The sequence below is a fragment of the Cavia porcellus genome, unplaced genomic scaffold (assembly GCF_034190915.1).
Source record: "Cavia porcellus strain 051 isolate PalLab524CR breed Dunkin Hartley unplaced genomic scaffold, mCavPor4.1 scaffold_18, whole genome shotgun sequence".
In the NCBI taxonomy this organism is placed as follows: domain Eukaryota; kingdom Metazoa; phylum Chordata; class Mammalia; order Rodentia; family Caviidae; genus Cavia; species Cavia porcellus.
The window spans coordinates 55,573,477-56,147,098 of NW_026947501.1; the positions used below are offsets into that span (position 1 = coordinate 55,573,477).

A 573,622-nucleotide genomic window follows, 5' to 3' on the forward strand; every position below is an offset into this window, starting at 1 on the left:
TAAGTGGCTAAGTTGCCTAGGGTGGGCTCCAACTTTTGATCCTTCTGCCCCAATCTCCTGTAGTGCTAGGACAAGAGGCATGTGCCACCATGTCCAGCTCTTGAATATAGTTTGATTAAAACAGTGGAAGTATGCTTGGACCTTGCCCTCTATCTTTACCAGTTTTTCAATAAGTCATGAGTTGGTAAAACATGAACATCAGGAACAATCTGATTTACAAAAATGATCTAATGGAATATTGTTCTAGGCATATTCCTACATAATTTATAAGAGAAATTTTACATGAAGCATCAGCTGAACATTGATCAAAAGTCATAAATCCATGTCAATACACAGTCCGCAATGACCATGATACAGTATAAAAAAATACAGTACCAAATACTACTTTGTAAGTTACAAGCTGAAATATACACTGTTATGGTTTATAGCTTGATATTTCCCCAAAGCCTCATGAGTTCACAGATGGAGCTTTTGGGAGGTGACTGGGTCATGGATGGGAGAGAGGGGTGGAGGTGGCCTCTGGGGTGGGGGAGAGAGACAGAGACGGGGTTGGGCTTCCCACCTGGTATCTCTACAGTCACTGCAGGCATCCAGAAAGAATGGATGGGTACCATCTTACCCACCTCCCCTCCCACTCTAGCTCTACTTTTTGCACCATTAAAAATTCAAAGACTTTAACACGCTTAGTGTTTCAGTCTGCCAGGTTACATTTACAGGTGCTGAGATGATCTTGTGGCTGCTCACTCAGTCAAACTAGTTCTCGAGTACTTTTGACAAGTTCCTAATCTCTACCTCCTTGCTTTCTTTCATTTGTATATTTCTTTCTCCAAGACCTGGAAGCAGCTGCTTCTCCAAGGAGTTCTGATTTATTTGAATAAAATAGGCTATTAAAATACTATTTTGAGTATTAGAAGGGCCCTTATTCTTTTTACCCTAAATATTTGTATATGTCGACACATAGTAAGCCAGGTTTGTACGGTCATTTCTCAACACCAGCTGGCTGGCAGAATTGGTGGTGGCAATTGTTAAAAACAGTCCAAGCCAGGCATGCTGGTGCACCCCTGTAAATCCCAGGTCTGTGAGAGACAGAGGCAAGAAGATAGCAAGTTCAAGGCCAGTCTGGGAAACTTAAGAGACTTAATGAGACCCTGTCTCAAAATAAAAAACAAAAAGGTTGGGACTGTGGCTCAATGCAAAGCCCCTGAATTCAATTCCCAGCACTAAGCAAATGGGCAGGGGCACAAGTCCTGTCTCTGGAAATGTCACCTTCGTAGGTCTGGCACTGGCTCCCCTGCACTGCATTTTGCAACAGATCTGTGGGTGATTTTGGTGCCAAACTGTGTTGGAGACCCACTGATCTATACCACTGAGACAAACAATTCATCAGTGTTTCAGGGCTTATAGTGGTTGGAGTCTGAAACCTCCTCATATTTTCAAAGCCCACAAGCTCAACAAAGAGAGAGAGACAGAGAGAAAGAGAAAGAGAGAGAGAGAGAGAAGGAAAAGAACAGGACAAAATAACCCTTTGACATAGAATCACAGATTTTCTGTCTAATGGACACAACAATTGTACATATTTGAGATACGGTGTATATCTGGATATATAGGTATACAACATAAAATTATTATATCTGGCAAATCACATTTCCTTTTTATTAAACATTTACTACCTCTCTGTGTGGTGAAACTTCAAACTTTTCTTGTTTTTTATAAAATAGAGAATAAATTCTTGTTTGAATAACCAACAGTGGTTATTCAAACTAGAATATCGATTTTCTAGAAAAATCTCAAAAGGCTGGAGTACAGTTGATTCTTGGTATTCTTGTCATAAAACCACTAAATATGAATGAGCCAAAACAGAACCGCTGCCTCTAGGGGAGACACAAGCGAGGCTCCTGTGAACCTCTGTGTGCGCTGTCTCTGTCACCCATGGACACACAACCTTGTGTTATGTGTGTCTCTGTTTCTCTTAACACTGAACCAGCACTGCCAAATGAAGCTTGTCTATCTCATATGCTTTCTCCAGAAAGCACATCCCAGGGTTCCTGACCTTAGAAACACAGGAGAGTGAGCACCTCAGCAATGTGCTTGGGCAAATTTAAACAATAAACTCAATGAAAAGCACCCCCAAAACTGTCACTCTATAGATGAATAAAAGACACTTATTTCTACACTTATCTCTATCAAGAAGGTAGAGAATTACCATGTTCCACTTCCACTGGGAACACGTACCTCTGAGGGTTCTTTTCATTTTATTTTTTTCAGTCCTGTGCACGCCCATGAATCTGTGCAAAAGCACCCCAAGCATTGACTTATACACTGTGGAAAGCTGGTAAGAATCTGGAAAAAATGAGGAGCAATTGTATTTCACAAGTGCAGGTTGATTCTTATGCTAGTTAGACAAATTGACAAAGAAGATACTTCTGAAAAAGTCAAGGTTGTTTCAAAGGGCATCCAAAGAAAAAGATGTTTCGTGCAGCAGCAAGAGGTTTCTGCAAGTTGCTCTGCCTACCCCAAAGCTTTTCGCTGAAGTATCCACCATCTCCTGGAGCAGAGGAGCCTGTGAACACCCTGAGTTTGCTGCAGCCAGCCAGGGTTTGATGCTGCTTTACCTTTTGGACCCTTCACACACAGCACTCTGCTCAGTCCACGTTTCTCTGACTTATTCTTTCCCAACCACGTGTCTGTCAGTCTCTTGGAGATGTCTGAGGTGCTCAGAAAAAGTGTCAAATTAACAGGCACTCAGCTCCAGGTGGAACTCGGCAGGAAATCAGGAGGAAGATCAGGTCTTTGAGGGGGGAGGTGAGAGGACGTATCTTTTTTTTTTTCTTTTTTTTTTTTTTTTTTTTTTTTTTTTATTTAAGAGGAAAAAGAGAAAAACACAAAACAAACCAAAGCGGATCTTTCTGGGACGTAGCGGGAAAAAGTCCATGGCAATCTGGAAGACCTGAGAGAGGTTTAATTAAAAGATTACAACTGACACCAACATCAGTACCTGCCACACACCAAAGGGACAAGAAGCTGATTTGCCAGAGTGCAGGACAAGCTAGAGTCACAGCTGCCTTCAGAGTAAAATAAAATGCAAAGCCCTTTGTAGAAAATCAGGCACAATGACTGGGAAGGTTCTGAAACACAAAACTCTTTCCTTTCTTCTTCAGGGAATTTTGCTTCCCTTTCCCTTGTCCTCTCTCCCTAGCACGTTGTTTCTTCTTTGCTATTAAATATCACCAACGCTCCAGCACGCAGATACACTCAGGGACTGGAACAGACCTTCACAGGCATCTGCAGACCTTTGCTTTAGTCTCAGCAAACCTGTACCCCCCACTGCTAGGTTCTCCTCCCTCTGGCCACTACACAGGATGGGCACTTCCTGACCCAGCCAGAGACCAGCAAGTGGGATAAGGCAGCCTCATTCCCTTGGGCTACTACTCCAGTCAACATGGGAGAAAAGGCTCCCCTAGGTATTCTTACTGGGATGCCCCTGACATTTGATGGGGTATAGGAAAGGCTCACCCCAAGAGAGCTGTCCATGGAAACAGCCATGGTAATGGGAGAATGGAGAAAATGGCGACCACCATGTCCCAAGGTGTGGTACCCTCTGCAAACCCCCATGCACCTCTGCCTCACCAAGGACGCAAGATGGTAGCAGTTGGTGCATAGTGTGGAGAGGAGAAGGCTAGGTGGGCCCAGGGAACTTCATGGGGAGCAGGTGGCTGAAAGCCCTTTCTTAGGATATGGGATATCGCATGAGCCTTGGCTCCATGTCCCTGCACGTGACCTACTGTCCCACTGGACACCACCCTTGTAAAACACACATTAAAAGGAAATTAGTATCAAGATGGCAACTTCAGGGCACTAATCCCAAGCCCAAGGCCCTTCTGAATGTGGGGTTCTGTGTAATTGCACCGATCTTATACCCATTGAGGTCAGCCCTGAGAGGAGAGGGACATGGCCAGCTGGAGAGGACTCCATAGAACAGGGTCAGGGAACAAGGCCCCAACCCCACTATTCTTCCCCACTCCTGGTTGTCTCTTCATTCCCAGAACCCAAATGCAAGCCAGAAAGAAAGATCACCCATATAATAGACTCCTCACAGGTCAGCATCCTAGTGCAGATGGGAGGGTGCAAAGAAGACTAGAGAGTGTAATCCCAAAGCACCTTCATTTTTATGCCTCCACATCCACTCTTTTCTTTGAGTGAAAAGGAGCTATCTTATAACAGTGTGGTAAAATCAGCTCAGTTGCTGCTATGATGTAATGAGTCCCCTAAACTCATATATTGAAACTTAATACCTGATATGGTGCTATTAAGAGGAGGCCTTTGGGGAGGTAACTAGGTCATGTGGATGGAGCCTCCATGAACGGCATTAGTGCCCTTATAAAAGAGACCCCAGAGAGTTCCTTCTTCCCTTCCAGCATGTGAGGGCACAGCAAAAAACCAGAAAGCAGATCCCTAGCAGATACTGAATGCTGGTGCCTTCAACTTGGGCCTCTCAGCCTATATATGAACTTCTATCCATCAGCCACTCCATCTATTACCCCACGGTTTGTCATAGCAGCCTGAATGGACAAAATCGTCACACTCCCACCTGAAACAGAAAGGAAGGCACCAGCCACGTTCTATATATGAAGCGGTAGGGGCACAGGCCACAGTGACGAACTGTAAGTGTCACTGCTGCAACCCCTGTTTCTGTAGCTGGTCCCGAGTCCTAAGTGGGAATGACATTTTCTCCTGTTACCGCCTGATCCATAGTCCATGTGGCCTTGGTTAATCAGGGTTCTTCAGTTGGCAGGGTGACCCAACCTTTCTTTCCTATAGGAAACGGTATTTCTGTCTTCATTGGGTTGCGACAGTTTGCCATTATAGTTTTACAGTGGGACATGGAAACATATCAAGGGGTCCTCAGTGAATCCCCCCACTATAAAGCAGCAGCCTATGTTCTTCTGGCTATTGGGACCTATGACCAGAGGCGATATAGTGACCCCTCAGTGTGCATATTGGCCTAGCAGCATGAGGGACTCAGAATAACTGGAGTGGGAGGCATTTCCACTTGCATTTCCCTGGGACTAGGACCATGTTACTTTGTAGAAAAAGCTTCCTTCGAGTATCAGCTTTAGTTTGGACAAGTGTCCCCCTACAAGTCCATTGAAGCATGGTTTTGAAGGGGAGCTGCCACGGGCCATTAAGAAGCAGCATGTAGTGAGAGGTGCTTGAATCACTGAGGGAGTAGAACAGTGTTGTTGAGTAGAACAGTGATAAGGACCACTTTTCTCACCACCAAGACCTGGTAATGCGGGCACTGGCATCATACATTGACTACTTGCTGGCTTAATGTATATCCATATCCTGGAGGTTACCACTTAACTCTTACAGACTCCCAAATGGCACTGTAACTCCACTTACGTAGGCCAATCTATTGCTCTACCAAGCCAGCTACTTCTCTGGTAAAAACCACTGGGTTCCATGACCTTACACCCTAACTGCTAACCATCCATGCTCAGTGAAGGATGTGTTACATCCATACTGCACAGCCCTTTTGTCAGGTTGTGAATGGTGCTGTTAACATCTGTGTTATGACCAGAGCAATCAAATCCATTCCCAGAACATGCATTATTCCTCCAAAAACAAGTCATCGACCCCTTAAAGGGAAAAAGTGTTCACGGGAATCAACCAGGTAACCACAACTGCCTCTCTTAGTTACTTTCTCGTTGCTGGGATGAAATGCTCAATGCTCAGTAGTTAAAAGAGAAAAGGGCTATTTTAGCTCACAGTTTGTAGAAGTTTCAGTCCATAGTTGGCTGGCTCCAAAGCAAGGAGAACAGGCAGAAGGGCATGGAAGAAGAAAAACAGTTTGTGATGTGGCAGCCAGGAAACAGTATGTCTTCCTTTTTCTGTTTTTTTTTTTTTTCTTTTTCTTCCATCCCTGCTATAAGCCTATTGGTTGGTGTTACCCACACCCAGGATTAATTTTCTCCCTGTTAGAAACTTCATCAACCACACCCAGAACTATGCTAAGCCAACTAGTGAGCTAAGCCAAAATCTAGTCTCATTTACCCAGGATCCACACACCTTCCCAAAGCCCCCTCATGACCTCATGGTCCCTCAGGGGGGACACCTAGCACCAGGGACTGGGGGAAATAGGTATGTGACACATATGGAGACCAATTCCATATGTAAACTTCAGATGAATTTAGTAACATGCAAAAAAGGCCTAATTCTGCAAATGGAAACCTCTTTTGCCTTGGTAAGTAGTTCAAACAGCAAGTGCACAGTGCATTTAATACTTCATTTAAAAGACATTCTGTTATCAATTAACCCGTGACACCTGACTTTTGGCCTGTTAATCCAAATTTAATCCTCACCTCAGAGTGAGTTTACCATGACCAAATCCACTAAAATCCCTTACTGAAACAAGTCACCAAGGAGGAAAACACAAGCTTTCCAGTTCAGGACACACTGGCTTCTGACTTCCCAGGCAGCTCCATTCTGGCCAAAGTTGCCTCCTGCTAAAATAAGGGCCTAACTGTGGCCCCTAACAGCGCTACACATCTAAGGATTTCCCATCTTCAAACCTCCACCATACATGATCTGGGTTATTTTTAGCCAAAGATATTTTGTGGATGAGCACAGAGTTCCAAGTGCAGTTCGAATTTCACTGGCTGCCCAAGTATGTAACTCCAGGCTGCCAAGATCTAAAAGGCTCCTTAAAAATATCTTACCAAAATCCTGTCTTAAAAATGAGCAAACTGAGATGCAGAAAAATGTATTCTCTTCTGATTCTCCTGTTTGCCTTTCAGTTCCACCATCCACCTAGAAGCTTCCCTGACTATTCACTGTCATTAACCCCAAATATTTACTGCGCTAGGTGCCGGCCCCTGTGATAGACACTTGAGATTCTCCAGCACAAAATGAATATCCAAATCCCTGCCCTCAAGTAGCTTTCATTCTAGCAGAGGACCAGGCAATAAACAGTAAGTGTCACAATTCAGTCATCCTGGAGGAGAACAGAAAAGGTCTGTGGTGATCAGGAGCATCTGAGAGCAGGGCAGGTAGGTTGAGTTTGTGATTTTTAAATAGTCCAGTAGGCTTCATGGAGAAGGGACGATTGACAAAAACGTCCAGGAGATAAGGAGGCCAGTTTGCTTTTGAGACAGGGTGTTGCTATGTAGTTAAGGCTGGCCTCAAACTCACAGCAATCCTCAGCCTCCCAAGAGCTGGGATCACAGGCATGTGCTACCACACCCAGCATCTATCACTTTCTCTCTCTCTCTCTCTCTCTCTCTCTCTCTCTCTCTCTCTCTTACTTTCTTTCGACTTTGTCTCAGAGTCTGTATTCCTTTCCTACTGTTGTGTGTGACACTGAGATACATATTTGGTCTCTGTCTAGTCTCCTGGCATACAGCTCCCCAACTCCTTGGCCTTTCTGTAGTGGTAAGAGTCTTTCCTATGCTGATGTGATCATGATGCCTCCTACGGAACTTCAGGGTGGGGTTGGTCACTAGAAAGATCAAGGCATAATTAGGTTGGGACCCCTGACTCACCCTTCAACCTCCAGTGAAAGGGGAGGGAGGTACTGAAAGGTTAAGTTGCTCACTTTGGCCAGTGATTTCATCAATCATACCCACATAAAAATCCAAAAAGTCTGGGTTCCAATGGGCTTCTGAATAGCTGAACACAGGGAGATGCTGAAAGATGCTGCACCGACAGGATGAACGCTCTGCATCTCTTTCCACATACCTTGTCCTACTCAGCTCTTCCAGCTGTTGTCCACCTGCATCTTTTGTAACATTCTTTATAATGAATGGGTAAAGTGAAATGTTCCCCTGAGCGCTGTGAGCTGCTCTAGAAAATTAGTCAAACTTGAAGTGAGGGTTGTGGGAACTCTTGATTTACAGCCAGTCAAAAAGCATAGCTCACATCAAGTGGAGGCGGGGACAGTCTTGTCACTCTGAGCCCTCAATGTGAGGAATCTGACACTATCCTTCAAGGAGACAGTGCATAATTAAACTGAATTAGAAGACACTCTGCAATGTCAGCTGAATTGGCTGGTGAGTGCTTCCTTCCCACACCTGATGTCACAAGCATTGTGAGTATATTGAGAGTGTATTGTGGGTGTGTTGTTTGTGACCTGAGCTGATCAGTATTGAGAATTACAGTGGAGAAACCAGTGTTTCCCTCATATGCAGAGGAAGCTCTGCATAACACATCACCACAAACTAGCAGCTTAAAACTCACTTTTATGATTTCACACTTTCCACATGCCAGGAGCGGAGGCACAATGTAGCAGGACCCCTCTTAGATCTTACAAGACTGCAAGCAAAACACAAGCTGAGAGCCCGGAGTGGTGGCACACACCTGCAGTCCCAGCACTCTGGAGGCTGAAGCATTTGCCCACCCAGGGAAATTCAGTGACTTAAACAGAACTCGTTTCAGATGAGATTGGGCGCATTCAGGGTGGTATGGCCATAGACTGGAACTCGTTTCAACAAAACAACTTTAAAAAGGGCTGGAGATGTAGTTCATTGTGAAGGCCATGGGTTCAAACCCCAGGACTGCAAAAAAAGAAAAAAAAAAAAAAGCCAGCTGTATTCTCACCTGGGGTATCTGATGGAGAAGAATCTGCTCCAAGGTCGTTGGGGTCGAAGGCAGCTTTTATTCCCTCATGGTTGCAGGACAGAGGGCTTCAGCTTTCAGGCAGCTACTGGTCAGAGGTATCCTGCCATTTCTGGGGGTCACCTGCAATTCTGTGCTCTGTGAACATCTTCAACATGTTCACTTAATTCATCAAGCTGCCAGAAAGTTCTTCGACCTAGTAAAAATTTTGCATAGCATGAAGTAACCACAGGCCTAACATCACACCATCTCTGCTTTATTCAGTTAGAAGCAAGCTCAAGGGCCCGCCAGCACTTCAGAGACTCAGGAGGTGGGAATTATCCCAGGTTCCAGTGGATTTCATCATTAGAAACCTGTTCCTTTTTTCTATCCCAACAATTCTGATCTGTATCAGTTCATGCCCAGCATGACCCCTAGACCTGTACTAGATTTTAATTTTTTAAAAAATTTAATGAATCCTCACTTAATTTTAAAATCGATTCTAAAGTCAGTTGTAAAAAATACCCACGTGTTAAGAACAACTCGACTATAAATCTACTTTTCAATTGCACATCCTATGAAATGTAGTATCGACGGGCTGTTAATTGTAAATTATATCATATTCCAAAGACTCATTATAAAAACAATAATTTTAAAAACAGGGAATAAAACAAATTACATGTTGAAATGACAATGTCCTGTATATATTGAGAAAAGCAAAATATATTATTAAAAATAACTTCATCTATTTCTATTGGTTTATATTTTTTAAAACCCAATTAACCAGAAAATTTTAAATTACACGTGGGGCTGAGCACATATAGAGTTTAAGGCTCTGAACTCAGAATTGGGTTGGCAAGACAGCAGTGTTAGCTAATCATGCATGACAATGTGATTAACGTTAAACATTAGGGAGGGGTAGAAACATGGACCCATCTAGACAGCGGGGAAGTCTTGGAGAACACACCCATGCATGGGAGGAGGCGGGGCTCAGTCTTTCAGTCCGCTTTGCAGCACCCCGGCTTGTAAACGCGCTGCGTCCTTTGACCCCGGCGCCACGCCGTAGGCCGCGCTGCACGCCCGGCGGCCGCGATGGCGGATGTGTCGGAGAGGACGCTGCAGGTGTCGGTGCTGCTGGCCTTCGCCTCCGGAGTGCTCGTGGGCTGGCAAGCGAGCCGGTTACGGAGGCGCTACCTGGACTGGAGGAAACGAAGACTGCAGGACAAGCTGGCCACGACGCAGAAGAAGCTGGACCTGGCCTGAGAGTCGGCGCCGTGGGTCCCGGCCTCGCGATGCTGGTGCGCAAGCCCCGTTCCCGGGCGGGTCTGAGCCGGGCTCGCCTCACCTCGCCCTCTCCCAGCCGGAGCGCGGGTGAGCGGTGCGCACCGGGGCCAAAGGGGAGGCTGGGATCGGGCGCTGTCTAGAAAGTGGAAATGGTTTTCTCTAATAACACGTTCTTCGGTATTAACTGTTTAGTTCACTGCGGTTGTTTAGTAAGAATGCTTTACGGTGGGCAGTATAGTTGCATCCTGACAACACTTAATTTCAAAGTCGAAAATACTGAAAAACACCAAATTAAAAAAAAAAAGGAATGACTCGTGAATGTGTTTCTGCCCCGATCGTTCATTTAGATGACATCTTTGGTAGTGATATAGGGGGATAAAACTCCCGATTTACCGTATGTCCGGTATGAGTTCTTGTTCTCTAAAATCGAAGAATGAATTTTAGGAACAAGGGTGGTTAACAGCAGAATGTATTTACTGAGAGAAACAAAGCTTTTGTCTGAGAGACAGACAGACAGAAGGGGTCCCAAGAGAGTTGCCAAGACTGTCTTTAAGGGACTTTTATAGAGTAAAATCATGAGGTGAGATGGGTCCATGGTGGAGAAAAATGAGGAAAACTGGGAACTCGCAAGGTGGGCATAAGGTGGAGCAGAACTGTGGTCAACCAGTAAGATTAATTGCTCAGGTAAAATTGATTATATCAGGAACACATGGGGGAGCGAGTCACATAGTAAGCTGGCATGCTTAACAGCAGTGACTCTTATTGTAGAGGGTGGGATGCTGACTCCTGATTTCCTCAGGGTGACCGAGAACTATTTGGATTGTGGATCCTTAGGATATGGGTGTATTTGCTCTTTGCCTTTTGTCTTGAGATCTGACCCATCGCAGGAGGTGATTGTCTCCTTCAAGGCTGCAAGGTCTCTGAACTAATGCACAGGCACCTTTGAGGGCCCAGCCCTGTCTTACTGCCTATAATATTTCTAACTAACTCAGCTGCCTGTAACAGTAGAAGGGTAGCACATCTTGGCATTGAGATTTTGTAAACTTCCGCCAAAATTCTTGGGTAGTTGTTGGCCCGGTAAATTGGAAGGAACTTTGGCCTGAATATCGAGGAACCTTGTGTCCAGGAATAGTTTTTTTCATCAGAGTTGTGCCCATAAATTTTCAGGGGCTCAGTTTTCTTGTCTGTGATACCAGTTCTTATAATCCACGACTTAATTCAATTATTTGAAGTTAAAGTTTATGTGTTACTAATTTTCTTTTCTTCTGTTTCCCACAGCTTGTTGATGATGGATGTAAAACACTGAAAGAAAGAATTTCTTACTGTACTATATGAAGTCTATTTTTAAAATAAAAAATTTTGAACATCTTTGGACCTTTTCCAAAGGGAAAGGAGTGTTGCTTATCATTCCTGCATTGGACAGTAGGATTCTGAAAGCTGGTGTTTGTGGTTTTGAGCAGCTATCTGTCATCTTTCCTGTGGAATCTGTGCCAGTTCCTTGGTACAGGTACAAGGCAGAGCTAGTGATGGGACCTTGATGGTCCTGTTACTGAGCATGTTCAGGATGGCAAGGGGGTGGTGTGCACCATAACTGAAGTAAGGGAGATATAAGACCAAATGCAGAATGTAAATTTTTATTGGCTGAAATCCCCTTTAGATGTCATGAAATACACATGGGAAGGAAAAACCCTCTTGAATAGGTCAGTTATTCTCAAGATTGAGTGATCAAGACCCTGACTAATTTTGATTCACAAGAGATGTTTTCTGGCACACTGTCCTTGCTACAGCTGTCTTTGCAGAAAGCTGCCCTTTCACTTCGGCTTTACAGGGGCTGCTGTACCTTATTAGTTCCACCTTTGTCTTCATTCATGCTGTGAATGCAGAAGGTGCGGACCAAAACGTTGCTTCTTAGAGTTCCATCTCATTGGGCCATGGTTTTCTGAAGCTGGTCTGTGATACCAGTTCACCCTACTCACCCTCACTCACTGAGGCTCAGAGAATTGAGGCTGAAATGGTAGGTTTCTTGAGGTGTGTGTTGTCCCCAGAGTGTTGGAATATGCCCCGTAAAGCATCTGGGTTCTGACTGATCAGTTCTGCCGCTGGGCCTGCTCCCGTCATGCTCCTGGTGAACCTGATCTTCCCAATGCTGATTCTCATTTATGCGTGTCATCCTGACACACTCGCCCAGGACACAGTTGCCCTCTCCTGGACGCATACTGCTCACTCCCAAGGGTCTATCACAGAATCTCTAGCCAGTCCTTATTTTCTTCCTACTACATTATGCTATGCCCATGTCCTCCATCGATGGTAAGCAGTTCCCCTTGACGTGTGTCACCTGTTCAACCTTTAGCCCATTTAAATGTTGGGATTTTTCCCTTTGGAAATGCCATCTCACATGGAGACAGTACTTTGTTACCCAGATTGGAAAGGACATTTGGAGCCAGAGTCACAAGGTAGTTCCAGGGTATGCCATACCCTGGAAATGGCATACTGTTAACTCATTGAAGAAACGTGCCCTCACTCCCTTTGTCACAGCCATTTAGTCTCAGTCGGCCCACTTCTGCTTCCTTACCCTGCCCGCTTATGTGTCCCATTTGGGCTTCCCAGACCACCTGCTTCAATCCATTGCTTCTGCCATGCCCTGGACCTTGTCTTCAAAAGGCTTGGACTTCATTCTCACATTGAACTTGGCCTCTTTAAACAAGTACACTGCTTACGGAGAGCGGATATTCTCCACGTCTCTATGTCTGCCTACTTCGGAGGCCACTGATATTCCACCTCTCCCCATCCTCATCAGTCACTCGGCTCCCAGTCACAGTAGACTCATACTAGATGGTCACCCTTCATCACTGCTTTTGCTCTCAATTTTGGCCACCAAACTTACCATCGAGAGACACTTTTAACTGTTTCACGTGGCCCAGGATGGGGATTGGGGGGTCCCACTGTGACTTTTCAGGATGCTTTTCTGTATTCCATGAGCTCCCAGTTTTTACCTCTCACTCCTCACGTCACTCACCACCATGTCAGATAAAGGCTATTAGGTGAGAATTCCCATCTCTCAACGATGTATTTTCAACAGGGCTGCCCATTATGATCACGTAGGGAGACTTGGAAAACCAATCCCCTTGCCAGGCATGGTGGCACTCACCATAATATCAGCAGTCTAGGAAGCTGAGCCAGGAGGATCAAGTTATGGCACGACCTGGGCAATTTAGGGCCTGTCACACAAAAAAAATTTTTTTGAAAGGCTAGGGATACAGCACAGTGTAAGGTCCTTGGGTTTAATTTCCAGTACACCACATACGCGCGCGCACGCACACCACACACACACACACACACACACACACACACACACACACACACACGAACATGTAGTACAAGCCTGTAATCCTAATAGGGAGGACGATGCAGGATAAAAAGTCCAAGGCTAGCTAGGGTAACACAGTGAGACCCTGTTTCAAAAATAAAGGGTTGGGTGTGTAGCTCAGTCATAGAACATCACATAAGGCCTGGGTTCCACCCCAAGACCCCCCAAAACAATCCCTGCGTGCCACTCCCCAGAAATTTTGGGTGGCGTAGTTGGAGTATGGCCCAGGCATGAGGATTTTTAACCACTTAACTGTACCCCAAGCATCACCCCAGCAGTGTTTGTTTATGTATGGAAAATCCAGAGCATTGCTCAGGAGGGTGTTATTTCAACCAATCAATTCTTGTATTGAATAAATTTTGTGATTTTTATACTTCCTGTTATAAACACAAAATACGCAATTTTGGGTTATCCTGTATTTAAGTATATGGACTGGTAAGTGGTTAGGGCTCTTTGGATGATTGCTGCTCAGTTAAGGTTGAAAACCATGGTTTTGGTTAAGAAATTTTTGTACTTTTATTGAGGCACGGAGCCATCTAAACAAATCAGTATTTGGTAAGGCAGCTGCTTTCTCCACTTCTTTGAGTTACAATAGCATCTTGTCAGTGGATTAAAAAATAATAAGACAACTGTTTGCATACTCAAGTCTTACCAAGGCGTGAGGTGATAGGACACAGACTCCTGTCAGATGCACTAGTCTAACGTCCAGACATCATGCACAGCGCTGTGGTGGCAGCAGCACACTGTACCCACTTCCACCACGACCCTGCTCACTTGTGTGTGATATTTAGAGCATCTGGAGGAGTGTGACACTATCAGCAAGCGGACGGAGGAGGAATAGCATGAGTGCCTAGCTGGGAGGAGGTCAGCCAAAGCTGTGCAGGGCAAGCCTCAATGTATGATATGGTGCAAACCCAAGCATTGTGGAAACATCTGGTGGAACCCCACGATGGGGTCTTCATTGGCCCAGAACTGGCCCACAGCCATGCTGATGCAGCTGTCTGGTATAGGCTGATGGTTCAGTGCTTGATGCTGTGCTGGATTTTCAGGAATGGAAGGATCAACAACTTCTCTACAACGACAGATTCGTCCTGGAAGTGCTGTCATCCTCATGTAAGGCATGATGGATGAATCAATGTAAATTGTGCCTAGTTGGGTTCTGTCATTATAAAATAACCAGTAATAATGTTGAATGAAGCTGGACCTGATCTGCACCCAAATTATCTTGTCTCCTAATCTGGAGTGTCACCCAGTATCACTGAGACCCAAGTTGACTCTGGAGGGAACTAGGTGGTACTGCCCATCCCTAGATCCTCGCAGACGGGTAGCATGCTGTAAGGATAGTGTCTGCCCATTACAACTGCCTGCTTAGGTAGCAAATTTTATTTATTTATTTTTTGTCTTTTTCTTTTTTATCAGTACCAGCGATCGAACTCATGACTGCACACTTGCAAGGCAGGCGCTTATGTGGCTGAGCTAAATCCCCAGCCCCTAGGTAGCAAAATTTAAGCAAGCCAGGCCAGACAGGGTGGAACCCTAAAAGCCCCTTCTGGTAGTCAGGACCAGAAAAAGTCTGGCCACAGCACAAACTACAACACAGGCCAGCATACCAACCACGGTACTGTACAGTCTGGATAGCACCTGTCTGGCTCTCAGCATTCCCCATGGCTGCCGCTTCAGAGGACTGATGGGAGGCCTGAAACTCATTATATTTGAGGCTCTGTCTCATTCACTTTTCTTTATCAAGAGAGACACGGGGACCCCTTTCCAGGATGACATCTCTCTGGCCTTGGTTGTATTCTGTATCCTGCCCTAACCCCAACTCCCCTCATAGGAACTTGCCCCCAGTACATTGTCTAGCATCTGCAGTCTCTTCCTATTTAGGATCTAGTTAGGAACACACAGTTCTTGACTTAAAATTCCAGGCTGGGGATATAGCTTAGTGGCATGAGCAACCGATTGGCAAGCACAAGGTCCTGAATCTGAGTCTCAGTATAAAAAATAAAATAAAAAATTCTAATGAGAATGAACAAACTATAACCACAGACAAAAAAAACATCATATACATGATGCTGAAAGAACACAAGAAACCAGCATACACTGCATGATTCCATTATAAAGTTTAAGGAACCAAAACAAGTTTGTGCCATTATAACCTAGGATAAGACCAAGAGATGGAGGGAAGGGGAAGGAGGGAAAAAAGACTGAAAAAGACATGTTATGTGCATGTTCCGCTTCTCCATGTGATCATTATGTGCTGCAAACATCTACTAACAAAACAATAGGATAGTATTTACTTTTGGTGATCGGAGTTGAGGCTGCTACAAACTAGAAGACGACTTAGGATGCACGTAATGTTCTATTTTTAATCTAAAGGCTGTTATATGCAGTGTATTCAGCGCATGGAAGTACAGTGAGCTGCACCTTTATGGTCTGTGAGCTTTTCTCAAGGTATATACTTGAATAAATACATAAATAAATGCCAATTCAGGCTGGCCTGTATTATTACGTGCGGTACTAAACAACACTCATTTATATGAATGTGGTCCATCATTTCAGAGGTGAGCTCGGATCATCAACATTCATATTCAAGTGTAATTTTGCTGTACTGTTGTTTGGGAGGTGCATTTAGAGGCTTGCGCCCCACCTGGGGAAAAAGTACCACTTTCTGGAGACTCCGTGTAAACTGTGGCTCATAAATCACAACTCAAAATTTGCTCACAGACTTCCTGTAGGCCCAATCACCACCACCACCCTACAGACTTCAGGACGGACAACGCGTAAATCTGGAATGAAGCGAAACATCAGGAATACCCCAAACCGCAAGGAAGATATGCAACAGATCCACGCACACAATGAGGACCGTGAAGTTCTTAAGAAACTCAAATTGTATCGTAAGGTTAAGTTAGCAAGTGACGTAAGACCCAAACTACATAAAACATAGTACCTCAAAAGGAACGGCGCATCATGCCCATGTAAGGTGGGACGTGTAGTTTAGGATCCCGTGAAGCATTCCTCAAATCCTCCACAATGGGGAGGAAAAGTAACTCCCTAGGCAGCTAGACCGAGCTGAGACCGCAGGACGCGCGGGACTGGCGCGTCTCCCCGGGTCCTGGCTGGGAGGCGGGCCCGCGGCGATGGCGTCATCTTCCCGCGCCGACGCATTGGTTTCCCTGGCAACCGTCGAGCCCGCGGCGCTGCGGCGGGAGAGATGCTACCCCGGCGCCCGCGCGATCCCCTGCAGGCGGTGCGGCGCCGCAGTCAGGAGCTGAAGCTACAGGTATGTTGGGGCGCACGGCGAGGGGCTGGGCCTGAGAAAGGGCCGGCTGTGCTGCGGGCGAGAGGTGGGGCGCCTTCCTCTCCGTGACCCCAGGCCTCCCAAGAAACCACGTCCAACCTGCCCTTCTCCCGGGTTGGAAGTCTCCGCTCCCCCAGCCCCGACCCTCGCGCCAAGTCCGGATTCCAACCCAACCCCCAGCCACTGACGAAACGGCCCGAAAATCGTGACGCCCACTGATGTCCTCCTCCCTCCGAGCTCAGCCTCCGCCCCACCTCGACAGCTCCCCTCACCTCGCAGCCGAGCTCTGCAGCGGCTGCCGGCTGCCGCTTCCCGCCACCAGGCGATGCCTGTTACTCTCGGCAGAATTCAGGCCTGAGTAGGCTCAGGGTGTGAGAACACTGCGATCTGACAAACTGAACCAAGGACGGGAACGAGAGAGAAAACACAAGTAACTGTGAGCGCGAGAGAACGTTAATTTCCAAAGATAACCCAGTAATCGCAAAGGAAATGAGCTACCACAAACGTATAAAAATCACAGGACTCAGCCCTGGAGCCGAGGACTAAACAGATGCTTAACATTGGCGACCCGTGTGTAAGGGACAGCATTACTGGAAATCGGCTTGACAGAATGAAGAGCCATTCACGCTCTTCGGCTGGGTAGTTGATAGGATTATTTCCAGAAGATGAAAAATATTCCCAAAAGATGAGGAGTATAAATCAAAAGAGGCCTTTATTCTGGGAACACGGAGAGAGAGGACTGGCACGCTGGCTGCTGAAATCTGGTGATGTCTCACGCTGACACGTGGCATGGGGGGGAATATAAGTAGCCTAAGCTTAGGGCAGTGCCCTAAGGCCATTAGAGATGCACAGGTATTTCATTGGCACACGTTTGGTGCCAGGGGCAGATTCCAAAGGGTGGGGGGGTATAGGGTTACAGGTAAATCTCTAGGGGCGGGGTAGACAGGAGCTCCCTAATTCTGGCTGAGGCTTTTTCTGGCTGCAGTGTTCGGTCTGGGTCAACAACCCTTTCAGTAGTTACATTTCCAAAAATCTGCTGTGTGAGATGATTAAAAATTGGAACAAAGATCAGCGGTAAATGTTCATCACATTGCCGCTTGTAATAGAAAAAATACTGAGACTTAAATGATCAGTTATAGAGGAATGGATAAATTGATTGATTGATTTGTACTCAATCTAGAGCAGTTCAGAATATTAAAGCGAGGAGGCAAGTAGATATTAATAAGGGGGGTCACGGAAGGAGTCACTACAAGGAAGGCTGTGGCGGCTCTCTGCAAAGGGCAGGTTTTGCCTGATACAGCCTCTGATGGGGGTCGGGCTCTGGGGCTGATGTGAGCTGATTTATTTTTTGAAATTGTAGAGGATTGGGTAAATCTTTACATGCCTGAGATTTGGCAGACTTTTGGGAGGGAGAAGCCGTAAGGGCTTCTGGGAAGAAGGAAGTGTGCATTATCAGGGCACAGCTTTGAACCACTGCTGTGATGATTGTGCTGTCTCTCAGGTGGGCGGACCTAACATAAATAACTTAGGGGTAGGATAATATTGTCACTAAAATTTGTTGAGGCATATAGTATATAGGGAAAATATGATAAAATAGCAAGTTAGAGACATAGAAAGGATTATACAATATTCTGGTGACATGGACAGAGATAGAAGGTAGCATACTAAAATGGTACGGGTATGGTTAAACAACACTAGGTTATTTTCCTTGTGTATATTTTCAAAGCATTGAGTGCTTATTTTAAAAATAAGAAAAAAGTAATGGACTGTTCATTTATTTTCTGAAATTTACATTTCACTTTACTGTTTGTACTTTTTAAAAGTCTGATTCACCATATATTTTTCCACTAAAATAAAATTATTAAATTTTTTGACAGTTATAAGATGATCTCAGGTTCATTATTTTATGCTGTTTAAACTCTTATTTAAAAGTTTAAAAAAAATTTAAATGTTTTCACCCTTGCCTAGCATGTGTAAGACCATCTCCATATCATGGGAAAGGAAAAAAAATTTAAATATTTTCATCATAAAGAAGTAATAATTGCTTGAGGAGATAGGTATGTTTAACCTCATTTAAATGTTATACAAGGTATAAATGTATTGAAATATCATTGGTACCTCATAAAATATATAATTTTTGGGTTTTTTGTATCAGTTAAAAATAAATTGAACAAAGTACAAAAGATTTGGCAGATAAATTTTAGTGACTTTGAAAGATAAAATTTAGTGAATTATAGTGACTTTGGAATCATAGTGATGCAATAAAAACAAAATACTCTTGAGAAATAAAAGTAAAATTTGATGGGGCCCTGACTTCTGCTGAATTTTATTAGACTTAATAAGGTTGGGAGAAAATTTGAGTGATTCCCCTTGAATGCAGAATAATTGCTACAACTTTGATTATATGGAAACTTATTTCCTTATTCTGATATGTACAAAGCTGACTGTTGTATTTCCTTCTCTCTTCAATTGACTCTAAGATTGCAAACAAGGCTAGGGAGGTACTGGTGTGTAATCTCTAAAGCCCACAGACAGTCTCCTCACATGGTGTTCTACCTGTAAAGGATGTGAGCACAGCGGGGTGGTAGAGCCATCAGCTCCAGGAATGTCAGCTGGGTAGGAGCTCAAGGTAAAGAGGCTGTGACTCGCCAGGGCACCAAAGCTTACATATCAGAAACCAAAGCAACAGCCTCCTAAAACAGTTTATTTACTACTTTAATTGAATTATGCAAATTGATCCCTCTGCATATCCATATGTCTGCATTTTGCAGAGATGCTTTTCTCCCTACCTAGCCAGGCTGCTTAAGTTATCCACAGAATTATGGAATTCCCGCCATCCTCACTGTCACTCATCCTCAAGGCACCAGCTTCTTCACGAGATAATAAATTTGGGGAGACTTAGGATCAGGGCCTTTGTCTGCACATCCTCATGGGAGGTGATGAGTTCCCACTATCCTCACTGTCGCTCATCCTCGAGCCACCCCCCTTCTTCACAGGATAATAAATGCTGGGAGAGGCTGAGGATCAGGGCCTCTGTCTGCACCTCCTCATGAGGATTGGATTTAGGACCCCTTGGCTGCCCTTAACTTGGAATATATCATGGTGTCTTTACTGTCACAGTGGGTTGCATTGGAGTTGGTAAATTGGAATTAACTTGCCAGGATCCCAATAAAGCCTCAGGGATTATACATATAACTTTTTGGATTGTGAAGAAAACTGAAAAAGGGATATATGCTATCTTATTATAATATAGATATATATTCTATATTTGTTTGCTCTTTTTTTTTTTTTTTACTTTTTATCGGTACTAGGGATCGAACTCACGACCGCCTGCTTGCAAGGCAGGTGCTTATGCCGCTGAGCTAAATTCCCAGCCCCTTATATTCTATATTATAATTCTTGGATGACTGTATACAAAATTTGGGATTACAATAATATGGTTCTTACGTGATTTTAAATTTAGTGGAACATTAGAAGGACCAGGACAAGTTTCAGAAGGAAACTATAAAAATAATTACTAAAACAAAATAAAACCGACTATTGCAGGGATCAAATTGAATCATGAGCATTTTAATACTTCAAGTATCTGGAAAGAACATTTTGATAATATTAGCTAATTGTTTACTATCTCCACAACAGACGCCTGAAGCAAAAAAAAAAAAAAAAAAAGAAAGAAAGAAAGAAAAAAGACAAAAGAAAAGAAACAAAGAAAGAAATGTATTACCAACTCAGTGTCCATAGGCAAGGAATCCACTTCCTGTTTGGGGCATGCCTGTGATAACCTGCCCTATCAAAATCAATGTATGATTTTGTAACACTCAGGTGGATGCCACATAGGAAACACAGAGAAGAAGTTAATGAAATTTTCTCTCTTTTTTTATCTACTATCTTCTCATGCAATCTGTAGAAAAAAACCCAGAGATATGCTTTTTTTGTGGTGCTTTGACAAGAATATACGTAGTACATGTAGTGCTTGTAAAATACTAGATCAAGATAAACAAAGTGGTGGTACACTTGATTCAATGAATTCTACTCAGTAATAAAGAATAAACTAACAATAACATGGAAGTATCTTAGAAACAGCACAGTAGAGAAATTTAAACATAAATATATACTGTGTAAGTCCATTTTTTTCAAAGTTTAAGAGCAGCTAAAGTTAATTTATGGTGGAAAAAAATAAACAGGTTTGTCTCTGGAAAGATGGGATAGAGATTTGCTTGGAACGGGAACTTTCTGAGGTAATTGATAGAATTTTCTGCATGGTAGGGAACCATCTGATAGAATTTTCTGCGTGGCTAAAAAGATAAGTATGAAATAAAAGCTGCCTTTATTTAAAGAATGTGGAGAGAGACTCTATGACCTCCAGGGTCTGGCATTCTCTCCACCAGACCGTGGTATGGGGGCATACATGTAGCTTAGGTTTGGGGTGGTGCCTAAGGGGCATTATTGATGCACTGGTAGCCCATTGGGATTCATTTTTTTGCCACAGGTAAATTGCCTCGGGGCGGGAACGGTGACCTCAAGATAGAGCCCCTTGATTCCACCTCCAGTGTCCCATCTGGGGCAAAATCCTTTCAGTAATTTCCTGTATCTTGATAGGGATTTGGGTTCTATAAGTGTATATGTTTGTCAAACTGTGACAAAGGTACACTTTAGGTTTGTGTATCTGGTGTGTCCATTTATAGCAAATATTAAACTCTAGTTAATGACACCCCCAAGGTCATTCTTTTTTTTTAGGTACTGGGGATTGAAACAATCTCGCACTTGCCAAGCAGGCTCTTAACACCACTGAAGTAATTCCTGACCCTAAGTTTGTTATTTAGGGAGAGTTGTACTGATGACTAAAGTTTACTTTGAAATGCATATAAAACAAGACGGATTGATAGATGGATAGATCAAATAGGCATAATAAAATGTTTAAGGTAGAATCTAGTTATAAGTGAATAAGTATTTGCTGTAAAATTCTTTCAACTTTATTATTGTATGTTTCAAACTGCTTGTTATATATTGGAGGTAAAAAGAGATTTAGTTTATCTCCTAAAGTGATGTTTTAAACTGTCTCCATTTGCCTTAGGTTGATACTTTACTTTCTGAAAGCCAGTTGAAAGCAACTCTAGAGCCCAGTAAAAGGCAAGATGTTTACCAAAGGTAAAGTGTGCTAACTTCTATGAACTTCCTAGGAACTGTGCTTACATTTCAAGTAGTGTTTAAGACACTGAAATCATTTTAAGCTTTATTTCTTTTTCTTTCTTTCTTCTCTTTACTTCCATCCCTTTTCTTCCTTTTTATTTATACAATTTCCAAAAACACAAGTGGAACTAATATTGACCTAACAGTGAATGAAATTTTCCAAAATGTATTTTTAAATACACTTTGTAGATCATCAAAGCTAATGGCTAGAAAAGCATTTCCATGTGAAATTTTAAACATCAGTTCATGGAATAGCTAATTTCTTTGCTGCCTAGAGTTGGCAAATAATTTTATAAAATAGCTTTCCTGTTCTGACAACAGTAAACCAATGTGTTCTCTTTCTTTTTAAAAATTTAGATGTATTCAGTTAAAACAGGCAATTGATGAAAATAAAACCACTCTTCAAAAATTAAAGAAGGTAAGTATTATAGTTAATGACATTATAAAAAAATGTCTTATCAAATATTGTCCCTCACTGGGAAGGAAATGCAGTTGCTAAAGCCCTGGGTTTGCGTTAGGGAAGGAGTCTGACCACAGCTGTGCCCGAGAGGTCACTAAGTACCTGTGTGGGGCAGAAATGCCACAGCTCGGATACCGCAGACCATCCCAGCTCTGATGAGTCACCTGATTTTTAAAAACTATAAGGTACAGGGGCTGCTGATTAGAACTGTTTTTATATTTTAATCCCATCGCGAGGAGAGAGTACACTGTCTGGTCCTGAGGTAAGTGATGACAAAGCCCCGTGTCACGTGGCAGCGACCCTGACGTCACTGGCTCTGCAAAGGCAGGAGGCGAGTCCACCCTCGCCATCCCTTCAGGATCCTTCATGTTTGAGCCTCAGCTTCGGTTCGGTGTCCAGGGCTGCAGACCCACGGAGACTTAAGGCGGAGTCTGAAGTCCTCTTCCTACCTGCCTCTGAGTCCTGCTCCCCGGATCTGGATGCCATCTCTGCATTTCTCCAGGGACACCAGAGTTTCCAGCTTAGGAGTCAGGAGCCCTAGATTTGAGAACTTAACTATGCGTGGTCACAGAGGAGAAAACAGGCTCTGATAGAAGAAGAAATCAGGTCCTCCTGTCACTAAAGTGGCGGAATTTAGGAACGGCCCCTGTCGTGTTGGCTGTAGAGCCAGTCTGTGGTCACAGCTTGTCCCTCGCTGACAGAGCCACAGTTCCTCCTTAGCTCATTTCTGCAGGACAGACTCATTTCACAGGGCATTTGTTTTGCTTTGCAGCATTTGATGGAGTTTTTGGTTTTATTCTCTTAAAATAAATATGATTAGGAAAGCGAAATCAGTTTTCTCGGCCATGCTCTCTCTCAGGCCGATGAAGCAGCCCCTGTGGGGAACTATGATCAGAGGAAGGCGGAGGAGCAGAGCCTCCTGGAGAAGCTCACCCAGCAGCTACAGGAACTCGCCATGGCCATAAGTAAAGAAAATATGACCAGGTACGCCTCCTCTCCTTTTTTTAGATTTAAAAAAAAAATATGTTCAGTACTGAATCCAAGGCTTTTGCACTGAGTTGCATCCCCAGACTTTTAAAAAATTTTATTTTCTATTTTGAAACAGAATCTCACTAACTTGTCCAATCTTGGCTCAAACTTGTGATCCTCCTGCCTCAGCCTCCTAGAGTACCGTGCATAGCACCACCAGTTTTTATATTGGATTCAGGATAAAGACATATAACTGTAGAAACAAAAAACAATAACTAACTGTATAACCAGTCCACATTTATTTATTATGTATAATAGAATGTGTTTGGAGCCTATGAGAGTTATAAAGAGGCATAAACTATAGTCTCTAACTTCATGTTATTTATAATCTAGTTAATGAAACAGCAGATCTGAAAAGAACAATGCCTTTAATGTCACTATCAATGTGTATGAGGTAAAATAATCTGCATTGTTTACATAGTCCTTGGGTAGGTGTTCTTCAAAAATTCAAGCATAAACATCCATTATTTTTCTACTAGAGGGATTATTAATAACAAATCTTGTAATTTGCAATAAGACTTTTATGTGTAAACAAACCCAATTTCTAGGGAGCCAAAAAACAATCAATTCAGACTACTCAGACTCTGATTGTGGTTCCAGCTTTTTACACTGCACCCTGGAAAAAACACTAACATATGTAGACGCAAGAATTCCAGAATCCCAGGTGAGAGTGACAGGACGCTGATACTGGGCTTCTTCCCTCCACAAACAGCCCTGAACTCTGGGCAGAGTATCAGAGCAGCTGTCTGCAGGCATCGTGGTCAACCGAGCAGGGCTGATAACCTGATCTGGGGAGAGACAGGGCGGGGCCTGTGTTCACCCAGGCTCTCTCCCTGGGATGTCGATGGGCTCTGCTGCAGGAAGGTGGGCCGCACGAGGAAACGAGCAGCCTCACTGCACTGAGGAGCTGAGGCCCCTGAGACATCGGAGCAAGGTGCAGCAGGGAGAAGGGAGCTGATTCGCTTCCCCTAGTGAATTACTGCAAATACTTAACAAAGAATTAATACCACTGTTATAAAATCTCCCTGGAGACTAGAAGAAGAATGCAAAGCATTGTACGAGCTGCCAGATAACACTGATAGCAAATCCTGACAGAAAGCACTGTAAGAAAATCATGTGCAAAGGCATGCTCATTGTGGTACTAGCAGACCGAATCTAGAGGCAGATCACAAGGAGGACACATCCTGACCAGGTAGAATTTATTCCAGAACCAGTGGTTGGTTTAACACTAAGGAACTGATGATTAAAATCCACCACATCAACATTCATGGAAGTGAAAAACCATGCCAAATTCCTGTTACCCTTGGCAGCATTCTGGAGTAATTGTCCCATGTGAAATACATGCAGGGTATCTCTTAAAGGGGTGCCTTGAAAATCAGTGTGCTATAGCTTATGGAGTTTTGTTCTTGAGGTACAAAGATTATTTTTATTCAGTTTCTGTTTGTGTGTAGGGCAGTATCCTATGAGAGTCCTATACCTATTTTAAGCCAAGATATTCTAGAATAGTGATGATGAACCTTTTAGAGCTCTCAGTGATGGTAAACAGCCTGCGAGGCTTGCATGCCATAGGTTTGCTACCGCTGCTCTAGAAAATCATAGGCTGTCTTGCTAGTTAGATGTTCTTTTGCATTAGTTTAAGTATCATTAGCTCCATTTGTTTTAAGTTAAACAGCACAGGGACGCGTTCTGCCCACCTCTTCTGGGCTCTTTGCCTGAGCCTTGCCCTGCCATTTGTGAGCTACTTAATGTTCCCTGGTCTTGAACTTCCTTTTTCCTCTCCCTCTGCCTTCTTTTTACTCTTTATTGCCTAGCTAAATTCCAGCTCATCCTGAAGCCCTAATTCTAAGCCTTTTCTGATCCCAAGCGCAGCCTGGTTGGGTGTCTGTCCTGTTCGATTCCTTAGCATCCTGTGGTGCCTACCGTAGTACCTGTGGAGCTGAATTGAAACTATCTGTGTCCTACACCTTCTCGACATAAGCTCCTTTAGCACAGTCCACCTTGGCATCCCTCGTGTCTCACATGGAACCTGGCATGCAATGTCATTATCACCATAACCCACTTGGACCGAAAGCTCGCTAAGGGCAAGTTCTCGACACTTAGCAGGTTGTGACTCTTCTAATTCTTGTGACCAGGACAGGAATACAATCTATTATTATCTTGGCCTTATCAGTGAAAAAGGGAGAGCTTATCAGAAACCTAGTAAGGTCATCCAGGGAAGAGGAGATAGAACCGGAATGTAAACCAGCCATGCGCTAAGTTCTGTAAAGTCGCTCCAGGAACAGTGGCCCAGTGGATGATTCCAGGATTTGCGTAGCGTTCGTGGGTGCAAGCCCATGTTCTGCCCTCTTGCATGCCTTGTTCAGATAAATCTGAAGCCCCCAGCGCTTCAGAGCGCACCTGCTCAGCCGGATGGTGGAAATCGTTGGTTGTAATTTCCCCTTGTTTCTTTTATTTACCAGCTCTAAATATGGAGCAGTTTTTCTACACATGGAAATTCTACTCATATTTGCTCTGCTCTTGTATGTTATTTCAAATGGCCGAGTCATAGAAATGCTTTCTGTAGGACTGGTGCCCATACCGAAAGGGAGGAAGATGCTGATTCTACTGAAGATGAACAGGACGAGGACGAGAACGAGGAGGAGGATGGTGATGATGATGGTGATGATGGTGGTGATGGTGATGATGATGATAAAGGAGAAGAAGACAGTGAAGAAAGTGATGGGGAGGAAGAAGAGTCAGAAGAGGAGGAAGAGCAGCAGGGAGAGGAATCTCTCAAACAAGCAGCAAATGAAGAATACATTGCCCTTGGTGACTTTACTGCCCAGCAAGCTAGGGATCTTACATTTAAAGTGAGTAGAAGAAACCTGAAACTATCTAAAGGTAGCTTTGCACACTTAGTACACTAAGAAAACTCTGCCTGGGTGCCTGTATTGGAGGAGGGGGATTGATACAGGGTCTCACTTCATGGTTTAAGCTGGCCTTGAACTTACTGAATATCCCAGGCTGCCTTAGACTCATGACAGTCTTCCTGCCTCAGCTTCTCAAGTGCTGCTGTTACAGGAATGCACCCCAGAGCCAGTTTTGTACACCTGTGTTACATAGTCCTTATATATTTTTTTAACACTGTTCAAATAAATAATCATTTGTAAGTGGTAGTAATATGATATTCTGTCATTAAAGTTACCTCTTCTAAGGCATTTCAAAAAGAGCTTTCATGTCAGTAATTCTCATTGGGGACAGAATTTCTGATTGTTTTTGATCATCACAGGTAGAGACGGTGTGCTTAGCTAGAGGCAGCAGGGGACACTGGTCAGGTGGCACGTCTCCTTGTTGGTTCAGATAGGAAAGGGGCTTGCTTGGCCTGTGCACAAATAAATAGCAACTGGGATGGAAAATCCCATCGTGTTTATAAAAGAGATTGGAGCTGGACTTGGTGGTGTACATCTGTAATCCTAGCACTCAGAGGCTGAGGCAGGAGGATCACTGCAAGTTCAAGACTAGCCTACGGTACTAAGTGAGTTCAAGGACTGACTCATTGCAACTGCATTGCAATACCCTGTCTCAAAAAGACAAAAAAAAATTTAAAAAATAAATAAAAGAGATTGGGATCCAGGTGTGGTGGTGCCCTCCTGTAAACTCAGCACTCTAGAAGGTGAGGCCGGAGGAATGCAAGTTCAGGCCCAGCTGGGATACATGGCAAGATCCTGTCTCCAGAAAAACAAAGCTCAAAAGGGTGATGGGGGATTGAAACTGTTTTCTGTTAGCAAAATAAGTCAAGGAAATATCAATGAATGTACAGACTGTGGGCCTTGTTTTTATTTACCTGCAAGTTTCATAACTGATTACTAATAAAATATGCAAGGATATTGTACAACTAATACATTTTAATTCATAGAGTTTATTTTCAGATTCTCCGAGAAAATACTATCAACATTAGGCAATACTGTATATTCGTAGGGCTGAGGATTTAGCTCAGCAGCATAAGCGTCTGCCTCGCAAGTGCAAGGTCATGAGTTCAATCCTTGGTACCAAAAAAAAATAATGTATATTCTGTAAAAGTCTTTGCTTTTAAATGTCCTCTATAATAGAAATTCTTTGTTTTTCCAAGTTGGATTATATTTTTATTCATGGACAAGTATTATTCAAAACATGAATTAGGCAGACAAACATATTGAGAAAATACTATTTTTGCTTCAAAATAAGGTTTAAGTTTTAACACAGTTGATTTTCTTCAAGGATATGTATACTGCTTCTAAAAGATACTCTACAAAGAGATTCAGAAACTCAAAGATATTTTATACAGTGATCCAATTGCTGGAATAAGTAGGGGGCCCTGACAATGATTATGAAAACTGCTTCCCTTTGCACATAGGATTCAAATGAATGTTAAGCAACCAAGTGGAATGATTTATTTATAGTTATATTATCATCATGTAGGTTTAGGGTAGGGTGGTGATAAAAATTGGGATAAGCAATGGATGGGAAAAATACTGTACCTTTCTTCTGCCATGCATTTTAAAGCATTAGTAATGAAGTAAGTCTCATGTCTTTTGAGTTTTCCTTTAAAATTTGTATTGTATTTTGCTTTAAGAAAGGGGAAATTCTCCTTATAATTGAAAAAAAGCCTGACGGTTGGTGGATAGCAAAGAATGCTGAAGGAAATGAAGGGCTTATTCCCAGAACCTACCTAGAGGTGAGTCCTTGTTTATGCTTTTCTCCCCTTCAACTATTTTCATTTTTAATAAAACATTGTTATATTTTTTGATCAATTGATTGGTGAATGGGTTGAGATACAGAAATTGCTTTAATTTTAGAGATAGAGTGAGGAAAACCCGCGTGTGTAATGGGTCTGGGTTCCTGTGAAATGCTTTTATGCCTGTGAGCCCTGGCACAAATTTCACAGTGAAGCTTTGCAGGTTAATACTGTTCATAGCAAGGCATTTCATGTTAACTTTGCATTAACTGCCAGGTCCTCTAAAAGGCCTTCTAGCCTGTCTAACGCTGTTGATCATGACTTACCAATTTGAGCAACACTAGCTTCCCTATACAAATCTTTTCTAAGATTGTTGAGATGTGGTGGATTTCCACATGCTGTACATACTAGCAAGATCGGTCACATGAACACCACCTTTGTATTTCTCCACGGTTTCCTTCTTCCTTTTGATTTTGTTTCTTTCTTTACCTTTCATTCCTTCCTGAGCTGCTTTTGTAGCTTTTGGGGGGCCATTTTGATAGCAGCAATCGGAGCAATTATATAAAGCACTCAGCAAAATCATGCCTGCAGACACCCACATCTGGGCACAAACTGATGCCTACCTGTGCCCTCCTACACTATGCTGGCGTCGTGCGTCTTTGTTTACAGCTGCATAAGCAGCCGGCATTTGGGCCACAACTCAAGACTTTGGTCATAAGTTCAACCTAAAATCCAGTCGTAACCCAAGATGTTCATATGCGAGGTCATAATCAAGGGGCCACTGTGTATCATCATCTCCTTCCTTGTGTGAACATACAGTGCACACATGTTTGTAGCCTATTTTGTTTCCTGATAGAGTATGATCATTTTCTCTGCCAAGTAGGGTAGACATCTGTCTGAGTTGGTGTTGCCAAGAGAATTCAAATGCATACCGCATTTGGAATTTTAAATCTTCCAGTAATCACATTGAGGGGTCTTTTTTCTTGACACCACCTCTGATACCATATGTGAGACTTCTCTGACACCAAAGATATATTTCATTTCCTCATTGCTGGAGACCTGACACACCATTCTGCAAGACTGCACCAGGTTCGATGACAAGCATAGAAATTCCAGAAGCCATCAGTTTTTAGGACTGGTGGTCTGTAAATTCAGGGATCCCCTTCACCCTTCTTCAGGGGTATGAAATTCACTATGCTGATTCATGGAACTCAGGGAAACACTTTACAGTTTGTCTTCTGTCTCCAAGGATTTCTGATCTGTGCATTCAACCAACATCACGTCAAAAGTATTTGAAGAAACAAATTGCATCTATATTGAACATATACAAACTTTTTCTTGTCATTATTCCCTAAACCATACAGTACAACAATCATTTGCATAGCGTTTCCATTGTGTTAGGTATTATGAGTAATTAGAAATGATTCAAAGTACACAGAAAAATGGGTCCAGGTTATGGGCAAATACTGTACCATTTTATATAGGAGACTTGTGCATCCTTGGGTTTTGGTCTTCCTGAAAGGTCTTGGAACTGATCTCTTGAGGAAAGATTGTATTTGCATTTACCAGGTTATTTTACAGGACCTAACTCAGATATAGTTAAATAGGAAAGATACACAGGGCATGGTATTGGGGTGGGCTGGCCTGCACGCCATCTCTGGGTATGTCACCCTCCTGGTATCTTGATGTGTTCTCTAGCCCAGAGGATCGCAGGGTGTTTCCACTTGGTTTAGTTGATTTCGGTTAATTGTACTAGTTGAATCACTGACCATGGGTGATTACCAGGCACCAGTTCCTCTCTCTTCCCCAGAGGCTGGCGCATGGGGCTGAGCATTTCCATGTCTAATCCCATGGTTGGTTCCTCTGGCAACCAGCCAATCCCTGTAGCTGTCTGCAGGCCATCTAAAGTTGCCTCATTAGCATAACCACTGGGACCCCTATGGATAAGAAAACACAAGGTATCATTCAGGAAATTCCAAGGCTTCGTGTCTGCCAGGAACAGAGAGAGATCAGATGTCTATTTCTTATTACCTACATTTTTAAAAATGAAACAATGGAGTTGTCTTAAATAATGTATTTTATTCTATCCAGTGTATCGAATGTACAATTTCAACATGCAATCAGTATTTGAAAGTATGGAGCTATTTTACTTCTTACACGGAGTTCATAGGCCAGTGTGGGGTTTGCTTTTACAGTGCATCTCAAGCTGAACTAAAATGTAAAGCTCGGTAGCCACATGCAGTCAAGGGCTGCTGAATTGCACAGGTGGCGTCTGGATCATGTTTTGAGAGGCAGCAAGGATTCTGGTCTCATTTAGGTAGGCGTTTAGATTGTGTTCAACCTGTAATCACTATTGTATTACAAAGAAGCTACAATCAGCTGCCCCTGAGTGCAGAGGATTCTCCCCAGGAAGTGGCCACCCTTGAGGAGAAGCCCATTTCTTTCAAGAGAGGAAGGAATGTGAAGATAGACAATCCAGCACTGGTTAAAGCCCTGAATATTTTACTCTGTAGCTACACGTGAAGCAGCTCTTCCTGTTAAGCAGATCCGCTGCTGGATCTTGTAATGCGTCTATGCAGTGAAAGACAGAGAGGGAAGAAATCAAACGGCATAGTGTTAGTTTTCCGGAAGCCACACAAAAACTTCAAGTTATACTTCACTGAGCAGCATCTGGTTCCATGGCAACACCTAGCAGCCTGCAGAAGTCCGGGTTCTGCCAGCGAGGAAGGGGTGGGGACGACCAGGTCTCAGCCCACCACCCGCCCATTTTGATCAGTCTGCTCGTGTGTCTGTGCCAAGTTGCTTAATTATACCTCTTCCATAAATTCCGGATGTTTGTCACAGCCTCACAGGACTTACATCTTTATTGTCTTGATTTATTTTGCCAATTTCTTCTCCCACCTCCAGCCTCTGAGTGTTTCCCCATATAAATGCCAGTGTTAACTGTAATTAATCTTTTTTTAATTTTTGGCCTGCGTGATTGGCAAAAGCAGTCTCATTGTTTTTAAGTGCATTCATTATACTCTTAAGGAGGTTGAGCGACCTTTCGTGTTTTGTGACCATTTTTATTCCTTCTCTGTGAATTGCCTTTTCTGGTCTTTTGGACATTTTTTCAGGGGATTTTTAGAAATCTTTTTCTCATTGATTTATAAGAGCTTCTGTAATATTTTAATAATAGAAGTATTGGTCCTTAGAAATTGTCTTTGTTGACTCTCAGCTCTGTGTGTGTTTCATTGTCTGGATCTGTCAGTGTTTCACTTACAATTTTGCCTTTGTTATCATCACTGTTAAGGGTTTCCTCATCCCGAGATGACCTTCTTATAATACTTTTATATTTCTTTTATCTTGACCGTAACTTTTTTCCTTGGCATAAATCCTATCTGGGTTTATTTTGGTTAGAACTTGCTGCCTGCCTCAGGCTTTGCCATTTTATCACATAGTGAAGTCATCAACTATATGCTGAAAACTTCTTTCTTATCATATTTTTTCTATTGTATTCTAATTTCCCTTCTATGCTCGAGTCTTTCGGAAAGAGCTAGAATTTTTATTGATTGATTGCTACACCTGTTGAAGAGCACTTCCTATTTCACTGCTTCCCCAGCTCTGTAATAAAGAAAAAGAAGAGCAGGAACCAAGTGACCAGGACAGCGAGGAGGCTGTGGACGTGGAGGATGAAACTGCAGACGGAGCTGAAGCTAAGCCACGGTACGGATGGGCAGAGACCTCGAATGGCTTGGGAACTTTCTACTTTACTTTTATACAAGACTCCAGACTTTCTTTTATTCTTTTTTGATTAATTAATTTTTTTTTTTCGGATCTGGAGTTGAACCCAGAGCCTCCTACCTATACTGAGTTGCATCTCTTCAAAACTCTCTGGAAGAGGACACAACTTATTCTTGGGGGCTTTCCCTATGATTGTTTGCTTACAGCTCATCACTGCTTTAATCTTGTAGCTACTATGTAGCACCTTTAGCCCTAGCTCGGTTTCATCTAGGGACTGTTTGGCTTTGAGGCCTCACTGACAGTGAGGTGCTGCTCTGTGATGACTGTGGTTCCCCAGGTGAACCCAGAGCGAAACCTGTCACTTGCTCTTTTGTCTCCCCAGAACCGATTCCCACTGGAGTGCGGTTCGCAAAGCCATCTCAGAGGTTAGTAACTCCTGCCTTAGTGATGACAGCTGCTATTTCACGTCTTACAATCTGTTTAATAGATGAAGTGTGTTTGGTGTCTTGTTTCTGTATCATTACAAAGTAGCTCTGATTGAGTTCAGACTCAAATGGGATGGAAGCTTAGAAAGAGAGCAGAGGTCACAGACAGCACTCAAGGCATAGGAAGAATGTAAAGAAAAAACACATTCCTGGTCAGTAAACCCACGCCCCACGTAATATTTCTCATTAGCTCTTTTTGTACAAGAAAGATTAGATCCTCTGATTCATGGTATCATTTGATGGCTCAGAACTATTCTCACTGATCCTACTAGAATTTTCTATCATTTTGTTGAAGACTAAATTTCATTTACTGTTTGGAAAAATCTGACAAATTACCTGTAATCCTATCATTTAAAAAAATATAGAACAAAATGAAAAATTTCCCTCAGATCATCACTATTATCACTATGTTTAGTGGATATTCTTCCTGACATTTCATTCCATGTTTTACTTAAGCATGTGCTCATGTGTGTGTATGTGTGTGTGCGTGTGTATTCACATACGCAGAGCACCCTTAATTCCTCAGTGGGAATCAGTCTCAGTGTTCAGGCTAGTGAGTGGCCATGCATGGGGGGCAGAGCAGAGGGTCCGTTTTGATAAAGGATGCATAGAAGCACTGGTCTAGAACTCTGCCTTCCGAGCTCGGTGTGAGGCTCAGGCCCTTGGGAAGGGCGGGATTCGGGGCTGGTTGCTGCTTTCAGGAATTGGGGGCCCCATGGCAGTATTTTCCCCTTAAAGTCTATGTGTTTGCACTACAGAAGTGAAGCAGCGTGAAGGAAAGCAAGCAGATTCATTCTGTTCCCCTCTCTTCAGCAGATAAACACCGTGGACGTGCTCGCCACCATGGGGGCCATTCCTGCGGGCTTCCGGCCCTCCACGCTGGCCCAGCTGCTGGAGGAAGGTGACCGGGTGAAGCAGTTAGGCGTGTAATGTTGAGGACGGTGCTGACTCTCATTGCTCACTGACACTCATCTTTTGCTCATCTTCCCCACACAGCAGACAAAAACCCCTGATCGTAGTGTCTGTAGCCTGCACCTGTTTCCCCTCTCGGTCCTCCCAGCACACCTCACACCACCGCCCCCAGCGCTGCCTAAGCCTCCCTTTACTGCTCCTCTTTGCAGAGGGGCTTCTCCAGATTCCTTCTCCATTTGGGGTTTCTGATTCCTTATTCAGCCTTGGATTTCCCCGTAGCTGGCTCATTTCAGAGTGGAGTCCTGCAGGGCAGGGCGTCTCCTGTCTACCTGACTGCTAAGTTACCCACGGAAGGGCTGCACCGGGGTTGCCGACACCCCCTCAAGTGCCCCTCCCATCCCACCGGTCTCGGGGCAGACCCCACCTTACAAGGGGGAAGGGGCCTTCATAATGTCATCGTGTGGGTCCCTCTACTGCCTTGCACCTGGGCACCCATTCCTTCACTCTGCTGTAAGCAGTCAGGGCAGGGAACACATCTGCCTCATTCACTGTTCCCTCTCCAGCTCCTAGCATAGCGCTCGGCACAGAACAGGGACTCTAAAACTATTTGTTGGATGACTAAGTGATTTTATAAGAAGTATTCTTCATAACTAGGGCAACCCAGTTGGGACCCCTTCTGTCTCTCACTTGGACAGAAGCTTCTTTCTCTCAGTAAATGTATTCTGCTGAAAATAGAAGTATTCTTCATAATTAAACTGGAGCCAAAGGGTAAAAATGCTTTTGTGTTCCATGGAACCACAGGTTATTTTTTTTTTTCAAAAGTCTGCAAAATGCTTAGGGATTTCTGCATTTTACAAAAATATTTGAATGCATTATCTTCACTATGAGGCATGTTATTGGCCTAAAATTCTTTAAGATCTTTCTTTAAGCTGCCTTAAGATAATCTTTTACCTGTTTATTTCTTTAAATGTTATATTGTGTTAATAAGTATGGGTCAAACTTCTGTCTCAGAAAGCAAATTACAACTGGGTGGGGTAGTGCATGCATGTAATCCTAGCATTTGAAAGGCTGAGGCAGGAGGATCCTTGAAAATGTAAGACCAGCCTGGGCTACAAAGTGGATTCAAGGCCAGCCTGACCTGCATAGTAAGACCCTGTCAAAAAGACCATAAAGCAAGCAAGGGGTGGGGGGAGAGAGACAGAAAAGAAAAGAAGGAAGAAAAAAGAGTTCCTAGTAAGCAGTTTGCCATTTTGGAAGTTTCTGTTCCTACATTCGTAGCACAGTACAGTAATATGGATGTTGGGTTTTGAATTCTATTCCTCTTTTTGTGAGAAAATCAAGGAATGAATTATCTTTACAGGGAATCGATTTCGAGCAAGTTCCTTCTTACAGCCAGAGCTCACGGCATCACAACTGGCCTTCAGAGACCTAGTGTGGGACGCCAAGTCGGGCACTGTAAGTGTAGTTGCCATCAGTAAATACAGCTAACATGTGAATGGATGCACTACAGGAACCAAAGAATTGTTTCCACGTTGGAATTCTTTAAATGTGATGTTTCATAGGTAAGGTAAAACCTAGACCTGGTACCTTGACTATATCTTGTTTCCCTTCTCTAATTGCTCTGTTTCTCCCGTTGTTATAAAGGGAAAATGCCAGGTTTCGATCCTAATTGTTCTTTACCTGTTTCTTCATCTGTACAAGTGGGGGGCTGGCCATCCTTCCCATGTGGAGTTGCCCAGAGAATAATTTTATACAGAAAGGTTTAGCCATCTGGTAGGCGTGGGTGTCTGTCACCCCATCCCCCATGGACTGCAAGTCCGTGACCAGGGCCGCGGGTCGCAGGGCTGCGTCCCTTCCCTGCTCCCTTCTGCTTCCTGGCCGCCTTGATGCACTGCCTGAACCCAGGACTGAGGAACAGTGAGGCCAACTAAGCAGGACAGAAGCCAGGCGCTGAAACAGACCTTTGCCCCTTCTTAAAGCGATGGCCTCGGATATTTGTTACAGCACCGGAAAGCTGATGGACCCAGCAAGTGTCATCATCAGTGGTACCGTCGAAGTACTGTGTTAAGTACATGTGGAGGAGGAAGCAGCGGAGCTGCATCAGGCAGGGCTAAGAGCAAAGGGCTCTTGCTGTCTCTGTGTTTGAGGGAGAAAATGCCCGATATTTCCTTCTACTTTATATCAGCTTAGAGCGGATATAAACCCCGTCAGACACATCCCCGCCCTTCTGTTTATCTTCTCCCTCGTCTGCCCCCCTCCCCTGCAGTCTAAGGGGAGAGGAACTTAGTGGTCAGGTTTGCAGGAGTGAGGGTCGGGGTGCAGGACCTCAGCACCCCTTTCCCTCCCAATCTTAGTGTGACCTGGAAACTTCTTAGCATTGAGTTTCTTGTTTTCTAAGTCAACAAAGATGTTATATTTGGTCTATTTAATGTACATTAAATGTTACAAATCTATGCCCAGAAAACTAAATATTTAGCTCACATTTCTTAAAACAGTTGACAACTTTTAGATACTGTCTTGCAATTTCAATGACAAATTTATTTAAGTGAAACAGCTCGTGGTCACAAAGCAAAATGGACGGCTAACTATTTGAGGCAGTTCTTAAAAAATCCAAAGCCAGAATGCCAGTTTGTTTATTCTTCATCTGACCTCTTGTCTGTGAAATAATCTGAATAATCTCATCAAATAGTATATTTTCTCTGTCAACAGATGCAAGTAAGACGTCAAAGAACAAGGTAGATAGTTGCTTGGAATTTTAAAAAAGAAGGAGCACTTAGCTGGGTAATATTGACGCCAGGGTTCTTGGTCGCCGTGCCATGGTAATCCACACTCAGACCCTCATGTGTCCAAGATGGGAAACCGTGTCTCCGTGGTCAGCTCGGACACTTGCACTGCTACTACTGCCTGTTTTTCCTGTCTCGGCTTTTAACTCATTAGGAAAAATTCAGATAGTCCAAATCCAGCTTTGAAAATTTTACCCAGAATGACTAGTTTTGACTTGAAATGACCAGACTATTAAGACTTTTCTCACATTGGTATCTGTTTGTGTACAATTTTTCCTTATTGTCTTTTTAAATTCTGTGTATATTTTCTTAAGCCACTCTTACAAAAGCTGCTCTGGACAGTGGATCTGGACTTCACGTAACAAAAATACACTTTCCGACTAACTCCCCTCTCAGATCAGGCCGAGACCCAGCCGCGTCTCGCTGGTGCTCACGCTGTGGAGCTGTAAGATGATCCCGCACCCTGGAGCCAGCGTCCAAGTCCTCAGCAGACACGTGCGCCTCTGTGCCTTCGATGGCAGCAAGGTGAGGGCGCCAGGGTGGAGGGGAGCCCTTCGGGGTTGGTAAAGCCACACAGCAAACACACAGCACGTAGCAGGGGTGCGCTCTCCTCCTCTCTGCCTCTCTCATCACCTGTTGCTGCACACATGCGGTGCAGCCACAGCAGCCCTGCTGCTGGCCGTCTCGCCCGGGTCTTCCAGGTGCGAGGTATGTGACACTGGCACTTCAGTCCCGTCGAACCGTCTCAGCCTTAGATTGTTTCTCACCTTCAAAAGGCCTGGTGCATGTCTTCTAGTGTTTCCAACAGCGCAGACCTTACACAGTGCGGTCCTGTGTTTATGTCCAACACCCTCATCAACAGAGAGTGTTGTCATCTGCTGTTTCTTTGTGTCCTTTTTAACTCAACTTCTCCCTGATTCCTGGGAGACTACTTTTTACACAGTACCAAACAAGTCTGACCGGCTTTTCCTAAATTAATTTACCTTTCATGAGGTTCACCTTAAAGGGAGCTTCGATGGAAACATGGCTCTAATTGCATATACTACAAAGAAGAAAGATTTAAAATCAGTGCTCTAAGCTAACATTTAAGAAGCTGGACATAGAATAGTGAGTTAAAGCTGGAGAAAGGAGGAAATAATAAAGATAGGAGGAGTCATTGATGAAATAAAAAGCAAATAAAAGAACATTTTTTAAAAAGTTGATTCTTTGAAGAGATTAATAAAATTGAAAGATGCCCCGTAAGAGTGATCAAAAAACTTTTAAAAGAAAGGAAGCAAAGGGGCTGGGGATTTAGCTCAGTGGCAAAAGCGCCTGCCTTGCAAGTGTGTGGTCATGAGTTCAATCCTTGGTACTCATAAAAAAAAGAAAAAGACAAAAAAGATTTAAAAAAAGAAGAAGAAAGGAAGCAAGTTATCAATATCTGCCATAGGAAGAAGAACACTGTCACAGCTTCCACAGACCCTAAGGGAACAGTAAGGGGATATTAGAAATTCTGAGCCAATATATTTTACGTTGATAAAATAGATAATTTCATTAAACTTAATAAAATTGGCATAATAAATTAGAAAAGTTAAGTAACCTCTATTAAAGAAATTAAAATTGTAATTAAAAAAATCTTCCCACAAAAAAAAAAAAAAAAAACTCAAGGCCCAGATACTTTTGGTAGTGAATTGCTCCAAACATTTAAGGAAGGCACAATACCAATCTTATGCATACTCTCCCAAAGAGTAGATAAAAAAGAAATGTTTCCTGGCACATTTTATAAAGCCAAAAAAATCAACATTGTGAAAATGGCCATACTTCCAAAACTGTCATATGGATTCAATGCAAACCCAGTCAAAATTCCAATAGCATATCTCACAGAATTAGAGAAAACATTCCTAAAATATGTCTGGAATCAGAAGAGACCTAGAATAGCAAAGGCAATCCCGGGAAACAAAGGCAAGGCAGGGGGCATCACAATCTCTGACTTGGAATTATACTATAAAGCTTCTATGATAAAAACAGCATGGTGCTGGCAAAAAAAAAAGTCAGACCTGAAGATCAACTGTAAAAATTGTTTAATTTCTTCTGTGACCCATTGATTTTCAGCAGGGTACTATTTAATTTCCATGTGTTTATGAAGTTCTTCTGGTTTCTTTTGCCATGGATTTCTAAGTTCATTGCACTGTAGCCTGGTAGTATGCGTGGGATAATTTCAAGTCCTTTTCATTTATTTAAACATGTTCTAGAGGCCAGTGTGTGTCTGTTTTGAAGAATGTCCATGTGCAACTGAAAAGAAAGTGTATTCTGATGTCGTGGGGTGGAACACACTGTAGATAATCTTTTATTATTAATTTTTTTGTCTAGTTGATCTGTCTTTTTGTGACAGTGGGGTATTGAGATCTCCTAAGACAATTGTATCAGGGCTTCTTGAATTTTTATTGCCCATTTGTTTTATATAGTTGGGTATACTGGTATTTGTTGCGTAGATATTTATGATGGTTATCTCTTCCTCTTGGATTATTCCCTTTACTAGGATGTAGTGACCTTCTTTATCTTTCTTCATCAGTCTTGGCTTGCAATTCACTTTGTCTACAAATAAAATAGCTACTCCTACTTTTTTCTGGGTTCCTGTTGCATGGAATATTGTTTTCCATCTTTGATTTTCAGTTTATGAATTTCTTCTTTAATTAAATGTGTTTCTTGTAAGCAACCTACTGTTGGATCTTGCTTCTTGAGCCATTCTGCCAACTGTCTTTTGATTGGTAAATTGAGATCATTAGTCTGGATGGCTATAACAATATGTATTGATTTATCCTTGTCATGTTATTTTCCTGTTGTTGGGTCCCCTCCTTTTTTTCCCCCTCTCTCTAATTGTTTGCCTTGCCTGGTGGATTCCATCTGTTGGAGTTCATGGAACTGTAGTCCTTTTTATCTCTTTCTAGAATGTCCTTCAGAACATTTTGGAGTGCTGATTTCAGTGATTATAAATTTCCTCAGATGTTCTTTGTCATGAAAGTATCTTATTTCTCCGTCAATTTTGAAAGATAGTTTTTGTAGGGTACATCAGTTTGGGTTGAAAGTTGTTTTCCTTTAGAACTCAGAATATTTCACTCCAAGATCTCCTTGACTTGAGAGTTTGTGCTGAGAAGTCAGCTGTGATTCTGATGGGCTTTCCTTTTTGGTGATTTGTTTCTTTTCTCTAACAGCTCTTAAGATTCTATTGTGTTGAATTTCTGGAATCTTGACTATGGTATGCCTGGCTGTAGAATTTTTTGATCATAACTAATTGGAGTTCTATATGCCTTGCTTATCTGCATATCAAATTCTTTTTCTCAACCAGGAAAATTTTCTGCCCTAATGTCTGTGAACATTTTTAAAATGTCATTTGTGATATCTCCTACTTTTTCATTGATTTCAGTCTATCTTAAGTTACTCTTCTTTGTCTCATCTAGCAGCTGCTGGATTGAATACTTTCTTTTTTTTTTTTTTTTTTTTTTTTTTGTCTTTTTCATTTTTATCGGTACAGGGAATCGAACTCACGACCGCCTGCTTGCAAGGCAGGTGCTTATGCCGCTGAGCTAAATCCCCAGCCCCGATTGAATACTTTCAATGGAACATGTATTCTCCTGGATATCTGCTTGAATCTGCTTTATGGATCCCATTTCTTTTGTATGCTGAGCTTCCATAATTTTCTTAAGCTCATCTTTGTTTTGTTTGTTTGTTTGTTTCTGCTTTAGCTTCACTAATCATGGACTTTATCTGAGAAATTATTTCTGATTTCATTTTTTCCAGAGGCTCTTTTAATTGCTTTGTTGCTACCACTTAAGGGAGGCCAGTTGGGAGGCTTTTGGATTGTCCTGCCTCATCGCTCCTGGATTTGCCTTTGGTGAACTTGGGTATGGGGTTGCATTTTCTTTAACTCTGTTTTTAGGGTCCCGAGGTGATGACTACTTCTCTGAGGTACATTCCAGCTGTAGCTGTGTTTTGGGTTTGAGACCATTGGAAGATCTGACTTCTTCAGTTTGTTGGAGATGAGAAGTTGTTTAGCCCAGTCCTTGGTTCTTTGACACTGTGCTATAGTATTTTATGCAACTCTTAGTGAATCTCAGTCATGTAATACCAACAGCTGTTTAGAACATTATGTCAATTTTGGCTATAGTGGTACCAGTAGCATCCAACACATCCTAAAAAATGACAAACTGAGCTAACCCTCAGTTTGCAACACTTTTAACCATAGTGAACTAGATTTGTAGTTACATAACAAGATCTAAAACAAACCAGAAAATTATATGCAGTATAAAAGTCCTTACTGTGTCAGTTTTGCCCTCAGGGGCTAAAATTCAAAATGGATTAAAGAGAAAATAGAGAAGTGGAAGAAGAGGAAGAGATTAGAAGTGAGGTCAGTGGACAAAGGAGGATCACATCAACTTTGGGAAACTGGTGCAGAAGACTGAAGGAAAAGAGATAGAAGAGATAAAAGGAAGAAAGAACAGAACCACATCCATAAAGAGGCCAGGGACCATGTTCACACTCATATAAAAACAAGATCAAACAGTGATGGGGAAAGAGGAAAAAAATTTTAAAAATAATCCCATTTCCAGGGTTCTCTCTGGTTTCACCAGTTGACAAGCCAGCAGTAGCCTTTTGGTGGGATAGTGGATGATCTCAGCAGGCCTGCCCAGAGACCAGGCTCATTGGGCTTTCTGCCATCCACAGTTTCCACAGGAGTGACCCCAGGTGGGAGCTGTTAGATGGAGCCAGCAGCAGTTCTGGGTTCTGAGCTCGGCTGGCCTGTCTCCAGGATGGCTCCTGGCTAATCACTCTCTCATGGGAGAACTAAGTCCTCTGAACTCACTGCCAGCCAGTGCAGCCCTCCACATCTGCTGCTGACCTCCCCTGCTGCCTCTCTGCAGAGGCCTCTGGAGTCACTATCACCCTGGGTCTGCTAGCTTGAACCACTCCTGTCAGATAGTGAGTCCCTCTTTGGCTTCTCTGTGGGCTTCAGTTCACATTTCTGATGCTTCCTGGGTCCCGTGGCCCACTCCTCTCCTTGTCTTCCTCACAGTGCTGTATCCACTGTCTGAAAAGTGACTCTCCGAGAGGCTGTTTTCTCTGCTGCTTACTGCCTCGTCATCTTGGTCTCTCTCAACTCGATTTTTTAAATGAGCAAAATAGTTGGATTTTTAAAAAAGAAGTATGGCAAATCAATAAGAATAGAAAAGGCCCTGAACAAGTAATAAGTTATCAGGAAAATTCACATTAAAACTAAGGGAGACTCAGCTATATGCTCTGTACGAGAAGCCACCATAAATTTAAGAATGTAGATAGGTTAAAAGTAGAAGGAAGAAAAGAGATACACCACTCAAAAGACACAAACGTCCAAGTAGTCGTTAGCTCACAGTGAGAGATAATTCACCAAGAAGACTAACAACCCTGACCATGCCCACGGCCCACATCAGAGTTCAAGGTACTTGAAATGAAATTGTGTAGAACTGAAAAGAGAAATAGGCAAAGCCACAATTAGAGTTGGAACTTTAATACTTCTCTCTCACTGATGTAGAAGTAGCAGACGGAAAATTAGTAAGGCTGTCAAAGAATCAAATAGCATTTCAGCTAATGAGACTGAATTGGTATTTGTATAATACTTCACCTCGAAATAGTAAAATATGCTTTCTTTTAAGTATATGTGGAGGGTCAGGGGTTTGGCTTAGCAGCACAAGCACCTGCTAGGCAAGTGCAAGGTCATGAGTTCGATCCCCACTACCAAAAATATGAAGTACATGTGGAATATTCCCAAAGATAGATGGGTGATCAGAAAATGAGCCTCAACCAATTTGAAAGAGTTTAAACCCATACAATACATGGTCTTGGAGCACATGGAATTAAATCAGACATCAATAACAAAGATAAATGAGAAAACCTGTGAATATTTGGAAACTAATAAATTTCTAAATAACCAATGGTTTAAAAGGAAGATTAGAATATATTTTGTGCTGTACAAAAAAGTGAACATGCAATGTATAACTTGGGAGAGAGAGTTAACTAAAGCATTCTCAGAGCGAAGCTTGGGGCCCGATATTTACATTAGGAAATAACCAGCAAGTCCACAATCAGAGCTGCCCCCCACGGACAGCGCTTGAGCTGGGAGCCAGGGGCGACCCAGTCTTAATGTGAAGGAGCCAGAGGGAACAGAAATAACCACCGGAGGGCCAGGGGTGACCGGCATGGCAGTCAGAGGACAGCAAAGCGTTCTCTTCAAGAGGACCAAACCCACACCTGGACTCGGTTTGCCTGAGCTGAACCCTGGCTCCCCTTCGCAGAGTGCGGGCTTTGGCCCGGTGACTTGGCCTTGCTGTGTCACCTTCCTCGTCCAGTACCCACGCTGGGGTGAGGGCAAGGTAGACAGCACTTGCAATAGTGAGTGTCTGGTGCGTGGGGCGTGCGTCTAGGTGGAGATGGCAGATGGAAGCGGTGAGAAGCCACAGAACGTGCGTGGCTGATGTGAGGGTGGAGGGCCTCAGACTGCCGGGTCTGCTCGATTGCTGGAAGCATGCAGGGGCACAAGTCTGGAGGAGCTGCCGTGGCCTTGGTTTCACCTTGCTTTTCTCTTTCCTTCTTCTGGATCTGGAGTAAGTCATCATGATCCTCATTTCTAGTCTGCACAAAAACCAGAAATGCGCCACTAGGGGTCGCCACTGACCAAGCAGATTCCAGCAGCTTTCTCCCAGATCTGGTTTAATCCTTTCTCTCAGGCTTTTCCTTGGTCGATTTCTTCTTTCTGATGTTCTAAAATTCCTTTTTTTTTTTTTTACAGTCATGCTCTTTCTGTTTAGAGAATGTCTTTCAACCATTCTTTTAGGGTCGGTCTGCTGGTGACAGATCTCTTAAACTTTACCTGCGAATATCTTTTTTTTTTTAAATAGAGTTTCACTATGTAGTTCTGGCCCGCCTTGAACTCACTTTGTAGCCCAGGTTGGCCTTAAACTAGCAGCGTCCTCCTGCCTCAGCCTCCTTAATGCTGGGATTACAGGCACACACCACCACACCCGGTTTGAAAATATTTTATTTCTCCTAAAGGCTCATTCTTACAGTTCTAGATCGACAGTGCTTCTCTTTTGAGAGTATGTGAAAAATATTGTGCTACTTCCTGTCAGCCTCTGGCTCTGATGAGAAATCCAATCATTCAAATTGTTTCTCCCTTAAGGGGAACATGGCTGTTTCTCGATGCTTCCCACATGTTCTCTTTCTGTTTGCTTTTCAGAAGTTGATGGTGTACTGGGCGTGAATTGCTTGGCTTTATCCTCATTAGAATAGCTTTTTAAATCTGTGAGATTATGTCTTTTGGCTAATTTGGAGACTACTCAGTCTTTATCTTGTCAGATGCTGTTTAACTGCAGACTCTCCTCCCCTCTGGGATTCCAGTGACCTAAATGGTAGAGCTTTTGTTATAATCCCACAAGTTCCTGAGATTTTCTTTTCTTTATCTTTCTTTCACCAACTTTATCTCTGCTCTTCAGATTGTATGATTCCTGCTTTCTGATCTGTAAGTTTATTGGCTAATTCCTGTTATCCTCTGTTCTGCTATTGAGTCTAATGAGTTGGGGATTGTTTGTTTCTCTTGATTGTATTTTTCAGTTCTAGAATTTCCATTTCATTCTTCTTTTTTTCTTCCATTTTTAATGTTGAGATTTTCTTCTTTTTAAGGAAATGTTTTAAATTTTCTTCAAGCACTTCTCAAGTTATTAACATATTTTTATTTGGCTCCTTTAAAATCTTAGACAATTCTTCCATCTGTGTTTGTCTTAGTGTTGGTCTATTGAGTGTCTTTTCTAATTCAATCTGGGATGTTCCTGGTTTTCTTAGTAAGATAAATGATGTTTTATTAGATCGTGGATATTTGAAGTGTTGAGATTTTCTGAATCTTAAAATTTCTTTTAAAGCGAGACCTGGTGGTTCACACTTATAATGCCAGCACTCAGAAGGCTGATGCAGAAGCCAGCCTAGGTGGCACAGAGAATTAAAGGCCATTTTGTACTACATAGTGAGAACATCTCCAAAAAAAATTTTTTTTAAGTTCTTGGAGGTGGGGATTTAGCTCAGAGGCATAAGCACTTGCCTGACAAGCACAAGGTTGTGAATTTGATCCCTGAAACCAAAAAAATAAAAAAAATTCTCTTGTAACTAGACCTTGACACCACGCTGGCAGGGGAAGCTGGCAGGTGCCTCACATCACTTCAGGTGAACACAGAGGCCCAGGTTCTGCACGTGGCCTCTGTCCCCACCAAGGGGACAGTGGTTCTCTGGACCATGAGCCCTGCCAGCGATGAAGACACTCCCCTCCCCGTGCCTCTGTTAACCCACCCACTGTGTCAATTTTAGGTCCTGTAACCCGTGGCCACCCCAGCTTCCTCTCTCTACCCATGATACACATAAACACAAGGTCATGATTTTTTGTTAGATTTTACATCAAACAAGAACGTAAACAAAGACTCAAGTTTAATAGTATGCGTGGCAAAGCTCAGACAAGTTTAGTAATGTCTGTAAATTTGCAGAAGGTGAGAATATAAGGTGAGTTGCTGGGTGGGGAGAGGATATGTGTGGGATGAAACAGCAGCGGTGCAGAGCTGCTGCAGGACTGGGTGGTGAGCACCTGAGCGCCCAATGCACGCTGCTTTCATCTGCTTTGGTGTGTTTGACACATTTCATAGCTAACCACCATCATCTGTGTTACCCTTTTAAAATTTAATTGAAACCCTGAAATGCTCATTTAAAAAACTCATCAACTAATTATCTGCCAATAAAAAGAAAAAGACAAACCCAAGTCTCACACTTAAAATCTTTCTTATCTTGGAATGTTACTTCTTTTGAACTTCTGTTTAATTCTTTTCATATCTGTTTTATATCCCAATCTAATTTTTATTGGAACTATTAGTTTATTGGAACTCTTGGTATTTTTTAAATTGTGAACTATTTCAAATGCACCAGAACATGCAGAGTCTAATAGAAGATTCCTGCAGCTACACCGCCTGACTTTGTTTGAATCTACCAGTTTGCAATTTATACTTGTTTTTTTTTAATAAAAAGTAAGTACTTTCTGCTTACTTCTCTTAAACTAAAAGTTCTCTAAAAGACAAAGTCAATTCAAATTTAATTGGCCATAACGTTCCAGAATTTGGCATAAACTTTTACATAAAGTTTCAAAAGTTCTCTTTTGTACTTCATTGCTTTATGTAAACTTCAGGGTGGACCTTTTGTGGGTGCCATTTCATAAGAGATTAAATTGCAGGATGTAATTCTCAGGCCTCAAATCTTGAATCGAAACATGATGTATATCCCAGCTGAGGACAACATGTAAAATGCGCGTCCCATCTCTGAAACCATTTCAATCTGCAGTTTCACTCTCAGCTCTGAAGTATTTCACTTACAACAACTTACCACAGGCACAAAGGTCCAAGTCTGAATTCATTTTATTAGTTTCTTCATGGTTTTATTAATAAATATTGGAAGGCTTTTTTTCACTATTTCAGAAGTTATATGCATGCTGGACCTTGATGTAAAAAGAAACACGTCGTGGAATTACATGAAATAAACATTGACAGCTCTGCTTTCCCGCCGTCAGCACTCTGGCGCTCAGAAGCAGTGATGTATCAGAGAACTTTCTACAGTGCAATTTCAAATGGGAAACTCTCATTTCAGGTCCTGAGCAACATTCATACTGTCCGAGCCACGTGGCAACCTAAAAAGCCCAAAACATGGGCATTTTCTCCCCAGGTAGGTAATCTCTGAGTGAAGAGAAGGAAAAAATGAATTTTTTTTTAAACCTATTAAGTTGCTGCAGTTAAGATCTAAGGTGAGGCTGTAACTGTGACGGACTCAGCACAGGATGCAAGGGCCCAGATTTAAATCTTTAAATTCCTTAGTGTGTTCCTAGATTTTAAAAAAGTCACTCATATTCCTGACGCACCCATGTTATGTTTCCTATGAATCATCTTGTTCAATGGATGTCAATTTTAGAAACTACCCATTTGATGAAACATGAAAACAAGAAGATAACATTTAGAAAGCAGGGTGTTTTTTCAAAAATGAACGCTTCCCCTGTGCTCCTGAGGTTGTGTTTTCCCAGATAACATCAAAGGTGACGCCCGAGGACTGTCCCTACACCCTGGGGACTGTCACTGCCCAGTGAGGGCTTCAAACCACTGACTCAGGGTTACGTGGACACCAGTGAATCGAGGGTGTCTTTATGTTCTTTATCCAGCATTAATTGCATGTAGCATACTTGGTTTCCACCACTGTGGTTTCGTTACTCTAGTATTTTATTTCCCTACAATTAACTTGTTTATGTTACTGCACCCTGAAAACCCTTCATTGAGCTTCCTCTTATTGCATCAAAAGAGTTAGAGTGAGATCTGGGAGAGTTAGGGGGAGGTCTGAGAGAGGTCACCTCACTGCGTGTGCGTGTCCCCACTCATCCCCCAAACTAGTGCAGGTGCAGGGCGACCTCGAGAGCTCCCTGCTCCCAGGGAGAAACCGCCAGCCTGTGGCACAGCCCTGCACGAGTGTGCAGTGGTGTCTGTGTATGTGAAGTGCAAGGGTGGGGTGTGAGGTGCTAACACTTTCCTGGATTATGAAGATGAGCCATTGGGAGGACGTGTAAGTATACAACCCGTTGCCGAATCCAGTTAAGCATCTGCCAAGTGCCAGGCATCCACCCTGGACATGTGGGAACTTGCAGGATAATGGAGAAGAAACTCGTGAGTGATAGCAGCTCCCTCCATCCATGGTGCCCAGCCATGTGCCAGGCCCTGGGTGAGATGTCTTGCTGCAGCCTTGGAGGCTCCCTGGGTGTGGGCACTGTGGAAATAAATCTTCACTCTGGCTGATGGGGTTCTGAGTGCTTTGGGAGCCCGAGGAGGTGAGGCTAATTCTAGCCTGATCCCCAGGGAAGGTATCGTGGAAGAGAAAGCAGACGTAAAGGACAGATAGGACTACTGAGGCAAGAAGGGGGATTTGGTTATTAGGAGAGAGGAGAGATGAGCAAGAGGGAAAGAACATTCGCAGGACGGGCGGCAGGCGAGCTGAGCGAGCATGTATTGGTCTCTCGGGTTAGATCCATCTAAGCAGCGGAGCAGTGGCTAGGCACACACCTTAGGTAAGCACCTCACACAGACTGTGCACTTGAGCCTGCGGACAGCGCTTGTCTCACAGTGCAAAAGCAGGTGACAGTAATCCCTTGAAATAAGGTTTTATTTCAAATCTTTGTTATAGATGATAAGCCCAGTACATCTGCTTTTTATTTTCCTTAAAAGACCTTTATCATACTGCAGGGGCATAACCCGTTCACAGATGGTCCAAGGAGCTAAACTCCTCCCCACTTCTTCTTACCGGTGACTTTGGTTTCTCTGTCATGCAGGTCACTGGCATCTTGCCCTGCTTGCTCAGTGGGGACTGTTTCATCAGGTCCAATTCTTCATCTCCCGACCTCGGAATCCTGTTTGAACTTGGAATTTCCTATATCCGCAACGTACGTCAACTGAAACATAAGGTTTTCTAATGTCTCCATTAAAAGGGAAGTGTCAGAAGTATGTCTGTATTTACAGGTAAAATACAGGAAGGCTTCTGTGTAATAGAATTTTAATCCCTTGTGGAATGAGATTGATGGTGATTCTCATTTTTTAGATAATGCTACAATGGTATTTAAAATAGTATTTAAATTGACATTAAAAGCCAGGCATGGTGGCATATGACTAACCCCAGCACTCAGGAAGCTGAGGCAGGAGGATTGCTGCAAGTTTGAGGCCAACCTGGGCTAAAAAGTGAATTCAAAGTCAGCTGGAACTGCATCTCAAAAGTCTGTCGTAAAAAACCAATAATAACATAATAATAATAAATAACTTGGCCCCAGTAACCAGAGTCATCACAGAGAGGTTACATCAGTGGTCCTATATTGCCACTGCTGTTCTTTAAGACAGACTGAGGCATGTGCTTTGCAGATAGGTAGGATGGTGAGGGGAGGAGCAGGTCCCCAAGCAAGCCCTGGTGGCCTCTGTCAATTGACAGTGAAGATAAACTTCGGAGCAAAACTTTGGAGCTCCTTGAGTGACCCCTGCTGCATTCCAACAGGCAGTGAAACCCCGTCTCATGATCCCAAGTGGTATCAGTGTGATTTGAGATCAGTTTACAAAGTTCACAGCACTCAAGATCTGAGAGCAGTCATGGCCACCTTGTCAGATTTAAGGAATTTTCAAGAGCAAGGATTTTCAGCGAAACACGGTTGTCACTTGAAGTAGCGACAGTTTGTTAGTTTGCGAAGGAAGCGGGCATCTGTTAGGTCTCATTGTATTTTCTGGGAAAGAGCTGCTCCTGTAGTGGGGGTGAATGTGCGTTTTGTTCTCTCTGGGCTGCAGACACAGAGTCACATACTTGTTTTGCTCCCTAGTCTACCGGTGACCGAGGAGAGTTAAGCTGTGGCTGGGCGTTTCTGAAGCTGTTCGATGCCAGCGGCGCTCCTATTCCGGCCAGGTAAGCAGGCTGGGCGTTCCCTACCGCTGGGCCATTTTGCATGAGTTCATCTTTTAGGCTCTGGGTAGCTCAGATTGGTTCTGGTAGCTCTTCAACAAGTTGAGTGTTGTCTGATGCTGCACAGAGACAGCTTGCAGACTTTCGTCCCAGGCAGGAAAAAATGATGTGTGGAGTCAGTGTTTTAAGAGCTGTTTGCACTGGCTGGCTGCTGAGTGATTTCCCGTGTCCTGGCACATTTCCCTGTGCTGCGAGCAAAGCCTGATTCTCTTCAAAGAGTGGGGAGCTGAGCCAGGGTCCCCAAGTCCTGTGACCTCTGCCTCCCTCCTGAAGGTGGAACGTGGAAACTGTAGTGGGAATCTGTAAACAGATTTAAACCTTAGGAGCAAAAAGGCAGACAGGAAGCAGATTTTTGCGATAAGAACCCTATAGCCCCTAATGCAAAAAGAGCTCTTGAAAATTAATAAGACAGAGATCATCTGAATTTCTAAATGGGAGAAAATTCAGCTCTAAGTCTAGGCTATAAAGCGAAATTCACAGCAGAGATGCAAATGGGCAGGCAGGGAGCTGCATGGTGATCAGGATCCCAAGCTTAGAATTATAAAGTCCCAAGCAGGCAGTCGTGAGTTCGATCCCCGGTACCGATAAAAAGGAAAAAGACAAAAAAAAAAATTATAAAGTCCGAGGCTGTGGTCTGTAACATCTCAAGGCCAGAGGTAAAGTCCTGATTACCTCCTTTCTTGGCGTCACCCCCATGCATGGGTGGGAGGGCTCCCCCAGTAACAGGAGTGGGTATAGAAACCCAAGCTTTCTTGTGGTGTGTTTAGAAAACATGCTCAGGGGTGGGGTGCAGTCCTTAATGAAGGAAATAAAGAAAATACGTCTCCATCTTTCTACAAGTCAGGTGACAGGTGTTTTTTAAGCAAGAAGCAAGGTAGAGCTCTGTGTATTAATACAGAGACGCTTCCAGTGTATAGCAGACAAAATGTAAGACACAGACCAGTCTGAATACCGTGACCCCACCCCTCTTTAATTGTTCATTGAAAACTATTTGTTTGCTTCTGTGGGCAGATGCAGGTAACCTGGATCAGAATGGGGACCCTGGCGTGGTAGGGGTAAAGGGGCCTTTTAACTTCCTTCCTGCACTCAGGTGGTGTCTGCTTCAGAACAGACGCACGCAGAGCTGCAGGAGTAGCTCCTGGTCGTCTTTCCATGAAGCCCTGCTTTTGATCCCCAGGACCGAGGTGTGGGGGAAACATGTATCAGCTTGTTTTCGTTTGCATAGAAAAAGAGCATCTGGGAATTTAGCTCAGTGGCACAAGCACCAGCCTGGCAAGCGCAGGGTTGTGAATTCAATTCCTGGTACCAAAAAGAAAAGAAAAAAGAGCAAATGATGTGTCAGCATAGGAAGGAAAGATGGGGAGGAGTTTCTTTGCCTTCCAAATGTTTTACACTATACACGTCACTTTCCTATTTTAAAAAGAATTGAAATTCATAATGACTTTGTTTCCAATAATGATTCAATTCATTTGAAAATACATTCAAAGCAGTTATTGTCATTAAAGTCAAATAATGTCAATTAATCTTTCTCATTTTCATGTAAACAAAAAACCCCATATTCTCAATAGTTTGTGCTGAGAGTCTGTTGACCAAGATGGCACCTACTAGGGACCCAGAGCTGTCTCCCTTCTGTCACAGATTATAGACATAATAATAACCAATGTTATGTCTGTAAATAACTTTGTGCTCAAATGTACTTTACTGCTGACTCCAGTGTTCCCGAATGCCTACGAGACATACCCACCCAAGCAAGTTTTTCTATTCTAGAACTTACGAGCTCTTCCTGAACGGCGGGACCCCCTATGAGAAAGGCGTGGAAGTGGACCCTTCCGTGTCCAGGAGAGGTACGGCTCTTAGGTGTTGCTTTCCTTCCCTTAACGCCCAACACGGTCACGTGAGAAGGCAGCTCGCACGGTGTTCTTCACTTGCATTTGTGCTCTTAGAAACAGGTCAGGCTAAGCCAGAGCCCGCCTGAGGCAACGTCAAAGCGCATAAACAAGGAACGGTGGTGTGCATGGCTCACTGTCATGCAAAAAGTTGAGCGCCTTTTACCTGGCCTTCGGCCCGGCAGTGTGCTGGGAGTTGGGAGGCGGAGGGTGAGACACCCTAGTCTTCGTTTGGTGGTCAGAGCATCCTCCCTGCCGCTGTCCCCACAGCCCTGGCATCCCAGCTTCTTGGAACAGGAAGGAGCTTGGAGTCTGAGATGCAGCTGGTTCTACCTAGGGCCGGATGTGCTCTTTAAACTCCCCTTCTCCGCTGCTTAAGCAGGCAGCGGTGACACCATCTGGGGCCTGTCTGTGTCCATCAGGATTCGCATCACCCTTTGTCCCTCGGCTCTCTGAGAACACTCGGGACTCCTGCCTGTTGCACACTTGGTACACGGATGGCACATTTTCACCGAACACTTGGTCTACTGTACTCATTCCCAAACACTTCACATTTTTAGTTTTATCTTTGATTTTTTTTTCAGCACACAGCAGTGTTTTCCATCAGATGCTGACCATGCGAAGGCAGCCTCAACTTCTGGTGAAACTGAGGTCTCTGAACCAAAGATCGAGAAACATCCTGAGGTTGGTCCCTGCTCGCCTTTCCCATGTGCTCGGGCGCCTTTGCAGGGCGCCGCTGCTTCGGCTTCTCCTCCTGCTTACTCGGCCAAGTCTTTCTCAGTGGTTTTGTCCCCCATTAATTCTTCTGCCTAAGATCAGTAGGGAGCTGAACATAGAGGTGCACACCTGTGATTAAAGAAAATCTCCGGGAGTTTGAGGCCAATGTGGGCTTCATAGTGACTTCAAAACCAGCCTGTATCTCACGGGGAAACCCTGTCTCCAAAAACCCAAACAACCCAACCCCATCAGTAAGGAAGCAGGATAGTAACACTGTGTACACTCACTCACAGTCCTGTTTACCAATAAGCCCAAGTGATAGGCTTGGCTATAAATAATTCAGCCACTTTTGAATAAATGGGGCTTACCAATCTCTAATCCTGTCTTCAGGGAACCTTTTCTTGTCAGATGTACTGAGGTTTAATTTACATACAGCAAATTTACCCTTTTTAGTGGGTGGGGTCTTGGAGTTTTGACAGGTGTGTACAATCATGTAAAAACAGCCACCAGGATACAGAATGTTTTCCTTACTCTAAAAGCTGAATTCAGGTCTATAGTCAGCTCCCAGCGCCCAGCCTCACACCTGTTTTCTTCCCTACTAGCTTTGCCTTTTCTGGATCTCATAAATGGAACTGTACAGTAGCGGCCTTTGAATCTGGCTTCTTTCTCTCAGCACGGCGCCTTGGAGATTAACCCAGGCTGCTGCGTGTATTCGATTGTTCCTTTTCTTTCTAGGCAGTGTCACATTTTATGAATGTAACACAGTTTGTTTATCATTCTCTAGGTTGCTAGATTGTGTCTAGTTTGGGTAATTATGAATAAGGGCCCCTAAACACATGCATACAAGATTTTTCTTCACCCAGCTTAGGTTTTAACCCCAGGCCTTCACACTGACCTGCATCCCTGCCCTTTTTAAAAAATCTTTAATGTTGAGATTTTTGAGACAGGGCCTCACAAAGTCACCAGTTCCCTAGGCTGGGCTCAAGCTTGTGACCCTTTGGCTTCAGCCTCCCAGGGTGCTGGTGTGATGGGGCAGTATACCACCGTGCCCAGCTCGCCCACAGGTTTCCCAGTGTGGACATCTGCCTCCATCTCTTGTGGGTAGAAATAACCTAGGAATGGGACTGCTGGCTCGTCTGGTTTTAGTTTAACTTTATAAGAAGCTGCCAAACTGTTTTCCAAAATTACTGTACCATTTACCCTCTCCCTAACAGGGTGTGAATTTCACTTTCTCTGTATTTTTTTTTCCCCCCTCATCAGGCTGGCCTTGAGGTCATTTTATAGCGCAGGCTGGTCGCAAATTTGAGGTCTGAGATTACAGGTGTGTGCCACCACCCCCGGTGTATACTATATTCTTTTTTTTTTTTCTTTAGCTTTTTATCGGTACCGTGTATTGAACTCACAACTGCCTGCTTACAAGGCAGGTGCTTATGCCGCTGAGCTAAATCCCCAGCCCCTCGTATACCATATTCTTGACAGCACTTTGTATTGACAGTTTTTTCTGTCCTGGCCATTTTAAAAAGCCAGTAGTGGTTTCCATGGTGTTTTTAACTTGTGTTTTGTGCAAGAAGCATTTATACTAGTGGAATCTCAGATCTACTAATTTTTCACTCAGTGTCCTTAGACTTTTAACCATTTCTCAGCCTTTTAAATAGACCAATAAGACCGTGCCATCTAAAACCAGACAGTTCTCACTCTGCCCCTGGGGTGCCTTATCTCTTTTGTTGCCTCCACATTTTATGTTATTGACATTAAAATTTATGACTTTTAACTTTGTGTATATGTTAAAAATTATCGCAGCTATTTATTTTAAATGTTTTCATTTTTACGCTAGAATTAAAAGCGATTTGTATGCCACCCTTTACAATATTAAGACTAGTCTGAAAAAGCAGACGTACCAGCATAGACCCCTTACCACTGGAACAAGAGTGACTGGAAAGGAAGCATATAAACCCCGGGCTTCGTGTTGATTGTGCTTGGCACACAGTGGAGCACATAGCGCCAACCATTAGCATCCGCCATTGGAGTAATGATGTAGATTCAACGCCAAGGAGATAGTGCTGTAAAGACTGCTTGGATGAAGATGTGGTTTTCAGCAGGGAGGGTCCGGGGAGGAGCAGAAGCAGACTTTGCAGGAGGGCAGGAAGGTGGCCATGGGAGAGGAAAGGAGCTTCTCACAGAGGACACGGGCACCCGGGGGACAGGGCGAGGTGAGCACAGTGTGGGGCAGAGCCCATCCAGGGGGCTGTGCTCCCAGGACAGCTCCTTACTGCAGATTTCCAAGAAGCTGGGGGAGAGGGATTGGGGTGCCCCCGAGGGGTTTGCTTTGCTCATTCCGGATCCCGAGGTTAAATACCCCTTGCTCTGACCTCAGACCGAGGTGCATCTTATAATTACCCTACTCACAGTTCAGTCTTTCAACAACCGTTGATGGTGCGCTCCTAGGTATTACTCACTCTCTTGGGTTTTTTCTTTCTTTCTTGGATGTTCTTAGAGCCTGTAAATTCCCCTTTTTGGCAGTCTTTCCATGGAAAACTTCTTTTTCGTGATGCAGACCCAGCACAGTAGCGGTCTCTGTAAGTGAACAGCCTCATCCCGCTCAACCTCACTCTTGCACTGCTCCAGCTGGTAGGCAGAGCTCTGAGAGCCGGGCACTGCCAGCGCGTCTGGCACGCACAGCTCTCGATGCTGTGCCTCTGGCTCTGCATTCTGGTTTTCAGATGCGTCTTCCCATTCTGAGATCAAGTCGGGCTGCACAGCGCAGAGGTCAGGAGAGCAGCTGGGAACACTCCCATGTGCTGGGCCTGACTGAAGAGTCCTGCAGCCTTGTCCCCCAGAACTCAGGGACAGAAGCACATGTGTGATGACAGCACATGGTAGGCACCCAAGAAAGTGTTTGTGAAGCAATTTCCAAGTAGGGCTCCTTCTCCCGGCCCGTCTCTTGCGTGCTCTTCTCTCTTCCCATGGTCATGAGCACTGCTCCATGCTGCCTGGTCCTGAAAGGCACATCCTGGGGCTGTTACAGACAGGCTAAGGTCCCCTGCTGGCGTGACCCAGGCACAGCCCACCCTCTCAGAGAAACCAGGCCAGGACATGGTGAGATCCGGTGGGGCAGACCAAGGGTGCAGAGCCCTGGTGGAGTATGCGTCAGGCCCCTTTCCCCTGGCCTCCTGATGCCCAGCTCTCGGTGGCCCTCACAGCAAACAGTGTCACATGCATTGTTCCTTTGGCCTGCAGACCTGTGACAATGCAAACAAGCCGGGCAGGCCAGCCTGTCTCTTCCAACAGGAAAGCGCACCCGGCTCGCCTTCAAGCCCTTCAGGGAGTCAGTTGTGATCATGGTGACCCCGACTCTTTGACCAGAAGCAGATAGATGCTTCCGCTTCACCAAAACTTGTCTTTCTAATTTTGGAGCTGCTTTCCAAAGGGGTTTAACCTGGTGTGATTTGACCAAGGCCTGCTCCTAAGCCCCGGTTAAGGGAAAGGTCCAAATTTAGACTCTGAGTTCTGAGCGCCAGGAGACACCAGGCTGTAAAGTAGATTGTATGGATCTCTGTGTGAATTTGCTGTGAATTTATTTTGCTTGTCTTTTCGATCCATTCCATATTCTCTTTTTTTCTAAATTGAATTGAATATTACAATTGAATAAAGTAGGACTGTTACTTGACTGAGGCCCACTCATCACATCTGTTCCCCTCCTGCCAGCAGCACTTGCACTGGCAGAGACATAGCTTTTTACTTCTTCAACTCAGCTAACTGTTTGTCGCCCAGAACTTTCTGGTCACCTCGGGTGTGGAAAAACCAGAGGTTTCTCTGAAGAAAATCTTTAAAAAGTGAAGCCACACTGTCTCATGTGGGAAGGTTTCAGAAGGAAAGGAGGGCCCACACGGTGCCCACACTGGTGCCTGGCAGACAGATGGAGAAAGGCGAGGACAGAGCCGGAGGAAGGAAGGAAGGCTCCTCCCTTCCCCTGGCAAAGGCCCCTGCTGTTCCTCAGCATGAGCCCTGAGTCTGGGCGTGCACAGGAACACTGCTTGGGTGGGCTGGGGACCAGAGCCAGAGCCAGAGCCAGACAACCCTCCTCAGAAGTCTCAGGAAGAACACCAACAGTGCCTGGTGGTGGCTTCCAGGCAGCTCGGCTGCTCCCCTGTAGTCAGTCTTTGAAATCTCAGTTGGAATTTGGGGAGCACTGGAAAAATGATTTCTGGCTCTGTGTGCCCACTAGTATATATGATATGAATGTGGTAAGAGAACCTGTATTGTAATTTTTTAGTGTTTCTAGAAACTCAGGGAGTGGTGGGGGATGCTCAGCCTAAACTCCAGGCACTGACTACCTGAGGACCCTATCCCTTCTGCACCAGCATAGTGTCGTTTTCTGTCTGTTCCCCTGTGATCAGCTACAGGACCGAACATTGCCTTTCTCATATTTTTTTCCTTCTAAACTTTTCTAGAAATTAAAGATTAACTTACAAAAATTTAAGTCTTATTGATGACTTTTGAGTGTCCTTCATCTAGAATGTCTTATAGAAAGCATATAATTGCATTTTATATTTTAAATCTATTCTTCCAACTTTTATCTTTTGATTGGGGTTTTAATCCATTTACACTTAAAGAAATTGCCGATAGGAAAGACCTGACTTCTGGCATTTTGTTTCTTGTTTCCTTGACATTGTGTCACTTTTTGTGTCTTTCGTTTCCTCCCTGTTGCTTTCCTTTGTGCTTGACCTTTCACAGGGACACATTTTTACCCCGGTTCATTTCCTCTGTGTATGTTCTATAGACATTTTCTTTGTGGTTGCCATGGGGATTCCGTCACACATCCCAAAACTGTAGCACTCTAACCTGGTAACACCTTCAGTTGTGCACGGTTTCCTGCCCTGGAGCCCTGTCTATGCAGACGCTGCTTTAGGCATTTAATCCTTTTATTCAGGGGAACTGTGGATCATGCTCCTCACATTCCACACACAAGGAAATTAAACTACAGGGAGAGTGAGCCCTAAGGAGTCCACAGCCTCACAGCCAAGTCGGGATCCGCCCGGGCCATTCACACCCTGGGCCTGTCACACCCTGTGGCACCCGCCCTGAAACAGTCACTCTGGGATTTCCGCATCAGTCAGGCGTGGCAGCCACTTGCCTTTGTTCAAGTGGGTGGCTCACTGGGCACTCGCTGTCTGACACAAGTACTCCAGGGCTTTTCTTTTTCTTTGCCATTTTCCAGGGGTGTCTGTGCTAAAATGGAAACACAAAGGTTACAGCACGGCGGAGTCTGGAAGTACACACCTCAAATGTGTATCAGAAGCTTACTGTGGCCACTTGGTAGAAATTCTCCTTTCGGTTCTTAAAATGTTTCCCAATACCGTGCAGGAAAAGCCCTGCGGGCAGCCTGGAGGGACGGCTTGCTAAATGCATTTTTCCCTTCCGCGACAGCTTCCTGCCGGAAACCTTGGTTGGAAGTATGTGCTGCTCCCACCTGCTGGTATTTTATCGGCAGATTCTTGGAGATGCGCTGCTGAAAGACAGGACGAACTCACAGAACACTGGTAAGGAGTCCTCACGCTTCTTCATTCACTGGTACTCTGTGCCTGCATGGATGTACCTCGGTTTCTAAGTGGGACATTTGGAATAAAATACGGGGGTGGCATCAATGTCAGTACGCCCGATGCAAAGCGTGGACATTTGGAACCTCAAATACATACTCAGTTCTTTCAGATACACTCTTTTGCATTTTTAAATATGGAAGCTTGAAATTGAAATCTGTCTCTGAATATCTTTCCCCCTCCCTGCACTTGGCATGCAAGTTGTCATTTGGGGAAAAAACAAAATCCTCAAATAACTGATTCTTAGAGCATGAAATATAGGAGTCATTGGATTAGTTTAAAATCAGTGATTTGGCCAGGCATGGTGGTGCATGCCTGTGACTCCAGCACTCAAGAGGCTGAGGCAGGAGGATTGCTGTGAATTCAAGGCCAGCCTCGCTACATAGTGAGATCCTGTCTCAAAACAAAATAACCAGTGAATCAAGATAAAGAATATTCTAATTGTTTATGTACTGTTTTTATTCTTGAAACTTCTTTTGAATTTGGAAATTATTCCAAGTCAAAAGTTGAATGATTATTTAGGAAATCAACAAGCTACTTGTAAGGAGAAATGCATGTGTCAGAAGAATAGCCCTCAGAGAGGAAAACAGCTTAGCTTCATTGACTGGGGTTTGAACTGAGTAAATCATCGAGCTGACATGTGCGGTCTGCTGCATGCCAGACATTATGTAGGCCCAGGATGAATAAGACAGGCAGCGTCTTCCCCACCCTGGTGGGACAACAGGCCTCAGACACAGTCACATGACTAAGCTGTCCATCCTCTGAATGAGAGCCCCGAAGGAAGATGCTCAGAGCGGGAGGGTGATCGCTAGGAGGCCTGAATTAACTGTGAGGAAATGCTGCACTGAGCAAGGACTATTGAAGAGAGCTCAGAAGGGAGTTCAACCCCTGCGGGTGTGGGGAGGAGCTTTCTGGATAGAGGAGCTGGTCTGAGCACCCAGGCAAGAACCTGTGCTCACGTTGGAGGGATAGAACTGAAAGCAGCCAATGACTTTAGAAAAGCTTCATGAGTGACATTACTTCTTAAAGATGATGAGGGGTGTTATTTTTTTCTCTCAGTAAAGAGAGAGTGGCTCAAGACAGATGGCTTTGTTTGCAGTCGGTCAGCAGAACAAGCTTAGCAGGATCTAAAGAAAGGATTATTCTCTAAGGACATTGGTGTTGTCAAATGTATCACCCTTGCTATTTGAGAAGTACCTACTATAGTCTGAATGTCTGCTCCGAAATCCAGGCTTTGCTCTTGTGATAGTGTCAAGAGGAGAGGATTTTGAGAGGTGATTAGACCAAGAGTGCTCCTCTCTCGTGAGTGGCCTCAGGTGACCTTACAGAAGGGTGTGACCATGGACAGGGATCTTTCTTGCTTATCTTTCTGCCTTCTGCCACACAGGACACAATGTCATTCTCTCCAAAGGGCCAGCATCTTGGTTACTTTTCTCTAGTTTCTAAGACAAAATACTTGATGCTCAAAATGAAGGAAGGAAAGGTTTATTTAACTTAGACTTTGGAGGTTTCAATCCATACTGGCTGCAAGGCAGGGTGGCATGGCGAAGGGGAACCATTCTGCAAACCACAGGCCAGAAAGGGCAAAAAAGGAAAAAGCATCTCTCCTTCCCTCCCTTATATTGTTAGCTGGCTCTGCTCCTGGGCAGGTGCAGCACTCACACCAGCAATCCCAGCACTAGACAACAAACCAATCACAAACGCTAGACTCAGCCACCTTCATGCCTGCAGGTGGCTTTGGGGGGACATTTAAATACAAACCACACTGGCCAGTAAGACAGCCCTCACCAGATACTAAATGCTTAACTAGTGCCTTAATCTTGGGGCCCCGGTGTCCAGAGCTGTGTGATGTAAATCCCCATTGTTTGTGAAGCAATACCAGGTCCAGGTGCTCTGGCATAGAGGTACCAGTGAACCCACAAATGCCCGCTGCTGTGTCTTGTACTACATCTTCTGTGCCGTTATTCATGATAAAGTATCAGTGTTCCCCATACAATATCTGGTCACATGACCAGACTCTCCTGTTCTTAATGATAGAACTGTGGGGGAGGACCGGCGGCGGCTGAAAAGATAAGTATGAAATATAAATGACCTTTATTTTGAGAATGCAGAGAGAGACACCCTGATCCTCCGGGGTGTGGCATCTCCGCCCCAGGGTCGGCGATCTCTCCATGGAACACGTGGAGTGAGGCACATAAGTAGCCTCAGTTTGGGATGGAAGCTAAGGGGGGCATTAGGGAAGCACAGGTAGCCCGTTGGTCCTAGGTTTGACGCCACAGGTAAATCCCCAGGGGCGGGAAGATGGCGTCACAGGTAAATTCCTAGGGGCGGGGGAGACAGGGGCTTCCTGGTTCTGGTTGAGGCTTTCCTGGCTACAGAGTCCTGTCTGGGCCAAAACCCTTTCACTGAATTCTTTCCTGGCACACCTGTACAAGGTATAGGGAGGGGCAGAGGTGGAGGTTAAAGTGTATAGAAGGTGTTATCAAGAAATCATTTGGTACCGTGATTTTAATGTGAATGAATATGCGTGTGTGTGGTGCAGTCAGGTACAGTGAATGCAGTTCACGTAAGCTTCTCCTCTTGTGTCTTTCAGAGCTCATCAGTCACCCAATGCTGGCCTCCTTCCCCCAGCTCCTGGAGCAGCCTGAAGTGATGGACGCGCTAAGGGTGGGTAGCGCCCTCCACGCTGGAAACCAGCTGGATCTGTGGCTGAACACACCGTGGTAATGGGTTCAGACTCCTGCCCTAGGCTGTTTTCCTCCCGCAGGAGGATGGTGTCTCCCCGTCCCCTCCACTGCCTACCTGACTCAGCTTCAATCTTTCCAGTGTTAGTACAAATGTCACTTCCCAACAAGCAGGTGGAGTCTGCTGTGTGCACACTGCACTCTCTTGCCTGTTTGTTCCTTGATTTGCGGGAGCCTGTGATGGTGTCCTAAGAGCAAAAATTCTGAAGGGTTTGGTAGAGGAATCAACTGCGTTTTCAGGGAAGAGCCAGGACATGCGTATCATTTTTAATTTGACACGTACCGTCTGCTGTGTGAAATAGCACTGATGTTAGGTGGAGCCATACGAAATCTCTCATTCTCAGCCACGTTTAACTGTTTCACATGGCTCAGCCTAAAATATCAGAGTCAATAAATACTAGCAGTCCTGTGTTCATGCGAGACCCGTGCATTGGTAATGCGGCATTGTGACAGGGAAGTGTCATCCTGGGCCTTGAAGATTTAAAATAGGCAGTGAATGTGGGTCGGGGCCCTGCTGCCTTAAAGAAGATAAAGGGCTGGGGCCACAGAGGACTTTCAACCTGCCGAGGGGTGAAGACCCTGCAGGTGAGTGGTCAGCAGGAACAGACCGTTTGGGGCAGGAGGGAATCGAGAGTGCTGGTGAGGGAGCATGGCGGATCTTGGGGTCTTTATGTGGAAGGTGATGAGGGGGCCTGGGGCCAGGTAACCTGGAAGAGTCTGCTGCAGCCTGACCCGCTGGCAGTGCAGGGGGGTGGAAGAGCTCTGCCGCTGAGGGGGTTTGGGCGGGCCTGACAGAATTGGAAGGGCTCCATCTTCAGAGATTTACACTAGACCTTGAACGGGATTCATGCGCTGGCTTGGCTGAGGCAGGGGGCGTGCACAGTTCCAGCGACATTTAGAGAAAGAAGAGTTAAGAAAGTGTTCATAGTACATGATAGTCTATGATTTTAAATGGGTTCACGTGGAACTGTAGTTAGGTAATGCAGTGTTTGTCTTATTTCCCCTCCAAAATCATTTGTGTCATCATGTTCATTCATTTTCAGAACATAAGTGCATTCATTCATTCAGCAAAGATTTCAGAGTACAAGGGGCCATTAAAATGTACAGCACATGTTTGCTTTTTTAAAAAATCTATTCCAGTGAAAGACGCATTGTCATTAAGCCCCCCGCAACAGTCCCCTCCTTGCTGCAGACACGCTCAGCCCATCCCTCTCGCCACTTTCTGAAGCAGTTCTGGAAGTCATCCTCCATGGCTCTATGGGGCGTGATCAGAAGCACAGTGAATGCTGCTGCCACGTGCCATCCGGTGGAAAGGCAGCTCACAGTGTCCTCAGCCACCCTTTCCACCGGATCTGACCCTGTGTGACCTCTGGCTCTTCCCCAAAGTCAAAATGACCATGAAAGGTAAATGTTTTGAGTAGATTTAGGACCTCAAGGCAGCCAGCAGCACCACGGAAGCCATGGAAGAGGACTCAGAACTGCCTCAGACGGTGGCCAGAAAGGTGGGATAAATACGTCCAAAGTGAAAGGGAGGATTGTGAGGGGTATGGAGAACAATGTGTCTTTTACTGTAAAAATTTTTTAAAAATTTAAGCACTCACCGTGTCTTTCAGTCACACCTGGTATTTCTCTAGGTGTGCACCAGGCAGATTCAGGATGCGACATTCAGAAAGAACCCAAATGCTAAGCTGGTCTAAAATCTGCCTGTCTTCCATGAGCAGGTGGCTCAGACACAGCCCTGGCTGGCACAGAGCTCAGCAGGGGCCACACCAGAGCTGCACTGTCAGCCAACTCTGCGTGTGCCCAGATACACCAAGATATACCACGGCTGGTCAAGAAAGCTCAGGCCCAGCCTGGGCAGCTTAGCAGTGCAGGAGGACCCTGGCTCCAAAGAACATGAATACAGAAGAGCCGAGGATGTGGCTCAGTGTAATGGCCCTGGCAGCCCCTTGTACTGGAAAGGAAAAAGAAGAAAAGACATAAACTAGGGGCTGGGGATTTAGCTCAGCGGCATAAGCGCCTGCCTTGCAAGCAGGCAGTCGTGAGTTTGATCCCTGGTACCGATAAAAAGGAAAAAAACCAAAAAAGACATAAACTCGTTCAAATCTCTTTATTAAATGAAAAAAATTCATTTGAGATCTTTGCCTATGAGATCTAGACAAAGAAAGGTATCAGCGATCACCTCTGATCCTGGGTTATTTTATCTGTATTTTCTTAAGTTACCTGTATAACAAATAATGAAAATTAGTAACAAGAGTAGTTAGCCCTACACTCCTGAGCCTGTCCCTCGAGGCCAACTGTGTGACTCAGGATAAGCTCAGGGGGACTGGGTGGCCAGTGCAGTCCCATCCAGCTTGACTCAGTGGGATACTTGCTCCACAGCCCCCCAAGGGTGCAGGCTGGGGGAAGCCCCACCACCTTACAGCACCCTGGGAAGTGAGTAGCTGCAGGAAAAGAGAGTGGAGGGCTGTCCTTGGGGTTTCTGCTGCCCTTGCCTGAGGAACCCGGGCCACTTGTCACAGGGCATTGACAAGGAAGAGGCCCACTCCACTTCCCTGGTCGGGAGCTGTGAGGTAGGGGCTGTGTTTGTTCCAGAAGGGAAGAGGTGAGCCACACATGGTTTCTGTCTCCACCAACTCAGTCTTGGCAAAGCATCCCACCGCCTGCTGGTGACCCAGTGAACAATAGCATGGAAGCCCCACACTTATCAACAGGAGGCCATGTTTCCATACAAGAAGTCTGAATCCCCTGAGTGACTTATCTGTATAGCTCCTGAAATCCACACTGAAGTGTGTGGACCTGCTGGTATGCACTTAGCCAAGTTCACTTTGTGGTGGGCATTTTAAAAATAATTACGGCCCCTGGCCCATTTCATGAGGCACTCAGGCTTCCTAAGGGTCCTCTGCAAGCTCCTGAGCACCTACAGCCCAGTGGAGCTAGGGTGGGTGCCACATCCCCAAGGGGGTAACCAGGAGCCCTCTGGGACCTGCCAGCCTCCAGTGAAAAAGGGCCCTTTGGCGCCCCCTTCCTTCCGTGGGGAATGTCTTCCTTGGCGGAGTGCTTTCAGGTTGCCCAGGAAATCAGGTGCCAACAGGAAGACTCCCACAAATACACACAACCCAGGCCCTGGGCTGGGCAGCCTGGCCACATTCCACCCAGACCCAGGTCTGCTCTGTGAAAGGCTTCAGTTCCTGTTTCTGTGGGATCAGCTGAACTCTGGGTGTTCATTTCTCTCAAGAAGCTCTTGTGACGTCTTGTGGACAGATTGGAATTATTTACTTGCAAAACCACTTCAGTCTGTCTGACCCCAGCCAGTATCATCATCGCAGCAGGCAGGATTGCTAGGAGCTCGGCATTTGGTGGTGGTGTCTGTTCTCGTTGATAGCTTACCTGAGAAGCTATTTAGAAGCCTAATTCTGTTTCATTGTCCTGCTGTGTCTGCACACCGACTTTTCTTTTTTTCCCTCTGATCCAATACTGGGGATTGAACCCAGAGCTTTCACACTGAGCTACATCCCAATCCCTCTTCTCCTTTCTTTTCTTTTCTTTTCTTTTTTGAAGACAGGGTCTTGCTAAGTCATTAAGTTGCACAGGCTGGGCTTGAACTTACTCTCCTCCCTCTGTCTCAGCTTTCCAGAGAACTGGGATTATGGACAGTTTTTAAAAAATTAGTTCTGACTTAAAAATGGGCATGGTGACCCATGCCTGTAATACCAGTATTTGGGAGGCTGAAGCAGGAGGATCATACCAAGTAGAACTACACAGTTCAAGGCCAGCCTAGGCTACATAACAGCCCTGTCTCAACAACACAACACAAAACAAAAAACACAGGTATCTTTCATGGACATTGTTGGGCGCAGGCGCTCAACATACCATACCCCACCCGGGACTAAGGACCACGCCAGCTTCCGCAATGCGCTACGTCCCTCCTTAAATTAGCCAACCCGTGTGCACTTCGTGCTCACTCCAAACTCTGTGGCAACTCCTGATTGGCCACAGCTGGATATAGTAGCCGGAGCCTACATCCCACTCCCGCCCTGCTTCCTTGTGGCAGCCTGTGATTGGTCACGGCCGAATATATAAACCAGAGCCCGCCTAAATAAACTAGCAGTTAACTGTCGTCCACAAGAGCATCTCCTGTGTCCTGTTTCATTGGAGCTGCGCCGGTCAGACATGTCCAGTCAGTCCTGTTCCACACTCTTAGCAGTGGACACCTAATGACAGAGTCGCTTCTGGCGTGTGTAGATTCCGAGTGGCATTTCTAGCCCTGCTCATAAGCTTATTATACCATAAAGTGGCACAAGTTTTGCAAGGATTTGTGAATACTCAAACTAATATATTTCTGTTGGCTTTTGTAGAGTTCATGGGCTGAGAAAGAAAGCACACTGAAAAGATCAGAGAAGGTAATACGATTTTTCACCTGGGACTTTCTGTAGTGCTATGGTTGCATGCATGTTCTTTAGCTAAAAAGTCATAGCCCCGCTTACTCAGGTAGCTGTGCTATTTCGGTTTCAAAGACATATTCTAAGAAGGGTGTGCATGGCCTCCAGAATGTCATTTCAGGTCACTGAGGTTTATTTAAATGAAGGGGGAATTTCTAAACCAGAGTCTCCAGCTGGCTATCCCATATCCCTGATTTAAAAAAAAAAATTTCCCTCCAGCTGCCAACAACTAAATCACATGGGGACAAGGAAAGATGAGTTTGGCCTGGGCTGTGTCCCATACTCACAAGTGCCTGGGTCCGCTCGTGTCACTTAGAAGAACTGTGATTATCACAGAAGTCGCATGGATCTATGAGCAGCGGTTCAACTGCGCTAACCCAAGATCAGCAGGCGACTTCTGTAAAGGGCCGGGTGGTAAATATTTCACCCTGCGGGCCACACATCTGGCAACAAGCACTGTCCTCTGCCGCCAGGATACAAGTGACTGAGGCTGGCCTCGGACCTCTGAGGCCCTGTGTACACACAGACGCATTTCCCCGTGGTCCTGTTTGCCATTTCCTGATCTAAAGTGCTGGTTATCTGAAGTGTTGATCTAAGTAAGGGTTGTGGGAGAACAAGCAAACCGAAAACTCTGACTGCTGGGGGTGCTATATCCCATAGACTTATTTACACAGCATATAAATATACCACAGACTTATTTATACAGCTTACTTGGGCTTCCCTTTGCTATATGACCTTTCCCACAGCTGGCACACGACCTTTGCTAAAAGGCAGGCTGCAGTACCTCAGTGTTGTCAGGGCAGTGTTTGGGTGGAGAGTGCTGCATACGGATTGCTCTGCCCTCAGCCATTGTGCCCCTTGTGCCCCGGCCATGGCCTGATGGCCTCGAGGCTGGGTGGATCCTCTTGATACAGGGAGGCTCTGGTGCCCTCTGGACCACAGGACCCCCGCTTCCCAGCCCAGGCACTGCTAGAATTTTACCGAATCCTTACCTCCTGGATCTCCTTTCTCTGGACCCCATGTGTACATCTGTCCCTCCCTTACAGAAGCCAGACAGTTGTCTCTACTATGCTGTCACTGGGCTAAGTAGACACAGCTGACCTTGCTCTGCATCTTAGCAGAACCACACATTTGTCACCAGCGTTAGATGGCAATGCCGTGGTCTCCTGAGAGTGTGTGACACTCAAGGAGACACTGGGAGACTGTCTCAGGGAACCCCCCGGCTGTGCTCTGGGGTGGCTTTTTAGCTGTCAGGCACAAAGGGCACCTCTCCCATGGCGCCTTGCAGGTGGCTTTTAACTAACAAGGGTCAGAATCTCCTGCTTAAGCGTAATGATGTGTTCCACCCACGGTTACTCTTGCTGGCTGCCGCTGTTTCCCCAGAGGGACAGAGAGCTCCTGAAGGCCAGCTTCCTCCTGGTCTACCACGACCGTGTGCTCCCGCTGCTGCACTCCACGCTGCTGCCCCCCTTCCGGTGGGCCGAAGAGGAGACCGAGGCTGCGCGGTGGAAAATCATCGCTGACTTCCTCAAGCAAACCCAGGAGAACCAGGGTGCCCTGCAGGCCCTGCTGTCCAAGGACGGAGTCCATGAGCCTTTCGACCTCTCGGAGCAGGCCTACGACTTCCTGGGTGCGGGCAGGAGGAGTCCCAGCTGAGGGTGATCCACGGGGAGGCTTCTCACCAAGTGGCAGAATCCAGAGTGACCCATTCTGACTGGGACCTGCTCTTTTTCTGTACAGATGATATTTTTAAAGATATATTTATCTAATAATATGAATGCTTTTAAAAAATAAAATCAATTTTATAAGGAATACTGTTATACTTCAATTTGAAGATAACTTTCAAAAACCAACTACTTAAGTTTTAAGTTGATAGTACAGATTTCTACATAAGCCAGATCTTATGAAAAGCCAAGTTTATGTTTATTCAGAAACAACCCACAAAATAGAAGATATTTCCAAATCACATATCTGACAAGAATTTCATAGCCAATATATATAAATTTACAAGTTTTACTAGCAAAATTGATCTCGTCTGTTAATCACTCAATTCAGTTTGATATTTAAATATGATTTACCCCTAATTAGCCATTTTTTCCTTTTAAAATCAATATGTGTGTTCTGTCAAAAAGAAATCAAGGGGCTGGGAATACAGCTCAGAGGCATAAGCACCTGCCTGGCAAGTGAAAGGTCTTGAGTTCAATTCCCAGTGCCAAAGAAAAAGAAAAAAAAGAAATCAAGCCTGGAGAGTGGGATTATCTCACCCTTCCAGAGTACAGAGATGAGCTAATCGGGTCTTTCTCCATTCAGATAAACCTGTGGCTGCTGGCAGAAGTCCAGCCTTGCTGTTGTAATTAATGGTAGCAGCTGATGAGTGGAACCAGCCGGCATTGATGGAGTGCCTTTTGTGCGACTGGCACTGTTCTGGCTGGCTCAGTGGTCTTCACCACCACTGCAGCAGGAAGACCTGGTTTTCTCCATGTTACTGCTGTTACTGCTGTGCCCAGGCCAGCACATGAGATCCTCGCCTGAGATCAGAGCTAGTGGGTAGCACGGCTGATGCACACTGAAGACCGGGTGTCATTTTCTATTCATGAGATGCAAGCATTTAAGAACTGTGTGCAAATAAAATCTGAGGACACTATTTGAAGAAAAGTATGACAGGTTGGTTGGGAAAGGGTGTAACCTGAACTCTTAGAACCATTAGAGATTTTTTACAGCATTCTGCTATAAAAGAGGCAGGTATGTTTAGAGATCTGTCAGGTTGTTAAATTTCTGTACCACATCCTAGTTAACCGTTAACCTAAACTTGGTCCTTGTATGAGTCCATTTGCTACCACTATGACAGGATACCTAAGCAGGGTCACTTACAGAGAAAACAGGTGTTTACCTCACAGCCATGGAGTTTCAGGGAGCGGCACAGTATCTGCTAGGCTCTGGCAAAGGCCACTGGAGTTCACGGCAGGCAGGATGGCAACCCACAGAGCAGGGAGGGCACTTGTCCCCAACTTGCTCTGCCCTGCCAAGAGCTGCCCCCATGGGACCTGCCTTCATCCCTGCTGGGGGCAGCACCCCAAGATCCAACCAACTGCCCTAACCCTCCCTCCCCCACCTCTTAAGGGTCCTGGCAGCTCCTCACATCACCACACAGGGGACCAAGCTTCCAACACAGGAGGTTTGGGGACACACCTAAATTCTACCCTCAAGCCACGCAGTCCTTAGTCTTGGAAATTGGCATGGCATGGAGGGTCACCGGCCACAGCAGTGATCATCAGAACCTGGCCTTGGAAAAGAGGCTTCACAATGTCTCTGAGAGTGCGTTTGGGGAGACCCCCTCCCTCCACCCTCCCGTCTTCCCTCAGTGACAGGTGAGGTGCTGATGATGCCCAAGACACCTTTGCCATCACCACATAGCCCCCTGGGGTACCTCTAGATGACAGCCTCCTGTCCCCAGGACCATGCCCTCCACAGAAGCAGGGACTTGTTCCTACACTGTTGCTGAGTGGCTGTCTCGTCATCCCCAAGGCCCTCTCCGGAAGGAACGGGAGGCTGTGTGAACCCCCCCCCCCCGTGACTCATTTCTCTGCAGAACCTTTATTTCCTAGGTTCTGCCTTTCTGTTTTTAACCACTGACCATGCTGGTGGATTCCTTTCCCAGGATGGAGTCAGAGAGGACGAACTGGCCTGAGGGTGTGTTTCCAGACTCATCCAGGCTGCTCTGAAGATGTGTCATGCGCCTGGACAATGTCATAGTTTCTGACACATGAGAAAAGTACAGGGACTGGAGAGAAAACAGCTTCAGTGTCGCTGAGGCCAAAATCTGAGGGTTGTGGCATGTTAGTCTGAGTAGAGGGGACAGATGTCTCTGCCACCGATTGACCACCTTCTCTTCAACCAGTGGAATCTTGGTGGGATTTAAAAGAAAAAAATGAAACCTCTTTTTCAAATGCTCCTCTTTAGCTTCCAAAACAGGAAGGGGCTGTCAAGGAGCCAGAAACATCCTGAAAACCAGTCCTGGCACTTTGGTGTCAATGAGCCAGGGTAGGCCACCCTGAGCTGACCTGAGAGCTGGGCGGGTGAATAGCAATGGGGTGACCTGCGGCCCATGCTGATGACTCGCCTGCAGTGACTGTCACTGTGGCCTGCCCTGGGGCTGGGACTCCCTAATGCAGGACCGTGGCAAGGGGTGGGGCAGGACCTGTTCCTCCCAGCCTCGAGACCTCTTGGCACCAGCCGAGTGTTTCTCATCAGATCCACTGCAGGTGAAATTCCTCGCAGTTCCCGAGCCTGGTGCTCAGCGTGATGAGGGGTGGCAGCCCAAGAGGAGGGCGATTTCAGAGCTCTGTGATTTTGTGGTCTCATGTGTGAGGTCAGAACAGCCCAAATGGAACCAGCGCCATCAGTGACAGCTGGCAGAGGAGCGTGGGCTCAGGAGCAGCTGAGAAGCCTATCTGTTCAGTGAAGAGCTGGAGGTGTTATCTGCCAGCAGAGGGCTTTGTCACTGTGCAGGGCAGTCAGGTGGCTCGAAGACCCCTGCATCTCTGCGTCCTGCCATTACATTCAAGTTCCAACAGTGCCACGGCCAGGGAATGGGTAGCACTGTGGCAACACAGAGCAGAAGTGTGCCAGTGTTCTTCCTACCCAGACACGTCCTCTGTGGACTGAATCCCCAGCTGCCCCTGGGGACCTGTGGATTCAGACACATTTTTAGATGAATCCCCACATCCTCCTGGGAAACTCAAGAATGAGCAACTCAAATCCAGACCTGCCATCTGAAGGCCGGGGATCTGAACACAGCAGCCAGATGGACTTCGTGGGGCAAGGCTGAGGACAGGGCGATGTGGCCTGGACCAAGGTGCAGTAGGACGTGGTGGCGTTGGGTGTCTGAAAAGCAGATTGGACCTTCACCTGCCCATTTATGTCAGCTTTGCCAGCAATAAGTAAATTGGCAGACCTTTGTCCTCTCACGGAGGCCAAAATGGGGAAACACACACGCGCGCGCATATACACACAATGCACACGGCTCCTGCTTTCTGAGCTCTTCGCCCACAGAGTCCCTCTTCTCTCCTGGCAGCTGTCGTCTTTGGAGCCTGAAGCTCATGCACACCCTAGCTGTGATAAACACTACAAACACCACGTCACTCAGCCTCTCCTGAGTGCACCCCGCTACACTCGCCTACCCCATCTGACAGTTGGGTGAATTTGATCTGTGAGACAGCAGCAGGCTAGAGCCAGGGAGACATGGAGAGGGAGAGCTTGTCCTGCTCCTTAGCAGGGGAGCCAGGGTCGGGGACGTCTGGGGCCCCTACGGACCGACCTTCATGTCCTTCTCTACCTGCAACTTCCCCACCTTGGGAGCACATTTGAGTCAGCAGACCGAGTCTCACGCAGAGCCAGCATTACCTCTGGATTTCTCACTGACCCAAAGCAATAAATTCTCTCCCTGTCACAGCTGATCGGAGGGGATTTTCTGACACATTCGATGGAAGTAATCCCCGTTACAGATAGTGCTGTCTGCTCTTCCCCCAGGTATCTCTGGCTTTCTCTGGGCCTGACCCTTTGGTACCAGGCAACCTGGAGATTGCTTCTGAGCGATGTGTAGAGCCGTGTGTTGACGGGGCAAGAGTTTGAGGAAGAGGAGTCAAAAAGAGACAGGCGGCTGTCTCCAGAGCCCTGAAGACTGGGAGGGGAGACTGAATCACTCTGAACCTCTACAGAGCATGCTCAGTGGGCCAGGCAGCCCTAAAGGTGGTGCGATGTCCTGGTTCCCCACAGGCACAAAGCTGCTGCTCCCCTGAAGCTCACATCCTAGAGAGGTGCGCAGATGGGGAGACAGAAAATTGGCAAATGAGTGGGTGACAAGAAAAGTACTTGCACAGAATCACAAGCTGGAGTGGTTTCTGCTCTAGTCAAGTACAGAAGGCTACTATGTCTCCCGGTGTCATTACCTAACTTACCCTAAAGCTGACTGTGCTAATACCCAGGGATTTCAGAACTGAGCTATGGAGCTCCAGTTTGGCCTTCAGTCCAAGACAGCAGTGCAGAGCCTCACAAATGGAAGTGATCTTGAAGCCACAGCTGAGAGGAGAGAGACAAACCTGCAGCCTGGCCCCCAGCAAGCAGGCCTCCTGCTAAAGCAAGTGAAAAATCAGTATTCAAATAGGATTTGAACAAGAATCCTGTCCCATGACACATTATTTGTTAAGGTCTGGATACAAGCCAAAGTTACTGAATCTTTTGGAGCTGAACGAGAATCTCAGTATCTCCAAAGGGAAAAGACAAAAAGAAAATCAAGAGGTAGCAGCTCCAAGAGGATACAACAGTTGATATTGAGACACAAAAGCAGCTATTATAGGCAGCTCCAGAAAAGAAAGGGCAAACTCCTGAGCGATGAACAGAGAGACAGACCACCTCGGAGCGGGAGCAGATGAATCACACGCAGAGCCAAGCTGAGATTTTAGAGGCAGGAAATGTGTAACAGCCAAAATGACAGTACAGATCTGGCTCAGCCGCACGGCTCTGCCTGGCAAGCACAGGGTCCTGGTTCGATCCCCGTACCAAACAAATAAAAAAATAACCGAAATGACAAAATCCAGTGGCAAACCCAATACATCAGTAGACTCAATAACAATGTAAATGGCAGATCAATATAAACGGCCCAGTCTGAACAACAGAAAGGAAAGAGATTTAAACAATGAAGAAACGAGCTCAGGACTCTGTGGTACAATACTAAGGAGCTAACGTTCCTGTCAGGAAGGAGGAAAGAGTACAGTTAGAGAACATTTTGGTCAGAAATAAATGGTTAAAACTCCCCATGTTTGGTGAAAGACACAGGTGAAGATTCAAAAAGCTCAGTTACCAAACAAGATAAGGTCAGGAATTGTCATAACCAAACTACTAAAGCTAAAGACAGAGAGAGAACTTTTGGTGTGGTGTGGTGTGTGGTGTGGTGTGTGTGTGTGGTTACTGGAGACTGAACCCAGGGCCTTCACACTGAGCTATAGCCCAGCCTTTTAAAATTTTTTTTTAATCTAAACACAGGGCCTCGAAACACCAGGCATGGTGGCGAATGTCTCTAATCTCAGCACTTGGGAGGCTGACCCAGGAGGATCTCTGGTGAGTTTAAAGCCAGTCTGATCTACAAAGTGAGCTCAAGGCCAGCCTGAAGGTTGCATTTTAAAAAATAAAAAAAATAAATAACTAAACAAATAAAGACAGGGTTTCACTAAGTCACTAAGTTGTCAACACCAGGCTCAGATTTAATGACCTTCCTGCTTTAGCCTTCCTGAGTGTTGGGGTTACAGACATACCCCGCCACGCCCAGCTCTGACTGCAGATTTCTCATCAGAAATCATGAAGTGGAACGATATTTTTAAAGTGCTACAAGAAAAAAAATAAAGCCCAGCCAAAAATTCCATCTTCCATAAAGGTATTGTTTAGGAATAAAGGTGAATGAAAGATGTCCTCAGGTGGAGAAAAACTGAAGGACGTCATTGCCAGCAAAGTGACTCTAACAGCAATCCCATAGGACGCTCCTGGGCAGAGGGAAATACACTGGAAGGAAGCCGGGGGCATTGCTGTGACAGGGGAGTGCTCTGTGGATCACTACACCAGACTTCTCCGTCCGAAGTTCCCTCCAGTACAAGGGTTGAGAGTGAAAACTGTGGCATTTCTGAGGACCTTTTGATTTGTGTACCTCTGACACGATGACAAATGCATTAACAGGCGCTGGCATGGGGTTAAGATCTTTATGCTCAACTCAAAGTGGCAAATACCAACTCTGGGTAGCCTGGAAAGTTCTCAGAACCAGCCTGGCATCTAGCAAGAGCTGCCTGAGGATTGCCAAAGAAACCACCTTAAACGCGGGTTGGCGTTTCTGTCAAAGGCGGGCCTCGGCAGTGCGGTGCATGTGGAGTGACACGCATGTCCCCTGCATGTTGTGAGACTGCACGATTAGCGTGCTATTGTGGCAGAGGCTGAGATTTAGTCTTTGTTTTTCCATAGCCAAACGCTGAATGAAAGAGGATTTGAATGGAACGCTAAAAATGGCCAAAAACCCAAAAGAACTCAGGAAAGGGGGCTGGGGGTTTAGCTCAGTGGCATAAGCGCCTGCCTTGCAAACAGGCAGTCGTGAGTTTGATCCCCGGTACCGATAAAAACGAAAAAGACCAGAAAAAAAAAAAAGAACCCAGGAAAGGCACTATAGACTAAATACAAATGCATAAAAAATAAAATGGTAGATGTACTCAAATAATATCAGTAATACTAAATGTAAGTGGTCTAAAGTCATCGATGAGAGGTAGCAAACTTTAGAACTACAGCAGAGCCATAAAAACTCATAAACACAGCTGGGCAGGGTGCCACACTCCTGTAATTCCAGCACTGGGGAGGCTGAGGTGGGAGGACAGCTGTGAGGTCAAGGCCAGCCTGAACTGCATAGTGGACTCTGTCTCCAAAAAAAAAAAAGTCATAATTTTAAAGGTAAACGAAAAAGATAGTGAAACATTGACACCACCCCCCCAAAATGTGAATTTGGGAGGAGGACCAGGAAAATGAAGGCTAGGGGTTGGAAGCTGGAGACAAGTTGTCTCAGTCTCTGGGACCTGTTTTTGTGGGGAAAGCAGGGCTCACCGTGGGGTCCCAGCGTCGGGTACCAGGGCCCGAGCAGCCATGGCTCTTGGGATCCTTGGGGTAAATTCCCTCATGAAATACGACAGATGACTGGAAGGCAAAATCACTGACTAATCATTGTCACTAGGGAATTAAGGCCAGGAAATGAGACATAAATGCATGTGGGATATTTGAAATGCATTAAGTGATATGTGGGTGTCCAGAATAGCAGCAGCAATAGCACTAGGATATGGACCATCTACTCACCTACCACCCAGGGACACACCAAGGAACGCTGGAGAGTCTGGCCTCTTCTCTCTGCTCTGCAAACCCCATTCAAAAACACACAGTTTGCAGGGAAAAAGGCTGAGAACCAAGAGCTCAAACCCATGATTACTCTGAGATGCGCCATGTGAAACTTGAAAACAGGAGGGTAACACTGTATGAACAAAGGGTCTGACACAGCAGGCAAAGCTGAGCTTGTCAGTGTCCCACCCCCAACTGTGCTGGGGGCGCCTCCCCGCCCTGGTCTAACCAGGCCCAATCTTCAGCAGGACCCCATCTTCTCTTGCCTCATGCCCAGCTACACTTATGTCATCCAGCTTTCTGTCCGGTGATTTCCATAGCGACACTACCTTCAGAGAACCTGCCTGGAGCAGGAAGCAAAACAGCTGTGCCTGAGACAGGGATTTAGCTCAGTGTCATGAGTGCCTGCCTGGCAAGCATGAGGTTATGAGTTCGATGTCTGGTAACACACACACACACACACACACACACACACACACACACTCCAGCCGCACTTAATTTTAACAAAATCTTGGCCTATTCAAAGAACTCTTCATTGGCAGTGAAAAATGATTCAGAACTTTATTGAAAGAAAGCAATAAATAATACTGTGATTAAAATAGTTCAAAAGTATATATATGTATATGACTGTATACTTTGTTACATACTCAGAAAATTCCACAAAAATTAATAGAAAAAGGGCAGTAATATGGATTGTATAAGTGAATTGTATGCATAAACCAAATTATTTTTTTTGCTTTTTTTTTTTTTTTTTGTCTTTTTCGTTTTTATCGGTACCAGGGATCGAACTCACGACGGCCTGCTTGCAAGGCAGGCGCTTATGCCGCTGAGCTAAATCCCCAGCCCCTGCATAAACTAAATTAAAAAGGCATGCTGCCTCTACCCATGTATCAGTTGCACAATAAATAACATGCACCCTGATCTGACTCCTTCCTTGCTGGCTTTTTAATATGCCAGTGAAAAGCAAGTTGCTTTTGCTACTTGTTCAATCCAAAATGGCTATGTCATCAAAATCTAAAAATGTATGACTAGTTGAAACATGTTTATAAACCAATGTAAAAAGGTGACTGACATATGAAAAATAAGGCCTTGATTAGTTAGAGTTGTACAACTTTATTTTCAGGGTTTCCTGCTCTCATCTGCTCATGCACCAATGTCTGTGAGATGTGAGCACAGTGCTCAGTGATTGGTCCTCTAAGAATAGCTGGAGGCACCTTCCACATGCTCACAGGAAAGAGGCAGGGAAGGTGCCAGGCTGGGGTCCACCCCTGGCCACTCCAGCCCTGCTGAGAGCAGCTCCAAGCTCATGGCTTCTGGTCAAGTCTCTGAAGACAAGCTCCCCAAGTCCAGAGACAGGATGGGGAAAAGGGAACCAGTGCTAAGAAAGTTCTATAGTGCTCTGGTGCAACGGTTCAGTCCCGACTTTATTAGACTCTGATTTCTTGCTAAAAAAAGAACAGTTAAGGTCAGTCAACCTCAAAATATGACAACTGCTTGGAATGAAGTCTCCTGATTTTAAAATGACTGATGTAGAGCAAGGTGAAGGATAATGCACATTGCTTATGTCACAACAATTTTATAAATGTAGTAAACTGGGCTGGGGATTTAGCTCAGTGGCATAAGCACCTGCCTTGCAAGCAGGCAGTCCTGAGTTTGATCCCTAGTGCCGATAAAAACAAAAAAGACAAAAAAAGGGGCTGGGGATTTAGCTCAGCGGCATAAGCACCTGCCTTGGAAGCAGGCAGTCGTGAGTTCGATCCCTGGTACCAATAAAAAGGAAAAAGACCAAAAAAAAAAAAAAAAAAGTAACAAAAAAGACAAAAAAAAGTGTAGTAAACTAATTTTTTCAGGGATGGCTTATCATTAAAAAGTTAAATAGTAATAATTACAATATGTGCACAATTTACAAAAGCCATGTATTTGTTCATAGGGTTTATACATACAAGCACTACAGTACATTCATTTGAAAGACTAAAATTAGATATAAGAACATGAATTGCTTCCAGAGATATCTAAACATAGATGAAAAAGTAAGTAACTATATAAATGAAAAGTCCTAAGTTTACAAAAATAGAAGAAACATTAAATTCTAAAATATTTTCTCTATGTTATTGATGAATTTTTTATTAATTAAAAACTCTGTTATAAAATATCCATATAACAAGTATTAACAGATAGCGATTCGACTGAATTAAAAAATGTAGTCTCTGTTGGATTCCAAATGCTGCACATCATCTGTAGAAGTAGTGCAGGAAAACTGGAAGATAAAAACAAACAGAAAGCCTCTCTTAACACAAACCACCTGGAAAAGGACCATGACTTCAGACACACACGCTGGGGCCCACTTCCCCAGGCCTCCTGCCTCCTCCCTGCTGGAGCGTCAGCAGGCAGAACACTGAGGACCCTGCTCATGGACTAGAGAGGTTTTACATTTTGTGACAGTTTTAAAAGTTAAAGTTAAAAGACTATGGAGCCCATCCCAGATTCCAGCTGAGGCACTGAACACAAGCACAGTAGGCAGAGCTCCAGCTGGGGTTCTGATCACGGGTCAATGACACCTCTGCCATCAGTCAGTCAGAGCTCTAGACCATGAGGACACAAGTGGCTCACTGGCGCCCAGGCATGGCAATGCAGCTTTGTGTTTAAAATGTCTGCCATGTATGGTGGCACGTCTGCAATCCCGTATGTCAGAAGGCTGAGGCAGAAAGATTGCAAGTTTGAACAAGGACTAGATGATCTAGGAAGACCCTGTCCCCACTAAAAAGGGGATGGGGTGCTAGGGATATAGCACAGTGGGAACACTCTGGGTTCAATTCCCCATATATGTGTGCGTACATGTGTGTTTGTAACAAAGCCAGTATAGGAGCTGTGTACCACTGTGTATAAACACAGTGGAAGAGATGCTTCCCAATCTCAGGCTCTGGCCTCCTGGTGTGGTCAGCTTTTGGGGTGCTTTTTTCCTCAGTTGCTGCTTTCCTGCCCACCCCCCAACAATGGCATCAGCAGATCATCACTTCAAGTGAGTAGGCATTTTTAGCTTTTAGGAAAAAATGGGGACGAACGTGTTTTTCTTTAAAACTGGAGACACAAGGGACACAGGAGAGGGGAGGTAAAAAGATTTAAGATGTCCTAGTACAGGTACCAACTCTCCATGATGAATTTAAGTACAACTAACTTACTAATAAAAATAAAAGTTAATAGAACAAAAATGACACACAGCCCTCTTTATGGTCAGCTAAAAACCAAAATCGCCTTGATGGGTACAGAGCTACTATTTCTGTCATTTTGAAGTTCCCCATGTAAATTGGCATGGTCTAAACCCACACTGTTAGCCCTGTTACAGCTTCACCCTGCTGTACAGGGATGATCTCCAGGGATTACGCTGCTCTCTACTCACCAACAGGAGGCTTAACGGGAGGAAGTCCTGGTTGTCGCAGAATCCAACTTCTGTGTTTCTGATACACTGCCTGTTCCAACAACCATGAGAGGAAGTGTGCAAAAACAAAGTGCTGTTAGTTTTAACACTTCACACGGGGCACAGGTAAGACACACATCTCCACACCTACAATGGTGTCTACTGAGGAATCCTAAGACTGCCTGGGAGAGTGAGGCAAGAGCATCAGAGGGCTGCCCAGAGTGGTTCTGTCACCACCCAAGGGGACACTGGCACCTAAAATAGCAATAGGGCCCCTTGGAAGTGCAAACCACCTCAGTGTGCACATACAGAGAGGACAACCACCTAACATAGCTACTCTGCAGCTCCTTAAGCCACACTTTGATATAGCAACTGGACTTTTCCTTGTGCCCTACAGCTAGACCTCCAGGAATGAATGGGGTGAATCAGCAGCACGAAGGGGAGGAGGGAACCCCAGCTGCTCTGCAGGCACTGCTCTCAGGGTGGGTTGCAGGCAAAGAGGCACAGCCCAGAGGCCATGGCCAGTGCTTCTCAGAGGACTAAAGCTTGTCTTAGTTTCTACAAAAAAGGATGGAGAACACGGAGGCAGGGGTCCTTGTTTGACAAACACTGGGTGGCTAAACAGGCAGTACAGCCCTGTCACAAACTGGGTAAAGAGCTTGCAACATCTTCGGCAGATATTTACACTCCCAGTTGTACAGTGTTTTGTTTTCCTGCAAGTATACCAGGAATACTTCTTAGCAACATCTTGCCATAGCTCTAGAAAAGACAGATAGCTGGCCGTGTTGGTAAGACTGGGCAGTCATTGTAAACCTTCATTCTAAAGTCTAGGAGACATGCTGTAATTTATCTTATACTCTCCACCTCGCAAGTCATTTGTAACAGTCCACCTTCTTACCAATGTGGCATAGACATCTTCTATGTAATTTACCCTGACAACTTTTTCTATTCAATCCATTTAAATTTAGTGTTACACAGTTTGCCTGCACATGCCTGTAATCCTAGCACTCTGGGAGGTTGAGGCAGGAAAACTCCAAGTTCAAACCAGGCCTGGACAATTTAACAAGACCCTTTCTGGATAATAAAAGAAGGGGTGGTGTGTAGTACAGGTAGAAGGCTCCCTCCCCAGTACCACCCCAAACCCCCAAACAACAACCACAACCACAAAAATGCCACCAAAAAAACAAATCAACAACAAACAAACTCATTAATACTACCCTTTATTTTTGTTTTGTTTTGTTGAAACAAGGTCTCCCTGTGTAGTTCACACTGGCCCTACAATCCCTGTGAATTCGAGGCTGGTACTGAGCTCTCAGCAACCTTCCTGCCTTAGCTTCCCCAGTGCCGGGATTACAGGTGATCTCCACACCCAGCTATGTTAATATTGCTTGCAATGTTCAGAGAGAAAATGTGATTCTTATAGTGAAACAGAAATTGAAGGTACAGGGAAAACAACAGAGTACTCATTTAGACTATTTAGTAAGCCAATGGAAATTAAGCTCAAGGCCCGTCACAGCTTACTTACTTATCTATTTTATTTATGATACAAGGTCTTCCTATGAAGCTCAGTATAGCCTTAACCTGGATTTATGATTCACATACATCTCAGATTCATGATTTTCCTGCCTGAGCCTCCCAAGTACTGGAATTACAGGCATGCACTTCCATGCCTTGCCAACATTTGTAAGACACCTTGAGGGAGAAAGTGTTAATTCTTAAGAACTTACTAGTTAAAAGACACACTGGAAAGTGTTCAGCTTTAAAAAGTTTATATAAATGTATTTTTCTCTGATTTTCATACAGGCAAGAAAGAGAAAAAAGGAAAACTACCTACACAGGGGGCTAACAACAGGAAACTTGTAAAAACCCCACTGGTACAGTTTATACAGCACAACCATGTACATCAGGAATGAGAAGGAATGAAGTCTCCACCTAACACTGAGATTGTCAGCAATGCACGAGGCTCAGGACTCCATCAGCTTCACCCACATGACACATTGAAGCATCAAAATCACATTACTATGATGCCCAAGTTACAGATATGGAAACTGAGGCACAGCACAGCTGCATGACTTGCTCAAGGTCATGTCCCTGCTACCACAAGAGCTGGATGTGGACGTGGGCTCTCTCAGGACCCTATCAGTGCCTTTTACTAGGTGGGCAGGACTGTCAGGGACTCAAGGTCTCCTCTCAGCCAACTGCACTCTTCAGTCAGCAGTTACATAAGGGCCATCCTGACTGCACTGGAAAGGTCAATGCCTTGCCATCTCTCACTGAGAAGGCAGCAGGGCTGCCCTAGCGGTCTCCACAAGGCTTCTGCCTTCTTCCCTGTCCCTCTTCAGGTGGCACAAGGTAAGTATATGGAAAGATAACACTGGAGGGAAGGGAAAAGGAAAGACAGAGTTGGCAGAACCTGGAAGTTGTGAGCTAAAGTTTACTCTGCCATTTCTTCTAGTGTGGAGAGAAGTCCCAAGTGTCACACTGCAATTTTCCTGGCAAGCCAGTGCTGCCTGCCACACACTGCACCCCACAGGTGCATCAGCCTCAGCCCTGAGAGCACAGATGGGTGCTTCACTTTATTAGTTGGGCAAGGATGCTAAGGTTCAACCAGACAGATTTTTTAAAAATTCTATTATTGTTGTTAACCATTTTCCAACAAATGTTAGGGCTAATCCTGAACCATTGACACCTGGGCATGCAACCAAACTCAGATGCTTTGTAACACATACAATGGCCACTCTAGGTAATTATTAGCGCGCACATGCTCCCAGCCAGTGTTGCATTACATGGCCCACCACATACCATCCATCTGGATCTCATTGGGCTGCACAGAGCGGGAAGACTTGGAAGAAGAGACTCGGAAGTTTGCAGGGAGTGTCTCTGATGACCCAGTTGCCACACCGTGAATGGCCTTTTCTCTAACCTTCTCTCTCCATGAAGGTGCTCTCCTAAAGTGTTTGTCATCCTCCTGGCAAATGAAAACACAGAACAGGCACACTCTAATAAAGATAACTGTCCTTCAGAAGGACTCCTAAGCCCCTGACTGTTTTGCTTTACTTAGCCTTTCCTGGTGACCTTCCAATGTGCTGCACACACTGGAACTTCAGTGTGAGAGGAAACATGATTACATTCCTGCTGGGCCCCAACTGGAGAAACGAGGGCAGTCCTGGGCACCAGGGATGTGATTTTCTCACCCATCAGAATATTTTATTTCTTACTGTGGACAAGCTCTTGCCTGCTATATAATGTACTTTTATTTATTTTCAAAATATCCTGGCTACAAATAATCCAACAAATGCTTTGCTTCCAGATTCAGCTTCCATCTTCTTTGTGAAAATCAAGTACTCTTGGAGCTCACTGAAGACAATCGTAATGTATGGCAACAGGTTAGTTATGATTTAGCATGAGGGGAAATTTAATATACTTTTGAAAGAAGCCTTCCAAACAGAAGAACTGGGGCAGGACAGTCAGCTGTCACCAAAACACAACTTAAGACTTTGATCGCAGGCTGCAATCTGTTTGACAATATAGAAATAATTTTTGAAGGTTGCCAAAAATTAAGTAGTGGACCAAGAGCAAGGATCAGTAGTAGAGCACTCAACTGGCATATGTGAAGCCCTGAGGTTGATTCCTAGCAGTGAGAGGAGAAAAAAGCTGAAAACTTACGACATCAAAACGTCTGACAGTCCCAAGGACCAAAAGGTCGGCAAATTCTTTGTCCAAGACATTTCGAGCCTGAAGTAACAAAACAACAACTAAATATATCTGAAGGATGTTACACATTACAATTTTTTAAAACAAAGACTTCAAAGACTCACATGCTTGCAACACAAACTGGAAAGAAAAGATAGTGAAAAATCAAGCACTTGCTTATTTTGAACTACCATATTATAGATTAGTTATGGAAAGTGATTACTAGTTGTCTAGAGTTAAATTTTCTCTCCATTCAAATGAAAAATAAGTATTCTAGAACCACAGAAAAACCGAACACTGTGGCTAAGCAGACAGAGGCACAGACTCCGTTGTCACCTTTCTGTTCTCTGTCGGGATCTGTAACAACAGGGCCAATGTGTTGTAATCGAAGGCTTCATCTAAGGCCAGCTGTGCGCCATGAACCCCACTCTCTATGAGGTTGTTTGCATATTCTTTAAGGCCAATGGATATGACCCAGCGAATCACTCGATCATTGCTCCAAACAAGCACATCTGTGAAAGAACAAAACAACTGTAAATGTGGCTTCAGAAAACCTCTTCATCATACATGTCCTGCAATGCAGGGGAAAGATTCCTAGCATGGATCTTGATCCCTCAGCTCCTGAAAATGGACTCCACACTCACAAATACTGACAGACACACACCTAGACACAGCTGTTTTGGTTCTGCCTCATTCTAATAAAAACTTTCCCTTTAGAAGCCTCCCCTAGTGCACTCAGGTGTCACAGTAAGATTGTGGATAGGATATATTCAGGGAACAATACAACATGATTGGCTGAGGATGTAGCTTGGTGGCAGATCACTTGCCTAGTATGTACAAGGCCTGGGGTTCAATCCTAAGACTGCAAAAACATCAGGCTGAGGGTCAGAGTCAGACCTAGCACGTATAAGCATGTTTCCTACACAGACCCCAGAGTCTCCTGAAATGCTTCTCCATCATGAAAGGGGCAGATACCATGACAGTTCAGATACCTTGCTGAGTTCAACACAAACTCTTTGCTTCTGACCTTCTGACCTTCGTTTTCTTTTACTTTTTCTTGTTGTGGTACTGGGAATCAAACTCAGAGCCTTGTGCTTACCAGGTAGGTGCTAAGCCACTGAGCCATACCCCAGCCCCTGTGCTTCTGAAGCTTTGGTCATATCAACATCTTAATATATTACAAAGAAAGAATTTTAAAGACATTCCAGCATACTAGATTTTGGCAATCGTATATCATACAAAGATAATTATTAAATGTATTCTATTACAGACCAAAAAATTGCCACTCTGTAAAAATATATCTGACCACCAATCTTTTCAAAGACTGCTTTTGCCAACTGACAAAATATGGAGAGGGGATATAGAAAACAAATTAAGTGGATTAATACATTTCATGTCTGATTTTTTTTCTCAACTTTGTTTTGGTACCAGGGATCAAACTCATGACCTTGCACTTGCCAGGCAGCCGCTCTGTTGTTGAGCTATATCCCCGGCCATGACTTTCTTTTCTAAATAGACCTCAACGTATTCTTTGTTTTAAAAGAATTAAAACCCAGGCCTTGCACAGACTAGGCAAGTGTCCTACCACAGGGCTACATCCCTGGCCAATAGATAATCCTTTATTTTATTTAGAAAAAGACATCAGAATGAGGATGAAAATAACAGAACCACGATGCAGCCTGAATGAATCAACTATGGAAGACTTGACACAGTGCTTGATCATTATTCAGTAAGTCTCATTTCTTCTCATCACTGCAGTGCTATTAGTAACTACCGAGAATTCTGAGAGACTCTCGTGAGCATGACATTCAGTGTTGTCTTCAGAGAAGATGCCTGTCCCTGTCATACTGAGGGGGCTGCCATGCCCTCTCCTTCCTCCTGGCCTGTTTCTGACATGTCTTTCCTTTGCCCACAGGACACTCTGTGGTTTCTGTAAGGACTGCAATCCCAGTTAGTATGGGTGCTGTGGCAGGAGGGTCACAGGTGTAATCCCAGACCAGGGTACTTAGTGAAATTCTGTCTCAAAATAAATAAATAAATTACAAAATTATGGGTGCTAGGCTATTGGTTGCCTTGACCTCTCCCTCCCTCTGGGAGCAGAACTGTGTGCCCTGCATGCTGCCACAGGCCTTAGAAAAAGCTCCCAAAGCTGTAGTTTTAACCTCTATCCAGTAAGCAAAAGGCAGTGGCTTGTTTGCCTTGCTCTGATCTAATAGCATAAGGCAGCATCTCTGAGAGAGCATATACAGTGTACAACAACAAAAGGAAAACTACATGAAAGAATGCCAGCACCAAGAGGGTAGCCTACAGACTGAGATAAGCACACACTGTCTCAGGGCACCCCTTTTCATCCCTCCTCTTGTTATCATGCCAAGCCAGTTGTTTCCACTTAAAAGTCTTCCCTGATTTATTTTTTTGTGGTACTAGAGACAGAAGCCAGAGCCCTGAGCATGCTAGGCAAGTCTTTTTTCACTGAACTACATTCTTAGCACCCCTAATTTTCAAATCTAGTTTTAGTGTTCTGAGACAGGGTCTCACTAAATTGCCAGGTCGGCCCTGAATTTGTGATCTTCCTGCCTTAGTATTCTTAGTAGCTGGAACTGTAATTTGTGTAATTCCCAGATAAATGTATGATTATTTTGTGCTTTTTTTTTTTTTCAGTCCTAGCGATCAAACCCAGGGCAATGCAAGTGGTAAGCAAGTGCCTTATCACTAAGCCCTTGATTTCTTTTTGAGGTACTCAGGAATAAACACAGGGATTTGCACTGAGCTGCATCTCTAGCCCTGTTATACTTTTCATTTTGAGAGAAGGTTTCACGGAGTCCAAGCTGCCTGGGCTAGGCTTGTGACTCTGCTGCTATGTCCTCCCAGAGTGCTAGGATTGCAGGTATGTGCCAGCTCAGCTGGCTGCTATACTTTTTCAAACAGGCAATCACCCAGGCTGCCTGGGAGGCAGCAGGCATGTGCTGCATCCATCCGGCATAATGTACTTGCCTTTAACTACATCCTGACTTTCTTCTCTTCTTCTTTCCAGTTCTTTCCGATCATAATTTAACCTTTTCAGGCACATAAGTCCACACTGGAAGCTGTTCCTATTTACAAAATAAGGGGTTATTTAACGGTGGCAATGTGAAGTCTCTTGATCCGTTAGGAAGAACCACTTGCACTGCCTCACCTGTGAAAACTGTCAACCATTTTCAGCCGCCCCCGCAGGTCTTTCTTGGTCAGGTGGTTCAGCATCCGAGCATCCACAAGGCACTCCATGAAATAGCTTCGGTACTGAGGTAGGCCCAGGCTGGGCAGCCACTCATTGCCAATCCACTCGTGGTCCATGTCCCCATATGCAAGTGTCTGATTTCAACAAATGAGTGACATCAGTTCAGATTTTTAATCTAGACAACATTCTTAAAGGCTAAATGAATGACAACATTGCTTTTCATAATTTCTAAATATTTGGTCTCCCATTCCTACCTTTTCAAATTCCTAAAGTTTTATCCAACAGAAATCATATTGGCAAAATTTTATGACTCATTTAGGACAATTTACCAAGCTATAGAAAAATCATACCTGTCTATAAATTCCTTTTCTGAATTAGTTTTCAATATAATAATATAGGAATAAAGAATGATCATGACTCATGAACAAGTTTGAAGAATCAATTCAAATCATTCAAATGAGCTCTAGCTGGTTTTGATTTTATTTTTAATACTTTGTCTTCCTAAATGACAAGTGTATTTGAAAATCAGGAAAAGTAAATTTAAAATGATAAACGAACAACTAATGAGACTAAGAACAAAAACAGAAAAATACAATTAAATTTAGAAGACTTCAACACTCCTCTCTTAACAACTGGTTCAATGTGCCAATCAAAAAACCAAAAAGGACTAAGAAAAGGAAAACAATCAGGAAGGCTACGGACAAAAACAATACTGTCAATCAATCTGACCCAGATATAACTTACACTTTTTCCTTTCTTTTTTTTTTGGGGGGGGGGTACTGGGAATTGAACTCAGGACCTCATGCTTGCAAGGCAGGTGCTGCACCACTGAGCTAAATCCCCAGCCCCTCCCCACAACCTTTAAAGACAGAGATTCCCATTATATTACCAGGATTGAGTGCAGTGGCTATGCACAAGCACTCCCTATGCAAAGAGATATTGATGCCACTCTTAGTATGATGTCCATCTTAGTTTAATGCCCAATTGTCATAGGACATTATAACAGCCAACTTCTGGGCTCAGTCTCTTGAGTTTTGGCAACTACAGGGGTGCATCATCACATCTGGCTTCAGGACGTACTTTTTTGTGGTGTGGTATGGTGGTGCATGCCTGTAAACCCAGCACTCAGGAGGCTGAGACAAAAGTATTTCGAGTTTGGGACTAGTCTGCACTACACCAAAAATAAGGAATCATGGTAAGTAGGTTTACTGACTCAGGAATAGGTTGGTTCACCAACTGAGGAGGAAAAAAAAAATCAATGAAATTTGCCCAATTACGAGATCAGCAAAGAAAGCCATGTCTCATAATACCTTATGTGGCACAAGATCCATCATTCAGTTATGAAACTCAGCATTCTAGGACGAAAGACCCACCGCCTCAATCTATTAAGGGTCATCTACCAAAAGCCTGCAGCTAAAAACCTCACAATGAGGGACCAAATGTCTCCCTGAACGGAAAGAAGCACAAGGGGTGTCCACTGTCACCGTTTATGTTTGGCTGTGCTGGAGACCTGGCCACTGTAATGGCAGGAAAAACATAAAAATGGCATGAGTTGAGAAAGACATAAACCTCTCTTTATTAGTAAATGACACGATTATCATTGTTGAAAAAGTCTATGAAATAGCTATTAGGATTTATACATGAATTTAGCAAAGCTGCTGAATATACAATGAATACACAAAAATTAACATTTCTAAATATACAAAATGAACTGGAAATTGAGATTTTAGAAGTATCTTATATAATGGCACTAAACTGCATAAAATCCTTAGCAACCAATTCAACAGAATATGTCCAAGGTCTGTACAATGAAAAATAGACATGATATACAACCACTTCACAGAGAATGGTTCGTTATGCTCTCCAGCTAAGGAAGATTAAATTACATTCACAGGAATCCTAAGGTACATTGAGGAATCCTTTAAAATAAAAACTATCCATTCCCATCCATCCTCTCCTGGCTTGAACTCAGGGTTTCATACCTGCTAGGCAAGCACTCTAACCTGAGCTACATCCCCAACCCCTTACAACAGGGTCTCACTAGGCCCAGGCTGGTCTCTAAGTTGATATCTTCCAGCCTCAGCCTCCTGAGTTATGGGATTACAGTCATAAACCACCATGCATGGCCTCCATGTTTGGTTTAGAACAATGGATTCCACTCTAGTATTTTATTTGTTCCAGTCAAGATACAAGGGATGGCTCAGCTAAGAGGAATGTTCCAATTCTAACAGAAAAGATTTCATAACTTTCTTTAAATGATGAGTGACAAATATACCACTATGGTAACCATTAAGATACCTAACAATGTTACCATGATGCAGTCCTTTGAGTCATACTTTCATGGGCCTGGGATTCACAGCCTGAATATTTGATGTTTTCTGGCCTGCTGACTATGCTCTCTTCTAATGAGTAGAAGAAATCTTCCAAATAAAAAGCTGTGCGGAAGCAAACCCTCCATATCTCTGTTTACTACTTTTGCAGTTGCTGATAATGCAGATTCTGACAGCTCAGACTCAGTTTGAGGGAGAGCCTCCTCCTCTCCCTGGCTGCCACCACAGCCTTCTGAAGAAGTGTGCAAAGGGACCTCATGCTCCAAGCATGGACAAGTCACGCTCAGTCTCAAGGTCAGTAAAATGCGAGCTCCATGAGAGTGGGACTGCAGCTGTCCTGCTCATTAATGGCTCCTGGCAGCTGGCACAGCCTTCTTACACAGCCAGTCATAACTTACATCTGATATGCGAACAGTTCTGACCACACTTGAGTGTTCCTTCCAAAGCTCAGTCAGGAGCGAGGCCACCCAGTGCCAGCACGGGCAAAGCACAATGCTTTGTGCTAGCATAGCTCTGTCCTAGCAGCTCTGTCTGGGAAAGGATGGTGGCAAAGTGCACCAAGCTTCTGCAGAACATTGCATGTGGGGTAAATCTGGAATCTTCTGCATGGGCCCCTTTTATATGGTCACTGCAAAAAGCAAATGTTAAGCTTATTCAACTACACTTTATGTCTCTGATGCTATTTCATATTGAAGTGGTGACCATATTCTACTTTGTCTTTTGGAATATATTGAAACTTACGTAATTATGAAATGCACTGCTTAATTCACTGATGGTCATTGTTGGTCCTGTAGAGAGACCTCTAACTAGGTGAATTTAAGCGATTCTAGAGGCAGGGAGTATCTAAACCCAGGGAGGGAAACCCAGTTAGTAGCTATTCTCTTTCTTCTTAGTTTTTGTTTCTAAACTTTTTGTAATTTTGAGACAGGATTTTACTATGTAGTTTAGGCTGACCTTGAACTCACTATGTAGCCTATGCTGGTCTCAAATTTGCAACAAACATGCTTGATCAACCTCCCAAGTCCTGGGATGACCCATATGTGTCACCAAGTTCCACCTCTCTTTTTTTCAAATGAACAAACAAAACAAACAACCAAGTGCTATAACTGAATAACCTTTAGAAATGCAAACAGAAGCAACTGTTTCAAGCATCATCTTGGAATCAGCAAATTCTAATCTTAACTCATTTATACTTGCTTTCAGACATATGCTAACTCTTCTGAGCCCCCGAATACCGTGCCCCTGGGAAAAGCTGAAGAACTACAAGTCCCCTGGTACTGCACTGTGCCCACCAAAGACCCAAGAGGGCAGAGGGATGCTGGGAATTTAACCAAGTCATCTGACTCAGACACTGTAAAACATGGGGCAGAGCTTTCTGTGTAGTGAAGAGTTAGGCAGCTGAAATTCAATCTCTGTGAAGTGATAAGCCTTAATTTCTGAGAACCCCATTACTAAGATCTTTAACTCAACACAGTAGGGCAGTACTTAGTCAAATAACAATATAAAGACATAGAGGGAAAGGCCCCGTGCCAACTTTCAGGTTTAGAAGTGTATTTCATGATTTTTTTCAGCAGTACATTTTAGAACAAAACTAACCCAGCAACGAACTACATGTACATAAACTCAGGAGTTGCCTAAACCAGGGGACTTTGTATAAAAGATTCTATTCATAAATAAAACAACCTTCGTTCAAAGTAATTTCCATGATCCCATATGGGAAATGTTCAAAATTATCCATGAGATGTAATCTTTAATCCTGTGATTTACTTGATTACATTCTTCAAGTCATTAATGATACTATGAATAAATTAAGGTGTGAAAAACACCTACTAAAGCAGGTCACACAAGTTTACATCCTCAATTGCTTTTTGTTGCTACAGAGTGAAGAAATATTATAGAAAGACTCCAACCTTATCCAGCTTCCCTCCTCATCTTCCTGATGTTAGGTTGTTAGGAATGTAAAAGAACATAACTATTAGTATTAGTGAACTTTAGTAGTGTAAGCAAATTAATTCTGCAGGGAACATGCACCTTGACTGAGTGAAAAACATTCAAAATATCAATGCCTCATGCAAAAACTCATGAAAATCCAAGAATTTCAATTTTCCATGCAAGGAGCAGACTTTTTCCATGCCAACTAACCTCATACAGTAGACTGTTGGCGTTAGACAACCACAACGCAGTGCTCAATGGAGGTCTCTCCAAAAGGAGAAGCAAATTACATCTTCTCTAAATGGGGCAAATCTATAAACTAAATTCTTGTAAAAATCTAAAAAATGCAAATACGACTATACGCTATGAGCTAATAACCTAAAAAGAACACATTATATTTGAAACAAATGCAAATTAACTTTTGTTTTCAACAAAAGACAAAGGGCCCTTTGGTCTGGAGTAGGAAACCCACTTTGGAACATGAGCTGCAGGGCTGACTGACCATCTGAGATGTGGCTGCGAGTGTTTCCATCTCTTCATGTGTTAACCAGACATTTCCTGTGGTCTAAGGTGACCCCAGTGCACCAGCCACATCCAGGGCAAGGGAAGCGTGACAGAAAGGAGAAGGACGCACATATGAGCCACAGGCACAGTAAGGAGCCACGAGGCAAAGGTCACTCTTTGCACATTTTCATTTCAGGCACCCACAGAGAAAGCCAGAGATCATTAACACAGGCTCATCCTCTTTTAAACAACAACAGTGTGGTCGGAATATAAGGAGAACAGCACACAATTTCCAGATCACATGCTTAAAAGTATGGATGAGAACATACTTTATATTTCTGAAAAGTTACTTTCCCCAGTAACTGATGATTCAATAGACAGTATTTTCAATAGTCTCACCATGTTGGAGGTATAGCTCATGATAGGGCTTTTGCCTGCCTCTCCCAAAGCACTAGGTTTAAGCCTCAGTACAGCAAAACAAAAGAATAAAACAAAACACACAGAAAGCAGTCTCACCCCAACACAGGCTAACAACAGGATGCTCTGGCCTTGGCTTCCTGTGGCTGCTTTCAGCAGATGATCCAAAGCCAGAGGAAGCCCAGGAGGCCAGGGCACAAGATAGTGAGCACAGGAGAGCCAAACAATGCAAACACCAAAAACAAAGCACTTGTCACCATCTGAGTCAAACCTGAGACTGATGGCCACTCTGCTAGCCCACTGTAAGCTCCCCAAGAACAGCAATTTCTGTGTTTGTAACTGGTGATATGGAGAGTCTTTCTGATGTGAGGTCTAGTCCTTGCCAATAGTTCAACTGAATCACAGAAGCTCCCTTTTGAAAGAGGGTTCTTAAAAGCTTTGAAAAAGCCATGCAGCATCTTCATTTCTACAAAGCCCACATTAATGTGGAAATAGCTGCAGAACAGACTGATACTGGTTACAAAACATTCCACCAAGGGAAAGTGTTCTTTGGCCATACGTTAAAAAAAAAAAAGGCTTATTGTTCATTTTCATAATTCTCTAACAACAAAATCTTCACACTTTTTTGTGTATAAAGTTACTGTAGGCAGACCTTGCTCTGCTGCTCAGAAGGATGTCTACACAGCTCTAAGAGTTTGTTGAACATCTAAATGAAAAACCCCTGAACTTTGCAACTTAAGAGCTGGCCTGCTCTTCCCTTCTAATAACCACCAATGTTTCATCAGAAGAGTCACCAGGAAGCTCTTTGAGGGCTCTTCACTACTCCCCAAGTGGACAGCATCTTTGTGAGCACAGGCATGGTTGGACAGACACATGCAGCTCCCAAGACCCAGAGCACCTGCTGGTGCCGTGACACACAACCACAGTGCATCTAGGAAACTCAGCATTTTTCCTCCTTTAGTTCTTGTAGGGAAAAAAAGACATCCACAAAGAAGAGAAGCTTAGAACTGTCCAGGAACCAGTGGATTTCTGGGAGGTGACCACCCCTTGTTAGCGTGTCAACTGTATGTCAGTGGCACCTCTGGACTGCCACAAATTACAGTTACTCTGTAAGTCCCGCCTATATGTGCAGTGATGCAGATGCACTCACACGCACAAGACTGAAGGAAAGAAGCCACACACAACAAAGTAAGGGCAGCCCAACCTAGTTTATAGCCAAGGGGCCGAGGCCAGGTGCTTATTTATGCCCGGGGATTGTATGCAAGGGTTTATACATTCCTGGGCTTATCTGTATATTTTGCTACCTGTATACTTGAAGAAAAACAATATTTTCCGCATATAATTTGCTTAGCAAGTACCTTTATATACCGTACAAGTACTAATTATTGCTTGAACTATGAAATAGAAATCAAAGTTCAAGGATGAAATGCTACTTAAAATGTTAACTTTTCCTTCCTCAAGAGGTCCTTACACTTACTCAGTTTTGATAAATTCATACGTACATTTGTGACACTCAATTTTCTACCTTTCAAAAAGCCTTCTTTCTTAAAGAAGGCCTTTCTAACCAAGTTTTATTCATTTATTTAATTATTTATTTTTTGGTCTTTTCTGAAACGGGATCTCATTACTCAGTTCAAGCTGCTCACACTGTAACCCACTGGCCTAGAACTCACAGTGATCCTCCCACCTCAGCCTTCTGAGTGCTGGAACTACAGGCATGTGCCACCACGCCTGGCTTTAACCACACTTTTACACAAGCAGTTCACACATTTTCTTTGGATCACTCAACCCCTCCAAGTTAGGGGTTGTACTATGCTTTCCTGAAATTTTAAGTTGAAACCACCCTGTATGATTAGGAAGCAGCACGGAAACATTAGCAGGCTACTGCTTTTGTGGGCTCTGCCTTCCTCCTCCACAGAGGGCACACAGAGCCTCTGTGAACATACCTTTTTCAATGTGGGTGGAGCCGAAGGGCTGGTGAGCCACAGGGTTTCCTGGATGGCCAGCCGCAGCTTCAGTCTGTGCAGAGGGTGGCTGATGCCAATCTCTTGCTGGATCTGTCTGTCTGACAGAGCTGACATGATGGCCCCACTTTTCACATTTGCTCTGCAGGCAGCCACATAGCAAGCAGGCATCCCAACCCAGAGCTAGAAAGAAGAATGAAAAGACCAGAACATCAGGTAGAGACAGGAGATGCACGACAAGCTTGTGTCATGTAGCATAGGTCTCTGTAGTAAAGGGATGTACCTCCAGCCATTCAACCACGGTTGGCCCGTCCCACTGTGAAAATGGTAAGCCTTGCCTCTGGGCTTCCTCCAGCAACTCAGGCCTGTGAAAAAGAAGACATTCAAATTAAAGAAGCACTGTTACACATCCAACAAGTTAATGGAACAGTCTCTGAGCATTTTCAAAAGTATAACACATATTCTCAGTTCCTTTTATCTTCTACAGTTTTAATGTTATTAACATCATCCTTGTAATGACAGTCACACACATACTATGGAGAATGCCTGAGTAAATAAAAAATGCTACAGAGTTCTCTTGATTCCCAGTCAAATCACCATCACTTCAGAGAATTGAAGAATTACTACCAACTTATAAAACTCAAGCAGAATTTTCATATCCAAGGTAGTAAGACAATTAGGGGAAAACATGAAACCCTACTTCAACAATGAAGAAACAGTATCTAGGAAGAGGAAACCACACCTCAGTTGAGACATCAGTGCCTAATTTTGTGAGAGACTTTAAAAAACAGTGTTTTTGGGGGGTGGTTGTGGTTTGGGGAATGTTGAGACAAAGTCTTGCTATGTATGTAGTCCAGGTTGGCCTCAAACTCTGTGTAACCAGTCTCCCCCAGTGCTTGGATTATAGATGTGTTTCATACTCCCAGCTGTAATGCAGACTTTTAACCACAAAAAGATTATCGTCTAATACAGCAAACAAGTAACAGAGGACAGTTTCTATTGTACACTGCTCTTTAAGTAAACGGGTACTTGCTAAGTCACTGGGTCATTCTGTGGTTTTAACCCATTGATCTCTTCTTTAGCCAGCCATTCAACACCTCCTTCAATGCCGAATGTATCACCAGCACAGAAACTCATGCAATACCAAGGCAGTACTGCAGGGAAGTGGGTAGGTGAGTCTTGCATGCACTCCGTAATGTGATTTGAGGTTTCATATATGCTTTATTTCTAAAGACTCAAGTCACACTTTTACTATACTAACATCTCTAAAAGTGATTTGTGTAACACAGTTATGTGAAACAGTAACATTGTAAGCATGGTAAGTCTGACATTAGAACACAAAGGACAAGTATGTTTCAGATACACAAAAACCCTAGTCAGTCTCAGTCAATCAGTCTCTCTTCCCCTTTTCTTTCTTTTGGAAACTTATGTTCCTAAGTAAAATGTTTCATATACAATTTCAACTAAGAGTTCCTTAAGTTACCGCTAAGCTTACAGGAACAATCACCAGGGAGTAACTGTACCAGAGAAGGCAGCAAATGTGTTATCTCAGATGAAACAAGAAAAAAACAAAAAGAAGAAGAAGAACAACAACAACAACAACAATTTTCTAGTTGAAACAAGCAAAGCTATTCACAGAGAAACAGATCAGCAGAAGAGTGCTCCTAAGTACAAGAAGTAGTAGGCTACTGTCATGGTTTATGTCTGTGGCCCCCAGGCCTCATGCATTTTCATTGTGCATTTGTGATGGTTCATTGTCTAGTGCTTGGATTCATGGTGTCAGTGTTACACCCACATAAGAGTGGAGCCAGGATATGATGTAATGGTAGGAAGAAAGTGTATCTTGCTCTTTGCCTGTTCCTACTTGCTGTTTGCAGCCACCATGAACTGTGACCCAGCCATGCCCACCTGCCTTGGAGCCAACTGAGTGTGGACTGAAACCTCCCAAAACTGTAAGAAATAACCTTTTCCTTTCCAAACTTGGGCTTCAGGTATTTTGTCTCAGCAATGAGTAAAAAGTAACTAAGACAGAATTTGGTACCGAAGAATGGGGTTGTTTGCTGTGACTATACCTTACCATGTTTTTCAAGAAATGGCTTTGGAAATGGCTTGTGGGCAGAGTTTGGAAAGGTTTGGATGTGTTGCCTGGATGCATAGAGCTAGAGCAGCTTAGGCAGTTCTGTAGAGGAGATAGTGGTCACAGCTCAGGAGACCAGAAGGCTGATAGGAAGCCTGATGGTAAAGACCAGGCCTGGGAGATTTCTGCTGGGAAGAAGGACTGCAGTGATTGTTGGACTCCCCATGATGTGAGTTATGGGTTGGCAGAAAGTTGTCTACATTTTGCTCATGTCCAGAGACTTTGCCTGAGACTGAAACAAAGGGCAATGGACTGATTAATCTTGAAAAAGAAATTAAAAAGCAATCAAATGTTGAGTCTGTGGCATGGCTACTGTAGAGGGCTTTTAGCCAGCTTTATGTTGCAAATCAAGAGGAAAGAGCCCAGCGGGATAATTTGCAATACTGTGAGTTTGGCCAGAAAGAATATTTCAGGAAGGCTGTGGATTGTAAAGACAGTGGAGATTCTGATGGCTGAGGGAAAACAGAGAAATAAGAAAGATGGGCCGGGGGCATCCCAGGAAGCAGGTCCCCACCCTGTGCAGCCTCACTGCAAAGGTAAAAGAATTTTTTCAGAGGAGAAAGCTGCAGAGCACCAGGTTCCAGAATGGCGACAGAGACCACATGAGTTTCCAGAATGGTGACAGGCCACATGAGGTTCCAGAATGGTGGCAACATAGAGAAGCTTTTCCTCACAATCAGTTAAACAGAGCCCTGTGATCCAGGCAACTGACCCCTACAGCCAAGAGAGAGAAAAGCCTGAGTACTGCTCTAGCTAGCAGCAAACCTTGGCAACATCCACATGGTGCTGATCTTAGGTGCTAGGAAAATGCACAAATTCTGAGGGTAAGATGGCTTCTACCTCTATTGCAAAGGGCCTGGGAGGCCAAGCTGTGTGCCCCTGAGAGGGCAATTTGTGAAGACATAAAGGTGAAGCCAAAGGTGCAGTGGAGACCCCAAAAGTTTGGAAAAGCCAGAAACATGGACGATCCAAGGAAAGCTCCAAAAAGCAAGCAGAGAGGATTTAAGAGAAAAGCTGCAGGAGGTGAAATCCCTGGAAGTGCCTTGGGGGTGGAATCACACAAGCCTTTTGGAGCTTGTAACCATATTGCTTCAGATGCAGAGCAAGGAACTCTAGGACTTAATGTTCATCCTGCTGGATGTTGGATTTGCTTTGTTTCCAATGCTTTATATTCCCCTGTTTGTAACTTTTGGAATAGTAATGTTTATTTTGTGCCTTTGCATTTGAGAAATGTTTAAACTTGTTTCATTTGTACAGGGGTTACAGTTAAGAGTTTGCCATAGATCATGGAGGAGACATGGGACTTGGACTGTTCAGCAATGCTGAAACTTAAGACTTTGGAAACTCTTGGTGGTGGACTAAATGTCTTTTGTATAAAGGATGTACAAGAGTCCTGGGGGCCAGGGGAGGAATGTCATGGTTTATGTCTGTGGGCCCCCAGGCTTCATGTATTTGTATTGTGCATTTGTGATGGTTCATTGTTAGTGCTTGGATTGATGGTGTCAGTGCTATACCCACAGAGGGGTGGAGCCAGGATGTAATGTAATGGCAGGGAGAAGGTGTGTCTTGCTCTTTGCCTGTTCCTGCTTGCTGTTTGCAGCCACCATGAACTGTGGCCCAGCCATGCCCTGGAGCCAACTGAGTGTGTGAAACCTCCAAAAACTGTAAGAAATAAACCTTTCCTTTCCCAACTTGGCCTTTAGGTATTTTGTCTCAGCAATGAGTAAAAAGTAACTAAGACAGCTACCAAACCTGGCTACAGAGCTGCTATGACTCATTTAAGGAAACAAGAAACACACACACACACACACACACACACACACACACACACACACAGAGAGAGAGAGAGAGAGAGAAAGAGAGAGTGTGTGACAAACATACAGAGAGACAGACAGACAGACAGACAGACAGACTGACCCCAAGAAGCAGTGTAAATCCATTTCTGGGTAAAGATCTGAAATTCTGTAATATTAAGTGAGGGTCTGTCCTGGATGCTCTGGCCAGGCCAGGGAAGAGGAAGACTACTGCTGTAGGTCAGAAGCACTTCTAGATTATGTGCCTATTCAAATAGACTAAGTAAGAACTATGTCCTCAGTAGTCTAAAAATGATTTTGTTGGTGTTTTCATTATTTTTGATGGTACTGGGGATGGAACCAAGCACTCATTGAACTAAACCGCCAGCCATTTGTACTATACTTTTTATCTTGAGACAGTTTCTTAAGTTGCCTAGAACAATGGCATTGTCATCATAAATGACCCTCCTGCCTGGACCTCCCAGGTAGCTCGGATGATTAAAGGTACATACCACTGCACAGCTGTAATTTGTGAAAGTACATACCAGACATGTACTGCAAACAAGAACAAGGCCCACTACCTGAAGCTTGGTATAAACTGCTGTTGCCTTTACATCCTTCCTCCTCCTTACACCTGCATCCAGATGCAGCAGTGGGAGTGGTGTGAAGGTAGCAGAAGTAGGATGATGCATTCAAAAGTCATGTGACGTTAGGAAATAACACAGAAGACCCTGGCTGGGGAGTTGGCCCAAGTTCCACCTACAGGTAGCTACACCTCCCCTACCAGGTAGTTTGTGGACTACGAGATTGGGCACCTAACCTTGGTTAACACGATAGGTGGGCACATTAGAGTCCAGTTTTCTTGAGAGTTGTTCCCAAAAGTGTACAGAAGGATCCTGTGTTAAGATGCAGAATCTGGAGCCTGCAGACACTTCTGCGCACCTCTACTCTGGCTCTTTGCAATGTTTGGTGATATGCACAACTACCTTCCTTTTACACTGGGTATTGAAACTGGATCTCTTTTGCTTGCTACTGCACATACTTAGTACAGACACCCATTTGTCCAAATCTGTGACCTCCAAGAACTAAATGGCTTCACAGTGTTTACTCACCTACCTGACTATCCACTTAGGTAAGGTTATCCGTCTACCCATATGATTAGTTTGGAATAGGAGAACCACCTATTTCCTCCCCCTCTACTAAAGCTGCAAACATTTAAGCTTTAGCAACATTCATTCTTTTCTTGCTCAACTTCCCAAATAATAACTCTTCCAGCTCTGAGCCCCAAAGCTTCAAGCAAGGTAATCAAGCTGGGTATGGTGGCATCATCTATAATCCAGCATGTGGGAGATGAAGGCAAGAGGATTACCATGAATTCAAGGCTAGTCTGGACTACATACGGAGCCCCCAGGGGAAAAAAAGGAAAAATTTAAAAAGAGCAAATAAAAACATAGTAACCAGTGGGGGGGGGCATACTCTGCAGAATGTCCATCATCTGTCCACACTGAATAGCCACCAAGGGCATCTGAATAATATGTCAGTAATCCTAGATGTTGATGTGTCATATCCATCAACTCCAGAAGAAAACCCCTTTGGTTTCTTCTGATATTTGCTTGCTCCTGGGCTGTGAGATATCATATCCCAATAGATGTGACAGGCAGGCCAAGCTGGGGCCCTTTGCAGAAGGTGGCTGGGCACTAGATTGCTCTGTTCCTGACATTGTCAGAGCTTCTTTTCTTCAGCTTATAGCTTCTCCCATAGAACCAAACACTAGACACCAGGGTTGATTTTTATAATATCTGCTCTAATGCCAGGATGATGGTACACACCTGTAATCCCAGCACTTTGGAAGCTGAGGCAGGAGAATTGCTATGAGCTGAAAGTCAGCCTGGGTTACATAATGATTTCAAGTCCAACCTGAACAACACAGTGAGACCCTTTTTTAAAAAAAGAAAAGGAGGCCAGGAATTTAGCTCAGCAGCATAGCACCTGCCTGGCAAGTGCAAGGGCATGAGTTTGATCCCCAGTACCAAAAAAGGAAAAGAAACCAAACACACACACACACACACACACACACACACACACACACACACAAACACAGAGTATCTGCTCTAATGCAAACTGATATGGGAACCTTCCTGCCTTTAAATTAGAGACTGGGGGCTGAGTGTAGCTCATTAGTAAAGCACTTGCCCAGCCTTCACAAGGTGCTATGTTTGATCTGCAGCACCAACATGTATATACATGCACACATACATACATACATACATACATACTGTTGGAGGAGGCAGCTATTTTAGATTCTGTCATACTAATGATGGAGCTCAGGGCTTTAGCATACTAGGAAAGTGTTCTACAGCTATGCTGTATTCTCTTGGACCAAAATACACTAAATTCTCTGGGGAACAAATGCGTAAAATAAAAGTTACGTGAAGGCCAGGGATTTAGCTCAGCAGCTTAAGGGCCTGCCTGGCAAGTGTGAGGTTGTGAGTTTGATCCCTGGTACAAAAAATGTCATGTAATCTATGAATTATGATATATTTTATAATGTAGGCAAAAGCACAATGGTAAAGCTGCCCTTCATTTCAAGAAGCTTGTGCGAGTTTCTGCAGAATAAACATTATCTAAGTGACATATAGCAAGAACTTTAACTCTCCATAGTAAATACATGACTGTATTTCCAAGAGATGGGACACTTTTCAACTTCAGGGGTCTTGCACAAGGGCTAAGGAGACCCTTTCTCATGGCTGCAGCTCAGGCTCACATTTCACATGCTAGTCACACTGTGAGGAAGAGTACTGGGGACCAGTGTGTTGTTTTGACAAGTGAGGAATGGAAGCAACTTTTCTCACCAAACAGAAATATACTCTTGGGAAGTTTAGCAGAGAACCCAAAGCTGGTAACACCAGCACTCCACACTATATGATTCAGAGTACCACTGAGTATGGCTCCATGTGTAACCAACTTCCCACAGCAAATGCACCACAATGCCACGCAACCGGAAGGAGAGCACTACAAAGACAAAGGTGAGTTGGAGATCCATGTTTTGAAACTTCACACAGCATTCTATGAGCTGATGAACGGACTCCAGTCTGAGTCATGCTGATAGTTGCATTGACTACTGAGCACCTCAAGTGTCAGCAAAGCATCAAATTCTTCCAGTAATTCTCAGAGAGCATGAGTTCAGCTGGTCAATATGTGCACTGAGTCCTGGGAACCCTCCTTCAGTCAATGTGATAGGCTAGTGGTTCAGCGGCAAGGAGCATGGCCTACAGCCAAGTTAGGGCTCATCACAAGAAGTACTGTATTTCTGAGAAAGTACCAAAGTGTTGAACTGTACTCTGTATTCACAGAACAGTTTTTTATTACATCAAGAATGCTCAAAGTAGCTGGATGTGGTTGTGCATGCCTGTAATTCCAGCACTTGAGAGGCTGAGGCAGGAGGATCATTGTGAGTTTGAGGTCAGCCTGAGCTACAAAGTGAGCTCAAAGCCAGCCTGAACTGCATAGTGAGACCTGTCTCAGAAAAACAAAAACAAAACAAAAAAAAAAAACAAAAAAACAAAACAAAACAAAACAATAATGCTCAAAGTATTAAACTGTACCCTGTATTCACAAAATACTTTTTTTCTTCAAATCAATTACAATTCAGGTTATCTGACAGATATCACAAAACTGCCCACCATAGTCAGATGACTACTTTAGAATTTTCCCTATGAACTTTCTACTATGGTTGAGAAATCACATATGCATCCCACATAGAACTATAAAGTACAGAGCAAAGACCCATTCTTAGACACCTTGAAACAGCCACAACAGATGTTTGGAGTAAGCAGCATAAACTTGAATCTCCTTGCTACCGAGAAATCTCCCTCCCTACCACCACACACACACACACACACACACACACACACACACACACACCTGTAAACATGCATGCCTGGTGTGCAATTTAATCATGTGTTTGGGCAAATAATTCAAAGCCTGTCCTGAGGGTGCACACACACTTCTTGAGAGTTAGAAAGTCAATTTTTACAACAGGGAAACATTTTGGTTTTCTGTTTTTTGCTTTTATTGTGGTACTGGGGATTGAACCTAAGGCCTTAATGCATGCTAAGAGTACTACACTACCAAGCCACATCCCCAGCAAAATAGCCAAACATATTAGGAAAATTATTTCTTCTCTTCCATGAAACATAAACTTCAGAAGGCAATGGGGTGAATGATCAAGCTGTGCTGCTGTTGTTTTTATTACATTGAAATGAGCACGTGAAATAAAAGACACTGGCAAAATCTAGGCAACACTATTTCTTTAGCATGGTTTCGAGAGGGAAAATGACTAGCTTTAATATTAAGCTCCACAAAGCCAACTGCTCATTGCTTAAATTATTATAAAAGACTTTTACACAGTTCAGATTTTGTGGTTAAATGGTACTATAAAATTCTATTTACAGAGCACCAAAGATTGAGTATTTGTATAGAATGTTTCCATAACAGAATTTCACCTGCAATGGCATGTCATCACTGTTGAGCTGCTTAAAACAGTTACTATGGCCAAGTGCGGTAGCACATGCCTGTAATCCCACCACTTGGGCAACTAAATCAGGAGGACTGCTGTGAGTTCAGTCCAGCCTGAATTACAAAGTATGATTCTTGTCTCAAAAAATAAATGAATAAAATAAAAAACAAAAGACTCATTATAATATGAAAAACTTCATATATAAGTTAGCTATGAAATAAAAGACAGACAATAGAAGAAAAAAGTTATTGTAACTCAGCATGGAAAATATATCTAAAGGAATACTTCGACTTAGTACAATTGTGTTCCATCTTTTATATGTGTTTTGCCTTATAGTCTGGTATGTTTGATATATATATATATATATATATATATATATATATATATAATATATATTGATATTGATATATATATCTTATATATATATATATTTCTTTTTAATAGTCTTATTTTTAATCTGTATACATGACAAGGGTTTATAAGAGAAATGCATGAATGGGATTCTGGCAAAATACAAGGATGGTGGAAAATAAAGAATAGAAATGTGTCATGGACATGTATCAACTCCCAAGAACCAACATGATTATTATGTACTGCAAACACATACCAATAGAAGTTTAAAAAAAAAAAGGCAGTCATGAATTCAGAGAAGACAACTAAAATGAGTGAGATTTCATAACTTTCCAGCAGAAAGGGTTCCTAGGGATTCGAGTGCAACACTAGTGTCAGGGCCTTTGCACTCTGAGTTCCACACAGTACTGGCTTCACTGAGAAGTGGACACCTGATGTTTCCCATATACAAATTTATCCAAGAACCCACCAACTTTCACCTTTTCTCAAGACCAGTGTGCCCATCTTACCTTAGGCTTTCAAACTTTCCCTACTGTCAAGTTCAAATTGTACCTCTTAGACATTACATACTGTCTGATTTTGTTGCAGAAAGCTTTTTGATTGATATTTTATTAATCATCTCACTAGGAAAATGTCTCAACCTATCTAATTCACTTATAACTCTAGTTTTGGGTGTGATCAGCTTACACAACCAATCCTACATCAGAGAAGTGTACATACTTCCCTGATATGTTGGTGCCTGTGCTCCCCTATGCAAAATCATTCGGAACATATATTATTTTCAGAATCTATCTTTATGTGGGCCTAGGGATGGTATGTCAAGCCAGTACGCTCTCACTTATACTCCACTCCTCAGCCCCTTAAGATTTAGTAGAGGATTATAGTTCAATAATACACTGTAAAGTAGAGATCCAATCTCAGATAAAATGTAAAATTATATCATGGTAAATGCTTCTGGAGGACCACTTGTGTAAACAATAGAAGTCACCACAGTGACCTTAATTATAGCTTATTTAGGACTTGTGTCCATGTTTTAAAACATATACATGCACATATATAATTCTATCAAACTGAGAAAAAGCCACACGATGCATGAACAACTGTAACAGTCATTTGACAGTTGAGAAAACTGAAGCCTAAGCTAAATAATGTTGTCAGACAGCTAACTAGAGAATTAACCAGGATTCAGCGGCCAAAGCTCAAATGGCCAAGCCTAACTATTACCCATTCTATCATCTAGAGAGACAACTCTGCAAAGGAAGACTGAGAATACACATGTGAGTTCAGTCAAAGTTTCCAAATGTCCTCTGTTCTCCAGACATGATGGCTTAAAACAGGCTTTAGGTCAATGGAGGCAAACCTATGGCATGCATGTTGCAGCAAGCTCTTTGTACCACTGAAAGCTCTATCACTGCTTTAGGTTCATCTTTCAAAAGACAATGTATTTACAATAGCTAGAAATTACACTTACAATCAGCTAAGAATGACTGTTAACTCAGAAAACTGTTTCATGAGATGGAGAAATAACAAAAAGCTTACTTTTTTTGAAGTTGATGATTTTTTTCATCCTTTCCTCCCAATTTGCTAAGTTGGAAGGCATCCTGAGATGAGTTTTCCGTTTCAGAAACAACGGCTACAAAAGAGAAGAAAATTCCCCAAATTTAGAGTAAATTAACAGGGCAAAGTTTCATGTTTCACAAATAGGAAGAAGATTCTGCAGGTAGAGAGCTGAATAATTTCTGAAGGGTAAGCTTCCGAGCAAACACATATACATGTTCAAGCGTATAAATTAGCACATAAGAGGGTTATTCATTCACGCCAAATGAATGTCCACTGCTCTGCTTTGTTTCACATGTGGGCAGACTGGGCTGTCAGAAGAACGCTCAGCCATGACTCCTCGTGGGCACTGGACACCTGCAGCAGGCACATAGGAAAAATCTCACGCTCTCCCAATCCCAGCAGTTAGGACAGCTGCCTAAAACCGGCCCACCTTGTCTTGGTGATTCTTTGCCAGTTTGTCCAGGCGGACCCTTTTCCTTTTTGCCAAACAAACAACCAGTGGAGGACTTGATGCCCTTCTTCTTTGGGGCTTTGTGGGGCGAGTCCTGCCTGCTGTCACTGGTACTGGGATTGTTCACAGGACCTTCCTGGGAGCCTGTTGAGCTTCAAAGAAATAAAATGGATTTTTACCACCCTCTTCCCAGATCCACAGTCCATTCACACATACAAGAACAGTCTGCATTTTTAACATTCCTACCTTCAACTTCCTAAAAAACGTTTTGAGTCTCTTACACACAGTACAATATGCATTGTGATGCAGGGTCCCAGTAATGCTTCCACAGACCTGTGTCTGGAAAGCCAAGATTCTGATGTGCTCCCTGCTCAGAGCAGGCCTGTACTCTAGCCTGCCTTGTTTGGACACATAAGGGAACACCCTCTGCAGGGGCCTTGCTCAGGCACTGAGGGATGCACTCAGTCAACAGGAAAGAAAACAAGGTCTCAGAAGCCTGACTGTAATTGTAACTTATTTAGGAATTGTGTCCATGTTATAAAACATATACATGCACATATATAATTCTATTGAACTGAAAAACAGCCACATGATGTATGAACAACTGTAACTGCCATTTGACAGTTGAGAAAACTGAAGCACAGGATAAGTAACTTTGTCAGAGACACACAGCTAACTAGAGAATTAACCAGGATTCAGCGGCCAGAGCTCAAATGGCCAAGCCTAACTATTACCCATTCTATCATCCTGGGAGACAACTCTGAAAAGGTAGACTGAGAATACATGTGTGAATTCAGTCAAGATTTCCAAATGTCCTCTGTTCACCAGACATGATGGCTTAAAACAGGCTTTAGGTCAATGGAGGCAAACCTATGGCGTGCATGCTGCAGCAAACTCTTTGTATCACTGAAAGCTCTATCACTGCTTTAGGTTCATCTTTCAAAAGACAATGTATTTACATAGCTAGAAATTACACTTACAATCAGCTAAGAATGACTGTTAACTCAGAAAACTGTTTCATGAGATGGAGAAATAACAAAAAGCTTACTGTTTTTGAAGTTGACGATTTTTTTCATCCTTTCCTCCCAATTTGCTAAGTTGGAAGGCATCCTGAGATGAGTTTTCGGCTTCAGAAACAACAGCTACAAAAAAGAAGAAAAGCCCCCAAATTAAGAGTAAATTAACATGGCAAAGTTATATGTTTCACAAATAGGAAGAAGATTCTGCAGGTAGAGAGCTGAATAATTTCTGAAGGGTAAGCTTCCGAGCAAACACATATAAATGTTCAAGAGTATAAATTAGCATATAAGAGGGTTATTCATTCACGCCAAATGAATGTCCACTGCTCTGCTCTGGTTCACATGTGGGCACACTGGGCTGTCTGGAGAATGCTCAGCCATGACTCCTCGTGGGCACTGGACACTTGCAGCAGGCACATAGGAAAAATCTCAGGCTCTCCCAATCCCAGCAGTTGCCTAAAACCGGCCCACCTTGTCTTGGTGATTCTTTGCCAGTTTGTCCAGGCAGAACCTTTTTCTTTTTGCCAAACAAACGACCAGTGGAGGACTTGATGCTCTTCTTCTTTGGGGCTTTGTGGAGCGCATCCTGCCTGCTGTCACTGGTACTGGGATTGTTCACAGGACCTTCCTGGGAGCCTGTTGAGCTTCAAAGAAATAAAATGGATTTTTACCACCCTCTTCCCAGCTCCACAGTCCATTCACACGTACAAGAACAGTCTGTATTTTTAATATTCCTACCTTCAACTCCTTTGCATTGTGATGCAGGGTCCCAGTAATGCTTCCACAGACCTGTGTCTGGAAAGCCAAGATTCTGATGTGCTCCCTGCTCAGAGCAGGCCTATACTCTAGCCTGCCTTGTTTGGACACATAAGGGAACACCCTCTGCAGGGGCCTTGCTCAGGCACTGAGGGATGCACTCAGTCAACAGGAAAGAAAACAAGGTCTCAGAAGCCTGACTGTAATTGTAACTTATTTAGGAATTGTGTCCATGTTATAAAACATATACATGCACATATATAATTCTATTGAACTGAAAAACAGCCACATGATGTACGAACAACTGTAACTGCCATTTGACAGTTGAGAAAACTGAAGCACAGGATAAGTAACTTTGTCAGAGACACACAGCTAACTAGAGAATTAACCAGGATTCAGCGGCCAGAGCTCAAATGGCCAAGCCTAACTATTACCCATTCTATCATCCTGGGAGACAACTCTGAAAAGGTAGACTGAGAATACATGTGTGAATTCAGTCAAGATTTCCAAATGTCCTCTGTTCACCAGACATGATGGCTTAAAACAGGCTTTAGGTCAATGGAGGCAAACCTATGGTGTGCATGCTGCAGCAAGCTCTTTGTATCACTGAAAGCTCTATCACTGCTTTAGGTTCATCTTTCAAAAGACAATGTATTTACATAGCTAGAAATTACACTTAAAATCAGCTAAGAATGACTGTTAACTCAGAAAAATGTTTCATGAGATGGAGAAATAACAAAAAGCTTACTGTTTTTGAAGTTGACGATTTTTTTCATCCTTTCCTCCCAATTTGCTAAGTTGGAAGGCATCCTGAGATGAGTTTTCGGCTTCAGAAACAACAGCTACAAAAAAGAAGAAAATTCACCAAATTTAGAGTAAATTAACATGGCAAAGTTATATGTTTCACAAATAGGAAGAAGATTCTGCAGGTAGAGAGCTGAATAATTTCTGAAGGGTAAGCTTCCGAGCAAACACATATAAATGTTCAAGCGTATAAATTAGCATATAAGAGGGTTATTCATTCACGCCAAATGAATGTCCACTGCTCTGCTCTGGTTCACATGTGGGCAGACTGGGCTGTCTGGAGAATGCTCAGCCATGATTCCTTGTGGGCACTGGACACCTGTGGCAGGTACATAGGAAAAAGCGCATGCTCTCCCAATCCCAGCAGTTAGGACAGCTGCCTAAAACCGGCCCACCTTGTCTTGGTGATTCTTTGCCAGTTTGTCCAGGCGGACCCTTTTCCTTTTTGCCAAACAAACGACCAGTGGAGGACTTGATGCTCTTCTTCTTTAGAGCTTTGTGGAGTGGGTCCTCCCTGCTGTCACTGCTGCTGGGAACGCTCACAGGACCATCCTGGGAGCCTGTTGAGCTTGAAGGAAAGAAAATGGACTTTTACCACCCTCTTCACAGCTCCACAGTCCATTCACATGTACAAGAAAAGTGTGCATTTTTAATATTCCTACCTTCAACTTCCTAAAGAATTTTTCAACTCTCTTACACACAATACAATATTCATTGTGATTCAGGGTCCCAGTAATGCTTCCACAGACCAGTGTCTGGAAAGCCAAGATTCTGATGTGCTCCCTGCTCAGAGCAGGCCTGTACTCTAGCCTGCTTGGTTTGGACACATAAGGGAACACCCTCTGCAGGGGCTTTGCTCAGGCACTGAGGGATGCACTCAGTCAACAGGAAAGAGAACAAGGTCTCAGAAGCCTGACTATAATTGTAACTTATTTAGGACCTGTGTCCATGTTTTAAAACATATACGTGCACATATATAATTCTATTGAACTGAAAAAAAACCACATGATGTATGAACAACTGTAACTGCCATTTGACAGTTTAGAGAACTGAAGCACAAGCTAAGTAACTTTGTCAGAGACACACAGCTAACTAGAGAATTAACCAGGATTCAGCGGCCAGAGCTCAAATGTCTAAGCCTAACTCTTAACCACTCTGTCCACTAGGCAGACAAGTCTGCAAAGGGAGACTGAGAATGAATGTGTGAGTTAAGTCAAAATTTCCAAATGTCCTTGGTTCTCCAGACATGATGGCTTAAAACAGCCTTTAGGTCAATGGAGGCAAACCTATGGCGTGCATGCTGCAGCAAGCTCTTTGTATCACTGAAAGCTCTATCACTGCTTTAGATTCATCTTTCAAAAGACAATGTATTTACATAGCTAGAAATTACACTTAAAATCAGCTAAGAATGACTGTTAACTCAGAAAACTGTTTCATGAGATGGAGAAATAACAAAAAGCTTACTGTTTTTGAAGTTGACGATTTTTTTCATCCTTTCCTCCCAGTTTGCTAAGTTGGAAGGCATCCTGAGATGAGTTTGGTGTTTCAGAAACAACAGCTACAAAAAAGAAGAAAAGCCCCCAAATTTAGAGTAAATTAACATGGCAAAGTTATATGTTTCACAAATAGGAAGAAGATTCTGCAGGTAGAGAGCTGAATAATTTCTGAAGGGTAAGCTCCCGAGCAAACACATATAAATGTTCAAGCGTATAAATTAGCATATAAGAGGGTTATTCATTCAAGCCAAATGAATTTCCACTGCTCTGCTCTGGTTCACATGTGGGCAAACTGGGCTGTCAGAAGAACGCTCAGCCATGACTCCTCGTGGGCACTGGACACTTGCAGCAGGCACATAGGAAAAATCTCAGGCTCTCCCAATCCCAGCAGTTAGGACAGCTGCCTAAAACCGGCCCACCTTGTCTTGGTGATTCTTTGCCAGTTTGTCCAGGCAGAACCTTTTTCTTTTTGCCAAACAAACGACCAGTGGAGGACTTGATGCTCTTCTTCTTTGGGGCTTTGTGGAGCGCATCCTGCCTGCTGTCACTGGTACTGGGATTGTTCACAGGACCTTCCTGGGAGCCTGTTGAGCTTCAAAGAAATAAAATGGATTTTTACCACCCTCTTCCCAGCTCCACAGTCCATTCACACGTACAAGAACAGTCTGCATTTTTAATATTCCTACCTTCAACTTCCTAAAAAACGTTTCGAGTCTCTTACACACAGTACAATATGCATTGTGATGCAGGGTCCCAGTAATGCTTCCACAGACCTGTGTCTGGAAAGCCAAGATTCTGATGTGCTCCCTGCTCAGAGCAGGCCTGTACTCTAGCCTGCCTTGTTTGGACACATAAGGGAACACCCTCTGCAGGGGCCTTGCTCAGGCACTGAGGGATGCACTCAGTCAACAGGAAAGAAAACAAGGTCTCAGAAGCCTGACTGTAATTGTAACTTATTTAGGAATTGTGTCCATGTTATAAAACATATACATGCACATATATAATTCTATTGAACTGAAAAACAGCCACATGATGTATGAACAACTGTAACTGCCATTTGACAGTTGAGAAAACTGAAGCACAGGATAAGTAACTTTGTCAGAGACACACAGCTAACTAGAGAATTAACCAGGATTCAGCGGCCAGAGCTCAAATGGCCAAGCCTAACTATTACCCATTCTATCATCCTGGGAGACAACTCTGAAAAGGTAGACTGAGAATACATGTGTGAATTCAGTCAAGATTTCCAAATGTCCTCTGTTCACCAGACATGATGGCTTAAAACAGGCTTTAGGTCAATGGAGGCAAACCTATGGTGTGCATGCTGCAGCAAGCTCTTTGTATCACTGAAAGCTCTATCACTGCTTTAGGTTCATCTTTCAAAAGACAATGTATTTACATAGCTAGAAATTACACTTAAAATCAGCTAAGAATGACTGTTAACTCAGAAAAATGTTTCATGAGATGGAGAAATAACAAAAAGCTTACTGTTTTTGAAGTTGACGATTTTTTTCATCCTTTCCTCCCAATTTGCTAAGATGGAAGGCATCCTGAGATGAGTTTTCGGCTTCAGAAACAACAGCTACAAAAAAGAAGAAAATTCACCAAATTTAGAGTAAATTAACATGGCAAAGTTATATGTTTCACAAATAGGAAGAAGATTCTGCAGGTAGAGAGCTGAATAATTTCTGAAGGGTAAGCTTCCGAGCAAACACATATAAATGTTCAAGCGTATAAATTAGCATATAAGAGGGTTATTCATTCACGCCAAATGAATGTCCACTGCTCTGCTCTGGTTCACATGTGGGCAGACTGGGCTGTCTGGAGAATGCTCAGCCATGATTCCTTGTGGGCACTGGACACCTGTGGCAGGTACATAGGAAAAAGCGCATGCTCTCCCAATCCCAGCAGTTAGGACAGCTGCCTAAAACCGGCCCACCTTGTCTTGGTGATTCTTTGCCAGTTTGTCCAGGCGGACCCTTTTCCTTTTTGCCAAACAAACGACCAGTGGAGGACTTGATGCTCTTCTTCTTTAGAGCTTTGTGGAGTGGGTCCTCCCTGCTGTCACTGCTGCTGGGAACGCTCACAGGACCATCCTGGGAGCCTGTTGAGCTTGAAGGAAAGAAAATGGACTTTTACCACCCTCTTCACAGCTCCACAGTCCATTCACATGTACAAGAAAAGTGTGCATTTTTAATATTCCTACCTTCAACTTCCTAAAGAATTTTTCAACTCTCTTACACACAATACAATATTCATTGTGATTCAGGGTCCCAGTAATGCTTCCACAGACCAGTGTCTGGAAAGCCAAGATTCTGATGTGCTCCCTGCTCAGAGCAGGCCTGTACTCTAGCCTGCTTGGTTTGGACACATAAGGGAACACCCTCTGCAGGGGCTTTGCTCAGGCACTGAGGGATGCACTCAGTCAACAGGAAAGAGAACAAGGTCTCAGAAGCCTGACTATAATTGTAACTTATTTAGGACCTGTGTCCATGTTTTAAAACATATACGTGCACATATATAATTCTATTGAACTGAAAAAAAACCACATGATGTATGAACAACTGTAACTGCCATTTGACAGTTTAGAGAACTGAAGCACAAGCTAAGTAACTTTGTCAGAGACACACAGCTAACTAGAGAATTAACCAGGATTCAGCGGCCAGAGCTCAAATGTCTAAGCCTAACTCTTAACCACTCTGTCCACTAGGCAGACAAGTCTGCAAAGGGAGACTGAGAATGAATGTGTGAGTTAAGTCAAAATTTCCAAATGTCCTTGGTTCTCCAGACATGATGGCTTAAAACAGCCTTTAGGTCAATGGAGGCAAACCTATGGCGTGCATGCTGCAGCAAGCTCTTTGTATCACTGAAAGCTCTATCACTGCTTTAGATTCATCTTTCAAAAGACAATGTATTTACATAGCTAGAAATTACACTTAAAATCAGCTAAGAATGACTGTTAACTCAGAAAACTGTTTCATGAGATGGAGAAATAACAAAAAGCTTACTGTTTTTGAAGTTGACGATTTTTTTCATCCTTTCCTCCCAGTTTGCTAAGTTGGAAGGCATCCTGAGATGAGTTTGGTGTTTCAGAAACAACAGCTACAAAAAAGAAGAAAAGCCCCCAAATTTAGAGTAAATTAACATGGCAAAGTTATATGTTTCACAAATAGGAAGAAGATTCTGCAGGTAGAGAGCTGAATAATTTCTGAAGGGTAAGCTCCCGAGCAAACACATATAAATGTTCAAGCGTATAAATTAGCATATAAGAGGGTTATTCATTCAAGCCAAATGAATTTCCACTGCTCTGCTCTGGTTCACATGTGGGCAAACTGGGCTGTCAGAAGAACGCTCAGCCATGACTCCTCGTGGGCACTGGACACTTGCAGCAGGCACATAGGAAAAATCTCAGGCTCTCCCAATCCCAGCAGTTAGGACAGCTGCCTAAAACCGGCCCACCTTGTCTTGGTGATTCTTTGCCAGTTTGTCCAGGCAGAACCTTTTTCTTTTTGCCAAACAAACGACCAGTGGAGGACTTGATGCTCTTCTTCTTTGGGGCTTTGTGGAGCGCATCCTGCCTGCTGTCACTGGTACTGGGATTGTTCACAGGACCTTCCTGGGAGCCTGTTGAGCTTCAAAGAAATAAAATGGATTTTTACCACCCTCTTCCCAGATCCACAGTCCATTCACACGTACAAGAACAGTCTGCATTTTTAATATTCCTACCTTCAACTTCCTAAAAAACGTTTCGAGTCTCTTACACACAGTACAATATGCATTGTGATGCAGGGTCCCAGTAATGCTTCCACAGACCTGTGTCTGGAAAGCCAAGATTCTGATGTGCTCCCTGCTCAGAGCAGGCCTATACTCTAGCCTGCCTTGTTTGGACACATAAGGGAACACCCTCTGCAGGGGCCTTGCTCAGGCACTGAGGGATGCACTCAGTCAACAGGAAAGAAAACAAGGTCTCAGAAGCCTGACTGTAATTGTAACTTATTTAGGAATTGTGTCCATGTTATAAAACATATACATGCACATATATAATTCTATTGAACTGAAAAACAGCCACATGATGTACGAACAACTGTAACTGCCATTTGACAGATGAGAAAACTGAAGCACAGGATAAGTAACTTTGTCAGAGACACACAGCTAACTAGAGAATTAACCAGGATTCAGCGGCCAGAGCTCAAATGGCCAAGCCTAACTATTACCCATTCTATTATCCTGGGAGAACACTCTGAAAAGGTAGACTGAGAATACATGTGTGAATTCAGTCAAGACTTCCTAATGTCCTCTGTTCTCCAGACATGATGGCTTAAAACAGGCTTTAGGTCAGTGGAGGCAAACCTATGGCGTGCATGCTGCAGCAAGCTCTTTGTATCACTGAAAGCTCTATCACTGCTTTAGGTTCATCTTTCAAAAGACAATGTATTTACATAGCTAGAAATTACACTTAAAATCAGCTAAGAATGACTGTTAACTCAGAAAAATGTTTCATGAGATGGAGAAATAACTAAAAGCTTACTGTTTTTGAAGTTGATGATTTTTTTCATCCTTTCCTCCCAATTTGCTAAGTTGGAAGGCATCCTGAGATGAGTTTTCTGTTTCAGAAACAACAGCTACAAAAAAGAAGAAAATTCACCAAATTTAGAGTAAATTAACATGGCAAAGTTATATGTTTCACAAATAGGAAGAAGATTCTGCAGGTAGAGAGCTGAATCATTTCTGAAGTGTAAGCTTCCGAGCAAACACATATAAATGTTCAAGCGTATAAATTAGCATATAAGAGGGTTATTCATTCACGCCAAATGAATGTCCACTGCTCTGCTCTGGTTCACATGTGGGCAGACTGGGCTGTCTGGAGAATGCTCAGCCATGATTCCTTGTGGGCACTGGACACCTGTGGCAGGTACATAGGAAAAAGCTCATGCTCTCCAAATCCCAGCAGTTAGCACAGCTGCCTAAAACCGGCCCACCTTGTCTTGGTGATTCTTTGCCAGTTTGTCCAGGCGGACCCTTTTTCTTTTTGCCAAACAAACGACCAGTGGAGGACTTGATGCTCTTCTTCTTTGGGGCTTTGTGGAGCGCGTCCTGCCTGCTGTCACTGGTACTGGGATTGTTCACAGGACCTTCCTGGGAGCCTGTTGAGCTTCAAAGAAATAAAATGGATTTTTACCACCCTCTTCCCAGATCCACAGTCCATTCACACGTACAAGAACAGTCTGCATTTTTAATATTCCTACCTTCAACTTCCTAAAAAACGTTTCGAGTCTCTTACACACAGTACAATATGCATTGTGATGCAGGGTCCCAGTAATGCTTCCACAGACCTGTGTCTGGAAAGCCAAGATTCTGATGTGCTCCCTGCTCAGAGCAGGCCTGTACTCTAGCCTGCCTTGTTTGGACACATAAGGGAACACCCTCTGCAGGGGCCTTGCTCAGGCACTGAGGGATGCACTCAGTCAACAGGAAAGAAAACAAGGTCTCAGAAGCCTGACTGTAATTGTAACTTATTTAGGAATTGTGTCCATGTTATAAAACATATACATGCACATATATAATTCTATTGAACTGAAAAACAGCCACATGATGTATGAACAACTGTAACTGCCATTTGACAGTTGAGAAAACTGAAGCACAGGATAAGTAACTTTGTCAGAGACACACAGCTAACTAGAGAATTAACCAGGATTCAGCGGCCAGAGCTCAAATGGCCAAGCCTAACTATTACCCATTCTATCATCCTGGGAGACAACTCTGAAAAGGTAGACTGAGAATACATGTGTGAATTCAGTCAAGATTTCCAAATGTCCTCTGTTCACCAGACATGATGGCTTAAAACAGGCTTTAGGTCAATGGAGGCAAACCTATGGCGTGCATGCTGCAGCAAGCTCTTTGTATCACTGAAAGCTCTATCACTGCTTTAGGTTCATCTTTCAAAAGACAATGTATTTACATAGCTAGAAATTACACTTAAAATCAGCTAAGAATGACTGTTAACTCAGAAAAATGTTTCATGAGATGGAGAAATAACAAAAAGCTTACTGTTTTTGAAGTTGACGATTTTTTTCATCCTTTCCTCCCAATTTGCTATGTCGGAACGCATCCTGAGATGAGGTTTCTGTTTCAGAAAGAACAGCTATTAAAAAATCAGAAAAGCTCCCAAATTTACAGTAAATTAACATGGCAAAGTTATATGTTTCACAAATAGGTTGAAGGTTCTGCAGCTAGAGAGCTAAATAATTTCTGAAGGGTAAGCTTCCAAGCAAACACATACAAATGTTCAAGAGTGTAAAGTAGCACTTATGAGGGTTATTCATTCACGCCAAATGAATGTCCACTGCTCTGCTTTGGTTCACACATGGGCAGATTGAGAAAGCAGACTGGGCTTTTCTGGAGAACCCTCAGCCATGACTCCACGTGGGCACTGCGCACCTGCGGCAGGCACACAGGACAAAGTTCACGTTCTCCCATTCCCAGCAGTTAGGACAGCTGCCGAAACCCCACCCACCTTGTCCTGGTGATTCTTTGCCAGTTTGTCCAGGCCGACCCTTTTCCTTTTTGCCAAACAAACGACCAATGGAGGACTTGATGCCCTTCTTCTTTGGGGCTTTGTGGGGCGAGTCCTGCCTGCTGTCACTGCTACTGGGATTGCTCACAGGACCATCCTGGGCACTTTTTGATCTTGAAGGAAAGAAAATGGACTTTTACCACATGCCCTCTTTAGAACTCCACAGTCCACTCACATGTACCAAAACAGTCTGCATTTTTAATATTCCTACTTCAACTCCCTGAAGATCCTTTCCAGTCTCTTACCCACAGCACACTATGCATAGCAATGCAGGGTCCCAGTCATGCTTCCACAGACCTATGTCTGGAAAGCCAAGACTCTGATGTTGCTCCCTGCTCAGAGGAGGCCTGTACTCTAGCCTGCCTGGTTTGGACATCTAAGGGAACACCCTCTGCAGGGGCCTTGCTCAGCCAGTGAGGTTTACACTCAGCCCTCAGGAAAGAGAACAAGGTCTCAGAAGCCAGAAGAACTGGAATTCCACCTTCCCTCTCAGCAGCTCCTGCAGGCTGGTTCCTTGGATCCTGCTCTCCTGCAAAGTGAGAGCTGTACTATCTCTCAGGACACTGTGGAGACCAATGTGCCTGCTTGATCATACTGCCTGGTATGGAACAAAAGCTTCTAAGAGCAAGTGTGGAAAACAACAGTCTATAAGTAACCAAGCCTTCATGGCCTCCTGATGGAACATGCTTCCTAAAGGGATAGGGACAATGTGGGACTCTCAAGAGCTTAGAAGACCCAGAGTGTGGGAGGGTACCTGAGAGGCACCGATTGTCCACAGAATAGCACGATCCAGAACCTGCCACATCCGTGTGGCAAATTCTTCACCAGGAATAGAAAGAAAGTTCTTAAAAGAAGTGAGTGTGTGGGATCTGAAGAAATGGAGCTTTTCTCTCAAGTGCTAATTTCAAATAATTCCTATTCTTTCTAAACTTTGCCCAAACAGATGGCCTTTTCCACTGGATGTCACTACAGCCGCAGAACAGGAGAACACATTCTAGGTCTAATGTTTAAATAATCACAACCAAATGAGCTTGCTGAGAATTCTTTAAAAACTTGGTTTTTCTCACAGGAAAAGATTAATAGATGTTCTTAAAAACTAAGACAAGCAGGTTTCTCAGGGGTCTGGTGGCCTACGAGACCTGCTCCTTACTTTTGCATGTCCCTGATGTCCTCGTGGCTGACTATTTGCAACGCCCCCGTGTGCAGCCTGTCTAGCTGAAGGGACTTCGGAGAGGAGAGAGGGGAAGTTTCACATTTTATCGTTGTCTTGTCATCTCGTTCTTCTTCTCTGCAAGCTAGCAACTGAGGAGTGAAAAAACAACATCAGCTAACAGTACATTATAAGAAAACACATCACATAGGCTTTAAATAACATAAACTGACTCAAAACCTATTAGCTAAACTTTCTACCTGTCCTGAGAAGTCTCATTTTAATTGAATGCCAACCTGAAGGCCTGTTTGTCTGGGGGAAATGGACCACATAGCAGAGAGAGAGCAGGGCAGGCTGACCTATAGCCTTCCTTCATGGAAGCCCCGGGAAGCCCAGGGACAGCATCACCCCCCCTTCAAGATTCTGTTCTCCGTACAACCTCAGGTACCTCTGAGGATAGTTACTGAGGGACAGTGAAGTCCTAAACGAAGCCTGTTCACTGCACTTTATCACTTCAGGTTAACAAAGTTACTCTCATTACTGAAGAGCCTGTGACACATATCTTCAGTTACTGATGTCACTCAAAGGAACACTAATGGGGGCCGAAGCCTCAGGGAAACTGTCAATACTTTTACCTCTAGCAAGAAACAAGACAAGGACAGCATGAGCGAAGACCCAAATATGCATGTGTGTGGCTTCTGTTTCTCACTGTGTGGACCAAATGTTATGAGCAGAAGCATTTGCATGCAGCCTAAAACCCTACTTCCATGTGGCTTCATAAAATAATCCTGGGTTTTGGGTTTGCATATTATCTTTTTTTGAAGTCCTGCAATGTCTCCAATGTTTTGCTTTTATTGGTTTTGTTCTTTAATGTTTTCAGTTTTATTATAAATGATGATATAGGCAATTCTTTTTAAGATAGCAAGAGGCATTATGGTAACCAATGATCATCACTTTGTCTTCCGTTTTTATATTATGTACTATATCCATTCTTTTGATTTGACTGACTCTGTTTTGTTATGTCACATTGGATTTTATTCTCTTCAAATAGAAAGTAATAAGAACTGTGGGAGTAATAAAACCCAAAATGTATAATTGTCATAGTAAAAAAGAGAGGAAAAGAAAGTGCTCTAAAGGATATAATTGCATGTATATTTAAGTGTATAAGATAGATAACCATATTGCTAAGTTTTTGTGGGATCATTGAACAGAATTGTTTGTAGTCTCACAGTTTGAATGTCTACTTTATATGCTTTAATTTTGTAATCTGAACAACCATTTCTAAGATGACAGTATGTAATCTATTAACTAGTGACTTCCTACTGTTTATTTTTTTTTTTTGAAATTCTGTATCACTTGTATCCTTTTTCTGTTTTTTTTTTTTTTCTTTTTCTCCTTAAATAAAAAAAAAATAATAATCCTGGGTATATTATTAAAAGAGGGTCACGCAGACCCTGGGATTTCTTTTAGGGGATGGCCCATGAGTATGCCTATGTGTTGAGGAAGGCAGGACTGTGGAAATAGTGCATATGTGAACTCTTTCAGGGTCTGGTTAGGCCCTGTTTAGAAGGTTGTTATTTTCGGGTTTTGAAGCAGGACTAGATTTCATGAAACATTCATGGTGAACAACAAGTGGTGAATAGTTAATTTATTTATCTGTACAATGGTATAAAGGATACAGATTCCATTATAGTCCTGTAGCAGCTCACTGAAGACCACCTAGACTAGTGTGAGCTGAGAGCATTTAGGATATAATTTTTTTTTTGTCTTTTTCCTTTTTATTGGTGCTGGGGATCGAACTCACGACTGCCTGCTTACAAGGCAGGCGTTTATGCTGCTGAGCTAAACTTCCAGCCCGCTAGGATATAATCTTAACAGATAAACAGATAAATTCTGTATCTTTCTCTCTTTTTTTTGAGATAAGGTTTCATTATACAGTTCTGGCTGGCCATGAACTCACATGATAGCCCAGGCTGGCTTCAAACTCCAGCAGTCCTCCCTTATCAGCCTCCTGAGTGCTGGGATTACAGGCATATATCACCTTGTCTGGCTCTCATTTCTAATTGTAGTAACAAAACAAAAGACTGTCGGGGGCTGGGGTAACCAGAGCTCACTTACTTAGCTTGTTTGAGGCCCTGTGTTTAACCGCCAGCAATCTCATCTCTAAAAAAGTCCATCAAGCTTGAAATCAACAACATGAATCATAAAAGTTCAAAAAAACTTTTTGGGAGGGAAAAAGAAATCAAACTTAGGACATTGTTTGCCAGGCATCATTTAAATTTCACGTTAAAATAATCATTTGTTAAAATAGAAAAGAAAAAAGAAGAGGTAAGGCACTATACGTATGCTCCACCCACAAAAAGAGATTCTTGCACCAAGACTCCCCTACACTAGCCCCTGCTCTGCCCAGAGCCTTCCAGGCTCACTGAACCAGGTCTTCATTCTGCCTCTGTTCTCTTGTGGGAGGAAAGCACAAGGCTAGGGCCCACTGCCTTGTCTCAGACCTTTCTACAAGTGCCAAGAAGTCACCTTAGTCTGCCCAGTAAAACTGAAATGAAGAAGTAACCATCCCATATCGCTCTTTGTCTGGCCCATATTTGCTGTCCTTAGACTCACTGCTAGGCTAATCTTCACAGCCAGCCCAGAGCAAGTCTTCTCAAAGTCACCAGGCTGCATGCTGAGGAGAGATGACTAGTGAACAAGAGGAGGCCACAGTGTCTGAGTCTAAGTCAACAGACTGCTTCCTTTGCTGAGAAATTCTTACTGCCAAAACCAAAATATCCAAACCACACTGAAGTCCACTGAACAGAGGTAAGCTCTGAGGCCGGCTGCTGGTGAAAGCGCGGCATCTCACTTTGGGCAGGCACAGATCAGGGCCATTCCAAGCAGCACTACTGTGTGGATCACTACCTCACTTACAAGAGAGCAAGCCATGGTTCCACTGGGCCAAGGAACAGCTCCCAGGCCAGGAACTAATCAGCAACAGAGTGAGGATCTGTACCCGTGTCCTTAGTAAATTTCCCTTCTGCTCAGCCACATAGAGAAGCTCGCACACAGCTGCTGAGGACAATCACTACTTGGCACCTGCAGCAGCACTGCCCCACAAGTGTACCACCAGGAAGGCAGGAAGCATGAAGCGGGCATGGCACAGGGCCAGAGGCAGCAGGCATTAGGGGGAGCTTCTAGATGGACAGAAAGAAAACCCCACAATCCCCACTGCTCCCAGGGTACTGCTTTTACTTTCAAGTTTTACTCTGAGAGGGAGACTCCCAGCAGATCAGAGCATCTTGACAAATCTAGGCCCAAGGGAGAAATGGTCCTGGTTTTGAAATCAAAACACACTTAACTCCTACCTGCTCTGCACATCATGTGATCTAAATTTCAGTTTCCACATCTGTAATTGGGGGCAAGCACAGCAACTGGTTTCTCACAGGGATGTGTTTGTGGACTAAATATAGCAAAAAAATGCCCAAGCATTTGGCACCTGGCAGAGAGCAGTGCTTACTAAGTTCTAGCCTTCCATATCAGAAAAAAACTAGTTTTCCTCAATCTAAAGCCTATGGCTCTGCTTCAATCATTCCATCCTTTCAAATCCTAAATTCTATGTCTATTATACACATGCATGCAATGGTTAGAGGCAAAAGCACTGAGTGAAGCAAACACTGACATCTGTCCCCATGTTCCATGGATGGCTGATTGCCAAGAGAACAGTAACTTGTGATGTGGCAGGTCAGTTTAAACATTTCCAATGAAACATCACTTATTCATTGCAATATATTGACAACATTACACTTATGTGTGACATACTATACTCTTCCATGCATTAGGGAGATACAAAGCTATGCTCACTTACTGGAAAATTTACCTTTCTATGATGTTTCCTTAAGTTGCTAGGCTAACAAGACGCATGCAAAGAAATAGACACCAGATTTATGACACGATTTAAAGCTAAAAATTCAAGGATCTACTCAGGCAAATATATTACAATACAAAGGACAAGACAGAAATAAGAGAGACAGGATTTAGAGAAAATATAACTGGAAATCAAATAATCTTTTATCACAAATTTAAATCTAAGTTATCCAAGATTTATTAGAAAACACTATAAATTACTACTCAAAGAGCACATTCTATTTGAACACATGCGATTTAAAGCAAGACACTGTATAGAACAAAGGGCCCTGATAACCACCTACTCTCTAATATTCCCATGATGACAAGGATGTTACAGCAACATCTATTATAAAACTGAAGAGCCAGGCATGGTGGTGCAGACTTGTAATCCCCGCATTTGTGAAGCTAAGCCTGGAGAACTGCCAACCTGCACTACATGAGTTCAAAGCCAGCCTGAACTGCATGGTGTCATCCTGTCTCAGAAAAACACAAAAAACTGAACAAACTTATTTTTAGTTAATCATTTTTTGTGCAATGCAGTAAAATCTTCACCTAGAATATGATTTACAACTTCCTAAAATATATCATTTATCCCTCGTGCAGTGGCATACACATGAAATCACAGCACTCTGGTAGGCTGAGGCAGGAAGGCTGCCAAGTTTGAGCTCATCTTGGTGATTTAGCACGATCCTGTCTCACAATAAAAAATAATACTGAAAAAAAAAAGGGTCATGTGTGTATCTCAGTGCACAGGCCTAGATTCCATCCGAGATACTGTGGAATACAAAGGAGTGGAATGGAATGGAAAAAAAAAAAAAAAGAAAGAAAGCTAGGCATCCTAAAATACGTAACAATAAAAGCTAGCACAGTACTAGATAGGAGGCATTTTAATTAAAAAGTAGTCCATTAAAGACTATAGCATATGCCCTATAAGTTGATGAGATTTAGAATTCTGATTATAATCAATAAAATCTGATTCGTATTGTCTGTATAAAGTTCCCATAAATTTTACACTCAGCAGTGGCCCCTCCCCTTGCTCCTGCAGTATGCAGGGTTGAATCCAGCTGGGCCACTCAACAAACTACACTGCCAGCCACGTTTATATTTTTATTTTGACATAGCACATTGCTAAACTTCTCATGCTGGCCTCAGACTTAAAATCCTCCTTCTTAGCTTCCCCAGTAGCTGGCATTACAGGCATGTGCCACTGCAGTGAGCCCAGATTATTTTTTAACCTAGGGAATACTTCACTCATGAATCATGCAGATCCTGTACAATCTAAGGAAAAACATTCAACCAATTATATCTTGCTTGTAACCACATTGACAAATTATATATTAAATATAATTGATCACTACTGAGCAAAATACATTTTTAATGACAAAAACCCCAAGCCCCACTAATCAGTCATAATCCAGCTCAGACTCACACGTGCTTGCCTGGTTAGCTGTGCAGAGCCATCACAGAATGGGGAGGGGCTGAGAGGGGAGCTTCATGGACAAACTACAAATTGATAGGGACCTGAGGCCTGGATTAGAATTGAATCTGGAGATGGTTAAAATAAAACAAACACAAGGGTGGCATAAGAAATCAAAACCAACAATGGAAGCACACAGACCGTCAGCCAGCATGCTGAATTAGAGAACCAGGAAGAAAGAGTTTTCCTCCGTGGTTGTGTGTGGTACTGGGAATAGAAGGCAGGGGTACTCTAACACTGAGCTATGGTCCCATATTTTTTTCCTTTTAATTTCAAAACAAGGTCTTGCTAAATTGGGCAGCCTACCCTTGAACTTATGATTGTCTGCCTCAGTCTCCTGGGTAGCTAGAAAGATAGGGTTCACCCACTATGCTTGGGATACTCAGTTCTTTTTGAGTCAGTGTCTTCCTAAATTGCCCAGGCTGACCTTAAACTGGCAAACCTCCCACTTCAGTCCACAAGTAGCTGGGATTACAGATGTGTTGCTGCACTTCTTTTACAAATACTGGAAAGAAGGACACAACTGATAAATGAGATTGTCAAAAAGATGAAAATACAATGCCAGGCTTGGTGCCACATGTCTGTAATCCCAGCATGTGAGAGGCTGAGGCAGGAGAACTGCCATGAGTTCAAGGCCAGCTTGAATTACACCACAAGATCCTTTTTTCAAAAAACCAAACACTAATAAATAAAATAAGTTTGAAAAGAAGAAAAAGGGTCAGGGATATAGCTCCACGGCATAGCACTTGCCTGTCAAGCAGAACATCATGAGTTCAATTCATAGTACCAAAAGAAAAGAAAAAAGAAAAGAAAATGGTTTGGTGAGTGGTTTGGTGCTTGCCTAGTATGTGAGAAACCCTAGGTTCAAACCCAATATGTCCAAAAAAAAAAAAAACAGGAAAAGAAAAGAAAAATATTGCTCAGTTAGTTAACAGTATAAATTATAAATACATCCAAATGTCACAAAACAGACTGCTGACACTGAACATTCCACTAAAATGACTTGCTTAATTTGATTATATTCTGGCTAAGAATGCCACTAAAAAGTAAAATGTATAGCAAGAGAAATAAAACCAAAGATACAAGTACAGGTGCAAAGCAGAATGTTGTAAATACAATTTCACATGAAATGAGATCTCATAGGCAAGATAAGCACAAAGCCTAAACTACCCAAAAACTATTCACACATTAGAGCTGATGTAACATCCAAAATTCAATACCATACCTCTGTGCCTGAGGAAAAATATGAAAAAATTAGAAGACACCTGATAATGCTCCCTTTGCCACAGTCCCAGAGAATACTCACATCTCTTTAGCGAACTCAAAGCACAACTAGTACTGAAAATCCTTGTTTAAGGAGTGCATGTACTTGAGAAGCTGAACATAAAGAAGAACACATGATGACAGCCAAGAAGCTGCAAAGATGAAGAATCCACATGAGGGTGGAGGACAAACTCCCATAAACTAAGTGGGAAAAGCTGGGCAAGTTCTCCTCTACCTTTTTAAAAGACCACAGAAAAGGAGAAATTTCTCAACCAGGGGGAGGCGGTATGTCACGATCTGACAGCAATACTGTGTTGTATTATTCATATTTATACTCATTCAACAGTGCAAATGCTGAAAATAACCGACCAAGGAAAGGACAAAAAAAAAAAAAGGAATCATTATCCTTAACACTCCAAGCACTCAACATTATGACAACCCTGTAATTTTTATCACTTATTTCATGAACATCTTGTTCCAATTTCTTGTTCATCTCTTCAGACTTGATGAGATCCTTTCTTGCTGTGTCAAGATTTTCTTGCAGCTCTGACACATGGCTGGAAAGTGCAGCCAGGAGCTCCTTCATCTGACTCTGCTCTTTTGAATGTTTGTGTATGACTTCTTGGAGCACAATTATTTTGGCAAGGTCTTCCTCATGGCTTAAGGAGCCAGCAGAAGATCTCTGATGGGTAAAATGGACACTCTTAAATAACCTTAGTGTACTACCAAATAAAATACTTTTGAACATAGGGACTATCAAAATGGATTTATGCCATCTGTTGGATGATAGGACTCTCAACAATCACTTTAGCTGGAAGCAGGCCATTCCAGCAACAGCATCCAAACAGCATCACACACGAACCACAAAATATAAGAAATCAGCAACAGAACAAAGAGAGATCTCAAGGACTTACCTTTCCACTAGTGCTTGGTGTTTCTTCTTCTTCATGGTCAAGCACTCCATCTCTTGGTGATTTTTTCTGATCATTCTGTTTTTTAAGAGTCATTAGCTACAATCGAAAACTGAGTATGAGACTACAATAACTTATGGAAGAGTAATGAGTAAAGACAGCAAAATTCCATTTGGAAAAACATAATTCTACAGTGCTGAACATAGTATAAAAAAGACAGTACATGCCAAAGCTGACCATCCATAGCAGAACCAGATTACTAGAAACAGAATGTACTGACTGCTTGACAACAAATTTAGAGATTCTTGCAATCTGAAATAAAAATCTAATCCAAAAGTATTACAGGCTTCACACTGTTTTTTTAAGAGATTAAAATAAAATAATTTTCCCTTTTCAGGGCTAGGATGATGTCCCACAATTACCTCCTTCTGCGTGGCGCCCAGTTCCTCTTCCAGCAAGCTGCACCTTTGCAGTGCTACACGTAATTGCTCTCGCACCTGAAAAGAGTTGAGTTTTTATATGCATACGCACACTTTCCATATAGTTATCCTGATATTGATGAAAGGCATATAATAAAGTACTTTCAATGTCTTTCATTGCTAGTACTGTCAAGAAAATGTCCTTGTTAATGGCTTTAAATATTAAGGCCGGGAAACTCTTGTTCCTAAATAAATGAACACTATCCAGTTCTTAATGGGCAGTCAATATTCAGAAATAATCACTTGAAGACTCACATTCCAGTTAGTGTTTGTTGATTATGCAGAACATTGCCTTTTAATACAGAAAGTCTGTTTACAAGAACTCAAAAACTTAGCAAACCTTAAAGGTAAACAAACACATGCAAAGTCTGCCATGAACCCAGCAAGTGTAAGAACCCAGAACCACTAGTGTAGCTCATGTACCTTTTCGTCCAGGGTCTTGTGGTGGTCAAACAAGGATGTCAGTGCTTTTAGCACTTCCATCTCTGTGGACACACCTGCAGGACACCACGCCTGCCGCTTCATCACAGTCGTTTCGAGAGAGCGTTCATGCCTGGAGACAAGGAACTCCAGATGTTCCAGGAGCAGCTGAAACCAGGCCAAAGGGGGCGTGTAAAGAGCACCTTCAATTTCACATTCAAATCCTTCATAATCTCATGGTCAAACAAGTTCAAATTCCTACAATTCAGTAGAGTTAGGTAAATTTCCCTCAATTGTATTCGAATGTCATGAATTTCCATCACTAATTTCTTTTATTAACAAGAAGGTCTCATTTTGTAGTCTAGGCTGGCTTGAGGACTTACTAGCTAGCCCAGGCTGACCTCTAACTCAAGACATTCCTGGCTCAGAATGTTGGGATTGAAGGCATATGCCACCATGCTTTGCCTTCTATCACAAATTTTAAGCAACATTTAATACTGAACACACTCTACAGAAGGAAAAAGCACAAAACACTTAAACCAGAGCTCCACTGACCCTCATGTTGTTCCTTTCTGCTTTCAGTTCAGCAATTTCTTTTTCCTTCTCAAGCAGCTGTTCCCTGCAAATGTTGAGCTCTTTTGCAAGCGTTGAAGACTCCTGCAAAGCAGCAAAGTAAAGGAATAAATCAACACATACATGAATAAATTAAAAAAAAAAAAAAAACCTCTTAAGCAAGACTTCCATTGGCCTCATAGTCCACACACACAGGCAGCCCAATCTCAAGATACATGGCAAAGGATTCCCATTCTCCTCCAGAGAAATGGAGATCAACCATTTGCCGTAAGGTGACATAGGTATTCCCAATGGAATGAGAGTCTAACCCAGGCCATCTGACTTCCCTCCACCCTGGCACTGCTGAAAGCACAGCAGGGGATAATGAGTGTCCAGGTCCACCTCTTTAGACTTCAGGAAATAAAAGCATTTTCCTCAATTGGCATCCCAAAATGAAGCATCTGAAGACATTTGTAAGTCAGTCACAGATCTGAGACCTAGAGCCCTTAGAGAAATCAAGGAAAAAAGGCCTAGAAGGTCACTATCCAATTCTAGTCCCCTCTCTATTCTGATTTTCCCTTAGTCCCTATAGTCTCCCTGAATCATTGGAGCAAAGTCAACTATGAAGAATGGGCTTACTGCTAGGACTAGGAAGCCTTTTGTATTCTCTGTAAAGGCATTCTCAAAACACTATGCATGCAGCAGTGTAGGAGATCTTGCAAAAGGCAGAGAGAAGCTGCAGGAGTCCTGCAGCACTGTTCTGTGCTAAACCTTGTGTTATGACACCGGTTCACAGATACCACAAATGAACTGAATTGAGCAATGTGAATTTGGAGCAAAGCAACTCTGAAATAAGTAAAATCATCTGCCAGTGTTTCTGGCTTTAGGTGCTTTTCCTTTAAAAGACAAGAATAAAGATCTACCGGATAAATAATCAGTCCTTCAAAAGAACATGTGCTTGAGCTAGATAATTCTAGAAAGCTAGTTTAAAACAGGCGATGCTCTTACAGGGCACTGGTAGCAATTGTTTGCAGCTCACAGTCAATCTCATCACAGAAAGCACAGGCCCATGAAGTCTGCTTTAACCAGACCACGACTCATGTGCCTATGTGAGCCACAGTGAGATTGGGCAAGTAAAGTGAGAGAGAAATAGAGATGACACTGCCACAGAAAGCACTGGAAAAGAGCAAAATTTCTTTTAAACTAGTTTTTCTTCTCCAAAAAATCACGACTGTGGGTGAGCCGAACTTAGCCTGGCAGGGACTTTGCAGCCTGCTCCCCAGGGAGACCTGAAATGATGAAAACCACTCTTCAAAGCTTCTGGAAATGGCTCAAAGGATAACAGCAAATGAGGAAATTATCTATTCAAGAAATATCAGGAATAAGGCCAGGAGTCCATGGTATTTGAATTAGGACTTCTATTTGCCTCCCCCACCCAGCTCAGCATAGCGGACTCCTCCAGCCAAAAACACAGGGCCCTTCACCAGGCCAAAACCATGGTGGCTCCCCAGATAACAACATAGAGATTCTTCTCCCCAGGCCAGCAGAGCCTTCTCTTTCCCAGCTAGCAACACATGATTCTCATATCCAGACCAACTGAAGGCCCCTTCTTCCCCCAGGCCAACAAGGTAAGGTCCTTTCCCCAGGCCAACAACACAGGCTCTGCTCCCTGGACCTGCCATGCAGGATTGTCTCCTCACACTCAAATGCCCCCTCACCAAGGCCACTAACATAGGGTCTGCTTGCTCCTGCCTGCCAACCAGGTAAAAATCATCCAAATGTGTCTTAAAATCTGACAGAGTTCCAGCCAGTGTTGAGACATCTTCATAGGCCCAAAGCCAACCTTCAGGAATGGGACTTGTGGATGCGAAGCAGTAGGGGAAAGGGTATTGGCCAGCCGGCCATCTAGACTTCTGTCATGTTCTCTACTAAGTGTGAGCTCTTCCCTGTGGTACAGATTTCTCCTGTAGATGCCAACACGGCCCTGATCGAGGTACTAACTGGCATCGGCCATGGTGATAAGCAAGAGCTCACTGTCAGGTCACCTAATAAGTACCATTCCTGACAGAGTGTGCCCTCTCTCTAATGGAATCTTTTATCAGAAAGATTCTGGGGCAGGTAGAAGAAAAGTAGACTCTAATTACTCTAAGTCAAAAATCAAATCAATTCTATTCACACACCTATCACATCAATAGGTGGACCTGCCTCTAGGCCTGCCTGAATTGAGGGCCTTGAATTTTTCTCATTTTGCCTCTCTTGCTGCAATCTGGCTCACCTTTGGTGACTTACTGCCAATGCTCCGTCTTTGACCATGTCCACAACAGACTGTATCATTCTAGCTAAGGTCTGTTTCATTTACTAGATTCCAAGTTGTTTTTTTGTCATACCTGCTTCGTTTTACCGCCAGTCCCTGTTACTATGGATGTTAATCTGTCTCTAAGTATCATGCTCACTTATTTTGGCAGTTTTGGCAGATTCTCCACCCATTTGTGATCGAGTGAAATAGGCACCTGTTTGTGAGTAGTCATCTCTGTAAGCATGTCTTAGTATTATCTATTTTTAAGCACTGTGGAATCTAGTTTCATGCTCATCTAGATGAGGAGGCTTTATGTTGTTAGCAGTCTCCCTCTCCCAGTCACTTCCAGCTACTATAAAAAAAAAAAAAAAACTACCATAGTCATAGGCTGGGTATTAATAAACAACAGATAATTATTTCTGACAGTTCTAGAGGCTGCAAGTCTAAAATCACATAGGATACAATGTTAACTTAGGATACAATCTTAAATTAGGATATATAACATATGATATAATCTTAACAGATAAACAGACAAATTCTGTATCTTTCTCTCTCTTTTTTGAGATAAGGTTTCATTATACAGTTCTGGCTGGCCATGAACTCACACTGTAGTCCAGGCTGGCTTCAAACTCCAGCAGTCCTCCTGTATCAGCCTCCTGAGTGCTGGGATTACAGGCATATACCACCTTGTCTGACTCTCATTTCTAATTGTAGTAACAAAACAAGACTGCTGTGGGCTAGGGTAATCAGAGCATGCTTACTTATTATGTTCAAGGCCCCGTGTTTAACGTCCAGCAATCTCATCTCTAAAGAAGGCCATCATGCTTGAAATTACTAACAAGAATCATAAAAGTTCAAAAATATTTTTGGGAGGGACCCAAAAATCAAACTTAAGACCATGTTGTTTACCAGGCATCATTTAAAATTTCAGGTTAAAACAATCATTTTTTAAAATAGAAAAGAAAAAAGAAGAGGTAAGGCACTATACTTATGCTCCACCCACAAAAAGAGATTCTTGCACCAAGACTCCCCTACATTGGCCCCGCTCTGCCCAGAGCATTCTAGGCTCATTGAACCAGGCCTTCATTCTGCCTCTGTTCTCTTGTGAGAGGAAACCCAAGGCTAGGACCCACTGCCTTGTCTCAGACCTTTCTACAAGTGCCAAGAAGTCACCTCGCTCTGCCAGGTAAAACTAAAGTGTAAAAGTAACCATCCCATACCAGTCTTTGTCTGGTCCATATTTGCTGTCCTTAGACTCATTGCTAGGCTAATTTTCATAGCCAGCCCAGAGCAAGTCTCCTCTAAGTCACCAGGCTGCATGCTGAGGAGAGATGACTAGTGAACAAGACGAGGCTACAGTGTCTGAGTGTAAGTCAACAGACTGCTTCCTTTGCTGAGAAATTCTTACTGCCAAAACCAAAATATCCAAACCACACTGAAGTCCACTGAACAGAGGTAAGCTCTGAGGCCGGCTGCTGGTGAAAGCGCGGCATCTCACTTTGGGCAGGCACAGATCAGGGCCATTCCAAGCAGCACTACTGTGTGGATCACTACCTCACTTACAAGAGAGCAAGCCATGGTTCCACTGGGCCAAGGAACAGCTCCCAGGCCAGGAACTAATCAGCAACAGAGTGAGGATCTGTACCTGTGTCCTTACTAAATTACACTTCTGCTCAGCCACATAGAGAAGCTCACACACAGCTGCTGAGGACAATCACCACTTGGCACCTGCAGCAGCACTGCCCCACAAGTGCACCACCAGGAAGGCAGGAAGCATGAAGCGGGCATAGCACAGGGCCAGAGGCAGCAGGCATTAGGGGGAGCTTCTAGACTGACAGAAAGAAAACTCCGCAATCCCCACTGCTTCCAGGGCACCGCTTTTAATTCCAAGGTTTCCTCTGAGAGGGAGACTGTCAGCAGATCAGAACATCTTGAAAAATCCAGGCTCAAGGGAGAAATGGTCCTGGTTTTGGAATCAAAACAGACTTAACTTATACCTGCTCTGCACATCATGTGATCTAAATTTCAGTTTCCACATCTGTAATTGGGGGCAAGCACAGCAACTGGTTTCTCATGGGGATGTGCTTGTGGACTAAATATAGCAAAAGAATGGCCAAGTACTGAGTTTGGCACCCAGCAGAGAGCAGTGCTTACTAAGTTCTAGCCTTCCATATCAGAGAAAACTGTTTTTCCTCAATCTAAAGCCTATGGCTCTGCTTCAATCATTCCCTCCTTTCAAATCCTAAATTTTCCATCTATTATACACACGCATGCAATGGTTAGAGGCAAAAGCTCTGAGTATAGCAAGCACTGACATCTGTCCCCATGTTCCATGGATGGCTGATTGCCAAGAGAACAGTAACTTGTGATGTGGCAGGTCAGTTTAAACATTTCCAATGAAACATCAGTTATTCATTACAATATATTGACAACATTACACTTATGTGTGACATACTATACTCTTCCATGCATTAGGAAGATACAAAGGTATGCTCAGTTACTGGAAAATTTGCCTTTCTATGATAGTTCCTTAAGTTGCTAGGCTGACAAGACGCATGCATAGAAATAGACACCAGATTTATGACACGATTTAAAGCTAAAAATTCAAGGATCTACTCAGGCAAATATATTACAATACAAAGGACAAGACAGAAATAAGGGAGACAGGATTTAGAGGAAATATAACTGGAAATCAAATAATCTTTTATCACAAATTTAAATCTAAGTTATCCAAGATTTACTAGAAAACACTATAAATTACTACTCAAAGAGCACATTCTGTTTGAACACATGCGATTTAAAGCATGACACTATAGAACAAAGGGCCCTGATAACCACCTACTCTCTGATATTCCCATGATGACAAGGATGTTACAGCAATATCTATTATAAAACTGAACAGCCAGGCATGGTGGTGCAGAGTGTAATCCCAGCATTTGGCAATCTGAGCCTGGAGAACTGCCAACATGTACTACACGAGTTCAAAGCCAGCCTGAACTGCATGGCGAGATCCTGTAATAAGCAGATGAACAAAGCTCTATAAAAATAAAAACAGAAATAATTTCTTAGATAACTACAGAGATGGTGAGTGACTCTAGAACTATATGGATAAAAAGATAAATAAAGAGCTTAGGGAAATAATGGAGACCATGAATGCCTAGCACAGGAAAGAAATATTGTGCTCTGAGTGAATGATTTGGGGATGATAATGAATAATGTATGTGCCATTGTTGCCCTGATTGCTGTTTTGAAATTTTTGTTTTAGTTTTTTTTTTTTTTTCTCAAAATAAAATGGGTTTGGGGGGAGAGGAACCAAGAAGAAATAGATTCAAACAGATATCCAGGAGATTATAGAAGATGAATTACAGTTAGCAATCATGGAAAGAAAGATTTCTTAAAAGAAGCAAAGGACCAAAAAAAAAAAAAAAAAAAAAGTCAATCCAGTGGCCACTAAATGATGCAAAGAGGAATAATGTAAGATTGACTGGAGTCAATGAAAAAGCAGGAGATACCACAAATTGCTTAAACTTGTTCACAAAAGTAATGGGAGAAAAATTCCCAAGCAGGGTAAAAAATTCAACACAGAGATAAGTGAAGAAATTAGCCATTATAAAAACTCCAATTCACCACTACAAAAACAATCTATACCAAGGCATATAATACTCAAAATTCCACAAATTCACCACAAGAACAGATTATTAAAAGTTGTTAGAGAAAAGAAACAAATCACTTATAAAGAAAAGCCCATCAGAATCAGCAGACTTCTCAACATAAATGCTCAAGTTAAGGAGAGCTTGGAGTGAAGCCTTTCAAGCCCTAGAAAACAACCTCCAAACTAGATTGATTTACACTGGAAAACTAACTTTCAAAATTAATGAATAAAACTTTCCATGATAAAGAACACCTGAGGAAACCCACGAACACCAAACCAGCACACCAAAATGTTCTGATGGACATTCCTGAAAGAGATATTAAGGACTACAACTCCATGAAGAACAACAGAATCAATCAACCAGGCAAGGCAAGCATTTCACAGAGGAGGGAAAAAGAGAACCAATGATAAGAGAATAACCATGAAAAGATAAGTCAATACATATCAGTTATAATCAATGTTAATGGCCTCAGTTCCCCAACGAAAGAAACAGACTGGCAGAATGGATCAAAAAGCAGGATCGAACAATATGCTGCATACAAGAAACACATTTTATTCAAAAAGAAATTCACAGACTGAAAGGTCAAAGGATGGAAAACAATACTCATGTAACAGGAACCTGGAAAAAAGCAGGGGTAGTTATTCTATCTGCAGACAAAGGGATTTCAAGCCAAGACTGATTAAGAGACAAAGGTCACTGTATCCTTGTAAAGGGAACAATCCAAGAGGAAATGATAACAGTCATAAATATATATGCACCAAATGCCAACCATGGAAAACCCAACTATACAAACAAATATTAATAGACATGATAAGCAAAATATGCGCTAATACATTTATAACAGGGAATTCACTATCCCACTGTCACAAATGGGTGGATCAACTAAACAAGAAAATCAACAATGTAATGTCAGAACTGAACCAAATTGTTAAACAAACGGATTTAGCAGATTTCTACAGTGTATTCCACACCAGAACATCAGAGGACACATTCTTTTTGCTGCATATGCAACCTTCTCCACAATAGGACACATTGTAGCTCACAGAACATGCTTAAAGAAATGGAAAGAAGTTGAAATTATTCCAGACATATTATCAGCCCACAGTGCAGTGAAACTGGAAATCAATGGCCAACTACAAGATTCATAAACATATAGATATTCAATAATACCTTCCTGGATAACCAATGGGTTATAGATGAAATTAAATAGTATCTATAATTAAATGATAATGCCAATACATTGTAACAGAACATAAGGAACACAATGAAAGCAGTCCTAGGAGGGAAATTTACAGCACTGAATACCCATAGCTGAAAAACAGAGCAAGCTCAAATAACCTACTGTTGAACCTCAAGCTTTTAGATCAAGGGCAGGTCATGCCTAAAGCTTGTAAAAAGGAGGATGTTATAGAGAACAGAGCAGAAGTTAAAGCAATGGAGACTAACAAAATAATACAAAGAATCAATGAAACAAAGAGTTCTGTGTTACATTAAATGAACTTGACAAACTCTCAGCCAACCTTATTAAAAACAAAAAAGACCCAAACACATACAATTGGGAATCAAAAGGTGGAAATCACAAGAAGCCCTACAGATATTCAGAAGATCCTCAAAATCAAACCTACTTTCAGAATGTGTATTGTAAGATAGAAAACAAAGAAGAAATAGACAGATTCCTAGTTACATATGAATTACCACAGCTGAATCAAGAAGGTATAAAAATTCTAAATAAATCAGTATCTGTCAGTGAAAGTGAAGATGTAATTAAAAACCCATCAATAAAGAAAACCCTAGGCCCTGACAGATTCACTGCTGAACACCACAAGAAATTTAGAGAAAACCTAATACTACTACTTCAGTCTCTTTTAAGAAATTGAAGAGAAGCCATACTCCCAAATTCATTCCTGGAAGCATGTATTATCCTGATACCAAAACCAGAAAGGAATCCAATCAATCCTTGACTGCAAATTATACTACAAAGTTATTGTGATAAAAACTGGCAAAACAAAACAAAACAAAACAAAACAACCAGACTCAAGGATCAATGGAACAGATTTTAAGATGTAGAAACAACTCCAGCATACTCAATCATCTTATCTTTGACAAAGGAGCCAAACATACTCACTGGAAGAAAGATAGCTTCTTTAAGAAATGGTGCTGGAAAAAACTGGCTTTCCACATGCCAAAGATTACAACTAGACCCATATCCCTTCCCAGGCATTAAGCTAAAATCCAAATAGCTCAAAGACTTCAATATGAAAATAGAAACAACTCCAATCTGCTGGAAGACAGGTAGAACTGAAGACTTTGGTATAGGCAAAGATCTCATGGAAAAAAACCCCAATTGCAAAGCTTCTATCAGAAATAATCAACAACTTGGACTGCATCTTATTCAAAATCTTTTGAAAAGCAAGAGAAACTACCAAGAGAGTGCAGAGACAACCCACGCGATGGTAAAACATTTTTGCCAGCTGTTCCTCAGACAAAGGATTAATGCCTAAAATATATAAGGAGCTCAAAAATACAGAACCACCCCCAAATTCAAAAAATGGGCATCAAAAATGAACAGACCCTTCTCAGATGAAGAAGTAGAAATGCTAAAGAAATACATGAAATACATGATAAGGGGCTGGGCATTTAGCTCAGTGGCAAAAGCACCTGCCTTGCAAGCAGTAGTCGTGAGTTCGATCTCTGGTACCTCTCTCACTAAGTCACCTCTCCCATTAAGTAGGCACCAGAAAAGCTAACATAAAAGAATAAACAATGGGGGCTGGGGATTTAGCTCAGCAGCATAAGTGCCTGCCTTGAAGCAGGTGGTCATGAGTTCGAGCCCTGGTACCAGTTTAAAAAAAAAAAAAAAAAGAATGAACAGTGTCAGGCGTAAAGATGATATGCGCACTGACTTCTCACATGCTGTTGGTGTCAGTACAATGCCACTTTTAGCAATATCTCTTAAGGCTGAACAAATGCATGGGATATCTATCACTCCACAGTTCTCTGCTTTTTTTTTTTTTTTTTTTAAAGGATCCGAGGGCCAGGGATATAGCTTAGTGGCACAACTCCTGTTTGGCAACACAACGTCCTGAGTTCAAGTCCCATTACCTCCCCCCCCCAAAAAAGACAGGTTCTCAGTATAAAGCCCAAGAGGGGCGCAAACTCGCAGTCTTCTTGCCTCAACATTCTGCCCTGCTGAGTTTATAGGCATATGCCGCCATGCTCAGCCATAGCTTCACTCTCATACACAAAAGAAATAATACACAAGAATACTCAGGATAGAATTGATAAAAACTGGAATCAACCTGAATGTTCATGAATAGAAAAGAACAAATTTTGATATATTGGTATGCTGGATTACCAGACAACAGATGAGAATAGGCAAAAAATATAGGACACAGGTAAATCTCATGAACAATGAAACAACCAAGAAACACAATATAGGTACTATTTTACTTCATTTAGTCAAGAAGAAGCAAAAATAATCAATGGTGAGAGATCAAGACCATTGTTAGAATTGGAGGAAAGGTACAAGGATTCCTCATTTAACCACCAAGTCCTATTCCTGTCAGTACAGCGTTAAAAGAATTAGTTGCTAAATGAGGAGCTGTATATAGTACATACATTACAACACTCAGCACAAAGAAATGGTCAACGGAAACTCCAACTTGATGACTTTGCCTTTATTTGCACAACTTCTATGCAGTATATAATGTACAACAGAACATGAAACTACAGTACCATAGAGTACCATCAGAAAAAGTATAGTACTGTATAAACATTACAAACTAAAAAAAAAAAAAAAAAAAAAAAACCATTGAGAGTCTCTGAACCAGATGTGCAGAACTTTACAAAAAATAAAAAAAGAGGAGGCATAAGTCTGAGCAGCAGGGAAGTCCAAACAGTTGTTAAGCAGGTAATTAAATGAGAAACACCTGTACTGGAAACTAGGCAGGGGCTTCCAGTGTTTCATTTTGATGTAGGAACTGTTTCTCAAGTGTGTTGGCTCTATGGAAAATTCGCTGAGAAGATTTCTGATATTTGCTATAGTTGGGGGCCTTCATTCTGAGGAGCATTCTCTGCTCTCTTTTTATTTTTTATTTAAGACAACTGCTAAGTTTCTCAGGCTGGGCTCAAATTTCTGATCCTCCTGCCTTGGCCTCCCTAAGGGTTGAAGATTCCAGGAATGCACTACCATGCCCAGCCTTTTACTTCAATTTTTAGAAGTAGGGCACATTCTGACCTGCCTACCTAATGTGCCAAAAGTACACCGGGCACTTACTTGACAGGCCTCTCTAGTCAAACAACTACCAAAGATGAGCCTGATTCCAGGAAAGGAAAAGGACCAAAACAAGTTTGTTTCATGGTTTCTGTGTTTCTGAAATGCTGCATCAGGTGCTCAGATGGTGACGGGACCTGGTGGCATCATCACATTATGCACTAAACTAAGCATTTCCAGGCTGCTACACTGAGAACCCCCCAGAAACAAATCACCAGGCAACCACCTCATCAGCAGGTGTGACAACACCCACGGCCTGAAACCAGCTCTACAAAACTCCTGTCACTTCCCTCTCAGGTCCTGCCTGCCTGTTTTTTCCAAAAACTGAATAGATTAACTATGTATTAGATAAACTGTAGATCTATCTCAAATTATAGTCAATATATTACAAAAACAAAACTAAACCATCACAAATTTACAAATACCTGTATATACTATAAAATCCTTCACATAAACTGCTCCCCATTACCTCCCTACACAAATACAAGTTGGCCAGTTCTTATAATCTTCTATAGTAAAATCTGACCTAAATAAACTCTGACATTTATAAGATTCCAATGAGAAAAATCTTAATGTGACTAGGAGGGATGGAGCTCAGTGACAGAGCACTTAGGCAAACACAAATGAAGCCCTCCTTCAACCCTATGCTCCACAAAAGCAAACAATTTACTGATTCTCTAACCAACAAAAGAAACATATAGCACTAACATCAAATTATTGTTTCTAAAAAGGAAATTCAAATGCTTGGCTTATTAATCTTTCAGGAGAATTGACTATAGCCAACAAATACATTAGGGCTAGTGTTCATTTGCCGATTTATCACTGCAGACTCATCATGACAGCATAGATGTATGCTTATTCAGGTCTACCTGAATGGACCAGAAAGGCAACTATTATGAACAAGTAAAATGGTACTCGATGGCTTATAAACACCTAAATAATAAGCTACTTATCTCCCACTATGCTGTGTACCATTTACCTTACATTTTTCTAGTTTTACTATGTTCTCCCTTCGCATGCCATTCAGTCTCCATTTAATTCCACAAGAGGCAGTTTTGAGATACTGGGCTGAATGTAATATAATTAAAGAAAGAACTACAGTTGTTTCCAACTTTGAGGTGGTTTTTACTTTTATATATTTGTTTTTGGTACTGGGGATCAAACTCATGACTTTATGCTTGCCAGGCAGAAGCTTATGCTGCTGAACTAAATCCCCAGCCCAGTTGTTTTAAACTTAGAAGTCTAGTATAAAAGGAGAAAGTTCCTAAAGAATAAATTTCCAGTTTTCTATCCCTTATTACAAATGTGATTTACAAACACCGGTATTCTGTAAAGATAGTCTGTAAAAATTTTTCTCTGTGAAATCAATCCTTGTCTACCAAATTTCAAGGGCTAGAGATAATATCTCAGCAGCAACAAGCATCTGCTTGGCAAGAGCAAGGTCCTCAGTTCGATTCTTGAAACCAAAAACAAAAAAAAATTATTATCTACTAAATTTCATTAGAAAACTGCAAATCCTTGAGATACAATCCTAAACACACATACAATTCCTGAGATACAAGCCATGGGAAGCCTACATTAAGCAAGAGATCTCACAAAACAGAATCAAAGAAACCAAGGACCATGCCGCTTGGTTGTTGTTTCAAGTCTTTTTAAAAAACCTTCAAAGTGCATTCCCAAATCTTTAGCAGTTCCTCAGCGAAGAGTGAAAGTAGTAAGATATTTTCACATGACTTTACAGAACACTAGTTTGTTTGCCCTAAGTAGCTGAATCCCCAGGAACTCTGCATGCGCTTACAAACACTAGGAACTATCATTTGACAAGTGGTTGGTTACACAAAATATACAGGTACAAAAACAAAAGATGGTACCACAGAAAGACACGTAACAGAAAAAACCTGTAGTTTCAGGTGAAAACCACACATACCTGTGGAAGCGCAGTATTGAGTTGTCTCTGCAACGAATCTCTCTCATGACCAACCTCGAGTAATTTCCCCTGGGTCAACGCCAATGTTTCTTGAGTCTCTATCAGTGTGCTCTGAGCAATGTATGTTTCTTCTAGCATGGACATCATGTGCTGTTCAAAATGGGAATCTGCATCTGGTTGTGAAGGGCAGCCAGATCCATGGTTTTCACTTCCTCCTGAAGGGCCTTCTTCACTGATGGTGGGCATCACCTCACACATCATTTTGGAACAAAAACACAGGACTAGTCATTATACGGAAAATACAGGTTCCCACAAATCTACAACTTTATGAGTATCTGTAGCTAATAAAGGAAAGCTGACAATCTCTTTATTCACAGATCTGTTATTCTTTGGATGCAAATACTCTGTGAAGATACACCCAGGCACCCATTAAATGCAGAAAGCCACCACATGAAGACACTAAAGAAGACAACAACGCTGGGAAGATGTAAGGCCCAAAGAGAGCTACTTATTTCTCCTATAAAGAATAGAGCAAACCATGTGAGGTTTTGTTTGCAAAAGCAAACTTTTTAGTTTTGAAAACAAGTGCGCTTCTGTTACCTAATTTTTTCTATTTCCTGGTAGGGGCCCATTCCACTCAATCCTTTTTCAGGAAAAGCACAGAAGCAGTATACAGCCAGGAAAACTGACAAGTACAAAATCCAACAGGCATCTTACATCTTACATCTTATTGACTGTGTGCAGTCAGCTCCTGGGAAGGCCTGCCTGAATTCTTGGGCTTAATTTAGTGAACACAGAAAGGAATTGGATTTGCTATGGCTCAAGAGAGATGTTTTTTTTTTTTTTTTTTTTTTTTTTAAGAGAGATGTTTTTCAAGGACTGCAGTGGCTGTTCAGTCAACCTAACTTAAGTTTACAGCTCAAAAAAAAAAAAAAGAAGGCTTCACAATGGAAATACAGCAGGTCAGTACAGTGGAGAATGGTTAGGAAGGAAAGGTGAGAGGTACGATCATGAGAGGCTATTGTGTCACATAGACAGACGGGCCTAATGAGGGCGACAGGGATCGCTGAAGACTTCCAGGTAGTACCCCAGGCAGGTGCGACCCTCCAGCAAGAGATCCCCGCGACCGCACACCTGACCACGATGATTTCTAGCACCTCACCAGGTGCTGTACAAGTTCTGGCCCCACTTACCCTAGAGCTTTCCAGGACGCGGCCATACAGGCGAGTCCACAGTGCCATCACTGGGGTCTCCTGGGCGATGTGCAGTGGTTTAGAATCCGTCCCTCGAGACCTAGGGGGTCCTGCTAGCCGCGAGCAGGACCAACCGCCAGCGCAGGACCAACCGCCAGCCAAGCGCTGAAGCTTTGCCCCCGGCCACGCCCACCCCCGGGTGACATTTGGCGGGTGGCCCCTGGCCAGCTCCAAACTTCCTTTTTTTTTTTTTTTATTTAAGAGGAAAAAGAGAAAAACACAAAACAAAACAAAGCAGTGTAAGGTTACACATAATACAGAACTACAAAAAAAAAAAACATAACAGTAAGAAATCACCTGTTAATAGATTACATAATATCATCTTGGAAATAGTTGCTCAAATCACAGTATCAAAGAATACAAAGTAGACATTCAAACAGAGAGACTGCAAACAGCTGTGTTCAATGATCCAAAAACATTAATATAGTCAGCTATTTAACATCCCTAAACACACTTGCTGTTATATCCGTTAGAGCTCTTTTTTTTCCCCTCCCTCTCTTTTTTATAACAAAATTTACACATTTTGGATTTTATTACTCCTTAGTTCTTATTACTTTTTTGGGGGGGAGAGAATAAAGTCAAATATGGCAAAACAAAGCTGTAAGTCAAAACCAAGGATAGACATAGCACATGATGTAGAACAGAGTACAAGGTCATCAACAATGGTTATCAACATTGTCTCTTGTTTCCTTAAAAGGAATTGTCCATCTCATTAGATATTATAAAGCCGGACAAAACAGTGGAGAACAAGACCAATAAAACGTAGGCATTGTGAACATTACAGGACTTCCAAAGGAGACAATAGTCAAACCAGAATGGGCATCTTTGTGAATCTTATTGCCTTCAAATTAGTTGCTTATACCTTCAAACTTGCTACTATCGCACAGAATGGAACAGAGTCTAATCAGTCAAAACAAGATCTTGGGAGTATTACAGGACTTCAAAACAAGTTAATAGGAGATCAAAAAGAGTTACTACTATATATCCTAATTTTTTAAGTTTTTCCCTTAATTAAAATAAACATAAGAAATAGCTAAATAATTTTTTTAAAGAATAGTAGTTACCATAGTGTCTGTCTTTTTCCTTAAAATATTTGGATAAAACTTCATATACTATAGCTTCAAATATTTCCATATCAAAAAGCCCAGAGTAAAGCCTTTCTAATTAATAAGTGAAAATTTTATAAGGCTTCAAGGCCACATAATGGGGAATCATGATTATCACATATTTTTATATATTTGAATCATTACTTACATTAGGGAAACTATTCGGTATTCATACATGCGAGATTGATTTATTTCACTTATGAGTATGGTCTCAAGCTGCACCCATTTATTGATAAATATCTCAATGCGATCCTTCTTTATAGCTGAATAATACTCCATTGTATAGAAATACCACAACTTTTTTATCCATTCCTCAGTTGATGGACACTTGGGTTGTTTCCAAGATCTGGCGATTACAAATTGTGCTGCTATAAACATAGGTGCACATATATCCCTGTGGTATGATGCTTTCAGTTCTTCTGGGAATATGCCTAGAAGTGGAATAGCTGGAATAAATGGGATTTCCAATCCCAACTTTTTGAGAAACCTCCAGACAGACCTCCACAAAGGCTGTACCAGTCTACACTCCCACCAACAGTGCAGGAGAGTTCCTTTTTCCCCACAGCCTCTCCAGCATTTGTTGTTGTTGGTTTTCTTGATCCTGGCCATTCTTTCAGGAGTGAGATGGTATCTCAGTGTGGTTTTAATTTGCATTTCTCTAATGACCAATGATGATGAGCATTTTTTCATGTATTTATTTGCCATTTGCATTTCTTCATCTGAGAATTGCGTATTCATCACAGATGCCCATTTTTGGATTGGATCTTTGAATTTTGAAGGTCTGAGTTTTTTTAATTCTTTATATGTTTTAGACAAGAGTCCCTTGTCTGAGAGAGAGTTCACTAAAATCTTTTCCCAGTTTGTGGGTTTTCTTTTCACTATGCTGGAGATTTCTTTTGACATGCAAAAACTTTTTAATAAGAAGTGGTCCCAGTTATTGATTCTGGGAAGTATTTCCCATGCAGTTTGAGTCCTATTCATGAATTCTCTACCTACTCCTATGTCTCCAAGGTTTCTACCCAATTTGTCTTCCAATAGATTTAGCGTTTCTGTTTTAATATTCAGATCTTTGACCCATTTAGATTTTAATTTAGTACATGGTGATAGACATGGGTCTAGCTTTAGTTTTCGGCAAATGGAGAGCCAGTTTTTCCAGCACCATTTATTAAAGAGACTGTCGTTCTTCCAGTGAACCTGCTTGGCTCCTTTATCGAAGATAAGGTGGTTGAGTGTGTTTGTAGTTGTGGTTGTATCTTCTAATCTATTCCATTGATCTTCAGCTCTGTTTTGATTCCAATACCATGTTGATTTTACTACTGTTGCTTTGTAGTATAATTTCAAGTCAGGGATTGTGATGCCTCCTGCTTTGTCTTTGCTGCTTAGAATTGCTTTTGCGATTCTAGGTCTCTTCTGGTTCCAGATGAAATTTAGGAGTGATTTCTCTAGATCTATAAGGTATGTTGATGGTATTTCTATTGGGATTGCATTGAATCTGTATAAGAGTTTTGGGAGAATGGCCATCTTCACAATGTTTGTTCTTCCTATCCATGAGCAAGGGATGTCTTTCCATTTTCTGAGATCATCTTCAATTTTCTTTTTCAGTGTAATATAGTTTTCACTGTATAAGTCTTTCACTTCTTTCATAAGAGTAATTCCTAAATATTTCATTTTTTTGCTTGCTAATGTGAATAGTCCAGTTTCCCTTATTTCCCTCTCTGTGGTTTTGTTGTTTGTGTATAGGAATGCTATTGATTTCTGAGTATTGATTTTGTATCCAGCCACATTACTGAATTTATTTATTGTATCTAAGAGTCTTTCAATGGAGCTTAGGGGGTCTTCTATGTAGAGTATCATGTCATCTGCAAACAATGACAACTTAACTTCTTCTTTTCCTATCTTTACCCCTTTTATTTCTCTTTCTTGCCTAATTGCTCTGGCTAGTACTTCCAGTACTATATTAAATAGGAGTGGTGATAAAGGACATCCTTGTCTTGTGCCTGATTTTAAAGTAAAGGCTTTCAATTTTTGGCCATTTAGTATGATGCTGGCTGTTGGTTTGTCATAAATGGCCTTTATTATATTGAGGTAAAGACCATCTATTCCAATTTTCTGTAGAGTTTTTATCATGAATAAATGTTGGACCTTATCGAAGGCTTTTTCTGCATCTATAGAAATGATCATGTGATTCTTATTTTTGGCTTTATTGATATGGTGGATTACATTTATTGATTTGCGTATGTTGAACCATCCTTGCATTCCTGGGATGAATCCCACTTGGTCATGGTGTATAATCTTCTTGATGATTTGCTGGATCCTATTTGCCAATATTTTATTGAGGATTTTTGCATCTGTGTTCATTAGGGAGATCGGTCTATAGTTCTCTTTTTTAGTTGGGTCTTTCTCAGGTTTTGGTACTAGAGTGATATTTGCTTCCAGGAATGACTTAGGAAGGATTGCTTCCCTTTCAATTTCATTGAATAGTTTGAGGACTGTCGGCATTAGGTCTTCTTTGTATTTCTTGTAGAATTCTGCCAGCTCCAACCTTCCTGCCTCAGTCTCCCGCTCCTTACCTTGCGCGCAGTCTTTTTAAACATTGCGATATAAAACAAAAACCATTCTTAAAAAGCAAAAAGGGTTCAGTTGACTTAAGAGTTGTCATCACGAAGAAAAAATAACCCCAAGCGATAACACACGTGAATTAGCTCAGTTTAGCTGTTCTGCAGTGTGTACACATATCAAAATATGTGACAAACTGGGCGATGTGGCACACACCGCTATTCCCAGCTCGTGGGAGGCTGAAGCAAGAAGAATGCTGTGGGTTCAAGTACAGCCTGAACTACAGAGCAAAAGTGTCTCAAAAATCCAAGGAACAAAACAAGTAGCATGTTACCAATCATAAATATAGACAAATTTTGATCCTGCCAATTAAAACCTGAGGAGGGGAGTCTGGGAGTGTGTCTCAGTGTCAGGGTGCCTGACTAGAGCGTGTGTGAGGGTCCTGGTTCTGTACCCTGCACCACAGAAAAGTGGGAGGAAACATCACATGGAGAAATCACCAAACATGGGTCCCTTGATTCTTCATGCCATCAGGTTTGCATCATTTATCAAGCAAAGCACCTTCTGGGCATCCAGCAGTCACCTAGTGGAGAAAGGGACTCTGTGGTCAGACACAGACCATGCCAACCACCAAGTAATGAAGACTGGATGGTCTGTGGAGACTCTGGTGACACCACAAGCTTGATAACCTAAAGAAACAGTGTCCCTTCAGTTTTGTAGGTCTGGATCTGGCAAGGGTCTTCCTGAGCTAAAGACATGGTATGGCCAGGCTGCCTTCCTTTCTGCAGGTCCAGTGGAAAATCCACTTCCTCCTGCCTCCAGTTTCTGGAGGGACTTGTGGATTCTGTCCACTTTCCTCAACTTCAGAGCTGGCAGTAACAGTCAAGGTCCTCTCCCATCCCACCACGGTGACTCTGAGCTCTTAGCCTCCCTTTGCTTCTTTTTCATTTTTATCGGTACTGGGGATCGAACTCACGACTGCCTGCTTGCAAGGCAGGTGCTTATGCCGCTGAGCTAAATCCCCAGGCCCCTCCCTTTGCCTCCTGAAGACCCCTTTGGATTATGCTGGGTCGACTCAGAAATTTCTAATCTCTGTTGGACAAGTTTGTTTTCAGCAGGGTGTGGCAGCATACATCTATAATTCTAGCTGAGGCAGGAGGATTGCTGCAAGGTGAAGGTCAGCTAGCTACATAGAAGGGCTAGCTACATAGAAGTTCAAGGCCAGCCTGAGCTATGAAAAAGACCCTGTCTCAAAAAGCAAACAGACAACAAGATATATTTTCGTTATGGTAAAACACACACAAAACTTCCCATCTGAACCATGTTCAGGTGCACAGGTCGGGGGCATTAGGTATGCTCACACTACTGACCAGCTGTCCCCACGTCCACCTCCAGAATGTCCTCATCTTCCCACACTGAAGCTCTGCCCCCTTAACCACTGATTCCTCAGCGCCCTCTTCCTGCTTCCATCTGCAACCGAATTCTCCCGTGCCAGACAGGACATTCTCACAAATCCCGGGGATGACAAGGTGGGCTTCTGTGGGAAGTCACTGTTCTGCCTGGAAAAGCGCCCTGGGCCTACTGAGTCTCACAGTGCACCTGAGAGGTGGGATTTCCTTATTTACTAGGAGGAAGTTTCATTAACAGAGAAATTAACCACATTAAATCTAGATGGCTTGTTTATGGGAAATCTTACAGAGCAGAAATGACAACTGAGCTGTCTGGCTCATGGAATTTTTAAATGTTCATTGAATAAGCACTATTGTAACAATGATAATGTTGGGGGAAAAACAACCTCACCACGCAGCCTGTGTTTACTGTACTTGAATGACTATATTCCTTACATGGCACCACCTTCACAATCATAATCAAAAGCAAGGGGTCTGTTTCCGTGGCAGAAAATGTCAGAAGAAAGAAGAAAAAACAGAATTCACAACACTGGATGGAAGCAAGGACCTGAAGGCATCTTGGTGTCTCCAGAAAAGCCAGTTACTCAATGTATCACTGTATCACATTGCAATACATGCTCAAATCATTCCATGCAGTTGTTGCTTTGAGCTGGGTCTTGTTATGTTGCCTAGACTGGCCTGGATTGTCTGGGCTCAGGCAAGCCTCAAAGTGCTGAGACCAAAGGCATGTGACACTGTGCCTGGCCCATCCAGCTGGGAAGGTGTGTCCTGGCACTTGAGCATGTGAAATGCTTCTAGCAAGCACCTGACTAGAGAGAGAGAGCTGTCTTGTCTTTTGGTTTTTGGAAGACGAGGACTCATTATCTAGTTCAGGCTGGCCTCAAACTTTCAGCAATTCTCCTGTCTCAGCTTCAAGAGTGTGCCACTTCAGCTAGTTGAGGTGGCTGTTTTTAATCCTCCTCAGATAAAGAAGCTGAATATCTGCAAGCCAGTGTAGGAGGCAAAGCACCTGCCCACTCTACCAGCGTCTGCAGGGTGCAAGAGCACAGGGCACAGCTCTGGGGTACCTGTGTTCTCTTCTTGGTTACACAATCTGTAGCTGGAGGTAATAATGAAGGTGGAACCAGCTGTTCCCCACCAGAGCCCTCCCTCACCAGTCATTCCACATGCAGGGACAGCACCCGGGACATGCTCCGTTAACTTCCCATGCAGTCCCTTTCTGGACATCTTTGGTTGAACAAGGACCAGCAAAAGTATCTTCCACACACAAGACAAGAAGTTTCACCTGCTCTCAGTTTTCCTTCTCTGTGTGCACTTCAGAGCTGCCCAAAGTGGCCATCAGAAACTGCAGTGCTTCCCAGAGATCCTTGCTGCCTCCATACCATGAAATCACTCCTCATGGCTGGGCCTCAACAGAGAAAAGCCTGCTAACCTCTGACCTCCAGCTTCCAGTGGCTGAGAGCACAAAGGGGCCCAGAAACCCAGTCCCGAGTTGTTCCTCAGACTAAAGGGGTCCTTGAGATCAAACTTAAGAATTACAGATGTATGACTCAGCAAAATGGAAAGGGACCTGTCCACTTTGTGTCCGGGGTCTGCAAGGCCCCTGCCACATCTATGGTCACAGAGCAAATGGGTAAACAGTGGGCAATGGAAACACTGTTACCATATATCCCGTATCATGTCACACCCGAGTTCAAGATCTGCCCACCCTCTCCAACAGGTAGCAGCAGCTTCACTGGTAGACAGTTCCCTTCTCCCACCCCCAAACTATAGTCATACATGAGAGTTTCCACACTGGGGACCCCTTGATGCACCAAATTTTTTGTGGGAGGAGAGATGGACTCTCAGGATTGTATCACACAAGCAACACTGGCAAAGTTCTGCTATCAAGGTGGAGGCAAGGCAGGGCACTGGGGATGCTGCTGCCAGCTCAGAGGCTGGAGGGGCTTTTCAGCTGGGCTTCCACAGGAGGGCCCAGCAGGCAGGGTATGAGTGGAACCAGGTTTTCAAGCCCTGCTCCTGGCTCCTGCTGGCAGGAAGAGTCAAGGGACCTCACCAGACAGCAAGGACAGTGCCCAAAGCTCAGGGTTCTGGGCCTGTCCCTACACCAGGACTATGGCTGCAGTAAGCTACTCTCAGCTCCTGCAAACGACACAAACATAAAAGCGTTGCACAGCTATGATTTGCATTGTGCTTCCCTTGCTTCCAGGTATAACAGAGTGCCTTTTCCCAAAGGTTCAAAGCCCTCTTGTGCTGGCACTGGGTCTGGGAGCTGCCCAGGAAGGAAGGTCTGCCTGTCCACCTTGGAGGGAGCACCAGCTCCCTTGCCACTGCCCTGGGGGTTTCCAAAGAGGTGGCTAGTCCCTCATCCATGATTGTTCCTTTTAAAGCAGACTGGCCAGAGCCCAGGGCAGGTCCAGGAGCCAGGCCCTTGCTGCAGACACCAGCTCCTCTGCCCAGGCTCAGCACTTCCTTCAGGCCCTGAGGTGTGTGAGCTGAAGGAAACTAATGCCTCTGACTACACGGCAACCACTGAAGGATTCATTTTGAGAGCTGCAGCTCAGAAGTGATTGCTAAATATGGCATTTTCTGTTCTGATTGGAGACTTCCTTCAAATCAAGATTTGAGGGTGCATTTCAGGTGATAAAACGTGCCCTTGAGAAGGGGACTTTGCTTCACCTGAGAAGCAGCAGGATGGCACATTGGCTGGAGGGTGGTCCAGGCCAGGTCTCTCACGGAATGCAGGACACTGACACCCACAAAGGCACTTTCAACTCCAGAACAAAGTGACCAAGTATCAAAGCAAATCACACAGCAAATCAGTTAAAAAAAAGAAAAAAAAAGGTTTATTCGGAATATTTGATTTTTAAAAAATCATACGTATGAGGTATACTACAGAAATCCAGATACAGTAAGTTGTATGTAAAACCCAACCTAATAGTGGGAAAAGCAAGACTGCAGAAATCACTTCCAGAGAGAAAACATGCACATCAGGACCGCCAAGTGTCCCCAACAGTCATAACATTTCCGTGGATCTGTCCCCCAATCATGTGCACCAACAAGACTGGCCCTGGTGTCTCAGGAAGGACAGGTATTCCCCCTGCAAGTAGCAGGCAGTATGGACAGAGTGGCTTAAAGAGACCACCGTGGCACAACGGGAAGGAACACTTGCTTGTTCCCAGTCGTATTTTAGCCAACTCAATCACATTTTAATAACTAAACACGAGATTTTGGCAAAATGCATAACCCCCTGATGAGGGCGTCCTTCTGGCAGTCCACAGCAAGGTACCTGCCTCCCCCAACTGGGGGCCATCCAGCCACACATGTCACCCCCCCTGCATGAGCAGACAGCCATGGGAGCAGCCCTGGGTGGCACCCAGGCCCAACACTAGCTTTAAGCTCACCTCTAAGCCCAGGGCCCTTCACTGTGGGCCAGTGTGTAAGACAAGCAGTGAGGGAACAGTGGAAGGACGTGGTGACACCTAGCAGGGCAGGAGTCAGGGGTCAGGAGAGCCATGGAGCTAGGGATAAGACAGGGGCACAGGAGAAAGCCTCGCACAACCTTGGGTCACATGGGATGAGATGTGGGGGTGTCCCACCTGACAGGGGAGCCAGCGCCCCTCCAGGGGTTCCCACCAGTCTTACTCTTGACCCGGGTCTTCCCTCCACTTCCGAACACTGCTGCCCCACAGAGCTTATGTAGTCAGCCACTCCCAGAGCTGCAGACATGGACATCAGTCCTGGGAGACCCAACAGTCATGACAAACATACAGACAACATGCACTGCTGACCTCAGGAGAGCCACAGGTACCTGAAGTGGCTACACATGACAACGCAATTTGGCAAAAAAAAAAAAAAAGTTCAAAAACAATCACCAAAGTCCTCCTAGGGAACATGATTACAATTTATTAGCACATTCTGTGGCATCAACATTTTCAAAAGCATCAGTAGAAGTATTAAATATAAAATCAATATGTATATTTCCCTCCTCACCCTCAGAAAACAGAACAAAAAATACAAACCCAAAACCCCAAACCAGCAAAGGCATGATCTGAAGTGTGATTCTGTACAGGCCCGCAGGGCAGGCGGGCCGCCTACTGCCACATCTCCACATAGTTGGCCGGGAAGAGCCCGTACAGGCGCCTGCACACGCTGCGCTGCCAGCCTTCCTCATGCATCATTTCTATGTTGCTGATGATGTCATCAGGGTCAAAGGAGATTTCGTCACCACGCGCTGGGAAAAAAGCAAAGAGAGAGACACAAATGGAAAACATTTCCAGGGGGGCTGGGAGGAGCATGCAGCAAGAAGAAGGAGGCAGCCACAGCCCGTGTAAGGCTGGGATGCACAAATGTGAGCGGCGTCTTCCAAAAACATCCACCCTGGCCAGACACTGTTTTTGAGAAATGGCCAGGATGGGTGGGAACTCGCCTTCCTTCCCACCTTCACTGGGGGAGTGAGGGAAGGGTGCCACCACTGACAGGGCACAGGGGGACGAGGACATGTAGGAGGGGTGGTCAGGGTGGGTGGTTCTGAACACAGGAAGGGGTCTAGAAAGAAGCCCAGGTGACAGGCTGGAACACAGGTCACGGGATGAACTCAAACATATGTACAGATGCCAAAATATCAGAGAACCCATTGAAGAATAAATAGAAACATGTGTGCTGCTGGGCATGGTGGTGCACATTTGTAATCCTAGCAGTCGGGAGGCTTACACAGGAGGATCACATGGCACAAGTTCAAGGGCTACATAGTGAGTTTAAAGCCAGCATCAACTCTATTTCAGGTGATAAAAAGGTTTTATCACTTGAATAGAGACCCTGCCTCAAAAGAAAAAAAAGCAAGAGAAATGTATAGATAGGGGAATAAATAATAGCAGGTGCAGAAAGGCCACGCTCTGCCTTTGACCGCCCCCACTCAGCGGGGAGGAGGAACTGGGAAGCTACTGTCAGGGAAGGCCAAGTGAGGCTGAGAGAAGACAGGACCTGGGGGGCTCACCATAGCGCCTCGCAGTCATCAACTGCTACTGGAGTGGTGTGGATTGGCAGGTGATAGTGACCAATGCCACAGAAATAACATACAGGGTAGGGCAGGGATTTATCTCAGTGGTGTAAGCACCTGCTTGGCAAGTACAAGGTCAGGAGTTCGATCCTGGGTACCACAAAAAAGACAACTCAGCACAGGGAGGCACCGAATTGTATCTGTGGCCTTCCTACCATGCGAGCACCAACTCTGCTGGGCCCTGGCCAACTGTGGAAGGACACGGCCCAGGAACAGGGCCAAACAGGACCAACGCCGAGGGGTGTGTCATGTGCACAAGTGACCTCCCAGAGGGTGGAGAGTGCTGGAAGTACTCATATGAGACCCTGGATGTCCTAGACATGCACAGTGCAGTTTTCGAGTTTTGTTTTCTGTATTTTTGTAATACTAGGGAGGGAATGGGGGCCACCTGCAGGCGTCTCACAGAGCTACATCCCCAACACATCTATTTCTTTGGAGACAGGGTTTTGCTAATTCACCCAGACAGGGTTCAAATTTGCATTCCCCTGTTTTGGTCTCCCAAATAGCCAGGATTGCAGGTACGTGCCATCACATCACATGGGGTTTTTAGGGGAAATGGGGACCTTGCAGGTCCCCGATGGATCTGAGAATAAATGTAATTGAAGTGGTTAAGTGCATGAGTTTGTACATGCACACATGCAGAAAATTAGGACCTGGTTGAGACATGAGAGTCCTTGTCACTGTACTGGGAGTTTTTCTGTAACTGAAACTATTTCAAAATAGAAACTGCAGCATCACTGGAAAAGTCAGATTCTTAGGGGCTGAGCTGGCAGGAACAAAGGGCAGGAAGTTGCTCAGGCGCCTCACCAGCCTGGTAGTCCTAAAGTGCGATGGCTGTGATGCCCAGGTCGTTCTCATACTCGTCATAGGTGTTCTCTTCTGAAAGGAAATGGGGACAGTTGAGCAGCAGCTGGTACCCACCTGTACCTCCCCACTGTAACTGCTTTTCACACAATGATTCCCAAGATTTGGGGCAGGAGCACTTGCTAGGAAAAAATCTCAGTGAGTGAGCTCCACTCTGAGGGCAGCAGGAGAGAGGAAAGGAGGCACCTCCTGGAAACTCAAGAGAAGACTCCAGCTTTCAAGAGCAAGTCCATGGACTCCCAGCTCTGCCATCACCCAGGGAACATGGCTCTCATGACCATTTTGAGAGTATAACTTTTAAAATGCAAAATATCTAGCATCATCAGGGAAGTGAATAAGAGAAGGGACAGGGCAATCAATGCCTGTGACGCTGTCAAGGTAAGAGGCCTCCCCCCCCCCCCGTCACGTGTGTTCTCAGCCCAAGTGGCTCCTGCCCTCCATACCGACCACATTACCACATTGCTCCATGTGGGATAAGGGGTCTGTGCTGGACCTGGTGTACTACAGGAAACCTCAGTATTAAAGGACAATAAGCAAAACTGCAGTGTTCACCTAGATCAGGGGCAGAAAACCTTTTGGAGACCAACTAACTACTCAAACTGTAACACAAAACCCACTTATGTATCACAAAGTGATAATGCTGTAATTAAACCTGAATACCGAGGTTTTAGTTTACAAAAATAACCTAATTCAACGCTGGGTTTCTGGCGGGACTTGGATTGTGAGCCAACAGAGAGGGCTCTGCGCATACCCACTGCAGCAGGCATGCTATAGGTTCACCACACTGACCTAAGTGAAACACCTGCACCATCTTCAAGCCGCAGAAAGCTATTTTACTTCTTAGACGAAGTTCAAAGGCCAGTGTGGGGTTTGCTTTTACAGTGCATCTCAAGCTGGACTAAAATGTAAAGTTTGGTAGCCGCATGCAGTAAATGGCTGCTGAATTGCACAGGTGGGGTCTGGATCATGTTTTGAGAGGCAGCAAGGATTCTGGTCTCATTTAGGTAGGTGTTTAGATTGTGTCCCACCTGTAAAAAAGAAGCTACAATCAGCTGCCCCTGAGTGCAGAGGATTCTCCCCAGGAAGTAGCCACCCTTGAGGAGAAGCCCATTTCTTTCAAGAGGGAAAGAAATGTGAAGATAGACAATCCAGCACTGATTAAAGCCCTGTATAATATTTTACTCTGTAGCTACACGTGAAGCAGCTCTTCCTGTTAAGCAGATCCACTGCTGGATCTTGTAATGCGTCTATGCAGTGAAAGACAGAGAGGAAAGAAATCTAACGGCATAGTGTTACCCTCTGAAGAAAATTTTCCAGAAGCCACACAAAAACTTCAAGTTATACTTCACTGAGCAGCATCTGGTTCCATGGCAACACCTAGCACCCTGCAGAAGTCCGGATTCTGCCATCCAGTAAGGGGTGGGGACGACCAGGTCTCAGCCCACCGCCTGCCCATTTTGATCAGTCTGCTCGTGTGTCTGTGCCAAGTTGCTTAATTATACCTCTTCTGGGTCTGGGGATTTAGCTCTGCGGCATAAGCGCCTGCCTTGCAAGCAGGCAGTCGTGAGTTCGATCCCTGGTACCGATAAAAAGGAAAAAGACAAAAAAAAAATTATACCTCTTCCATAAATTCCGGATGTTTGTCACAGCCTCACAGGACTTACATCTTTATTGTCTTGATTTATTTTGCCTATTTCTTCTCCCACCTCCAGCATCTGAGTGTTTCCCCATATAAATGCCAGTCTTAACTGTAATTAATCTTTTTTTAATTTTTGGCCTGCGTGATTGGCAAAAGCAGTCTCACTGTTTATAAGTGCATTCGTTATACTCTTAAGGAGATTGAGCGACATTTCGTGTTTTGTGACCATTTTTTATTCCTTCTCTGTGAATTGCCTTTTCTGGTCTTTTGGACATTTTTCCAGGGGATTTTTAGAAATCTTTTTCTCATTGATTTATAAGAGCTTCTGTAATATTTAATAATAGAAGTATTGGTCCTTAGAAATTGTCTTTGTTGACTCTCAGCTCTGTGTGTGTTTCATTGTCTGGATCTGTCAGTGTTTCACTTACAATTTTGGCTTTGATATTATCACTGTTAAGGGTTTCCTCATCCCGAGATCACCTTCTTATAATACTTTTATATTTCTTTTATCTTGACCGTAACTTTTTTCCTTGGCATAAATCCCATCTGGGTTTATTTTGGTTAGAACTTGCTGCCTGCCTCAGGCTTTGCCATTTTATCACATAGTGAAGTCATCAACTATATGCTGAAAACTTCTTTCTTATCATATTTTTTCTATTGTATTCTAATTTCCCTTCTATGCTTGAGTCTTTCGGAAAGAGCTAGAATTTTTATTGATTGATTGCTACACCTGTTGAAGAGCACTTCCTATTTCACTGCTTCCCCAGCTCTGTAATAAAGAAAAAGAAGAGCAGGAACCAAGTGACCAGGACAGCGAGGAGGCTGTGGACGTGGAGGATGAAACTGCAGATGGAGCTGAAGCTAAGCCACGGTACGGATGGGCAGAGACCTCGAATGGCTTGGGAACTTTCTACTTTACTTTTATACAAGACTCCAGACTTTCTTTTATTCTTTTTTGATTAATTAATTTTTTTTTTTTTCGGATCTGGAGTTGAACCCAGAGCCTCCTACCTATACTGAGTTGCATCTCTTCAAAACTCTCTGGAAGAGGACACAACTTATTCTTGGGGGCTTTCCCTATGATTGTTTGCTTACAGCTCATCACTGCTTTAATCTTGTAGCTACTATGTAGCGCCTTTAGCCCTAGCTCGGTTTCATCTAGGAACTGTTTGGCTTTCAGGCCTCACTGACAGTGAGGGGGTCTTCATTGGCCCAGAACTGGCCCACAGCCATGCTGATGCAGCTGTCTGGTATAGGCTGATGGTTCAGTGCTTGATGCTGTGCTGGATTTTCAGGAATGGAAGGATCAACAACTTCTCCACAATGACAGAGTCATCCTGGAAGTGCTGTCATCCTCACGTAAGGCATGATGGATGGATCAATGTAAATTGTGCCTAGTTGGGTTCTGTCATTATAAAATAACCAGTAATAATGTTGAATGAAGCTGGACCTGATCTGTACCCAAATTATCTTGTCTCCTAATCTAGAGTGTCACCCAGTATCACTGAGACCCAAGTTGACTCTGAAGGGAACCAGGTGGCACTGCCCATCCTTAGATCCTCGCAGACGGGGTGGCATGCTGTAAGGATAGTGTCTGCCCATTACAACTGCCTGCTTAGGTAGCAAATTTTATTTATTTATTTTTTGTCTTTTTCTTTTTTATCAGTACCAGCGATCGAACTCATGACTGCACACTTGCAAGGCAGGCGCTTATACGGCTGAGCTAAATCCCCAGCCCCTAGGTAGCAAAATTTAAGCAAGCCAGGCCAGACAGGGTGGAACCCTAAAAGCCCCTTCTGGTAGTCAGGACCAGAAAAAGTCTGGCCACAGCACAAACTACAACACAGGCCAGCACACCAACCACGGTACTGTACAGTCTGGATAGCACCTGTCTGGCTCTCAGCATTCCCCATGGCTGCCGCTTCAGAGGACTGATGGGAGGCCTGAAACTCATTATATTTGAGGCTCTGTCTCATTCACTTTTCTTTATCAAGAGAGACACGGGGACTCCTTTCCAGGATGACATCTCTCTGGCCTTGGTTGTATTCTGTATCCTGCCCTAACCCCAACTCCCCTCATAGGAACTTGCCCCCAGTACATTGTCTAGCATCTGCAGTCTCTTCCTATTTAGGATCTAGTTAGGAACACACAGTTCTTGACTTAAAATTCCAGGCTGGGGATATAGCTTAGTGGCATGAGCAACCGATTGGCAAGCACAAGGTCCTGAATCTGAGTCTCAGTATAAAAAATAAAACAAAAAATTCTAATGAGAATGAACAAACTATAACCACAGACAAAAAAAACATCATATACATGATGCTGAAAGAACACAAGAAACCAGCATACACTGCATGATTCCATTATAAAGTTTAAGGAACCAAAACAAGTTTGTGCCATTATAACCTAGGATAAGACCAAGAGATGGAGGGAAGGGGAAGGAGGGAAAAAAGACTGAAAAAGACATGTTATGTGCATGTTCCACTTCTCCATGTGATCATTATGTGCTGCAAACATCTACTAACAAAACAATAGGATAGTATTTACTTTTGGTGATCGGAGTTGAGGCTGCTACAAACTAGAAGACGACTTAGGATGCACGTAATGTTCTATTTTTAATCTAAAGGCTGTTATATGCAGTGTATTCAGCGCATGGAAGTACAGTGAGCTGCACCTTTATGGTCTGTGAGCTTTTCTCAAGGTATATACTTGAATAAATACATAAATAAATGCCAATTCAGGCTGGCCTGTATTATTACGTGCGGTACTAAACAACACTCATTTATATGAATGTGGTCCATCATTTCAGAGGTGAGCTCGGATCATCAACATTCATATTCAAGTGTAATTTTGCTGTACTGTTGTTTGGGAGGTGCATTTAGAGGCTTGCGCCCCACCTGGGGAAAAAGTACCACTTTCTGGAGACTCCGTGTAAACTGTGGCTCATAAATCACAACTCAAAATTTGCTCACAGACTTCCTGTAGGCCCAATCACCACCACCACCCTACAGACTTCAGGACGGACAACGCGTAAATCTGGAATGAAGCGAAACATCAGGAATACCCCAAACCGCAAGGAAGATATGCAACAGATCCACGCACACAATGAGGACCGTGAAGTTCTTAAGAAACTCAAATTGTATCGTAAGGTTAAGTTAGCAAGTGACGTAAGACCCAAACTACATAAAACATAGTACCTCAAAAGGAACGGCGCATCATGCCCATGTAAGGTGGGACGGGTAGTTTAGGATCCCGTGAAGCATTCCTCAAATACTCCACAATGGGGAGGAAAAGTAACTCCCTAGGCAGCTAGACCGAGCTGAGACCGCAGGACGCTCGGGACTGGCGCGTCTCCCCCGGTCCTGGCTGGGAGGCGGGCCCGCGGCGATGGCGTCATCTTCCCGCGCCGACGCATTGGTTTCCCTGGCAACCGTCGAGCCCGCGGCGCTGCGGCGGGAGAGATGCTACCCCGGCGCCCGCGCGATCCCCTGCAGGCGGTGCGGCGCCGCAGTCAGGAGCTGAAGCTACAGGTATGTTGGGGCGCACGGCGAGGGGCTGGGCCTGAGAAAGGGCCGGCTGTGCTGCGGGCGAGAGGTGGGGCGCCTTCCTCTCCGTGACCCCAGGCCTCCCAAGAAACCACGTCCAACCTGCCCTTCTCCCGGGTTGGAAGTCTCCGCTCCCCCAGCCCCGACCCTCGCGCCAAGTCCGGATTCCAACCCAACCCCCAGCCACTGACGAAACGGCCCGAAAATCGTGACGCCCACTGATGTCCTCCTCCCTCCGAGTTCAGCCTCCGCCCCACCTCGACAGCTCCCCTCACCTCGCAGCCGAGCTCTGCAGCGGCTGCCGGCTGCCGCTTCCCGCCACCAGGCGATGCCTGTTACTCTCTGCAGAATTCAGGCCTGAGTAGGCTCTGGGTGTGAGAACACTGCGATCTGACAAACTGAACCAAGGACGGGAACGAGAGAGAAAACACAAGTAACTGTGAGCGCGAGAGAACGTTAATTTCCAAAGATAACCCAGTAATCGCAAAGGAAATGAGCTACCACAAAGGTATAAAAGTCACAGGACTCAGCCCTGGAGCCGAGGACTAAACAGATGCTTAACATTGGCGACCCGTGTGTAAGGGACAGCATTACTGGAAATCGGCTTGACAGAATGAAGAGCCATTCACGCTCTTCGGCTGGGTAGTTGATAGGATTATTTCCAGAAGATGAAAAATATTCCCAAAAGATGAGGAGTATAAATCAAAAGAGGCCTTTATTCTGGGAACACGGAGAGAGAGGACTGGCACGCTGGCTGCTGAAATCTGGTGATGTCTCACGCTGACACGTGGCATGGGGGGGGATATAAGTAGCCTAAGCTTAGGGCAGTGCCCTAAGGCCATTAGAGATGCACAGGTATTTCATTGGCACACGTTTGGTGCCAGGGGCAGATTCCAAAGGGTGGGGGGGTATAGGGTTACAGGTAAATCTCTAGGGGCGGGGTAGACAGGAGCTCCCTAATTCTGGCTGAGGCTTTTTCTGGCTACAGTGTCCAGTCTGGGTCAACAACCCTTTCAGTAGTTACATTTCCAAAAATCTGCTGTGTGAGATGATTAAAAATTGGAACAAAGATCAGCGGTAAATGTTCATCACATTGCCGCTTGTAATAGAAAAAATACTGAGACTTAAATGATCAGTTATAGAGGAATGGATAAATTGATTGATTGATTTGTACTCAATCTAGAGCAGTTCAGAATATTAAAGCGAGGAGGCAAGTAGATATTAATAAGGGGGGTCACGGAAGGAGTCACTACAAGGAAGGCTGTGGCGGCTCTCTGCAAAGGGCAGGTTTTGCCTGATACAGCCTCTGATGGGGGTCGGGCTCTGGGGCTGATGTGAGCTGATTTATTTTTTGAAATTGTAGAGGATTGGGTAAATCTTTACATGCCTGAGATTTGGCAGACTTTTGGGAGGGAGAAGCCGTAGGGGCTTCTGGGAAGAAGGAAGTGTGCATTATCAGGGCACAGCTTTGAACCACTGCTGTGATGATTGTGCTGTCTCTCAGGTGGGCGGACCTAACATAAATAACTTAGGGGTAGGATAATATTGTCACTAAAATTTGTTGAGGCATATAGTATATAGAGAAAATATGATAAAATAGCAAGTTAGAGACATAGAAAGGATTATACAATATTCTGGTGACATGGACAGAGATAGAAGGTAGCATACTAAAATGGTACGGGTATGGTTAAACAACACTAGGTTATTTTCCTTGTGTATATTTTCAAAGCATTGAGTGCTTATTTTAAAAATAAGAAAAAAGTAATGGGCTGTTCATTTATTTTCTGAAATTTACATTTCACTTTACTGTTTGTACTTTTTAAAAGTCTGATTCACCATATATTTTTCCACTAAAATAAAATTATTAAATTTTTTGACAGTTATAAGATGATCTCAGGTTCATTATTTTATGCTGTTTAAACTCTTATTTAAAAGTTTAAAAAAAATTTAAATGTTTTCACCCTTGCCTAGCATGTGTAAGACCATCTCCATATCATGGGAAAGGAAAAAAAATTTAAATATTTTCATCATAAAGAAGTAATAATTGCTTGAGGAGATAGGTATGTTTAACCTCATTTAAATGTTATACAAGGTATAAATGTATTGAAATATCATTGGTACCTCATAAAATATATAATTTTTGGGTTTTTTGTATCAGTTAGAAATAAATTGAACAAAGTACAAAGATTTGGCAGATAAATTTTAGTGACTTTGAAAGATAAAATTTAGTGAATTATAGTGACTTTGGAATCATAGTGATGCAATAAAAACAAAATACTCTTGAGAAATAAAAGTAAAATTTGATGGGGCCCTGACTTCTGCTGAATTTTATTAGACTTAATAAGGTTGGGAGAAAATTTGAGTGATTCCCCTTGAATGCAGAATAATTGCTACAACTTTGATTATATGGAAACTTATTTCCTTATTCTGATATGTACAAAGCTGACTGTTGTATTTCCTTCTCTCTTCAATTGACTCTAAGATTGCAAACAAGGCTAGGGAAGTACTGGTATGTAATCTCTAAAGCCCACAGACAGTCTCCTCACGTGGTGTTCTCCCTGTAAAGGATGTGAGCACAGCGGGGTGGTAGAGCCATCAGCTCCAGGAATGTCAGCTGGGTAGGAGCTCAAGGTAAAGAGGCTGTGACTCGCCAGGGCACCAAAGCTTACATATCAGAAACCAAAGCAACAGCCTCCTAAAACAGTTTATTTACTACTTTAATTGAATTATGCAAATCGATCCCTCTGCATATCCATATGTCTGCATTTTGCAGAGATGCTTTTCTCCCTACCTAGCCAGGCTGCTTAAGTTATCCACAGAATTATGGAATTCCCGCCATCCTCACTGTCACTCATCCTCAAGGCACCAGCTTCTTCACGAGATAATAAATTTGGGGAGACTTAGGATCAGGGCCTTTGTCTGCACATCCTCATGGGAGGTGATGAGTTCCCACTATCCTCACTGTCGCTCATCCTCGAGCCACCCCCCTTCTTCACAGGATAATAAATGCTGGGAGAGGCTGAGGATCAGGGCCTCTGTCTGCACCTCCTCATGAGGATTGGATTTAGGACCCCTTGGCTGCCCTTAACTTGGAATATATCATGGTGTCTTTACTGTCACAGTGGGTTGCATTGGAGTTGGTAAATTGGAATTAACTTGCCAGGATCCCAATAAAGCCTCAGGGATTATAAATATAACTCTTTGGATTGTGAAGAAAACTGAAAAAGGGATATATGCTATCTTATTATAATATAGATATATATTCTATATTTGTTTGCTCTTTTTTTTTTTTTACTTTTTATCGGTACTAGGGATCGAACTCACGACTGCCTGCTTGCAAGGCAGGTGCTTATGCCGCTGAGCTAAATCCCCAGCCCCTTATATTCTATATTATAATTCTTGGATGACTGTATACAAAATTTGGGATTACAATAATATGGTTCTTACGTGATTTTAAATTTAGTGGAACATTAGAAGGACCAAGACAAGTTTCAGAAGGAAACTATAAAAATAATTACTAAAACAAAATAAAACCGACTATTGCAGGGATCAAATTGAATCATGAGCATTTTAATACTTCAAGTATCTGGAAAGAACATTTTGATAATATTAGCTAATTGTTTACTATCTCCACAACAGACGCCTGAAGCAAAAAAAAAAAAAAAAAAAAAAAAAGAAAAAAGAAAGAAAGAAAGAAAAAAGACAAAAGAAAAGAAACAAAGAAAGAAATGTATTACCAACTCAGTGTCCATAGGCAAGGAATCCACTTCCTGTTTGGGGCATGCCTGTGATAACCTGCCCTATCAAAATCAATGTATGATTTTGTAACACTCAGGTGGATGCCACATAGGAAACACAGAGAAGAAGTTAATGAAATTTTCTCTCTTTTTTTATCTACTATCTTCTCATGCAATCTGTAGAAAAAAACCCAGAGATGTGCTTTTTTTGTGGTGCTTTGACAAGAATATACGTAGTACATGTAGTGCTTGTAAAATACTAGATCAAGATAAACAAAGTGGTGGTACACTTGATTCAATGAATTCTACTCAGTAATAAAGAATAAACTAACAATAACATGGAAGTATCTTAGAAACAGCACAGTAGAGAAATTTAAACATAAATATATACTGTGTAAGTCCATTTTTTTCAAAGTTTAAGAGCAGCTAAAGTTAATTTATGGTGGAAAAAAATGAACAGGTTTGTCTCTGGAAAGATGGGATAGAGATTTGCTTGGAACGGGAACTTTCTGAGGTAATTGATAGAATTTTCTGCATGGTAGGGAACCATCTGATAGAACTTTCTGCGTGGCTAAAAAGATAAGTATGAAATAAAAGCTGCCTTTATTTAAAGAATGTGGAGAGAGACTCTATGACCTCCAGGGTCTGGCATTCTCTCCACCAGACTGTGGTATGGGGGCATACATGTAGCTTAGGTTTGGGGTGGTGCCTAAGGGGCATTACTGATGCACTGGTAGCCCATTGGAATTCATTTTTTTGCCACAGGTAAATTGCCTCAGGGCGGGAACGGTGACCTCAAGATAGAGCCCCTTGATTCCACCTCCAGTGTCCCATCTGGGGCAAAATCCTTTCAGTAATTTCCTGTATCTTGATAGGGATTTGGGTTCTATAAGTGTATATGTTTGTCAAACTGTGACAAAGGTACACTTTAGGTTTGTGTATCTGGTGTGTCCATTTATAGCAAATATTAAACTCTAGTTAATGACACCCCCAAGGTCATTCTTTTTTTTTTAGGTACTGGGGATTGAAACAATCTCGCACTTGCCAAGCAGGCTCTTAACACCACTGAAGTAATTCCTGACCCTAAGTTTGTTATTTAGGGAGAGTTGTACTGATGACTAAAGTTTACTTTGAAATGCATATAAAACAAGACGGATTGATAGATGGATAGATCAAATAGGCATAATAAAATGTTGAATGTAGAATCTAGTTATAAGTGAATGAGTATTTGCTGTAAAATTCTTTCAACTTTATTATTGTATGTTTCAAACTGCTCGTTATATATTGGAGGTAAAGAGAGATTTAGTTTATTTCCTAAAGTGACGTTTTAAACTGTCTCCATTTGCCTTAGGTTGATACTTTACTTTCGGAAAGCCAGTTGAAAGCAACTCTAGAGCCCAGTAAAAGGCAAGATGTTTACCAAAGGTAAAGTGTGCTAACTACTATGAACTTCCTAGGAACTGTGCTTACGTTTCAAGTAGTGTTTAAGACACTGAAATCGTTTTAAGCTTTATTTCTTTTTCTTTCTTTCTTCTCTTTACTTCCATCCCTTTTCTTCCTTTTTATTTATACAATTTCCAAAAACACAAGTGGAAATAATATTGACCTAACAGTGAATGAAATTTTCCAAAATGTATTTTTAAATACACTTTGTAGATCATCAAAGCTAATGGCTAGAAAAGCATTTCCATGTGAAATTTTAAACATCAGTTCATGCAATAGCTAATTTCCTTTGCTGCCTAGAGTCTGCGAATAATTTTATAAAATAGCTTTCCTGTTCTGACAATAGTAAACCAATGTGTTCTCTTTCTTTTTAAAAATTTAGATGTATTCAGTTAAAACAGGCAATTGATGAAAATAAAACCACTCTTCAAAAATTAAAGAAGGTAAGTATTATAGTTAATGACATTATAAAAAAATGTCTTATCAAATATTGTACCTCACTGGGAAGGAAATGCAGTTGCTAAAGCCCTGGGTTTGCGTTAGGGAAGGAGTCTGACCACAGCTGTGCCCGAGAGGTCACTAAGTACCTGTGTGGGGCAGAAATGCCACAGCTCGGATACCGCAGACCATCCCAGCTCTGATGAGTCACCTGATTTTTAAAAACTATAAGGTACAGGGGCTGCTGATTAGAACTGTTTTTATATTTTAATCCCATCGCGAGGAGAGAGTACACTGTCTGGTCCTGAGGTAAGTGATGACAAAGCCCCGTGTCACGTGGCAGTGACCCTGACGTCACTGGCTCTGCAAAGGCAGGAGGCTGAGTCCACCCTCGCCATCCCTTCAGGATCCTTCATGTTTGAGCCTCAGCTTCGGTTCGGTGTCCAGGGCTGCAGACCCACGGAGACTTAAGGCGGAGTCTGAAGTCCTCTTCCTACCTGCCTCTGAGTCCTGCTCCCCGGATCTGGATGCCATCTCTGCATTTCTCCAGGGACACCAGAGTTTCCAGCTTAGGAGACAGGAGCCCTAGATTTGAGAACTTAACTATGCGTGGTTCACAGAGGAGAAAACAGGCTCTGATAGAAGAAGAAATCAGGTCCTCCTGTCACTAAAGTGGCGGAATTTAGGAACGGCCCCTGTCGTGTTGGCTGTAGAGCCAGTCTGTGGTCACAGCTTGTCCCTCGCTGACAGAGCCACAGTTCCTCCTTAGCTCATTTCTGCAGGACAGACTCATTTCACAGGGCATTTATTTTGCTTTGCAGCATTTGATGGAGTCTTTGGTTTTATTCTCTTAAAATAAGTATGATTAGGAAAGCGAAATCAGTTTCTCCGCCATGCTCTCTCTCAGGCCGACGAAGCAGCCCCTGTGGGGAACTATGATCAGAGGAAGGCGGAGGAGCAGAGCCTCCTGGAGAAGCTCACCCAGCAGCTACAGGAACTCGCCATGGCCATAAGTAAAGAAAATATGACCAGGTACGCCTCCTCCTCTCCTTTTTTTAGATTTTTAAAAAAATTATGTTCAGTACTGAATCCAAGGCTTTTGCACTGAGTTGCATCCCCAGACTTTTAAAAAATTTTATTTTCTATATTGAAACAGAATCTCACTAACTTGTCCAATCTTGGCTCAAACTTGTGATCCTCCTGCCTCAGCCTCCTAGAGTACCGTGCATAGCACCACCAGTTTTTATATTGGATTCAGGATAAAGACATATAACTGTAGAAACAAAAAACAATAACTAACTGTATAACCAGTCCACATTTATTTATTATGTATAATAGAATGTGTTTGGAGCCTATGAGAGTTATAAAGAGGCATAAACTATAGTCTCTAACTTCATGTTATTTATAATCTAGTTAATGAAACAGCGGATCTGAAAAGAACAATGCCTTTAATGTCACTATCAATGTGTATGAGGTAAAATAATCTGCATTGTTTACATAGTCCTTGGGTAGGTGTTCTTCAAAAATTCAAGCATAAACATCCATTATTTTTCTACTAGAGGGATTATTAATAACAAATCTTGTAATTTGCAATAAGACTTTTATGTGTAAACAAACCCAATTTCTAGGGAGCCAAAAAACAATCAATTCAGACTACTCAGACTCTGATTGTGGTTCCAGCTTTTTACACTGTACCCTGGAAAAAACACTAACATATGTAGACGCAAGAATTCCAGAATCCCGGGTGAGAGTGACAGGACGCTGATACTGGGCTTCTTCCCTCCACAAACAGCCCTGAACTCTGGGCAGAGTATCGGAGCAGCTGTCTGCAGGCATCGTGGTCAACCGAGCAGGGCTGATAACCTGATCTGGGGAGAGACAGGGCGGGGCCTGTGTTCACCCAGGCTCTCTCCCTGGGATGTCCATGGGCTCTGCTGCAGGAAGGTGGGCCGCACGAGGAAACGAGCAGCCTCACTGCACTGAGGAGCTGAGGCCCCTGAGACATCGGAGCAAGGTGCAGCAGGGAGAAGGGAGCTGATTCGCTTCCCCTAGTGAATTACTGCAAATACTTAAGAAAGAATTAATACCACTGTTATAAAATCTCCCTGGAGACTAGAAGAAGAATGCAAAGCATTGTACGAGCTGCCAGATAACACTGACAGCAAATCCTGACAGAAAGCACTGTAAGAAAATCATGTGCAAAGGCATGCTCATTGTGGTACTAGCAGACCGAATCTAGAGGCAGATCACAAGGAGGACACATCCTGACCAGGTAGAATTTATTCCAGAACCAGTGGTTGGTTTAACACTAAGGAACTGATGATTAAAATCCACCACATCAACATTCATGGAAGTGAAAAACCATGCCAAATTCCTGTTATCCTTGGCAGCATTCTGGAGTAATTGTCCCATGTGAAATACATGCAGGGTATCTCTTAAAGGAGTGCCTTGAAAATCAGTGTGCTATAGCTTATGGAGTTTTGTTCTTGAGGTACAAAGATCATTTTTATTCAGTTTCTGTTTGTGTGTAGGGCAGTATCCTATGAGAGTCCTATACCTATTTTAAGCCAAGATATTCTAGCATAGTGATGGTGAACCTTTTAGAGCTCTCAGTGATGGTAAACAGCCTGCGAGGCCTGCATGCCATAGGTTTGCTACCACTGCTCTAGAAAATCATAGGCTGTCTTGCTAGTTAGATGTTCTTTTGCATTAGTTTAATATCATTAGCTCCATTTGTTTTAAGTTAAACCGCACAGGGACGCGTTCTGCCCACCTCTTCTGGGCTCTTTGCCTGAGCCTTGCCCTGCCATTCCTGAGCTACTTAATGTTCCCTGGTCTTGAACTTCCGTTTTCCTCTCCCTCTGCCTTCTTTCTACTCTTTATTGCCTAGCTAAATTCCAGCTCATCCTGAAGCCCTAATTCTAAGCCTTTTCTGACCCCAAACGCAGCCTGGTTGGGTGTCTGTCCTGCTCGATTCCTTAGCATCCTGTGGTGCCTACCGTAGTACCTGTGGAGCTGAATTGAAACTGTCTGTGTCCTACACCTTCTCGACATAAGCTCCTTTAGCACAGTCCACCTTGGCATCCCTCGTGTCTCACGTGGAACCTGCCATGCAACGTCATTATCACCATAACCCACTTGGACCGAAAGCTCGCTAAGGGCAAGTTCCCGACACTTAGCAGGTTGTGACTCTTCTAATTCTTGTGACCAGGACAGGAATACAATCTATTATTATCTTGGCCTTATCAGTGAAAAAGGGAGAGCTTATCAGAAACCTAGTAAGGTCATCCAGGGAAGAGGAGATAGAACCAGAATATAAACCAGCCATGCGCTAAGTTCTGTAAAGTCGCTCCAGGAACAGTGGCCCAGTGGATGATTCCAGGATTTGCGTAGCGTTCGTGGGTGCAAGCCCATGTTCTGCCCTCTTGCATGCCTTGTTCAGATAAATCCCTGCCCCCAGCGCTTCAGAGCGCACCTGCTCAGCCGGATGGTGGAAATCGTTGGTTGTAATTTCCCCTTGTTTCTTTTATTTACCAGCTCTAAATATGGAGCAGGTTTTCTACACGTGGAAATTCTACTCATACTTGCTCTGCTCTTGTATGTTATTTCAAATGGCCGAGTCATAGAAATGCTTTCTGTAGGACTGGTGCCCATACCAAAAGGGAGGAAGATGCTGATTCTACTGAAGATGAACAGGACGAGGACGAGGACGAGGAGGAGGATGGTGATGATGATGGTGATGATGATGGTGATGATGGTGGTGATGGTGATGATGATGATAGAGGAGAAGAAGACAGTGAAGAAAGTGATGGGGAGGAAGAAGAGTCAGAAGAGGAGGAAGAGCAGCAGGGAGAGGAATCTCTCAAACAAGCAGCAAATGAAGAATACATTGCCCTTGGTGACTTTACTGCCCAGCAAGCTGGGGATCTTACATTTAAAGTGAGTAGAAGAAACCTGAAACTATCTAAAGGTAGCTTTGCACACTTAGTACACTAAGAAAACTCTGCCTGGGTGCCTGTATTGGAGGAGGGGGATTGATACAGGGTCTCACTTCATGGTTTAAGCTGGCCTTGAACTTACTGAGTATCCCAGGCTGCCTTAGACTCATGACAGTCTTCCTGCCTCAGCTTCCCAAGTGCTGCTGTTACAGGAATGCACCCCAGGGCCAGTTTTGTACACCTGTGTTACATCGTTCTTATATATTTTTTAACACTCTGTTCAAATAAATAATCATTTGTAAGTGGTAGTAATATGATATTCTGTCATTAAAGTCACCTCTTCTAAAGCATTTCAAAAAGAGCTTTCATGTCAGTAATTCTCATTGGGGGCAGAATTTTCTGATTGTTTTTGATCATCACAGGTAGAGACGGTGTACTTAGCTAGAGGCAGCAGGGGAGACTGGTCAGGTGGCACGTCTCCTTGTTGGTTCAGATAGGAAAGGGGCTTGCTTGGCCTGTGCACAAATAAATAGCAACTGGGATGGAAAATCCCATTGTGTTTATAAAAGAGATTGGAGCTGGACTTGGTGGTGTACATCTGTAATCCTAGCACTCAGAGGCTGAGGCAGGAGGATCACTGCAAGTTCAAGACTAGCCTCGGGTACTAAGTGAGTTCAAGGACTGACTCATTGCAACTGCATTGCAAGACCCTGTCTCAAAAAGACAAAAAAAAAAAAAAAAAAAAAATTAAAAAATAAATAAAAGAGATTGGGATCCAGGTGTGGTGGTGCCCTCCTGTAAACTCAGCACTCTGGAGGCTAAGGCTGGAGGAATGCAAGTTCAGGCCCAGCTGGGATACATGGCAAGATCCTGTCTCCAGAAAAACAAAGCTCAAAAGGGTGATGGGGGGTTGAAACTGTTTTCTGTTAGCAAAATAAGTCAAGGAAATATCAATGAATGTACAGACTGTGGGCCTTGTGTTTATTTACCTGCAAGTTTCATAACTGATTACTAATAAAATATGCAAGGATATTGTACAACTAATACATTTTAATTCATAGAGTTTATTTTCAGATTCTCCCAGAAAATACTATCAACATTAGGCAATACTGTATATTCAGGGCTGAGGATTTAGCTCAGCAGCATAAGCGTCTGCCTAGCAAGTGCAAGGTCATGAGTTCAATCCTTGGTACCAAAAAAAAAATAATGTATATTCTGTAAAAGTCTTTGTTTTTAAATGTCCTCTATAATAGAAATTCTTTGTTTTTCCAAGTTGGATTATATTTTTATTCATGGACAAGTATTATTCAAAACATGAATTAGGCAGACAAACATATTGAGAAAATACTATTTTTGCTTCAAAATAAGGTTTAACTTTTAACACAGTTGATTTTCTTCAAGGATATGTATACTGCTTCTAAAAGATACTCTACAAAGAGATTCAGAAACTCAAAGATATTTTATACAGTGATCCAATTGCTGGAATAAGTAGGGGGCCCTGACAATGATTATGAAAACTGCTTCCCTTTGCACATAGGATTCAAATGAATGTTAAGCAACCAAGTGGAATGATTTATTTATAGTTATATTATCATCATGTAGGTTTAGGGTAGGGTGGTGATAAAAATTGGGATGAGCAATGGATGGGAAAAATACTGTACCTTTCTTCTGCCATGCATTTTAAAGCATTAGTAATGAAGTAAGACTCATGTGTTTTGAGTTTTCCTTTACAATTTGTATTGCATTTTGCTTTAAGAAAGGGGAAATTCTCCTTATAATTGAAAAAAAGCCTGACGGTTGGTGGATAGCAAAGAATGCTGAAGGAAATGAAGGGCTTATTCCCAGAACCTACTTAGAGGTGAGTCCTTGTTTATGCTTTTCTCCCCTTCAACTATTTTCATTTTTAATAAAACATTGTTATATTTTTTGATCAATTGATTGGTGAATGGGTTGAAATACAGAAATTGCTTTAATTTTAGGGATAGAGTGAGGAAAACCCGCGTGTGTTAATGGGTCTGGGTTCCTGTGAAATGCTTTTATGCCTGTGAGCCCTGGCACAAATTTCACAGTGAAGCTTTGCAGGTTAATACTGTTCATAGCAAGGCATTTCATGTTAACTTTGCATTAACTGCCAGGTCCTCTAAAAGGCCTTCTAGCCTGTCTAACGCTGTTGATCATGACTTACCAATTTGAGCAACACTAGCTTCCCTATACAAATCTTTTCTAAGATTGTTGAGATGTGGTGGATTTCCACATGCTGTACATACTAGCAAGATCGGTCACATGAACACCACCTTTGTATTTCTCCACGGTTTCCTTCTTCCTTTTGATTGTGTTTCTTTCTTTACCTTTCGTTCCTTCCTGAGCTGTTTTTGTAGCTTTTGGGGGGCCATTTTGATAGCAGCAATCGGAGCAATTATATAAAGCACTCAGCAAAATCATGCCTGCAGACATCCACATCTGGGCGCAAACTGATGCCTACCTGTGCTTTCCTACACTGTGCTGGCATCGTGCGTCTTTGTTTACAGCTGTATAAGCAGCTGGCATTTGGGCCACAACTCAAGACTTTGGTCATAAGTTCAACCTAAAATCCAGTCGTAGCCCAAGATGTTCATATGCGTGGTCATAATCAAGGGGCCACTGTGTATCATCATCTCCTTCCTCATGTGAACATACGGTGCACACATGTTTGTAGCCTATTTTGTTTCCTGATAGGGTACGATCATTTTTTCTTCCAAGTAGGGTAGACATCTGTCTGAGTTGGTGTTGCCAAGAGAATTCAAATGCATACCGCATTTGGAATTTTAAATCTTCTAGTAACCATATTGAGGGGTCTTTTTTCTTGACACCACCTCTGATACCATATGTGAGACTTCTCTGACACCAAAGATATATTTCATTTCCTCATTGCTGGACCTGACACACCGTTCTGCAAGACTGCACCAGGTGCGATGCCAAGCATAGAAATTCCAGAAGCCATCAGTTTTTAGGACTGGTGGTCTTCAGGGGTCTGAAATTCACTATGCTGATTCATGGAACTCAGATAAACACTTTACAGTTTGTCTTCTGTCTCCAAGGATTTCTGATCTGTGCATTCAACCAACATCACATCAAAAGTATTTGAAGAAACAAATTGCATCTATATTGAACATGTACAAACTTTTTCTTGTCATTATTCCCTAAACCATACAGTACAACAATCATTTGCATAGCGTTTCAATTGTGTTAGGTATTATGAGTAATTAGAAATGATTCAAAGTACACAGAAAAATGGGTCCAGGTTATGGGCAAATACTGTACCATTTTATATAGGAGACTTGTGCATCCTTGGGTTTTGGTCTTCCTGAAGGGTCTTGGAACTGATCTCTTGAGGAAAGATTGTATTTGCATTTACCAGGTTATTTTACAGGACCTAACTCAGATATAGTTAAATAGGAAAGATACACAGGGTATGGTATTGGGGTGGGCTGGCCTGCACGCCATCTCTGGGTATGTCACCCTCCTGGTATCTTGATGTGTTCTCTAGCCCAGAGGATCGCAGGGTGTTTCCACTTGGTTTAGTTGATTTTGGTTAATTGTACTAGTTGAATCACTGACCATGGGTGATTACCAGGCACTAGTTCCTCTCTTTTCCCCAGAGGCTGGCGCATGAGGCTGAGCATTTCAATGTCTAATCCCATGGTTGGTTCCTCTGGCAACCAGCCAATCCCTGTAGCTGTCTGCAGGCCATCTAAAGTTGCCTCATTAGCATAACCACTGGGACCCCTATGGATAAGAAAACACAAGGTATCATTCAGGAAATTCCAAGGCTTTGTGTCTGCCAGGAACAGAGAGAGATCAGATGTCTATTTCTTATTACCTACATTTTTAAAAATGAAATAATGGAGTTGTCTTAAATAATGTATTTTATTCTATCCAGTGTATCGAATGTACAATTTCAACATGCAATCAATATTTGAAAGTATGGAGCTATTTTACTTCTTACACGAAGTTCATAGGCCAGTGTGGGGTTTGCTTTTACAGTGCATCTCAAGCTGGACTAAAATGTAAAGCTCGGTAGCCGCATGCAGTAAAGGGCTGCTGAATTGCACAGGTGGGGTCTGGATCATGTTTTGAGAGGCAACAAGGATTCTGGTCTCATTTAGGTAGACGTTTAGATTGTGTCCCACCTGTAATCACTATTGTATTACAAAGAAGCTACAATCAGCTGCCCCTGAGTGCAGAGGATTCTCCCCAGGAAGTGGCCACCCTTGAGGAGAAGCCCATTTCTTTCAAGAGAAAAAGGAATGTGAAGATAGACAATCCAGCACTGGTTAAAGCCCTGAATAATATTTTACTCTGTAGCTACACGTGAAGCAGCTCTTCCTGTTAAGCAGATCCGCTGCTGGATCTTGTAATGCGTCTATGCAGTGAAAGACAGAGAGGGAAGAAATCAAACGGCATAGTGTTAGTTTTCCGGAAGCCACACAAAAACTTCAAGTTATACTTCACTGAGCAGCATCTGGTTCCATGGCAACACCTAGCAGCCTGCAGAAGTCCGGGTTCTGCCAGCGAGGAAGGGGTGGGGACGACCAGGTCTCAGCCCACCGCCCACCCATTTTGATCAGTCTGCTCCTGTGTCGGTGCCAAGTTGCTTAATTATACCTCTTCCATAAATTCCGGATGTTTGTCACAGCCTCACAGGACTTACATCTTTATTGTCTTGATTTATTTTGCCAATTTCTTCTCCCACCTCCAGCATCTGAGTGTTTCCCCATATAAATGCCAGTCTTAACTGTAATTAATCTTTTTTTAATTTTTGGCCTGCGTGATTGGCAAAAGCAGTCTCATTGTTTTTAAGTGCATTCATTATACTCTTAAGGAGGTTGAGCGACATTTCGTGTTTTGTGACCATTTTTATTCCTTCTCTGTGAATTGCCTTTTCTGGTCTTTTGGACATTTTTTTCAGGGGATTTTTAGAAATCTTTTTCTCATTGCTTTATAAGAGCTTCTGTAATATTTTAATAATAGAAGTATTGGTCCTTAGAAATTGTCTTTGTTGACTCTCAGCTCTGTGTGTGTTTCATTGTCTGGATCTGTCAGTGTTTCACTTACAATTTTGGCTTTGATATCATCACTGTTAAGGGTTTCCTCATCCCGAGATCACCTTCTTATAATACTTTTATATTTCTTTTATCTTGACCGTAACTTTTTTCCTTGGCATAAATCCCATCTGGGTTTATTTTGGTTAGAACTTGCTGCCTGCCTCAGGCTTTGCCATTTTATCACATAGTGAAGTCATCAACTATATGCTGAAAACTTCTTTCCTATCATATTTTTTCTATTGTATTCTAATTTCCCTTCTATGCTTGAGTCTTTCGGAAACAGCTAGGATTTTTATTGATTGATTGCTACACCTGTTGAAGAGCACTTCCTATTTCACTGCTTCCCCAGCTCTGTAATAAAGAAAAAGAAGAGCAGGAACCAAGTGACCAGGACAGCGAGGAGGCTGTGGACGTGGAGGATGAAACTGCAGATGGAGCTGAAGCTAAGCCACGGTACGGATGGGCAGAGACCTCGAATGGCTTGGGAACTTTCTACTTTACTTTTATACAAGACTCCAGACTTTCTTTTATTCTTTTTTGATTAATTAATTTTTTTTTTTCGGATCTGGAGTTGAACCCAGAGCCTCCTACCTATACTGAGTTGCATCTCTTCAAAACTCTCTGGAAGAGGACACAACTTATTCTTGGGGGCTTTCCCTATGATTGTTTGCTTACAGCTCATCACTGCTTTAATCTTGTAGCTACTATGTAGCGCCTTTAGCGCTAGCTCGGTTTCATCTAGGGACTGTTTGGCTTTGAGGCCTCACTGACAGTGAGGTGCTGCTCTGTGATGACTGTGGTTCCCCAGGTGAACCCAGAGCGAAACCTGTCACTTGCTCTTTTGTCTCCCCAGAACCGATTCCCACTGGAGTGCGGTTCGCAAAGCCATCTCAGAGGTTAGTAACTCCTGCCTTGTGATGACGGCTGCTATTTCACGTTTAACAATCTGTTTAATAGATGAAGTGTGGTTGGTGTCTTGTTTCTGTATCATTACAAAGTAGCTCTGATTGAGTTCAGACTCAAATGGGATGGAAGCTCGCAAATTTAAAGACTTAAATTTCATTTACTGTTTGGAAAAATCTGACAAGTTACCTGTAATCCTATCATTTAAAAAAATATAGAACAAAATGAAAAATTTCCCTCAGATCATCACTATTATCACTATGTTTAGTGGATATTCTTCCTGACATTTCATTCCATGTTTTACTTAAGCACGTGCTCATGTGTGTGTATGTGTGTGTGCGTGTGTATTCACATACGCAGAGCACCCTTAATTCCTCAGTGGGAATCAGTCTCAGTGTTCAGGCTAGTGAGTGGCCATGCATGGGGGGCAGAGCAGAGGGTCCGTTTTGATAAAGGATGCTTAGAAGCACTGGTCTAGAACTCTGCCTTCCGAGCTCGGTGTGAGGCTCAGGCCCTTGGGAAGGGCGGGATTCGGGGCTGGTTGCTGCTTTCAGGAATTGGGGGCCCCATGGCAGTATTTTCCCTTTAAAGTCTGTGTTTGCACTACAGAAGTGAAGCAGCGTGAAGGAAAGCAAGCAGATTCATTCTGTTCCCCTCTCTTCAGCAGATAAACACCGTGGACGTGCTCGCCACCATGGGGGCCATTCCTGCGGGCTTCCGGCCCTCCACGCTGGCCCAGCTGCTGGAGGAAGGTGACCGGGTTAAGCAGTTAGGCGTGTAATGTTGAGGACGATGCTGACTCTCACTGCTCGCTGACACTCATCTTTTGCTCATCTTCCCCACACAGCAGACAAAAACCCCTGCTCGTAGTGTCTGTAGCCTGCACCTGTTTCCCCGCTCGGTCCTCCCAGCGCACCTCACACCACCGCCCCCAGCGCTGGCCGTGCTGCCTAAGCCTCCCTTTACTGCTCCTCTTTGCAGAGGGGCTTCTCCAGATTCCTTCTCCATTTGGGGTTTCTGATTCCTTATTCAGCCTTGGATTTCCCCGTAGCTGGCTCATTTCAGAGTGGAGTCCTGCAGGGCAGGGCGTCTCCTGTCTACCTGACTGCTAAGTTACCCACGGAAGGGCTGCACTGGGGTTGCCGACACCCCCTCAAGTGCCCCTCCCATCCCACCGGTCTCGGGGCAGACCCCACCTTACAAGGGGAAGGGGCCTTCATAATGTCATCGTGTGGGTCCCTCTACTGCCTTGCACCTGGGCACCCATTCCTTCACTCTGCTGTAAGCAGTGAGGGCAGGGAACACATCTGCCTCATTCTCTGTTCCCTCTCCAACTCCTAGCATAGCGCTCGGCACAGAACAGGGACTCTAAAACTATTTGTTGGATGACTAAGTGATTTTATAAGAAGTATTCTTCATAACTAGGGCAACCCAGTTGGGACCCCTTCTGCCTCTCACTTGGACAGAAGCTTTCTTTCTCTCAATAAATGTATTCTGCTGAAAATAGAAGTATTCTTCATAATTAAACTGGAGCCAAAGGGTAAAAATGCTTTTGTGTTCCATGGAACCACAGGTTATTTTTTTTTCTAAAGTCTGCAAAATGCTTAGGGATTTCTGCATTTTACAAAAATATTTGAATGCATTATCTTCACTATGAGGCATGTTATTGGCCTAAAATTCTTTAAGATCTTTCTTTAAGCTGCCTTAAGATAATCTTTTACCTGTTTATTTCTTTAAATGTTATATTGTGTTAATAAGTATGGGTCAAACTTCTGTCTCAGAAAGCAAATTACAACTGGGTGGGGTAGTGCATGCATGTAATCCTAGCATTTGAAAGGCTGAGGCAGGAGGATCCTTGAAAATGTAAGACCAGCCTAGGCTATAAAGTGGATTCAAGGCCAGCCTGACCTGCATAGTAAGACCCTGTCAAAAAGACCATAAAGCAAGCAAGGGGTGGGGGGAGAGAGACAGAAAAGAAAAGAAGAAAAAAGAGTTCCTAGTAAGCAGTTTGCCATTTTGGAAGTTTGTGTTCCTACATTCGTAGCACAGTACAGTAATATGGATGTTGGGTTTTGAATTCTATTCCTCTTTTTGTGAGAAAATCAAGGAATGAATTATCTTTACAGGGAATCGATTTCGAGCAAGTTCCTTCTTACAGCCAGAGCTCACGGCATCACAACTGGCCTTCAGAGACCTAGTGTGGGACGCCAAGTCGGGCACTGTAAGTGTAGTTGCCATCAGTAAATACAGCTAACATGTGAATGGATGCACTACAGGAACCAAAGAATTGTTTCCACGTTGGAATTCTTTAAATGTGATGTTTCATAGGTAAGGTAAAACCTAGACCTGGTACCTTGACTATATCTTGTTTCCCTTCTCTAATTGCTCTGTTTCTCCCGTTGTTATAAAGGGAAAATGCCAGGTTTCGATCCTAATTGTTCTTTACCTGTTTCTTCATCTGTACAAGTGGGGCTGGCCATCCTTCCCATGTGGAGTTGCCCAGAGAATAATTTTATACAGAAAGGTTTAGCCATCTGGTAGGCGTGGGTGTCTGTCACCCCATCCCCCATGGACTGCAAGTCCGTGACCAGGGCCGCGGGTCGCAGGGCTGCGTCCCTTCCCTGCTCCCTTCTGCTTCCTGGCCGCCTTGATGCACTGCCTGAACCCAGGACTGAGGAACAGTGAGGCCAACTGACCAGGACAGAAGCCAGGCGCTGAAACAGACCTTTGCCCCTTCTTAAAGCGATGGCCTCGGATATTTGTTACAACACCGGAAAGCTGATGGACCCAGCGAGTGTCATCATCAGTGGTACCGTCGAAGTACTGTGTTAAGTACATGTGGAGGAGGAAGCAGCGGAGCTGCATCAGGCAGGGCTAAGAGCAAAGGGCTCTTGCTGTCTCTGTGTTTGAGGGAGAAAATGCCCGATATTTCCTTTTACTTTATATCAGCTTAGAGCGGATATAAACCCCGTCAGACACATCCCCGCCCTTCTGTTTATCTTCTCCCTCGTCTGCCCCCCTCCCCTGCAGTCTAAGGGGAGAGGAACTTAGTGGTCAGGTTTGCAGGAGTGAGGGTCGGGGTGCAGGACCTCAGCACCCCTTTCCCTCCCAATCTTAGTGTGACCTGGAAACTTCTTAGCATTGAGTTTCTTGTTTTCTAAGTCAACAAAGATGTTATATTTGGTCTATTTAATGTACATTAAATGTTACAAATCTATGCCCAGAAAACTAAATATTTAGCTCACATTTCTTAAAACAGTTGACAACTTTTAGATACTGTCTTGCAATTTCAATGACAAATTTATTTAAGTGAAACAGCTCGTGGTCACAAAGCAAAATGGACGGCTAACTATTTGAGGCAGTTCTTTAAAAATCCAAAGCCAGAATGCCAGTTTGTTTATTCTTCATCTGACCTCTTGTCTGTGAAATAGATCTGAATAATCTCATCAAATAGTACATTTTCTCTGTCAACAGATCCAAGTAAGAAGTCAAAGAACAAGGTAGATAGTTGCTTGGAATTTTAAAAAAGAAGGAGCACTTAGCTGGGTAATATTGACGCCAGGGTTCTTGGTCGCCGTGCCATGGTAATCCACACTCAGACCCTCATGTGTCCAAGATGGGAAACCGTGTCTCCGTGGTCAGCTCGGACACTTGCACTGCTACTACTGCCTGTTTTTCCTGTCTCGGCTTTTAACTCATTAGGAAAAATTCAGATAGTCCAAATCCAGCTTTGAAAATTTTACCCAGAATGACTAGTTTTGACTTGAAATGACCAGACTATTAAGACTTTTCTCACATTGGTATCTGTTTGTGTACAATTTTTCCTTATTGTCTTTTTAAATTCTGTGTATATTTTCTTAAGCCACTCTTACAAAAGCTGCTCTGGACAGTGGATCTGGACTTCACGTAACAAAAATACACTTTCCGACTAACTCCCCTCTCAGATCAGGCCGAGACCCAGCCGCGTCTCGCTGGTGCTCACCCTGTGGAGCTGTAAGATGATCCCGCACCCTGGAGCCAGCGTCCAAGTCCTCAGCAGACACGTGCGCCTCTGTGCCTTCGATGGCAGCAAGGTGAGGGCGCCAGGGTGGAGGGGGAGCCCTTCGGGGTTGGTAAAGCCACACAGCAAACACACAGCACGTAGCAGGGGTGCGCTCTCCTCCTCTCTGCCTCTCTCATCACCTGTTGCTGCACACATGCGGTGCAGCCACAGCAGCCCTGCTGCTGGCCGTCTCGCCCGGGTCTTCCAGGTGCGAGGTATGTGACACTGGCACTTCAGTCCCGTCGAACCGTCTCAGCCTTAGATTGTTTCTCACCTTCAAAAGGCCTGGTGCATGTCTTCTAGTGTTTCCAACAGCGCAGACCTTACACAGTGCGGTCCTGTGTTTATGTCCAACACCCTCATCAACAGAGAGTGTTGTCATCTGCTGTTTCTTTGTGTCCTTTTTAACTCAACTTCTCCCTGATTCCTGGGAGACTACTTTTTACACAGTACCAAACAAGTCTGACCGGCTTTTCCTAAATTAATTTACCTTTCATGAGGTTCACCTTAAAGGGAGCTTCGGTGGAAACGTAGCTCTAATTGCATATACTACAAAGAAGAAAGATTTAAAATCAGTGCTGTAAGCTAACATTTAAGAAGCTGGAAATAGAATAGTGAGTTAAAGCTGGAGAAAGGAGGAAATAATAAAGATAAGAGGAGTCATTGATGAAATAAAAAGCAAATAAAAGAACATTTTTTAAAAAGTTGATTCTTTGAAGAGATTAATAAAATTGAAAGATGCCCCGTAAGAGTGATCAAAAAACTTTTAAAAGAAAGGAAGCAAAGGGGCTGGGGACTTAGCTCAGTGGCATAAGCGCTTGCCTTGCAAATGTGTGGTCATGAGTTCAATCCCTGGTACTCATAAAAAAAAGAAAAAGACAAAAAAGATTAAAAAAAAAAAAGAAAGGAAGCAAGTTATCAATATCTGCCATAGGAAGAAGAACACTGTCACAGCTTCCACAGACCCTAAGGGAACAGTAAAGGGATATTAGAAATTTTGAGCCAATATATTTTACATTGATAAAATAGATAATTTCATTAAACTTAATAAAATTGGCATAATAAATTAGAAAAGTTAAGTAACCTCTGTTAAAGAAATTAAAATTGTAATTTAAAAAATTTTCCCACAAAAAAAAAAAAAAAAAACTCAAGGCGCAGATACTTTTGGTAGTGAATTGCTCCAAACATTTAAGGAAGGCACAATACCAATCTTATGCATACTCTCCCAAAGAGTAGATAAAGAAGAAATGTTTCCTGGCACATTTTATAAAGCCAAAAAAATCAACATTGTGAAAATGGCCATACTTCCAAAACTGTTATATGGATTCAATGCAAACCCAGTCAAAATTCCAATAGCATATCTCACAGAATTAGAGAAAACATTCCTAAAATATGTCTGGAATCAGAAGAGACCTAGAATAGCAAAGGCAATCCCGGGCAACAAAGGCAAGGCAGGGGGCATCACAATCCCTGACTTGGAATTATACTATAAAGCTTCTATGATAAAAACAGCATGGTGCTGGCAAAAAAAAAAGTCAGACCCGAAGATCAACTGTAAAAATTGTCTAATTTCTTCTGTGACCCATTGATTTTCAGCAGGGTACTACTTAATTTCCATGTGTTTATGAAGTTCTGGTTTCTTTTGCCATGGATTTCTAAGTTCATTGCACTGTAGCCTGATAGTACGCGTGGGATAATTTGAAGTCTTTTTCATTTATTTAAACATGTTCTAGAGGCCAGTATGTGTCTGTTTTGAAGAATGTCCATGTGCAACTGAAAAGAAAGTGTATTCTGATGTTGTGGGGTGGAACACACTGTAGATAACCTACTAAGTCCATTTGGTTCAGTTCTAATATTTTATTATTAATTTTTTTGTCTAGTTGATGTCTTTTTGTGACAGTGGGGTATTGAGATCTCCTAAGACAATTGTATCAGGGCTTCTTGAATTTTTATTGCCCATTTGTTTTATATAGTTGGGTGTGCTGGTATTTGTTGCATATATATTTATGATGGTTATCTCTTCCTCTTGGATTATTCCCTTTACTAGGATGTAGTGACCTTCTTTATCTTTCTTCATCAGTCGTGGCTTGCAATTCACTTTGTCTACAAATAAATAGCCACTCCTACTTTTTTCTGGGTTCCTGTTGCATGGAATATTGTTTTCCATCTTTTGATTTTCAGTTTATGAATTTCTTCTTTAATTAAATGTGTTTCTTGTAAGCAACGTACTGTTGGATCTTGCTTCTTGAGCCATTCTGCCAACTGTCTTTTGATTGGTAAATTGAGATCATTAGTCTGGATGGTTATAACAATATGTATTGATTTATCCTTGTCATGTTATTTTCCTGTTGTTGGGTCCCCTCCTTTTTTTCCCCCTCTCTCTAATTGTTTGCCTTGCCTGGTGGATTCCATCTGTTGGAGTTCATGGAACTGTAGTCCTTTTTATCTCTTTCTAGAATGTCCTTCAGAACATTTTGGAGTGCTGATTTCAGAGATTATAAATTTCCTCAGATGTTCTTTGTCATGAAAGTATCTTATTTCTCCATCAATTTTGAAAGATAGTTTTTGTAGGGTACATCAGTTTGGGTTGAAAGTTGTTTTCCTTTAGAACTCAGAATATTTCACTCCAAGCTCTCCTTGACTTGAGAGTTTGTGCTGAGAAGTCAGCTGTGATTCTGATGGGCTTTCCTTTTTGGTGATTTTTCTTTTCTCTAACAGCTTTTAAGATTCTATTGTGTTGAATTTCTGGAACCTTGACTATGGTATGCCTGGCTGTAGAATTTTTTGATCATAACTAATTGGAGTTCTATTTGCCTTGCTTATCTGCATATCAAATTCTTTTTCTCTACCAGGAAAATTTTCTGCCCTAATGTCTGTGAACATTTTTAAAATGTCATTTGTGATATCTCCTACTTTTTCATTGATTTCAGTCTATCTTAAGTTACTCTTCTTTGTCTCATCTAGCAGCTGCTGGATTGAATACTTTCAATGGAACATGTATTCTCCTGGATGTCTGCTTGAATCTGCTTTATGGATCCCATTTCTTTTGTATGCTGAGGTTCCATAATTTTCTTAAGCTCATCTTTGTTTTGTTTGTTTGTTTGTTTCTGCTTTAGCTTCACTAATCATGGACTTTATCTGAGAAATTATTTCTGATTTCATTTTTTCCAGAGGCTCTCTTAATTGCTTTGTTGCTACCACTTCAGGGAGGCCAGGTGGGAGGCTTTTGGATTGTCCCGCCTCATCGCTCCTGGATTTGCCTTTGGTGAACTTGATGTCTGGGGTTGCATTTTCTTTAACTCTGTTTTTAGAGTCCCTAGGTGATGACTACTTCTCTGAGGTACGTTTCAGGAATAGTTGTGTTTTGGGTTTGAGTCCATTGGAAGATCTGACCTCTTCAGTTTGTTGGAGATGAGAAGTTGTTTAGCCCAGTCCCTGGTTCTTTGACAATGTGCCATAGTATTTTATGCAACCCTTAGTGAATCTCAGTCATGTAATACCAACAGCTGTTTAGAACATTATGTCAATTTTGGCTATAGTGGTACCAGTAGCATCCAACACATCCTAGAAAATGACAAACTGAGCTAACCCTCAGTTTGCAACACTTTTAACCATAGTGAACTAGATTTGTAGTTACATAACAAGATCTAAAACAAACCAGAAAATTATATGCAGTATAAAAGTCCTTACTGTGTCAGTTTTGCCCTCGGGTTAAAATTCAAAATGGATTAAGGAGAAAATAGAGAAGTGGAAGAAGAGGAAGAGATTAGAAGTGAGGTCAGTGGACAAAGGAGGATCACATCAACTTTGGGAAACTGGTGCAGAAGACTGAAGGAAAAGAGATAGAAGAGATAAAAGGAAGAAAGAACAGAACCACATCCATAAAGAGGCCAGGGACCATGTTCACACTCATATAAAAACAAGATCAAACAGTGATGGGGAAAGAGGAAAAAAATTTTAAAATAATCCCATTTCCAGGATTCTCTCTGGTTTCACCAGTTGAGAAGCCAGCAGTAGCCTTTTGGTGGGATAGTGGATGATCTCAGCAGGCCTGCCCAGAGACCAGGCTCATTGGGCTTTCTGCCATCCACAGTTTCCACAGGAGTGACCCCAGGTGGGAGCTGTTAGATGGAGCCAGCAGCAGTTCTGGGTTCTGAGCTCGGCTGGCCTGTCTCCAGGATGGCTCCTGGCTAATCACTCTCTCATGGGAGAACTAAGTCCTCTGAACTCACTGCCAGCCAGTGCAGCCCTCCACATCTGCTGCTGACCTCCCCTGCTGCCTCTCTGCAGAGGCCTCTGGAGTCACCATCACCCTGGGTCTGCTAGCTTGAACCACTCCTGTCAGGCAGTGAGTCCCTCTTTGGCTTCTCTGTGGGCTTCAGTTCACATTTCTGATGCTTCCTGGGTCCCGTGGCCCACTCCTCTCCTTGTCTTCCTCACAGTGCTGTATCCACTGTCTGAAAAGTGACTCTCCGAGAGGCTGTTTTCTCTGCTGCTTACTGCCTCGCCATCTTGGTCTCTCGCAACTCGATTTTTTAAATGAGCAAAATAGTTGGGTTTTAAAAAAGAAGTATGGCAAATCAATAAGAATAGAAAAGGCCCTGAACAAGTAATAAGTTATCAGGAAAATCCACATTAAAACTAAGGGAGACCCAGCTATATGCTCTGTACGAGAAGCCACCATAAATTTAAGAATGTAGATAGGTTAAAAGTAGAAGGAAGAAAAGAGATACACCACTCAAAAGACACAAACGTCCAAGTAGTCGTTAGCTCACAGTGAGAGATAATTCACCAAGAAGACTAACAACCCTGACCATGCCCACGGCCCACATCAGAGTTCAAGGTACTTGAAATAAAATTGTGTAGAACTGAAAAGAGAAATAGGCAAAGCCACAATTAGAGTTGGAACTTTAATACTTCTCTCTCACTGATGTAGAAGTAGCAGACGGAAAATTAGTAAGGCTGTCAAAGAATCAAATAGCATTTCAGCTAATGAGACTGAATTGGTATTTGTATAATACTTCACCTCGAAATAGTAAAATATGCTTTCTTTTAAGTATATGTGGAGGGTCAGGGGTTTGGCTTAGCAGCACAAGCACCTGCTAGGCAAGTGCAAGGTCATGAGTTTGATCCCCACTACCAAAAATATGAAGTACATGTGGAATATTCCCAAAGATAGATGGGTGATCAGAAAATGAGCCTCAACCAATTTGAAAGAGTTTAAACCCATATAATACATGGTCTTGGAGCACATGGAATTAAATTAGACATCAATAACAAAGATAAATGAGAAAACCTGTGAATATTTGGAAACTAATAAATTTCTAAATAACCAATGGTTTAAAAGGAAGATTAGACTATATTTTGTGCTGTACAAAAAGTGAGCATGCAGTGTATAACTTGGGGAGAGAGAGTTAACTAAAGCATTCTCAGAGCGAAGCTTGGGGCCCGATATTTACATTAGGAAATAACCAGCAAGTCCACAATCAGAGCTGCCCCCCACGGACAGCGCTTGAGCTGGGAGCCAGGGGCGACCCAGTCTTAATGTGAAGGAGCCAGAGGGAACAGAAATAACCACCGGAGGGCCAGGGGTGACCGGCATGGCAGTCAGAGGACAGCAAAGCGTTCTCTTCAAGAGGACCAAACCCACACCTGGACTCGGTTTGCCTGAGCTGAACCCTGGCTCCCTTCGCAGAGTGCGGGCTTTGGCCCGGTGACTTGGCCTTGCTGTGTCACCTTCCTCGTCCAGTACCCACGCTGGGGTGAGGGCAAGGTAGACAGCACTTGCAATAGGGAGTGTCTGGTGCGTGGGGCGTGCGTCTAGGTGGAGATGGCAGATGGAAGCGGTGAGAAGCCACAGAACGTGCGTGGCTGATGTGAGGGTGGAGGGCCTCAGACTGCCGGGTCTGCTCGATTGCTGGAAGCATGCAGGGGCACAAGTCTGGAGGAGCTGCCGTGGGCCTGATTTCACCTTGCTTTTCTCTTTCTTTCTTCTGGATCTGGAGTAAGTCATCATGGTCCTCATTTCTAGTCTGCACAAAAACCAGAAATGCGCCAGTAGGGGTCGCCACTGACCAAGCAGATTCCAGCAGCTTTCTCCCAGATCTGGTTTAATCCTTTCTCTCACGCTTTTCCTTGGTCGCTTTCTTCCTTTCTGATGTTCTAAAATTCCTTTTTTTACAGTCATGCTCTTTCTGTTTAGAGAATGTCTTTCAACCATTCTTTTAGGGTCGGTCTGCTGGTGACAGATCTCTTAAACTTTACCTGCGAATATCTTTTTTTTAAAGAGTTTCACTATGTAGATCTGGCCCGCCTTGAACTCACTTTGTAGCCCAGGTTGGCCTTAAACTAGCAGCGGTCCTCCTGCCTCAGCCTCCTTAATGCTGGGATTACAGGCACACACCACCACACCCGGTTTGAAAATGTTTTATTTCTCCTAAAGGCTCATTCTTACAATTCTAGATCGACAGTGCTTCTCTTTTGAGAGTATGTGAAAAATATTGTGCTACTTCCTGTCAGCCTCTGGCTTTGATGAGAAATCCAATCATTCAAATTGTTTCTCCCTTAAGGGGAACATGGCTGTTTCTCGATGCTTCCCACATGTTCTCTTTCTGTTTGCTTTTCAGAAGTTGATGGTGTACTGGGCATGAATTGCTTGGCTTTATCCTCATTAGAATAGCTTTTTAAATCTATGAGATTATGTCTTTGGGCTAATTTGGAAACTACTCAGTCTTTATCTTGTCAGATGCTGTTTAACTGCAGACTCTCCTCCCCTCTGGGATTCCAGTGACCCAAATGGTAGAGCTTTTGTTATAATCCCACAAGTTCCTGAGATTTTCTTTTCTTTATCTTTCTTTCACCAACTTTATCTCTGCTCTTCAGGTTGTATGATTCCTGCTTTCTGATCTGTAAGTTTATTGGCTAATTCCTCTTATCCTCTGTTCTGCTATTGAGTCTATCTAATGAGTTGGGGGGTTGTTTGTTTCTCTTGATTGTATTTTTCAGTTCTAGAATTTCCATTTGATTCTTCTTTTTTTCATCCATTTTTAATGTTGAGATTTTCTTCTTTTTAATGAAATGTTTTAAATTTTCTTCAAGTACTTCTCAAGTTATTAACATATTTTTATTTGGCTCCTTTAAAATCTTAGACAATTCTTCCATCTGTGTTTGTCTTAGTGTTGGTGTCTATTGAGTGTCTTTTCTTATTCAATCTGGGATGTTCCTGGTTTTCTTGGTAAGATAAATGATGTTTTATTAGATCCTGGATATTTGAAGTGTTGAGATTTTCTGAATCTTAAAATTTCTTTTAAAGCCAGACATGGTGGTTCACACTTATAATGCCAGCACTCAGAAGGCTGATGCAGAAGCCAGCTTAGGTGGCACAGAGAATTCAAGGCCATTTTGTACTACATAGTGAGAACATCTCCAAAAACATTTTTTTTAAGTTCTTGGAGGTGGGGATTTAGCTCAGAGGCATAAGCACTTGCCTGACAAGCAACTGAATTCATTTTATTAGTTTCTTCATGGTTTTATTAATAAATATTGGAAGGCTTTTTTTCACTATTTCAGAAGTTATATGCATGCTGGACCTTGATGTAAAAAGAAACACGTCGTGGAATTACATGAAATAAACATTGAAAGCTCTGCTTTCCCGCCGTCAGCACTCTGGCGCTCAGAAGCAGTGATGTATCAGAGAACTTTCTACAGTGCAATTTCAAATGGGAAACTCTCATTTCAGGTCCTGAGCAACATTCATACTGTCCGAGCCACGTGGCAACCTAAAAAGCCCAAAACATGGGCATTTTCTCCCCAGGTAGGTAATCTCTGAGTGAAGAGAAGGAAAAAATGAATTTTTTTTTAACCTATTAAGTTGCTGCAGTTAAGATCTAAGGTGAGGCTGTAACTGTGACGGACTCAGCACAGGATGCAAGGGCCCAGATTTAAATCTTTAAATTCCTTAGTGTGTTCCTAGATTTTAAAAAAGTCACTCATATTCCTGACGCACCCATGTTATGTTTCCTATGAATCATCTTGTTCAATGGATGTCAATTTTAGAAACTACCCATTTGATGAAACATGAAAACAAGAAGATAACATTTAGAAAGCAGGGTGTTTTTTCAAAAATGAACGCTTCCCCTGTGCTCCTGAGGTTGTGTTTTCCCAGATAACATCAAAGGTGACGCCCGAGGACTGTCCCTACACCCTGGGGACTGTCACTGTGCAGTGAGGGCTTCAAACCACTGACTCAGGGTTACGTGGACACCAGTGAATCGAGGGTGTCTTTATGTTCTTTATCCAGCATTAATTGCATGTAGCATACTTGGTTTCCACCACTGTGGTTTCGTTACTCTAGTATTTTATTTCCCTACAATTAACTTGTTTATGTTACTGCACCCTGAAAACCCTTCATTGAGCTTCCTCTTATTGCATCAAAAGAGTTAGAGTGAGATCTGGGAGAGTTAGGGGGAGGTCTGAGAGAGGTCACCTCACTGCGTGTGCGTGTCCCCACTCATCCCCCAAACTAGTGCAGGTGCAGGGCGACCTCGAGAGCTCCCTGCTCCCAGGGAGAAACCGCCAGCCTGTGGCACAGCCCTGCACGAGTGTGCAGTGGTGTCTGCGTGTGTGAAGTGCAAGGGTGGGGTGTGAGGTGCTAACACTTTCCTGGATTATAAAGATGAGCCATTGGGAGGACGTGTAAGTATACAACCCGTTGCCGAATCCAGTTAAGCATCTGCCAAGTGCCAGGCATCCACCCTGGACATGTGGGAACTTGCAGGATAATGGAGAAGAAACTCTCCCTCCATCCATGGTGCCCAGCCGTGTGCCAGGCCCTGGGTGAGATGTCTTGCTGCAGCCTTGGAGGCTCCCTGGGTGTGGGCACTGTGGAAATAAATCTTCACTCGGGCTGATGGGGTTCTGAGTGCTTTGGGAGCCCGAGGAGGTGAGGCTAATTCTAGCCTGATCCCCAGGGAAGGTATCGTGGAAGAGAAAGCAGACGTAAAGGACGGTTAGGACTACTGAGGCGAGAAGGGGGATTTGGTTATTAGGAGAGAGGAGAGATGAGCAAGAGGGAAAGAACATTCACAGGACGGGCGGCAGGCGCGCTGAGCGAGCATGTATTGGTCTTTCGGGTTAGATCCATTTAAGCAGCAGAGCAATGGCTAGGCACACACCTTAGGTAAACACCTCACACAAACTGTGCACTTGAGCCTGCGGACAGCGCTTGTCTCACAGTGCAAAAGCAGGTGACAGTAATCCCTTGAAATAAGTGTTTTTATTTCAAATCTTTGTTACAGATGATAAGCCCAGTACATCTGCTGTTTATTTTCCTTAAAAGACCTTTATCATACTGCAGGGGCATAAACCGTTCACAGATGGTCCAAGGAGCTAAACTCCTCCCCACTTCTTCTTCCCGGTGACTTTGGTTTCTCTGTCATGCAGGTCACTGGCATCTTGCCCTGCTTGCTCAGTGGGGACTGTTTCATCAGGTCCAATTCTTCATCTCCCGACCTCGGAATCCTGTTTGAACTTGGAATTTCCTATATCCGCAACGTACGTCAACTGAAACATAAGGTTTTCTAATGTCTCCATTAAAAGGGAAGTGTCAGAAGTATGTCTGTATTTACAGGTAAAATACAGGAAGGCTTCTGTGTAGTAGAATTTTAATCCCTTGTGGAATGAGATTGATGGTGATTCTCATTTTTTAGATAATGCTACAATGGTATTTAAAATAGTATTTAAATTGACATTAAAAGCCAGGCATGGTGGCATATGACTAACCCCAGCACTCAGGAAGCTGAGGCAGGAGGATTGCTGCAAGTTTGAGGCCAACCTGGGCTAAAAAGTGAATTCAAAGTCAGCTGGAACTGCATCTCAAAAGTCTGTCGTAAAAAACCAATAATAACATAATAATAATAAATAACTTGGCCCCAGTAACCAGAGTCATCACAGAGAGGTTACATCAGTGGTCCTATATTGCCACTGCTGTTCTTTGAGACAGACTGAGGCATGTGCTTTGCAGATAGGTAGGATGGTGAGGGGAGGAGCAGGTCCCCAAGCAAGCCCTGGTGGCCTCTGTCAATTGACAGTGAAGATAAACTTCGGAGCAAAACTTTGGAGCTCCTTGAGTGACCCCTGCTGCATTCCACCAGGCAGTGAAACCCCGTCTCATGATCCCAAGTGGTATCAGTGTGATTTGAGATCAGTTTACAAAGTTCACAGCACTCAAGATCTGAGAGCAGTCATGGCCACCTTGTCAGATTTAAGGAATTTTCAAGAGCAAGGATTTTCAGCGAAACACGGTTGTCACTTGAAGTAGCGACAGTTTGTTAGTTTGCGAAGGAAGCGGGCATCTGTTAGGTCTCATTGTATTTTCTGGGAAAGAGCTGCTCCTGTAGTGGGGGTGAATGCGCGTTTTGTTCTCTCTGGGCTGCAGACACAGAGTCACATACTTGTTTTGCTCCCTAGTCTACCGGTGACCAAGGAGAGTTAAGCTGTGGCTGGGCGTTTCTGAAGCTGTTTGATGCCAGCGGCGCTCCTATTCCGGCCAGGTAAGCGGGCTGGGCGTTCCCTACCGCTGGGCCATTTTGCACGAGTTCATCTTTTAGGCTCTGGGTAGCTCAGATTGGTTCTGGTAGCTCTTCAACAAGTTGAGTGTTGTCTGATGCTGCACAGAGACAGCTTGCAGACTTTCGTCCCAGGCAGGAAAAAATGATGTGTGGAGTCAGTGTTTTAAGAGCTGTTTGCACTGGCTGGCTGCTGAGTGATTTCCCGTGTCCTGGCACATTTCCCTGTGCTGCGAGCAAAGCCTGATTCTCTTCAAAGAGTGGGGAGCTGAGCCAGGGTCCCCAAGTCCTGTGACCTCTGCCTCCCTCCTGAAGGTGGAACGTGGAAACTGTAGTGGGAATCTGTAAACAGATTTAAACCTTAGGAGCAAAAAGGCAGACAGGAAGCAGATTTTTGCGATAAGAACCCTATAGCCCCTAATGCAAAAAGAGCTCTTGAAAATTAATAAGACAGAGATCATCTGAATTTCTAAATGGGAGAAAATTCAGCTCTAAGTCTAGGCTATAAAGCGAAATTCACAGCAGAGATGCAAATGGGCAGGCAGGGAGCTGCATGGTGATCAGGATCCCAAGCTTAGAATTATAAAGTCCCAAGCAGGCAGTCGTGAGTTCGATCCCCGGTACCGATAAAAAGGAAAAAGACAAAAAAAAAGAAAAAAAAAAAAAGAATTATAAAGTCCGAGGCTGTGGTCTGTAACATCTCAAGGCCAGAGGTAAAGTCCTGATTACCTCCTTTCTTGGTGTCACCCCCATGCATGGGTGGGAGGGCTCCCCCAGTAACAGGAGTGGGTATAGAAACCCAAGCTTTCTTGTGGTGTGTTTAGAAAACATGCTCAGGGGTGGGGTGCAGTCCTTAATGAAGGAAATAAAGAAAATTCGTCTCCATCTTTCTACAAGTCAGGTGACAGGTGTTTTTTAAGCAAGAAGCAAGGTAGAGCTCTGTGTATTAATACAGAGACGCTTCCAGTGTATAGCAGACAAAATGTAAGACACAGACCAGTCTGAATACCGTGACCCCACCCCTCTTTAATTGTTCATTGAAAACTATTTGTTTGCTTCTGTGGGCAGATGCAGGTAACCTGGATCAGAATGGGGACCCTGGCGTGGTAGGGGTAAAGGGGCCTTTTAACTTCCTTCCTGCACTCAGGTGGTGTCTGCTTCAGAACAGACGCACGCAGAGCTGCAGGAGTAGCTCCTGGTCGTCTTTCCATGAAGCCCTGCTTTTGATCCCCAGGACCGAGGTGTGGGGGAAACATGTATCAGCTTGTTTTCGTTTGCATAGAAAAAGAGCATCTGGGAATTTAGCTCAGTGGCACAAGCACCAGCCTGGCAAGCGCAGGGTTGTGAATTCAATTCCTGGTACCAAAAAGAAAAGAAAAAAGAGCAAATGATGTGTCAGCATAGGAAGGAAAGATGGGGAGGAGTTTCTTTGCCTTCCAAATGTTTTACACTATACACGTCACTTTCCTATTTTAAAAAGAATTGAAATTCATAATGACTTTGTTTCCAATAATGATTCAATTCATTTGAAAATACATTCAAAGCAGTTATTGTCATTAAAGTCAAATAATGTCAATTAATCTTTCTCATTTTCATTTAAACAAAAAACCCCATATTCTCAATAGTTTGTGCTGAGAGTCTGTTGACCAAGATGGCACCTACTAGGGACCCAGAGCTGTCTCCCTTCTGTCACAGATTATAGACATAATAATAATCAATGTTATGTCTGTAAATAACTTTGTGCTCAAATGTACTTTACTGCTGACTCCAGTGTTCACCGAATGCCTACGAGACATACCCACCCAAGCAAGTTTTTCTATTCTAGAACTTACGAGCTCTTCCTGAACGGCGGGACCCCCTATGAGAAAGGCGTGGAAGTGGACCCTTCCGTGTCCAGGAGAGGTACGGCTCTTAGGTGTTGCTTTCCTTCCCTTAACGCCCAACACGGTCACGTGAGAAGGCAGCTCGCACGGTGTTCTTCACTTGCATTTGTGCTCTTAGAAACAGGTCAGGCTAAGCCAGAGCCCGCCTGAGGCAACATCAAAGCGCATAAACAAGGAACGGTGGTGTGCATGGCTCACTGTCATGCAAAAAGTTGAGCGCCTTTTACCTGGCCTTCGGCCCGGCAGTGTGCTGGGAGTTGGGAGGCGGAGGGTGAGACACCCTAGTCTTCGTTTGGTGGTCAGAGCAGCCTCCCTGCCGCTGTCCCCACAGCCCTGGCATCCCAGCTTCTTGGAACAGGAAGGAGCTTGGAGTCTGAGATGCAGCTGGTTCTACCTAGGGCCGGATGTGCTCTTCAAACTCCCCTTCTCCGCTGCTTAAGCAGGCAGCGGTGATACCATCTGGGGCCTGTCTGTGTCCATCAGGATTCGCATCACCCTTTGTCCCTCGGCTCTCTGAGAACACTCGGGACTCCTGCCTGTTGCACACTTGGTACACGGATGGCACATTTTCACCGAACACTTGGTCTACTGTACTCATTCCCAAACACTTCACATTTTTAGTTTTATCTTTGATTTTTTTTTCAGCACACAGCAGTGTTTTCCATCAGATGCTGACCATGCGAAGGCAGCCTCAACTTCTGGTGAAACTGAGGTCTCTGAACCAAAGATCGAGAAACATCCTGAGGTTGGTCCCTGCTCGCCTTTCCCATGTGCTCGGGCGCCTTTGCAGGGCGCCGCTGCTTCGGCTTCTCCTCCTGCTTACTCGGCCAAGTCTTTCTCAGTGGTTTTGTCCCCCATTAATTCTTCTGCCTAAGATCAGTAGGGAGCTGAACATAGAGGTGCACACCTGTGATTAAAGAAAATCTCCGGGAGTTTGAGGCCAATGTGGGCTTCATAGTGACTTCAAAACCAGCCTGTATCTCACGGGGAAACCCTGTCTCCAAAAACCCAAACAACCCAACCCCATCAGTAAGGAAGCAGGATAGTAACACTGTGTACACTCACTCACAGTCCTGTTTACCAATAAGCCCAAGTGATAGGCTTGGCTATAGATAATTCAGCCACTTTTGAATAAATGGGGCTTACCAATCTCTAATCCTGTCTTCAGGGAACCTTTTCTTGTCAGATGTACTGAGGTTTAATTTACATACAGCAAATTTACCCTTTTTAGTGGGTGGGGTCTTGGAGTTTTGACAGGTGTGTACAATCATGTAAAAACAGCCACCAGGATACAGAATGTTTTCCTTACTCTAAAAGCTGAATTCAGGTCTATAGTCAGCTCCCAGCGCCCAGCCTCACACCTGTTTTCTTCCCTACTAGCTTTGCCTTTTCTGGATCTCATAAATGGAACTGTACAGTAGCGGCCTTTGAATCTGGCTTCTTTCTCTCAGCACGGCGCCTTGGAGATTAACCCAGGCTGCTGCGTGTATTCGATTGTTCCTTTTCTTTCTAGGCAGTATCACATTTTATGAATGTAACACAGTTTGTTTATCATTCTCTAGGTTGCTAGATTGTGTCTAGTTTGGGTAATTATGAATAAGGGCCCCTAAACACATGCATACAAGATTTTTCTTCACCCAGCTTAGGTTTTAACCCCAGGCCTTCACACTGACCTGCATCCCTGCCCTTTTTAAAAAATCTTTAATGTTGAGATTTTTGAGACAGGGCCTCACAAAGTCACCAGTTCCCTAGGCTGGGCTCAAGCTTGTGACCCTTTGGCTTCAGCCTCCCAGGGTGCTGGTGTGATGGGGCAGTATACCACCGTGCCCAGCTCGCCCACAGGTTTCCCAGTGTGGACATCTGCCTCCATCTCTTGTGGGTAGAAATAACCTAGGAATGGGACTGCTGGCTCGTCTGGTTTTAGTTTAACTTTATAAGAAGCTGCCAAACTGTTTTCCAAAATTACTGTACCATTTACCCTCTCCCTAACAGGGTGTGAATTTCACTTTCTCTGTATTTTTTTTTCCCCCCTCATCAGGCTGGCCTTGAGGTCATTTTATAGCGCAGGCTGGTCGCAAATTTGAGGTCTGAGATTACAGGTGTGTGCCACCACCCCCGGTGTATACTATATTTTTTTTTTTCTTTAGCTTTTTATCGGTACCAGGTATCGAACTCACAACTGCCTGCTTACAAGGCAGGTGCTTATGCCGCTGAGCTAAATCTCCAGCCCCTTGTATACCATATTCTTGACAGCACTTTGTATTGACAGTTTTTTCTGTCCTGGCCATTTTAAAAAGCCAGTAGTGGTTTCCATGGTGTTTTTAACTTGTGTTTTGTGCAAGAAGCATTTATACTAGTGGAATCTCAGATCTACTAATTTTTCACTCAGTGTCCTTAGACTTTTAACCATTTCTCAGCCTTTTAAATAGACCAATAAGACCGTGCCATCTAAAACCAGACAGTTCTCACTCTGCCCCTGGGGTGCCTTATCTCTTTTGTTGCCTCCACATTTTATGTTATTGACATTAAAATTTATGACTTTTAACTTTGTGTATATGTTAAAAATTATCGCAGCTATTTATTTTAAATGTTTTCATTTTTACGCTAGAATTAAAAGCGATTTGTATGCCACCCTTTACAATATTAAGACTAGTCTGAAAAAGCAGACGTACCAGCATAGACCCCTTACCACTGGAACAAGAGTGACTGGAAAGGAAGCATATAAACCCCGGGCTTCGTGTTGATTGTGCTTGGCACACAGTGGAGCACATAGCGCCAACCATTAGCATCCGCCATTGGAGTAATGATGTAGATTCAACGCCAAGGAGACAGTGCTGTAAAGACTGCTTGGATGAAGATGTGGTTTTCAGCAGGGAGGGTCCGGGGAGGAGCAGAAGCAGACTTTGCAGGAGGGCAGGAAGGTGGCCATGGGAGAGGAAAGGAGCTTCTCACAGAGGACACGGGCACCCGGGGGACAGGGCGAGGTGAGCACAGTGTGGGGCAGAGCCCATCCAGGGGGCTGTGCTCCCAGGACAGCTCCTTACTGCAGATTTCCAAGAAGCTGGGGGAGAGGGATTGGGGTGCCCCCGAGGGGTTTGCTTTGCTCATTCCGGATCCCGAGGTTAAATACCCCTTGCTCTGACCTCAGACCGAGGTGCATCTTATAATTACCCTACTCACAGTTCAGTCTTTCAACAACCGTTGATGGTGCGCTCCTAGGTATTACTCACTCTCTTGGGTTTTTTCTTTCTTTCTTGGATGTTCTTAGAGCCTGTAAATTCCCCTTTTTGGCAGTCTTTCCATGGAAAACTTCTTTTTCGTGATGCAGAACCAGCACAGTAGCGGTCTCTGTAAGTGAACAGCCTCATCCCGCTCGACCTCACTCTTGCACTGCTCCAGCTGGTAGGCAGGGCTCTGAGAGCCGGGCACTGCCAGCGCGTCTGGCACGCACAGCTCTCGATGCTGTGCCTCTGGCTCTGCATTCCGGTTTTCAGATGCGTCTTCCCATTCTGAGATCAAGTCGGGCTGCACAGCGCAGAGGTCAGGAGAGCAGCTGGGAACACTCCCATGTGCTGGGCCTGACTGAAGGGTCCTGCAGCCTTGTCCCCCAGAACTCAGGGACAGAAGCACATGTGTGATGACAGCACATGGTAGGCACCCAAGAAAGTGTTTGTGAAGCAATTTCCAAGTAGGGCTCCTTCTCCCGGCCTGTCTCTTGCGTGCTCTTCTCTTTTCCCATGGTCATGAGCACTGTTCCATGCTGCCTGGTCCTGAAAGGCACATCCTGGGGCTCTTACAGACAGGCTAAGGTCCCCTGCTGGCGTGACCCAGGCACAGCCCACCCTCTCAGAGAAACCAGGCCAGGACATGGTGAGATCCGGTGGGGCAGACCAAGGGTGCAGAGCCCTGGTGGAGTATGCGTCAGGCCCCTTTCCCCTGGCCCCCTGATGCCCAGCTCTCGGTGGCTCTCACAGCCAACAGTATCACACGCATGGGTCCTTTGGCCTGCAGACCTGTGACAATGCAAACAAGCCGGGCAGGCCAGCCTGTCTCTTCCAACAGGAAAGCGCACCCGGCTCGCCTTCAAGCCCTTCAGGGAGTCAGTTGTGATCATGGTGACCCTGACTCTTTGACCAGAAGCAGATAGATGCTTCTGCTTCACCAAAACTTGTCTTTCTAATTTTGGAGCTGCTTTCCAAAGGGGTTTAACCTGGTGTGATTTGACCAAGGCCTGCTCCTAAGCCCCGGTTAAGGGAAAGGTCCAAATTTAGACTCTGAGTTCTGAGCGCCAGGAGACACCAGGCTGTAAAGTAGATTGTATGGATCTCCATGTGAATTTGCTGTGAATTTATTTTGCTTGTCTTTTCGATCCATTCCATATTCTCTTTTTTTCTAAACTGAATTGAATATTACAATTGAATAAAGTAGGACTGTTACTTGACTAAAGCCCACTCATCACATCTGTTCCCCTCCTGCCAGCAGCACTTGCACTGGCAGAGACATAGCTTTTTACTTCTTCAACTCAGCTAACTGTTTGTCGCCCAGAACTTTCTGGTCACCTCGGGTGTGGAAAAACCAGAGGTTTCTCTGAAGAAAATCTTTAAAAAGTGAAGCCACACTGTCTCATGTGGGAAGGTTTCAGAAGGAAAGGAGGGCCCACACGGTGCCCACACTGGTGCCTGGCAGACAGATGGAGAAAGGCGAGGACAGAGCCGGAGGAAGGAAGGAAGGCTCCTCCCTTCCCCTGGCAAAGGCCCCTGCTGTTCCTCAGCATGAGCCCTGAGTCTGGGCGTGCACAGGAACACTGCTTGGGTGGGCTGGGGACCAGAGCCAGAGCCAGAGCCAGACAACCCTCCTCAGAAGTCTCAGGAAGAACACCAACAGTGCCTGGTGGTGGCTTCCAGGCAGCTCGGCTGCTCCCCTGTAGTCAGTCTTTGAAATCTCAGTTGGAATTTGGGGAGCACTGGAAAAATGATTTCTGGCTCTGTGTGCCCACTAGTATATATGATATGAATGTGGTAAGAGAACCTGTATTGTAATTTTTTAGTGTTTCTAGAAACTCAGGGAGTGGTGGGGGATGCTCAGCCTAAACTCCAGGCACTGACTACCTGAGGACCCTATCCCTTCTGCACCAGCATAGTGTCGTTTTCTGTCTGTTCCCCTGTGATCAGCTACAGGACCGAACATTGCCTTTCTCATATTTTTTTCCTTCTAAACTTTTCTAGAAATTAAAGATTGACTTATAAAAATTTAAGTCTTATTGATGACTTTATGAGTGTCCTTCATCTAGAATGTCTTATAGAAAGCATATAGTTGCATTTTATATTTTAAATCTATTCTTCCAACTTTTATCTTTCGATTGGGGTTTTAATCCATTTACACTTAAAGAAATTGCCGATAGGAAAGACCTGACTTGTGGCATTTTGTTTCTTGTTTTCCTTGACATTGTGTCACTTTTTGTGTCTTTCGTTTCCTCCCTGTTGCTTTCCTTTGTGCTTGACCTTTCACGGAGACACATTTTTACCCCGTTTCATTTCCTCTGTGTATGTTCTATAGACATTTTCTTTGTGGTTGCCATGGGGATTCCGTCACACATCCCAAAACTGTAGCACTCTAACCTGGTAACACCTTCAGTTGTGCACGGTTTCCTGCCCTGCAGCCCTGTCTATGCAGACGCTGCTTTAGGCATTTAATCCTTTTATTCAGGGGAACTGTGGATCATGCTCCTCACATTCCACACACAAGGAAATTAAAGTACAGGGAGAGTGAGCCCTAAGGAGTCCACAGCCTCACAGCCAAGTCGGGATCTGCCCCGGGCCATTCACACCCTGGGCCTGTCACACCCTGTGGCACCCGCCCTGAAACTGTGGCTCTGGGATTTCCGCATCAGTCAGGCGTGGCAGCCACTTGCCTTTGTTCAAGTGGGTGGCTCACTGGGCACTCGCTGTCTGACACAAGTACTCCAGGGCTTTTCTTTTTCTTTGCCATTTGCCAGGGGTGTCTGCTAAAATGGAAACACAAGGGTTACAGCACGGCGGAGGCTGGAAGTACACACCTCAAATGTGTATCGGAAGCTTACTGTGGCCACTTGGTAGAAATTCTCCTTTCGGTTCTTAAAATGTTTCCCAATACCGTGCAGGAAAAGCCCTGCGGGCAGCCTGGAGGGACGGCTTGCTAAATGCATTTTTCCCTTCCGCGACAGCTTCCTGCCGGAAACCTTGGTTGGAAGTATGTGCTGCTCCCACCTGCTGGTATTTTATCGGCAGATTCTTGGAGATGCACTGCTGAAAGACAGGACGAACTCACAGAACGCTGGTAAGGAGTCCTCACGCTTCTTCATTCACTGGTGCTCTATGCCTGCATGGATGTAACCTTGGTTTCTAAGTGGGACATTTGGAATAAAATACGGGGGTGGCATCAATGTCAGTACGCCCGATGCAAAGCTTGGACATTTGGAACCTCAAATACATGCTCAGTTCTTTCAGATACACTCTTTTGCATTTTTAAATATGGAAGCTTGAAATTGAAATCTGTCTCTGAATATCTTTCCCCCTCCCTGCACTTGGCATGCAAGTTGTCATTTGGGGAAAAAACAAAATCCTCAAATAACTGATTCTTAGAGCATGAAATATAGGAGTCATTGGATTAGTTTAAAATCAGTGATTTGGCCAGGTACATGCCTGTGACTCCAGCACTCGAGAGGCTGAGGCAGGAGGATTGCTGTGAATTCAAGGCCAGCGTGGCTACATAGTGAGGTCCTGTCTCGAAACAAAATAATCAGTGAATCAAGATAAAGAATATTCTAATTGTTTATGTACTGTTTTTATTCTTGAAACTTCTTTTGAATTTGGAAATTATTCCAAGTCAAAAGTTGAATGATTATTTAGGAAATCAACAAGCTACTTGTAAGGAGAAATGCATGTGTCAGAAGAATAGCCCTCAGAGAGGAAAACAGCTTAGCTTCATTGACTGGGGTTTGAACTGAGTAAATCATCGATCTGACATGTGCGGTCTGCTGCATGCCAGACATTATGTAGGCCCAGGATGAATGAGACAGGCAGGGTCGTCCCCACCCTGGTGGGACGACAGGCCTCAGACACAGTCACATGACTAAGCTGTCCATCCTCTGAATGAGAGCTCAGCAGGAAGATGCTCAGAGGGGGAGAGTGATCGCTAGGAGGCCTGAATTAACTGTGAGGAAATGCTGCACTGAGCAAGGACTATTGAAGAGAGCTCAGAAGGGAGTTCGACCCCTGGGGGTTGGGGAGGAGCTTTCTGGATAGAGGAGCTGGTCTGAGCACCCAGGCAAGAACCTGTGCTCACGTTGGAGGGATAGAACTGAAGGCCGCCAGGATGGACAGGGCCAAGGGGGGCTGGGCTGTGATGAGCTGGCAGCGTGCACAGGTGATGTCTGGGCCAGTCTTGCCACCTGCACCACCAAGTAGCAGTGGAACTCAGAGTCAGAACGCACAGAGATTTCTCAAAGAATAGTCATAGTTCCAGGGGGAGCCAGTGAAGCCTTTTAACTCACACTCACCTTTGAGTTTATTTTAATGACTTTAGAAAAGCTTCATGAGTGACATTACTTCCTAAAGGGGATGAGGGGTGCTATTTTTTTCTCTCAGTAAAGAGAGAGTGGCTCAAGACAGATGGCTTTGTTTGCAGTCGGTCAGCAGAACAAGCTTAGCAGGATCTAAAGAAAGGATTCTCTAAGGACATTGGTGTTGTCAAATGTATCACCCTTGCTATTTGAGAAGTACCTACTATAGTCTGAATGTCTGCTCCGAAATCCAGGCTTTGCTCTTGTGATAGTGTCAAGAGGAGAGGATTTTGAGAGGTGATTAGACCAAGAGTGCTCCTCTCTCATGAGTGGCCTCAGGTGACCTTACAGAAGGGTGTGACCATGGACAGGGATCTTTCTTGCTTATCTTTCTGCCTTCTGTGACAAGGACACAATGTCATTCTCTCCAAAGGGCCAGCATCTTGGTTACTTTTCTCTTGTTTCTAAGACAAAATACTTGATGCTCAAAATGAAGGAAGGAAAGGTTTATTTAACTTAGACTTTGGAGGTTTCAATCCATACTGGCTGCAAGGCAGAGTGGCATGGCAAAGGGGAACCATTCTGCAAACCACAGGCCAGAAAGGGCAAAAAAGGAAAAAGCACCTCTCCTTACCTCCCTTATATTGTTAGCTGGCTCTGCTCCTGGGCAGGTGCAGCACTCACACCACCAATCCCAGCACTAGACAACAAACCAATCACAAACGCTAGACTCAGCCACCTTCATGCCTACAGGTGGCTTTGGGGGGACATTTAAATACAAACCACACTGGCCAGTAAGACAGCCCTCACCAGATACTAAATGCTTAACTGGTGCCTTAATCTTGGGGCCCCGGGTGTCCAGAGCTGTGTGATGTAAATCCCCATTGTTTGTGAAGCAATACCAGGTCCAGGTGCTCTGGCATAGAGGTACCAGTGAACCCACAAATGCCCGCTGCTGTGTCTTGTACTACATCTTCTGTGCCGTTATTCATGATAAAGTATCAGTGTTCCCCACACAATATCTGGTCACGTGACCAGACTCTCCTGTTCTTAATGATAGAACTGTGGGGGAGGACCGGCGGTGGCTGAAAAGATAAGTATGAAATATAAATGACCTTTATTTTGAGAATGCAGAGAGAGACACCCTGATCCCCCAGGGCGTGGCATCTCCGCCCCAGGGTCCGAGATCTCTCCATGGAACATGTGGAGTGAGGCACATAAGTAGCCTCAGTTTGGGATGGAAGCTAAGGGGGGCATTAGGGAAGCACAGGTAGCCCATTGGTCCTAGGTTTGGCACCATAGGTAAATCCCCAGGGGTGGGAAGATGGCATCACAGGTAAATTCCTAGGGGCGGGGGAGATAGGAGCTTCCTGGTTCCCGTTGAGGCTTTCCTGGCTACAGAGTCCTGTCTGGGCCAAAACCCTTTCATTGAATTCTTTCCTGGTGCACCTGTACAAGGTATAGGGAGGGGCAGAAGTGGAGGTTAAAGTGTATAGAAGGTGTTATCAAGAAATCATTTGGTACCGTGATTTTAATGTGAATGAATATGCGTGTGTGTGGTGCAGTCAGGTACAGTGAATGCAGTTCACGTAAGCTTCTCCTCTTGTGTCTTTCAGATCTCATCAGTCACCCAATGCTGGCCTCCTTCCCCCAGCTCCTGGAGCAGCCTGAAGTGATGGACGCGCTAAGGGTGGGTAGCGCCCTCCATGCTGCAAACCAGCTGGATCTGTGGCTGACACACCGTGGTAATGGGTTCAGACTCCTGCCCTAGGCCGTTTTCCTCCCGCAGGAGGATGGTGTCTCCCCGTCCCCTCCACTACCTACCTGACTCAGCTTCACTCTTTCCAGTGTTAGGACAAATGTCACTTCCCAACAAGCAGGTGGAGTCTGCTGTGTGCACATTGCACCCTCTTGCCTGTTTGTTCCTTGATTTGTGGTAGCCTGTGATGGTGTCCTAAGAACAAAAATTCTGAAGGGTTTGGTTGAGGAATCAACTGCGTTTTCAGGGAAGAGCCAGGACATGCGTATCGTTTTTAATTTGACACGCCATCTAATGTCTGAAATAGCACTGATATTAGGTGGAGCCATACGAAATCTCTCGTTCTCGGCCACGTTTAACTGTTTCACATGGCTCAGCCTAAAATATCAGAGTCAATAAATACTAGCAGTCCTGTGTTCATGTGAGACCCGTGCATTGGTAATGTGGCAGTGTGACAGGGAAGTGTCATCCTGGGCCTTGAAGATTTAAAATAGGCAGCGAATGTGGGTCGGGGCCCTGCTGCCTTAAAGAAGATAAAGGGCTGGGGCCACAGAGGACTTTCAACCTGCCGAGGGGTGAAGACCCTGCAGGTGAGTGGTCAGCAGGAACAGACCGTTTGGGGCAGGAGGGAATTGAGAGTGCTGGTGAGGGAGCATGGCGGATCTTGGGGTCTTTATGTGGAAGGTGATGAGGTGGCCTGGGGCCAGGTAACCTGGAAGAGTCTGCTGCAGCCTGACCCGCTGGCAGTGCAGTGGGGTGGAAGAGCTCTGCCGCTGAGGGGGTTTGGGCGGGCCTGACAGAAATGGAAGGGCTCTGTCTTCAGAGATTTACACTAGACCTTGAATGTGATTCATGCACTGGCTTGGCTGAGGCAGGGGGCGTGCACAGTTCCAGAGCCGTTTAGGGAAAGAAAGAAGAGTTAAGAAAGTGTTCATAGTATATGATAGTCTACGATTTTAAATGGGTTCGCGTGGAACTGTAGTTAGATAATGCAGTGTTGGTCTTATTTCCCCTCTAAAATCATTTGTGTCATCATGGTCATTCATTTTCAGAACATAAGTGCATTCATTCATTCAGCAAAGATTTCAGAGTACAAGGGGCCATTAAAATGTACAGCACATGTTTGCTTTTTTAAAAAATCTATTCCAGTGAAAGACGCATTGTCATTAAGCCCCCCGCAACAGTCCCCTCCTTGCTGCAGACACGCTCAGCCCACCCTCTCGCCACTTTCTGAAGCAGTTCTGGAAGTCATCCTCCATGGCTCTATGGGGCGTGATCAGAAGCACAGTGAATGCTGCTGCCACGTGCCATCTGGTGGAAAGGCAGCTCACAGTGTCCTCAGCCACCCTTTCCACCGGATCTGACCCTGTGTGACCTCTGGCTCTTCCCCAAAGTCAAAATGACCATGAAAGGTAAATGTTTTGAGTAGATTTAGGACCTCAAGGCAGCCAGCAGCACCATTGAAGCCATGGAAGAGGACTCAGAACTGTCTCAGATGGTGGTCAGAAAGGTGGGATAAATACGTCCAAAGTGAAAGGGAGGATTGTGAGGGGTATGGAGAACAATGTGTCTTTTACTGTAATAATTTTTTTAAAATTTAAGCACTCACCGTGTCTTTCAGTCACACCTGGTATTTCTCTAGATGTGCACCAGGCAGATTCAGGATGCGACATTCAGAAAGAACCCGAATGCTAAGTTGGTCTAAAATCTGCCTGTCTTCCATGAGAAGGTGGCTCAGAGCTCAGCAGGGGCCACACCAGAGCTGCACTGTCAGCCAACTCTGCGTGTGCCCAGTTGCACCAAGATACACCACGGCTGGTCAAGAAAGCTCAGGCCCAGCCTGGACAGCTTAGCAGTGCAGGAGGACCCTGGCTCCAAAGAACATGAATACAGAAGAGCCGAGGATGTGGCTCAGTGTAATGGCCCTGGCAGCCCCTTGTATTGGAAAGGAAAAAGAAGAAAAGACATAAACTAGGGGCTGGGGATTTAGCTCAGCGGCATAAGCGCCTGCCTTGCAAGCAGGCAGTCGTGAGTTTGATCCCTGGTACTGATAAAAAGGAAAAAGACCAAAAATAAAAGATATAAACTCATTCAAATCTCTTTATTAAATGAAAAAAATTCATTTGAGATCTTTGCCTATGAGATCTAGACAAAGAAAGGTATCAGCGATCACCTCTGATCCTGGGTTATTTTATCTGTATTTTCTTAAGTTACCTGTATAACAAATAATGAAAATTAGTAACAAGAGTAGTTAGCCCTACACTCCTGAGCCTGTCCCTCGAGGCCAACTGTGTGACTCAGGATAAGCTCAGGGGGACTGCGTGGCCAGTGCAGTCCCATCCAGCTTGACTCAGTGGGATACTTGCTCCACAGCCCCCCAAGGGTGCAGGCTGGGGGAAGCCCCACCACCTTACAGCACCCTGGGAAGTGAGTAGCTGCAGGAAAAGAGAGTGGAGGGCTGTCCTTGGGGTTTCTGCTGCCCTTGCCTGAGGAACCCGGGCCACTTGTCACAGGGCATTGACAAGGAAGAGGCCCACTCCACTTCCCTGGTTGGGAGCTGTGAGGTAGGGGCTGTGTTTGTTCCAGAAGGGAAGAGGTGAGCCACACATGGTTTCTGTCTCCGCCAACTCAGTCTTGGCAAAGCATCCCACCGCCTGCTGGTGACCCAGTGAACAATAGCATGGAAGCCCCACACTTATCAACAGGAGGCCATGTTTCCATACAAGAAGTCTGAATCCCCTGAGTGACTTATCTGTATAGCTCCTGAAATCCACACTGAAGTGTGTGGACCTGCTGGTATGCACTTAGCCAAGTTCACTTTGTGGTGGGCATTTTAAAAATAATTACGGCACCTGGCCCATTTCATGAGGCACTCAGGCTTCCTAAGGGTCCTCTGCAAGCTCCTGAGCACTTACAGCCCAGTGGTGCTAGGGTGGGTGCCACATCCCCAAGGGGGTAACCAGGAGCCCTCTGGGACCTGCCAGCCTCCAGTGAAAAAGGGCCCTTTGGCGCCCCCTTCCTTCCGTGGGGAATGTCTTCCTTGGCCCAGTGCTTTCAGGTTACCCAGGAAATCAGGTGCCAACAGGAAGACTCCCACAAACACACACAACCCAGGCCCTGGGCTGGGCAGCCTGGCCACATTCCACCCAGACCCAGGTCTGCTCTGTGAAAGGCTTCAGTTCCTGTTTCTGTGGGATCAGCTGAACTCTGGGTGTTCATTTCTCTCAAGAAGCTCTTGTGACGTCTTGTGGACAGATTGGAATTATTTACTTACAAAACCACTTCAGTCTGTCTGACCCCAGCCGGTATCATCATCGCAGCAGGCAGGATTGCTAGGAGCTCGGCATTTGGTGGTGGTGTCTGCTCTCATTGATAGCTTACCTGAGAAGCTATTTAGAAACCTAATTCTGTTTCATTGTCCTGCTGTGTCTGCACACCGACTCTTCTTTTTTTCCCTCTGATCCAATACTGGGGATTGAACCCAGAACCTTCACACTGAGCTACATCCCAATCCCTCTTCTCCTTTCTTTTCTTCTCTTTTTTTGAAGACAGGGTCTTGCTAAGTCATTAAGTTGCACAGGCTGGGCTTGAACTTACTCTCCTCCATCTGTCTCAGCTTTCTAGAGAACTGGGATTATGGACACTTTTTTAAAAATTAGTTCTGACTTAAAAATGGGCATGGTGGCACGTGCCTGTAATCCCAGTATTTGGGAGGCTGAAGCAGAAGGATCATAACAAGTAGAACTACACAGTTCAAGGCCAGCCTAGGCTACATAACAGCCCTGTCTCAACAACACAACACAAAACAAAAAACACAGGTATCTTTCATGGACATGTCCAGTCAGTCCTGTTCCACACTCTTAGCAGTGGACACCTAATGACAGAGTCACTTCTGGCGTGTGTAGATTCCGAGTGGCATTTCTAGCCCTGCTCATAAGCTTATTACACCATAAAGTGGCACAAGTGTTGCAAGGATTTGTGAATACTCAAACTAATATATTTCTGTTGGCTTTTGTAGAGTTCATGGGCTGAGAAAGAAAGCACACTGAAAAGATCAGAGAAGGTAATACGATTTTTCATGTGGGACTTTCTGTAGTGCTATGGTTGCGTGCATGTTCTTTAGCTAAAAAGTCATAGCCCCGCTTACTCAGGTAGCTGTGCTATTTCGGTTTCAAAGACATATTCTAAGAAGGGTGTGCATGGCCTCCAGAATGTCATTTCAGGTCACTGAGGTTTATTTAAATGAAGGGGGAATTTCTAAACCAGAGTCTCCAGCTGGCTATCCCATATCCCTGATTTCAAAAAAAATTTTCCCTCCAGCTGCCAACAACTAAATCACATGGGGACAAGGAAAGATGAGTTTGGCCTGGGCTGTGTCCCATACTCACAAGTGCCTGGGTCCGCTCGTGTCACTTAGAAGAACTGTGATTATCACAGAAGTCGCATGGATCTGTGAGCAGCGGTTCAACTGCGCTGACCCAAGATCAGCAGGCGACTTCTGTAAAGGGCCGGGTGGTAAATATTTCACCCTGCGGGCCACACATCTGGCGACAAGCACTGTCCTCTGCCGCCAGGATACAAGTGACTGAGGCTGGCCTGGGACCTCTGAGGCCCTGTGTACACACAGACGCATTTCCCCGTGGTCCTGTTTGCCATTTCCTGATCTAAAGTGCTGGTTATCTGAAGTGTTGATCTAAGTAAGGGTTGTGGGAGAACAAGCAAACCGAAAACTCTGACTGCTGGGGGTGCTATATCCCATAGACTTATTTACACAGCATATAAATATACCACAGACTTATTTATACAGCTTACTTGGGCTTCCCTTTGCTATATGACCTTTCCCACAGCTGGCACACGACCTTTGCTAAAAGGCAGGCTGCAGTACCTCAGTGTTGTCAGGGCAGTGTTTGTGTGGAGAGCGCTGCATACGGATTGCTCTGCCCTCGGCCATTGTGCCCCTTGTGCCCCGGCCATGGCCTGATGGCCTCGGGGCTGGGTGGATCCTCTTGATACAGGGAGGCTCTGGTGCCCTCTGGACCACAGGACCCCCGCTTCCCAGCCCAGGCACTGCTAGAATTCTACCAAATCCTTACCTCCTGGATCTCCTTTCTCTGGACCCCATGTGTACATCTGTCCCTCCCTTACAGAAGCCAGACAGTTGTATCTGCTATGCTGTCACTGGGCTAAGTAGACACAGCTGACCTTGCTCTGCGTCTTAGCAGAACCACACATTTGTCACCAGCGTTAGATGGCAATGCCGTGGTCTCCTGAGAGTGTGTGACACTCAAGGAGACACTGGGAGACTGTCTCAGGGAACCCCCCGGCTGTGCTCTGGGGTGGCTTTTTAGCTGTCAGGCACAAAGGGCACCTCTCCCATGGCGCCTTGCAGGTGGCTTTTAACTAACAAGGATCAGAATCTCCTGCTTAAGTGTAATGATGTGTTCCACCCACGGTTACTCTTGCTGGGTGCCGCTGTTTCCCCAGAGGGACAGAGAGCTCCTGAAGGCCAGCTTCCTCCTGGTCTACCACGACCGTGTGCTCCCGCTGCTGCACTCCACGCTGCTGCCCCCCTTCCGGTGGGCCGAAGAGGAGACCGAGGCTGCGCGGTGGAAAATCATCGCTGACTTCCTCAAGCAAACCCAGGAGAACCAGGGTGCCCTGCAGGCCCTGCTGTCCAAGGACGGAGTCCATGAGCCTTTCGACCTCTCGGAGCAGGCCTACGACTTCCTGGGTGCGGGCAGGAGGAGTGATCCACGGGGAGGCCTCTCACCAAGTGGCAGAACCCAGAGTGACCCATTCTGACTGGGACCTGCTCTTTTTCTGTACAGATGGTATTTTTAAAGATATATTTATCTAATAATATGAATGCTTTTAAAAAATAAAATCAATTTTATAAGGAATACTGTTATACTTTAATTTGAAGATAACTTTCAAAAACCAACTACTTAAGTTTAAGTTGATAGTACAGATTTCTACATAAGCCAGATCTTATGAAAAGCCAAGTTTATGTTTATTCAGAAACAACCCACAAAATAGAAGATATTTCCAAATCACATATCTGACAAGAATTTCATAGCCAATATATATAAATTTACAAGTTTTACTAGCAAAATTGATCTCATCTGTTAATCACTCAATTCAGTTTGATATTTAAATATGATTTACCCCTAATTAGCCATTTTTTCCTTTTAAAATCAATATGTGTGTTCTGTCAAAAAGAAATCAAGGGGCTGGGAATACAGCTCAGAGGCATAAGCACCTGCCTGGCAAGTGAAAGGTCTTGAGTTCAATTCCCAGTGCCAAAGAAAAAGAAAAAAAAGAAATCAAGCCTGGAGAGTGGGATTATCTCACCCTTCCAGAGTAGAGATGAGCTAATCGGGTCTTTCTCCATTCAGATAAACCTGTGGCTGCTGGCAGAAGTCCAGCCTTGCTGTTGTAATTAATGGTAGCAGCTGATGAGTGGAACCAGCCGGCATTGATGGAGTGCCTTTTGTGCGACTGGCACTGTTCTGGCTGGCTCAGTGGTCTTCACCACCACTGCAGCAGGAAGACCTGGTTTTCTCCATGTTACTGCTGTTACTGCTGTGCCCAGGCCAGCACATGAGATCCTCGCCTGAGATCAGAGCTAGTGGGTAGCACGGCTGATGCACACTGAAGACCGGGTGTCATTTTCTCTTCATGAGATGCAAGCATTTAAGAACTGTGTGCAAATAAAATCTGAGGACACTATTTGAAGAAAAGTATGACAGGTTGGTTGGGAAAGGGTGTAACCTGAACTCTTAGAACCATTAGAGATTTTTTACAGCATTCTGCTATAAAAGAGGCAGGTATGTTTAGAGATCTGTCAGGTTGTTAAATTTCTGTACCACATCCTAGTTAACCCTTAACCTAAACTTGGTCCTTGTATGAGTCCATTTGCTACCACTATGACAGGATACCTAAGCAGGGTCACTTACAGAGAAAACAGGTGTTTACCTCACAGCCATGGAGTTTCAGGGAGCGGCACAGTATCCGCTAGGCTCTGGCAAAGGCCACTGGAGTTCACGGCAGGCAGGATGGCAACCCACAGAGCAGGGAGGGCACTTGTCCCCAACTTGCTCTGCCCTGCCAAGAGCTGCCCCCATGGGACCTGCCTTCATCCCTGCTGGGGGCAGCACCCCAAGATCCAACCAACTGCCCTAACCCTCCCTCCCCCACCTCTTAAGGGTCCTGGCAGCTCCTCACATCACCACACAGGGGACCAAGCTTCCAACACAGGAGGTTTGGGGACACACCTAAATTCTACCCTCAAGCCACGCAGTCCTTAGTCTTGGAAATTGGCATGGCATGGAGGGTCACCGGCCACAGCAGTGATCATCAGAACCTGGCCTTGGAAAAGAGGCTTCACAATGTCTCTGAGAGTGAGTTTGGGGAGACCCCCTCCCTCCACCCTCCCGTCTTCCCTCAGTGACAGGTGAGGTGCTGATGATGCCCAAGACACCTTTGCCATCACCACATAGCCCCCTGGGGTACCTCTAGATGACAGCCTCCTGTCCCCAGGACCATGCCCTCCACAGAAGCAGGGACTTGTTCCTACACTGTTGCTGAGTGGCTGTCTCGTCATCCCCAAGGCCCTCTCCGGAAGGAACGGGAGGCTGTGTGAACCCCCCCCCCCTCGTGACTCATTTCTCTGCAGAACCTTTATTTCCTAGGTTCTGCCTTTCTGTTTTTAACCACTGACCATGCTGGTGGATTCCTTTCCCAGGATGGAGTCAGAGAGGACGAACTGGCCTGAGGGTGTGTTTCCAGACTCATCCAGGCTGCTCTGAAGATGTGTCATGCGCCTGGACAATGTCATAGTTTCTGACACATGAGAAAAGTACAGGGACTGGAGAGAAAACAGCTTCAGTGTCGCTGAGGCCAAAATCTGAGGGTTGTGGCATGTTAGTCTGAGTAGAGGGGACAGATGTCTCTGCCACCGATTGACCACCTTCTCTTCAACCAGTGGAATCTTGGTGGGATTTAAAAAAAAAAAAATGAAACCTCTTTTTCAAATGCTCCTCTTTAGCTTCCAAAACAGGAAGGGGCTGTCAAGGAGCCAGAAACATCCTGAAAACCAGTCCTGGCACTTTGGTGTCAATGAGCCAGGCTAGGCCACCCTGAGCTGACCTGAGAGCTGGGCGGGTGAATAGCAATGGGGTGACCTGCGGCCCATGCTGATGACGCGCCTGCAGTGACTGTCACTGTGGCCTGCCCTGGGGCTGGGACTCCCTAATGCAGGACCGTGGCAAGGGGTGGGGCAGGACCTGTTCCTCCCCAGCCTCGAGACCTCTTGGCACCAGCCGAGTGTTTCTCATCAGATCCACTGCAGGTGAAATTCCTCGCAGTTCCCGAGCCTGGTGCTCAGCGTGATGAGGGGTGGCAGCCCAAGAGGAGGACGATTTCAGAGCTCTGTGATTTTGTGGTCTCATGTGTGAGGTCAGAACAGCCCAAATGGAACCAGCGCCATCAGTGACAGCTGGCAGTGGAGAGTGGGCTCAGTAGCAGCTGGGAAGCCTATCTGTTCAGTGAAGAGCTGGAGGTGTTATCTGCCAGCAGAGGGCTTTGTCACTGTGCAGGGCAGTCAGGTGGCTCGAAGACCCCTGCATCTCTGCGTCCTGCCATTACATTCAAGTTCCAACAGTGCCACGGCCAGGGAATGGGTAGCACTGTGGCAACACAGAGCAGAAGTGTGCCAGTGTTCTTCCTACCCAGACACGTCCTCTGTGGACTGAATCCCCAGCTGCCCCTGGGGACCTGTGGATTCAGACACATTTTTAGATGAATCCCCACATCCTCCTGGGAAACTCAAGAATGAGCAACTCAAATCCAGACCTGCCATCTGAAGGCCGGGGATCTGAACACAGCAGCCAGATGGACTTCGTGGGGCAAGGCTGAGGACAGGGCGATGTGGCCTGGACCAAGGTGCAGTAGGACGTGGTGGCATTGGGTGTCTGAAAAGCAGATTGGACCTTCACCTGCCCATTTATGTCAGCTTTGCCAGCAATAAGTAAATTGGCAGACCTTTGTCCTCTCACGGAGGCCAAAATGGGGAAACACACACGCGCGCGCATATACACACAATGCACACGGCTCCTGCTTTCTGAGCTCTTCGCCCACAGAGTCCCTCTTCTCTCCTGGCAGCTGTCGTCTTTGGAGCCTGAAGCTCATGCACACCCTAGCTGTGATAAACACTACAAACACCACGTCACTCAGCCTGTCCTGAGTGCACCCCGCTACACTCGCCTACCCCATCTGACAGTTGGGTGAATTTGATCTGTGAGACAGCAGCAGGCTAGAGCCAGGGAGACATGGAGAGGGAGAGCTTGTCCTGCTCCTTAGCAGGGGAGCCAGGGTCGGGGACGTCTGGGGCCCCTACGGACCGACCTTCATGTCCTTCTCTACCTGCAACTTCCCCACCTTGGGAGCACATTTGAGTCAGCAGACCGAGTCTCACGCAGAGCCAGCATTACCTCTGGATTTCTCACTGACCCAAAGCAATGAATTCTCTCCCTGTCACAGCGGATCAGAAGGGATTTTCTGACACATTCGAGATTGGAGATTGCTTCTGAGCGATGTGTAGAGCCGTGTGTTGACGGGGCAAGAGTTTGAGGAAGAGGAGTCAAAAAGAGACAGGCGGCTGTCTCCAGAGCCCTGAAGACTGGGAGGGGAGACTGAATCACTCTGAACCTCTACAGAGCATGCTCAGTGGGCCAGGCAGCCCTAAAGGTGGTGCGATGTCCTGGTTCCCCACAGGCACAAAGCTGCTGCTCCCCTGAAGCTCACATCCTAGAGAGGTGCGCAGATGGGGAGACAGAAAATTGGCAAATGAGTGGGTGACAAGAAAAGTACTTGCACAGAATCACAAGCTGGAGTGGTTTCTGCTCTAGTCAAGTACAGAAGGCTACTATGTCTCCCGGTGTCATTACCTAACTTACCCTAAAGCTGACTGTGCTAATACCCAGGGATTTCAGAACTGAGCTATGGAGCTCCAGTTTGGCCTTCAGTCCAAGACAGCAGTGCAGAGCCTCACAAATGGAAGTGATCTTGAAGCCACAGCTGAGAGGAGAGAGACAAACCTGCAGCCTGGCCCCCAGCAAGCAGGCCTCCTGCTAAAGCAAGTGAAAAATCAGTATTCAAATAGGATTTGAACAAGAATCCTGTCCCATGACACATTATTTGTTAAGGTCTGGATACAAGCCAAAGTTACTGAATCTTTTGGAGCTGAACGAGAATCTCAGTATCTCCAAAGGGAAAAGACAAAAAGAAAATCAAGAGGTAGCAGCTCCAAGAGGATACAACAGTTGATATTGAGACACAAAAGCAGCTATTATAGGCAGCTCCAGAAAAGAAAGGGCAAACTCCTGAGCGATGAACAGAGAGACAGACCACCTCGGAGCGGGAGCAGATGAATCACACGCAGAGCCAAGCTGAGATTTTAGAGGCAGGAAATGTGTAACAGCCAAAATGACAGTACAGATCTGGCTCAGCCGCACGGCTCTGCCTGGCAAGCACAGGGTCCTGGTTCGATCCCCGTACCAAGCAAATAAAAAAATAACCGAAATGACAAAATCCAGTGGCAAACCCAATACCTCAGTAGACTCAATAACAATGTAAATGGCAGATCAATATAAACGGCCCAGTCTGAACAACAGAAAGGAAAGAGATTTAAACAATGAAGAAACGAGCTCAGGACTCTGTGGTACAATACTAAGGAGCTAACGTTCCTGTCAGGAAGGAGGAAAGAGTACAGTTAGAGAACATTTTGGTCAGAAATAAATGGTTAAAACTCCCCATGTTTGGTGAAAGACACAGGTGAAGATTCAAAAAGCTCAGTTACCAAACAAGATAAGGTCAGGAATTGTCATAACCAAACTACTAAAGCTAAAGACAGAGAGAGAACTTTTGGTGTGGTGTGGTGTGTGGTGTGTGTGTGTGTGGTTACTGGAGACTGAACCCAGGGCCTTCACACTGAGCTATAGCCCAGCCTTTTAAAATTTTTTTTTAATCTAAACACAGGGCCTCGAAACACCAGGCATGGTGGCGAATGCCTCTAATCTCAGCACTTGGGAGGCTGACCCAGGAGGATCTCTGGTGAGTTTAAAGCCAGTCTGATCTACAAAGTGAGCTCAAGGCCAGCCTGAAGGTTGCATTTTAAAAAATAAAAAAAATAAATAACTAAACAAATAAAGACAGGGTTTCACTAAGTCACTAAGTTGTCAACACCAGGCTCAGATTTAATGACCTTCCTGCTTTAGCCTTCCTGAGTGTTGGGGTTACAGACATACCCCGCCACGCCCAGCTCTGACTGCAGATTTCTCATCAGAAATCATGAAGTGGAACGATATTTTTAAAGTGCTACAAGAAAAAAAATAAAGCCCAGCCAAAAATTCCATCTTCCATAAAGGTATTGTTTAGGAATAAAGGTGAATGAAAGATGTCCTCAGGTGGAGAAAAACTGAAGGACATCATTGCCAGCAAAGTGACTCTAACAGCAATCCCATAGGACGCTCCTGGGCAGAGGGAAATACACTGGAAGGAAGCCGGGGGCATTGCTGTGACAGGGGAGTGCTCTGTGGATCACTACACCAGACTTCTCCGTCCGAAGTTCCCTCCAGTACAAGGGTTGAGAGTGAAAACTGTGGCATTTCTGAGGACCTTTTGATTTGTGTACCTCTGACACGATGACAAATGCATTAACAGGCGCTGGCATGGGGTTAAGATCTTTATGCTCAACTCAAAGTGGCAAATACCAACTCTGGGTAGCCTGGAAAGTTCTCAGAACCAGCCTGGCATCTAGCAAGAGCTGCCTGAGGATTGCCAAAGAAACCACCTTAAACGCGGGTTGGCGTTTCTGTCAAAGGCGGGCCTCGGCAGTGCGGTGCATGTGGAGTGACACGCATGTCCCCTGCATGTTGTGAGACTGCACGATTAGCGTGCTATTGTGGCAGAGGCTGAGATTTAGTCTTTGTTTTTCCATAGCCAAACGCTGAATGAAAGAGGATTTGAATGGAACGCTAAAAATGGCCAAAACACCCAAAAGAACTCAGGAAAGGGGGCTGGGGGTTTAGCTCAGTGGCATAAGCGCCTGCCTTGCAAACAGGCAGTCGTGAGTTTGATCCCCGGTACCGATAAAAACGAAAAAGACCAGAAAAAAAAAAAAGAACCCAGGAAAGGCACTATAGACTAAATACAAATGCATAAAAAATAAAATGGTAGATGTACTCAAATAATATCAGTAATACTAAATGTAAGTGGTCTAAAGTCATCGATGAGAGGTAGCAAACTTTAGAACTACAGCAGAGCCATAAAAACTCATAAACACAGCTGGGCAGGGTGCCGCACTCCTGTAATTCCAGCACTGGGGAGGCTGAGGTGGGAGGACAGCTGTGAGGTCAAGGCCAGCCTGAACTGCATAGTGGACTCTGTCTCCAAAAAAAAAAAAGTCATAATTTTAAAGGTAAACGAAAAAGATAGTGAAACATTGACACCACCCCCCCAAAATGTGAATTTGGGAGGAGGACCAGGAAAATGAAGGCTAGGGGTTGGAAGCTGGAGACAAGTTGTCTCAGTCTCTGGGACCTGTTTTTGTGGGGAAAGCAGGGCTCACCGTGGGGTCCCAGCGTCGGGTACCAGGGCCCGAGCAGCCATGGCTCTTGGGATCCTTGGGGTAAATTCCCTCATGAAATACGACAGATGACTGGAAGGCAAAATCACTGACTAATCATTGTCACTAGGGAATTAAGGCCAGGAAATGAGACATAAATGCATGTGGGATATTTGAAATGCATTAAGTGATATGTGGGTGTCCAGAATAGCAGCAGCAATAGCACTAGGATATGGACCATCTACTCACCTACCACCCAGGGACACACCAAGGAACGCTGGAGAGTCTGGCCTCTTCTCTCTGCTCTGCAAACCCCATTCAAAAACACACAGTTTGCAGGGAAAAAGGCTGAGAACCAAGAGCTCAAACCCATGATTACTCTGAGATGCGCCATGTGAAACTTGAAAACAGGAGGGTAACACTGTATGAACAAAGGGTCTGACACAGCAGGCAAAGCTGAGCTTGTCAGTGTCCCACCCCCAACTGTGCTGGGGGCGCCTCCCCGCCCTGGTCTAACCAGGCCCAATCTTCAGCAGGACCCCATCTTCTCTTGCCTCATGCCCAGCTACACTTATGTCATCCAGCTTTCTGTCCGGTGATTTCCATAGCGACACTACCTTCAGAGAACCTGCCTGGAGCAGGAAGCAAAACAGCTGTGCCTGAGACAGGGATTTAGCTCAGTGTCATGAGTGCCTGCCTGGCAAGCATGAGGTTATGAGTTCGATGTCTGGTAACACACACACACACACACACACACACACACACACACTCCAGCCGCACTTAACTTTTAAGAAAATCTTGGCCTATTCAAAGAACTCTTCATTGGCAGTGAAAAATGATTCAGAACTTTATTGAAAGAAAGCAATAAATAATACTGTGATTAAAATAGTTCAAAAGTATATATATGTATATGACTGTATACTTTGTTACATACTCAGAAAATTCCACAAAAATTAATAGAAAAAGGGCAGTAATATGGATTGTATAAGTGAATTGTATGCATAAACCAAATTATTTTTTTTGCTTTTTTTTTTTTTTTTTGTCTTTTTCGTTTTTATCGGTACCAGGGATCGAACTCACGACGGCCTGCTTGCAAGGCAGGCGCTTATGCCGCTGAGCTAAATCCCCAGCCCCTGCATAAACTAAATTAAAAAGGCATGCTGCCTCTACCCATGTATCAGTTGCACAATAAATAACATGCACCCTGATCTGACTCCTTCCTTGCTGGCTTTTTAATATGCCAGTGAAAAGCAAGTTGCTTTTGCTACTTGTTCAATCCAAAATGGCTATGTCATCAAAATCTAAAAATGTATGACTAGTTGAAACATGTTTATAAACCAATGTAAAAAGGTGACTGACATATGAAAAATAAGGCCTTGATTAGTTAGAGTTGTACAACTTTATTTTCAGGGTTTCCTGCTCTCATCTGCTCATGCACCAATGTCTGTGAGATGTGAGCACAGTGCTCAGTGATTGGTCCTCTAAGAATAGCTGGAGGCACCTTCCACATGCTCACAGGAAAGAGGCAGGGAAGGTGCCAGGCTGGGGTCCACCCCTGGCCACTCCAGCCCTGCTGAGAGCAGCTCCAAGCTCATGGCTTCTGGTCAAGTCTCTGAAGACAAGCTCCCCAAGTCCAGAGACAGGATGGGGAAAAGGGAACCAGTGCTAAGAAAGTTCTATAGTGCTCTGGTGCAACGGTTCAGTCCCGACTTTATTAGACTCTGATTTCTTGCTAAAAAAAGAACAGTTAAGGTCAGTCAACCTCAAAATATGACAACTGCTTGGAATGAAGTCTCCTGATTTTAAAATGACTGATGTAGAGCAAGGTGAAGGATAATGCACATTGCTTATGTCACAACAATTTTATAAATGTAGTAAACTGGGCTGGGGATTTAGCTCAGTGGCATAAGCACCTGCCTTGCAAGCAGGCAGTCCTGAGTTTGATCCCTAGTGCCGATAAAAACAAAAAAGACAAAAAAAGGGGCTGGGGATTTAGCTCAGCGGCATAAGCACCTGCCTTGGAAGCAGGCAGTCGTGAGTTCGATCCCTGGTACCAATAAAAAGGAAAAAGACCAAAAAAAAAAAAAAAAAAAGTAACAAAAAAGACAAAAAAAAGTGTAGTAAACTAATTTTTTCAGGGATGGCTTATCATTAAAAAGTTAAATAGTAATAATTACAATATGTGCACAATTTACAAAAGCCATGTATTTGTTCATAGGGTTTATACATACAAGCACTACAGTACATTCATTTGAAAGACTAAAATTAGATATAAGAACATGAATTGCTTCCAGAGATATCTAAACATAGATGAAAAAGTAAGTAACTATATAAATGAAAAGTCCTAAGTTTACAAAAATAGAAGAAACATTAAATTCTAAAATATTTTCTCTATGTTATTGATGAATTTTTTATTAATTAAAAACTCTGTTATAAAATATCCATATAACAAGTATTAACAGATAGCGATTCGACTGAATTAAAAAATGTAGTCTCTGTTGGATTCCAAATGCTGCACATCATCTGTAGAAGTAGTGCAGGAAAACTGGAAGATAAAAACAAACAGAAAGCCTCTCTTAACACAAACCACCTGGAAAAGGACCATGACTTCAGACACACACGCTGGGGCCCACTTCCCCAGGCCTCCTGCCTCCTCCCTGCTGGAGCGTCAGCAGGCAGAACACTGAGGACCCTGCTCATGGACTAGAGAGGTTTTACATTTTGTGACAGTTTTAAAAGTTAAAGTTAAAAGACTATGGAGCCCATCCCAGATTCCAGCTGAGGCACTGAACACAAGCACAGTAGGCAGAGCTCCAGCTGGGGTTCTGATCACGGGTCAATGACACCTCTGCCATCAGTCAGTCAGAGCTCTAGACCATGAGGACACAAGTGGCTCACTGGCGCCCAGGCATGGCAATGCAGCTTTGTGTTTAAAATGTCTGCCATGTATGGTGGCACGTCTGCAATCCCGTATGTCAGAAGGCTGAGGCAGAAAGATTGCAAGTTTGAACAAGGACTAGATGATCTAGGAAGACCCTGTCCCCACTAAAAAGGGGATGGGGTGCTAGGGATATAGCACAGTGGGAACACTCTGGGTTCAATTCCCCATATATGTGTGCGTACATGTGTGTTTGTAACAAAGCCAGTATAGGAGCTGTGTACCACTGTGTATAAACACAGTGGAAGAGATGCTTCCCAATCTCAGGCTCTGGCCTCCTGGTGTGGTCAGCTTTTGGGGTGCTTTTTTCCTCAGTTGCTGCTTTCCTGCCCACCCCCCAACAATGGCATCAGCAGATCATCACTTCAAGTGAGTAGGCATTTTTAGCTTTTAGGAAAAAATGGGGACGAACGTGTTTTTCTTTAAAACTGGAGACACAAGGGACACAGGAGAGGGGAGGTAAAAAGATTTAAGATGTCCTAGTACAGGTACCAACTCTCCATGATGAATTTAAGTACAACTAACTTACTAATAAAAATAAAAGTTAATAGAACAAAAATGACACACAGCCCTCTTTATGGTCAGCTAAAAACCAAAATCGCCTTGATGGGTACAGAGCTACTATTTCTGTCATTTTGAAGTTCCCCATGTAAATTGGCATGGTCTAAACCCACACTGTTAGCCCTGTTACAGCTTCACCCTGCTGTACAGGGATGATCTCCAGGGATTACGCTGCTCTCTACTCACCAACAGGAGGCTTAACGGGAGGAAGTCCTGGTTGTTGCAGAATCCAACTTCTGTGTTTCTGATACACTGCCTGTTCCAACAACCATGAGAGGAAGTGTGCAAAAACAAAGTGCTGTTAGTTTTAACACTTCACACGGGGCACAGGTAAGACACACATCTCCACACCTACAATGGTGTCTACTGAGGAATCCTAAGACTGCCTGGGAGAGTGAGGCAAGAGCATCAGAGGGCTGCCCAGAGTGGTTCTGTCACCACCCAAGGGGACACTGGCACCTAAAATAGCAATAGGGCCCCTTGGAAGTGCAAACCACCTCAGTGTGCACATACAGAGAGGACAACCACCTAACATAGCTACTCTGCAGCTCCTTAAGCCACACTTTGATATAGCAACTGGACTTTTCCTTGTGCCCTACAGCTAGACCTCCAGGAATGAATGGGGTGAATCAGCAGCACGAAGGGGAGGAGGGAACCCCAGCTGCTCTGCAGGCACTGCTCTCAGGGTGGGTTGCAGGCAAAGAGGCACAGCCCAGAGGCCATGGCCAGTGCTTCTCAGAGGACTAAAGCTTGTCTTAGTTTCTACAAAAAAGGATGGAGAACACGGAGGCAGGGGTCCTTGTTTGACAAACACTGGGTGGCTAAACAGGCAGTACAGCCCTGTCACAAACTGGGTAAAGAGCTTGCAACATCTTCGGCAGATATTTACACTCCCAGTTGTACAGTGTTTTGTTTTCCTGCAAGTATACCAGGAATACTTCTTAGCAACATCTTGCCATAGCTCTAGAAAAGACAGATAGCTGGCCGTGTTGGTAAGACTGGGCAGTCATTGTAAACCTTCATTCTAAAGTCTAGGAGACATGCTGTAATTTATCTTATACTCTCCACCTCGCAAGTCATTTGTAACAGTCCACCTTCTTACCAATGTGGCATAGACATCTTCTATGTAATTTACCCTGACAACTTTTTCTATTCAATCCATTTAAATTTAGTGTTACACAGTTTGCCTGCACATGCCTGTAATCCTAGCACTCTGGGAGGTTGAGGCAGGAAAACTCCAAGTTCAAACCAGGCCTGGACAATTTAACAAGACCCTTTCTGGATAATAAAAGAAGGGGTGGTGTGTAGTACAGGTAGAAGGCTCCCTCCCCAGTACCACCCCAAACCCCCAAACAACAACCACAACCACAAAAATGCCACCAAAAAAACAAATCAACAACAAACAAACTCATTAATACTACCCTTTATTTTTGTTTTGTTTTGTTGAAACAAGGTCTCCCTGTGTAGTTCACACTGGCCCTACAATCCCTGTGAATTCGAGGCTGGTACTGAGCTCTCAGCAACCTTCCTGCCTTAGCTTCCCCAGTGCCGGGATTACAGGTGATCTCCACACCCAGCTATGTTAATATTGCTTGCAATGTTCAGAGAGAAAATGTGATTCTTATAGTGAAACAGAAATTGAAGGTACAGGGAAAACAACAGAGTACTCATTTAGACTATTTAGTAAGCCAATGGAAATTAAGCTCAAGGCCCGTCACAGCTTACTTACTTATCTATTTTATTTATGATACAAGGTCTTCCTATGAAGCTCAGTATAGCCTTAACCTGGATTTATGATTCACATACATCTCAGATTCATGATTTTCCTGCCTGAGCCTCCCAAGTACTGGAATTACAGGCATGCACTTCCATGCCTTGCCAACATTTGTAAGACACCTTGAGGGAGAAAGTGTTAATTCTTAAGAACTTACTAGTTAAAAGACACACTGGAAAGTGTTCAGCTTTAAAAAGTTTATATAAATGTATTTTTCTCTGATTTTCATACAGGCAAGAAAGAGAAAAAAGGAAAACTACCTACACAGGGGGCTAACAACAGGAAACTTGTAAAAACCCCACTGGTACAGTTTATACAGCACAACCATGTACATCAGGAATGAGAAGGAATGAAGTCTCCACCTAACACTGAGATTGTCAGCAATGCACGAGGCTCAGGACTCCATCAGCTTCACCCACATGACACATTGAAGCATCAAAATCACATTACTATGATGCCCAAGTTACAGATATGGAAACTGAGGCACAGCACAGCTGCATGACTTGCTCAAGGTCATGTCCCTGCTACCACAAGAGCTGGATGTGGACGTGGGCTCTCTCAGGACCCTATCAGTGCCTTTTACTAGGTGGGCAGGACTGTCAGGGACTCAAGGTCTCCTCTCAGCCAACTGCACTCTTCAGTCAGCAGTTACATAAGGGCCATCCTGACTGCACTGGAAAGGTCAATGCCTTGCCATCTCTCACTGAGAAGGCAGCAGGGCTGCCCTAGCGGTCTCCACAAGGCTTCTGCCTTCTTCCCTGTCCCTCTTCAGGTGGCACAAGGTAAGTATATGGAAAGATAACACTGGAGGGAAGGGAAAAGGAAAGACAGAGTTGGCAGAACCTGGAAGTTGTGAGCTAAAGTTTACTCTGCCATTTCTTCTAGTGTGGAGAGAAGTCCCAAGTGTCACACTGCAATTTTCCTGGCAAGCCAGTGCTGCCTGCCACACACTGCACCCCACAGGTGCATCAGCCTCAGCCCTGAGAGCACAGATGGGTGCTTCACTTTATTAGTTGGGCAAGGATGCTAAGGTTCAACCAGACAGATTTTTTAAAAATTCTATTATTGTTGTTAACCATTTTCCAACAAATGTTAGGGCTAATCCTGAACCATTGACACCTGGGCATGCAACCAAACTCAGATGCTTTGTAACACATACAATGGCCACTCTAGGTAATTATTAGCGCGCACATGCTCCCAGCCAGTGTTGCATTACATGGCCCACCACATACCATCCATCTGGATCTCATTGGGCTGCACAGAGCGGGAAGACTTGGAAGAAGAGACTCGGAAGTTTGCAGGGAGTGTCTCTGATGACCCAGTTGCCACACCGTGAATGGCCTTTTCTCTAACCTTCTCTCTCCATGAAGGTGCTCTCCTAAAGTGTTTGTCATCCTCCTGGCAAATGAAAACACAGAACAGGCACACTCTAATAAAGATAACTGTCCTTCAGAAGGACTCCTAAGCCCCTGACTGTTTTGCTTTACTTAGCCTTTCCTGGTGACCTTCCAATGTGCTGCACACACTGGAACTTCAGTGTGAGAGGAAACATGATTACATTCCTGCTGGGCCCCAACTGGAGAAACGAGGGCAGTCCTGGGCACCAGGGATGTGATTTTCTCACCCATCAGAATATTTTATTTCTTACTGTGGACAAGCTCTTGCCTGCTATATAATGTACTTTTATTTATTTTCAAAATATCCTGGCTACAAATAATCCAACAAATGCTTTGCTTCCAGATTCAGCTTCCATCTTCTTTGTGAAAATCAAGTACTCTTGGAGCTCACTGAAGACAATCGTAATGTATGGCAACAGGTTAGTTATGATTTAGCATGAGGGGAAATTTAATATACTTTTGAAAGAAGCCTTCCAAACAGAAGAACTGGGGCAGGACAGTCAGCTGTCACCAAAACACAACTTAAGACTTTGATCGCAGGCTGCAATCTGTTTGACAATATAGAAATAATTTTTGAAGGTTGCCAAAAATTAAGTAGTGGACCAAGAGCAAGGATCAGTAGTAGAGCACTCAACTGGCATATGTGAAGCCCTGAGGTTGATTCCTAGCAGTGAGAGGAGAAAAAAGCTGAAAACTTACGACATCAAAACGTCTGACAGTCCCAAGGACCAAAAGGTCGGCAAATTCTTTGTCCAAGACATTTCGAGCCTGAAGTAACAAAACAACAACTAAATATATCTGAAGGATGTTACACATTACAATTTTTTAAAACAAAGACTTCAAAGACTCACATGCTTGCAACACAAACTGGAAAGAAAAGATAGTGAAAAATCAAGCACTTGCTTATTTTGAACTACCATATTATAGATTAGTTATGGAAAGTGATTACTAGTTGTCTAGAGTTAAATTTTCTCTCCATTCAAATGAAAAATAAGTATTCTAGAACCACAGAAAAACCGAACACTGTGGCTAAGCAGACAGAGGCACAGACTCCGTTGTCACCTTTCTGTTCTCTGTCGGGATCTGTAACAACAGGGCCAATGTGTTGTAATCGAAGGCTTCATCTAAGGCCAGCTGTGCGCCATGAACCCCACTCTCTATGAGGTTGTTTGCATATTCTTTAAGGCCAATGGATATGACCCAGCGAATCACTCGATCATTGCTCCAAACAAGCACATCTGTGAAAGAACAAAACAACTGTAAATGTGGCTTCAGAAAACCTCTTCATCATACATGTCCTGCAATGCAGGGGAAAGATTCCTAGCATGGATCTTGATCCCTCAGCTCCTGAAAATGGACTCCACACTCACAAATACTGACAGACACACACCTAGACACAGCTGTTTTGGTTCTGCCTCATTCTAATAAAAACTTTCCCTTTAGAAGCCTCCCCTAGTGCACTCAGGTGTCACAGTAAGATTGTGGATAGGATATATTCAGGGAACAATACAGCATGATTGGCTGAGGATGTAGCTTGGTGGCAGATCACTTGCCTAGTATGTACAAGGCCTGGGGTTCAATCCTAAGACTGCAAAAACATCAGGCTGAGGGTCAGAGTCAGACCTAGCACGTATAAGCATGTTTCCTACACAGACCCCAGAGTCTCCTGAAATGCTTCTCCATCATGAAAGGGGCAGATACCATGACAGTTCAGATACCTTGCTGAGTTCAACACAAACTCTTTGCTTCTGACCTTCTGACCTTCGTTTTCTTTTACTTTTTCTTGTTGTTGTACTGGGAATCAAACTCAGAGCCTTGTGCTTACCAGGTAGGTGCTAAGCCACTGAGCCATACCCCAGCCCCTGTGCTTCTGAAGCTTTGGTCATATCAACATCTTAATATATTACAAAGAAAGAATTTTAAAGACATTCCAGCATACTAGATTTTGGCAATCGTATATCATACAAAGATAATTATTAAATGTATTCTATTACAGACCAAAAAATTGCCACTCTGTAAAAATATATCTGACCACCAATCTTTTCAAAGACTGCTTTTGCCAACTGACAAAATATGGAGAGGGGATATAGAAAACAAATTAAGTGGATTAATACATTTCATGTCTGATTTTTTTTCTCAACTTTGTTTTGGTACCAGGGATCAAACTCATGACCTTGCACTTGCCAGGCAGCCGCTCTGTTGTTGAGCTATATCCCCGGCCATGACTTTCTTTTCTAAATAGACCTCAACGTATTCTTTGTTTTAAAAGAATTAAAACCCAGGCCTTGCACAGACTAGGCAAGTGTCCTACCACAGGGCTACATCCCTGGCCAATAGATAATCCTTTATTTTATTTAGAAAAAGACATCAGAATGAGGATGAAAATAACAGAACCACGATGCAGCCTGAATGAATCAACTATGGAAGACTTGACACAGTGCTTGATCATTATTCAGTAAGTCTCATTTCTTCTCATCACTGCAGTGCTATTAGTAACTACCGAGAATTCTGAGAGACTCTCGTGAGCATGACATTCAGTGTTGTCTTCAGAGAAGATGCCTGTCCCTGTCATACTGAGGGGGCTGCCATGCCCTCTCCTTCCTCCTGGCCTGTTTCTGACATGTCTTTCCTTTGCCCACAGGACACTCTGTGGTTTCTGTAAGGACTGCAATCCCAGTTAGTATGGGTGCTGTGGCAGGAGGGTCACAGGTGTAATCCCAGACCAGGGTACTTAGTGAAATTCTGTCTCAAAATAAATAAATAAATTACAAAATTATGGGTGCTAGGCTATTGGTTGCCTTGACCTCTCCCTCCCTCTGGGAGCAGAACTGTGTGCCCTGCATGCTGCCACAGGCCTTAGAAAAAGCTCCCAAAGCTGTAGTTTTAACCTCTATCCAGTAAGCAAAAGGCAGTGGCTTGTTTGCCTTGCTCTGATCTAATAGCATAAGGCAGCATCTCTGAGAGAGCGTATACAGTGTACAACAACAAAAGGAAAACTACATGAAAGAATGCCAGCACCAAGAGGGTAGCCTACAGACTGAGATAAGCACACACTGTCTCAGGGCACCCCTTTTCATCCCTCCTCTTGTTATCATGCCAAGCCAGTTGTTTCCACTTAAAAGTCTTCCCTGATTTATTTTTTTGTGGTACTAGAGACAGAAGCCAGAGCCCTGAGCATGCTAGGCAAGTCTTTTTTCACTGAACTACATTCTTAGCACCCCTAATTTTCAAATCTAGTTTTAGTGTTCTGAGACAGGGTCTCACTAAATTGCCAGGTCGGCCCTGAATTTGTGATCTTCCTGCCTTAGTATTCTTAGTAGCTGGAACTGTAATTTGTGTAATTCCCAGATAAATGTATGATTATTTTGTGCTTTTTTTTTTTTTTCAGTCCTAGCGATCAAACCCAGGGCAATGCAAGTGGTAAGCAAGTGCCTTATCACTAAGCCCTTGATTTCTTTTTGAGGTACTCAGGAATAAACACAGGGATTTGCACTGAGCTGCATCTCTAGCCCTGTTATACTTTTCATTTTGAGAGAAGGTTTCACGGAGTCCAAGCTGCCTGGGCTAGGCTTGTGACTCTGCTGCTATGTCCTCCCAGAGTGCTAGGATTGCAGGTATGTGCCAGCTCAGCTGGCTGCTATACTTTTTCAAACAGGCAATCACCCAGGCTGCCTGGGAGGCAGCAGGCATGTGCTGCATCCATCCGGCATAATGTACTTGCCTTTAACTACATCCTGACTTTCTTCTCTTCTTCTTTCCAGTTCTTTCCGATCATAATTTAACCTTTTCAGGCACATAAGTCCACACTGGAAGCTGTTCCTATTTACAAAATAAGGGGTTATTTAACGGTGGCAATGTGAAGTCTCTTGATCCGTTAGGAAGAACCACTTGCACTGCCTCACCTGTGAAAACTGTCAACCATTTTCAGCCGCCCCCGCAGGTCTTTCTTGGTCAGGTGGTTCAGCATCCGAGCATCCACAAGGCACTCCATGAAATAGCTTCGGTACTGAGGTAGGCCCAGGCTGGGCAGCCACTCATTGCCAATCCACTCGTGGTCCATGTCCCCATATGCAAGTGTCTGATTTCAACAAATGAGTGACATCAGTTCAGATTTTTAATCTAGACAACATTCTTAAAGGCTAAATGAATGACAACATTGCTTTTCATAATTTCTAAATATTTGGTCTCCCATTCCTACCTTTTCAAATTCCTAAAGTTTTATCCAACAGAAATCATATTGGCAAAATTTTATGACTCATTTAGGACAATTTACCAAGCTATAGAAAAATCATACCTGTCTATAAATTCCTTTTCTGAATTAGTTTTCAATATAATAATATAGGAATAAAGAATGATCATGACTCATGAACAAGTTTGAAGAATCAATTCAAATCATTCAAATGAGCTCTAGCTGGTTTTGATTTTATTTTTAATACATTGTCTTCCTAAATGACAAGTGTATTTGAAAATCAGGAAAAGTAAATTTAAAATGATAAACGAACAACTAATGAGACTAAGAACAAAAACAGAAAAATACAATTAAATTTAGAAGACTTCAACACTCCTCTCTTAACAACTGGTTCAATGTGCCAATCAAAAAACCAAAAAGGACTAAGAAAAGGAAAACAATCAGGAAGGCTACGGACAAAAACAATACTGTCAATCAATCTGACCCAGATATAACTTACACTTTTTCCTTTCTTCTTTTTTTTTGGGGGGGGGGTACTGGGAATTGAACTCAGGACCTCATGCTTGCAAGGCAGGTGCTGCACCACTGAGCTAAATCCCCAGCCCCTCCCCACAACCTTTAAAGACAGAGATTCCCATTATATTACCAGGATTGAGTGCAGTGGCTATGCACAAGCACTCCCTATGCAAAGAGATATTGATGCCACTCTTAGTATGATGTCCATCTTAGTTTAATGCCCAATTGTCATAGGACATTATAACAGCCAACTTCTGGGCTCAGTCTCTTGAGTTTTGGCAACTACAGGGGTGCATCATCACATCTGGCTTCAGGACGTACTTTTTTGTGGTGTGGTATGGTGGTGCATGCCTGTAAACCCAGCACTCAGGAGGCTGAGACAAAAGTATTTCGAGTTTGGGACTAGTCTGCACTACACCAAAAATAAGGAATCATGGTAAGTAGGTTTACTGACTCAGGAATAGGTTGGTTCACCAACTGAGGAGGAAAAAAAAAATCAATGAAATTTGCCCAATTACGAGATCAGCAAAGAAAGCCATGTCTCATAATACCTTATGTGGCACAAGATCCATCATTCAGTTATGAAACTCAGCATTCTAGGACGAAAGACCCACCGCCTCAATCTATTAAGGGTCATCTACCAAAAGCCTGCAGCTAAAAACCTCACAATGAGGGACCAAATGTCTCCCTGAACGGAAAGAAGCACAAGGGGTGTCCACTGTCACCGTTTATGTTTGGCTGTGCTGGAGACCTGGCCACTGTAATGGCAGGAAAAACATAAAAATGGCATGAGTTGAGAAAGACATAAACCTCTCTTTATTAGTAAATGACACGATTATCATTGTTGAAAAAGTCTATGAAATAGCTATTAGGATTTATACATGAATTTAGCAAAGCTGCTGAATATACAATGAATACACAAAAATTAACATTTCTAAATATACAAAATGAACTGGAAATTGAGATTTTAGAAGTATCTTATATAATGGCACTAAACTGCATAAAATCCTTAGCAACCAATTCAACAGAATATGTCCAAGGTCTGTACAATGAAAAATAGACATGATATACAACCACTTCACAGAGAATGGTTCGTTATGCTCTCCAGCTAAGGAAGATTAAATTACATTCACAGGAATCCTAAGGTACATTGAGGAATCCTTTAAAATAAAAACTATCCATTCCCATCCATCCTCTCCTGGCTTGAACTCAGGGTTTCATACCTGCTAGGCAAGCACTCTAACCTGAGCTACATCCCCAACCCCTTACAACAGGGTCTCACTAGGCCCAGGCTGGTCTCTAAGTTGATATCTTCCAGCCTCAGCCTCCTGAGTTATGGGATTACAGTCATAAACCACCATGCATGGCCTCCACGTTTGGTTTAGAACAATGGATTCCACTCTAGTATTTTATTTGTTCCAGTCAAGATACAAGGGATGGCTCAGCTAAGAGGAATGTTCCAATTCTAACAGAAAAGATTTCATAACTTTCTTTAAATGATGAGTGACAAATATACCACTATGGTAACCATTAAGATACCTAACAATGTTACCATGATGCAGTCCTTTGAGTCATACTTTCATGGGCCTGGGATTCACAGCCTGAATATTTGATGTTTTCTGGCCTGCTGACTATGCTCTCTTCTAATGAGTAGAAGAAATCTTCCAAATAAAAAGCTGTGCGGAAGCAAACCCTCCATATCTCTGTTTACTACTTTTGCAGTTGCTGATAATGCAGATTCTGACAGCTCAGACTCAGTTTGAGGGAGAGCCTCCTCCTCTCCCTGGCTGCCACCACAGCCTTCTGAAGAAGTGTGCAAAGGGACCTCATGCTCCAAGCATGGACAAGTCACGCTCAGTCTCAAGGTCAGTAAAATGCGAGCTCCATGAGAGTGGGACTGCAGCTGTCCTGCTCATTAATGGCTCCTGGCAGCTGGCACAGCCTTCTTACACAGCCAGTCATAACTTACATCTGATATGCGAACAGTTCTGACCACACTTGAGTGTTCCTTCCAAAGCTCAGTCAGGAGCGAGGCCACCCAGTGCCAGCACGGGCAAAGCACAATGCTTTGTGCTAGCATAGCTCTGTCCTAGCAGCTCTGTCTGGGAAAGGATGGTGGCAAAGTGCACCAAGCTTCTGCAGAACATTGCATGTGGGGTAAATCTGGAATCTTCTGCATGGGCCCCTTTTATATGGTCACTGCAAAAAGCAAATGTTAAGCTTATTCAACTACACTTTATGTCTCTGATGCTATTTCATATTGAAGTGGTGACCATATTCTACTTTGTCTTTTGGAATATATTGAAACTTACGTAATTATGAAATGCACTGCTTAATTCACTGATGGTCATTGTTGGTCCTGTAGAGAGACCTCTAACTAGGTGAATTTAAGCGATTCTAGAGGCAGGGAGTATCTAAACCCAGGGAGGGAAACCCAGTTAGTAGCTATTCTCTTTCTTCTTAGTTTTTGTTTCTAAACTTTTTGTAATTTTGAGACAGGATTTTACTATGTAGTTTAGGCTGACCTTGAACTCACTATGTAGCCTATGCTGGTCTCAAATTTGCAACAAACATGCTTGATCAACCTCCCAAGTCCTGGGATGACCCATATGTGTCACCAAGTTCCACCTCTCTTTTTTTCAAATGAACAAACAAAACAAACAACCAAGTGCTATAACTGAATAACCTTTAGAAATGCAAACAGAAGCAACTGTTTCAAGCATCATCTTGGAATCAGCAAATTCTAATCTTAACTCATTTATACTTGCTTTCAGACATATGCTAACTCTTCTGAGCCCCCGAATACCGTGCCCCTGGGAAAAGCTGAAGAACTACAAGTCCCCTGGTACTGCACTGTGCCCACCAAAGACCCAAGAGGGCAGAGGGATGCTGGGAATTTAACCAAGTCATCTGACTCAGACACTGTAAAACATGGGGCAGAGCTTTCTGTGTAGTGAAGAGTTAGGCAGCTGAAATTCAATCTCTGTGAAGTGATAAGCCTTAATTTCTGAGAACCCCATTACTAAGATCTTTAACTCAACACAGTAGGGCAGTACTTAGTCAAATAACAATATAAAGACATAGAGGGAAAGGCCCCGTGCCAACTTTCAGGTTTAGAAGTGTATTTCATGATTTTTTTCAGCAGTACATTTTAGAACAAAACTAACCCAGCAACGAACTACATGTACATAAACTCAGGAGTTGCCTAAACCAGGGGACTTTGTATAAAAGATTCTATTCATAAATAAAACAACCTTCGTTCAAAGTAATTTCCATGATCCCATATGGGAAATGTTCAAAATTATCCATGAGATGTAATCTTTAATCCTGTGATTTACTTGATTACATTCTTCAAGTCATTAATGATACTATGAATAAATTAAGGTGTGAAAAACACCTACTAAAGCAGGTCACACAAGTTTACATCCTCAATTGCTTTTTGTTGCTACAGAGTGAAGAAATATTATAGAAAGACTCCAACCTTATCCAGCTTCCCTCCTCATCTTCCTGATGTTAGGTTGTTAGGAATGTAAAAGAACATAACTATTAGTATTAGTGAACTTTAGTAGTGTAAGCAAATTAATTCTGCAGGGAACATGCACCTTGACTGAGTGAAAAACATTCAAAATATCAATGCCTCATGCAAAAACTCATGAAAATCCAAGAATTTCAATTTTCCATGCAAGGAGCAGACTTTTTCCATGCCAACTAACCTCATACAGTAGACTGTTGGCGTTAGACAACCACAACGCAGTGCTCAATGGAGGTCTCTCCAAAAGGAGAAGCAAATTACATCTTCTCTAAATGGGGCAAATCTATAAACTAAATTCTTGTAAAAATCTAAAAAATGCAAATACGACTATACGCTATGAGCTAATAACCTAAAAAGAACACATTATATTTGAAACAAATGCAAATTAACTTTTGTTTTCAACAAAAGACAAAGGGCCCTTTGGTCTGGAGTAGGAAACCCACTTTGGAACATGAGCTGCAGGGCTGACTGACCATCTGAGATGTGGCTGCGAGTGTTTCCATCTCTTCATGTGTTAACCAGACATTTCCTGTGGTCTAAGGTGACCCCAGTGCACCAGCCACATCCAGGGCAAGGGAAGCGTGACAGAAAGGAGAAGGACGCACATATGAGCCACAGGCACAGTAAGGAGCCACGAGGCAAAGGTCACTCTTTGCACATTTTCATTTCAGGCACCCACAGAGAAAGCCAGAGATCATTAACACAGGCTCATCCTCTTTTAAACAATAACAGTGTGGTCGGAATATAAGGAGAACAGCACACAATTTCCAGATCACATGCTTAAAAGTATGGATGAGAACATACTTTATATTTCTGAAAAGTTACTTTCCCCAGTAACTGATGATTCAATAGACAGTATTTTCAATAGTCTCACCATGTTGGAGGTATAGCTCATGATAGGGCTTTTGCCTGCCTCTCCCAAAGCACTAGGTTTAAGCCTCAGTACAGCAAAACAAAAGAATAAAACAAAACACACAGAAAGCAGTCTCACCCCAACACAGGCTAACAACAGGATGCTCTGGCCTTGGCTTCCTGTGGCTGCTTTCAGCAGATGATCCAAAGCCAGAGGAAGCCCAGGAGGCCAGGGCACAAGATAGTGAGCACAGGAGAGCCAAACAATGCAAACACCAAAAACAAAGCACTTGTCACCATCTGAGTCAAACCTGAGACTGATGGCCACTCTGCTAGCCCACTGTAAGCTCCCCAAGAACAGCAATTTCTGTGTTTGTAACTGGTGATATGGAGAGTCTTTCTGATGTGAGGTCTAGTCCTTGCCAATAGTTCAACTGAATCACAGAAGCTCCCTTTTGAAAGAGGGTTCTTAAAAGCTTTGAAAAAGCCATGCAGCATCTTCATTTCTACAAAGCCCACATTAATGTGGAAATAGCTGCAGAACAGACTGATACTGGTTACAAAACATTCCACCAAGGGAAAGTGTTCTTTGGCCATACGTTAAAAAAAAAAAAAAAAAAAAAGGCTTATTGTTCATTTTCATAATTCTCTAACAACAAAATCTTCACACTTTTTTGTGTATAAAGTTACTGTAGGCAGACCTTGCTCTGCTGCTCAGAAGGATGTCTACACAGCTCTAAGAGTTTGTTGAACATCTAAATGAAAAAACCCCTGAACTTTGCAACTTAAGAGCTGGCCTGCTCTTCCCTTCTAATAACCACCAATGTTTCATCAGAAGAGTCACCAGGAAGCTCTTTGAGGGCTCTTCACTACTCCCCAAGTGGACAGCATCTTTGTGAGCACAGGCATGGTTGGACAGACACATGCAGCTCCCAAGACCCAGAGCACCTGCTGGTGCCGTGACACACAACCACAGTGCATCTAGGAAACTCAGCATTTTTCCTCCTTTAGTTCTTGTAGGGAAAAAAAGACATCCACAAAGAAGAGAAGCTTAGAACTGTCCAGGAACCAGTGGATTTCTGGGAGGTGACCACCCCTTGTTAGCGTGTCAACTGTATGTCAGTGGCACCTCTGGACTGCCACAAATTACAGTTACTCTGTAAGTCCCGCCTATATGTGCAGTGATGCAGATGCACTCACACGCACAAGACTGAAGGAAAGAAGCCACACACAACAAAGTAAGGGCAGCCCAACCTAGTTTATAGCCAAGGGGCCGTAGCCAGGTGCTTATTTATGCCCGGGGATTGTATGCAAGGGTTTATACATTCCTGGGCTTATCTGTATATTTTGCTACCTGTATACTTGAAGAAAAACAATATTTTCCGCATATAATTTGCTTAGCAAGTACCTTTATATACCGTACAAGTACTAATTATTGCTTGAACTATGAAATAGAAATCAAAGTTCAAGGATGAAATGCTACTTAAAATGTTAACTTTTCCTTCCTCAAGAGGTCCTTACACTTACTCAGTTTTGATAAATTCATACGTACATTTGTGACACTCAATTTTCTACCTTTCAAAAAGCCTTCTTTCTTAAAGAAGGCCTTTCTAACCAAGTTTTATTCATTTATTTAATTATTTATTTTTTGGTCTTTTCTGAAACGGGATCTCATTACTCAGTTCAAGCTGCTCACACTGTAACCCACTGGCCTAGAACTCACAGTGATCCTCCCACCTCAGCCTTCTGAGTGCTGGAACTACAGGCATGTGCCACCATGCCTGGCTTTAACCACACTTTTACACAAGCAGTTCACACATTTTCTTTGGATCACTCAACCCCTCCAAGTTAGGGGTTGTACTATGCTTTCCTGAAATTTTAAGTTGAAACCACCCTGTATGATTAGGAAGCAGCACGGAAACATTAGCAGGCTACTGCTTTTGTGGGCTCTGCCTTCCTCCTCCACAGAGGGCACACAGAGCCTCTGTGAACATACCTTTTTCAATGTGGGTGGAGCCGAAGGGCTGGTGAGCCACAGGGTTTCCTGGATGGCCAGCCGCAGCTTCAGTCTGTGCAGAGGGTGGCTGATGCCAATCTCTTGCTGGATCTGTCTGTCTGACAGAGCTGACATGATGGCCCCACTTTTCACATTTGCTCTGCAGGCAGCCACATAGCAAGCAGGCATCCCAACCCAGAGCTAGAAAGAAGAATGAAAAGACCAGAACATCAGGTAGAGACAGGAGATGCACGACAAGCTTGTGTCATGTAGCATAGGTCTCTGTAGTAAAGGGATGTACCTCCAGCCATTCAACCACGGTTGGCCCGTCCCACTGTGAAAATGGTAAGCCTTGCCTCTGGGCTTCCTCCAGCAACTCAGGCCTGTGGAAAAGAAGACATTCAAATTAAAGAAGCACTGTTACACATCCAACAAGTTAATGGAACAGTCTCTGAGCATTTTCAAAAGTATAACACATATTCTCAGTTCCTTTTATCTTCTACAGTTTTAATGTTATTAACATCATCCTTGTAATGACAGTCACACACATACTATGGAGAATGCCTGAGTAAATAAAAAATGCTACAGAGTTCTCTTGATTCCCAGTCAAATCACCATCACTTCAGAGAATTGAAGAATTACTACCAACTTATAAAACTCAAGCAGAATTTTCATATCCAAGGTAGTAAGACAATTAGGGGAAAACATGAAACCCTACTTCAACAATGAAGAAACAGTATCTAGGAAGAGGAAACCACACCTCAGTTGAGACATCAGTGCCTAATTTTGTGAGAGACTTTAAAAAACAGTGTTTTTGGGGGGTGGTTGTGGTTTGGGGAATGTTGAGACAAAGTCTTGCTATGTATGTAGTCCAGGTTGGCCTCAAACTCTGTGTAACCAGTCTCCCCCAGTGCTTGGATTATAGATGTGTTTCATACTCCCAGCTGTAATGCAGACTTTTAACCACAAAAAGATTATCGTCTAATACAGCAAACAAGTAACAGAGGACAGTTTCTATTGTACACTGCTCTTTAAGTAAACGGGTACTTGCTAAGTCACTGGGTCATTCTGTGGTTTTAACCCATTGATCTCTTCTTTAGCCAGCCATTCAACACCTCCTTCAATGCCGAATGTATCACCAGCACAGAAACTCATGCAATACCAAGGCAGTACTGCAGGGAAGTGGGTAGGTGAGTCTTGCATGCACTCCGTAATGTGATTTGAGGTTTCATATATGCTTTATTTCTAAAGACTCAAGTCACACTTTTACTATACTAACATCTCTAAAAGTGATTTGTGTAACACAGTTATGTGAAACAGTAACATTGTAAGCATGGTAAGTCTGACATTAGAACACAAAGGACAAGTATGTTTCAGATACACAAAAACCCTAGTCAGTCTCAGTCAATCAGTCTCTCTTCCCCTTTTCTTTCTTTTGGAAACTTATGTTCCTAAGTAAAATGTTTCATATACAATTTCAACTAAGAGTTCCTTAAGTTACCGCTAAGCTTACAGGAACAATCACCAGGGAGTAACTGTACCAGAGAAGGCAGCAAATGTGTTATCTCAGATGAAACAAGAAAAAAACAAAAAGAAGAAGAAGAACAACAACAACAACAACAATTTTCTAGTTGAAACAAGCAAAGCTATTCACAGAGAAACAGATCAGCAGAAGAGTGCTCCTAAGTACAAGAAGTAGTAGGCTACTGTCATGGTTTATGTCTGTGGCCCCCAGGCCTCATGCATTTTCATTGTGCATTTGTGATGGTTCATTGTCTAGTGCTTGGATTCATGGTGTCAGTGTTACACCCACATAAGAGTGGAGCCAGGATATGATGTAATGGTAGGAAGAAAGTGTATCTTGCTCTTTGCCTGTTCCTACTTGCTGTTTGCAGCCACCATGAACTGTGACCCAGCCATGCCCACCTGCCTTGGAGCCAACTGAGTGTGGACTGAAACCTCCCAAAACTGTAAGAAATAACCTTTTCCTTTCCAAACTTGGGCTTCAGGTATTTTGTCTCAGCAATGAGTAAAAAGTAACTAAGACAGAATTTGGTACCGAAGAATGGGGTTGTTTGCTGTGACTATACCTTACCATGTTTTTCAAGAAATGGCTTTGGAAATGGCTTGTGGGCAGAGTTTGGAAAGGTTTGGATGTGTTGCCTGGATGCATAGAGCTAGAGCAGCTTAGGCAGTTCTGTAGAGGAGATAGTGGTCACAGCTCAGGAGACCAGAAGGCTGATAGGAAGCCTGATGGTAAAGACCAGGCCTGGGAGATTTCTGCTGGGAAGAAGGACTGCAGTGATTGTTGGACTCCCCATGATGTGAGTTATGGGTTGGCAGAAAGTTGTCTACATTTTGCTCATGTCCAGAGACTTTGCCTGAGACTGAAACAAAGGGCAATGGACTGATTAATCTTGAAAAAGAAATTAAAAAGCAATCAAATGTTGAGTCTGTGGCATGGCTACTGTAGAGGGCTTTTAGCCAGCTTTATGTTGCAAATCAAGAGGAAAGAGCCCAGCGGGATAATTTGCAATACTGTGAGTTTGGCCAGAAAGAATATTTCAGGAAGGCTGTGGATTGTAAAGACAGTGGAGATTCTGATGGCTGAGGGAAAACAGAGAAATAAGAAAGATGGGCCGGGGGCATCCCAGGAAGCAGGTCCCCACCCTGTGCAGCCTCACTGCAAAGGTAAAAGAATTTTTTCAGAGGAGAAAGCTGCAGAGCACCAGGTTCCAGAATGGCGACAGAGACCACATGAGTTTCCAGAATGGTGACAGGCCACATGAGGTTCCAGAATGGTGGCAACATAGAGAAGCTTTTCCTCACAATCAGTTAAACAGAGCCCTGTGATCCAGGCAACTGACCCCTACAGCCAAGAGAGAGAAAAGCCTGAGTACTGCTCTAGCTAGCAGCAAACCTTGGCAACATCCACATGGTGCTGATCTTAGGTGCTAGGAAAATGCACAAATTCTGAGGGTAAGATGGCTTCTACCTCTATTGCAAAGGGCCTGGGAGGCCAAGCTGTGTGCCCCTGAGAGGGCAATTTGTGAAGACATAAAGGTGAAGCCAAAGGTGCAGTGGAGACCCCAAAAGTTTGGAAAAGCCAGAAACATGGACGATCCAAGGAAAGCTCCAAAAAGCAAGCAGAGAGGATTTAAGAGAAAAGCTGCAGGAGGTGAAATCCCTGGAAGTGCCTTGGGGGTGGAATCACACAAGCCTTTTGGAGCTTGTAACCATATTGCTTCAGATGCAGAGCAAGGAACTCTAGGACTTAATGTTCATCCTGCTGGATGTTGGATTTGCTTTGTTTCCAATGCTTTATATTCCCCTGTTTGTAACTTTTGGAATAGTAATGTTTATTTTGTGCCTTTGCATTTGAGAAATGTTTAAACTTGTTTCATTTGTACAGGGGTTACAGTTAAGAGTTTGCCATAGATCATGGAGGAGACATGGGACTTGGACTGTTCAGCAATGCTGAAACTTAAGACTTTGGAAACTCTTGGTGGTGGACTAAATGTCTTTTGTATAAAGGATGTACAAGAGTCCTGGGGGCCAGGGGAGGAATGTCATGGTTTATGTCTGTGGGCCCCCAGGCTTCATGTATTTGTATTGTGCATTTGTGATGGTTCATTGTTAGTGCTTGGATTGATGGTGTCAGTGCTATACCCACAGAGGGGTGGAGCCAGGATGTAATGTAATGGCAGGGAGAAGGTGTGTCTTGCTCTTTGCCTGTTCCTGCTTGCTGTTTGCAGCCACCATGAACTGTGGCCCAGCCATGCCCTGGAGCCAACTGAGTGTGTGAAACCTCCAAAAACTGTAAGAAATAAACCTTTCCTTTCCCAACTTGGCCTTTAGGTATTTTGTCTCAGCAATGAGTAAAAAGTAACTAAGACAGCTACCAAACCTGGCTACAGAGCTGCTATGACTCATTTAAGGAAACAAGAAACACACACACACACACACACACACACACACACACACACACACACAGAGAGAGAGAGAGAGAGAAAGAGAGAGTGTGTGACAAACATACAGAGAGACAGACAGACAGACAGACAGACAGACTGACCCCAAGAAGCAGTGTAAATCCATTTCTGGGTAAAGATCTGAAATTCTGTAATATTAAGTGAGGGTCTGTCCTGGATGCTCTGGCCAGGCCAGGGAAGAGGAAGACTACTGCTGTAGGTCAGAAGCACTTCTAGATTATGTGCCTATTCAAATAGACTAAGTAAGAACTATGTCCTCAGTAGTCTAAAAATGATTTTGTTGGTGTTTTCATTATTTTTGATGGTACTGGGGATGGAACCAAGCACTCATTGAACTAAACCGCCAGCCATTTGTACTATACTTTTTATCTTGAGACAGTTTCTTAAGTTGCCTAGAACAATGGCATTGTCATCATAAATGACCCTCCTGCCTGGACCTCCCAGGTAGCTCGGATGATTAAAGGTACATACCACTGCACAGCTGTAATTTGTGAAAGTACATACCAGACATGTACTGCAAACAAGAACAAGGCCCACTACCTGAAGCTTGGTATAAACTGCTGTTGCCTTTACATCCTTCCTCCTCCTTACACCTGCATCCAGATGCAGCAGTGGGAGTGGTGTGAAGGTAGCAGAAGTAGGATGATGCATTCAAAAGTCATGTGACGTTAGGAAATAACACAGAAGACCCTGGCTGGGGAGTTGGCCCAAGTTCCACCTACAGGTAGCTACACCTCCCCTACCAGGTAGTTTGTGGACTACGAGATTGGGCACCTAACCTTGGTTAACACGATAGGTGGGCACATTAGAGTCCAGTTTTCTTGAGAGTTGTTCCCAAAAGTGTACAGAAGGATCCTGTGTTAAGATGCAGAATCTGGAGCCTGCAGACACTTCTGCGCACCTCTACTCTGGCTCTTTGCAATGTTTGGTGATATGCACAACTACCTTCCTTTTACACTGGGTATTGAAACTGGATCTCTTTTGCTTGCTACTGCACATACTTAGTACAGACACCCATTTGTCCAAATCTGTGACCTCCAAGAACTAAATGGCTTCACAGTGTTTACTCACCTACCTGACTATCCACTTAGGTAAGGTTATCCGTCTACCCATATGATTAGTTTGGAATAGGAGAACCACCTATTTCCTCCCCCTCTACTAAAGCTGCAAACATTTAAGCTTTAGCAACATTCATTCTTTTCTTGCTCAACTTCCCAAATAATAACTCTTCCAGCTCTGAGCCCCAAAGCTTCAAGCAAGGTAATCAAGCTGGGTATGGTGGCATCATCTATAATCCAGCATGTGGGAGATGAAGGCAAGAGGATTACCATGAATTCAAGGCTAGTCTGGACTACATACGGAGCCCCCAGGGGAAAAAAAGGAAAAATTTAAAAAGAGCAAATAAAAACATAGTAACCAGTGGGGGGGGGGGGGCATACTCTGCAGAATGTCCATCATCTGTCCACACTGAATAGCCACCAAGGGCATCTGAATAATATGTCAGTAATCCTAGATGTTGATGTGTCATATCCATCAACTCCAGAAGAAAACCCCTTTGGTTTCTTCTGATATTTGCTTGCTCCTGGGCTGTGAGATATCATATCCCAATAGATGTGACAGGCAGGCCAAGCTGGGGCCCTTTGCAGAAGGTGGCTGGGCACTAGATTGCTCTGTTCCTGACATTGTCAGAGCTTCTTTTCTTCAGCTTATAGCTTCTCCCATAGAACCAAACACTAGACACCAGGGTTGATTTTTATAATATCTGCTCTAATGCCAGGATGATGGTACACACCTGTAATCCCAGCACTTTGGAAGCTGAGGCAGGAGAATTGCTATGAGCTGAAAGTCAGCCTGGGTTACATAATGATTTCAAGTCCAACCTGAACAACACAGTGAGACCCTTTTTTAAAAAAAGAAAAGGAGGCCAGGAATTTAGCTCAGCAGCATAGCACCTGCCTGGCAAGTGCAAGGGCATGAGTTTGATCCCCAGTACCAAAAAAGGAAAAGAAACCAAACACACACACACACACACACACACACACACACACACACACACACAAACACAGAGTATCTGCTCTAATGCAAACTGATATGGGAACCTTCCTGCCTTTAAATTAGAGACTGGGGGCTGAGTGTAGCTCATTAGTAAAGCACTTGCCCAGCCTTCACAAGGTGCTATGTTTGATCTGCAGCACCAACATGTATATACATGCACACATACATACATACATACATACATACTGTTGGAGGAGGCAGCTATTTTAGATTCTGTCATACTAATGATGGAGCTCAGGGCTTTAGCATACTAGGAAAGTGTTCTACAGCTATGCTGTATTCTCTTGGACCAAAATACACTAAATTCTCTGGGGAACAAATGCGTAAAATAAAAGTTACGGGAAGGCCAGGGATTTAGCTCAGCAGCTTAAGGGCCTGCCTGGCAAGTGTGAGGTTGTGAGTTTGATCCCTGGTACAAAAAATGTCATGTAGTCTATGAATTATGATATATTTTATAATGTAGGCAAAAGCACAATGGTAAAGCTGCCCTTCATTTCAAGAAGCTTGTGCGAGTTTCTGCAGAATAAACATTATCTAAGTGACATATAGCAAGAACTTTAACTCTCCATAGTAAATACATGACTGTATTTCCAAGAGATGGGACACTTTTCAACTTCAGGGGTCTTGCACAAGGGCTAAGGAGACCCTTTCTCATGGCTGCAGCTCAGGCTCACATTTCACATGCTAGTCACACTGTGAGGAAGAGTACTGGGGACCAGTGTGTTGTTTTGACAAGTGAGGAATGGAAGCAATTTTTCTCACCAAACAGAAATATACTCTTGGGAAGTTTAGCAGAGAACCCAAAGCTGGTAACACCAGCACTCCACACTATATGATTCAGAGTACCACTGAGTATGGCTCCATGTGTAACCAACTTCCCACAGCAAATGCACCACAATGCCACGCAACCGGAAGGAGAGCACTACAAAGACAAAGGTGAGTTGGAGATCCATGTTTTGAAACTTCACACAGCATTCTATGAGCTGATGAACGGACTCCAGTCTGAGTCATGCTGATAGTTGCATTGACTACTGAGCACCTCAAGTGTCAGCAAAGCATCAAATTCTTCCAGTAATTCTCAGAGAGCATGAGTTCAGCTGGTCAATATGTGCACTGAGTCCTGGGAACCCTCCTTCAGTCAATGTGATAGGCTAGTGGTTCAGCGGCAAGGAGCATGGCCTACAGCCAAGTTAGGGCTCATCACAAGAAGTACTGTATTTCTGAGAAAGTACCAAAGTGTTGAACTGTACTCTGTATTCACAGAACAGTTTTTTATTACATCAAGAATGCTCAAAGTAGCTGGATGTGGTTGTGCATGCCTGTAATTCCAGCACTTGAGAGGCTGAGGCAGGAGGATCATTGTGAGTTTGAGGTCAGCCTGAGCTACAAAGTGAGCTCAAAGCCAGCCTGAACTGCATAGTGAGACCTGTCTCAGAAAAACAAAAACAAAACAAAAAAAAAAAACAAAAAAACAAAACAATAATGCTCAAAGTATTAAACTGTACCCTGTATTCACAAAATACTTTTTTTCTTCAAATCAATTACAATTCAGGTTATCTGACAGATATCACAAAACTGCCCACCATAGTCAGATGACTACTTTAGAATTTTCCCTATGAACTTTCTACTATGGTTGAGAAATCACATATGCATCCCACATAGAACTATAAAGTACAGAGCAAAGACCCATTCTTAGACACCTTGAAACAGCCACAACAGATGTTTGGAGTAAGCAGCATAAACTTGAATCTCCTTGCTACCGAGAAATCTCCCTCCCTACCACCACACACACACACACACACACACACACACACACACACCTGTAAACATGCATGCCTGGTGTGCAATTTAATCATGTGTTTGGGCAAATAATTCAAAGCCTGTCCTGAGGGTGCACACACACTTCTTGAGAGTTAGAAAGTCAATTTTTACAACAGGGAAACATTTTGGTTTTCTGTTTTTTGCTTTTATTGTGGTACTGGGGATTGAACCTAAGGCCTTAATGCATGCTAAGAGTACTACACTACCGAGCCACATCCCCAGCAAAATAGCCAAACATATTAGGAAAATTATTTCTTCTCTTCCATGAAACATAAACTTCAGAAGGCAATGGGGTGAATGATCAAGCTGTGCTGCTGTTGTTTTTATTACATTGAAATGAGCACGTGAAATAAAAGACACTGGCAAAATCTAGGCAACACTATTTCTTTAGCATGGTTTCGAGAGGGAAAATGACTAGCTTTAATATTAAGCTCCACAAAGCCAACTGCTCATTGCTTAAATTATTATAAAAGACTTTTACACAGTTCAGATTTTGTGGTTAAATGGTACTATAAAATTCTATTTACAGAGCACCAAAGATTGAGTATTTGTATAGAATGTTTCCATAACAGAATTTCACCTGCAATGGCATGTCATCACTGTTGAGCTGCTTAAAACAGTTACTATGGCCAAGTGCAGTAGCACATGCCTGTAATCCCACCACTTGGGCAACTAAATCAGGAGGACTGCTGTGAGTTCAGTCCAGCCTGAATTACAAAGTATGATTCTTGTCTCAAAAAATAAATGAATAAAATAAAAAACAAAAGACTCATTATAATATGAAAAACTTCATATATAAGTTAGCTATGAAATAAAAGACAGACAATAGAAGAAAAAAGTTATTGTAACTCAGCATGGAAAATATATCTAAAGGAATACTTCGACTTAGTACAATTGTGTTCCATCTTTTATATGTGTTTTGGCTTATAGTCTGGTATGTTTGATATATATATATATATATATATATATATATAATATATATTGATATTGATATATATATCTTATATATATATATTTCTTTTTAATAGTCTTATTTTTAATCTGTATACATGACAAGGGTTTATAAGAGAAATGCATGAATGGGATTCTGGCAAAATACAAGGATGGTGGAAAATAAAGAATAGAAATGTGTCATGGACATGTATCAACTCCCAAGAACCAACATGATTATTATGTACTGCAAACACATACCAATAGAAGTTTAAAAAAAAAAAGGCAGTCATGAATTCAGAGAAGACAACTAAAATGAGTGAGATTTCATAACTTTCCAGCAGAAAGGGTTCCTAGGGATTCGAGTGCAACGCTAGTGTCAGGGCCTTTGCACTCTGAGTTCCACACAGTACTGGCTTCACTGAGAAGTGGACACCTGATGTTTCCCATATACAAATTTATCCAAGAACCCACCAACTTTCACCTTTTCTCAAGACCAGTGTGCCCATCTTACCTTAGGCTTTCAAACTTTCCCTACTGTCAAGTTCAAATTGTACCTCTTAGACATTACATACTGTCTGATTTTGTTGCAGAAAGCTTTTTGATTGATATTTTATTAATCATCTCACTAGGAAAATGTCTCAACCTATCTAGTTCACTTATAACTCTAGTTTTGGGTGTGATCAGCTTACACAACCAATCCTACATCAGAGAAGTGTACATACTTCCCTGATATGTTGGTGCCTGTGCTCCCCTATGCAAAATCATTCGGAACATATATTATTTTCAGAATCTATCTTTATGTGGGCCTAGGGATGGTATGTCAAGCCAGTACGCTCTCACTTATACTCCACTCCTCAGCCCCTTAAGATTTAGTAGAGGATTATAGTTCAATAATACACTGTAAAGTAGAGATCCAATCTCAGATAAAATGTAAAATTATATCACGGTAAATGCTTCTGGAGGACCACTTGTGTAAACAATAGAAGTCACCACAGTGACCTTAATTATAGCTTATTTAGGACTTGTGTCCATGTTTTAAAACATATACATGCACATATATAATTCTATCAAACTGAGAAAAAGCCACACGATGCATGAACAACTGTAACAGTCATTTGACAGTTGAGAAAACTGAAGCCTAAGCTAAATAATGTTGTCAGACAGCTAACTAGAGAATTAACCAGGATTCAGCGGCCAAAGCTCAAATGGCCAAGCCTAACTATTACCCATTCTATCATCTAGAGAGACAACTCTGCAAAGGAAGACTGAGAATACACATGTGAGTTCAGTCAAAGTTTCCAAATGTCCTCTGTTCTCCAGACATGATGGCTTAAAACAGGCTTTAGGTCAATGGAGGCAAACCTATGGCATGCATGTTGCAGCAAGCTCTTTGTACCACTGAAAGCTCTATCACTGCTTTAGGTTCATCTTTCAAAAGACAATGTATTTACAATAGCTAGAAATTACACTTAAAATCAGCTAAGAATGATGGTTAACTCAGAAAACTGTTTCATGAGATGGAGAAATAACAAAAAGCTTACTTTTTTTGAAGTTGATGATTTTTTTCATCCTTTCCTCCCAATTTGCTAAGTTGGAAGGCATCCTGAGATGAGTTTTCCGTTTCAGAAACAACGGCTACAAAAGAGAAGAAAAGCCCCCAAATTTAGAGTAAATTAACAGGGCAAAGTTTCATGTTTCACAAATAGGAAGAAGATTCTGCAGGTAGAGAGCTGAATAATTTCTGAAGGGTAAGCTTCCGAGCAAACACATTTACATGTTCAAGCGTATAAATTAGCACATAAGAGGGTTATTCATTCACGCCAAATGAATGTCCACTGCTCTGCTTTGTTTCACACGTGGGCAGACTGGGCTGTCAGAAGAACGCTCAGCCATGACTCCTCGTGGGCACTGGACACCTGCAGCAGGCACATAGGAAAAATCTCACGCTCTCCCAATCCCAGCAGTTAGCACAGCTGCCTAAAACCGGCCCACCTTGTCTTGGTGATTCTTTGCCAGTTTGTCCAGGCGGACCCTTTTCCTTTTTGCCAAACAAACAACCAGTGGAGGACTTGATGCCCTTCTTCTTTGGGGCTTTGTGGGGCGAGTCCTGCCTGCTGTCACTGGTACTGGGATTGTTCACAGGACCTTCCTGGGAGCCTGTTGAGCTTCAAAGAAATAAAATGGATTTTTACCACCCTCTTCCCAGATCCACAGTCCATTCACACATACAAGAACAGTCTGCATTTTTAACATTCCTACCTTCAACTTCCTAAAAAACGTTTTGAGTCTCTTACACACAGTACAATATGCATTGTGATGCAGGGTCCCAGTAATGCTTCCACAGACCTGTGTCTGGAAAGCCAAGATTCTGATGTGCTCCCTGCTCAGAGCAGGCCTGTACTCTAGCCTGCCTTGTTTGGACACATAAGGGAACACCCTCTGCAGGGGCCTTGCTCAGGCACTGAGGGATGCACTCAGGCAACAGGAAAGAAAACAAGGTCTCAGAAGCCTGACTGTAATTGTAACTTATTTAGGAATTGTGTCCATGTTATAAAACATATACATGCACATATATAATTCTATTGAACTGAAAAACAGCCACATGATGTATGAACAACTGTAACTGCCATTTGACAGTTGAGAAAACTGAAGCACAGGATAAGTAATTTTGTCAGAGACACACAGCTAACTAGAGAATTAACCAGGATTCAGCGGCCAGAGCTCAAATGGCCAAGCCTAACTATTACCCATTCTATCACCCTGGGAGACAACTCTGAAAAGGTAGACTGAGAATACATGTGTGAATTCAGTCAAGACTTCCTAATGTCCTCTGTTCTCCAGACATGATGGCTTAAAACAGGCTTTAGGTCAGTGGAGGCAAACCTATGGCGTGCATGCTGCAGCAAGCTCTTTGTATCACTGAAAGCTCTATCACTGCTTTAGGTTCATCTTTCAAAAGACAATGTATTTACATAGCTAGAAATTACACTTAAAATCAGCTAAGAATGACTGTTAACTCAGAAAAATATTTCATGAGATGGAGAAATAACAAAAAGTTTACTGTTTTTGAAGTTGATGATTTTTTTCATCCTTTCCTCCCAATTTGCTAAGTTGGAAGGCATCCTGAGATGAGTTTTCTGTTTCAGAAACAACAGCTACAAAAAAGAAGAAAATTCACCAAATTTAGAGTAAATTAACATGGCAAAGTTATATGTTTCACAAATAGGAAGAAGATTCTGCAGGTAGAGAGCTGAATCATTTCTGAAGTGTAAGCTTCCGAGCAAACACATATAAATGTTCAAGCGTATAAATTAGCATATAAGAGGGTTATTCATTCACGCCAAATGAATGTCCACTGCTCTGCTCTGGTTCACATGTGGGCAGACTGGGCTGTCTGGAGAATGCTCAGCCATGATTCCTTGTGGGCACTGGACACCTGTGGCAGGTACATAGGAAAAAGCTCATGCTCTCCAAATCCCAGCAGTTAGCACAGCTGCCTAAAACCGGCCCACCTTGTCTTGGTGATTCTTTGCCAGTTTGTCCAGGCAGAACCTTTTTCTTTTTGCCAAACAAACGACCAGTGGAGGACTTGATGCTCTTCTTCTTTGGGGCTTTGTGGAGCGCGTCCTGCCTGCTGTCACTGGTACTGGGATTGTTCACAGGACCTTCCTGGGAGCCTGTTGAGCTTCAAAGAAATAAAATGGATTTTTACCACCCTCTTCCCAGATCCACAGTCCATTCACACGTACAAGAACAGTCTGCATTTTTAATATTCCTACCTTCAACTTCCTAAAAAACGTTTCGAGTCTCTTACACACAGTACAATATGCATTGTGATGCAGGGTCCCAGTAATGCTTCCACAGACCTGTGTCTGGAAAGCCAAGATTCTGATGTGCTCCCTGCTCAGAGCAGGCCTGTACTCTAGCCTGCCTTGTTTGGACACATAAGGGAACACCCTCTGCAGGGGCCTTGCTCAGGCACTGAGGGATGCACTCAGTCAACAGGAAAGAAAACAAGGTCTCAGAAGCCTGACTGTAATTGTAACTTATTTAGGAATTGTGTCCATGTTATAAAACATATACATGCACATATATAATTCTATTGAACTGAAAAACAGCCACATGATGTATGAACAACTGTAACTGCCATTTGACAGTTGAGAAAACTGAAGCACAGGATAAGTAACTTTGTCAGAGACACACAGCTAACTAGAGAATTAACCAGGATTCAGCGGCCAGAGCTCAAATGGCCAAGCCTAACTATTACCCATTCTATCATCCTGGGAGACAACTCTGAAAAGGTAGACTGAGAATACATGTGTGAATTCAGTCAAGATTTCCAAATGTCCTCTGTTCACCAGACATGATGGCTTAAAACAGGCTTTAGGTCAGTGGAGGCAAACCTATGGCATGCATGCTGCAGCAAGCTCTTTGTATCACTGAAAGCTCTATCACTGCTTTAGGTTCATCTTTCAAAAGACAATGTATTTACATAGCTAGAAATTACACTTAAAATCAGCTAAGAATGACTGTTAACTCAGAAAAATGTTTCATGAGATGGAGAAATAACAAAAAGCTTACTGTTTTTGAAGTTGACGATTTTTTTCATCCTTTCCTCCCAATTTGCTAAGTTGGAAGGCATCCTGAGATGAGTTTTCGGCTTCAGAAACAACAGCTACAAAAAAGAAGAAAATTCACCAAATTTAGAGTAAATTAACATGGCAAAGTTATATGTTTCACAAATAGGAAGAAGATTCTGCAGGTAGAGAGCTGAATAATTTCTGAAGGGTAAGCTTCCGAGCAAACACATATAAATGTTCAAGCGTATAAATTAGCATATAAGAGGGTTATTCATTCACGCCAAATGAATGTCCACTGCTCTGCTCTGGTTCACATGTGGGCAGACTGGGCTGTCTGGAGAATGCTCAGCCATGATTCCTTGTGGGCACTGGACACCTGTGGCAGGTACATAGGAAAAAGCGCATGCTCTCCCAATCCCAGCAGTTAGGACAGCTGCCTAAAACCGGCCCACCTTGTCTTGGTGATTCTTTGCCAGTTTGTCCAGGCGGACCCTTTTCCTTTTTGCCAAACAAACGACCAGTGGAGGACTTGATGCTCTTCTTCTTTAGAGCTTTGTGGAGTGGGTCCTCCCTGCTGTCACTGCTGCTGGGAACGCTCACAGGACCATCCTGGGAGCCTGTTGAGCTTGAAGGAAAGAAAATGGACTTTTACCACCCTCTTCACAGCTCCACAGTCCATTCACACGTACAAGAACAGTCTGCATTTTTAATATTCCTACCTTCAACTTCCTAAAGAATTTTTCAACTCTCTTACACACAATACAATATTCATTGTGATTCAGGGTCCCAGTAATGCTTCCACAGACCAGTGTCTGGAAAGCCAAGATTCTGATGTGCTCCCTGCTCAGAGCAGGCCTATACTCTAGCCTGCTTGGTTTGGACACAGAAGGGAACACCCTCTGCAGGGGCTTTGCTCAGGCACTGAGGGATGCACTCAGTCAACAGGAAAGAGAACAAGGTCTCAGAAGCCTGACTATAATTGTAACTTATTTAGGACCTGTGTCCATGTTTTAAAACATATACGTGCACATATATAATTCTATTGAACTGAAAAAAAACCACATGATGTATGAACAACTGTAACTGCCATTTGACAGTTTAGAGAACTGAAGCACAAGCTAAGTAACTTTGTCAGAGACACACAGCTAACTAGAGAATTAACCAGGATTCAGCGGCCAGAGCTCAAATGTCTAAGCCTAACTCTTAACCACTCTGTCCACTAGGCAGACAAGTCTGCAAAGGGAGACTGAGAATGAATGTGTGAGTTAAGTCAAAATTTCCAAATGTCCTTGGTTCTCCAGACATGATGGCTTAAAACAGCCTTTAGGTCAATGGAGGCAAACCTATGGCGTGCATGCTGCAGCAAGCTCTTTGTATCACTGAAAGCTCTATCACTGCTTTAGATTCATCTTTCAAAAGACAATGTATTTACATAGCTAGAAATTACACTTAAAATCAGCTAAGAATGACTGTTAACTCAGAAAACTGTTTCATGAGATGGAGAAATAACAAAAAGCTTACTGTTTTTGAAGTTGACGATTTTTTTCATCCTTTCCTCCCAGTTTGCTAAGTTGGAAGGCATCCTGAGATGAGTTTGGTGTTTCAGAAACAACAGCTACAAAAAAGAAGAAAAGCCCCCAAATTTAGAGTAAATTAACATGGCAAAGTTATATGTTTCACAAATGGGAAGAAGATTCTGCAGGTAGAGAGCTGAATAATTTCTGAAGGGTAAGCTCCCGAGCAAACACATATAAATGTTCAAGAGTATAAATTAGCATATAAGAGGGTTATTCATTCAAGCCAAATGAATTTCCACTGCTCTGCTTTGTTTCACATGTGGGCAAACTGGGCTGTCAGAAGAACGCTCAGCCATGACTCCTCGTGGGCACTGGACACTTGCAGCAGGCACATAGGAAAAATCTCAGGCTCTCCCAATCCCAGCAGTTAGGACAGCTGCCTAAAACCGGCCCACCTTGTCTTGGTGATTCTTTGCCAGTTTGTCCAGGCAGAACCTTTTTCTTTTTGCCAAACAAACGACCAGTGGAGGACTTGATGCTCTTCTTCTTTGGGGCTTTGTGGAGCGCATCCTGCCTGCTGTCACTGGTACTGGGATTGTTCACAGGACCTTCCTGGGAGCCTATTGAGCTTCAAAGAAATAAAATGGATTTTTACCACCCTCTTCCCAGATCCACAGTCCATTCACACGTACAAGAACAGTCTGCATTTTTAATATTCCTACCTTCAACTTCCTAAAAAACGTTTCGAGTCTCTTACACACAGTACAATATGCATTGTGATGCAGGGTCCCAGTAATGCTTCCACAGACCTGTGTCTGGAAAGCCAAGATTCTGATGTGCTCCCTGCTCAGAGCAGGCCTGTACTCTAGCCTGCCTTGTTTGGACACATAAGGGAACACCCTCTGCAGGGGCCTTGCTCAGGCACTGAGGGATGCACTCAGTCAACAGGAAAGAAAACAAGGTCTCAGAAGCCTGACTGTAATTGTAACTTATTTAGGAATTGTGTCCATGTTATAAAACATATACATGCACATATATAATTCTATTGAACTGAAAAACAGCCACATGATGTACGAACAACTGTAACTGCCATTTGACAGATGAGAAAACTGAAGCACAGGATAAGTAACTTTGTCAGAGACACACAGCTAACTAGAGAATTAACCAGGATTCAGCGGCCAGAGCTCAAATGGCCAAGCCTAACTATTACCCATTCTATTATCCTGGGAGAACACTCTGAAAAGGTAGACTGAGAATACATGTGTGAATTCAGTCAAGACTTCCTAATGTCCTCTGTTCTCCAGACATGATGGCTTAAAACAGGCTTTAGGTCAGTGGAGGCAAACCTATGGCGTGCATGCTGCAGCAAGCTCTTTGTATCACTGAAAGCTCTATCACTGCTTTAGGTTCATCTTTCAAAAGACAATGTATTTACATAGCTAGAAATTACACTTAAAATCAGCTAAGAATGACTGTTAACTCAGAAAAATATTTCATGAGATGGAGAAATAACAAAAAGTTTACTGTTTTTGAAGTTGATGATTTTTTTCATCCTTTCCTCCCAATTTGCTAAGTTGGAAGGCATCCTGAGATGAGTTTTCTGTTTCAGAAACAACAGCTACAAAAAAGAAGAAAATTCACCAAATTTAGAGTAAATTAACATGGCAAAGTTATATGTTTCACAAATAGGAAGAAGATTCTGCAGGTAGAGAGCTGAATCATTTCTGAAGTGTAAGCTTCCGAGCAAACACATATAAATGTTCAAGCGTATAAATTAGCATATAAGAGGGTTATTCATTCACGCCAAATGAATGTCCACTGCTCTGCTCTGGTTCACATGTGGGCAGACTGGGCTGTCTGGAGAATGCTCAGCCATGATTCCTTGTGGGCACTGGACACCTGTGGCAGGTACATAGGAAAAAGCTCATGCTCTCCAAATCCCAGCAGTTAGCACAGCTGCCTAAAACCGGCCCACCTTGTCTTGGTGATTCTTTGCCAGTTTGTCCAGGCGGACCCTTTTTCTTTTTGCCAAACAAACGACCAGTGGAGGACTTGATGCTCTTCTTCTTTGGGGCTTTGTGGAGCGCATCCTGCCTGCTGTCACTGGTACTGGGATTGTTCACAGGACCTTCCTGGGAGCCTGTTGAGCTTCAAAGAAATAAAATGGATTTTTACCACCCTCTTCCCAGATCCACAGTCCATTCACACGTACAAGAACAGTCTGCATTTTTAATATTCCTACCTTCAACTTCCTAAAAAACGTTTCGAGTCTCTTACACACAGTACAATATGCATTGTGATGCAGGGTCCCAGTAATGCTTCCACAGACCTGTGTCTGGAAAGCCAAGATTCTGATGTGCTCCCTGCTCAGAGCAGGCCTGTACTCTAGCCTGCCTTGTTTGGACACATAAGGGAACACCCTCTGCAGGGGCCTTGCTCAGGCACTGAGGGATGCACTCAGTCAACAGGAAAGAAAACAAGGTCTCAGAAGCCTGACTGTAATTGTAACTTATTTAGGAATTGTGTCCATGTTATAAAACATATACATGCACATATATAATTCTATTGAACTGAAAAACAGCCACATGATGTATGAACAACTGTAACTGCCATTTGACAGTTGAGAAAACTGAAGCACAGGATAAGTAACTTTGTCAGAGACACACAGCTAACTAGAGAATTAACCAGGATTCAGCGGCCAGAGCTCAAATGGCCAAGCCTAACTATTACCCATTCTATCATCCTGGGAGACAACTCTGAAAAGGTAGACTGAGAATACATGTGTGAATTCAGTCAAGATTTCCAAATGTCCTCTGTTCACCAGACATGATGGCTTAAAACAGGCTTTAGGTCAATGGAGGCAAACCTATGGTGTGCATGCTGCAGCAAGCTCTTTGTATCACTGAAAGCTCTATCACTGCTTTAGGTTCATCTTTCAAAAGACAATGTATTTACATAGCTAGAAATTACACTTAAAATCAGCTAAGAATGACTGTTAACTCAGAAAAATGTTTCATGAGATGGAGAAATAACAAAAAGCTTACTGTTTTTGAAGTTGACGATTTTTTTCATCCTTTCCTCCCAATTTGCTATGTCGGAACGCATCCTGAGATGAGGTTTCTGTTTCAGAAAGAACAGCTATTAAAAAATCAGAAAAGCCCCCAAATTTACAGTAAATTAACATGGCAAAGTTATATGTTTCACAAATAGGTTGAAGGTTCTGCAGCTAGAGAGCTAAATAATTTCTGAAGGGTAAGCTTCCAAGCAAACACATACAAATGTTCAAGAGTGTAAAGTAGCACTTATGAGGGTTATTCATTCACGCCAAATGAATGTCCACTGCTCTGCTTTGGTTCACACATGGGCAGACTGAGAAAGCAGACTGGGCTTTTCTGGAGAACCCTCAGCCATGACTCCACGTGGGCACTGCGCACCTGCGGCAGGCACACAGGACAAAGTTCACGTTCTCCCATTCCCAGCAGTTAGGACAGCTGCCGAAACCCCACCCACCTTGTCCTGGTGATTCTTTGCCAGTTTGTCCAGGCCGACCCTTTTCCTTTTTGCCAAACAAACGACCAATGGAGGACTTGATGCCCTTCTTCTTTGGGGCTTTGTGGGGCGAGTCCTGCCTGCTGTCACTGCTATTGGGATTGCTCACAGGACCATCCTGGGCACTTTTTGATCTTGAAGGAAAGAAAATGGACTTTTACCACCTGCCCTCTTTAGAACTCCACAGTCCACTCACATGTACCAAAACAGTCTGCATTTTTAATATTCCTACTTCAACTCCCTGAAGATCCTTTCCAGTCTCTTACCCACAGCACACTATGCATAGCAATGCAGGGTCCCAGTCATGCTTCCACAGACCTATGTCTGGAAAGCCAAGACTCTGATGTTGCTCCCTGCTCAGAGGAGGCCTGTACTCTAGCCTGCCTGGTTTGGACATCTAAGGGAACACCCTCTGCAGGGGCCTTGCTCAGCCAGTGAGGTTTACACTCAGCCCTCAGGAAAGAGAACAAGGTCTCAGAAGCCAGAAGAACTGGAATTCCACCTTCCCTCTCAGCAGCTCCTGCAGGCTGGTTCCTTGGATCCTGCTCTCCTGCAAAGTGAGAGCTGTACTATCTCTCAGGACACTGTGGAGACCAATGTGCCTGCTTGATCATACTGCCTGGTATGGAACAAAAGCTTCTAAGAGCAAGTGTGGAAAACAACAGTCTATAAGTAACCAAGCCTTCATGGCCTCCTGATGGAACATGCTTCCTAAAGGGATAGGGACAATGTGTGACTCTCAAGAGCTTAGAAGACCCAGAGTGTGGGAGGGTACCTGAGAGGCACCGATTGTCCACAGAATAGCACGATCCAGAACCTGCCACATCCGTGTGGCAAATTCTTCACCAGGAATAGAAAGAAAGTTCTTAAAAGAAGTGAGTGTGTGGGATCTGAAGAAATGGAGCTTTTCTCTCAAGTGCTAATTTCAAATAATTCCTATTCTTTCTAAACTTTGCCCAAACAGATGGCCTTTTCCACTGGATGTCACTACAGCCTCAGAACAGGAGAACACATTCTAGGTCTAACGTTTAAATAATCACAACCAAATGAGCTTGCTGAGAATTCTTTAAAAACTTGGTTTTTCTCACAGGAAAAGATTAATAGATGTTCTTAAAAACTAAGACAAGCAGGTTTCTCAGGGGTCTGGTGGCCTACGAGACCTGCTCCTTACTTTTGCATGTCCCTGATGTCCTCGTGGCTGACTATTTGCAACGCCCCCGTGTGCAGCCTGTCTAGCTGAAGGGACTTCGGAGAGGAGAGAGGGGAAGTTTCACATTTTATCGTTGTCTTGTCATCTCGTTCTTCTTCTCTGCAAGCTAGCAACTGAGGAGTGAAAAAACAACATCAGCTAACAGTACATTATAAGAAAACACATCACATAGGCTTTAAATAACATAAACTGACTCAAAACCTATTAGCTAAACTTTCTACCTGTCCTGAGAAGTCTCATTTTAATTGAATGCCAACCTGAAGGCCTGTTTGTCTGGGGGAAATGGACCACATAGCAGAGAGAGAGCAGGGCAGGCTGACCTATAGCCTTCCTTCATGGAAGCCCCGGGAAGCCCAGGGACAGCATCACCCCCCCTTCAAGATTCTGTTCTCCGTACAACCTCAGGTACCTCTGAGGATAGTTACTGAGGGACAGTGAAGTCCTAAACGAAGCCTGTTCACTGCACTTTATCACTTCAGGTTAACAAAGTTACTCTCATTACTGAAGAGCCTGTGACACATATCTTCAGTTACTGATGTCACTCAAAGGAACACTAATGGGGGCCGAAGCCTCAGGGAAACTGTCAATACTTTTACCTCTAGCAAGAAACAAGACAAGGACAGCATGAGCGAAGACCCAAATATGCATGTGTGTGGCTTCTGTTTCTCACTGTGTGGACCAAATGTTATGAGCAGAAGCATTTGCATGCAGCCTAAAACCCTACTTCCATGTGGCTTCATAAAATAATCCTGGGTTTTGGGTTTGCATATTATCTTTTTTTGAAGTCCTGCAATGTCTCCAATGTTTTGCTTTTATTGGTTTTGTTCTTTAATGTTTTCAGTTTTATTATAAATGATGATATAGGCAATTCTTTTTAAGATAGCAAGAGGCATTATGGTAACCAATGATCATCACTTTGTCTTCCGTTTTTATATTATGTACTATATCCATTCTTTTGATTTGACTGACTCTGTTTTGTTATGTCACATTGGATTTTATTCTCTTCAAATAGAAAGTAATAAGAACTGTGGGAGTAATAAAACCCAAAATGTATAATTGTCATAGTAAAAAAGAGAGGAAAAGAAAGTGCTCTAAAGGATATAATTGCATGTATATTTAAGTGTATAAGATAGATAACCATATTGCTAAGTTTTTGTGGGATCATTGAACAGAATTGTTTGTAGTCTCACAGTTTGAATGTCTACTTTATATGCTTTAATTTTGTAATCTGAACAACCATTTCTAAGATGACAGTATGTAATCTATTAACTAGTGACTTCCTACTGTTTATTTTTTTTTTTTGAAATTCTGTATCACTTGTATCCTTTTTCTGTTTTTTTTTTTTTCTTTTTCTCCTTAAATAAAAAAAAATAATAATCCTGGGTATATTATTAAAAGAGGGTCACGCAGACCCTGGGATTTCTTTTAGGGGATGGCCCATGAGTATGCCTATGTGTTGAGGAAGGCAGGACTGTGGAAATAGTGCATATGTGAACTCTTTCAGGGTCTGGTTAGGCCCTGTTTAGAAGGTTGTTATTTTCGGGTTTTGAAGCAGGACTAGATTTCATGAAACATTCATGGTGAACAACAAGTGGTGAATAGTTAATTTATTTATCTGTACAATGGTATAAAGGATACAGATTCCATTATAGTCCTGTAGCAGCTCACTGAAGACCACCTAGACTAGTGTGAGCTGAGAGCATTTAGGATATAATTTTTTTTTTGTCTTTTTCCTTTTTATTGGTGCTGGGGATCGAACTCACGACTGCCTGCTTACAAGGCAGGCGTTTATGCTGCTGAGCTAAACTTCCAGCCCGCTAGGATATAATCTTAACAGATAAATTCTGTATCTTTCTCTCTTTTTTTTGAGATAAGGTTTCATTATACAGTTCTGGCTGGCCATGAACTCACATGATAGCCCAGGCTGGCTTCAAACTCCAGCAGTCCTCCCTTATCAGCCTCCTGAGTGCTGGGATTACAGGCATATATCACCTTGTCTGGCTCTCATTTCTAATTGTAGTAACAAAACAAAAGACTGTCGGGGGCTGGGGTAACCAGAGCTCACTTACTTAGCTTGTTTGAGGCCCTGTGTTTAACCGCCAGCAATCTCATCTCTAAAAAAGTCCATCAAGCTTGAAATCAACAACATGAATCATAAAAGTTCAAAAAAACTTTTTGGGAGGGAAAAAGAAATCAAACTTAGGACATTGTTTGCCAGGCATCATTTAAATTTCACGTTAAAATAATCATTTGTTAAAATAGAAAAGAAAAAAGAAGAGGTAAGGCACTATACGTATGCTCCACCCACAAAAAGAGATTCTTGCACCAAGACTCCCCTACACTAGCCCCTGCTCTGCCCAGAGCCTTCCAGGCTCACTGAACCAGGTCTTCATTCTGCCTCTGTTCTCTTGTGGGAGGAAAGCACAAGGCTAGGGCCCACTGCCTTGTCTCAGACCTTTCTACAAGTGCCAAGAAGTCACCTTAGTCTGCCCAGTAAAACTGAAATGAAGAAGTAACCATCCCATATCGCTCTTTGTCTGGCCCATATTTGCTGTCCTTAGACTCACTGCTAGGCTAATCTTCACAGCCAGCCCAGAGCAAGTCTTCTCAAAGTCACCAGGCTGCATGCTGAGGAGAGATGACTAGTGAACAAGAGGAGGCCACAGTGTCTGAGTCTAAGTCAACAGACTGCTTCCTTTGCTGAGAAATTCTTACTGCCAAAACCAAAATATCCAAACCACACTGAAGTCCACTGAACAGAGGTAAGCTCTGAGGCCGGCTGCTGGTGAAAGCGCGGCATCTCACTTTGGGCAGGCACAGATCAGGGCCATTCCAAGCAGCACTACTGTGTGGATCACTACCTCACTTACAAGAGAGCAAGCCATGGTTCCACTGGGCCAAGGAACAGCTCCCAGGCCAGGAACTAATCAGCAACAGAGTGAGGATCTGTACCCGTGTCCTTAGTAAATTTCCCTTCTGCTCAGCCACATAGAGAAGCTCGCACACAGCTGCTGAGGACAATCACTACTTGGCACCTGCAGCAGCACTGCCCCACAAGTGTACCACCAGGAAGGCAGGAAGCATGAAGCGGGCATGGCACAGGGCCAGAGGCAGCAGGCATTAGGGGGAGCTTCTAGATGGACAGAAAGAAAACCCCACAATCCCCACTGCTCCCAGGGTACTGCTTTTACTTTCAAGTTTTACTCTGAGAGGGAGACTCCCAGCAGATCAGAGCATCTTGACAAATCTAGGCCCAAGGGAGAAATGGTCCTGGTTTTGAAATCAAAACACACTTAACTCCTACCTGCTCTGCACATCATGTGATCTAAATTTCAGTTTCCACATCTGTAATTGGGGGCAAGCACAGCAACTGGTTTCTCACAGGGATGTGTTTGTGGACTAAATATAGCAAAAAAATGCCCAAGCATTTGGCACCTGGCAGAGAGCAGTGCTTACTAAGTTCTAGCCTTCCATATCAGAAAAAAACTAGTTTTCCTCAATCTAAAGCCTATGGCTCTGCTTCAATCATTCCATCCTTTCAAATCCTAAATTCTATGTCTATTATACACATGCATGCAATGGTTAGAGGCAAAAGCACTGAGTGAAGCAAACACTGACATCTGTCCCCATGTTCCATGGATGGCTGATTGCCAAGAGAACAGTAACTTGTGATGTGGCAGGTCAGTTTAAACATTTCCAATGAAACATCACTTATTCATTGCAATATATTGACAACATTACACTTATGTGTGACATACTATACTCTTCCATGCATTAGGGAGATACAAAGCTATGCTCACTTACTGGAAAATTTACCTTTCTATGATGTTTCCTTAAGTTGCTAGGCTAACAAGACGCATGCAAAGAAATAGACACCAGATTTATGACACGATTTAAAGCTAAAAATTCAAGGATCTACTCAGGCAAATATATTACAATATGAAGGACAAGACAGAAATAAGAGAGACAGGATTTAGAGAAAATATAACTGGAAATCAAATAATCTTTTATCACAAATTTAAATCTAAGTTATCCAAGATTTATTAGAAAACACTATAAATTACTACTCAAAGAGCACATTCTATTTGAACACATGCGATTTAAAGCAAGACACTGTATAGAACAAAGGGCCCTGATAACCACCTACTCTCTAATATTCCCATGATGACAAGGATGTTACAGCAACATCTATTATAAAACTGAAGAGCCAGGCATGGTGGTGCAGACTTGTAATCCCCGCATTTGTGAAGCTAAGCCTGGAGAACTGCCAACCTGCACTACATGAGTTCAAAGCCAGCCTGAACTGCATGGTGTCATCCTGTCTCAGAAAAACACAAAAAACTGAACAAACTTATTTTTAGTTAATCATTTTTTGTGCAATGCAGTAAAATCTTCACCTAGAATATGATTTACAACTTCCTAAAATATATCATTTATCCCTCGTGCAGTGGCATACACATGAAATCACAGCACTCTGGTAGGCTGAGGCAGGAAGGCTGCCAAGTTTGAGCTCATCTTGGTGATTTAGCACGATCCTGTCTCACAATAAAAAATAATACTGAAAAAAAAAGGGTCATGTGTGTATCTCAGTGCACAGGCCTAGATTCCATCCGAGATACTGTGGAATACAAAGGAGTGGAATGGAATGGAAAAAAAAAAAAAAAGAAAGAAAGCTAGGCATCCTAAAATACGTAACAATAAAAGCTAGCACAGTACTAGATAGGAGGCATTTTAATTAAAAAGTAGTCCATTAAAGACTATAGCATATGCCCTATAAGTTGATGAGATTTAGAATTCTGATTATAATCAATAAAATCTGATTCGTATTGTCTGTATAAAGTTCCCATAAATTTTACACTCAGCAGTGGCCCCTCCCCTTGCTCCTGCAGTATGCAGGGTTGAATCCAGCTGGGCCACTCAACAAACTACACTGCCAGCCACGTTTATATTTTTATTTTGACATAGCACATTGCTAAACTTCTCATGCTGGCCTCAGACTTAAAATCCTCCTTCTTAGCTTCCCCAGTAGCTGGCATTACAGGCATGTGCCACTGCAGTGAGCCCAGATTATTTTTTAACCTAGGGAATACTTCACTCATGAATCATGCAGATCCTGTACAATCTAAGGAAAAACATTCAACCAATTATATCTTGCTTGTAACCACATTGACAAATTATATATTAAATATAATTGATCACTACTGAGCAAAATACATTTTTAATGACAAAAACCCCAAGCCCCACTAATCAGTCATAATCCAGCTCAGACTCACACGTGCTTGCCTGGTTAGCTGTGCAGAGCCATCACAGAATGGGGAGGGGCTGAGAGGGGAGCTTCATGGACAAACTACAAATTGATAGGGACCTGAGGCCTGGATTAGAATTGAATCTGGAGATGGTTAAAATAAAACAAACACAAGGGTGGCATAAGAAATCAAAACCAACAATGGAAGCACACAGACCGTCAGCCAGCATGCTGAATTAGAGAACCAGGAAGAAAGAGTTTTCCTCCGTGGTTGTGTGTGGTACTGGGAATAGAAGGCAGGGGTACTCTAACACTGAGCTATGGTCCCATATTTTTTTCCTTTTAATTTCAAAACAAGGTCTTGCTAAATTGGGCAGCCTACCCTTGAACTTATGATTGTCTGCCTCAGTCTCCTGGGTAGCTAGAAAGATAGGGTTCACCCACTATGCTTGGGATACTCAGCTCTTTTTGAGTCAGTGTCTTCCTAAATTGCCCAGGCTGACCTTAAACTGGCAAACCTCCCACTTCAGTCCACAAGTAGCTGGGATTACAGATGTGTTGCTGCACTTCTTTTACAAATACTGGAAAGAAGGACACAACTGATAAATGAGATTGTCAAAAAGATGAAAATACAATGCCAGGCTTGGTGCCACATGTCTGTAATCCCAGCATGTGAGAGGCTGAGGCAGGAGAACTGCCATGAGTTCAAGGCCAGCTTGAATTACACCACAAGATCCTTTTTTCAAAAAACCAAACACTAATAAATAAAATAAGTTTGAAAAGAAGAAAAAGGGTCAGGGATATAGCTCCACGGCATAGCACTTGCCTGTCAAGCAGAACATCATGAGTTCAATTCATAGTACCAAAAGAAAAGAAAAAAGAAAAGAAAATGGTTTGGTGAGTGGTTTGGTGCTTGCCTAGTATGTGAGAAACCCTAGGTTCAAACCCAATATGTCAAAAAAAAAAACAGGAAAAGAAAAGAAAAATATTGCTCAGTTAGTTAACAGTATAAATTATAAATACATCCAAATGTCACAAAACAGACTGCTGACACTGAACATTCCACTAAAATGACTTGCTTAATTTGATTATATTCTGGCTAAGAATGCCACTAAAAAGTAAAATGTATAGCAAGAGAAATAAAACCAAAGATACAAGTACAGGTGCAAAGCAGAATGTTGTAAATACAATTTCACATGAAATGAGATCTCATAGGCAAGATAAGCACAAAGCCTAAACTACCCAAAAACTATTCACACATTAGAGCTGATGTAACATCCAAAATTCAATACCATACCTCTGTGCCTGAGGAAAAATATGAAAAAATTAGAAGACACCTGATAATGCTCCCTTTGCCACAGTCCCAGAGAATACTCACATCTCTTTAGCGAACTCAAAGCACAACTAGTACTGAAAATCCTTGTTTAAGGAGTGCATGTACTTGAGAAGCTGAACATAAAGAAGAACACATGATGACAGCCAAGAAGCTGCAAAGATGAAGAATCCACATGAGGGTGGAGGACAAACTCCCATAAACTAAGTGGGAAAAGCTGGGCAAGTTCTCCTCTACCTTTTTAAAAGACCACAGAAAAGGAGAAATTTCTCAACCAGGGGGAGGCGGTATGTCACGATCTGACAGCAATACTGTGTTGTATTATTCATATTTATACTCATTCAACAGTGCAAATGCTGAAAATAACCGACCAAGGAAAGGACAAAAAAAAAAAAAAGGAATCATTATCCTTAACACTCCAAGCACTCAACATTATGACAACCCTGTAATTTTTATCACTTATTTCATGAACATCTTGTTCCAATTTCTTGTTCATCTCTTCAGACTTGATGAGATCCTTTCTTGCTGTGTCAAGATTTTCTTGCAGCTCTGACACATGGCTGGAAAGTGCAGCCAGGAGCTCCTTCATCTGACTCTGCTCTTTTGAATGTTTGTGTATGACTTCTTGGAGCACAATTATTTTGGCAAGGTCTTCCTCATGGCTTAAGGAGCCAGCAGAAGATCTCTGATGGGTAAAATGGACACTCTTAAATAACCTTAGTGTACTACCAAATAAAATACTTTTGAACATAGGGACTATCAAAATGGATTTATGCCATCTGTTGGATGATAGGACTCTCAACAATCACTTTAGCTGGAAGCAGGCCATTCCAGCAACAGCATCCAAACAGCATCACACACGAACCACAAAATATAAGAAATCAGCAACAGAACAAAGAGAGATCTCAAGGACTTACCTTTCCACTAGTGCTTGGTGTTTCTTCTTCTTCATGGTCAAGCACTCCATCTCTTGGTGATTTTTTCTGATCATTCTGTTTTTTAAGAGTCATTAGCTACAATCGAAAACTGAGTATGAGACTACAATAACTTATGGAAGAGTAATGAGTAAAGACAGCAAAATTCCATTTGGAAAAACATAATTCTACAGTGCTGAACATAGTATAAAAAAGACAGTACATGCCAAAGCTGACCATCCATAGCAGAACCAGATTACTAGAAACAGAATGTACTGACTGCTTGACAACAAATTTAGAGATTCTTGCAATCTGAAATAAAAATCTAATCCAAAAGTATTACAGGCTTCACACTGTTTTTTTAAGAGATTAAAATAAAATAATTTTCCCTTTTCAGGGCTAGGATGATGTCCCACAATTACCTCCTTCTGCGTGGCGCCCAGTTCCTCTTCCAGCAAGCTGCACCTTTGCAGTGCTACACGTAATTGCTCTCGCACCTGAAAAGAGTTGAGTTTTTATATGCATACGCACACTTTCCATATAGTTATCCTGATATTGATGAAAGGCATATAATAAAGTACTTTCAATGTCTTTCATTGCTAGTACTGTCAAGAAAATGTCCTTGTTAATGGCTTTAAATATTAAGGCCGGGAAACTCTTGTTCCTAAATAAATGAACACTATCCAGTTCTTAATGGGCAGTCAATATTCAGAAATAATCACTTGAAGACTCACATTCCAGTTAGTGTTTGTTGATTATGCAGAACATTGCCTTTTAATACAGAAAGTCTGTTTACAAGAACTCAAAAACTTAGCAAACCTTAAAGGTAAACAAACACATGCAAAGTCTGCCATGAACCCAGCAAGTGTAAGAACCCAGAACCACTAGTGTAGCTCATGTACCTTTTCGTCCAGGGTCTTGTGGTGGTCAAACAAGGATGTCAGTGCTTTTAGCACTTCCATCTCTGTGGACACACCTGCAGGACACCACGCCTGCCGCTTCATCACAGTCGTTTCGAGAGAGCGTTCATGCCTGGAGACAAGGAACTCCAGATGTTCCAGGAGCAGCTGAAACCAGGCCAAAGGGGGCGTGTAAAGAGCACCTTCAATTTCACATTCAAATCCTTCATAATCTCATGGTCAAACAAGTTCAAATTCCTACAATTCAGTAGAGTTAGGTAAATTTCCCTCAATTGTATTCGAATGTCATGAATTTCCATCACTAATTTCTTTTATTAACAAGAAGGTCTCATTTTGTAGTCTAGGCTGGCTTGAGGACTTACTAGCTAGCCCAGGCTGACCTCTAACTCAAGACATTCCTGGCTCAGAATGTTGGGATTGAAGGCATATGCCACCATGCTTTGCCTTCTATCACAAATTTTAAGCAACATTTAATACTGAACACACTCTACAGAAGGAAAAAGCACAAAACACTTAAACCAGAGCTCCACTGACCCTCATGTTGTTCCTTTCTGCTTTCAGTTCAGCAATTTCTTTTTCCTTCTCAAGCAGCTGTTCCCTGCAAATGTTGAGCTCTTTTGCAAGCGTTGAAGACTCCTGCAAAGCAGCAAAGTAAAGGAATAAATCAACACATACATGAATAAATTAAAAAAAAAAAAAACCTCTTAAGCAAGACTTCCATTGGCCTCATAGTCCACACACACAGGCAGCCCAATCTCAAGATACATGGCAAAGGATTCCCATTCTCCTCCAGAGAAATGGAGATCAACCATTTGCCGTAAGGTGACATAGGTATTCCCAATGGAATGAGAGTCTAACCCAGGCCATCTGACTTCCCTCCACCCTGGCACTGCTGAAAGCACAGCAGGGGATAATGAGTGTCCAGGTCCACCTCTTTAGACTTCAGGAAATAAAAGCATTTTCCTCAATTGGCATCCCAAAATGAAGCATCTGAAGACATTTGTAAGTCAGTCACAGATCTGAGACCTAGAGCCCTTAGAGAAATCAAGGAAAAAAGGCCTAGAAGGTCACTATCCAATTCTAGTCCCCTCTCTATTCTGATTTTCCCTTAGTCCCTATAGTCTCCCTGAATCATTGGAGCAAAGTCAACTATGAAGAATGGGCTTACTGCTAGGACTAGGAAGCCTTTTGTATTCTCTGTAAAGGCATTCTCAAAACACTATGCATGCAGCAGTGTAGGAGATCTTGCAAAAGGCAGAGAGAAGCTGCAGGAGTCCTGCAGCACTGTTCTGTGCTAAACCTTGTGTTATGACACCGGTTCACAGATACCACAAATGAACTGAATTGAGCAATGTGAATTTGGAGCAAAGCAACTCTGAAATAAGTAAAATCATCTGCCAGTGTTTCTGGCTTTAGGTGCTTTTCCTTTAAAAGACAAGAATAAAGATCTACCGGATAAATAATCAGTCCTTCAAAAGAACATGTGCTTGAGCTAGATAATTCTAGAAAGCTAGTTTAAAACAGGCGATGCTCTTACAGGGCACTGGTAGCAATTGTTTGCAGCTCACAGTCAATCTCATCACAGAAAGCACAGGCCCATGAAGTCTGCTTTAACCAGACCACGACTCATGTGCCTATGTGAGCCACAGTGAGATTGGGCAAGTAAAGTGAGAGAGAAATAGAGATGACACTGCCACAGAAAGCACTGGAAAAGAGCAAAATTTCTTTTAAACTAGTTTTTCTTCTCCAAAAAATCACGACTGTGGGTGAGCCGAACTTAGCCTGGCAGGAACTTTGCAGCCTGCTCCCCAGGGAGACCTGAAATGATGAAAACCACTCTTCAAAGCTTCTGGAAATGGCTCAAAGGATAACAGCAAATGAGGAAATTATCTATTCAAGAAATATCAGGAATAAGGCCAGGAGTCCATGGTATTTGAATTAGGACTTCTATTTGCCTCCCCCACCCAGCTCAGCATAGCGGACTCCTCCAGCCAAAAACACAGGGCCCTTCACCAGGCCAAAACCATGGTGGCTCCCCAGATAACAACATAGAGATTCTTCTCCCCAGGCCAGCAGAGCCTTCTCTTTCCCAGCTAGCAACACATGATTCTCATATCCAGACCAACTGAAGGCCCCTTCTTCCCCCAGGCCAACAAGGTAAGGTCCTTTCCCCAGGCCAACAACACAGGCTCTGCTCCCTGGACCTGCCATGCAGGATTGTCTCCTCACACTCAAATGCCCCCTCACCAAGGCCACTAACATAGGGTCTGCTTGCTCCTGCCTGCCAACCAGGTAAAAATCATCCAAATGTGTCTTAAAATCTGACAGAGTTCCAGCCAGTGTTGAGACATCTTCATAGGCCCAAAGCCAACCTTCAGGAATGGGACTTGTGGATGCGAAGCAGTAGGGGAAAGGGTATTGGCCAGCCGGCCATCTAGACTTCTGTCATGTTCTCTACTAAGTGTGAGCTCTTCCCTGTGGTACAGATTTCTCCTGTAGATGCCAACACGGCCCTGATCGAGGTACTAACTGGCATCGGCCATGGTGATAAGCAAGAGCTCACTGTCAGGTCACCTAATAAGTACCATTCCTGACAGAGTGTGCCCTCTCTCTAATGGAATCTTTTATCAGAAAGATTCTGGGGCAGGTAGAAGAAAAGTAGACTCTAATTACTCTAAGTCAAAAATCAAATCAATTCTATTCACACACCTATCACATCAATAGGTGGACCTGCCTCTAGGCCTGCCTGAATTGAGGGCCTTGAATTTTTCTCATTTTGCCTCTCTTGCTGCAATCTGGCTCACCTTTGGTGACTTACTGCCAATGCTCCGTCTTTGACCATGTCCACAACAGACTGTATCATTCTAGCTAAGGTCTGTTTCATTTACTAGATTCCAAGTTGTTTTTTTGTCATACCTGCTTCGTTTTACCGCCAGTCCCTGTTACTATGGATGTTAATCTGTCTCTAAGTATCATGCTCACTTATTTTGGCAGTTTTGGCAGATTCTCCACCCATTTGTGATCGAGTGAAATAGGCACCTGTTTGTGAGTAGTCATCTCTGTAAGCATGTCTTAGTATTATCTATTTTTAAGCACTGTGGAATCTAGTTTCATGCTCATCTAGATGAGGAGGCTTTATGTTGTTAGCAGTCTCCCTCTCCCAGTCACTTCCAGCTACTATAAAAAAAAAAAAAAAAACTACCATAGTCATAGGCTGGGTATTAATAAACAACAGATAATTATTTCTGACAGTTCTAGAGGCTGCAAGTCTAAAATCACATAGGATACAATGTTAACTTAGGATACAATCTTAAATTAGGATATATAACATATGATATAATCTTAACAGATAAACAGACAAATTCTGTATCTTTCTCTCTCTTTTTTGAGATAAGGTTTCATTATACAGTTCTGGCTGGCCATGAACTCACACTGTAGTCCAGGCTGGCTTCAAACTCCAGCAGTCCTCCTGTATCAGCCTCCTGAGTGCTGGGATTACAGGCATATACCACCTTGTCTGACTCTCATTTCTAATTGTAGTAACAAAACAAGACTGCTGTGGGCTAGGGTAATCAGAGCATGCTTACTTATTATGTTCAAGGCCCCGTGTTTAACGTCCAGCAATCTCATCTCTAAAGAAGGCCATCATGCTTGAAATTACTAACAAGAATCATAAAAGTTCAAAAATATTTTTGGGAGGGACCCAAAAATCAAACTTAAGACCATGTTGTTTACCAGGCATCATTTAAAATTTCAGGTTAAAACAATCATTTTTTAAAATAGAAAAGAAAAAAGAAGAGGTAAGGCACTATACTTATGCTCCACCCACAAAAAGAGATTCTTGCACCAAGACTCCCCTACATTGGCCCCGCTCTGCCCAGAGCATTCTAGGCTCATTGAACCAGGCCTTCATTCTGCCTCTGTTCTCTTGTGAGAGGAAACCCAAGGCTAGGACCCACTGCCTTGTCTCAGACCTTTCTACAAGTGCCAAGAAGTCACCTCGCTCTGCCAGGTAAAACTAAAGTGTAAAAGTAACCATCCCATACCAGTCTTTGTCTGGTCCATATTTGCTGTCCTTAGACTCATTGCTAGGCTAATTTTCATAGCCAGCCCAGAGCAAGTCTCCTCTAAGTCACCAGGCTGCATGCTGAGGAGAGATGACTAGTGAACAAGACGAGGCTACAGTGTCTGAGTGTAAGTCAACAGACTGCTTCCTTTGCTGAGAAATTCTTACTGCCAAAACCAAAATATCCAAACCACACTGAAGTCCACTGAACAGAGGTAAGCTCTGAGGCCGGCTGCTGGTGAAAGCGCGGCATCTCACTTTGGGCGGGCACAGATCAGGGCCATTCCAAACAGCACTACTGTGTGGATCACTACCTCACTTACAAGAGAGCAAGCCATGGTTCCACTGGGCCAAGGAACAGCTCCCAGGCCAGGAACTAATCAGCAACAGAGTGAGGATCTGTACCTGTGTCCTTACTAAATTACACTTCTGCTCAGCCACATAGAGAAGCTCACACACAGCTGCTGAGGACAATCACCACTTGGCACCTGCAGCAGCACTGCCCCACAAGTGCACCACCAGGAAGGCAGGAAGCATGAAGCGGGCATAGCACAGGGCCAGAGGCAGCAGGCATTAGGGGGAGCTTCTAGACTGACAGAAAGAAAACTCCGCAATCCCCACTGCTTCCAGGGCACCGCTTTTAATTCCAAGGTTTCCTCTGAGAGGGAGACTGTCAGCAGATCAGAACATCTTGAAAAATCCAGGCTCAAGGGAGAAATGGTCCTGGTTTTGGAATCAAAACAGACTTAACTTATACCTGCTCTGCACATCATGTGATCTAAATTTCAGTTTCCACATCTGTAATTGGGGGCAAGCACAGCAACTGGTTTCTCATGGGGATGTGCTTGTGGACTAAATATAGCAAAAAAATGGCCAAGTACTGAGTTTGGCACCCAGCAGAGAGCAGTGCTTACTAAGTTCTAGCCTTCCATATCAGAGAAAACTGTTTTTCCTCAATCTAAAGCCTATGGCTCTGCTTCAATCATTCCCTCCTTTCAAATCCTAAATTTTCCATCTATTATACACACGCATGCAATGGTTAGAGGCAAAAGCTCTGAGTATAGCAAGCACTGACATCTGTCCCCATGTTCCATGGATGGCTGATTGCCAAGAGAACAGTAACTTGTGATGTGGCAGGTCAGTTTAAACATTTCCAATGAAACATCAGTTATTCATTACAATATATTGACAACATTACACTTATGTGTGACATACTATACTCTTCCATGCATTAGGAAGATACAAAGGTATGCTCAGTTACTGGAAAATTTGCCTTTCTATGATAGTTCCTTAAGTTGCTAGGCTGACAAGACGCATGCATAGAAATAGACACCAGATTTATGACACGATTTAAAGCTAAAAATTCAAGGATCTACTCAGGCAAATATATTACAATACAAAGGACAAGACAGAAATAAGGGAGACAGGATTTAGAGGAAATATAACTGGAAATCAAATAATCTTTTATCACAAATTTAAATCTAAGTTATCCAAGATTTACTAGAAAACACTATAAATTACTACTCAAAGAGCACATTCTGTTTGAACACATGCGATTTAAAGCATGACACAATAGAACAAAGGGCCCTGATAACCACCTACTCTCTGATATTCCCATGATGACAAGGATGTTACAGCAATATCTATTATAAAACTGAACAGCCAGGCATGGTGGTGCAGAGTGTAATCCCAGCATTTGGCAATCTGAGCCTGGAGAACTGCCAACATGTACTACACGAGTTCAAAGCCAGCCTGAACTGCATGGCGAGATCCTGTAATAAGCAGATGAACAAAGCTCTATAAAAATAAAAACAGAAATAATTTCTTAGATAACTACAGAGATGGTGAGTGACTCTAGAACTATATGGATAAAAAGATAAATAAAGAGCTTAGGGAAATAATGGAGACCATGAATGCCTAGCACAGGAAAGAAATATTGTGCTCTGAGTGAATGATTTGGGGATGATAATGAATAATGTATGTGCCATTGTTGCCCTGATTGCTGTTTTGAAATTTTTGTTTTAGTTTTTTTTTTTTTTCTCAAAATAAAATGGGTTTGGGGGGAGAGGAACCAAGAAGAAATAGATTCAAACAGATATCCAGGAGATTATAGAAGATGAATTACAGTTAGCAATCATGGAAAGAAAGATTTCTTAAAAGAAGCAAAGGACCAAAAAAAAAAAAAAAAAGTCAATCCAGTGGCCACTAAATGATGCAAAGAGGAATAATGTAAGATTGACTGGAGTCAATGAAAAAGCAGGAGATACCACAAATTGCTTAAACTTGTTCACAAAAGTAATGGGAGAAAAATTCCCAAGCAGGGTAAAAAATTCAACACAGAGATAAGTGAAGAAATTAGCCATTATAAAAACTCCAATTCACCACTACAAAAACAATCTATACCAAGGCATATAATACTCAAAATTCCACAAATTCACCACAAGAACAGATTATTAAAAGTTGTTAGAGAAAAGAAACAAATCACTTATAAAGAAAAGCCCATCAGAATCAGCAGACTTCTCAACATAAATGCTCAAGTTAAGGAGAGCTTGGAGTGAAGCCTTTCAAGCCCTAGAAAACAACCTCCAAACTAGATTGATTTACACTGGAAAACTAACTTTCAAAATTAATGAATAAAACTTTCCATGATAAAGAACACCTGAGGAAACCCACGAACACCAAACCAGCACACCAAAATGTTCTGATGGACATTCCTGAAAGAGATATTAAGGACTACAACTCCATGAAGAACAACAGAATCAATCAACCAGGCAAGGCAAGCATTTCACAGAGGAGGGAAAAAGAGAACCAATGATAAGAGAATAACCATGAAAAGATAAGTCAATACATATCAGTTATAATCAATGTTAATGGCCTCAGTTCCCCAACGAAAGAAACAGACTGGCAGAATGGATCAAAAAGCAGGATCGAACAATATGCTGCATACAAGAAACACATTTTATTCAAAAAGAAATTCACAGACTGAAAGGTCAAAGGATGGAAAACAATACTCATGTAACAGGAACCTGGAAAAAAGCAGGGGTAGTTATTCTATCTGCAGACAAAGGGATTTCAAGCCAAGACTGATTAAGAGACAAAGGTCACTGTATCCTTGTAAAGGGAACAATCCAAGAGGAAATGATAACAGTCATAAATATATATGCACCAAATGCCAACCATGGAAAACCCAACTATACAAACAAATATTAATAGACATGATAAGCAAAATATGCGCTAATACATTTATAACAGGGAATTCACTATCCCACTGTCACAAATGGGTGGATCAACTAAACAAGAAAATCAACAATGTAATGTCAGAACTGAACCAAATTGTTAAACAAACGGATTTAGCAGATTTCTACAGTGTATTCCACACCAGAACATCAGAGGACACATTCTTTTTGCTGCATATGCAACCTTCTCCACAATAGGACACATTGTAGCTCACAGAACATGCTTAAAGAAATGGAAAGAAGTTGAAATTATTCCAGACATATTATCAGCCCACAGTGCAGTGAAACTGGAAATCAATGGCCAACTACAAGATTCATAAACATATAGATATTCAATAATACCTTCCTGGATAACCAATGGGTTATAGATGAAATTAAATAGTATCTATAATTAAATGATAATGCCAATACATTGTAACAGAACATAAGGAACACAATGAAAGCAGTCCTAGGAGGGAAATTTACAGCACTGAATACCCATAGCTGAAAAACAGAGCAAGCTCAAATAACCTACTGTTGAACCTCAAGCTTTTAGATCAAGGGCAGGTCATGCCTAAAGCTTGTAAAAAGGAGGATGTTATAGAGAACAGAGCAGAAGTTAAAGCAATGGAGACTAACAAAATAATACAAAGAATCAATGAAACAAAGAGTTCTGTGTTACATTAAATGAACTTGACAAACTCTCAGCCAACCTTATTAAAAACAAAAAAGACCCAAACACATACAATTGGGAATCAAAAGGTGGAAATCACAAGAAGCCCTACAGATATTCAGAAGATCCTCAAAATCAAACCTACTTTCAGAATGTGTATTGTAAGATAGAAAACAAAGAAGAAATAGACAGATTCCTAGTTACATATGAATTACCACAGCTGAATCAAGAAGGTATAAAAATTCTAAATAAATCAGTATCTGTCAGTGAAAGTGAAGATGTAATTAAAAACCCATCAATAAAGAAAACCCTAGGCCCTGACAGATTCACTGCTGAACACCACAAGAAATTTAGAGAAAACCTAATACTACTACTTCAGTCTCTTTTAAGAAATTGAAGAGAAGCCATACTCCCAAATTCATTCCTGGAAGCATGTATTATCCTGATACCAAAACCAGAAAGGAATCCAATCAATCCTTGACTGCAAATTATACTACAAAGTTATTGTGATAAAAACTGGCAAAACAAAACAAAACAAAACAAAACAACCAGACTCAAGGATCAATGGAACAGATTTTAAGATGTAGAAACAACTCCAGCATACTCAATCATCTTATCTTTGACAAAGGAGCCAAACATACTCACTGGAAGAAAGATAGCTTCTTTAAGAAATGGTGCTGGAAAAAACTGGCTTTCCACATGCCAAAGATTACAACTAGACCCATATCCCTTCCCAGGCATTAAGCTAAAATCCAAATAGCTCAAAGACTTCAATATGAAAATAGAAACAACTCCAATCTGCTGGAAGACAGGTAGAACTGAAGACTTTGGTATAGGCAAAGATCTCATGGAAAAAAACCCCAATTGCAAAGCTTCTATCAGAAATAATCAACAACTTGGACTGCATCTTATTCAAAATCTTTTGAAAAGCAAGAGAAACTACCAAGAGAGTGCAGAGACAACCCACGCGATGGTAAAACATTTTTGCCAGCTGTTCCTCAGACAAAGGATTAATGCCTAAAATATATAAGGAGCTCAAAAATACAGAACCACCCCCAAATTCAAAAAATGGGCATCAAAAATGAACAGACCCTTCTCAGATGAAGAAGTAGAAATGCTAAAGAAATACATGAAATACATGATAAGGGGCTGGGCATTTAGCTCAGTGGCAAAAGCACCTGCCTTGCAAGCAGTAGTCGTGAGTTCGATCTCTGGTACCTCTCTCACTAAGTCACCTCTCCCATTAAGTAGGCACCAGAAAAGCTAACATAAAAGAATAAACAATGGGGGCTGGGGATTTAGCTCAGCAGCATAAGTGCCTGCCTTGAAGCAGGTGGTCATGAGTTCGAGCCCTGGTACCAGTTTAAAAAAAAAAAAAAAAGAATGAACAGTGTCAGGGGTAAAGATGATATGCGCACTGACTTCTCACATGCTGTTGGTGTCAGTACAATGCCACTTTTAGCAATATCTCTTAAGGCTGAACAAATGCATGGGATATCTATCACTCCACAGTTCTCTGCTTTTTTTTTTTTTTTTTTTAAAGGATCCGAGGGCCAGGGATATAGCTTAGTGGCACAACTCCTGTTTGGCAACACAGCGTCCTGAGTTCAAGTCCCATTACCTCCCCCCCAAAAAAGACAGGTTCTCAGTATAAAGCCCAAGAGGGGCGCAAACTCGCAGTCTTCTTGCCTCAACATTCTGCCCTGCTGAGTTTATAGGCATATGTCGCCATGCTCAGCCATAGCTTCACTCTCATACACAAAAGAAATAATACACAAGAATACTCAGGATAGAATTGATAAAAACTGGAATCAACCTGAATGTTCATGAATAGAAAAGAACAAATTTTGATATATTGGTATGCTGGATTACCAGACAACAGATGAGAATAGGCAAAAAATATAGGACACAGGTAAATCTCATGAACAATGAAACAACCAAGAAACACAATATAGGTACTATTTTACTTCATTTAGTCAAGAAGAAGCAAAAATAATCAATGGTGAGAGATCAAGACCATTGTTAGAATTGGAGGAAAGGTACAAGGATTCCTCATTTAACCACCAAGTCCTATTCCTGTCAGTACAGCGTTAAAAGAATTAGTTGCTAAATGAGGAGCTGTATATAGTACATACATTACAACACTCAGCACAAAGAAATGGTCAAAGGAAACTCCAACTTGATGACTTTGCCTTTATTTGCACAACTTCTATGCAGTATATAATGTACAACAGAACATAAAACTACAGTATCATAGAGTACCATCAGAAAAAGTATAGTACTGTATAAACATTACAAACTAAAAAAAAAAAAAACCATTGAGAGTCTCTGAACCAGATGTGCAGAACTTTACAAAAAATAAAAAAAGAGGAGGCATAAGTCTGAGCAGCAGGGAAGTCCAAACAGTTGTTAAGCAGGTAATTAAATGAGAAACACCTGTACTGGAAACTAGGCAGGGGCTTCCAGTGTTTCATTTTGATGTAGGAACTGTTTCTCAAGTGTGTTGGCTCTATGGAAAATTCGCTGAGAAGATTTCTGATATTTGCTATAGTTGGGGGCCTTCATTCTGAGGAGCATTCTCTGCTCTCTTTTTATTTTTTATTTAAGACAACTGCTAAGTTTCTCAGGCTGGGCTCAAATTTCTGATCCTCCTGCCTTGGCCTCCCTAAGGGTTGAAGATTCCAGGAATGCACTACCATGCCCAGCCTTTTACTTCAATTTTTAGAAGTAGGGCACATTCTGACCTGCCTACCTAATGTGCCAAAAGTACACCGGGCACTTACTTGACAGGCCTCTCTAGTCAAACAACTACCAAAGACGAGCCTGATTCCAGGAAAGGAAAAGGACCAAAACAAGTTTGTTTCATGGTTTCTGTGTTTCTGAAATGCTGCATCAGGTGCTCAGATGGTGACGGGACCTGGTGGCATCATCACATTATGCACTAAACTAAGCATTTCCAGGCTGCTACACTGAGAACCCCCCAGAAACAAATCACCAGGCAACCACCTCATCAGCAGGTGTGACAACACCCACGGCCTGAAACCAGCTCTACAAAACTCCTGTCACTTCCCTCTCAGGTCCTGCCTGCCTGTTTTTTCCAAAAACTGAATAGATTAACTATGTATTAGATAAACTGTAGATCTATCTCAAATTATAGTCAATATATTACAAAAACAAAACTAAACCATCACAAATTTACAAATACCTGTATATACTATAAAATCCTTCACATAAACTGCTCCCCATTACCTCCCTACACAAATACAAGTTGGCCAGTTCTTATAATCTTCTATAGTAAAATCTGACCTAAATAAACTCTGACATTTATAAGATTCCAATGAGAAAAATCTTAATGTGACTAGGAGGGATGGAGCTCAGTGACAGAGCACTTAGGCAAACACAAATGAAGCCCTCCTTCAACCCTATGCTCCACAAAAGCAAACAATTTACTGATTCTCTAACCAACAAAAGAAACATATAGCACTAACATCAAATTATTGTTTCTAAAAAGGAAATTCAAATGCTTGGCTTATTAATCTTTCAGGAGAATTGACTATAGCCAACAAATACATTAGGGCTAGTGTTCATTTGCCGATTTATCACTGCAGACTCATCATGACAGCATAGATGTATGCTTATTCAGGTCTACCTGAATGGACCAGAAAGGCAACTATTATGAACAAGTAAAATGGTACTCGATGGCTTATAAACACCTAAATAATAAGCTACTTATCTCCCACTATGCTGTGTACCATTTACCTTACATTTTTCTAGTTTTACTATGTTCTCCCTTCACATGCCATTCAGTCTCCATTTAATTCCACAAGAGGCAGTTTTGAGATACTGGGCTGAATGTAATATAATTAAAGAAAGAAGTACAGTTGTTTCCAACTTTGAGGTGGTTTTTACTTTTATATATTTGTTTTTGGTACTGGGGATCAAACTCATGACTTTATGCTTGCCAGGCAGAAGCTTATGCTGCTGAACTAAATCCCCAGCCCAGTTGTTTTAAACTTAGAAGTCTAGTCTAAAAGGAGAAAGTTCCTAAAGAATAAATTTCCAGTTTTCTATCCCTTATTACAAATGTGATTTACAAACACCGGTATTCTGTAAAGATAGTCTGTAAAAATTTTTCTCTGTGAAATCAATCCTTGTCTACCAAATTTCAAGGGCTAGAGATAATATCTCAGCAGCAACAAGCATCTGCTTGGCAAGAGCAAGGTCCTCAGTTCGATTCCTGATACCAAAAACAAAAAAAAAAATTATTATCTACCAAATTTCATTAGAAAACTGCAAATCCTTGAGATACAATCCTAAACACACATACAATTCCTGAGATACAAGCCATGGGAAGCCTACATTAAGCAAGAGATCTCACAAAACAGAATCAAAGAAACCAAGGACCATGCCGCTTGGTTGTTGTTTCAAGTCTTTTTAAAAAACCTTCAAAGTGCATTCCCAAATCTTTAGCAGTTCCTCAGCGAAGAGTGAAAGTAGTAAGATATTTTCACATGACTTTACAGAACACTAGTTTGTTTGCCCTAAGTAGCTGAATCCCCAGGAACTCTGCATGCGCTTACAAACACTAGGAACTATCATTTGACAAGTGGTTGGTTACACAAAATATACAGGTACAAAAACAAAAGATGGTACCACAGAAAGACACGTAACAGAAAAAACCTGTAGTTTCAGGTGAAAACCACACATACCTGTGGAAGCGCAGTATTGAGTTGTCTCTGCAACGAATCTCTCTCATGACCAACCTCGAGCAATTTCCCCTGGGTCAACGCCAATGTTTCTTGAGTCTCTATCAGTGTGCTCTGAGCAATGTATGTTTCTTCTAGCATGGACATCATGTGCTGTTCAAAATGGGAATCTGCATCTGGTTGTGAAGGGCAGCCAGATCCATGGTTTTCACTTCCTCCTGAAGGGCCTTCTTCACTGATGGTGGGCATCACCTCACACATCATTTTGGAACAAAAACACAGGACTAGTCATTATACGGAAAATACAGGTTCCCACAAATCTACAACTTTATGAGTATCTGTAGCTAATAAAGGAAAGCTGACAATCTCTTTATTCACAGATCTGTTATTCTTTGGATGCAAATACTCTGTGAAGATACACCCAGGCACCCATTAAATGCAGAAAGCCACCACATGAAGACACTAAAGAAGACAACAATGCTGGGAAGATGTAAGGCCCAAAGAGAGCTACTTATTTCTCCTATAAAGAATAGAGCAAACCATGTGAGGTTTTGTTTGCAAAAGCAAACTTTTTAGTTTTGAAAACAAGTGCGCTTCTGTTACCTAGTTTTTTCTATTTCCTGGTAGGGGCCCATTCCACTCAATCCTTTTTCAGGAAAAGCACAGAAGCAGTATACAGCCAGGAAAACTGACAAGTACAAAATCCAACAGGCATCTTACATCTTACATCTTATTGACTGTGTGCAGTCAGCTCCTGGGAAGGCCTGCCTGAATTCTTGGGCTTAATTTAGTGAACACAGAAAGGAATTGGATTTGCTATGGCTCAAGAGAGATGTTTTTCTTTTTTTTTTTTTTTTTTTTTTTTTTTTTAAGAGAGATGTTTTTCAAGGACTGCAGTGGCTGTTCAGTCAACCTAACTTAAGTTTACAGCTCAAAAAAAAAAAAAAAAGAAGGCTTCACAATGGAAATACAGCAGGTCAGTACAGTGGAGAATGGTTAGGAAGGAAAGGTAAGAGGTACGATCATGAGAGGCTATTGTGTCACATAGACAGACGGGCCTAATGAGGGCGACAGGGATCGCTGAAGACTTCCAGAGTAGTACCCCAGGCAGGTGCGACCCTCCAGCAAGAGATCCCCGCGACCGCACACCTGACCACGATGATTTCTAGCACCTCACCGGGTGCTGTACAAGTTCTGGCCCCACTTACCCTAGAGCTTTCCAGGACGCGGCCATACAGGCGAGTCCACAGTGCCATCACTGGGGTCTCCTGGGCGATGTGCAGTGGTTTAGAATCCGTCCCTCGAGACCTAGGGGGTCCTGCTAGCCGCGAGCAGGACCAACCGCCAGCGCAGGACCAACCGCCAGCCAAGCGCTGAAGCTTTGCCCCCGGCCACGCCCACCCCCGGGTGACATTTGGCGGGTGGCCCCTGGCCAGCTCCAACCTTCCTTTTTTTTTTTTTTTTATTTAAGAGGAAAAAGAGAAAAACACAAAACAAAACAAAGCAGTGTAAGGTTACACATAATACAGAACTACAAAAAAAAAAAACATAACAGTAAGAAATCACCTGTTAATAGATTACATAATATCATCTTGGAAATAGTTGCTCAAATCACAGTATCAAAGAATACAAAGTAGACATTCAAACAGAGAGACTGCAAACAGCTGTGTTCAATGATCCAAAAACATTAATATAGTCAGCTATTTAACATCCCTAAACACACTTGTTGTTATATCCGTTAGAGCTCTTTTTTTTCCCCTCCCTCTCTTTTTTATAACAAAATTTACACATTTTGGATTTTATTACTCCTTAGTTCTTATTACTTTTTTGGGGGGGAGAGAATAAAGTCAAATATGGCAAAACAAAGCTGTAAGTCAAAACCAAGGATAGACATAGCACATGATGTAGAACAGAGTACAAGGTCATCAACAATGGTTATCAACATTGTCTCTTGTTTCCTTAAAAGGAATTGTCCATCTCATTAGATATTATAAAGCCGGACAAAACAGTGGAGAACAAGACCAATAAAACGTAGGCATTGTGAACATTACAGGACTTCCAAAGGAGACAATAGTCAAACCAGAATGGGCATCTTTGTGAATCTTATTGCCTTCAAATTAGTTGCTTATACCTTCAAACTTGCTACTATCGCACAGAATGGAACAGAGTCTAATCAGTCAAAACAAGATCTTGGGAGTATTACAGGACTTCAAAACAAGTTAATAGGAGATCAAAAAGAGTTACTACTATATATCCTAATTTTTTAAGTTTTTCCCTTAATTAAAATAAACATAAGAAATAGCTAAATAATTTTTTTAAAGAATAGTAGTTACCATAGTGTCTGTCTTTTTCCTTAAAATATTTGGATAAAACTTCATATACTATAGCTTCAAATATTTCCATATCAAAAAGCCCAGAGTAAAGCCTTTCTAATTAATAAGTGAAAATTTTATAAGGCTTCAAGGCCACATAATGGGGAATCATGATTATCACATATTTTTATATATTTGAATCATTACTTACATTAGGGAAACTATTCGGTATTCATACATGCGAGATTGATTTATTTCACTTATGAGTATGGTCTCAAGCTGCGCCCATTTATTGATAAATATCTCAATGCGATCCTTCTTTATAGCTGAATAATACTCCATTGTATAGAAATACCACAACTTTTTTATCCATTCCTCAGTTGATGGACACTTGGGTTGTTTCCAAGATCTGGCGATTACAAATTGTGCTGCTATAAACATAGGTGCACATATATCCCTGTGGTATGATGCTTTCAGTTCTTCTGGGAATATGCCTAGAAGTGGAATAGCTGGAATAAATGGGATTTCCAATCCCAACTTTTTGAGAAACCTCCAGACAGACCTCCACAAAGGCTGTACCAGTCTACACTCCCACCAACAGTGCAGGAGAGTTCCTTTTTCCCCACAGCCTCTCCAGCATTTGTTGTTGTTGGTTTTCTTGATCCTGGCCATTCTTTCAGGAGTGAGATGGTATCTCAGTGTGGTTTTAATTTGCATTTCTCTAATGACCAATGATGATGAGCATTTTTTCATGTATTTATTTGCCATTTGCATTTCTTCATCTGAGAATTGCGTATTCATCACAGATGCCCATTTTTGGATTGGATCTTTGAATTTTGAAGGTCTGAGTTTTTTTAATTCTTTATATGTTTTAGACAAGAGTCCCTTGTCTGAGAGAGAGTTCACTAAAATCTTTTCCCAGTTTGTGGGTTTTCTTTTCACTATGCTGGAGATTTCTTTTGACATGCAAAAACTTTTTAATAAGAAGTGGTCCCAGTTATTGATTCTGGGAAGTATTTCCCATGCAGTTTGAGTCCTATTCATGAATTCTCTACCTACTCCTATGTCTCCAAGGTTTCTACCCAATTTGTCTTCCAATAGATTTAGCGTTTCTGTTTTAATATTCAGATCTTTGACCCATTTAGATTTTAATTTAGTACATGGTGATAGACATGGGTCTAGCTTTAGTTTTCGGCAAATGGAGAGCCAGTTTTTCCAGCACCATTTATTAAAGAGACTGTCGTTCTTCCAGTGAACCTGCTTGGCTCCTTTATCGAAGATAAGGTGGTTGAGTGTGTTTGTAGTTGTGGTTGTATCTTCTAATCTATTCCATTGATCTTCAGCTCTGTTTTGATTCCAATACCATGTTGATTTTACTACTGTTGCTTTGTAGTATAATTTCAAGTCAGGGATTGTGATGCCTCCTGCTTTGTCTTTGCTGCTTAGAATTGCTTTTGCGATTCTAGGTCTCTTCTGGTTCCAGATGAAATTTAGGAGTGATTTCTCTAGATCTATAAGGTATGTTGATGGTATTTCTATTGGGATTGCATTGAATCTGTATAAGAGTTTTGGGAGAATGGCCATCTTCACAATGTTTGTTCTTCCTATCCATGAGCAAGGGATGTCTTTCCATTTTCTGAGATCATCTTCAATTTTCTTTTTCAGTGTAATATAGTTTTCACTGTATAAGTCTTTCACTTCTTTCGTAAGAGTAATTCCTAAATATTTCATTTTTTTGCTTGCTAATGTGAATAGTCCAGTTTCCCTTATTTCCCTCTCTGTGGTTTTGTTGTTTGTGTATAGGAATGCTATTGATTTCTGAGTATTGATTTTGTATCCAGCCACATTACTGAATTTATTTATTGTATCTAAGAGTCTTTCAATGGAGCTTAGGGGGTCTTCTATGTAGAGTATCATGTCATCTGCAAACAATGACAACTTAACTTCTTCTTTTCCTATCTTTACCCCTTTTATTTCTCTTTCTTGCCTAATTGCTCTGGCTAGTACTTCCAGTACTATATTAAATAGGAGTGGTGATAAAGGACATCCTTGTCTTGTGCCTGATTTTAAAGTAAAGGCTTTCAATTTTTGGCCATTTAGTATGATGCTGGCTGTTGGTTTGTCATAAATGGCCTTTATTATATTGAGGTAAAGACCATCTATTCCAATTTTCTGTAGAGTTTTTATCATGAATAAATGTTGGACCTTATCAAAGGCTTTTTCTGCATCTATAGAAATGATCATGTGATTCTTATTTTTGGCTTTATTGATATGGTGGATTACATTTATTGATTTGCGTATGTTGAACCATCCTTGCATTCCTGGGATGAATCCCACTTGGTCATGGTGTATAATCTTCTTGATGATTTGCTGGATCCTATTTGCCAATATTTTATTGAGGATTTTTTCATCTGTGTTCATTAGGGAGATCGGTCTATAGTTCTCTTTTTTAGTTGGGTCTTTCTCAGGTTTTGGTACTAGAGTGATATTTGCTTCCAGGAATGACTTAGGAAGGATTGCTTCCCTTTCAATTTCATTGAATAGTTTGAGGACTGTCGGCATTAGGTCTTCTTTGTATTTCTTGTAGAATTCTGCCAGCTCCAACCTTCCTGCCTCAGTCTCCCGCTCCTTACCTTGCGCGCAGTCTTTTTAAACATTGTGATATAAAACAAAAACCATTCTTAAAAAGCAAAAAGGGTTCAGTTGACTTAAGAGTTGTCATCACGAAGAAAAAATAACCCCAAGCGATAACACACATGAATTAGCTCAGTTTAGCTGTTCTGCAGTGTGTACACATATCAAAATATGTGACAGACTGGGCGATGTGGCACACACCGCTATTCCCAGCTCGTGGGAGGCTGAAGCAAGAAGAATGCTGTGGGTTCAAGGACAGCCTGAACTACAGAGCAAAAGTGTCTCAAAAATCCAAGGAACAAAACAAGTAGCATGTTACCAATCATAAATATAGACAAATTTTGATCCTGCCAATTAAAACTTGAGGAGGGGAGTCTGGGAGTGTGTCTCAGTGTCAGGGTGCCTGACTAGAGCGTGTGTGAGGGCCCTGGTTCTGTACCCTGCACCACAGAAAAGTGGGAGGAAACATCACATGGAGAAATCACCAAACGTGGGTCCCTTGATTCTTCATGCCATCAGGTTTGCATCATTTATCAAGCAAAGCACCTTCTGGGCACCCAGCAGTCACCTAGTGGAGAAAGGGACTCTGTGGTCAGACACAGACCATGCCAACCACCAAGTAATGAAGACTGGATGGTCTGTGGAGACTCTGGTGACACCACAAGCTTGATAACCTAAAGAAACAGTGTCCCTTCAGTTTTGTAGGTCTGGATCTGGCAAGGGTCTTCCTGAGCTAAAGACATGGTATGGCCAGGCTGCCTTCCTTTCTGCAGGTCCAGTGGAAAATCCACTTCCTCCTGCCTCCAGTTTCTGGAGGGACTTGTGGATTCTGTCCACTTTCCTCAACTTCAGAGCTGGCAGTAACAGTCAAGGTCCTCTCCCATCCCACCACGGTGACTCTGAGCTCTTAGCCTCCCTTTGCTTCTTTTTCATTTTTATCGGTACTGGGGATCGAACTCACGACTGCCTGCTTGCAAGGCAGGTGCTTATGCCGCTGAGCTAAATCCCCAGGCCCCTCCCTTTGCCTCTTGAAGACCCCTTTGGATTATGCTGGGTCGACTCAGAAATTTCTATCTGTTGGACAAGTTTGTTTTCAGCAGGGTGTGGCAGCATACATCTATAATTCTAGCTGAGGCAGGAGGATTGCTGCAAGGTGAAGGTCAGCCTGGGCTAGCTACATAGAAGTTCAAGGCCAGCCTGAGCTATGAAAAAGACCCTGGCTATCACATATCCCTGATTTTTAAAAAAATGTTCCCTCCAACTCCCAACAACTAAATCACATGGGGACAAGGAAAGATGAGTTTGGCCTGGGCTGTGTCCCATACTCACAAGTGCCTGGGTCCGCTCGTGTCACTTAGAAGAACTGTGATTATCACAGAAGTCGCATGGATCTGTGAGCAGCGGTTCAACTGCGCTGACCCAAGATCAGCAGGCGACTTCTGTAAAGGGCCGGGTGGTAAATATTTCACCCTGCGGGCCACACATCTGGCGACAAGCACTGTCCTCTGCCGCCAGGATACAAGTGACTGAGGCTGGCCTGGGACCTCTGAGGCCCTGTGTACACACAGACGCATTTCCCCGTGGTCCTGTTTGCCATTTCCTGATCTAAAGTGCTGGTTATCTGAAGTGTTGATCTAAGTAAGGGTTGTGCGAGAACAAGCAAACCGAAAACTCTGACTGCTGGGGGTGCTATATCCCATAGACTTATTTACACAGCATATAAATATACCACAGACTTATTTATACAGCTTACTTGGGCTTCCCTTTGCTATATGACCTTTCCCACAGCTGGCACACGACCTTTGCTAAAAGGCAGGCTGCAGTACCTCAGTGTTGTCAGGGCAGTGTTTGTGTGGAGAGCGCTGCATACGGATTGCTCTGCCCTCGGCCATTGTGCCCCTTGTGCCCCGACCATGGCCTGATGGCCTCGGGGCTGGGTGGATCCTCTTGATACAGGGAGGCTCTGGTGCCCTCTGGACCACAGGACCCCCGCTTCCCAGCCCAGGCACTGCTAGAATTCTACCAAATCCTTACCTCCTGGATCTCCTTTCTCTGGACCCCATGTGTACATCTGTCCCTCCATTACAGAAGCCAGACAGTTGTCTCTACTATGCTGTCACTGGGCTAAGTAGACACAGCTGACCTTGCTCTGCGTCTTAGCAGAACCACACATTTGTCACCAGCGTTAGATGGCAATGCTGTGGTCTCCTGAGAGTGTGTGACACTCAAGGAGACACTGGGAGACTGTCTCAGGGAACCCCCCGGCTGTGCTCTGGGGTGGCTTTTTAGCTGTCAGGCACAAAGGGCACCTCTCCCATGGCGCCTTGCAGGTGGCTTTTAACTAACAAGGATCAGAATCTCCTGCTTAAGTGTAATGATGTGTTCCACCCACGGTTACTCTTGCTGGGTGCCGCTGTTTCCCCAGAGGGACAGAGAGCTCCTGAAGGCCAGCTTCCTCCTGGTCTACCACGACCGTGTGCTCCCGCTGCTGCACTCCACGCTGCTGCCCCCCTTCCGGTGGGCCGAAGAGGAGACAGAGGCTGCGCGGTGGAAAATCATCGCTGACTTCCTCAAGCAAACCCAGGAGAACCAGGGTGCCCTGCAGGCCCTGCTGTCCAAGGACGGAGTCCATGAGCCTTTCGACCTCTCGGAGCAGGCCTACGACTTCCTGGGTGCGGGCAGGAGGAGTGATCCACGGGGAGGCCTCTCACCAAGTGGCAGAACCCAGAGTGACCCATTCTGACTGGGACCTGCTCTTTTTCTGTACAGATGGTATTTTTAAAGATATATTTATCTAATAATATGAATGCTTTTAAAAAATAAAATCAATTTTATAAGGAATACTGTTATACTTTAATTTGAAGATAACTTTCAAAAACCAACTACTTAAGTTTAAGTTGATAGTACAGATTTCTACATAAGCCAGATCTTATGAAAAGCCAAGTTTATGTTTATTCAGAAACAACCCACAAAATAGAAGATATTTCCAAATCACATATCTGACAAGAATTTCATAGCCAATATATATAAATTTACAAGTTTTACTAGCAAAATTGATCTCATCTGTTAATCACTCAATTCAGTTTGATATTTAAATATGATTTACCCCTAATTAGCCATTTTTTCCTTTTAAAATCAATATGTGTGTTCTGTCAAAAAGAAATCAAGGGGCTGGGAATACAGCTCAGAGGCATAAGCACCTGCCTGGCAAGTGAAAGGTCTTGAGTTCAATTCCCAGTGCCAAAGAAAAAGAAAAAAAAGAAATCAAGCCTGGAGAGTGGGATTATCTCACCCTTCCAGAGTACAGAGATGAGCTAATCGGGTCTTTCTCCATTCAGATAAACCTGTGGCTGCTGGCAGAAGTCCAGCCTTGCTGTTGTAATTAATGGTAGCAGCTGATGAGTGGAACCAGCCGGCATTGATGGAGTGCCTTTTGTGCGACTGGCACTGTTCTGGCTGGTTCAGTGGTCTTCACCACCACTGCAGCAGGAAGACCTGGTTTTCTCCATGTTACTGCTGTTACTGCTGTGCCCAGGCCAGCACATGAGATCCTCGCCTGAGATCAGAGCTAGTGGGTAGCACGGCTGATGCACACTGAAGACCGGGTGTCATTTTCTCTTCATGAGATGCAAGCATTTAAGAACTGTGTGCAAATAAAATCTGAGGACACTATTTGAAGAAAAGTATGACAGGTTGGTTGGGAAAGGGTGTAACCTCAACTCTTAGAACCATTAGAGATTTTTTACAGCATTCTGCTATAAAAGAGGCAGGTATGTTTAGAGATCTGTCAGGTTGTTAAATTTCTGTACCACATCCTAGTTAACCCTTAAGCTAAACTTGGTCCTTGTATGAGTCCATTTGCTACCACTATGACAGGATACCTAAGCAGGGTCACTTACAGAGAAAACAGGTGTTTACCTCACAGCCATGGAGTTTCAGGGAGCGGCACAGTATCCGCTAGGCTCTGGCAAAGGCCACTGGAGTTCACGGCAGGCAGGATGGCAACCCACAGAGCAGGGAGGGCACTTGTCCCCAACTTGCTCTGCCCTGCCAAGAGCTGCCCCCATGGGACCTGCCTTCATCCCTGCTGGGGGCAGCACCCCAAGATCCAACCAACTGCCCTAACCCTCCCTCCCCCACCTCTTAAGGGTCCTGGCAGCTCCTCACATCACCACACAGGGGACCAAGCTTCCAACACAGGAGGTTTGGGGACACACCTAAATTCTACCCTCAAGCCACGCAGTCCTTAGTCTTGGAAATTGGCATGGCATGGAGGGTCACCGGCCACAGCAGTGATCATCAGAACCTGGCCTTGGAAAAGAGGCTTCACAATGTCTCTGAGAGTGAGTTTGGGGAGACCCCTCCCTCCACCCTCCCGTCTTCCCTCAGTGACAGATGAGGTGCTGATGATGCCCAAGACACCTTTGCCATCACCACATAGCCCCCTGGGACACCTCTAGATGACAGCCTCCTGTCCCCAGGACCATGCCCTCCATAGAAGCAGGGACTTGTTCCTACACTGTTGCTGAGTGGCTGTCTCGTCATCCCCAAGGTCCTCTCCGGAAGGAACAGGAAGCTGTGTGAACCCCCCCTGTGACTCATTTCTCGGCAGAATCTTTATTTCCTAGGTTCTGCCTTTCTGTTTTTAACCACTGACCGTGCTGGTGGATCCTTTCCCAGGATGGAATCAGAGAGGACGAACTGGCCTGAGGGTGTGTTTCCAGACTCATCCAGGCTGCTCTGAAGATGTGTCATGCGCCTGGACAATGTCATAGTTTCTGACACATGAGAAAAGTACAGGGACTGGAGAGAAAACAGCTTCAGTGTCGCTGAGGCCAAAATCTGAGGGTCGTGGCATGTTAGTCTGAGTAGAGGGGACAGATGTCTCTGCCACCGATTGACCACCTTCTCTTCAACCCGTGGACTCTTGGTGGGATTTTTTTTTTAAAAAAATGAAACCTCTTTTTCAAATGCTCCTCTAGCTTCCAAAACAGGAAGGCACTGTCAAGGAGCGAGAAACATCCTGAAAACCAGTTCTGGCACTTTGGTGTCAATGAGCCAGGCTAGGCCACCCTGAGCTGACCTGAGAGCTGGGCGGGTGAATAGCAATGGGGTGACCTGCGGCCCATGCTGATGACGCGCCTGCAGTGACTGTCACTGTGGCCTGCCCTGGGGCTGGGACTCCCTACTGCAGGACCGTGGCAAGGGATGGGGCAGGACCTGTTCCTCCCCAGCCTCGAGACCTCTTGGCACCAGCCGAGTGTTTTTCATCAGATCCACTGCAGGTGAAATTCCTCGCAGTTCCTGAGCCTGGTGCTCAGCGTGATGAGGGGTGGCAGCCCAAGAGGAGGACGATTTCAGAGCTCTGTGATTTTGTGGTCTCGTGTGTGAGGTCAGAACAGCCCAAATGGAACCAGCGCCATCAGTGACAGCTGGCAGAGGAGCGTGGGCTCAGGAGCAGCTGGGAAGCCTGTCTGTTCAGTGAAGAGCTGGAGGTGTTATCTGCCAGCAGAGGGCTTTGTCACTGTGCAGGGCAGTCAGGTGGCTCGAAGACCCCTGCATCTCTGCGCCCTGCCATTACATTCAAGTTCCAACAGTGCCACGGCCAGGGAATGGGTAGCACTGTGGCAACACAGAGCAGAAGTGTGCCAGTGTTCTTCCTACCCAGACACGTCCTCTGTGGACTGACTCCCCAGCTGCCCCTGGGGACCTGTGGATTCAGGTACATTTTTAGATGAATCCCCACATCCTCCTGGGAAACTCAAGAATGAGTGACTCAAATCCAGACCTGCCATCTGAAGGCTGGAGATCTGAACACAGCAGCCAGATGGACTTCGTGGGGCAAGGCTGAGGACAGGGCGATGTGGCCTGGACCAAGGTGCAGTAGGACGTGGTGGCGTTGGGTGTCTGAAAAGCAGATTGGACCTTCACCTGCCCATTTATGTCAGCTTTGCCAGCAATAAGTAAATTGGCAGACCTTTGTCCTCTCACGGAGGCCAAAATGGGGAAACACACACGCGCGCGCATATACACACAATGCACACGGCTCCTGCTTTCTGAGCTCTTCGCCCACAGAGTCCCTCTTCTCTCCTGGCAGCTGTCGTCTTTGGAGCCTGAAGCTCATGCACACCCTAGCTGTGATACACACTACAAACACCACGTCACTCAGCCTCTCCTGAGTCCACCCCCGCTACACTCGCCTACCCCATCTGACAGTTGGGTGAATTTGATCTGTGAGACAGCAGCAGGCTAGAGCCAGGGAGACATGGAGAGGGAGAGCTTGTCCTGCTCCTTAGCAGGGGAGCCAGGGTCGGGGACGTCTGGGGCCCCTACGGACCGACCTTCATGTCCTTCTCTACCTGCAACTTCCCCACCTTGGGAGCACATTTGAGTCAGCAGACCGAGTCTCACGCAGAGCCAGCATTACCTCTGGATTTCTCACTGACCCAAAGCAATAAATTCTCTCCCTGTCACAGCTGATCGGAGGGGATTTTCTGACACATTCGATGGAAGTAATCCCCCTTACAGATAGTGCTGTCTGCTCTTCCACCAGGTATCTCTGGCTTTCTCTGGGCCTGACCCTTTGGTACCAGGCAACCTGGAGATTGCTTCTGAGCGATGTGTAGAGCCGTGTGTTGACGGGGCAAGAGTTTGAGGAAGAGGAGTTGAAAAGAGACGGGCGGCTGTCTCCAGAGCCCTGAAGACTAGGAGGGGAGACTAAATCACTCCGAACCTCTACAGAGCATGCTCAGTGGGCCAGGCAGCCCTAAAGGTGGTGCGATGTCCTGGTTCCCCACAGGCACAAAGCTCCTGCTACTCTGAAGCTCACATCCTAGAGAGGTGCGCAGATGGGGAGACAGAAAATTGGCAAATGAGTGGGTGACAAGAAAAGCACTTGCACAGAATCACAAGCTGGAGTGGTTTCTGCTCTAGTCAAGTACAGAAGGCTACTATGTCTCCCTGTGTCATTACCTAACTTACCCTAAAGCTGACTGTGCTAATACCCAGGGATTTCAGAACTGAGCTATGGAGCTCCAGTTTGGCCTTCAGTCCAAGACAGCAGTGCAAAGCCTCACAAATGGAAGTGATCTTGAAGCCACAGCTGAGAGGAGAGAGACAAACCTGCAGCCTGGCCCCCAGCAAGCAGGCCTCCTGCTAAAGCAAGTGAAAAATCAGTATTCAAATAGGATTTAAGCAAGAATCCTGTCCCATCACACACTATTTGTTGAGGTCTGGATATAAGCCAAAGTTACTCAATCTTTGGAGCTGAACGAGAATCTCAGTATCTCCAAAGGGAAAAGACAAAAAGAAAATCAAGAGGTAGCAGCTCCAAGAGGACACAACAGTTGATACTGAGACACAAAAGCAGCCATTATAGGCAGCTCTAGAAAAGAAAGGGCAAACTCCTGAGCGATGAACAGAGAGACAGACCACCTCGGAGCGGGAGCAGATGAATCACACGCAGAGCCAAGCTGAGATTTTAGAGGCAGGAAATGTGTAACAGCCAAAATGACAGTACAGATCTGGCTCAGCCGCACGGCTCTGCCTGGCAAGCACAGGGTCCTGGTTCGATCCCTGTACCAAACAAATAAAAAAATAACCGAAATGACAAAATCCAGTGGCAAACCCAATACATCAGTAGACTCAATAACAATGTAAATGGCAGATCAATATAAACGGCCCAGTCTGAACAACAGAAAGGAAAGAGATTTAAACAATGAAGAAACGAGCTCAGGACTCTGTGGTACAATACTAAGGAGCTAACGTTCCTGTCAGGAAGGAGGAAAGAGTACAGTTAGAGAACATTTTGGTCAGAAATAAATGGTTAAAACTCCCCATGTTTGGTGAAAGACACAGGTGAAGATTCAAAAAGCTCAGTTACCAAACAAGATAAGGTCAGGAATTGTCATAACCAAACTACTAAAGCTAAAGACAGAGAGAGAACTTTTGGTGTGGTGTGGTGTGTGGTGTGGTGTGTGTGTGTGGTTACTGGAGACTGAACCCAGGGCCTTCACACTGAGCTATAGCCCAGCCTTTTAAAATTTTTTTTTAATCTAAACACAGGGCCTCGAAACACCAGGCATGGTGGCGAATGCCTCTAATCTCAGCACTTGGGAGGCTGACCCAGGAGGATCTCTGGTGAGTTTAAAGCCAGTCTGATCTACAAAGTGAGCTCAAGGCCAGCCTGAAGGTTGCATTTTAAAAAATAAAAAAAATAAATAACTAAACAAATAAAGACAGGGTTTCACTAAGTCACTAAGTTGTCAACACCAGGCTCAGATTTAATGACCTTCCTGCTTTAGCCTTCCTGAGTGTTGGGGTTACAGACATATCCCGCCACGCCCAGCTCTGACTACAGATTTATCATCAGAAATCATGAAGTGGAACGATATTTTTAAAGTGCTACAAGAAAAAAAATAAAGCCCAGCCAAAAATTCCATCTTCCATAAAGGTATTGTTTAGGAATAAAGGTGAACGAAAGATGTCCTCAGGTGGAGAAAAACTGAAGGACGTCATTGCCAGCAAAGTGACTCTAACAGCAATCCCATAGGATGCTCCTGGGCAGAGGGAAATACACTGGAAGGAAGCCGGGGGCATTGCTGTGACAGGGGAGTGCTCTGTGGATCACTACACCAGACTTCTCCGTCCGAAGTTCCCTCCAGTACAAGGGTTGAGAGTGAAAACTGTGGCATTTCTGAGGACCTTTTGATTTGTGTACATCTGACACGATGACAAATGCATTAACAGGCGCTGGCATGGGGTTAAGATCTTTATGCTCAACTCAAAGTGGCAAATACCAACTCTGGGTAGCCTGGAAAGTTCTCAGAACCAGCCTGGCATCTAGCAAGAGCTGCCTGAGGATTGCCAAAGAAACCACCTTAAACGCGGGTTGGCGTTTCTGTCAAAGGCGGGCCTCGGCAGTGCGGTGCATGTGGAGTGACACGCATGTCCCCTGCATGTTGTGAGACTGCACGATTAGCGTGCTATTGTGGCAGAGGCTGAGATTTAGTCTTTGTTTTTCCATAGCCAAACGCTGAATGAAAGAGGATTTGAATGGAACGCTAAAAATGGCCAAAAACCCAAAAGAACTCAGGAAAGGGGGCTGGGGGTTTAGCTCAGTGGCATAAGCGCCTGCCTTGCAAACAGGCAGTCGTGAGTTTGATCCCTGGTACCGATAAAAACGAAAAAGACCAGAAAAAAAAAAAAAAAAAAAGAACCCAGGAAAGGCACTATAGACTAAATACAAATGCATAAAAAATAAAATGGTAGATGTACTCAAATAATATCAGTAATACTAAATGTAAGTGGTCTAAAGTCATCGATGAGAGGTAGCAAACTTTAGAACTACAGCAGAGCCATAAAAACTCATAAACACAGCTGGGCAGGGTGCCGCACTCCTGTAATTCCAGCACTGGGGAGGCTGAGGTGGGAGGACAGCTGTGAGGTCAAGGCCAGCCTGAACTGCATAGTGGACTCTGTCTCCAAAAGAAAAAAAAAAGTCATAATTTTAAAGGTAAACGAAAAAGATAGTGAAACATTGACACCACCCCCCCAAAATGTGAATTTGGGAGGAGGACCAGGAAAATGAAGGCTAGGGGTTGGAAGCTGGAGACAAGTTGTCTCAGTCTCTGGGACCTGTTTTTGTGGGGAAAGCAGGGCTCACCGTGGGGTCCCAGCGTCGGGTACCAGGGCCCGAGCAGCCATGGCTCTTGGGATCCTTGGGGTAAATTCCCTCATGAAATACGACAGATGACTGGAAGGCAAAATCACTGACTAATCATTGTCACTAGGGAATTAAGGCCAGGAAATGAGACATAAATGCATGTGGGATATTTGAAATGCATTAAGTGATATGTGGGTGTCCAGAATAGCAGCAGCAATAGCACTAGGATATGGGCCATCTACTCACCTACCACCCAGGGACACACCAAGGAACGCTGGAGAGTCTGGCCTCTTCTCTCTGCTCTGCAAACCCCATTCAAAAACACACAGTTTGCAGGGGAAAAGGCTGAGAACCAAGAGCTCAAACCCATGATTACTCTGAGATGCGCCATGTGAAACTTGAAAACAGGAGGGTAACACTGTATGAACAAAGGGTCTGACACAGCAGGCAAAGCTGAGCTTGTCAGTGTCCCACCCCCAACTGTGCTGGGGGCGCCTCCCCGCCCTGGTCTAACCAGGCCCAATCTTCAGCAGGACCCCATCTTCTCTTGCCTCATGCCCAGCTACACTTATGTCATCCAGCTTTCTGTCCGGTGATTTCCATAGCGACACTACCTTCAGAGAACCTGCCTGGAGCAGGAAGCAAAACAGCTGTGCCTGAGACAGGGATTTAGCTCAGTGTCATGAGTGCCTGCCTGGCAAGCATGAGGTTATGAGTTCGATGTCTGGTAACACACACACACACACACACACACACACACACACACACACACTCCAGCCGCACTTAACTTTTAACAAAATCTTGGCCTATTCAAAGAACTCTTCATTGGCAGTGAAAAATGATTCAGAACTTTATTGAAAGAAAGCAATAAATAATACTGTGATTAAAATAGTTCAAAAGTATATATATGTATATGACTGTATACTTTGTTACATACTCAGAAAATTCCACAAAAATTAATAGAAAAAGGGCAGTAATATGGATTGTACAAGTGAATTGTATGCATAAACCAAATTATTTTTTTTCTTTTTTTTTTTTTTTTTTGTCTTTTTCGTTTTTATCGGTACCAGGGATCGAACTCACGACGGCCTGCTTGCAAGGCAGGCGCTTATGCCGCTGAGCTAAATCCCCAGCCCCTGCATAAACTAAATTAAAAAGGCATGCTGCCTCTACCCATGTATCAGTTGCACAATAAATAACATGCACCCTGATCTGACTCCTTCCTTGCTGGCTTTTTAATATGCCAGTGAAAAGCAAGTTGCTTTTGCTACTTGTTCAATCCAAAATGGCTATGTCATCAAAATCTAAAAATGTATGACTAGTTGAAACATGTTTATAAACCAATGTAAAAAGGTGACTGACATATGAAAAATAAGGCCTTGATTAGTTAGAGTTGTACAACTTTATTTTCAGGGTTTCCTGCTCTCATCTGCTCATGCACCAATGTCTGTGAGATGTGAGCACAGTGCTCAGTGATTGGTCCTCTAAGAATAGCTGGAGGCACCTTCCACATGCTCACAGGAAAGAGGCAGGGAAGGTGCCAGGCTGGGGTCCACCCCTGGCCACTCCAGCCCTGCTGAGAGCAGCTCCAAGCTCATGGCTTCTGGTCAAGTCTCTGAAGACAAGCTCCCCAAGTCCAGAGACAGGATGGGGAAAAGGGAACCAGTGCTAAGAAAGTTCTATAGTGCTCTGGTGCAACGGTTCAGTCCCGACTTTATTAGACTCTGATTTCTTGCTAAAAAAAGAACAGTTAAGGTCAGTCAACCTCAAAATATGACAACTGCTTGGAATGAAGTCTCCTGATTTTAAAATGACTGATGTAGAGCAAGGTGAAGGATAATGCACATTGCTTATGTCACAACAATTTTATAAATGTAGTAAACTGGGCTGGGGATTTAGCTCAGTGGCATAAGCACCTGCCTTGCAAGCAGGCAGTCCTGAGTTTGATCCCTAGTGCCGATAAAAACAAAAAAGACAAAAAAAGGGGCTGGGGATTTAGCTCAGCGGCATAAGCACCTGCCTTGGAAGCAGGCAGTCGTGAGTTCGATCCCTGGTACCAATAAAAAGGAAAAAGACCAAAAAAAAAAAAAAAAAGTAACAAAATTAAAAAAAAAAGTGTAGTAAACTAATTTTTTCAGGGATGGCTTATCATTAAAAAGTTAAATAGTAATAATTACAATATGTGCACAATTTACAAAAGCCGTGTATTTGTTCATACGGTTTATACATACAAGCATTACAGTACATTCATTTGAAAGACTAAAATTAGATATAAGAACATGAATTGCTTCCAGAGATATCTAAACATAGATGAAAAAGTAAGTAACTATATAAATGAAAAGTCCTAAGTTTACAAAAATAGAAGAAACATTAAATTCTAAAATATTTTCTCTATGTTATTGATGAATTTTTCACTAATTAAAAACTCTGTTATAAAATATCTTAGGACTCCATATAACAAGTATTAACAGATAGCGATTCGACTGAATTAAAAAATGTAGTCTCTGTTGGATTCCAAATGCTGCATATCATCTGTAGAAGTAGTTCAGGAAAACTGGAAGATAAAAACAAACAGAAAGCCTCTCTTAACACAAACCACCTGGAAAAGGACCATGACTTCAGACACACACGCTGGGGCCCACTTCCCCAGGCCTCCTGCCTCCTCCCTGCTGGAGCGTCAGCAGGCAGAACACTGAGGACCCTGCTCATGGACTAGAGAGGTTTTACATTTTGTGACAGTTTTAAAAGTTAAAGTTAAAAGACTATGGAGCCCATCCCAGATTCCAGCTGAGGCACTGAACACAAGCACAGTAGGCAGAGCTCCAGCTGGGGTTCTGATCACGGGTCAATGACACCTCTGCCATCAGTCAGTCAGAGCTCTAGACCATGAGGACACAAGTGGCTCACTGGCGCCCAGGCATGGCAATGCAGCTTTGTGTTTAAAATGTCTGCCATGTATGGTGGCACGTCTGCAATCCCGTATGTCAGAAGGCTGAGGCAGAAAGATTGCAAGTTTGAACAAGGACTAGATGATCTAGGAAGACCCTGTCCCCACTAAAAAGGGGATGGGGTGCTAGGGATATAGCACAGTGGGAACACTCTGGGTTCAATTCCCCATATATGTGTGCGTACATGTGTGTTTGTAACAAAGCCAGTATAGGAGCTGTGTACCACTGTGTATAAACACAGTGGAAGAGATGCTTCCCAATCTCAGGCTCTGGCCTCCTGGTGTGGTCAGCTTTTGGGGTGCTTTTTTCCTCAGTTGCTGCTTTCCTGCCCACCCCCCAACAATGGCATCAGCAGATCATCACTTCAAGTGAGTAGGCATTTTTAGCTTTTAGGAAAAAATGGGGACGAACGTGTTTTTCTTTAAAACTGGAGACACAAGGGACACAGGAGAGGGGAGGTAAAAAGATTTAAGATGTCCTAGTACAGGTACCAACTCTCCATGATGAATTTAAGTACAACTAACTTACTAATAAAAATAAAAGTTAACAGAACAAAAATGACACACAGCCCTCTTTATGGTCAGCTAAAAACCAAAATCGCCTTGATGGGTACAGAGCTACTATTTCTGTCATTTTGAAGTTCCCCATGTAAATTGGCATGGTCTAAACCCACACTGTTAGCCCTGTTACAGCTTCACCCTGCTGTACAGGGATGATCTCCAGGGATTACGCTGCTCTCTACTCACCAACAGGAGGCTTAACAGGAGGAAGTCCTGGTTGTCGCAGAATCCAACTTCTGTGTTTCTGATACACTGCCTGTTCCAACAACCATGAGAGGAAGTGTGCAAAAACAAAGTGCTGTTAGTTTTAACACTTCACACGGGGCACAGGTAAGACACACATCTCCACACCTACAATGGTGTCTACTGAGGAATCCTAAGACTGCCTGGGAGAGTGAGGCAAGAGCATCAGAGGGCTGCCCAGAGTGGTTCTGTCACCACCCAAGGGGACACTGGCACCTAAAATAGCAATAGGGCCCCTTGGAAGTGCAAACCACCTCAGTGTGCACATACAGAGAGGACAACCACCTAACATAGCTACTCTGCAGCTCCTTAAGCCACACTTTGATATAGCAACTGGACTTTTCCTTGTGCCCTACAGCTAGACCTCCAGGAATGAATGGGGTGAATCAGCAGCACGAAGGGGAGGAGGGAACCCCAGCTGCTCTGCAGGCACTGCTCTCAGGGTGGGTTGCAGGCAAAGAGGCACAGCCCAGAGGCCATGGCCAGTGCTTCTCAGAAGACTAAAGCTTGTCTCAGTTTCTACAAAAAAGGATGGAGAACACGGAGGCAGGGGTCCTTGTTTGACAAACACTGGGTGGCTAAACAGGCAGTACAGCCCTGTCACAAACTGGGTAAAGAGCTTGCAACATCTTCTGCAGATATTTACACTCCCAGTTGTACAGTGTTTTGTTTTCCTGCAAGTATACCAGGAATACTTCTTAGCAACATCTTGCCATAGCTCTAGAAAAGACAGATAGCTGGCCGTGTTGGTAAGACTGGGCAGTCATTGTAAACCTTCATTCTAAAGTCTAGGAGACATGCTGTAATTTATCTTATACTCTCCACCTCGCAAGTCATTTGTAACAGTCCACCTTCTTACCAATGTGGCATAGACATCTTCTATGTAATTTACCCTGACAACTTTTTCTATTCAATCCATTTAAATTTAGTGTTACACAGTTTGCCTGCACATGCCTGTAATCCTAGCACTCTGGGAGGTTGAGGCAGGAAAACTCCAAGTTCAAACCAGGCCTGGACAACAAGACCCTTTCTGGATAATAAAAGAAGGGGTGGTGTGTAGTACAGGTAGAAGGCTCCCTCCCCAGTACCACCCCAAACCCCAAAACAACAACCACAACCACAAAAATGCCACCAAAAAAACAAATCAACAACAAACAAACTCATTAATACTACCCTTTATTTTTGTTTTGTTTTGTTGAAACAAGGTCTCCCTGTGTAGTTCACACTGGCCCTACAATCCCTGTGAATTCGAGGCTGGTACTGAGCTCTCAGCAACCTTCCTGCCTTAGCTTCCCCAGTGCCGGGATTACAGGTGATCTCCACACCCAGCTATGTTAATATTGCTTGCAATGTTCAGAGAGAAAATGTGATTCTTATAGTGAAACAGAAATTGAAGGTACAGGGAAAACAACAGAGTACTCATTTAGACTATTTAGTAAGCCAATGGAAATTAAGCTCAAGGCTCGTCACAGCTTACTTACTTATCTATTTTATTTATGATACAAGGTCTTCCTATGAAGCTCAGTATAGCCTTAACCTGGATTTATGATTCACATACATCTCAGATTCATGATTTTCCTGCCTGAGCCTCCCAAGTACTGGAATTACAGGCATGCACTTCCATGCCTTGCCAACATTTGTAAGACACCTTGAGGGAGAAAGTGTTAATTCTTAAGAACTTACTAGTTAAAAGACACACTGGAAAGTGTTCAGCTTTAAAAAGTTTATATAAATGTATTTTTCTCTGATTTTCATACAGGCAAGAAAGAGAAAAAAGGAAAACTACCTACACAGGGGGCTAACAACAGGAAACTTGTAACAACCCCACTGGTACAGTTTATACAGCACAACCATGTACATCAGGAATGAGAAGGAATGAAGTCTCCACCTAACACTGAGATTGTCAGCAATGCACGAGGCTCAGGACTCCATCAGCTTCACCCACATGACACATTGAAGCATCAAAATCACATTACTATGATGCCCAAGTTACAGATATGGAAACTGAGGCACAGCTGCATGACTTGCTCAAGGTCATGTCCCTGCTACCACAAGAGCTGGATGTGGATGTGGGCTCTCTCAGGACCCTATCAGTGCCTTTTACTAGGTGGGCAGGACTGTCAGGGACTCAAGGTCTCCTCTCAGCCAACTGCACTCTTCAGTCAGCAGTTACATAAGGGCCATCCCGACTGCACTGGAAAGGTCAATGCCTTGCCATCTCTCACTGAGAAGGCAGCAGGGCTGCCCTAGCGGTCTCCACAAGGCTTCTGCCTTCTTCCCTGTCCCTCTTCAGGTGGCACAAGGTAAGTATATGGAAAGATAACACTGGAGGGAAGGGAAAAGGAAAGACAGAGTTGGCAGAAGCTGGAAGTTGTGAGCTAAAGTTTACTCTGCCATTTCTTCTAGTGTGGAGAGAAGTCCCAAGTGTCACACTGCAATTTTCCTGGCAAGCCAGTGCTGCCTGCCACACACTGCACCCCACAGGTGCATCAGCCTCAGCCCTGAGAGCACAGATGGGTGCTCCACTTTATTAGTTGGGCAAGGATGCTAAGGTTCAACCAGACAGATTTTTAAAAAATTCTATTATTGTTGTTAACCATTTTCCAACAAATGTTAGGGCTAATCCTGAACCATTGACACCTGGGCATGCAACCAAACTCAGATGCTTTGTAACACATACAATGGCCACTCTAGGTAATTATTAGCGCGCACATGCTCCCAGCCAGTGTTGCATTACATGGCCCACCACATACCATCCATCTGGATCTCATTGGGCTGCACAGAGCGGGAAGACTTGGAAGAAGAGACTCGGAAGTTTGCAGGGAGTGTCTCTGATGACCCAGTTGCCACGCCGTGAATGGCCTTTTCTCTAACCTTCTCTCTCCATGAAGGTGCTCTCCTAAAGTGTTTGTCATCCTCCTGGCAAATGAAAACACAGAACAGGCACACTCTAATAAAGATAACTGTCCTTCAGAAGGACTCCTAAGCCCCTGACTGTTTTGCTTTACTTAGCCTTTCCTGGTGACCTTCCAATGTGCTGCACACACTGGAACTTCAGTGTGAGAGGAAACATGATTACATTCCTGCTGGGCCCCAACTGGAGAAACGAGGGCAGTCCTGGGCACCAGGGATGTGATTTTCTCACCCATCGGAATATTTTATTTCTTACTGTGGACAAGCTCTTGCCTGCTATATAGTGTACTTTTATTTATTTTCAAAATATTCTGGCTACAAATAATCCAACAAATGCTTTGCTTCCAGATTCAGCTTCCATCTTCTTTGTGAAAATCAAGTACTCTTGGAGCTCACTGAAGACAATCGTAATGTATGGCAACAGGTTAGTCATGATTTAGCATGAGGGGAAATTTAATATACTTTTGAAAGAAGCCTTCCAAACAGAAGAACTGGGGCAGGACAGTCAGCTGTCACCAAAACACAACTTAAGACTTTGATCGCAGGCTGCAATCTGTTTGACAATATAGAAATAATTTTTGAAGGTTGCCAAAAATTAAGTAGTGGACCAAGAGCAAGGATCAGTAGTAGAGCACTCAACTGGCATATGTGAAGCCCTGAGGTTGATTCCTAGCAGTGAGAGGAGAAAAAAGCTGAAAACTTACAACATCAAAACGTCTGACAGTCCCAAGGACCAAAAGGTCGGCAAATTCTTTGTCCAAGACATTTCGAGCCTGAAGTAACAAAACAACAACTAAATATATCTGAAGGATGTTACACATTACAATTTTTTAAAACAAAGACTTCAAAGACTCACATGCTTGCAACACAAACTGGAAAGAAAAGATAGTGAAAAATCAAGCATTTGCTTATTTTGAACTACCATATTATAGATTAGTTATGGAAAGTGATTACTAGTTGTCTAGAGTTAAATTTTCTCTCCATTCAAATGAAAAATAAGTATTCTAGAATCACAGAAAAACCGAACACTGTGGCTAAGCAGACAGAGGCACAGACTCCGTTGTCACCTTTCTGTTCTCTGTCGGGATCTGTAACAACAGGGCCAATGTGTTGTAATCGAAGGCTTCATCTAAGGCCAGCTGTGCGCCATGAACCCCACTCTCTATGAGGTTGTTTGCATATTCTTTAAGGCCAATGGATATGACCCAGCGAATCACTCGATCATTGCTCCAAACAAGCACATCTGTGAAAGAACAAAACAACTGTAAATGTGGCTTCAGAAAACCTCTTCATCATACATGTCCTGCAATGCAGGGGAAAGATTCCTAGCATGGATCTTGATCCCTCAGCTCCTGAAAATGGACTCCACACTCACAAATACTGACAGACACACACCTAGACACAGCTGTTTTGGTTCTGCCTCATTCTAATAAAAACTTTCCCTTTAGAAGCCTCCCCTAGTGCACTCAGGTGTCACAGTAAGATTGTGGATAGGATATATTCAGGGAACAATACAGCATGATTGGCTGAGGATGTAGCTTGGTGGCAGATCACTTGCCTAGTATATACAAGGCCTGGGGTTCAATCCTAAGACTGCAAAAACATCAGGCTGAGGGTCAGAGTCAGACCTAGCACGTATAAGCATGTTTCCTACACAGACCCCAGAGTCTCCTGAAATGCTTCTCCATCATGAAAGGGGCAGATACCATGACAGTTCAGATACCTTGCTGAGTTCAACACAAACTCTTTGCTTCTGACCTTCTGACCTTCGTTTTCTTTTACTTTTTCTTGTTGTTGTACTGGGAATCAAACTCAGAGCCTTGTGCTTACCAGGTAGGTGCTAAGCCACTGAGCCATACCCCAGCCCCTGTGCTTCTGAAGCTTTGGTCATATCAACATCTTAATATATTACAAAGAAAGAATTTTAAAGACATTCCAGCATACTAGATTTTGGCAATCGTATATCATACAAAGATAATTATTAAATGTATTCTATTACAGACCAAAAAATTGCCACTCTGTAAAAATATATCTGACCACCAATCTTTTCAAAGACTGCTTTTGCCAACTGACAAAATATGGAGAGGGGATATAGAAAACAAATTAAATGGATTAATACATTTCATGTCTGATTTTTTTTTCTCAACTTTGTTTTGGTACCAGGGATCAAACTCATGACCTTGCACTTGCCAGACAGCCGCTCTGTTGTTGAGCTATATCCCCGGCCATGACTTTCTTTTCTAAATAGACCTCAACGTATTCTTTGTTTTAAAAGAATTAAAACCCAGGCCTTGCACAGACTAGGCAAGTGTCCTACCACAGGGCTACATCCCTGGCCAATAGATAATCCTTTATTTTATTTAGAAAAAGACATCAGAATGAGGATGAAAATAACAGAACCACGATGCAGCCTGAATGAATCAACTATGGAAGACTTGACACAGTGCTTGATCATTATTCAGTAAGTCTCATTTCTTCTCATCACTGCAGTGCTATTAGTAACTACCGAGAATTCTGAGAGACTCTCGTGAGCATGACATTCAGTGTTGTCTTCAGAGAAGATGCCTGTCCCTGTCATACTGAGGGGGCTGCCATGCCCTCTCCTTCCTCCTGGCCTGTTTCTGACATGTCTTTCCTTTGCCCACAGGACACTCTGTGGTTTCTGTAAGGACTGCAATCCCAGTTAGTATGGGTGCTGTGGCAGGAGGGTCACAGGTGTAATCCCAGACCAGGGTACTTAGTGAAATTCTGTCTCAAAATAAATAAATAAATTACAAAATTATGGGTGCTAGGCTATTGGTTGCCTTGACCTCTCCCTCCCTCTGGGAGCAGAACTGTGTGCCCTGCATGCTGCCACAGGCCTTAGAAAAAGCTCCCAAAGCTGTAGTTTTAACCTCTATCCAGTAAGCAAAAGGCAGTGGCTTGTTTGCCTTGCTCTGATCTAATAGCATAAGGCAGCATCTCTGAGAGAGCGTATACAGTGTACAACAACAAAAGGAAAACTACATGAAAGAATGCCAGCACCAAGAGGGTAGCCTACAGACTGAGATAAGCACACACTGTCTCAGGGCACCCCTTTTCATCCCTCCTCTTGTTATCATGCCAAGCCAGTTGTTTCCACTTAAAAGTCTTCCCTGATTTATTTTTTTGTGGTACTAGAGACAGAAGCCAGAGCCCTGAGCATGCTAGGCAAGTCTTTTTTCACTGAACTACGTTCTTAGCACCCCTAATTTTCAAATCTAGTTTTAGTGTTCTGAGACAGGGTCTCACTAAATTGCCAGGTCGGCCCTGAATTTGTGATCTTCCTGCCTTAGTATTCTTAGTAGCTGGAACTGTAATTTGTGTAATTCCCAGATAAATGTATGATTATTTTGTGCTTTTTTTTTTTTTTTTTCAGTCCTAGGGATCAAACCCAGGGCAATGCAAGTGGTAAGCAAGTGCCTTATCACTAAGCCCTTGATTTCTTTTTGAGGTACTCAGGAATAAACACAGGGATTTGCACTGAGCTGCATCTCTAGCCCTGTTATACTTTTCATTTTGAGAGAAGTTTTCACGGAGTCCAAGCTGCCTGGGCTAGGCTTGTGACTCTGCTGCTATATCCTCCCAGAGTGCTAGGATTGCAGGTATGTGCCAGCTCAGCTGGCTGCTATACTTTTTCAAACAGGCAATCACCCAGGCTGCCTGGGAGGCAGCAGGCATGTGCTGCATCCATCCGGCATAATGTACTTGCCTTTAACTACATCCTGACTTTCTTCTCTTCTTCTTTCCAGTTCTTTCCGATCATAATTTAACCTTTTCAGGCACATAAGTCCACACTGGAAGCTGTTCCTATTTACAAAATAAGGGGTTATTTAACGGTGGCAATGTGAAGTCTCTTGATCCGTTAGGAAGAACCACTTGCACTGCCTCACCTGTGAAAACTGTCAACCATTTTCAGCCGCCCCCGCAGGTCTTTCTTGGTCAGGTGGTCCAGCATCCGAGCATCCACAAGGCACTCCATGAAATAGCTTCGGTACTGAGGTAGGCCCAGGCTGGGCAGCCACTCATTGCCAATCCACTCGTGGTCCATGTCCCCATATGCAAGTGTCTGATTTCAACAAATGAGTGACATCAGTTCAGATTTTTAATCTAGACAACATTCTTAAAGGCTAAATGAATGACAACATTGCTTTTCATAATTTCTAAATATTTGGTCTCCCATTCCTACCTTTTCAAATTCCTAAAGTTTTATCCAACAGAAATCATATTGGCAAAATTTTATGACTCATTTAGGACAATTTACCAAGCTATAGAAAAATCATACCTGTCTATAAATTCCTTTTCTGAATTAGTTTTCAATATAATAATATAGGAATAAAGAATGATCATGACTCATGAACAAGTTTGAAGAATCAATTCAAATCATTCAAATGAGCTCTAGCTGGTTTTGATTTTATTTTTAATACTTTGTCTTCCTAAATGACAAGTGTATTTGAAAATCAGGAAAAGTAAATTTAAAATGATAAACGAACAACTAATGAGACTAAGAACAAAAACAGAAAAATACAATTAAATTTAGAAGACTTCAACACTCCTCTCTTAACAACTGGTTCAATGTGCCAATCAAAAAACCAAAAAGGACTAAGAAAAGGAAAACAATCAGGAAGGCTACGGACAAAAACAATACTGTCAATCAATCTGACCCAGATATAACTTACACTTTTTCCTTTCTTTTTTTTTTTTTTGGGGGGGGTACTGGGAATTGAACTCAGGACCTCATGCTTGCAAGGCAGGTGCTGCACCACTGAGCTAAATCCCCAGCCCCTCCCCACAACCTTTAAAGACAGAGATTCCCATTATATTACCAGGATTGAGTGCAGTGGCTATGCACAAGCACTCCCTATGCAAAGAGATATTGATGCCACTCTTAGTATGATGTCCATCTTAGTTTAATGCCCAATTGTCATAGGACATTATAACAGCCAACTTCTGGGCTCAGTCTCTTGAGTTTTGGCAACTACAGGGGTGCATCATCACATCTGGCTTCAGGACGTACTTTTTTGTGGTGTGGTATGGTGGTGCATGCCTGTAAACCCAGCACTCAGGAGGCTGAGACAAAAGTATTTCGAGTTTGGGACTAGTCTGCACTACACCAAAAATAAGGAATCATGGTAAGTAGGTTTACTGACTCAGGAATAGGTTGGTTCACCAACTGAGGAGGAAAAAAAAAATCAATGAAATTTGCCCAATTACGAGATCAGCAAAGAAAGCCATGTCTCATAATACCTTATGTGGCACAAGATCCATCATTCAGTTATGAAACTCAGCATTCTAGGACGAAAGACCCACCGCCTCAATCTATTAAGGGTCATCTACCAAAAGCCTGCAGCTAAAAACCTCACAATGAGGGACCAAATGTCTCCCTGAACGGAAAGAAGCACAAGGGGTGTCCACTGTCACCGTTTATGTTTGGCTGTGCTGGAGACCTGGCCACTGTAATGGCAGGAAAAACATAAAAATGGCATGAGTTGAGAAAGACATAAACCTCTCTTTATTAGTAAATGACACGATTATCATTGTTGAAAAAGTCTATGAAATAGCTATTAGGATTTATACATGAATTTAGCAAAGCTGCTGAATATACAATGAATACACAAAAATTAACATTTCTAAATATACAAAATGAACTGGAAATTGAGATTTTAGAAGTATCTTATATAATGGCACTAAACTGCATAAAATCCTTAGCAACCAATTCAACAGAATATGTCCAAGGTCTGTACAATGAAAAATAGACATGATATACAACCACTTCACAGAGAATGGTTCGTTATGCTCTCCAGCTAAGGAAGATTAAATTACATTCACAGGAATCCTAAGGTACATTGAGGAATCCTTTAAAATAAAAACTATCCATTCCCATCCATCCTCTCCTGGCTTGAACTCAGGGTTTCATACCTGCTAGGCAAGCACTCTAACCTGAGCTACATCCCCAACCCCTTACAACAGGGTCTCACTAGGCCCAGGCTGGTCTCTAAGTTGATATCTTCCAGCCTCAGCCTCCTGAGTTATGGGATTACAGTCATAAACCACCATGCATGGCCTCCATGTTTGGTTTAGAACAATGGATTCCACTCTAGTATTTTATTTGTTCCAGTCAAGATACAAGGGATGGCTCAGCTAAGAGGAATGTTCCAATTCTAACAGAAAAGATTTCATAACTTTCTTTAAATGATGAGTGACAAATATACCACTATGGTAACCATTAAGATACCTAACAATGTTACCATGATGCAGTCCTTTGAGTCATACTTTCATGGGCCTGGGACTCACAGCCTGAATATTTGATGTTTTCTGGCCTGCTGACTATGCTCTCTTCTAATGAGTAGAAGAAATCTTCCAAATAAAAAGCTGTGCGGAAGCAAACCCTCCATATCTCTGTTTACTACTTTTGCAGTTGCTGATAATGCAGATTCTGACAGCTCAGACTCAGTTTGAGGGAGAGCCTCCTCCTCTCCCTGGCTGCCACCACAGCCTTCTGAAGAAGTGTGCAAAGGGACCTCATGCTCCAAGCATGGACAAGTCACGCTCAGTCTCAAGGTCAGTAAAATGCGAGCTCCATGAGAGTGGGACTGCAGCTGTCCTGCTCATTAATGGCTCCTGGCAGCTGGCACAGCCTTCTTACACAGCCAGTCATATCTTACATCTGATATGCGAACAGTTCTGACCACACTTGAGTGTTCCTTCCAAAGCTCAGTCAGGAGCGAGGCCACCCAGTGCCAGCACGGGCAAAGCACAATGCTTTGTGCTAGCATAGCTCTGTCCTAGCAGCTCTGTCTGGGAAAGGATGGTGGCAAAGTGCACCAAGCTTCTGCAGAACATTGCATGTGGGGTAAATCTGGAATCTTCTGCATGGGCCCCTTTTATATGGTCACTGCAAAAAGCAAATGTTAAGCTTATTCAACTACACTTTATGTCTCTGATGCTATTTCATATTGAAGTGGTGACCATATTCTACTTTGTCTTTTGGAATATATTGAAACTTACGTAATTATGAAATGCACTGCTTAATTCACTGATGGTCATTGTTGGTCCTGTAGAGAGACCTCTAACTAGGTGAATTTAAGCGATTCTAGAGGCAGGGAGTATCTAAACCCAGGGAGGGAAACCCAGTTAGTAGCTATTCTCTTTCTTCTTAGTTTTTGTTTCTAAACTTTTTGTAATTTTGAGACAGGATTTTACTATGTAGTTTAGGCTGACCTTGAACTCACTATGTAGCCTATGCTGGTCTCAAATTTGCAACAAACATGCTTGATCAACCTCCCAAGTCCTGGGATGACCCATATGTGTCACCAAGTTCCACCTCTCTTTTTTTCAAAAGAACAAACAAAACAAACAACCAAGTGCTATAACTGAATAACCTTTAGAAATGCAAACAGAAGCAACTGTTTCAAGCATCATCTTGGAATCAGCAAATTCTAATCTTAACTCATTTATACTTGCTTTCAGACATATGCTAACTCTTCTGAGCCCCCGAATACCGTGCCCCTGGGAAAAGCTGAAGAACTACAAGTCCCCTGGTACTGCACTGTGCCCACCAAAGACCCAAGAGGGCAGAGGGATGCTGGGAATTTAACCAAGTCATCTGACTCAGACACTGTAAAACATGGGGCAGAGCTTTCTGTGTAGTGAAGAGTTAGGCAGCTGAAATTCAATCTCTGTGAAGTGATAAGCCTTAATTTCTGAGAACTCCATTACTAAGATCTTTAACTCAACACAGTAGGGCAGTACTTAGTCAAATAACAATATAAAGACATAGAGGGAAAGGCCCCGTGCCAACTTTCAAGGTTTAGAAGTGTATTTCATGATTTTTTTCAGCAGTACATTTTAGAACAAAACTAACCCAGCAACGAACTACATGTACATAAACTCAGGAGTTGCCTAAACCAGGGGACTTTGTATAAAAGATTCTATTCATAAATAAAACAACCTTCGTTCAAAGTAATTTCCATGATCCCATATGGGAAATGTTCAAAATTATCCATGAGATGTAATCTTTAATCCTGTGATTTATTTGATTACATTCTTCAAGTCATTAATGATACTATGAATAAATTAAGGTGTGAAAAACACCTACTAAAGCAGGTCACACAAGTTTACATCCTCAATTGCTTTTTGTTGCTACAGAGTGAAGAAATATTATAGAAAGACTCCAACCTTATCCAGCTTCCCTCCTCATCTTCCTGATGTTAGGTTGTTAGGAATGTAAAAGAACATAACTATTAGTATTAGTGAACTTTAGTAGTGTAAGCAAATTAATTCTGCAGGGAACATGCACCTTGACCGAGTGAAAAACATTCAAAATATCAATGCCTCATGCAAAAACTCATGAAAATCCAAGAATTTCAATTTTCCATGCAAGGAGCAGACTTTTTCCATGCCAACTAACCTCATACAGTAGACTGTTGGCGTTAGACAACCACAACGCAGTGCTCAATGGAGGTCTCTCCAAAAGGAGAAGCAAATTACATCTTCTCTAAATGGGGCAAATCTATAAACTAAATTCTTGTAAAAATCTAAAAAATGCAAATACGACTATACGCTATGAGCTAATAACCTAAAAAGAACACATTATATTTGAAACAAATGCAAATTAACTTTTGTTTTCAACAAAAGACAAAGGGCCCTTTGGTCTGGAGTAGGAAACCCACTTTGGAACATGAGCTGCAGGGCTGACTGACCATCTGAGATGTGGCTGCGAGTGTTTCCATCTCTTCATGTGTTAACCAGACATTTCCTGTGGTCTAAGGTGACCCCAGTGCACCAGCCACATCCAGGGCAAGGGAAGCGTGACAGAAAGGAGAAGGACGCACATATGAGCCACAGGCACAGTAAGGAGCCACGAGGCAAAGGTCACTCTTTGCACATTTTCATTTCAGGCACCCACAGAGAAAGCCAGAGATCATTAACACAGGCTCATCCTCTTTTAAACAACAACAGTGTGGTCGGAATATAAGGAGAACAGCACACAATTTCCAGATCACATGCTTAAAAGTATGGATGAGAACATACTTTATATTTCTGAAAAGTTACTTTCCCCAGTAACTGATGATTCAATAGACAGTATTTTCAATAGTCTCACCATGTTGGAGGTATAGCTCATGATAGGGCTTTTGCCTGCCTCTCCCAAAGCACTAGGTTTAAGCCTCAGTACAGCAAAACAAAAGAATAAAACAAAACACACAGAAAGCAGTCTCACCCCAACACAGGCTAACAACAGGATGCTCTGGCCTTGGCTTCCTGTGGCTGCTTTCAGCAGATGATCCAAAGCCAGAGGAAGCCCAGGAGGCCAGGGCACAAGATAGTGAGCACAGGAGAGCCAAACAATGCAAACACCAAAAACAAAGCACTTGTCACCATCTGAGTCAAACCTGAGACTGATGGCCACTCTGCTAGCCCACTGTAAGCTCCCCAAGAACAGCAATTTCTGTGTTTGTAACTGGTGATATGGAGAGTCTTTCTGATGTGAGGTCTAGTCCTTGCCAATAGTTCAACTGAATCACAGAAGCTCCCTTTTGAAAGAGGGTTCTTAAAAGCTTTGAAAAAGCCATGCAGCATCTTCATTTCTACAAAGCCCACATTAATGTGGAAATAGCTGCAGAACAGACTGATACTGGTTACAAAACATTCCACCAAGGGAAAGTGTTCTTTGGCCATACGTTAAAAAAAAAAAAAAAAAAAAAGGCTTATTGTTCATTTTCATAATTCTCTAACAACAAAATCTTCACACTTTTTTGTGTATAAAGTTACTGTAGGCAGACCTTGCTCTGCTGCTCAGAAGGATGTTTACACAGCTCTAAGAGTTTGTTGAACATCTAAATGAAAAACCCCTGAACTTTGCAACTTAAGAGCTGGCCTGCTCTTCCCTTCTAATAACCACCAATGTTTCATCAGAAGAGTCACCAGGAAGCTCTTTGAGGGCTCTTCACTACTCCCCAAGTGGACAGCATCTTTGTGAGCACAGGCATGGTTGGACAGACACATGCAGCTCCCAAGACCCAGAGCACCTGCTGGTGCCGTGACACACAACCACAGTGCATCTAGGAAACTCAGCATTTTTCCTCCTTTAGTTCTTGTAGGGAAAAAAAGACATCCACAAAGAAGAGAAGCTTAGAACTGTCCAGGAACCAGTGGATTTCTGGGAGGTGACCACCCCTTGTTAGCATGTCAACTGTATGTCAGTGGCACCTCTGGACTGCCACAAATTACAGTTACTCTGTAAGTCCCGCCTATATGTGCAGTGATGCAGATGCACTCACACGCACAAGACTGAAGGAAAGAAGCCACACACAACAAAGTAAGGGCAGCCCAACCTAGTTTATAGCCAAGGGGCCGTAGCCAGGTGCTTATTTATGCCCGGGGATTGTATGCAAGGGTTTATACATTCCTGGGCTTATCTGTATATTTTGCTACCTGTATACTTGAAGAAAAACAATATTTTCCGCATATAATTTGCTTAGCAAGTACCTTTATATACCGTACAAGTACTAATTATTGTTTGAACTATGAAATAGAAATCAAAGTTCAAGGATGAAATGCTACTTAAAATGTTAACTTTTCCTTCCTCAAGAGGTCCTTACACTTACTCAGTTTTGATAAATTCATACGTATATTTGTGACAATCAATTTTCTACCTTTCAAAAAGCCTTCTTTCTTAAAGAAGGCCTTTCTAACCAAGTTTTATTCATTTATTTAATTATTTATTTTTTGGTCTTTTCTGAAACGGGATCTCATTACTCAGTTCAAGCTGCTCACACTGTAACCCACTGGCCTAGAACTCACAGTGATCCTCCCACCTCAGCCTTCTGAGTGCTGGAACTACAGGCATGTGCCACCACGCCTGGCTTTAACCACACTTTTACACAAGCAGTTCACACATTTTCTTTGGATCACTCAACCCCTCCAAGTTAGGGGTTGTACTATGCTTTCCTGAAATTTTAAGTTGAAACCACCCTGTATGATTAGGAAGCAGCACGGAAACATTAGCAGGCTACTGCTTTTGTGGGCTCTGCCTTCCTCCTCCACAGAGGGCACACAGAGCCTCTGTGAACATACCTTTTTCAATGTGGGTGGAGCCGAAGGGCTGGTGAGCCACAGGGTTTCCTGGATGGCCAGCCGCAGCTTCAGTCTGTGCAGAGGGTGGCTGATGCCAATCTCTTGCTGGATCTGTCTGTCTGACAGAGCTGACATGATGGCCCCACTTTTCACATTTGCTCTGCAGGCAGCCACATAGCAAGCAGGCATCCCAACCCAGAGCTAGAAAGAAGAATGAAAAGACCAGAACATCAGGTAGAGACGGGAGATGCACGACAAGCTTGTGTCATGTAGCATAGGTCTCTGTAGTAAAGGGATGTACCTCCAGCCATTCAACCACGGTTGGCCCGTCCCACTGTGAAAATGGTAAGCCTTGCCTCTGGGCTTCCTCCAGCAACTCAGGCCTGTGAAAAAGAAGACATTCAAATTAAAGAAGCACTGTTACACATCCAACAAGTTAATGGAACAGTCTCTGAGCATTTTCAAAAGTATAACACATATTCTCAGTTCCTTTTATCTTCTACAGTTTTAATGTTATTAACATCATCCTTGTAATGACAGTCACACACATACTATGGAGAATGCCTGAGTAAATAAAAAATGCTACAGAGTTCTCTTGATTCCCAGTCAAATCACCATTACTTCAGAGAATTGAAGAATTACTACCAACTTATAAAACTCAAGCAGAATTTTCATATCCAAGGTAGTAAGACAATTAGGGGAAAACATGAAACCCTACTTCAACAATGAAGAAACAGTATCTAGGAAGAGGAAACCACACCTCAGTTGAGACATCAGTGCCTAATTTTGTGAGAGACTTTAAAAAACAGTGTTTTTGGGGGGTGGTTGTGGTTTGGGGAATGTTGAGACAAAGTCTTGCTATGTATGTAGTCCAGGTTGGCCTCAAACTCTGTGTAACCAGTCTCCCCCAGTGCTTGGATTATAGATGTGTTTCATACTCCCAGCTGTAATGCAGACTTTTAACCACAAAAAGATTATCGTCTAATACAGCAAACAAGTAACAGAGGACAGTTTCTATTGTACACTGCTCTTTAAGTAAACGGGTACTTGATAAGTCACTGGGTCATTCTGTGGTTTTAACCCATTGATCTCTTCTTTAGCCAGCCATTCAACACCTCCTTCAATGCCGAATGTATCACCAGCACAGAAACTCATGCAATACCAAGGCAGTACTGCAGGGAAGTGGGTAGGTGAGTCTTGCATGCACTCCGTAATGTGATTTGAGGTTTCATATATGCTTTATTTCTAAAGACTCAAGTCACACTTTTACTATACTAACATCTCTAAAAGTGATTTGTGTAACACAGTTATGTGAAACAGTAACATTGTAAGCATGGTAAGTCTGACATTAGAACACAAAGGACAAGTATGTTTCAGATACACAAAAACCCTAGTCAGTCTCAGTCAATCAGTCTCTCTTCCCCTTTTCTTTCTTTTGGAAACTTATGTTCCTAAGTAAAATGTTTCATATACAATTTCAACTAAGAGTTCCTTAAGTTACCGCTAAGCTTACAGGAACAATCACCAGGGAGTAACTGTACCAGAGAAGGCAGCAAATGTGTTATCTCAGATGAAACAAGAAAAAAACAAGAAGAAGAAGAAGAACAACAACAACAACAACAATTTTCTAGTTGAAACAAGCAAAGCTATTCACAGAGAAACAGATCAGCAGAAGTGTGCTCCTAAGTACAAGAAGTAGTAGGCTACTGTCATGGTTTATGTCTGTGGCCCCCAGGCCTCATGCATTTTCATTGTGCATTTGTGATGGTTCATTGTCTAGTGCTTGGATTCATGGTGTCAGTGTTACACCCACATAAGAGTGGAGCCAGGATATGATGTAATGGTAGGAAGAAAGTGTATCTTGCTCTTTGCCTGTTCCTACTTGCTGTTTGCAGCCACCATGAACTGTGACCCAGCCATGCCCACCTGCCTTGGAGCCAACTGAGTGTGGACTGAAACCTCCCAAAACTGTAAGAAATAACCTTTTCCTTTCCAAACTTGGGCTTCAGGTATTTTGTCTCAGCAATGAGTAAAAAGTAACTAAGACGGAATTTGGTACCGAAGAATGGGGTTGTTTGCTGTGACTATACCTTACCATGTTTTTCAAGAAATGGCTTTGGAAATGGCTTGTGGGCAGAGTTTGGAAAGGTTTGGATGTGTTGCCTGGATGCATAGAGCTAGAGCAGCTTAGGCAGTTCTGTAGAGGAGATAGTGGTCACAGCTCAGGAGACCAGAAGGCTGATAGGAAGCCTGATGGTAAAGACCAGGCCTGGGAGATTTCTGCTGGGAAGAAGGACTGCAGTGGTTGTTGGACTCCCCATGATGTGAGTTATGGGTTGGCAGAAAGTTGGTTTAAGCCCCAATATCAAACCAATCACCAGGTCTTCTTCATTTAAAACTTCATCCTCTGGCTAAGGATATAGCTCAGCAGTGCAGTGCCTGCCTAGCAAATGTGAGATCCTAAGATCAATTCCTGGTACTCTCCAAAACATAAATAAAATAAAATCTCCATCCTCATGTCTCTGAAATCCACTTAAACTATCCCCTTGATTGTTTCTGTAGTTGAGGATATCACTTCTGAATTATTAGAACTTAAGCTTAACTTGTGTGAATTATTATTGCAATTTTTTTTGTACCGGGAGTTGAACTCACGACCTCAAGGTTGCCTGCCAGACACGCCTCTGAACTAAACCTCGGGCCCTACAATATTCTTTAAACATTTTAATTAACATAATTATACACATTGATGGTATGTAGCATGATAATTTATTATATATATGTTGTAACTATCAAATCAGAGTAATTAATATTTACAACTTCTTAAACATGATTATTTCACGGTGTTGGGAGCCTTTGAATTTTCTCTTCTCATTCTTTATAACCCATAATCCAAAATCTCCTGTCCCCTCTTCCCTTTACTTAGCTTCTAGTAACCACTCATTTCTATGAAACCAACTTTTTTATCTTCAGTATATAAATAAGAACATGTGTTATTTATCCTACAGTGCCTAGATTCTTACCCTCCAAGTTGATCTATATTACAAATGACAGCGTGTCTCCTTTAGTTATTGTTTTATGGTACTGGTGGTTGAACCTAGGACCTTTGCACTGAGCTACATTCCCAGTAAACTCTATTTTTAGACAAGATATCGATAAATCACTAAATTGCCCAGGCCGGGCTCTAACTCACAATTATCTTAGCTAAGTCTCCTAGAGTGCCGGGATTATAGGCATGTGTCACCAGGCTGGGTTTTATCATACTATTCTTAAGTGGTCATCCCATTGGTCACCTCAATACACTTTTCTTAGGACAACTGAAATGATCTTTCTTGTCATCTCACTCTTTACCTACATTTAACAGTGAACGAGCTAGTTCTTTTAGAGGACAAAACGTGTTTAATTTTAATAGTAGGATGTCCCAGACATGTAGTTTTAATAGTAAATCTAAACCTTGCTACCTCTGAGTTGTTAACAACTAGGCAACTTTGTTATGAAAATTAACTTTCCTTTGATGTTAATGTTCAATTGGCACAGCCTGACCTCAGTGCTTTCTGGGCACTTTCCACGAATTTAAAGCACGGTTTGTTTCCCAGACCTGAGAGCGTTGGGGCAGGCGCCGATATATAGCGTACAAGAAACTGGATGACATATTCAATCACTGGTCACCAGTCTTGAACCACACCTTGATGCCTTGCCCATACTCCAACTCCTGGCCAGGTGCGAGCTCCACACCCTGGTCTGGTCCACAACCCCATCCGCCCCCAAATCCGTGTCTGGATCCACCCTGTGCCCCTCCCGCCACTGCCCTTACCCACGTGGCGATCTTGCCCCCAAAGCTGGCTCCGCCTCCACTGCTCGACTCCCACGCCTCCCTTCCTTGCAGTAGAGTTCGCCTCAGACCGCTGAAGGCGATCATCCACTCAGCGCCCCTTCCTCCTCAATGGTCCCGCCTTCGAGCCCCACCCACTCCCGCCGTCCACTTACTTTCTTTGCCCACTCCCTGGCCCCGCCCACCGTACCGACCCCGCCTTCTCCCGCCTACGCTTTCTCATAGTTCCTTTCAGGCCCCGCCCTCGTCCCCGCCTTCAGTCTGGCCCGCCGGCCAGGCTGGCCTGGCACCTCCCCGCGAGGCTTGGGCGTATTACACAACCCAGCCAGAGCCCCTCTTCCCCAACTCTTACCCGCCCGCGGGGGCGGAGCCCGGCCAGGTGCGGGCCCGGGGCGTGGCAGGCGTCGGTGAACGCCAGGTGCGGCTTCCACGTCAAGATGGCCGCCGCGCGCCGGCCTTTGGCTGCCGGGGCCCGGGTGCTGCGCGTAGCTCTCGGCCTCCTGTGCTGGGCCCCGGCGGCTCTGCACGCCGTCCCCGAGCTCGGCCTCTGGACAGAAACGATCAATGATGTAAGTGCTGTGTGGGTCGAGGCGTGGCGAGTAGCGGGGCTCACTCGCCCTCAGGCCGGGCCTTGGGGTCGTTCGCCCGGTGACAACTCGCCGGGGCTTTGTGCGCTACGCGCGGCGGACAGGGAGCTCCCCCTGCTCTGCCCGACCTGGGCTGTCGCGATTGTGCTTGGACAGCTTTCCCTGTTCGCGAGCATCTCCGTTCCCCGAGTCCTGGCACCTCGCTCGGCTCCGCGCCAACCGGGTCCGAAGTCCGGAACCTCTGCACACACCCAGCGGCATCTTTAGCAAGGGAGGACGGTCCGGCCTTCTGTTGCAGCATCGGTTTAGAAACCTTGTGCTCCACTTCCGCTTTTTTTCGTTAGCGGACCCTGCTGGAGTCACCTCCACCTCTCTTCCTCTTGGGATTTCTCCAGGGCTTCTGTCACACTTCCTGGACTCTTGAGTGTGGAGGTGGGGCGGGATGTGTTTGGAGACACTGGTGGGTGGAAACACTTTACCAGGGCACTCCGTTAGAAAACTTGGCGTCCTGTCGTTAAAGGAGACTATGTAGGAGGAATGCAGGGGTTGACATGGATAGTTTTGCAAGGGGGAGATGAGAAGTCGGACGAGACATTATCTCCTCCTTTCCTGTGAGGTCAGATGACTCATCCAGTTCTGTTTGGGGTATTTTCCATATGTATCCAAATTATGTCCAAGTTCTGAAGGTGAACTTTATATTTTGGTTTCCTCAACCAGAAAAAGATAATACCAGAAGCTACACATACGTCTAACAACGCAAGAGCTACACAGAGGGAGGGACAAATATGGGTGGGTATTTCTCAGCACAGGCATATCTTCTAGGATTCTCCTGAGTTGGTGCCCTGTGTTGTTCACCAGTGGTATAACCTGTGCAATTCCAATATTTGAGTCACTCCCAACAGTAAAGTGTTTGATACCATGAATGAAGACTAGAACAGTGGAAAACTCTTAATCTGTTTGACTATGTAAAGATCGTTTATTGCCAAGTATACTTTCCAAAAGGCCATGAAGGAAGAATAAGTTTGATTCTTGTAGGAGGAAGTGTGTTAGAAATTCAGTTAGGTTACTTTTTTTTTTTTTTTTTTTTCTTTTTAAGCACTACTTCTAATTTTTCTGTTGGCTAACTCAGGCCAGTAGTGGTCTAGGAAGCCCTTCTTTGCAAAAACTGGGCTAGTTTTATTTCCCCCTGTATCAGATTGTTGGAACTTTACCTTAAGAACAAGAAGAGGGAATGGGGCTTTCTTTTGCACATCTGTCAAGAAATGGTTTTTTTAGCTGGGTGCAGTGGCTCGGGTTTGTAATCCCAGCACTCGGGAGGCAAAATCAAGAGGACTGATGCAAGTTCAAGGCCAAGCTGCGTTACAAAGTGCATTCAAGGCCAGCCTGAACTGCAAAAGAAAACTCTAAAGTCCAGCATTTCGAGTCCCATTCAAAATTCTGCTGTGCACTAGATTGGTCTTGTGTTTGCCAATAATGAATTTTAGACACAGCCCATTCCTTCATAGAGCTCACACAATAGTAGACACAAAGAGTTTGATGTGTAGGAGCAAACTTAGGATATTGTACGACTGCTACAGACCCAGCCTCACCTTACTTTCGAGGAAGAGGCATGATTGGTCTCAGTGAGTAGGTATTTTCTTGGTAAGAAAATGAGAAATTTATCCGTGGTGCTTCTGAGTGAAATTCTGACAAGGTACTCAAGGTCACAACCATTCCTTACCTGTACTTTCCTTGAACCTAAGGCTAGAGATCTCCAGAACCTGCAGGCCAGAGGCAGAGTTTATTAGCAAGTGAAAAGTCATCTAGGTTCATGCAGATTACAGATCCTGTGCCTCTTCAGAAGTGGGCAGTTGCCATGCCTCCTCTTTAAGTGAATCTGAAAACCATATTTTATGTTATCAACAAAATGCTGGTTGCTCTTAAGGATGAATTATAGGCTAGAGGCAGAAACACCAGTTATGCTGATGCAGAAGTCTAAGCAAGTATATTAGGGGCCCAAGTTAGGTGCTGGTGGCAGGAATGGAGAAAAAGAACCAAATTTGGAAAAGGCTTGTGAGATAAACTAGGCATGTGTTGGGGATTGAGCAGTGGAGGTAAAGGAGCTAAGACTTGGTTTACTGGGTGGCTGCATCTTCAAAGTAGACAGTGTAGGAAGAGTTGGCGAAGAACAGAAAGGTGTGTGTCTGGTCCTGTTGGACATCCTAGTGGACAGGTGTTCGGCTCACAGGAGTGATCTTGGCTAGGCCTTTATTGCTATTGTGGTCCTGTCCACATGTTCATGTAACAGAGTGTCCTTTCAGCATGACTTTTATTCTGGGGAAGAACTGTTTGATTTTAACTTGGATAAGAGAAATGAAGCAGAATAAGTGTTCGCGATCCCTCGAAAGGAGATATGGATTCTTGGGGACAAACCCAAAGGTCACGAGGAACTTTTTAGCTGGGCTAACTGAGTAAAGAAAAAGTATGAGAAATGATTTTTAAGTAAGCAAGAAACAATTTTAAGTTCTGGTTGACTGCTGAGGTCCTGAGGGTTAGGAAGTCATGTCATGCATTTTGGGAATGGAATTATGTAGCTACAGATGTACCCAGGCCTGGATTTTTGTGCAGGGTCTCTAGGAATTTTAGTGTCTGGTGATTACGGAGGTAGCGCTAATATTTGGGGAGGGAGAGAACTATTTACCAACTGCACAGTCATTTTGCTACGAAGAGAACAGCATGAACACATACAGTTACTCAGATCACATCTAAGCAGAGGTGGCTGCTCTGGTCACAGCCCTTCCCTCCTGTGTGTCACCAAACCTGGCTGAGACAGCTGGAGTCCATTGGAGACCTCTCAGGCAGGGGCACTTCCTGTTCTCTCTCAGGCTTGCTGCTGTAGACACGCTGGACAGTAGCGGAAGCAGATGAGCAAGGTAGATCAGAGTTATAGTTTAAAAGATACAGGCTGTGCTCAGACCAAGGAGTGCAAGAATAAAAGCTTTATATTTTATAGAATTAAACTACCCTTAAACAGAGAAAAAAGTTTTGTTTTTTTTTTTTTAATCGGTACGGGAGGATCGAACTCATGACCACATGCTTGCAAGGCAGGCGCTTATGCTACTGAGCTAAATTCCCAGCCCCTGGAGAAAAAAATCTTAACAGGATTTTTCAATATTTCTTATTTTAGAAATCGGGACCTTTGATATTTAGGAAAACTATGTTTAACTCTACTGAGATCAAGTTTTCTGGTAAGTATAATGAAATAATATGCTAACATAAATAACAGCTATTAAAAATACATTATTTTAATGTAAACTAATATAATAGTATAATAAATAGTGAACTAATCAGTTGTTTGGTTTTTCAGTGGTTCTAACATTTTTGAGTTTCAGTCATGACTTGATTATTTTCAAGAATAGATTTTTCTAATGCTATTTCAAAAACTACAGTATGACTCATTAACAAAGTTAATAAATAGGCTTAGACCAAAAAAAATGTTTTCCTATAAAATTTGACTTTGAGTCCCAGATTTTAAAATTAGCTGATTCCTTTCATGAATATAGGAAATGTCATGATTGTGATAAACCTTTTATGTTCGAAGAATTTTCTAAATATATATCATAATATGAAATAATCACTGGACATTTTAATTAGTTCTAGGGCTTAACAAAAAGAATGCATTGTTAGGTACATGTGGTCTTTTCTGTGTATGTGCCAATGTTTTTTGATTTTGTTGGTTTGTTTGTTTTTGTTTTTTGGGTCACAATTAGATAATATTCACTGTCGTCTAATTTCTTTTTTTGCTTTTAGTACTTTGACTAGGAAGGTTGGTTGCCAGAGAGAAAGTCTCAGGAATAAGAAAGTAGTAGTTTTTCTTGGGTCAGTCTTCCCCAGCATCTAATCTCGTGTCCCCTTACTCTCTGGGCCCGTGCTCTGAGCAGCTCTGGGAGGTGATTGTGCCATTCGGGGCCTTCCCTGAGGGAAGCTAGGTCACACAGCAGCCGGGAAGCAGAAGTGGTTTGGAGAAGGCCTGTGGTGCCCTAGATGGTTGTAGTGATGTGTGTGTAAGAAGTTGAAGCCCTAGGTGGGTGAGGAAGAGTTCAGCTTTAATGAATTCATGTCTCAAATTCTAGGTAAACAAGCTTTAAACCAGATGAAGGCTGACGAAAGGGTTTGTGGGAAAGAAAAGTAATGTGGGCCATGGAAACACAGAATTTGAGTTTTAAAAGTGTTACATAATGCCTGAGCCCAGTCTAAGGGTGGATCACAATGGGGATTTTACCATAATGACACATCTAAAGACAGAAGAGGGCAGCACTAGGATTGAAGAGCAGAGCGCCACATACCACAGCTGGGGTTCAGTCAGAAGGCAGCGAGGTCTCACAACACACTTAGGAGAGGGGTGTTCTTCAGCTGGGACTCTGGCTGTGTCCCAGACTGGTCCACAGGTAGGAAACACCCTGAGCCTCCTTGTGCTGGTGCCAACACTAAGCGACCTACTCATCACCATTGGGCTGCCAGGGAGACTGTCGAAGGCACAAGTCAGCTGGACATTATGTGTCCACTTACCGTTGCCCTGTGTGAGTAAGTAAATGGGCGTTGTAATATAAACATATATCTACATCAGAAGTGTGGTGAACGCTTAAGACAGAGTATCCCTCTTCTTACAGACCTAGATCTTAGTGCCCAAAAAATTAAGGACTTGGTCCCTTGGATATGTGTTCGTGGAGTTTTGGGGAATCAGACACCTCACTTTCCCTTAGGTGATCCCTCTTTTGCTACCCTGTTCAAGGTATATTCAGTGTTGAAAGTCTCTTGGTATAGTGCACTGTATTAGCAGAATAAACCAAATACACTGTCTGTTTACCTCAGTAAAGCCAGAAATAAAGCATCTGAAAAACTCAACATCTATTTGTGATAAAAACTCTCAGAAAACTAGAAATAGAAGGAAACTTCCTTGATCTGATAAAGGGCATCTATAAAAAAATCTGTGGCTAGCGTCACATTTGTCGGTTCTCTTCCAATTGATTTATAAATTCATTTTAATCTTCTAGACATATAAACAGATCTTTATGTAGAAATTAACTAGAAGTTTCTAAAATTTTCTATAAGAATATACATAGAGGGGCTGGAGATTTAGCTCAGCAGCACAAGCACCTGCCTGGCAAGTGCAAGGTTGTGAGTTCAATCGCCAATACAAAAAAAAGGGAGTATACATGGAATAACTAAAGCAGTATTAAAGAATGAGGTTGAAGGACTTTTACTGTCTAGTTTCAGAACTTGTGTATACCTATAGTATTATGACAGTAAGCTCTAGCATAGGACAGACATACAGAATGATGAAGCATAATGGAGAACCCAGAAATAAGCATGCATTCACACAGTTAGCTGACTTTGAGCAGAGGTTCCAGGGTAATTCATAAGAGAAGAGAGAGTTTTATTAACAGTTGATGCTGGGCCAACTGGATGTCCATTTAGAAAAAAAATCTCCTGGGTTTAGACACTCTCTTCCCATCTTTCTCTTCTCTTTCTGGGACCCCAGTATGTTAGACCATTGCTGTTGTCCTGCAGGTGAGTAAGATCCTGTTATTTATTTTAGTTCTTTCATCCTGTGCTTCATTCTGGGTATTTCTTTTGCTTTGTCTTTGGATTGACTGATCTTTTCTTCTGCAGTACCTAATCTGCTGTTAATCTCATACTATGACCTTTTTATTTTAGAGTTTTGTTGTGTTTTTTTGTTTGTTTGTTTTTTTTTTTTTTTAGCTTCCATAAGTTGAGTTGTTTGTTGTTTGGTTTTGAGGGTTTGTTTTGTTTTGTTTTTTTGATACAGGGCCTAACTATGTAGTTTCAGGTGGCCTTGAACTCACTGTGTGGCCCAGGCTGACCTTAAATTCGTGGCAATCCTTCTGCCCCAGCCTCTTGAGTGCTAAAATTATAATATGTGCCACCATGCCTGCTTGAGTTTTTTTTTTTAATCTTATTTTTCTCAGTATTTTTATATTCTCCTTTATGTCTTTGAGCATATAAGGCATGTCCATTTTCACATTCTTGTCATCCAATTTTATCATCTTTGACAAAATTTTCATGCATTATATATGCAGTGTTTTTGTTTAGATGATGAATATTTTGAATTTTACTAGGTTATATTTTTAGTCCTTTAATAACTTTGTATGAGGAGATAATTTTTGTGGGTCAGTGTGATCCTTCTCAATTTTGTTTTAAAAGCTCTTTTAGGCTACGTCTGGAATAACCTTTACTCCGGGACTAATTTATTAGCACCATGTCTAAGGTGTAGTCATTCTAATTCTTTCCTGAATATTTGGTGTATTTAATGACCATTTTTGCCAGTGAAACCTCAAACAGTCCCCAGCTCTAGGAATTACTGGGCTTCTCCCTGTGCACAAGCAGGGAGCCAGGGATTCAGGGGAATCACAGTGCAGGTTTCTTTTTCTTTCTCTGTGTAGCTTCCATCAGCCTAGAAATTCTTGAACCTGTATCTCTGCTTGTAGTTTGGATCCCTGTACAGTTCCCAGCCTTTAAGATGTTGTGCAGTCCCCTGCTGTGTTATATCAGAATCAGTCTTAGTTACCAGTAGAATATTGCAGAAGTAGTTCTTACTACTTCTGAAGCTGCAGTACTCCGGCTCCTTCTTTGCTCCTTCCCTGAACTCTTGCTTGGGGGAAGCCAGCTGCCGTATTGTAGGGACTCTCCCAACAAGCTTTCATAGGTGGAGATTTGACCCCTTTTATTCTGATTGATCATGTCACCCAGAAGTTGAAACGTTTGGTAGTGGCTTACTATATTCAAAGTAAAGGCCGTGTTCCTTGGTAGAGTGAAAGAGTACTCATGGATTTTCTCCAACGTCAAGCCCTCCATTTCTCTCCGTGGTGTTCTAACCGTGGTGAGCCATCTACGTGCCATGCTCACGCACCCTAGGCATTTGCACGCACCCCCTTCCCTCCTCTTCACCTGGCTGATTCCGGCTCTTGCTCCTCTGCTGGCAGGCCTGTCACTGAGGTTCTTCATGCTCTTCTAGAATGTCTTAGTTGCCCTGCCCAAGTCTCCCTTGGTACTGCTTTCTGCCCTTTGGTCTATTGAAAGTATTTCACTGTTAACCTTCCCCTCCCCAGTGCCTCTTAAGTCATGGGCAGCAGTTATTCTTGTTTACCATCGTGACCTTTTCCGGCACGCTCGCTGAGTATAATAAGTGAGTAGGAAGAGTATGTTGGAGGGATATAAAGCCTACTTGGCTCATTCTGCCATTGGACTTACAGATGAACAGTGTTACAGCAGCTTTTGGTTAGCTATGATTTAGTGAGTTTGTCTCATCGTGTAGTGATTTTTTAGAGAAGTGATATTTTACTCATCCTGACATTTAAGTTGTATTCTTGAATCCTGAAGTTTATTGCACTGTAAATATTATCAATATAAAATGAGACTTTCTTTTTTCTAAACAGTTAAGTCTTTCAGTTGTTCCGGGCCTGTGAAGTTCACCATCGAGTGGTATTTGAAGTACTATGTCTGCCACAATGCGTATTCTGATCTGGAAGTAAGTAAAACACAAGTGTGTATGAGATTATGATAGAAAGTTACCCATATAAGGATTTTTTTAGCTCATCACATGAGAAGGCAAGAAACAGAGCTTGGGATTTTAGAAGTGCTCCGGATGAATTTTGGGACTAAGGTGATATGCTTGTGTCTTCCATTTTTCCTTGTATCTTACAAAAGGGCTGGGGATTTAGTTCAGCTTCATAAGCACCTATCTAGCAAACTCGAGGTCATGAGTTCAATCCCTGGTACCAAAAAAAAAGTTGCTAGTGCTTAAGTCAGACTTGTAGTAGCCATTGATAAAAGGAACTGTGGCTCATGTACAAGTGAACTTGAGAAAGAAATTTACATTTCACTTTATGCAAAACATTAGTTGTAGGGGGCCTGTAATGTTAGTGAGTACAAGAAGATTTAATGAGTTGAGGGTGATCTCAGAGAGGTGAGCGGAAGAATGGAGATACTGGGGAAAGGCCAAGGTGAGTGGGAGAAAGAGGAAGAGGCTGGGCTGGGGCAGGTTTTTCCTGCCCTGGCTCAAGATCCTGCCTGCCCCCAGTGACGGGGATGGTGTGTGCTGGGGTCCCAGGCCACTCAGCAAGGCGTTTCTTTAATGATTCTCACCATGGTTGATAGGAATAATGTCATGTTCAGCTCCTCCATTTTCTGTTTGGCTTCCATCCTGAGTAATTTATGGGTACCTGTATTTTTATTGGTATTATTTTTGGAGTAAAAGATGCCAATTTCCTGGAATACTGCTTATTTGACTTTATCCCAAAGTATTTTAGCCCTTTACTTTAAATACTTCAGTGCATATTTCCTAAGCATAGGTATTCATTTATATTATGAAGTAAGTATAACATCACATTTAGAAAATTTAACATTGGTACTGTTATGTAATATATAGATCATATTAAAATTCCATCAGTGTTCCAAAAATGTATTTTTTTCCCAGTAATGTATTTTATAGCAGGTTTTCTCCTCTGGTATGAGACTTAATGTAGGGTCCATTACATTATTCTTCCTTGTTTATTTGACACGGAGTCTTGGTAAGTTGCTAAATTACACAGGCTGGGCTTGAACTTGCAGCCCTCCTGCTTCAGCCTCCCCAAGTACTGGGACGATGAGCATGTGTCACCATGCCTGGGTGACAGTGATATTTACTTTTGAAGTGTACAAACCATTTATTTTTATGCAGTGTCCCTCAGTTTGAGTGTTTCTGATATTTCATTGTAATCAGATTCAGGTGATGCACTTTGGGTCGAATTCCACAAAATCCTGGTTTGTCCCATTTTTGATTATCTTAATTTGATCTGTTGATTAAGGAGATATCTGCCAAGGTTTCCCATGAAAAAAGTACTACTTTTTTCTTTGTTATTGACAACAATTTTGGGGAAAATATTTTTGAAGATATGTAAATATTTCTTCATCAGACATTCATCCCTTTGATTTATCGTCTTTTTGTGATTCTTGCCTGATGCATCAAATGGTTATTGTAATGGTTGCTAAGTGATGGTTTCATAATCACGTATCTTCTTCTATACTTACTATCATTCTGCTGTGTGGATGAGCTCTTCCCTTTTCTCTGGCCCAGTGACGGCAAAGCTTTTAGAACATTCAACAATAACCAGCAGGCAGCTGCCGCACACCTGCCAGTTTCACCATCTCTGCGGTGTCAGTCATCAGTGTGGACACGTTTAAATTCTTGCTTTGTGACATGTGATAGTGTATTACTGTTCTTACACTCCAGTTGACCTGTTTGGTCGGTGAAAGACAGTCCCCCACCCCCCAGGACCAGGCGCCTGGCCTGTTTATCATTTTAGAACCCCAGGCGGTTGACATCATCTGAGCTCAGTTGGGATAGCTCCACTTGTCACTGTCTGCTGGGTAGTTGAGTGCTGGTTTCTTCCTCTGTCGCCTGTTTTACACATCGGATGAAGAAGTGACTCCAAGGCAAAGTCTGCCCTGTTTTCCTGAGAGCTGTTTCCTTGTGGTGGTACCTTTATCACTTGCACTGCACATAAATCTGAACACATTGGAATGGCTAAAATGGTGTGAATGTTAGACTGTTTATAGAATTAGATGCAGAACTTTTTTCTCTGATATTTTATTTTATTTTGTTCTTTTTAAAAGTACTCCAAGCTGAAAAAAATCTTGGTATTATTTAGATATTAAATTTTATTTATCTTCTAGGAAAAAGAAGTATGGAAATAAATTATAACATAGAATTTTACCTTGGGTAGGGGAGGTTCCAAAAACACGAACTTCGCGATGATGAAGACTTCTGTGGTGACCTTGAGAACACTGACTGCTGGACAACAAAAAATGAAAATTTGGATTGCAACAGTGATTTACAGGTGTTTCCTTCATTGAATGTGAGTATCCATCCTGCCATGTTAAAGTAGCATTTGTTTTATTCACAGTGGATATAAATATCAATTTAAATAATGTTTTATCAATATTTTAATAAGCAGAGGTATTAAATTTGTTAATTCTCAGTTTTAGGAGTTTTATGTAGTCATAACAGTTTAATGCCCCTTTTGTATTTCTTTGTGCCTTTTTATTTTTTCTTTTGAGACAGGGTCTGTCTGTGTAGCCCAGGCTATCAGCAATCCTGCCTCAGCCTCCTAAGTGCTTACAGGCGAAAGTCACTGTGTCAGACTGTTTGTGTTTCTTTACATTAACATCTTGAGTATTTTTATAATCCCTGGCTCTAATTTATCTCTCGTTCTTTTCACTGCACTTGGAGCCTTGCCCATCATCCTGTCAGAATAGCCCCAGTCAAGGGCACAGTGATTGTGCAGTTAAACACAGGCAGCTGTGGCTCCTCTCAAAGGTCCTGGCCGTCAGCAGTGTGCAGCCTGCAGGTCCACGCCCCCTCCTTCATGCCTGTCCTTCTACCTAGCACGTTAGGTTATAAGCGTGGTCATCCCTGACAGGGAGGTTCCGAGTTACTTTAAATTATTTTCATCCACCTGGAAATTCCAAAATGAAAATTAGTAAAAACTAGTCATTAGTAAAAATTCAAAGACTTTTAAAAAATTTTGTGTACAGGTATACAGTATTAAATATAGAGAAAAGTACACACAAGTGCATAGCTAGATGAGTTTAAGAAAAACTGAGCATACCAGTATAGATATGGGTCAGGTACAGACTCTTTTAGCAGCTAGAACTTCCTTTTATTTCCTAGCACTTGCTCACCAATAGTAACACTACCCAGGAGTAAACACACCACTAAGGAAAAGGTTTGTAAAAGGCAGAATTTTGTTACTCATGTTCAGAATACAGTGAGATTTGTTTTCTTTATGTTTATCTTACAAATCTTTACTTTCTTTTAACACTTTATTATTAAAACTACTTTGCATGTAGAAATGCAGTAATATAACATAGAATTATTTTACTCTTTTTTTTCAGAATAAAGATCTAACAAGTAACAGAAATATTTCGACCCAGGAAGGATCAATGGTAAACCATTTTATTTGTCTTCTAAGTAAAATAGTATAGTATAGTAATATAGTATTATATAGTAATATAGTAAGATTATAATAGCATTATATAGTATAGTAAGTCCCAATATAGTGAGTCCCAGTATAATAAGATTAAATTATAATAAGATTGAAAAAAATCTTACGAATGGACGGATACACAGAGAATGATAAGGCTTATTAAAATTGGAAGAGAAAAACTATTTAAAACAGTATGTTTTCGTATATGTATATTACATATAAATTTTGTATGTATAACGTTGCAAATATCAAATATATAAGCATCTTATTTCAGAATCTCTTTAAAGTTGTAATATAAGATTAGCTTTTGAAGCTAATGGCCGAGCAGCCTGCACTCTGTGGTGTGAACTGAAGGCCCGCACAGCGAACCCCATCTAGCCATGCACCATGGCACCTCGATCAGGTCCTGGTAGGCCCTGCCCAGTGCCCCAGTCAGCCTTAGACCTTCAGGAATGTCCCTTAGGGCCTGGTTGGGCCCTGCCCAGCAACCCCAAGTAGCCAGGGAACCACTTGCACTCTGGCACACGCGGAAGACCTGCACTGTGAACCCCATCCAGCCATGGAACCTCAGCACCTTACTCGGAACTTAGTGGTGCTCTGCCCAATGCCCCAAGCAGCTGTGGAGCTTTGGTGCAGCACGTGGCATGAGCTGAAGGCCTACACAGCATACTCCATCTAGCTGTTGAGCCTTGGTACACCACTCAGAACCTGGTAGACCCATTGACCTCAAGCAACCAGGAGCTTCACAGTACCATGTGGGGTGGGCTGAAGGCCCTCCCAGAGTACTCCCACATTTGAGGAGCCTTTGAGTGCCACTAGGGAACTGGGAAGGCCTGCCTAACGACCCCCACTCAACTGGGGGCCTGCAGTATGAACAGATAATCCTCATCTCAGGAAGCAACTGAGACTTCGCATTCAGCTTCTCCAGGGGAATACAGGAAAATGACAAAACGAAAGAGCAAAATGCAACCTCAAACCTCCAGTCCATCCCAAACAAGCCTCACAGACATGGACACAGAAGAAAATGTAAACCACACACCTGAATCTTCTAAAGTGATGGCAACTGAAGTAAACAACTCCATGAAGCTATAAAAGAACTCAGACCAGAAATAATCTCCCAGGTAAAAGAAGAAATGATAAATGATATAAAAGAAATGCTGAACACATCTAAAAGAAGACATAGTTTAAAAAACTGAAGCTGGGGATTTAGCTCAGCGGCATAAGTGCCTGCCTTGCAAGGACGTGGTCGTGAGTTCGATCCCTGGAACTGATTTAAAAAAAAGAGAGAAAAAAAAAAATTGAGTACTGCAAAAAGATGGAAGCCTTGAATGAACAATGTAAGAAAGAAGCAGAATGCATGAAACAGATTCAAAGAGATACCCGGAAAGATTAACTTTTGAGCCAAGTATTGTGCATGCCTATAATGCTAGCACTCAAGAGGCTGAGGTAGAAGGATCACCACAAGTTCAAAGCCAGCCTGGGGTTCATAGTGAGTTCGAGGCCAGCCTGGACTATGTAGCAAGACCCTGTCTTTAAAAAAAAAGATTAACTTCCTGGATGTGGTGGTACATGCATGTACGTAGGCTCAGCACTTGGGAAATTGAGACAGGAGGATCACAAGTTCAAGGCAACGTAGGCTACATAGCCAGTTCAAGGTTGGCTTGCATTACATTGTAAGACTGTCTCAAAAACAAATTAGCTTTTCTTCGGCCTCTCTTTTCTTAAACAAAAAAATAGGATTCTCCTTCTGAATGTGCAAGATAGCAGCCATGGGCCACTGTCGTTAAAACTATAAAAATGGAAACCGTGAATGTAGTATGGTGGGTGGGGCTGGGGGAAATTTGGTGTTGGGGAATTTCTGAGGCCGAGAAGACTGAAAGAGTTCTGTGTAGGGACCGAAAGTAGGTTTAGGAGAGCTCAGTTTTGCTTTTAGCCTGTGACTTCATGTTTCTCCCAGCCATCCTAAAGACAGTCTGAAGATGGTGAGGCATCACTGCAGTGGCTGGGATAGACTTTGCAAAAGCTCTGTCTCCTGGAGAGGAAAGGACTAGAAGCTACCCAGGAAAGTAGAATGTACCAGGTCCGAGGAGGTGGGACCATTGGAGACTCAGAAACTACAGTGACAGTTTTATTCCTTAGAGGAGCTACAAGTAACATAGTACTCGAAGAAATCTGAGTCATGTGGTCTACATGAAATTGCCCTTGGCACCTTCCAGGTCTGCATCCATGGATTCCCCATCCATAGATAAAACTAACTGTAGACCAGAATATTCGGGAAGGAAATTCTGTACTGAACATATGCAGACGTTTTGTTGTCATTAGTCTAAACAATGTAATGTAACCACTATTTACATTATATTAGGTATGGTGGATAATTTAAAAAGAAATTTACAAGAGGATGTGCACAGGTTATATGTAAACACTGTGCCATTTTGTGTAAGGGACTTGAGCACCCATGGATTTTGGTATCTGTTGGAGTGTGTGTGTGTTGGGGAGCGGGTCTTGGGATCAGTCCCCTATTGATACTGAAGGACAGCTGTCCTCAGTCTGATTCATTTTTTTTTTTTCTTTTTTTGGTACCGAGAATCATACTCACAACCTCACACTTGCCAGGCAGGTGCTAAACTGCTGCACTATATCGCCAGCCCAGTCTGATTCATTTCTGACAGTACTGATTTCCTTCTCCTTCTGCTCCACTGTTTAAAAACATGCTTGATAATAGTAGATGATATATGAGAAGAGCAATATTTGAATGATAATATTAAAACATAAAATATAGTAATATAAGAGCACCTATAGAAATACAAAAGGTAGAAGACATTGAAGAGTGAGAAGACCTTTTTCTTCCTCTACCTGTCTAGGTCTGGAATGGTAGTTAAAAAAAAATTTTAAAAAGGGCATTATGTGTCTTCCCTACCACTCCTTTTCTCTCTTTCATTTCTTTATTTGTTCAAAGTAAGCTAATTAAGTACCAAAAATTATTTTATAGTGTGATCAACAATTAGGTAACTATATCTTATATACAAATTTGTTAAAAAGTAACAGATTTTCCCTTCTATTTCAGGATGTTGTAGCAAGAACACAGAGAGATGGGTTTCATATCTTCATTGTTGCTGTTAAAACGGAAAAAACAGATGCCAGGTGGAATTTGAATGGTATGGTTTACTGCATGTACATTTGTTCACTTTTCCCATTTTATGTGTTCTATATGTTTTGTCATTCAACCAAATACCCATTTTCTGTTAAAAGCATATCTTTCGGAAATGGATTTCTGTTAGTTATACACTTCAAGAACTTATACCTAATTTTTTGGAAGAATTTAAGTTTTTGTTATTAGCCGAAGGTAACTTTTCAGAAATTAATGCATTTCTGGCCAGGTGTGACTGCACACACCTGTCATCTCAGCTCCTTTGGAGGCCAAGGCAGGAAGAGCACAAGTTCACGCATTGCCTAGGCAATCTAACGACTTAGTGAAACCCTGTCTCAAAAGGAAATATAAAGGACAGGGTTATAGCTAAGTTCAGAGGCCCTGGCTTCAATCCCCATCATGCAAAAACAAAAACAAAAGAACTTTTTAGTTGACAGATAATCATATATTTTGATAATTTCAAACTTCATAGTGTGATGCAAAATATTCCATCCTTTCAGATTCTAAAAAAAAGTTAACATACAGAAATGATTTAATAGTATCTTAATTGTATTTGAAGTGGATTGTATTCTCTCTTGAAAATGGCTGGGCTGGTGATTTAGCTCAGCAGCATAAGCACCTGCCTTGCAAGCAGGCAGTCGTGAGTTTGATCTCTGGTACCGATAAAAAGGAAAAAGACAAAAAAAAAAGAAAAAGAAAATGGCTATCTTTGGGGGTTTCAAATGTTTGTAATTTGAGAAGTTTTAAAGGCTGTAACCTAGGAGGAGGAAGCACATGTCTGCCAGTTGTGGTTTCTGGGGAAACCCACCCTGCACTGCTGCCCGTGGCCCCATTAAGCTGTAGTTAGATTCTGGCCTTCACAGTGACCCACTGTCAGGTATTTTTCTTGTAGCTAGGTTGCAGGATGTTAGCAGGGTCTGTCTACTTCTGCGGCAGTCTCCGGGAGCAAGCCCTACTTCACACTCCGTTCAGAGTGGCCACTGCCATCAGCAGGTTCCTAAGTAATCTTGGAGGGAATGAACAGCTTCCTGGATCCCAGAATCACTTTGGCTGATTCCAGAGTAGTGTTGGGGCCAGCAGTAGCCAAACAGTCCGTGACAATCCTTGTCATTTGCATATTGTTCTGATTCTTCCTCTGGGGACTGGGGGCCACTGGGGACCCAGAGATGAAGCCATGCTTTGCTCTGAGCAGTGCATAGTCCAGGAGGAGCGTGGGAAGCAGCAAGTCACAGCTGCAGCGGAGGTGTGACGCAGCCGTGCCCCACAGTGTAGGGTGGTGCTGTGGTGGTGGCCACTCAAGAAGCGTGTGACTCAGCACTTCTGACTGGTGATTGTCCCCCATAGAGAGAGCAGGGACCTGGACACCGTACCATCACCTGTCTGAAACAAAATACCCGATGCAGGTCGTTTATAGAGAACAGAGTTTTGGAGGCTGGAAACTTTAAAATCAAAGGGCTGGTGCGTTTGGTTCCAAGTACCCAGTGCAGTTCCCATGTCTGTACCCAGGGTGCTGTCATGATCTCTGCGTCTCACATGGCAGAGATGCCAGAGGAGCAGAAGGGGTGAGCATCACACCATCACACGGCAGGTAGTAAAAGAGCTAAGAAGGACCTGTGTGCATCCCTCCAGCCCTTTCATAGTAGCAAGTTCGTGAGGGACTTTCCAACAAACCTCACTGTTTTTTTGTTTTGGCTGTGATGAGACTTGAATCCAGTACTTCATGCATGGTGGGCAAATGTTCTGTCACTGAGCTGTGTCCCCAGCCCAAAGCCCCACTTCATATCACCACGATGAGGATTAAGTTTCAGCACATGAACCGGGGGCACATTCAGACTGGTTTCGTGCTTGCTTTTCTTTCCCAGGTATTGGGCCCTTGCCCCAAAGCTGGTAGGCAGTTTTACATCCCTGACAGTTGGAGGATGTGTTCATGCCCAGCCCTGCCTGTCTTGCACGGTAACTTACTGCCTTCTCAGGCATCAGTGATTTATCCAAGGTGCAGTAAGGAAGAGAGGGTCCCCAGCGAGATCAGTGAATTAGCAGGAGGGCCAGGCAGGGGTCAGGTCAGATAATTAGTAATAGTTTGTTTCTTTGTAAGATCAGAGTCAGTATAAGTCTTCACACAGCATGTGTACAAGTAAATACATTTTGATAAGATCATGCAATTATCTAGTATCTTGTGTCCAGGTAAAAATTAACTGTTTCATTTCCTTCTATCCACACTGCTGCTGTCACCAGTGTCTCTCTCTATGGTGGGGCCTCATGGATATATCTCTGCATCAGATTGGCCTCTAATGATCGTAAGTCTTTTCATCTTTTTTGTTTTCTGTCTTTTTTTTCCCTTAATCATGCTAGGGATGGAATGATGGGATGCAGGGCTTCACACATACCGGGCAAGCACTCTGGCACTGAACTGTTCCCCCAGCCCATTTTTCCTGTTTTTAAATTGAGTTTGTATTCTAATTGGTAAACTTCAAATTTTAATAACTTGGTAGTAATAATCTCTTCATAGTTAGTAATACATCTGACTCCAGAGTGATGAGAAAATAGAGGACTAAAAGCACAAGTATCAACTTTGAAGTAATCAAAGGTTTGCCTGACTCATGTTGCTTCTCCTCCTACAGTTCTACATGGTGATGTGTATTGTTTATATATTTTACGGTGTGCTCTGGCTGATGTGGTCTGCCTGTTACTGGAAAGATATATTAAGAATACAGTTCTGGATTGCAGCTGTTATCTTCCTAGGAATGCTTGAAAAAGCAGTTTTTTATTCTGAATATCAAAACATCAACAACACTGGCCTGTCAAGTGAGTTTTGACTGTCTCTAAGTAGAGCGTGATGTAGGAATTTCTTAGCATCAGTGGGCAGAGCTGTGGGAGGTCCCCTTTTTGTACAGAGCTTTGCAAGTAGCTGTATGATACACATAGATGAAGAGGGATGAAGCCAAGAAAAGAATGTCAGAGTGCAATCCTAATCTGGACAAGTACATGTATTCGTTTTCTGTTTTCCTTCCTGCCAATGCCCCCTTCCCCTTGCTTTTCCTCCAAAGAAAGAATTCCTTTTTTTTTTTTTTTTGTATCAGGGATTGAACTCATAACTTCACACTTGCCAGGCAGGCGCTTATGCTGCTGAGTTAGATCCCTGCCCCTGAGAGAGAATTCTTATCCCCTAGCACTCAGCTATGATTAAAACAACAGAAGGTTCTTGTCAGGGGCACTTCAGGTGTGACCAGTTCTTTTAACATTTCTGCTTTATTTCCTGCAGTCTTCTCTCTTCTCTAAAAAAGAAAAGGAAAATTTAGGCACAGACCCAAAATCAGTGGCACCAAATAGATATTTCCATGTACTTGCATCCTGTGCCCCCTGACACTTGCAGGAGCTTCCCGTGACCAGGGATGGCGCCCTCACAGTTCCTACAGTAGAATGTGTCACATGGGGCAGGCTGGTAGTGAGGCGGCCACAGATGTGTGCCCCAGAATTCCCCAGGCTAGATCCCAAAAAGAGCAGGGACAGCTCAGAAGGCCTGATAGTGCCCTAAGGGACGAGTTACAAATGATCTTGGTACAGATTTTCAATAGATTGTATTTTTTAAAAACCTAAAAAGAAAAAAAGTGAGTTGACATATAGACAAAAAGAATTTGTGGCAATTTTGGTAATCATTGAAGCTGAGTGCTGGGTTCATGGGAATTCATTAAATTGATTTCTCCTACTTGAGGAATATTTGAAATTTCCCAAAATAAAAAGGTTTAAAAGGCATATATAGAAAAGTAAAGGACAAACATCCTGGGGAGAAGAGTGGAGGTATTACTACACTGTAAGTTTTATGCATTTGTGCACATGTGCTCTAAATCAAGAAATGAAGGAAAACTAGGTCTGCCACTTGGGGTTGAACCGTCCTTGGATATCAGAAAAGGTGTTCAGCTCCTTTGCTGTTAGTGGTGGTCTGTTTTGCTTTTTGTTTTCCAGTACTGGGAACTGAACCTAAGAATACTGTGGCACTGAGCTTCAACTCCAGCTTTTTAGTTTTTGAGACGGAGTCTCGTTCAATTGCCCAGGCTGTCCTTGAACTTGTAATCCTCATGCCTCAGCCTCCAGAGAGCTGGGACTTCTGGCATGCACCATCATACCTGGCTCTCGAGTTGTGATTTACAGGTCCCTTTTTGTTAGCTTTTTTTGGACCCGTTTGCACCTTCCTGGAATGTAGGTCAGGCCAGCTTTCCTCCTAGCATAGATTACTATGTTACATCCATTGCTTAGAACATCAGTTCTGTTCATGGTCATACCAGAAGAATCCAAGCTTCAGTAGGCAGAGATCGAGGGGTCACTAACTATTACAGCCTTACGAATATGCTGTTTGCTTATGTTTTTCTTTTTTTTTTTTTTTTTGGTGTGGGAATCTAGGGCTTTGCATGTGCCGGGAAAGTCATCTCCCACTAGCGAATATTCTTTACATGAGCTAATAATGGGACATCCTGGAGAAGAGGGAATTCACCGGGTATTATAACTTTCAAATATCTATGGGACAAGAAGGGTACAGTTCTCTGTAGCCTCAAGGGGAAGGTGAGAGTAGAGGGAAGCTCAGGGAGACAGATCTCGGGTAGATGTAAGAAAGCCGTGTCCAGTGGAACTGGTTGGGTTTGGAGTGAATTTCCCTTCTGTGAAGTTTCCATTATCAGTTGGATTATATGACTTCTAATTAAGTCCACCTAATCGCCTGCGGTCAGCATGTAGTGGCACATGGTGCCTGTTTTAACCCTGATGAAGAGCCTTTCAGAGATGCACGCACTGATGTGTTTTCTCACACGCAGCCCAAGGTCTGTTGATATTTGCGGAGTTGATATCTGCGATAAAGAGGACGTTGGCCCGCCTGCTTGTGATCATTGTGAGCCTGGGCTATGGCATCGTGAAGTAAGTACTGGTGCATGGTGAAGATACCAAGCCTGCAGTCTAGCAGCCCAGCCCATCTGCATTCACAAGACAAGTAAACCCTGTGGGAAAATCTTCAAGATTTTTTTTTTTTTAAATCAGTACCGGGGATCGAACTCATGACCACGTGCTTGCAAGGCAGGCGCTTATGCCGCTGAGCTAAATCCCCAACCCAATTTTCAAGATTTTTAAACTATACCCATGTACTAGCTGTTTTGTATTAACTCCCAAATGAAGATCCCAAATTTGAATTCTAGTAACTTTTACAGTTACGTGAATAGTCAACTTTTGGGATAATGGAAAATTTAAAATGGTTCTTTAAGTTCCTGCGGGTTTATTTGCAGTCTCTGGGGAGTGCAGCTCTTCGTAGCTGCATTTGAGTGTCGTAGGGAGAAGGGCTTAAACACCAAGTCAGCAGGGTTTCTGAGAGGACCGTGGCTGTCCCGGGCGCCCCTCTTTCTGGATCTGCCCAGGCAAGTTGTCTCTTGTCCCTGTGACTCGCTGGACACAAGTGTGGGGATCTTGTTCTTGGTGTGCTGGTGCCCTTTACACCATTGTGCCTTCTTCTATCAAACCTGCTGATGCCCACATGTTGCGGCCTGCAGACAGGTCTCCTGCTGGTCTGTTTACTTTGTCATCCACAGGCATCCTGTCTGCCTTCTCTTCTCACACTTGGTACACTGTCTTTGTCCTTGGCACTCCCTGTGATGTTACTGGCCACGCCGGTGGTCTGGACCTTATATGCTCCATCTCCTGCCCTCACCCCTCCATCTTTACCTTGCCTCAGCCTCTGAGTGCCATGGCTTTTTCTGGACTGCATTCATGTCATAATTTGTCTTGAGCAATACCTTTTTCAAGTGTCTTCTGTTTCCTGTTTATTCTTCCTGAGCTCAGCTTCGGTCATTTCTGGCTTCTGGACTAGCACCTTCTGCTGTCCTTTCTGTTTCATGTTTACCTTCTCCCTCTAGCTTCATTTCCTGATACCCAATGCCCTGCCTTTTCTTTGGGCACCTCCTCTGCACTGCCCCAGCCTTGATAAAGCCGCCTTTCCTTCTACCTCAGCCTCAGGCCCCAGCAGAGACATTTGCCTGAGAGGAGCCCTGGGCCATCCTGAGCTTCAGGTGTACCCGTGGTACTGCTGAAAGTATTATTATATTTCCTTTCCAACCTTCCCCTCCACCACCGCCACCTCTCTGCGGAAGATAACTACCCTTCTCATACCTCCCAGCCCCTGCTCCCTCCCCTCCTGTGACCTGGGTTCCTTTTTCTCTGAGGGAGGAAGAGCCAGCAGGGGGGGAGGTCTCAGGTCCTTTTGCCCTCCCATGTCTTGGCCATACACGATGCTTTCCTCCTCTTGATAGGCATAGGCCATGCCTGCCCTTGGGCCCTGTCTTGGCGGTTTTTCTCTTGCTTCATAAGTTTTCCTTTCCAGTGAGTCGCTCTCAGCTTATTTTACCATCTTTAAAACCAGAGGGCTCCGCAACCCCGTGTGTCCTCTCCTGTGCTTCTATTTTATTGCCTTCACCACATGAGCCTCCCTTTCCAAATGAGTCATCTGCACTCGCCACTCGCCTCCCTCATTCTCTTTTGCACAAACCCTGGAGAGGTTTTGTCCCATAGCTCCACCAAAGCTGCCCTGGTCATGTTCCCTAGGACCTCCCTTGACCCTGCCCAGCCTTGGTCCAGGTGCCTTCGACCAGCTTTGACCATGGAGCTGGCTTTACTTGGTTTTTCAGGAGTTCATCTCCCAGTTCTCTCACGTCACTGGGTGCTCCTTCCTCTGTCAGACGTTCTTAGTCTTCTGAGGCCCCGCCCTGGAGGGCTCTGTGCTCAGGCCTCTGACCCTGCTCTGTGCATGATTCCCCAGGCACTCTGTCAGTTCCATGGCCCTAACTTCAGAACACATCCGGAAGGACTCCTGCCATCCCATCCGCAGGGACCGCCCTGGCCAAGCCACCGTGTTCTCCCTCCAGAACTGCTTGAATTGCCTCCTGCCTAGTTTCTAGCTTCCCTGCCTCTACTCTTGCTAGTCTTAGAGTACCGCAGTGGCACACATTCCTCTCCAAGTGTAACTCTGCACCTGCTACTTGGCTACCCTTTTGGCTCAGTAAAACCCTCCTTCCCCACTATGCTGATGAGACTGGCCCAGAGGGACCTCACCTCCCACTATTCTTCCTGTGGGCATTGATTCCTCCTGCTGGCTCTCTCGATTGCATGAGTTCCTTCCCCTGAACCCAGACACAGTTTTCTTTCTCACTTGCTGTGGATTTCTGCTCTACTGTCACCTCCAGGGGGCCAGCAGTGCCCACCGTGTGAAAGTGTGTCTTCTCAGCCTTTAATGAGGGTGCCACTGGACAGATGTTAGTATCCATTGACTGTCCCAGCTGCAGCCCTCTCAAGTGAGATGGTAGCTTTGCTCATTTCGTATCCTTAACCCTGAGGCTCCTGAGGAGTCAGAACTTACAGTCCGAAGTATGAAAACTAAATTGGGTTGGTCCTCCTGTGGCGGGAGGTGGAGGCAGTGCTCAAGAGGGGAGGTACCAATGTTCCGTCTCCTTGTGGCCTACCCTTCCCCTGCCCAAATCCTGAGTTTGGCATGTTACCTAAAACAGGGCTTTGCAGAGAGCCAGTTTGTGGTTTCTGCTCGTGGGAGACTGAAGTTGTCATCTCTGCGCGGCTCTTGTCTCCCCAGGTTTCCCCAACCTGTCCTTCCACTCTAGACGTAGTGCCTCTGTGTGTGTTAGGAACTTGATCTTCAGCAGCAAAACCTTTTGCCACCTTTCACAGAGTTGCCCCACAGGCACCCACAAAGCTTCAGGTAGTAAAAAAGGTCTGTGGATCCCGATCCTGTCCTGCTGGGTTCCTCAGAAATCCAGTTTCCTGTGAGAGGGTGCTGCCAGAGGCAGCAGACCGACGGGTTAAATAGTGACTCCTTGGGCTGGGCTGGGTGCTGGTTTCCCATGCATTTTACTTACCTGAGCCTTTTCTTTTCTCCTGTTGCCTTTTCTGCACTCCAGGCCTCGGCTGGGGACAGTCATGCACCGGGTGATTGGACTGGGACTGCTTTACTTTATCTTTGCGGCTATTGAAGGCGTAATGAGAGTCATTGGGGTAAAAACTGCACTAATTCCACTCCCACCCCTTTGTGTGGTCCCTCTGAAATATGATCTTACTTTATTGCGTCCCAAAAGGATATTTTTAGTGGTAGGAATTTAGGAAAAAGGGCCGAGTTGAGTTTTTTTTCCTATGACATAATTCTTTTTTTAATACTTCCTGAAGGAAAAAGCAAGGCAGAGCACTTCTCCAAATGACATGATTGCTCAAGAAGGCTCCACTGGTGTCATACCAGGAATTAGCTCCGTCCCAGAAGTATTCGATTATTGTTATATAGTCTGCACACGTTTATGTTTTTTGTCATATAGTCTGCACGCGTTTATGTCATTTTTAACCCTGGAATCAGTTAACAGCTACACTAGGTGATTCTGTGCCTTCAGGCGTGTGCACATTACACTACAGCAGCCTTCTAGTGTTCACTCGGTCATAAATCTGCTGACTCTGGCTCGTACTTTGGGGCCTCAGCGGCCCTGCTGTAGGGAGATGTGTTCAAGAGAGAAGGGGAAAGAAGCCTCTGATCATACGGGTGGCAGCACTGTGCTCTCCAAGGCGGCATTCATATTACGTCTGCCAGGACCCTTAGGTTCCTAGCTTTGGTTTTCTAGTGAGAGGTTGAGGTCTGGATCTTGTTTACCTGTGTAAAGGGCTCAGTGTATGACATCAGGTCATAGGCACAGAGGTTAGGTTGCCACATAAGTTTACCCCACATGTTTCTTCAGTAACTTTAAAACTTTATTCCTCTTTCTGTGGTCTTTGATATGTCTGCGTTCTCTGTCACATACCTGTTCTTTCAATCTGTGTGTACTTATTTTTACATAATCATGGAGAGCTTTGAGATATATATATATTTTAGAAAGTGAACCTTTACTGGAAAGGAACTACAAAAGCTAAATTCCTCACATATAAATATAGTGTATGCACGGTAGTTTTAAGAAAATGTTACTTGGGTAGCATCTTAGTATCAGAGTAAATGTCCAGTCTGCAGTTTATGCCCTCCCACCCTGGCCCCTCCCTTAGTGTGCTGTTTTTCTGAGTCCCTTCACAACAAGGATGGGGAGGTCAGGAATCCGTTTCTTAGCAATCCTGGCTATAGGTTCGGAGTGAGGAGGGAGTGGTGAAGTGCTTGGCGGGAATGGAGATCTTTTATCCGGCAGCCCATAGTAGTTTTATATCCCTCTAATAAGTCAGTGACATGATAGCATTTGTTTCTGCCAAAACAGGTAATTTTCATGTGCTAAACATAATTTTGTTAAGAAGTAAAATCTTCTATGTGGCATTGTAGAGTGATAAAATAAGCTAATTGCTGTATGAAATGAAACTTTTTTTTTTTTTAATGAAACTTTTACAACCAGATTTTCCCTGTTTTTGTCTTTCAGGGTTCTAAGCATTTAGGTGTTGTTTTGGGTGACATTATTTTAGCAGTTATTGACTCCATTTTTGTGTGGTTCATATCCTTTACAATGTCTTTCCAAAAAAGTGTGTTGTATCATTAAAATCAGATTATTTTTAACTTGTAATAATGATAGAGTGAAAAACAGTTATATATTATTGCTACCTCAGTGTGGGACTTTTTTTGACGATGAAAAAGTAAACTCCCCAAATAAGGCATATCTGTATTTATGTAAGTTCAGCAAATTTTTAAGTACTCAACCTGCTACTGTTTAGGCATGAACGAAAAACTGTCCCTGCGTTTAAAGAATTCACAGCCTGATGGAAGAAATATATACATCATTTAACAGCATTGCAGCAATAATATTTGCCATTTTGAAGTGGTGTCATGTGAACAGAAGTAGGTAAGAGAAATTAATTCTAGCATAAAAACCAGGAAAGACTTTAAAGGTGGTAAAATTTAAATTGAAGCAAGAGAACAGAGAGTTTACTAGGAAGAGAATAGCGGGGAAAGTAACTTGGGAAGAACTGAGGGGAACAAAAAGTTGGAAGCACAGAAATCTAGGTGTCAGTGGCCAGATGTCCCGGGGTAGCATTCCTGCAGAATTCTGGCCGCTAGGGCCAGGAGGGGAAGGCATGTTTGTGGGTTTCTCCTGAAGGTGCAAGGTAGAGGAGGAAGCTGTATGTGTGTAACAGGATGGAGGCAGTGGCAGATGACATAGAAAATGACAAGGAGAGACTAAAGGCAGGAAGCTGGGAAGGAGTTGCTTGCAGAAGTACGAAGAAGAGATCATAAGGGTCAGAAATGCAGCGGCGAAGTGGGGAAAAGAATCCAAATGAGGGGCTGGGGGTTTAGCTCAGCGGCATAAGCGCCTGCCTTGAAAGCAGGCAGTCGTGAGTTCGATCCCTGGTACCGATAAAAAGGAAAAAGACAAAAAAAATAAAATAAAATAAAAAAAAAGAATCCAAATGAGTCTTGCCAGGAGTAGCTAGGATGCAGTAGTGCTGTTTGGTGGGGGGGCTTGAAGCAGGGGCCATGATGGATCAGGTTTGGGCTGCCTAGGTCATTAACGTGAAAAAAAAGACTTAGGAGTCCCAGCCTGGGCTTGTGAGAGGGTCTGAGCTGGGGATGAAGGTCAGAGGTCCTAGGAGAGATGGGAGAAGGTGGCAGCTGTGAAAAGACCCAACCGGAACATGCAGCTGAGTGGAGGGGGGCAGCATGGGGAGGAAGAAGTGCCTGGAAGGAGCACCAGGGTGAAGGGAGGGGGAAGAGCCAGCAAGCTTCCAGGGAGCACACTGGAAGTCAGGGGGCATGGTCCAGAGTGGCCGGTGCTGTGGAGCTGGTGGTGCCCACACCAGCTCCCATCCTTCCAAAGGTTGGTAGTGCAGGCAGCAGCTGGAGATGCTGCAGCAGGAGCTGCTTTGGAGGCGGTGGGAACCGGGTCCTCCTCTCTGGCCCAGTGACTCAAGAATCCCTGTAGTTTTTTTCCTCCATGGTGGCCCTGGTGGAAATGGGAAGAATTATGGAGAAATCTGACTTGGTTAGAGCAGAACACAGATTATGCATGTCCCAGAACATTATTTTTCCAGTCTCTGTTGTTGAGGAAATCGAACTCAGGACCTTGTGCTTGCTAGGCAGGCACTGTGCCACTGAGCTACATCCCCAGCCCCAGAACTTTATTTTCTACGTCATCCCTAGAACACTTTCCTGTCAGATAGATTACTAATTTTACCATGTGTTTTTTGTTTCCACTGTCTTTGTTACTGACCTCTTTTGATGTGGAATTTTCTTTTATGTCTTCCTTGTATTTTCCTGCCTGTATGTGTGTGTCGGCCAAGAAGGCCAGCGGGCGTGGACTTGCCTGTTTCCTTTCTCCACAGGGAGGTCTCTGCTCTGCAGGGGTGCAGTGTGTAGAGACAGTGCTGCTCAGGGCTACTGGACCCTGTGGGTTGTGTCCTAAGGCTGGCTGACCTATGCTCTCCTTTCCCCATTTGCAGACTCTCTTCCTCATTAAAGGGACAATGAACTTCTGATGAATTGTCAGGGCTCGCAAACCTCCTCTGAGCGCTGGGGTTATAAATGCCTCAGGAAATCTAAGGACTACTATGAGCCTTCCTCCACAGAGCACACCCCACACTGGTTTTGCACCAAGGGGCCGCTAGAGACTTCCTGATTTATGTCCATGTACCCTCTTAGTATGAGGAGCATCAGTAAGAAATAACAGCTGATTTTAAAAGTTGGTTTTAACTGAACTTACTTAAAACTCTTGTTTTTCTTCATTCACAGCTGTAAATTTAGGGCCCAGATTTATTAACTAAATTGTAATTAAATATATCTGCTCTTATGAGAGGTGGTATCTTCATGTTTTTCATGTTTCCCATATTAGAAGACACTTAAAGAAATGCAGTTGCAAATGTGTTCCTCAGCTCTGTGTGAACAGTGAGCAGCCTGCAAGGCTGTGGGTCCCAAGCATCTCTGTACCCCGACATTCACCTGTGGTGAGAGGAATGGGTACAGAGGCCCAGCACACTGGGAAGCAGGGTTCCGGGTTGCAGTGGAGATGAATGTAACTGTTGTCCATCAGCACTGGTTTCTCTCGATCTTAATGCTTTGCCGTGAGCCTAAAAAATGAGGCTAAGATAGCTGTTTGATTTGGATTTTCTCCTCTCTAAAATCATGTGTGCTTGGAGCTTTTAACAAATCAGTGAGTCAGATAGGTAATTGGCTGTAGGCTTTGCATTTAAAAAGATAGGTACAATCTTTTCTCCTGGTAATTTATAGTAAGTGTTTTAGAAATTTCTTGTTCTTAACTATCTACAAGGCAATTCATCGTGAAAACACTCAGCTGCAACTTGGCAGAAAATTCCAAAGGCAGACAGCTCTGTAGTCTCCAATTCCCTGTACATCTGGAGGAGGGCAGTTTGTCGCCCTCGCAGACAGCACTGACTGGTACATTCCAGGACATGAGTCAGAGCTCAGTGCAGAGTCCAGGAAAACAAGACCTAATAATCATAATGGCCTAATAATCATAATGAAATCCAAACATTAAAACTATCTCACTTAGTGTTTTATGGTGAGAAAAAGCAAATCTAGTATCCATTTCTTCTGGACTCTTAATTTGTGGGGTTTGCCTTCAGATTGTGTTTGTAATTTTCATTACTAGGGTGAAAGTCTTGATTTTCACAAAGGAAGAAAAGAAGCAGTGGATTTCCTAAATGATTACAAATGACAGGCAAAAGGAGCGAAGCTACATACGTACAGAATTGAGTGTTTTGGTTCATTACCTTGCTTCCTTTGATTTTGATGAATTCAATTTAGCCAGTCCTGTAAAATTCTAACTCTAAAGCAGCAGGAAAAACGCAAAAGCCATAGCTTTTCTCAATGTGCCACCTCCTTTTTCCTGCTTGTTATTTTTTGCTGTTTTGCTGCAGGCGAATGACTCTGATCTTGTTCTTCTGGCCAGCCTCCCTCTCTCGCTCCTAGACTCTGGCTTGTGCTGGTGGATATCCTTTTCCTGCTGCAGCTGCATGTGCACTGGCTGCCCCTTGGGTGGGGACTCTGTTCGCTCTCGTCGATGCTTTCCCTAAGGGGAGGAATGATTTAAACTTTGCCTAACTGTGACAGTGTCGTGGTGGTGAAGGCTTAGGGAACCTCTGATTTGTTTTGACATTCCTTGATTTTACAAAAATATTTTTGAATAATGATAAAAAAGACCAATTATAAATCTTGGTATATTTAAAGAATAAGGGATACTTGCAATTTTGTAAGTCCTAACAGTACTGCTGGCTGGCTTATGTTACCTTACAAATGGATTTCCTTTGTAACTTACTGGTACAGAGATTAAAAACTAGTCTTGTAAAGTCTTAATCTTACAGAGATTAAAAACTAGTCTTGTAAAGTGGGTTTTGAGTGAAAACAAAGTTTTTGATTAATGAAGCATTTAGAATTTAAAATAGGCATTGATGTAGCACTTGCCGCTCTTGTTCTTTTGCTCAGCTCTGTTATTGCCGATGTTTGGTTCACAGATAGCTAAAGCCTGTTGGTCTGCTCCAGAGAAGGAAACTCGCACTTGAGAACAGAGATCTGGGCTGGACATCGTGATGCACACATGTACTCCCAGCACTCTGGGAGGCCAAGGCAGGAGAACAGCAGGTCCAACCCCAGCCTCGCCATCTTAGTGATTTAGCTCAGTGTAAGAGCCCTGGGTTCAATCCCCCATATCAAAAAGAAACAGACAGAAAAACTACAAGCCATCTGGCTTGACTACCTTCACTACTGGAGAATCAGTAATCCTGTGCTCCTAGAGCAGCGAGGGTAAAGAAAGCCCTCAGCATTTCTGTTCTGGGAAAAGGCAGCTGCAAAAGAAACACCTTCCCTGTAGGACCTAGATCAGCCTCTGAGATGGCCCAGGGCCTGTGACAGGGCCAGACGCCGACCCACCACATGCCCATTCTCCTCCGCCTCCTGTGGGATTGGCTGAACCTTGAGTATCCATTGGCCAATCTGAATAAAATGCTGATGAGCAAATGTCAAGCCTTCTCCTTCCTCACACCCTGAACTTTGACCCCCATCAGCATGGTCGAGGACCGAGCCCTTCTTACAGGCCCCTCCTGGGACCCCGCAGACCTCCAAGAGAGATTGAGTAGGGAGTCACAGCAGTGCTGCCCTCTCCCATACCTGCTCCTTGCCAGCCACTGAGGCTGTCGGAGGCCTTGGAATCCCCATGTTCATCCCCCTAGTGCAGTAATTGCTGGTAAAGTCTGTCTCTACCAAACTCAACCTTTTGGCATATTGCAGCTTTTTCATTTATAAAGTAGAACTAATGGATGACCTGACTTCTTAGTTATGGTCAGAGAATAACTAGAAGGGAAGACAGGAAAGAAAGAAGCTGAAACGCATAGGTCACACGAGCCTGACGCGGTGTGCACGGGGCCTCTGACCCGGCGGGAGTTGGCTCTGAGTGTGTGTGCTGCTCGGGCCTGTGTCCCAAGCTTGGCCCTGAAGCACACGCACAGGTCTGGCTTCCAGTTTTGTCCTTGAAGAGTGTTCATTTGTTTCAGACAGTGGTGAACAATGAAACGAGGTCTGCGTACGGGACTGCGATTGTATGTTACTAGCTAAGAGAATGTTTTCTGTGTTACCACCTTCGAACTTTAGAATCTGTATTTAGCAGTACTAACCTTGCAAGTATTGTAGAAGATTGTTATGTTTTTTAAAAAATTATTCATTACCATTTAAATTGTTTTTCCTTAACTCTCTTTACATTTTTATAAGTTTGGCACAAACTATGAAGACTCTAAGACTAAGAAAAAACACAGTAAAATTTTCCTTATACAGGCACTTTACAAACACCCTCATCTTTGCAGTGCTAGGTAAGCTGTCTACTTCTTCCTACTATAAAAGATTATTTCAGCGTTGTGTGCTTCTCCTAAGGCGGCTCTTCTGTCTTTCAGCATCGGTAGTGTTCATGGTATGGACAACGAAGACATTTAGGATGGCAAAATGCCAGTCCGTAAGTAAAACCTTCATTTCTAATTACACTGCTTTTATTTAAAGAGAAAACAAAATTTCAGAACAGGGTAATAGGAGAGTAACAGTAGTTAATACATTATGTATTGTTATCTTCAAAGTATAATCTTATTTTTTGAAACTTTGAAGAATTTCTATTTGTGAACATATGTAATTTTGGTGATTTTCCTTTTATTGAAAACTATTTTATCTGGCATTACCAAAGCTTTTCTCTTAAATGATTCTGAAGATTATCTCTTCAATCTCCTTTTGCTCTCCTGCCTTTTTCTCAACTTTGTCTACTTTGAGAAAGAATTCTCTTGCTGTATAGTGTAACAGAACAGGAGGGGACCCTGGATGCAGCTCAAAGAGAAGTGGGTGAATGAAGTAGGAGAAAAGCGTTTCCCCTGCGCACTGTGAAGCGGAATGGCTTCGCGTCTTGTGCGTGTTTGTGTCTTCCCCTTTGTGCCGGGGCTTGGACCCAATGCCTTGTATGTGCTGCGCACACACTACAACTTTGGCATACTCTGACTCTGACTCTGAGTTATTTTGTTTTGAATCTAAATGGAACTAAAAATCTTAAATCAGGCATTTTCTACGATGGCATACTCAGAGGGGGCTTCACTCTGGGTTCCCTAGTTGGAAGAAAATAGGTTTCTCAGACTTACAGTAGAAAAGACCCTCTTAGGGCATTCCTGAGATTTGGAACTCTTCTCTGGTGCTATGTAAGCAACCACAGAGCGACCCGGCAGTCCTCAGCTGCTGCCTCGGGGACAACTCAGCAAGAGAAGGGGTGGAGCCTCCTGGAATGTCTTTTGCTATTCACCTCACCTTAGTTATTTTCTACTTAAAGTTCAAAGTATGTTTTAGAATTTTGTTTACAAATCATTTTGTTAACCCAGAACTTTTATGGAAAGGGAGATGCTTGTAACATTAGAGAGCCTTTTAGAAACATTGCATAAACAGTATAGATACTTGAATGGGAGGGAGGGATGTCATTCACTCTCATCTTGTGTGTTTGAGTGGGAAAGCTGTGTGTTTGTCAGAACATTAATTTTCACCTTTCTTTTGTCCTTATTTTAGGACTGGATGGAACTCTGGGTTGATGATGCATTTTGGAGCTTCCTTTTCTCTCTTATCCTTATGGTAATAATGTTTCTGTGGAGACCATCTGCAAATAATCAGAGGTACCGAACACAGGGAAATTTTAAGTTGTCAGGGTTTGTGGATGACCACCTATAGTGTCAAAATCACAATTTTTAAAAAGCATTAAGTTTATTGGTACATTTTAAGTACATATCATGATCACATTCATCACAGGAAATTTGTACCTATACATGATACATCTTACTCTTTTTTCTCCATGTTCCCCTACCCTTCCTTCAACCCTTCTTCCCCTCACTCTTTACAGAAACTTTGTTTCCATTTTTTGTTTTTTTTCCCTTCTTTCCTTTTCCCTTAAGCCCTCCCTAGTTCCCTGTCCCATTTGAATGTTTTCTTCCTGTTTCCCAATATCTGTTATACATTATGGTCCTTATTTATACTTTTAGTTCCTCACACCAGAGAAACTATGCGGTATTTACCTATGTGTGTCTGATTTATTTCACTTAAAAATATGTTCTCAAGGTACATCCATTTGCCTAAAAATATCTCAAGATCTTCATTTTTTATGGCTGAGTAGTACACTGTTATATAAAACAACTACATCTTCTTTATCCATTCATCCATTGATGGGCATTTGGACTGTTTCCAATATTTAGCTATTACAAACTGCCACTATAAACATGGGTGGTATGATGCCTTTAAATGTTTCGGGAAGATACCAAGAAGGGGAATAGCTGGGTCAGATGAGACCTCTAGTCCTATTTTTTTGAGGAGTCTCCACACTTATTTCCACAGTGGCCATACCAGTCTTCACTCCTACCAACAGTGGAGTAGGTTCCTTTTTCTCTACCGCCCCACCAGCATTTGTTATTGGTTGATGTATCTCCAGCAATTCTTTCTGGAATGACATGAAATCTCAGCATTGTTTTAACTTGTATCTCTTGAATCATCAGTGATATTGAACATTTTTTCATGTATTTATTTGCCATTTCTACTTCTTCATTTGAAAAGTATTTATTTCAGATGCCCATTTTTGAACTGAGTCTTTAAATTTGGTGGAGGTCTGAGTTTTTTGAGTTAGTACAGTTTTTTTTTTTGCTTGATGGTTTATCATGGCTAATTGGAGTTCTGTATACCTTACTTATCTGTATGTGAAATTCTTTTTCCCTTTTTGGGAAGTTTTCTGCCATGATGTCTGTGAACAGGTTTTTTTAATGTTATTTGTGCTGTCTCCTGATTTTTCATGGTCTCTGTTCAATCTTGTTATCCTTGGCATCATCTAGCAGCTGTTGGGTTGATGTCTCATGAACCCTTGCTGTTTTTAAGACTTCTTTCTTTTAATGATTGCTAACAGCAATCCTGTTTTCTGTATCTGAGATGGTTGTCTCATACTGCTGTGTATACTTTCAATTTGTAATCGCCTGGCTATCTATTTGAATCTGTTTCATGGATTCCACTTCTGTCCTGTGTCAGGCATTCATGGTTTTCTTCATTTTCCTGATCTCTATTTTTTATCTGTATCTACTCTAGCGTCACGAAGCATGTCTTTCACTATCGTCACCATCTCTGTAGTTACCTGAGAAATCATTTCTGACTTTATATTTTCTAGACCTCATTCATTTGCTTTGTTTCTCTGCTGTTACCACTTCAGAGAGGCCAGGTGGGGGGGGGGGGGGCTTTCGGACTGAGCCACCTCATTGCCCACTGGGTTTGTCTTTGCTGAACTGGATGCAAGGGATTGCATCTTATTTCAGTATCTTCCCATTTTCTTTCCTTTTCTTTTGTTCTTTTCTTCTCTCTTTAATTCCTGGGTTGATGCTTGTAAATTGCTTGTGGCAAATAGCTAATGATTGCTAGTATTTAGAACTCTTGGGAAATGGCTGCTTCTCAGCGGTATCTGCCGGGGGAGCCGGCCTTTGGGTAAGATCCTACCTCTTCAATTCATTGGGGATGAGAAGTTGCTGCCAGCTTGGCACTGCCCCTGGTTCTTGGGCACTGGCCTGTGGGTTTTTTTCAGTGCTGGGGACTGAACCCATGAATGTGCACATCCTAGATGATCACTGTGTCACCGAGCTCCAGCTCCAGCTGAGGTAGTGTTGTTTATGAATGTAGGCAATCACAGTCTTGGTGAAGCAGGAAGAACACTGGTTAGGATGGTTAACGTCACTTGGGCTAAACGGTACAGTCCACAATAAAGTAGCATCGAACTGCCTAGAAAATGAGGTTACTCTTAATTTGCCCCCTTCACTGTATGAACTAGATTTGTGGCTCTTTAACAAAATCTAAAACGAACTAGAAAATTGTATGCCTTGAGTAAGCCCGTTGTGTTGTGATTTTACCTTCAGGGGAGAACACTTAAAATAGGTTGGGGGGAAAATAGAGAAATAAAAGAAGAGAAGAAGATTAGCAGCAAGGCTAGAGGAAAAAGGAAGATCAGGCAAACATTGGGAAACTGGTGACAAAGACAGGAGGGAAAGAAGAAAGAAATAAAAACAGAAGAACGACAAACTAGAAACCATATTCATACACATATGAAAACAAGAAAGAAGGAAAATAAAGAAAAAAATGTCCACTTCAGGGTGTGTCTGCAGTCACTGGTAGACAGTATGGGCAAACAGAGTCTAGACCCAAGTTGGTTAACCTCGGCAAGCCAGCTGTAGCTTTTCAGCGGCCAGCAGCGAGTCCCCGCGTGCCTGCACCCTTAGTTCACTGACATGCAGTCTGGTGTGTGACTGTGAGGCAGGGACCAGTCCTGTTCAGCCTGTGGCAGCCCTTGTGCTGGAATCTGGCTCCTGCCAGCCTGAACTCGTCCCTGACTTCCTGCCAACTTGAACTCCACTCCCTTACCTGACACTGGGTGCTGCTAGATGAAGCCGATGTTCTGAGTTCTGGGCCCTCTCCTGCAGGCCTCCTGAACCCGAATAACTCACCAGCCCCTGCAGTTCTGTTCCTCTAGTGCGTTTCTCTGTGGAGGCTGCTGGGGTTGATAGTAAGTCACCGTGCGCCTGCAGGTTGGAGCTGCACCTCCCATGAACTGAGTCTGGACTCAGGGAGAGAGTGCCGTCAGCCACCTCCTTCATTGAACTCTCACTCCTCACTATCCCCATGGGCTTCAGTTTTCAGATCCTTCTGGGACCCACATCCCTCCTTATCCTCCTCAGTGCTGTATTCCAATGTCCAGACACCAGATCTCAGAGACGCTCTTTCTCTGCTGCTTACTGCTCTGCCATCTTCTTGGAAGCTTGCTCTTCGGTCTTATTTTTTGATAGGGTCTTTCTCTCACTGGCCTTTAACTTATTGTGTAGCCCAGCCTGGCCTCAAACTCACAGTGATCCTTCCTGCCTCAGCCTCACAAGTGTTAGGATTACAGACGTGTGACACCACTCCAGGCAAAAACATGTTTGTAGAAACTGGTGAAGCAGTCTCTGCTTTAAGCTGTGTATAATCAGGTTGGGAGACAACATAGCAAACCCAGGACGGTGACATAGATGGATAAATCAGTCCGGAGTGGGTGGGGGAGGGACGTGAAGTACTCCTTGCGGAGGCAACACTTCTGTTACATCTTTAATAAAAGAGTAGGCCGTGACCAGTTGAACTGGGAGAGCGTGTATATTCTCTGAGTTAACAGGAGCGTATATCATGGTATATTCCAGAGGCCTGTGAGGAACAAGGTTGGGCTGCAACATGGATTGAGCATCCCTTATCCAAAATATGTGAGACAGCTGTGTGGTGACACACACCTGTTACCCCAGCCCTTGGGAGGCTGAGGTAGGAGGACTACTGTGAGATTGGTGCCCACCTGGATTAGGGTTCAAGGTCAGCCCAGCCCGGACTTTATGGCAAGAACCTGACTCGAAAAAAAAAGTTTGGAACAGAAGTGCTTCAGATTTGGGGATATTTGCATAGACTTTACTGGTTGATTAGCCCTAGTTTGAAAATCTGAAATCTAAAATGCCAGAATTTGAGACTTTTTAGACACTGACATGATACTCAGGCAGCTTAAATTTTTGGGTGAGAATGCTCAATCTATACTAATATCAGAGGGAGATAAAGCTAGAGAGGAAGGTGAGGCCAAAGCAGTAAAGAGTTTAAATGTCAAGCTGAAAAAGTTGTATTTCATTTATTTATTTAGTTAGTTAGTTAACTAGATTTTTTGAGACAGAATCTTGTTGCGTAGCTCAGACTGGCCTTGAACTCCTGGTAATCCTCCTGCCTCAGCTTCCCAAGTACTGAAATTACAGGTGTGCACCATTATATCCAGCAGTGAAAGTTGCATTTCAGACTTGTACTGTACTTGAGACTATTAAAAGGGATCCCTGCTTTCCCTTGTCTCACTCTCTTCCTCAAGGAAATAACTAAGCTGCTTTTAGGAAGAATGTACCAATAATAACATATACATACATACATACCTGTGTGCCAACATACACTCCTCTTGCTTCCTGTCTAACATGTATCTTCCCACAGCACCATGCGCTCCACCGTGTTATTGTCAAAAGCCCGATGACATTTGGTGTGTGTGGTAGGTAATGTAAGCTGTCCCCGGTTGTTAGATGTTGTATTTCTGGGTTTTGCTGTTATCATCAGTGTGTTACTGGGAACACGTGAGGCAGCTGCACCTTCACTTTGATCGATTTTTAGAGGAGGACATGCCCATTTAATCCAGGGGCTTTATTTTTCACCAAGCAGGTTAGCACATTCTCTGTTCTCCACTGGAGAATAATCTGGAAAGAGTTCTGACAGGGAGCAGAACCTGACCTGAAGAAAGTACAGCCGAAATTTCCCGTCTCTGAAGGTTATACTTGGAAAATCGCTTTCCAGAAAGACTTTGCCCTGTTTTGTTTTTACTAGCAGTATTTGAGTGTGCCAGTTTGATAGTTTTCACAGTAGTTCTGGCTAATTTGAGAGTAAAATAATTAGGTTTTTAATTTATAAGAATGTTTGCTTTGAAATATGTACAGTGACTGTTTTGAATATAAAATGAAGGCTGAATGAGTGGAAATACACCAGTTCAAGTGCTCCTTGTTGTTCGTGCAGGTACGCCTTCATGCCCTTAATAGACGATTCTGATGATGAAGTGGAAGAATTCATGGTCACATCTGAAAATTTAAGTGAGTGAGATGTTTTCTTGCTAAATGATCATTGTACATATTGTAACAAAGAAATACCTGTGACCCCAGGGGATGCACATCATTTAAGTTTTTTTCTATGAAATATTCTCAGAACTTTACAGAGTTTATGTGTCTACTTTATTATGCACATTTACTTTATTGCTGTAGATACTAACAAAAAGAAAAGTCATTGGGGCTAGGGATTTAGCTCAGCCGGCATAAGCGCCTGCCTCGCAAGCAGGCAGTCGTAAGTTCAATACCTGGTACCGATAAAAAAAAGAAAAGAAAAGAAAAGAAAAGTCATTGATTAAATTTTTGAGATTGTTCATGTGGTTTGTGGTTTTGCTGCACATTTACTCTGAAGGGTTAAAGTAGGTATGTGGTTTTTCCTGAGGATGGTTTGGGATATATTGTGCAAATTATGTTCATCTTAGTAACTGCTGAATTTCTGTGAATTGTCTCCTTGCTGTGTTAAAAGTACACATGCCTATAATTTCCTGTTCATGCCTAAAGCATTTCTAATCAACTTTTAGTGCTATTTTCACTTTTCCTATTTCTACATCATGTTTTGTTTTTTTTTTTTTACCGGTACCAGGGATCGAACTGAAGGCAGTATCAGTATATAACTCAGATATGAAGGGTAATTTTGTCCTCTTACTTGAGTTTCTCTTAGTACTGACATTATTTTTCATAATTTGTTTTGCTTCTCCTCTTGTTTAAAATACCGAGAAAAAGTTGTAGTCTGCCCAGTGAGCAAAAAGAGTATCAGAGCATAATCAGCATGTCTCCCCGCTTGCTTATTCCTGTCAGGTAATGACCCCTTCTTCTAACCCTTCAGGCTTTTCTGACTCATGTGAAGTGAGGAAACTGGAAAACGTGTTCAGAGTTAACATATTAAAATTCAGTGTGTGAAGGTTCTGGCTTAAAGAAATGATGTGGTGAATTGTGTGAGACAGGCCTGCTAGGTGGAGGCTCGGGTGCTCTCTAGACAGAATATTGAAAAAAAAAAATAATAACGGACGGCAGTGGAGAGCCACAAAAAGTAGGTGGAAACTAGAGGGCATTTGCCCAAGGATTACAGCAGGGCACAGCCCTTGTCAGCCCCACCATCCAGGCCTCCATCCTGAGGACACTGTCCCTGACGTGCTAGCACGGAGCTCCAGGAGGCAGGTGCAGACCTGCGACATCAGGAGTGAGAAGGTGGCGACTGTGGCTTGGGTGTTCTGGAAATTGAGGAGTGAAACCTAGAGCAGAGGGAGAAACCCCAGAGATTATACAGCTGCTCAAATCTTAGCTAAATGCTTGAACTGGATAAACACTAAGATTCACAAGATGCCAGGAAAAAAATAACCATTAACCTGAAGAGCATAACAGAGATTTAGTCCTAAATACTGTTTTGAAAACCTTATATTATTTCTCAAGACTGTATTTTTGAAGTTCTTATATTAAATTTACTGTAACATGAATTAATCTCAAAAATCTTTATGTTGCAGGAAAACAGCCAAACTTAAAAGACTGTAGAGTCTATAGCTAGAATATGGTTCTATGAATGCAGTTCTAGAACAGACAAAACATGCTCCGTGATTAAATCACAGCAGTGCTTGCTTCTGGTGGGTGAGGGTTGACTGGAAAGGAACATGAAGAATGTTCTGTGGGTGTGGGGAATACCTTGTTTCGTTTCACTGTGCTGTGTTGGGGATTGAACCCGGGCCCTTGTGCCATGCATACTAAGTAAGCACTCTACCACAGAGCCTACAGGCCAGCCCTAAAAATGTGGAGTCCCTTGACTGGAATGGCAATTATACGAGTACATACACTTGTCAGGTCTCTTCAGTGAGTGCCTTAACATTTAATACTTTATATAAAAGTACTTCAATTTACAAAAATTAGTATATTGTTCCCCCTTAAGAAATACTGGGATTTTTAGTGCCCCGGGGAAACATTTTTAGATTAAGTAATCACAGCTTGTTTCATTATATCAGCTTACACTATGGATGCCTTTATAATAATACCAGTTGTCCTAGTTTATGGAGAAGCAATGTTTGCAGATTATTGGAATAACAGAAGTAAATGCTTGCTGGGCATGGATTGTGTAACAGGCGCTTTATGTGCTACCTTTGTAGTCTGTGAGGCAGATGTTACTGTTATTCTCATTTTGTAGTTAGCAGTGTGGAGCCACAGAAAGTTAATTGCTTTCCCAAGATTGTATGAGAAGGGCCAGACGTCTGCATGGGGTGAGTTAGTTCTAGGCCCAAGCTCTTGATGCCCCACTGGCACCACCAACATAAAGAAGAGGCTTGGTTACACAGAAAGAGCAGCTTTTTCTTCCCTAAGTCCATACAGTTTGTACATCAGAGAAGTAAAAAATATCTAAGGATGTGTCTTAACACATTCAAAACGGGACCATGATTTGTATGTCTTGCTGCTGGGCAGCTTGAGCCACTGTCCCTTCAAGTGGCTTCTCACTAATTTTATAGTGAAAAGACTGATAAAACTAATTAGAATCCTTTGTGCCACCAGTAGTACAGTCATACATGTACTGTCAGTAGTTCAAACTGGAAGGAACATGTTAATTTTAAATTTGATATTGCAAATCCTATAGATTTTTTAAATTCTTAAGATTAAAATGAACCTATGGAAATATGTACATTCCTGTGTTTGTTTAATTTCTGCAGAGTTAGGTCTCAAACTTGCAAACCCAGTTCTTCTGATGAACATTTGTCAGAATCTGAACCTTGGTGTCATCACATTAAGTGAAATAAGCCAGGCACAGGAGGACAAACATTGCATGGTCCCGTTCATAGCGGAAACTAAAAAAGTTCATGTCATAGATGTGGAGTATAGGGTGGTGACTATCAGAGACCAGAAGAAGGAGTCAGACAGCATAAGCAAAGGCTGGTTAACAGGTACACATTCCAGTCAGACCCTGGGGAGGAAGTTCTAGCATTTTGTAGCATGGCAGGTGACTATAGTTAGCAAGTTTGTCTCATATTTCCAGATAGCTGGGAGACAGGGCTTTAACGTCCTCAGCACACAGGAACGATAAATGTTTAAAGCATTAAACACCTGAAAACCCTGATTTAATTATAAAAACATTGCGTAAAATTATGTGTCATTTTAAAAAATCAGTTAGCTCTTTCCATGCCTCCTTCCTACATTTCCATTTTGAAGCTAACACCCTGCTCAAAGCTTTCACAACTAACTGTTCTTTAGGAAAAAAACAGTTGTTGTTTTCCTCAATGGATTATTAAATTTGGAATTATAAAGGAAAATATTATTTTTAAATCTTTTTAAGATTTCTGTTTCTCATTTCAGCTGAAGGAATAAAATTAAGAGCCTCAAAAACAGTTTCCAATGGAACAGCGAAACCTTCTACTTCCGATAACTTTGTGAGTATAGTATGCATTTACTGGAGTCTCAGTCTTTATCGTGTAGTAAGCTGTGTGTGTCCCATATGTGGGCACCCTCTGTTAGAGGCCGAGCCCTGGACCTGGCCCAGCCCTGTCGCAGTAGGATCTGTATGCCAACTTCTCCGTAAACTGAGCGATTTTTGTGACCATTGTAAATTACATGTGTTATCTTTTGGATCAAAGACTTCATGTGTCACCTGTACAATTAGCAAAGTCAACAGATTTTTTTCCTTAAACAGTGAAAGCATGAATGAAATTGTAAAATACAGGCCAAGGAGGCATTTTAAATATTTCATACATATCATTTATGTATAAAAGTAATGGCTATGAAGGTAAAGCAGAATGGGATGTCATGAAGTTTAATACTCTGCTCTCTCAACAGTCATAGAGACTACTAATTATATCCTGTGAGAAGTTATATATATGTGTAAGTTCTGACTGGACCAATAGATTACAGGACAAATGATAAAGAAAGCACTGTTCTGTATTGGATTTAATAATTCTTCAATTTTTGGTAGTAATTCTTTTTTTTTTTTTTTTTTTTTTTTTTTGTCTTTTTCCTTTTTATCGGTTCCGGGGATCGAACTCACTACTGCCTGCTTACAAGGCAGGCGCTTATGCTGCAGAGCTAAATCCCCAGCCCCAGTAATTCTTTAAAATGTGATCTTCAATAGCTTCATGGTAATTTAATTAAACTTTTGAAAATATTGTTATAGTTTTGTTTGTCTGGTCTTAGAACTACAGTTTGAGCATCCCTAATGCAAAAAATTCAAAATGTTCCCAAATTTGAAAAATTTTATATGTTAACATGACACCACAAGTAGAAAAGTACACACTGTGAAACTTTGTACAAAACTATGTATAAAATTATTTTACAAATACCATGTAAAATAACCTTCAGGCAATGTGTATGCAATGCTCGTGCGTCATAGGTGAAATATGTACTTAGGTTTGGGTCCTATCTCTAAATTAACTCATCATGTGTATGTAGATATTTTAAAATCTAAAACACTTGGCCGCAAACATTCTGGATAAGGAATATTCATCCTATAAGTATTTTTCAAACATATATGAGGCTGTATATTTAATCCCCAGTACTGCAATACTAGTTATTACTAATTATTGTTATTATTACTTACTAGGTGTTTTTCTCTTAGTCATATAGCTCAATTTATTTTGAAGCCTATTATTTGCAAACACATCAAGGAAATAATTTTTTATTTCTCTAGCTGCACTTAGTATTTAATTGATCAGAAGTTGAGGAGTTTATTGCTCATTAAACCTGAAGTTCCCTTAGATATGGGGATTCCTTTGTAGGTAGGCAAAATGTGTTTACTACTAGGACTAGAACATTCCATGTAGCCAGATAAGCAACAGAGAAAAATTTTGACTTATGCTTCAAACGGAAAAACTCACTATACTTTTTACTTTTTCTTTACTCAGTGAAATCACTGTAGACAACTTTCTTTAGGAAAGAAGAATGTAGGTACCCCAGCTGACCTGCTGTGCTTTTCCTATCTCCTAAGGGATATGAGTATAAAAACAAGTGATAAAAACAAATGGGCTTTGATAAAGCTAGATGACAGTGGAGCCCTGACCTGCGAACTCATCCCTGAGGGCCAACTGGGACCCAAGATATCAGTTGAAAGCTCAGGCTCCTCTTCAGCCCTCAAAGCCTCACTCGTGTACACAGGCAGATCACAGGGTCCTCAGGGAGACACTAGCCCAGGATTTCTCAGTTAACCGCACGCAGGGAAGGCTGCTATCACATCTCTTGTAGAACCATTTAAGGCTTAAATCTGTATCGGGGACCATCTGGAAGCACAAGCTGCCAGCATTCGGGAAATAACTCCAGACTTGGGGTGTAAGTTAAGGCTGAAATTTCGGTCATAACCCCAGTTGTTCGTACACCAGGCCCATTGTAACTCAAGATCCACTGTATTTGTACCATCATCCTTTTCTCTTGAAAAGTCATAAACTTAGTAAGAACTTGAGCAAGTTAGGAGGCATAATAATTTCAGAGAAGCAAAAACTCAATACAGATCAGTGTTGTTATTTCTGAACTTACAAGCTTACAAGCATACTGTGTGTTTAGTATGGCTTCTAAGGACAAGAAATTATCAGCTGTGCTTGGACACTGTTTCTGCTGTGGTTTGTGAGACAAAATAATAACAGCTATGCATTCAGCTAAAGCCAAAAGTATGGAAGTCTGAAGTTAATTTGTAGTTTGCCCATTTATGCGACCATGGCATAGTTTCTATGGGACACAGTGTGTAGCAAGTAAAAGAATGTCAAACACTCTAATGTCACTACTTAAATATCATATGCATCCTACTAAAAATTCTACTTTCAAGTGATGTGAAGCATATGCTAAATGTAAATATTTATTTCTACAGGATGAAGATTTGAAATGGGTTGAAGAAAATATTCCCTCTTCATTCACAGATGTGTAAGTATCCTCTGTTAAAGCCTAACTGCAGGCTGTTAAGGGGTAGCGCTCACACTGGCACTGTGCTTTTCAGACCTCACACCTCTGTGTTCTTGCAGCCCCCCACCAGTGATGAAGCCACCAAACACCAACCAGTGGCTCAGGCTTTTTGTCCTTGTCATTGTGGGACTGCTTTAAACGGCTTATAACAGACTAGCCTTTGCTGATTCATAGTTAGCAAGATCATTGTTTTAATTTTAGAAGATGGAAAAGGTCAAACATGTAAAACTTTAAAACACATACACACATAGCCATAATATCACGTATTGTCGGGGGAGGTTTTTGTTTTATTTTGCTTTGTTTTTGCATGGGGAAGCTTTTGGAGGAACCCTGTGAACATAGGAAAAATAGTTTGTAGGAATCTCCTCTGGGAATTTTGAATTACTCAGATTTCTCTTTCTCTCTTTCTTGTTTGACAAGAATTCCAGGTAGCTGTTTCCACATTAAAGACAATTGGAATATATTCTTTCCTTTCCCTGCTTCCATCTGGCTGCTATTAGACAGTTTCTATCTGATACTTCTTTTACCTGAAGAGTTTTTCTTCTAATGCAAAAATACTGGAGATGAGCTTCAGACTTGTCAGAAAAAGTCTTTCCTTCACTGTTTTTTTTGTTTTGTTTTGTTTTTGGTTTTTTTTGTCTTTTTCATTTTTATTGGTACCAGGGATGGAACTCACGACTGCCTGCTTGCAAGGCAGGTGCTTATGCCGCTGAGCTAAATCCCCAGCCCCCTACCTTCACTGTTTTTGAAAGATATTTTTGCTGGGTATATAATTCCTGGTTGGTTTGTTTTTGTTTTTTTGTTTTGTTTTTTTTTTTACTTTCAGAGATTGTTACTTAAATGTCTTCTCACATTCAGAGTTCCAGAAAAAAATCTACTTTAGTTCTCTGACCCTCTCATAAGTTATGTGGGCTTTGACTTATGTGGGTGGTTGATTGGCTCACTTCAAGATTTTCCCCTTTTTATTTTCATCACTATGAATGTGATGATTCTAAGGGCGTGTGTGCACATGAACGTGCACATGCGTATCTTTTCATTTCTCGTGGCTATGTGCCTGGAAGTGCAGTTGATGTAACTCTGTTCCAGCATTTTGAGGAAGTGCTGAACTCTTTTCCAAAGCAGCTGCTTTATTTCTAGTAATATGTAAAGATTCTAATTTACATATATTCTTGCTGGCACTTGTGATTGTCCACCCTTTTTATCTGTTCAGTGGCCATGAAGCAATATCTCACTGTGCTTTTGAGTAACTGGAACTTGAACTGTCTTGTAGAGAGACTGGTATTATTTATTTAAAGTGTGGTAACTAAAATTTGTACACATCAAGGCTGTGCAGAGTAGGAACTGAGACTAACAATGCGCTATTACACTTCAGTCTTGTAACAGAAAGTACATGTACATGTTCTTTTATATGTGTCTGTATGTTAGTGTTTCTCCTTTCCTTTCTGCACATCTGAGCAAAGAGCTTTCTCCCATAAATAGTTCTTCAGTATTCCTTGTAGCGTAAATTTTCCAACAAATTGTTTCGTTTATGTGAGAATGTATTTATTTTGCTCTCCATTTCAAAGGTGAGCTCTGCTGGGTATAGAAACCTTGACTGCCTTTCGCTTGAACATGTCCAGCGTATCCTTCATGACTCCGTAGCTGTGAGTGGAGACTTTTCCCTCAGGCTCTCCTCCTCACAGCTCTGTGGTACACTGAAGCTGGATGAAGCTTTCTGGAATATTGTCATATGTGTGTCGACTTAGCAGTATTTTCCTTCCCAAGCAAAGATTATGTCACATGCCCCTCATCCCCCCGACATCCAGGCAGCGGAATCATGAAACAGGAGCTAAACAAGTGCCTGGCTCTGTAAATACCTCCTTCTAAGAAGTGTTTACTTGTCCCTCTGAAATTTTCCTAGAAGCATGTGGCATGTGGAGTTTTTAATTAAGTGGCAAATCACCACGCACATAGTTACCCAGCTATCAAAGGATAATTAACTTGGAATTAAAAAGTAAATACAATTGGAGAGCCATTGTGTTTCTGATTATTCATTCATATGTTTTTAGTCATTGTTATTCCTCTTGTGGTCAGTGGTAGCAAACCTGGACCATCGCTTCCCCATCACTAAGGATGTAGGCTTGCTGACTGTATGCTGTCTGTTTCCATTTTGGAATTTAAGTCTGGAGCATTTTTAAAGGCGTTCTTTTTTGGAAGTGCACATATTCTAAATAAGTGTATAGCTTGTTAAACAGGTAAAATGAATACATTAGTGTGATTAGCACCCAGAGGAAAAGGAGAACATTGCTAATGCCCAGAAACCTAGTCTTCCTGTCAGACAGGGGCCCAGTTTCCCAAGGTCCTGCCATCCTGATGCTTATGACTGTAGATTCTGTTGTTTTTAAACTTGTATTCCCCGGTAGCTGGCTGGTTTTCTCAGCTGTGTAGTATCCCATTGTATGAATATAACCGGGTGTATTCAGCTGGCTTGTTTTCAGTTCAGGTCTGTTAAGAGCACTGCCATGTGGAAATTCTTCCCTGTGTCTGGGAGTGGCCTGGGCGTTTCCTTCTGTCCACTGTGTCTGTCCAGGAATGAGAACTGCTGGGCCGTGGGATAGTCCTATAATCAGCAAGGTTCCCTGGCCTCGCTTTTGCTAACATTGTCACTTTTCTTCTTTTTATTTCAGAGCTCTTCCAGTGTTAGTGGATTCAGATGAGGTAAAATATTTTGCTTATTTCTTTAGAGCTGTTTTTTCATGAGGAAAGAGATTCTGAAAGTTATCTTTTGAATGATTATTAATTGAGCAGATGAAAGGATACTGATAAAATGGAAAGGATTATTGGGTAAAGTCCTGGTTTCCATCAGAAGCAAGGTAAATGCTTGTTGGTGTGAAAGGATTATTTATTTTTAGTGGTTTTCTAAGATTTTCCTATATGGGTAAGAGTTGAGCAGATTTGAGGGCAGCAGTTTAATGTCTGATACTTGGAGATGTTTGCTGGGGTGTTTTGTCTCATTTGCGTATGTTAAATATGACTTGGAAAATTGTTTTAAAATATGGGTTAGTTGAACATTGAAGGGTAGCCCAGGGCAGGGAGAAGTCCTAACCGAATGGGGTGACTCAGGGGAGAGCGGCTGGAGCTGTGCTCGCGGGAAGGGAAGCGGGGAAGTGAGATTTGCCTGCAGCAGGATAGCAGCATCACACTTAAGGATTTGTAACTCCAAGAAGCCATGCCCTAGGAGTGCTTTCAAAGAAGCATTTAAATCACTCGTCTGATAAATAACTGGTTAAGATTTCGGAAATACATTAATTAAGTGAGATGAATTCCTGGATAACTGCACCTCAGAGAGCCACCCTGGCTCCAGCTCTGCCTCGCGCTGGAGAGTCTTAAGATTCCTGGAGCAGTATCCACATTTTCACATCTCTCTCCCTCTCTCTCCTCCCCTCTCCCCCTCTCCTTTTTTTTCCCTTGTAGGAAATTATGACCAGATCTGAAATGGCTGAAAAAATGTTCTCTTCAGAAAAGATAATGTGATTGGACCGTGTATAAATGAAACCAAGTTCACGGTAAAGGACTGTCTTTCCTGAGGCCTGAGAAAGCTTTATTTTCTCATAGCATAGTAAGATCTTACTATGTTACCCTGGAAATCTATGTACTAAAGTGAAGAATTCGGGGGGAGGTTCTGCAGTACCCTTGAAGCTGACTTTAAATTGTCAGTTTAATGTCCATTGAGCTGCCTGGATTTGGAAAGAATCTGAGAAAAGTGGAGACAGACGCAAGGTGCTTGCTAATCGGCAGCGGCTGGCCATGCATTCGGGTTCTGTCTATCTCCTCTAGAAAACATGACAATTCCAGGATTTTAAAACACTTACATAAACAGGCCTGCCATCCTTCCCACTCAGCTGAGCTAGATGACAGTGTGATTCTTCTGCAGTGTGTCAGTGTCTCTGTCTTAGAGATTTGTAGACACCAGATGCAAAGATCATGTCCTTTGGCTTTTGTCCTGATGGGACGTAACTCTGGAACCTCAGCTTGTTTACGCTTCATTTGCCTTTCCTGGGTGGTCTGCACAGTGCCCTTGTCTGTAAATACTGCTGTGCACACAGGATTGGGGAGTGAGGGCTTCTCCAACTCAGGGGACACACGTGTACACGCAGAGCAGTCTTGCAGGTCACATCCAGAGACCTGCTCTGCCGTGGTCCCCACCTCTGGGCTGTGGGTACGTGTGTTGCTACTGTTGCTGCTGCAACTGCCGGGGCTGCATGGCTCCCCTCAGGTCCCCCTCAGCCAGGAGGGACCTCCACCCTTGGTGAGCCTTGTGGAAACCAGAACTGTCATTTATGTCATCTTGGTGTTTTCCGTTAAGTAATAAAGACATATATTTAACTGCACAGTAGTACATCACAGTTAATTTGTAATTTAGTAATTTCCAACCATGTTTTTACAACTTATTTTGTTACAGTATTTTGTAATTTGTGATTTGAAATTTTTTGCTCTTGTATCTTTTTAAAAATTCATACCTTTGTAAACTTGAAAGGCAGGTGAATGTAGTACGAAAATGTGAATGTTTTGCTGCTTTTGTGACCAAAGACATGGGACTGGTGGGCATTCGAACCTAAGGATGGGAGGAACCTTCTTTGGCTTTCTCTGAAGGAGTTGAGTGCGATTCTAGAGAATTTTTGACAAAACAAAATCATAAGCTATTGAACACTTAAAATATAATTTTTTCCCTGTGAATCTACAAAACTTAATTATTTACTTTCTTCCTGAAGCCTACTTTTTTGGTTATTTACTTGCATGTTTAATGAAGTTAGTAAAGCTTTATTTCTAGTGGTAATGACTCATGAAAACTACTTGCAGATGTGTTTTCCGTAGTGAACATCTGGCCAGGGCTGGGAGTGGCTCTGGGGAAAGGTAGACCTGGTTCTCCGGACGCCGTTGCCCTGGGCCAGGCTTGCCGGGAGAAAGTTGTCTCCCTAGCAGTTTGGGTTCCATTCCCGACAGTGGTCCCCGCCTGTCCGCTCCTGCCCAGCCGTGTGTCGGTGCTCGTTTGGACATTTTCTGCCTCTCACCCCGCTGTTTTAGGCCAGAGGCGCCCGCTGGCTTCTTTGTCTGATCCTCCAACCCTGTAGTTGGAACATGTCCAGCCCCAGCTCTGCTCAGTGTGGAGCCCCAGGCTTGTGGCCGCAGGGGCTATGGATTTAGTGGGGTGGGGATGAGGGTTGATTGCATGGGTGATGCTAAGGGAAGCTGCCTGTCAGAACCTCAGCAGTGTTTAAAAACTGCTCTCAGCCATGGGAAGATAAATGAGGTTACCTGTGTGATAGCTGCCAGCCAAAATGCCACCCTTCTCTCTTTCCAAGGAAAGCAGGGTCTCCTAGTCACCTCCTCGGAAATGGTCTTAGAAGGGCTTGTGCTTGCCTTGTTTTGTGTCACCTGCTGAGGTCTGAGGACTTGAGCTGAGTGTTCCTCTCAGCCTTCATAGCCCTACGTGTAAACAGAACACTGCTCCAGCACCACTGCTGCAGGCCACCTGCAGAACGTGAGCTGCCCGCCTCGGTGTGGGCTTTCCAGACCTGTGATCCAGGTGCTCATGGCAGCTCACCAGGGTGGGCCTCCCTACTGCTGCAGGCTTTGAGGGTACAGGTCCAGTGTTACGTGTGTTTAGGCAGAATGCTTAAGCATTCTTGTCCTCCAGTCTGTGTTAGATTTATATAATGTGTGAAGTTTGCTTAAGAGGAAATTTCATAATTCATTTAGATTAATATTTTCTTTGAAGCACAGTTTATTTCAGAATTAAGGAAAAGTAGATGACTGTTTTAAATCTCAGAGATGTTAAGATATTCTCATACTTTTCCTGTAAAGAAAATAATTTTATTTGTCATATACTATAGAATACCAGTTTTGCTATCTGTATTACAGTACATATGTTTGCACTCCTATAATGTCAGTACTGAAAGTATTAAAATGTATATATGATGTTGATCTTTATATTCTTCGAAAGAGCCTTGGGTCTGTTTCACAAGCTCTACACTATTAAGGTGGAGAGCTGTTTGCTAGATTTATGTATCTAGTTCTGGTCCTCTTGTCTTTGTATGATCAACAGCATGCAGGAAGCAATACAAACACCAGGCCTTATCCTTAGGAGAAATAAGTCTAACAAATGGTTAAAGTTGTGAACATACCAAATGTATATATAGGTAACAGAAGTAGAATTTAAAAGTATATATTATAACATAGGAACTCAGTACTACATTACACTTTAGAATCAGGAAAACACTTATTTGAAGAGAAAATATAGTGACTTAAAAAGTTGTATTTTTTATTTAAGAAGGCTAAATTATAATTTAGAATAAGTTTCTTTGAATGATTTTTTTGAAAAAGTGATGTATTTTTGTGCCTTAATATTTGTTTTACTTTTAATAAAATGCTTTGTGAGATTTTGGATTATTGATTCTTGATGACTACTGCTAGGTCATGAAAGCCCGCAGGAAATACATACTCCTGTGGGAGACTGTAAGAGGTGACATTCTTTAGAGGGAGGGTGTGGTCAGTGGGACAGAAGCATCTAACATAAGTATTAAGAGCAGAAGATTTAAAATACCGTTAGTCTAAGTCTGTACCAGTATATGTGTTTGTAGAATCCCTTGGCTATCAAAGTCTGACAGAATGAGCATGTTCCTGACAGTTGGTAATATAATTGAGTCAGTCTTTGTGCAAGGAAATTCAACAATACATTTGTAACTACTGTGAGTAATGTCATTGTTGGTGACATTTTTTTATTTAAAGAGGATAAAACCAAGGAAAATAAAACAGAATAAAACCAATCAAAATAAACCAGTACATGCAATACAGGACCTCAAAACATTATGGAATCAACAATAGTTACAACGCGCCTGCCATGTCCAAAATAGCTATAGATACCCTCAGATAAAGTAAAAATCAAACAATAGAACAGAATAGAAACAAAAACAATGAAGGCCATAAAGGACTTCAAAATAAGACAATAGTAAATCCAAAATGGCTACCATAATATATCTTGCTATCTTTGAAATAGCTGCCCATGCCATCACACACATAACATAAAACAAAAGAATAAAACCCAACCCAGTGGGCAGACCTCAGCCCCTTCTAGTGTGCAGGCTGGCAAACAAGAAATACCAACACCCACGCCCCACCGTATGTGGCCAGCTGATCAGGGAAACAGGGTGTGATGATGATGTTAGCTATGGAGGTGAAATGCAATGGTTTGGTCTAGGGTCAGTGGTCTGCTCATCTGTTGAGAGGATAGTGGTATGCAGTGTGGCATCTAGGGATCTCCTTCTGAGGTCACAGCCATTGCTGATTCTCTATAGTCTTGAAGTCCTATATTGTTTTCATTGTTTTGTTGAGTTGGGTTCTGTCTTTTGTGACATTTTAAAAGATAACTCAAAATACAGAATAAGATTTCTGTACAAAAATGTTTGTTACATTACCAATAAAATTAGAGTTAAAGATAGAATAATGAGTGAAGTTTAACCACCTTATGGAATATGCAGGCATTAAATTACTATGAAGAATTTATTGTAACAGGAAGGTCTGTATGAGAAAGGTGCAGGGGTATCTATATAAAGACAAAATGGAGAAGGAATGGATGGCAGTGAACCCCGCGGCGCTCAGGTTAGTGCTGTGGAGGTTCTGCCGTGGCGTGGACACAGCTCGGTCCCAGTCTCATGAAGCTAAGGTTGGAAGATGTTACCATGCTGTCACATAAGGTGTGTGGGGCAGGTGGGAGCCTGGGGGATGCCCCCACACGTGTCCAAGGTTGGTTTCCATCCTGCAGCCGAAAGAGGGCGAAGTCCTTTCCCTTCTGGAGTGTTAGGGGGAGTCGGGCCTGGTGTGGCTGGCATGCACACAGTCCCTCCGCAGGGCTTAGTCACACGGCTACATCAGACCGCAAGCAGGCGCGGTGTCAGTGGCCAGCGCCTGGTGGACATAGGAGCAGGAACCCCTGCCAGGGTGTTTAGGGCCAGTGAACTGGGAGGCTTTAATATGTCTGCCTTTCTGCATCCTAATTTTCTAAGGTGAACAGTAATCCCATCTTGCCTTAAGCAGGAGAAACAGGACATTTCCTTCTCAACATTCTCTTAGCCTGCAGAGAGAGAGTCCTAGAGGTAAAGCAAGGACTATTGTAATAACCAATGATAATTTAGAGAGTATAGAGGTTCTTGCAGAGTCCAGGATTTTGTTAACCATTGGATTTGCACAGTAGCCAATGAGATAGGTGCTGTTTTTTTTTTCCTAAGAAACCTGAGACTCCATTTAAATAATTTCCCAGGGGCACCTTTTCAGGCAAAGCAATAAGACTGATCTGTTAGTGGCAGGAATCGTTCTAAAGTCCATACATCCGGATTTGCTTGTTAAGGGTTCCACTAATGTATCCAAAGGGCCTGGTGCACAGATTAAGGTTCCCGTGGAAAATACTGCAGCAATTGTCAAGTGCAACTGAGACGGCTGAGCCAAACTCCATTTGAAATTCAAACATGCAAAATAGATTTCCTCCTGTTAAAAGGAAGTTGCTCTGGGGACATTCTTAAAGTGGTTGTGGATTTATAGCCAAATTCCAATAAGATAGGCTGGCCCAATTCTGAATGCAGATGTCATTAATTTTGACAATACTTTTTAAAGTTTGTTTTGCAGAGTAAGAATCTGCCCTGAGTTTATGTGCCAGAAAAGTTCAGAAATCATCCAGCAGGTGGTATCAAAGTAACATCTCTGAAGAGTTCTGATTGCAGCATTTCAACCCCACTTCTTGCTCTTGGAAGTTGTATAGCTATACTTTTACTTAGCAGATGTCTTTAAAAGACTCTAAGGACTAAAAAAATTAAAGCATTAAATATTATAACTTTTAGATATTAAACTAAAACTTTAAGGACTGGGATGTTGCTCAGTGACAGAACACTTACCTAGCAGGCACAAATCTCTGGGTTCAATCCCCAGGCATAAAAAAAGAAAAATGTTTTTAAAACTTTCCATAAGAGGGGTAGACTACATGTGAGACTTGAGATACAGTTTGTTTGCTTTGGTTACCCCATGTTACATTTTTTCACATAACTATTGATTGCCTTTCCAGTTAGCCTCTTTTTTTTTTTTTTTTTTTGGTCTCATTACATAGTTCAGGATAGTCTTGAACTCACTTTTTAACCCAGGGTGGCCTTTACTCTGCAGCAATCCTCCTGCCTCAGGCTCCTGAGTGGGGATTACAAGCATGAACCACCATGCCTGGCAGCCTCCAAATTTTTGTCACTACATAAAATTCTCTGCTGCTTGATTTGATATATGGAGATTTCCTAGGAGTACAGCAGAGTCCAGCATTAGTAGCAGTCTTTTGTTTCAACACTATTGAAAGTTAAATATGCAATTCCATACTCTTCCTTTTTTAAAAGAGAAAATTTGGGCATTGATGTGTCTCTGTCCAAATAATTATCCTAGATAATTATATTAAAAAGAGTGAGCCGGCCATGGTGACACTTGCCTGTAATCCCAGCTCTCAAGAGGCTGACATAGGAGGATCGCCACAGTTCAAGGTCAGCCAGAGCTACTTAGTGAGTTCAGGACCAACCTGAACTACATAGTGAGACCCTGTCTCAAAAAACAAAGAGAGGACAATGAATGAGGTAGCCTTTTCACTAGCTGTACACTTGCTCTTGAAGTAATGAATTATTCTTATACAATCCAACTGGAGATTTAAGTTCCAAAAGTGGAGAAGCGCCTTCTTCTGCTGGACTAACCCTTCCCACAGATGACAACCCTGGACAAAATCAGAGTAACGGCTGCCTGAAGAGGTTGGAGGAAGACAAAGTACAGGGAGTCTGGAGCGAACTCAATGCTTGGGGAAGGAAACTGGTTGAATTTCCCACCACTGTGGCCTTTATGTGCGTCAAACAAGGAGTTCAAACAGACGAGAAAGTTGCTGTTTTCCAATTTGAAGAATTAGAGGAGATCAGAAGCAGCACAATGGCTGAAAATAAAAAGGGAATTCCTGAAGAAGACTGGAATGGACTGAATGCTAACCATTCCACCTAAACCCATATATTAAAATCCGTACGCCCCAAGTGATAGTAGTATGATGTTGCTCCTTTGGAAGGTGGTAAGGTCACAAAGGTGGGGCCCTGGGATGTGAAATTAGTGCCCTCATAAGAGACTCCTCCCCCAACTCCTTCACTCACTTTGCCATGAAAGAACATAGCAAGAAAACAGCTGCCTGTGACTAAAAAGCCATCCCTAAAATCCGAACCTGCTGGCCGAACTGTGACCAATGAGTTGCTGTTTAAGGCGCCCACTCTGGTATTTTAGTTACAGCAACTCAGAGTAGACTAAAACGGCGATAGAAGGGAAGCACCTGAACTGTGCATGTGGCAGACTCCAGATCCCTGAGGCCAGAGTGGAACTGAGAGCCCTCCTGACACCCATGTGCGACAACGTTTGGAGATGATTCCACCCAAGCAAATTGCCTGCCGAACAAGGACAAGAAATGTGAGGGTGTTGTAGTCCGGGGTTGTGAGAACAATTAGAATCAGGACACAGAATTTATATTATTTATGATGGTCCCCCAGAGTTAACACAAGAAATTGCAGGAAATCTGTCCATAACACTAAAGACCTGGAATATTCACCCAAGGGCCTGGATCCCACAGCAGTGTCCTGCATGAGCCCATGACAATGTCTCCCACGAGTCCAGCTGGAGGTCTAGAGCCCACAAGAAGGACTCAAAAAACACCAGTCTGTTTTATGGATCTGTGTTGGGCAAGCCCAAAGGTCAGCAGTAAAAGCTAGAAAGTCCATGTCAGCGGTGTGAAGGAGCTGTGCTGGCAGATTAAGGGTTCTGCATTGGAGCTGAGAAGTCATGCTCATAATAAAGACTAAGGCTGTCCTGAAAACCACAAAAGCTATCCTCAGTGACAGAGAAGTCCCGAGCTCCTCTGACGGTAAGAACAGTCGAGTACATGTCAGAAAGCCAGCATGACAAGTTTGTCCTGGAGATTGAGTGGCACACATCTTCCCCTCCAGAGCCAGGAAGCAATGTCAGATGTAAGGACCAGAGCTTCTTCAGGAGAACCAAGGGCTTAAAACAGCAATGTTTACAGAAACCCACAATGCCTCACTCTTCTCCACATCTCTATTTATACTGGCAACTTTCCTCAGGTGGACCATCTACACTCAGCACCATGCTTATTTAATTCAGCAGGTGTTAAGTTGACCACCAGTTTTTAATTCATAACAGGGTGATTTCAGAGAAAGTGACAGAATAAGGACCTCTGAAGTTCTGTAGCTTCATTAAAAACCAAATTAAAAAAAAAAACAGGAAACACTTCCAGATTCCACTTTCTCAAAACTTTGGAAATCAGCCAGTCTTGTAGAAACCCAAGGAGCATTTACTACAGAAAAATGGCTGAGTGTCAGAAGAACAAGCATTGTGGTGTTAACCCATTCTGGCTCCCTAGTACTAGAGCAGAATGGGGTTGGAGATTTTTCAAAGCTTCATTCCCAACAAATTGTTAGTGTTGAATATCCAGTTTCCAAAATGCTTTGAACCAGAAACGTTTCACATTTTGAAATTTTTTCAGATGTGAATATTTGCATATACATAATGAGATATATTGAGGATAGAACTCAAATTTAAGCACAAAATCCATTAATGCCTCATATATATTTTATAACCTGAAGGCAATTGTATATAATACTTTCAATGCACCTACATTTTGACATCAACCAGTCACATGAGGTCAAGTGTGGCATTTTCTATCTGTAGTGTCACATTACCACTCCAAAATTTCAGATTTGGGAATATTTTCAATTTCAGATTTGGGGATTAGGAATGACTTAATCCATAGATGACTTATATGGTGATTTCTTAAAAGAACCACTAGAAAGGTTTGTCATTAATTGGCCTGAGTCAGAGCTTTTCCAGTGCTAATGCCTCTTTCCAGAGGATGCTTGATAAACAATTTTTAAAAGTCACAGGCACAAGTTTTAAATGCGCCTGAGGTAATAAATGACAATAAAAGCAAACAATAGGATAACCAGAAACCTTCAAAGATGGTATCAGGGACACTGAAGGACTCTGACACATTTCTGAGACCCTTCAAGGGTACCGCATGAGTGCAACTGTGCATGTTCAGCAAAGAGACAAGCAGGAAGCGAGGGCTAAGGCAGAGCTGTAAACTGCCTGAATGTGTATTGGAGATGTGCCGTTACAAAAACTACATTAGCAAAGACTGGGAGATTGACTGCCTTCAAGAATTGAAATCTCCAAAAATTGACTGATTACTGGATAATTGAGTAGAGAATCCAGTGACCACATAGTACAAAAAAAAATGCAGACTTTATAGAATTAGTTAAGAGAAGTCACTAAACTAATAACAAGTAGCAACTGAAATAAACCAAAGTGTGACTGATGAGGCTGATAGGAAGATAATTGAATCATGAAGGTGCTGTAGGTGAGTGTCCTGTTGGCAGGGCCCCAGTGAAGGTGCGTTTGTGCCTTTGAGGCTGTATCTCTCACTGGGCTCTTCCCCCGTACTCTGCCTTCCACCTCCTGTGAACGGAGCATCTTCGGTGCGTCAGTCTTCATCATGGTCCTGCCTTGAGCCAGTCCACCATGGGCTGAATCCCATGAAACCATCGAACAAATTAAACATCCTCTTTAAGTTGTCAGAAATTATGTCCCAACAACAGGAACAAGGAGCAGGGACCTGATTTTCAGAGTTACTGTGTTACTTAAAATTGTCCACTTTTCTCCAAAACCTCATGGAGCAAGCAGAGAAACAAAGCAGTGTCCCTGCACAGGAGCAAAAGCAATCAGAATGTTCCTGAGAAGAAAGCAGGTATTGGATTTAAGAGACAAAATATTTTTTCCATTGTTGAAATTTTAATTGTTCCAGTGGTCATCTGCATCTCCACCTAGACTCTAAGCAGCATGAAAACAGGTCACATTCCTTGTCACCTCCATATCCAACCTAGTGCTTCAGAAACACTGGCTGTCATTGAACACATGATGACAGGAAGGTCTTGGTGGTGGGCATGGGCTTGCCTGGTTCTCTGCCACTTTGTCTGCACTGTGCCCACTGTACACCCTTGCGTGCCCGAAGGCTGTCCCCATGGCAGGCACTGTGTGGCTCTAGGGCTGTGCCAGGTACCAGCAGTGTAGACAGAGTGTGAGCTTGGTGTGTCCAGCGGGTCTTCCTCCTTACCCTCTTTCTTTTGCTGTCTACCCCAAGGATGACCTCGAGGGTCACTGAATTTGACATCTTGGGGAATCAATAGGCAGGAGAGGACCTGAACACACACTGCAGTGCAATGGAATAGAAATGGTAAACTATTTGTTTGAACACAGGAGAAAATAGTAACGGACACAGAAAACGAGTAGCAAGAGAGGGAAAGGAGGATTGGAAGGTGATGAAGAACACCTTGCCAGGGAACAGCACGGTGAAATGGAAAGCATCCTAGGAAGACACAAACTCCTGTAACTGAATGAAGAATAAATAAACAATGTTAATAGACCTATAAATAATGAAATTCAGCTAGTAATTTAAAAAACTTCATAAAGTCCAAGCCTCAATGATTTTACCACTGAACTCTACCAAACATTTAAAGGAAGATTAATATTAATCCTTCACAAATGTTTTCCAAAAATAGAGGAATTCTTCCCAATTCATTTTATGAGGTCAGTAAAACTCCGATGCCAGCGCCAGCCAAAGACAACACAAGAAACTGCAGCCCAGTATTTTTCATGAATGTGGAAATATCCTCCACAGTGCACTACCAAAGCAGACCTAGATTTATACACCGAGACCAGGCAGGATTTGTCCACAATGGCAGACATGGTATGACTTCTGAAACTCAGTGTAAATAGCATATGATTTGGACAAAAACCCAAAGATATAATGATCATCTAGCTAAGTACAGAAAAAGTGTTTACCAAAATTTACCATCCTTTCATTATATATTCAAAAAACCAACAAGAGAAGACTGCCTTAACATGATAAAAAAAAAAAAGTGTCTACAAGAAGCCTCTGTTTAACACTGTACTCAGTAGAGAGAGACTGGAAGCCTTCCTGCTGGAATGGTCTAAATATTTGTCTCTCTTAATTCATATGTTGCAATCTGATCTGCAGTGCAACGGTATTAAGAGATGAGGTCTTGGGGTGGGGTGGAGCTCTTGGGGACCCTTGTAAAGGAGGCCTTAGGGAGCTTGTTCACCTCTTCCACCATGTGAGAGGAAATAGGACAATGCCACCTTGAGGTGGAGACTGAGCCCTCACCCAACATGGCATCTGCTGGTTCCTTGGTCTTGAACTCCCCAGCCTTCAGAATCATGCTAAATTTCTGTTGCCTACATATTAGCAAGTATAAGGTGGTTTTGTTGTTTGTTTGTTTGTTGTTATAGCAGCCTGCACTAAGACGTTCTATCTAATCCAGAACAAAATAAGATTGCCCACTCTTACCACATCTGTTCAGCATTGTACTGGAGCTCCGAATCAACACAATCAGCTATAGAGAAATAAGTCATTGAAGTTGGAATAGAGAAGTCAAAGCATCTCCATTTGTATATTGCATGTCCTCCTATATAGAAAACTTCAAGGGATCCTCTAAAAACTGTTAAAACTGAATTCAGCAAAAGTCATAGGATACAAGATTAATGCACAAAAATCATTATTTGCAGTCAATCCAAAATGAAAGTAACAAATCCATTTACATAGCACTGAAAGGAGTAAAATACTGAGGACTGAACCTAACAAAAGTGTAAAACTTGTATAATGAAAACCATAAGACATTGTTGAAATAAGATGTTAATGAATTTGTTCTACCCATGTTTGTAGGTAAGATGGCAACACGTTAAGGACTAAGATGGTTGGCTGGTAATATAGCTTAGTGATAGGACATTTGTCTACCACACCCAAGGCCAAGGTCCAGTCCCTAGTGATACACACACACATACGCACCAAACCTAAGTTGGTGGTGCACACCTGCAGTCCCAGCTACTCAAGAAGCTGAGGCAAAAGGATCACCAGTTTCAGGCCAGTCTGAAAAGTGAGAGGGGTGGGATGCAGCTCAGCACTGCCTGGGTTGCATCCCTGTACTGGGGGGCAGTATGGGCGGTGGGGGGCAATCCCCCAAACTGATTTACAGAGTCAGCATGATTCCTGTCAAAACTGCACATGACTTGTTGTTAGAAACAGGTTCTAAAATTTCTACAGATTTTCAAGGAACTCAGCTAATGCCGGGAGATAGTAATAGATGTGTTTGCGTGGCTCACCTTTGACACAGAAGCTGGCCAGTCCTGACCCCACACTACCGCCCACAACCCTTCCAAGGCTCCTGCTTCCTTCTATCCATGCTCCACCCCCACCCTGGCAAAGCACCCAGCAAGAGACTGGTGCTGGAGCCCAGGCCCCAGCAGAACCACTCCAGTTACCCAGTCCTGGCCTTGCATTGCTGCTGACTTTGCGTGGCCCGAGTCTCTGCAGAGTGACAGCGCAGGCTGTGATCCACTTCTGCGAAGAAACAAAAATGAGAACATTCAGCACAGGGGTAAATTCATCATAAAATAAATATAAAGTAGAAAAAAGGGGGAGAGCACATAAATCATTAATATCAGGAATGAAGTGGAGGCTATCACTACAGACTCTACAGACATTAAAAAGGACAGGAAGAAAATAATACTATTTGATGACAATAAGTTTGATGAATTAGATAAAGTGGAAAAATTTCTCAAAACTATAACAGATAAAATTATCAAATTAGGCCCACACATTTATTTATGGATTAATGGAGACTTACAGAAAAATTACCAATAAAGTTCTCTTTCACCTCTACCCAGGATCTGCTTTTGTCATTTATTCAGAAATGCAGTCCGACGCTGGGTGATTACTGACACATCCTAAATGTCAGTTTTCCAGTGTATAAAAGGGGAATAAGAATGGGGTTCCAGCCAGCGGGTTATCGGGGGAACTGTGAGCACGTGTGGACTGGCCCTCGGTAGCTGCTCCAGAAATGTTGGCTCCCTGCTTCCACTGTCCCTGCAGGAAGGCTTGAGTACACTGCAGAGTCCTTTAACTGAGCACCTACCTATGCCAACCGTTGTTAGGCATTTTATTACTTTGAAATCTCATAATAATTCTGATACTTTATTTCCAAATGAAGTCTTCAAAGAACAGGAGGAGAGTTGCCAGGTTACATTGGCAGCATGTAAGGGAGGGTTTTATGTTTCTTTTCTTTCTTGCTTTTTAAATTTTGAGACAGGATCTTGCCAAGTTGCCCAGGCTATGCTAACACTTGCTATCTTCCTGCCTCAGGCTCAGAGTATGGGATTGCAGGGTGCACTGCCCCCCCTGGCGATGGGCTATGTGTTCTTGACTACCCTGACCACCCCGACCCTTCCACAGGTATTTGGACTTCACTGTGGGATGACATGTGTGGGTTTCCAAGGTCTGTCTCCTGTGGCAGATATTAACTGATGTTTGGTCTTTGTGGCACGAGGAAATCTGTTTCTAGAGGCTTTGATCCTACAAAACTAGAAACGGTTTTCTTTGGGGCGACTAGTTTCTTCCGGCTGTCTGGACATCCTACTAAGCAGACTTTTCAGTGTTTACTGCAGCACCACAGTTTGATGGCGAAAGTTCCAGGTAAAAGGTGGAAATGGTATATAGTGCCTGGTGCAAGCCTGGTCTGGTGTTGGCACTCAGTAAACGTTTGTGTCATGAAGAAACTGAGCAAAGTCACTGCTGTCCTGCAGAATGACTCCCCCACCCTCTACCCTCCCTCCTCTTATCCCAGCCTTGTCTCAGGGTCCTTTATAGGTGTTTGTGAGGGCTGATGGCATTCAGGGACCCAGACAGATGCCAGGTAAAGGAGACAAAAGGAGAGAAGCAGCAAGCGAGAGAGGTGACAGCAAGCATCTCACTATGCAGTTCAGGCTGGCCCTGAACTCACTATGTAGCTCAGACTGACCTCGAACTTGTGGTGATCCTCCTGCCTCAGTCTCCCAAGTGCTGAGATTATAAGACAGCACTGTCACATTGGCCTCTGGTCTGGTTTTCAATGCAAATTTTTTATAGCAATCTTATCTTGCTTTGTATTCCTACTTTCCACTAAGAACATGAGCATTTCCAAGCAGCCATCCCAGGAGGCAGCAATCAGACCTGCCCAAAACCTTTAAAATTACTTTCTTTAGATGTGTGACCGTGATCAAATCAACCCCACAAGATGTTCTCTTGAAAACTAGAGAAGAAACAATGAAATAACTGACAAACTCATTTTATTAGGTCCAAGGTGAGTTTTTGGAGTCTGAAATATAGCGCTCCCAGCTTATTTCCAAGGGTCGTCAGCCTTGGCAGGTTCTGGCCACAGAGGATCTGCCTGGGGACTGCAGATCCAGGGCAGCTGTGGACAGAGAGAAGGGGCAGCCAGTCACATGCCGGAAGGTTAATTCAGAACAGATGCCACAGCACGAAATGGCAGTCGCCCAGAGGGCAAGGGTGACAAATGAAAATAATAAATATGAGCAACAACAACTTAATGAAAATCCCTGTTGAAATGTGGAAGCACTTGAAAAGAAGGAACTAGAAAGTCTCATGTTCCTGTCAGGAAAATCCCGGAATCCTAGGCCTGTGGATTCCACACAAGCAATGCAGCCTCCCTGGAAGTGGAAGTTCCCACAGCAGGGATTCTCGGGGCAGCGGGCTCAGGCCTGAGACCTTGGAGTGCATACCTGGGCCTGGGTGCAATTCCCAGCCTAGCTCCGGTTTCTCCCACCCCATGAAACCCTGAATCTCTTCCAGCCTGAGGACGCCATAGAAAGGCACGAGAGAAAAGGCTTCTCACACCGGACCTGTTCTGCTGCCCAGCACACAGCCACAGTGGCAGAGAGAGCTGGGCCTTCTAGAGGGACTCGAAGCGTAAACACAAGGTGGGATAAGACACAAAATAAACAAGGGCGCACTGGCTAGAATGAAACCTTTCATTTTCAGAGGAGCGTGCAGCCAGGGAGGGGGATGCTGGGCTTTTGGCATAGACAGCAAGCTCTGAAACCACAGGCTCTGCAGCCTGGCCCGGATTGGGCCACTGCTGTCCCAGCCTCTCCACCTGGACAGGGAGCAGCAGTGTTCTGACCAGGTCTCTCCTGAACATATTCAACCAGGAATGCAAATTGAGAATGCGTGGGTCCGGGGTGCTTGCCCAGTGTGCGTGAGGCCCTGGTTCCATCCCAAGGGTTAGAGTGGACATAACACATGGGCCCTGTTCTGTTTCCTGCACTGGGGGCAGGAGGGAGACCTGCAGAAGGGTTTCCCAGGTGCCCAGCCTGTGCTTTTCAGGGCACTTGTTTCAGTCTGAAAGTCTGTCATGCCCAAATTCATATATTGAAACCTCCCCCTCAAGGTGAGAGTACTGGGAAGTGGGACTTCAAGGAGATGAAGGGGTTAGAACTGGGTTCTTACAAAGAGGCCCCAGGCAGAGAGCTTGCAGCTTTCACCTGGGAAGACACAATGAGCTTCCAGTGATGAACCCGGAAAGGCATGCACCAGACACCAAACGTGCCAGCACCTTGTCCTTGGACTGCCAGCCTCTGGAACTGTGAAAAGTGACACTTCTGCTGTTTTAGGAGCCACCCAGCCTATACAGCAGCCCAAATGGACCCAGAGAGACCTCCAGCTTCCGGGGGGGCGGGCAGCATTTCTCTTTATGGGCTGTGGCCTTCCAGGTGCCCTTCCTCCTGTGCAGAGTGAGCCCTGCTAGGTGAAATGTGGATAAAGGGAAACAGGTCTGGGCTTGATCAGGCTTGGCGTGCACCAGACCGTGCAGGGCTGCCTTCTGCCGACCTCCCTCCAGTAAGAACGCGAAGCACCTTGTAGGAGTTCAGGTCTTAGGCATGCAGGTCCCCAGAACCCCTGGGCACAGGGACTTCGGACTGTGCCTGCCTGATGTTCCCAGGGGTTCTGACTCCACCAGAGCCAGGGTCTGTGACCGGGTCTGCTTCTTAAACGGCGTCTTGGTGGGAAACAGAGACAGCAGGAGCGCTGTGAGTTTTAAGGTTCCGGTCCTGGGGGCTCTTAAACCCCAGCACCATTATTTCCAACACCCTCCACTCCTCGGATGGAGAACTTAGTCATGCCAAGTTTAGGAAGCCCACCTCCGTGCCACACTGGCCCTTGGTCTCTGCGTGTGGAGGAAGATGGTGACCTCTTGGGGCTCTGACCCGGGGCTTGGACCTTCCTTCCCTCTGTCACTGTCACTGGGTGGCTTTGAGCCTCAGTATCCCTGCTTGGGAAATGAGGACAGTCGGGAGTGGCCCAGCGCAGGGTGGGCTCCGGGTCCCGGCGACGGCCCGAGGATGCCCGCGCTCGTCCTCGGCGTCACGCCCAGCCTCCTCGGGGAGCCGCGCGGCTTGGGCGCGCTCCCAGGCGCATTCTTGGTCGGGCAGCCCCTCCTCCGTCGGCCTTGGCCAAGGGGCTGGCGCCTCCCGCCTCGCGGGGACCGTCTGGGCGAGCGGCTGCGGACTCGTGGGCCGCTGGTGTCCAGGGGCTGGCGCGCCGCGCACCTGGCCCCGAGACTGCGCCTCCGCCCGCCGCGCGTGGTCCGGACGGCGCCGATCTTCGCGGGCCGCTGCGCCCCGGGACGCACGGCGGGGACCCGCGCGGCAGGAAGGGCGCACGGACTTCTTTCCCCTTCCCGAGCGAGCCGCGAGGCTGCGAGTGGCAAGATGGTGCCCAGCTCTCCGCGCGCGCTCTTCCTCCTGCTGCTGCTCCTTGCCTGCCCCGAGTCGCGGGCTTCCCAGGTCAGTGTCCCCGCCGCTGCCTCCGCCCGGTCCCCGAGCAGGGGGTCGACGCCAAGGCTGGAGTGTGCCACTTGGATGCCCGTGGGGTTCAGTGTGCCACTGGGGTTCAGTTTTTGGAGAAAGACTAAGGGTGTCCCTCTGTCACTGCCACTGCGTCTCGGGCCAGGAGCCCCCGGAGGACCGGGGTTGGTGTCGCTGCGCCAAAGCCGGTCCGCGCGCTGCGTGGGGAGAGCGCTCCGCGCGAGAATCGCCGGTAACGATTTCCCGGGATTTCTGACACTTGGTGCTTTCTCGGTCTCCGGAGAGCTCCCAGCCACCGCAGGGGATTAGAGAGTTTCTCCGCCCTCCAGCGTTTACGTTTCTTGCTGAAATTCTCTTCCTACACCGCACCTTGAACCCCCAAGCAACTTTCCTAGCAGTTTGAAGCGTTCCCACCCTGGAGGTGCTGGGCTGGCTCGCCCTGGGAGGCTTGGCAGCCTTCTGTAGAGCCAGGGCTTCACTGTCTTTCACCCACACTCGGGCAGCTTGCTGTTCAGTTTTTATCTGCTGTTTATATTTGTTGGAAGCCCTCTCGGAGTTGTTTGATCAGATTCACATTTATCTTATAAGCATTAGAAAAGGATTTTAAAAATGCAGACTGAAAATGCATCTCTGGAGGACAGACTTGGAATGGCCGAGTTCATAGCCAGCATCCACGAGACTAGTTTTGGCAGCCAGGACCGCTTCCCTCTGTGAGAGGCCTGGCTTGTGCACGGTCCCACTGGCTCACCCTGACCCATCCAGCAGCAGCAGGACAGGCACAAGCCCAGCGCCTGGCGCCTGGCACCTGAGCCCTCCATCCTTGCATCTCTGCTGGGCATCATCTAGGCGCTTGATCCTCACAGCGACCTTTTGAGGCTGGGGCTAGCATCGAATTTTGCAGAGGAGAAAGGCACAGAGGTGTCAGTTATTGGAGATCACACAGTAAAAATCCTTCTGCAGATTACAAAACAAACCCAATGTCACGAGTGCAGCAAGATGCATCCCTCAGCGCCTCCCCAGCCCAGGCAGTGCAGGGGGCAGGTGGACAGGAGCCCAGCCCTGCCACCACCTGATCTTAGCTGCTCAGCTCCTAAAGAAGGGGGCAGACAGCTGTCTCCTGAGATCACTAGAAAACAGGTGAGGTCAGGACAGTTGTGGGTTTGTTCACAGCCTCTGCAGAGGCAGGAGCCAGCTCAGCTCCCACCCCCACCCCCACTGTGTTCCCAGGAAATCGGGGTCCAATTCCTTCCTGGCCACATCCAGGCTTTCTCAAATTCCTTACCACTAAACCTTGCTTTCTCTACCTGCAGAAACACCTGCTGCGAGGGTGGGGGTGGGGTGGGGGAGAGGATGCCCATTGATGCTCAAGCCAAAGACCCAGAAAGAGTGTGCTTTTCACCCAGAGTCCTCTGGGGTTTGTGCTCTGCACTGGCTGGAACTCTTCTGCCTCACCTGGCCTCTTCTCAGCTTTCAGATCTCAGCTCAGATACGCATCCTTTGCAAAGGCTTTCCGAGCCCCCATTTCCTCTCATGGTTTCCTGAAAGGCTGTGGTGTTAGGCTGATCACTGCCTGTCCTGAGGGATCTGGTGGGTTTGGGGTTAGCTCTGTCTTCCTCACTACAGGGGCCACCACAGAGAAGGAGCTCAGAGGAGCAGCAGCACACCACAGCATGGAGGCCTCCGGGCAGACCCTGGCCACGTTCACATCGCCTGGGGGCTTTTAAAACCCTGCACCCCCAGGATTCTGATGCCATAGGTCTGGGGTGTGTCTCAGACACCAAAGCTTAAACAGTTGCCCTGGTGATTCCAACAGAGAAGACACTGAGGCCCATTTCCCCGGGGTGACTACCTGGGCACTTACACCACTGAGCTCTCTCTCCAGTCCTTGTTTGCTTATTTTTTAAAGACAGAGTTTCACTGTGTTGCCCAAGCTGGTCTTGAACTCCTGAGCTCAAGTGGTTCTCTTGCCTCAGCTTCCCAAGTAGCTGGGACTATAGGGGTGTACCCAATCACTCTGAAAGAAAAGTGCTCAGCTTGGTCACTTTTTAAATTAATGGGTTTCATTTGAGCAGATTCATACATGCAGATAACATACCTTGGTCATTTTCACCCTAACCTCCTCCTTGCCTCGCTGTCCCCCCTTTACATTTTGGGGAGGTTCACTGTATATAATAGGTTTCGCTCTGCACTGGTACCTAGAGCTTGCTCATTTTAAAATGTGTTATTTGTTTTCTTATTGTTATGTTACCAATGCTTTTTACATACTTTAAATACAAGCCCTTTTATTGCTTTTGTGAGTTATGAATATATTCTCCCGGTTTGTAATGTCTCCTCATTTGCATCTTTCATAAAGCAAAGGTTTTAAATCTTAAGGAAATCTTATTTACTAGGTTTTGACTTTTATAGAACAGGTTTTTGTTCTGTTTTGTTTTTGTCTTTTTCTTTTTTATTGGTACTAGGGATCGAATTCACGACCACACACTTGCAAGGCAGGTGCTTATGCCACTGAGCTAAATCCTCAGCCCCTAGAACAGGTTTTTGGTGATCAAGTCTAAAAACCTTTGGCTTAAACCCAGGTCATGAAATTCTACTTCTGTATTTTCTTCTAAATGTTGATAGCTTTACATTTTTACTATGATCCATTCTGAGTTCCTCTTTTTATTAAGTGAGGTTTCTGTGGAAGGTTATGTTTTCATATGGACATCCAGTTAATCCAACACTGTTTGCTGAAAAAATGCTGAATCTCCACTCAGTCATCTCAGCAACCTCGTCAAAAATCAGCTCATCACACAGGTATGGAGCTGTTTCTGCCAATAACACACTCTCTGATTACTGTTGCTTTACAAGGTGGGGAAGTAGGTTCTCTAACTTTAATATTCCTTTCCAAATTTGCTTTTGACTGTTCTAGTTTCTTTGTCTTTTCATTAAAATTTTGGAATCAGGAGCCAGGGACCTGCACAACCAGGCACAAGCACCTGCCTGACAAATACAAAATCCTGAGTTTGATTCCTGACTCAAAAAATTTTTCTGGAATCAGCGCACATAAAAGGTCCTACTGAAGTTCTGGTTGATTGGCAGGGCATTATATAGATCAATTCGGAAAGAATTGGCATCTTGAAGCGATCGAGTGTTTCAGTCAGTGATGCAGTGTGTCTTTCCATTTATTTTCATCTTAGTTGCTTTCTTCCATCAGTATTTTTACTTTTCATCGTAGATATGTTCAGTTAGATTTATATCTAATTATTTCATTTTTGGAACTATTTTAAAATTTTTTAGATATCTAGTTGTATGTATCTAGTATGTGGAAATCCAGTGGGCTTTTCTGGGTTGACCTTGTATTCTGTAACCTGGTGGAGCTTGCTTATTATTTTTCGTAGGGGAGGAGGCTTCCTCCTGTCTGTGAACAGGGGGTTTATTCCTCCCACTCTATCTGTCATTCGTGTATTTGGCCTTGTTACACAGATTAAAACTTGTGGCCCTGCCCCATTGGTGAGAGGACACCATTGTTTTATTCAGATGGCACCGGTTTCCGGCCCTGAGTGTGATTTGGTTTGTAGGGGCTTTTGTAGGTGCCAGTTTTGTGGTTCAAGTTTTCTTCTCACCCTAGTTTGACCAAGTACTGTGAGTGGGTGTTGAAGTTTGTTACCTTCCCTACCTCAATTCATAGGATCCTGTAGCTTGTCTTCAGTCTGCTGATGCAATCAACTTTCTAGTTTCTGGAAGAGATTGTGTAAAAACTGGTGTCCATTCTTGAAATGTTTGGTAGAATTTACCAATGAAACTGAAAAGGCCAGAGATTCCTTTTCCAGAAGACTTTAACTAGGAAATCTTTGCTTGGATAGACCCAGAACTGTTTGGATTAGTTTTGATTTCCTTCCTGGGTGTGGGTTTTGGTAGTTTACAATAGTGTCTCTGTCTCTCTCTCTGTCCCTCTGTCTCTCTGTCTCTGTTTCTGTCTCTGTCTCTCTCTCTCTCTCTCGTCTTACTCTGTAATTCAGACTGGCCTTAAGCTCACTATGTAGTGGCCCTTAGACTCACGGCAATCCTTCTGCCTCAGCCTCCTGATGCTAGAATTACAGGTGTGTGCCATCACACCCAGCCCAGCCCCTCTCTCTTGAGGCAGCCACTTCATATTCCAGACTGCGGCACAACAAGTGACACCTTATTCAGTGGCTCCTGTAGAGCCGTGTGGTCCAGTGGATTGACTCCTGTCCTGTGTAACTTTTTGGGGTTTCCTGAAGTTTTTCCTTTCGCCCCATCTGTTACTTTTGTAAGCACAGTTGTTTCCAAAAACTCTTCCTAGCACAGGTCGTGCTCGGGTGGCTTTCCTGGGGCTGGGACCCCCAGGGTCTGCTCTTGGTTCTGCCTTCTGACCCTCTCTGGGTTGGTGGCCCTGTGCCTACCACGATTTAGAGAAAGAGAACCGATGCCTGTGTGTCTGAGTTGGGGCCACATTCTCTCTCTCTCTGAGTTCTCTATCAACCCTTTTTTATATTATACTTTGAGACAGCATCTCACTAAATTATCCAGACAGGAATCGAACTTGCGACCCTTCTGCCTCTGCTTCCCCAGTGCTGGGATGACAGGTGTGCGCCACCTCACCTGGCCATGAAGGTAATTTTTTTTTTTTTCCCGGTACTGGGGATCGAACTCATGACCGCCTGCTTGCAGAGCAGGTGCTTATGCCGCTAAGCTAAATCCCCAGCCCCGATGAAGGTCATTTTTAATCCACTTGTGAAGCTGCTCTGACCTCCCTCCTCCTCGACATTACCCATCTCCCACACTGCACCTTCAGAATTATTGGTGGCACAGTTGTGCCATGTTGTAAGTGGGGTCCTCGGTGGCCAAGAAAGTGGCAGCTGAGCCCCCCTGCTGGAGCAGGGCCTGGGGGACAGAGGAGGAAAGGTCCTCGCCTGCTCTCCCCGCTGGCCACGGTCCTCCAGGGAAACCAGCGCCCTGGCTAGCAGCGGGTCCTGAGCCTGAGAGTGAGGGAGAGGAAGAGGGTGGCAGCGACGTGGGTGTCCGCAGCTGGCCCGTCCACAGCGGTTTACGCCACCCATAGCAGGTTGCCTGGGGCTGCCTGGGGTCCTGGCAGAGGTGACTGTTGGCCCTGTGTGTATGGTGACCCCTGCTTGGTGAGGAGTCTCTGCCTAGTCACAGTGCTTGGACTCCTCCTCCGAGTGGCAGGTCTCCATCCCCTGGGCTGTGGTGAGTTGAGCATGGCTGGGGGTGAGAGCTCAGGACATGTCAGGGGAGAGGAGCGCCTGACCAGCACAGTCCCTGCAGTCAGAGAGCTTACACGCAGGGACAGAAAAATAAGATAAACTAGAAAAATACCCAAGGACAGACAGCTGTGATCAGACGCTGTGGCAGAAGGTGTCCCGCCTACACTAAGCAAGCAGGTAGGGACTGTGAGGAGGGGACTTCTCAACGCCAGTGGGAAAACACGCATCTAAAGTATAATGAGCAGGTTCTGGGGAGCAGAACCAGCATGTGCAAAGGCCCTGGAGTGGGAAGAGCTCACTGAGATACATGGCCAATAGGCCTGACACAAAAAGAGGATAATAAAGCCCACCTGCACGTGGGCTTTAGGTTCCTATTCTTTGGTAAAGTTGCATCAACTCCAAGTTTGCTTTCAGATTCTGCTACAACTCACTCCAGAAAGCTCTTGAGTGTCCCTGGGTGGCGGGCAGTCCTGTGACTTAAATTCCCCTCTCCATTGTTGCATCCTGGCTCTTACCTTATGCCACGTGCTCCCCAGGATGGAGGCCTGAGCCCAGTCTGCTCACTGCCCTGCTTCAGCCCCATCCAAAGCCTCCGCCGCAAGCAAAGTCCACTCCTTCCTCCCCATAGCTGACAGAGCATTTCTGTTTCTCTGCATTTCCTAAACTTTTTGTCTCCTTCTGAATTTGTACTGGGTTAAATCCCAAAGGGAAATAAGCAAAACACACCCCAATTTTGGGTCTGTGAGACCTTTTGTTTGGGAAAGGATGTGCTGCATGCTTAACTCTGGTGCCAGGGGCATCAGGTTGGGGAGAACAATGCCAGTGCTCCTGGGGCCTGCGCCAGACAGCAGTGCCCTTAGCATGAGGGTCCGGTGAGCAGGCAGCCAGCAGGTGACAGGGTGAGGCCGCCTTGGGGAGAGAGATGAGTAAGAGCTTGTCCCGGGCTCATACTCACCTCCTTCCTTTGCTCATTCATTTAAATGAGCACCTAGTGTATGCTCAACTCCTATGCTCCATGATGATGATTCTGAGTTCTCCAAAGCTTGCTCTGTGTCCTGGAGAATGCAGAGGGCCCAGAGGAGAGGTGACCGAGGGCACTTGAAGGCGGACACCAGGCTGGCGAGAGGTCTGAGGATGTGGAAGAGGCAGGTTCTCTCTGTGGCCCTTCTGGAGTGTGGCACTAGGGAATGGAGAAGGTGCTCTTGGGCTTAAATGTCACCATGGCCAAGAGCCTGGGTTGCTCCCTCCCCCACGGAGTGGGCCCACAATGGTGCCAGTGTCCTGAGGCTGTCGCTCCTGGCTCCTGTGACCACTTAAGAAAGGGAAGGGAAGGGAAGGGAAGGGAAGGGGAGGGGAGGGGAGGGGAGGGGAGGGGAGGGGAGGGGAGGAAAAAGGCAAGGAAAAAGGAAAGGAAAAAGGCTGAGGATGTGAACAGAATTATGGGCGAGCAGCATGGCAAAAACCCAAAACACCCTGAGCGCCCAAGGGCTGAGGGCTGGATGGCGAGGCCCTCGCATCTGTTCCCCAAGCTGGGCAGCCGACATCAGCAGGGCTGCTGCAAGCCGCACCAGTCAGATGGGGTCGGCCCCGAGGAAAAGCGGTTTCCCTCCACCAAGAAAGCTGAGATCCCCGAGGAAGAAGGCATTAAGCCTCCGTCACCCAGGGTGGGTCTCTGCTACTAGGGTCTCCAGCCCAGTGGCCTGCTCTGCGGATTTTAGAGCAGATTTTAGATCCAGTTCTTTAAAATAATCTCTCTCTCCCTCCCTACTCTCATGTCCTCTGTGATTTGTTATGACAGACGTTGAACACGCAGATCACACGTGTCTCCTTGTGCCTCTGTTTCTCTGGAGAACCTGACTGATGTTAGGGCCTTGGGCAGTTGCCCAAGAGAAGTCTTCCTGCTCCCCCTGCGCCTGTGTGTGGGTGCTGGGAGGAGACCACGGGGAGGAGGAGGAGGAAGAGTTACAGCCGGCCTTGGGCCTGGTCTCCAAAGTTCTGAGGCTTGGCAAGGTGGTGCACGCCTGTGATCCCAGCGCTTGGGAAGCTGAGGTGGGAGGATTACAATTCTTGGGCAATTTAGTAAGACTCTGTCTCAAAAGAAAAAAAAAAAAAAATCCTAGGGGTATAGCTCAGTGCAAAGGCCCTGAGTTCAATCCCAGAACTGAAAACATTAAAATAACAGTTCTGAAGGAAGCACACGCGGCTTGCCGTGACTCAGCCGCGACGGCTTCCAGCCTTGGCCGGCAGGCACCCATTTGGCAAGGTCTTTCCTAGACCTAAAGGCATCAGAACATCTGTGTTCCCGTTCACAAAACGCTGACACGGTACATAGCTGTGGCTTAGGAGGAACCGGTGTGAGAGACGCCCTCTCCGAGTCTAGAGGTCATCTGCGGCCACCCCAGGTCTCTAGGTTCTGCTGTCCCTGAGGGAGCTCCTGGAGTCCTCTCCATGCTGGGACCGACACTGTGAGGGAGACCTGTGAGCCAGGTAGTTGATGATGAAAACTCTAAGGACGTCTCCCACCGTGGCCTGCTCCTCCCTGAGGGCCAACCTGTGGCCTTCCAGGCCTGAGAGCAGACGCTGGTCTTGAGCTTCACTTATGGACTGAGCTCCAACAAGGAGTAAGGAGGCCTGACAGGATGGAAGGATCCGGCCTGGCAGCTTCTGGCAGGGAGGGGACAGGGGCAGCTGAGGTCGCTATGTCTAGCCCAAGGCCAGCAGGCGGGGTCTGGGGACACAGATGTCTCTGGAAGCCTCCTATGAAGACAGATTGGTTAGGGAACATGGTCAGTCCTGAGGAACCTGTGGTGACCCAACCAGAGTAAATGTCATGAGAGATGGGATGGGGGAAGTGGGGCAGGGACGTCCCTGAAGAGAAGGGATAGATAGAATATTCTGTGGGCCTCGTTTCTCCCAGGAGCCTTAGGCCCTTCCCTCCCTGCAGCGCTCAGCACTGACCTGAATATTCCAGAACCATCTAAATTGACAAAAGCCAGGGAATGTGATCCTCTTGCCACTTCTCTAGTTGGCTCCCACCTCAGCAACACTCCCTGCTGTTGAGTTAGACAAATTACTTACCCCTTTAAAGTTCTTCCTAATGGAGATGGTAGATCTTACGTTTCTCTCCTCAAAGGTGTGAGAATGTCATTGAATACCTTGTCTTGGTTCCATTTATTATTTTTTTTTCTCTTCAAATTTCAAAAAAGGTATTAATTCAGAGACATGGAGGCCGTTTGCCTTTCATTGTTTGTTATCAGTGGCTACGCTGGGTGTGGAACCAGGGTTTTTTTGGCTGGAGGAGGAGGTTCCCTGCTTCTGTGGTGCTGGAGATGGAACCCAGAGGTGCCCCCATGCTAGGCAAATGATTTGCTATTGAGCTGCACCCCCAGGCCCTGGAGCTTTCATCATCGAGGGGCGGGGGAGAGATCTCTTTAGGAAAAAAGAATCAAAACCTAAGTCACTCAGGGGCTTTGAAAGAGATCTCCTCCTTGGCTTTGAGGTGTGGCTTCTCAGGTATCCTGACTGGTTCTGGGACCTGGCATCCTGTCCTGTGCCAGCCCTGTCTGGGTTGAGCTGTGCCCTGTCAAAGCCTTGCTGAGCTTTCCGGCTGGCATGAGAGGTCTGCCCTGCCAGCTGTGTGGAGTCTGTGGCTACTTTTTATGGTTGGGGTCCTGGGCCCTGCAAGGACAAGGAACTGCCCCAAGGGAACACCCAAGATGATACCAAAGGGCCCTGCCCGTTTGCTGTCCCGCAACTCCCTTGTCCCCCTCAGAGTGACCTCAGCAAGGGGAGATGACTTGTTCTCACGCACAGCATCTCTTGAGTCTGAGCAGGAGCTTGTGGGATGGGGACGGTAGGATGGGTGACCCCAGCACACTACGGAGTCCCAGTTTACTCTCGCCTGGAGGGACTGGACACGGGGAACTCCCATGTCCTTCTTGGCCTGGGTGCACCTTAGTTTGCTTGGTTGGGAAGGTTTTTCAGATTTTCCTGTTGCAGCTGGGAGATGAGTGCTTCTCTCCCCTAACGACCACCTGGGGGACAGCAGCTGGTGCCTGCTGTCCTTAAGGTAGGAGGTGTCCCTGGGAGCCAGTGGCCCTGAGCTTAGAGACACTTGGCCACCCCGCGGTCCTGTGGAAAATGTTCCTTTTCCCTTCACACATTCTCACGTTCCTCACTTTCTTTCCTGGGGCTCCCACAGCACCCCTCAGTCTCCAGGCAATGTGTAGTTTGCCTTCCCAGCAAAACCCTTGGCATTGACCTCTCTCTGCTTCAAAACTTCGCCCTCCCCACGTCCCCTGAGGCCCTCTCCAGCTGTCACAGACCCTGCCAGCTTGCAGAACAGCGTGGCAGCTGCTCGGTGCCTGGCTCCGGGTGGTAAGGGACATTTCCTCCACACATCCCTTCCTGCTCTCTCTGCCCGACCTCAAATTGGCACAGGAGCTAGAAAGCCTTCGGGTTATTTTGTTTGGTTCAGTCTTCTAATTCTAGTGCAATACATCAACGGACCATTTGCAAGAGCAAATGAGGCGGCCCCTGGGGTTGGGAGGCTGGGGTGGAAGTCATGGGTTCCAGGCTGGCTTCATCCTCTCCTAAGCCGCAAGATCCGGGCCAAGCCGTTATGACTTTAAGTCTTGGTCTAGAAAGTGCAGACAGACAGACCCTAATAGTCACCCCCAGAGCCAGCCTCCTCCCCAGGGGTGCTGGCTGCCAGTAGCTGAAGCAGTCACTGAAGAAGCCAAGCGGGTCTGTAAACTGTAGGGTGCTTTCCACATGGAGCTGACGGAGCACAAGGCCCTGAATCTGTAGGGAGGGATGTGGGTGTGCGGTGCTGGGCAGGTGTGCATGGCATGAGGGCACTGTCCAACCTGTGTGGGAGGGGTGACAGTAAGGGAGGGCACAGGAAGATAAACATCTCTTCCCAGCAATTGCATTTGGGGCCACGCCTCATCAGACTCGGTTTTGACCAAAGCCAAGGAGCCCCGGTGGATTAACAAGTTCCAGGGGCAACCAGGAGCCCAACTTTGTCAAAGGTGCCCATTGAGTCCGTCGCTGAGTCATTGCTGGTGCGCGATCCAAGGCGCCAGGCTTGGCAGCCGCCCTGGGCAACAACCGCTCCTCTCCACCATGGTGGCGGCGGCAGCCGTGGCCAGGCGCTGCGCTGGCAAAGCTGGACGCCACCCAGGCGGCTGAGGCCACATGTCCCCGTGCCCAGCTTTCCCGCTGGCTTTCATACAGCATTTTAATACTCAGTCCCTTTTCCTGTGGGCAATAACATCAACTGTGCTGTGCAGCCAGGTTACCATGTTAGGCAAACTTGATCGGCATTTAATATGAGCTCTTACAGAGCACGCTGGTTGCATATGAAATCCTTAGACATGACAGATTAAATCTAAGGAAAAGGATACGTCGTGGGTCCCTGTGCTTTTCTGCTGCGTTCTTACTCCTTCATCTGCTTAATTTTTGGACAGAAAAAGGATATCTTGGTAAGCAATTGAATATTGGTGATATAGTACAACTAAATCTGTTTTGAAAATTGAATCAATCTTTCCATGAAATAAAACTTTAGAGTTGGGCGAGGTGGCGCACATCTGTAATCCCAGCACTCAGGAGGCTGAAGCAGGAGGTTCGCCTCGAGTTTGAGGCCAACCTGGGCTACAATGTGAGTTGAAGGCCAGCCTGAACCGTATCGTAAAACTCTAGCTAAAAAAAGACTAAAAAATTAAAAAAGAAGGAAAAGAAAAGAAATAAAACTTAGTCTTAAAAACCTTTGGACTCTTTGGCTTTATGAAGGTTTTTTTTTTTTTGTTTTTTGTTTTTTTTTTTTAACCAGGGATTGAACTCATGACTGCACACTTGCAAGGCAGGCTCTTATACCACGGAGCTAAATCCTCAGCATCTGAAGGTATTTGAGGGTGTCTTGTAGTCAGTGGCAATATTTGAATTATGCGTTGTGCATTTTTGATATGCTTAATATGTAACAAATTTTAATTTTAATCCTGACAATAATAGGCATGTTCCTATAATGTTTCTGTACATACTCCATTGATCAACTGTGGAAGCAGCCTATTAAAATTCATCCATAGAATACTGAATATTTTCCTTTTATTCTGTGAAGTCTAAATTTTATCCAACGCATACAAAACAAACTTTTCTGGCTTTTTAAAAATACCCTGAAGTGGGGGCTGGAGATTTAGCTCAGCGGCATAAATGCCTGCCTTGTAAGCAGGGAGTCCTGAGTTCAATTCCCAGTACCGATAAAAAGGAAAAAGACAAAAAAAAAAAAAAAAAAAAAATACCCTGAAGAATAATGACGTGTTTCTTTCCTGGCATATAAGATACATGTAAGGGGATAACCCAATTTTAAGTTATCTAATTTATTACTAAGCCTGTTCACTTTCTGACATTTAGTATAAATGATTATATTCCACAAAAGCTTTTGACCAAAAGTTATACCTAATGTAGTTATAATATTAACATAGTAGGTGGAATCAGGGTTGACAGTTTTTAACTCACTTTATAGCTGAGAGGTTTGCATTATATCCTGTGAAAATGTCAAAGAACATTTTTGGGGACAAGGGAATAGTCCCTACTGAGCAGTTCTACATGTAGTCGGATATGTAAATCGGCTAGTTGGGTTGAATGAGGACTCTGAAACTAACATTAATTTACAAGAAGTAGGGGCTGGGGATTTAGCTCAGCGGCATAAGCGCCTGCCTTGCAAGCAGGCGGTCCTGAGTTTGATCCCTGGTACCGATAAAAAAAAAAAAGAGAGAGGTAATTTACAAGAAGTGTAAACTATAGGAAATCAGCAGTTATGTTAGGAAGGAATGAAGCCATCAGTCTGTGAAGATATAATGGGGAATATCCGTACGTAGACAGAGCAGGGAACATTCTCTATAAAACATGCTGATTTCTGGTTTTTGACATGCACATTCTGCTTCACCGTTTTTACCCGTTTCTGTTGAATTTTTGAAGTATAAGAGATTATGCATAACGTACAATGAACTCTCTACCTTAATAATACACAATAAATGATTCTTACTAAAATTGATCTGTAAAGTCATCCCGGAAGAAAAACGTTATTGTTGCATTGCTGTGGCTTCTTTGTTCCTGGGGTGGGGGTACCGGGTCACACCAGGCTGTGGTGGTATCACGCAGCCCCCAGGCCAGTGGGACCCACACTGGCCCCAGGCACCACCACACTTTACTTGGTTTCATGCCCTGCCCCTTACCCGAATCCTCCAGGTTTCTATCTGTAAGTGGGAGGCTCCGGTTGCTTTCAGTTAGTTAGTTCTTAGCAATGTAACCCTCTTTTTGCCATTTTTAACAGCATTCAAATAAAAGAGCACCATGGAACTGACCGTTGACTTCTCCTGAATGCCTCTTTAACCCTATTGAGTTTCATTGTCTTATTTTCCTTGTTATATTTTTAAAATATGGGAACCACTGGGCACTCGCCTAGTTTATGTTTTGTCATCTCTTTGAAGATGTCCAAGGCAGGGCTGAGGATACAGCTCAGCAGCACAGCATCTGCCTGGCAAGTGTGAGGATGTGAGTTTGATCTCCAAGTACAAAAAAAAAAAAAAAAATTGTCCAAGGAAGAAGGGGCCATGGCAGTTCACACCTGTGACCCCAGCACTCTGGGCGGCTGAGGCAGGAGGAATGCAGTTTTGACTCAGCCCAACCAATTTAGAAACTTAGCAAGTCCCTATCTCAAAATTTAAAAATTTTAAAAGGGGGCTGGAAGACTACAGAGCTGGGGATATAACTTAGGGTTGAAGGAAGAAAGAAAAAGTTCGCTGGGCCGAGATTTCAGGGCCTTCACTTAGAGCGAGAAATTGCAAGTGTCTTTTGGAAAAATGAGAAGGGATTTTGATGCACTTTGGGTTCCAGTAATTGCTCAGCCCCCCCCCCCCCTTCCCCAGCTGGTTAGTGCCAGCATGGGCCCGTGTTTGGTTTTGAGGAGGGGAAACTGAGGCTGTGACACGTGTACGTGGGGCTGTCTGTCATCTGGTGGCCTCACTGGGCACACATGGCCGTGGACGGTGCAGATCTTTGGGGGCTGCCTTTCCATGGCGTTGAGTCGGAAGGGGGGCGGGCGGCCTGGACCCCATGGTGGGTGGGTGGGGGGAGGGACTTGCGAAGCTCCGGAACCTGCGGCGCTGACCAGGCGCTGACCGACCCGGGTCTCTTCTCTCCCCAGAACTGCCTGAGCCAGCAGCAGCTTCTCACAGCCGTGCGCCAGCTGCAGCAGCTGCTCAAGGCGCAGGAGGCGCGCTTCGCCGAGGCCATGCGCAGCGCCCGAAGCCGCCTGGCCGCGCTGCAGAGCTCGATGGGCCGCCTGGCGCCCGCCGCCCCTCCAGGTGGGTCCCGGCCGCTGTGGGTCCCCTCCTCGACCGCTGAGGCCATGGAAGCCACGCAAGCACTTCCCTGCCTTCTCCCCGACGTAATCTGCGCCCTGGGGTACCCGGGGCCACCCTAACTTGCCTTTCCCCGGACCACAGTGGGACTCTGCTTTCGCTTTTGTTTCTCTTTTTGTTTTTAATTTAGCAAGCTGTATCTCAAAGCGATTTTAAATTTACAGCAGACCTGAGCAAGGCGCAGGGAGCTTCCATGCACAGGCCACACACGCGTGCACAGGCGTGCCACACATGCATTCCATGACCCCTTCCTGTACCAGCGGAAGCCGAGCCAGCATGGCTGCAGCTGTCCAGGCGAGAAGCTGCACCCCTCAGCACCTCCTCCCCGGCAGGGCCATGGGGGAAGTAGGGAGATCACCCAGGAGGAGCCCTAATTGTCTGGGGAGGTGGCAGAAGGCACCCCAGACTCTGGGCACCCAGGCTTTCTCCTGGTCACAGGCGAGTGCTGGGGCCCTAAGGGAACCCCCCTTGTTCCAAGCCCCAACCGTCTCCAGCTCCCCATTCAGGTGTGTATCACAGGCGTGTTGTCTGCGGTGGGACCGAAGCTTCCTGGGGAAGGCGTGGGTTCACTGCCCTGTTCCACGTGATGGTAGCAAACCCAGAGTTTCCGGTGGCCTCTATTTTCCTTGGCCCCACTGGGTCAGAACTAGGCCTGTGAATCAAACCTCACCTTTTCCGTGGACCTCCAAGAACTCCAACACCAAACCAGAAAGCAGGCAGGGCGTCCTGCTTGCCGGCTACAAACAGGGAAACTGAGGCCAGGAGAATGGTGTGTGGCCGCAGGGGCCCAGCTGCTTATTTATCCCGCCTTTTCCCGGCTTTCTTGGATGGCAAAGATGGCCTGTGGTCGGAGAGTCTCAGTGTAGCGGCCACATGGAATCGTGTAGCAAAGAGCCCTGCTCATCCAGGCATTGTGACACTGTCTGCAAATCCCTAATCCCAGCACTCAGGCAGGAGGATCCCAAGTCTGAGTTCAGCCTGGGCAATTTACTTAGTCTGTTTCAAAAGAAAGAATTTAAAAAGGAGCAGTTGGAGAATGTAGCTCAACGTGAAGTACCTGGATTCAATCTCCAAAAAGGGGTGGTGGCTGCCCATGGGAATGGCCCTTTCTATCTTTCATCCGGGGACTTGGGGATTTTCTGCCCTGAGCCATGCTGGATTTTAGAAAGTGGCAAATTCTTTTAAAAATTATCACCTTGTGTTATGCCTCCCTCATAATATGTGTTGGGTGCTGCGCTGAGTACTTTGCTGCAGAGGAGGCTGAGCCTGTGACAATGCTGTAGAGTGACAGCCACCAACAGGGCCCTGCCCCAGGGTGGGGTTGGGTGGCTGCACCTGGGCCTGGGGAAGCAGGACGCTCATTGGGCTCTGATGGCTGACGGTGTGGAAATGACCTTGTTTGCTTACTTTTCTCCTATTTCCCTCCTTTCTCTCCTTTCCTTTTCTTATTTTTTCTTTTCTTTCCTCCCTTCCTCTCTTTCACAGCATTCTCAGAATATGAACAATTTCATATCCAGAATTCTTGGTCTTCCTCTTTCTGGCTTCCATATCAGGATCCGCCTTATTTTTCCCTCCTTTCTTTACAACATCAGCTTCCAGTCCATCCGGGGCATCTTCATTGACCACTCAGGAAGCTGCATGGAATGAATCAATCAGCTCTCCCTCTGTGGGTCACCATCTGTGACACCCACCACTGAAGGGAGGAAAGGTCTGACTTGGTGCAGGTTCCAGGAGGTTCCATGCATGGCCGGGGGGTTTTAAGGGAGGAGCCTCCGGGTGGAAAAGCTGGTGGAGCACAGCTGCTTAGTCCACGGTGGCCAGGAAACAGCAGCACTGCAGAGAGGAAGGGGCAGGGACAGCCCTAGTTCCCAAGGCCAGGCTCGCATGAGTCACCCAGCTGACCCTGGAGTGTGCTGTACCAACCTGCCGGGTGTTTCTTAATCCTAAGGAGTCAACATATCAGCACGGATACAGAGTCATCAGGAGCTCATGTGGCTGTAAGGGTTCACCAGGTCGTGCTCCTCTGAGCAGGGGCCCTCAGTTCTGTTTTGGGGACACGATTGCAAAGTCTTTTTCTTTTTTCTTTTTTTTTCTTTTTTTTTTTTTTTTTTTTTTTTTTTTTGTCTTTTTCCTTTTTATCAGTACCAGGGATCGAACTCATGACTGCCTGCTTATAAGGCAGGCGCTTATGCGGCTAAGCTAAATCCCCAGCCCTGCAAAGTCATTTTCAATTCTTTACCTCCAGTCACTCATTCTGCTCACTTATACCGAGCACCTGGTTTGATGCCTGCAGGTTGTTTGTGTGTGTGCACATGTGTGTGAGAGAACGGTTTTTAAAGATTTCTCATCACCAAAGAGACCCTACACATTTCCCCCCAAAACATTTCAAACCCTTTTTAACACAGTAACATAGTAGTTTTCAAAGACTATTTTTTAAACTACAATTTTTTTTTATTATTTTTTTACTGCTAGTCTTTAAAAACTACTAGTTTTTTTTAAAAAACTACTTGTCAGGGCCTGGTAACATATGCCTGTTACCCCAACACTTAGGAGGCTGAAGCAGGAAGATCACCGCAAGTCAGGGCTACATAGTGAGCTCAAGGCCCAGCCTGCACTGCAGAATGAGGCCATGTCTCAAAAAAACAAAAACAAAAACCCCTACTTGTTCAAGAATCATGTGCAGAGCACTCACTGTGGCTGGCACTTGGCTGGTGCTGACCGCGTGGCAGAGACATAGCCAGGCTGCCCTCAGAGGACCTACATACACAAGCACAGGGACCACAGAGTCACCAAGGACATGCAAGTGGCTGCAAACTGAGGAGAAAGTAGAGCGTGCGGTGGGAGCGGTGCTGGGAGGGCTCAACAGGACATTGTGTCAGGGTGCCCTGGGAGGAGGTGGCATCCCCCTGGAGACCTGAAGGGCAAGAAGCTGGGGGAGGGGAGACAGCACTGCAGGCAGGGAAGAGCAGGTGCCCGGTCCAGAGGGGACAGAGCCCAGCCTGCCCAGGAAACGGAAGGAAACAGGTGTGGTCCCGTGATCCCCGAGGGCACCGGACACCACTACAGGGCAGACTGGGCCTCTGTGCTCAACACAGCAGGTCCCACAGCAAGGCTCCTACTCCTCCTCTTTCCTCGCAGCCTCCTGCCCGCCTCTCAGCGCCCCTCTGGATGGCAGAAAGTTTGGAAGCAAATACTTAGTGGACCACGAGGTCCATTTCACCTGCAACCCAGGCTTCCGGCTGGTCGGGCCCAGCAGCGTCGTGTGTCTCCCCAATGGCACCTGGACAGCAGAGCAGCCCCGCTGCCGAGGTATCGTGCTCCTCCTGCCACCCAGGGCACCCCAAAGGGCTGTGTGGTAAGGGTGCCTGACTCCAGTCACCCTCAACTACAAAACGGGGTCAGCATTGCTGACCGCTCACCTGCATGCTGCAGGAGTTTGCTAAACCCTCACCATGACCTAGGATTGCTTTGCGTATAGAGAAACTGAGTTACAGAGAGGTTAGGAAACTTGTGTAAGTCACACAGCTGGGAGTGGTGGGTGCATGTTCTGAATCCATGGTCTTCATTCTGCCTGGACGCTGGTGACTGGAGCCTGTCAGTGTGAGGACAAGAGGTCGCCTGTGGTTAGGGGTAGGGGTGAGGGAAATGCTCCTGGGTCATGGCCAGTGTGCCAGTGAGCCTGCTGGTGTCCTCAGCACAAAGAGGACTTTGCCTTTTGCTGGTGTTTTGTTTTGTTATTGTTTTCGGTACTAGGAATTGAACTCAGGACCTTGCACTTGCCAGGCAGGTGCTTTCCCACAGAGCTAAATCTCTGGCCCAAGTTTTTTTGAGTTTTTGTGTGTGTGTCTGTGTGTGTATGTACTAGGGTCCTGCTGTGTCCAATGCTGGGCTCATGCACGCTCCTGTGTCAGCCTCCCAGGTAGCTGGGACTACAAGTGCTCAGTACTGTGCACAGCCAGGGTGACGTTGCTTAAATAACCTGAAAACACAGGGGAAGATCCTTGTCTGACTGAGTGATGGCAGGCAGATGCGGGCGCGGACTGCACCAGGCAGAGGGATTCAGGCTTCCCCTTCCAGTCTGCTGGGAGGAACCAGGCTCCAAGGCGAGGCCAAGGGCCCACAGCAATCCGAGCTGCTTGCTCTGGGCAGGGCATACAGATCACACACAGCGTCTGATATCTACTCCAGCCCTGAGAAATCCTATTCCAGCCAAACACCCCAGGAGCGATTAGCAGTGGCAGGCAAGGGGCCACGCGGGGACGTCTGATTCTCACTGCATCTGGCATCTGCACTTTTAAAAAGCTGATGGCATCAGTGACCCAGCTGGTGTTTTTCCAGTCCCTCTGCCGAAGGCCACCAGCCCCACCCAGCCCCAGCGGGTGTGCAGGTGGAAACCCGCTTTACTCACGTGCAACTTGTTCATCCTTGTTCAAATATGATCCAAATATTCTGCTCATTTCCGGAACATGTATTTAATAATGAGCATCAGGAGATTAACATGCAAAGAGGAGTTGGTCAGAGAAAGTAGCTGAAAGGATGTGTTTTCAGGCAATCAGCTACAAAATATCAAAGACCTAGCGATTTAGTTGTAAATAGTTGCTTAGCCAGGCAGGGGGTACATGTCTGTCATTCCAGAACTCCGGGAGGCTGAGGCAGGAGGACTACATGTTCAAGCCCATCCTGGGAAAATTAGTGTCGTAGCAAAGCCGTATCACAAAATTAAAAAAAGAAAAAAAATTAACCAGGGGCTGGGGGACTGGGTATATAGCTCAGGGCAAAGGCCCTGGGTTCAATCCCCAGTCAGAGAAGTGTCAGGGGTGTCAGTGTCGGGAGCTGGCAACCCTCTAAGAACTGTTCCTTCTCTCCTCCCCAGTCAACTGCTTGGAAAGAGGAGATGAACCCAGCTTGGCATAGACGGAAGTCACTTGTAATTGTGCCATTAAAAGCCCAGTGAGCACAGGAGACCCAGAACTCCAGGGCAGAAGGCAGCATGTGGCTTCCTGGAATTTTTTAAAATGAGTATATGTTTGCAGTATGCAATGATTACATTCATCATGAGGATCTGGGATATATATATATATACATATATATATATATATATATATGGGGGTTAAAGCCAGGTCTCACACATGCTAGGCAAGTGCTTCAGCCACAGCCCTATTTTCCCCTTTTTGTTCTTTTATTTTATTTTATTTTATTTTTTGAGACATGGTCTCACTTTGTGGTTCAGGATGGCATTGAATTCACCATGTCAGCAAAGCTAGCCTCAAACTCATGGGGACACTCCTGTTTCAGCCTCCCAGGTGTTGATTATGTGTGTGTACCACCATGCTCGGCTATTGTTTTTAAACTCTTGAATAACATTCATGAGGCCCTGGGTTTCATCCCCCATACCACAGGCACATACACACATGCACACAATAGTAATAAGTAGGTACTGGTAGATCTCTCTCTTTTTTGGGGGGGTCGGTTACAGGTTACAAACTCATGACCTCAGTGGCATAGGTGCTTATGCCACTGAGCTAAACCTCCAGTCCCATAAATACTGGTAGAATAATTGGCTGGCTGGTCAGCTTACCAAGTGACTCATTAAATGAATGAATGAATGAATGAATGAATGAATGAATGAATGAGGGACTATGTTTAAAATTGTGTCTTTCTTTCTGGTCTTAAAGCAATATGGAATACCAAGTTTCATGTACTGAGTGCCCGCGTATCAACAGGAGCCTTCACCATCAAACAGAACTTTCCAAACAGAACTTTTCATGGCAACGCCACACTTCCTCCTCGGGGCCATCCCAGGCTTTACTGAACAATCCCTCTAGTGTGTTCCAGTTCTTGTCATCATAAATAACACCAAGCATTTTATTCTCCATTAGAAAAATTTCAAATACACAAAAGTGCAGAGAACAGTGCAATGATTTTATATTTAATTTGTTTGTTTCTTTGGTTTTTTTAGACAGAGTCTCACCATGTAGTTCAAGCTGGCCTAGAACTCACTGTGTAGCCCAGGCTGTCATTGAACTTGTAGCAATTCTCCTGCCTCAGCCTCCTGCATGCTGGGATTACAGGTGTGCATCAGGATACCTGCCTAGTAGGGTGATCTTACACACCTAAAAGCCCGTTATGAGAACACAGTAAATTCCTTAATAGCATCAAATATCTAGTTAGGGTTAAAAAATCCCCCTCAATGGTTTCACATACTTAGAAAACTCCATTTGAATTGGAGCCCAAATCAAGTGTACATTTCTCACACTGTGGAAGTGTTACTTCGTTTATATGATGTCTTTCCAGTTGATTCCTTAAGAACCTGGGGACAGTCAACTGTGGTGGCACACACTTGTAATCCCAGCACTTGGGAGGCTGAGGCAGTAAGACTGCTATGGGTCTCAACCCCTCTCCCCACAAAGAAAGAATGTGGGTTCTCACCTGTGAGAACGGTGTAGTGGCTGTCAGTTAGAATGCATGTAGAGTATCTATTTCCTTTCCTTGGGTGTCCTGAGTAGGTTGCTCTGCGTCTGTGTAAACTCACACTTTTTGCCTGATCACCCAACAGCATTTCTTCCCTTAAACTCAGCTGTTTGACAAGGATCCGTCTTGCTGTTAGCCTTTCTGGCTCAGGGTTTTCAGCTGTTGGATCCCCTTTCCAGCAGGACATTTCTGTGGCTAGAACAGTATAGTCCTATGAGCCCTCAGAACTTTCTGTATCAAAACCGTCAGGTAGAGTGGAAAGAAGAGGAGGAGATGGTCACCCCAACAGGTGACCACATAAATGGGGCAGAGCTGAGCAAGTAGGAGCCCTGGTGTCAGCTGCACTGAAAATACAACAGAATTGGGAATTTTAGAGTCATGGTCACCCAAGCTACATGGGAACAATGATTTCACTTCAGTATGAGTAATAAAGCCCAGTATGGTGGTGCACACCTGTAATCTCAGCACGTGGGAGGCTGAGGCAGGAGGATTGCTGTGAGTAGAGTATCTATTTTTGGGCTACAAAGACACTGTCTCAAAAAGCCATACAAACACAAAAAGATACAAACTATAAAACAACAGCATGCATAGAAGTGAGATGAAGAAATAAAAACTGTGAAACAAGATATCAGAATCAGGAAGGAACTAGAGGAGGAAAGATCAGCTCATGAGTATAAAATACTTAGCTGTGTGTTACAGGAACAGGAAGTGCTCAGCTAATTAAAACAGGATTACAGGCCAGTCCCCGGGCTAGCCGGCCTCTCCTGCAACCTCTGCATCGCCCTCTTCATCACTCTGAAGTTGCCCTGCATTTAACTAAATGCCACAGCTGGGGGACATGGGAATGCCATGACAACTGTCCTTGGATCTGGACACAGGCCTGGGCCTCGTCTGCCCATCAAGATTAGACAGACAGAGTCGGCATGGAGCATGTGGAGAAGTGAAGGCCCTGGGTCATCCACAGGAGACCAAGGACCCCATCCTGGGCACCAGGCTCATTCCTGCCCAGCCCACATGGCCAACCCCGTCCGTGGGATCCAGGGTCTTTCTCAGAGGTCCAAAGGAGGGACCATGGATCTGGCCCACTGGGGCCGAACCGAAAGATACCAGTGCTGAGCTTTTGGGTTCCCTGTTCGAAACTTCACAGCCCCGTTGCTGCCCGCTTTGAGACGAGGCTGGTGAGCAGCGAAGGGGCAGGCGTGCAGAGTGGCTGCAGGCGTGGTCCTGGAAACCTGCTGCATGAACATGGAGAGGCTGGAGGAAGAACACACTGGGCTCTCTCCCCAGGATGCAGCCTCCCTGGATCGCCTGGGTCCCTACAGGCAACAAGAGACCCTGCAGTGGGCCACAGTATGTTGCAGGCCTAGGGAGGCTCCAGGGAAGCCCAAGTCTCTTCCCAGCCACTCAAAACGAAGCCACATTTCTCATGGGGAGCAAAGCACCTGCTTCCGCCTCTCAGCAGCCTCAGCAGGAAGCAGGGCTCCTTCTCCTTCTGTGGAAACGGCCTGCAATGTTTGTGCACCCAAGCAGGCCTGGAAATCTGTAACAAGTACATGGCCTGAGGGTTTTCAGAAATAACCTTTTTCTAATGGAACCATTTATAAATGTTGTGGAAAATGGAAGAATGTAAAAAAAAAATTACAAACAAGCAAAGAAAAACACCTTTAAGTCTAGTACTCACAAAAAAATATCTATTGAACCTTTGAAATATGAATCTCTGGGGTGTGACAGTGCACAATTGCAATCCCAGCACTCAGGAGGCTGAGGCAGGAGGATCACTAAGTTCAAGAAGAAAAAATTAAATAAAATATGCACTTCTATGTATAGCTTTCCATAGAACTGCTGTGTATGAGCAGTGATCAACTCCCTTCATTAAGGAAATGCCAACAAACCCCTCCCTGTAGATCACAGCAGGGATTCTGGGTGGGAATTTGGAGAACAGCTTTCCCTCATCCTTGGACAGACCAGTAAGCCACCCCTCCACTCACCATCACCCCTGAGTTTCACTCTGTTTAACAGCAGTTCCACCTAGATGCTGGCTGGCGGAGGCCAGGAGGTAGATGCATAGGCAGGTGGCTCTGGCTGTCCCCACCACACCCTGTAGATAAGAACCTGGTCCCCTGGGTGGGGCATGGCTGAGTGCCAGGCCAGCTCCCACACACAGGGCTGAGGGGGAGGGGGGGGAAAAGCATGCACCAGGCATAGGGAAGCAACAGGCTGCCCCACAGCACCATCTGTCCCCTCATGGCTCTTGTAGGTGGGGAGGAAGATGGAGGACAGGGTGGGGAGGTGGGAAGCCACAGGGGTCCTGCAGCAGAGACAGAGGTGGCCCAGCCTTGGTTTCTGTTTGCTTCAGAATCAGAGCTCACACTATTGTGTCTGGGAATCTTTCTAGAGATCAGCGAGTGTGCTAGCCAGCCTTGTCAACACGGAGGGACATGCATAGAAGGAGTCAACCAGTTCAGATGCCTCTGTCCCCCAGGAAGGACTGGGGTCCGCTGCCAGCATCAGGGCCAGACTGGTATGGAACCCCTGTGGGGTTGGGGGAGGCTGTCCCACAGCAGGGAGGCGAGAACCCCAGTTGTGGGTCACCAAATACAGACATGGCAAGAGCTCAGCGTCCCTTGGGCCTGTGGGCTTTTCCTCTCTGCTTCCATCCACTGATCTCCCTAAAGTGGCTGCATGGCAGAACTTTGCTCTTCTGTGTTCCCAAAGTTCTGGTCCTCCTTATGGAAGAAAACATGAGTGGCAGGACTGACTCTCAACCTAGCAGCTTCCGGGTGAGGAATTTGGCCAAATTCTCAGAGAAGGTGCACTATGGCCACCTTTGCCTGAGCAGCATTTCATGTGCCAACAAGATCACATGACCCATAAATGTTTCCATCACCCCCAGAGCAATCAGCAGCAACTGATGCAGTCCCTAGCACTTTAACAGCTGGATAACCAGATATTTGATCAGTGAGTTTCTGCGTAGCCCCAGCTAGCAGTCTCAGATCCATAGTAGCTGGTTTTGCACATGGAGTAAAAATCCAATTAAGGAATCTACGGAGGATGCACAGAGTTTCCAAACTATACTGCAACCAAGACTTCTGTAAAAATGTCCAAGCCAGGTGTGGCAACACATTCCTTTGATCCCAGTACGCTGGTAGACTGAGACAAATTTGAGACCCAATCTGGAAAATTTAGCGAGACTCTGCTTCAAAAATTAAAATGGGCTGGGTGTGTAGCTCAGTGTGAAGGCCTTGGGTTAAATCCTCGGTACCTAAAAAAAAAAAAAAAAAAAAAAAAAGTCCAACTCAAAAGATGTCCTATGGGGAAGGAAACGCTGGTGCAAGCGCCACCTCGCCGGGGTTTCTAAGCCTTTTTAAATGAAATGCAAACTTTCCACCCTGGCGGGTCTTCTCCATGGGCACTTCCGTACACCGCGATCCTCTGGGGCCTCCATGTCCTGCGCCCCGCATTCGGTCTGTGGTTCGCTGTCTCTCCTCTCCCTGCTCCAGAGTCAGCTCTCTGAGCCTTGGTTGTGTCTGTCCTGGTCCTCCTCCGGGCGCCTCCCCAAGCAGGATCCTGTAGGTAGCCCAGGGCGCGAATTGAGCTTGTCTTCTTCCCGCAGCGGCCCCCGAGGTCGGCGTGGCTAGCGACTCCGCCTTCAGCCGCGCGCCCCGCTGCGCACAGGTGGAGCGGGCGCAGCACTGCAGCTGTGAAGCCGGATTCCACCTGAGCGGCGCCGCGGCTGGCGACGGCGTGTGCCAGGGTAGGCGGGGCCCCGGGGTTGTGGGCGGGGATCAACCAGGGCAGGGGCGGGATACGGGGCGTGTCTCGTAAAGGCCCCGCCCACTGGGACCTACTGGGCGTTCCAAATCAGAAAGCCCAGGTGCCTGGAAGCCCTTAGAAAACGCAGCTCCAGGAGTCTGAGGTTCGCCTCAGCCGCACCCTTGGGTGCCCAAGAGCCCCGACCCCTGTCTTCCAACCCTGTCCTGGCAGGTGACGGGGCGTGGGTCGCCAACAGGTAGACCCGGCCTGGAGCTGTGCAGAGGCTCGTTGCCCGGGGTCGTCGCCCGGCTCCGCTCCCCTGACCAGCCCACCTCTGCCAGCCTCTCCTGATGACCAGAGTTCCCCCCCAAACCCGAAGTGCAAACCTGAGATTTGGTCGATTGATGCCAACAGGCTCGTTTCACAGCGGCAGAAATGAGACCCTCCTCCTCCATGCCCAAGGATGGGGGGACCCGGGATGGGACTGCGGACCCCGCTCCTCTCAGGGACATAGGCCCGATTCGCCCCCTCTGCGGAGTCTCCCCAGATAGATGAGGTGCCCCTCCGGGTCCCGGCGGGAGGGAAAGGGGCGTCCTCGGGTCCTCTTCCGGGCCCAGCCTCCAGGGACGGCAGCTGCTCCAAGGACTGCACCTCTAGCTGCTGCAGGCAGCTCCAGGGACGGCACGTCGGCCCGGAGTCACTGCGGCCGCTTCCTTCCCCAGACGTGAACGAGTGCGAGCTGTACGCGCAGGAAGGGCGCCCCCGGCTCTGCATGCACGCGTGCGTGAACACCCCCGGCTCCTACCGTTGCTCCTGCCCCAGCGGGTACCAAACTCTGGCGGACGGGAAGAGCTGCGAGGGTGAGTGAGACGGCGGCAGAGGCAGGTGGCCGCAGGGCACCTCCACACCCGGTCATCTGCGCTGCTGTCGCCTGTCACGCTCTAAAGCCCCTGCTTTAAGAACAAGCCTGTGGAGCACCGCATTCTCCTACCTGGCCTGGCCGGCTGGCCCGTGGTGTGATGATGGCCGGCCAGCTGGGCTTTCACCTCCTCCTGTGTGTTTCAGATGTAGATGAGTGTGCTGGGACGCAGCACGTGTGCCCCCGGGAGACCACGTGCATCAACACCGGGGGTGGCTTCCAGTGCGTCAGCCCCGAGTGCCCCGAGGGCAACGACAACGTGAGCTACGTGAAGACCTCGCCCTTGTGAGTACAGCAGGGCTGCCCTGGCCCAGGCCCCTGTGCGGCTGGACGGGGGGTCTCCCCGGGGCCTCCTCGGGAAGACAAGAGGCCAGGCGCTGGGCATCCAGCTTCTCCAAGCTTCCATTTCCCATGAGTGCATTTAATGCATTGCTGGCTGGGCTGGTGCAGTAAGAACCCAGCGCAGCCCAGGGAGAGTGATGTACCAACTGCTCCCCTGCCACAAGAGGAAGAGGGTGGCACCCCTGGTGGCACAAGCACAGACTGCAGTGAAAGTGTGTAACACTGTGTGTTACATCCCTCTGCTTTTCCAGTGGTGCTAGAAAGTCTGGTGACGCCAGCACCTAGTAAATAGCCATTTTAGAGGTTGAGAGATGGACTTTTTAAAAAGGGGAATAACTCACATAAAGCCCATTACTCACTTCTCAAAAAGAGATCCTAACACCCTGGAAATATCTTTAAAATGAAGAGAATTGACTTCATTAAAAAAGTAGTCATTTAAATTGTTATTAGGATTAAGACAGATTAAAAGCAGCGAGAAAGTCAGGTATCAAACAGTAGCAGTTGTTAGAGACACTGAAGATTCTGGAACCTTCCTCAAGGAGTCGCTTAATGAAAGGACAAGGAACTCAGCTGTAGTAGACTCTGAGGACATTAGACTAGCAGCCAGATGTGATATTGGACCTGCACAATGGTGAGCACGCAGAATCACCAAGTAGGCTAAATTACAGTGCTTGCCTTTTATCTTTAAGGAGGCAGGCAAACATCAGAGCTGTTTGCACAAGACCCTAAATCTGGATGGTTAAGGAAGATAGGGCTTCCTGCTTTTGGATGAATGGTGTTGGGTTTGGACAGTACACCGCCAGGGAGGCTGCACTGCAGGATGTTGGCAGCTGGCTGCTAGAGCGCGGTCTCAGCACCTGCAGAAAGGCAAATGCCAGCAGTGCTTGTAGCTTGTTATTACTTAATCTTCCCAGGCTTTAACTCTGTAAGAACTGTAGTAATAAGACACATATGCATGTACATATGCATGTACACACACACACACGTGGATTGGGAAGGCCCCCAGGACCATTTATTGCCTGCAGCTCAGAAGCTCTGGGGTTAAGAACCATGGCGGGGGAGGCTCACTCAGGTGTTCACTGCAAGAGGGGAGGGTTCCCCAAATCTGACAGCTTCCCTTTTGCCTCTGCTCTAGCCAGTGTGAGCGAAACCCCTGCCCCATGGACAGCAGAGCCTGCCGCAGTATGCCCAAGACCATCTCCTTCCATTACCTCTCTCTTCCCTCCAACCTGAAGACACCCATCACGCTCTTCCGCATGGCCACAGCCTCAGCCCCCAGCCGATCCGGGCCCAACAGCCTGCGGTTTGGGATCGTGGGTGGGAACAGCCGCGGCTACTTCGTGATGCAGCGTTCCGACCGGCAGACAGGGGAGCTGATCCTCGTCCAGACCCTGGAGGGGCCTCAGACGCTGGAGGTGGACGTGGACATGTCGGAATACCTGGACCGCTCTTTTCAGGCTAACCACGTGTCCAAGGTCACCATCTTTGTGTCCCCATATGACTTCTAAGAGTGCCATGGGGAGCACAAGGGTGCAGAGATCTGGGCTGATTTCTCTTCCCCCAAGGACTCAGGTGGGGACACAGACTGCGACAGACATCTATCTCCTCTGCCTGGTCCTTGCCCACATCCCTGCTTTGCCCAGGTTTCTAGGGTAGCACCACACTGTCCCACAGGGTGACATGGAAATCCAAGCTTCCGCCATCATGGTTGTATGAGTTTGCCCTAGCTGGGGGGCAGACCTGGGGATGTGAGCCTGACACAGTGACGGCCATTCCGCACTGTTACAGCCAAGACTCATCAGGAACACAATGCTTGCCACTATGCTGGGGGTCCAGCCAGGCCCCTGTGTGCTTAGGAAGCAGGCAGAGTTTCCTCCCACGCTGGGCACGTGGTTCCTGTCCATGCTCCCTCTGCGACACACCTGCCAGCCTTCTGAATGGAGAGTCTGGGAGGGCCAATTACCCACACACATCCTTCAGATGAAGGAACTGATGTGAAAGCATGGTTTCGGCCCAAATGACTTCCCTTTAGGGAAACTGTATCTCAAGAACATAACCTAAGGTCTGGGGATTTAGCTCAACGGCATAAGCACCTGCCTTGCAAGCAGGCAGTCGTGAGTTCGACCCTCAGTACCGATTTAAAAAAAAAAAAAGAAGAAGAACATAACCTGGTACCATAAGTGAAGAAATAAACTCAGTAGCGCCTCCCTGTCCTTCTGACTTCTTGAGCACGACAGCCCAGTTCCTCCTGTCTGGGATGGATGGGCTGGAATAAATGAGCAGGAGAACCCAAAGGCATTGTTTAAGATTGTCTGAATTTGTCTTGGCCACTTGGGGGATTGGTAAGGACATCCAGCCATGGAGAGTTTAGGAAAACAGTCAAATTACCATCAAGTCCACAGCCACCTTCTTCTGCTGGGAGAAGCCAGAGGTGACGCCTTCCAGGCGACTGAAAGAGGAAAATTCTGGCCAGGGCTGAGATGGGATGGAGAGAGGGACGCTCGAGCTAAAACTCCACAGCTGGCTTACTGGTGAGGGAAGCTTAATACTCAAATGCGTGTTAGTCTACCAGGGAGACTTCTTCACGTATTTTATTTTAAAATGCTTCCCATTTGCCCTGGTGGGAAGTAGAGGCAAGGACATGAGCTGCCAGCTGAGTGGTCAAACCCCAGACAAAGGTTGCTTCCAGGATGCTTTATCTGGTTTTGTGGGAGGAAGGACACACAGTCAACAGTGTGTCCTTTTGAAATTTTCTTCTCTTCCCCTGGGCTCAGCTGGAACCTAACAAGAGAACAAAGATCTTCGAACTTGCTCTTTCTGGGTTGCTACAAGACTTATTAAAATATTATCTTATTCTTATGTCTGGTGAGTGAAAGCCTGCCTGCCACTGGTCCATTGTGCATTCTGCCACCTGGGAGAGCCGAAGGGCTTGGCCACATGTCCCAGAGTGAGATGTCACAATGATGGACCTTTCCTGCTTGGGAAAGGGGTGGTTGAGAGGGACAAATTTTTACTTCCTAGCATGAGCAGATGCCCTACCTGAATTGGAATGTGATAACTTGGATGCCAAACGGGCCCAATCTAAGACAACTTTCATCACCAAGATCTGCTATCATCAAACCTGCTCCCAGTTTGTGAAATCACACACTGAGTCCCAGCCCCCATAATACCAAAATAAGAATGCTTGACTGTCTAGCAGAGACCTCCTCTGGGTAATGTTTTGTAATGTATACTTCTGTTAGTTGTCTGTTACTGTAACAAAATATCTGAGATGATCAACTTATAAAGAGAAAAGGTTTATACTGGCTTCCAGCTTTGCAAGGTTGCAATTCATAATCCATTGGCTCCCCTGCTTTGGGTCTTAGCAATATACTACATTGTGGCTGCAGTGTGTGTCAGAGCAAAACCTATTTACCTCATGGCTAGGGACTAAGAGATACAAAGATACCCCAGGGTCTCGCAGTCCCCTTTGAGGACCAACCCCCAGTGACCTAAGACCTTCTGATTAGGTCCCACCTCTTAAAATTCCCATCACCTCCCAACAGTGCCAAGCTGGAGACCACAGCTTCTACCTTGAGCCTTTGGGGAACATTCAGATCCACCTTGTGTCAGTACTGTCTCTCTCACCTTTTCCTAAGGAAACTAACATGTTTTCCCCTCACAACTCTCATACATGTTGGGTCAGTGTGGCTAGTCACCAACAGGGATTGATTTATACCTCTTTCATATTGTTGGGAGCCTTTAAGACACTTCATTATGGCCATCTTGCGTCCCCGCGTGTGTGCGTCTAATCTCAGCTGGTCTTCCAGAGACCCCCTGAGCGCCAATCCTAGTCCCCCGTGCTGCCCCATATCCGCTCCGACAAGATGAAAGAAACGATCATGAACCAAGAAAAACTCGCCAAACTGCAGGCACAAGTGCGCATTGGTGGGAAAGGAACTGCCCGCAGAAAGAAGAAGGTGGTTCATAGAACAGCCACAGCAGATGATAAAAAACTTCAGTTCTCATTAAAGAAATTAGGGGTAAACAATATCTCTGGTATTGAAGAGGTGAATATGTTTACAAACCAAGGAACAGTTATCCACTTCAACAACCCAAAAGTTCAGGCATCTCTGGCAGCAAACACTTTCACCATTACAGGCCATGCTGAGACGAAACAGCTGACAGAAATGCTACCCAGCATCTTGAACCAGCTTGGTGCAGACAGTCTCACTAGTTTAAGGAGACTGGCTGAAGCTCTGCCCAAACAATCTGTGGATGGAAAAGCACCACTTGCTACTGGAGAGGATGATGATGATGAAGTTCCAGATCTTGTGGAGAATTTTGATGAGGCTTCTAAGAATGAGGCAAACTGATCTGAGTCAGCTTCTGAAAAAGATAACGTCTTGGAAGACGTTACTGGGAGCTGCTATTTTATATTATGACTGCTTTTAAAAATTGTTTTTGTTTATGGATCTGATAAAATCTAGATCTCTAATATTTTTTAAGCCCAAGCCCCTTGGACACTGCAGCTCTTTTCAGTTTTTGCTTACATACAATTTATTCTTTGCAGCCAGTTAAGCTGAAGAAGCCTGGGAATAAAGTTTGAAACAGATTAATAAAAAAAAAAAAAAAAGACACTTCATTATATACAGTTACAGATATGCACCAAAGTAGAGAGATCCTATAATGAGCCCCATGCACGAGTCACCAGCCTCACCAATAACATGTGAGCAATCTTCTTTTGTCTACTCTCAGATCACTTGCTGATGAGATTGAAGTAGATCCAGGACCCTCTATCATGTCATGTGTGGATGTCTTAGCATGTGTCTCTATAAATGATGAGGACTTTTTGTAAAAGCGCAACCTCAGTAACATTCACACCCAAAACAAACAACACAAAATGATTCCTTAATATTTTCAAGTATTTAACCATTGTTCAGATTTCCAAGCTCCAGGTGTGGTGGTGCATGCCTGTAATCCCAGAACTTGAGAGGCTGAGGCAGGTGGATCGCTGTGAGTTTGAGGCCAGCCTGGGCTACCTCATGAGTTCAACAGCAGCCTGAACTGTAAGCAAGACCCTGTCTCAAAAAAAGAAAAACATTCCCTGAGTGGCTCGATATTTTTTTGTTTGTTTGAACTTTGCCCATGAATGTAATTCGCTGATGGGCCTTCCAAGTCCCCTTGATCTATAGCAGTGGTTGTCACACACTGTATACTGGACTAACCTGGAGGCTTATCAGAGATAGGATATAGGGTGGTTTATACCAGAAAAATTCTCACAGTCTAAATATTTCTGAGTGCATCTCTGGTATACCATGTTCCTCTGTCTTCTCTTTCTTATAAATCAGTAGTTATAGCAGAGATTTAACCAGGTTCCAGTTAGCTTTCTTTGGGCAATGCCACCTTATTGGTGGTGACACATCCCCTCCAGTGGGAGGCAAACAATATCTGGTTGTCTCTCTTTTCTGGTATTATCAACCCCTGATAATTATCGTATAGAACCATTACTTCTTTAGGGGTCATGATTAACATTAAAGCTGCTGGGTTTTTGCTTTATTTAGTGACTGATACTCTTTATAAAAAGAAGTATCAATTATTTGGCTACCCTGAGATTTTATTTGTTTTTTTGTTTTTTGGGGTTTTTTTTTTTTTTTTTTGGTACCAGGGATTGAACTCATGACCTTGTGCTTGCCAGGCAGGCACTTAAGCCACTGAGCTAAATCCCCAGCCCTGAGACTTTATTTGTATAAGAAATATAAGTGAATGTTTTCTCTGCTTCCCTTTATTTTTGTTTTGAGACTGAGGTGTTTTTGGCATCTGTGTTTCCAAGGTGACCAGAGAGATACTCTCCTCTTGGAGTACGTCCTGGGCTCAGGGTTGAAGCACACTGGTTGTGTGTCTTGAGCCGCGGCAGTTGTCCCTGTCATTGCTGTCTTTGACTCCTGAAAGCTACTTCAAGTTGGCTCATTCCTTTGGAAATGACTCTATTAGTCTTGCTAGTTTGCTAGTTATTTTGTCTGACAAGATATTTCAACTACATCTTGAGAATTTTCTGTCCAGCCCCTTAAATCAGTCATTTCTTCCCAAGAATCTCTGGTTCCTTCTAGTAGGGAAAATAGGAAATGGTAATCATTGATTAAGATATCCTCGGGAGTGGTGGCACATGCCTGTAATCCTAGTATTTGGGAGGCTGAGGCAAGAGGATCATCATGAGTTCAAAGCCAACTTGGGCTACATAGTGAAACCCTGACTCAAAAAAAAAAATCTCTATACCAGGTGCTCACTGGGAGTGGTTAGGTCATTGTTTCATGCCTTTAATGGATAGAACAAGCAAATATATTTATATCTATTAAAAAGATAAAAACATTACATGACTTTGCTGATTCTTCCAATTCGTTTCATAACTATAGTTTTGGTCATTTTGATTTTCACCATAACTCCATTGAGCTATGTTTGTCTTTCTGTTTCTCATCTGAAAATCCTCTCAATGTTAGCAAAATAATCACACATTTTCTTTTTTAAATTTATTTTAAAGGGAATAAAACAAAACAATAAAATGCAACAAAACAAAACAATGAGAACAATGTTGAATTTCAAAAACAAGACATAAGCAAATCCCCAAAAGCTGCTATATTACACATTTAAATAGATGCTCAGACTACTGGGTTTAGGCCTGAAAAGTCAATCAAACAATACAAACATGAAGTTGTTTTTCATTTCGGTAGCTATCATCTCAGCCTGTGTTCCTCCAAATCAGCCCATTGCTTACCCGTGGATGGTTGAGGGGTTTGGCTCTTCTTGTCTCCCAGCCTGCACACCGAGTGGCCCACAGGAGAGGACTAACTTCTTGGTTCTCCTCCCAGCCACGATGGCTGCTGGCTCACAGGAAGGGGTTGGCTTCTTCTACACATTTCCAAAATCCTTCAAATAACAATGCAAACAAACAACAAAAAACCTAAAGATCAGTTTTTTCTCCCAGTGCTTTTTCCAGTACTGAGGATTGAACCCGGGGTCTTCCAGCTGAGCTATATTCCTAGGCCTTTTTTATTTTTACTTTCAGACAAGGTCTTGCTAAAGTGCTGGATTGCCCAAACTGAGCTTGAACTTGCAATCGGCCTGCCTCAGCCTCCAGAGTGGAGGGATCACAGGCCTGTAACACTACTTTGGCAGTTTATGTAATTCCTTCTGTCCTCAAGTTTGTGCCATTAGGAATTCCCAGCTGACTTGCTCTTTTACAATCACATGGAATAGTTCCTCTCTCTGTGATCATTCCTCATGCTGTGATCAGGACAGCGTCACTTCATTTTGCTAAGATTTTGAAAATTCATTATAATTTTAACTTTGTTGTATAACTAAGTAAACTATTTACATAGTTCCCAAGTCAAATCCACAAAACAAGATTTATTTAGAGAAATCTGTCTCTTGGCTCAGTCCCTTCTACTCTATTTCTGCCTGAACAAGTAATTTTTCTCCTTTTACTCTTACACTAAAAAATATAAGCATGATAAATAACAGCATCTGGCCCTCCTAGTCCTTGACCCTGACTTTTCTGGGTTGGGGCTGCAACGCTCCCTTTTCACAGCGGCCTCCCCCTCCAGTCTCTCTGAGTTACCTTACCTGGTTCTTTTTTCTTTAAAAGCACTTTTTACTGCCTGGGATCATCACACACAAATCTCCTCCCATATCCTGGCCCCAGTGGCTGCCCTTCTGGTATTCATTTCTGTTTTCCACTTCTGAAAGACCAGCAGCCCTCCGTGTACCAGGCTGAGCTGTGCATTTTCTCACACAGTCCCACACATGCCAGCGGTTTCCTCCATGGAAGTCTGACCCCAGGACCTCAGAACGTGGCTGTAGGTGGAGCGGGCTCTTTAAAGAAGTAATGAAGTTAAAACGAGGTCACTCACATGGACCCTAACATTGGTATAGCTGGCATCCCTATAAAAAGAGATTATGGGCTGGGGATTTAGCTTAGCAGTACAAGTGCCTTCCTGGCAAGCTCCAGGTCTTGAGTTTGGTCCCTGGTACAAAAAAAAAAAAAAGCAAGAAAAAAAGAGAACCTTAACAGGGGTAAGGATTTAGCTCAGCAGCATAAGCGCCTGCCTGGCAAGCACAAAGTCCCGAGTTTGAACCCAGGTACCAAAAAAAGAAGAAGAGATTACAATCACATAGCCAGAGAAGATCACATAAAGTCACAGAGAAAAGAAGACAACCACCTTCAAGCCAAGGAGAGGCCTCAGAAGAAACCAGCCTTGTCGAGACCTTGACCTCAGACTTTTAGGCCATAGAACTGTGAGAGAATAAATTCCTATTATTTATACCACCAGGTACATGGTATTTTGTTACAGCAACTGTTGCTAACTAATACACTCCTCATTCCAACCTGTGCTCTAGTAGGAGGTGACAGTGTTCCTCCCAGCCTCCAGAGTCCATGGGAGAGATGTGATGGCTGTCGGTCCAGAGATTGTTGCAGGAAAGACCAACAGAAGAGCTATCTTCTTACACCATTGGCACAGTCTTTCTTTCCCTCTAACAAGAGAAAACACTGTACGTTGCCCCAGCTGCTGATGGAAATCATTGTTTGGACTGTGAGGGAAGCTATAGCAGAAGCCTCCTGGTAAAATGCAGGACCAAGGCAAATGGAGATGCGTTCCTGATGAAATATGCCTGGAATCTTCCCACCCTAGACTTCCTGTTATATGAGATAACACAGTTGTGATTTAAGTGGGTTTCGGATGGAGTTCTTGTCTGCGGCCAAAAGCATTCCTGCAGATGTAGCTGTCAGAATCCCAGCTCCACCAGAGCAGGCACCTTGTCTGCAGGCTTGGGTTAGGACTGAATTGCATCCCCACCCAGACACGTTCAAGTCCTAACATATCTGTGTACCTATGAATCTGACCTTATTTGGAAATAGGGTCTTTGCAGATGTAACCAGTTAACATGAGGTCATGCCAGATGCGGGTGGGCCCTCAGTGCAGTCACTGGAGTCCTTAAGAGGAAACAGAGCCTCAGTCCTAGCGAAGAGGCAGAGATCGGAATTATGTTTGCACAGTCAAGGAACACTCAGGACTGCTCGCAACCACCAGGAACTAGGGGAATGGGAGAAGGATATTTTCTTTTTTTTTTTTTTTTTATGACATCCCATTTATCTAAGAGAAGGATATTTTCCTAGAGCCCGCAGAGGGAGCCCCCGATGACACTGATCTCAGACCTCCAGCCTCCAGGGCTATCCGAGAATGCATTTCTGTTGTTTTAAAGCCCCCAGACTGGTACTTTGTGATGCTAGGACATGAACACACCTGGGGTCACGCAAACCTTCCTTCCAGTGTCACCTGAAGGCCAATCGCCTGACCTCCTGGGGCAGGGTTCTCTCCACCCTGGGGAACGCAGACAGCTACCAGGCACCAAGCAGACACATACTTTTCTCCAGGAGCTCCCTTCCCACGACACCATAGTAAGAGCAAAAACTGAACCCATTTCCTTGGAAAGCAGGGACGAGATAAGTGTATCCACCCTCACTGTTACTGTTCAGTGTAGTACTGGAAACTTTACTTAGAGCAATCAGGCAAGAAAAAGAAGTAAACATGACTCAGATATTAAAGGAGGTCCCTAAATGAGGAGCTGCATATAGCACATACATTACAATATTCACAGACAAGAAATGCTCAAAGGAAACTTCCATTTGATGACTTTTTTTATTTGCGTAACTCTTTACATGCAGTACTACCATGTACATTAAACTATAGTACCGTACTTTACAATATGAACAGCAAAAATTACAATACTGTACTGAAGAAGCCTCCATAAGGCCACATCACTGCTCACATACTTAACATATGTAATTTCAGCACTCAGGAGGCTGACGCAGGAGAATCAACATGAGTTCAAGGCCAGCCTGGGCTACATAGCTAGACCCTGTCTCAAAATAAATAAATAAAAGCCTACATATGAGCTTTAATGAGACATAATTCACATACCACACTATTCACCATAAAAAAATACAGTTTTTAATATTGGGATGTGTGAAGACAAACCAAGAATTATATCACAATGAATTTCAATTAATATGATTGAATTAAGGGCAGAAGCATCATCAGTATCTATATAAACTCAAAATATACTTCTGACAGTAACTCTAAAATGTCAATGGTTGTAACCAAAGTAGAATACAAAGTGGTCAAAGGCCACTTTCCAGGGAGGCTGTCTGTTCAAACCTATCCCTTGACTAAGTAACGTGAAATAAGAAGTGAAAGTCACACATTCCTTTGAAAGCATAGACTCAACTACTCTAGAGCTATGTATTTTAAAATTTGCAAGAGGATGCATTTTCCATTATGTCTGTGGTTGTCACCTGGAAGTGATTTTCCTTTTGTGGGATCTCTCACAGCACCTTTTGGTTGTTAAAATCAGGGTTGGGAGGGGGGACTACCATGATCCTACAGGAAGAGACCTGGAATTCCCCAAAATACCCTCTCGGGATGCATGGGAAGTCCTCTCCACAGCTAAGAATTATCGGGTGCCGAGGCAAATTGTCTCAGACACGGTAAGATCTGAAATGCCACCAGCATGGAGACTTGATCACAAGTTATTTTCCTACTGCACACTGATTGTCAGATCATTTACTCACTAATAACGAGACTGCGGCATGGGCATAGCATTATGTGAGCTTTGGCACCAAACAGGCCGAAAATGGAATTGCAAACCAATCCTTACAAGTCCCAGCCTAAGTTCTTAACAGCACAAATCATACCAGGCATACTTCTCTCTCAGAGTGGTTGTGAGGAATTGTAAATGAGAAAAATTTTTCTAAAGGGCTGGGCACAGAGGCTGGAACTCAGAAGTCATCATCAAATACAAACACGCATAAGGAATGTGAGTTTCTTCCCATACTGAAACCAATATTTAATCAAAGCTAGATTTCTTATAAAATCAGCAATTGACCTTCCTTCACTGGCCCATTTGATGGGCATAAAATATTCTTGTTACAAAATCTGCCTATTCTAGAGCTGTGACCACCATCTCTGGGATTTAGGGTCTCATTTTCATCTGAGAGATGGCGTCCACTGGAACTTGATGCTGTATCTGTCAGCTTGCTGGTACCCTCACTTGTGATAGCTTCTTTCTTTGGTCTTGGAGATAATTCAAAGTACGTTTATCTGTAGTAGTTGCCTAGTCAGCTGTTAATGACAGAATCCCTTCTCTTTAGGACTGCAGCAACCTTTCTTTTGGGAAGGATGGATACTCTGCCCTAATGCCTTTTCCTTTACCATCCATCAAACTCTAGCTTGGCACTGGCCCCTGAAGACAGCAGCTCAGACTCCTAGTGCAGGTGACTGCAAGGGTTGCCATCGTGGGGCAGCTCCATGTTCCTGTGCCTGCAACGAAAATCATAAAACATTGAAGAAAGAAACAGAAGAAAACACTAGAAGAAGAAAAGGCCTCCCATGCTCATGGATTGGGAGAAGCAATATTGCTAAACTGGCTGTACTACCTAAAGTAATTTACAGATTCAATGCAATCTCCATCTAAATACCAATGTCATTCTTTACGGCACTAGGAAAAAAAAAACATTTTAAAATTCACATGGAAACAAAAAGATCCTAAATAGCCAAGAGGGTTGGGGGGAGAAGCATGGGTGGTTGCATCATTCAATTTCAAAAATATGCTATAGAGCCATGATAACAAAATCAGCACAACACTGGAATAAAAATAACAACACACCAATGGAATTAGATAGAGGATCCAGAAATAAACCCACACAGCTACAGCCTCTGATTCTTGACAAAGACATTAACAATACATATTAAAGAAAAGACAGCTTCTTTAAGTAACTGTTACCCTGTATAAAATAAACTCAAAATGACCTAAAGACCTCGATATAAGAGTTGCAGTTTGGAAATTCTAGGGGGAAACATGGAAAGATACAGACAAGATAGGCAACAAATTCCTGACTAGGACTGCAAATGCGACTGGATTAAATTAAGAAACATGTGCTTAGTTATTTTCATTGGGTCTTAGTTATTTTTTCATTGCTAGGACAAAATACCCAACACCCACAAGTTAAAATTTGGCTCACAGTTTGTAGAGGTTTTAGTCCATAGTCATCTGGCTCCAAGGCAGGGAGGCATGGCAGAGGATCCTCGCAAGGCAGGCAGAAAGCAGCACAGCTTCTTCCCCTTTTTATTCCATCCAGCCTTCAAACCCACTGGTTGGTGCCACTCACACCTTCCCTTTTCAGTAAATAAATCACACCCAGGGTTACACTGAACTAAAGAGTGAACTAATATCACACACCCATAATCCAATCACCTCCCAAAAGTCGCACCCATGAGTGCATGAGGCTTTGGGGGCCATCTAAACAGAACCCACGCAATTCCCTTGCATAACATACTGCATGAGAAATGAAACAATTGCCAGCAGGTGTGAAAAAGTCAAGGTGGATCCTATTGTTCTGTATAATTAATGTGTGCTTCTAAAGAGGAAGCTAAGACAACCAAAGAAACAGAAGAGACTGAGAGCTCAGCTCTTGGAAGCTCCCTGCGGTGGAGGGAGGCTTTCCAGGGAGCCACCTCTTCCTGGAAAGCCCCCCACCCCCTGAAAGCTCCTGAGGGTTCTACCCCTGACCTCTACGGGGACAGCACCTGCTCTTGGAGCGCTGAGGCTGCGAGGAAGCACAGGCCAGAGAGGGCGAGGCTGTGTCGAGGGGCTCAGGCTGGTGTGGCTGCACCAGCCAGGTGCCAGACATGCAACTGAAGAAGCTGGCCATGGCCCTGTCCCCAGTGACTGAGGGACTGCAGCCCCTAAGGGCGCCTGATGAGAACCTCACAGCTGTGAACTGGCAATCGTTATTGATAACCATGATGACTGGCACTTGAAGCCACTCGTTTTTTTTAAAGTTGTTATTTAGCCATAACCAGAAAACCAATAAGGCAGTCTCCCGGAGACTTGGACCCTCCTTCTTCACACTTAGCGAAACAGTGCTTGCCGCGGAATCACTGAGGAAACACAGTGTACTGCAGTAAGGGTGCGTGCATGCTAGCGGAGGCTTGCTTTTTTTTTTTTTTTTTTTTTTGTCTTTTTCCTTTTCATCGGTACCAGGGATCGAACTCACGAGTGCCTGCTTGCAAGTCAGGCGCTTATGCCGCTGAGCTAAATCCCCAGACCCGCTTGCTTTATTTTTAATCTACATCCTGCCTGTGTCAAAGACAGATTTGCCAGCCAGGCCTGGTGATGTACACCTGTAATCTCAGCACTTAGGAAGCCGACTCAGGAGAACTGCTGCGAGTTCAAGGCTAGCCTGAACTACATAGTAAGACTCCATAAAACCGGAAGAAAACAAAATTTGCTATTGTGATCAAATTATGAGTGAATGAATGAATGTGGTAAATGAATCCTCAAGCTCACTCGTGGAAACAAAACTGCACGTGGGAGGCTGAGGCAGGAGGATACAGAGTCTGAGGCCAGACTGGACAGCTCAGTGAGACCCTGTCTCTAAAAAACAAGATAAAGTCTGCCTTCCGGCTCAGTCATCTTCTTTTCTGACCAATAACCTTACAGTGAAATAACTTTATTAGTGCAATTGCTAAGTTTTGTCAGAGAAGAAAGTCAGCTTTGACTTTTTCTGACAGAGACGTTGAATCATTTTATAACCAATAATGATATTATTGATAAAAGGGAATGAAACTCCCAACCTACTATGTCCAGTAGGAGTTTGTGTTCTCTAAAATTGAAAAATGAATTTTAGGGACAATGGAGGTTAAGAGTAAAATATATTTATTGAAAGAAAGAAAGCTTCTGTCTGAGAGACAGACAGAAGGGGTCCCGAATGGGTTGCCAAGGACTCTGTCTTTTCTAGGGACTTTTTTTTTTTTTTTTTTTTTTTTTTTTATTGGTACCAGAGATCGAACTCACGACCACACGCTTACAAGGCAGGCGCTTATGCCGCTGAGCTAAATCCCCAGCCCTCTAGGGACTTTTATAGAGTAAAACCATGGGGTGAGATGGGTTCAAAGTAGGGAAAACTGGGAACTCACAAGGTAGATGGGCATAAGGTGGGACAGAGCTATGGTTAGCCAATAAGATTCATAGTTCAGGTAAAATTGATTACATTAAGGACAAATGGGGAAGCAAGTCATGTAACAAAGCAGGCATTCTTAGAGAGCAGTGACTCTTCCATAGGGGATGGGACGCTGACTCCTGGCTTCCTCAGGGTGATAGGGAACTATTTAGAACATCAGTCCTTAGGATGTGGGTGCATTTGTTTGATCTTTTGTCTTGAGGCCTGGCCTACCATAGGAGGTACCTGTCTCCCCCACAGTTGCAAGGTATCTGGACTTCTGCACTGGCTCCTCTGGGGACCTAGCCCTGTCTCACTGACTATAGTATTTCTGACTAACTCAGCTGCCTGTAACAATATTTTACCTAGTACAGAAGTAAAAGCTGGAACAAGGGGCTCAAGCAGTGCATTTTGTAATGCGATTCATTGACCCCCTGGGATAGGAAGGAATCTGGATTCTTAGCCCCAACACTGGCTCAGCCTAGTAGTGTATGGTACAGGGGTCACAGCAGGCTGCTGTATCACTGAAAGCTCTAGAAGCTTGGCCATCGCTGGCTGGAGGAAGGCAAACAAAATCAGAGCTGTGTCCCTGCCGGATCTGCAGGATCCAAACCTCCTGGTGCCCTCCCCTCTTCCCCCTCTCCCCTCCTGGCTTTTATCCCTGCTGTGGTCTAAGTGTCTGTGGCCCTCCTCAGAGTCCCTCTGAAACTCAGGCCCAAGGTGGCAGTGTGGTGTTGGGGAGGTGGCTAGGTCTTGGGGCTCGGCTTTTAGGCTGGAGTTAGTGCCTGTATGGAAGAGGCTCAGAGGGAAGCTAGCTCTCTCGCCATTTAAAGACACAGTGAGAGGAGCCCCGGATGACCCAGGAAGAGGCCCTCACAAGACACAGCACCTTGACCTTGGACTGCCCATCTTCAGAACTGTGAGAAATAAGTGTGCTGTTACAGACTGCAGAGTCTAAGGGAGTTTGTTACAGCAGCCTGCGCTAAGGTAAGACCAAACCAGGCGAGCCCTCTCCTCTGTAGTCTGCAGGGAATGAATCAGGCTGAAACGGCACACAAGGCTGCTTTCATTACTTCAGGTGGCTTCAGAGAGCAAGAGCACCGCTGTCACACACACGTGTATGGCTTGGGCATAGGGACCCCCCACACCACACCTCAGTCTTCCTCCTTCCTTTCTGCCTGTGTCTGGGGAATTCTAGGGTTTCCTAAGAAGGAACAGTCATCCACATCTGAGCTACAGCGTGGACTGCTTCTACCACTTTTAGGCCTAACAATTTGGAAAAAACCCTTTATTCTCTGACTTAAAGATCCAACATTTTTCCTGTAGTTGAAAAAAAGACCAGTGTCCCTTCAAATAGCTTCCATTTTACAGATTTAATGAGTCCTAAGGGCCTCTAATCTCCATGATCCTTGCAGGGAATACGGCCCTGAACAAAACACGGGGAACATCTTGGTGCTGCTTCCAGAGCACCATGAGGGAGACTTTAAGACAGGCAGGTGAGGGCTGCAAAGACCTGAGGAGGCAGAACAGAGGCCAGGCAGGCTTCTGTTTCCCGAGGGGCTGCTCACACTGTGCCCCAAGCTGGGGAGAACCTAGAAACCTCAGCAGCATGGAGACCAGGTGTTCAGTCTCCAAGGAAATAAGGTATTGACAGTGACCAGCCTTGCCTTCTCTGTGGCCTGAAACGACTGTTTCCTGTGCATTTGGCCAAAATAAAGGTTATTTCTGCTGAACTCTAACTGAGTTCATAATGTGAGGAAGTTTAGTTGGCTTGCTGTCTGGGGGCCTTTGAAGGCTGGAAAGAGCCGGTGTGTCCTTGGATGCGGGGTCTGGCTTGCAAGTTTGTTCCAGAAGCCTGAAGTTAAGGTTCAGCTTCTATTATTATGTTAACAAGTGGACTTGCCAAGCAACACATCCAGGCGAATAAATATGAAATATTAGTGCATAGGAGATAGCTGGTATACAAAGCTTGTATTTATTTAAGACTCTGGGAAATAATAAATAAGACTACTTCAGTGGAACCCCTTGACAGGTAATTTAAAACTGGGTGTCTCTAGCAAGCAGGAGGTCATGAGTTCAATCCCTGGTACCAAAAAATAAAATAAAATAAAATAAAATTTGAGTGTGGTGGGGCACACCTGTAATCTCAGCTCCTTGGGAGACATAGGCAGAAGGCCCATGAGTTTGAGATGAGCCTGGACAACTCAGTGAGTTCCTATTTCAAGAGGCAATTTTATTGTTTTTTTTTTTTTTTTTTTAATTTTAAGGAGAAAATACAGTTTTAGAAAAGGACTGGAGATGTAGCTCAGCAATGCTACAGGACTTGCTTAGCATGTAACATGAGGCCCTGCATTCAGTCTGCAGTACCATAGGAAAAAAGGCTTAAAAATATGGAGCAGGGAACTTTCTGCCAATGCTTATGTGACTTTGCCTGGTGATTTTTTTTATAGCCTTGTTCCTTTGCATACAAGTGCATTTCCCAAGAAGATAAATTCCTGTGGATGCCAGGCAGGGAGGGGAGAGGTTAAAATGAGGTACACATGTTCGGTTTTCATACCTGTGATATATACATACATTTCTATTTGTATATTTTTTGTTCCATGTGATGAAATGTGTTTAGAAGCACACATATTTATAAAGTGCATCTATCTATATACGTGTGTGGATTCCCACAAACACACATACACACTTTTTTTTAATACATATGTGAATGGTATCATAATGTCAAACAAAGCTTAAGGTTTCTATTTCTGGCATGGCCGAATAGGAGTCTCCGGAAATCCACTCCACAAAGGCTGTGAGAACACAGCCAAAAATGGTCAAAATCAGCTTCTTCAGAACACCAGAAATTAAATAAAGGTTTGTAAAATTCAAAGAGAATGTATTCAAGCAAAACAGCTAAATCTCGGTGAAATGCCTGTGGCATGTTAACTTCCACTAATCTCATTTTCCCCTTCCCAGCTGCAAAAGCATGCAGCTTTCAGCTGTGGAAAGCAGCTCGTACCGTGCCGTAGCAGTCACTGGCATAGGGAGAACAGATTTGGGGCGGCTCAAAAGCCATCTTCTCTCCAGCATCCCCCAAAAGGGGAGGGGGCAACAGCAACAAAGAAGTTGTTTTCACTCCAAGCACATCCCCATTTGCTCTGTCTGATGGCTCCCAAAAAAGCTCCATTGGGACAGGTTCCAGGTTGCATTCTGTGGGAACAGTCTCACAGCAGGTCAGTTGTTAGAAACAGTCAGCACTGTTTAACACTGTAACTGGCTGAGGTAGTGTTCCCAGTCAGAATCAGTAAGAGGCTGGTCAAATGCAAAGTAAAATGTCATAAAAGGAAAAACTGAGGGCTGGGGATTTAGCTCAGCGGCATTAGTGCCTGCCTTGCAAGCAGGCAGTCGTGAGTTCGATCCCCGGTACCGATAAAAAGGAAAAAGACCAAAAAAAAAAAAAAAAAAAAACCAGAAAAACGTGGAAGGAGATTTATCCATGGAGGGCTTTGAAAAGTGGATGCATTCTTGGGCATAGAGAAGACCATGCAAGTATAAGACATGGAACAGCCTGAAATTCTCATCTCTAGATGGCTTGGAGGCTCTGCTTGGGCAGAAAGTGAACTGTCTGCCAATTCTAACATACAGAGAGAGAGAGAGAGAGAGAGAGAGAGAGAGAGAGAGAGAGAGAGAGAGAGAGTGCTCCTTGGTACACTGGGAAATACATATGTACTACGTGTTTAAAGAAATTTCTGCCCAGTCATTAGCTGACCACTTAGCTAACTAAGCAGTTATTTCAATGGCCACTCACAGTAAAACACACAGACTTGAAAGAAATAGTCTGGGAAAATCATTACACAAACATGCATCACCAAAAATAGCCAACCATGGGCAGGGTAGCTGACAAATCATGTTGAAATGTTCGACTTCAATGAAAAACTTAGAAAACATGCAAAAAACTAAGGAAATATGACCAACAGGAATACACACATAATAGAGATACACACACACACACACACACACACACACACTCCACAGATACTGTCTATGAGGAAGCCCAGATGTTGGATTTGACTTACTAGACAGAGACTTTAATCAGCTATTTTAAATATGTTCTAAGAACTAAACAATGTCAAAGGAATGAAAGGAAATTATGAGAATGCTGTCTCACCAAGTAGAGAATATCAATAAAGAGATAAAATCAGTTACTGAAAACCAAAGTAAAAATACTGAACTTGAAAAGCACAAGCTGAAATAACAAATTCACAAGAGTAGATGTGAAGTGAGACAACAAAAAAAAAAAATGAGTAACTTGGAAGACAGGTCAACTGATGTCATCCCATCAGAGGAAGAATAAACAAAATAATAATAAATTAATAAATAAATAGCCTCAGATACCTGTGAAGTCATCATTCAGCAGAAGGAGACTTCCAGAAGAAAAAGAGAAAGGCAGAAAAAATGTTTGAAGAAGTGATGGCTAAAATGTTTCAGATATGATGAAAAACACTAACCTGCATTATACAAGCTTTAAAACAAAAAACTACATATAGGTTACACTAAAAAAAAACAAGAGCCAGATTAGATGCCTCAAAATGTCGAAAGCCAAAAATTAAGAAATTTTTAAACCAGTAAGAGCAGGGATGGGTGGGATTTAACTCAGTGGCATAAAGCACCTGCCTGGCAAGTGTGAGGTCATGAGTTCAATCTCCAGTACCAAAAAACCAAAAAATAAACAAAAGCGGGCTGGGGGTTTAGCTCAGCGGCATAAGCGCCTGCCTGGCAAGCAGGCAGTCGTGAGTTCGATCCCTGGTACCGATAAAAAGGAAAAAGACAAAAAATAAAAAATAAAAAAAAAAATAAACAAAAGCTAGTAAGAGCAAAATCTTGCAGTCCCAGGAGTCTTAATAAGCAGAACAGGTCAGCTCTCCCAGGAAGCCATGAAAGCCAGAAGACAGTGGGAAGACACAACCAAAGAGAGCAAAGGAAAAAAGATTTATTGTTGTTACAGATTAAAAACTGGTGGTCAACTTAATTCCAGCTGAATTAAATCAGCATGTTGCTGAGCGTAGATGTTCCATCTGAGAAAAGCTGCCATCATAGAGATGTGGAGAAGGAGCAGCTAGGCATTGTGGTTTGCCCTAAGTGTTGCTGATTTGAGCCATTGGTTCTGCTAGAGGAGCTTGTCATGACTAGCTTCCCTAGTGTGAGTTCGACCATTGTCATTGGAGGATCTTGGGACCTTGTTGGTGACAGTTGGGTGTGGTTCACTTTGGGAAAGCTCTGGTCCTTAACATCAAGCATCACTTCCTGACTCTGAAAGCGAAGATGTGTGCTGTTTAATCTCCAAAAGCTTGTCAGGCTGGCTTTCTGGCATGTACTCGACTGTTCTTATCATCAGAGAAGCTCAGGGCTTCTGTGTTGCTGAGGATGACTGTGGTGCTTTCCAGGACAGCCCTAGTCTGTAGTATGAGTGTGACTTCTCTGCTCCAGGGTAGAACCCTCAACCTACCAGCACAGCTCCTTCACCCCACTGACATGGACTTCCTAGCTTCCACTGCTAACCTTTGGGTCTTTTGAGCATAGATCCATAAAACAGCCTGGCATGAGTCCTTCTCATGGGCTCTAGACCTCCATTAGGACTCGTGGGAGGCACTGTCGTGGACTCTAGGTTTTTCATCTGGACTCATGTGGGACACTGCTATGGGATCCAGGCCCTTGGGTGAATATTCCAGGTCTTTAGGGTTGTGGACAGATTTCTGCACTTTCTTATGTTAACTCTGAGGGACCATCATAAATAATATAAATTCTGTGTCCTGATTCTAATTGTTCTCACAACCCCGGACTACAACACCCTCACATTTCTTGTCCTTGTTCGGCAGGCAATTTGCTTGGGTGGAATCATCTCCAAACGTTGTCGCACATGGGTGTCAGGAGGGCTCTCAGTTCCACTCTGGCCTCAGGGATCTGGAGTCTGCCACATGCACAGTTCAGGTGCTTCCCTTCTATCGCCGTTTTAGTCTACTCTGAGTTGCTGTAACTAAAATACCAGAGTGGGCGCCTTAAACAGCAACTCATTGGTCACAGTTCGGCCAGCAGGTTCGGATTTTAGGGATGGCTTTTTAGTCACAGGCAGCTGTTTTCTTGCTATGTTCTTTCATGGCAAAGTGAGTGAAGGAGTTGGGGGAGGAGTCTCTTATGAGGGCACTAATTTCACATCCCAGGGCCCCACCTTTGTGACCTTACCACCTTCCGAAGGAGCAACATCATACTACTATCACTTGGGGCGTACGGATTTTAATATATGGGTTTAGGTGGAATGGTTAGCATTCAGTCCATACGAGTCTTCTTCAGGAATTCCCTTTTTATTTTCAGCCATTGTGCTGCTTCTGATCTCCTCTAATTCTTCAAATTGGAAAACAGCACCTTTCTTGTCTGTTTGAACTCCCTGTTTGACGCACATAAAGGCCACAGTGGTGGGAAATACAACCAGTTTCCTTCCCCAAGCATTGAGTTCGCTCCAGACTCCCTGTACTTTGTCTTCCTCCAACCTCTTCAGGCAGCTGTTACTCTGATTTTGTCCAGGGTTGTCATCTGTGGGAAGGGTTAGTCCAGCAGAAGAAGGCGCTTCTCCACTTTTGGGACTTGAAATGCCTGGGTACAGTTTGGCCTCTCTGTCTTCTATCACCAGGCATAATCATTCTGAGATTCTCTACGGTGTTTTCCTATGTGTTTTTAGTAGAATTTCATTGCATTGCTTGCTGTGGTTTGTTTATTCATTCAGCTGTTATGTGATATTTACATTCCAGTTTTCAGTTATTGGAAACAAAGTTGATGTGAATATCTGATAAAATTCTCTTTATGAAATAGAGAGGACTGAATGCACAGAACCCTGAGATAGTCAGATGTGTTACTCTGAAATTAACCACCAAAATGATTTCAGAAGTGAGTGTACTACTAGCAAGGCAGAAGGAGTCTCCTTCCTGCACTTCCTCATAAATACCAGTGTGTTTTGACCTAAAAGATAAAGTCTGCTCCAGTGCTCTCCAAAGATCATCCCTGGTGTCTCCTTATAGGATGAATACTCACTCACCTGATTACTGACCATGAAAAGAGACCTGTAGAGACTAGGAAGGGTCCATCTGACTCTCAAGGGCATGTTGAAGTCCTTAGAAATGATAGACACCCAAATTCCAATGAGGACTTGGAATCACAGATGATTCCTACGGAAGTCACACTGTGTGACACAGGCAGCACCCCCACCTCCTGTGGTTAAGGCCTCATGGCCAACACAGTCCCCATGAGAGGGGATACTGCGTGACAGGCCTGCTACTTCACAGAAGGTGGAAATGGAGGAGCCCTAAGCTCAAGGAGTAGAACTTGAGGGACCACCCATCTCAACCCGTAACACACGTATACAACCTACAGGGCTGTGGAATATGGGAGTTGGCCAAACAATCAAGCAAAAGGTGGGTGAAATGGTCTCGGTGTAGCTGTTACAGCTATGGAACGAGACTGGGTAACACAAAGCTGAGGCCACAGAAAATGTCCCAAAGGTTATCCCAGCCAGCACTCCCTCTAAGTGACAAGTTCTACAGAATGTGCAGAGGACAGCCTATGAGCAGAGAAGCAGACTTTGATAAACTGGTTGAGGGCAGCAGCCTGGGATCAGAGATGCCAGGCCATCAAGGTGCTGATTTGGAGAGCACGGCCGCACCACAGGCACTGGGGCCTGTGATGCACAGTGGCTAGGAGTGGATGACAGGGGACCTAGGAGCACAACTGCATGAGCCCTATCTTGTATTCAACAGATCAATGTGGCGTTTGGGCACCCCCGTGTGGGGTGGGGACCACTTGACCTGTGTAACTGTGTGTCAATGATAAATGATACAAACACTTGGAGAGGCAACAAGCTCAACAGGGTGATGCACACTGATTGGCCCACTATGGAAGCCTCATAGGTCAATGTCACCAGGGGTTGGCCATGACTATCCACACACTGACCAGGACACTGCACCAAATATCCAGGGCACTATCAAACCCATCATCATAGACACACTGCACTATTGGGACACTGTTTTACAGATGCCACCATACTCTACAGGTGGCCTGGTGGTTTTATCTGGTAGCTGTGTTGCTACCAGGAGTAGGGGTCATAGACCCAGCTCTCCAGGTCAAAACCCTTGTCAACGCAGGGCCCAGCCTCTGAGTCTCACTGGCCAGGCTTTGATGCTGCTCATAGATAAAACCTCTCAAATGCTAAACCACACATTCCTTGATGTGCTAACCATACTGCACGGAGGTAATTGGTACGCTCTAGAATGTGGCGTTTGTATCCCTGAACACCAGAGGTAAGCACAAGAGGTCTTGCAAGAAATGGATGTGGAGGGGCTGGGGATTTAGCTCAGCGGCATAAGCACCTGCCTTGCAAGCAGGCGGTTGTGAGTTCGATCCCCGGTACCAATAAAAACGAAACGAAAAAGAAATGGATGTGGAGTTTTCTGCCCTCCAGGTGGCGCAGCAGGCCCTGCTCATCCAGCTGTGGGAATCCTTGGGACCCACCTTGGCTCTGGGTGGCCATAAACTGCGCGGTGGTGGGATTAGTGGTATTATGCTTTACCTTTACTGTCATCATGGTCTTTGTGTGCATGAGTCCACCCTATGGATCACTTACAATAAACATAGTTCTCTGACCTTTGAGGGGGTGGGACGTGGGAAACCACTTCACATTGCTTCAACTCCCAGTGGGTTGGAGGACCTGTAAGGACATGTCCCCACCATTTAGCATGAGCACACCATGGACACAGTTACATAAGCAGAACTTAGCATAGACCAGGGTGCATGTGCTCTGGCTGTGACAGTGCACAGGAATGCAATGCCTGACAACGGCCGATACATACGGGCTGGATAATACAGACGCTTGCTTACTGCTGCTGCTAATGTTGGCTCCGTGTAGTTTCTTCTTTCTGGGAATCTCACCTGCTAAAATATCCTTTTACCTCCCCAAATCTGAGAAAATCTCATACCCGAGACACAGGGAACTTCAATACCCAGCCAACCTAATGGCCCTGTGCCCTGTCCAAAGGCACTCATGACATCCGAAAACCCAAACCCCTGATGGGCACAGCTTTACAGAAGAGACTGAGTCTCATTCTGCTGCCCTGGCATCATTTCCTAAGCCCTGTGATGGACATTTTCCTCATTTCCATCCCACCCCTGTGCCCCGCAGGTCACTGAGGGCCTCAGCACTTCTGACCTGGACTGGCACATGGTTCTCCAAGCAGCAGATGTGTGGCTCCCCAGCTTGCTGCTCTGACCACAGTCTGAGGGACATCATTCCCGGGCTGAAGGCCCAGGGCAATCACATCTCTTGGCCCCACTTTCACACATGGCAGCCAAGTAACTGGGAATGTGGCCTCCCTTACTCCTGAGCCTGAGGTGAGTCATTTGAGCTGGTACCATGGCATGGCAAGCTGAAGCACAGGATCAGTGCCGGGCAGCACAGACAAATCCAGGCCCCCGTGTTTGGCAGCATGTGGGAACTGAGCACCATGAGGGAGTGCGGAGAACAAGGGCAGGAGCAGGCGCTGTGGAACCCACAGAGGTGGGCAGCCCTTCTCTGATGTGTGGGCCCCAGTGCCTGTGAGGGCATCGGGATGGCCCTCTTGCCTTAAGCGAGGGAGATCCCTGCCTGGTGTTGCTGGGTCAGGGTGGCCGTGGACCCTGGCTGGGAGTAAGGCCCAGAGGTGTGGTCAGCCTGCTAATGGGATGTCTCTGGGCCTCTCAGGAGCTGGACAGGAGATGTATATAATGTGCCCATGGGATGTGCCTCTGTCCCAGTGACCTGTCCGCTGGTCAGGTGGTCATGGCCACTGTCATCTCTTCTTTTTTCTGGCCAGCTAGTTGCCAAGCTACCGCTGTGTTCTCACCTTTCCTGCTCACTGGCACCAGAGTCACAGCACCTAGTACCCAGGTCCAGGTGTCCAGTGAGGCAAGTGAGGGGTGAGGGAAGCCTTCTAAGTGCTGGGGTTACAGGCGTGCACCACCGTGCCTGGCTTTCCATACTGTTTTTGTTTTACTTTGTACTGTTTTTTCCCTCAGGTGTCAGAAATTTATTCCCTTTCTAAATTTTGTTTATAGTATTATTTTTATTAGTAAATGTTAGAAGAAGAACATAATTACTACATTCATGGTAAGGAGTTGGCACATGTAATGCATACAGTGGAAATTAGGCCCAACCTGGTACGTTATACGGAATCTGTCAACCATAGGTTGTTCTCAGAGTTGCTTGTATTGAGCACCCAGTTCTCATCCGCTGCCACTGCCAGCAAAAGGCCCCACTCCATCTGGGTTGTCCTTTCTTTTTGGGCCTTGCAGTGGGTAGTGACACACAATTTGGGAACCTAGCAGCATTTGGCAAGGTGAGGGTGTTTGTGTACGGTCATGGAGGGAGCCCAGGAGAGCCTGGTGGAGGTCCTGAGCTCAGGCTGTGTGTGGAGACTGATCCGATGGTCCCTGTAGTGCTGATGGGCACAGAGACAGGGGAGCAGTGTGCAGCTCCTACCCTTTGGGAATGAGGAGGGCAGGGCTCACTTTGACGGGTTTACTGTACCTCACCTTCCCAGCTCACCTTGCTGAAAGGTGGCAAAGCAGGTGGGGTCTCTGCACGTCAGGGACCAGTGTGGGAGGGAGGGCAGTGCAGAGCCTGTGGTCACCCACCAAGCTGGGTGGTCTTGTTGAATGATGGTCACTCAACAGGCAAAAGCCAGTTGCTGGCCTCTTGGGGAAAACTACCCCGCCGCTGAAGTCCACACCCCTTTACAGAGACATCAAATTGACTCGAGACCTCAAAGTGGTCAGCCAGGGTACCGAGCTTAATTTTGGAGTTTGTTTTTCCCAAATACTTAATGGGGCCATGTGAGGTGGTGCACCTCTGTAATCCCAGCCCTCTGGAAAGCTGAAGCAAGAGGATCGCACGTCAGGGGCCAGGATGGACTCTTTAGCTACTTAAGGAGACTCAGTCAAATTAATTAACTAATTAATTGATTAAATTAAAATTAAAAGGGCTGTTGATGTGTATGACAGCAAGAAGCTCTTGTTGGGTTCAATCTCCAATCCCAGAACAAAATTTAATGGCTTTTCTCCTCCGCATTCACAAGGAAAGAGTGGACTAAGTTCCCCAGGAACCTTCAGCACCTGGTGTTCATGAGACTCTGAGACTTCATATTTTACAAACAAAATGTAACCAAAATCTAGAGAATGTCCATCCCACTTCAGGTAGGAGAGGGGAGGCTATGCTGAGGGCTCCTCTGTCTCAGATGTGATGAGTGTGGACTGTCCCCAGGCTCCCCCTGCCCCAGAGCCTGTACAGCTGCATTTCCCAGTGGCACCCAGAGCTGTGTGTATTCTACCCTCGGGCCTTGGGGTCACCACAGATAAGTGTGTGTGTCTGTCCCACTTCTGTCACTGGGACCCAGAAACTCCACTGCCACGAATCCATCTTGAAATATAGAAGCAGATGTTTCTTTCAACTCTGGCATGAGCTAAATAACTGGAAAAAGTTCAGAGCAGACATGGCTGAAAACACTGGTATGGTGGCCACTGAAAATCCCAGCGGAGCACTGGACTTTGTCCTCAGGGCATGCATGAGATGACAGAGAGCTGTGGCCTCCTGCCCAGCAACAAAAGCACACAGACCTGGACCTACAAGGAAGACAGGAAGGAGGAACTCCGCCAGAGGAGGCCACTGTCCCTGGAGGGGATGATGGTCTCGGAGCTTGGTTGTGAATAACAACATAGGAACCCAAGCAGCCAAACTGATAAATTTGGAATTTAATTAACTGAGCTCGGGACCACTCGTATACAGACCCCCCCTGGTTCAGGGTCCAAGCAAGTGTCCTGAACTGGAAAGTCACAAAGTTTTTAAATGAGAGAATCACAAAAGACATCCTGTTGGAAACAGTTTAGCTGGAATCTTTCATTAATTTTCGGTTGACACCTGTATCCTGCTTCTTTTGTTGAGCAGGTTAATTTTTCTCCTGTAGGAACAGCGCATTCTGCTTTTCTCATGGCACTTGTACCCCGAGTACTTTTCTATTTTCCTGAATACAGGGCACTGGTTAAATGCAGGGCTCAAGATGGCGTCAGTTATGCCAAGCTACAACAGTCTCCATGTCCTTTCTTTTATCATTCACTCATCATGCATTGCATGTGTTACTATCAGAAGTGTTTCTTGTTTAACAAAAAATAACTGTATAATTTATTGAATATGGAATCAGAAATGTTTGGGATCCAACTCAGGTTTTCCCTTCCTAGAAAAGCAAGATTAAACATTCCCTTCCAAGGTTGTGGAACCGAATGAAAATCTGATGCAGTGTTGTGAAAAATGGAGCACAGGTAAATTACAGGGCCATGAGCTGAATGGTGGGCAGCATCTAGCAGCAGGGAAGGGGCAAGGAACTGCATTTGGGTACAGAACTGAGGAAAATGTCCCAGAACCAGATGGTGAGGAAGGTTGTACAACATTGAAAATGCACTTCATGGGGGCTGGGGATTTAGCTTAGCGGCATAAGTGCCTGCCTTGCAAGCAGGCAGTTGTGAGTTCGATCCCCAGTACCGACAAAAAGGAAAAAGACAAAAAGAAAAAAGAAAATGCACTTCATGCCACGCTAATCATTTTAAACAAGACTAAAACTTAAATTTTATTTCACTTAATTTTATCATTAACCTATCTCTGGGATATGAGGGTAGCAGTAAATACAATAATAAGTAAATCTGGAAGAGAGGAGAATGGCAGGGATGGGTCAAGAGCTGCCCGCAGGTAGAGCTCAAGAGATGACTCCTGCTGTGGAGCTACCAGGAGGTCCAGCTCTGCAGCTGGTGTACAGGGGAATCCAGGTGCTGGCTCTTGCTCTGGGGTCACAGTTGGTGAGGGAGCCGCAGGTGGAGCTGGCACAAGTTCTTCAGGTGCAACTTCTGCATGGGTTGGAACTGGCCCTATAGTCGCAGAAGGAGAAACGATCACCAACTGTCCGTGGACTTCTCAGGGCAAAACCTTCCCACCTGTACCAACACAGCCCCGGCAAAGCCTCCCAGACTGCATTCCCACATTGACTCCTGAGGGTCTCGTGCTCCTGGGTCTCCCAACTTCTGGGCACTTTGCTGAGATCCCTGACCCACCCTATCCCCACAAGCCCACAGCTGGCACCCCAGTGCTCTGTACCCTGGGGCTCAGCCTCGAGGGCTTCAGGAGGTTCCAGCTGGTACGGGAGAAGTTCAGCCTGGGGATCCACATGTGAATACCGCTCCAGTGAGGAGTCAAAGATAGAAGAGGTGGACCTGGGGCAGACAGGGAGGCAGCAGAGTGAGAGGTCTGGCCTTTCCTCCCACACTACCTGTGCAGGTCACCTTAAGGAGGAGCGCATGGGCCTCCTGCACACTGGCTTCCTCCACGTCAGTGCAGTGTTCACCCCCACCTCTCCTACCCACAGTGGGGCAGTGTGGGCCCAGGAAGCCCTCAGAGGCTGACAGAAGGCTCCATGGGAGGGAGTCCTTGCTGAGTGTGAGACACCTCTGCCTTCTTCGGGGAAGCCTGACACAGTGTCTCCCTGCCCCTCCCCGCCGCAGGTCAGCTTGGTGAATTTCAGGGCAGAGACTGGAATCTGCTGTGTCCTTGCACTCAAGGGCACGACGCTGCTGCTCCGTGATTATCTGCGAAGTGAGGGGTCACTGTACTACCCCTCTGCAGTCTCTAGCTCAGGCAGCGATGTGTTGCCCAGTTCTCTTTGCCTCTGTAGAACCCCTCATGCACGGTCTGTACCCACATCTAGGGAGGCCTGGGGCCTGGAACAGCTGCCTTGAAGTGAGCAACATCAGTTCTGCCACCAAGGGTGACTTTGTGGTCTCCAAAAACATCGAAACTCAAAAGGGCAGCGTCTGTGCCTCCTCTGCTTACAGGATCAGGACAATATCTAGAAAAGTGTCTGCACACAGTGTGTCTTCATGTGTATTTGTGGGTTGTTGACACCCATCTGCTTTCCCAGGGCATTTGAGGACAATGAATATTTTGCCATCCCCAAGAATTCCTGCCCTGGGCACCCCCTAAAGCCTCTAGAGTGACTCTCCAATCTCCTCCTTTCCGATGAATAGAAAGGCTTCCACCAAGTGCGGGTCAGTGGGAGGGATGGAAGGCCATCCATGGGAATCAGCAGTGCCTCTGCAGCGGGTCTTCATGGGATCAAGGGAACAGCTACCCACTTGCCATGGAGTCCCCATTTCATCCTCAGTGACCCTGGGATCTCGATCCACTCAGCACATTGTTCAGTGTTGTAAACTGAGGCACAGTGTTGTAAACTGAGGTGCTCAAACAGGGCCAGGACCTGAATCCACAGGTGGCCACAACCCACTGGGCTGCTAAGGTAAGAACTCACCTGCCCAGCACTGGGGCCTGTGGGATGGAGATGTCAGCCCTGGAGGAGCTCAGGGAGGAGGGCCGGCGGCTGGGGCAGCTGTCCAGGAAGGCCAGCTCCAGGGTCTCCGTCAGGATTTGAGGCGCTCCTGCCTGCACCATGCTGGCTGTGAGGACCTCTGCCAGGTTCTCCGCCAACTGACTTCTGATCTGTGACAAGATAGTGGGGGGACATGGAATTGATGTCTTGCACGTGGCTTTTCAGGAGGATTTGGGGCTGAAGCAAAGCCCACAGTCCACATGGTCCACTGAGGCTCGTGGCACAGGGCTCACAGGAGGGCCCAGCATAGATAAGGGACACCTAAGGTACTAGCACTCTCGGATCAGTGGTAGCTACAGAGAGGTCATATGTAACTCCATGCATGAAGACAACCCATGTTCTGAGACAGCCTCCCATTGTAGAGATGAGAAAAGACAGGGTCAGTCTAGGCGGGCAGGTGCATGTGTGAGTTCACGCAGGATGTTCCCTAGGTTTCTAATGAAAAGTCTCCAGGAGGGAATCAGGGCTGGCTTCCGTGGCCTTTATAAGGCAGAGCTGAGTTCACTGCTGCCCTGATACAATGTCATTTAGCCAAAGGGGGCCCCCAAATGTACCTGCAGGGCCTGCACAAAAGACCTGTCAGACAGTAGTCAGAAAGAAGGACACAGTAGCCAGAAAGAAGGACACAGTAGCAAGGGCCTGATGCTTTGGGTGAGTGCACCTGTGCTGAAGTGTGACATGTAGAGCTGGAGACAGGGTGGGGGGACATTCAGGTAGGTGCCCCACAGACCCCAGACCCAGAAGTCAAATGAGCTGAAGTGGCAGAATTCAGTCATGACAGGAGGTAGTGACTTAGCATCCATGTTCCCACTCTGGGGCTCCCACTGGTGTGTGATCAGAGCCTGGTACCTGACCAAGGCAGAGGCTGAGCAGAGGGCATACCGTGGTTGAGGACATGGACCCCAGATTCCTGTGGGAGCAATCATGGGCCTCCATTTTCTGAACCCTAGCGGGATGTGCTGAGGGGTTACTTGACCCCAAAGGTCTCTGTGTCATCTGTGGGCCCTCTACTCATGCATCCCCCTCCGTGCTTAAGCTGGCATCTGCTGTTACTGTAGATCCACGTGCATGGTGCGGGCACAGGGCACACGGGGCCCCAGTGACCTGGTCTACACTGATGTCACCTGTGTTCAGTTCCACTGGGGCAGTGCCCAGCAGCCAGCATGAATCATGAGGCTCTGCCTGAGGACTATTGAGGGGTTTTTTGCTTCAGATAACTTTGTGCTCCCCAAATCACAATCAGCTCTGTCCCAGACTTCTACCCAGGACGACAGCAAATGACTCTGGAGGCTGTGAACAAACCCTGGGTGCTGCTCCTCTCCTCCTGTCAGCCGTGTCCTGGGTGGGAACGTGACAGGTACCCAGGTTCACAGCCTCCCAGCACCTGCTCCTGCCCAGGAGGATCTGCCCTCAGGGCCTGTCCTCAGCCCCCCTCACACCGATGACCTAGGGTGGGAGTTGTACAGGGGGACTCACAGAGGTGGCCAGGCCTAAGTGAACCTGTCCGGGACTCAGAGCCTCTGAGTGGTTGGTGGCTGATCCTATCGACACCTGTCCTGGGCTCCTGCTTGTCTCTGGGCACCTGGAGGCTGGGGCTGGTGAGCCCTGCCCTGTGCTGCCCATGACGGTTCGGCGGTTCCGGGTGAGCGTTCTGAAGCGTCTGGGTCAAGGGAACCACCCTCTGACTCGTTCCCACGTGGTTTTCCCACGCTGGGTCTTGAGACTGGGGTCTCGAGGCCTGGGAAAGCAGCCCAGCATGTTCCCAGTGCACCCTCTCCAGCCAAGTGCCTGGGAAGGCCAACTGTTGCCAGACCAAGGTGCCTGGTGACCAGAGGCTTCTGAGTTCTGTTTGGACCTGTTGCCAAGGAAGTGAGGTCATGTGCTGGGGTCCATAGCTGAGCCTCTCCCTCTGATAAGTAGACTAGGACCCCCTTTCTTGTGTGCTCCTCAGAAACAGCAAATGAAAAGCTAGAAAAGATGAGTGTGATTTTAGGCTCTGGTGAACTTTGAAGTTTTAATGTAGCGAACATGTAGATGCTTCAGATGAGGCAGGCGTGGTTCCAAGTGCACTTCTCCATGCAAAGGGTCCATTCTCTCTGAAGATGCGGTGCTCAGAGTCATCACTTAGAGATCTATCTAATTTTAGGATAATTATTTTTCTTGGGCTGATTTCAATTTCATTTCAGTTCCAGGAAATACAGGGAGTACAGAGATGGTCCCAGAATGCCCATAGTAACTTTCCTTCATGGTTGTAAGTTTCCAGTTATAAGCCCTTGTATAGTGGAGTCCTCATAGCAGATTTTAACTTTCAGGTGTATATGAATGACAGATTCTATTGGTTACTTTTCTCCTTGCTGAGACAAAATGCCTGATGCCTAAAATTAAGGACAGAAAGGTTTATGTACCTCACAGTTTATAGAGGTTTCAGTTCATAATCTGCTGAGTCCAAGGCAGGTTGCCATGGCAGAGAGGCAACAGTTCAGGGCAGTGGGAGATAAAAAACAACCAGAGCAGAAAGGGGAAAATAAGCCTCTTTCTCTCTCTTATACTGTATGCATGGTACCCACCCTGGGATAGGTATAGCACTCACAACCCCAATCCCAGCGCTAGACAAGGAACCAATCACAAACTCTAGATTCAGCCACCTCTGAAAAGCCCAGCCCACCTGAGCTTTGAGGGGTCATCCAGACACAACCCATAACACATGTAGGTACAGAACTCAATCATGCCCTGTAATACTGCAAACGCTGACATCCTGTGAGGAGGGGCAGCAGGTGGTGAGTGCAAGGTGAGGCTTTGCAAGGCTGTGGAGATTATCACCCCATGCCGATGAAGGACACATGCTCATGTCCCTGGGAAACTTCCTCGTGGCTGCTTCTATCCCTTCCTGCCCTCCCATCCTGAGCAGACCATGTGCTTTGTGTCCCTGCTGGATAGTTTGCCTTTTCTAGAGGTGATGGAGCTGAAGGGGTCCAGTGGACATGCTTCTTGGCTGGTCTTCTTTAAGCAGTGTCTCTGTGCTGGCTCCACCTGTGCTGCTGCTTGTCAGTGGTGGAGCCATTGCACCCTGTTGAGCGAATGAACCACGACTTGTTCATGCACCCGTCGCCCATCTGCTGATGGCCATTTGTTCTGTTTCCAGGGTGGACCCTCAGCAGCGAAACTGCCACAACCAGGATTTTTTTCTTTTTAACTCAGAAATAAACTCTGGTTCTCACACAGGCACTGTGCCATTGAGCTATATCCCCGGCCACATCCATTCTTATACACATGTTTGTATGGGCATGGAATGTTATTTCAATAGAAAAATACTTACATGTGAAGTGTCTGGTGTATATCTAACTTAGAAATGCTTTAAGTACCTTTTGAAGTAAGCAGTAAGTTTTACAGTTAACGCAGAGTTTGAGGGGTTTTGTTTTGTTTTTGTGAAGATTGTGACACCGTGTCATTCAATTTTCAGTGTTTTCTGATTTGATTCAGATAATCAGCCTGAGAAGAAGCTAAGAAGGTTATATTAAATGCAATTGTTTTGGGAGAAAATTTTAAAAAGGAAAAGGTAAAATTCACTTCTCATCTTTCTGACCAGAGCTTTGCCAATCTTCCTTGCATATGTACTTTAAGATAACGGGCCTTCCCTGAGGTTTACCAACACTGAGACATTGGTCTACTGTCAGGTATATGTGTTGTTCCAACTTTTTGTTTTTAACCTTTTAAGTGAAATGACTACAAATATGCTACTAAATGTACCTTGTAAGGACTTGTGTTTCTTAGTATCACAAGAATTTGATGATTCTTTTCTTTTTCTGAAATGTTGTGTTTGTTTTGGACTGAAATTTGAACCAGTGATTTCCTTTTTGTTATTTTTTTTTCAAAACACTTTCTTGCTGGGCATGGTGGTGCCTATAATTCCAGCACTCAGGAGGTTTAGACAAGAGGATCACAGGGAGTTCGAGGCTAGCCTAAAATACGTGGTGAGTTCAGGTAAGCCTGCAGGATGTAGCAAGACCTTGTCTCAAAAGAAAACAAAACTGGGGCTGGGGATTTAGCTCAGCGGCATAAGCGCCTGCCTTGCAAGCAGGCAGTCGTGAGTTCGATCCCTGGTACCGATAAAAACGAAAAAGACAAAAAAAAAGAAAACAAAACAAACAACCACTTTTTCCTCTTTTCTTATTTTAATGTAGCACAAGTAGATATTATTAATAAAGAAAATATGAAAACACTCTTTTATAAATAGATCAGCTCTGTCCCAGTGGGGAGTTCTAATTATTCCTAACAGAATAATCAGAGAATAAAGGTTAATATACTATGTTCAATGATCCCAGCGATTTCTACATGAGCTATAGGCCCATGCACTTTTTTGTGGTACTGGGGATTGAACTCAGGACCTCACGCTTGCCAGGCTGGGCTAAATCCCCAGACCATGTCCATGCACTTTTAAAATTTGTTTTTGTTTTTGTTTTTTTAAATTTTTGAGACAAGGTCTAAATAATTTACTCAGTTCCCCAGGTTGGGTTTAAACTTGTGGTCCTCCCAGAATGCAGGGAGTACAGATAGAGGATATCCTTACTTGATAAATCACAATGATTACGTACGTTTATGGGATAAAATGTGCTTTTGATCTATGGCTACTCTGTAGAAAGAATCAATCTGGTTAATGTGTCTACCACCTTACTAACCTACAGTTCCTTCACAATGAGCGGGACTGCAAATCCCACTGCAGCTTTGAAAGTTATTCTTCTTATCAGCTGTGGTCGCCATGCAGTTTAGTAAATCACTGAAAATTTCTTCTCCATCATGACTGAGACTTTGTATTCTTGGGTGAAAATCCTCCTTTTCCTATCCCTCATGGAATTGATCATTTTTTAAAATCAAAGTGCCCAAGCTACATTAACCTTCATTTTAAAAGTTCTTTTTTATTTTGAGCCATGGTCTCCATATGTAACTATATTGCTGAGACACCATTCTTACACATCTATGTGTGTATGCACATTGATGTTAGAGATATTTCATTTTCAAAATGGATATCCTCCATACACACATCCTTCTCACATCCATGTATTAATTCACAATCAGATTCCTTGGCCTCTTTCCCTGTGGGCTCAGGGAGACCCACAGCATGCCCACATCTTTCCCTGGTTCCCGTGCCCCACATTGATGCCCCGCACCCTCTACATGGAGCGGGGGGTCCAGTTCCCTCCTGCTTCAAACAGTGCTGTGAACAGTCTTGAAGCCTCAAAAAGTGGTACAGCTCTCTGTGTGGGAGAAACCTCTATTCTTAGCTCGCAAGGGCTGTGCTCTGTGTACCTGTATAGAGCTCTGATGGGAGCTGCAGGCCGGGGTTCTGCTCTGCCCCCATGTTCTCCCAGTGCTGTTCAGCACCTGCCTTAAAGCCTGCCATCGGATGGGGATGCAGCACATCTCAGGGGTGTGTGCCTGCGAGAATCAGCTTTGGGAGGCTGAGCGTTTTCTGCATTTGTTGGCCACATGTGGTGATTCCCTTTTGAATTACAAGATTTTGTCACTTCTCTCACAAAGTGGACTCATGAGACCTCTTTTACACCTGTAATTCAAACCCTGGGCAGGTGCAGCACTCACACTGCCAATCCCAGCACTAGACAAGGAACCAATCACAGATGCTAGGTTTAGCCACCTCTGTGACTTCATGAGGCTTTGGGGGGACAACAAGAAATACCTTCTAACGTAAATCCACTGGAGATGCTTAAGCCCTGGTCTGGAAGATAATAACCCTTTCTTGTCTTACTCAAAGTTTTTATTATTTTATTTTTTGAGACAAGGTCTCACTGTATAGTTCAGGCTGGCCTTCAGTTCACTATGTAAACTAGGTTGGCTTAGAACTTACAACAGTCCTCCTGCCTCAGCCTCCTAAGTGCCAGGATTACAGGCATGTACCACCACACCCAGCTTTTGTTTGTTAAATTGTATTTATTGATTTACTTGAGACTACTCAATTTAGTTATCCTTGCTATACTTCAGTATACAAAAATGCTAATAAATGTGATAAAATTCAAACCCAACCTAAACACCTTAGCCACTTAGCAAGGCCTTGTCTGGAAATAAATTATTAAAAATGGCTTGGGATATAGTTCAGGATCAAGGCTCTGGATTCAATCCCCAGCACTGCAAAAAATAAATAAATCTATAAATAAACAAAACTACTTATAAATAAATCTATAAATAAAAGCTATGGTGGGTAGCTCAGATGAGAAGTTTTTTTAAAGCAATTTTATTTCAGTATAAGTGACATACAATGAACTTAGTGTTTAAAGTCCAGAATTAGATGAATCTTGACCTCGGCCAGGGACATAGCTCAGCAGCAAAGCGCCTGCCTGGCAAGCACAAGGTCTTGAGTTTGATTCCTGGTACCAGAAACAAAACAAAACAAAACAAAAAAACCCTAAGAATCTTGACATACATGAACCCCTTGAAAACCATCACCCCTGTGGTGATGTGTACAACACCTTAAAATTTTCCTTATGACTCTGTATAATTTCTTCCTTCCATCTTAAGCAATGTGTCTGCTTTTTGTTGCTGGGAAATGCTTTGTATTTTCTAGAGGTGACAGCTCTGTAACCACCCAGTATGCAGGGTGTTTTCGTTTGTTTTTGTTTTGGGGGAGCTGGTAGGGTTTATTCAATCCTCGTAACCATGTTAGATTTCCCATGTGCTCCTCCTGTCGGTGGCTGAGCCATCACATCCTACTGTGTGGATGAACTACAAATCCTCGTGTGTCCATCAGCTGATGCCTTTTGTACTGTTTGCAGTTTTGATCTTAAAATAAAGATGCTATAGTCATTCTTGTGTTTGTATGGATATAGCAATCATTTTTCCAGGGAAGATACTTAGGTGTGAGGTTACATCATACAGTTCTTGCATGTTTAACTCAGAAATTGTTTAACTGTCTTTCAAAGTAGTTGTTCAAAGCAAAGTTAAGGTTTCTAGCTTTTTCTGTATTTTTAAACCTTGTTATATTTTTCAGTCGTTTTGACTTGATTTTATAAAATTAACCTAAGGAAAGGGTATTTCTATTACATAAAACTCAGCATTTTTTGACTTTGGATAGAATTTTAAAGGTGGAAAAAACTCCAAAAATATCACCTATAATTTTAACATCACAAAGCATTTGCTATGTGATGATTAATCTTGATTGTCAACTTGATGAGCTTGAGAGCTGTCCAGAGGATCAGTAAAGTATACTTCTGGACTCATCTTGTGGGTCATGGAGGAGTGACCCTAGGTACTCCATCAGGTCTCTGGCCCCTTCCTTCCTGGTGCTGTTCCTCCACTCTGCTTCCTGGCCACCATGAACTGAGCAGCTTTGCTCCATCACACCCTCCTGCTGTGGTGTCCCTGCCTTGGAACCAGGCAGGACTGAATCCCCTGAAACCATAAGCCAGATTAAACTTTTCCTCTTCCCAGTTGTGGGTCTTGGATTCTGTGTCCTACTAATGGGAAAGCTTCACCAAGACAGTTGTTTTTATGTTTACATATGTACTTCGACCTACACAGTTTTTATAGAATTTACCATAATTTTAATCCTACTTTGAGGTCAGACATTTGAGTTGTTTTCAATTTTTTTATCTTTTAAATGAGATATGTACAAAGTTGCTGGTAAATATATTCTTTCATGATTTAGAAACTTTGTGACTAGTGGAATTAGATTATTCTAAAATGTAAATATTTACTTATTTTTATGCTTCCATTTATATAAATACCCAGAACAGGCAACTCCTTAGAAAGCACAATGTGGACCATGGCTGAGTGTGGAGAATGGAGAATGACAGTTTAATGAACCTAGGTTACCACTGGGGGTGGTGAAGGTGTTCTTTACCAGGTATGGTGAGGGTCTCACAGCCTGGGTGCATGAAATGCCACTGAGCTGTGTGCTCCAGGACAGATGTTGAATTTTAGATTGAATTTTGTCTTAATAAAGAAAGAACTGCAGATGAGGAGTCTCTCTCCCTCCACACAAGACCTGTGGAGTGGAAGCCCCCTGAGGACAGCACTGGTCATGGAGACCTTTCCCAAATGCTTCTTCTCCTCCCTCCTCTGCTCAGAATGAAGGGATCAGAGATGTGTTACTGAGTGTAGGTGAAGAAATAGATGTGCATGGTCAGGAGTCAGGAGGCTTCAACTGTAAGTTCTGTCCTTTTGAGTAATATATGGGATGCGTGTTATGATCAGGACCTGGGAGAGCATTACTCATCAAAATGTGAACAGAGTGTCACAGAATTGTCCCTGAATCCACTCATCACTTCTGTCTCCTTTATCACTGCCTATCTACTGTCTAAAGTATGTTAAAATACGCACAACACAAAATCCACTGCCTTAGCCAGTGACCAGTTCAGTGTCATTAGGAACATTTACCTTGTGCAGTCATGAGCACCATCCTGCTCCAAAACTCTATTTCCAAACTGAAACTGTGAATGATAACTTCATCTCCATTCCTTCAACCCCTGGAAACACCATTCTACTGTCTATGAATTGGACTCTTCTGGGTCATCACATAAATGGAATCAGATAATATTTTCCTTTTGTATCTGTTCTATTTCACATAATATAATATCCTCAGGGCTGGAGATTTAGCTCAGCAGCCTAAGCACCTCCCTGGCAAGCATGAGGTCATGAGTTTGATCCTTGGTACAAAAAAACAAAAAATATCCTCAAGGCACATTCATGTTATAGCATGCATCAGAAATTTTAGGAGTGAATAATATTGTAGGATATATACATACAACCTTTTGTTCATCCACCTTTTGGGGGTCATTTCCATGTTTTGATTCTTGGGAATAATCCTATTGTGAACATGGGAATGCAAACATCTGCTTGAGCTCCTGATTTCTATTAAGCAGATAAAGAATTGTTAAATCATAGGATAATTCTATAGAATTTGGAGAGGACAGCAATGTTGTTCTCTACTGCAGCCAGTCCATTTTACAACCCCACCAACCGGACATGAGGTTTGGGTTTCTCACTTTGATCCTGTGGACCAGGGAGTGGACATAGAATCTAATCAAGTTGCTGGTACTGATCCTGGGTCTGGGGAGCCTCAGACTATACTCCACCTGACGGATTTGTGTGGCACATGCGGCAGTAGGAATAGAGAGGGACTGGACCCAAGCCACACCCAAGCCACACCCAGTTCTGCAGCGATGTGAACTCTTTAGGCACTGTCCCTTTCTGCACCATGGAAACCAGTAGCTTGGTGACCCACACCTTGTAGCTCCTCACTCTACACTGATGCCCAGATGCTCTACAAAGCTGGCCTCTGCAGGTTGACTGTGTGGATGCTCCACTTTCTTTGTTTTAGGGGAAAGAGCTTGAGGAATCAGCTCCCCCTTGCCCCAGGCCTGCGGAGCACTGACTGGCTGAGTCCTCAACTTAGTGCTGACTCTCACAGTTCCCAGGGAGCTGATGTTGCAGGCTGGGGTCTGCCTTGGGTGAGCTGGAGGAACTAGACCGTGTTTGAATGCCCTGTCCATGCTTGGGTCCGCAGTGAGTGACAGAGGCCAGACAGGAGAGCTGGGGATGGAGTCCTTGCCCATCAGACCTTCTGCATCAGTGATGGGAAACCTTTTAGAGACTAAGGGCCCAAACTGCAACCCCAAACCCACTCATTTATTGCAGTGCCAACACTGCAATTAGACCCGAATACTGCGCTGAGGTTTTAGTTTAGTTAAAAAAAACAACTCATCCATTGACATATTTTGTCTTAAAAGAAAAACACAATAACAAAGGTTTTGATGATACAAACAACCTTTTATTGAAAAGTGAAAGTTTGCATTTGGTATGCTTTTGCACAATTAATGTTATCTTTGCTGTTGTATGCATACTGATAATTTGTCAAATGTTGGCTCATACTGCATCAGTTTCAGGGCAACACATGCAGTACTTAAGTCATCTGTTAGTCTGTTTCATGTATCAGATTTAATATAATTCAAAGTTGAAAACAGCTGCCCACAAGCATAAGATGATCCAAAGTAACACAAGCAATCCCCAGTGCTTTCATTGACTGAATTTTTTTTTTTTTTTTTTTTTTTTGTCTTTTTGAGAGAGGGTCTCACTATACAGTTCAGGCTGGCATTGAGTTCACTTTGCAGCCCAAGCTGGTCTCGAACTTGCAACAATCCTCCTGCCTCAGCTTCCTGAGTGCTGGGATTACAGGCGTGCACCACCATGCATGTCTGATTTTTAAAATTCTTTGGCAGAAAATTCCACACTTCAAGGAATTCATTTTCATTTTAAAGATAATAAAATCCGACAAAACAAAACAGAATAAGCCCAATCAAAACTAACCAAAAAAACAAAAACAAAGCAGTGAAATTAGTACAAAACTTCAAAGCAAGATACTAGGAAAACAACAATGCATACTATAGTATATCTCGTTACCTTTACAATAGTTGTCCATTCCATCAGATATAGCAAAATCAAAACAGAATAAAACCAGAACACTGAATAAAGCAAAACAATTAATCAGAACAGAACAAAACAGTGAGAACAATATTGGATTTCCAAGACAAGATATAAGAAAATCCCCCATATTTGCTATCTTGCTCAGATGCTCAGACCTCCGGCTCCAGGCTGGCAAAATCAGCCCAACAATACAAGCATTCAGGTGCTTTTTGTACCTCAGTTACTACCAACTCAGCCTGTCCTCCAAACCAGCCAGTTACTTATGGGGCAGGAGAGCGTTGATTCTCAGCCCATGTGCCTGAGGGCTGACAGGAGGAGCTGACTTTTCTCTTCCTGGACCCTGTGTGGCTTGCACAGCTTAGCAGAAAGCCTGGCTGGTTGGCTTTTTGGTGGGCTCCTCCCAGGCCCAGCATGGCCCATTCTCAGGAGGCGCTGACTTTTTTCTCAGGATTTCATTTTCAGAACTGCCAACTGTGCTGTCCTTTATCATCCTTTCACACTCTGTCTTCTCAAGTGTTGCTCATATGTCATCGAATTTATTTTTCCAGACAGGGTTTTCTTAAAATTCCAATAACTCTATTTTCATATTTCCAAAATAACCCCCATGAGCAGTCAAGTTCTTCAAATTTGGCTTTATCTGGAGAAGTAAGAAAACACACGGTGAGTTGGGTGTGGTGGCGCATGTCTATAATCCCTGTACTGAGGAGGTGAGGCAAGAGGATCCTTGCAAATTGGAGACCAGCCTGGGCTACAAAGTGAGCTTCAGGCCAGCCTGAACAACGCAGCAAGACACAGCCTCAAAAAACAAAAACCAACCAACCAACCAACAAAAAAACCCCCAGTGTTGTCTCCATCTCACAGAACTGTGAAAGTCTGTTACTAAAATTCTCCTTTGCAACTACTACCATGGTAGAAAATTCTTTGTAGGTTTCCTGATGGCTTGTAAGATTGTCAGCAAATGTTGTAGAATTTTCTAAGTGCATTTTTAGATTTGGAAAATAATCCAGCTGCCTACTTTCAAGATCTCTTTCAAAAACCCGCAGTTTTCTCTCAAATGTTCTCCTATCATGTCAACTGTTTTCCCTGCACCTTGTAGTTTTTTGTGTAGTACACAGATGTGTAGCATAAAATTTAAGAAAACCATGAGACTGTTATGCCGGGCCACATCAGTGACCTGTGGAGATTTCTGCCCGTTTTCTTTCATAAACAGCTTTATTTCATCCAAGCAGCTGCAGATCTCCCCAGACTCATCCTCTGCTCAGCCATGAGACCCCATTGTATCTAAGAAAATCATTACACTGTGCCATATTTTGCTATACACAGTGAAATTTAAAATCAGGCAGCTGTCAGATTATTTGTTTTAGAATGATAATTACGAGAACTGAAATATAGGGAATAGTTTCACAGCTTTCCTTCAAAAAACTCTCACCTTTCAGTTTCACCAAGTTTAGCAACGCTTTTGTGGTTGGTGTCAAAGTGCCATCTAACACTTGACATACAGCACCCAGCACTTTCACCACACGGAGTGCACAGCGCTGTCCCACTGTGCTCAGTCACTCCGGTGACTCTCTTCAGGTCTCCTGGGGTGATCTTTCACCATCTATTTTCAGTTTTGCCTTGGTTTTTTTTCCTCGTAGTCATTTTTTGGTATTCAAGACAGCATCTACACAAACATAAAAGTTTTTTAAAAACAAAGCACCAAATACAAACCTACCCCTACACCAAAAACAGCTAACACTATTAGTAAGCCCTAAAGAATTGGGTATTATCTGAATCAGCAATCTATGGACTTCCGGGAGAACATGGAGGACAGATAGCAGCAGCTACGGAGGCTCTCTGAAAGACCCAGCTTAGAATTCAGGAATGGTGCGGAGTAAGGAATCATAAGCAAGAGGAGATATGCCCCGCTGACCCAAGAACAAACTGGGCTGAGAGAAACCAACTGGGAATGCAATCCTGGTGCTATAACAGGAACAGAAAAGCCTCAGTGTGGAAGCTGGAGCCCACGCCATTGGAAGCCGTGATTTGGGTTTCCCGCCACTGCTGCTGTGTCTACATTGGCTCAGCAGGGACTGAGACGCACGAAAGCTCTGAGAACGGGAATCGGTGAATGGAGTTGAAAGCAGGACGGGCGGGGAGCTGTGCATTGACCTTTGGTGAGTGAGAGAAACTGGGACTCTTCCACGGTCTAGGAGACTCCAACAGAGGACATTCTGGGACCAGGCAAGACTTGCGGGAACAGGACGCTGCAGTGACTTCAGTCATGTTTTCCCCTCTCAAGCGGGATTGGTGAGCAGTGCCTAGCTTACGTGATGCTGCTGGCTGAGACCCAGTAGGCTAGCACAACCCAGGTCCCAGTGCCTGAAGGTAGATTGACCTGGAGGGGCGGGCCCCGCATAGGCTGCCTGGTCTGCAACTTCCTGGTGCGCTGTGGTGGGTGGGAACACCTAGCCGGCGCAATTCAATCAGACTGTGGCAGACAGGGAAGGAAGCTGGGCCTCCCATATACACTTGCATATATAAGGAACAAAGAATATGGGAAGAGGCAGCAACAAGAAAGGCTCCTCGGCCCCCAATCCTGAGAAAGAGGCAATAGCAGACACAGCACCAATAGATATAAAGCGCTATCTCCAGAGTCTCATAGAAAAGTTCAGGAATGAAGTTATTAATGACCTGAAGCTAGACATAAGCAGAATAGCTAGAGAAATGCTAAGCACCACCCAAGAAAAAACAGATGGTGGAATGGAAGAACAGAAAAAGAGGGGAGAATTGTTTAATGGAGAAAATAGAGAAAACATAGAATACGTGAAGCAGGTTCAAAGAGATTACCAGGAAACTAAAAACTCTATCAAAAACTGGCATAACAACTTGAAGGAAACTAAGGACAGATTATCTGAACTGGAGGGCAGATTTGTAATATGGGAGCATGAAATGAAAAACTTCTTAAAAGTAACAAAGAAACAAACAGCAATAATACAAAGACTAGAAGATGATAAGAGGATCTATAACTTAAGAATTAAGAATATAAAAGAAGAAGTAGGGACACAAACAAATGAACTACAAAAGCTACTCACAGAAATAATCCAGGAGAATTTTCCTAATTTAGCAAAAGGTAAAGATACTCAGTTGTATGAAGCATACAGGACCCCAGCCACCTACAACCCAAACAGAGCAACACCCAGGCATATAATAATTAAAATTCCAGAAATCCAATACAAGAACAGAATATTAAAAGCCGTCAGAGACAAGAAACAGATCACTTACAAGGGAACACCCATCAGAATTACAGCAGACTTCTCGGCACAAACCATCAAATCACGAAGAGCATGGGGGGAAATAATTCAAGCTTTGAAAGATAATAATCTCCAGCCAAGATTGATATATACTGCACAACTATCCCTGGAAATTGATAGAAAAACAAGGTACTTCCAGGATAAAGAGGAACTAGAGGAATATGCAACCACCAATTCAACTCTACAGAGAATACTGCAGGATAGTCTAAAAAAGAAAAATACAAAGAATCCAGAAATAGTGGCAGAGAGGCCACAATGAATGGAGCAGAAAACAAAATGAAGAAGACAAACTGACAACTAATGACAGAAAAAGAGCTCAACAGAAATGAGGCAGAGAAGATTGGATGATAGGAACAGCTATTTTGGAGAAAATGACGTCTTAAGAGGTAATACTGATTTAGTATCATCTTGTTTTGAAGTCTCATCAAGCTTTTGTTCTTCTGTCTCCATTGGTCTAAACAGGTTGTATCTTACTGGATTTTATTATATATGATAGTATAAGCAAAAACTTTTATAGACAAGGAGATTATACAGAAATCATTGTCCATTTTGTTAGTTGATTCTAAATACCCTGTAATACTGTCATTCTCTTAAATGGTTTTACATTGTTTTGATATATTTGATGCTACAGTATACAAAGTTATACTCAAAGATTTCAAGGAAAGAGACAATATGGTAACTACTTTTATGTCGGGATTATCTTGTGGTTAAACACTTTTGCTTAAATGGTTATGTTTTGATCTGCGCTGTTTTGCTGTTATGCCCTCTTTTATCTCAATCTCCATTTTATTATTTACTTTTTTATTTTTATCCTTTTAACTAAGGGAAAAATAAATAAAAAATAACAGGATATATTATAGTAACCCACTTTGACTTTCCATTATCTTGATTTAAAGCCCTGTATTGCTCTCACCATCTTGTTTTGACTGATGTTCCTCTATTCTGTTTTGCTTGATAGTACCAGGTTTGAAAGTTTAGGCAACAGCTGTGAAGATAGTGGGATTCATTATGATGCCCATTCTGGTTGACTATTATCTACTTTTGAAGACCTATAATGTCTCCAATGTTTTGGTTTTGTTGGTTTTGTTCTTTACTGTTTTGTTCAATTTTATTATAACTGATGATATAGGCAATTCTATTAGAGATAGCGGGAGGCATTGTGGTAACCATTGTTGATCACTTTGTATTATGCTTTTACATTATCTATTAATGTCCACCCTTTTGATCTGACTGACTCTGTTCTGTTATGTCACATTTGGTTCTACTCTCTTCCAAAAAAGTATTAAGAACTGTGGGAGCAACAAAACCCAAAATGTGTAATTGTCATTGTACAAAAGAGAGGAAAAGAAAGTGCTCTAAACGATATAACTGCATGTATATTTAAGTGTATAAGATAGATAATGATATTACTGAATTTTGTTGGATCATTGAACAGAACTGTTTGCAGTCTCACTGTTGGAATGTTCACTTTATAAGCTTTAATTTTGTAACTTGAACAATTATTTCTAAGATGACAATATGTAATCCATTAACTAGTGATTTCCTACTGTTTTTTTTTCTGTAAATCTGTATAACTTGTACCCTTTCTCTGCTTTTTTTTTTCTTTTTCTCCTTAAATAAAATTTAAAAAAAAAAAAAAACAATCTATGGCAGTGATTCCCAGTTGGGGTTCCTCTTGAGTTTTCTGGCATCAGCACAAGGAAGTAATGTTTTACTGACCACTGTCTTTTGGCCTGCTCTGAAAAAGGCATCTGAGTACAATTCCTACCTTGTGGGGCTTTTGTTAATATCACAGCCAGGCCAAGCATATATCCATATCCTTGACTTTCTTTCCATAAACTCTTCATAAACAACTAAATATAATGCTGATTTAAATATACCAGAGGGACAGCATACCATTAAAGAAGTTTCAGTCTGTTAATTAGAACATCTCTTCGCTAAATCTTAGATATTAAGTTTCAGAAGACCCCAAGCTAAAATCTTGCATTAGTAAGTATAAATGTACTAAAACTCACACTCAGTATGAGCAGAGTCACAGGCCAAGGGTAAAGTGCCCTGTGACAACAGGCAGAGAAAGAAGTGGGGCCGGCGTGTGAGGAGACCAGCAGTCACCAAAAGAGCTGAAGAACTAGAGTCTCTCTTTGTGACTTCAAAGGGACCATGCTAACACCTTGATTTCTGATTCTGAGTTCCCAGACCTTTAAAGAACACATTTCTGCTTTTTTAAACCATTTGGTTTGTGGTACTTAAGCTATCCCTGGGGAGCTAATAAACAATTCACAGTGTGTTAGGCACTGCACCGAGTACTGCAGGCAGTAGTGGAAAAGTAGCAAAGACCCTTCAGCAGGGGAGGCAGACCTGTCCCCCTTTGTCCTTGATGTGAAGCAAAAACTCCTTTTCCCGGTCAGTGCATGGTCAGGCATCATAGTTCAGCTGCCTGCTCACCTCCCTGTCAGTTTTTACGCTTTGACATCCCTCCACCCACTTTGCAGTTAAAGATTTGGAAAGCCTGAAATCTTTGGGGTCACCATACAGGCGATGGTGCTCAGTGCCTGCCCTGAATCACGATCACAATGGTCAAGGTACATACTTACACACCTATATTCCCGCTAGGTTGTGAGGACCAGATGTCATGGGTTACTAAGCCGAGGGCCCTGGACATGCGGGGCAAGAGCTCTGCCACTGAGCAATGGGCCCAACACTGTTACAGATTTTTAACATCACTTGCATGACTTAGCAAAGTGCCTGACACAAGTGCCTAAAGACTACTGAAGAAAAAGGTTAAGAACAAATCCATCTTCGCATACTACTACCTGCCTGGAGTCCCAGCTTCTCAGAAAGCTGAAGCAGGAATATCATTTGAGCTTATGAGTTTGAGGCTTGCCTCTCAAAAAACAACAAATCTCACGAATCAGTAGAGATATGCTCTGCTGACTCAGGAACGAACTGGGCTGAGAGAATCCAACTTGGAATACAGTCCTGGCGCTAAAATAGGAACAGAAAAATCTCGGTGTGGAGGCTCGACTCCGCGCCATTGGAAACCGGTTTGGATTTCCCGCCGTGCGGCGGCCGGCTATCTCCACAGCGGCTCAGCGACGCGCCGAGCTCTGGGAGCGCCGAGCTCTGGGAACGGGAGAACGGAGTCGAAAAAAAAAAAGGACGGACAGAGGTGTACACGAAAACTGACTGGTGGCGAGGTGAGTGAGAATCTGACCCCCCACCACAGTTTGACTCTGGCGGAGATCTCTCTGGGCGCCATTCCCCTCTCGGACGGGATTGGAGAAAAGTACCTGGCCTGAGTGACGCTGCTGGCGGACTCTCTAGGCTAGACTAGCCTAACCCAGATCCCAGAGCCGGACGATGGCCCGGAGGAGCGACTGACTTCCGCGTAGGCTGCCTCCTCCGACTCCCTGGTGCGCAGCGGTGGGCGGGAACAACTAGCCAGCGCAATTTGATCAGGCTGTGGCTGACAGGCAGGGAAGCCGGGCCTCCTTTGTAAGATTGCATTTTATAAGGAACAAAAAATATGGGGAAGGGAAGCAACAAAAAAAGCTCCTCGGCCCCCAATCCTGAGAAACAGGCAATAATGGACGCCGCACCAGCATACATTAAGCACCATATTGAGAGCCTCATAGACCAATTCAGGAATGAAGTTATCAATGATCTGAAACTAGAAGTATGCAGAATAGTTAGAGAAATGCTAAACACCACCCAGGAAAAAACAGATGGTGGAATGGAAGAACAGAAAAAGAGGGGAGAATTGCTTGATGGAGAAAACAGAGAAAGCATTGAGTATGTGAAGCAGGTTCAAAGGGACTATCAAGAAATTAATAAATCTATACAAGACTGGCATAACAGCTTAAAAGAAACTAAGGACAGACTATCTGAACTGGAGGGCAGACTTGAAATATGGGAGAATGAAATGAAAAACTTCTTAAAAATAACAAAGAAACAAACAGCAATAATACAAAGACAAGAAGATGATAAGAGGAGCCACCACTTAAGGATTAAGAACATAGAAGAAGAAGTAGGGACACAAACAAGTGAATTACAAAAGCTACTCACAGAAATAATCCAGGAGAATTTTCCTAATTTAGCAAAAGGGAAAGATACTCAGCTGTATGAGGCATACAGGACCCCAGCTACCTACAACCCTAACAGAGAAACACCCAGGCATATAATAATAAAAATCCCAGAAATTCAATACAAGAACAGAATATTAAAAGCTGTAAGAGACAAGAAACGGATCACTTACAAAGGAACACCCATCAGAATTACAGCAGATTTCTCTTCACAAACCATCAAATCACGAAGAGCATGGGGGGAAATAATTCAAGCTGTGAAAGATAATAATTTCCAGCCAAGATTGAGATACCCTGCACAACTGTCCCTGGAAATTGATGGAAAAACGAGGTGCTTCCAGGATAAAGAGGAACTGGGGGAATTTGCAACCACCAATTCAACTCTACAGAAAGTATTGCAGGATATTCTAAAAAAAGAAAAATACAAAGAACCCAGAAATAGTGGCAGGGAGGCCACAACAAATGGAGCAGAGAACAAAATGAAGAAGACAAACTGACAGCTACTGACAGAAAAAGAGCTCAACAGAAATGAGACAGAGAAGATTGGATGATAGGAACAGCTATTTTTGAGAAAATGACATCTTAATAGGTAATGCTGATTCAGTACCATCTTGTTTTGAAGTCTCATCTAGCTTTTGTTCTTCTGTCTCCAATGGTCTAACCAGGTTGTATCTTATTGGATTTTGTTATGTACGTTAGTATAAGCAAAAACCTTTTAAAGACAAGGAGATTATACAGAGACCATTGTTCATTTTCTGTTAGTCAATTCCAAATACTCTATAATGCTGTCATTCTCTTAAATGGTTTTACATTGTTTTGATATACTTAATGCTACAGTATATGAAGTTGTACTCAAGGACTTCAGGGAGGGAGTCAATATGGTAACTATTTTTAAGTCGGAAATATCTGGTGGTGAAACACTATTCTGCTTAAAAGGTTATGTTTTGATCTGCCCTGTTTCGCTGTTATGCCCTCTTTTTCTTTTTCTCAATCTCCACTCCATTATATACTTTTTTATTGTTATCCATTTAATTAAAGGGAAAAATATAGCAGGATATAATATAGTAACCCACTTTGACTTTCTATTTTCTCGATTTGAAGCCCTGTATTACTCTCACCATCTTGTTTTTGACTGAGGTTCCTCTATTCTGTTTTGCTGAATAGTATCAGGCTCGAAAGTTTAGGCATCAGCTGAGAAGATAATGAGATTCATTATAACGCCCATTCTCGTTGACTTCTATCTACTTTTGAAGACCTACAATATCTCCAATGTTTTGGTTTTGTCGGTTTTATCCTTTACGGTTTTGTTCAATAGTATTACAACTAATAATATAGGCAATTCTATTAGAAATAGCGGGAGGCATTAGGGTAACCATTGTTGATCACCTTGTATTATGTTTTTATATTATCTATTATATCCACCCTTTTGACTTGACCGATTCTGTTCTGTTATGTCACATTTGGTTTTACTCTCTTCCAAAAAAGCAATAAGAACAGTGGGAGCAATGAAACCCAAAATGTGTAATAGTCACTGTACAAAAGAGAGGAAAAGAAAATGCTCTAAACTATATAACTGCATGTATATTTAAATGTATAAGACAGAAAATGATATCACAGAGTTCTAATGGATCATTGAACAGAACTGTTTGCAGTATCATTGCTGGAATGTCCACTCTACAAACTTTAATTCTGTGACTTGAACAATTATTTCTAAGATGGCAATATGTAATCTATTAACTAGTGATTTCCTACTGCGCATTTTTTTCTTCTGTAAATCTGTATAACTTGTACCCTTCACTGTTTTTTTTTTCTTTTCTTTTCTCCTTAAATAAAAATTAAAAAAAAAAAAAAAACAAATCTAAAATAAGCCCAAGAGATCCTTCTGAGGTCATGAAAATGTTCTCAAATTGGGTAGTGGTGGTGATTGCACAATTCTGTAAATTTATTAGAAATTTATAAAAGCAGGTGAATTTATGTAAATTATGGTATGCAAAACTTTTTTCTAAAAAAAAAAAATCAAACCTATTTGAACTGCTAGAAGATATAAAATACCAAGTGCAACCAGAATGCGGTGGCACCATCAAAGAGTGAAAATATACTCCATGGCATGGGAAATACATTGGCAATATCAGGTAACATGAAAGAAATATGTATAACCTCAATGCCACTCAGGTATATAGCCCCACGATGCCTATATATATACATATATATCTCCACTAAAAGACATGTAGCAGTTTCATAGTCACAGAACTCATAATGCCCCAAACTAACAATTACCCAAAAATCCATCAACCTGTGAGTAGAAGAGGCTAGCCAGGAGAAGAGACGAATCAAAGTGAGAACCACAGAGCCATGACAACAAATCCATCTACAACCTCATGAAACCGGTCATAAATGTAATGGCTTTGTGGATGGATCAGTGTGTGAAACTCACAAACATAAAGATAAGTGAAAAAGTCAGACCCTCAAAAAGCACAAACTGTAGGAGCACATACACGGATATAAATGCACACACATATGTATAACTGATAAAAACAAGACAAATTATTCTCTGGATAGTATTTATCTTGGGGGAAAAGAGAAGCATCCAGAAAAGAGCATAAGAGGTGGATGTTCGTTTCATTTATGAAAATTCAGTGAATTCAGTATTTTTCTTTATTATTCCTTGCTACCAAAGCTTCATTTTCCTTGTTGCCCTTCACTCAAAACTTGTCACAGTTGACTCTGTGCTCCATCTCCACCTGCTGGCCATTCTGTGAGCTACAATGCTCGATTAGAGAGGGCCCCTGAGGCAGGTGGGCTGAGAGGGATGCTGGTTAATACTTTGGACAGAAGACAAAGCCAGCCAACCAGCCAAGCCCTTCCAGGGTGCAAAAACCACTTTGGGGACCTTCTGTTGAAGCCTACAGCATTTCTCAGACCCAAAACCTGCATGTTCACTCAAATGGAGTGGGACAAAGTCATCAACCTAGTCACCACCCTCTGGTCGCCATCTCTCCTACGCACCCCAGATCTCACCTACAACTGTAGTCTGGAGGTCTTCACTAGGATAACATGTCTCTCTCACATCCTACATCTTAAAAAAAAACCTATGCACTTGGGAAAACAGATGTATTTAATATACCATGAGGTTAGCAATCATTAATTTCACAGCTATATAAAAACCTTTACATGTATTTACTTAGATTTTACTCTTAAGGCAAAATACAGATTTTTTAACAGACATATACAGAATTCTTGTCAATTCTGTACTGAAAAGAATTAAAGGACATCTCTAGAAATCTAATAAATTTAGGAAACAGTGTTACTGACCATATATATAGACTTACTACCCAATACAATTGTATCTCATTTATATAGTAACAAAATGCTTCATTTAATAAATTTCAGTAGATGTAGATCAAGCTTTAAATGCCAGAACCAACTTTAAACAGATGTGAAGATATTTTACCGCTTTGTTTGATCTTTAGATATACGTTGTGTGACAGACAGCACCTGATATTTCTGTATGTAGCAAATGTATGCAGTCTTAACTCTGTACCTGAGATTCTCCTGATCTCAACAAAAATTGTCCTGGCTCGGGGACAGAATAACCAGCTGCTCCGGGACTTTTCTTACCTTGCTTCTTTCAAGAAGTTGCCACAGTCCTCTTTGCCTCCTGTTGGGCCCTGTTTGTCTTGTAAAGAAGTTTCTCACAATATGGGGACTGTCCTGACAGAGGCAGGGCCACTGCAGGGGTTTAACAGTGGAGGACAGGGAACTCCACACGCACCTAGGGAAGTTAGGGATGCACAGCTGCAGAGCAGGGCCAGGTCAGGGAGCTGACAACACTAAGAGTGAGCAGCAGATGGAAGGGAAATGCTTCCTCACCCAGCCTGATGGGATACTGGCAGAGGGCAGGCCAGGCTGGACAGGCGTGGGCTGCGGGATGGTGGAGGATGAGGAGCCAATCAGATGTTAAGGGTGATCAGACATCAGAGAGGGAGGCTTCTGGCCAACTGACTTAGCAGGACATTTCCTAAAACTGGACAATGCAGATATGAACACAGAAGCCAAAAACAAACTCAGAGTGAGGAAGATGAAATAAACATAGGTGAAAAATTAAAACAACACTGAGATTCCAGCTCACCCTGGAAAGAATGACTATGTCAAGAAATCACCAATAACAAATGCTGGAGAGGCTGTGGGGAAAAAGGAACTTTCTCCACTGTTGGTGAGAGTGCAGACTTGTGCAACCACTGTGGAAATCAGTGTGGAGATTCCTCAAAAAACTAGGATTATAGGTCCCATTGGACCCAGCAGTGGATAACAGATTAACTTAAACTGATTTAACTTTTGGTCACCCCATGGCCTTGGTGCTATACTAGTCCATATGATTTGTTTGTTCTGGAGGAAGCCTTACAATCGTATTGGGTTTAAGGTAATGAATGCAGAAACCTTGAGTCTCAGTGGAATGCTGCTGGGACAGCACGACATGCTTTGCTAAGATGTCCCCAAAGGACTGTAAATGTGAAAGGCCAAGTGTAGCTAGAGACGGGCCCTGGGATAGTTAAATTTAGTTACCACTTATCTGACCTTTACCCTTCCAACATCCAATTCTGTCCTTAAAGAGAAGACTCTGACAAAAACCCAGAGAAAACTACTTGGGGCTCAGTTCTAGAGGCTGTTGCCCACCCCCATCCCATAAGTTGGTCTCTTCTTTTCATCACCAGACCTTGTTTTTGGGACCTGTGTCCTCATAAAAAAAAACTAACACCCACTATTCCTCTTCTGAGTATCTTCCCAGAACTGAAAACATCATACCACAGTGATATATGTGCACCCATATTTATAGCAGCACAATTTGTAATAGCCAGAGCTTGGAAACAACCTACGTGTCCATCAACTGAGGAATGAATAAAAAAGATGTGGTATTTTTATATAATAGAATAGTACTCAACCATAGAGAAGGATTAAGTTGCTGGTTTGAGCTGCTGGTTCTCCTGGAGGAGCTTGTCATGCTGGCTTTCCCAGTGTGAGCTCGACTGTTGTCATCAGAGGAGCTTGGAACCTTGTTGGTGACAGTGGCTGTGGTTCACTTTGGGGGAGCTCTGGTCTTTACATCAGGCATTGCTTCCTGGCTCTGGAAGGGAAGATGTGTGCTATTTAGTCTCCAGGAGAAGCTTGTCGTGCTGGCTTTCTGGCACGTACCTGACTGTTCTTGTCATCAGAGGAGCTCAGGGCCTCCATGTCACTGAAGATGGCTGTGGTGCTTTTCAGGACAGCCCTGGTCTTTATTATGAGTGTGACTCCTCTGCTCCAGTGTAGAACCCTCAAGCTACCCACACTGCTCCTTCACCCCACTGGCACAGACTTTCTAGCTTCCACCGCTGACCTTTGGGCCTTCCCAGCACAGATCCATAAAACAGACTGGCGTGAGTCCTTCTTGTGGGCTCTAGACCTCCAGTTGGACTTATAGGAGGCATTGTCATGGGCTCTAGGTCATGGTGTGAACTCATATGGGACATTGCTGTGGGATCCAGGCCCTTGGCTGAATATTCCAGGTCTTTAGTGTTGTGGACAGATTTCTTGCACTTTCTTGTGTTAACTCTGGGTGACCATCATAAATAATATTATAAATTCTGTGTCCTGATTCTAATTGTTTGCCTCATAACCCCTCACTACAACAATTATCTCAAAGAATATTTAGGACAAAATTATTCTTCAAGAAAGAAAAATCTGAGATATTCCCACATTTTTAAAAATTGAGAAAATTCATTGCTAAGCCTATTTCATAAGAAATAGTAAAGTGAATTCTTAGGTGACATAAAAGGACATTAGACAATATCTTGAATCCCACATGAGGAAACAAAGAATACCCTGATTGACGTGTTTTGAAATTTTGTGTTAGCTTTCTTCTTTTTCTCCTTGAAATAAAATGGATTTGGAAACAAAAACTGAAAGCTTTTCGCTCTAAAATCAGGAATCTGACAAAGATGTCTTTTATTCAATATAGTTCTGGAAACATTAGCCAGAGCAATTAAACAAGAGAAGAAATAAAAAGGAGTATTGAAAGGACCCTTATTCACAGATGATGTGATGCTTTACATAGAAGACTCCAAAACTGACACGAAAGACTTCTAGATCTAATAACCAAAGCATCGCTGGACACAAAGTCAACACTCAAGTCAACAGCATTCCTGCACACAAACAACAAAGTCACTGAGCGAGAAACTAGGGAAACGGCACCCTTCACATCCAATAAACTGAAATAGGAATCAATATAATGAAGAAAGGAAAAGACCTTTAGACTGAAAACTCCAGCACTCTGAAAAAGGAGACTGACGAGGACATCAGAAAACGGAAAGACACCCTGTGCTCTTGGGCAGGAAGAACCAGTACAGTGGAAATGGCCATACTGCCAAAACTGTTATACAGGGTCAACGCAATCCCAGCCAAAACCCCAACACCGTCTCTTCCAAGTTCTGGTCATCTGTGTTTCTAGAGGAATTTGAGAATTTCACCTACAGTAATTTCATCTCAAAATTGCTATCACATTCTCCTATTTAACTTCTTGCAGTATTTCTGGCAATGACCTCTCTGCTGATTTTGCGTCTTGTCCCTTTTTTTTTTCACCAGCCTGCCTGGACGTTTTTCAGTCTTGTGTACAAACATCATTTGGGTTCACTGATTTTATTTTTGTTTTCACTTCCAATTTCAACTGTTTTCTGTTATTTCCTTCCTTCTGCGTTGGAGTCAATTTGCTGTACTTACTCTAATTTCTAATTTATTTTAGATTATTGAGACCTTGTGATTTTTGCTTGTTGAGACAGGGTCTCACTAGGTAGTTCAGTCTGGCTGTGAACTCACTATGTAACCCAGGCTGGCCTCAAACACAGCAGTTCTCCTGCCTCAGCCTCCCAAGTGCTGGGATTACAGGCATGTGCCACCAACCCCTTGAGGTCTGTCTTACGTACAAATTCAATGCAATACACTTTCCTTTAAACATTGCTTTAGCTACATCTATGAATTTTGATCTTTTTGATTTCTCTCAAATACAGGTGCTCCCATTTAGTGACCTACCTGTTTAACGACTGCTTGGATTTACATTTGAGGCCATCATTTATGACCCACTGCTTGGACTAACGATGCAGGAGCAAGGGTGGCAGCATGGCCCTGTGGCGGCCTGTATAACATAGTAATATTTGCTGACTACACAGTACAGTACTGCAGCTGTATGCTGCTATTCTAGTTACACAAATGTAAGCAGTCGAGTTGGTTTCCTTCGACCACCTCACCACTCTGAATATTGTAATGTGCACACTACATGCAGTCCCTCAAACAGCAACTAGTTCACTCACCGACTGCGTGGCAGGACTGTAACTCAGTCTAACGAGGAATGCACTTCCTAATTCTCTTGAGACTTAATTAAGCTAGGGATTAGTAAGGTTTGTTTTACAAACCAGGATATTACCGTGCGAACGTTCCCCGAGCACTTGGAGCACATCTGTGAAACGCCATCCAGGTGTTAGCTGAGTGTGCCTTGTTAGAGGTGTTAGCTCTTCTGCACCCTTGTTCAATTCGCTGCATGGATACTGAGAAAGGATGCTGGCCTTCCTAGGTGAGCCTGGGAAGCTTTCTTCTGTCAGGTCCCTCAGCTTTTGCTTTATACACACACTGAGCCCTACCAGAGGGGCCACGGTGTGGATGTGCTTTGTCCCACTGTGTGGTGCTATCATGGCAGTGAAGCCCTAGAGGTGAGGCTGGCGGGAGGGAATCAGGTCCCTGGGCCACTGCCCTGGGAAGGGGTAAATGCTGGGGTGGTGCAGTCAGTTCTTGTGAGGGGGTTGTTATAAAGCAGCACCTCCACAGGCCTGGTGCCCAACATATGTTCTGCCAAGTTCTGACTGAGCCAGGGACCCTTACCAGAGGCCAAATGGATGTTCAGTCTCCAAAACTGTAAACTGCATAAAATTCTTTTCTTTCTAAAGTATACAGCTTCAGGTTTTTGTTACGGTAAACAGATTAATAGTAGATACAAATATGTTCCAAAGTATGATTCTTCATGAATCATTTCCTTTATCATTACAGTGATGGACAAATTTCAGAGCACTTTGAAAATGAGACAGAGATGGATACTACCAGCGGAGGCCAGGCTAAGGCAGCACAGTCTGAGGAATCTGAGCTAAACTTCCAGAAGAAAAGTGGGGGATAGAGCAGGCAGTCGGCTAGAAAGGACAGCAGTAACGCAGGTATGAGACCACAGTCTAACATGGATGTGCAGGGTCATTTAAGAGTGTCTCGCTCCTAATTTGACACAAAGGTGTATTTGCCTCTCAAAAAAAACTGTTAAAAACAAGTTCATCAACTTCTCCAAGTGACCTGCAGCCTCTCAAACCTCTGTCTGGTCTTTCACCTTACAGGTGAGACAGGCACCACCTTAGGCGTCTAAGATGTTTTCCTACATGCACAGTGCCCAAGCATCAAACGATTCGCGATTCGCCAGATAGGATCTGGAAATATGCTGCTAAATTGTCATATGTAATTAATTACAAATATTTGCAGGATTTATAATAAACATATAATGCAAATGTTCCTGTTTATCTTTCTATGTAACTGACCATATTATCCAGCTCAGAAGATTTTGAGGTTTTGGGGCCGGATTTAGCTCAGTGGCATAAGCACCTGCCTTTGCAAGCACATGGTCGTGAGTTTGATCCCCGGTACTAAAAAAAAAAAAGATTATGAGGTTTAACAAAGAAAGTTAGGGAGTTGCCTATCTCCTGGCATATAGAAGGTGCGCACTAAGGCTGGCCAATGTCAGCTTACACACAAGTCTAAATTCACCTTCTACAAGTAGAAGCTTAAAGTTACATGCGACCTTTAGAGGAGATAAAATATCTGAGGGTAAGGTAATGACTCCTTTGCTCCGCCTTTTCCCTCCGATTTCTTCCAGCAGCTTCTGGAGCACCTCCTTGCCTTCCTCCCTAGCCATCACCAGGGTGGCACTGACAGATGACTGCTCTCGTCTGTCTTCGGTCTCCGAGTGCCCAGGACACATCCTGGTCTCTCCTCTTACGTCTTCTCTAGTCAATCCTTGCTTGGGGTACATGCAGCCCTTTTTCTTGCTTTAGGTTGATTGGACTACAATCAAAACATGCTAGTAAGTGACTGGACTACTTCCAAACATGCTAGTAAGTGTTACTAGACTTGGTGTTTTCTGCACACACCACAAGTTACTGACGCTATTATTTTCCCTAGCAATAAAACAGTATGATGATTATAAATTTAGTATTGAGGTATCAGTCTAATAATAATCAGTACTAATACATAAAAATGCATTTTCTGAACCTTTATACTTGGAAAGTTTTGTATTTATGTACTGTTACAAACATCACACTTCAATTTTATACTGCATCAAAGTACATTAATTTGGCTATCTTTATGAACTAATGAGAAAGCTAAATACTGTATACTTGTATTTGAACAACAGAAACGCCGGTTTACACTAAGCTCAAGAATGGCATATCAGAACAAGAAGCCAGTTCCATCTTCCTGTGAGTCGGCAGAAGCTGTGCTGGGCCCGGGAGAGGTAACGAGAAGCCAATTCACCCTTCCTATGAGACAACCAGCGCTCCGACCCCCTGTACCACCAGGTGATCTGGAGGACAAGCCAAGCAGACAGCACCTGAGCACCAAAATAACTTAATGCTTACACTGTGTGATTGCTTTTGCAGGCCTAAGGCCAATAATCTAAGCACCTATTAGAGAATAATAATAATAATAGCAACTATGGGGGATTTCCTTCTGTCTTGTTTTTGAAATCCAGTATTGTTTTCAGTTGCATTTTGTTCTGTTTTATTGTTTTGTTTTAGTCAGTGTTCTGACTGGTTTCATCCTGTTTTGATTTTATGTCTGCTGGTATGGGCAGCAATTTTGAAGATAACAAAGGCATTAAAGCATGTAAGAGGCATATAGTTGACTTCCTATTATCCTATTTTGAAATTCTGTATCACTTGCACTATTATGTTTTGATTAGCTTAATTCTGTTTTGATTTTATTCTCTTAAAAAAAAGAATGACATGTCAAGAGATATTTATTTTATTTCTAACAGTAAAATACTGGAAATAAGTGTCCAACAGAATTGGTTTTTAAAAAAAATCACAGAATCTCAAATTTTAGCTATAAAATGGAATTGTCAGCTATCATTAAAAATACTTTTTTCCAAGTACTTAATGACATGTAGAGATCGAACTGCTCGACTGCTTCACTCATTCTCACTTAGACTAACTTAGCTTCTTATTTTATTGCGAACTCTTGGTCAAACAGCAAATACATCTGCAAAGTACTGCCACATGAGCCCAGATGCCTGCAGAAAGGCGCCTGCACTCCTCCCTGTCCCAAGCGCGGGAGCGCTGCAGCGAAGAGGGATTCTTCCTTCACTGTGCTGGGCACTGGCACTGCACCCCTCCCGCCATTCTGCCATCCATGGAAGGGCTGCCACACATCAGCACAATAACACCAGAGGGCGCTCCAAGTCAGGAATCCTGTGGGTGGCTCCCACCACCCATGTGCACCAGGCGCAGGCTTTATGACCACCCTGCATCTGTACGAGACTACGGAAGAACAGAACAAAAACACATTAGGCTGTGAGAATTACCAACTTAGCTTCCCCTCAAAAAACCAACCTCTCCCCCCAAAATAGCATGTAGCAGAAGAAAACACAAAAATCCAAAATGAATTAATTCTTCTTTAGGAAACAGAGAACACCTTGAATTACAATTCGAGCAGAATGGAACAAACATTGGAAATAATGAAACCAGTTTTAAAAAAAAACAAGAAAGGGTTGACTGGCCCCAGAAATAAGGAAAAATATTTCATGAAAAAAGACTATTATTAACAAAGAAGAATTTGGAAATATAGTAAAAAAAAATAAAAAATCTATGACACCATCAAAAAGTTCATGGTTATGAACACAACATGGTAGACAATTACAACACAAAGAAATCTACATATTCAGTGCAATTCTTATCAAAATCATAATGACAAGTTTACAAAAACAGGAAAATCCCTCTTAAAATTCATATGTAATCTCAAGTGATCTCAACCAAAACGACCTTGAAAAAGTGCAAATAGTTCGCTACATAGTTCAGGATGGCCCTGAACTCATTATGAAACACAGGCTAGCTTTGACTTGAAGCAACTCTCCTGTCTCAGCCTCCCAAGTGCTAGAATTACAGACATATGCCAACACACCCAACAAAACTGGACTTGTTAAAAACTAAAACACTTCTGTGCATCAGAGGAAACTATCAACATAGTGAAAAACCAACTGACAGAATGAAGAAAATATCTGCAAATTCTGCAAATCTCCTACGTGGTTAAAATTCACAGTAAGGAGAACATTTAGAACTAAAAACAAACACAAAACACCCAATTAAAAAATGCAGCAAAGGGACTTCCGGGAGAACATGGCAGATAGATAGCAGCAGCTTCAGAAGCTCTCTGAAAAACCACACTTAAAATCCAGGAATGGTGCCAAGCGAGAAGTCCTAAGCAAGCGGAGATACACCCTGCCGACCCAGGAACGAACTAAACTAAGAGAAGCCAACTGGAAACGCAATCCTGATGATATAACAGAACAGATAAGGTCTCAGCACAGAAGCTGAAGCCGTGCCACTGGCAGCCGAGATTTGAATTTCCTGCAGCCGCCGCTGCGTCCCAATCGGCATAGCAAGTAGAGAGACACAAAAGCTCTGAGAGTGGGAAGCGGTGAATGGAGTTGAGAGCGGGACTGGCCAGGAGCCCTGCATTGACCTCCGGTGAGTGAGCGGATCTGAGACCCTTCCACAGAGTAAGAGGCTTCAGCAAAGGACATACTGCGACCGGGCAGGTTAGCCAGAACAGGAGGCTGCAGTGTCCTTAGGCATATATTCCCCTCTCAAGCGGGAATGGTGGCGAGTGCCTGGGTGACGCCGCAGACTAAGACCCAGCAGGCTAGCCCAAACCAGGTCCCAGCGCCTGGAGATGCACCCTAGCAGTGAAGCCTTCGGTAGGTTGACCTGGAAGGGCGGTTACTGAGTTTTGTTGGATCACTGAACAAAACTGTTTCCAGTCTCACTGTTTAAAAGTCCACTTTATAGGCTTTAATTTTGTAACTTGAACAACTATTTCTAAGATGAGAATGTGTAATCTATTAACTTGTGATTTCTTACTGTTTATTTTTTAAATTTTGTATTACTTGTACCCTTTCTCTGTTTTTTTTTTTTCTCCTTAAATAAAAAAAAAAAAAAAAAAAAATGCAGCAAAGGGCCTGAATACACATTTCCCCAAAGGTGATTATACAAATGGTTAATAAGTACATGAAAATACTTTGCTCAACAGCACTAAGTACAAATCAAAACCACAATGAGACATCACCTCACACCCATTAAAATGACTGCTATCGTTAGGTGTCAATTAAACAGAAATTTACGGCAGTGAATCAGAATCCCTGGGCACTACTGGTCACACAGCTCCTGTGGAAAACAGTGCAATGGTTCCTCAAGTAATCAAGAATAGATTAAGTGCATGATATACTAATTCCACTTCAGGATACATATACACAGGACAGCAGGATTTTAAAGAGATAATTCCACACCTCTGTTCATAGCAGTATTATGCACAATAGCTAAACCATGGATGTAAACCCAGTGTCCACTGACAGATGAATGAGAAATAAGCAACAAGGGCTACTATGCACACATGGAGCACTAGCCTTGCAGAGAAGAAATTCTAACATGCTCCAATACAGATGCATCTTGAGGGCAGTATACTAACTGAATAAACCACTCAAAAAATATAAATGCTACTGATGCCACTTACACGAGACATTCGGATTCTGACTAGAATCACAGGGACGGAGAGTACACTAAAGCTCCCTGGGGGGTGGGGGAAAGGTAGGATGAGGGGTCTTAGTGACAGCTGCATAACAGGAGTGCACCACACTGACCAATGGCAACGAGCACATGAAGATGCTCTCAACATCATTAGTCATTAAGAAAATCAAATTGTAACTACAACGAACTGTCGCTCTACCTCTACTAGAAAAGGCACAATCAAAATGCCTGCTATTAACCAGTTCTGTTATAGTAATGAAGGCAGTACATTAGCAGAGAGAGAGACCGAAACTAGAGATCGCAGAAACACTTTTGCTTGAGGGGACTTGATACATGTCAGAAGGGGCATTATATATAGGTCAGTGGGGAAAGTGGAGAATCAGATGATGCTTGGCAGACTAATTATTCATATGGGGTGGCGGTGAGGGAGAACAGAGGGGATGCTACAAGGTCCCTGTGTCACACAATTAAGAAGTCAGTCTTACTTCTTTCTTTATCCCTACAGTCACAGCCACACATTCTCGTGTGTAATCTGCACTTCCTTCCACAAGAGATGGAATGTACCTCTCAGGCCCTGGCTTTGGGCTGGGCCATGTGACTACTCTGCTTCCCGAGCTTCTCCCAACGGGAACAGAAGAACATGTCTCCTCTAGCCCGTGGGTCTCAGAAAGAGAATGTGATAAAGGTCACACAAGTAAGAACCATCCCAGCAGACCTGCTGCATATAGCAGAGCCAGCCAAGGACTAGACTTCCAGCCATCTGCAGATGCACAAAAATACTTCTGGTTGTATGCTATTGAGAGCTGTGTGTTGGCAACAGCTAACTGATAACACATTCAATGGACTAAGTATAAATATATAAAATGAAATTCCAGAATTTAAAAAAAAAAAAAAAAAAACATTTAGGGGAGGATCTGTTCGTTTGTTGAGACAGGGTGTCCTAGGCAGTTCAGGCTGGTTTTGAAATCACTTTGCAGCCCAGGCTGGCCTTGAACTCACAACGATCCTCCTGGCTCAGCCTCCCAATTGGTGGGATTATAGGTGTGCATCATCACACCTGGCTAGGAAAGGATTTCTTAGATTAGACATAAAACCAATCATAAGCAAAAAGATCACCCAAATTAATTATTCTGCTGAGAAGCCTCAAATAAAGTGAAGACAGCTTATAAAACAGGAGATCTGTCACATACTCTTCATGAGGGATTATATGAAAAACATAGAAAACCAATGTACAAAGGACCATCAGGAACATCACAAACCACATGTAGCCATTTCACTGGGATAAAACTAAAAACCAAATAAGCCTATGAAAAGACGCTGTACTTTATGTAAAGAAAGCCGTTAAGAAACCATACTAAATTGCTAAAAAATAAAAGTATTCACAACTATGGAATGAAATAAAATTCTTAAGTTCTACAAATTCGATGTTTAAACTATTACAAATACTGTGTGTTTGTGTGTGTGTGTGTGTGTGTGTGCGCGCGCGCGCGCACGCGCGCGCATGTGTACAAATACTTTTTAAAAACTTACATGACTCTATTCCTGGGCATATACTTTCAAAACTTGGGCACATTTATTCCAAAATACCTAGGAATACTTGTAACAGTTTGAATTAAAAAATAAAAAATAATCTAGACATCCATCCAAAGTGTAAATTGTAACATAGTCATCAGTGCTATACAGCAGTAAAAATGAATGACATGGACCTACACAAAAGGATTTTACTAGCATAATACTGAATGAAAATAGCAAGTCACCAATTTAAGAGTACTGTTAGCCATAAGCTAAACTAAACGTATTATTCAGTGAATTATATATGTTTAATAAGTGTACAAAAAACACAAGAAAATAAAAAGACAAAGCCAGATGGAGAAAGCCAACAGAGTCACATGTCTATGTCTACATGTTAAATGGTTTCATAATTTTGTTAGTGGGGGAAAGGAGAAAAATATTTCTACTTGAGAAAATAAAAGGCCTTATTGAGATGAGCATGCAAATGGTCTAGAGATTTTACAGAATAAGAAATATAGTATAGTCTACTTTTACCTTTTTTAGTCTACTTTATTTACATGTCTTCTTTTCGGTATCCAAAACCTAATTATAAAAAAAAAAAAATGACCATTTTATGCATTGGTATCTAATTAGATACACTGCCTTACTCATATTTTTCCAAAAGATTTCAGTAACACACATCCTAATCATACATAAGAAGAAATAAAAAATAATTTTATATCATTCTCCATATAAATGTTGTAATTTCTAATTCCACAGTAACCTTCTCGTATTTTACAACCTAAAGATATCCAGAAATAAGCGTCTTTTGACTCTTTTTTGCTTTTTTTTTTTTTTTGTAGCCCAGGTTAGGCTTGAACTTGCAGCAATCCTCCTGCCTCAACCTCCCAAGTGCTGGGATTGTAGGCATGTACCACCACACCTGTCTTTTTGGTCTTGTTTCTTTGTTTGTCTGTTTTTTGAGACAAGGTCTCACTATGTAGTTAGGCTGGCCTTATAGTTTAAGCCGGCCCCAAATTCTCAGTGATCCTCCTGCCTCAGCCTACGGAAGAGGACAGGTTTTAAAGAAATCTTTTCTCTTCATCTGTATTTTTCCTATAATTTTGAAGAGAATACATCCAATTAACATGAGAAATGAAGGCATATAAATGAACACAACCTTTCAATAATCTTTCCACACAGACTAAAGAACACCTGGAGGAAGCACTTCGCAAACACCACTTGTCTCCTCTTGCTGTACCTCTCCCGGGAGTGTTTAAGGCCCCAGGACTCCAGCTTCCCTGAGTCTTCATAGCAGGTCTGTTGCCCTAATCTGCCGTTTCCCTTTATTGAGCTAAGCTAAGGTACTGAGGTTGCTAATCACACTGACAGTTTTAAGAATATTCCAATTTATATGCTGTCAATGAATTAAAAAATCTTTCAGCTACCCCAAAAAATAAGCAAATAAAAAATAATTTTCCAAATTAGTAATTGAAATAATTAAGTATTAAATTATTAAGTAAATTCCTGGGTAAGAGTCCTAATACATCCCACATTCAAACCTATAAGAACTCTCCCTAAAGAGTGGTTATCTTTTCAAATTTTCACCATTCTTTTAAATGTATTTTTTTTTTCCTTTTCATCGGTACCGGGGATCGAACTCACGACTGCCGCTGAGCTAAACCTCCAGCCCCTAAATGTATTCTTTAAAAATAAAAGTTTTTTAAAGATGATGACAAACGTACTTACTTTAGCCAACAGCTCCTGTGTTTCGGCCGTCAGGGGAGCATGGGAAAACCTGCAGTGCTCTCCCTGGTAACATTTTGTTCCTGTGTGATAAAACTTGCAGGGGTATTCATGTGGCACAAATGTTAAGGAAGAGAACAATCTTAATCCGTATCATAATATTTTTGCTATATAAGTATTTTTTCCTACTAGTACAAACACTGAATTCTCCTTTTAGTTTTTTAAGACAGGGTCTTGTTACATAGTTCAGGCTAGCCTTGAACTCACTATGTGCCCAGGCTGGCAATCCTCCTGCCTCAGCCTCTTGAGTAGGGGGTGAGAGGTTTCAGGCAGGCACCACAATGCCATGTTTGAATTTTCTGTTCAAAGCATGAGATAATAAATTATTATTAATTAGGTTACAGGAAAAATCTAATTTAAAACATTTTGAATAATTTTTTATGAGACTGGGGCTGAACACAGGCCTTTTCTGAGAAAAAGTCACACTAAGTAGACCAGATGCAACTGGAACTTTCAATCCTCCTGCCTCAGCCTCTCAAGTGTTACCATTACAGACCTTATTATGCGTCTTGGTTAGACAGTTTACATCAATCAGATTTAATGACTATTGCAAGAGACTTTTCCTTTGTATCTGTTCTCCTAACAAAATACAGGTATGTTTCACCAGCATGGATGAGAACTATTTGTTTTCAGTACCTTGAGAAAGGTGATTATTTTAGAGCATTCTTTTGGATTGGGGAAAATCAAAATCAATGACAGTGATCATCTTATAAATACGGGTCCTTTATATAAGCGGCTTATCTAAAATTGAATTAATCAGCCAGGCATCATGGCGCATGCCTGTAATCTCACCAGCACTCGGGAGGCTGAGGCAGAAAGATCGTTGCAAGTTCGAGACCACCCTGGGCTACAAAAGTGAGCCCAAGGCCATCATGAACTACGTGCAAGATCCTGTCTCAAAATGCTATAAATAAATAAATAAAACAACTAATTTATACAACTGTCATACTGTTTTTCAGGCTCGAATTCCTATTACTGAGTGACTGAAGAAACACAACTCATGCTGACCAAAAATGCTTCCCCCTAAATACCCACATTTCCCGCTTTCACATCTGTACCATCCACACTGAAGCACTAAGGTTACTGCCCAATTAGAGGACAACACGTACAGTTTATAATGGACAGAAAGCAAGCACTGCCCCCCCAATTATAAAATCCCCCTCTTTACAAGGTAGATTTTACGAATAAAGGTTGAATTAGCATCACAGCAGAAATTCTGACAGTGTTTTTCTGCAATTTAACCAGGTTTCAGAAACCCACTATACCCCAAGGTTGGAAAGAAAGGATTTTCATCTGAGAGATTTTTCTGAAAGATTGCTTTTTTCTTGTGGAAAAAAAAAAACTGCACAATTTGATCACTTTAATACTAAACTGGGATAATTTTGTTATAGTTACAATTCTGGTTTCATTAAATTTTTGCATTTTTAAAATGTTTACGTAAGTGGGAAAAGTTACACTATTATATCTTATGACAAAGGATATTATGCAAATACAGGCAGTTTTCACCTCGGGTACAATAGCCCTGGACATAAAACTTACACATTTCCTTTTTCTTCTCCATCTCTGTATCATGATCAAACTTACACTGGTCTCCCTGATCAACAGAAAGGATAGAAACAAGGCATTATAACTTAAGGTTAAGTCATTAATAGGCCAACAAACTTTAAATTAGTGAGTGATTCCAGAAAGAACAACAGCAACTCTTATCAGCAAGTCTACTTCTTAATGAGTTGTACTATAACCACATTTTACAACTGCTTAAGTTTCTTAAGTACTAAACATTTTTGTCACAAAGCATTTTTAAAAATGATGCACTGTTTTTTTTTTTTTTTAAATTGGTACCAGGGATTGAACTCTCGACCGTATGCTTGCAAGGCAAGGTGCTTATGCCGCTGAACTAAATCCCCAGCCCCCAAATGATGCACTTTTTTAAAAATTAAAGAGTACTACGTTAAGATTTTATGACAGAACCTCTTCTAGGAGGCAAGTTTTAGCAATTTACAGTACAGTACAGTACACAAAGGGTGTCAAATGAAAACAGCAGTTTTAGCATATTTTTGCTAAAGCATATTTTTCGCTTACACATTTTTATACCTTGATACATTTCCTTTCAAGAAAATATTTGCAAACTTTCTTGCCCTTGCGTTCCACTGTGTGCTGGTTAATGAAGCCCTGGCTCATCCGCACGGGCTGCTGCTTCTCCTTAGGTTCACCATCCTCCAAAAACAAAAACAAACTAAAGTGAAAGACAGAAAGTGAAATATTTTAAGCCACTTTTTAAGACATTACGACATGACTCAATGTCTAAGTTGGGCTTCATGCATAAGACTTGGCCTTCTGTGCATCAATTTAAATACAAAGTTTTTCTCAGTTTCAACGGCATTCCATCACTAAATATTAGCACTGTTCAACCAACCATTTCATTATACTTAGCCCTTATTTTATAAAAACTAAATAAAAAGCAACTTAATAATGACAGAGCCAGGACTTATGATAAAGTCTGAGAAGGTTCTTTGGAATAATGGAGACAAAGCCAGGCATGGCTGCACAAAGGGCCGTGAATCTATAGTTTTGATGAGATGTTCGTTGGGTATGAACTGAACATACTGATTGGCTCAAATTAACAGATATAACTAGAAATACACCCTCAAAGATGGCTACACAGGCATAAAAAGATTTTTATATAAAAAATAAAAAAGGGAATTTAAAAATCCACTTTAGTTCTTAAGAAACATAAACTACTTTTTTTTTTTTTTATTGGTACCAGAGATTGAACTCATGACTGCCTGCTTGCAAGGCAGGTGCTTATGCCACTGAGCTAAATCCCCAGCCCCAAGAAAGTTTACAGCTTCTGTACCCCGAATTAGCAACTATAATTTTTTTTTTTTGTCTTTTTTGTTTTTATCGGTACCAGGGATCAAACTCACGACTGCCTGCTTGCAAGGCAGGCGCTTATGCCGCTGAGCTAAATCCCCAGCCCCAGCAACTACAATTTAAGGAATAGGGTACAGGCAACTACAGGAGCTAATGTATAGAATCATTTAATGATTTATTTTGCAATAATGCCAAATTGTTTAGTAATAAGACCACTGAAATTACATCTTATTAATATTGTATGTCATGGCTGAAGTCTTTGGTTTTTGTTGACTGTTATTAAAGTCTAACATATGACAGAATTTGTTTTCCACATCGCAGAGCTGCTAGCTTTGTCTAACCATCATCTGAGTTGATGTTCACCAAACACAGACAGGGAAACTAACCAGGACACAGGAATCAGCATTCACACCTGGCAGGTCCTGTGGAACTGCAGGTCACTACCTGAACCCTGAGCTTTGGACTCCTCATTTGTAAAATGCTGAGGTGGGGACAGGTTTCGTATAAATATGTTTCAGTCTGTAACACCTGTATTTCTAATATTTGACCCCCACCTACTCGCATCCTCTCTGATCAAGTCTAATGAGAAGTCTGCTGCCCAGTAAAAGCCCCCAAAATGCAAAGCCCAGAAAAGCCCCGACTGTCCTGCCCTGTCCCTGTACCTCGTCCTGGGGACTGCTCTTCTTCAACAAGGAATCTGGCCCTCTGTCTCCAGTGCCAGCCCGTTTTCGTTTCACTTTCTTCTGTTTAGCATTCTTACGACCAGGTTTAAGATTTGTATTTTTCGATTTAGCAGCTAAAAATATTAAAGTTATTTTTTAAATGACACAAAAGCATTATCAGTTTCTCCTTAAAAAGTACACCTTATTAATTCATAAATAATTCTGCACTGCTTAGTGAGGAAAAACTAATAACTGATCTGTTTTTCTACAAGCCTTTAAGAGACCAAAGGGAACGATAACACATTCTGAATTACCAATTCATTCTTTGTGAACATATATAAGGGATTATTGGGGTAGGAGAAGAAGAGAAAGAAATCAATTTTGAAAGCTACAAGCTAGATTCTTTTTTAAGTATTTGGGCTACAATGGATCTAATTAGGAATTGCCACAGTTTTACAAAAGAAAAACCTTGTGTTTAAAATGACTTCATATATTATACTCAAATCTTTCATTTAAAATATTTGGTATAGATTAAGTTTACCTACAGACATATTTGGAATAGAAGAAATACTGGAGAGGGAAAAAAAAAGTATAAAGAAAGCATTAAGAATTTAATTTGCAGGCTGGGGGTTAGCTCAGACCAGGTGTAAGCTCCTATCTTGTAAGCGCACGGTCATGAATTCGACCCCTGGTACCAAAAAAAAAAAAAACTTTTGGTTTGCTGCTGGGCATGGTGACGCACACCTGAAATCCCAACAACTCAAGAGGCTGAGGCAGCAGGATGCCAAGTTCAAAGCCAGCTTGGCCGACTTAGTGAAACTCTGTCTCCTAACTTCATACAACCACTCCAGGGAACTCTTTACTGACTGCAGTACAGACGCGGCCTGCACCTCACGCATGGAGAGGCCGTGGACTTAGGATTCTCTCTCAGATGGAGTCATGGCCCTGATGACCCAGCTACACCCCTAGTTCCTCCTACACCGAGGACTCAGTGGGGACCTGGCCCGTGCAAGCTTACGTCTGGTATAAAGATCTTAGAAATCATGCTCTTATCAGAAGACAAAGTGAACGCTGTGACGGCCTCTCCACGCACACTGTCAAAGGTAAAACACTGGTACTTACACAGCTTAGTATCTCTTACTTCCTCTTTCTTCACAGATTCTTTAGAGGACGGTAGGGGCTGAGCAGCATTTGCCATTTCTTTAGCTCGTATGTACTTCTGCAGCTCTTTCTCAAAATTATCTTGTGGTTCCTGACCGCAGGTATCATTATCACTATATGATTCATAGTCTTTACTTCTTGATTTTCTATATGGCAAACTCTTCGGTGATGCTGTAGACTTTCCAAAGTGCCTAACCTAAGTAAAAATTAAATTCTGACTTAAAAAACAGATTCAAAGTGGGCTAGTTTTCAGAAGAAACAAGACTGGCTACAAAATGACCACTGCTGACAGTGGGTGATGGGCACATGAGTTCATGCACCATTCTCTCCATTCTTAAACAGCTGAAGTTTTCCAGAATTGAAACCAAACAAACCAGAATGACAGACTCGTGAGTAAGGCTAATTTGAGAAAAGATCTTGAATTTGTAAACTGTACGCACTTTGCTGAATTAGAAATCTACAACGCCAAATCTTACTTGACAAAGGGGATTACAGGACCCAGTTTTCACATTGTATTTCTTTATTTGTACTGATGATACTCTTAAATATTTTGATTAAGTATTTCATCATTTCATAAAACACCAAGTAAATTTGATTAGCCCAACTGGAAAGTGACTTATACTTTGATATCACTGCTATCAAAGCCAACTTCTCCTGGTACTTACAACAGTTCTATCAGTAATGATGACAAAAAGAAAAAAAAAAAACCCTATAATCTAGTTGACTTTACATTTATTTATTTGTTAGTGCTGGGAATCAGATAAGCGCCCTACTACTGAGCTGTCCTAGACAAGCCTTCTACCATTCAGGATGTACCAGTGCCCAAGAATTTAGCGTAAACACAGAGATGAAGTTCTGTTCACTTATATAATTCAAAATATTACACTAGGCAAGCGCTAAGTCATGAGTTCAATCCTCAATACAAAAAAAAAAAAATTACAGTAATCCAGGATAAGTGCTCCCACCTGCACAAAATATACAGGTTCTATAATGAAGCAGATTCCTTTTACCTCAGGTAATAACATGTCTGATTCATACTGAATGAAGATACAAGAAGACACAGCAACATTAATAAAACCAGAACAATTATCAACTACATTGATTTATTATGTAGTAAAGAAGAATAGCTTCAGAGAGCACTGAAACACACAAAATACAAAGGACTAAGTATTTTTTATTTAGCTAACTGTAAACTCACTTCAGTTTGCTCCTCTTTGTACAGCACAACTTAGAAAATGTATTACAATTCCTTTCTGTTTTGTAAAAAAGTTTAATAAATAGTGCCAATTTCTTTCAAATAAAAGATTTTCTTTACATACTGTTAAATAAAGAGCATGGGTACATGAGCACATGCCTGTGTGCGCATGTGTATACAGGACCTGAGATATTTCCATCAATACTTGAGAGCTGAACAAATTTTTCACTAAAAGAAACTTAAGTTCCAGAGGTTGGACTTAGGAGAATGTGAGGAATACAGTTATACAGGAGGATGAAATAATACTACACAAAAAAACAGATAAAACTATTACAACAAATTCTCTCTGTCCCCACACCATAACAAAATCAACCAGGAATTTCCTCCAGGGCCAAAAAAAAAAAAAAAAAGAAAGAAATTGCATTTAATGTCTGGTAAAAGCTAAGCCTTGTCCCTTGTAGTAAAAAATGGATTATTTTAGCATCAAATAAGATGGTATAGTATTATAGTTATTATATAATAATACTGTTCAACACAATATGCTGATACTATAATATTCATCAAAATATTTCCAACATACACAAAACAGAAAAATTAGAAAGCTTAAAATATATTATCACAGATTTCTTCACAGAAATTAAAAATGGACACAAGGCTATACTCAAAGTAAATTTGAGTGGTTCATTTGTTAGCTCATCAAAGAAAGCTGAATGAGTTAATTAAATAGTATTTAATTGTAGCAGTGAAAGAAATGATTCAGACAAACGAAGTTGTTTAAGACACCTGGTCAAGACATAAAGAACTTGGGAAAAACTTCAACAGACCTCTTCTTTTTGAAGTGGTTCTGGGATTGAATCTAGGGCCTCGTGCATACTAGGCAAGTGCCCTATGACTGTGCTATGTCCTAGGCCCTTTTTAAATTTTGAGTCAGGATCTTGCTAAGTTGCCCAGGCCTTGAACTTACAATTCTCTTCCTTAGTCTCTCTAATTGCTGGGATTACAGGCATGTACCCATCATGGTAGGAAACAGGTAAATTTTTTTAAAAGATGAAAATTTCAGCGGTTTTCCTTGGTTCCTGATGAGTTGATGCTGCTCGGTTTTGCTGTGTTGTTCAAAGTTAAAACAGGAGCCAGATCTGCATTCCTATAGGAATCTACAGCCGATGTATTGCTCACACTCAAACTGTGGTCCTAACAATGTTTTGCAGATGTATATCCAAGTACAAAGGAAACTGCCATTTCAAAACCCACTTAAACTGTGCTACTGAAGAGCTTCTACTATGACAAATTAAGAGAAGACTCTAACAAAGGTCCATAAAGTTCTGCCAGGCAATGAGTATGCTCAGTTAAAATCGTATGCTGATGAACTCACATCAGCATTTGCAGTGCCTATCTGTAGTGAAAGACACTTTTAGGGTTGAAATAAAACTTCATTATATATCAGTATTATCAGATAAACCTTAATAATCAATTTTCATGACCTAGAACAGTAACTCTGAACCCCAATAAAATATCCCACAAAAAAGAACCTTATTTTCTTATTAGCAGACCTGAATTACAAAAAGTTTTAACTATTTATTTTCTTTTTCTTTTTTTAAAATAGCGTTGCACTATATTATATTCCCAGCCCTTTTAATATTTTATTCTGAGTCTCATGAAGACACCAAGTTGAACAGGTTGAGCTTGAACTTGAAAACTCCTATCTCAGCCTCCCAAGTGCTGACATTACAGGCATGCATTACTGTGCCTGGTTAATACTGTGGCCAGGGGTATAGCTCAGTGGCATGCCTGGCAAGCGCAAAGTCCTGAGTTCCATTCCTTGTACAAAAAAAAAAAAAAAAAAAAAACCCTTACATTTCATCAATGTAACATATTAAAGCTTACCTCTTTCATTAAGTACGCACATAATATCCTCAATTTTGCTTCATGGATTTAAAACCTGAAGTGTTTGATATCTTATTCTACAGAAATAGCTTGCTGATTTGAGACTAAAACAAAAAGTAGAAAATATGGGAAAATTTTTTCCAGAAACAGCACATATGATTCAAACAAAGTTTAAAACAAGTACACAGATACTCAAGATATTACATTAAAAAAAACAGTGGAAGTTATGATGACAGTCTCAAAACACCAAGAATAAAATGAAGAACAGAAAGGCTTTCAGAAGGAACAGAACGGTCGGAAAGAAATGACTCAAATTCAGGGGCTGGGGATTTAGCTCAGCTGCATAAGCACCTGCCTTGCAAGCAGGCAGTCATGAGTTCGATCCCTGGTACCGATAAAAAGGAAAAAGACAAAAAAAAAAAAAAATTGGTAAGTCTTTGGCTTTGCAGTGGTGACTGGCAAGAGCCCACGGGACGATAATCTTACACTGAACTCTATTTCAGCCAAACTGGCTATCCAAAATGAGTAAGGATGCAGGATTTTCAGAAATGCTTTAGGAAACACCCAAAATGTATCTTTTTCTTTCCCCTGTAGTAGAGACTGAACCTGAATCTTGTACTGAGGTATACCCCCAGGTATCACCCCTCCTTTTTTGGAGACAAGAGTTTTGCTAAATTGCTAATTTGTACAGGCTGGAATTGAACTTGTGATCTTCCTGCTTCAGCTTTCCAAAGTGCTGGGATTATAGCTGTAGGCCACCAAACCCACCATCCTCCATACATTCTGATATATGGATATTTACCATCAAACAAAAACACAACAGTTACAAAGTAATATTTTAAGAAAATATCTAGGAAGCTGGGCATGGTGGGGTGTACCTGTAATCCCACCACTTAGGAGGCTGAAGCAGGAGGATCACCATGAGTCTGACACCAGCCCAGACTACACAGTGAGTTTAAGGCCAGCTTGAACTACACAGCAAGACCCTGCCTCAAAAATATGATGTAGGGCTAGCAGCACAGCTCAGCAGTAGAGCACTTGCCTAGCACACAAGATGCTCTAAATTGATCCCAGTCACTGGAAGGAAAAGAAAAGGGGAAAAAAGGTAAATTAACAATAGTTTTATTATACATCATCTAGCAATGTAAGACATTTATAAAAAATAACACTGTTGAGAGATACTTAAGAAGATATAAAAAGATTTTAATCCTAACAGTTTACAGATTTAATACACTCAATAAAAATCCCAACAGAATTTTCTGTGAAACTTGACAAACTGACTCTAAAATGCAAAGACTAAGAGCAGCCAGGACACTGAAAAAGGAGAAAAATCAAGGCGAGACAACCCGCTTACCTAACCTCAAGTTCATTGGACAGCGGCAGTGATTACCTCGTGAGGTCTTGGGGAGGGACAGACAAAGCACTGAACAGAGTTCAGGGACAGAACTGAACATGAACACTCAACTGTGACAGAGGTGACACTGCGGACCCTGCAGGGGGAGAAGACAGCTCTTTATCCCCAAATGATGGTGTTGGAATAATCAAGTACAACAATAAAAGCTAAAAAATAAAAGGAAATTAGGCTTCTCTGCTTCATAGTGATTATGAACTTCAAAGTGAGAGGTAGAAAACAATATAGGAAAATATTTTCCTTACCTTGGACTGTTTTCATAAAACATAGAAAAGTACTAAGTATAAAAGATTTAAAACTACAATAAAACTATGAACTTTTCAATTTTAAAAAATGCCACAGGGTGGAAAGCAAGTTACAGAAGGAGCACAGATGTATGACACATAATCCACAAGAATGAAAATAAAAACAACTCATATCCAGACTGAAGAACTATCTATCAAAAAAAAAAAAAATCACAAGTAATCTAACGGGGCTGAGGGAAGAAAGAAGACTTGAGAAAGCGTGAAAAAGGAAATGTGAGTAGGCAAACTGATCAAAAGATGCTCCTTATCAACAATGACCTCAACAATGCAAGGTAAACAAGAATAAGATACCAATGCACCCTCATCAGAGGCCCAAAATAAGGCCGACAATAACAAGTAGGATCAGTCTGTGGAGCAATAGCAAGAGCTCCTGGGAATAAAATCTGGTGAGCCACTTCAGAACCGAGTCAGGAGTTATGTGCTTTCCTTCCCGAGTAAAATGAGATACCCACTGTGACCAGAAATCATGATTGTCAACTTGGTTTACAGAGTAGTAAAGCATGGCTCTGGGTGTGTCTGTGGGGTGTTTGCTTGGCATGCAATCCAGTAAACTGAGGGGGAAAGACCTGATGGTGGCTGCCACCATCCCACAGGTTTGTAGCCTGGGTGGAATGAAAGAGGAAGAAGTCGCATTTGAAAATCTCCATCCTGTTTGAGCAGGTGCATCTTTTGTTACTGTGGATATCAGACTCGGGTTTCTTCAGCCTTTTACTGTGAACTCACACAGTGACTCTCACAGAGCTTCCAGGCCCTATTTTCTGTATCGGTTAGCTTTTCGTTACTGTGACCACAACAGCTGACACACATAATTTAAAGGAGAAGATAGCTACTTGGCTCATGATTTCAGAGGGCTCAGTTCATGGCTAGCTGGCTTTAAGGCAGAAATACCATGATGGAAGGGCTTGGTGGGTAGGAATACTGCTCACTTCATAGTGTTAGGAAACCAGAGGAGATTAGAAAGACTGCCAGAAAGAAAGGGACCAGGGCCAGATCCAAAGCCACACCTCCATGACCTACCAAGATACACCCTAAAGTATGCTTTACTAGGCCCCTAGCCAGCTCCCAAGCCAATCAAGTTAACAATGAAGCTTAACTGTCCCATATGTGCAGCAGGATACAAGTACAGGAAAGAATGCACCATCATTGCCCATGACCACCAAATTAGAGCCAGGCCAGTATCCTCTTACTGCGTAACTTCATATATTCAAGTAATGGAATACTACTCTGCTGATACAAAAAAGGATAAACAAGTACATGAAGTATGATTGAGAAACACAGTAAATGCTTCATTTTTAAAAAGCACAATTAAACACATATTGCAATTTCCCCCTCAAAATATTCTGTATCAAAAAAATACTCTATCACTTCAACACTTATTCCAACATTCTATCCACTTTCTGAAGCAGTTCTATAAGTCTTCTTTCATGTGTGTCTTTAGTTTTACTGTCATGCCTGCCCCAATGTTCTGAGTCAATTCAAGTACTCTGCTACTGAGCTACACCCCCAGACCGTAAACCAATTTAAATTATTTAGTTTTTATGGTCGTATGGAGTTTGAAAGAGCTACAAATTGCACAAATGTGAAATTTGTTAAAGTGGATGAGGACTATATTTGTTAGAGCTCTGTAAAGAAACAAAATCAACAGAAAACATGTGTAAAATTATGCAAGAGGATTTATTAAGTGGGCTTACATAATTAGAAGCAGGGGAGTCCACAACGGCCATCCCCAAGATCAGAGAGAGACAAGTCCACAATGGTATCTATGGGCTCAGAGGCAAAAGAACCACTGGTGAGCGTCCATACACTGGAGAGCCAGAGGATACAGCAGCTGCTCAGTATAAGCTGGAAGCTGGAAAACAAAGCAGACCAGGGGTGCAGCACCAAGGAGAGTTCAAAGGCCTGGAAGCTCGCTGCAGGGTCACTGCTGCGAGTATACACTAGAAGGCTGAAGCAACTGGAGACAATGTCCAAAGGTGGTAATGAAGAGCAGAGCTTTCAGAAAGAGGCATACTTCCTCCTTCCCTTTTTTATTCCATCCAGACTGCAAGACTATTGGTTAGTGTCATCCTCATCTCAGGAGGGCTCTCATCCCTCGTTTATTGGCCTACACATCAGTTAACCAGAGACACCCAGAACTGGGTTAGGGGTTTCTTAATCCATTCAAGTTGAAATAACATTAAGGGTCACAAGGACCCACCATGTTTTTGTGAACCTTGCCAGCAGACAGCATTTGGCAGCAACATTCTCTGTATTTTTAATTACATCTTACAAAAACACTCACAAATAAAGACTTGCAGAACTGCTTCAGAAAGTGGTAAAAATGATTCGATCATGATGTTCTAAGTCAGAGGGTGTATTGTGAAGGTCACTAATATAGCAATACAGCTTTTACTGTAATACATTCTTAAGATGTAGACCTTCATAGTATATTTTGATCATACCATGTATCACACAATATTTATGGTTAAGAAAATAATGTTGAGCAAAGGCAGCAAGACAGAAAAGAACAAAATACCATTCTATACATAACACAAAAACAAGCAAGAAAAATTGTACTCTCTTGGCATGACTACATATGTAGTGAAATTTAAAGACAAGGAAGTGATTCATATACAAGTTAGGGTTGTGGGTACATCTAGAAGGGAAAAAGGGCTATGACTGAGAAGGAAGCAATATTCTGGTGGAGATTTTTGTTTTTTGTTTTGTACCGGGGATCAAACTCATGACCTCATGCTTGCCAGGCAGGCACTTGTGCTGTTGAACTAAACCCCCAGCCAATTCTTTCTTTTTTTGAGGGGAGGGGAGACTGGGGATCAAACTTATAACCTTGCACCTGTCAGGCAGGCACTTGTGTCACTGAGCTAAACCCTTAACCCTTAATTCTTTCTTGACTTTCAGAGTATTTTTCTCTTCTGGTACTGGGAATTGAACTCAGGATCTCGTGCTTGCTAAGCATGTCCTGTACCACTGAGCTATATCCCTGGCTCTGGGTGCTGTCTTTTAAATTAGCCAGGATACTGCACATTTGTATTTTCTAGTCTTGTGAGTAAAGACTGTGGGCTGAAGCAAGCCCTCCTGAGGAGGAGTAACTAGGTGTGCATCTTCTAACAGAACTGTTTCTTAATATAACCTTAGAATGCTCCATTGGCTGGTCTACCACAGGTGGTGATACACAGAATAGGAAAGCTGTAAGAGTGGAAAGCACTGGGTCTTGTGTGAATAAAAAATTGTGTATAAAGTAGTAAAACATCAGTAAAGTAAAAAATTTCTGAGGAAAGTTGAAGTTGCTATTTTTCAGGATCAGCCTCGGCTCTTGCTCATGGTAGCTATATGTGTTTTAAAGGGCAAACCAAGTTTTCTTTGATAGCCGAGAAGCTTCCCGAGGAGATGATGCTGCTGTGCTTTCAGTTACCTTCTATCTTCTAGCCATCTATAAGGTTAAGGGAAAGTACTATCGAAGCCTGCAGGTGCCTTTGAGTCTCACCGCTAATCCAAGCCTATTCTTGTGCAGTGGACTAAACTTGGCAATTTAAAAAAAATTTCAAAAGAAAGAAGCCAGAGTAGTAGGTATTGGCTCTGTAATGGGCTGAGTCCTCCTAAGAGTCTTAGCCCTCAGAGTGGGACCATGAGGTCATTAGGGGAGGCCCTAATCCAACACGACTGGTGGCCTTATAGAAACAGGGTAGATACAGATACCTGGAGAGAACCCAAGTAAAGCAGAGATCAGACTGATGCTTTTAAGAGCTAAGGAATACTAAACACTGCCAGTGACCCACTGGGATCCAGGGCTGGAAGAGATTGCTTCTCACAGACCTCAGAAGGAAACAACCCTGCCCATATATTGTTCTCAGACTCTCAGCCTCTACAATTACGGATTTCCATTCAAGCCACAGAGTTCACGGTACTTTGTTACCGGAAGCCCTGCAAATTAAGCTATAAATTACTAAGGTTGGTTTAGTTAGCAAATAAGACTGCTTAAAATATTTAATATAATTTGAAAGGAAAGTTTTGGAACAGTTTATAATCCATTTCAGAAACAGGACACATCAAACATATTAGACATTATCCACCTGATATGGGGAAAAATTAGGGAAAACCAAAATAAATCATTTAAAACAGCTCACATTACATTCAGCAAAGTTACTAAATAACATTTTAAAGAAGTATAGCCAAATTTCCTTGATGTAAGTTAACTATATTCCAAATGCTGACTGTGATGAGACCACCAGGACCCCTCATGAATTTCTTACATTCATTCCTAGCTCTGTTTGCAATAATTCAACTTAACCTTACTTTTTTGGAAATCTGTTCACACTCCAGTTTAACTTCCCATTTTATTTTTTCTTCTTGAGCCTCTTCAACTTCTGTATCATCTATTTCATCATCGATTCTGCAGCAAAAATATCAAATAACACAGAAGGGTTTTTTCAGCCTACAAGTGGTTCACATCAAATTAAATTCACTGCTTTGGTTTGTCTTAATATTTGCCCTCAAAGAAATTAAAACTTCAAAATCTAAACTCTCCAGATATATAATGTACACAATTATGAGTAAATGTGTTTGTGAATAATCTGTAAAATTAAGATTTTTAGATTATATGAGCCATACATGTTCTTAATGATCAAGAATTAGCTGCTATATAAATTGTTCGTTCATCCATTGTTTCAACAAATATACAAATATATTCTTTTAACAAACACAAATATACAAATATATTCACCATACAGCAGGTTCTAAGCTTTATATCCTGGGATATAACAGTGAAAAAGACAAACCTATTCCTGCTTCCTGAGCGCTAACTGCCTGGGGAAAAAAAATATAAAGCATTTCAACCTCATAAAGCAGAGATGCATATATGAAGAACACTGTAAACCTAGAATTGAGTGCCAGGGGCTTTCTGGATCTAAAAGACCATCAGTGAGCAAAGAGAAATGTAAGAGAGAAGAGTTATTTTAGGCAGAGTGCAGGGTGCCTTCTGGGGTTAGAAGAGAGAAATACATTCCAGTACAAAGGTGGAAAAACCTGTTTTCAGACTCCCAGGAATGAGATTACCTCCCACAGAAATCATATAATTACCTGAGAATATGCTAGCAATACCAAAAATGAACCTAAAATAAAGCAATGGAAAAATAAGATAACAGTGAACAAGTGAGTGTTCTGAAACCACACACTATCAACTTGACACTGCCCACTCCAAATCTGGGTTCACTTTTACCACTTCATTAAGGTCCACAAGTCTCAGCCCTCATATAAACAGACTGATATGCAGACTAGCACAGAGCTGACTACCTTCTCTGTAAAGCAATTCTGGAGGGACTTAACCCACTGAGCTACATTCCCTACCCCTTTTTTAAACAGGCACTCACTAAGCTGTTGAATTGGCCAGGCTCTGTTTGAATTTGCAGTCCTGCCTCAGCCTCCCAAGGTTTGTGAATAACCTTTAAATTACAGACTTGTAGGTGTATCTCACTAACTAACCACTAAACAAACACTTTTAGGTCAGCTTCAGGCATCCTGAGCTCTGTTGGAGCTCTTCTTCCCTCATGGCTGCTAATTCTTAGTCTCCTCTGTTGGTTCCTCTTCTTTACAACTCTGAAAAGCCTCAAACTCTTCTCTGTTTGTACTCTTGTTACTGGTGATCTCCTGTCCCATGGCTTCTGACCCTATTTACATGTAATTAATTTCAACATTCAAGTCTCCAACCCAGAAACCTCTCCTTAAAACACAGCCAACTTCTCACTCAACACATCCTCCTGGATTTCAACCAGACATAATTTTAATGTATTCAACACTGAATATGATGGCTCTGAAATCCAACCTGCCTGCTATCTTAAACAGCAACCCATTCTTCCAACTTGAGTCCTGTCACACAACCTCCATGCAAACCTGAGGAAATCCAGTTAATTCTAACTTCAAAATGCCCACATGCAACTGCTTCTCACCACTAAATGATACAAGCTGCTCCTGCTCCCACAGGCCCTGTGACTCTGCTAACACATCAGATAGTGTCACTGCCCTCGAAAAGCCCTCAGGCACACTCATCTCAATCGGATAAATGCTAAAGTCCTCTGGCACCTTTAAGTCCCTATCCCAGCTGCCTCCCAAATCCTCTCCAGCACTACCCAGACCTCTGGACCTAAGTTACCCCCACCCAGTCCCACCACACTCTCCCCACCTCCTTATCCCCACACAGAACACTCCTCCCCACACCAATATCCTGCACCTCTGTCCAGTTCTGAGGCTTTTCCTCAACTGTCTTCTTTAAAAATCAACACTCAACACGTTCCCTACCATCCCACTAATTCTTTTCTTTCCTTTTTTATTTATTTATTTTTTAATGTCTTCTTGAGATACAGTCTCACTATGCAGTTCAGGCTGGCCTTGAACTCTGATCCTCCTGGATCAGCCTCCCCGAGTGCTGGGATTACAGGTATGTATGACCATGCCCAGCTCAAGTACTTCTTAACCTCCTACTCTTTCACCTTCTCCATGGTGTTTATTATTATCTGAAACCACTATGTACTTCTTCTATATTGTCTGTCTCTTCCTCTCTCCTAGAATACACATTTTTGAATAGAAGCATTTTTATGTTTTGTCCATTTATTACTATAATGCTTGGGCCTACAGTGCCCCTATGTAGCACGTGCTCGACAAAACTGAAAAAAAAAAAGTTAAATGAGTATTTTCAACACAAACTAGTAAAAGAAAAAACCCAAAACCATAAAAGATCAATACTCTGAGCGCATAAAGCAAAAAAAAAAAAAAAAAAAAAAAAAATCCTACTTTTAATGCACCAAAAAATAATGCTGGGGCAAAGACAAAAGGCAAAATATAAGTACAATATTTGCAGAGATCATTAAATTTGAATAAGACCAACAGCCAAAAAGAAAAACAGACAAACAGGATGAAAAAACAGACAGTTCATCCTGGTCCAGATCATTCTTCAACAGCTGTGCCCAGACTGGAGCCTGAACCCAGCCAGGGCCTTCACACTGAGCTACACTCTCCTCCTTTTTTTATTTATTGAGACAGAGGCTCATCAGGTGGCTAACCTACTCAGGCTGGGTTTGTATGTGCAACCCTAGCCTTCCATGGAGCCAGGATTACAAGTATACACCCATTTAGGTGGCTTTTCCACCACTTTCAATCATGTTTCCGTGAATGAATTGTTCACCCAATATTTTCTAGTAGCTTTAAAAAAAACTTTTTTGCCAGGCATAGTGGCACTCACTGTAATCCCAGCAATGGAGGCTGAGGCAGGGAGATCACTATTCAAGGCCAGCCTGCACTACAAAGTAAGAGTACACCGTTTAGTAAATCTTTTCTACTTTATTTTGTGGTCATTCACTTTGTTGAGTTGATCCAGCTTCTCTTTTCTTCCCTAGTTTTGTTTTAGAAGGTAGGTAATCAAATCACAGGGCCTGAAATTACACTGAGCAATTCAATCTTAGCTTTGCCGTTTACACTGTACACTGTAGGTTACATAATCATTGCCTCAATTTCCTCGTCTGTGAAAAGGAGGATAACATTATTTTCTCATTAAGATTGTTGTGAGGATTATGGAATGTAATTCACATAAAGGGCATAGTAAAGGTCTTAAGGGGAGCCTGAATTAAGGTAATAATTTCAATTAAGATGTCAGAGATTGGGCCAGGGATATAGCTCAGTGGCACAATTGCCCGCCTGGCAAGTATGAGATTAAGTTCGATCCCTGGTACCAAAAAAAAAAAAAGTCAGAGATAAAAAACGAACAGACAAGAGTACCCATAAAGAGGTAAACCGAATAGGAGTTAAATTTGGGATGAGGGAAATAAATGAAATGATGCATGACTGGGTTTCAGTCTAGGGAAACAGAAAAAAAAGATTCCAGAGATGATTTTTAACACTTCGAGCTCAAAGAATTAAAAGTGAATGGACATTCTATGTAAACTACATGCATCTTCAAAAACGAGATTAATAAATCGGAACCACGGGGCCAGCAATCCTAACTTGACTTCTCAATATCAACGTTAAACCCGAATGGTGTTTGCTGCGGGGGGTTGTTTTTCAGACAGGTCTCGCCATGTAATAATTCAGGGTGGCCCCAAACTCATCGTGATGCCCTTGCCTTAGCCTCCCTGATCGCTTAGATTACAGGCGTGCACAGCAGCACGCCCTGATATTTGCTGCTTCGGTTCCAAAAATTTGTGCTTTTGGTCTTCGATACGTAAGAGCCTCGCACGTGTCTGGGAGAACCGCGAGCGGTCTCTGCCCGCGGGATGGGGCAGCGAATCTCGGCGAACGCGGGGCAATACGCCCACCGAGCCCGGCTCACCGCTGGCACAGGTGCCCAGGAAGGAAGCTCCTGGCCCCCACCCGGACTGCACTGGCCTCGTCTCCCCGCGCCCCTGTGACCACGCCACGTGCGATTCCGCCCCGCGCAGCCCGGACGCGGCCTCCGAGGGCACGAAGGGGCGGGGCCGCCGGCCACCTAGACTTAATTAAAAGGATGAGGGATGATCACCTTTCGTCAGAGTCCGGGGCCGATCTTTTGCCGAGGGCCGGGTTGGGAGGTTTTGAAAAAAGATTTTCAAAATCCATGACCACACGAGTAACCGCCCTGTCGCCAGCCGGGCAGCTACATACTGAGAAGCGGCGACACCAACAGAATCCCGTGTAGTACGCACGGTCACACGCTCCGCCCCGCGCACGCGCTGCCCGTCCTGCGTTTGCGCCGCCCCGCCCCGCCCCGTGACTCCGCCCACGTCCGCTCCTCCCCGCCCTCCGCCGGGCCGCGCAGGCGCAGTCCTCGTTGCGTGGCTCTCCTTGTACATATTCATCTACATTATGGTAGCAATCTAGTAGAATATTTCTTTAATCTAGTAGAATTTTTAAACCTACTCCTTAGGATTCTTCTCTTCCTGGTGAAAACTCTTCTATCGCGATCGGGAGATTTCTAAGGAATGGTGGCAACTTCTCACCATGGTGAGAATGGTGAAAATGGTGGTGGCTGATTTGAGCACGCCACCACCTTTATTTTAGAAACGTTTCAAATTTTAGCTGATTTAATCCTGGCAACCACACTGGAAAATGGGGACTTTTTTTTTTTTTAATCGGTACCAGGAATCGAACTCACGACTGCCTCCTCGCAAGGCAGGCACTTACGCCGCTGAGCTAAATCCCCAGCCCCTAGATGGGTACTATTACCATTAGCGTTTTTCAGATGAATAAACAGAGGAGTAGACAGGTAATGTTACTTGTAGGGTCTGTGCAATCAGAAAAGAGATGCGTAAATAACTGAGGCAGGAAAGAAAATTCATTTAATTAAGAAGACTAAGTACGAAGAGGATAAAGGTGGGGAGGAGCACATTGGTTGAGAAAACTTTTTGAGGGGTGAATTTGAGTTCAGTCTTGGCATAATTTCCACAGCAAGGGATAAAATTGGAAGTAAATGGACATCAGTTATAAGAAGGCAGCAAAGGAGGGCATGTTTGGAAAATACTTGTTCACTTTTGGTTAGTATAAGGACAAATAAGGGAATAATACAAACTGCTGATTAGGCCGATGACAGAGAATCTATCTTAACAGACTGACTTCTGACATGAATCAAGGTCCACTCCACCGACGAGTGAAGGGAATGTTTGAAGTCAGATATCTCTCTCAGGAAAATACTACTTTCCATGTTTGTGATGCAGGCAATCACATTCTTTTGTATTTGAACAGTTACTAAAATATAAAAGAAAAATTAATGTGATAAAAACCAATAGTATCCCCTCTTCAGAGGGAAGAACTATATTATACAACTCGAATTATTACTTTACATAGTTTTTCTTATTTAAAAAAAAAAAGTACACAGCAAAGAAAACTAGACATAAAAGGAAACTAGATTCTCTACCTATTATCTCAAGTGGTCCCTTAGGGAAAAATTTTACTTTCTATCCTCACGACATTGAACTTGGCTGACACAGCTAAGTTTATTCAACCTCAGCAGTAGTGTCACTTGGGTTCTGCTATTTGTTCCGAGAGTCTTGTCCTTCAAGGGATGTTAGAATGTGTAGCAGCATCTCTGGCCTCTATCACTAGATGGCAGTAGCACCTGCTCGCCAGGCTTCACTCGTTGCTGAATAACCTCTGGGGGTGGGGGTGGGGGGGGATTATCAATTCCAAAATTAGAAATGCTTCCATCAAGAGACATGACAATCTCTCTATTCAAACTATCTTTCTGCCCCGTAGGGCTCCTCAATCCAATGAATCAACAGGTAAAGAAAGGATTTACTATCTTAGCAGGGGTGATCATGTTAACGGGACTACATAATGAAGTTAAGGAAGAGTAGGTCTAGAAACGAGGCAATTTCTTGGGGAAGGCAGAGCTAAGTAATCCTGAGTTAAAGTCAATAGAAAACATTCCCAGCACAGGCAGCACTGGCCTGGGCCTAAATGGGTTACCTACCACATCAGGAACCAAGACCAAATGAAAGCAGAGGGAACATGGCAAAGTAGAAGGTAATTATACAAATACCAACTATCATCACATGACCCAGTAGCAAAAATGATTATGATAGAAATATTTCATGATTAATGTGGTAGAAATCTGCATACATATGCATATGTGAAAGTAGAATCGTGTTGCATAACAATGTTTTGGTTGGGGATGAACTACATAATTGACAGCTGATCCATAAAATTGGGGAGTTTTTTGGGGTTTTGGTACTGGGGATCAAACTCATGGCTTGTTCTTGCCAGGCAGGCACTTACACTGCTGAGCTAAATCGATGGCCCTCCATAAGATTGTTAAAGAAGCTGAAAAATCCCTATCACCTAATGACATTAGTACTGTTCTAACATCATAGCACAAGGCATTATTTGCATTCATGGTGATACTGGTATAAAGAAAGCTACTATGCTTCCAGTTTCATAAAAATATAGCATATATAATTATGTACCATATGAAATTTTTTGGTAAATGATAACATGAATAACTAGTAGGTTTCTGTATTAACTATACTATACTGTTTATATTCTTACTTAGGTAAAAAAAAAATGTGCTTGAAATCAGTATGCCATGTTATACCAGCAGGAGCCTCATATATCTCGTTATTCTCTTTGTAAATTTCTGAAATTTACACTGTGATCTTCACCCAGAAGCAAAACTGACTAAAACCACATTTCTGATAACATAGTCCTGTCACTAGTGATGCATGATTGCATTCACCTGTCCATCCATTTAAGTTTTCCCTTCTCTCATTTCTCTGCCATCTATACAGATGATTTTATGGTAGCTAGTTTTTTAACTTATTATTTAAGTTATAAATTATGAAAGGTGACATGAGCCTAACCTAAAAGAACAAGGAGAAAAATAAACATCACCCCAAAGTAGAAAAGAGATCTTTTATTCTTTTTAGGAGAAAAGACTCATATACCTTTTTAAATTGGTACGGTTTCATCAGGGCGGGTAGAGCTATGATTTTGTTATCATCTTGATCTGGAAGCTCAGTATAGATTCAAGAGAAGCCCATAGATGCCTCATTGAAAGTATATACTTGATAATTTTGAAATTGGTCATCTTGGCTAGACTTACACTATATCTTCCAGTATTCCTCCCTGTATGTTTAGGGAGGGCTGTACAAAAAGGTTTTGCACAAAATTGGGAAGGTAGTCACAAAATGACAGCTGTATACTTTTATTTACATTGAGTTAGTTGGTGAGAGGCAACATCTGTTGTGGAGTCACCTCATAACTCACTTTCAACCTCCTCCCAAAGTTGTAAAAGCAGATTTTCCTGTAGCATTGTACTGAACTGGGCTAATGTATCATAGGGCTTGAGGATCTCCCCCAATGCTTTCTGTACAGCCTACTGCCGGTAGAAATCTTAATGCAAGCTGTAAGCAATGCCAGTTTGTTTTTGTGGTGCTGAGATTGAACCCAGTGCCTCCTGTACGCTGAGCAAGCACTCTGCTACTGAGCTTCATTCCCACCCCACTTGTTTGACTGTAGCAGAACACGTAACATTGGATAATTCATAATGAACAGACGCTTGGCTGGAGAGTTAGCTCAGTGGCATAAGCATCTGCCCAGCAAGCACACAGTCATGAATTCAATCCCTTGTAACAAAAGAAAAAAAAGAAAAGAACAGACACTTATTTCCTCATAGTTCTGGAAACTGGGAAGTCCAAGGTCAAGAAGCCAACATCTGGTCTAGTGAGGGCCATCTTGTGTCTTCTCATGGCAGTAGGTAGAAGGGCAAGAGAGAGGCAGACTGTGTCTTCATGTGGAAGAGGAACAAACAAAAGAGAGAGAATCCACTCCTCTAAGACCCTTTCATAGGTGGAGGTCTTGTGACTTAAACACCTTCTATAAAGTCCCACCTTTCAACATCATTGTATTGGAATTAATTCCAACACATGAATTTTGGAGGACACATTCGTAATAGTTGATGTCTTGGGTCTGGGGCAGAAGGCAGCTTGGGAGAGTTGTGAGTAGTGAAAAAGAAAATAAAGGAATCATTCCAATGATGCTCTTGCTTTCCACAACTTTGTCTTGGACAAATAGAAACCTGTGCTTTGTACAGGTGTCCTTTGGACTAAAGTCAGGGTGGCACAGAATTTTGAACTTGTAAAACACTGGAAGGAATCAATAAAAGCTTTTGTAGCTGTAAGAATATGAAAAGGGAAATTCTTTAGGACAAACACCATTATCAGGAAAACAGAAAGTAACTGAATAATTTACTAGAAGACAAACATTAGATGTCTATGCACCTAATAAAATGTCCTTATATGAAGCAAAATGTGATACACAGAATGGATAAAATCCAACATCATTTGAAGGATTTTAATTTCTTTTATTTGATTCCTTCATCAAGTAGAAAAGAAAAATGAGCAAAGAATTAGAAAATAAGAAAATAATAAAAGGAAATAAAATAAACAGACACAGAGCAAAGGCCTAAATGAACTAATAAGCTAAAGGCCAGGGTAGAGATGATCCTGTAGGGAAACTGGAGCTGCAAAAGACAAAGGACCAATGGAACCCATGGAGCTGGCAAGGGGAGCCCTGGGTAAACAGCACCATGCAGATACAAACCGGCTACTTTTTGTTTTTTTAAACCGTTCTCCTACATTTTCTGCCCTAGAACACTATACAAAACTTATATTCAGGAACTTGCTTGGTTTCCTCTCCACATCCCCCCCCCCCCCAGCATACACAGAGCTCTTGTCTCCGTTCCTTCTAATAAACCAGATACCTCGGTCTATTCCCCTTTCTGCTCCATCCTGCCCCTCTGTGCAGCCTCATACAAGAACCCACAGAATGAAAGAGCCAGGTACAACCTCAAGACTCAAAACAAACAATGACAAAAAATTTCTTTTCGGGAAAAATATATGCACTTACCACAAAATTCTTAGTAGTAAGTTATCACTAGAAGAGAACAGATAGAGCCTGAGAGAGTATGTATAAAATCCCTAACTCATCCTAACTGAGAAGACTTTGCACACTGGGAAATAGGTATGTCCTCCAAGTCACTTTTACTTAACATTGTCAGGCAAGAGGCTAGGGCAGGGCAAAGCTGGCTGGGGAAGAAGGCGTGACCTGAGAATCACAAAATCCCAGGACACACAGAATGGATCCCATGGCCCTGCGTGTGGACTTCATGTGAGAACGGGAGCAGTGGCCTGGATGTGACATCAGCCTGGAGAGTGGGAGAAATGAAAAGGATAGTCCGCATTGAGCTTTTTGCCTCTTGCATGGTGACACATACCCTGTCAGATGTACCTGTTTCCCTACCTTTATTTGACCCAAACTTGCTTTTCCTATCTTTAATGCTACAAATGTGACATTTTGCTACCATTTATGCTTGTCTTTGTTAGTTTTTGTTCAGGACAGAAAGAATCTAGAAATCACCTCTAGCAAGAAACTCTAGTACCCCCAAACTCAGTAACAGTTGTGCTGGGTGTGCTAGAACTGGAGATCTTAGTGAGTGCGGCGAAAGAACCTGAAGTCCTGAGGATTAGAAAGGAAAAAAAACAGTGTTAGGGATTACGGTGTAATTCATTGGCAGAACATGCGCCAAGCATGTTCAAGGTCCTGGTTCAACTTCTAATATCAAACACATAAATAAGCAGAGCCTGGTGGCACATGCCTATAATCCCAGCACTTGAGAGGCTGAGGCAGGAGAATTGCCAGGAGTATAATACCAAACTGGGCTACATAGTGAATTCAAGGTCACCCTAAATAACATAGAGTGACACTGTGTCAAAACCAACAACAACAACAACAACAAAAAAACCCACCAAGTTCTTGGTAACTTGTTATATAGCAGTAGAAAACTAATAAAAATATCAAATTCTTAGGAATAAGTCTATAAAAGATGAAAGACATCTAGACAACAAAACGAGAGATGGGAATTCTGAATATCCAGATGTGAAGATAGTACACAGTCATAAAATAAAAGTAACCCCACGCAATTGTCAGCTTTGAAATCAACCCATAGATCCCTTGCATCACTGATTTTAAAAAAAGATTTCTTAGAATTTGGTAACTGTAAAAGTTGTATTAAATTCTAAACAGGTATTTCTAAACTGTGGATTAAAATTTGAGAGTAAACAGTTAAACATAATCATGAGATCAGCTGTTTTCTATCCTGAGGTAGAAGAAATCCCCTAATGGTTTCTTTTTTTTTTTTTTTTTTTTTTTTTGTCTTTTTCCTTTTTACCGGTACCAGGGATCGAACTCAGGACTGCCTGCTTGCAAGGCAGGCGCTTATGCCGCTGAGCTAAATCCCCAGCCCCTGCCCTAGTGGTTTCTGAAAATAGAGCCTGACAGCTGTACCTTCATCTTGTTTGGAAGCAGCAATTTAAAGATACTTTTTCTGGTTTTTGGATTTGCAGTGTGTACATAAACCTTCCAAGGAATGTCAATAAAGAAATACTCATGTGTAATCTTAAAGTAAATCACCATGTAGATGGAACAGGAATTTCTCTCTCACATCTCTAAGGCTTCCAATCAGGTAGAAAACACATTTGTGAATAAGCAGTTATTTTGTGCCTTTGGATAGCTACAGTAAGTAAAGTAGTCATAATAGAGATAAAAACTAATGTTCTTTCTCTAGGCAAAATAGGCCTATTATTTGCAACTTTCTTATAAACACATTATGCACAAATGTGGCAATCTGCCTGCAGAATTATCAGTGTACAGGTCATGTCAATGGCTATGTTCAACTTTTTAAAAAGTGCAATTTCTTTTCTCCTTTTTGTGTATACATCCAAAAGTTTTAATTTCAAATTCTATCTAGTGATTGCTGTTGTTCCTGAACAATTCCATTTAAAGTATTAGTAGGACATGCTATTAATCAAAGGCAGCCAGCTATCTGGTGAGATTAACCATTAAACCCATCATTTTAATAAAAAAAATAAAGGACTTCCCCTCAGAACTGAGTAGTACACTACATTCAGTCATTTAAGAATTATTTCAGAAGGTCATGTTCTAAGTATAAAGAAATGCAATGCTTCACTGCTTCTACTTCTGAAATGTTTTTTTAAAGAGCAGAATTTATTTATTGAGAGAAAGAAAGCTTCTGTCTGAAGAGAGACAGAAGGGGTCCCAAGCAGGTTGCCCCTACTTCTGCAATGTTTGCAAGTATTTTACACACAAAAGTTACTCTTGTCATGAAATGTCAAATTTATGTAATTATTTTAATGATTAATTTTACCAAGGAATGGCTGGGTCAATCTAGTTTTAAATATCAGAAATTGTTGTATGCCAAGTTATTATTTTTCTTAAAGCACATGCAAGCATAATCATCATAACATTGAAGGAGAAGACATTTGCCTACTATTTCAGAAACAGAGTTATTTTGTTTTGTTTTTAAGGGCATAACACTGGGTTACAACAACCCGTCCCATATTTTTCTACTGTAAATTTATACTTCAGCATAATAGTACCTGGCTGTGTGTTCCAGTAGCTGTGCCTGGGGCAAACAGGATGTGTGTAAAAGTGTCAAGCTGGAATTTTTACCCACATAATGCTCCGACTAACAGGTTTACGTATGTTCACGACACCACTCTTTGGTGGATGTGACTCACAGTAGCTAAGCCCGGAGAAAGCAAAACACCCATCTGTGTATTCACCCACTTGACAGAAGAACAGCAAAGTGTGTACAAGAGTTCCAAAGCAGCAACAGGTGAGTTTTACTCAGGAAATGCTCACTGCTAAATTTCTGTGTATTTATGATTGGTTTTTTAAAAAGTTTTCTTTTGATTTTTCTAATAGAAGTCACCCAATTCTGTACAATGGCACATGAAAAACCAGATTTGCAAGTTGTGGAGGAGGTTGAAAGTGAATCATCAGATCTTTCATGCATAGATGATGAAGATGATAATGATTTTGATGTTGGCCATGCAAACCAAAGTTCCTGTGACAGTGAAATGGAACAAGAATTGACTGATACAGACACAGGGAATGCAGACCTCCTTGATTCAGATGAAGAAGAAAATAGCAACGTGAGTACATATTTGATTAGTAGAAATGGCACAAAATGGTCATGCAACCAAATGGAACAATCTAATGTTAGAACTAGATCTGCAAATATAGTGAGGATCTCAGCAGGGGTGAAACCTATTGGACAGAATGCCAGCACTGCCATTCAATGTTGGAAATTGTTTATAACAGATGAAATGCTCCAAGATGTTGTGAAATACACAAATGCTGAAATACAAGTAAAACGTTCTGTGTGTACCAATAACCATACTCAAAAATGTATTTATTATGACACCTCACTAACTGAATTGAAAGCATTCATAGGTCTGCTGTACTTAGCAGGGCTTTCTCATGGAAGTCGCAAGAATGTAAAAGACTTATGGAAAAGCGATGGGTGTGGGCTTGAAGTTTGTAGAATGACAATGACACTGAGAAGATTTGGTTTCCTTCAAAATTGCCTGCGGTTTGATGACAAAACAACTCGCCAAGAAAGAAAAAGAAGTGATAATCTGGCAGTTATACGTGCATGGTTTGAGAGATTTGTAGGTAATTGCCAAGCAATTTATACACCATCTGAATACATGACTATTGATGAATATCTTGCAGCATTTCATGGTCGCTGTAACTTCAGGCAGTATATTCCAAAAAAACCTTCAAAATATGGCATAAAAATTTATGCCCTTGTGGATGCAAAGACTTATTATACTTTCAATTTAGAAATTTATCCTGGAACTCAGCCAGCAGGTCCTTATTCCTATAGTAATAAACCAAATGATGTTGTGAACAGACTTGTTGCTCCCATATCCCAAACTGATCGGAATGTGACATTCAACAATTGGTTTACCAGTTTCCAATTGATGTTACATTTGCTAACAGAGCACAAGTTGACCAGTGTAGGAATTATACACAGGAGCAAAGCAGAAATTCCAAATGAAATGTTGCAGTTCCAAAACAGGGAATTGTATAGTACAATCTTTGGATTTCGGAAAGATATAACATTGGCCTCATATATGGCAAAGAAAAACAAACTGATACTGCTGATGTCAACATTGCACTATGGTGGAAATATTGATAGGGAAACCTCAACAAAACAGAAGCCTGAGATGATAACTTTCTACAACAAAACTAAAGGTGGAGTAGACGTTGTTGATGAGCTATGCAGCAACTATGATGTTACTCGAAACACAAAGCGTTGGCCAATGGTTGTGTTTTACTGGATCCTAAACATGTGTGGCATAAATAGTTTCATAGTTTACAAAGAAAATAACAAGTACAACATATCACGGAGAAATTTTCTTAGAAGATTGGGACTGGAGCTCATAAGAGATCATTTACAGGAAAGGAAAAACAAAATGTTTCTGCCCAGGGAATTACGCAAAAAAATTGTGGAGCACACTGGTGAGCTGACAAGTGAACAGGCAGGTGCAGCATCACAGAAACCTACTATAACAGGAAAGCGAAAAAGATGTCAACTGTGCCCTACAGAAAAGGACAGGAAAACAAAACATACATGTTACCAGTGTATGCGATACTTATGTATGGAACACACAGTTTTTATGTGTGAAGACTGCCTTGAATGTGATAGTTAAAGCAGTGTTTATTTTTGTGGTGGATTTTTGTTTGTATTTACATTGTAGTTCACGTAGGTTTTTATTTCTGATGTTATTTTTTAGGTTTTGTAAGCAAGTAAACAGCAGATATGAAAATGTTGATGGCCATGTGCTATGTCTATCCTTGGTTTTGACTGACAGCTTTGTTTTGCCATATTTGACTTTATTCTCTCCCCCCAAAAAAGTAATAAGAACTAAGGAGTAATAAAACCCAGAATGTGTAAATTTTGTTGTTAAAAAGAGAGGGAAAAAAAGAGCTCTAAAGGATACAACAGCAAGTGTGTTTAGGGGTGTTAAATAGCTGACCATATTAATGTTTTTGGTTGGATCATTGAACACAACTGTTTGCAGTCTCACTGTTTGAATGCCCACTTTGTATGCTTTGCTACTGTGATTTGAGCAACTATCTCTAAGATGATAATATGTAATCTATTAACTGGTGATTTCTTTTTTTTTTTTTTTTGTAGTTCTGTATTACTTGTACCCTTACACCGCTTTGTTTTGTTTTTCTCTTTTTCCTTTTAAATAAAATTTTAAAAAAAAGTTGATGTCTAAGTTAAGCACTCATTACATATCTGAAATTTTATTATTGATATATTTTTCAGCTAACTACATATTGTACAATATTAGCAGGAAGCTCCTGACAAAACAGGAAGATAAAGAGATAAGAATGGCCTGCCACCTAGGAAAGGAAAGCTAAGCTCATGTGCTGTCAGGATGAGATGTGTCTATGGAGCATGCAGTTGTTATGTGTGAAGACAGCCGAGGGTGTGGTTATTGAAGCAAAGATTATTTTTGTTGCAATATTCTATAAATGTTTTCATTATAGGTCATACAGGAATTTATTTCTGATATTGTCTTTTAGGTTTTGTAAGCAACTACACTGCTGATGTGAAAATACTCATGTTTATTCTAAATACTCAGTACATATTAAGGATTTAATATTTTATTTTAGTAATGTTACTGTTAACTACACATTGTATATATAAGAACCTCCTGACAAAACAGCAAGACCGGCAAAATGTCAATTATATCCTACAAAAAGGCCAGGAAAGGATAATAGTAGCTGTCAGAGAAAGCACACATGATGGACCCTGTGAAGCCTGCCTTAGGTATGATGATTTAAGTATAGATTACATTTTGCAGAGTTCTATTGGTATCTTCATTGTGATTCATATAAGAATTTATTTTTAGACTGCACCAAACAAGTCAATATATAAACTCTTGATGCTTTTTTCAGAAATACTTAAAAAATCATTTTGATGTTTTTCCTAGTACTTGTTTAATAAAACTCATAAAATTAAAATAATTCATCAATAGAAATAAATATAAGGTAGGAATTATACATTCACAATAACGCGCCTTTATGACACAATTGCTGTTATGCTCCACTGGCTTTGCGACAACCCTGCAGCCAGGAGGAGGTCCGCTAACCGCTTTGAGGCCTAGGGGCCTGGCGCACTGCGAACCCAACTCTTGGGCGGTAGCCTCGGGCAGAGATGGGCCCACAAACTTGGAGGGACCGCAGGATTCCGGCGAGGCCGCCTCCCCCGCCCCTCCTCAAGTCCCAGCGCTATCGGACGCGTCTCTCGTTGCCCGGACTCGATACCAGGCTGTCGCCTCCGCCGCTGCATGGAGCAGGGTGGAGTCCCGCCCCTCCATATGATTGACAGGCAGTTGCATCCAATGGCAGACGCTGTCGGCCCCGGCGGGCTGGGCAAGGGCCGCGGCTCGCGGAGGAATCTCTCTTGCCCTTTAGTCCCAGACAAGGTGTTGCGGCCGGCGCCATTTTCTCGAGCCGCCTTGTCTCGGGTGCCGCCATGTTGGTGAGGAGAAATCACCGTTACGGCTACTGTCCAAATCCCCGCGTCGCCGCCCGCCGCCCGCCCGCCCGCTCCCACGCCTCAGCCACCGGCGGCGAATAGAGACTAAAGCGGCAGCGCCGGGCCGTTGCCCAGTGTTTGCAGTTAGAGCCCCATCTCTCTGGCGTGGTTGTTAATAGACTGGAAAGTCTGTGTCTGTGTCGCTCACTAGTAACCGTGAGTTTTTACCACCTCGTCACCTGCCGGCGGCGGCCGGGAGCAGGAGCCCGCAGGCGGCGCAGGGGGCCTCCTCCCCGCGCCCCGCCGCCGCCAGCGCCGCCGCCGCGGGCTCCAGACCTGCCCTCCAGCCCCGCCCCGTTCTTGACCAAACATGACAGACTCTGAACATGCAGGGCACGACAGGTCGGGACGCCTTCTTGTCTGTCTTTCTGTCGGATGAGAGGAGGGGTCGGGGCGGCGGGAGCGGGCCGGGGCCGGGCGCCTCCTGCATGACTTAGACGTCTCTGTGTGGCTCCATCACTTCCATGACGCGCGCCCTTCCGGGAGCTCGGGCTGCGGCTGCGGCCGCGGGCGGGCGGGCGGCGGGGGGCGGGGGAGCCGGCCCGGCCGCGCCCGCCTCCCCGAGCCGGGGTCCGCTCGCCGGCGCCGCCCCGCCTCCCTCTACCCGCCGCCGGGCACGCGCGAGCCCCCCGCCCCGGGCCGGCCGGCCGCGAGTGCGAGTGCGGGCCGGGCCCGGGGAGGAGCGGCCGGAGCCCGGTGCGGGCGCGTGCGCCCCTGACTCCTCCCCGGACTCCGCTAAAAATAAACGCGCGGGGGCTCAGGGAAAGCCCGAAGCCCGCGCTCCCCGCGCGGGCCATACCTTAGCCACAGTCTTGTCCCCTTTGCAATGGAGAACGGCCAATATCAAGTTCAGTATACGAACCCTCCGCCCCCAAAGACGTAAGACTTTGGAGCCCTTAGCCCATAGCACAGTTGTCGCCTAAAGTAGAAACTCCGTGGATGGTGCAACCGAGCCCGGTTTCCAAGCTGCTCTAGCTCCCTGGAACACTTAACCACTTAACTGAGATTTCTGATTTTTTTTTTTTTTCACTTTTATGCCTGAAGAGGCAGTTTTGATCCCATTTAACAGTTGGGGGTGGAGGAAGGGTGTTTTATAAAGTATACTTTAGTTTTGGGTAATTTCAAGTTCACATTATCTATTTTTTAAAAGGGAGGGGTTTCATTCATTAAAATTACTGGAACAAAAGCCCTTGCATCTGATTCTTATTTAGATAATTGATTGGAAATTTGGACCTTCATAATTAAGAGTTTGTGAATAGAAGTATACATTGTATTCTAATTAGATTATGTAAGAATTTTTAAAGTTTTTACCTTGGGAGTAAAGTGGAATATTTTTGATAAAGCATGACAAACACTGTTTGTTTTTTAAATTGAGAAGCAAAGATCACAAACCATTGAAATTTTGAAATAGCTAAATATCTGGCAATCTTGAAAGGGGTAAAAATGTGAAGCAACTTTTATACTGTAGTAACAAAAGTAGATCCCCAAAAAGTAATCCAAATAAATGTAGCAAAATTTAAAAAGGAAAATGCACTCCAAAATTCTGGTGTGGGAGCTTGCCCTGGACACGTTTCTTTTACTTTTTTTTTTTTTTTTTTTAAGGCATACTAATGGGACATGGCCTCATACAATGGAAAAGACCATTGAACTACCTCCTAGTCCCTGATATTTTTAGCATCTTTTTTCCGCACCTCTACAGTGCTGGAGATCAAACTCAGGGCCTAAGTGCTAGGCAAGCACTCTTCTACTGGTGAGCTTATACCCTCTCCCCTTGTTACTTTTTAATAATTATTATTAAAAAGAAAATTTTTGGAATGGGTTAACTATACTTTGAGGAACTTTCTAAGAATATCTGTGGACAAGCCAATAATGGTAAAATTTTTTTTTTTTTTTTTTTTATCGGTACCGGGGATCAGGCACTTACCCTGTTGAGCTAAAGCCCCACTTCAATAATGGAAATTTTGCTAATGCAGCCTAATATTCATTTTTTTAAATATGGAAAAAGGAATTTTGTTCTCATGTGTTAGTGGATAAAGTAATAGAAATAGGTAGAATTGTGTAGTCTACATAATGAAGAAACCATGTCATCAAGTGTAGGGGTCAGAGTAGTTAGTGGAACTGTGAAACGAGACTCAGAATTTTAAAGTGAACACTTTAAAGACCTTTTGTAAGGTATATGTAACAACTTGAGCATCCAAAGTAGAGATTAAGCACTAGTATTGCTTTGTCTATTTTTGTTTTTAAATGACCAAGAAAATATTTTCTAGTTAGCTGTGTTTTAATTTAGCCAACTAAGTGGCAGTATTTTTCTGGGACAAAAAGAGTTTATTCTGTGGTACTCAAGACTGAATCCAGGGCCTTCACTGAACTACATCCTCAGCTCTTAAAATTTTCTTTGAGACAGAATCTCCCCAGGCTAATTTGCCCAGGCTGACCTGGAATTTGTAATCCTCCTGCCTCAGTCTCCTGGAGTGTGGGATTACAGCATGTGTTGCCATCACACTGACTGGAGAGGGATTCTTTTTGCCCCCAACCCCCACCCCAGAAACTCTCAAAATGAAAGTACAACATCAAGACAGTAAATTAGGAGTCAGGAGAAATGGTTCTACTTTCAGCTTTGCAACTGCTTAGCTTTGAGAATTTAAGGAAGCTTAGATAATAGAAAGGTTCTGCAAAAAATTTTCAAGTTTCTTCAATATCAGTGGTTCTCAACTGTCTCTGGGGAGTTTTTAAAAAGTACTGTACTGGTGTGCTAGGTGTGGTGGCACACACCTGTAATCCCAGCCTTTGGGAGGCTGAGGCAAGAGGATTGTTGTGTGTTTGAGGCTGGCCTGGGCTCCACGGTTGAGTTCAAGGCCAGCCTGAAGTACAAAGTGGGACCCTGTCTTAAAAATAAATAAATGAATGAATGAAAGTACTGGTGCTGTTTCCTTCGATCTGGACCTCACCCCAGGTTTTAAGGTTTTTAAGTGTCCCAGGTAATTCTAATATGTGCCCAACTGAGGACCACTGTACAGACGATCATTGTTTCCCATTCCTAGCTAATCAGACTGACTTTGATATAGAATAAAGGTTTTCATACTGCCCACAGCAATTGAATCAGAATCTTTAGGGTAACTTGTGATAATTATATTTTTAATAGGCATCTAGATGATTCTTAAATAATTCTGGGGAAAAAAGACTAATCTGTGAACTCAAATATGCTGTGTTTCAACACGGTATCAGTTTTATACTACAGTGCAAGTTTCTATTAGATGAGGGCTATATAAAATTTGGTATATAGAACTAGGCATTGTCTCAGATTTTTTCTGGTGTTCTTGAAAACTGCACACAGGAAAAAAGTACAGTCTGACATAACTGCTTTGATTTTATGCAAACTAAAGTATTACTATTATAACTTACAGAATGACATTCTAAATGTAAATGCACTCACACAATGCATAGATTTCTCCTTTTAAATTATTTTACATATTTTCTATGGTAAACATGTTGTACAGGATTTCTTTGCCAAATGAGCAACTTTTAAAAAATGTCCATTTCATATACATCCCTTTCAATATTTTAATGCCTGAAGTGAAAACATTGTATTTTTATAACATGTTATTAATATAGCAGTATTTATAAATAAATCTGTAGATATGTAGAGTGCATAAATGTAGCCTAGTATCTAAAGATCTTTATCAAAAAAAATAGAGATGGAGAAATAGGGGGAAATCAAAGGGAGGTATAATCTTTGTCTCTCTTCATTCAGTTCTTTACTTCCTTTTCTCGGATCCAATTCTAGCAGCCTAGCTTTGTGTTTTAGCTGGATGTGGACCCAAGTAAAGCAGTATATAAACAACTCTTTTTTGTTTTGTTTTTGTTTTTTGCAGTGTTGGGGATCCAACCTAGGGCCTCAAGTGTGTTAGGCAAATGCTGTGCCACTCAGCTACACCCCACCTCCACAAACAACCCCTGAAATTTACTGAGTCCCTGCTTTGAACACATTTATAGCAGAGTAGGAAAAGATAAATATAGCTCAACACTATAGAATTTTCTGAACTACATTAGTGGTAAAAAGTTTGAAGGGCCTGTACTGGAGGAAAATTTAAATATTGAAATTATGATAATGATAATTTAAGTGTGAACTAGTATGAAAACGTGAACAATTAAAGATTTGATTCTTTGCTAGGAGGTGTAGGGATAACACTGAGAGGAGGTTATTTGTTGCCTATTAAGAACAATTTACCCACTTTGTTTTCATCTTTAGGCTTTTCTGGTAGAATAGAAGTTGGGTGTGGTCGTGCATGGCTGTAATCCCAGCTGCTCAGAAGGTAGCAGGATCATGAGTTTGAGGTCAGTCTGGATAACCTAGCAAGATTCTGTCTCAGAAAACAGCCTCTAACTAGTTAAAATTGTTAAGGTCCCAATTCTCCATAGTCCTCAAAATGAATTGAAATCTTGCCAAGAGACTGCCCTGCAGAATCTCAGAGGATGAGGGTGAAGGTGATTACATTTTCCATTTGTAGCAGAGCTTCCATTTGACTCTTGCATTAATATTATTTAGAGACTAGGTAATCATAGTGGTATTACAACATTCAGCAATTTATCCAAGATCCCACAAATATAGCCTGAGGAAGTATGCTGGTTCTTTCTTGCAGTGTTGTTTTCACTCTTCATTAAGTTTGCACACGGAAATGATGGGATAAATTCTGGCCTTTAATTCTTGAATAGTTTGGAATTGTAATGTATGTTTGAAAGGGCCACCATTTTTAATAAAATTCAGCTCTGGTCCTGATCTTTCTTCTAACTTGGTTATCACACTTCTTTTTTCATAATTGTTTTGTTTTTTTCTCCTCCTCTCTCTCCTTTTCCTCCTCCCTCAGCCCTTCAGGATTGAACCCAGGACCTTGCACTGGGCTGGGTCCTTTTAAAATTTTGAGACAGGATCTTACTAAAATTGTTAAGTTGCCCAGGCTGGGCTGAAGCTTGCTGCCCTCTTGTCTTACCCTATCAGAGTGCTGGGATTACAGGTGCTGATTATTTTTCTTATTTTCTGAACTACAAAACTATAATTTATTTTCAGTTTCCCTTTTCACTTTAAAAGTTGATATTTAAAAACGACAGATCCTTTTCCTCTAGAGTACACTTGGTGTTCTACACAGTAATTACGTTGCAAATTAATATGATTAGTAGAATTTAATTGCCTTTTCTGATCAGCCATTTAATCTTTTGGTTCCTGAATTAACTGATTTAACTCTTGTTGAAATTATCAAAGAGTTTTCTTTAGCAAAATTAAACAATCAGGTTCAGCGTTGATACTTGAAAGCACTATGATTCATAGGAAAATGTTTTCCTAATCTCTGATACAAATGATCTCATTCTTTAAAATTTTTCATTCATTAAGTGTTCATTCAACAGATTTACAGTGTTTCCTCTCTGCTAAGGGTAGTATTAAATACTGGGAAACAAACCTGAATACAGTATCATGAACTTAGTTTCCAAGATTTTATAATACAGGCAGAGAAACAGATTAGTAAATATGAGTCATAGTATAAGCACTGTGAGTGCAGAAGGGGTGTGTAGAAGGAAGTTGAGCCTCAGAATAGTGAGCCTGAAGGATGAATAAGGTTTGCCCAAGTAGAAGCAGAGATAATATGTATATGAAAAGCACAGAGAAATGAAATGGCACAGTAGGTTCAGGGATTTCTAAAGTGTTAGTATGTGGAGAGTGTGTAACTATAGTGTTTGGGGAAGCAGGAAAAACTTTAAATCAGTTTGAATGACCAGACTTATTCCTGATGACATATGGAGATCCTGTTAATTTTTTTTTTAAGTAGCTGAAGTATTAGCTGCATGTTGATAAATAGGAGTTAGGGAAAGTGGACAAAAGAAGGGAGGAGTTCAGTAGGAAGGAAGACAAGTAGGCTTTTGAATAGATGTTCTAAATATTGGTGTTTGAATGCCTTTAAAGTTGGACCAACCTTCTCTTCCCTGATAAGTCTTCCCAGTCAAAACTTGTAAACTCACCAACCACGGTGAGCTTCACTCATTTTGGTGGCTGACCCGCCCACTGCAGTCATTTGGGTTTGTTACCCTTTGTGATGTAGAAAACCAGGTTTTCACCTGGACAGGCTGGCTGCTAAAAAAACCTCACATTGGGGTGACCTTGAATTTACCAGATTAAACCTCTATGAGGGCTTCTCAGATATTCTTTCGTGTATCAGCATTCCCTGTAGTTGTGCAACACAGTGGTCTTGTTTTTCCGATTCACACTGATCTCAGAGCTTTGTTCAGACTCAGACATCTTAGTTAATTCATGCTCAAAACTACTAACAGTGGTCAACATTTGTCACTTGGGTTTCAGGTACTGTTTCAATTGCTTCATGTGATTTCCTCACAACAGCCTAAGGAAAGCTTTTATTATTCTTCATCTTTCTACAGATGGAGAAACAGAATGAAGAAACAAATACGATCAGACAAATTTCTCAAGTTCACAAAGTGAATCATTAGGAACTCACGTGATCTTAGTTCTAGAGCCCACGCTTTTATCTAAGGATATAAATTCCCATCACAAGAGAATATATGTAGATGAGAATGCCAGTTTATTCATCTAAAATGAGAACAGGATACTTGCATCAGTCTGTTCGCTTCCTATAAAATCCCCTGTGGAAAACTTAAAATTATCAAGAGTTGCCTAATGAACAAGTGCATGGAATTAGAGAATGGGTTGGTTATAAATGATTCGAGGCTCTCGTGAAATCAGATCCGCCTCTCCCGCGGTGTACCAGTCAAGCAGTTGCTTACATCCGTGTCTTGGTTGACCTCTAGTGTCCCTGCAGAGTCCCATGTATTCAGAGGAGAGGCTTTTGGATGGTGACTGGACAGTGTGAGTCCTGTACTCATCAGGGAATGCACTGTGAGGGTGGGTCACTGCCTCTGCTTCTTGGTACCAGGACTGGAGCGGCTTTGCTTTACCATGACTTTCTACCATGCTAATTGTACCCTTGAACCAGCAAACATTGACTGAACCTATTGGAAACTGAGAGCCAAATAAATCCCCTTTAAATTGTGAATGTCAGGTGACATATCCTAGTGATAGGAAAGTATCCAAAAATAGCTGCCTCACAGGGTATCTTTTCTCATGGGGAGTGCTTATATGGCACCATGCACTTCTTTTTCATGACTTCCATTGGTGAACACCCCTCTTTCTGGGGAATATTGTTCATTGTGTGTTGTTATATTAAGTTTGTCATCTTTTACTAGGTCCTCTGTGCCTAAGTTTCTAATCGCTGCTACAGTTTATCTTCTTTTGGTATGGTTTATTTTTTTTTTGAGGACATTCTTATTCCTCATATCTTTTTTGGGGTGGTTGGGTTCTGGGGGTGTTACTACTGATGCTGTGAACCACCCAGGGATTTAAGTCATTAAATGACCAAAAAAAAGTTTGGCAGATTATTAATACACTTGGCAAAGAGCAAACTTTATTACAAATGATTTTAAGTATTTTGTTTGACTTTTTAATATTTCAAGTAACTTTTAATACTTTCATAAATTATACTTACACACTTGAGACCAAAACAAGTCCCAAGTTATTTTTAAAAGTGTAGCATAAAACTACATAAAAAATAAGTTACAATCTGTTTGTAAAGTTGGCACAGAAATAAAGAACCTAGCTTTGGAACTATCATGATGCTCAATATTGTATCAGTTTATATTTGTACACCTTCATTTGGTGTGATAGAGAAGCTATTAATATCTTAATTTCATAGTTAAGGTATCAGACTCAAAGGGTATGCAACTTGTACAAGATGATTGATGACTTATGTGAGACCACAACCTAACTGTAGAATTCAGCTCCTTTACCTTTTCCAGCTTCACAATGTTACTGTGGTATCAGATACGATATCAGGATATTGACTACCTCCAAGAATTTTGCTGTTGATTTGGCATATTACTGCACCACAAATAATTTTGTCATAGTTTATTACAAATTCATAATATGATACCTTTGTCTAAATCCTGAAGTAATACCCTTCAATCTTAAAATATTGAAGATTGAATTTATAAGGAACACTATCTTAACATTGTATTTTAAAACAATATGAAATCAAACAGTCAACTTAGATCTGTAAGCTTTGTGCTATAGAAGACAAATTCTTCTATTTGTATGAGTTTCAGCTTATTTAAGGGAATTCATTGAATATGTATAAAGAAAAACTAACAGCTCTTTTTGTTGTTTGTCTTGATTATTAGCAATATACAGAATGTTAGGTCATGAGCGTTTGTATGTGGGGTTGAATTCTTTATAACATAGGTTATTAGACCCATAAGGTAGGTTATGAGTTGATTTTAACAACCTTGAACGATACTAGATTGTGTTTTAAAATTATGTAAGCAAATAAAATGGAAACCAGGGGCTGGGGATTTAGCTCAGCGGCATAAGCGCCTGCCTTGCAAGCAGGCAGTCGTGAGTTCGATCCCTGGTATCAATAAAAACGAAAAAGACCAAAAAAAAAAAAAAAAAAAAAGGATAAAATGGAAACCAGTAGCCCATTGACATAAGAAATACTGAAATATTTGGATGTACATAGTTTACACCAAATGTCTTTTTTCGGGGAGGGGGGGGACCAGGGATCAAACTCCTGACCTTGCACTTACCAGGCAAATGTCTTTTTTTTTTTTTTTTTTTAATATTCTATGGCCAAATGTGAAAGTCAGTATTCAGTCAAAGCTGGAGCTGAAGTTACTATCTTCATTGTAGTGTAAACTTCCGACATATGTGAAGAAATACGAATTTTTACCTATGAAGTTCTTACCATTTATTGTTAGAAATTTTAGTAGTCTCATTTTAAAAGTAAGACATTATAATACTATAGTGGTAATTTTTCAGAGCTGCGTATTGTCAGAGTGTTCCTATGAATGTTTTAATGCACATTATAGCTATTAATAGAGCTATTACCCCTTAACTTGAGGTAGTGGGATACTAGCAGGAGGAACTTTCTCCCTGTAACATATTTGTGTGTACATGCACATAATATCTCTGGAACAAAGTAGTTATGTTATACTACCTTTGGAGTTTTTCTTAAGATATTTTGAAGTATCAAAGTTCATATTCTCAGCCAGGTCTGGTGGCATGTACCTGTAATCCCAGCTACTGTACTTGGAAGGCAGGAAGATTGAAAGTTTAAGACCAGCCTGGGCAAACTTACTACAGTCCTGTTTCAAAATTTAAAAATTTTAAAAAGGCTAAGGAGAAATTGTATCTCAGCGTGAGGCCCTGGTTCCAATTGCCAATATTGAGAAAAAAATTAACATCTTTCAATGTATTCTCAAAAGTTGTAAAGAATTCTTGATTCTTGAAAGATTCATGGAATAAAATAAGTTAAAGATGTCCTTAGAAGTGATTTTAAAACTGTGAAAACTACGATATGATAAATGAAAAATAAGATTAAGATATATAATCCCTATTATTTTAGACCAGATGTGGAAGTGCTGCCTGCAGTCCCAGCACTCAGGGGACTGAGGCAGGAATGTATGTGAGGCCTGCCTGGACTACATAGTGAGTTCAAGTCCACTGTCAACCACATAAAGAGACCCTGTCTCAAAATATTATTCTGCCTTGAATTTTTCATTAAATTTTTTAGAATTTGTCAGCTAAAAAAGGATATAATACTCTCCCTAAAGTCATAATTTAGAAGCCAATTTTCAATTTTATGGCACTTTTTGACTATTAAGAATTTAATTTCTTAGATGGGTATGATGGCTCACACCTGTAATCCTAGCGCTTGGGATGCTGAGGGAGGAGGATTGTGAGTTTGAGACCAGCCTGGGCTAGAAAGTGGGCTCAAGGCGAGCCCAAATTACATAGCAAGACCCTGTCTCAAAAAAACCACACACACAAAAGTTTTAATTTTTTTAACACAAAATTGCTTTTTTTTTTTTTTGTCTTTTTCCTTTTTATCGGTACGGGGGATCGAACTCATGACTGTCTGTTTGCAAGGCAGGCGCTTATGCCGCTGAGCTAAATCCCCAGCCCCCAAAATTGCTTTTATGTGACATTTACCTTTTGCATTAATGTACTTTAATTGATAAAACTTCAACATAAAAAGCATTCAAATTTTCATTCCAAATTGTACCTAATTTTCAAAATGAATATTAAGTATTAGTCATAAATGTAGCTAACAAAGCTTTTTCATACTTAATCTGAGTAGATACAGTATTAACCAAATGCTCAGGTGATCCCTGATGATGTGACAAACATCAATGATCCATGCCGTGACTTGTAGAGCAATGCAGAACTGAAGTACACTTTAGCTGAATACCTAAGCAAAAGTGTTAACTTGGGGAAACTTCTCTGTTAAAACAAATCTAAACCTTCCATGCCTCAAAATCCTATAGACTTGATACCTCACAATTATGTTTAATGCAAACCCAGATGCTGGTTTGCCCTTAAAAACCAAGGGCCCTTTTGGCATATTACTAGGTGACAGTTTTACCCTGGCTTGTCGCAGATTAATCCAACTAGAATTCCTAGAGAACTAGTATATGAAAATATGATAGTACTGAATTTTTTACTTTAATTTTGATAGCACGACACTTAGGTTATTTTCTAACTTTTGTGTTGTAAGGAAATGTATGCTGTAATTTGATTCTGTGTAATCTCTGACCTCTTCAGTCTGTACTAGAATGCCTAGTTCAAGGGAATAAATGAAAAAGAATGAAAATGAGTCATATCTAGCTTAGTTACCTATCCAGGAGAGTAAATGAAATATAAAAAATAACTTCAAAATCTTTGGCAAGATAATTCGTCGTTTTGGTTTATTCATCTATAAGTTGCCTCTGCTATGGGATAAAATGGTATTTGAGGAATAATGTGGTTTTGTTTTTCATGATGCCAAACAAATAAGCTTGAGTATATATTTTAAAATTCTTAATTTCCTAGATTAATGCATAGCACTGCTACTTTCAGCTTCTTGGAAAATGAAGTTAAAGGCAAGGAATTAGACATAACAGACATTTTGTTAGCAGAACCAATTTGATTGGAAACTTTTTATTTTAAAGAGAATAAAACCAAGCAAAATAAAACAGAATAAAGCCAATCAAAACAAACTAGTGTAAGTGACATAGGACTTCAAAACAATAGGAAATCAACAATGGTTGCCATAATGCCTCTTCTTGTCTTTAAAATAGCTGCAGATACCTTCAGACATAATAAAAATGGAACAAAACAAAACAGAGTAGAACCAATAAGAACAAAACAATACAATAAACAAGATACTAATAAATTCAAAATGCTTCAAAACAAGATACTAACAAATTCAAAATGGCTACCATAATATATCTTGTTATCTTTGAAATAGCTGCCATGCCATTGGATGTAATAAAATCAGACAAACAAAAAAAGAGAATAAAACCCAACCCAACAAAACAATGAAAATGATACAGGACTTCAAAACAAGATGACAGGGAATTAATGATGGCTACCACCTTCAGAAGGAGATCCCCATAGATTATTTGAAACATTTTTTTGGGAAAAAACCACTATCCTTTTTTAATTATGTGAACTGTCACAAACATGTATAATCACCACAATCCATATGAACAATTCATCTTATACTTTATTGTTGCTTTGGGGAGACTTTGGGGATATTGGGAACTTTTACACAAACTACTGCTAATTATAGGATAAAGTAAAAATACCTGTAGGATTAGACTCTAAACTTCATCTACCCCAGCCTCCTTTCTGCTTTTACCTGTTTTAGATAGTTTTTCTTTGCTATTCTCTGAAGGAAAATAAGAGAACTTTCTCCTTAGAATTCCTGCTGCTTGAGCACAATTTGTCATAGCTAAATCCTGGAAGCAACCCACATGCCCATCAACTGAGGAATGGATTTTTTAAAGGTGTGGTATTTTTATACCATGAAATACTACTCAGCCATAAAGGTTGAACTTGAGACTTTTATAGGTAAATGGATATAATTTGAGACCATAATTATAAGTGAAATAAATCAGACTCACATATGTAAACATCCTATTATCTCTCTGGTGAGAAATTGAAAGAGTAAATAAGGTCTAGAATGTACAATAGATTTTGTGAAATGGGAAGTAATTGTTTAAAAGGAAAAAGAAATTAGGAAAGGAAAGAGAAAAGAAAGGAAGGGAAAAGAGAAAAATGCAAGCTAGCTATACTGTTAGTAAGGAAGGTTCAGGGGCCAGGGCTTTAGCTCAGCAGGCCCAAGTTCCTGCCTGGCAAGTGTAAGGTTGCAAGTTTGATTTGATACCCAGTACCAAAAAAAAAAAAAAAAAAAAGACTTGTGCTAGTATCAATTGAAGAATTTTTATGCCCATATTGTGTACTGTTAACCACTTTGAAGATGATGATATACAATGTATTATTGTTATGAAATTGTTTTACCTTTTTTCAATAAAAATTTTAAAAAAGTATTCCTGCTGCTTGGATTTATAACCTCTTCTAATCCTTCTCTGTGAAAGTACCTGAGATCGTGTATACACATTTTATTCAAATATGCATATTTCGGGGAAACCATACAGAGAAAGGCAACTTTAATTGAGAGGCACCTTTAGGCACAGTGATAGGTTATTACCTAACTTTATTTTACTTAATCCTTAAGCATCTCTGTGGTGCTAAAGGTGATTGGTCAATCTCATTTTGTAGAGAAGAAAACTGGAAATAAGAGGGGTAGGATAATTTGTTCAAGTTTGTAGAGGTAGCATATCGATTGGGAAGCAGAATTTGAATACAATTTTTTTTTTCTAAAGCTGTTTAGTCATCTTCCCTACTATGATGTTTTTTTAGGTGATCAGCTTTAATATGCCACATGTTATGCATTAAGCTTTTGAAGAAATCTGCTTAATGCTCATATTTTAATTTCCAGGCTCAAGTGACTCCACTTTGCCAGAATCTTGGGTCCTCATTAAATAAGAAATTTTTGTTTGTTTTTGGTTTGGGTCCTCTAACTTAAGATAGAAATTGCTATTCTGGCAACCACCTACCTCTCACTATATTTGGCTGTCTCTTCTGAATATTGACTGGTGCCTGGCTCTTTTTTCTTTTAATTGAACTTTAAGTCTGATAATAATGTATCAGGTTTCATTTCTTCCACTTTGATGTGGGAGCTTTTGTCTAGTAAGGCTATAAACTAAACTAAACTGCACACTCTTTATCAAATTGTCTAAGACCGTGAAATGAAATAGGGCTATTCATTTGGTAAGTCTTTTTTATCTCTTAAAAAATTTGTGCAAGGAAAGATTTGGACTCATGTTTTGTTTTTGTTTTTGTTTTTGTTTTGAGACAGGGTCTTGCTGTGTGGTTCAGACTGGCCTTGAGCTCACTCTGTAACCAAGGCTGTCCTCAGACTTGCTGTGATCCTTGTACCTCAGCCTCCCCAGCCCTGGGATTGCAGGTGTGAGACACCACACTGAGCTGAAACAATGTGCTTTGAGCATTTTAATAAAATACAGTTCTGCTGTGTGGTGGCACATATCTCTAGTCCAAGCATTAGGAGAGGCTGAGACAGGAAGATTGAAAATTCAAGCCCATTCTAGGTAATTTAGTGACTCACAGAGAACTTGTCAAAGGAAAAGAAAAAAATAAAGAAAAAAGGAAAAGGAGGTGGGGATGTAGTTGAGTGCATAGGCTTTGGGTTCCATCCCCAGTACCATAAACAAAACCAAACTCATTCAATTAAAGGAAGCACTATAGCATTTTATAATTTTAAGTCCTATATTAGTAACCTGGCTGGTCTGCCTTAGAGGCCACCATTTTTGCACAAAACTAAAATCATGCCAGAATTGAAGTAATTCATATTTGCTCTATGATTTAATGGCATTGACTTTATCTTACTTCTTGACCTCCTTCAAGTAAATAGTAGTTGTGTGGTTTAATAAAAGACATTTCCAGGTGTGTGGTGCACCTGTAATCCCAGCACTTAGGAAACTGAGGCAAGAGCATCATTGAGAATTCAAGGCCAGCCTGGATTCCAGGGCAGTCTCAAAAATAAAAAATTATTGTGTGATTCTTTGCTATCTCTCCTACTATTGAATTTAAAACTTTTTACCAGAAGAAACTGTACCTCTTTGTTGCTTTTTACTATTGTATCCCTACTGAGAAGATGATGAATAAATATATGTTCAATCAATGAATAATTTTTAAGAGACAAAATCCTTCCATACATATATATTTTTAAGAATTGTTCTAGACATTATGGGTTTTATCATTGGGTTTCAGAACATCAGATGATATTTACATAATTTTGCTTTGTTTTCTTACATAATTGTTTTTTCTCAATTGAATTTTGGCAGCCTGCCTTTGGCTTAAATTGGGAGATGCTATAAGCAGTAAACTTGTTACTGTTTTTATGATACCTTTTGAGGGCAGTGTCCACTGTATCAAGTACTGGCCATTTTATTAGGTGATAGTTAGAAAGACTCAAAGGAGAGATTGCTGTCTCATTTTATTCCTAGGGGAAAAAAAAGTGTTCTCTGTAGCACCTGCTGTATTTTTGCTTTCGAAGCATTGTCTTATGTCTAATCCTTGTTTTCCTGCTGCATAGGGCCAGATTTGCAACTCCTATCTAAAATGTAATTGGAGGCTTATCCCTCTGTAAACTACCATCAATCTTTAGCTTCATTTTAATCTTTAGAATTTTAACCATGATTTATTTTACTTACAGTTCAGCAAAAGCCTGTACAAATATCTTTCTTGGATAATACAAATGTCATGATAGCTTTTTTTGTTTTATTTTGTTTGTTTGTTTTTTTGTCTTTTGAGACTGGGTCTTGCTTGGTAATTCAGGCTGGCCTTGAACTCATTGTGCAGCCCCAGGCTGGCTTTGAATGTGTGGCAATCCTCCCATCTCAGCCTCCTGCATGCTGGGATTACAGTTGGGGGTGCCACTACCCACACCATGGTTTTTTTTTTTTTAAAGGACTAACTTAATTTGCTTGCTGGGTATTATGGTTTAGGCCTAAATTTTCCCCAGAAGTTACTTATGTTGAGAGGTGGCTGAGTTAAAATATGTTGTAAGTGATAAATTGTTTTCTGGATATTCTTGGGAACAAGTATGTCCATTATACCTGGTAACAGTTACAGGACTCAGAGAGAGATTTCTCTTAGATATTATTCTTAAGGGGGAGGGGCTTCTCTTAAGCATCTGGTCTTTTATTGTCATGAGAGCACTATTGTCATATTCCTATCCTCATTTCAGAGCCAAATTTGTAGCTCACATCTGAAAATCATTCAGTGGTTTCTGGCATATCCTTGTGTAAACTAATCTTAGTGTTGGCCTCATTTTAATCTTTAGCCTTTCAGTTGTGATTTGTGTTCATATTTGATAGTTCAATAAGAGCCTCAATACCTTTCTGGTAGTAACACAGATACCATCAGAACTTTAAAATGGGGAAGGAGAGGGCTGAATTAATCTTCTTGCTGGGTAAGAGACAAATTAAGTGTCTCTCCTCATTGAAAAGATATGTGGGTACAAAGAAAAGTAAAGTTTATTAGAAAGAGTCTAGGTATTAAAGTTCTGATTGGTTCATTTAGGATCTAGAAAAAAGTTTTTAAGCCTATGTCACAAAAGCACAAGCTGGGATTAATGAATAGGAATGAGATATGATATGAGTGTTAGGCTCAGAGACTTCCAGTTCGCATTTGGTGCACACATACTGGGAATTTGGCCCCTGCTTTTGATCCTCCCTTAGTCCTATAGGTATAGAACAAGTTACATGCTCACTTCCATGTGTTATCACTGTTGTAGGAGTTCTGGCTAAAGTTCTTGTATTTAGCTTGATTGGACAACAGTACCTTTTTTCTTTTCCATGTTGCAAAGTAAATTCTTGTATCAATGAAATAACAGCCATGTGGGAGCATATGTGACTCTGACGACCAGGTTTTGGAAAACTGAGACAAGTAGAAATAAATGGGTTATTATTAAGGAGACACCAGAGGCACAAAAAGATTCCCTCACTTTGACCAAGAGATGAGATATTAAGTCTTTCTGACACTGCTTTTGATAGACAAGTTGTCTTTTCTTTCAACCTGACTGTATGTTTAACTTTCCCTGTGTGGCATTACTCCACAAGCAGTACTTTATGTTTTTCTTGTCTTGCCAACAAGAAATCTTGGCTCTACTTTCATCTGTAACCATCTAGATCAATGATTTTTAGATTGATTTATTGTATTACTAGGTTTTATTTATTGTATTACTATTTATGGTTTTAGTTGCCTTTTTAGTCATTGTTATTAAGAAAGTTTTAATAACTTTTCCCCACCCAAGAAAATGAGTGTCTTCAGACACTGCCAGAAAGGCAGCCTGTTCCTCTGAAAGACATGATGAGAAAATATCAAAAATTATCAAATTTTTACATAATTCCTGTATAATAAATTATTATACGAGTGCCCAGTCCTCCACTGGGCTCTGGGGATTGAACCCAGGGCCTTGTACCTGCTATGTTAGCACTCTACAGCTAAGCTACCTTCCCATCCATTTAAAACAATTTTTGAGACAGGGTCTCACTAAGTTGCCCACCTGGCTTTGAACTCATAGTCTCTTGCCTCAGCCTCCTGAGTGGCTGGGATTTTAGGCATACACCACCATACTCAGGTATAAGTTAGATAAAGCAAATGTGAGTACATATGTTGTTGACTCACATATAGTTTCACAACAAAAGGGATATTTGTAATAAAATTCTTATCTCTGAGAATTAAATGAAATTTACAAAGATTGTCATAGGACTATTGAAGATGTTAGGCTAGTTAAATTTTATAATATTGCCCATACATATATGTATTAAGTACCATTCTTGAAGCAAAGATACATATTTGGTTTGAGACTTCGACAGATTGTAAGATGGGCATAAGAATTGATAAAATCGAGTAAAAATTGTTGTAGTTGTAGTCAAGAAGGGCTAGCTGCCAGGCATGGTGCTGCACACCTGTAATCCTAGCACATGGGAGGCTGAGAAAGGAGGATTGCTATGAGTTTGAGGCCAGCCTGAGCTATAAAGTGAGTTCAAGGCCAGCCTCCACTGCATAGTGAAACTCATCTCAAAAAGAAAGAAAAGGAAAAATTTTTTTTAAAAAGGGAGCAGAGGGTTAGCTGAGTTCCTGTAAACAAACTGTATTCCATAGGGCCTAGCAATGTATTGGATAAGGATAAAGACAAGAATACTTTGAAGGTTAAGGGTGTTCATCAGATTTTTACCTCTGGTCATTTGTAAAGAGAAGCTATTTATGCTACTGTAAAGAAACTGAAATAAGAAAGTTATCCAGGATGTAAATGTACAAGGCTGAATTCTGTTGTAAACTTGAAATCACAAAACTCATGTCAGATATCTTTTCATGGCCCCAGTATAACCTGAGAATGGCCCCTTTCTATATTCTGGAGGACACAGGGCATTTTGCCAAGGCTTAGGTCAGTCTGGTAGAACCCTTCTATGCATGGTTGGAAGGTACCAGTACAGAGCAGTTCCCTACCTCATCATCCATGGTAAGGTAGGAATGACAGCATGAATTAGTAAAAGCATAAAGGAACATGTTATGGGGAGTTTCAAACAGCTAGGACAGCGTTGTCTTCTGTTGGTTTAAGAAGAGTGGTCTAGCCGGGATATAGCACAGCAGCACAGCACCTGCGTGGCTCACAGGAGGTCATCGTGGGTTTGATTCCCGGTGCCAAAAAAAGAAAGAAAGGCAGTCATTCTATTAAGTTGGTTGCTCCTGGACTGTGGAGAAATCCTGACACACTCACTTGGCGTGTTCTAAAAAATGTCTACTTTTTGTGCTGAGCATACTCTGGGATGTTTGTATTCATGAGTAATGTCCTTGAATTGTCACTCATCAAGAGTGCTTGAATCTTCTTTTATGGAGGCCTTTCTGTTTCTTGTAGATGGCTCAGTTTCTGGTCTATATCTTGTAACAGGAGCCTTTAAGCAATTATAAAGATACAGACTACTTGTGGGTTCAAGTTAACTTATAATAATAGGCAACACTACCAGAATGGAGAAAATTAGCATCCTTTATTGAGGAATATCAGTTTATAATGATTTAATGAATAATTATTTTTAGGTAAAGAACCTATTTTAGATAGTGAGGGCACTGACCTCACTATCAAAGTTTTAAACTTACACCGTAATGTATTATTATTTTCTCCACTTGCCTCCAATCTAGATATTTAAATGTAGAAGGAAAATATTTTTGTAACCTTATTTTTAAAAACATCATTAAAATTAACTGTGTTAAAAAAATTAACTGTGTTAAAGCATCTAATTCATCAGTTTTAGTAGAAGCAGGGTTGTGCTGTTCTTATCATCTAAGTTTAAGAACATTTTCCTCATTCCATGGAGAAACCCCATAGCTGTTGTTTTTGTTTTGGGGGGATTTTGTGGTTTTTTGGTCAACACTTATGCCACTCAGCTAAATCTCCAGCCCCCCTGGCCATTGTTAGCCACTCCCCTATCTTTTAATTTCTGTGTCAGCTCCTAACCTACTTTCTGTCTCTCTGAATTTGTCTAGGAGATGAACTCTCTCTCTTTTTTTTTTTTTTTTTGGTATGGGTATCAAACTTACAACCTCATGCTTGCCAGGCAGGTGCTTGCTCCATTGAGCTAAATCCCCGGCCCTGATAAACTTTTTTAAAAACAATTTTAGTCATTAACTAATCAGTTACAGTACTTACTAGTCTTTGGTACAAGAATATGAATATGCCACTTTCCTGAAAGGAACATAATAACTATTATTTCTATAATTAATAAGTCATCAATACATAATTGACTTAGGAACTTTTTATTAGATTAAAAAATATCTTGGGTTTAGTTAACAAAACAGCTATTAAAAAATAAAGTTGCACTAATTGAAAATGTGGAGAATGCTATGCACTTCTCATTTCTATTGAGAAGAATTAAGGTCACAAATCTAGCTTAGAGTCTGATATATTATTGGTTGCTTGGTCAAGAAAACTTTATTTTAATTTAATGACAGAGCTGGAATTAGAATCCACCTTCCATCCCATTAAATCTCCTCCTCTTTCCATTATGCTCACAGCATTCGGAAACAGTTCATCGGAGTGTGAACCATTGTCCTTTCTTCTATCTCTTCCATTTTTGTAACAAACATAAATTTATATCTGTTCTTGTATAAATGCTGAAATGATAAGAAGGCTGAGGAAAAAGAAAAACTTTAAAACTTGCAAAGTTCTATATCCAATTACAAATATAAATACCCATACTTAACTCTTCAATGATTTTGTAAAGTAGGAAATACATTCATATGTAGACTTTTTAGTTTCAGTTCTTTATGTTCTTAAATAACTATAGTTAAAATTCTAAATATGAACTGATCCAAGATATTAACATTTTTATAATGAAAATTTTATTGTGGTTTAAATGTAGGGTGTTTTTTTTTGTCTTTTTCTTTTTTATCAGTACCAGGGATCGAACTCACAACCACACACTTGCAAGGCAGGCACTTGTGCTGCTGAGCTAAATCCTGAGCCCCGTGGTATAAATGTAGACAATAAAATATATAATTGTCAAATGTACGTACTACTTCATGAATTTTAACAAAAATATACATACTTATGTACATACAATAGTCACAACACCGTTTAATGTATGGAACATTTGAACACCCCAGATCAGTTATACTCTGCCAAGAGACAGTCATTAGCCTGCCTGCTGGCACTATAATTAATTTTTCTGTTCTTAAAGTGCATATAAATAAAACCATATAGTAGTATCTTGCACCTAGCATTTTCACTCATTATTCAGCAAGAGTCACACATTATTTTATATATCAGCAGTTAATTTTTCTTTATAGTATTCTATTATATAAAGCACAATTTATATGTCTATATGTTGATAAGATTTGGGTTTACAGTTTCTTAACTATTAAGTAAAACTGCTAAGGGCATTTTATACTTGTCCTCCTGGTGAATATATGCACTGATTTTTCTTGAGCCATAAAGTTTTATAGTTTTAGTTCAGAATATTTTCATGTAAGTAGCTGGAATGACAGGCCTATCTCACAAGAAATTTTCCAGTGCATCTAAGTAATGTATAACTCTTGACTTGAATATAAACTGGGGGAAAATGGCAATGATTTTACATTCAATTTAAGCTGGACCATGTACCTGTCCTACACTGCAGGAGTTATGGTTAGTCTGCATTCAGTCATTCAGTAAGCAGCAGGGTACTGTGCTAAATACTAGAGATACATAGCTAGATATGCTGTTGCTAGATGTACTGTATGTGTAATATGAGCAGCCATGTATCCTGTTTCACCAACCAATAACATCTTTGAATATATTGCGCATAGTGCAGAGATAAGATGAAGGTAGGGGTTGTTAGGCAGCACATACAATGGAACCTCTCACCTAACCTTGAGTGGTAAGGAGAGGCATCCTGGAGAAAATGACATCTACACTAGCTCCTAAATATTACACTGGAACTATCTAGGTGCCAGTGTGTGTGAGGGGGAGCATGAGATTTTAGAAAATGTTTAAGGCTTAAAGATTTGAGAAACTGAAATCAAAATAGCTGAGTAAGAAACTGAAAGTAGCTACACAAGCAAGGACTCAACTATAAAGGGCTTTTTGGCAGTGTCAGGGAGATTTGATATCCTCAGGCCAGAAGGGCATTGAAGATTAGCTTTTTATTACAGAAAACTTTAAATATATGAAGACTAGTAGAATGAATCCTCCCATACACATCCTATAGTTTCAGTGATGACCAACTCATAGCCATTCTTGAAGCCACTTCCTGTATTCCCAGAAGATTTTGTTTGTTTGTTTGTTTTTTGAGACAGGATTGCACTATATAGTTTAGGCTGGCCTTGAACTGACTCTATTCCAAGGCCAGCCACACACACTCTATTCCAAGGCCAGGTGATCCTCCTGCCTCAGCCTCCCACGGGCTGGGATTACCAGTGTACCACCATGCCTGGCTCCAGTGGGTCATTTTGGTACTGGGACTCAAACTCAGGATCTTGTGCTGCCAGGCAGGTGCTGTGCCACTGTGCTATGTCCCTGGTTTCTCCAGTATATTATTTTGAAATAAATTTCAAACATCATAACATTATTGAACATTTTTAGCAGAAGAGTGACATCACCAATTTTGTGTTTTAAAATTACACATTTCCTAATAATTATAAAGTCCTCTAAAACGCATACACCATAGTTTGGATGCTTCTCATTTGCTGCCAGTCTGCACTTCCATGTGTTGTTTGTTGTAGTTTGCATTTTTCAAATCGCAGTGTTATGGAAGCATGATTAAATGTTTAAATTGTTTTATATATTCATCTTCCTGTGTGTATCAATTATCTGCATTTTAAAATATCACTTATGAACACCTTGGATTCTATAAAGATGTCACATCAATATAAAACTCAGTTTCTAAGGGTCAGCTTCCATAATAGTGAAGATATTACAATTCAGGAAGCAGAATTAAATGTGTAATTTATTATATTTTTCACAGATTCAAGTTAAGGAACTTACATTTTTGTGGGTTGGGTTTTCTACATATTAATATTTTGTTATTAAAGTTTAATTTGTTGTTAAGAAATATTTATTTACTTATTTATTAAGACAGGGTCTCACTGTGTATTTCAGGCTGGGCTTGAACTCACTATGGTCTTGTAACTCCCAGCAATCCTTCTGCCTCAGCCTCCGAGGCGCTGGTATTACAGCTGTGTACCACCAAATGAAGCCTTTTATCTAACAGCTTTTTATTGATGCCTATGGGCCACTAAGTTAAAAATTCTCTCCTGTAATTAGTGTTTCCACAAATATAGTTTAGACTTTTTTCCCCCTAAAGGTAGTTTAGTGGATGGTAGCCATAATACTTTGGGGTAGTAGTATATTGTGTTTATGTATTCATTCAATTTGGGAGAGTCAGAGCTACTTATCTAAATTAGAGGTAGACAAATTTTTACTGCTGAGAATTGTCTCCCTGCCCCACCCCCCAGAATTGGGGATCAAACCCAGGACCTGTATGTGATAGGCAAATGCCCTACTATTAAATAATATGTCTGTCTTTTTTTTTTTTTTTTTTGGTCTTTTGAGACAGGGCTATGCCATTCAGGCTGAACTTATGCTCCCTTTTTAGCCCAGCCTGGCCTCAAACTTGCAACTATCCTCCTTCCTCAGTCTCCTGAGTGCTGAGATTATAGGCATGTGCCACCATGCCCAGTGCTTCTTTTATTTTTAAAAGGTTTTTCAAATGTAAAATATTTAGTATTTGAGTCTATGAAGGCTTATCTTTAAATTGTTGGTTCTTATCTTTTCTTTGTTTCTGTCAGACTTGTTTTAGAACTACCATTTGAAAATTTAAAACTTTCATTGTGTTCTATAGAGAAGATGGTGAATTAGAAGATGGTGAAATAGATGATGCAGGATTTGAAGAAACACAAGAACAGCAAACAAAAGAGGATGAAAAGCATAAAACTGAGAAAACCTACAGAAAATCAAGAAAAAAACACAAGAAAGAAAGAGAGAAGAAAAAATCCAAAAGGAGGAAACGTGAGAAACATAAGGTTAGTAAGGATCTATTTTCTGTTTTTTTCATACTTTTTAAATACATTTTTATGAGCTGTGAAAGACTTAAAATTAGAAAGTATAAATTATTACCTATTTTTTAAATAAAATAGAATCATATTTTTATTTACATTTTTAATACATTCTAAACAAAGATTTCATGAATTAAAATATTTAAAAATAAGGTAACAATGAAGATTTTTAGAATAATCTTTTATGTATGGAAGATTTTATGCAAGGATATTAGAAAGTTAGGGAAAGAGTCCCACTCTTCAGAGCAGCACCAGCAGTATCCATCTGCTTACATACTCACATATGTCATCCTGTTCATATTGTAGAAGCTTCTACGCTGGTGGTAGCAACCAGAGTCACAATGCCACAGTGTGCTCACTGTTGGAAGTACTGAAAGCTCTAGAAGGTTCACCATTGCTGCTCTGCGCTATGTGCTGGGGGTACAATGGTAAATGAAAATGTTTGCTTTTATACAAAATACATGGAAATGGAAAGGAGAGAAAGTCAGGCAGTTGAAAAATAAATGCTATCAGGAATAAAATAGTGATCAATAATCCTATCAAAATAAAATAAAATGATGGAGAATAACGTGAGTTTAGGGGAAAAAAGGCAAATCACAGAAAGGCGGCAGCAGTTTTGGAAACTCCCTGAATTTCCCCCAAAGCAATTAGGAGATTAGGATAACAAAAGCCAAAACTCATCAACAACAACTATAAAACATGGGGTAGCAAGTTACCCCTGTAAACCTCAGAAATTCACAGGGGTGCCACAAAGCGATATCAACAAGACGAGGGTGGGAATCGGCAGCTGTGTGGAATGAAGCAAAGGAAGTTAAAGGTGCCTCCAGAAAACAGATTTCCAGCAGGCACTAATCTGAAATGGATCTGTCCAGCGTGGAAGTCTCAGGTGCCTGTCTGTGAGTGACAGTAGACACCAAGAGGGAGCTTTACTAGTTGTGCTTCATACTTGGCTATGAGGTTACTACAGAAAATTGGGTGGTGTTAGATTAGTCGGGACCTGATGAACTCGTGCTCAGCAACCAGGTCCCTTTTTCTAGGACACAGTCATACGCTGAAGAGGTAGCTTCTAGAAGTAGAATCTAAATTGAGCAACACTCATAGTAAACCAGAAAAGAAATGATCAGAGAATGAATGGGGGGAAGGAAGCAGAAAAAGCACGTCCCAGAAGATGCCCAGCCTTCTTTTGTTGTCATCGCTTGCTTTGTTTGTTTGTTTTCTGAGACAGTTTCACTATGTAGTTCATGTTGGTCTTGAACTTACTGTTCAGCCCAGGCTGGCCTTGTGCTTGTGGTGATCCTCCTGCCTTAGCCTCTCAAATGCTGGGATCACAGGTCTGCACCATCAACTTTGGCTTTCAGCCATGTTTTTGAGTACTTCGTTCTGTCAACAGATGAGGTAACCCGATAGCCCTGAAATTAAGAAAGATTCCTCCCTTTGCACATGAGAATCAGGGTAGGACTATGGTCACATTCTAGAGAAAGTGTAAGAAAAAAAGAGAATAACGGAAAGAACAGTACTCTTGGAAAAGAAAGAAAGTTCACAACCATATGTAAAATTTCATTTTCGGGGAGAGTACTGGAAATTAAACTCAGGACCTTGTACTTGCCAGGCAGGCATTATGCCACTAAACTATTTCCCTTGCCCTGTAAAATGTAATATTTTACAGTGATTTTTTTAAAAATAGGAAAATAACACAAGCAATAATCCAACAGCAAAAATAGAATTCGGAAAAAATTATTTGGCCATTTGGGCAAAATCCCAAATCCCTTGTTAAGAAAAACATTCAGATTTATGTGAAATTTTTGACATCAACAATATTATTGCGCCAAAAGATAATACAGTGACAAATTTAAATAAGATAATCAATGCAAACTATTGATTTTATATCCAGCTAGATATTGACCTGCAAAGTTCAGGATCCACACAACCTGTATATGTAAGAGTTGAAGAAATATTGATAACATGAGCCTGTTACAGAATAAGTTCAGATAATCAGAATTACTGAGGCCTATATGTACATGCATATTTATTTATTATTTATATTATATAATATATATATATATTTATATGTTATATATTATATTTATTTATTATTATGTTTATAAAACAAATAAATGATGCCTGTAAGAGGAACAGTGTATTATGAATCAGAGCATCACAACTGTAAAGCTGGTCAGAAAGGACAGAACAGTGTGTGGTAAACAGGATTACCTTTAATTATTAACTGAGAGTAAAAGGATGTTACTTTAAATTATTACCCTGGGAATGAAACAGAGAAGGAACAAGAGATTACTGCCTGATTTTAGTGTTGCTGCTTTGGTAAAGAAAGTGTGGACCAAAGTAGGCACTAGGGTTATTAGGTAAGAGCAGTGTGAAGGCAATCATTGAAGCAAAAATGTAAGCCATTTTAAATACGAAAAGATCTATGCTCTAGCTATGCAAAATCCAACTCTAAGCTGTGGATAAAAGGAAGATACAAAGGGAAAAAAGAAAGCTATGAAGCATGGTAAAGCTATATTATGCAAAGGCAGAGAAAGAGGAGGCCAAAATCACAAAGTTGCTATCTGAAAAAGTAAATGTAGCTCAAAAACCGATTAAAAACCAAAGAACAGTAAATATTATAATTTCATTGAAGATATACATTATTAATGTTTATATTTCCCAAGGCAGCAATTTTCGTAAAGCAGAAATTATATGGACTAGAAGAAGAAATAGAACTTATTAATAATAGGAGAAACAACAATATACTACTCTTAGTTGAAGGAGCTCAACTTAGTGATTAGAAAGATGGTAAGACAGTGAAGGGAAATTGTAAATGTGTATTAAGCTTTGAATCTAATCAAAGCTTACTCATATAACATCCGATCAAGCACACATAGACTGAGGAGTAACTTGGTAGTAGCATGAATGAAGCCCTGGATTTAATCTTCAGCCCAAAAAACAAAAGTAGGCTTCGAATACTCATAAGAATTGACTGTATCATAAGTGATAAAGAAAGTTACAATTAATAGAGTAGAAATAATACAAAGAAACACTGCAAACCTCAATGCAATAAAGTAAAAGATAGGCGTGGTGGTTCGTGATAGGATTATTTCCAAGAGATATGAAGAATAAAACAAAAGAGGCCTTTATTCTGAGAACACGGAGAGAGATAACCGACACCCCCCACCCCCCACCCTCCCCCCTCCCCCTACCCCCTCCCCTCTCCCCCCACCCCCGCTGGAGTCCAGGGATCTCTCTAGCTGACCGTGGCTGGAGGGGTATATAAGTAGCCTAAGCTTAGGGTAGTGCCCTAGGGCCATTAGAGATGCACAGGTATCTCATTGGCACATGTTTGGCGCCAGGGGTGGATTCCTAAGGGTGGGGGGAGATAGAGTCACAGGTAAATCTCTAGGGGCAGGGGAGGTTCTGGTTCAGGCTTTTTCTGGCTACAGTGTCCCATCTGGGCCAAAACCCTTTCAGTTTGCACTTGGGGAAGGTGAGGTAGGAAAATTACAAGTTCTAGCCTGGCCTGGGCAATTTGCAGACAGTGAAATACTGTCTCAAAAAAAAAAAAAAGTATGGGGGGATTGGGAACATGGAGATGTAGCTCAATGGGAAGGCGAGGCCCTGGGTTCAATCTCTACTACCACAAAAGAAAAGTCAAAAAACTAAACTTTCTTTCTGTTTGGTAATTTAAATGCATATTGTGAATAGCCTTTCAAACACAAGGGAAACAGATTAAACTGCAGAAACTTCATGAAAATAATGATGATAAAATCTTGCTATATATCAATTTCTTGATGTTATGTCAGTATGTATGATATATTCCTAAAGCAATTATCTGAATAATATAGTAATAAGTATCCATAGCAGTAAAAATAAACAAAAATGTTAAAAAGGTGAGCTAGCCACCAAAGTAAAAAAAACCCAGAAAGACAGTGGAAAATAAGGTAAATAAAAAGGGAGTACTTAAAGTAGTTATAAGCAACACTTAATAAATTAGAACAAGAGACTGGGATTCAGTTGTAGGACAGTTGCATAGAATGCATGAGGCTTGGGTTCCATCCTAAGTGCAGCAAAACAAAAGAAACAACCAACTTGACAATCAGAGTGAAAACAATCCCATAGTATTTAAAAGGTAATGTTTATAAATCATTGACCACACTAATTGTGCTAGTTAATCTTGCCTGAGAGCTTGACTGCATTAAGAAACTTCTAGAGAAATGATTGGACTGTGAGGGTCCTAACCTCCTTAGGGGGTTAAACCATTGAGGTGGTCATAGCTGAATGGGCTATTAAGAGGTGGGGCCTCATTGAGGGCAGTGGGTCATGGAAGCATGACCTCCAGGACTAGATGTGGTCCTTGGCCTCTTCTTCTCTAGTTCTTTCCAACCCATCCTGCTTCCTGGCTGCCAGGAACTGAGCAGCTTCCTGGACCACATTCTGCATTGGAGCCAGATAACTATGGACTGACACATCTGAAACTGTGAGCTAAAGTAGACTTCTCTTCCTTATAAATTGTATCAGGTTCTTTGGCCCAGCAACAGAAAGCTGACCAGTAGACCAAGCAAGAAAACAAAAGTTTTGATATGCTAAAAAGGAAATCAGAACAGAGATTTATTTATATAAATTTATGAAATAAAATAGAAAAACCAAGAGGAAGAACAGGGTATGGTGGTGCACACTTTAATACCAGGCCTAGGAAGGATGATGTCAGAGGAACCCAAATTTGAAGCCAGCCTGGTCTATATAGCAACCTCAAGGCCAGCCTGGACTATATATATATATTTCATTAAGATGAAATGGATCATTTTATAGAAAAGTACTACCTTAAAAATTGATTTCAGAGGGTCAAAAGTCCAGTAGGCTTTTTGAAGAATATAGTTTAGAACCTCTCCAACTAAGAAGCACAAGGGCCAACTCTTTTCAAAAGGGAATTCTTTCAGATTTTCAGAGATCCTATAATCTGTTGCCATGTGGGCCTTTCTACAGGTTGCCTTCGTGCCCTCACGATATTGTCATGGTGGTCCACGCCTTTAATCACAGCACTCTGGGGGGCTGAGGCAGGAGTGCAAATTCAAGCCCAGACTAGCTCCTTAGTGACAGAAGCACTAAAGAAGCACTGGGGACAGGGTGGGGTAAGGAGTGGTTCTAGGGATGGTGCTTAGTGCAGAGGCCCTGGGTTCAATCCCTAGTTAATTCTGATGCGCTAGTTTGGGAGAAACAGTTTAGATACTGAGACTTACTATGTACGCAGCATTTTGAGGTTAATCAGGAGGTAGCTTCAGGGTACAGGATGAACTACATGTTTAAGAAATGTGAGGAAGGGGCTGGGGATTTAGTTCAGTGGCATAAGCACCTGCCTTGTAAGCAGGCAGTCGTGAGTTTGATCCCTGGTACCGATAAAAACGAAAAAGACAAAAAAAAAAAAAAAAAAAAAAACAAGAAAAAGAAATGTGAGGCAGACAAGCCAGGAAACAGGCTTGATTTTTGTTTGTCTTAATTAGCCACAAAGTATAGTATATTTGTGTATGAGTGACATGAAGGTAATCATTTAAAAAGCCAGTAACGCCAGAGAAGGCTCTTCTAATCTCATTTCCCAGAGGTAATACTTGGTATGCCGATTTCCCAACACTACTCTTACAGGTACGAATGTGTAATTGTTATTATTTGTACAAGTGAGACTTTGTTTATATAGACAGCACTGTAATTTCTTCAGTGTTTTGGGGCATGATGAGGTCCTTGAAAAGAGGAAAAGAAATACTTTTCCCTAGAAAACCCTCAGTGAAGTTGATGGTGGCCTTTGGAGCAAGATTTATTCAGTAATACTGCCGAGTCTACCAAAATAATCTCATCTGCTGAGTCACACCTCTGAAACAACTTTATCAAGTCATCAGTTAATTTTCCTTCTTTTTGCAAATGTAATGTTTTATTTTCCTTCCCTTTCAGCATAATTCCCCATCGAGTGACGACAGTTCAGACTACAGCCTTGATTCAGATGTTGAACATACAGAAAGTTCCCATAAGAAAAGAACTGGTTTCTACAGGGATTATGACATTCCATTTTCTCAGGTATTGCCTTTTTTATTGTGATAAAATGTATAACATAAAAGATAACCATTTTAACCATTGTAGGTGTAATTTAGCAGCATTGAGTATATTAACAATCTTATTAAACCATTTCCAGAGTGGAATCATCCTAAATAGAAATTTTGTACCCATTAAGTAATAAACACCTCCTTTTGCTTTGCCCTCAGCCCCTGGTAACCATTATTTTTTGTGTTTCTATGAATTGCCTGTTTTAGATACCTCATGTATTTGAAATCATACAATATTTGTCCTTTTGTGTTTGACTTGTTTCACTTAATGTGTTTTTAGGGTTCATTCCTGTTGTAGCATATATCAGTTTCATTTCTAAAAGGCTAAATAATATTTTATGTGAAAACCACATTTTATTTATCCGTTCTTCTGTCGGTGGACACTTGGGTTGCTTCTGCCTGTTGGCTGTTGTGTGTAGTGCTGCTTGTTAACATGAGTGTGTGAATTCTTCCCTGAACCCCTCCTCAATTCATTGAGCTCCATATCTAGGAGTAGAATTGCTGGATCCTCTGACTCTGTCTCACTTTCTGCAGAACCACAAAGGTGTGCTATCTTACATCTCATCAGGGGTGCATGAGGGCTCCACCTCCTTCACTTCCTTACCGGCCCTTGTTATTTTTCCATTTTGGGGGGAAATGGTAGTCAGGTGTATAATATTGTGGTTTTGAGGCATTGACTTTTTTTTTTTATCGGTACCAGGGATTGAACTCACGGCTGCCTGCTTGCAGGGCAGGCGCTTATGCCGCTGAGCTAAATCCCCAGCCCCGAGGCATTGACTTTTAAAGGGAAAAAAAACTTTTAATGATTTTTTTTTGTTGTTTCTGATATTTTAAAAAAAATGTGTTTGTGTTTGTCACAGGAGCATATATGGTTTGCCAGATGTATTACAAGTTCTAAGTCTTTGAAAATAAAAAATATATTATGTATTAGTTTGCTTTGATTGCCATTTATGCCGTAGACTAGGTAGTTTAAACAGCAGCAATTTATTTTTTCATAGTTTGAAAGTTCAGAGTCTAACGTGGGGTATCTGCTGGCTTGGTTTTCTCTGAGGACTGTGAGGGAGTGGCCTGTTCTAGGCCTCTCTCGTTGGTTTCTAGATGGCTGACCCTCACCGCCGCTTTGTCCTCACATGGTTGTCCCTCGGCACACAAGAACCTCTGGGACCTTTGTCCGAGTTTCCTCTTCTTATAAAGATACGGATGAAACTGCATTAGAGTCTTCTCTGACAGCCTCATTTAATTTAATCCCCGTAGTAAAGGGTCCAAATGTAGTCACATCCTGTGGTACCCAGGTTAGAGTAAAATACAGATTTTAGGAGGACGTTCAGTTCACAATACAGCATAGCATTCCACGCAGCACGGTTAAGAAATGAAGTAGTACTGAATGTTGGAGATAGGTGACATCAACCCCTGTAAGTGAAAATATTATTTGAAATGTTTTAAATAGAAAACAGGCTTAAAGGAATAGTTTAATAGTAAAGTACTTGGCTAGCATGATTAAGGCCCTAGGTTTGATCAAAGGAAAAGAAAGAAAAAGAAAAGAAGAGGAAAAAAGAAAACAATTCCAAACAAAGTATTTTTCTCAAATATATAAATATTATTTTATGATAGGATAATAACATGCTTGCCTATAAGAGTTCTGTTCTTGTTTCTAATTTGGTGTTACCAATCTCTTGTAAGTTATAAACCAAATAACTATGTTCTTAGAGCTTTTCTATATTTTAGCTCTGTTGCCTTCGGTATAATCAAGTTTGTAAAGCTAAACAAAGTGTTATTAAATTGTCATTTTACAAATTTGATAAGCATTATCCTGTAGTTCATAATTTTATCTAGTTAGGTAAGTATTAGCATATATATCACATTTAAAATGCTTGAGCTAATGATGAGGCATGGTTTGAGTTTTTCTAGATTGTCAAATTGCAATTAGGTATAATTTTTTTCTTGCTTTATTAAAAACATTAACAGGGGGCCAGGGATTTAGCTCAGCAGCATAAGTGCCTGCCTGGCAAGCACAAGGTCATGAGTTTGATCCTCAGTACCAAAAAAATAGAACCATTAACAGGATGTGATAAAACTAGTTAAAGTACTTCAACAAAAAGAATAGACTTGGACGCTGTCAATAAATAAACTCATAGGACTAAATTATATTTTTGTTGTTCCCTGCTTTAGTAAGGAACCCATAAAATCAACGATGTTTATCTAATAAACACTCTAGTGAGTAATTTATTCAGTAGATGTTTTTCACTATTGGAGGAAGCTCTGTTTTTTTCTATTAGATCTTAGATACTAACATTTTCTTTTCTTTTCTTTTCTTTTTTTGTCTTTTTCATTTTTATCGGTACCGGGGATTGAACTCATGACCGCCTGCTTGCAAGGCAGGTGCTTATGCCACTGAGCTAAATCCCCAGCCCCACATTTTCTTTTTATAAAATTTTCATACAGTCTTCATTAAATATAGGGTCATTTGAGGATTTTTAAAAATTAGAAAATACTCATTTTCCCATAGTGCTAATTGTTTTACTATCTCTTCTATATTTTTATTTTTTTTAATTTTTATTAATTTTTGTTCTTTTTGAGACAGGGTTTCACTATGAAGTTGAGGTTTGTGTTGAACTTACATTCAACTTAACCAAATTTGAACTTATGGTGTACTTACGTTGAACTTATGTTGTAGCCCAGACTGGCCTCAAACTTGCAGCAACCCTCCTCCCCCAACCTCCTAAGTGCTAGGATTACAGGAGTGTGCCACTATGCCCAGCTCTTCCCTATTTTTAAAAAGGGCATTTTCAGTTTTTTAGAAAAGGAATTTATGTATGATGGTGTGAATTTTTAAATACTCCTGTGCATGTAGACATTGAAACATACAATATGGAAAACAAAAAACTAACAACTAATGCTTAATAACATCAGAGTAGCAGTTTTCTGACCTTTAAGCACATTATTTGTAAGTTCTAATGAAAAATTAGAACTAATAACTGTTTTCTGGTTTTTTCTTCCAAATTTCTGGGGTGAAGGGAGACATTCAATGTTACTATCAATTAATGCATATAATTGAAAAATCCTATTAATGATCTTCCATTTTCATTTAGCATGGACATATATCAGGAAACTACATGACATCAAAGAAGGGTCAACATAACAAAAAATTTAAAAGTAAAGAATATGATGAGTATAGTACCTACAGTGATGATAACTTCGGTAACTACAGTGATGAGAACTTTGGTAACTATGGTCATGAGACAGAGGAAGATTTTGCCAATCACCTGAAACATTACAGGCAAGCTAAAGAAACCTCAAATAGTTCTTTAGGGTCATCATTTTCTAAAGAATCAGGGAAAAAACAGAGAATAAAAGGAATTCAGCAAGGTAAGTTTGAACTTACAGTCTGTTTTGAATATAGAAACTTTATTAGGATGGGTAGATACAAGTGTAAAACTAAAAGTTATTAGCCCTTTCTCAAGATTAGCTGTTTGTATGGTATCTAAATTCATTTTCCTTTATTTTATAGACCTTGAGGATCAAATCCATAAATGTTTCAGTAGGCTTGATATCTTAATATTTCAATTATGTCTTCTAAGATTTTGAAAGTACATAAAACATAAGAAAACTCTATTATATTTCTTTCTCCACTGTGTGATTTCAGCATCCAGTTATCTCTGTTACTCTATGTATTACATTATATTTTAAGACCAATAAAGATAGATTACTGAGAAGCTATCCTTTTACTAGGCTATAAAACAATTATATTTGCTATGCAAATCTGCACAGGGCAGTGGACACCCTTTAGGATTCAAAAAACATAATCTAAAAAATTTCTGCAGGGATCACATATTTATCTGTCATGCTGAGGCACTTGCTTCTTGTAGAAACCAGTGCAAGTTACCATCTAGTGACAATGGTGAAGAAACCATGTGTCATATAAAAGCTCAGATTAATGTTAAATAATGGCCAGTTGATATTTGTGCTTCAAGAAAACTGGAACAAGGTAAACTTGAGGTAGTGAGCTGCCACACCTTATCTCTGAAAAGAGGAGACAATAATGAGTAAATTTGGTTAACTTTTTGACTTTATTTTTTATTTTCAAGCAAAGTTCCTTTAAAGAATATGAATCTAGGTTTAAACAAACTCAAAGGAAAAGAATTTATATCTGTGCAGTTGTATTGGGTAAATCTGTCCCTGAGATCTATTCATAGTAGGGTCCGTGATATCTCACTTGGAGAATGCAAAATTGAAGGAAGACTTGGCCAGTTCTTTCACGCGGGGGGTTTTTCTCTCAAGCTCTTCCTTTTTGCCCTTTAAAGTAATTATCACTTTTTTAATTTTATTTTTTGTCTGCCTTTGAATAATGAAGGTGATAAATGGTCTACTGAAGGAAATTGTCCCCATGGGAAATAACTCAGCAGTTATCAAAAATTAAAACAAAAATAATTTGAATCTCTACCATCCAGAGATGATAATTATTGTTATTTTGTGGATACATTTTTCCAAAAACTTAGAAAATCTTCTCACCAGTATTTTCAACAAAAAACAATTTTTGTGACTTTAATCATAAATTGAATCTCAGTTGCACTAGTTAATGAAAAACTTTTAGCATCTACTAAATGTATTATGGTCTCTTAAATTGTTAAGTTAGTTTGTAGTACAGTAATTAATTGCGATTTAAATTGCTCTCATTTGGGTTATTTTTCCAATTCTGTGACCGACCCTGAAATACATATATATATATATCAGAACATCTTGACAAATATTTTTTCTTAAGAGTAAGTTATAAAAAGTAGAGTTGAAGATTCAAAAGGCACAGCCACGTATTTTGATCCATATACCAAGTAGATATCCATAAGGGAGGTGTAATAATTTATAACTATACTTCCCTAATGCATTAAAAATGCAAATTTCTACCAACAATGTGCTTTATTCTTTGAATTGAATATAGATACATATTTCGTTTCTTTGATTTCTTAAGGAAGTGATACATTTTTATATTTTTATTGATTGTTTTGTAGGTCTTAAGATTGTTAGAAAATTTATTAATTTAGTGTAACTTTGGTGAAGTGAGGTTCTAACAGATTTTTTGAAAGGTGGATGGATATTACATTAGTGTATGTGCTGCAGAAGGGTGTAATTTTAGATACAAATGCTAAATTTTTTGAACATAAAATCACTATATTTTTGGAGATTACATATATATAAATGTATACATATAAATCTCAATTTTCAACTGTAATCTAGTTTGCTACAAATACCTAATAGAGAATCTCTGCAGTCTTCTTAAATATGAATACAGTGCTTCATTTTCTTAACAACAGAAAAACATCTTACCGTATCCTAAGAAGGAAAAAACTAGCTCTCTGATTCCTCATCCTTTGCTTTTTGTTGTTAGCATCCTTTAAAAAACAAAGGAACACGAAGTGGTAGGAGGAGGTGAAGTGCAGAGGTTCAGCTCCTGGGAGGGCTGGGAAAGGATGTGGTACAGCGTAGACTGTTAAAAGTATGCTCTTCCTTGTGAACATAAATTGTTAGGTATGATGCTTGTCTATATTTGAAGTGCTTTTTAATTTTTTAGCTACTGAACAGAGGGTTAAAAGTTTTAATATTGGTCGTGGACGTGGTTTGCCGAAGAAAATCAAACGAAAAGACCGCGGAGGAAGAATCAATAAAGGCCCAGTTTTTTCGGGAACGGATGATTTTCAAGAGGTACTGAGAATTTATAGGGGAAGAGGAGAGGAGCTTTTTCATCTTCTAGTGTATCTGGTTGCAAAGAAAGCATTGTGATTTTAATTCCACTTTTCTACTAAATAAAAAAGGTCCAGTTTAGATCAAATGAGTATAAATAAATACCCCTAGGAAGCAGTTACTGTTTTAATTAGTCACAGTACCAACATAGAGGTACAAATTTAGGTGACCTAGAAATAAATAGGTAATGTGGGAAAGAACCTCAAAAATGATATGTTTCAAAGCAAAGATATTCTCTACTAATCTTTGATCATGGTTTCTTTTCTTAGGAGTCATCTTTTCCAGATGCAAGTGATGGTAAAATGCTAATAGCTCAGCAGGGGATTTAGCTTAGCGGCATAAGCACCTGCCTGAGGTTGTGAGTTCAACCAAAAATAAATAAATAAATAAAATGCTAATAGCTCAATATGTGGCAGGGCCAAGCTGGGAGACAATGTTAAGTTACTTACCAGAGTTGAAAGCACTGAAAGGAAGGAAGGGAGAGAGATATAAATTGCTGAAAAGATGACTTTAGGTAGCTTGCCCATAGTAGCTATTTAATAAATGTGTGTGTGTGTGTGTGTGTTGAATTGTGTACGAATTGAGTTGAATTCTAAATATACATATTTCAAAGCCAGGTGTGGTAGCACACACCTATAATTCCAGCACTTGGGAGGCTGAGTCAAGAGGATCATTGTGAGTTGGAGGCCAGCCTGGACTATGTAATGTAGTGAGACCTTGTCTTAAGAGAGAGACAGACAGACAGACAGAGACAGAGACAGAAACAAAGACACAGAGATAGAGAATACGCATTTTAGCCTTGTGGAAACTTTCTGGGTTAGAGTGACACAATTCATACATTCTACCACTATTCTAAGTAAGATTTGACTAAATTATGCAGAACCAACGATAGGTTATTTAAAGCTACAACTTTGTGTGAAATGCATGTTGTTGACTGAATTTAAACGTAACAGGCAGGGATTTCTTAATAAGTACTTATTCATATACTTTGTAAGCACTGTTTAAGGGAAAGTTAATAGCTGTGATCTAAAAAGAGAACTTCAGACCCAAATATATGTGTGGAACCCTGCACATGTCTTTACTTCTGGGGATATTTTTGTCAGCTTACATCTATTAAAGCTTCTGATCAGATTATGCATAGAGAAGCTTTATTTTACTTTGTTCAATATATCATTTTCAAAATATACTTGAGTGCAAGTTCTTTTATTATCCTGCATATCTATTAACATTTACTGAGCCACTACTTTCCCACAGAATAACAGGTTTTGGAATTATGAATTATATCACTGTTTTAGAATTTCTAGTTGATTATTATTTCTGTCTGTTCATCTTTCTGGACCTTTAGAATGTGCTACTTTTTCTTTTTTTTTTTTTTGGCTTTTTCGTTTTTATCGGTACCGGGGATCGAACTCACGACTGCCTGCTTCCAAGGCAGGTGCTTATGCCGCTGAGCTAAACCTCCAGCCCCTGTGCTACTTTTTCTAACCCAAACTAATATGCGTGCTTTCTAAATAAGCATGTTCCGTATCCAGTGCTTATGCCCTGTATCTAAAAATACTAGTTTTCTGGGGCTGAGGATTTAGCTCAGCGGCATAAGCACCTGCCTTGCAAGCAGGCAGTCGTGAGTTTGATCCCTGGTACCGAAAAAGACAAAAAATAAAAAATAAAAATACTAGTTTTCTAAGCGTGCCTTTGAATAGGTTACTATCTGTCTTTAATCTATAAAGTGAAGGCATGGTATTAAATTAACTCAAGTATCCCTTCAAGTTCTAATCTTTTAGATGTCTATAAATCTGAACTGTAACTACTTTATTATTAATAGAAAAATCAAGATTAAAATATATTGTCAACTTTTCAGTTTATTGGCTGTCAAGAGAGCCATTTCTTTTTTTTGTCTTTGTCATTTTTTTTTTTTTAAATATCAGTACTAGGGATCGAACTCATGACTACACACTTGCAAAGCAGGCGCTTATACTGCTGAACTAAATCCCTAGCCCTAGAAAGACATTTCTTAAGATTCCAGAGATGACCAGGAGAATCCCTAGGAAGCAGCTCGTGTTCTAGAGGTGCCCATGCAGAGTAGAGGGGACATGCAGGCCACACAAAAGTGAGCAGTGGCCTATCAGGACTAAAAGATTCCCAGAAGGCCAGATAAATTCAGGGGTACCTTCAGATCCACATGAATTTTCTTGAAAACTCAAGAACGGTTACAAAACAAGCGAACTTTGGCTAGCTTTTAAAGATTAATAAGTTTGCTGGCCATAACATTCTTAAATTGTTTAAATGTTTACAGTAGCTATTAAAGATTCTTTTGGTACATTTTCTTTTCCTGGTAGATCCTTTCATTTCCTCTTCCTTCTACATAGTTCATGTCCTTGTCTCTTATGTAAGTATAATAGGTCTTGTAAAGCAAATACATTTGAAATGACTGAATAGGTAGCTTGATTTCTGTCTTTCTCTCTTCCTCCTCTCTTCATGTTGTATTTTATTAGTGGGAGTGTGATACAGTGCAGAGCACCAGGGACTTGCGGGCTCAGCTCCTAAGCTCTGTCCCAGCTTTACTAACTCACTGTGTGGTGGATAAATCAGGATAAATCACCGGTGCTCATGTTTGTCCAATGAACATGATGTACTAGATTATTTCTGGGGTTCTGTCTCTTACAAGAGCTTTCAAGGATGGAGAACACACGTGGTTCCTTTGTAGGCTCAAATTTAAAAGCAAGATGTTCTAAAATTTGCTAAAGTTGCTGTAGATTTTTATAGTGCCTTTATTATACTGTCACAGTCAAGACTCTCATGGGTACTGAGAAATTTTCTACTTGTTTAAAGTGAACTAAGCTATAAAACAGAACTATTCCTAATCCAATATTAAAACAACAAAGTGTTCTTAGTAATGTACACAGAAAGAGAAAGTTTATCCATGTTAGCACAAGTATAGTTCATTGCATTTTTCAGGGATTGGTATGTGATTATCTCATATCTCACTTTCTCATTACAGAACCATATTCTCAAGTTGACTCATTAACTTGCACATTATGCTCCCAATGGATATTTTAAAGTCTTTTATGACATACCTTTCAATAGTACACAAAAGTGTATTTCTATAGCACTTTTGCCAAAATTCATTATTATTAAGAAATGTCAAGATTTTGTAAATTTATATTTAAAATATACAATCTTACCTGTAATCTCAGAAATTGGGAGACTGAGGCAGGAGGATGACAGTGAGTTCAAGACCAGTCTGGGCTAAAAGTGAGTTCAAGATCTGCCTGAACTGTATAGGGAAACTCTGTCTCAAAAAAAAAAAGGCCAGGGATTTAGCTCAGTGGCATAAACACTTAACCTGCCAAGAGTGAGGTCGTGAGTTCAATTCCTGGTACCAAAAAAAAAAAAAGAAAGAAAGAAAGAAAGAAAAAGAAATGTCCTGTCTTGGTTACTCTTAATAGTCAATCTATACTGTTTTCCAGATCTATTTAACTGTACATTTTAATATCTATTACTATTTCATGTGTTACATTCAAATAAAAATTTTTTCTTGCAGTATAGTAAACCGGGGAAAAAATGGAAGGTTATGACTCAGGAATTTATTAATCAGCACACAGTGGAACACAAAGGAAAACAAATTTGTAAATACTTCCTGGAAGGGAGATGTATTAAGGTAAATGTATATGGAGTATCTTAAGTCACTCTAATTTGTACATTAATCTTTAAAATTTAAAGATTTGGGGGAGTTGTTGAGGTATTTTTCATTTCACATTTATTTGTAATAAAACTAGCTCTTTAATATTATCTTGCATGAAAGTACTGTACATTAGAGCTATACTGTGCTGTGCAAATTACTCTGGTGATGTAATTTGCAGAAATCATGTTTTATAACCAAATATGTTCATATTTGTGGCAAGTACAACTTCTATGGCAAATGCTGCTCAAAGTACAGCTCGTATGAAATGCTTTAATCCTTACTTCGAGCGCATTACGTAGTTACTGTACTGTTTTTATCCCCACTTTAAACACAGCACCACAAGGTGAAATAAGTTTCTATAGTGGCTCGGCTGGAAACAGTGAGTGCTGGTGGGATGTGGGTGGCTCCCTCTGTGCCTTGCTCATGGCGCTGCCTCAGGGCTGCGCCAGCCACCTCTGCTGGGCAGGAATTCTAGGGGTTGTTGTGCCCATTAGTACAAGACTGACAGTGATCATAATTCCACTGTGAAACAGCATGGAGAAAGTGCAATTGTTATTTTGTTGCTTTTTCTTTCTTTTTCTTTTTCTTTTTTTTCTTTTAAACAGGGAGATCAGTGTAAATTTGATCATGATGCAGAATTGGAGAAAAGAAAAGAGATCTGCAAATTTTATTTACAGGGATATTGTACCAAAGGAGAGAACTGCATTTATATGCACAATATCCTTTATTAAAATATATAAAAAAGAATGTTGAAGTTTCAAAGAAATCATTGTAGTTTTTTAAAACCATAGATACAAGCAAGATACTCTTTGCTTGGTTTTAAGTTTAAAACAAGAAATTACTTAAACCCAGTGTAGTGTGACTTTGTACTTCAAAAGGACTAACTGGCATTTATTCTCTGGAGAAATGAAGTAATTTCCTTTTGAGGAAAAGAACATCTCTAGGATTGAGAAATGAAGTTACTTTCCTATGGGGAAAAAAACCCATGAAATAAAGACTGTCTAGGGGCTGGGGGTTTAGCTCAGTGGCATAAGCACCTGCCTTGCAAGCAGGCGGTTATGAGTTCAATCCCTGGTACCGATAAAAATGAAAAAGACAAAAAAAAAAAAAAAAAGACTGTTTATATGCAATAGAATCAGCTTAGAATACTTCAAGAGACTATGCTTCCTGAAGGAGTAGTTAGAAAAATACTATCCTATAATTTATTTATTTATTTTACTTAGCTTTATAAGAAATTATCACTATTGAAAATTATAAAATGAATCTCATCAAATCTTATCACCCAGTGATAAACACTGTAGGTTCTCTTATTTTCTTTTTTGGAACTATATACATTAGGTTGTATACTTGTCTGTCAAAATTAGGATTTTATTATATACAGTGTAGTGGTACATTTTAAATATATACATTGCGTTTTTCCAGATATGTAGCTGTTTGCTTACTGCTGTGTATAACTAATGGAGCTTTCCCTACAGATTTGAAACTCTGTCATAAACAGAATATTTCTATATGCATATTTTTTTCCCACAAACTTTCTTTTTGGTTCCATGGATTTATTTGTCTTCATGTCATGGTTGCTTTGCTGGTTTTTCCCACTGTAGGTTTTCACATTTATTTTTATAGGTAAATTTTAAATAATCTTCTTAAGCTAAAAAATAACATTTACAAAGTAAAAAAATGAAAAACGAAAATTCTGTTATCATAGTTCTAAATATAAAAAAATGGGTGCCAAGAAATATTTGAATTAATTTCTTTATAACTCAGGCAAGTAGAAAATGACTCAAAATCAAGAAACAAAAAGGAAAAAGATTGGAAATTTTAATCTTACATTTACATGACAAAAACATTTATAAGCTAAGTAAAAAGGTGAATAATAAAGTAGAAAAAATTGAATGCAATTTATATAATTTAGGAAGAGGAAATATACTTAATATTTGACCTTCTAAAAATTGACAAGAAAATAGGCTGAGAGATACTAATGATTCACAGGAAGAGAAATGCAAATAGTCCCAAATCAAATGAAAAGATGCTTAACCTTTTTCATAATAAGAGCAATGTAATTTAAGCTACAGTGAAATAACATTTGCAGTCATCAGATTTATAAAAATAAATAAAACTGTGGCAGAAAGGATGCAAGGAAGTAGATCCCCCTTTCTTGGGTGTGCGCCCTTATGGAGTACAGAGTGGCAGTATCTGGCAACACTGTACAGGCACTGACCTAGCAATTTAATCAGTTTACAAGTGCTAGTTGATTAATAGATCTGAGTAATGGTTACTGATAGCTGCTAAAGTCACTGGGTGTAAAGCTGATGAGGAATTTTGTAATGGCTGGATAGGGCTGAAAACAACTGGGAGAATTGACCTGGACACTAGTACTGGGTACTAGTTAAATTAATGCATTAATTTTGTCAGATTCATAATAAGGATATGTATGGTTAAAAGAAAAAAAAGTACCCCTTACTTATTTGAAATAAATATGGAAACATTTACAAATGCAATGTATTTGATATGCTATAAAATAAAATACTCTTTTAGAATGAGTGAGGAATGAAGTGAAGATACACCTCTCACAAAATTGTCAAACAGTGAAAATTATTTAACTTCCATGGCCAGCATGAGAGAATTTACTATTATTTTTACCTTGGTATATGTTTGATAGCTCTCCAACCAACTTTTAAAACAATCATATGTAATAATATCATTCTTCAGGATAACCATGCCTGCAGTACATCACATAAAGCCTTTCAGACTTTTTTATGCTAAGGGATGTATGACTGAATGTAAATATAATTATGTATATTTTTTCAAAAATGACAAGCTTTATCTATAATTTTAAAGACTTTTTTATTTAACATCTTTTTTTTTTCTTTTCTTTTTTTTTAGGGCTGGGGATCGAACTCATGACCCTGCACTTGCAGGGCAGGCGTATATGCCTGCTGAGCTAAATCCCCAGCCCCTATTTAATGTCTTTAATTCATATGGGTTCTCTTTTAACGTATGATGTACAGTAAAGACCTTGTTTTTTCTCCAGATGGTTGACTCATAGTCTCATCTTTATAGATTTAAATAGTGCCTTTGGCTGAGCATAGCGGTGCAAGTACTGTGTGGTCCCAGCTACTAAGGCAGGAGGGTGCCTTGAATCCAGGACTCAAGGCCAGCCTGGGCAGGGCCCCTAATTTATTTTTTAAAAAGCTGCTTTACCAGGTCCTAACAGAAAGCCATCTTTATGAGATTCTAAATACTTGTTTGCACACATCTGCTTCTTATCCATGGTACTATTTGACTGCTGTCTTCCCTTTTAAAAGAGTATATTTGTTATCAGGGAAGGTAAATATGTCTCTCTTTTTAATCAATATATTGTTATAATTTTGTTTTATTCAAGAAAAAATAATTTTGTTCAGATTTGACACATTTCTTTAGAAACCAAATATGTTTTTAAACTTTTAAAAAGCTTTCAGTCTCTGTTTTTTTTACAGTCATATCATCTATAAGTAGTAACAATTTTATTTAGTTTATTATATTTATACTTTTAATTTAATTTTAATTATAATGGGTCTACTGTCAGAATAATGGTGATTAATGCTGAATGTGGCACAGATAGAATATGTATCATAATAAGAATGTCTTTGTTTTGGCTCTTGACTATAATTTTAAGATAGATTTTTTTTTTTAAAAAGTAAGTAAAAGGTGAATATTCATATTTTACCAAGCTTTTTTTTAGTCAAAGAGAGTATTTTGAATTTTATGTTTCTTTTTGCATCTACCAAGATGATAATGACTTTTGTCAGTGTGATTTTAGTGATAAACTGCGTAAAACCATCCAAGTATTCCCTGAATACAACGCTATCTAAAAAATGATGTATTTTTCACTATTCTTTTAGATTTAATATGTCCTTAGAGGTTTGTCTCCATAAATGTATATAAAAATACTCTGTAGTTTTCATTGTTGGGATATGTGCTTTTAAAATGGCTCCTTCATTTTTCTCACAAAAATAATTTCTAGCTGTAAAGTTTATTTGTTCTGTATAATATTTTTAAAGTAACAAACCTGCATAATTAAAATACTATAGTATTTACTGTAACTATTACAGATGTTTCACCCTTTAACTTTAAAAAATAATCTGATGTGATTATAGGACATTCGGTATAATATATAATAATACAATCCTATTGATTTGCAATTATAGAACTTTAAGTACAATATACAATACAGTCCTGTTGATAAGCACAACTTTTTTATTGTAGTAGAAACATTTACTATGAGATCTATTTTTTAAGCACAATTTTTAAAAGGTAGAATACAATATTGTTGAACACAGCCACCATGTTGTATGGAAGATCTGTAGATCTTAATAATGTTATGTTTTTTGGTCTAAAAAAATGGGCTTTGATTTTGCTTGGTCTGTTCCTTAATCCTTTCTGTGTACATGAGTTTCCATGTAAGTTCTATCATAGTGGCGCCAAGTGTTACCAAGGGGACAACTGTAAATTTTCCCATGATGATCTGACTAAAGAAACAAAGAAACTTTTGGAGAAAGTGAGTAGTTCTTCACTTTGAATGTTTTTCTTGGGTCTCCACAGATTCATTTGGCTCGAATGTATTTTATAAAACATATTTTGTGACATTTTGCTGAGAAATGAAAGATTTGTGTTTTTTAAAAAAATACTGTACAATGTGTGGGAAAAACACAACTATTGGATTAGGAATGTTTTGCTCTTATCCCAGCCCTGCTATTAAAAAAACCATAATTTACTTTTGAGTAATAGCCCTTCTTTAAACCTCATCCTGTTTATTGAAAATAAGGTATTAGCTGAATCTGGTCCATTTCAACTTTAATATTTTTCTATTAACAAAATTCATTTACTAAAGTCTTCACAGTTTTAAATGTGAAAAAGAGATCTTGTTTTGAAATAGTAATCCTTAAAAAATGAATAGTAACCTTTACCAATTATTTTTAGGTGTTGAATGCTGATGAAGAGCTTATCAATGAAGATGAAAGAGAACTGGAAGAACTTAGGAAGTGCGGCATAACTCCTCTTCCCAAACCACCTCCAGGGGTTGGGCTCCTGCCGACCCCTCCCGAACATTTTCCCTTTTCTGATCCCGAAGATGATTTTCAGACAGATCTCTCTGATGATTTCAAGAAAATTCCATCTCTTTTTGAAATAGTTGTAAAACCTACTGTGGATTTAGCACATAAAATTGGGAAGAAGTAAGTTGAAACTTTAAAATCCCAGCAAGTTTCTGTAAAATTTATGTTAAAATACTGCATTATATGTCAAATTAACTGTGAGTGGATATTAACTTGAGAGAGGTAGCAGATATCTGGCATGTACTCAGACAGCTACTTCTCCCTGGCTTTTTGCTCCACCCTCTGCTGCCAGAACCCTCTCAGCATAGTGACCCTGAGTGACACGGGAAAGTTGGGTGGATTTGACACCAGAGTGTAAGCCTGCATTTTCGTAGGTAGTGCCTTCAAATAGTGAGAATGTCTCCAGCACATTTGGTTCTTCATTTCCTTAGAATATGAGAGGAAAACTGAATGATCTGGACCTCTTTGTCATTTCCTAACAATGCCATTCCAGCCCTGCTGTTTATCCGTTAGGCTCTAAGTCCCCTGATTGGTTTTTCTTTAACCTTAAACACTAAGGAAAGAGATGAGAGGTCAGAGTAGATGAGGAACAATAAAGCTATTACTAACATAGCAGTTCATGTGAACCGTTAAAAGTGTTTCTGTTAAAGTTAAGACAAGTATGTCCACTATTGTGCTAGTATTGTATATCATATCTTAGTAAATGAAGTAAAAGCAATACATTAAAAATATAAAGATTAGAACTAGAGAATTATACTCAGTATTTGCATAATGTCCCTCAGTAAACCTAAAGGAATCCACTGACAAAACTGTTAGAAATAGTGAATTAGCAGGGTGTCCGCCAAGAAAGGAAAACAGCATTCAACAGCTCTTTTTATATGCCATCAGTGACCCATTAGAAATTATAATAAAAAGGTATGTGTGTTTATGTAGGATTATTCTAATTTTGTTTTTTAGAAACAGTCCATGTAGAAAATGGCCAGAGGAGAATGAGTCAAAAATTTATCTCTAGATGGTGGGGTTAGAGGTGATTCTTGTTTATTTTCATACTTTTCTGTCTTATCTAAAATAAGACAGTAAGACAGTAAGTTGTAGAACAGCTGGATGAAAATAGCAAGTAAGACAACAGCTAAAATGAAAGCAGAAGACACATGTAGTAATTCTGTCTATTGATGAAAGGGAATAGTTTCTTTCTTTTTTTTGTCTTTTTTGTCTTTTTCATTTTTATCGGTACCGGGGATGGAACAGTTTCTTAAACATACGCTATTCTAGATGGTTATGGAAAGTCATAATTAACCAGTATCTCTTTAGGAGTGTAGTGTTCCTGTTTGTCTCTTTGAACTAAGAAATATCATTCTTTCTGTGTACAGACCACCAGCATTTTATAACAGTGCCTCACCACCAGGACCACAATTTCAGGGAAGCAGCCCACGTCCTCAGCATATATATAGTTCTGGGTCAAGTCCAGGTTCTGGACCTAATGTATCTCAGGGGTGCAGTAGTCCTGTGATGCATCCAGGCTCCCCTGGACATCACCCAGGTGCAGGACCTCCTGGTCTACCAATGCCACCAAGCCCTCCTTTGCCGCCTGGTCCACCCGAAATGACAGGCCCTCACAATCAAGCTGGAGGACTTGTTCTGCAGGATGTACCTATGACACCACCGTGCATGGGTGGGGCCTACCCCTCCCTGGGCTTTCCAGGACATGTGATGAAAGCACCCAGAGAGAATCACTGCTCTCCAGGTTCATCGTACCAGCAAATTCCTGGTGAAATGCACCTCAACACCAGTTATGAGTCCCTGCATGATCCAGTGGAATTTTATGATAATTACTATTCACAACCTGCTATACATAATTTTCAGCCACCTAGTAACTCAGATGGTAAGTTTATCTTTTGAAATAATTTATTTGTAATTGAAAGTAAAACTTCTAGTTTTTGTGAAAAGCATGTTAGAAGTGTATGTTTTAAATAAAGTAAAACTTCTAGTTTTTGTGAAAAGCATGCTAGAAGTGTATGTTTTAATGTCAGTGAGATTGAAACCTTAAACTGTTTTCAATTTCACCAAAAACAATAGAAATAGTAGAACTTTAACTTTGGAAACAATAGAACTCTAGACAACTTTTAAAAACTCCTTTATAATTACACAATAACTTGAGACTCCGTTGCGATGGCTGTGTAGTTTGAATTTCTTACACCTCTGGTGGAGCCTGTGCCCGCTCACTCAGGTCTCTCCTTTGCTGTGTGTGCAGAGGGGCTGTGGCACGGGGAGTATGTCGAGCAGCAGCCCCTCACTGTGCAAGACTCACCTCACCTGGGCAACGGGCCGGACACCAGTGGCAGTATGACAGACCACAGCCCCCTGCCAGCCCCAGGCCTCCTTCCTGCAGTGCAGAGAGCTCTTTTCATCCGACTGACTCAGAAATACCAAGAAGAAGAATCAACCAGCACCCAACCTCGCAGGGCATCAAGCAAGGAAGAAGGTGTGTCAGCTGTTTAATTGTATCTTATCTATTTGAATAGGTTAAAATATGAAAGTCTGAGCTATCTATTCTACTTCCAGTTTAACTCATAGCTCCCATCTTCTTAGGATTACTTGTGGCTTCGCTGACACACTGTAATAATCTCATGGTAAGAGTTTGACTTGAAACTGTGAGTATAGCTGAAGGTAGAGTGCAGGGTTAGGTGGGCAGACTTATAAGTGATTAAGCCTTTTCTTTTTTTTAGGAAGAAAAGAAATAGAACAAGAAATGAGTACGTTTTAGTTTGGAAATTCTGACTTCTAGCCCTATTTTAAAATGATTCAGTTATGACATGAACTTTTAAGGGCCTAATGTGCATACTTCCACTATACTGTTAAACACTGTTTTGTTTTGTTTTGTTTGGTATGGGGGATTGAACCTAGGGCCTTAGCCCTGAGCCATGCCCCCAGTTCCTCTTTTTAAATTTCTTTTTTATTTTGAAACAAGGTCTTAACTAAGTCACAAAGTTGCCCAGTCTAGGATTGAATTTGCAGTGCTCTAGCCTCAGCCTCCCAGAATGCTGGCATTGTAGTCATACCAGCTGAGAAACACTGTTTTCAGTGTAAAGAAGATTATAGGGAAACCCTAAGTTTACCCTAGCTTTATATATATATATATATATATATATATATATATATATATATATTTGTAAGTGTACCACAAACAGTTAAAGATGAGGAAACTTCAAAACATTTTCTATCGGGTCCTGACCTAGATTGCTGATCTTGGCAGAGGTTAAATAAAAAGAGACAAATTGTATGATTTTTAGGACTCTAGGAGGGTCAAAACCCTTAGTTGAGCTTTCAACTCCAATGGTTATGACAAAGTGTTCTCTGGATCAGCCCAAATTAGGACTAAGGCAAAGGTGGGGAAACTGAGGAACGCACAGGAAATGAGCAGGACCTCAGAGGTCACTTCAAAGCATCATGCCAATTTAGGAGACTCATCTTATCTCCAAGATAACATTTATGGTGGGATTGAGACTGCAGGAGTGAGATGCCTGCAGTTGCAGTCTCTATATATTTAATTAGTGTTGGAGCCAAGGTGTCTTCAACTGTGTTCTTATCTTGCCCTTTGAGATATCTCTGGCCTCACAGGCCACTATAGGCCTCACCAGGACCAGTGATTCATAGAGGTTCAGTTACAAATGAATCAGCTCCCATCGCTGGGACAGACTCACAGATAAACATAGAAAGCCAACTAGTAAAATTTAAATCCTGTTCAGAGCTGCTTCATAGTGGTCTCCAACAATTTACCTCCTTTTGTGAATTACAAAACTATCATGTTTGTCCACTTTTAAACACGAAATTATGAATAACGATGAAAAATTACCTAAGTCTAGGTAGCTGCAATATATTATGTAAAAATCATATGTGACATTTTCAAAGGCAGTAATATTAACTCTTATGTAACAGTACAGGAAAATGAAGGATTTCTAATAAGTCAATTTCTTGTACAATTTAAACTTACTCCTTTAAGTTGTAAAACTTAATTTTAAAAATAACTTTTAATGAAAATCTTTCTATAAAAATGTTAGTTTTTTCATAAACAAGAAAACTAAAACTTTCAGATGATATAAGATTATATACTACAATACATAATTAGTGATCTATGAAGTCTATTTTCTCTGGATACAGAAATAGTCTTTTTTTTTTTTTTTTGGTATTGGGGATTGAAGTCACCACTGCACACTTGCAAGGCAGATGCTTATGCTGCTGCGCTAAATCCCCAACCCCTAGAAACAATTTTGAATAGCTAGATTTGTTTATACTTTTATAAATTTTAATGCTCTTGCAGCTTTTTTAAATAAAAATCTGTTAACTATATTTCCTGTCTAATTTCTATTTTGTTAATTGAGCTAGCTCTGCTCTTTTACTGCCCTTGTGTTATTATAGTTGTTCATTCCAAAAAAGATGTGACTTATATAGTAATAGGAAAGTGAGAATAAAGATAAAACAAGGATAGAGGTGAGTCTTGTAATCCAAAACAAGCCCCCCAGAGCCCCCAACTTGGTGTCCAAAAATGGGCAAGACACATTTTTTAAAAGCAGCGCTGATTTATTTTATCCTAGGCCCAGCGACACAGTGCAGTTGGAGTTTGCAAAAGCTGTGTGTCTCCCTCAAAACTTTCCAGACTTTTTGTAGAAAACATGGTTTACAAAGTAAGGAGTTATGGTCGTGGATCAGGAAATCTGCTAAGGAATGAGGAAGACCTGTGTATCCCTTTGCAGAGGACAGAGAAATCTAGCAGGAATTAACAATCCTTTGTCAACTTATTTTAGCACTCAATTTTAGATAACATCTGTTGTTTGCAGAGGGCAGCAATGGTTAACATATCAATTAGGTCAGGTTCCCAGGGATGTACAATTCTTTACAGAGGGGAGCATTGATTAACATATCAATTAGGTCACCCAGAAAAAAAATGATGCATACAGAACAGTATACAGGTACTTTGGTCATATAATTTAGGCATAACACAAACATAACGAAGTTCTTTTTGCTAGTGTACAGCAAGAAGTACTATAAGGAGTGAAATTTCTTCATAGAAATCTTTAACAGTGAAAGTGAATTACATACCCAGCTCTGTAGTTTTTCTCAGACACTGAGACCTGAGTAAAATTTTTTGTTTTAAACCATGTATCACCTTAAATACCAGTGCTTGTTTCATATGCACTGTTCTATTAAAACTCATCCTGTGACACCAAAGTTTCATTAGTAGAAACATAGTGGTGAGCAGTGAAAATGAGGTAAAAGTGAGAATATCAATACTGCACATTCTACTGGTCCAAGGTACTCTACTTGAGTAGTGGGGGGAAAAAAGGAAAGGGAGAATGATTGTATGCTGCAATGTGGGGATTAGATACTTTGTGACCAATTCAGAGCTATCCTGTGTATGCTTTAATGGAGAAAGAAAATCATCTTCCTGAAGCATCAGTTTTAATTCCCTCGTTCTACTGAAGAGCAGACCTCTGACCACTAGCCTTCTTAAAATTGCTGGGGGTAAACCGACGTTAGGGATAAGGCAGAAAGTGTTCTCATAAGGCATAGAGATTTTAGCGTGGTGTCATAAATTTGAAACTATGATGCTAAATGATTGCTTGAATTTAAGAGGCCCAAACATTTTAAAATACCTTTCCAAAAGTGTTTTTGCCCCCACTTCTCTCATGCATCCACACACACACTTCTGAGTTTCATTTTGCATTTGGAATGAAATGTCCTGATTTCTCTGTGACCTAAAGGCTGTTAACACATATTTCGGTCTCTCACCAGTTCCTATACAGAGCATAATGACTGGATTGATAATTTTCTTACCAAATATTATCTCATTCCATATTGAAGTCTGACATTTCTATTGTTGATTTGCTTGAAGTTAGACTATACTTATTTCAGAAACAGTATGCATTTTTTTTATCTTAAATAAGGCCAGATATAAATTCTGCATTCTTTATAATAAGTTTTTGTCTGCATTTAGACGATGCAGTTAACTGGTATTCCAGTAGTGAAGAGGAAGAAGGAAGCAGTGTCAAATCAATACTGAAAACATTACAGAGACAGACAGAAACTTTAAGGAATCAGCAGCAGCCTTCCACAGAACTCAGCATTCCTACAGACCCGAGACTTGCTAAAGAGAAAATGAAAGGAAATCAAGTGGCTGATCCTAGACTTAGGACTATCTCCAGGCAAGACAGTAGAAGACCTTCTGAGTCCGTCCCGGTGGATCTTAGGCTTGTGTGGGATCCCAGGAAAGTACGAGGGAATGGAAGTGGTCATGGAGGCTCTTCTGTTGGTGGAACAAAGTTTGATTTGCATCATGCAAATACCAGCCCTAATATCAAACACAAACGAGGAGATGATGACGATGAAGATACAGAAAGAGAGCTGAGAGAAAAGGCTTTCTTAATACCTTTGGATTCTCCACCTGGTATAATGCTCCAGGACCCAAGGTCGCAGTTGAGACAGTTCAGTCATATTAAGATGGACATTATCCTAACCAAACCCAACTTTGCAAAACACATTGTGTGGGCTCCAGAAGACTTACTTCCAGTACCCTTACCTAAACCGGATCCAGTATCTTCAATCAATTTACCTCTGCCCCCTCTTATAGCTGACCAGAGGCTCAATAGGTTATGGAATACAAAAAGTGATCTTCACCAAAACACAGCTTCCATTGATTCAAAATTAGCAGCCAAAGCCAAAATTAATCCACCCAACAGAGAAGGCTACTTAGATCAATTTGGAGACTTACATAGTTCAGGAAGTAAATTAGGAGATCCTAGGCTGCAAAAGAATTTTGATCCTAGGCTTCACAGACTGCCTAATGTAGAGTCTCATCAAGTAGTTACCAAGGAGTCACATACGTCAAAGAGTGCCCCGCATTTAGCCAAATCAAGCACTGCTGCTTTGCAACCCCCAGGGGTAATAAGTAGCAATGCGGGTTCTGGGACTCTGCCTCCATATGCCCCTAAATTCTCATCTTCAGCTGGCCTTCCACTGGGAACTCCAAGTACAGTTCTTAGTGGTATTAGTTTGTATGACCCCAGGGAACAGCGTTCATCCTCTACATCAGACTTAGCAGCAGTTTCCTTAGGAGAAAATACAGAGAGCCAGAAGAAATGTGGTAGTTTAAAAAGCAGTGATAAAAATGAGCCTTCTCCTGGAGAAGCAGTCCTACCACAGAAAACCACTCCCAGCATGGAGGTCCCTGCCGACGTGCCTGCTGACACACAGGCAGATGCTCTCCGAGGTTCCGGGAAGGCGCAGGTCCCGGCAGTCCACAGTCTTCCAATCCAGGCCTTAACAGGCTTAATCAGACCCCAGTACAGTGATTCACGGCAGACTAGGCAGCCAGGCCAGGCGAGCCCGACTCCAGAGAATGACCCCAGTAGAGAGACAGATGACAAATCTCTTAAAGAGGTTTTTAAAACTTTTGATCCAACTGCTTCACCATTTTGTTAGCTGTTATGTAATTAAGCAGTTCTTTTCTCTCTTGTGACTGTTGCAGTCCTCTGCTGTTTTGTAACTGGTTTACCTCTATAGTTTATTTATTTTTAAATTATAAACACTTTCCAGCTGCTAGTATCAGAACCACATGAAGTTATATCCTGTAAAGTCTGTGGTATTTTATATAATATTTTTATAACTTTGAGACTGTAGTAATTGACATAGAAACGTATATATCATGTTAGCATCTGTAAAGGTACTTTTATTGTAAATAAATCATCATGAACTCAACACTCTGCCTGAATACACCCCAGTTGTCATTCATAAATGTTTAGATAAACAGTTACCACTTTTATGTGGTGGTTTAGTTTCAAGCAATATGATATACATTACTTCTGAGGAACAGTATTTCAACTAGGACCCTCTCTCTTTGTCAGCACAGAACTGAGTAGTCTAAAGCCAGAGTCTAAAATATAAAATGAAGTTCAGAAACCATTTTGAAATCACAATTAGCAGAGCAGTTCATGTTTAAGGGCATCACTTTTATTGGTATTGACAAAATTATTTGTGTAAATTAAGCATTTGAATGTTAAATCTTTTAAAAGTATTTTACTGTATACTGTATCATAGAAGTTGGAGGTATATAAATAGAATGATTTGCTAAAATGAAAATTTCCCAGTTTCTCTAATGTAATGTTTTAAATTTTTAGTTTTTCCTAATAGTTATGAGTTACTGCTGTATTACACTGTGATGTTTATGTATTTCAGTGTTTTTGTCTTTAGCAGCATAATTTATATTACTTTTTCAAATGACATAGCTGCGATAATTGTGTTCATCATGACTTTGGCAATTTTTTACAAACTTTTAGAAGATCAGTGAATCTGTATTGATTATTACATTGATAATGTTGTAAATGTCTAGGTTCTATATTTTTTCTTAACTAGCAAGAAAACACAGAGATTGTAGGTACAGTCAATTGTATGGCTACCAATAAAGAATCTCTTTCAGATCTCACCTGACTAGTGTTCTATAATAGAGGGAATTACTGGTATTTTAAATATTTAATGTCCTCCTCTTTTGGAAACCTAAATTGATTAGAACTTGCATTTTATGAAAAATAACTTGTACCCATTTATTTATTGCAGTATAAAATAGTGGCAGCTCTTTGTTTTTATATATATATATATATAATTTACGACTGAATGTATTACTCTAATACACATATCTTAAACTGCAGGTGTATGCAGGTATATTTTCTATAAGTAACTTGGAAAGGAACGTTTCTTTACAAAGTAGGTATTAAAATCAGACCTTGGATAGAACCATCTACCCATGAGAAGTGATTTTAAAAATATACAGTAAAATATTTTTGCTTCTATTTGTTGCTTAAAATGGCTAAAGGCTACATTTTGGGGTTAATTATATATTATATATTAAATATATATATATATATATCCACCAAACTACTTTCTGATTTATTGCTCAAATGAATTTTAATGTTAACAAGAAAAGTCAACAGAATAGCTAAAACTGACAGATAAAAATGTATTCCAAAGTAGTATAATTTACTTCTATTAGGATAGAAGTCAGTGAAATTGTTGAATTTTAGGAAATTGTAAATGTTAGCAAATATTTAGTTTATTCATGTATTTCATTATTGTGTTTGGTAATACTGTTTACATTTCAAAAATAATACAGAAAAGATAATTTGGCTTGTTAAAGACCAAAATATAATCCAGACTTTTAGCAGAAGTTCATTTTTTTTACTAAAAGAAATGTAAAACTATGAATTAAAACATAAGGTTTAAAACTCACAAAGGAAAATTACTTAATGTTCATTTATTCAGTATTCTTGGTCTCTGTTATGTCAACTAATATCATAGTGGCCATCTTATAAGAAAGTTTGAATTTAGTTTCAAATTTGATAATGTATTTTATGTAAAAGTTATTTGTTTAAAATAATGTTTGCTCTTTATCATATAGTTTTTTATTGACATTAGCTTAGGAGACAGCTGTCAGAATCTGTCAACATAGATTAATACTCTTTTTTCCTATTTCCTCACAAAAATTAACAAATAGCTATTTATTTTTCTTAAAGGTAGGTTGATGTTTTTTAGAATCCATGGAATTAGATTTGCATTACTACACAGAAAAGTGTCCTTATTCTTGGGAGCTACAGATTTAGAGGTAGAAGAAATACTTGTTTCTTAACGAGAATCTGAGTGGTCTTATCAATTAAGATGCCTCTTAACTATTCAGAGTTGACTATGATGTTGAATAGAGTGGGATATATCATGGTATTGAATTGGAGTACCCAAAGATCATAATAATTTAGACATATAACTGCTTTCCATTATCGTCATTAGGACTATGTTCTGAATCTTGTAAACAAATCAGGTGTTGGAGTGGCATTACCCTTTGACTAAGCAATTAGATCTAGTTCTGTGTGGATTCTGTTTTTTCTGAGCCAGAGGCTCCGAACCCCAGAATTAGGCTTCAGTCAAAGCAGCCTAAGTATGAAGATAATATTTGCTTAAATTCATATTCTTATTCTGAGTTGATTTCTACATAGTTTATCTTGATTTCTACTTTCTTATCTAGAAAGATAGATAAGCGAGATAATTCTGATTGATCATAGGTTTGATGTAGGGAGGGAATGAATTATTGTAAAGTATTTGTAAATATAAACTTGTTTTATAACTTTACAAACATTGTCATCATGTTCCCATCGGCATGTATTAGTTCAATGTACATGTACAAATTCAAAAATGACATGATCCAGTGTGTGGTCTACCAATATATGAAGTTTCAGAAGATGTGCACTGAAGTCACAATAAAGTTGCCTGAGAAATTGTTTCGGAAAATATTAGCGCATCGTTAGCAGTATCATTAAATAATGGTGTGTCAGAAATACACAAGGCTTTCCTAGGATAGACGTAGTTTGTCTCTTCAACATCTGACTTCTCTGCCTACTTTATATAGCTTGGATATTGATGGAAGCTTAACATTTACAGAGGTCCGAGTTGCACAGCCTGTGAAGGCAGAGTGGCCAGCTCATTTAAATACCAGAGCCATTTATTCTCAGACACAGCAGGTATATTATCTCCCACCCCGTAGTGTGTATCTGTGCAGGCGTGTGACACCAAGGTCTTCTCACATTTTCCTTTGGTAATGGCAACTAGAAGTTAGAAAGTTCCTAGGGACCGAATCTGAGGTGTTGGGGGAGCTGTCAGGAGTCTCCATTTGCGTGACATGAATCTCCCAATGGAAATGCTCCCCTGAGTTCACCCTTCTGAGCCGAGCACTGTACCTCACGGACTGGCCTTGGCGAAGAGGATTTCGTCAGCCACGCAGCGCACTGAAAGGGCTTGGCAGCCTTAAATAATTGGACTTTCTGTGAATGTATAGAATGAAGAGTAATTGTGTGTTTAGAGATCTTTTAGCAGTCCTTGATAATTTGTTTACAGTTATTACAATGGAATATATAAGCATTAGAAAGCTATATATAGTTTAAGAAGTTTAATCTTTGACAAATGTAACCAAACAGGGTCAGGTCAGAGCCATTTCTCTCACTTCTGTGTAAGGTAAGGCCTCTCCCAAACAGCTTAGCGTGGAACCTGTGAGCGCCAGTGGCCCCCAGGTGCTGTATGCTGAGGTTGTGTCATTCACCAGCGGTGTCTGCACTGGTAGCCAAGCCAAGGTTTACCTGCCTCTTTCAGAAATGATACAGACCAAGTAAGGACTTTGGTTAACAATAACTTAGTGCCTAGAGTTTTAAATTTTTATAGCAAGAAGTACAACATATCTTAAACCTTATTTTATGCTTTCAGAAGCAGGACCCACCTGTGTCTCCTTATTTTTGTTTCCCCCATAGCAACAAGTCTTGCTCTGGGCACACAGCGGGTGCTTTGTGAACTGCTTATTTACTTCTGGTGTCCATCCACGTGTAAGTCAGGCTCCATCAAATGAGAGGAGAGCTGCAGTAGGAGCATTCCTTGATCACTTAGAGAGAATGCGGCTTATTAATTATATCTCCTTCAGTAAATAAGGAAACCAGCACCCTTTTATTGTCCTATTCTCGCCCTTTAGTGCAAAGAATGATTATGGCAACTTTACTTAGGAGCTAAATGTCTGTATGACTGTGATTCATATCTCTAAGGGTCCCCCAACTTAGAAGATAGCTCTGTTTATGCAGCATGAAAGTTTGGATAGATCAATAATGTATTCTTTTAGATGGATGATGGATTCTTTCTGTAACCAGAAAAGGAACTGCATAGCTAGAGTCTTTAACATATTTGTTTTAAAATACTTCTCTAATTTTTTTCTTCCTACTATCCTAAAATACCAACCAGATTATCAACAGCATTTAAAATTACTTTTATCCTGACATTATGAACAGTAACTTATTTCAAATTATGATTGGCATCTAATTTTTGGGTCTTATACTTCTTTTTTAAAATATCCTTCACTACCTGTTGGAATATAACCATATGCTACAATTAGCAAAATCATTCTGGGCATGAAATATCTTCCTTAAAATCATTTTAATAAATGTTATTTAATAATATTTTAAAAACAAAATATCCTTCTCAAAGATTTTTTGGGGGGGGGGAAATAAAATAAAATAAAATAAAAAGATTTTTTTTTGGTGCTGGGAACTGAACGCCAGGCCTTCCTTGTGGCAGGCAATCATCCCCCTGAGCTACCAGGCCTCACCCTTCACTACTGACATTGGTACCTTCCAGGGTGTGTTAGAGTTGGGAGGAATAGTGACGTTTGCATTTGCTTGTATATTACTGGTGGTCTGATCTATAATTTATTGTAAAGGAATTAAGTTTACAGAGGCTCAAGTAAATCAAAATTGTTCCCAAACCTTCACAACTACAACGTACTGGGGTTATTAGTTATTTATCAATTATGACATACATTTTATATACTTTTTAAATATTGAAGATAAATAATAAGTTAGAAATTATTATAAGTAAGAGGTTTTAATCTACCTCTATTTTATGAGTTTGCCCTGCAGATGATTGAAGGGGAATTCAAGAACAAGAATATTTTTTTCAAGAAGTAGAATATTTCATTATGAAAGTGGCAATCAAGAAATAGTCATTTGTACAGTTATATGCCAGAGTTTAAAAACTACATTCCTTAAGCTAAACCTGCTGCCCCATGCACCTACAATTCAGAAAGGGCTCATGTGAATTCAGAGATCCAGGGCCCAAGTCACTTTGTTTTCAGGCTGGGGCTTCTGTGCCTGCATACGGCAAGGCTGTTGATGACATTTGTGTCCTGGGGTATTTGTGTGTGTGTGTGTGTGTGTGTGTGTGTATTTGCACATGCGCGCATTGTGGGTAAGGAAGGGGTCCGGGCTTCTGATCACTAGCTTTCTAGCAGATCCATGAGAACCAGCCAAAGGTAAAATCCAGGTTATAGCTACTTGGAAAATGAGATGTTTTGTTTTATCTTTCTAGTGTCAAACTATTCCACTACAGAAAGTTTCAGTTCATACCAACTCAATAGATTACCTAAATTGTTAACTTGTCCATTCAAAAAACACCAGCAAGGGATATATTTTGCTGAATTAGTCAGTTATCCAATGATGGACTAACAAGTTGCTTGATAAAATCCAGATTATTCTTTTTCTTTTCATTTACAAATTAATTTTCCAAGTTGCATTCTGTCACTGCAAGTTTCTGTAACATTTCTCTATGATAACCTTCCTGTTGTCTTCATTTAAATTAGAATATGTCTAATGATACTGGCAGTGTGCTACTTTGCTTTAATACATCTTCAGCATTTGAAGAGAATGTGAGAGAGCCATGTGCATATAAAAGGACTTGGAAATGGAATTCACCTCACACTGTCATGAAAGGGAGAGCATTAAAGTGTTAAGCTTCAATTTATCCTTTGTACACAGATTATACTTACCTACAAGATTAATGGCATTTAAGACCTTTTACTAGCTTTGCCTTCATTCTAGGGAGTATCTCTTCCATTAGCTTAAATTAATTTTACTATTGAAAGATCTGAATCTAAAAGATGACTAGTGAATGAACTTCTTTAAAGTAGGGTAGGGACTCACTAGGATAAAAATGGTATTTTATCACAAAAGAGGCAATTTTATCAGAGAGCCACTAACATATTTTCCTGCAAGGCCAGGAAGCACTATTAAAAGACGATTTCTGGCTTCTGGTTTACTATATTCAGGGGTCAGAAGCACACTGCCTTAACTAAGGGAGCTGACTAAGTTCCTGGAACTCACTGAGCATTTCCCCTGAGGAAGAGCCCGGTCTAGTCCTGATACCTCAGCAGTGGTGATGCTGAACAGGCCAGGACTCCACTGGGTACCACATTCCTCATCTGCAAAATACAGATCCATTCACACGGGAAGACTGAGCACCTAGCATACGCAGTTAGTTGTCGAGTCACAGAGATGATGGATGAGATGGGCTGCAAAGAGCAATCCAAAGAGAATACAGTTTATTCCAGAAAGTGCAGTGACACTGCTTTGTGGTGAATATCAAATGAGGGCATATTGTAGAAAGTACAAAAGATGATTCCTCAGCATTTTTAAACCTCAAGGTGTTTATGATAATTACAGCAAAAGCTCGATAATGCAAATGGCATGGTTGTGTTTGGGAGTTTATATGCATTGTCTCACTGTACTCTTAGCTGCTCAGGATACATTTACTCTGACCAGGGACAGTTTGGTGAGGAAGGACCTTGTTTCTCTTCCAAGGAACAATAAACTACAACAAGGATAGGTGTTTTTGCCTAAGGTCATACAATTGACAGAGGTGACAGAGGCTTGAACTCCCCTGCCAGGCTGAACCAGTGTTCGTCGCTATAACAACACCGCTTTCCAGTGTTACATTTTACTTCAAGCTAAAGCAGGGGAACAGCCAGAATAGCATGAACTCAGCACAGCAGTAGACACTCACTATACACTATGAGATGTATGTGAACGCTACATTTGTTCACTATCACACATAATTGGAAATTCCATAAATGAAGTGCTCAATAAATATATACTAACTGAAACAAATGATTCCAATATACAAAAACTTTAGAAATTCTCACACACACAATTATCTTCCATTGTGCATTTGTACCCAGAGCAACTAAGGAGTAAGAGAACACCGATCAGCCTTTTCCTGAGGTTTCCAAGACTAAATCATTCAGTTGTTGAAGCTAGAATTGGAAAAATGAAGGTAGACACCACTGTCAGGGCATCCAAGAAAGGGAAAAGGAGCAAAATGTTCCCACAGAGCAAAGCAAAGTCCGCCATCAGATGTATCAGCCCCAAGGGAAGCCTGCAGTGTTTCCATTCACCAGCGTGAAACACAGCAGGGCTCTTGAAGGTACCCTCTGGGTCTCTATGGTTGGAGCACTTTTGCCAAATTGAGCCAACTCCCTCTCCTTCTATGATACCCATTCCCTCCGCGGAAACATACATTAAGAGATGTGCTACATTGCATTTGTGAAATGTTTTATGTATTTGTGGATTTATTAACAAATGTTATCTTTGTTCTCTTTCTCTAAACTTACAAACTTGCCTCCTTGACTTGTAACAGCCATCCAGTTGGGCTGGTGGAGGAAGGAGAGGAAGAGACTTGTTACAAGGAACACAGAGAGAATGACAGTAATATTTGGCTTTATACTCAAAAACAGAATTTTGCAACAATATCATAGCCTAGCTTGAAATGGTTATGTAATTTCCTCTATCTGCCCTTCACTATAAGAAAGACCAGAGTTTCCTCTAAAGGAGACCTACACCAAAAAGAAATGTGGTGGAGTATGGCATGGGGAAAGGAAGGCTGTTTCTTTTTGCTTTTCTTTCATTCTTTCATTCTTTCTTCTTTTTCTTCTTTTTTTTTTTTAACATTCTAAGACAAAGAGCAGTAAAGAGTAAGTGTGGCTCGATCAGATGTTTATCCAGAATTGTGCATTGCAGGTGGTGAAGAAGGAGAGTTTTGGTCTAGGGAAGATTCTGGGAGCAGGCTGGGAAAAGGCAGCTGGGCTTACATGATCTTCTGATCATCCTGGGGTCCCCTCAGTTTCTGTGGGGCATGGCCCCCTATATGAAAGGATGAAATGACCCTGTAGCAGAACCCTCTCCCAGGGGTTTTCAGCCATTAAGATCTAAAGACAGACAAGGTGGTGGGTGAGGGAGTTTGTTTGGGACTTCTCAAACCACTTTCCAAGCACAAAATGAATTGGTTTCCTCTGCTGTAGATACAAAAAGAGAGGCCAGCAGGTGTTGCGATTAGTGGCTAACACAGAGACTGTCAACCAGCGGTCACTTCAGGACAGGTGCAGAGTGATGAGGGTCCCTCCCTACTCCTACCTGATGCCGTGCCCTCCTTCCACACAGATGTCATCCTAGTAAGATACCGAAACCAACTAAGTTCAAACAAGTTTGGGCGCTTTAGTGTTTTCTTGCTCATTACTAGAATGACCATGTGTACCACAGAAAACACAGGGAAAACTCTTCCTGTATTTGAGGTATTCTGGCTAACATTTACAGCTCAACAGATACTTGATGGAGCGTTCTTTATTTGCTGGAGTTTGACAGGCTCCATATTGGATGGATGACCATGTACCATGTTGTATGTGGGCAGAAGAAAAATATTAAAGATAAAGAATCAGTGAAATAGAAAATAAAAATCTAAGCAAAATGAATGACACTTAAATGAGTGAAAAGATAAGCTACAGATTGGCAGAAAACATTTGCAGTCACAACACTTGACAAAGAACTTACAGCTTGAATATAAAGAACTCTAAAAATTCAACAAAATAAAACAGAAAACATAGGCAATAAATTTAAAAAGATGCTTCACCAATAAAGATAGATACATGAAGTCCAACATTATTGGCAATTAGGAAGTACAGATTAAAACCACAATGAGATACCAAGGCCCACCTATTTCAGTAGTTAAAACTGAAAGGACTGATTATACCCAGTGTTGGCAAGGATGTGGAAGAGCAGGAGCTCTCATTCATTCAGATGAAGATGTCAAATGGGACAGTCACTCTGGGAAATAACTTTCCAGCTTCTTTAGAATTTAACCATTCATTTACACAACCATTCAGCCATGCCAGTCTAAAATGTTTTCCTGAAGAAATAAAGCCTTTTGCCCATTTAAGGACTGGTATGTTCATGGCAGATTTATTTGTGATGGCTTCAAACTATAACCAACCTAATAATTAATCAGCATGTCAAAGGATAAACAAATTGTGAAATATTTAGCCAAATATTAAGCCAAAATCTGAAAAACACAGTTTCAAATACCATAATCCCAGATGTTAAAAACCCAAAAGATAAAATATCTTTAATGGCTAAAATCCCTACATTTTAAAATCCTGAAAGGTCAAAATCCTGATAATACAGTTTTGGGAAAAATAATTTTAAAATTCTTTCAAAGATATTTTAAATTCATATTTCAAATAAAAGACTTGAGAAATAAAACCCTGAAATTTCATATATATTTTCAAGCACGAACACGCAGGTATACCAACCACAGTCATATGTATATCAAATATGAATAGAAAAATCATAAAGGGAAAGTCAAAAATTGAATTGTATAAATACACATCACCCTGGCTGGTAGTTGTGTGTACTCAGGTTTATTACTGTGATCACCTGAATTACCATGATGAGCAACATAGACTTTTGTTCAAATTCTCCACTACTGTGTCACATGGTAAATCCTATCCTCGAGAGCTTGTCTGGAGGTTCCAGCAGGGAAGTGAAGCTACTCATGTATCTTTGTCCTGATCCTTTCGGGGAAGGTCCTCCTCTTCCACCAAGCACACAGCTTCAACAGAGATGCACATGGTGCTGTGAAAGAGAAAGAGGACACCCACCTCCCCAGCCAGATTAACCAAACCAGCCCACACAATGACAAGGGTGACAGACGTCACAGGCAGATTGCTGGAATCCACGGCAAATCCCTTTCTCAGAATTCAGCTTTCTGCCCTTCTTCTATACCTTTTCTCCCCATAGGACTTAGAGTTTTCAGAATTTCACCTTTCAGGATTTAATCGGTTTAGTACAATGATTCTTGAGACTTAGATCTTTTGGAACTTCAACATGTGTGATATTTGGGGCTGTGATTTTGAGGATCATGATCAGCATGGGCAATGAACAGGAACGAATCACTGATATACAGAGCAACAGGAAGGTCAAAATAATTAGGCTGAGTGAAAGAAACCTGAGGGGGAAAAGAACACTTGCTCTATGATTCTTTTTTATGAAAATTCTAAGAAATGCAAACTCATTTTTAACATTTATTTATTTATTTTTTGTCTTTGTGACATAGAGTCGCACTATGTATGCAGTGCAGGCTGGCTTTGGGCTCACGTGGTAACCCAGGCTGGTCTCAAACTTGCAACGATCCTCCTGCCTTAGCCTCTTGAGTGCTGGGATTACAGGAGGATTACACTCATTTTGCAAACTCATTTTTAAAGGTCAAAACAGATCAGTTCTTGTAGGGGCTGAGTTGAAGCAAAAAGGAGCAATTGCAGAAGGGTATGAGGACAGGTCGGGAAGCAATCGTACATTCATTATCTTGACTTGTGGTTATAGTTTCGAGGGGAGATACATGGCAAAATTGTATCCCATGGGTTTTTTTTTTTTTTTTTTTTTTTTTTTTGGTCTTTTTCGTTTTTGTCGGTACCAGGGATCGAACTCACGACTGCCTGCTTGCAAGGCAGGCGCTTATGCCGCTGAGCTAAATCCCCAGCCCCTGTGTCCCATGGTTTAAATGTGAAAAAAAATTCCCTTAACCATGAATCCAAGCCACCCTCCCACTGCACTGTGGGAAATTCGGTCACCAAGTGTTGGCCTGGATGGCTGAAGCTGCTAAGGGATGCACCAGCATGTAGGCACCTTACATGGGGTCCCTCCAACAAGCCAGAGCCCTGCCCTGATCTTCAGGGTCGTCAGCCCTCCTTCCTGTTCCTGGGATGGAGACGCAGTCTTGTGTTTCTGGCTTTTCAGGCTCAGTCTCTCCTTTTCCTTGTTTCACTTCCCAATAAATTTTGAGAAAGACGTTAGAAAACGGAAAGATTCCCAGTGACTCCGGCAAGGCCCAGGCTCCCATCTGCTCCTCTCCATCCCTCATTCACCAGCGCCTTGAGCTTCTGAACAACACAACCTTTCCCCGATCTCTTTAGAATTCGAACACCCCTCAAATATCTAAGAAAAGTGAACTCTGACCTCGCTGGTCTAACCTATGAATCTTGAGCCAGGCCCACAAGTGTTGGGGGCATTTTAGTGCTTGTTTTTCTCAGGCTGAGTTCATTGCAGTCTGCGTGGGAGGTTTCTTGAAGTCTGCATCTTAGTAGTTTCCTCCTCCGCTGCATACAAAAGGCAGGGACTTTCAGTTCCTCTGGACCTGGGGAAGGCGGTCGCAAACCCTAAAAGAGAGAGGTAGGGAGAGCAGTGGTTTCCAGAACGTGGAGCAGGGGAAGGGGAGAGAAGGCTGCCATATAACTGGATAAGAAGATTTTAGCCAAAACTTCTAGAAAATTGCTAATCACTAAAGGCCGCGGTATAGGTAGTAAGCATATGGAACCCCCTGCGCCGCCACCCGGCAAGGTCCAACGTCTGCCCCCTGGCTTTGTCTAGCATCTCACTGTTGTCTAGCAGCTCGTGAGGAAAAGACTGGTGGCAGAACTGGAGCCTGTGCCACAGGCTCTGGGGCAGCGAGCAGCCACCACTGTGAGAAAGACCCCCGTTCCTGCCCCAGTTCCTGCTTTAGAAAGCCACAAGCCACCAAAGACATAAACTAAATATAAAGTGATGCTTGAAAATTTCATGTCCATGATGTACTCACAGTGACTGTAAAAAAAAAAATAAAATCCAAACTCAGGTCAACTCCTTACTGTATTGATTCACCCACCACACTAGGCGTGGAAGAAACGTGCCTCAGTAAACACCGTGGCCCCAGTAAGTATTCACTGGGGGGGGGGGGGGGGAGGAGGAGGAGGAGGAGGAGGAGGAGGAGGAGGAGGAGGAGGAGGAGGAGGAGGAGGAGGAGGAGGAGGAGGAGGAGGAGGAGGAGGAGGAGGAGGGAGAGAGAGCACCCTGCCATTTGCCGCATTCCTGAGCATGCTCATTCACCCGGAGACTTGCAGCTTCTGCCCCCCTCACCATCTTGTGCATTTCCCAGCAGGAGCTCTTCCAAGGAGGCCTTCACCCTTGGGAGTTTATGGAGAAAAAGCAGACCTCACATCAGGTACAACAACCAGTCTCAAAATAAGTTAATGCCAGCAGGGTTTATACAGTGAGCCTCTTCCAGAAAGTGCCTTGGTGAGGACCATTCAGAGAAAAAATGTTCTTAACAGCCTATCATGGTTACTTTTCTCTCGTTGCTGGCACAAAATACCTAGCACCCCAAATGAAGGAAAGGAAGTTTATTTAGCTTACTGTTTGTGGAGGTTTCATTGCATACTCAGCTGGTTCCCAGGCAGGGTGGCATGGCACCAGGGCAATACTTTAAGACAGCAGCCAGCAAAAGCAGCCAGAGCAAGAGAGGGGAGAACAAGCCTCTTTTCTTCCCTTATATTGTACCCAGGAACCCCCCACCCTGTCACTTCCAGGGCAGGTGTAGCACTCACTAAATCTCCTTGCCCTCCTCTTGCATAGGGTAAGAATTTACAACGTAAGAACCCAGACTCTCTGCTGAGTCTCTCAGTTAAATTTCTAAACTGCTCAAGTTGACACACTGTATCAACCATAGCACAGGCTAATTCAAATCTTTCAAATGAAAACTGTATTTTGAGGCCAAGAAAGTATGACTCATGTACCATCTATAAATTAATTTTTAAAAGTATGTTTTAATGGAAATAAGAGAAATAGCAGAACAAATGCCAACTGCCATACACAATGATAGAGAATAAGAAATTTTGTATAGAATTATATTCAACGCTTAGAATTTAAAAAGTCCCAGACTCATCTGTTTGCCACATGTTCAAATGTTCTCATCAAAGATCAGACTTGTGTTTCTTAACTAATTACACACTTCCTGGCATTTGTTTAAACAATGTAACTGAATTTAGGTAGGTTGTTTCCTACCATAGGGTGGGGGATGGTGTGAAATTTAAGTGACATCTTAACTCTGGCAAAATTGCTTATTCTCAAGATCCCTCAGAAGGCTGAGAGGCTGACAAATACACCTATAATAATTGTGCCTTTTCATTTCCTTCCTCCAGAACTGCGACAGTGATCTGTCCCTCCTTCCCTCCCTTCCTTCCTCCTGACCTCCCTCCCTTCTTTTCCTCATCTGCTTTTTTATTTCTATGTGCTGGGGATTAAGCCTCGGGTCTTGTTCATACTGAGCACATATATTCTGTTTCTGATGCTTTGACCCACTGAAGCTCTGCAGATGTCAGAGAGATGCCCCTCCTGCGGTCACCAGTTCCCAGGGGCAGTCTATGACTTGTCAGAGAGCAAATTTTCCATAGGCACCAACCCAGTGCCCACAGGCCAACTGTCGCCTTTGTCTTGCTTCTATACCCCAGCCATTATCTACCGGCCTCCAGGCACCAGACAACAACTACTCCTCAGGACACCCTGCAGTTATTCAGACTCACCAATCCTAGAAATGCTTAGCCTGCATATTCGGTCTTACCCATTCTTTCCCATGAAAATCACAATAAACACTCTTTCCTGCATTTCCCCATCATTCCTTCTACCCTTTGACTGACCCTGCTGCTTCCTTGTGGCCCTGCATCCACTCTGTGACCGCTGCTTCCAGGAATCTGTGAATATAAAAATCTACTTTCTTCATGATGTATTACCACACCTATGTGTTTAATTTCCACATCTACTCGATTAAAGCAAATTCCTGAGTACCCTAATTCCCATATACAAAATGCAAAACTTAATTTTTACTTTATCTTAAGTGGACAAATGTTGGTAGCTAATCTTGAAATGATTATGCACCTAAAATATTATTTCCTGGAGAGCAGTAGCGAGGTTTTTTTTGTTTTGTTTTGTTTTTTGTTTTTTTTTCTATTTTATTTCTATTTTTTTAGCACTGGGCATTAAAACTGAGGCTTTCATAATGAGCTATTTTTTGTTTTTCATTTTTAGACAGGGTCTTGTTAAGCCTGGGCAACTTAGTGGCTTACTGAACTCCTGTCTTAACACTTAAGGATTTTTTAAAAGGGCTGGGTATGTAGCTCAGTGTGAAAGGCTAGGTTCAATCCCCAGTACCAACCCAAAAACAACTAGAAAAAATGATATACGCTGTTTTGGACAATGTTATTTTTGTGCTTCACAATAACTGACAGTATCAGGCTTTTCCATAATAGAAAACAATTCCTAGTAGTAGTCTGTTATTGGTAGGTGCTGCAGGTTCTAAAGACTGAAATGAAACCACCACATAATTATATCATGGTGTTTATAGGGAAGCTGTTATAGGAAGACAACAAAAACCACTCAATTCCAGGGTTTGGGCACATTTAACAGATGAAGTTTAACAGGAACTTTGTGCAAGGAAAACCTTCCTTGGCAGACGACATCCATAATGCTTTCCTTTGCTATTAACGTACAATTGCACATTGATTAATGGCAAAAATCTATCCTGAGGACTGCATCTTTAGCTGATTCTATTGTGTGAGCATCACAGAGTGTACTTACACAGGCTAAAATGGCTCTGAAGCCAGGCGTGGTGGTGCACGCCTGTAATCCCAGCCCTTGGGAGACTGAGGCAGGAAGATCATGAGGCCAGCCTGGGCTACACAGTGCATTCAAAACTACCCTGAGTTACAGAGTGAGAGTCTTGTTTTAAAAAAAGATGGTTAAGATGTCACTAGCTGGTATCACTAGTGGGACCACTCTTGAAATATGCTGTGTCATTGACAAAACCATTACGATGTAGTCCCTGACTGTGTTGTCAAGATAACTGGCTTTTTCACTAGATATGATTAGTACAAAATAGAGAGCTAATGGTTAGACATGGCTGGAAAGTAAGGAGATTTGCATTTGCAAATTAACCCTCAATTATGATAGCAATAATATTGGAGTAAATGCCTGCAACTTCAGAGGAAGTAGAGAGTTGGGCAAACTGCTGAGGATTAGAAAACTAAAAGACCTTTGAGTCCTAAAAAAATAGGCTTAGCAGCTTTGAGGAAAGAGGTTTCCTACCTGGAGATGATGTGGAGCTGGTTGCTTACTGTTAGAATCTGCTCTACCATGTACAAAAGCTCCTGGGAACATCTTTGATCCACACAATTCTTAGCAATGATGCAGACGAGTCTAGTGAAGTTTTGTCCAGAAGCTGCAATTTTCCTAACAGAGGTACTTAGCTCGTCTTTGGTCTACATCAGAGAAATGAAAGCATTAGAAGTAGGTAAATAATGCCCTTACAGGTTGTCCCCAAGAAATTGGTGGTGAGCTACAAAACTTGATCAGAACTTGCTTGGCAAAACTCCAGTCCCTGAAATGAACATACTTTAGCTTAAACCACCACTTCCTGAGCCTCCGCCCAGCTTCTCCCTGGGTTAGTGAGAAGCTCCCTTGACAACCAACAGAGCAAGACGCATCATGTGGGGATGGGGAAGGGAGGAAAGCAGACTCCTGGCCATGAGCTAGCGAGACTGCTTAGCAAAACTACTTTTGTTTTGAGACAGGTTTCGTTATGTAGTGCAGGTTGGCCTTGGACTCAGTGGGTAGCCCAGGGTGGCCTCAAACTCATGGTGATCCTCCTGCCTCAGCCTCCCAAGTGTTGGGATTACAGGCATGCGCACCTGGCTAGAGCTAGCTTTCAACATCTTCCTGAGGAGGTGTTTATTTTGTACATACTATTCATTATTCCAGGTTCCCAACCCGGATCATGACTTAAGGAATGGCTCTTGTTCACTGCTGGCACACAGAAAGTTTTCCAGACATTTTTGTTGAATAAAGATTTAAGACACAATGTCATGGAAAGTCTTTAAGAAGATCACCTCCATGTGTGAAAGGAAAGGGCCACACTGAAGGGATCCGGCTGGAATACTCCAGAACTCATAACCTGGATCTCAAGGGTGCCAGAGAAAACCCAAACCACACATAAGCATAGCCTTATGTACATCGCTCCCAGACGAGACGCTTGTCCATGGGACACTTCCTCCTCTCTTCCCGCCATCCCTGTTGCATCCTCCAACTCTACCCACAGCCTCAGAGCTGAGGAGTTGCTGGTGCGGTTGCCTCTCATGCAGGTCTTATCTGGAGTAGGTCACCCGTGATCGTGGATCGTGGAGATCGTGGATCAGGGTTGGCCTCCAGAAGGCCGCGGGAAGCTGCCCTGCCCCTGCCGGCTGTGTGACCGGCACAGGAGGTTTCAGTTCTTCTGATCTCTGTTTCGGGAAATGTTCGAAGACGTAAAGGACTCGCTTCAGTTCCTTCTTCTGGAATATGAGTGTGTCCTTAATTTTTACTAAGTTGCACCTTTTGGCAATTTATATTTTCTGGTAGAGTAAGACAAACTTTAGTCACCAGGCTGAAAAGAGGAGGGGAAGAGGAAGGCGGAGGTTTTGGTACACCCGGGCAGAGGAGGCAGGACCCGCCGAGGCTGCGTGCTGAGCAGTCCCCCGCGTGGCCTCCCGCTGCCCTGGCGTGGGCGGGCGCGGTGGGAGGGGTTTCCCCCTGCGGCCTCCGGGCTGCCGCATCCCAGCACCAGGACACGCCCTCTTGCTCAGACTCTGAGCCATCAGCAGCAGCGCCTCCCCGTCGTCTCTCGGGCAATCCGGGTGATTGTGTTCTCGCTGTCCGCACTGCGGTCCTCGGGGTAGAGCTGCTCAGCCAGGGCACAGGGGCGCTGAGGCTCCGCTGCTGGGAGAGGATAAGGGGTTAGAACCCGCGAATCCCTGACGCTCAGCCCTTTAAAGTACAGAGGGGATGTTAGTTAGTTTTTAGAAGATGAGAAGGAATGGGGGGGGGGGTCCTGATTCTTCTGGGTCCCAGCAGCCCTTGGCAGGCTTCTGTAAGTATGTAGGGAAATAGTGGGAAGGGCTCTGAAGATTATTAATTTGTATTCCATTCATTCAGAGTTTTCATAACTACCATCTGTCACCCTCCAGTTCCCATATAGTTAAAATATTACTTTATTTTTTCTTCTATGAATTTTCAGGTTTTACATGAAAGGGAGAATCTGAGCTTCTTCAAGAAATTCAGGAACCCTGAATAGCCGAGCAAGGTGGTGCACACCTGTAATCCCAGCACCCAGGAGATACAGGGTCACTGTGTGACTCTCTAAGCCAGCCTGTCTTGCCATGAGAGAGACAGAGACAGAGACAGACAGAGAGAGACAGAGACAAAGATAGAGAGAGAAAAGAAATTCAGGAATACTTGAATGTTCCAAATTTGGAACCCAAACCCAAACATTTTTATACCAGTTGATCTATATGAAATGATGTTAATGTTTTGCTATGAATAATTATGATTCCCCTGTCTCCCCTAAAAAACTTGGTTGTTGTTACTTCCTAGTAAGAATAACAGCAGCCTGTGACCCCCACGCATGGGCTGGGTACTCAAGTTCGGCAGTGTTATTTTCCTGTTGGACCTTGGCCACAGCCTTCCTCAACCCTTTTCCAGACCTGGAAATCAAAAACAAAAGGAAACAAAGGTAAATCCATTCACAGAATTGAGAATATCCTTGATTATCTCTGCCTCACCTCACCGGACATGGCCTCTCTGTCTCGGCCTTTTTAGCTTCCAGCGCAGTGAATTAACTTAATTTTCTTTGTACACTGACCCAGTCTGAGATATTCTAATAGCAGAAGTGGACAAAGACTGTGAGTTGGCGAGTACCAAACAGTCACTTGGTCTGGCTATTGTTTCTCTGCTGGCTTCTTCAATTAAATCATCACTGCCCTCTGAAAATGTGCAGATCGTCCTTGCTGTATTGGCCTTGTTCTAGAGTGAGCAGAACATCTGCTGAATGCTGGGAGGGGCAGGCCGCAGCCACCTGCGTGGGAGTTGAGAGTCCATGGCTTTTCCTATTTGTTTTTTGCTGTAACAGTGAGCGCAGGCCTGTGCTTCCTCAGGATAGAGGTCTTGCCCCTACCCAAAGGAAATCAGCTCCCTACAGTAAAGATGACTCCCTCCGTAGACGGGAGTGCTGATGGGGGCTGAAGGAGCTTTTGGGTTGCCTCCATTCCAGAAGCCCGCAGCCCCGGGCAGCCTGCATTATCCTGTTCTGCAGGGAGAGTTTATGGAACGGGGATGCATCGGGGAACCGACAGAAATAATGCAAGTCTGTGACTGCAGTGCACTGACTGTGTCAGGAGGCCCTGTGGAAAAACAGATAACAAAAGAAGGTGCTGGCGACTACTTGAATTTATAAGACCAGGAAATGGGATGCTATGGAGCCTAGAGGACAGGCAGGATCTGAGCAAAGAGGACTCAGGCTACAGGAAACACGGGAATTGTGCCTGTTCTCCTCCTCCTCCTTAGCAACAAGAGGCATGTTAATGAGAAAAATGAAGACCGAGGCAGTGGAGAAACAAATACATGGTCTTGTCAGTTCTATCTTGGAAGAAGATCTAGAGAATGGTTTTGGGCGGTGAGGTTCTTGCAGTGGACAATAAGGTCATGATGGGACAGATCATCAAATGCCGGCCTGAACATGTCTGCCTGGGAAGTACCTGAGCCCTGCCAACCTATTCTATCTCTTACTGACTATGGTCATGGACAATATAAAATTAAATGCTTGAGATTTTACAGTGCCTATATGTCCTGTCATGCTCTGAAAGATAGTCAAGAGACTCAGTTTCTTTCTAATAAATCTTTTTTTAAAAAACCAACTATGATTGAAGTTGGATTCCTGCCACTTGCAAACAAAAGAACCCTGATTGGAACCAGGAAGTTACATCTGAGGAGGTCAAAGTGGCGTGAAGCAGCCTGATTCACAGGAGGCACAAGGGAACGACTTGCAGTTCAGGTGATCAGAAAGAACTTCATGGAAGATGACGGTACGTAATGGCACTAATTATAGGACACTTACTATATATGCCAGGCAAGCACAAGTAACCTAGCATGGATACTTTCATTAACTCTCCATCAGATTAAAATACTGAAGTCCCAAGTAGCTCTGAAGGTCCTCAGGGCCTAGCTAGGAAATGGCAGAGGCAGGTGCACCCCAGGAAGTCTGATCCTCTGGCATAGGCTCTTAGAGGCTGCACTGCTGTCTGCCCAAGGTGAAATTTACACAATGGCTTCAAAACCCTGGAGCTTGTCAGGGTCTTTGGCTCCTAGAAACAGGATTGAGGTAGAATGGAGAAAAGTTGCTGAGTAGCCTACCATGTGCATGTCTGCTATGGCCCCAGTGACGGCTGGCTCAGCAGGGCAGCCCCCACCCCAAGCTCCTTGGGGAGCCTCTAGAGGCATCATCATGCTTTGAGTCCACCCTGGCCCCTGCAGAGGCTCCTGCTGTACCCTCCTCACACTGCAGCTGGATCCAGATGGCATCCTGTTCTGGGATCCTTACTGGCTCTTCTGCGTTTTTCAAGCACTGGGCCAGGAATCTCCAGGCCTTGGGGTGACCTCCTTTCCAGGCCTGGAGCTGGGCCACCGCATGGTGGGCCTTGGCTGCCCACTCGCACCGAAGGCAATCCAGCATATACAATCCCAGCTCCTCAGGATGCTCTTGAAACCCAGGAATTCTCTGGGCCACTTCCTTGGTGAGGATAAGAATGCTCTCCAGAGCCATAAGAAGATCTTCCTGGCAGGACTCAGACTCTTGATCTCTTGCTATGATTCCCTGTACAGCTTGGATACCAGACACCATTCTTTCCAGGGAACTTTCTTTCCTGCTCTGGGGGTTCTTGCACACAGAGAGCCTTGGACAGACAGCACCATGGAAAGTATGTTCGTAGTCTGCATTTATGGTACTGAGGTAGTCCATCAGGGCCTTGGCTCGAAGGGTGAGCTCCAAGCAGAGAAGGTCAAAGCGTGTGGACAAGCTGGGAGATGGTCTGGGAGAGGAAACCAGGATCTGTGCCACATCCAGCAGAGCATCTCTGACTACATGAACTTCCCTGCACTGAAAGGAGACCTCACCCTTTACCTGCTCATCCCCACAGAGAAGGCCAGATAGCCTGGCAGCCTCCTGCAGCCTTTGAGAAACATCTGCTATGTGGGCCAACCCTTCTTGCAACCCTTGCTGGTCCTTCACTGCCTGTCGCAGGGGTAGTAGGAACAGACTTTGTCTCTTGCTGAACCTCTCCATGGATTGGATCAGGTCTTGGACAGCCACTGACCATAGGAGGCACCCATCCTCAACGTTGTCTTCCCATGATTTGGGAGCTTGGAGACCATCAGAAGCCAGAACTTGGTCCAACAGCTGTTTGGCATGGATCTCTGTCTTCTCCAATTGACCTTGCATTTGTAAAAGCATTTCTGGATACCCTGTTGAATCAGGACTCTTCTTATCCAAATAGACTGGTCTTTTAGCTGCTAGTTGAACCATTAAGGCTAAGTTCTGCTGAAGCTCCATGAACACTGCAATGTTCCTTTGTAGACCAATTGTTGGGTTGTAACAAAAGAGTTGTTGACACAGCAGGTACCAGTCACCAGCCAAGGCGACCAAAGCCTGCTTGCTTTTTCTGGTCCTTTCAGGTAGCTGGACAGTCGTTTCTGGAAGCCTATTACGTCTATCAGTTATTCTCTGGGATAACTCCTTTGTTAGGTCAATATCAGAAGGTGCTAACATCAAGACTTCTTGGAGTTCTGTCCTCTTTGACCCCAGTGGTTCCTCTCCAGCTGGGGCCTCTGAAGCTGCACCTGCAGCAAGATCCTGCTGCAGTGCATTGGTGCCAGCTGAGGTCACTGCCTGGTGACCCTGGCTCTCCACAGACAGAATGGCTTTGCTGGTGGTGAGTGCTAGAAGGTCTCTCCTCTGCGCATGGATGTCAGGAATCCAGAGGTGGGAAAGACGTTCCATTGAGGGCCAGGGTATGCCTTGCTCATGTTCCCCTAATTCAGGACCCTTCTGGTATTTCAGTTCAGGAGATGTGGGGTCCTGAAGGGCAGAGAGAATGAAATATGGCCAGCCCCTACCAATGTCAAATCTGTGGACCTGGTGTCGGAGGGGACTGAGGATGTCTGGGTGATTGGTCCCCTCGAGCCCCTCTTGCACTTGCTGAGCTGAATAGATGAGATTTTTTGCCATGGTTAAAAACACATCTGTGTCATGAGAACTGTACCCACTTGAACCATGTTCTGCAGCTATACCCAGGACAGAAGCAGACTGCTCCAGCTGCCGGATCAAGACTCTCAGGCCATTGCGGAAGATGGGGTCTCGATTTTGGCCCACAAACCTGCTCATTACCTGCACTATGTGTGTGGCTCGACCTTGTAAGTAGGCCACAGATCTGGAAAACTCTCTGGACTCTGCACTCTTCAAAGCCCATGCAAAGAAATCCAAATGCTTGATCATATCCTGAATGGACACCCTGAGGAATTCAGGAATGTCGAGAACATCATCAAAACACGCCAGCAGGCGTTCAGATGCCCAGACCCAGGCCCCAAGCAGGTCCTGCAGGGCTGCAGGGCTCCAGTCCCGGCCAGACCCTTGGTAGCCTTGTGAGAAAAGCTGCCGTATGCTGACTACAAGCTCCCAGACGTGTGCCATGGCGGCCTCCATGTTCCCGCCTGTCTGATGTCCAGGGCAGTGAACCAAAACCAACTGGGCCACGTGGAGCATCTGCTTGGCCTGGTCTTGGAATGCAGCAAGCAAAAGCTGGAGGCTCCTCCGTGAGTGCTCGCCGTCCCCCGAGGACCTGCCTGGGGGAGTCGCCTGGGTGGCGTGGACCAGGCTTCGGAGAGGACTGCTGGTGTCTGTGAACGTGTCCAGGATCCGGCGCAGTAGCCCAGCGCGCACTCCCTGGGAGAGGGCCTCGGTCGCGGCCCACAGCGCTGCGCACTTCTTCCCGGGATCCAGCCTCTGCTGTCCGGTCTCGATTCTGAGAGGCCCGTAGGTCCCGTCCGGACGCCGGACGCCAGCGCCGTGCAGCTGCAGCAGCCGGGCGCAGCGGGCCACCAGGTGCCGCCTTTCCGGAGGCGCGGAGCAGGCGGCCAGGCGCAGGCAGTGCCAGACCACGGCCGCCAGGGGCGCGTCCATCTGGCCGCCGCTCAGCCCCTCGGACCCCGGCGTCACCAGCAGCTGGCGCAGCTGCTGCAGGCGCCGGGTGAACGCTCCAGCTGCCGGGGCCGCGGCGCCGGGCTCCAGCCGCCCCAGGAGCTCGCCGAGGCTCCTTCTGATCAGAGCGAAGACGCGGCGCCGGGAGTCAGACAGCTGCGGGGTGCGCGGCTGCCGGACGGGGCCGCGGGCGGCGGCGAGCAACGCGGGGACGCAGCACCGCAGCAGGCGAACGGCGGGGCCCAGGCGCTCGGGCGGCCCCCGGGCCATCAGGCGGCCAAGGTGCAGCATCGCTGCGGCCAGGTCAGCCCAGGGGCCGCGCAGGGAGGTTGTGCCGTCTGCAGCCTCCAGCGCGTCCAGACGGGTCGTGCACCAGCCAGCCGCCTGCACAACCTTCCTCGCAGTCACTGCGTCTTCCAGGAGCAGGACCTGAGTGGGGAAGAAAGGCGCGAAGGTGATTCCACGCTCTTGGAATAATGGAGAAAGCGATGACAGCAATGCGTGCCCCCTAGTTTTACAAATAAACGTCCTTTAAACCTTCTAAGGCTATTAAGAGCGTAAAATCTTATGTCCAGAAATTCACTGTGGAGCGGCGTTTAAACCTGTTACATCTATTTAACTGAGTATGGAAGGGCTCCTAAATTGGAGCTATATTTAATATGGGCTAAAAAGTGGAGCATTTAGAGAGGGTTTACTACTTGGATGAGAATGATCCAAGCGGCTAGAGGAATGGCCGGTCAGGGAAGCTCCTTTGAGGTATCTTTCCTAGCCCGACCCTGCAGTTCCCAGACAGCTGTTTCTAACTCCAACAAACAAGCTGCTTTAACTGTTACCCAAATCAGAGCCCGCCCCACCCCCACCAGCAGCCGGCCAGAGCCTCTCTAATCTCTCCATTTCCGATCATCCTTTCTCAGGACCTGCTAAAATACAAATATTCCTCCCCCGACAACCCATACCGCTAAAGTCTCAAACTGAGATTTAAAGGACACGAACTCCAACAAGGAGCGATGTGCTCATCTGAAAGGGTCGTGCCCCCATGACGGAATGCCAATGTAGAAAATGAAGACTGTTTGCCAGCTCAGAGGTGACCCAGTCTTTCTGAGATCTTTCTGGCGCTAGGCTAGTGCTACAGAGCTCTCCTTTGGGTGCCTGGCTTGCCAAACAGGCTGAGGGCTGCAGAGGCTTCAGCCATCTCTCCTCACAGCTCTTGACCACTGACCAGGGTGGGAAATGACCTTTTTGGCCTCTAATAAAAATTAGAGGTTGGCAGTGAAGTATGGAGGATGAAGCAGCTACATGTGGGTTTAAGATCATAGACCATAACTTGCTAGGTCTGCCCAGTTCAGTAGGTAGGACTGGTTAAACTGGTAATGAATTCTGTGCCTTTGATCTTGACCGAAGGGGGGTGGATTTCACTCTCTGGGGCAGGCACCTGCTGTGGGAATAATAAGCCCAGCAGTGTCCAGCCAGCCAGTGACTCTGGCATCAGCTTCACCTTTGTGGTGTCCACTAGGATCTGCTGTGCTGTGGTCACCAGTTCCTCCCGGTGGTACTGACATCCTGGCTGCAGATGGAGCTTCCCAGCCACCACCCTGATGTTCCTCCCAGACTGGATCAGAGATTGGGCCACCAGCTGCATTTCCTCCCGGAACCACTCCTCAGCATCTTCTGCCAACCTAGGTAGAGATGGTACGTTTATGACATGTGATATTATTTTAAAAAGAAAGGAAATATATCCATAAAGGAATTGTGTTACACAGAACTCAGCACTAAGTCGCCACTGAAACAGATACAGGATTATATTGATTGTCACAAGAGTCTAAAAGACAGTGTTGAAGTAAAGAGAAGTTCCTTATCTTCAAGTCTCTGGATCTGGGATTTAGTTAGAGCTGTTCTCCAATATTTTTCTCAGAGGGGCAGTGCATTCACTAAATCCTGCAGGTCCTGATTTATCTTCTCCTCACTGTCAGGTTAAAGAGGTTAAAAATGAGACGTGGGGATAGAGCATTCTGAGTCCAGGCCTTTCCTCTCAACAGCCCAGACACTTGATTCCAGCATATGCTGGCCTCCAGAGCTGCAAGTGAGAAACCTAAGGACAATCTGTCTTTTGCTATTAGAAATAAAGCTCCAGGAAACACTCATATATAGGTATTTCTTTGGACATATGCTTCCATTTCTCTTGGGTAAATACCTAGGAGTAGTAGGTATTAGGTTTTAGGGAAACAGCCAAAACTTTCTCCAACACAGTTGTAATGTGTTACATTATCAGCAGTGTGAGCGTTCCAATTTCTCCATGCCCACATCAACACTTGGTACAGTCTTTCTAAGTTTAATCATTCCAAATAAACGTGGACTGTTGTCTTCTTGTGATTTAAATCTGGATTTTCTTAATTGCTAATAAAGTTGAGAATTTTTGCATGTGCCTGTCTTCTTCATTAAGCTATCAATTCAAAATTTTCAACCATTTTTTTGGGCTATTTGCTTCTCATTATTGATATGAGTGAGGTTGTGAGTTTGATCCCTGGTACCACAAAAAAAAAAAAAAAAAAAAATCCCTGGCCTTGATATTTGATGGTTCTTTACGTATTTTGAATATAATTTCTTTGCCTAACATATGCTTTAAAAATATTTTCTCCCATTCTCTGGCTTTTTTTTTTAGTGAATGTTTTGAAAAGTTATTTTTTAAAATTTTGATGAAATTTAGTTTGTTCTTTTATTAACCATGCTTTTAGTAGTGTCTAAGAAATCTGTGGCTAACCCAAGACCTCAAAAATTTTTTCCTACATTTGTTCATTGAGCTTTCATAAGCTTAAGATTTATATTTAGATCTTAGGCTTATTTTGAATTAATGTTTATATATGATCCCAAATTCACTTTTTGTTTAACTTTGATATATGGGCCAAAATTCACTTTTTGTGCAATTTTTGGATATTGTCGGATTGTTCCAGAACCATTTGTTGAAAGCCTATTCTTCCTCCACTGAACTGTCTTTGCATCTCTGTTAAAAACCAAAAACAAGAGCTGAGCATTGAGGCAAGAGGATTGCCATAAATTTGAAGCCAGCCCGGACTACACAGTGCATTCAAGGCCAGCCTGAACTTCAAAGCAAGAGCCAATCTAAAAAACAAAAAAAGGGGACAATTCATGCTCGTAGATCAGGGTAGTAAATATCATTTATTCTAAGATTGCTCTATAGATTCAATATAATCCCAATTAAAATTCTAGCAGACTTTTTAAAAAAATAAAGATTAGCAAGCTTACTCTAAAGTTCATGTAGGCATGCAAAGACCTACAATAATCATCTCTGAGGGAAAAAGTGGAGATCTTACATTACCAGCTTTCAGGTCTTACTAATTCAGCTACCATGTTCAAGGGTGGTGTTTTGGTATCACGTAGACAGATAGAATAGAGGAGAAAGAGGAGAAAAACTTGTAAGTGGTTACAATATTTAGACAAAGAGTACTCTAAAGCAAGAAGAATTATTAAATATAGAGGGGAATATTTCATAAAGACAAAAGGAAAATATAATCATTCTAAATGTGTAGGCACCTTATCCTATAAATACAATATACAAAAGCAAATGGTAACAAAGCTAAAAAGAAAAATAGATCCGCAAATGGTGAAAGTTGTTTTGTTTTTGCTTTGTTTTAAGACAGGGTTTCTGCTGCGTAGTTCAGGCTGGCCTTGAGTTTACTATGTAACCCAGGTTAGCCCTGAACTCATGGTAATCCTCCTGCGATCATTTTTTTTGTGGTACCAGCCTGCCAAGTGCTGGAATTAGGCATATGCCACCACATCTGGCAGTTTTTTTGAGGGTTTTTTGTTTGTTTTTTGAGGCAGTTCTTTGTTTTGGTTTGGTTTGGCTTGGGTTTTAGAAGGTAAGGTCTCACTCTGTAGTTCAAACTGGTCTCAAACTCACTATTATGTAGCTGAGGCCAGCCCCAAACTCAGGAAGTAAAAAAATTTTAACTCCCTTCTCTCTCCTTAATAAAAAGATCCTTAGGGATCTGTAAGAATCTTTTTATTAATATGTAAAGCTTTCCTAAAGGATATATGCAGAACACTGAACCCAGTAATTTAGACTACTTGTTGAATCAAAGGCACCTGGAAGATTTACAAATACAGATCAAGTACCAGGCCACAAAATGTGGCTAAAAGATTATATTGTATTCGATGGGCCACAGTACAATCACATTAGAAATAAGAACAAAAGAGTAACTAGAAAATCTTGGCTGAATATCCAGAGAGGCAGAAAGGGAGGGAGAAGGCTATGCAACTACATCTCCCCTGGGCTGCTGTCATGCTGCCCGGCCCAAGGCTCTGTTCACACAGACCCCGTCCCTCGGGCCAGTAGTGCACTGACCCTCCCCTGTGCACGCATCAGCAAGGCCAGTTCTCACACACCCACACACACACATGTGCACACATGTGCATGTGGACACGTGGACATAGTGCATCCACAGATTTTCATGTAAGCTTTTTTAAAAAGAAATTTAGGCAGACAAGAAAGAAATGCTGGAAAGAAGAAATTAAAAAAGAGAAAGAGAAGAAAAATTCCTGGAATAAATATATCCCCAAATATCGCTTGTGATTATCCCTAAGTTTTAGGCTTATATTTTTTTCTGCCTTCAGCTCATTCATATTTTTTAAATGTTCATCATAGGATTTATTTTCCAACAAAAGAAAACATTTGCTTGCCTTGGTCTCTTCTCATAGGGTCCTGCCTGAAGCCTGGTCCTGCTACAACACTGATTCAGGGGCAGCAGATGAGAACAATTCCTTCCGGCCCAGCGGAGAGAGAGGCTACTGCTGCCAGCCAGACACTTAGCGCGGTTGTGCTGATGGCTTCCATTTGGCCTCACCCCAGAGAACAGCTCTAGTAGGTGCCCTGGAAATCCCTGGAGCCCAACCCAAACCCAAATATGAATCATTTGCACTATTGCTCTGATAGGAGGTCTGGATCACTTCTTACGGTCATGAGCACAGATAATTCTGTGTATAAATAATTTATCTTGCCAGGAACAGACAATACAGCGAAAGCATTTATAGTGGAAACAGACAAAAACAATGCTTGACTTTTCTTAAAATTTGGGGTGTGTCTTGGTTGTGTGTGTGATTACAAAATGCATTGTGTGTCAGAAAATTTAATTGTATAAATATTAAAATAGCATTAAATTGCTCTGATCCCAAACTCCTAAATAAATCATACTGATATTTTGGCAAAGTCATTCCAACTTGTCACTACAAGTTCCACGTCTTCATTTTACTATGGCAAAATATGTATAGCATAAAAATTTACCACGTTAACCATTTTTCACGGTGCGGTTCTGTGACATTAAGTATAATGTATTTACTTTGCACATCTCTCCCATCACCAGCTTCCAGAAATTATTTCATCTTCCTAAACTGAATCTCTGTACCACTTAAACAATCATTTCCTACTTTCTCCTCCCACTGCCATTCTGCTTTCTGGCCTTATAATGACTACTCTAGAAACCTCATATAAGTGGAATCAATCATTTGTCCTTTGTGTCTGGCTTATTTCATTTGGCACAATGTCCTTAAAGCTCGCCCATGATGTAACAAATGTCAGAATTTCCTCCATCTTTAAGACTGGGTAATGTTCCATTATATAACACTCCATTAATATGTTAATAACATTCCATTATATAATTTCAAATATACAAAAGTCACAAAATAGTACTGCATACTCTGATATATCTTTTAATGATCATTTGGCCACATTTGCTTTATTACTTTCCTTTGGATCTCCCTCTGCGTAGACACAATGCCCCTTTATCCAGGGTGAATCAGTGTGGATTCCCTAAGAACAGGGATACTCAACTTCCCTAACACAGAATAGTCATCAAAATCATGAAATTAAACATCTATACAACATGATTGTCCCCAGTCTGAGGGTATGCATTATATTTACCATTCAAGTCTTATGGTAGGTAGAATTCGAGGGCCATGTTCATCTGCCCAGCACCAAGATTCTTGTCTCTTGATTAGTCAAACAAACACTAATCTAGGTACTGCTGTGCAAGGACCCTGCAGATACAATTAAGGGACCTAATAAGCAGCCTCAAATCAGGGAAACTATTCTAGATTTTCTGGATGTCCCAGTATAACTGAATGACTGTTAAAAGCAATAGAAGAGCATAGAGGAGTGAGAGATTTGGTGGGTGTCAGGGATATCAGAGAGATTCAAATGGTAAGAGAAACTTGATCTGCCATTGCTGACATGCCACATGGAATGCAGTTGTCTCACTGAGGAAAGCCCAGGTTCAGAGACCTCAGTCCTACAACCACAAGGAACTGGACTCATCCAACACCTGAAATAAGCCTGGATGTGGATTCTTCCCAGAGTGTCCAGATAAAAATCTGCTAGGATGACAACTCTGTTCCAGCCTGTGAGACCCACACCAAGGAACCAGTTGAGCTCACCAACTTCCAGCCAACAAAACCCTGGGGTAATAAATTTACCTGATTTTAGATTGCGCCGTGTGTCCAATGTGTTCCAACAACAACAGTAAACCCATACAAATCCCTTAATCCCTGAGCGGAATAGTTCTGGAAGCTTGCTTTGCCCTTGACCTTTGATGTTTATGATGGGTATGAGCCAGTAATTTATAGAAAGGTCTTCAATTTGGGTTTCTCTGATATTTTATTAATAGATTCAGGCTATGCGTTTCAGGAAATAGCCCTCCAGGAGTGACATGGTATCCTTAGTGCACAGAACTAGGAGGCAGGTGCTGCTGTCCTGTTCCTCTAATAGAAAGCTCATTTTGATCACTTGGGGAAGGTGATGTCTACCAGACAGCTGTTTCATGAAAGTTCCATTTTCCCCAGTGTAATTAAGAAAAATTTTTCGGGACCTTGATACAATAGAAGTATCCTTCTCTCATTAACCTTTTGCCCACTAATTTTAGCATCTCGATGATCTCTGCCTGGAACAGTTGTGATAGCTCCCAAATAGTAATTAAGTTCATTATTGCTTCTACATGTATTAATTGTCTTTCTACTGTAAAGAGCTATATTCTCGACTTTTTTTATTGTCTATTTTGAGATAGGGTTTTACTAAATTGCCCGATGTGGCCTCAGATTTGTAATCTTTCTACCTCAGCTGGGATTACAGGGTTGTGCCACCATGCCTACCTTCTAGAAGCCTTTTTTTTTTTTTTTGGTACCAGGGATCAAATTCACAACCTCATGTTTCATGCTTGCTAGGCAGGTGCTTATGCTGCTGAGCTAAATCCCCAGCCCCTAGAAACCTTTTGATGGGTCATGGAACTGTTTTTAGTTTTTGTTTTTGTTTTAGCACCTTTAGCACCTTTATTATTATCAGTGTTTGGTCTGAGGGTGTAGCTCAGTGGTGAGTGCTCGCCTAGGACGTTCAAGAGTCTGGGTTGCATCCCCTAGCACTGCAAACAACAACAAAACAACCTGTTAGTGTTAGCTTCAGTGAGAGGAGAGGAGCAAGAGAGGGTTAGAGGGGCCCTGGTGCGGCTCCTCCTTCACTGGCCTGCTCCCTCTGGTCTCTCCATGGCTCCAGGTAGAGTGATCTCTTAGTGAAAAACTCAGCTATTTCTGAAATGTTTATATTTTTAAATTATACCCCAATTATTTATTATATTAAGCAATTGGCTTTGTGTTTTATCAGTGTATTTTTTCCACACTTGACTTCTTTCCAAAGGTATCGAAGGGCACTCTAATGCCTGCTCCTTCTGCCACGGTACAGGGGAACAGGCTTGAGTTCTTCGAAAGTATTACCTCTCAGCAACTTGCACAAACTCTTCACTGGCCTCAGCAAGCTCTTCTGCCATCTTCTCCAGAGAAGCAAACGCTTTATTGTTTACATCTTTCATCTCCACTGAGATGAGCAGATGGCAAAGCTGAACAGTCATTGATGAGATGATTCTCTCTATAGCTTTGTTCTGGATCATGCAGCCGATGTCATCAAAGAGGAAGGATTCCATCTCTTCTGGTCTGTGAACAGAAATTATGGCACAATTGTAACTCATGCTGATTGACATGTGAAAGTACCTTCTCACTTGATGATAACCTAATTTTCTGTTAAGGGAAAAATACCTATGAGATACTAAAGTGATATATGGGCTTATTTTTAGGATTTTAATAGTATGAGGCAATTCCTGGCTTAGCAAAATCATGAAGAAGTGGGATAAAGACACAAGTAAATAGCGCAGACAGAATTAGACAGTTTAAGAAAGGATCAGTTAATAGCGAATCACGGTGGTGCATTCCTGTAATCCTAGCATTCTGGCAGACTGAGGTGGGAGAATCAGACGCTTGAGCCCAGCATGGACACTTTAGTGATTTCGAAAGACCTTACCTCAAAATAAAAAATAAAAAGGGTAGGGGGATGTAGCTAAGTACAAAGGTCTTGGATTAAATCCTGCATATAAGAAAAAGAGCGACAGAGACAGATAGACAGACAGACACAGAAAAGGAAAGGGTCAGTCTGCTGAGGACGTGATTGAGGCTTTCAGTCTTTGTAGCTCTGCATACAGCAGAGGGGACAGATTTTGCCCAACTTCTACTATGGAGCTTCTTAAAACAAGGGCTGAAAGCTGACACTGACAGAAAGTTAGCCTTTAGTCTGCATCTCAGAACAAAACTCTCAGCTTCCCAGTGTTGTTAACTTTTACTTGAGGACAGTCAGTAGTAAGTGTCCTTCCACTAGCAGTAAACAGAGCTAGATGGCAACCTGAGGACATTAAATAGAAACTGCAAGGGGCTGAGGGTATACAGCTCAGGAGCAGAGCACCTGTCTGACAAGCAGGAGGTCCTGAGTTTGATTTCTGGCACAAAAAAAGAAGAAAAAAGAAAAGAAAAGAAGCCGGGTGTGGTGGCTCATGTCTGTAATCCCAGCACTTGGGAGGCTGAGGCAGGAGGATCACTTCAAGTTTGAGACCAGCCTATGCTAAAAAGTGAGCTCAAGGCCAGCCTGAATTGCATAGAGAGATCGTGTCTCAAAAAGACACACACACACACACACAAAGACAAAAAAAAAAAAAAGAAAGAAAGAAAGAAAAGAAAAGAGAAAGAAAGAAATTGCAAACATTGAATGGGTGGATGGATTTTAAAAAAACCCAATGCCTAAAATAAGGTTTATTCAGTCATTCCTTCATTTAAAATGTCCTTTGAGATGGTAAATAAGGGTGGAAAACTCAGATTATGTCTAAAATAAAATGGGTCACAACAGGCCAAACTCCCTGTGGCACCATTTTAAAAGGTCAAACAAATTATAGAGGTTATTTCTATAAGATATCAGAGAGTTTTGGAAGAAAGGATGGTGAGAAAGAATAAAATTCCAGAGAAGGGAGATTCTTTCAAGGATGAGAAAGTATAAATGATTATAGTTTTGGAAACATTTGTTGATTCTGAGCACAGGCTGAGGACTTGGACCTAGACCAACACTGCAAGTCCAGTGCTGGCAAACAACAAATTGAAAAAACTTATAATTAAAGAAAATACCAGCCAGGGATACAGCTCAACTTGCAGCACCTACCTGGCAAGTGCCAGGTCCTGAGTTTGATTCCCGGTATTAAATTTTTTTTCATATCTAGACACATTACATAGTGCCACTTCTGGAAATCAGATAGGAAGAGGGAAATATTAAAGCAGCCAGAGGAAGAAGACAGGCTGCTTTGAAGGGAGCAGTATTAAATTTTCAGATGGTTGTTCACAGGAACAAAAGAATCGGGCAGACAATGAATGACATCCCTAAACAGACCTAGAATTGTCTACCTGGAGGGAAAAGGAGGTGGTGGGATGATGGGACTGTGATAAATCTTCAGTATTTACCTGTCTGTCTGTCTTCCTATCTCTCTATCTTGCAGTGCTGGGGACAGAACCTCCACGTGCTGGGAAGTACTCTACCAACCAGCTGCAACCCCAGTCTGCTCTAAGTCATGCTTGCTGTGGTTACATGACTGCATGTACTTGTCAAAGCTTGTAGAACTAGACCCTGAGAAAGGGTAGGTTTTAATGCATGTAAAATGTAAGTTAATTTTAAATGGGAAAATAATGATGAAATAAAAGCATTTCCTAAAGACAAAAAAACTGAAGAATTCACGGCCAGTGGGACTGCACTTTCAAAGAGAAAGTTTTTCAAGAAAGAGGAAGAGGATTCAAGAAGCAAGTGCAGGAGAATGCCAGGGAGGGTGACCTATGGGCAAATATGGAAGAATATTGCCTTACAAGACAACTGTTGCACGACTTGTGAAGTTTAAAATATATGTGGAACTAAAATGCACAAAAAGCAGAAGGGCGAATGTGGTTGATATAGGGTTGCATCATCATCAAGAAATTGATATGTAATCTATTAACTAGTGATTTCCTACTGTTTATTTTTTCTGAAATTCCGTATAACTTGTACCGTTTTTCTGTTTTTTTTTCTTTTTCTCCTTAAATAAAAAAAAAATAAAAATAAAAAGTGCTGTTGTGTAGCTCAGAGTGAAGACCCTGGGTTCAGTCTCCAGGAGTAAAAGAAAAAAAGTGGGTGGAGGATGAGCATAAACAATAACAATGAAAACCCTACAGATATCTTTGCGAGGCAAAGGCACATATTTCTGAGATTAAACCCTTAAAAAAATGAAAGCATGTATAACTAAAAAATCACTACACAGAAATAAAAATAAAAATTTTGATTAAGTTTAAAGTCAAGCAAAGAAGAAAGTAACCATCAAATAGGTGACACACATAGAAAAAACCCCACAGTACAATATAGATGCAATGGCAAATATATGAATAATTACATTAAATGTAAATGAGATGGATTCATCAGGTAAAATTGGTGGTCCATATAAAGCAAACTCCAACCATGCAGCAGCATGCTTAGATAAATCTAAGGCATAGAGAATTTTGTTTTTATGTTTTTAGGCATAGAGAATTTTAAAGAAAAATAAAGAAGTAAACCACAGAAATTCTAATGGAAATAATGTTGGTATTGGTATATTAATATCAACTCGACAAGCCTTAAGGCAAGAAGCATTACTATAGACAAGGAGAGTCACACCATAGGCATGACAAAATCAGATTGAACTGTGGAACTACTGTCCCCAGGACTAAAACGTGAACCTAAGAAGATACAATGGAGCAATTAATACAAAGCAGAAATAAATAAAAAAAGGAACATGAAATGCAGAGCTAATTCATCAAAATCCATTTCAAAATACCCTCTATCACTATTATTAAACATTGCGTGAACTTCTGTACAATGCAAGTAAACAGAAAAAATCCCATAATTTAAATATTACAAATAGGGGCCAGGGGTTTAGCTCAGCAGCATAAGTGCCTGCTTGGCAAATATGAAGTAGTAAGTCTGATCCCCACCACCAAAAAAAAAAAAAAAAAAAAAAAAAAAAAAGGCAATATTATGCAAAATGCTTTAGAGGAAAAGAGAAAAATATCTTAAAGAAAATTTGGTTAAATTGTTGAATATATTTTCCCTTAACAAAAATCAGAAATAGAAATAGAAAATACTTCATTTTAAACTAAACTGAACAGGGGCCGGGGATTTAGCTCAGCTGTACAAGTGCCTGCCTGGCAAGCACGAGGTTGTGAGTTCAGTGTCCTGTACCAAAAAATAAGATAAAATAAAAGTAAACTAAACTGAACAGAAAATACATTTAACATGAAAGGCTTCGATTTAACTTGAGTAAAACTTTGCAGAGTACACAAAAACTGAATGAACTGAGAGACATAACATGTCTAGATGGGGGCTGGGGGTTTAGCTCAGCGGCATAAGCATCTGCCTTGTAAGCAGGCAGTCGTGAGTTCGATCCCTGGTACCGATAAAAAAAAAGACAAAAAAAAAAAAACATATCTAGATGAGAAGACATAATAGAGAAATAAGAATCTTCCCAACATTAATAACATGGAAATTACCACAGTTTAATCACCCTGAGTATAAAGCTAGCTAAACTAGCAAAGTAAGGCAGGAGATTAGGGCATGGCAAAGCAGCTGGCAACTGGGCTGGACTTGTCAATCATGGAGATGTCAATCACAGAGATTCAGGAAACAAGCCCAGCATGGTTTCTGAGCCCTGAATCCAATACCAGAGAGTGCTGTTTTCAATTCTTCTGGTATAATGTCAGGTGAGTTTTTGATGGGATGGCCTAGATCTGATGTTACAATGAGAGGAAAAAAAAAATCAGGGGCCATTAAGCTCGTGGCTGCTGTGAGCTTTTTCAGCAGCTCCTCCTGCGCTCTGCAAGGTGCACTGTGCTTCTTTTCTTACTTTAACTGGCCCATGCTCCTCTGCAGAGCACTTCTTTTCCTACCGCTTCTTCCAGCTTCTTTTCACCCTGCTTTTACCTTGAGTAAATGTAAAACTTCTATGTTCTTTGCGCGTCTTGTCCAATTCTTTGAACAGGATAACAAGAGCCTGAAAAGGATCCCTGGACACCCACTGCCCCATCTACAGAAGCGTTCCCTAGTTCCTAGCTAAAAGGACTTCACAAGGAAAAATACTGCTTGAGTTTCTTGAAAGGAACAAAGAAATGAACACTAAGAATAACAGAGATAATTGCCTTTCAAGCCATCACTTGTGTGTGTGTGTGTTGGGGAGGGTTGTTGCTAAATGCAGCCCCTGCTGGTATGCGTTTGTGTGTATTTTTAAAGCTGCAGAGAAACCAGGGGCATCAGAAGCATGTTCAGGCACACAAAGGTCCCTTTAAAGAGATTAAGGGTGTTTCAACCAAACCAGAAAAACCTCTAGGAAGCTTAAGAGTATTGTTTTACAGGTTCTCAGCAGGAGCTCAAGGTAGAGAAAGGCTTATGTCAAAGAGCTTTGCACCGAGTTTCATCTAATAGAGCTGATCCCAATGTCCAGTGATTTCTCTCTCACGCTCTCTCTTTCTCTCTGTCTCTTCTTCCATCACTCTGGCAATTAAGACTACAACATATGGCTCCTGGGGACCATATTCCATCTATAACACCCAATATCATTCAGTTACTGACTCTGGTTGTCCCCCAAGATTCCTACTTATGCCTGGACACAGAGCAAAAGACACCCCTCCAGATGAAGTGTGCAATGGAGCAGGTGAAGGCAATCATTTTGGTGGGGAGGGGTTGTACTATGAAACGAACCATTTTTCTTTTTCTGAGATAGGGTCTCACTAAGTTGCCCAGCTTGGGCTGAATTTATGATCCTCCTCCCTCAGGATCATGGGGGTCTACGACAGTGCCCAGAGAAAGGGAACTCTTTAGAGATGGGGGCACCAGTGGTCATTACTAGACAAACTTCACAGCATCTGGACAGGAGTGCACTTACCCTTTAGAGTTATCTGGGTAAGGAACGGTGCCGATCTTAAAAACAAAGTACACCAATTGGCTGCTGGCTGTCCGTGTCCCATCCTACATGCAGTGCTGGGCCTGTCCCCACCAACCACATCTGAACAAAAATTTATTGGCCCACAATTCCCCCAGCAGCAGACCAGAGCCAATGATGGAATGATAAAGAATATAAAAGTTCAGTGTCCAAACCTTCGACCATGGGTCTGGGTGTAGCCAGAGCTAGCACTCAGGAAAGTGTTACCAAGGGATGGAGAGAAGGAATCCAAGTCCCTAGGACGATGCTTTAACTCTGAGCTTCAGACAAAAGTTCGTCTTTAACACATACTTTTTTGTTTTGCCTAAACCATCCTGGTTGTGTTTAGAAAGTGCGACTGGCGACTGGTGTGTGTATACAGCACATTCCCTCTGGGGACTTCCTTCATGCAAGGGGTTGACAGGGAGAGCCCATAGAGATGGAGAGAGGTCAGGCAGAGTCCTAAGACAGCTTAAGTGTCCAAAAGGAGAGGCCATTGTACCTATATAAATATTTTTTGCCTTAGTTGTTTGTTTGTTTATTGTTGTACTGGGGAGTTGAACCCAGGGTGTCACACCGATGTTACACCCCCAACCCACCAGCCCTTTTTTATTTTTATTTATTTTTTTTATTTTGAGACAAGGTCTTGCTAAATTGCCCAGACTGGCCTTGAACTTGTGATTCCCTGCCTCAGCTCCCAGAGTGCTAGGATTATAACCCTACATCACCACTTCTGGCTGCATTCTCATCTTCAAGCAGACAGCCCACATAATATTTTTGTTATGAGCAGTTCATGAAACAATTTGTCACATCAAAGTGTACATTAAAGTGCACTATAAAATATGCTCTTCCAGATAAAGAATTTGACACATAAGGAAAAGGGGTATGTGGTAATTCCTGTTTCTGAATACATTCAGTAACACATCCTAACTGGAGAATATATTATAAAATTATGTAATCCATATTGGCTGCCAGTTATGACTATAATCACCCCAAGAGACCCAACAAGGAAGAAAACATGGGCATTTTTCCTTACCTTAATGGGAAAACAGTTCATTCTCAGATCAGTGTACACATCCTAAATAAAGAAATCTACTTGGAATCTGTCTCCACTGATACATAGTGTAACACAGGGACAACTTCAAGCAGCTGTTATCTGATTCTGCCACTGATGTCACCAACAGTATCGCTAGTGAATAAACATCATAATTTATGCATGCAGTGATGGAAGGTCTGCTGTTTCAGCTTCTGCTGTATCGAAAGTCCTGCTTGTTCTCAGGAATAAGAACTGGATTAGGGTCTGAGAAGCCAGCTAAAAGTTTTAATCAATCAGTTAGAAAAACAAGGCTCAAGGGCTGGGGGTTAGCTTAGTGACCTAAGTGCCTGCCCTGGCAAGTGCAAGGTCATGAGTTCAATCCCTAGTACCAAAAAAAAAAAAAAAAAAAAAAAAAAAAAAAAAAAAAAAAAGCTCAACTGTGGGTCCACAGAAAGCATTGTTGAGTGGAACCAAAGGGGAATTAGATCCTTGAATTACCAAATAGCTAGGAGATGACTCTATGAGCAGTTAATTAATTTGGGTTCTTATTTCTTGTTCCCTTATCTTTGCCTTTTTGTAAGAGCTTTCTTGTGTGAGCAAATAACAGGCTGCTAGGAAAGGAGGCTTAAACTGCAAAGAAAACAGATTTGACGATTAGGTGTGTCCTGTGTTCCCAGGTGTTTTCCATGTATCGTCTCATTTCATCAGGTAAGTACTTTAAGTTTCTTTTTCAAAACTGACAAGTAAAAATCGTACATATCCATAGTATACAATATGATGTTTTGTGACATGACTCCATTAAGTTATTTAACATGTAGATTATTAGATATTATTAGCATCACAGATGAGGAAACCAGAGCTCACAGAGGTTCAATCCCTTTCCCCATAATCTCAGCACTAATAATTGAATTGGAGACTGGATTCAGATCTACACCTAAATTATATCAAAGTATGGTCTTTTTGTATACACGTTTTCAAAGTAGGTATTTGTGATCTTTTGAATTTCCATGGGATCTGTAGTAATTTCCCTCTTTTCAGTCCTTATTGCATGAATTTGAGTTTTTTTTTCTTTTTCTTGATAAGACTGGCTAGAGGTTTGTCAATTTTGTTTATTCTCTCAAAAAACAGCTCTTTGATTCATTAATTCTTTGTATTTTTTTAGTCTCCACTGCATTAATTTCTGCTCTGATCTTTATAATTTCCTCTCTTCTAGGAGCTTTGGGTTTGACTTGCTCTTCTTTTTGTAGAAGCTTGAGAGGTAGCATTAGGTTGTTTATTCGTGCTCGTTCTGTTTTCTTGATGTGACAAGTGTATATATTTTCCTACTAGGACTGCTTTCATTGTGCCCCACAGATTTTGGTGTGTTGTATCTGCATTTTCATTGAATTGTAGGTATTGCTTAACTTCTTCTTTAATTTCACCTGTAACCCATTGATTGTTCAGGAGATTGTTATTTAATTTCCATGTGTTTATGCAGGTTTTGCAACTTCTTTTGCCATTAATTTCCAATTTAAGTGCACTATGATCTGATAATATGTGTGGGATAATTTTAGTTCCTTTACATTTCCTTAAGAATGTTTTATGGGCTAATATGCAGTCTATTTTGGAGAATGTCCCATGTGCAGCTGAGAAGAATGTGTATTCTGATATGATTGCGTGGAACACTCTGTAAACATCTACTAAATCTATTTGCTCACAGGTTTGATTTAGTTCTGTTACTTCTTTGCTGATTTTTTTGTCTAGTTGAGCTATGTATTTGTGACAATGAGGTATTAAGGTCCCCTATTTCTTGTGTATTTGGTTTTTCATGTCCATTAGTATTTGTCTTATATAGTTGGGTGCTCCCATATTTGGTACATATATATTTATAATTGTTAGTTCTTCCTCTTGAATTTTTCCACTAACAAGTATGTAGTGACCTTCTTGATCTCTTTTGATTATTTGTGGTTTGAAGTTCACATTGTCTGCAAATAGAATAGCTACCCCTACTTTCTTCTGGGTTCTTGTTGCATAGAATACTATTTCCCATCTTTTGACTTTTAGTCTATGAGTTTCCCTTTGCATCAGATCTGTTTCTTGTATACAGCATATTGTGGGATTCTATTTCTTGATCCAGTCTGTCAATCTATTTCTTTTAATAGGTGAATTGAGGCCATTTACATTGATGGTTATAACTGATACGTACTGGCTCAATTTTGTCATGTTATTTTCCTACTGTTGGTTTTCTGTGTCCCCCCCCCCATTTGATTGCCTGCCCTGTCTAGTGGTTTCTTTCTGTTGTTGTTCTAGAAATTGTAGTCATTTTTATCTCTATCTAGTATGTCTTTCAGTACTCTTTCTAGGATTGGTTTGGTGGACATGAATTTCTTCAGTTGTTCTTTGTCATGGTAGTATCTTATTTTTCCATTAAATTTCAAAGAAAGTTTTGCAGGGTGCATCAATCTGGATTGAAAATTGTTTCCTTGAGGGCTTGAAATACCTCACTCCAAGCTTGTCTTAACTTGAGGATTTGTGCTGAAAAGTCTGTCGTGATTCTAATAGGCTTTCCTTGATAGGTGGGTTGTGCCTTTTCTCTAACAGCTTTTAATATTTTGGTTTTTTGTTGTATGTCTGGGATATCAATTATGTCTGGATGTAGATTTATGTTGGTTGTGACTGTTTGATGTTCTATATGCCTCACTTATCTGCATATCAAATTCCTTCCCCATGTTTGGGAAATTTTCTGCTATTACTTCTGTAAATAGTTTACCGATGTCATTCACATTGATTCCTGCATCTTCATTGATGCCTATTAGTCTTATATTACTTCTCTTGGCATCATCTTGAAGCTGCTGAATTGTCAGTTCATGCTGCTTTGTTATTTTTAAAAGTTCTATCCTTTCATGATTGATAACTTTGATCCTGTCCTCAAGGTCCGAAATTCTATCCTCCGCTTCCTGTACTTTTTAATCTATGTCTTCTCTAGCTGTGCTGAGCAATTCCTTTACTAAGGTTGTCATTTCTAATCTATTTTTTTTTTTTTGTACAAGGGATTGAACTCATGATCTTGAGCTTGCCAGGCAGGTGCTTATATGGCTGAGCTAAATCCCCAGCCCTAAGGTTGTCATTTCTGTCTTTATGTGGGAAACTATTTCTAATTTGATTTCCTCTATAGCCTCATGGATTTGTTTCTTTATTTCATTTGCTATCTTTTTGGAGATTTCTGGTGTATGAATTTTAAAGTCCTCTATTTTAATGTCTCCTGTACTTGTTCCTGATGGACTAGATGTTTGAGATTGCATTTTGCTTTTTCATTTTGTCATTTTTTACTGCTTGGGCTAATATTTGGTCTTTCAATACCACTAGTCTCAACTGTCAGTAGTGTGTATTTTTGGGTCTTACTGTGTGGTTGATGTTTGTCCAATGACTGGGAACCACAATGAAGAGAAGGCCAATCACTTGAATTCCTCCTGCAGGGCCTGTTGGGTGAGTCCTATATTTTTCCTAGGCTGACAAACCTAGGAGTATTGATGTAGGTCAACCCTTAGTTCTCACTGTTACTGTGTCTTCAGGTGGTTCTAGGCCACTAGATCTCCGTCTATAGTGTTTGTCTAGGCTAGGACCCTGCTGTGTCACTGCGTGTCTCACAAGCCCTTTTAATTTTCTCCAGGTTGGGAAGGCCTTATTGGCACACTCCTCAACCCACCTGATGTTCTCTGTATGGAGGAAGGATTCACTCACACTCATGCTAAGCCCATCATGCTAAGTCCTATAGCTGTAGGGAGCTTCACTACTGCTTAAAGCCTGGTTTTATAACTCAATGCCCCTTCTCTATGGTTGGAGTTTTAGGTGGCTTGGTGCATGCTCTTGAGGAATTTCAGCTCTCTTGGGGGGAAAATTAAATGATAGGAGAATAAAGAAAGGGTCAGGATCCTGAGTCAAGGATGCTTTATATAGAGGGGCTGCAGCTTTAGAAGAGGTCCTGGTGGGTGCTTGTGGTGGAGGGAGCTCTCTCCAACTGCCTCCCACTCAGTGTCTATATTCATGTACAGAATTCCCATGCCCTGGACAACATCATAACCTGGCTCTGTCTTGCTCCTGACACTACTGGAAGACATCTACTCCAGGATTTACACACAAAACCACCTTTCCTTCAAGAGTTTTTTTTCTTTGCTTTGAACAAGTTCAGGATGTCCTTACAAATACCCTTAGGCCTCTCTTGAGGAATAATTGCTAGAGCTAGGATGTCAAAGTACACGCAGAAAATTACATTTACAAAGGTATATATTGTTCATGTGTCAGCTTTCGTTACTCTGACAACTACCTGAAATGATCAGCTGATAAAGACAAAAGTTTTATTTTGGCATATAGTTTGGGAGTTTATAGCTCCTATGGTGAGAAGCATACAGCAGAACAAAAACCACCCACCCATCTCAAGGACACATCCCTGGTAACCTAAAAACCTCCCACTAGGTACCATTTCTTTTTTTAACGGGGATCAAACTCATAGCCTTGCAGTTACCAAGCAGGTGCTTGAACTGCTGAGCTAAATCCTCAGCTTACGTTCCATTTCTTAAAGGTTCCACCACCTCCCATCACCACCCTGTGGACCAAGCCTTTAACACAGGGTCTTTTAGGAGACCTTCAAGATCCAAACCATAGGAACATGTAAATGTTAATGCAGCATGATTGGCAAGGAGAGCTTGCTAAATTCAACTTATCCAAGAAAGGCAGAAAGGACATCTTTGATTAAATTCTTCCTGTTATGAGAGCTTGTCATTTTCTTGTTGAACTTCCTAATTTAAAAAAATCATCTTATCAACTGTTTATAAGCAGAGTTTTCTGTCTCCTTCAAAAGTTCTCTGTTAACTACATCAGGGACAGGCTCTGTGTGAGAAGCTAAGAGGTAAAATTGAATGGGGATCCTTGACCTTGTGAATTAGTGATTTGTAGCCACACTTAGCACTGTGTGGTTAGCATATGCAGGTGTCTTCGGAGAGAAGTGTACATTTCTCTTCTGAGTCAAGGATCGAAAGTCTCCCCTGAAGGTAGGTCTATCTCCAAAGTGGTTGAAAGCAATCAAGACTTCAGGCTAAATAAATCATAAATACTGTATTCAGTGAGATCATGAGAAGGAAAACGCTGGCTAATTAATGGTTTTGATTTACAGAGATTTGATGGTTTATCTAGTACGTGGTTTGTCAGTTTTGGAAGGGTTAATATAGACTCCCTATAATGTAATTTGACCTTGAGGGTTAAATACTCTGGAAGAGAGGACGTGGCAAACAAAATGGGAAGACTCCATGAGAGGGCGTGGGTTTAAAACTGAGGACTCTGCTTCCAATGAAGTCACTGTGAGTCTGCAGTGGGGCTCTATGCAATAAACTCTATGTTTTACAAAGATCGATTTGGATCTAGTGTTGAGGGAAAATTGGACAGATCGAGACAATAAAGCAAGAAGGATGGCTACAAGGTAGCTGCAGTAACAGGGCGTGGAGGGACTGTGGGACTGTTAGGGACAATCAGAGAAGAACACTTTTTAGTCACTTGGGTGTCTTAAGTCACAAAGAAGCCAGAGCAGTCTGGGATTCTGAGGCTCACTTCTCAGGAGCGCCACCTATAAATCTAGGTAAGAAAGCTGCAAAGGCTCTGACCTTCCCTAGCCGAGTTCCTCCCTGCAGAGGAGATGCTCCTGTGTGACATCAGGGCGAGGTGGCCACCTGAGACTGCAGGGCACCTTCTTTCTTAGCTGTGTGAGGTGCCTGGGAATAGGATTCACTGTCTCAATAGCCAAGCTTATTTTCTAGACTTACATGGATTTGACTTCATTCGCCCGAGGTTGGACCTCATCCATGGCCAGAGGGCAAAACTGGTCGAGACAGGGGATGAGGAGTAGAGCCTGGCTGCCGGGCGTGGCCCCCTGAAGTGGGGGATGAAGTAGAGGATGTGGAGAAACAGGGTGGGCCACAGGCGGGGGTTGGAGCCATTGGCAGAGAACTCCCTGGCCTGAATCCAAGATTCAGACTCTAAAAATCTATTTTTTTTTTCTTTTTGAGACAGGGTCTCACTATGCAGTTTAGGCTGGTCTTGAGCTCATTTGTAGCTCAGGCTGGTCTTAAACTTGCAAAGAGCCTCCTGCCTCAGCCTCCCAAGAGTGCTGGGATATAGGCGTGTGCCACTATGCCCAGCTAGACTCTAAAAATCTTGCCCTTCTAGTTCATCCTTATAACAGTGTATTTGTAAGGCAGGAAATCGATATTTTTCATTATCTTGTTCTTTTGGTTTATAACTTTGAAGTATTTATTGTGGGCTGGAGATTTAGCCCAGCGGCATAAGCACCTGCTTTGCAAGCAGGTGGTCATGAGTTTGATCCTCCGTACCAATAAAAAGTTAAAAAAAAAAAAAAAAGAAAAATTTATCTAGACATTTAGACGTGTGATCCCCACATACTTATGCTGAAACTATGAGAGGAGGACTTACTTTTTAGCCCAACACATTCCTTATTTAGTTTTTCTATACAACTTTTCTCTAAATCTTCTCTTTTTTGAGGGTGTATGTCCTGACCTCTTATTAATACCCAAATCACTACTTTTGTTAAAGAGCTTGTCAGTTGTAATTTCTTTTATATGACAGATGAGTTTTTGTCATATATATTGATGTATGTCTATACACACACATATATATCCCATTCTATGGCTTTTCAAAATGAAGTGAAAAATTCTTTTTTTTTTTTTTTTTTTTTTGGTACAAAGGATCAACCTCATGACCTTGTGTTGCCAAGCAGGCACTTGTGCCATTGAGCTAAATCCCCATCCCTAAGTGAAAATGCTTAATTTCAAGATTACCAATTCATCAAAACTTTAATCCTAGATTTTTTTTGTATTCTTGTTTTCATGCTTTACCTTATGACTTTTATTTTTTAGCTTTATTGCTTTGCCTTTTAACTGCAGAAGCATTAAATCACAATGCATCTATGACTGACTTTTTGCATATATTGCATTCTAAGGATCCGAATTAATTTTGTTTTCTCTATGTGATGTCACCCTTCTTATAAATCATTGATCCAGTTCATCAATCAAAAAGTCTGACCTTTGCCCTACTTGTCTGCAGGGTCACCTTTGTTATAAACCAGGTCACCATATGTATGTGTATGTGTTTACACTGATTAGTTTCTGAAACACCCCGCTCCTTTGATTACTACAGTTCATAGTAAAAATATAATTCTTACCATTCTTGGTATCTGGTAGTGTGAGTCCTTCAACTTGTCCAATTCCCCTGAAAGGCTTCCTAGTAAAAGACAAGTGGCTTATTTGGGAGATAATCCCAAGAAACATCTCTGGAGGAGTAGTTTACAGAGTCAAGGATGGGGAAGCCAAGAGAAGTGCATTGCCCAGTAAGTAACAGCGGTGGACAATGGGAGCTGTGTCCTGCAGAGGACAACTGAATATACTCCCTGGCAAATCTATATACCTCCTGGCAGATTTTCTGGAGGGGCAAGGAAACCAGAGTATTGTATTTCAATCTCTTTTATTGTTTTGGTGCTGAGAGTTGAATGCAGGGCCCAGAGCATGCTAGGCATGTGCTCTATCACCTAGCTACACCCCCAGCACATTTTATTTTGAGACAGGTTCTTGCTCCGATGCCCATCCGGCCTCCAACTTCAGAACCTCCTGCTTCAGTTTCCTGAGGAGCTATAATTACAGGCTACCTACCAATCAATGCTTGTCCCCCATCCCTGGAGTACCGAACCCAGTCCTTCTGCGCCTGCTCCATCTGTGCTCTCAACAAGGGCCCTAGGGCCAGGGAAAACCCACTGAAGGCCTGGGTATGCAGAATGAGCAAGCGCCTATGGGAATGGAAGGGACTTGAAAGCATGAAAGGGACTTGAAA

General features: G+C 42.8%; 12 protein-coding genes, 5 long non-coding RNA genes and 1 pseudogene across 41 annotated transcripts; 10 read left to right on the forward strand and 8 right to left on the reverse strand.

Moving 5' to 3' along the window:
• Window positions 1–9,522: 9,522 nt before the first annotated feature.
• On the forward strand, window positions 9,523–11,244 carry Mtln (mitoregulin). Of its 2 annotated transcripts, none has more exons than XM_063230009.1 (2): window positions 9,523–9,970; window positions 11,155–11,244. In XM_063230009.1, the coding sequence occupies exon 1, from the start codon at window positions 9,685–9,687 to the stop codon at window positions 9,853–9,855; it is 171 nt and encodes a 56-aa protein (XP_063086079.1). In that variant the 5' UTR covers window positions 9,523–9,684; the 3' UTR covers window positions 9,856–9,970; window positions 11,155–11,244. The 2 variants fall into 2 exon arrangements, with proteins under 2 accessions (XP_063086079.1, XP_023418766.2); XM_023562998.2 differs by having other exon boundaries at window positions 9,548–9,963.
• A 2,490-nt stretch (window positions 11,245–13,734) lies between these two features.
• LOC134471454 (nuclear transport factor 2-like) lies at window positions 13,735–16,390 on the reverse strand (annotated as a pseudogene).
• Window positions 16,191–198,569, forward strand: LOC100714370 (nephrocystin-1-like). Of its 19 annotated transcripts, none has more exons than XM_063229990.1 (24): window positions 16,319–16,523; window positions 21,616–21,689; window positions 22,089–22,149; window positions 23,051–23,175; window positions 25,784–26,069; window positions 156,426–156,499; window positions 156,900–156,960; window positions 157,863–157,987; window positions 160,597–160,894; window positions 162,650–162,751; window positions 166,327–166,430; window positions 166,831–166,873; window positions 167,545–167,632; window positions 169,007–169,101; window positions 170,825–170,953; window positions 178,661–178,735; window positions 180,364–180,474; window positions 181,390–181,472; window positions 183,313–183,389; window positions 184,016–184,115; window positions 189,573–189,685; window positions 192,527–192,600; window positions 196,688–196,732; window positions 198,154–198,569. In XM_063229990.1, exons 1-24 carry the CDS (start codon window positions 16,455–16,457, stop codon window positions 198,469–198,471), a joined length of 2,730 nt encoding a protein of 909 aa, XP_063086060.1. In that variant the 5' UTR covers window positions 16,319–16,454; the 3' UTR covers window positions 198,472–198,569. The 19 variants fall into 19 exon arrangements, 13 of the variants coding, with proteins under 13 accessions (XP_063086060.1, XP_063086057.1, XP_063086063.1 ...); XM_063229987.1 differs by having other exon boundaries at window positions 16,384–16,523; window positions 167,548–167,632; XM_063229989.1 differs by having other exon boundaries at window positions 16,420–17,305.
• LOC134471371 (liprin-alpha-1-like) lies at window positions 73,218–100,660 on the reverse strand. 3 transcript variants are annotated; one of them, XM_063230005.1, is made up of 10 exons: window positions 100,494–100,660; window positions 90,438–90,519; window positions 90,137–90,337; window positions 82,966–83,141; window positions 82,785–82,882; window positions 80,127–80,302; window positions 79,764–79,832; window positions 78,900–79,065; window positions 76,080–76,149; window positions 73,218–74,939 (listed from the first exon to the last, which is right to left on the reverse strand). In XM_063230005.1, exons 3-9 carry the CDS (start codon window positions 90,323–90,325, stop codon window positions 76,091–76,093), a joined length of 933 nt encoding a protein of 310 aa, XP_063086075.1. In that variant the 5' UTR covers window positions 90,326–90,337; window positions 90,438–90,519; window positions 100,494–100,660; the 3' UTR covers window positions 73,218–74,939; window positions 76,080–76,090. The 3 variants fall into 3 exon arrangements, with proteins under 3 accessions (XP_063086075.1, XP_063086076.1, XP_063086077.1); XM_063230006.1 differs by lacking the exons at window positions 90,438–90,519; window positions 100,494–100,660 and adding exons at window positions 87,248–87,273; window positions 87,480–87,834 and having other exon boundaries at window positions 90,137–90,258; XM_063230007.1 differs by lacking the exons at window positions 90,438–90,519; window positions 100,494–100,660 and adding an exon at window positions 87,248–87,273 and having other exon boundaries at window positions 90,137–90,274.
• Window positions 77,268–87,035, forward strand: LOC134471373 (uncharacterized). The gene is made up of 5 exons (XR_010040815.1): window positions 77,268–78,449; window positions 79,408–79,483; window positions 81,423–81,519; window positions 85,489–85,631; window positions 86,541–87,035. It is a non-coding gene; the product is annotated as an uncharacterized LOC134471373 (long non-coding RNA).
• LOC134471372 (uncharacterized) lies at window positions 144,117–151,189 on the reverse strand. Its single transcript, XR_010040814.1, has 3 exons — window positions 150,990–151,189; window positions 146,100–146,171; window positions 144,117–144,467 (listed from the first exon to the last, which is right to left on the reverse strand). It is a non-coding gene; the product is annotated as an uncharacterized LOC134471372 (long non-coding RNA).
• Window positions 198,570–206,128: 7,559 nt separating the features above from the next.
• Window positions 206,129–264,610, reverse strand: LOC134471455 (liprin-alpha-1-like). Its single transcript, XM_063230347.1, has 20 exons — window positions 263,779–264,610; window positions 251,650–251,751; window positions 251,098–251,262; window positions 250,618–250,692; window positions 250,199–250,294; window positions 242,665–242,816; window positions 241,455–241,627; window positions 240,994–241,064; window positions 233,389–233,507; window positions 223,351–223,432; window positions 223,050–223,250; window positions 220,675–220,737; window positions 220,154–220,176; window positions 215,867–216,046; window positions 215,686–215,783; window positions 213,027–213,202; window positions 212,664–212,732; window positions 211,800–211,965; window positions 208,980–209,049; window positions 206,129–207,839 (listed from the first exon to the last, which is right to left on the reverse strand). The coding sequence occupies exons 1-19, from the start codon at window positions 264,037–264,039 to the stop codon at window positions 208,991–208,993; spliced, it is 2,331 nt and encodes a 776-aa protein (XP_063086417.1). The 5' UTR covers window positions 264,040–264,610; the 3' UTR covers window positions 206,129–207,839; window positions 208,980–208,990.
• Window positions 218,054–219,938, forward strand: LOC134471374 (uncharacterized). Its single transcript, XR_010040816.1, has 2 exons — window positions 218,054–218,534; window positions 219,444–219,938. It is a non-coding gene; the product is annotated as an uncharacterized LOC134471374 (long non-coding RNA).
• On the reverse strand, window positions 234,904–238,097 carry LOC134471376 (uncharacterized). The gene is made up of 3 exons (XR_010040818.1): window positions 237,949–238,097; window positions 236,429–237,052; window positions 234,904–235,532 (listed from the first exon to the last, which is right to left on the reverse strand). It is a non-coding gene; the product is annotated as an uncharacterized LOC134471376 (long non-coding RNA).
• Window positions 264,611–269,991: 5,381 nt separating the features above from the next.
• LOC134471370 (nephrocystin-1-like) lies at window positions 269,992–271,562 on the forward strand. The gene is made up of 2 exons (XM_063229986.1): window positions 269,992–270,086; window positions 271,147–271,562. The coding sequence occupies exons 1-2, from the start codon at window positions 270,018–270,020 to the stop codon at window positions 271,462–271,464; spliced, it is 387 nt and encodes a 128-aa protein (XP_063086056.1). The 5' UTR covers window positions 269,992–270,017; the 3' UTR covers window positions 271,465–271,562.
• Window positions 271,563–279,210: 7,648 nt separating this feature from the next.
• Window positions 279,211–300,074, reverse strand: LOC100713743 (liprin-alpha-1-like). Its single transcript, XM_063230004.1, has 10 exons — window positions 299,959–300,074; window positions 296,445–296,526; window positions 296,144–296,344; window positions 288,961–289,136; window positions 288,780–288,877; window positions 286,117–286,292; window positions 285,754–285,822; window positions 284,890–285,055; window positions 282,080–282,149; window positions 279,211–280,939 (listed from the first exon to the last, which is right to left on the reverse strand). Exons 1-9 carry the CDS (start codon window positions 300,057–300,059, stop codon window positions 282,091–282,093), a joined length of 1,128 nt encoding a protein of 375 aa, XP_063086074.1. The 5' UTR covers window positions 300,060–300,074; the 3' UTR covers window positions 279,211–280,939; window positions 282,080–282,090.
• A 137-nt stretch (window positions 300,075–300,211) lies between these two features.
• On the forward strand, window positions 300,212–348,198 carry Tmem87b (transmembrane protein 87B). Of its 2 annotated transcripts, none has more exons than XM_063230003.1 (19): window positions 300,212–300,541; window positions 303,726–303,786; window positions 307,996–308,087; window positions 310,324–310,455; window positions 311,495–311,545; window positions 314,651–314,741; window positions 316,970–317,031; window positions 317,356–317,539; window positions 319,540–319,639; window positions 322,675–322,768; window positions 324,148–324,218; window positions 329,424–329,533; window positions 329,615–329,673; window positions 330,753–330,856; window positions 335,808–335,881; window positions 339,197–339,270; window positions 341,688–341,740; window positions 344,446–344,476; window positions 345,233–348,198. In XM_063230003.1, exons 1-19 carry the CDS (start codon window positions 300,410–300,412, stop codon window positions 345,290–345,292), a joined length of 1,635 nt encoding a protein of 544 aa, XP_063086073.1. In that variant the 5' UTR covers window positions 300,212–300,409; the 3' UTR covers window positions 345,293–348,198. The 2 variants fall into 2 exon arrangements, with proteins under 2 accessions (XP_063086073.1, XP_063086072.1); XM_063230002.1 differs by lacking the exon at window positions 324,148–324,218 and adding an exon at window positions 327,593–327,664 and having other exon boundaries at window positions 329,425–329,533.
• Window positions 348,199–361,267: 13,069 nt separating this feature from the next.
• Window positions 361,268–389,586, forward strand: Fbln7 (fibulin 7). Its single transcript, XM_003465063.5, has 8 exons — window positions 361,268–361,573; window positions 375,026–375,185; window positions 378,381–378,551; window positions 384,109–384,234; window positions 385,327–385,467; window positions 386,189–386,326; window positions 386,532–386,670; window positions 387,863–389,586. Exons 1-8 carry the CDS (start codon window positions 361,499–361,501, stop codon window positions 388,233–388,235), a joined length of 1,323 nt encoding a protein of 440 aa, XP_003465111.1. The 5' UTR covers window positions 361,268–361,498; the 3' UTR covers window positions 388,236–389,586.
• An 882-nt stretch (window positions 389,587–390,468) lies between these two features.
• On the forward strand, window positions 390,469–391,349 carry LOC100724268 (transcription factor BTF3). The gene has a single exon (XM_003465062.5). It carries the CDS (start codon window positions 390,594–390,596, stop codon window positions 391,080–391,082), a length of 489 nt encoding a protein of 162 aa, XP_003465110.1. The 5' UTR covers window positions 390,469–390,593; the 3' UTR covers window positions 391,083–391,349.
• Window positions 391,350–425,004: 33,655 nt separating this feature from the next.
• On the reverse strand, window positions 425,005–467,394 carry Zc3h8 (zinc finger CCCH-type containing 8). Of its 2 annotated transcripts, XR_010040813.1 has the most exons (11): window positions 467,204–467,394; window positions 462,994–463,090; window positions 453,867–454,101; window positions 452,745–452,878; window positions 451,303–451,425; window positions 450,689–450,802; window positions 449,152–449,259; window positions 447,958–448,005; window positions 437,995–438,176; window positions 427,109–427,342; window positions 425,005–426,316 (listed from the first exon to the last, which is right to left on the reverse strand). XR_010040813.1 is itself a non-coding variant. In XM_063230008.1 (9 exons), the coding sequence occupies exons 1-8, from the start codon at window positions 467,278–467,280 to the stop codon at window positions 447,973–447,975; spliced, it is 921 nt and encodes a 306-aa protein (XP_063086078.1). In that variant the 5' UTR covers window positions 467,281–467,394; the 3' UTR covers window positions 443,119–443,649; window positions 447,958–447,972. The 2 variants fall into 2 exon arrangements, 1 of the variants encoding a protein (XP_063086078.1); XM_063230008.1 differs by lacking the exons at window positions 425,005–426,316; window positions 427,109–427,342; window positions 437,995–438,176 and adding an exon at window positions 443,119–443,649.
• LOC134471375 (uncharacterized) lies at window positions 444,506–450,621 on the forward strand. Its single transcript, XR_010040817.1, has 3 exons — window positions 444,506–444,855; window positions 448,606–448,720; window positions 450,168–450,621. It is a non-coding gene; the product is annotated as an uncharacterized LOC134471375 (long non-coding RNA).
• Window positions 467,395–477,675: 10,281 nt separating the features above from the next.
• On the forward strand, window positions 477,676–532,111 carry Zc3h6 (zinc finger CCCH-type containing 6). 2 transcript variants are annotated; one of them, XM_063230010.1, is made up of 12 exons: window positions 477,678–478,981; window positions 500,984–501,164; window positions 507,129–507,251; window positions 510,367–510,643; window positions 512,841–512,971; window positions 516,552–516,668; window positions 517,298–517,409; window positions 521,120–521,229; window positions 521,652–521,905; window positions 523,156–523,667; window positions 524,037–524,267; window positions 527,778–532,111. In XM_063230010.1, exons 1-12 carry the CDS (start codon window positions 478,950–478,952, stop codon window positions 529,259–529,261), a joined length of 3,564 nt encoding a protein of 1,187 aa, XP_063086080.1. In that variant the 5' UTR covers window positions 477,678–478,949; the 3' UTR covers window positions 529,262–532,111. The 2 variants fall into 2 exon arrangements, with proteins under 2 accessions (XP_063086081.1, XP_063086080.1); XM_063230011.1 differs by lacking the exons at window positions 510,367–510,643; window positions 512,841–512,971 and having other exon boundaries at window positions 477,676–478,981.
• An 11,486-nt stretch (window positions 532,112–543,597) lies between these two features.
• LOC134471456 (uncharacterized) lies at window positions 543,598–559,364 on the reverse strand. Its single transcript, XM_063230348.1, has 7 exons — window positions 559,154–559,364; window positions 552,876–553,056; window positions 548,584–551,809; window positions 547,519–547,532; window positions 545,737–546,069; window positions 545,481–545,648; window positions 543,598–544,580 (listed from the first exon to the last, which is right to left on the reverse strand). Exons 1-7 carry the CDS (start codon window positions 559,357–559,359, stop codon window positions 544,404–544,406), a joined length of 4,305 nt encoding a protein of 1,434 aa, XP_063086418.1. The 5' UTR covers window positions 559,360–559,364; the 3' UTR covers window positions 543,598–544,403.
• Window positions 559,365–573,622: the final 14,258 nt, after the last annotated feature.

Coding starts and splice junctions, on each gene's coding strand:
- LOC100713743 (XM_063230004.1), bottom strand. CDS start 300,059: ATGATCGCCTTCAGCGGTCTGAGGCGAACTCTACTGCAAGGAAGGGAG. Junction 289,137..296,143: donor CTCCACCCACATTGAAAAAG/GTATGTTCACAG, acceptor TGTTGAAATCAG/ACACTTGCATATGGGGACAT. Junction 288,878..288,960: donor ATGGTTGACAGTTTTCACAG/GTGAGGCAGTGC, acceptor TTTTGTAAATAG/GAACAGCTTCCAGTGTGGAC.
- LOC134471370 (XM_063229986.1), top strand. CDS start 270,018: ATGAGTTTGGCCTGGGCTGTGTCCCATACTCACAAGTGCCTGGGTCCG. Junction 270,087..271,146: donor TCGTGTCACTTAGAAGAACT/GTGATTATCACA, acceptor CTGTTTCCCCAG/AGGGACAGAGAGCTCCTGAA.
- LOC134471371 (XM_063230005.1), bottom strand. CDS start 90,325: ATGCCTGCTTGCTATGTGGCTGCCTGCAGAGCAAATGTGAAAAGTGGG. Junction 82,883..82,965: donor ATGGTTGACAGTTTTCACAG/GTGAGGCAGTGC, acceptor TTTTGTAAATAG/GAACAGCTTCCAGTGTGGAC. Junction 76,150..78,899: donor CAATGAGATCCAGATGGATG/GTATGTGGTGGG, acceptor TTGTTGGAACAG/GCAGTGTATCAGAAACACAG.
- Fbln7 (XM_003465063.5), top strand. CDS start 361,499: ATGGTGCCCAGCTCTCCGCGCGCGCTCTTCCTCCTGCTGCTGCTCCTT. Junction 375,186..378,380: donor GGCGCCCGCCGCCCCTCCAG/GTGGGTCCCGGC, acceptor CTTTCCTCGCAG/CCTCCTGCCCGCCTCTCAGC. Junction 384,235..385,326: donor CCAGCATCAGGGCCAGACTG/GTATGGAACCCC, acceptor TTCTTCCCGCAG/CGGCCCCCGAGGTCGGCGTG.
- LOC134471456 (XM_063230348.1), bottom strand. CDS start 559,359: ATGGAATCCTTCCTCTTTGATGACATCGGCTGCATGATCCAGAACAAA. Junction 553,057..559,153: donor TTTGTGCAAGTTGCTGAGAG/GTAATACTTTCG, acceptor ATCTCTACCTAG/GTTGGCAGAAGATGCTGAGG. Junction 545,649..545,736: donor CCCCTCCTCTTTTCAGCCTG/GTGACTAAAGTT, acceptor CTCATATTCCAG/AAGAAGGAACTGAAGCGAGT.
- Tmem87b (XM_063230003.1), top strand. CDS start 300,410: ATGGCCGCCGCGCGCCGGCCTTTGGCTGCCGGGGCCCGGGTGCTGCGC. Junction 317,032..317,355: donor CAGATTGGCCTCTAATGATC/GTAAGTCTTTTC, acceptor CTCCTCCTACAG/TTCTACATGGTGATGTGTAT. Junction 317,540..319,539: donor CAACAACACTGGCCTGTCAA/GTGAGTTTTGAC, acceptor TCTCACACGCAG/CCCAAGGTCTGTTGATATTT.
- Mtln (XM_063230009.1), top strand. CDS start 9,685: ATGGCGGATGTGTCGGAGAGGACGCTGCAGGTGTCGGTGCTGCTGGCC.
- LOC100714370 (XM_063229990.1), top strand. CDS start 16,455: ATGCTACCCCGGCGCCCGCGCGATCCCCTGCAGGCGGTGCGGCGCCGC. Junction 167,633..169,006: donor GGCCCAGCTGCTGGAGGAAG/GTGACCGGGTTA, acceptor TTATCTTTACAG/GGAATCGATTTCGAGCAAGT. Junction 180,475..181,389: donor GAATTTCCTATATCCGCAAC/GTACGTCAACTG, acceptor TTTGCTCCCTAG/TCTACCGGTGACCAAGGAGA.
- LOC134471455 (XM_063230347.1), bottom strand. CDS start 264,039: ATGATGTGTGAGGTGATGCCCACCATCAGTGAAGAAGGCCCTTCAGGA. Junction 241,628..242,664: donor GACATCAGGGACATGCAAAA/GTAAGGAGCAGG, acceptor CTTTCCTTCAAG/ATCAAAAAGTGCCCAGGATG. Junction 223,433..233,388: donor AATCATCAACTTCAAAAAAA/GTAAGCTTTTTG, acceptor TCTTTTCCACAG/GCCTGAGTTGCTGGAGGAAG.
- LOC100724268 (XM_003465062.5), top strand. CDS start 390,594: ATGAAAGAAACGATCATGAACCAAGAAAAACTCGCCAAACTGCAGGCA.
- Zc3h6 (XM_063230010.1), top strand. CDS start 478,950: ATGACAGACTCTGAACATGCAGGGCACGACAG. Junction 516,669..517,297: donor TGGAAGGGAGATGTATTAAG/GTAAATGTATAT, acceptor TCTTTTAAACAG/GGAGATCAGTGTAAATTTGA. Junction 521,230..521,651: donor CAAAGAAACTTTTGGAGAAA/GTGAGTAGTTCT, acceptor AATTATTTTTAG/GTGTTGAATGCTGATGAAGA.
- Zc3h8 (XM_063230008.1), bottom strand. CDS start 467,280: ATGGATTTTGAAAATCTTTTTTCAAAACCTCCCAACCCGGCCCTCGGC. Junction 450,803..451,302: donor TTGAAAGGAAATGTATCAAG/GTATAAAAATGT, acceptor TCTGTTGATCAG/GGAGACCAGTGTAAGTTTGA. Junction 449,260..450,688: donor ACTGCCTGTATTTGCATAAT/ATCCTTTGTCAT, acceptor TTTGTGCCACAT/GAATACCCCTGCAAGTTTTA.